Source organism: Lepidochelys kempii, chromosome 3, assembly GCF_965140285.1.
Source record: "Lepidochelys kempii isolate rLepKem1 chromosome 3, rLepKem1.hap1, whole genome shotgun sequence".
Taxonomy (NCBI): Eukaryota; Metazoa; Chordata; order Testudines; family Cheloniidae; genus Lepidochelys; species Lepidochelys kempii.
In genome coordinates, this window is record NC_136382.1 from 16,036,942 (window position 1) to 16,562,838 (window position 525,897).

At 43.4% G+C, this 525,897-nt stretch overlaps 6 protein-coding genes and 1 pseudogene across 11 annotated transcripts; 1 reads left to right on the forward strand and 6 right to left on the reverse strand.

The window, feature by feature from the left end:
* Positions 1-61,277: 61,277 nt before the first annotated feature.
* CLIC5 (chloride intracellular channel 5) lies at positions 61,278-182,160 on the reverse strand. 3 transcript variants are annotated; one of them, XR_012157899.2, is made up of 7 exons: positions 179,937-180,507; positions 97,470-97,579; positions 97,009-97,134; positions 95,506-95,612; positions 68,273-68,454; positions 63,882-64,143; positions 61,278-61,926 (listed from the first exon to the last, which is right to left on the reverse strand). XR_012157899.2 is itself a non-coding variant. In XM_073335788.2 (7 exons), the coding sequence occupies exons 1-7, from the start codon at positions 182,123-182,125 to the stop codon at positions 63,976-63,978; spliced, it is 1,320 nt and encodes a 439-aa protein (XP_073191889.1). In that variant the 5' UTR covers positions 182,126-182,160; the 3' UTR covers positions 61,289-63,975. The 3 variants fall into 3 exon arrangements, 2 of the variants coding, with proteins under 2 accessions (XP_073191889.1, XP_073191888.1); XM_073335788.2 differs by adding an exon at positions 182,041-182,160 and having other exon boundaries at positions 61,289-64,143; positions 179,937-180,478; XM_073335787.2 differs by lacking the exon at positions 179,937-180,507 and adding an exon at positions 147,385-147,460 and having other exon boundaries at positions 61,294-64,143.
* Positions 182,161-199,429: 17,269 nt separating this feature from the next.
* On the forward strand, positions 199,430-211,556 carry ENPP4 (ectonucleotide pyrophosphatase/phosphodiesterase 4). 2 transcript variants are annotated; one of them, XR_012157900.2, is made up of 5 exons: positions 199,430-199,568; positions 204,644-205,514; positions 206,654-206,824; positions 208,035-208,136; positions 209,682-209,759. XR_012157900.2 is itself a non-coding variant. In XM_073335790.2 (4 exons), the coding sequence occupies exons 2-4, from the start codon at positions 204,677-204,679 to the stop codon at positions 210,041-210,043; spliced, it is 1,371 nt and encodes a 456-aa protein (XP_073191891.1). In that variant the 5' UTR covers positions 199,430-199,568; positions 204,644-204,676; the 3' UTR covers positions 210,044-211,556. The 2 variants fall into 2 exon arrangements, 1 of the variants encoding a protein (XP_073191891.1); XM_073335790.2 differs by lacking the exon at positions 208,035-208,136 and having other exon boundaries at positions 209,682-211,556.
* Positions 204,989-234,998, reverse strand: ENPP5 (ectonucleotide pyrophosphatase/phosphodiesterase family member 5). Its single transcript, XM_073335789.2, has 4 exons — positions 234,922-234,998; positions 226,939-227,807; positions 219,341-219,517; positions 204,989-215,490 (listed from the first exon to the last, which is right to left on the reverse strand). The coding sequence occupies exons 2-4, from the start codon at positions 227,765-227,767 to the stop codon at positions 215,105-215,107; spliced, it is 1,392 nt and encodes a 463-aa protein (XP_073191890.1). The 5' UTR covers positions 227,768-227,807; positions 234,922-234,998; the 3' UTR covers positions 204,989-215,104.
* Positions 231,708-233,983, reverse strand: LOC140908118 (electron transfer flavoprotein-ubiquinone oxidoreductase, mitochondrial pseudogene; annotated as a pseudogene).
* A 4,774-nt stretch (positions 234,999-239,772) lies between the features above and the next one.
* RCAN2 (regulator of calcineurin 2) lies at positions 239,773-410,272 on the reverse strand. Of its 3 annotated transcripts, none has more exons than XM_073335794.2 (5): positions 410,160-410,272; positions 397,870-398,096; positions 284,017-284,190; positions 281,851-282,022; positions 239,773-247,551 (listed from the first exon to the last, which is right to left on the reverse strand). In XM_073335794.2, the coding sequence occupies exons 2-5, from the start codon at positions 398,092-398,094 to the stop codon at positions 247,391-247,393; spliced, it is 732 nt and encodes a 243-aa protein (XP_073191895.1). In that variant the 5' UTR covers positions 398,095-398,096; positions 410,160-410,272; the 3' UTR covers positions 239,773-247,390. The 3 variants fall into 3 exon arrangements, with proteins under 3 accessions (XP_073191895.1, XP_073191893.1, XP_073191894.1); XM_073335792.2 differs by lacking the exons at positions 397,870-398,096; positions 410,160-410,272 and adding exons at positions 315,361-315,412; positions 320,712-320,991; XM_073335793.2 differs by lacking the exons at positions 397,870-398,096; positions 410,160-410,272 and adding an exon at positions 320,712-320,991.
* Positions 410,273-442,293: 32,021 nt separating this feature from the next.
* LOC140908522 (24-hydroxycholesterol 7-alpha-hydroxylase) lies at positions 442,294-495,867 on the reverse strand. Its single transcript, XM_073335798.2, has 12 exons — positions 495,580-495,867; positions 474,718-474,853; positions 471,671-471,845; positions 468,095-468,244; positions 467,154-467,247; positions 466,468-466,566; positions 459,119-459,209; positions 456,866-456,999; positions 456,151-456,246; positions 454,244-454,332; positions 445,498-445,585; positions 442,294-443,946 (listed from the first exon to the last, which is right to left on the reverse strand). Exons 1-12 carry the CDS (start codon positions 495,760-495,762, stop codon positions 443,875-443,877), a joined length of 1,407 nt encoding a protein of 468 aa, XP_073191899.1. The 5' UTR covers positions 495,763-495,867; the 3' UTR covers positions 442,294-443,874.
* A 7,066-nt stretch (positions 495,868-502,933) lies between these two features.
* LOC144930405 (24-hydroxycholesterol 7-alpha-hydroxylase-like) lies at positions 502,934-522,897 on the reverse strand. The gene is made up of 12 exons (XM_078852052.1): positions 522,715-522,897; positions 518,805-518,940; positions 516,686-516,860; positions 516,048-516,185; positions 515,879-515,972; positions 515,193-515,288; positions 510,391-510,481; positions 509,588-509,721; positions 507,208-507,303; positions 506,721-506,809; positions 505,854-505,941; positions 502,934-503,456 (listed from the first exon to the last, which is right to left on the reverse strand). Exons 1-12 carry the CDS (start codon positions 522,895-522,897, stop codon positions 503,385-503,387), a joined length of 1,392 nt encoding a protein of 463 aa, XP_078708178.1. The 3' UTR covers positions 502,934-503,384.
* Between the last annotated feature and the right edge of the window lie 3,000 nt (positions 522,898-525,897).

Below are 525,897 nucleotides of genomic sequence, written 5' to 3' on the forward strand. Positions count from 1 at the left end.
GTTGGTGAAATCTAAGTATAGAACTCACAACCAGTTTGGGGTTTGTGGCCGGCTTCATCACGCAGGGCAGCTTGACGTACGCTACCCTTGATCTCAGGGGACCTGGAATCTAGTCTGTTTCCACTGCTATCCTGTTGTATGACCAGGGGAAGTCACTTTGTTTCTCCTCCCACCCTTTGTCTGCCTTGTTTGTTTAGGTTGTAATGTCGTCAGGACAGGGACTCCTCTGAACTCCATGTTTGTACAAATGGGGCCCATACCTTGGTTGGGGTCTCTAGCCCCTACCTTTATATTGAAAATAATGATAAAAAGATCCCACTGCAAGATACAGAAGTGGGTATATGCAGATCTTCCAAAATCTATATATTTGTTCTAACGTGAACCAACTTGCTAAACTAGACAGACTGGTAGGCCATGCTTTGGTCTGTACAACAGAGAGAAAGATACTTTCCCAGGAAATATCTGTATTTTCTTTTATGTTTTCCCTCAATGTGACCTGAAGAGATTATCTCTCAGGTGAATGTAATTCATATTTCCAGTCTTCCAGCTAAGACTGCCAACAAAGGTGCCAATTACTGTGAACAGCTGCTGGTATTTTTGACAATATGGACACCTGTCCACTGGGCATTGCACAGAGACTCTCAAACTCATTTTCTATAGGCCACTCTAAACAACCTTTGAGAGGGTTACAACTTTCATTGCTACTGCCTTGGACTGCATATGAACTGGGAACCAGAGGAGCAGGGTTCTAGATCTCATTGTAACCAATCTGCAGACCCCCATACTGGCACTTGAGAAAGGAGCATGCTAAATAATTCGATTAGTGTTTTTAAAATACAGTGTCTATGACTTTAAACAAAATCTTCATGGTTACAAATGTAGTTATGTTGCAGGATAATTATCACATTGTCTTTACCTTTACAATGGTGTTTGTGACCAATTGAATAACAATCATCAGATGAAAAAAAAAAGGAGTACTTGTGGCACCTTAGAGACTAACAAATTTATCTGAGCATAAGCTTTCGTGAGCTACAGCTCACTTCATTGGATGCATTGCTGTAGCTCACGAAAGTTTATGCTCAAATAAATTTGTTAGTCTCTAAGGTGCCACAAGTACTCCTTTTCTTTTTGCAGATACAGACTAACACGGCTGCTACTCTGAAACCAATCATCAGATGAGTTAAGTATGGTCCCAGTCTTGTAAACCTTTACTACAGGATGTAGTGCTTACTTCTAGGAATGGCCACATGCAATGTGGATTAATGGGATTCATAGATTTTAAGACCAGAAGGGACCATTCTGACCATCTAATCTGACCCCCTGTATAACACAGGCCATAGAATTTCACCCAGTAATTCCTGCATCAAACTCAATAACTTGTGGTTGAACAAGAACATCTCTTTTAGAAAGACACATAATCTCAATTTCAAGTGATACAGAATCTATCATAGAAATCTAGGGCTGGAACAGACCTCAAGGCGTCATCGAGTCAGACCGTTGTGCTGAGACAGAACCAAGTAAACCCAGACCATCCCTGACAGGTGTTTGTCCAACCTGTTCTTAAATCATATCCTTTGGTAAGTCGTTACTATAGTTATCTAATCTATTAAAAATGTGCACCTTATTTCAATTTTTCTAGCCTCAACTTCCAGCCATTTGATCTTTAGTGTGATCACTCATGGTGATAAACACTGTGCCCCAAAGTAAGTGTTGCAGGACCAGGCACCAACATGTTTGAAGTTTCACTGTGACTAACTAAAAAATGTCCAGGAAACAGGCATAAATCCTGTAAGAATTATACACCGTTCAACCTTAATTACAGAGCCATGTCTTCTGATCTGTGACTTTGAAGCTGTGATTAGAAGTAGCTGGTGTGTATATATAAAACACTGCCCTCCACTGGATGTAATCAGAACTGCTCAACTTTGTGTCATTTGTCCTAAATACAGTAATAATACCTTGTTTTTATATAGTGCTTTTATCAGCAATTCTCAAATCACTTTAAAAAGAGGCAATATTATCCTCCTCCTATTACAGAACGGGAAACAAACAGAAAGAGGTGAAGTGACTTACAGCTAAAACCAGAACTCAGCTCTCCTGAGTCCTGTCAACTAGGTCAGACTGCCTCCCACACTGCTAACTGCTCACAGAAGTTCACCTTAAAGCTCACATGACTGGAACCTGTACTCTGAAAGAGGTAGGATATAAGCTCTCTTCCTCTTGTTGCAGGAATGAAGTTTTGGCATGGTATCTGTGGTATGTGTCTTTCCGGGTTCTTATATTGATATCTACTGATGTAGATTATATAGAGACAGTTGTGAAATCCCAGCTATCATCAGTTTGTTACAATAGACTTTTTACTGTCCTTGCAAGCTATCATGAGGAGATGTTTTGGGGGAATCTAGGGTATGGAGAAGGGAGAATCCCCAAAATGTTTTTTGAATGTCTAAGTATTTATGTGGATGATTTTTGTCCTTTTATTTTTTTTTTAATCCTAGTTTTTCTGTACTTCAGAGGCAGTCAAATTATGGGAAAATGCATTGACAATAATTGTTTGATGAAAAAATGCCAAATTCATGACTGTTATCAGCCACAAATCATTCAATCAACTCCCATGTTCTTCCAAGCTTAGATGTTTCCTTCTTCCTCTCATATTATTGTAAGCAGGGACATAGCCAAAAGCATTGGGTTTAAAGGTTCAAATTCTCCCTCCTCTTTTCCCCTCTCCCCGCCCCACCAAGGAGAAAAGACATCCAAAATATTTTTAAAGTAAATTATAACAGAGCCAACCACAAGAATGTTCTACCATTTAACAGTGGCTTGTAGCAAGATGGTCCCACTCCTTTCCCAAAGGACTCAAGCAGAAAAGTCACTGTGCATGTTGTAGCTAGACCTCTGCCCTTTCCTGGCCCAGGAATCTTAGCTTTATTTATGACCAGAGATACTCTGCCACTGTCGCCTCCTACATAATAAATAGTATGTTTGAGGGGACTTACTCCCCTTGACTAAAATGCATTTTGGATCAGGTTCAAGGCCAGCTGCGCTTGACTGAGGGGATTCCTTTGAGTAGCAGACATTCGAACTGTGTGACTGGTTATCTAAGTCACATAATATTGTCTCTGTCTCTGAAAGACATCCCAGGATAGCCATGAGAACACTGTGGCATTTGTTATTTGCTTTGAATAGCTTGCCTTTCTGTAAATTGAGGTTTCCAGGACCTCTCTGGCTTAATAAAAGGATAGCAGCAAAATCATGGATCAATATAATTTTTCGTCCAGATCAAAATGCCCCATTCTCCTTGCCAAAACCCTTCATTTAACATAGGTTCATTACACTCCTGGAGGATCATATGTAGCTATCTATGTGGCTATAGATATATAAAATGGATATGAAGCTGCCTATAGTTAAGATTGCCCTGCACTTCCCATTAGAAGACTGTATTTTCAGTTGCTTATATCTTAATGTTTGGGCTGAAATTTTCCATGCTGTGTTTATTCCTTAGGGTGAATTCTAGCAAAAACGGTTCAGCTGTTTCTCAGGAGGCAGCTAGGGAAAAATATGTTACTTTGCCATGTTAAAAAAAATTTACAACCCTTGCATGGAGAAGCTCTACCAGCTCCATACTTTGGAGCAGAGACTTGAGATTTGGCAAGAAGGTGGCCTGGTGTCAGGGATGTGCCTTTTCCTCTTCCTATAAAAGCCTGCCCAAATTTGACCAAGTTATAAGCCTTTGAGACATTTAAATTTGCACATGCTCAGTAAAGACTTGCTAGAATTTGACAACTAAATTATCCGAAGAGCGCCAAGGCTCAGCACCGGGATCTCTAGGCTTGGCAGTTCATAGTCCCGGCAGCTCTGGGCTTGCTGCATCAGTTATGAATGTAAAAATATCGCTTGAGCCCCGGCACCTAATCGTTTGAGCCCCGGCACCTCATTCATTACAAATTAAGCACTCTCTCTGAAGATTCCATTTCCAGTGAACATGCTCCAGTTCGGGGCTGAGCAAGCTGTTCCCTGCAATTGCACCTCCTGGTTGTTTGGGGCTCCTGTAGTGCTGGGAACAGGAACAAAGAAATGGGAGACTGTCTTTCCTGTAAAAAGAAAAGGAGTACTTGTGGCACCTTAGCGACTAACCAATTTATTAGAGCATAAGCTTCCTGTGCACTTGCTGCTCCCTCTACTGGTGCCCAAACAGCATAAAGAAGGAAAAGCAGGGAAGGGTTAGACCTGCAGGAGTGAGCAGTGGAGTGGATTGGAGACTGGGGTGGGCTGGGCAAGGAGACTGCACTATTGCCAATCCCAAGAGTCTGGTTTCAGAGCCTTTGCACTAGGGCTTTGTTTTCAAACTTTTACCCACACCCACTGAAGACCAAAAATTTACTTTCAGTTAAATGGGTGCATGCGAATCTCAGCTATCTTTAGGTTCCAGCAGCTGGGACTTTAGGAAAAACTCCAAATATCATGAGACTTGTCAACATTAATGCTTGGAGCCTGAGTGGGAAATTGAGACCACCCTTTCTCTTCCTGCAATACCTGCCTCTTAACTATGCACCTCCCAACTTCTGCAACAAACAAGGCAGGGATCCTTCAGGCAGCTTCCTTCATGACACAATCATTCCCACAACATGGTCCATCCCATGTATTGGGATGAGGCTGGGGGGAGAGGTTGTCTGTGGAATCAAATAGTATGTGATCATGATCATATAATTACAAACTGTATCATAACGTAGATGCACAAGGGGACCAAACTGAGGTTGCACAGACAAGCCTAATTCTGGCATTTCCTAACTTCCAAGTGCTTGACTTTGCAATGCAACCTTAAGAATGTTCCTTTAACTTAGTTTTTTTGTGTGTTTAAATATTTCAAGTTCATTTTTTGTTTACACACACAAACTATTCAGTTCAAAGGTATACTAGATAAAAATGCAATCCTCAACTACTTATTCCTCTATGGCGAGGACAGCTGAGATTCAGTTGCTCAACAACCGAATACAGCTTTTTCAAAGCCTCAGTCACGGATTCTTGTCTCCAGGCTCTGTTGTGGTCAAGGAAGGGTGAAGAGCCACAAGCAGACTGCACGTAGCTGGACTACAGCATGCAGGCTGTGTGTTACAGAGGACTCCCATACTTCAGGACTTTTCACCTTCACTCATTGTTGGAGATACATACAAATATAAAGACTGAATTTTCAGATTTTTTTTTATGCACCATCTTTTATACATACATGAACTGGACCATATCTGTGAGTTTGAGTATGAGAGAAAGAATTACATGAGGTAGCTATTTGACATGGCTTTTCCCTAATCAAACCAATGAACAGAAAAGGAAAACAAGAAAAACCAGAACCTTCTATTCCTGAAAATTAAGAGACCTGAAAGAGCAAGGAGCATCTATGGGATATCACCCTATTTTGATCTGGATACATTTGAAATTTTTCAGATAACCTGTTGATGAGTATGGAATAAACACCTAGATGGAATGGATGGATGGTGTTCATTTTAAATTTTACAAAGATGGATTCCTCATTTCTTATTTGTTGCCATGGGAACAAGTTAACTTTCAGGTAATTTTAAACTATAAAGATGAAAGGTATTTTGGGAGCCATTTTGAGAATGTCCAATTATTAAGATCTTCTGGGAAGCAAGGTGTTCTAAAAGTACTAAAAGTGCTAAATGGGAAAAGAGTACACCACTGTTCTACAGGACAATGAATAACTCCTCACTGAGATGATTGGTGCTCACTCTCTGAGATAATAGTCTCACACAAGAGCTAAGCTTCACTGGAACATGAGAATTGTGGAAGACCAGAGCTCTCTCAGCAGATGGCTCAAAGAATGGAACTCACTGCTGACGGAGATCAGAAAATCCACAAAGCCTTCAGATCAAAATGCAAAATCCACTCCTTTAGACCTAGCATTCCCAAGACAACTATATCATTGACAGTAAAGATTCAAAACTTCATATGAAAGGTAGCAAGAAATAAGAGATTCAAAGACCCTGGTGTGCCTAATTTAGAATTGTTAATGAGCTAAGATATTACACACACAATAAACATTAAAACAACATTATTAAGGTTGCAAAGTCAAATACTCATATGTGAGGAAATATTTGCAAACTTTATTTGTCCCTTTTGTGTGTATGCATTATGATACAGTCTTTAATTACATGATCACACACTTTTTTCTATAGCAACCCTGCCTCATTTAGTGCATACTCAATGGAAAGCTATTCCATATTTTGTTTTTCCTCATTGTTTAATGTGTATAGTAAATAAGGCATGGGGCCTGTCATGGATCCATAGGGCCTGGTCTATGTGCCAGCCTGTAACCAGTCCCTTGGGAGTGACCCTTTCAGTGTGCCAGGCCCCAAGGACCCACACAGTTCCACAGGGGAGGCCCACAGCCTCCAAGACTCTCGAACTGGGCCATTAGGTCCCAGTGATTCCTGTCTCCCTTGGGGCTCCCTTCAGTGAATCCAGCTGACCCAGACTCCTGTGGGAGACTTGTACTGTACCCCTTCAGGGTGCCATGCTCTCAACAGGACTTTGCAGTGACACTAGGGGGGCTTTTCAAAGCAAGACTACCATTTATTAGTCACCTGGCATACAGAATCTGAAAATCCTCAGGTTAGCATAGAGAAACAAAGGTTAAGATAGAGTTCAGACTGGCCAACACCAAGCCAGGACTCCCTGGAGAAGCCATCTTGGCACGTCTTCTGTCTCTGGGCCTTTGCCTTTAGTTACAGGTGTGCACCCCTGTCTCTGAGTGTTCAATTCTTTAATATAGCCGACTCCTCCTGTCTTTGTTCTCTGGACCCAGCCATGCTGCGTTCATATGTTCAGCTGCCTCTGCAGTTAGGTGTTAATTTTTGGTCATGGGGTTCCCATTGTCTCTGGAGAATCTTCCATTCATTCAACCATCCAATGGTTGATTCCAGTCGGACAGTTGATTCCTACTGACTCTATGTCTCAAATACCTATCCTGATCTCCCATACCTTAGAGAGAAAATCAGTTCTTTCCTCCCAATGGGTAGTAGTTACAAGGTGATAAGCACAGAGTCATACAGCTAGCTTATAAAATTACAGGAAATCCCCACATTCATCACAGGGTCACCCCATTCTAACCCTGCTCTGAAGACAGGATTATTGATTTCCCCATTGGCTTTTTTTAGATGTTCATAATTATAGTATCTGAACCCAAATGGTTAATGTTTCAGTCCTAATGGTTCAAGTCTGGCAAAGTTGTAAGCAACTGAAAACAAGGTCTTATAATGGGAAATGTCAAAGAACCTTAATACTAGGTGGTGCTACTAGCCCTGCCTATAATCAATGCTGATGAGCACTTTCTGATGACCTGGATAGACAGACACCTCTCATTTCCATAGTTCTACTCCTAAGTCCCCCAGTCTTCATGCAGGCCCAAGTCCTTGTAGACTTGTCTGTTCATATTACTGTGTGTATATGTCTGAGGGCAGAATTCAATTTCTAACGAGGTTGAAAAATAACAGGAAAACATTTTATACTAACTTTAGAAAGTCCAGAGTCAGCGTTGCCTCACTCACATCAAAGCCTGTGTAAATAGGGGCATATTTTTACCCTAGGGTACCCTTTCTAATTTTTTTTTCCAGTAGAGGAATTATCTTTTTAGTCACTTGTGGTAGAAAAGATTATTTCCCAAAAAAGCACAGTAAGTAAATTCAGTATGACACAAGGAAGTGGGTATTGTCATCTGCTAACTGGCACACTAGCCTTTGAAATTAGAAGAACCCCTGATGCTCACCACACCACCATGGTCAATTTTCTAAGCAGTAATGTCTTCCTCCAAATGCCATAGGTAAACCACTATAATAATGTACTATCTTCCTAGCTTTAAAGGCATTTTCTCCCATTGTCTAGGATTTTATCGGAAGAGGACCAGGGAGAAGTGCCTGCCAAAAGCCAGTTGTGAAAGTTTTAAGTATCAGATTACTGTGGTGCAACATGGATGACAGTCCAACACAACTTCAGGCTGAGCAAGACAAATGCATTTAACCCAGTCTATTTGATAAATGTTGTCTTATTGTACAGGGGCCTATTTTCCTGTTGATACGCACATCTTTCTCAACAATACTGGGAGTTACATGCATCTATACCCAGAATAGAGCGGATCCTATAGCAAAGTGAATTTTTCTCTGTCTTTAATCTTTTTCGGTCATTATTATGGTACAGTATATGATTAAAAAAATCATTCCCAGTTTTGCATTATCTATTACAGAGTACAAAAGGAGGTGACAGACACCACAGCTGTAATGCGTGTGTCTTCTCATATCACACTTTGTCCTTGTTGGTACCTTCCCTTGTAGAGAAAGAAAGATTTATGTTCAGGCTTATTATAATGGTGGAATGCAAATTAAGTAATTATACCTATTATGATGGTCAAGTCAGCAACTTTGCAGTTCCATTAGACACTTTGCTTTTGAGGACTTTATGAGTCAGCCCTAAAAATTCACTCCAAAATGATCATCTTCAACCTGAAAAAAGCATCTGGAAGTTTTTAAAAATGAAATTCCTTAGAAATGGCTCTAGGTCAGAAATATATATCTGAAACCCCATGGCCTCAGATAAAATGTGAACCTGATCTATCTAGATCTTTATATTGCACCCATACCTATATTATCCTTACACCGCCCCCAGTCAGTAGAGAAGTATAATTAACCCTATTGGACAGATAAGCAACTGAGACCCATAGAAATTAAAATCAATTTCCCATAGTCAGACATGGAGACTGTGGCAGAGTGAGAAAATCCTCCCATATATCCTGAGTGACAGTGCAGTGCCTTGCCCATAAGACCATCTATCCTGTTAGACCCGAGTCACGCTTGGTTCTGATTTCCCAGACCTGACTTTATGCAAAACCACCCCCACGCCCTGACCTCAGTGGGGCTGCACTGGTATTAGTGAGAGCAGAATTTGTCCCACTGTAATTTGCCTACAAAAGTGTATACAAGGCTAATATTTGTAAAGGAACTGGAAATGACCAAGCTGTGGCAATTCGCAGATCAGCTCCTGTTGCTTTCTATTCATTTTCTTTTAGGTGGGCTACTTACTAAATCAGGAGGGCTCATGATCAGTCATTTGGCAACTGTATTGATATTGGGACTATAACTTGGAAATAAGAAATTAGATGCCTGATTCATATTGCTAACAGCCAACCATAGATGCTCAGTATAGACGAGTGCACTCAACCCATGCAGGCCTCCTTGTGGCTGGGTGTGATGTAGCAGCTCATTTGTCACTTGGTACCCCCGCTGACCACCTTTTTGGCCATGCAGTGAAAGACTCAGCAGGAGGGACAGATCACCTCCTGGGGTATCAGTGTCCCTCACATCACTTGTCATCAATCTGCCATCTTTTGCCCCTGCAGGGCTCCTCTTGCATTCCACTCTTCTGTCAGAGCAGTCGGCCCAGGGCTACTCCTGGGAGTCTCTGAGCCAAACTCAAAAGGAAAATGAAACAATCCACAAGTAACTTTTTCCCCTTCCCCCTTGAACTTTTTAATCCCTCCCGGGTCTTCCCCAGCTCTCTGAAGACTGCTGACTCTAAGGGGTCAAGTCCCCAAGTCTTGCTCCTTGCCTGGATCCTCAAATTCAGACTACCCTCAAGGCCTTCTCCTGGTGGGTTGCCTTCTTTCTGGCCCACTTCAGGAGTCTCTTTCATCCCTGCTACTCTTTCCCATCACGGTCAGTGTGTCAACTCCCTCCTGAAGCTCCTCTGCTATCCTGGGAAGGACGACAGAGTTCTTCTTTCTTCCTGCAGCCCCCTTCTAATCTGGGCTTCTTTTCTTTATAGTCACCACTCTGCTCCTTCCCCAGCTGGGCTGAATCATTAATTAAACCTGGCCCACCCTCCAGGGGCAGCCAGGTAACATAACTGGCCTCGCAGGCACACATTAACCCTTTCATTGCCTGTGTGGGGGCATTCACCTCGCTACACTCAGATATCCTGTTTAGGAGCTTTATGAGAATCACATATAAATCTTCCCTATAAGCTCAAGTGCCGGTGCTCTGTGTGGTTTAGAGTAGGAGGAGCTGCATTCTATCCTGGCTTTTGTGAAATTTGGAGTGGCCTCAGCACGCAGCATACTGAGAAAATAGGAACACTCTAGGACTGTCAGGGCTAAGGAAAATAAGGATTTTTTTAATGTAAATTAGGAACGAAAAAAATCCTAGCTGTGGTGCTAGAACACTTTTTAGAGTGGGGGTGCTGCCCCCCTTACACCTGTCCCCCCCCACAACCTCCTGCTGTCCCCTAGAGCTAGGGTCTGAAGCAGGGTCGTGGCTCCAAGATGGGGGGGATGTGGACAGGGGGCTGAGGCTGGGACTACAGGTGGGGGCAGGGGTGGGGCCAGGAGTGGAGACCGGCTGGCAGCCGGGACCCTGGGTGGGGGGCTGGGAGTGGAGTCCTGGGTGCAGGAACCCTGGGCATGGGGCCAGGAGCTGGGACCCTGGGTAAAACCTCTGGGTGCTGCAGCACCCCACGCACCCCTAGTTCCAGTGCCTCTGAATTCTAGCAATGGTATAGGCCCATTACTCGATGGAGATGATGAAGTTGTTAATACTGATGCAGAAAAGGCATAGAATCACAGAATATCAGGGTTGGAAGGGACCTCAGGATGTCATCTAGTCCAAGCCCCTGCTCAAAGCAGGACCAATCCCCAATTAAATCATCCCAGCCAGGGCTTTGTCAAGCCTGACCTTAAAAACTTCTAAGGAAGGAGATTCCACCACCTCCTTAGGTAACGCATTCCAGTGTTTCACCACCCTCCTAGTGAAAAAGTTTTTCCTAATATCCAACCTAAACCTCCCCCACTGCAACTTGAGACCATTACTCCTTGTCCTGTCCTCTTCTACCACTGAAAATAGTCTAGAACCATCCTCTCTGGAACCACCTCTCAGGTAGTTGAAAGCAGCTATCAAATCCCCCCTCATTCTTCTCTTCTGCAGACTAAACAATCCCAGTTCCCTCAGCCTCTCCTCATAAGTCATGTGTTCCAGACCCCTAATCATTTTTGTTGCCCTTCGCTGGATTCTCTCCAATTTATCCACATCCTTCTTGTAGTGTGGGGCCAAAACTGGACACAGTACTCCAGATGAGGCCTCACCAATGTCGAATAGAGGGGGACGATCACGTCCCTTGATCTGCTCGCTATGCCCCTACTTATACATCCCAAAATGCCATTGGCCTTCTTGGCAACAAGGGCACACTGCTGACTCATATCCAGCTTCTCGTCTACTGTCACCCCAGGTCCTTTTCTGCAGAACTGCTGCCTAGCCATTCGGTCCCTAGTCTGTAGCTGTGCATTGGGTTCTTCCGTCCTAAGTGCAGGACCCTGCATTTATCTTTATTGAACCTCATCAGATTTCTTTTGGCCCAATCCTCCAATTTCTCTAGGTACCTCTGTATCCTATCCCTGCCCTCCAGCGTATCTACCACTCCTCCCAGTTTAGTATCATCCGCAAATTTGCTGAGAGTGCAGATATGTTCAATAAATATTTCTGTTCTATATTTGGACAGACACAGGATGATATACTCCTCTCAGCTGAGGATGGTTAACTACTTTCCAATCCATTAGTAAATAAGGAGGATGTTAGACCACATCTATTAGGGATAAACATTTTTAAATCAGCATGCCAGGACAACTTGTACCTAAAAGTCTTTCAAGAGTTGGCTGAGAAGATCTCTGGCCCATTTCATGATAATTTTTAATAAATCTTGGAATATCAGGAAATTCTTAAGTACTGAAACAGTGATAATGTTGTGTCAATATTCAAGAAAGACAAATGGGATGACCTGGGTAACTATAGGCTGGTTAGCGTGTTATCAATCCTAAGCAAAATATTGGAAAGGCTGATACAAAATTCAGCTGATAATGAATTAAAGGATAGGGATATAATTAATACCAGTTAGCATGGTTTCATGGAAAATTGGTCTTGTCAAACAAATCTCAGATCATTCTTTAATGAGGTTATAAATTTTGTTGATAACAGTAGCTGCATATGTATGGACTTGTAAAGCTTTTGACTTAGTACCGCACAAAATTCAGATTAAAAATTAGCACTATACAATATCAATAGAGCACCCATTAAATGGATTAAGAATTGGCTAACTGACATATCAGAAAAGCAGTTATCAGTGGGGAATCATCATCAAATGGGGGTGTTCGAGTGGGGTTCCATGGGGATTGGTAGTAGACTTGCACGATTCCACATTTTCATCAGTGATGTGTAGGTAGCTATAAAATTGCTACAATAAAATTTGCAGATGACACTAAGATCAGTGGAGTGGTAAATAGTTATGAGAATAGATCTGGCTGTCTTAGTAACACGGACTCATTCAAACAAAATTCATTTAATCCATTTCCTGATTTAAAAGTGAACAGTAATGTCAACACATTTTAATTTGTGGAGACTTTATGGTGTCTTTATAATGAAATCAACACCATTTCCTCTTCTCCTGCTGAACAACCATATTGGCATTTTTAATTCCAGTGAAAGGAGAATGGCAGGCCTGTGTTTATCCCTACGTGTCTGGCCTGCATCATTGACGTGACATCATTGTTCATGCAGTATTCCAATATAATTGAGCAGGTCAGTGGTTATTCCAAGCTTCACCCATTCCTGAATTCCCCCCTTAACCCTCCAAAATGAGTCTTTTATCGTTAAATGATTCACTTATTAGGTAAAATAAACATGAAAATAATTTCAAATTAAAATAAAACAAAGTAGTGTGGAGTTAAATTCAGACTGACACTGAGCAAACAGTCTGGTTGGTATCATTATACCCTTTTGGAAACAAGCACAGATATTGGAATATGGCTCCAATTAGTTTCAACTGGAAGGAACCTTAATGTTACAGACTCACTGAAGCTTAAACCTCATGGAGTTGAAAGCCTTAATTTGGGGCTGAAGGGGGAACCTCCTGCATAGCACCACTTATAAGGACATAAGACACCTACAACATGGGTGCTGAGGCAAAAGATGATACAGGATCAGGATTTGCTTGTAAAGTGCTTTGAGATCCCTTCATGAAAAGTTGCCCTCTAAGAGCTAAGATGAATAGATCTGGACTAACATGAAAGCTTGAAGATGAAGCCAAACCCAAGCCAAGGTTTGCCAAGTCCAAGTTCTGAGCTTTGGACTTGGAGCCAGAGAATAGGCTGAGCAATTGAAGCTGTCTCTACAAAGAAGAAAAAGAAAATATAGAAAGCAATGTATGAGGCCTCTGTGAATGCTGGAGGGCAACACCAGAATTTTCTCTGTGGCCTTCCCTCATTCATGGCCACAGCTAGTGCTCGAGCCAGATGCTCAGCTTGAGGCTGGTTTAACCTTTCATTGGCTTTCCTGCTTCTACCATTGATCCCATTTCTTATGCAGTTATGAGGTGCAACATAAAGTGGTAGGAAACAGAGAGAGATGCAGTCTGTAAGCTCTGCAAAGAGCTACTTCCCACTGAGCACAGTTCCTGCTGGCTAGGCCAGAAGGAAGCTACCTCCCCTTTTGACTCACTTAGTAGCCTTTTGCCTTTCAAATACAAGAGTCCTCACCCAAGTGTCCGCTGCAGTATCATGCAAGGGAACCTCAATGGCACACACAGGAAATCCAGCCACTGGAATGAGAACTGGGCAGTTCCACTCCAGTGTCTGTCATCAAGCACAGGTACTGGTGATTTCTCCCATGCACAGCTCCTGGCAGATGTGGAAGGCATTTTTTCTTCCTAAGGCAAGCTTAGGAGAGCTCGTCCAGGAGGAGACACCTCTTTGCCTCACTGGACAGAGCTGCTGTCTTTACAGCACAGAGTTGACACTTCAACAAAACACGTGATATATGTACAATACTGGATACCTCTCTTCCAGTAGCTGGCCACCTGTTGGCAGGCACAACCAGCCATTCAAAGCACTGGCGATGCTCACCAGCCCTGTAACAAATGGTGGCATTATAATATTCTGACCGAGCAGAACCCACCACCAGCCATCTCAGCAATTAAATATGATCAGTGAACCACAAACAACAGATCGTAGATCAGACTCGCTCAGCCCTTGATTTTGCATGCTGTAAGAGTCAACAAGACTGCACGGATTTTATTTCAAAGATATGGCTCTTTGTTTACTTTGTTGGGAAAATATAGTCATGAAATACTTTTCCCTATCGAAACCCTGAACAAAACAAAATGGGCCATATTGTGCCCTCTGACACCCGTGTTACTCCCCTGAATGAAGTAGATTTACAGTGGTGTGTAACAGAAGGCAGATTTCAGCCCTTTGTCTGTTACACCTTAATCTTCCAACCACATAAGGGGATTAGGCATACAATTTAAAATGCCTTTCAGCCGGTGACAAACACACACATTTTTAATTATCAAAATGTTGACTTAGAAAATTGGGCAGCAGCTATTTCTTTAAAATCAAAGCTGATATTTCCATATCTGCCAAGTGAGAGTGATCCAATCAAAACTTGGCATAATCAAGTGGTACAGATATTTCCAGGCATTCATTACATTCATTAAACAATCCTTCCTCCAAAAAGCCTATATAACATCAGTCCTCTCCTCAAGGTAATGTTAACTAAATAGGTAAGAAAAGAAAAACCAAGATGTTCTGAATAAAAATTGTGGAAGTCCTGAATAATGCATTTGCTACTTCTATTGCTCAGTTGCTTCTCTAATGTTTCATCCCAGTCCCCTACCTACACGCTGTCTATTTAAATGGAAAGCTCTCTGGGTAGAGTCCTTGCCTTCCTTCTTTTCTACAAAGCACTTAGCACATTGTTGGCTTGTTGTAGGGCTCCCTCCACAGTCTCTTATATCCAGCCCCATCTTCCCAGCATGCCTTGCTGTGAAGACCTAGGGTTACATATTATAAGAGTTCTGCTGGCTGAAAGACAGGGGAGCCTTGATCCACCCCATATGTCAGAGAGAGTCATTCTTTCACCCTGAACAGTGCCAGCAGCCCAGGTCTTCTCCAAAATCACAAACTGCCACCATGGGACCATGCTGTCTTTCTTAACAGTCATCACCTCTGTCCTACAGGTCTGTCATGAAGGTGCAACCCTGGAATGGAGCACTGTTATGGGTATGTCTACACGTACTGCATCTGGGAACAAGCATCCCAGTATGGTTCGACAGATTAGTGTTAGTGGGACTCACGCCAACACACTAAAACAGCTGTGTAGATGTTGTGACTCAGGTTGGAGCTTGGGCTCTCAAGCCTGGGGTTGGGTGGGCTTGAGAGGTCATGCTCCAGCCAGAGTTGCAATATCAAAGCAATGTCAACACAGCTATTTTTAGCACACTAGTGACCTGGGCTGGAAGGCGGGTTCCCAGGTGCAGCACAGACATACCTTATGGCCCTGATGTTTTCCCTCCTCGGTCTTAAAGTACCAGTGTACCCCATTATATGGTGCTATACTAAGAACAGATCATAAAAAACTCCATAACCATTACTGCTCCATTGACATATTTCTGCTTTTAATAAGGCATTGGAAAATGTATCAATGAAAGTAATGGGCATTTATTTGATAAAATAGGGCAATGAGAAGCAGGAAGACAAATGATCATCAATCTATTCCTCCCTAGCATGTTACAGTTCAACCTTGGAGCAGTCAAACCACCATGACAAACCCTTTTTACCTAGGTAATAGCAGTCTCACTCATTGACACAAACCCATGGGCACTTATAATATTAAAACATATTGTAGTTGATGTTTGTGCATTGATATTTTAATTTACTTTACAGCAGGCAGCTGTTACGTCAAGAGAGGGAGAGAGTTGGAGTGAACTCTTCCTGCTGCTGTCCAGATCTAGAACATTAAATCCCAATCTGTCCTTTGGGTTCAGTTGGATCCAAGCAGCTCCGCAAAACCTAGAAAAATCCGTTTCTGCTTTAGGGTTGAGAAGCAGAAATTAGGCTCCACTCTAGCCAGGACAAGCCTCTCTCAGATGTTCTCCTTCCTCCTGCACCCTTGCTATCTTCTAGAATAGGGACCTACAGGGCTGCCCCCATTCTTCAACTTTTCATGGGGATGTCAACTGTTTTTTAGCTGCCTGAATAGCTGCCAGCTCAGCCTACCACTTGCTTCTCAACCTTTCCCCATCCCCTCAAACACACAGTACAGAGGGAAGAGGCACAGTCTATTCTCCACTATCAATGCTGCCCTATAGAACTACAAACCCCAGAAGCCCTTTTCGTAGTTTCCTTAAACACATCTACAAAAACTATTGTGGTAGAGGAACTGCTGAGGGCACCCAGCCCTGCTGGCCCAGGGGGAATGTGTAATATTGTTCATAAGTAGTAGCTTCAGTGAAGTTGTAGTCATGCATGGCAGATAGGTTCCAGAGTCCAACTCTCAGCACCTCTCCAGATGCTCTTTGAACCCTGCAGGGTTGAAACCAAACATAATAAATGTTCAGTAAATGGTTAAAAACCAGGTGAAGGAATATGTTGGCTGTCCCTCCAGTGCCACCATTTCACTATGGAACACTGCATGCAGCAGAGTTGCCAGCTGCCCATGAGAAAATGAAACAGGAAAATCCTTAACAGAAAGACCTTGGCAAACTGGAGGGAACTTAGAGAGGACCAGCAAAAATGATTAAGGACCTGAAGGGACTGACTTACTAGGAATTATTAGGAGCACTAAATATGGTGCGTAGTCTAAGGACACTTCCATTAAACTAATAGCTGATTGGGAAGACTGTGGGCTGGATTCCAACAAACTGTTATGTATGTAAATAAATAATCAATACATGGGAAATAGATGGTGACTTTTTCTCCATTTCTCAGCTGCCAGCTCATGTTGTCCTGTGGTAATAGTGAAATTTTTCAGTCTAAATATTTTTTTCAGCTTCATCTTTTATGCACAGGATTTCTCTTTTGAATTATTTGTTATGTGCTAACTGTGTCTTAAGCACTGTATAACATGTAACCCTTCTGCCAGGTGCAGCCAGCAGCAACCAGGGCCAGGTTCAATATCTAGGGGTTCCTTTCCATCAATACACTACAGAACCGGCTCGAACCCCCCACCCAGTAACCTGGGAAAATTACACACCACGCCTGGGCGCCACTGAGAGGTAACACTTCTCCACTCGCAAGCACAGAGTCCGAGTGTAGAAAAGAAACTATTATAAAAGGAAGGAAGTAACTCGGCATTAATTTGGGAAAACACCACAAACAGGGTCCATAAACATAAACCATGAGCAAAAGACCCACCCCCAAGTAAGTTGGGCAGTGTCCTTTTCCCCTCAAGTTCTCAAGTCCAGCAACCCAAAAGTCCCTTTCACATGCCTGACCCTTATCTGCTTCTCTGCACCCCAATCACAGTTGCTGTCCTTGGTCAGGGCAGACCCAGAGTTCAGAGGTGCATCTGCAGCATTCACCTCCCACCCTGAGTGGAGGTGGGGGGTAAAGAGGCATCTTAGTCGCGCCCCTTTCTGCCAGGCCATACCAACTGATCACCATGCCTCTCTGCCAGCCACCCTGCTTGCTGCTCCTGCTGGCCAGCCGCTCACTGTCCCTCTTTGCCGGCCACTCGCTGCTCCTTGGCACCCACGGCGCCCCTCCGACAGCTGCCCGCCCTGCCTTTCCACTGCCTGGCCGCCCCTCTCCGACGGCCGTGCTGCTGACTGCTCACTGCGCCTCTCTGCTTCACCAGCTGCTCGTTCGCCAGTGGGCTGTCAGTCACCTTCTGCTGCCACCTGCCTCTCTGATGTGACGTCTGCACATCAGTCTCTTAGTAATTTTTCAGCTCTTTGCAGGCTGGGCAGAAACACTGCCCCATCTCAAGTGATTTCAGCTCTCAGTGATTTTTAGCTCTTAGCAGGCAGGGCAGAAACACAATCCTACCACAACTGATTTCAGCTCTGACTGAGCAATTAAAATAACAAAGAGGCTCCCCATGAAGCCTATTTAGCTCTTTCTTTGAACAGTGTGTGTGGGGAAACGGTCGACATATTAAACCAGTCCAGGGAGGACTCTTGGGGGAGGGTCCACACCTTCTGACTGGGACACCTGTCCCCACCCCTCTTACTTTCACAGGGCTCTGACATTCAAGCTTAATAGGGATTAATGAGGTCATTTCAGCTGCAGGTGACCCCCTCATTTGGGACAGGTTAAGCACAGTCCTGCTTCCCTTCACAATAATGCCAACATTGGTAACAGCATTCCACTACCCCTGTGTTCAGCACTAATCATAGAATCACAGAATATCAGGGTTGGAAGGGAGCTCAGGAGGTCATCTAGTCCAAGCCCCTGCTCAAAGCAGGACCGATCCCCAATTAAATCATCCCAGCCAAGGCTTTGTCAAGCCTGACCTTAAAAACTTCTAAGGAAGGAGATTCTACCACCTCCCTAGGTAACGCATTCCAGTGTTTCACCACCCTCCTAGTGAAAAAGTTTTTCCTAATATCCACCCTAAACCTCCCCACTGCAACTTGAGACCATTACTCCTTGTCCTGTCCTCTTCTACCACTGAGAATAGTCTAGAACCATCCTCTCTGGAACCACCTCTCAGGTAGTTGAAAGCAGCTATCAAATCCCCCCTCATTCTTCTCTTCTGCAGACTAAACAATCCCAGTTCCCTCAGCCTCTCTTCATAAGTCATGTGTTCCAGACCCCTAATCATTTTTGTTGCCCTTCGCTGGACTCTCTCCAATTTATCCACATCCTTCTTGTAGTGTGGGGCCCAAAACTGGACATAGTACTCCAGATGAGGCCTCACAAATATCGAATAGAGGGGGACGATCACGTCCCTCGATCTGCTCGCTATGCCCCTACTTATACATCCCAAAATGCCATTGGCCTTCTTGGCAACAAGGGCACACTGCTGACTCATATCCAGCTTCTCGTTCACTGTCACCCTTAGGTCCTTTCCCGCAGAACTGCTGCCTAGCCATTCGGTCCCTAGTCTGTAGCTGTGCATTGGGTTCTTCTGTCCTAAGTGCAGGACCCTGCACTTATCCTTATTGAACCTCATGTGATTTGTACAAATGTGATTTGTAACCCGACACCAGCCAACGTTCATAATTTTGAGCAACACCGCTCTGTCTGCTGGATGTCTCAGCAGAGTAGGTGTGTTCATGTAAATACAGTTTGCTTCGGAAGTCTTTCCCCCTCCCAGGTAGCTGTTAGGGGAGAATTCATTCCGTTCATTTAGACCCTTACAGACACATAAAGGGAGACGTTCCCAAGGAGTTCAAGCTCACTAGGCAGGCAACACTATAAGTGCTGCTGGATGCTGCTACATTAGGTCCCAACCCTAGAAGCCCTGACTGGACAGGCACTTGCAGCTTCTTGCAGAATTGAGGCTGTACCACTGTGTATTTCTTTGGGTGATGACAGTTTTTACTGTCAGAATGTGTGCGCATAAGAAGTAAGTGCAGGAGATATTTTAATGGGGAGGGGATGGAATGAAGAGCCTGCTGAATGAATGAAGAGAGCCTAGTGCATAGGGATAAAAAAAGGCATTCCTGATATATAGAACAGAATGGAAGAGGACACGAAGCCAAAAGTGGGAGCAGGAAACACTGTTCCCACAGTTGCCTGGGTCCCTGAAAAATTGACCCACGTAAAGGTGAAAGGTCGTGTTTTCCACGCTGAACAGTATCTCTAGTTTTCAAATTAACTGAAATGCTGATTAAAAAACAGTTTTTTCATGCAAAATTTAGAAATCTTACAAATTTGACATAAAACAATGGTTTTGTATCCCTTGGGTCACAGCGCTAGGCTCATTTAGAAAAGTCACCCAGAACTAGGACCTAGCTAGCATTTCATAGCTGTCACAAGCATGTGTTTGGGATCCTTCTTACATTATATCCCCCAGAATGAAATGAAGAGACAGTGTTGAAAAGCTAGGGAATGTCTTCAGAAGCTTGGTGTACCGCAGACTGATGAGTATAAGCCACTCTCTTTCTTTTAGCCACTTAGACATCTCCCCACTCTCCTTACAAACACATGCACACACAATAGACTCTCTCTCTCTTTCCCTAAATCAACATCAGCAAGGGGACAATGGCCTGCGAGTCAGTTGAAGAACGAGACATACAATTAGCAATGAAATGAAAAACAGCTGGTGAAATATAATCGCTGTTATTCCGAGCACATGAACCTGAAAAGATACTGTTTAGTTTATAAGACAAACAAAATTTTCCTGCTGTTTGATCTAAAAGAGCATCTACCATTGGGAGCTGTCCGTTCTCATTTCGTCACCCCAGGGCCTGGGCAGGCTGTACAGGAGCTATAAACAAAGCACAGAAAGTATCACTTTCCATGTTAATTCGACAGTAAACAGCACTAATTTGACTTTGCAGCTGTTTATTGATCCCAAAAAAACACAATTCAATATAGAGAACAGTAGCCTGTGGATTGGAACAGTAGTTTATAAAATTCAAGGAGCCAGGCTAGCCACAATCTCTCATTGTAAAGAAGACAGCAGGAGATACTAGGATTAGTGGCATTCACCCTGAAGCAGGGTAAGGGGTGGAAATATGTTGCTTAAAGTCTAAAATGAGGATTTATCTCATAGGCCTCTTAAGGTGGGATTTCCAAAAGCATTCAGTGTCAGCCTGAGTCTGCTCCCTCTAAAGTCAGTGAGAGCTTTACCATTGTCATCAATGGGAGGAGACTTAGGCAAAGGGGGAGAGCTTTGGAAAATCCTGCCATTAGTGTCCTACCAGCACCACCTTGGTAGAAGTAAGGGGTGAAACTAGAGCAAGTGTAAATGATCATCTATTATAGTGTGCTAGTTATAATCTTTAAACACTGAGAATTACAATGATGAGTGTGATGTAAGTACATTGATGGATGGATCAGACAGGTAAGAAGGGGAAAAGCCTTTCCTTTTCTATTTCCAGAAAAAAGTACCTTATCTTGATATCATAGTGATAGGCACTTTGGAATTATACCAGAATTCTTTGATGGGGTCAACAAGCATGTGGACAAGGGTGATCCAGTGGAGATAGTGTACTTAGATTTTCAGAAAGCCTTTGACAAGGTCCCTCACCAAAGGCTCTTAAGCAAAGTAAGCTGTCATGAGATAAGAGGGAAGGTCCGCTCATGGATTCGTAACTGGTTAAAAGATAGGAAACAAAGGGTAGGAATAAATAATCAGTTTTCAGAATGGAGAGAGATAAATAGTAGTGGCCTTCAGGGGTCTGTACTGGGACCAGTCCTATTCAACACATTCATAAATGATCTGGAAAAAGGGGTAAACAGTGAGGTGGCAAAATTTGCAGGTGATAAAAAACTGCTCAAGATAGCTAAGTCCCAAGCAAGACTATGAAGAGCTACAAAAGGATCTCACAAAACTGGGTGACGGGGCAACAAAATGGCAGATGAAATTTAAATGTTGATAAATGCAAAGTAATGCTCATTAGAAAACATAATTCCAAATATACACATAAAATGATGAGGTCTAAATTAGCTGTTACCACACAAGAAAGATCTTGGAGTCATTGTGGATAGTTCTATGAAAACATCCACTCAATGTGCAGCGGCAGTCAAAAAAGCGAACAGAATGTTGGGAATCTTTAAGAAAGGGGTAGATAATAAGACAGAAAGTATCATATTGCCTCTATATAAATCCATGGTACACCCATATCTTGAATACTGCATGCAGACGTGGTCCCCCCATCTCAAAATAGAAACACTGGAACTGGAAAAGGTTTAGAAAAGGGCAACACAAATGATTAGGGGTATGGAACAGCTTCCATATGAGGAGAAATTAAAAAGAGTGGGACTTTTCAGCTTGGAAAAGAGACTACTAAGGGGAGGGGGATCTGATAGATGTCTATAAAATCATGACAGGTGTGGAGAAAGTAAATAAGGAAGCGTTATCTACTTATTCTCATAGCACAAGAATTAGGGGTCACCAAATGAAATGAATAGGCAGCAGGTTTAAAACAAACAAAAGAAGTATTTCTTCACACAGTGCATAGTCAACCTGTGGAACTCTTTGCCAGAGGATGTTGTGAAGGCCAAGACTATAATAAGGTTCAAAAAAGAACTAGTTTCCTTCATGAAGGATAGGTCCATCAATGGCTATTAGCCAGGATGGGCAGGGATGGTGCCCTTAGCCTCTGTTTGCCAGAAGCTGGGAATGGGCAACAGGGGATGGATCACTTGATGACAACCTGTTCGTTCATTCCCTTTGGGGCACCTGCCATTGGACATTGTTGGAAGACCGGATACTGGGCTAGATGGACCTTTGGTCTGACCCAGTATGGCCATTCTTATGTTCTTATGACAGATAGGCAGACAAGAGCTGTAAGGGAAGGATTTTCAACTCATGCTAAACTCATCTTTTTCCAGAAAGCTACAGAAAACACTGAACAGCTAAATGTAAAATTATCGCTGGCAAAGTTTGCAGAGAACAAAGTTTGGTGGACTGATATAATGAGAATGTGTCATTCACACAGATTGATTTGGATCTCTTGGTAAACTGGTTTCAAACCAACATCACGTGTTTTAATACAACCAAGTGCAAGGTCGTACACTTAGAAACAAAAAAAAAATGTAGGACATATATGCAGGACAGGGGATTGTATCCTGGAAAGCAGTTTTCCTGAAAAGGACTTAGGAGTTATGGTGGATAAGCAATTGAACATGAGCTCTCAGGGTGATGCTGTGGCTAAGAGGGCTAAAGTAATCCCATGGTGTATAAAGAGGGGAATATCGAGTAGGAATAGGGAAGTCATATTACCTCTGCATACAGCTTTGGTGAGACCATTCCTAGAACAGTGTGTCTAGCTCTTTTTAAAGGATGCTGAAGAACCGGAGAAGGTTCAGAAAAGAGCCTGAAGAATGATTGGAGGTCTGATAAACAAACTTGACAGTGAAAGACTTAAGAAGTTCAGTCTATTTCTGATACTAAGAAGCTCTTTAAAATAGCAGACAAAGGCATAACAAGATCCAATGGCTGCAAGATGAAGCTAGACACATTCAAATGAAAATAAGATGCACATTTTTTACCAGTAAAGCTAATTAACCATTGGAACAGCTTATTAAGGGATGTGGTAGATTCTTCATTACTCTAAGTCCTTACATCAAGACTGAATGCCTTTCTAAAAGATGTGCTTTAGCTCAGCCAGAAGTTATGCAGGAGGTCAAACAAATGATCATAATGGTCCCATCTCGACTTAAAAAAAATTCCATGAATCTATGCAGCTATGTGAATAATACTTAATTTGGCCCTTTATGGTGATAGGAACCAGCTGTGGAGTTTGGATGAGGATCTGGAGTTTGGAGTGAGAGACTCAATTTTTTGGGGCCAAAAGAATCCTTGTGATCTCAGATGTAAAGCACAGACATTTGCCAGTTTCAGCTTTAAATTTCACCTTCAATATACCAGATTAGAATGAATGTGAAACTTAAAATTAAACAAAAACTCATAAATCAAAACCCAAGCAAACCAAAACTATCAAGTTGTGCATAGATCTAAAAATTCACTGGCAATCAGAATATATTGGACCTGTCTGCAAGTAAAGCAAAACAAAATGATCACTGGTAAATAATGATACTGGGCAGTTATAGATTATATAGTCTTCTATAGGGGGAGCTTCAGAAAATTTAATCTTTAACTTCCTCTGTTCTAGGTTGGGATAACTTCATTCTGCTCAGTTAAATTCCCCCTACAGCTGGACTGAGCAATTGGATACTCCATTCTTCACTTCCTGTCATAAACTGCTGTGTATTGTTACTGAGCATTCTTAACCAGGCACTGCATTCCACTCCATGGCGGCTGGATTTCAGAGGTGAATGAAGTGACTCCTATATGCATGTACAGTTTGTAGAGGGACATGATTAGAAAGCCTGCTGTCTGGGAGAGACTACATAAATATAAAGCAGTAGCATGATCTGGACAAGTAAAGCACAACACAACGAGGGGAATTTCTCCAGGACTCTGAATTCTGTGGCTTTTTTGTTGAGTTTTCTGCAGAACTCTAACATTTTTTTCACTTGTGTGAATCCACACAGGACAGCACAATCTAAGGCCCAAGAGGGTGAAAGAAATGTGTGGAAACCACTCAAACAGATCTATGCCTAAGACCCATAGAAGACAACTAGGAATGTAACAAAAGAGATCAAAGGCAAAAGAAACTGCCAGGCTGTATTTATTCTCTACTCCCTGTATACTGGTGACTGACATTTTTTATATTTTCATTTCTTTCTAAAAACAATAATTTAGACAAATGTGTCTAGACCGATGGTAGAGCAAATGTGACATCAATTATGGATTCCTTCACAGTAGCTCTGTTTATATGGGCAATTACCAACTCACAGAACTGTAAGAATTACCATATTCGGTGAAAATAGTTATTCATCTAGTCCGGTATCCTGTCTGTGACAGTGGTCAGCACCAGATGCTTCAAAGAAAGGTGCAAGTACCCTGAAGTGGACAACTGTGGAAAAAGTACCCATAGGGGAAGTTTCTTTCTAATCCCTCAGTGCAGCTAAATGTTCTCCACAGAGTATTGGATGGAGAAAGGGGCCTCAACCTTCGTTATACATGAGATCAGGCAAAATGATCTAATGGTCCTTCTGCTCTTAAAATCTATTAATCTGCACTAGGGTAGGTTGGTGGGCCACTGGGTAACTTCAGATTTCAAGGTAAGAAATAAGCCGAGAGGAGAGCTGAAGGAAAGCACCTGGATAGGGATAGGATAGGGAGAATGTCTCTTGCTGTATAATATACAGGTAATCAAAGCCCTGTATATTTATACATACACCAAGTCCATATCATAGACTCATAGAAATGTGGGGGACCTGAAGAGGTCAGTATATTTTATTCATCTAACTTGTGCTAGATGTGCCTGGACAGTTTTGTCTGTTTATGCACTAGATTATAGGTGCCTTTAGTAAGAAAAATATCTTTGGATCTTTGAGCCCATTGCTGATTCTCAAAAACAACACAATAATGATGCATGGTTTGTTTCACTGTTCACAAGTGGTAGATTTTTTTTTTTATAATTCACAAGTGACTCAGCCATTCATTGGCTAGTATATATAAAACCAGCTCTTATTTTATGTATGTATGTATTTAATTAATTAATTAATTAACATAGTTCTGACTGGCAGAAGCTCTGAGGACTGAAACCTTCTGTCTAGCCACAAAACTCTAACAGCAGAGTCAACCTATCCTTACCCTGACTTACCCATGTGCCTCAATTCTATCCGTTGGGCTAAGGGGGTATATTCTCCCCTTTCAATCTATAGCCTCTCTTCTAAGTCTGACAACTGATTTATGGCAGTGATTTTATGCTGTAGAGCCATCTTGAAGGAAACAGCTTTGCACTAGGTACAAAGAGAGAGTCAATGTGCAACTACAAAATAACAAAAAGAAAAGGAGTACTTGTGGCACCTTAGAGACTAACTTAAGACACAGAAAGCAATGACTCAAAATGGCAGCAAAAGTCAGGTCCTAACTATTCGGGTAACTTCTCCCTAAGGCAATCGGGCTAGGAATGAAAGAAGTGGGTAACTCCTTCCATTTTATAAATTAGTACTATCCCAGAATTCTCTCTTGCAAATTGCCTGGGCCTGATTCTCTATTGCCTTGCACCTTGCTAGTAATTTACTCCTGAGCTGAGTGGGTGGCACCATTCTGATTGGGTAGCATTCTTACACTCACTTTTCACAGGTGTAAGTGATCAAGCCTGGTGCAAAGGAGTGGAGAATCACTCTCCTTAGTGCCTATTTCCAGTGACTTAGCTTTCAAGTCAGAACAACATTATTAGTCCCATCAATCCCTCCCACCCCGAATCAGGAAAAACAAACTTTCCCTTTAACTCAAGCCTCTCCAAGTATATTTCCATTAGAGGCAGGACGGTGCCATTGAAGGAACTGCTGTCAGCAACTGGTGCTATGTTCAATTGAACAAGAGTTCCCAATGCGACACTGGCCAAAAGAGCTAGTGCAATCCTGGGATGCATAAACTGGGGAATCCTGAGTAAGGAGAGAGAGAGAGAGAGAGAGAGAGAGAGAGAGAGAGAGATTATTTAACCTCTGTATTTGGCACCGGAGCAACCACTCTGGAATCCTGTGCCCAGTTCTGGTGCCCACAATTCAAGAAGGATGCTGATAAATTGGAGAGGGTTCAGCATAGAGCCCCAAAAATGATTAAAGGATTAGAAAACATGCCTTATAGTGAAAGACTCAAGGAGCTCAATCTGTTTAGCTTAACAAAGAGAAGGTTAAGGGGTGACTTGATGACAGTCTAAGTAACTACATGGGGAACAAATATTTAATAATGAGGCCTTTAATCTAGCAGACAAAGGTATAACACAATCCAGTGGCTGGAAGTTGAAGCTAGACAAATTCAGACTGAAATAAGGCATAAATTTGACAGTGAGGGTAATTAATCACTGGAACAACTTACCAAGGGTCATGGTAGATTTTCCATCACTGACAATTTTCAAATCAAGATGGGGTGTTTTTCTAAAAGATCTGCTCTAGGAATTGTTTTGGGGAAGTTCTGTGGCCAGCGTTGTACAGGACATCACACTAGATGATCATAATGGTCCCTTCTGGCTTTGGAATCTATGATGACCATGATGACAGACTCAGTTACTTGTATAATAAACATGGTGAAGATTGGAAAGCACTTGAAATCATATATAGATAGAAGATTTTAAGAACAAGTGAAATAGAGGAGTTTTAACACAGAAAATTTTTCTACCTCCTTCCAAGCTAACAAGCTCCTAGCTTCCAAACAAGCTGGAAGAGTGGCTAACTCACCCCCACAGACAGATAAGAAACAAGCTATTTCATTCACACAAAGGGTGATGGGCAAGGCTGCACCACCTTTACCTAGCACAGGCTGGCTTTGAAAGGAAAGTCCTCTCTTAGTCATGTTATGAGTGGTACATTCTACAGAGGAGTGGAGACACAGAAAACACTCAGACTTCCTTTGGAGGCTCCACTGTGTATTAGCTATTAACAGCAGTTTATTTCATATCGACTGAATGAATAACCATCAGTCTACAGTGAATGCTAGTCATTACAGAGCTGGGTTGGAATTAGAACTATGATCCAGGAGAGAAAGGCTTTGAATTATGCACCCCCAAGACATCCACTTCCATGTACCTCCCCTTCCTGTTACAGTGTTAGTACTCAGTTTTCCCTTGGATATTAGTGCAAAGGCTTAATTTCCCTCCTCCAAGAAAGTGAATCTAGAATAATGTCAACATCAGAGCTGGTTAAAATGTTCCACATTTAGGGAGACCAAAAGAGATCAATTTTTCATAGCATTTTTGCAAAAATTGTTCCTCCTTTTTTGACCCCATCTAGTCAACATCCATAACTGGAACTGAAATGCAAATTCTAAAGTGACATGACACATTCCATTGGGCCAGGGCTATGAACAGTTATTCCAGTTTAAAGAAAGGTATGATGTTTAACCAATTTAATGAAACTGGTGCAACTTTAAGTGTGGATACTCTGACATTGGTTTAGCTTGGCCTCAAGCTAAACCAATGTTAACTGGGTTTAAACTAATGCCAGGCTGCCCATGCACAAAGTTGCATCAATTAAACTAAACAGCTGCAAATTATGTATTTAGACAAGCTCTTAGCCAAGCCACACCATAAAGGTCACACTACCAATGATTTTATAGCTTTTTCCATGTATACTATATGCCTCTTAATGATCTTACTGCATTAAGGGAGGCAGCATTGTCCAGTGGCTAGGCTACTACCCAGGGAGTCAGGCATCATGGGTTCGATTCCTTGCCCTGCTGGCCTGCTGTGTCACTTAATGTTTTTCTGCTCATCAGTCTTCTTAGCTTTCAAACAGGGATACAGATCATCCATCTTAAACATTTTAAAAGGGAGGTAACGAAAAGTGCTATATGGGAACTAGTTTTTATTTACACAGTGTGCCTAGAGATTAGAAAACAAACAATAATATAGGTAAACATCTGTTCAGTTTTAGTGTTCAGTGCCAAAGTAAGAGAAAAGTTAAGTCCATGGCCCATTCACTGGTTGGACTCTGCTGGAACAGCTACCAAAGGAAACTACTTCCTCCCTTTCCCCTTGGATTTTGAATAATCTCTTCCCCTAGTTTTCATATTTTTCTGTTCAGTTTCCTGTGTTTCATTGTTGTTTTTCCATTGAATAAAGTCCATGTGAGGTTTTTTCTGTCCTGTTAACACCTTTCGGTTGAATTGGTAACTCGTCATGGAATCCTGGAACCAGAAATCTCAGGAGCTGACAATTCTCTATCCTTACTCTGATAAGAGACAGCTACAAAACTATTGCAAATTTATTGGAATCTTAACTTCCCCTCTCTTGTCTTAGAATGTTGGAACAGAAAACAATCCCTTAAAATAACAAAGAGGTGCCCTCAGAACAGATATCCTGCAACATATTGTAAGTTGGATTCTTAACATGGGCTGGTTGGAGGCTGTCATAATGAATTAAATGTTCCCTGTATTCAAAGATTTTGAACATCCACTGCCAAATATTAGGAGTTACTATTAATAATAAACTTTTGTGCTGCTCCTTCTCTAATATGTGATGATGTTTCCAATACAAAAAGGGCTCATCCTGGTAGGAGCAACACATGTACATGATTTTCATGTTCATGAAATATGTATGCATTCCCTGTCAAAGCACAGAGCAGGAAACAGAAGAGAAGAGAGGAGATGGGAATATTTTGTGGGCAGCGAAAGGAAAGAGAAAAGGAGACACACAAAAAAGAGAGTAAGATAGAAAGGGAAAAAGCGTAGCATTATAGGTCCTGATTCAGCAAAGTACTTAAGTATGTGTCTAACTTTAAACTTGTGAGTACTTCCATTGACCTCAGTGGGATTATTTATGGGCCAGATTCAAAGCCCATAGAAGTCAATGGAGACTCTTTCCATTGACTTGACCAGGATTTTTAAAGGAACTTGGGTTCCTGAAGATGCAGATAAGTGCCTAGTGGGATTTTATAACAGTTTCGGTGCCTAACTCCCATTGATTTAAATGCCTTCAAACATCTGGGGCTAGATTCACAAAGATACTTAGGCATTGCAATGCTCGGTGTTGCAATACCTAACTCCTAGGCGCCTGGCTGCCTAATGGAATTTTCAGCCGTGAGTTAGGTGTCCAGGCTCCCCATTCAATGGATGGGGAGAGTTAAGAAGCACAGAAAGGGCTTTTCACAATCCAGCAAACTGAGTAGGGAACCGCCTAAGCTAGCTGAGAGTGAAATACAGGGGAAAGGGGTGGGACTTAGGCTCCTAACTTTCATTGACCGGGGCCTCTAGATGTCTGAATGACAGTCTGGAGGAAGGAGTAGACCTTCATTTGGGAGTCTCAGCTGTGACCCCACTGCTGGAGCTAGGTGCCTAAGCCAGATCCATCCTTTTCTGCAAAGCGAGAGAGAGAGATGCTATAGCCCAATGGCTAGTTCCCTGGGTATTCTAGGGTGGGTGTCTCAATCTCTCCTGTTGAGGCTGCTCCACTCTGTATAAATAAGTAAATATTCAGTGGGTCAGAGAAAAATGAGGGATTGGCTCTATAGCGTGGTGGTGAAGGCACTCATCTGGGATTTGGGTTCAAGTCCCTGTTCCAAATCATGCTGAGCAAGGATTTGAATCTAGCTCTCCTACATCCCAGGTGAGTGCCCTAACCAATGTGTTATGGGTTATGCTAGGGTGGGTGTCTATGTCTGTTTTTTTATGAGCAAACTCTGGGTTTTGTCTGGGAGCACAAAGGCTGACCTGACTTAGATGCCTAACTCCAGAAGAGGGCTCATGGCTGAGAATCCTGAGCAGAGCCAGGCACTTTCCTCTGTCCTGTCAGTCAGGTGCCTAGAGGCCTAGACCAATGGGAGCTAGGTATCCAAATAGCTTTGTGGATCTGGGCCCTAAACCTTGCCACTATCCTCTGCATTTCACTCTTGGCTAGCTTAGGCAGCTCCTTTCTCTGCTTGCTGGCTTCGGAGGATCCCTTCCTTAGGCACCTAACTCTCCCCATGCATTATACAGGGAGCCTGGGTGCCTCACTTGGGGCTGTGGATTCCGCTAAGTGGCAGGGTACCTAAGGGTTAGCCAGGGCAATGATCAACATTACAACACCTAAGTATCTCTGTGGAGTTATCCCCTAGCACCCCTAGTGAAAAACAAAACATCAAACACAGTTCTACCAAAATAGTCCAAACCACTGTAGTCTTCTCAAGACACTACTCTGCTCATTCACGTCTCTCTTCAATGTTCATTCCTAATGCGACACCCACAAGGAATAAGTCAACCAAACATTTATTTATTTTTTCTAAATGTATCCTTGAGTTGGTTCTTTTTAGCTCCACCATGCGGTGCCCAAGTCTTTGCTGAGTAACTGGTCATTTTATTGCTTCTGTAGCCTCCCTGTCCTTCCTCTGCCCAGCATTTTGCTATCCCCTTTTGTTGGGTCAGGTCTGAAATTAGGACCCAATCCTATAAACCCTTACGCACATGAGTACTCCCAAGTGTTCACAGTATCTGGCCCTTACATTGCAGCTCTTCAAAGCAGGTGCCATGATTTCTTGCTTGTACTCTGAAGTGACTAGCACATTTGGCCGGGGTGGGTGGTGGGGAGGGGTTGTAAAGCAATGAATACTACTGTGGACCAAAATCCAGATTAACTCCACCAGTGCCAGTGAAAGCAGAGTTTTGCCTTGTGCCATATAGCAGGGTTCCTGTAGAGCTCTGGTATATTAGGGCCAAGTCCTACCCAGTGCCCCTTACTGACCTGCAAAACTCCTAGCCAAAGTCTGTTCTCACTTACAGCTTGTTCCAAAGCCCAGCGAAGTCAATGGGAGTTTTCCCATTGACTGGAATGGGCTATGGACCAGTCCCTCAAACAGGTGCAATTCCTACTGGGCACATTGTGCTACCAATTAGATGAGTGCATCTTTCACTCAAGGGCCAACCACTCAGGTACACCACTGCAATTGCTGACACACTCCACTGAAGTGAACAGAGTCATTTCGTGTTTATATCTGGGCAGAATTTGGCCTTCTGACTTCAGGGTTGTTCCCCGGATGTAACTGCCGGCAGAATTTGGAGTCTGGTCCTGCAAGGAGCTGACTACTCTATCCCTGCCCACAAAAAGCACTTAAGCCCATGCTTAACTTTAAATTTATATATAATCCCACTGACTTCAATGTGACTACACTGACAGTTACGTGCATGCTTACATGCTTTGCTGGGTCAAACCATGGTCCTTGGCACCTTGCATGGTTGAGCCATTGTTCCTTGGTGTACAATACTGTAATAACTTGTGAAGACAGTAACAATGCGCAGTCCACATAGACATCAGTGTAAACAGGATTGAGCCTTTGGGGCCAGATTTTAAAAAAAACAACAAAAACCATAGTCCCAGCTTCACTTAAGGCCGGAGACCAAGTGTCCAGATTTTCAAAAGGGTTCAACACATTGAGAGCAGAGCTCTTTTGAAGAGCTGGCCCATAAGTGACACATGGAGAGCTGCTGGCTGCAAGGAACTTGTTCAAATATCTGGCTCTCATTTAGGTGCCTAACCGGGAGCTCAGCTCTTTTGGAAATCTGGCCTGAGCCATGGGTGGTTAGCATCTGAAAATCCAACCCTGAGCTCTTTTGAAAATTATGTCCTATGTAATACAAGAAAGAGGAAGAAACAGAATTATGGAAGCGCAAAAGGAATGACAATGGGCCTGATTCCCATAACAATTTAAAGCCACTCCTTTGCATTACCCTGAATGATACAAAGGATCCTTAGTGCAGATCAGAAGCAGGCTATGTATTGTGCGTAAGGCAGCTGAACTACTGAACAAATAAACAAAAATGAGGAGAAAATATCATCTCTGCCATTGCCCACAACTATGTTTGCACAAATATATCAGGGCTATCAAGAATTTTATAATGATACTCCATCACCCGTGGTTCTAGTTAAAACCACTGCAATAAACAAAACATACAGAGCACATCACTGGCATCAGAGTCTATAATTTTCTCTGAGCAGAAATACTGGAGAAAAAAAGGGCGGGATTTCATCCAATCTAAAAAGAAACCTATGTAGATCTTTCCTTTCATTAAGTCTTCTCAACCATCATTAAAGGAAAGTCAGTGGCCAAAATTCTTTGATGATGACATTGAATAATTTGATTACATGAATGTTCTGTGTATTTTGAGAAGAGCTGTGAATGCAGATCCTTGGTAAAAACTTGAGGCCCCAGGAAGCCTTAACTTTCACAAGTTGCAATCCTTTCCTTTTTTGAGGAGAAATTCCTAACTCCCTCCATGGAAAAATAAATGTACGTTTCCCATTTAATGCTTCTGTTTTGCAGTCACAAAAGAAATGGTAAAAACTGTGCCATCGTTTACTAAATTTCTTGGTGATTTTGGATAAAAGCAAATAAAATCCAAGCAATTGGCCAGGAAATCTGTTTTCTCAGAATATAAAAATATGCCATGCACAGGCACACTGCTAATTAAAGTATTTATTTTTCTGTCCCACTGCTGAGGCAAATACATTCAATGATGAGGACCCTCTAAGCACCCAGACAAATAATTAGTCAACAATACATTACAACACAGTAGTTAACCCATGTACTGAACTGTCCCCAAATCCTATCAATGATCTGGCCACATTTTCCAAAAGTGACTCATGATTTGGGGTGCTTTGGTTTTTGGGTGTCCAGCTAGGGGCCTGTGACACTGGCAAACAAGGTGCCAGATCATGCCAAAGCCCTTTGGTCTCAACTGAACACTGACAAATACATAGCTGAAACCAGGCTGGCTCACCTCTGTGTTACTATGGTGAACATAGGTATTAGATTTATAAGAATGTGTTTAGACTGTATGAAACACTTATAAATTTCTGCATGCATTAATCTCAGATATAATGTTAGTATCCTCTATAATAAGGAAAGGGGGGGGGGCAGGCACCCAGTTTTTGATCAGAAAGTCTGTTCAAAAAGGGGACCTGATGGTGTCCAGACAGATCTACTGACCAGACACCAAAAGTCCAGTTACTGTGGGCAGGGAGGCATCAGATCATCACCCAGGCCAGCCCCTACTCAGCCAGGACCTCCACCTACCTGTGTCAGGCAGCTGCAGCTTCCAGCCCCAGCTCTGCAAGCAAGTCCCTCCTGATTCAGGTGGGTGTGGGGCAGGGGAAAGAATGGAAGAGCAGCAAGCGACGGGTGAAGGGGGAAAAGACAATCGAACAGGGGCAGGAACTCGGAGGGAAAGGGTGGGGCAGGGCCTCAGGGAAAGAGGTGGGGCTTCAGGGGACGTTCCAGCACTCCTGTTGGCGTGTCCGTTTTTTAAATATTACAAAACTGGCAACCCTATAAAGGTAATATTTAAGTGTTAGCATTGTAACCCTCTGTAACTGTGTAAACCACCAGACAGGAAAGAGACATGAATTAGTGTGAAATGCTGGCTTCCAACAGAAGGTGTTAGTTCCTGCCAAACTGAGAAGACCCACTGACACCAGACAAACTATTGTGGAACATCAGAGGAAAAAGACTTTGGTGATTATTCTTTCCACCCCCACCTGATGAACAGGAGACATGCAAGTGAATTCATCTGATCAACTGAGCTCAGAGAAGAGGGAAAGGGAATAAAAATCTCTGACAAGGAGAATCTGTATCTCTATGCTGCTTGGACTCTGAGAGGGCACGGATCTTTTAGGTATAAGCCAGAGATCCCCAGTGTTTAGCCTGCGTTAGCCCTAAGGGATATATAGAGTTTGCTTATTATAGAAACTTCTATTACCTTTTGAGATGCAAGTCTGTATCTCATTTGTGTTTGTTTACCTGCTTTAACCATGTAAACTCCTCTCTTATTTCCTTTTCCTAGATAATAAATCTTTAGATAGTTTCTTATAGGATTGGCTACAAGTCTTGTCTTTGGTGTGAGATCTAAGGTGCAATTAACCTGAGGTAAGTGACTGGTCCTTTGGGACTGGGAGTAACCTGAATATTATTGTGATTTTTGGTGTAAGGGACCATCTATCACAAAGGCAAACTTACCTGGATGGCGAGATATAGTAGAGTACCCTAGGGGACTGTCTGTGACTCCGTGGTTTGGCTGTTATAGTACTGAGGCACTTACACTTAACACACTATTTATAAAGAAAAGGAGTACTTGTGGCTCCTTAGAGACTAACCAATTTATTTGAGCATAAGCTTTCGTGAGCTACAGCTCACTTCATCGGATGCATACTGTGGAAAGTATAGAAGATCTTTTTATACACACAAACCATGAAAAAAATGGGTGTTTACCACTACAAAAGGTTTTCTCTCCATCCACCCCACCCTCCTGCTGGTAATAGCTTATCTAAAGTGATCACTCTCCTTACAATGTGTATGATAATCAAGGTGGGCCATTTCCAGCACAAATCCAGGGTTTAACAAGAACGTCTGAGGAGGGTGTGGGGGGAGGGGTAGGAAAAAACAAGGGGAAATAGGTTACCTTGCATAATGACTTAGCCACTCCCAGTCTCTATTCAAGCCTAAGTTAATTTTATCCAATTTGCAAATTAATTCCAATTCAACAATCTCTCGCTGGAGTCTGGTTTTGAAGTTTTTCCATTGTAATATCACAACTTTCATGTCTGTAATCGCGTGACCAGAGAGATTGAAGTGTTCTCCGACTGGTTTATGAATGTTATAATTCCTGACATCTGATTTGTGTCCATTTATTCTTTTACGTAGAGACCGTCCAGTTTGACCAATGTACATGGCAGAGGGGCATTGCTGGCACATGATGGCATATATCACATTGGTGGATGTGCAGGTGAACGAGCCTCTGATAGTGTGGTTGATGTTATTAGGCCCTGTGATGGTGTCCCCTGAATAGATATGTGGGCACAGTTGGCAACGGGCTTTGTTGCAAGGATAAGTTCCTGGGTTAGTGGTTCTGAAAGTTGTGATATTACAACAGAAAAACTTCAAAACCAGACTCCAGCGAGAGACTGTTGAATCGGAATTCATTTGCAAATTGGATACAATTAACTGAGGCTTAAATAGAGACTGGGAGTGGCTAAGTCATTATGCAAGTTTCAGAGTAACAGCCGTGTTAGTCTGTATTTGCAAAAAGAAAAGGAGTACTTGTGGCACCTTAGGTAACCTATTTCCCCTTGTTTTTTCCTACCCTCCCCCCCCAGACGTTCTTGTTAAACCCTGGATTTGTGCTGGAAATGGCCCACCTTGATTATCATACACATTGTAAGGAGAGTGATCACTTTAGATAAGCTATTACCAGCAGGAGAGTGGGGTGGGGGGAGAGAAAACATTTTGTAGTGGTAAACACCCATTTTTTCATGGTTTGTGTGTATAAAAAGATCTTCTGTACTTTCCACAGTATGCATCCGATGAAGTGAGCTGTAGCTCACGAAAGCTTATGCTCAAATAAATTGGTTAGTCTCTAAGGTGCCACAAGTACTCCTTTTCTTTTTGCGAATACAGACTAACACGGCTGTCACTCTGAAACCTGACACTATATATAGTTAAGGATGGGCCTAAGTGTGTAACTGAGTCAGGGCCTAAGACTAGCAAAAAAGGTGTTAATTAGCACCACACACTGAAGCATCTGGACTTGATCACCTGTTACTGTTTTCTTTGAAGGCCCCAGCAGCTCTGATTACTGCATCAATGCTGCAATTTTCCCCTTCTGTGATTTTTTCCCTTCTCCTCCTCCCTTTAGCTGGAATCGTCTCAGTTGCTTTCTGATCACAGCCATTGATACACACTTGTTATAAATCATGTGCAGTTTTGTAAAGTTCAATATTATTTCTATTACGTTATGACTGAAAGAGTCGCCAAAAAAAAAAAATCCTGAACTCCATTGTCCTAAAAAGAAAAGGAGTACTTGTGGCACCTTAGAGACTAACCAATTTATTTGAGCATGAGCTTTCGTGAGCTACAGCTCACTTCATCGGATGAAAGCTCATGCTCAAATAAATTGGTTAGTCTCTAAGGTGCCACAAGTACTCCTTTTCTTCTTCCATTGTCCTAAAGATTCTTGGGGAATTTATGCACAGAACTTCCATTGGTATTGGTAGGGCTTCCATATAGAAATCCTGTGAGCCTCAATGGAACACCCCCCTTTGATCTCTACCAGTGGGAAAACAATATTCCAATACAATATTTCACATTTGTACTTTTCATTAATTTTAACTGTTTCCTGAAAGTGACATATAGGTGGAACCCATTTTAAATCTTTTTTGCCCCTTGTAAAGTGCAGCTGTACACTGAACAGTGACTATGTGAACATGGCTTCTTTTCCTTCTTAGAATCATAGAATATCAGGGTTGGAAGGGACCTCAGGAGGTCATCTAGTCCAACCCCCTGCTCAAAGCAGGACCAATCCCCAATTAAATCATCCCAGCCAGGGCTTTGCCAAGCCTGACCTTAAAAACTTCTAAGGAAGGAGATTCCACCACCTCCCTAGGTAACGCATTCCAGTGTTTCACCACCCTCCTAGTGAAAAAGTTTTTCCTAATATCCAACCTAAACCTCCCCCACTGCAACTTGAGACCATTACTCCTTGTTTTCTCATCTGCTACCACTGAGAACAGTCTAGAGCCATCTTCTTTGGAACCCCCTTTCAGGTAGTTGAAACCAGCTATCAAATCCCCCTTCATTCTTCTCTTCTGTAGACTAAACATCCCCAGTTCCCTCAGCCTCTCCTCATAAGTCATGTGTTCCAGTCCCCTAATCATTTTTGTTGCCCTCTGCTGGACTCTTTCCAATTTTTCCACATTCTTCTTGTAGTATGGGGCCCAAAACTGGACACAGTACTCCAGATGAGGCCTCACCAGTATCGAATAGAGGGGAACAATCACGTCCCTTGATCTGCTGGCAATGCCCCTATGTATACATCCCAAAATGCCATTGGCCTTCTTGGCAACAAGGGCACACTTTTGACTCATATCCAGCTTCTCGTCCACTGTAACCCCTAGGTCCTTTTCTGCAGAACTGCTGACAAACCATTCGGTCCCTAGTCTATAGCGGTGCATGGGATTCTTCCGTCCTAAGTGCAGGACTCTGCACTTGTCCTTGTTGAACCTCATCAGATTTCTTTTGGCCCAATCCTCCAATTTCTCTAGGTCCCTCTGTATCCTATCCCTACCCTCCAGCGTATCTACCTCTCCTCCCAGTTTAGTGTCATCTGCAAACTTGCTGAGGGTGCAATCCACACTATCCTCCAGATCATTAATGAAGATATTGAACAAAACCAGCCCCAGGACCGACCCTTGGGGCACTCCACTTGATACCGGCTGCCAACTAGACATGGAGCCATTGATCACTACCCGTTGAGCCCGACAATCTAGCCAGCTTTCTATCCACCTTATAGTCCACCTTATTTGCATCATGGTTGCATGAAGAGGCCCCAGTTAAGGACCAGTCTAGGGTTCTAAGCTTTTTACACACACACACAGGAAAGATTTTAAACACATCGGGGTAGAGACTATCTAAGCATAAGAGGACAACAGCAGATATCTAAAACAGACAGACAGAGGAGAGTAAGGTTACAATGACAATTATGATTACTGCTGTTCGAAAAACAATTTTCATTTTGCAATTACTCTTCATTTCAAAGTGAACCAAAAGTTAAAATATCGCACTTTTTTTTGCCAAACAATATATTTCTAAAAATTTCAAATTGAAATTGTCAAAATGAAAAAAGTCTACATTTGTAATCAAAACATTTCAGCATGCCAAATGTTTTCTTTCAAATAAACGTCTTTAATTCAAAAAATTGTTTCATTTCAGAATGTGGAGTCAAAGTGAAAATTTCCTTTCGATTCCCCTGATTGGCCTTTCCCCATCACCACCCCCACCCCCAACCCACACCAATTTCCCATGGCAAATTTCAATTTCAATGAAACTTCATTTTCCAAAAGGAAAATTTGGGGGTGATAAATTTGAACTAGCTCTAATTATAATTGCTTAGAGTAGCCCACTGGTTAGTCATGCTCACCAGACCCCCTCAGTACTCTCCTCAGAGTCACATTTACTGATTGCAGTGACAAAAGTAAGTGTCTACGACTTTGTATCTTGGTTAGCCCTGCAGAGCTAAAAAGCTGAAAGAGAAGACATTACATTCTATTCCTTCTTGTGCATCATTGACCGAATTGTTGACTAAGCTCAAGTGACAGGGCTTATCAGGGGCACCTGCACAAAGCCAGTGAGGGGAATGAGGTGGCATTAGTGTCATAGGGGGAATAATTTGAAGAACATGGATTTTTACAGATATCACTGAAGGAAGAAATCGGTCAGCATAATCTTTATTATGCTGTCGGGGCACGAGAAGCAAAGAGCCCAGCTTGATTTTCCGAACTCAGGCTTAGTGTGCAGTGCTGGCAGTTCTGGGGAAGGAGCCTTTTGTTTATTATTATTAGAAACACTGTAGGGCCTAACGGTCCCAGTCAGGACCCCATTGTGCTAAGCACTGTACACAGGATGAAAAGAGCACCCCTGCTCCCAAGAGCTTGCTGTCTAAGAATGAGATGAGATAGCAGGTGAATACAACAGACAGACAGGGGAGAATAAGGGAATGGGGAGATAATTATGATTAGCAAAATCTTAGTGCTCTCAGCACAGCAGCCACTGTCAATTTTTTCCTCAGATTATCTTGCTTATCCTGTGTAATCCTACAACTGACAAAAAGAAGAGGCCCAAAGAGCAATTTTTATGCAATATTCTTGCTGGTAATTTCTGACAAACCCACCAGATGGCAAAAGGGTCAAGAAGAAAGATTCATGTCAGTGATGTTGTGCAATGTCTTGCTTCCCCTTTCTGGGTCTCTTTCCAACATACAGGGACACACAGCCTCTCCACTAAACAGGTGTCCCATGTCCCATCTGTCTAGGGCTGTAAGCCATTTGGAGCAGGAAATGTGTCTTGCTCTCTGTTTGTCAAGCACCGTGTCACATTACTGTGCGATAAAAGTGGTTTTTGACGACCATAGGTTGAATAGGAGCTTTGGCTGCCCAAGGAGTAGCAGAATCAGGCCTGTCCTCAAGTGAAGTGATTGTGTTGTTGTCCTGGAATGAACATGCCAGCACCACAATAGTGTTTATCTGGTATTTCCATTCTCCTCTGATTAGCCTAGCTGAGCGAGGTCTTCATGTGGTAATTACAGCACAGCTCATTTGCGTGTGTTTTACAATGGCGTTGATATAATCCCACTAGAGCACCCCGAGCATATGCAAGGAGTTCCCACCAGAAATCTAAATAATGCCCCGGTCCTGCTGACAGCTTAATAACGTGACAAAGTTCAGTCTCGTTCAATGTCAGGGACAGGAATGCGGCTCACGCTGCTCAGACCTAGAGCTTTCGAAACAGCGCACAGTTAAAACTGAGCATTTGACAAATAATCTTTTCTTTGCCTGCTCGAATCCATCAGACATAACCAGGTGCCACGGAGAGGCCACATGCCACTGTTAAAATGTTAAATTGAGTGGCATGGCCATCGAAAGCTCTGGAGAGGGACATTTATCTTTATTATTATTATTATTAATAATGCAGATATTGCTTTGTGTTGCATTCCAAGGTATTTTTGCAGCACTAAATCACCCGGGTGAACATCAGCGGCCCTGATAAATCATGCAATGAACCAAAATTCAATGCAGCTGTCAGACCAGACCCCAAGCGAATGTGCAGTGAGCTTAATTAAAGTTCAGCAAACTTGAAATAGAAAGAATAGCGGCGTGCTAGTGACATTTTAGGCCCCGGGCCCAGGCCGACAGCTTGAAAGTAGGCCAACTGGGCAGAATTAGCCCTCACTTTTATTTCACCTCAGATGTGGTGTTACCATGAGCACGAAGGTGGAAATGACTGGTCATAGTAAAGCTCTGTTCTTCCTTCTTCTTTCTCTCCATCTTTCTTTCTCAGTCTCTCTTTTTGTATTTGATATCCCTCTTTCTCTTCCCTCTGTCCCTCATCTCAGTCATGCTTCTATTTCTGTCTCTTTTTCTTGTTCTTTTCTCTCTCCCAATTTCTCTTCCCCCCTTTTTTTTTCTCTCATTCCTCTTCTTTCACTCTTTCTACCCTCTTACTATCCCTCTTCTCCCCCTCCTCTACTTCCCCCCACCAAGAAAGAAATCTTTCACCCAAAGGAAGAACAAGAATTGAATCAGAGCCAACTAACTGGGCCAAGAGGCTACATATGGAACCAGCAAATCACAGAGCCATGAAGGATGTTAGTGATTTAAAGTTATGTATGTTGAAGTCTGAATCTTAAAATGAATCCATAATGGTAAAGGTAACTAATGGAAAGACTTAACTGACAGCAAATGGTGTTTTTTTCTTTAACATTATGTTCTCACATACTCCTCTTATATGGTTCTCCACACTTTCCCGGCTCCCCTTTCTGATTAGTTCAGTGTCCACGCTGACATTGAAAAGCACAAGCTGCTGGCTTTATGAACAAAGATTTAAACCCATATGCCATAAATAAAAGTGCTACTCCACACTGACACACAATAATACAGCCATTGGCTTTGCCAGTGAAAAAAATTCACCCTGTAGCCTGATTCTTTAGTGGGATGAGCCCCCGGGAGTCATGTCCCCCTCAGTAAGGGGTATTGAATTCTCCTGTCCATACAGGAACGTGAGAACTGAACTTTCACCTCAGTACATTAAATAACATCTTTCTAGAAATGAAGGTTTCAGAAACCAGCTGAGAGTGGAAAAGCTGATGTGTCCCCTGAGGACTCATATACCAAATGCTCCGGTTCCTCTGTGATCAACATGGCTACCCAGAAACATGATGCCACTCTAAATGAAGGGAGCAGAAGTTCTCCATCATTATATTGTAGAACCTCAGAGTTACAAACACCTCAGGAATGGAAGTTGTTCGTAACTGAATTGAACAAAATGTTATGGTTGTTCTTTCAAAAGTTTACAACTGAACTTTGAAACTTTACTATGCAGAAGAAAAATGCTGCTTTTCTTTTTTAGTAGTTTATGTTTAACACAGCACTGTACTTGCTCTCTTTTGTTGGGGTGGAGCAGCGGGTGGGGGCACTGCTGATGCCTGATTGTGAACTTTCAGTTCCAAATGAAGTTGTGGTTGACTGGTCAGTTCATAACTCTAGTGTTCTTAACTCTGAGGGTCTACTGTATTCTCTCTCTCTCACACACACACACACGCACACACGTTAAAAGACCATCATTAAGGTGCAGGGCCAAGAACTCAAAAATGAGGAAATGCCAGAATTAAGGCTGCGTGAGCAATCTTTATTCAGCCCCCCGTTCACTGCATTTTTTGATACAGTGTTTAATTACATGATCACATTTTCCACAGGAGGAACTTGCTGTAGGGATGTGTAGTAAAGTACGCTGCTGTCTATAAGACCCCTCATCTTCTTTGTTACACAAGACATATATAGGGGAAAATCAGGTATTTTATGTATACCATGATTTCAGCAAGGCTTTTGACACAGGCCCACATGACATTCTGATAGGTAAGCTGGAGAAATGTGGGCTTAGCAGAACTACCATTAAGTGGATACTTTTTGCAGTTGTTTAACCAATCATGTAACTACTAATGGAATGATGTCAGATTGGAGAGAGGACTCAAGTGGGGTTCCACAGGAATCTGTTCTGGGTCCAGTGTTGTTAAACATCTTTATTAATGACGTGGATGTAGGAATAGAGAGAATACTAATCAAATTTTCAGATGACAGAAGGCTGGGGGGTTGCCAACACTTCGGAGGATAAAGCTAAAATTCAGAGGCATCTTGATAAATTGGAGAACTGGACTATAGACAACAAAATGAAATTCAACAAAAACAAATGTAAAGTGCTACACTTATGGAAGAAAAACCAAATGCAGAAATACAAAATGGGGGATAACTGGCTTGGCAGCTGCACTGCTGAGAAGGATCTGGGAGTTGTGGTGGATCACAACCTCAACGTAAGTCAGCAATGTGATGCTGTTCTAAAAAAAGCAAATGCAACTTTAGTTTGCATTAACAGAAGAATAGTATGCAAGTCAAAGGAGGTGACAGTACCACGCAAGTCAGCACTGGTTAGGCCTCAGCTGGAGTAGTGTCCAGTTTTGGTCACCATATATAGAAAGGATGTAGAGAAACCGGAAAGGATCCAGAGGCGAGCAACAATGATGATCAAAGGGATGGAATGCAAGCCATATGAGCAAAGGCTGCAGGAACTGGGTATGGTTAGTTTGGAAAGAGGAGATTTAGGGGGGACATGATAGGAGTCTTCAAATACTTGAAAGGCTGCCAGAAAAAAAAGATGGACAAAAGTTGTTCTCTCTTGCCACAGGGAGCAGGACAAGAGGCAGTGGGTTCAAACTACAGCAGAGCAGATTAAATCTCAGGAAAAATGTCCTAATTGAAAGAACAGCAGAACAATGGAACAGACTGCCTAGGGAGGCTGTGGAAGCTCCTTCACTGGAGGTTTTCAAAAGAACATAAGAACTGCACCTACTGGTCCATCTAGCCCAGTATCCTGTCTTCCGACAGTGGCCAGTGCCAGGTGCCCCAGAGGGAATGAACAGAATGGGTAATCATCAAGTGATCCATCCCCTGTCGCTCATTCCCAGCTTCTGGCAAACAGAGGCTAGGGATACCATTCCTGCCCATCCTGGCTAATAGCCATTGATGGATCTATCCTCCATGAATTTATCTAGTTCTTTTCTGAACCCTGTTATGGTCTTGGCCTTCACAACATCCTCTGGCAAGGAGTTTCACAGGTTGATGGTGCATTGCGTGAAGAAATACTTCCTTTTATTTGTTTTAAACCTGCTGCCTATTAATTTCATTTGGTGACTCCCCTAGTTCTTGTGTTATGATAAGTAGTAAACAACACTTCCTTATCTACTTTCTCTACACTAGTCATGATTTTATAGACCTCTATCATATCTCCCCTTAGCGGTCTCTTTTCCAAGCTGAAAAGTCCCAGTCTTATTAATCTCTCCTCATACGGAAGCCATTCCATATCGCTAATCATTTTTGTTGCCCTTTTCTGAACCTTTTCCAATTCCAATATATCTTTTTTGAGATGGAGTGACCACATCTGCACACAGTATTCAAGATGTGGGTGTACCATGGATTTATATAGAAGCAACATGATATTTTCTGTCCTATTATCTATCCCTTTCTTAATTATTCCCAGCATTCTGTTCACTTTTTTGATTGCTGCTGCACATTGAGTGGATGTTTTCAGAGAACTATCCACAGTGACTCCAAGAGCTCTTTCTTGAGTGGTAACACCTAATTTAGACCCCATCATTTTATATGTATAGTTGGGGTTATGCTTTCCAATGTGCATTACTTTGCAATTATCAACATTAAATTTCATCTGCCATTTTGTTGCCCAGTCATCCAGTTTTGAGAGAGACTTTTGTAGCTCTTCGCAGTCTGCCTGGGTCTTAACTATCTTGAGTAGTTTTGTATCATCTGCAAATTTTGCCACCTCACTGTTTACCCCTTTTTCCAGATCATTTATGAATATGTTGAATAGGACTGGTCCCAGAACAGACTCCCGGGGAACACCACTATTTACTTCTCTCCATTCTGAAAACTGACCATCTATACTTACCCTTTGTTTCCTATCTTTTAACCAGTTACCAATCCATGAGAGGACCTTCCCTCTTATCTCATGACAGTTTACTTTGCTTAAGAGCGTTTGGTGAGGGATCTTGTCAAAGGCTTTCTGAAAATCTAAGTACACTATATCCGCTGGATCCCCTTGGCCCACATGCTTGTTGTCCCCCTCAAAGAATTCTAGTAGATTGGTGAGGCATGATTTCCCTTTACTAAAACTATGTTGACTCTTCCTTGACAAATTATGTTCATCTGTAGGTCTGACAATATTGTTCTTTATTATAGCTTCAACCAGTTTGCCCAGTACTGGTCAGGCTTACAGGCTTGTAATTGCTGGGATCACCTCTGGAGCCCTTTTTAAAAGTTGGCATCACATTAGCTATCCTCCAGTCATCTGGTACAGAATTTAAGTGATTTAAGTGGTAGGTTACAGACTAATGTTAGTAGTTCTGCAATTTCACATTTGAGTTCCTTCAGAACTCTAGGGTGAATACCATCTTATTGCTGTTTAATTTATTTATTTGGTCCAAAACCTTCTCTAATGATACCTCAATCTGGGACACTTCCTCAGTTCTGTCACCTAAAAAGAATGGCTCAGGTTTGGGAATCTCCCTCACATCCTCAACAGTGAAGACCAGTGCAAAAAATTCATGTAGTTTCTCTGCAATGGCCTTGTCATCCTTGAGTGCTCCTTTAGCACTTCAATCGTCCAGTGGCCCCACTGGTTGTTTAGCAGGCTTCCTGCTTCTGATGTACTTAAAAAAAATTTGCTATTACTTTGAGTCTTTGGCTAACTGTTCCTCAAATTCTTTTTTGGCCTTCCTAATTGTATTTTTACACTTCATTTTCCAGTGTTTATGGTCCTTTCTATTTTCCTCACTAGGATTTAACTTCCACTTTTTAAAGGATGCCTTTTTGCCTCTCACTGCTTCTTTTACTTTGTTGTTTAGCCACGGTGGCTCTTTTTTGGTTCTCTATGTTTTTTAATTTGGGGCATACATTTAAGTTGAGCCTCTATTATGGTGTCTTTAAAAAGTTTCCACGCAACTTGCAGAGATTTCACTTTTGGCACTGTACCCTTTAATTTCTGTTTAATGAACCTCCTCATTTTTGTATAGTTCCCCTTTCTGAATTTAAATGCTACAGTGTTGGGCTGCTTTGGTGTTTTCCCTGCCACAGAGATATTAAATTTAATTATATTATGGTCACTATTACCAAGAGGTCCACCTATATTCACCTCTTGGACCAGATCCTATGCTCCACTTAGGACTAAATCAAGAATTGCCTCTCCTCTGGTGGGTTCCAGGACTAGCTGCTCCAAGAAGCAGTCATTTAAGGTGTCAAGAAACTTTCTCTCTGCATCCTGTCCCAAGGGAACATATACCCAGTCAATATGGGGAAAATTGAAATCCCCCATTATTATTAATTATTATTATTGAGTTTTTTATTTTAATAGCCTCTCTAATCTCCCTGAGCATTTCACAGTTACTATCACCATCTTGGTCAGATGGTCGGTAATATATTCCTACCGCTATATTCTTATTATTAGAGGATGGTATTACTATCCATAGAGATTCTATGGTAGAGTTTGATTCATTTACAATTTTTACTTCATTTGATTCTATGCTTTCTTTAACATATAATGCCACTACCCCACCAGCACGACCTGTTTTGTCCTTCCGATATATTTTGTACCCTGGTATTACTGTATCCCATTGATTATCCTCATTCCACCAAGTTTCTGTGATGCCTATTATATCAAAATCCTCATTTAATACAAGGCACTCTAGTTCACCCATTTTATTATTTAGACTTCTAGCATTGGTATATAAGCACTTTAAAAACTTGTCTCCTTTTAGCTGTCTGCCATTACACAATGTAACTGAATGGGACTCTTTTTTTATTTGACTGTTTCTGATCAGACCCTGCCTATATTTTATCATTTTCCATCCTCTCGTCATAGAATATCAGGGTTGGAAGGGACCCCAGAAGGTCATCTAGTCCTCACTAGGACATAGAGATTCTCTATTAATAGATTCTCCCTAAGGGATGTCGCTGTTCGAACCATGTGCTCCTCCGCACCTGTCAGCTTTCCCCCAGCCCTTAGTTCAAAAACTGCTCTACAACCTTTTTAATGTTAAGTGCCAGCAATGTGGTTCCATTTTGGTTTCAGTGGAGCCCATCCTTCCTGTATAGGCTCCCCCTTTCCCAAAAGTTTCCCCAGTTCCTAATAAATCTAAACTCCTCCTCCCTACACCATCGTCTCATCCGCACATTGAGACCCCACAGTGCTGCCTGTCTCACTGGCCCTGCGCATGGAACTAGAAGCTTTTCAGAGAATGCTACCATGGAGCTCCTGGACTTCAGTCTCTTACCTAGCAGCCTAAATTTGGCCTCCAGGACCTCTCTCCTATCCTTCCCTATGTCAAGGAGGCTGGATAGCCATCTGTCTTGGATGGTTTAGACACAACAAATCCTGCTTCTCACAAATTGAAGGGACAGTGTAGACCATGTGCCTGGCACCACACAGAAATGTGCCTCTGGCTAAGACATATGCTTTATGCTGCTATTTGACCCGGGGCAAAAAATGTAGCTTACTTTCATCCGTTAGTGCAAATTAGGGGAATGTGTGGTTTCCTCATTAGCCGACTTAATCAATGAGATTGATGTTGCATGGAGGGTTTTGTGCCGTGTCTTCAGGAACAGGGAGCAGATTCCCCACAGAAAGAGGAAGTCCACTTCCTCTGCAGAAGAGAAGTGCATTGTGTTGGTTTCAGATTTGTTGCTGCACCATGGAAGTCAATGGAAACAGGAGCAGGCCCTTGGTGCGCAACATCAGGTATTGAAACAAAAAAAAATGGCCTAATCATCAGAGAAGCGGGACATACTGGAAGTTCTCATGGAGTCATCAGCAATTCTAGCAAAGCCTAAATAAAGATTGTGGTGTCTGCATTTAGGGCACCAAGTTAGAAAAATTAGGCCCAAGCCTTTAAACATTTATCTCAAGTAAATCAGCGGCAAGGGAACTATGGCATATGTATAAATAAAACCCCTCTGCCAGATGGTGTCAGCAGCTAAAAGGACCAGGTTCAATTATCTAGGGGTTTCTCCTGAAAACCTAAATAACCCCAACTCAGGCCCATGCAGAAACCTGGGAAACGACATTAACCACCCTGGGAACCCTGGAGGCTCATCCACTATCCGAGCACCCTCTTGTGCCCTGGGCTGTGGCGCCCTGCCTCTACTTCCTCTCTTCAGAGCCCCTTAAGAACTGCACAGCCTCTGTCACGGGGCTGACACCACTCCTGCCTGGGGCTGGTTTAATAATAGAAACAGTTCAAAATAAAGTCCATCACCCCAGCACAACTTCCAGATAGAGAGTTTGAGAACTGCTGCTCTAAACTGTGAGGCGGGCCTCCCAAGGGATGCATGAGCTGCGGGGTTTTGGTTTTAAGAGCTCTGGCTGTCAGCCCCGGGTGGCTGGGGCTTGTGAAGAAAGGCCATTCACTCCTGGGAGGTGGGGATAAAGGGGACAGCCAGAGCCCTTTCGCTCTCCTTCCCCCACCCCATAATCCCTCACCTGGAGGTAGTGGGGCTCCGGCTGTCAGCCCCGGGGTGGCAGCAGCAGGGCGCTAAGTCTGCTATGAAAAGTGATACTGCTTTTCATATTGCCACCCTTACTTCTGTGTTGCTGCTGGCATGGTGTTGCTTCAGAGCTGGGTGCCCAGCCAGCAGGCGCTCTGCCTTCACTGCTGGGTGGTGGTATACGTACTTGTGGGAGGGAGGGGGTATAAATGACTACAGACACAAAGAAGGGGGCCTAAGCAAATACGTTTGAGAACTACTGGTTTAGAGTAAGGCTGTCTGCCTCTCTGTTTTAGGGAGCAATCTACTTTCTCTCGCTCTCTGTCTTTTGGTTCTCGTGTGTGTTCTTGTTCTGAATTCTCAGAAGTAAAGCAGTATTACATTGCAACCTTCCAGCAGGGGCATTTTAAGTTTTTTATCTAACTTCTCTGTGCACAGGTCATGAACATAACACTTCCCTCCTCCCCAGCTCCCTTGCTCACAGTTTGCTGTCCAGGGCTGCTGGAGTCCAAGAACTCTGGCAGTCCACACTGCAGCCCATTAAGGAGGTGCTGTCTGAGTCACCCTGGAGGTTCTGTGATCTGCACAGCTGCAGTGATTTTAGCTTTAATTCCTGTTGGGTTGCCGGAAGCCAGCTCTGGAGCCCCTTAAGTCAGCTGCTGCTCTCTGTGGCTTCAGCCAAGCCACATCTGTACCATCAACTTCCTTCAGCACTGCCTCAGCTCAGCACCTTCTGCCATCTCAAAACAGCCTCAGCTCAGTTCATCATTCCAAAGTCATCCACTATCATAATGCTGCTTCTGTGCAAAGTCTTCAGAGTAGAATCAGTGGTATCTGGAACCTTTAACAGAGTCCTTACTACCAAAGCAACACCTCTAGCAGAAGATAGGAGCCCCTTTCATTACTTTCTCTTTAGGTCTGTCTACTTCCAGGTTTCCTTTACCAGCAGTGCCTCACTGTAGTCTTGGTCATGGTGACCCCCTCACCCCAGTCATGTTTGGTGTCGCTTTCTAGTTCCTTCATTTCCCAACAGGGTCAACAGCATTTCATTGCTCCCAAATTACAACTATATTTTAACAATAATGTCCCAAACTGTCATGCACCTGAAATGCAAATGAGGCAAATGAGTAACTTCCCGTTGCTCATCAACATATGGCAGCAAAGAGTTCCATTTCATGGAGCCCCTGTCCATCTGGAGTTCTCAAGCAGCTGTGGGGTGTTCTTGTTATTCACCAACACGTGTCAATAGTGAGCTCCCTACTCTGTAGGGCTTCTGGCCACAGGGTTTACATCTAATCGAGGACTATACCCAGGGACCTGAACCAGAGAGTTTGGAGTGAAAATGGGTGTAATGACCATGCGGGAAGTAATGACGTGAGGTGTTTACTTGTAGCCACTAGATGTTTCTGTTTGCAGGTTGTGGTGTCTGAAGGACACAAAGTTGGAAGTGAAGTTGCATGGAAGCATGTTCATTTGTGTCTGTAGTTGTTGTTGTTTTCCAAACACCTCCTGTTTGGTATGGGCTCTAATTCCATATTTTATGACATAAAGGAGGGGTAAGTGGTCTTCTAGCAAGATGACCCTCTTAAAATGATTATCCTAGGGGCAGCAAAAGTGGCTCTCGGTTTTCAGTTATACCAATTTAATGCCATTCCTACAACTGAGCAAAGTTTGGCTGTTCAAACAAATAATTAACAATTTAAAGAAGAGGTCAGACTGATATTTATTTAATATGAGAAAATAAACCTATTTTATTCAAATAACTGACTTCTAGTCAAGATTGGGAAACCGTATTATCAATGGTTCAGATGTATTTCTTCATTCAACACATACAATTTTTAAAGCTATAGGATAAATTTCAACTCTTGTATCAAAAGGCCTAGAAAGAAACAATACGTAGATTTTTCTTAGCTTTAAAATGTGAAAAAGTAAAAAGCCCAACTGCTTCTTCAATAACAAAATATCCTGGCAATTATATAAATTGGGACCTTAATTGTATTCATGGTTTGTAGCAAGTACACTCACCCAATCATAACACTAAAGGGAAATGCCTTTTCTTTAAATTATTATTGTTATTTATGATGCATATTGCAGCAGAAGTTATAAGCTCCACTCAGTGTCCTATTGTGGTAGAAGCTGTACACAAATAAAACAAAGAGATGATTTCTGCTTCAAAAAGCTCACAGTCAAATCTGAAATTATACATGAACAGAATACTTATGTCACCAGAAAATGACAAATATGCTAAGGGGCCAATCCCGTCTTCCTTGCTTAATCATAGAGTCCATGGAGGCTGGGAGGTAAATGGTTACTTTTCATTGTCAACTACCATAAATATGTTTTAAAAGTAAATAGAAGGTTTTTTTTAAGCCTGACCAGATCTGAGTTCAAAATTCTTTCTAGCATTTCTCCTGCAAGAGTTAGTGATCTGAGTAGCAGTGGAGGGACAGAACCTTAAACATTTCTGATATTAATGACATGGCTGGAGAAACTCAGCCCCCTGAACTTGGATCCTAGCAGGTAAGTAAAAATTTTAATGTACTTTCAGATGAATGATTTTGTATTTGTACAGCGCTTTGAAGCAGGAAAGTGCTAGATTAGGGTTAAGCATGATCATTATTCATATTAAATGTTTTGTTTTAAAACATGTTTGTAATTTTTAAGAACAACTAGATTGGAATCTCTAAATTTGCACCCACCGCTTCCTCCACATTGCTGTAGGGGTTTGCCCTCATATGGAACCCCTGGATCCCCCAAACTCCACCTCTACACTGGCATCCATCATTCTCCCTCACCTACATGGCAGCAGTGTGTATGTGGGGAAGCATGCATAGGTTAATGTGGACCCCCTCCACCTGCTTCCACTTCAAACCCACCCTCAATACCCCAGGACTTTGTCCCCTTCATACAAGGTTATCTAATGAGTCAGGATTCTAAGCTGTTTCATGTATTTATTTACAGTTTAGAGGCATTTGTGTTCATCTTTCAGATTTCTTTATCAAATTTGATTTGGAGCTGTGAAGTCATTAACTGAAAACACTTAAGGTGAAAGATATCTGTGGATTACTGGATACTAAATTCTCTAAGTAAGGCTATGATTTTGTCACAGAGGTCATGGAAGTCAGGGAACCTGTGACTCCAAAGACTTCCCTGACTTCAGCCCCTGTGGCTGGGAGGTGCAGGGTCCTGCCGCCTCCCACAGCGGGCCCCAAGCTCCCAGCTGCTGCAGGCAGGGGGGTTATCCCACAGCACCCGGCCTCTGCAGTGGGCAGGGGGACCCCCACAGCTCCCTGGCCACCATGGCAGGGCAGGGGGACCCCCACAGCTCCCCTGCCCTCAGAACGGGCCAGGGGGACCCAACAGCCCCTGGCCGCCATGGTGGGGACGTGATCCTGGAAGCTCATCATTGCGGCGGTGGCAGGGGGTCCCCGCTGCTCTCCGCCACCACTGCAGGGCAGGAGGACCCTGGCAGTTCCCTACCATAGTGGTGGCAGGGGATGCCCACAGCTCCCTGCCACCATGGTGGGGCAGGGGGACCCCCGGAGCCCCTGGCTGCCACAGGGAGCAGGGCGATCCCCAGAGCTCCCAGCTGCCAAGGGGGGCAGGGGACCCCGGCAGCTCTTTACTGCGGTGGAGGCAGAGGGACCCTGCAGCTCCCCTCTGGGGGGGGGGACAGGGTGACCCTGGAGCTCTGAGCCCCCATGGGCGGTGGGGGCCCCTGAGCTCCCAGCCACCAGTCCCTTCCCGTTTTATCATGGATATTTTTAGTAAAAGTCAGGGACAGTTCATGGGCTTCTGTGCCTTTTTCTTTATTGCCTGTGGCCTGTCCGTGACTTTTACAAAATCTTAGCCTTAACCGTAGGGGAAGATCTGTAGCTGATGTAAACCGTCATCGCTCCATTGATGTTGATTGCATGAGGATTATTTACTCCAGCTGAGGATTTGCCTCCAAAGCCACAGAGCCCCCTTTGTGAAGGGCTTCACGGTCTCCAAAAATTCATCACATGACAGCGGTTGGTTTTTCACTGGGAAAGACTTTTCCCTTTCTTTTTATTGCCAACATTGCCCAGCCACTGCCAACATTAAACAATGCCATGAGCTCTCACTCGTTCGAAACCAAAGACTTAGATACAAAATGACATTGGCAAGAAAAAGTTAGGGAGGGTGGCGACTCAGCACTTAGGGGAACATTTTAAATCCATTTAGCAGGAGGAGGTTAGCACTGGCGTGCAACAGGCTTTATGCATTCAGACACAACAGGGTGTGCATTGTTGTGCCATAATTGTCTGCCTGGGGTGTGTGTGGTGTGAGGCAAGAGGCCAAAGGCTGAATGCTTTAATTCACCCCCACGAGAAATGAGATTGGGGCAGAACACTGCATGTGCCTGTTGTGCCTTATTGTGATTATCAAGTGGATCTGTGTTGTTGTTGTTATAAATAGACAACGACTGGTGACAGAGACGCTGGTTTGAATCGCTTCAGAGACCGTACTCGTACGCTGTGGTTACTGATCTCAGACCAATTTAGTGGCTGTACTTTAGGCCAATGGGCCTGACTCACTGCTAGACAATCCACATCACATGATTTCTGAATCCCATTTTGTCATGTGATGCAGTGGCAGGGGTTTCACAGCAGTCTCCAATGAGGAGAGCTGGAAATTCATCCAGGAGCAGGTTAGCATACCTGAAAGAGGCCAGGATGCAGCCCCTTGGACCTGTGCCCACTCTAAGGCTCCGCGTGCCCAGTAATTCCTCTGTTGCCCAAGAGATTACTAAATTATCTTGGCTACTGAAGTCCAGATCCTGTTCTCACTGAAGTAAATGGTAAAACTCCCATTTAAATCAACGGGCGCACAATCAGGACCTTAGCTGATACCCAGTACCACTGTCAGTGATTCACATGAGCTTCACTTTATGACACTACCTTCCATCCAAGGATCTCACAGCACTTTACAACATTAATCAATTAAACCTCACCACACTGCTCGAAGGTGGGGATAGATTACATCCACATTGCAGATGGGTAAATGGAGGTCCAAACCCTGATGCCCTTATTCACAATGAATAGAATTTTACTCCATAAATAGTCTCATTAAAGTTGATGGGACCATTCATGGAGGAATGTGCTACTCAGTGTAAGTAAAGTGTCTAGCCAGGGGAGCTGAACTGTCTTGCTCAAGGACTCTCAGTAAGCATCAAAAGAGTTGGGAATGGAACAGACTTCTAGGAGCAAAAGCCTGTTCCAACAACCAGAATACAATCCCTCCCAGAATATTTGTTGTCAAGGTTCCTTCCCCACTTTGAACTCTAGGGTACAGATGTGGGGACCTGCATGAAAACCTCCTAAACTTACTTTTACCAGCTTAGGTTAAAACTTCCCCAAGGTACAAATTAATTTTACCCTTTGCCCTTGGAATTTCCACTGCCACCACCAAACTTTAACTGGGTTTAATGGCAAACGTAGTTTGGACACGTCCTTCCCCCCCAAATCCTCCCAACCCTTGCACCCCACTTCCTGGGGAAGGTTTGGTAAAAATCCTCACCAATTTGCATAGGTGACCACAGACCCAAACCCTTGGATCTGAGAACAATGAAAAAGCATTCCGTTTTCTTACAAGAAGACTTTTAATAGAAGTAAAGGAATCACCTCTGTAAAATCAGGATGGTCGATACCTTACAGGGGAATTAGATTCAAAACATAGAGAATCCCTCTAGGCAAAACCTTAAGTTACAAAAAAGACACACAGACAGGGATAGTCATTCTATTCAGCACAGTTCTTTTCTCAGCCATTTAAAGAAATCATAATCTAACACATACCTAGGTAGATTACTTACTAAAAGTTCTAAGACTCCATTCCTGTTCTGTCCCTGGCAAAAGCAGCATACAGACAGACCCAGACCCTTTGTTTTTCTCCCTCCTCCCAGCTTTTGAAAGTATCTTGTCTCCTCATTGGTCATTTTGGTCAGGTGCCAACGAGGTTACCTTTAGCTTCTTAACCCTTTACAGGTGAGAGGATTTTTCCTCTGGCCAGGAGGGATTTTAAAGGGGTTTACCCTTCCCTTTATATTTATGACATTTGTCAATTTAGCACTAAATCTAATCCTTAACACAAATGGTAATTACAGTGTTTAAACAATCGGTTCAGAATCACATAGTTCTCCATTCTATTTTGTGTCACTGTGACTTACTTATTAGAGTCTCAAAAAGCTGTGGAGAAACTCACATTTCCTAACAGGCTATGAATGGTCTGGTTGTCTTTTTTTTTTTTTTTATCAATAAAAAAGGTAGAGAAATTGGCTATTTGTAAATGTCATTTCATTATTACTCGTTTCCAAACAACTGTGCAATGTAGTGCAAAAAATATTAATTTGATGCCAGCAGTCATTTCACAACTTCTTTACAGTGTGTGGTTCTACAGGGATGGTTCAGAAGCAACAAAAGCCATCCAGTAGCAATGCAGTATCTACGTTGATATGACCCATTTCCAACTGAAATGGTTCTTGGGGAGTTGAAGGATATTTACTGGTGCTAGTGTTCTACAGCATGAACTGCTTTAAGGAGGTCCCTGTAGTACCCTCTACATGCAACACCCAAACTTTGCTACTTCAGTGTTTTAACCTCAGGCAGTCTTCTGCCAACAGCTTCCACCCTGAGGTACTAATTGACAGAACCAATGCTGAGAACCATTAAAGCATGGTTGGATTGCTTCTCCTGCACTAAAAACAACACCCTACCTAGTTTCCTTTTAAACAAGCGGCTTCATAAAAAGAGTGAGACAGACACAATGGGGGCATAGTTATACTGTTAGGTACCACCTAAGAGCATGTGGTTCTCTAGCCCATGCATCCCATCGCATCCTAGGCAATGATATTAGACTATGGCAGCACAGCCTGGTCCAACATGCAGAATAATTTGTAATGGAGTCACTGAGTTTCTCCATTTACACCAAAAGCAGAATTTGGCCCCTTGTTGTGCTTATCACTTTTCTGAAAACCATACATCACTGCTATTTCTGTTTTCTTCAAATATTCATGATTCTCTAAAGACAAAGGCCCAGATGGGAGCTGGGCACCTAAATACCTCTGAGGAGCTGTTCCAAAGTCTCTGAAAAATTCTGCCCATTGGACATCAAAGGAAACAGAATTTGTGCTCTTTATCTGTATAGATTTTGTGCTCTTTATTTGTATAGATTTCTCTAATGTGGGTGGCGCTCTTCCAGCCAAAAGCTTAAACACACAAATAGTCCTTACTCACAGGCTTAAAGCTAAAAATGTGTTTAAATGCTTTGCTGAACTGGGACTTTGTGGTATTCTAGTCCTAGGAGCAATGTGCACTGAAGTCTCATACACTGTGGCTAGAGAATGGGGCTCCAGAATAGTGGCACTGGAACCTCTGCCTTCTCTCTCTCTCTCTTTCTTTGTACCTAGAGCGTAGCCAATGGAGTGGCCTTTGAGAAGATACTTCATAGAAGATCCCAGCCACCCCACCAGAGACATCACGTAATAGAAGTGTCTATTTGGCGCGGAGTGTGCTGAACTAGTGATAGTGTCATAGTTCAGGGGTGATGTGGTGCAGCTCAAAAAATGCACTTTATTCCAAGTGTATTATTGTCTTTAGTGTTTAACATTTTAAAATCTCTGCAATAAGGGAATGGGGGAATGATTTAGATCCTGTCATATTGCCAGAGAGAAATTCCTGGCTGCCCGAAATCCCAAGTCTTAGAAATGCCACTGAGTTCATACAATACTTGCTGCATAGTTAAAAAAATCTTCCACACATGCCTGCTTCTGATTTTCCCCGAGCTGGTGAGAGGCAGGGAACGAGTAGAGGATTGGCTCCAGCCTTTTCCCTCCTCTTGGGGGCATGGATCAGCATTCACATTGCGCTCTCATCAATACCCGGCCTGGACCGGGGAAACTAATGATCCAACCAGCAAACTAAATGCGGTAATGAATCCTGGTCACATGCGGCACATTGGGCATATGCTATGAAGAAGAATTGGCCATCATAGCATGGGTAGGTTGTCATAATTTGCTGCTGGTATAGGCCAGTAGTAAATTACTATCCTGCTGGATTAAGGACGCAAAGAATCACTGTGACTCAAAGGGTGTCTCGGGGTCATAGTGACTCCTGGTGCTATTCCTAGGATGGACTAATTTATGCACCATTTCTTGCTCAGTGCTGTCACAGTCTAGCCCCTAGAATAGAGTGTTCATGGTTACAATATTTCTAGGATACCACATTCAAAGAAATACATATGGATTTAAAAAAATAAATAGACTTCAATACTAAATTTATCCAAAAATTAATTAGCTCCTTCAGCTACTCAATAAGTCTAACCCTTTCCTGTCTCTTCTGGCATCGTTAGCTCATTGCAGATGTGAGCATTAAAGGAAGAGATAAAAGATGCAGCAAACGGAGAAAATCTGCTAGAAAAAAATTCTTAAAACAAAAATATATCATGAAGGATTACGATGTGGAGAGAAATAATGAACAAATTCCCAATGCCTAAACAAAAATCTATAAAGAGAATGGAGGATTTAATTTCTTTTCTTAAAATGTTCAACTCGTTTTAAAAGGGAAAGTTTCTATCAGCTGCTGGGGCTTAATCAGGCTATAAAATCACTCTCTGGTAATGCTTGCTTTATGCTACCTAATTTTTCAATAAGCCAATAAACCCGCCCACCAATCAAATATCTGCCCCAGCAAGAAGGAGGCTGACACCCATTTCTGGTGCTGGCTTCCACTGCAATGTTGGGATGATGAGGGATAAGAGTAGCTCTGTTGCAATAACTGGCCTTTGAACCAATGAGTCCTATCAGTTTAAAAGATGGCATGTCCTGTGTCACTAGAAAGGAGATGGACAGTATGCTCTAAAACTAGGGTTCTCAACTTTTTCCTTACCCCCTTTTCCACACTGCAACCCCCCCGAACCTCTCTCCCATATAGCTGGGGTCTATCTGTGACCCCCTCTCATCTAGCAACATGGGAAGGGCAGAGAAGTCATGACCAAACTGAGGTTGAGAGGCCAGGTCTTTTGTTTCTCTCGTGCCTGTGGTCCAGAACCTCAAAAGTATTTAGTCTCCTAACTTCCATTGATTTCAATGGAAGTAAGGGCCCTACATAACTTTGGGGATCTGGGCTTATGTCCCTATTTCTCTCATGTTTTGTTATGAGGTATGGAAAATAAAGGAGGAAAGAAATGCCGGAGCTGTGCTGAGACAGGGAGAAATGGGTAGCAAAAGGTGTGAAGGTTAACAAGTGGCTTACGAGAACAGTTACTACACAAAGTGCATGGTCAGCCTCACGTGCCAGAACAGAAAAGTGGCTGCTTTCCTTTCCTCTGTCCCTTAGGCTAACTTCCTTCTGACATGTGCATGTCATTTCTCCCTGCCTGTTAACCTTTAAGCTGATCCAAACATGGGGCAAGGCTGATATCCAGTAGCCATATATGCACCAAAATACATCCTGGAGCTGCATTCCAATGAGAAAGCAACATCCTCTGAAGATATTTTCCTTGGAGAGGGCAGGTGTTTGTCATGATTCCTATTTTAAGTGCCCTAGAAACAGATACTTCCTTAGTCTTCTCACCTTTATAGCTAAGGTGGCTTATCGGCAACTCAAATATCTTAACAGAAAATCAGAGTGTTACTAATGTGTGAGTTCTCCTAGCAGCCCCAAAATCAAAGAGGAATCGACATGGGTTCCAAATATGAATGGAGTGTTGGACTGAGTGAACTAATATCTTTGAAACAAATACCTAAGAAATGTTTGGATGAAATGGACATCTTTACAGACATTTGGTCTGCATTTCTGAAATGTAGATGATTAAATCCATATTGTTGGCTTCTTCCCCCTCTGCACTATGTCTCTCTTTACATCTTGCAAGAAATTTATGAACAAAGTTATTGTAAATCTGTTCTATCTGTCTTGTCACTTAGATTCTTTTCAGAAATGTTGCTTTGCCAATGTAGATAAACAATCTCCTGCAGGATTAACACATACTACTTAAAATTCAAAATACAATGGAAGGCCACAAAAATGCCTTGAGGAAAGAAGTTCTGGAGCTCTTTAAAATCTCACTGGTGACGGTAAAAAGAAGGGTTTCAGAGGAACAGCCGTGTTAGTCTGTATTCGCAAAAAGAAAAGGAGGCCTTGTGGCACCTTAGAGACTAACAAATTTACTTGAGCATAAGCTTTCGTGAGCTACAGCTCACTTCATCGGATGCATTCAGTGGAAAATACAATGGGGAGATTTATATACATAGAGAACATGAAACACTGGGTGCTACCATACACACTGTAAGGAGAGTGATCACTTAGGTGAGCTATTACCAGCAGGAGAGTGTTGGGGGGAACCTTTTGTAGTGATAATCAAGGTGGGCCATTTCCAGCTGTTGACAAGAACTTCTGAGGAACAGTGGGGGGTGGGATAAACATGGGGAAATAGTTTTACTTTGTGTAATGACCCATCCACTCCCAGTCTCTATTCAAGCCTAAGTTAATTGTATCCAGTTTGCAAATTAATTCCAATTCAGCAGTCTCTCGTTGGAGTCTGTTTTTGAAGATTTTTTGTTGAAGTATTGCCACTTTTAAGTCTATAATCGAGTGACCAGAGAAATTGAAGTGTTCTCCAACTGGTTTTTGAATGTTATAATTCTTGACGTCTGATTTGTGTCCATTTATTCTTTTACGTAGAGACTGTCCAGTTTGTCCAATGTACATGGCAGAGGGGCACTGCTGGTTCATGATGGCATGTATCACATTGGTAGATGGGCAGGTGAACGAGCCTCTGATATTGTGGCTGATGTGATTAGGCCCTATGATGGTGTCCCCTGAATAGATCTGTGGACACAGTTGGCAACAGGCTTTGTTGCAAGGATAGATTCCTGGGTTGGTGGTTCTGTTGTGTGGTGTGTGGTTGCTGGTGAGTATTTGCTTCAGGTTGGGGGGCTGCTGTAAGCAAGGACTGGCCTGTCTCCCAAGATCTGTGAGAGTGATGGGTCATCCTTCAGGATAGGTTGTAGATCCTTGATGATGCGTTGGAGAGGTTTTAGTTGGGGGCTGAAGGTGATGGCTAGTGGCGTTCTGTTATTTTCTTTGTTGGGCCTGTCCTGTAGTAGGTGACTTCTGGGTACTCTTCTGGCTCTGTCAGTCTGTTTCTTCACTTCAGCAGGTGGGTATTGTAGTTGTAAGAATGCTTGATAGAGATCTTGTAGGTGTTTGTCTCTGTCTGAGGGGTTGGAGCAAATGCGGTTGTATCGTAGAGCTTGGCTGTAGACAATGGATCATGTGGTGTGGTCTGGATGAAAGCTGGAGGCATGTAGGTAGGAACAGCGGTCAGTAGGTTTCCGGTATAGGGTGGTGTTTATGTGACCATCGCTTATTAGCACCGTAGTGTTCAGGAAGTGGATCTCTTGTGTGGACTGGTCCAGGCTGAGGTTGATGGTGGGATGGAAATTGTTGAAATCATGGTGGAATTCCTCAAGGGCTTCTTTTCCATGGGTCCAGATGATGAAGATGTCATCAATATAGCGCAAGTAGAGTAGGGGCATTAGGGGACGAGAGCTGAGGAAGCGTTGTTCTAAGTCAGCCATAAAAATGTTGGCATATTGTGGGTCCATGCGGGTACCCATAGCAGTGCCGCTGATTTGAAGGTATACATTGTCCCCAAATGTGAAATAGTTGTGGGTGAGGACAAAGTCACAAAGTTCAGCCACCAGGTTTGCCATGACATTATCGGGGATACTGTTCCTGACGGCCTGTAGTCCATCTTTGTGTGGAATGTTGGTGTAGAGGGCTTCTACATTCATAGTGGCCAGGGTGGTGTTTTCTGGAAGATCACCGATGGATTGTAGTTTCCTCAGGAAGTCAGTGGTGTCTCGAAGATAGCTGGGAGTGCTGGTAGCATAGGGCCTGAGGAGGGAATCTACATAGCCAGACAATCCTGCTGTCAGGGTGCCAATGCCTGAGATGATGGGGCGTCCAAGGTTTCCAGGTTTATGGATCTTGGGTAGCAGACAGAATACCCCAGGTCGAGGTTCCAGGGGTGTGTCTTTGCGGATTTGTTCTTGTGCTTTTTCAGGGAGTTTCTTGAGCACATGCTATAGTTTCTTTTGGTAACCCTCAGTGGGATCAGAGCGTAATGGCTTGTAGAAAGTGGTGTTGGAGAGCTGCCGAGCAGCCTCTTGTTCATATTCCGACCTATTCATGATGACAACAGCACCTCCTTTGTCAGCCTTTTTGATTATGATGTCAGAGTTGTTTCTGAGGCTGTGGATGTCATTGTGTTCTGCACTGCTGAGGTTATGGGGCAAGTGATGCTGCTTTTCCACAATTTCAGCCTGTGCACGTTGGCGGAAGCACTCTATGTAGAAGTCCAGTCTGTTGTTTCGACTTTCAGGAGGAGTCCACTCAGAATCCTTCTTTTTGTAGTCTTGGTAGGAAGCTCTCTGTGGGTTAGTATGTTGTTCAGAGGTGTGTTGGAAATATTCCTTGAGTTGGAGGCATCAAAAATAGGATTCTAGGTCACCACAGAACTGTATCATGTTCATGGGGGTGGAGGGACAGAAGGAGAGGCCCCGAGATAGGACAGATTCTTCTGCTGGGCTGAGAGTATAGTTGGATAGATTAGCAATATTGCTGGGTGGGTTAAGGCAACCACTGTTGTGGCCCCTTGTGGCATGTAGTAGTTTAGATAGTTTAGTGTCCTTTTTCTTTTGTAGAGAAGCAAAGAATGTGTTGTAAATGGCTCATCTAGTTTTTGCAAAGTCCAGCCACGAGGAAGTTTGTGTGGAAGGTTGTTTTTTTATGAGAGTATCCAGTTTTGAGAGCTCATTTTTAATCTTTCCCTGTTTGCTGTAGAGGATGTTGATCAGGTGATTCCGCAGTTTCTTTGAGAGCGTGCGGCACAACCTGTCAGCATAGTCTGTGTGGTATGTAGATTGTTATGGATTTTTTACCTTCAGTCCTTTTGGTACGATGTCCATCTGTTTGCATTTGGAAAGGAAGATGATGTCTGTCTGTATCTGTATGAGTTTTTTCATGAAGTTGATAGATTTCCACTCCATACGGCTAAATTCAGTGCATTGCATAATGACAGGTTTCAGAGTAGCAGCAGTGTTAGTCTGTATTCGCAAAAAGAAAAGGAGGCCTTGTGGCACCTTAGAGACTAACAAATTTATTTGAGCATAAGCTTTTGTGAGCTACAGCTCACCTCATCGGATGCAGTCAGTGGAAAATACAGTGGGGAGATTTATATACATAGAGAACATGAAACAATGGGTGTTACCATACACACTGTAACCAGAGTGATCACTTAGGTGAGCTATTACCAGGAAGAGAGCGGGGGGGGGGGGGGAGCACGGCAGGGGGAACCTTTTGTAGTGATAATCAAGGTGGGCCATTTCCAGCTGTTGACAAGAACTTCTGAGGAACAGTGGGGGGTGGGATAAACATGGGGAAATAGTTTTACTTTGTGTAATGACCCATCCATTCCCAGTCTCTATTCAAGCCTAAGTTAATTGTATCCAGTTTTCAAATTAAAAAGAAGCTTATCTGAACCTTCTGGGTCTAGAGAAGGAGGCTGGAAATCTTAACAGCACAATCTTCTACATGGATTTCCAGTACTTCCTTTTACTGGTCATATTTTGAGCCAAGAAGCACAAAGCTGTGCAAAAATTACAAACTTGAAAACAGGGGTTTGAATTTCAAACTCACTCAAAGTTCAGGAGGGTTTGGATCCAGAGTTTTGGGTTAGCCCATTATTGAGTTAGGGATGAGATGCAAAATTAGGATCCAGATCCAGATCTGAATCTCTGACAAAATTTGACATACAGCTACTCAGAAGATGGGTGGTTGTTTTTTTTTTAATTTATTTTCTGTGTGAAAAATTTTGATTGAAAACATTTTCCCCATTTTAACTGATTTTGATTTTTCATGTTAACATTGAAAACCCCAAACTAACTTACTAAATAAATAACATTTAGTCTTTTAGTTGCTGAAAACCAAAACAAATTGTGGTTTGGGGATTTTGAATTTTTATAACAAAATCTCAAAAATTTTCAGACTATAGAAATTTTCTCATAAAGATGTCCATTGCAGTAAAAAGCCATTTTCCACTAAAAAACAAAAACAACCAACGAAATTTTAGAAGGAAAATTTTAAAACCAGCTCTACTGTGAGGGTGTTCAGATCTAGAGATTTTGGTATGGATCTGTTTTTAATTAAAATAAAAGCAAACTGTATTAGAACATTTCAGAACCTTAAACGGTTTTGTTCAAATGTGGTTCAAGAAATGGATGAAAGTTCACACGGGAAAGCAGAAATTGGTATATCTCCTGAACTGGTTCACCTAACCCTGCCTGAGACTCACTGTCTGTTTTTGTGAACTTCTTAAAGGCTCCAATTAAAATATGCATAGAATCATAGAATATCAGGGTTGGAAGGGACCTCAGGAGGTCATCTAGTCCAACCCCCTGCTCAAAGCAGGACCAATCCCCAATTAAATCATCCACAGAATGCACAGAACAGCAGGCTTTCTACTTCTTTATTCACAGTTCATACACAACTCTGATTAGACAAAGCCTCTGATTTTTAAAAAAATAACCTGTTAGATGATGATTGAGAAAAGTGAAGTCTTGGTCAGCTGGAGTTCTGGTAGCCAAGCCATAGTGAAAAAAAATCCAAAATGGCCATTAATCAGACACAGGAAACCACTGTTCATTACAAACTACATTTGCAGAGCCTTGGTTATAACAGTCTTACAGAGTGAGCCAGTTCAACCAATATGCTGAGAAGAAAGAAAGAAAGAATTTAATCAATCAAAATAAATAATTAAATATCTTAATTTAAAAAAAAATACAAACAATTCCAATCTGGTTATTTTATGGAGACACATTTTTAATGAGCCACATGTGAATGTGCAGACTCTTCTAATCTCATTGTATTTTGCTGGCTGTTACTTGTGCTCTCAGAGCCAGTTGATTTCTCAGCAACATTGTAAAGAGTGTAAGCATTTGCTTGTTTAAATAGCCCATTCTGAGGGAAGACTAGGGAGTTCATGGACTTTCTTCCAAGGTTTTGGAAAGTTCAGAACAAACTGACTGCTCTGTGCAATACTGTAGTCAGCCCTAAATGTCATCAGTCAATGGGCAAGATTCTGTTCTCAGCTGTGCTGGTGTGAATGCAGAGTAACTCCCCCAAAGTCACTGGAATTACTCTAGAGCTACATCTCTGTAACAGAGCAGATTCTGGCCTTATAAGTTGTCTCCAGTTCATTAGCTTTTTAATTGCAAACAAGGGCCTGATCCTAGGTTCCCCAATTTAAGGGTTTGCCAGTCTGGAGTCCCACTGAGGTCACTGCAGTTCCATACAGGAGCAAGGGGCTGATCAGGAGTGAAGCCGAGGCATGCTAGAGTTCAATTTTATTTGATCTTTTCAAACAACTATAAATCTCCAGATTTGATGAAGATTGGGAGCCTTCCTCTCCCTGATATGTAGCTAGCTAAATCAACTCAATCTTTTATATTTCATACAAAAGAATTGTCGCCCTTAATTTCTTAAAGTGATTCACCAATAAAGTGATCAGAACTAAGCAGATCTGTTCATACGACTGCCCATAGCACAAACTAATCATTTTGGAAAACAGTCCTAGTGCACAGTCAAAAGGGTCATTGATAAGGGTCATTGACAGCAGTGATATGAATCAGGGAACGAGTGGGACAAAGCCACCTTGCATGCGTTTGTGCTAGTATACTTGCCAACTTTCTAGCTAGGAGTGGGAGTTTCTCTGCTTCAGGTCTCCCTTCTAGCTCATCCTCCTTAAGGTTTTCAGGCCAACCTGCTGTCTAGAATGGGAGATGAACTTTGAAAGGTGATCAGTTTCACAAGCTCAAAAATAAATTGGGTATTTCTCCCCAATCTGGCATTCATAAGAGGCAACAGATTTCCACTCCCACCCATGGCTCTCAATCTAAATAAGCTGGCAAATATACAGTTAAGGTGAGAATATCTAAAACAATTCAGCGAGCTGTGAGGATTCTTTCTACGCTACAGAGTAGTTATCTGCCCCCTATCACTATAGCATCTGAGCACGTCTCCCCAGAGATCCGGTGGGCTTTTGGGTGAACGGCCCAGTTCATCTCTCATTCTCTCTCTTTTCCGTTTATGATTTGGATGAAGTGGAAACATGCAAATCATATGCCAAGCAGCATCTGCAAGTTTGACATATCCACTGACGCTCTCCTCACTAGCACCACATCAGTAATGAGCATCTTATAACCTCCTCCAGCCCTGTTAAAACAGAGGTTTTTGAATATATCTGCTAAGGAAATTTCTCCCATAGGGTCAAACTCTTTTTGCTTTCAGACAAAACCTCATTCCTACTACCTCAAGGTTCCCACTAGCAGTGTAATTTTGGATAGATCACATCAGAAAAAAAGTATCCTTGAAAAGGGCCAGAGAAGAACCAGTTCTGTACATTCCTAACCCATCTACTTGAATTTTTCAGCTCAATATCCTATTTTTTAAAGTTCCCAGTAAAATAGGTGGCTGATATTAACAAAAAAAAGATGAATAGTTGCAAATACTGATGATGATTGCCAATAATAATACTTGCTCCAGCTCTTGGGTTCAGATTCCAGAGGGGTTTTTACCCCCCTGTAGTTGCCTTATGTTTTCTCTAGGGAGAGGCAGATTTGGCCCTGACCAATACACTTTAACAGCTGAAGTCATGGGGATGCCAACCGGAAACATGATGAAGAATATCTCCTAAGACAACAAGGAGAGGAATCTGTGAACTGGGAATCCCCTGGGGATACTGAGCCCTTGCGGACGTCAGTTAGGATTTGCTGAGCCGCTTGGCCACATCTGCATACGCTTGCTCAATTTCTTTGTCCGCAGCACAGGTGTTGGTGAATTCATCCCTGGCATAAGCATTCTTCAGGTATTGCCATAGCCCCGTCATCTCTGTCGGGAACTCATAGTTGCGATATTTCTTAGCTACAATCTAGAGCAAAGACAAAAAAGAAACTTGCTGGTTTTAGGCTTTTAAACTTCATTCTTTTTGTTACACAACAGACAAGGGAGTCAAAAAGGGCAGGGTCCAATTGTACAAGCCATCAAAAGATCAACATTTCCTGACCATTACCATGCAAATACAGTACCTAGTCTAAGGGCTTGTTTGCACAAACACTTAGTTTGCAGCAAGCTGGGGCATAACCCTACCCCACCCTAGTATCCGTGTGGTCCAGGCTGCCATGCACTAAAAGTGTGCTTTGATCTTCACTGCTTTGAAAGAGGAGTAAATTAAAATGCACTAGGGAACTTTTAGTGTGTGGCAGCAGGGTACATGTAGACTCTGAGTGCGTAGCAGACTAGTGTGGGGTAGATTTATACCCCAGCTTGCTGTAAACTAAGTGTTCATGTAGGCAAGAAGTAAAAGAAGTCCAATACCACAGTGTGGTCACTGATGCCAAATCCTGACTTAGTAATAGCAAGCACTGTATCCAAAGACCCAACAGGCTCCACCATGGGTTTTTCCCTCATTCCTATGAACATCACCTCTAACAGCTGTGCTCCCTGGAATGGCATTATCAGATAAGAAGCCTGGTCGGATGACACTTTAAAAGGTAGATGGTTTAAAGGGTGTGAACTGAGAAAAGACTGAAAAAAATGAAATGTACTGCTTGGTCAAACAATCATGGCAGGGGATATAACCATCTACAAACAGTAGAAAGATATACACAATGAGGAGGGGAAATAACTGTTTAGAATGGTACAGGGCACCATGACTTAGATACCAAGAATTAGGGGCCTTACTAACATCTCATATTGAACTAGGAGTATTGGTGTAAACTGGGAAAAAACATCTGTGAATCAGGAAGTTTCCTATCTTTGAGATTTATTAGACTGGAAATCTCTGTAGAAGCCCAACCATTAAAGACATTTAGGCCTTGATTCAGCAAGTTACTTAAGCACATGCCTTACTTGCAATACGTATATAATCAATGGGACTAACTCATGTGCTTACGGTTAGATACATGCTTAAGTACCTTGCTAGACTGGGGCCTTTCGTCCTGATTGGGCAATGAATTTAATAATACACTGTATGTAACAATCCTGCAGTGACAGAATGGACAAATTGATTGGGCGGGAAGGATTAGTTAATTTATTGGGTCTTTCCCATCTCTAGTTTTTATGAGTGTAAAGTTACTCCTGAGCATAAAGGGAATTACATCCATATGTACTGTACAGCTCCCCTCTGTTTTCTAAAGTACTTATTAGAGTTTCCATCCATCTCAGGTTTTTCAGGACAGCTCTGTTCTTACAAGGGATTATGGTTTATTCTTATTACCAGGATCCCTTTGGCATACTCTAGGCAAAATCCATTTCTAAGTTGCATCTATGCAATCCCACTCCTTTCAGAAGTGTTTCACATGTGAACATAGAGGCTAGAACCCACTCATCAATTTAGGTTTCAGAGTAACAGCCGTGTTAGTCTGTATTTGCAAAAAGAAAAGGAGTACTTGTGGCACCTTAGAGACTAACCAATTTATTTGAGCATCAGCTTTCATGAGCTCACGAAAGCTTATGCTCAAATAAATTGGTTAGTCTCTAAGGTGCCACAAGTACTCCTTTTCTTTTTTCATCAATTTAGGTTGAGATGCACACAATTTCCAATGGAAGTCTTTAACCAAATGAGAACGTCCTTATATGACTACCTTTTTTTGACTACCTTTATGACTACCTTATATGACCTAAAACAATAGTCTGCAGCTATGCACGTCTATAAGAGATTTATAATTCTACAAGATCTGTTTACCTATCTTTCATTTTGCCTTAAGGAGATGGGAACTAGCAATAGGCCACACAATGAAAGCTTTAAGCATTAGCATTAAAATGTCTGGCTATGCCTCCATGAGGGAAGGTGAGCCAAAGAAAGTGCCTAACCAGTGAGAATATTATCACATTGCTTGTGTAAGTGACTTATGCATCACATTCTGTGTTCTCTTTTTATACGTGTAAGTCAGCACTCACCATGGCTTAGCTTATGTTTTGACTCATGGAGCCAAGGCAGATGCATGACTTGGCTCCACTTTCTAGCTCCTGGCTTGCCAATGTCTACCAGGTACTTGTTTTTTTTCTGAAGAAACATGTAATCTGATAAATTGAATAAATACAGCACTTAGAAGAGAGAATGATGTACATCCTTTGCACTACACCAGTGACCATTCTGTATCTTAAACCTGGGATCCCAGACTAACTTTCATTGTTAACTTTGCTATGTGAAATACCAGCTGAACAGCTGGTACATCTGAACAGCTCTTTTTAGGTTACACATGGGTGGGAATGGATGCATAGGGTAAAAATTCAGAGTGAGGAGACCTGCGGTTCTAATCCTGGATCTGCCACTGACTCACTGTGTGACACTGGACAAGTCACTTCAAGCTCTCTGTGTCTCAGTTTCCCCATCTATAAAAAATGGGGCAAATTATGCTTAGCCACTATTGTACAGTGCTTTAAGATCTGTGGAGAAAAGCAAAAGCATTAGCATACTAAGAGTATGTCTACACTGCAGTTACATACGTACAGCTGGCCAGTGCCATTTGACTCGGGCTTGCAGAGCTCAGGCTGTGGGACTGTTTAATTCTGCCGTAGACGTTCGAGCTCAGGCTGCAGCCTGAGCTCTGGGACCCTCCCAGCGCACTGTGTCCTAGAGCCTGGCTCTATCCCGAGCCTGAATGTCTACAATGCAATTAAATAGCCCCCGAGCCTGCGCCCTGTGAGCCCATGTCAGCTGGCACAGGCCAGCTGTGGGTTTTTAATCGTAGGATAGACATACCCTAAGTGTTAAGAATTCTTTTCATACATACGTAGTGCTACTTGATCAAGCATGTACACACAATCGTCAGAAAAAAATAAAAATAATTTATAAAATGGTCCAGTGGAAAGAAAGAATCTGGATGACGAGGGTTGGCAGCTGTCATGGTAGCTAGCTTTAAAAATAAACTTCCTATCAAGGGAAGCCAAAAGGTCACAATGCTTATACAACCCTATTTTATAAAACCAATGTGTGCAGAATGAGGGAGACAGGGGCACTGGCAAGATAATCAGTCCAAGGAGATGTGCGGTTTAGTTGAGAGAGCCAGGTGTGATTTGATACCAACGTGAAGAAACAAAAAGGAAATACAGTGACAGAGTGCAACAAGTGCAAAAGATTAAAGACAAAATATTTTTAAATAGTCCAAATTAAAAGCAAACTGGCCTGTACTGTATTAGCTGTGAGATCTGCTGGTACATTCCTAATAGCTAGCACAAGCTTCTGCTCTTTCCTCCCTGCAAACCCAGACACTAGGGAAAGAAGAAAGCTTTATATATATTGGCCTCAAGCCCTTCCTCTTTCCCCGGTCACTATCTGCCAGAGAGGTCCTTAGTCCATAACCCTGGACCTTCCCCTATTATGTATATTCTTGAGATTGGAGAATTGGACTCCACCAACCCAACAGTATCTGGAAGGGAGGAGAACTTCAGCTTGCTCTGACCCCTTTGACATCTACCGGCAGTGGGGCAGATAATGCTGTGTAGGAGAGATCTAGTGAATTTAATCAATCACCTCCCTTTTAACTCAGAGGAAGGGATCTAGCTGCTCAGCAGGCCCCATATCCTGTTAATGCACCTGCTAGACTTACGCTTGGTTGCCAGAGCAATGGGGGGAGTCCTGTTTGCTTTGCCTTAGTTGTGGCGGACATCTCACAGAACCCAAACACTGCGTACTTGCTGACGCAGGCTAGTGAATAGTGAGAGATGAAGTCTCTAGGGAGCTAGGAAGTACCATGCAATACCCCAGCCTGTTCTTCCCATCTCACAGTGCACTGGAGATGAGCGGGGGCCTTACATTAATGCACATTCTATCAAGTGTTTCTTCCTCTTTCCAATCAAAGAGTCTTTTTACATCTTGTTTAATTTTCTTTGCACTTTTGGCCAAGAACTTAGGACCTTACAAACTATTTACAGACCAGGCTCTTTCCTATAGAAAAGAAGGGACAGGCAGATAGAGCTACAGCATTGCTAGGATAGTTCAGGTTTACAGACCTGGGCATTTTACATTTGCTTGTCCATCAGATGAAGCCTTTTACCTTAACAACATGAAGTTTGGGCAGAAGGTTGCAATCTGCAAGCGTCAGCTCATCCCCATCCAGAAACTTGCGTTTAGACACTTTCTCCTCTTCAGTGCTGTCTGCATCAATTTCTTCAGGCAGAGGGATGTTCAGATAGTCATCCAGCTTCTTTAATGCCTTTGTCAAACCTCTCTCAAGGCCTTTGTCAATAAATAAATAGATAGGTGGGTGGGAAGAAAGAAAGGCTTAGAAACACTCTAATTGACACTGCCCCCCGTACCTACGAAGGTAAGGCCAGTTGCTCTGTTGTGGGGTTCTGTTTGTGCTGTATCTCCAGTGGAATCTGACTGTAAAGCAGCTACTGAGGATTGCCCCAGTCTAGACCTAGTCTTCCAGTGACACGTGGCTGTTAGGCACAGCCCCTCCCTCCTACCAGTATAGCAACAAAAAACGGACCCTGGAAGGAGGAAAAGAGGTGAGGTCATGATGTTCCTACACTGCAGTGATCCTAGGCTGTGTTTTTGGTGCACTGCAGCCATTGGATCTCAAGGTAGGTAGAACAGCTGTAGATTGTATGGGGTGAATGGCCTTGTACACATGGACTGGGCGATGCCCCGTCCATGTACACATGGACTGGGCGATGCCCCTGTACCTCCTCACACTGTTATTATTGAACATCCAGCAAAGAAGGTCAATGAATTGGAGCTCCCCGATTCCAAAAGCACTATTCTAGCTCTACAGTATTGCCATTAATATCAAATCTGGTTCAGTACTTCACGCTCACTTTTTCTTTCATGTGAATTCATTTAAGGTGGTAGGAATGTCTCAGAAGATGCCAACCATAGTGCTATGGCGACATGTTCTCCCAGTCACTTAGAAGATACAGTGTGATTGAAATGAAAGCCATTTAACAACAATTAAATGTGATGTCACACAAAACACTTATGATATACAGCCAGTTTCAAACCTCTTCCCATTTCAGAACTGAATTTGGGTCAAGTTCCCCTTTCAGAGAGGAAAATTTGGACTTTTCACTTTAAGACTTACTAAAGGCTAAATGCTGCAGTCAGTCCTTCCCCACACAGTAAATTCCTTTTGACTCCAGTGGGAGTTCTGCACTCAAAATGATGACAAGATATAGCATATAACAAAGGTGCCAAATTCTCCCACAAAAACATCAGTCCAGGTGCAAGATCTCTGTGTCTACACTTCACCATCATGAGAATGAACAAATTATAGATATTTTACTCATCCATCACAAACTGTAGTATTTGCCCCATGTGACTGAGTAGAATCATAGAATATCAGGGTTGCAAGGGACCTCAGAGGACATCTAGTCCAACCCCCTGCTCAAAGCAGGACCAATCCCCAACTAAATCATCCCAGACAGGGCTTTATCAAGCCTGACCTTAAAAACCTCTAAGGAAGGAGATTCCACCACCTCCCTAGGTAACCCATTCCAGTGCTTCACCACCCTCCTAGTGAAAAAGTTTTTCCTAATATCCAACCTAAACCACCCCCACTGCAACTTGAGACCATTACTCCTTGTTCTGTCATCTGCTACCACTGAGAACAGTCTAGATCCATCCTTTTTGGAATCCCCTTTCAGGTAGTTGAAAGCAGCTATCAAATCCCCCCTCATTCTTCTCTTCTACAGACTAAACATCCCCAGTTCCCTCAGCCTCTCCTCATAAGTCATGTACTCCAGCCCCCTAATCATTTTTGTTGCCCTCCGCTGGACTCTTTCCAATTTTTCCACATCCTTCTTGTAGTGTGAGGCCCAAAACTGGACACAGTACTCCAGATGAGGCCTCACCAATGTTGAACAGAGGGGAATGATCATGTCCCTCGATCGACTGACAATGCTCCCACTTATACAGCCCAAAATGCCATTAGCCTTCTTGACAACAAGGGCACTCTGTTGACTCATATCCAGCTTCTTGTCCAATGTAACCCCAAGGTCCTTTTCTGCAGTACTGCTGCCTAGCAGCTCAGTCCCTCGTCTGTAGCAGTGCATGGGATTCTTCTGTCCTAAGTCCAGGACTCAGCACTTGTCCTTGTTGAACCTCATCACATTTCTTTTGGCCCAATCCTCCAATTTGTCTAGGGCCATCTGTATCCTATCCCTACCCTCCAGCGTATGTACCACTCCTCCCAGTTTAGCATCATCTGCAAACTTGCTGAGAGTGCAATCCACGCCATCCTCCAGATCATTAATGAAGATATTGAACAAAACCAGCCCCAGGACCAACCCTTGGGGCACTCCGCTTGATACTGGCTGCCAACTAGACATGGAGCCATTGATCACTACCCATTGAGCCTGGTGATCAAGCCAGCTTTCTATCCACCTTATAGTCCATTCATCCAGCCCATGCTTCTTTAACTTACTGTCAAGAATACTGTGGGAGACTGTATCAAAAGCTTTGCTAAAGTCAAGGAATAACATGTTCACTGCTTTCCCCTCATCCACAGAGCCAGTTTTCTCGTCATAGAAGGCAATTAGATTAGTCAGGCATGACTTGCCCTTGGTGAATCCATGCTGACTGTTCCTGATCACTTTCCTCTCCTCTAAGTGCTTCAAAATGGATTCCTTGAGGACCTGCTTCATGATTTTTCCAGGGACTGAGGTGAGGCTGACTGGCCTGTAGTTCTCTGGATCCTCCTCCTTCCCTTTTTTAAAGATGGGCACTACATTAGCCTTTTTCCAGTTGTCTGGGATCTCCCCCGATCGCCATGAGTTTTCAAAGATAATGGCCAATGGCTCTGAAATCACATCCGCTAACTCCTTTACCACCCTTAGATGCAACGCATCCAGCCCCATGGACTTGTGCTCGTCCAGCTTTTCTAAATAGTCCTGAACCACTTCTTTCTCCATGGAGAGCTGGGTCACCTCCTCCCCATACTGTGCTCCCGGTGCAGTAGTCTTGGGAGCTGACCTTGTTCATGAAGACAGAGGCAAAAAAAGAATTGAGTAGAAATTTGCAAGTTTGCAAGTGATTACTTGGATTGAAAACTCTCTGGGACAGGGACCATCTTTTCATACTGGGTTTTTACAACACTTAGCATGATGAGGGTCCTGGTCCACCACTAGGCACTATGATAATACAAATAATTGATAATATTATAATGTGCAAAATAACAATGTGGCCCTAATGAGGATAAGGGCCAGTACCTCAGCTGATTTACACCAGCTGTAGCTCTGAAGCATTACACTTTTAGGCCCGATTCTGCACAGTTTTACACCGGTGAGCTACTTTACTCAATGCTTACATCTACATTTGTGGTGGGAGGTGTGATTCCCAGCTGGTGCAGACATACCTGCACTAGCCCTGCTCAAGCTAGCACACTAAAAATAGCAATGTAGCCTAGGTAGCACAGGGAGCGGTTTGGGCTAACCACCCAAGTATGTACCCAGGGTGTCAGGGTGGGTATGTATGGAGGCAGCTAGCCTGAGCTATCTCCCATGCTACCCTGGCTACACTGCTAGTCTTAGCTAGTGGGTATGTCTATGCAAACCAGGAATCACACTTGCCAAATCAAATGTAGATGTAGCCAATGAATGACGTTATGTATAAGTATTTTCAGAAGCAGGTCTTTAAACCCATCTTATGTGGTGCAAAGGGTACTCCTGAGGGAATTCTGCAACAAAAAATAAAAAATTCTGTGCCAGAAAATTTAAAATTCTGCACACAATATTTTAAAATTCTGCAATTTTTATTTCTCAAATAAATATGGAGGCTCCAGCATGGCAATGGGAGCACAGGCCACTGGCTGCACAGAGGTGAGAGCTCGCTATACTACTCCCCCCCAGGACACAGAGTCAGTGGTAAGGCTGCACCCAACCCTGATACAATGCAAGGACCGGGCCAGCCCCAGAAACACCCCAGGGCCCCTCCATGCCAGGTGCAACAGATGTGGGCAGGTAGGCTCAGCAAGGCATGATATAAAAGTAAAGGGACTTAGTGTGGGGGGGATCCAGGTGTGGGTTGAGCGAGTTCTCTGTGGGGCAATCTGGGTGCGGGAGGCACAGTGGGGGATCAGGGTACAGGGGGGATCTGGACACACAGGGGCTTGTTGGAGGGTTCTGGGTGCAACAGTAATAGGACTCTTCAGGGGGGGTCCAGATGAAGGTGGTTGGGGGCACCCAAAACATACTGCTGGGGAGGGTCGCATGACCACTCTTGTGGCTTCCCTTTGCTTCCCCATCAGAAAGTCATTTTTCTGTGGAGAAATGAAGAAATCTTCAAGGGACATAAATTCTACGCATGCACAATGGCACAGAAGTCCCCCTGGAGTAAAAGTGGCCTTAAAACAGCTGAAGAATTCACCTTGATATGGGGAACTCCACCAGCAGAAAGCTGACACAGGTGACTCTATCACCTCTGTTATCAGCCACACCTCCATCCCTGGCATGAGAGCAGAGATGATGTGTTTCAAGAGCATTCAGGGGGGAGGAGAGCATCGCTATGCCTGATCTTCCACTGGCATAACATCCATTACAGCCCTTCTGCCAGTGGTGGAAGTTAAAGTAGGCTGCCTGTTGCTCTCACTTCCACCAGGGTCTGCTGGCCATGGATCAAGGAACCACACCAATTCTCTGTTGCTGCCATGCTCGGACATAGTGGAGAATCATCATGGCATTACTGTTAGGACTGAGAAACCTACTACAATCCTAACTGAACCCTCCCGCCCCCAGCAAACATGTTAGGGAAGGTTAGAATTTCATGTCTGAAAGCAAAGACTCTAAAATGACTGAAGTGGTGCCATCTATAAAACAAAAGTGTTGCCATCCCTTATTTAATCAGCTCCCAAATTTAAATTTGACACTGACATTCTACTGTCAGATTCTGGCATTATTGTCTGTAATTGCCTGCAGCTGTGTTCTGCTACACTGCTCATATTGAAAGGTAATAAGGACATGCCGTTTAATATACCCTCATGTGGCAACAATGGAAATATTTTGCAATCTCTTTTTGTTTTGACCCATAACACCTGTTGAACAGAAAGTTTTCTTTCTCCCGGTCAGCACCAGATAATATTCTCTTATAGTGAACTCATTTGGAGACAGTGGAATTGAATTATTCCGATTTAACTCAATTTAGCTCACTTGGATTTTTGAAAACTGGCTTAACACTGAGCATTCTCCCGTATCCCCTGACAACCCAATAAAATCTTTGGTTTTGCTAGATCATCTGTTTTATATTTCCAATATGAGAAGACGGTATTGCACAACACCAGGAAAATGCATTAAGTGCGTTGTATGCTAGACTATAGAGTCAGAAAGGTGTGTTTATAAAAACAGGGCAGAGGTATTTTTAATGTAGCTCTTTTCTGGAACTCATTCATTTCTCTTGCTGCTATCACTATATCAATGTGTCTTAAGGCTCTCTCAGAAACAATGGCTGGAGTGATGCCTTTTGGTGAGAGCAGAAAATAACATGTATGTGAATTCTCCAGGGTTCTTTAACCTCTTCATACTTAGAAGGCATTTGCCTAGTAGAATAGCCATAGGAATGAGCACCAGTAGATCTGTGTTCTAATTCAGGGGCTCTATTTGGTCCTTGTAGGATCCCAGTATTTCTCACTAAAATCAATGGGGGAGCAATTCATATCCTGGTGTGAGAATTGTGACCATAACTTGTTGTGTGACCTTGGGCAAGTGAATTAGCCTCTCTAAGCCTTAGTTTCATTAAAATTCAGTTGTGGACCATCAAGCCAGATCTGTTATTCCAACAGGAGAGAACTGCCCCAATCCCAAACTGACTGATATAATGGTCAGTCCCTGATAAAGACCTGGGTTAAAATTTTCAAAAGCTCCTAAGGGAATTAGGAGCCAAAGTTCTATTTTCAGAAGTAATATAGGCACTTAGGATCAGATTTTAAGGGATTTAGGTGCCTAAAGATGCAAATGGCACCTAGCGAGATTTTCAAAAGTGCCTATGCACCTAATTCCCTTGGTGCATATCTGTATCGTGAAGTATCTAAATACCTTTGAAAATCTGGCCCTTAGAAGCCTGTTTCATTGAAAGTCAATGGGATTTAGGGTTTTAAGTGCCTAAGTCCTTTTTGAAAATGGGACTTAGGCTTCAACGTCACTTAGTTGCTGTTGAAAATGTTACCCCTGTTCACCACCTCCCAGACCTCCAGATCCAAATCCAGACACCAGATCCAGAGTGTGGACAGCTCTGTGAATGGAATCCATTCCCATGGTTATCATGGCAAGTATGAAAACCTGGGTCAACTGAGATAAATCATCTGCATGGACAATGAAAGCATTAAGCACAATCAGCATTGGGGATCACAGTGCCTACACAGTGAGTGACCTATTCAAGCTAACTACAGGTTCCAAGTTCACCTGCATCAGAGATCAGATATAAAATACATGATAACACCACCTCCTTTATTTCCCAGTGCCTCATGCTGGACAACATACCCAGCCAGGAACATTTTACTTCATTTGTGGTCCTGCAGTATCATCTATGACATTAGGGACTATACCTTTAAAAGTTAAGCTTTCCAGACAAAAGTCTGGGTGGGGCACTGTGAAGCTCTTGTTGTTATGCACAGCCAGTTGGAACCAGAGTACCAGACACAGAAGAAAGCAGAGCTTTTGCTAGTGTGTTAAGCGTTGATTGATCGCTGAACGCCACCTCTATCTAGCCAATCATACAAAAAGAGATTGGTAAAAAATTTCACACCATTCTTTGCAGTTTTCCTGTCCCACCCCCTTACAGTTTTTCACAACTTTGTCTAACAGCGCTTAGAAGCCAGAGAAATAACACTTAACGACCTCAAAGAAACCACAGAATATTTAATGCATGTATTACCATCTGCCAAATACACAGGGCGAGGTTCAGTTTAGCTGATGATACCAAATTTACAATGATATCCTGTTTGCAAGATAAGGTTACTCGGTGTTAAACAATGAAATCAACAAATCCTGACATGCACAGAATTATAAAGATCGTAACAAAAGTTAATAGTAACTGGCAAAATTCTGCTGTCAGATACACGGGCATAAATCTGGAGTAACTCCACAAGACCAACAAATTTACTCCATATTTACACCAGTTTAACCAAGAATAGAAAAGATTGGGAGAAAATTGTGATTTTGCACACTTTGCACCTCCATCTCATGGAGCCTTCCTATGGGAGGCTCCGGTGCGCTTCAGCTGCTATTTTTTCAATCTAAAATAAAGACTCCCTTTTTTCTCTTAATGAACTGCTGAAATTCAGTTTTCATGCTATTTTGTTTGTCACCTTCTCTAGTCACTTGGTGACTGGGCAACAAAATGGCAGATGAAATTCAGTGTTGATAAATGCACAGTAATGCACATTGGAAAACATAATCTCAACTATAAATATAAAATGATGGGGTCTAAATTAGCTGTTACCACTTAAGAAAGAGATCTTGGAGTCATTGTGGATAGTTCTCTGAAAACATCCACTCAATGTGCAGCGGCAGTCAAAAAAGCAGTCAGAATGTTGGGAATCATTAAGAAAGGGATGGATAAAACAGAAAGTATCATACTGCCTCTATATAAATCCATGGTAGGCCCACATCTTGAGTACTGCATACAGATGAGGTCGCCCCATCTCAAAAAAGATATATTGGAATTGGAAAAGGTTCAGAAAAGGGCAACAAAAATGATTAGGTGTATGGAACGGCTTCCATATGAGGAGAGATTAATAAGACTTGGACTTTTCAGCTTGGAAAAGAGATGACTAATGGGGGATATGATAGAGGTCTATAAAATCATGACTGGTATGGAGAAAGTAGATAAGAAAGTGTTATTTACTCCTTCTCACAACACCTGAACTAGGGGTTACCAAATGAAATTAACAAGCAGCAGGTTTAAAACAAACAAAAGGAAATATTTTTTTCACACAACACACAGTCAACCTGTGGAACTACTTGCCAGAGGATGTTGAAGGCCAAGACTATAACAGGGTTTAAAAAAGAACTAGATAAGTTCATGGAGGATAGGTCCATCAATGGCTATTAGCCAGGATTGGCAGGGATGCTGTCCCTAGCCTCTGTTTGCCAGAAGCTAGGAATAGGTGACAGGAGATGGATCACTTGGTGATTATCTGTTCTGTTCATTCCCTCTGGGGCACTTGGCATTGGCCACTATCGGAAGACAGGATACTGGGCTAGATGGACCTTTGGTCTGACCCAGTACGGCCATTCTCATGTTCTTAAGTGTCTGTGGTTGCAGGATCGGAACTTTAATTTGTATTTATTACAACGTGAGGTATCAAGGCCTAGGGGGTACAATATATGTATCTCTTTCTATGAGGGAATACCACTGAAACCACAGAGACAACAAAGCTTCTAAGTTGTCAAAACAAAACAACATGAATTCCTTTGTATTCGTCATGTGAAACCACCCCAGAATGACCCCGGCAGAACTGCAAGTTCCTTAATTGTCAAGCCCAAACGAGTTTAACAAACTATGATCTGTGTACAAAATGAGTTGTGCTTGCCGCAGCTACCCTGGGTAACTGATTGATGCTTTTTCTTTTTATTGCTCTTTTTGACCCCCCCCCTTCCCATTAAGATTTATCCCACAACACACGCAAATGAACTCGATGAAATATGCAATGAGGGAAAAGGTGGAACAGCACATAAATATTCGCAGTCTCACACAAACAACCTGAGATTTATTTTTCCTTTAAGAAAATAAACCACCTTCCTTGATCACTTCCAGATTCATGGTGTTTGATATTAGAAGAGATCCAATACTGTTTTCTGGCAGGAGAGGAAAAACAACTTAGGACCAGCAATTTAAGGTAAGAAAATAATATAATTCTACTAATCAAACAGCCTGATTAAAGACCAGGGATCCATATTGTCAACTCCTTCTCTCCCACTCACTCTACCAAACAGGCTCAAGGTCTGTATTATAACCTTTAACTAGACAGACTGGCCCTTTAACAAATGGATGCACTAAGACTGCAATGTGCCGTTTGCTGTAGTACACAGAGGATATTTTTGCCTTCCACTTTAAAAAAAAGTTGAGTTCCTTTTCTTTCTTCCTATTGTTTCTATATATCTTTAATTACAATGCATGTGATTAATGCCACCTGTGCTGATTCTGGGGTGGGCATCTTGCCCTGATCTTCTTTGCTTCTTAGAATATGTCTACACACACCCTGTGATTGCAACTTCTGTAGACATACCTGAGCTAGCTTTAATCTAGCTAGCGTGGGTACTGGAGCAGTGAAACCATGACAGCATGGGCTTCCGCATGTGCTGCACCAACCCACCCAGAACACTGGGTAACTACTTAGGCGCCTAGTGGGTGCTGGACCTCAGCCTGCTGTGGCTTCATTGCTCAGGTACGCAAGACAGCGAGAATAAAACTGGCTCGGATATGTCTACATGACCTGCAATTACAGTACAGGCATACTCTTAGTTTAAAGTCGCTTTTTCTCTTCTGTGCTATCCCCGTTTCCTGAGCTCTCTCTTCTAGGCACTCTCTCTCTCTCTCCTGCAAGTGCCTTAGTACTTTCTCCACTGCCTAATGAAGCCATTAATTACATTTAAGGTACAATTTTCAAGACGCACCGACGTGATTTAGGAGCCTATGTACCATTTTCCAAGTGATTTAGGAACTTACAAGGCTGCATCTCATTAGAAGTCAAAGGGCCTAAGTCACTTTGGCACTTTTGAAAATGTTACCCTACATCCTTATGTTGCTGCTTACGCCACAATCACAGGCCAATGAGGATGATACAGCCAGAGCTACTCTCCAAAGACTTGGGGCCACTTTGGCAAAACTGTCAGTTTCCAAGCACTGCATAGCAGCCCTGCTGGTGGATAGTGTGGAAGGAAGGGGCAGAAACTTCACCTCCCCTGGCTGCCCATAATGCCCTTAGTCAGAAGAAGGATGGTCCAGGGATGAGGGAGCTCCCCTGAGTCTTAGGAGACCTGTATTCCATTCCCAGCTTTTCTGCGTGACCTTGGGCAAGTCACTTAGTTTTTTCTGTGCCTCTGTTGCCAATCCATAAAATGAGGATAACAGCACTGCCCTGCCTCCCAGGTGTGTTGTGAGACTAAATACATTACAGACTGTGAGATGCTCTGATAATGGGGGGGCATACTGGTATCTAAGATAGACAGCTGCCCCCTTTTTCAGCTGTGCTGAACCCCCATAGAGGACTTTGCAATCTCCTCTCCCTGGACTTTCACCGCGGGGGCTCTACAACCAGGGTCTGTATTGTCAGGAGCAGTGAGGAGCCAGCCGTAAAAGGCTTGGGTCAGAGAAGGATCAAAAAGTTTGGCTGCTTCCTAGAAACTAATTTCAATGTATCTGAATCTGGAAATCTGGGAATATTAGACTCTTTTGTGAGGTTTCCCACTTTCAGCCAGGCTGAAAATATCACAAAAACAGGCTTTATCACAGTATTTTGGGTTTATTCCTAGATATAACCAGGTAGCACAGATGCATTTGAAATTCTTTTAAAAGAAAGATGGGTGAATTTTTTCAAGTCTCCGTAAAGCTTTACGTTTGATTCCGTTCCAGTTTGGGGCTGAAGATTCAAGTTTATTCCTAGCTCACTTGTCCTTTCTCTGGATTACAATGGAGGAGTAAAACACACTTAATCAAATGGTCCTACAGGGCCTATATGAAGAGAGCATCAGGAAGATATACAGAGAGGCTGTTCTGACCAGAGGAAACAGGACTTGGAAAGCAGTTAAAGAATGGATTAAAAAGGGTTCACTTCCAATGGTCTGGCACTTGTTTTAAGGCCAGGAGATGGCAAAAAGTAAAACCGCTGTTCTGTAATCGCTCCAGGTAAAACAACTGCTAACTTGTATTTCACAAAACATCTACACTCTGCAGGGAAAAACAGATGCCATTCCAGGACCACTTCCCAAAGGGCCTGATTCTGACCTCATTGGCACTAAGTTAATACTGGTGTCACTACATTTATTTCAGTGGGGTGACTCCTGATTTGCCCCAGGGTAGTGAAAGAAGAATGAGGCCCCGAATGTAATAAAGCCACAGAATTTATTCATAATGCAAGATTTTCACTCCAGCATCCCTATTTAGGTTGCTCTGTGTTAACTCAGACTACGCTGTGTTGTTTACTTATCAAACAACAAGAGATGCTTCTGGAACCAACAAAGCAGCACTAAGTGCAGAAATGTCCTGGGGAAAACGAGAAAAGGTTTAAGTGCACAGCTTAACTTTCAGTCACAGTGCTGTGGGGACCCCTTGTGTTCTAGTATTTAAGCAAAGAAAATTGCTCCTTGTATGTTTAAGTTTCTCTTTCTACTACGCACACAGTGGGCAAATTCTGCTCTCATTTACACCAGTGTAAATCCAGATGCACACCACTGATTTAAACCAAGTTACTCCACCCATACAGTGGTGTAGCTGACAGCAGAAATTGGCACAATAGGTAGAAATTGGTTACTATATGAATATATTCAGAATAATATTATATCCACATAGATATAAAAGGGCCTGATTCTCCTCTTGCACCAATTGCTACGCTAATGTAACTCTATGGAGTTCAGATTTACTCCTGACTTGCAAGGGTGGGGGCAGCGGAAGATGAAAGGAAGAGAATCAGGCCTAGACGTTGTACTGCTATTTAGGCTGTAAGCTTTCAAGGCAATTACCATTTTTTAAGACTTCTGTAAAGGCGACTGGTACTATGTAACTATATATAAGTAAGACACATCAATCTAGATGCCTTATCTATGCTAGGAGAACTTTAGACTGAGATTTCCAAGTTGCCTAAGGCGTTGGGAACATGGGAGTATAGAGTCAAATGCCACAATAGCATTTAACTTCAGAAAGGGGAACTACAGAAAAATGAGGAAGTTCGTTAAACAGAAATTAAAAGGTACAGTCACAAAAATAAAAAGAAAATAAATAACCAATTTATTAGAGCATAAGCTTTCGTGAGCTACAGCTCACTTCATAGCTCACGAAAGCTTATGCTCTAATAAATTGGTTAGTCTCTAAGGTGCCACAAGTACTCCTTTTCTTTTTGCGAATACAGACTAACACGGCTGTTACTCTGAAACCAGTCACAAAAATGAAATACCTGCAAGCTGCATGGAAACTTTTAAAAAACACAATAATAGAGGCTGCAATTAAAGTATACCCCAAATTTTAAAAGATAGTAAGATGACCAAAAAGTGCCATCATGGCTAAACAACAAAGTAAAAGAAGTGGTTAGTGGCAAAAAGGCATCCTTTAAAAATTGGAACTTAAATCCTATGGAGGAAAATAGAAAGGAGCATAAACTCTGACAAGTCAAGTGTAAAAGTATAATTAGGCATGACAAAAAAGAATTTGAAGAGCCACCAGCCAAAGCCTCAAAAAGTACCAGCAATTGTTTTTAAGTACATCAGAAGCAGGAAGCCTGCCAAATAAACAGTGGGGCCACTGGATGGCTGAGGTGCTTAAGGAGCATTTAAGGAAGATAAGGCCATTGTGAAGAAACTAAACAAATTCTTTGCATCGGTCTTCACTGCAGAGGATATGAGGGAGATTTCCAAAGCTGAACCATTCTTTTTGGGTGACAAATCTGAACAACTGTCCCAGACTGAGGTGTCAATAAAGGAGTTTTAGAACAAACTGATAATTTAAACAATAATAAGTCACCAGGACCAGATGGTATTCACCCAGGAGTTCTGAAGGAATGCAAATTTGAAATTGTGATATGTAACCTATCATTTAAATCAGCTTCTGTGCTAGATGACTGGAGGATAGCTAATGTGACACCAATTTTTAAAAAGGGCTCCAGAGGCCATCCTGGCAACTACAGGCTCATAAGCCTAAGTTCAGTACCAGGCAAATTTGTTGAAACTGTGAATAGAATTGTCAGACACATAGATGAACACGATTTTTTGGGGAAGAGTCACATGGCTTTTGTAAAGGGAAATCATGCCTCACCAATCTGCTAGAATTTGTTGAGGGTGTCAATAAACATGTGGACAAGGGTGATACAGTGGATATCATGTACTTGGACTTTTAAAAAGTCTTTGACAAGGTCCTGCACTTAAAGCTCTTAAGCAAAATCAAGCAAAATCATGGAATAAAAAGGAAAGCCCTCTCATGGATCAGTAACTGGTTAAAAGATAGGAAACAAAGGGTAGGAATAAATTGTCAGTTTTCAGAATAGAGAGGGGTAAATAGTGGTGTCCCCCTGGGATTGGTACTGGGACCTGTGCTGTTCACATATTCATAAATGATCTGAGAAAAAGAGTAAACAGCGAGATGGCAAAATTTGCAGGTAATAAAAATTACCCAAGATTGTTAACTGCAAGGCAGACTGTGAAGAGTTACAAAGAGATTTCAAAAACTGGATGACTGGGCAACAAAATGGCAGATGAAATTGAATGTTGCTAAGTGCAAAGTAATATACATTGGAAAACATAATCCCAACTATACATATATAATGATGGGGTCTAAATTAGCTGTTTCCACTCAAGAAAGAGATCTTGCAGTCATTGTGGATAGTTTTCTGAAAACATCTGCTCAGTATGTAGCTGCAGTCAAAAAAGCTAACAGAATGTTAGAAACTATTAGGAATGGGATAGAGAATAAGACAGACACTATCATAATACCGCTATATAAATCCATCGTATGCCTACACCTTGAATACTGTGTGCAGTTCTCATCACCCCATCTCAAAAAAAGATATATTAGAATTGGAAAAGGTACAGAGAAGAGCAACAAAATAATTAAGGTATGGAACAGCTTCCATATGAGGAGAGATTAAAAGGACTGGGACTTTTCAGCTTGGAAAAGAGATGAATAAGAAGGGATAAGATAGAGATCTATAAAATTGTGACTAGTGTGGAGAAAGTGAATAAGGAAGTATTATTTTTTCCTTCACATAACACAAGAACCTGGGGTCACCCCACTAAATTAACAGGCAGCAGGTTTAAAACAAACAAAAGGAAGTACTTCTTCACACAATGCACAGTTATCATGTGGAACTCATTGCCATGGGTTGTTGTGAAGGCCAAAACTCTAATGGGATTAAAAAACAAAATAGATAGGTCATGTAGGATAGGTCCATCAATGACTGTTCGCCAAGATGGTCAGGGATGCAACCCCATGCTCTGGGTGTCCCTAGCCTCTGATTGCCAGAAGCTGGGAGAGTATGACAAGGAATGGATCACCTGATGATTGCCTGTTCTGTTCATGCCCTCTGAAGCACCTGGCATTGTCCAAAAAACAGAACACAGGGCTAGATGAACCATTGGTCTGACCCAGGACAGCCATTCTTATGTTCATTATGATATTCTAATTTCTTTGCTGGCTTTGAAAAATCTCAGCCTTAAATTTGGTTTTCTTCTAATATGTTCAGTAATGCCAACCCTTAGTATTCAAAAGTCATGCATCAGATCCCCAAAATCTTACTTAAAAACCATGAGATCTTAAAATAATAAACTTTGCGTTCTTTTCCTTTGCCTCTTTGTTTTTGAGACTTTGAGGTTCTCACGCCAAGCTTTTCTCTGCAACCAGGAGGACTAGAAATTTACTGTTTAAAAAATAAAATCAAATCTGGGATTCTCATGAAATCACTTGCCTCCAGGAGTGCGTTTTTAAGGAAAACACCAAATATTGCAAGACCGGATAAAATCGCGAGAGTGGCAACATGGTTTTCCAGTTATGTTTTATTAATTTCCCCCCAGTTCTTCTACAAAGACAATTTGCATCAGGATAACAGCCAAAAATGTTTTTGGGGATAAATATATTCTGGCCCATTCCTGCTCCCATTGAAGTCAATAGGAGTTTTGCACTATGACTTCTCAGAGAGCAGGATTAGGCCACGGAATTCTATGTCATTAGACATTCTGCTCTATAATAACATATTCAGGAAGGTAATAAAGTATGTGGCTACTTTTAAGGCTGTAAGTAATCCTCCTGGAGTCAACGGGGCTACTCATGTACTTAAATTTACATGTACTTAAGCAAAATTTCCTGAATCGGGGCCATAATTTCCCACAAATCCATGTCCATGACAACTACATAGAGGACTTGATTCTGACTGCATTGAAGCCAATGGAGTTACGCCAGTGTGAAAGTGGAGTTAATGAGATCACAATCAGACCCACGGTGCCTGTAACAATCTTACAGTCCAGAAAGGAGGCCTCCATGTGTGTCCTACTGCTTATAGCAAGGGCCAGCAGGGAAGGGAAGGGGTCACTGAGGTAATGATGCTTAAAATTGAATTTTAAATAATAATGCAATTTAGGCCTCCCATTTCAGCAGCTAGGTGCTTAATGTCTCCCAGGACTGCTGCCACCAGATTGCTCTAATGCAGTTCCATCTGCCCTACTGCGCCTGTGTGTGAGCAAGGGCGCTCAGCAGGGAAAGAGAACAAAGCACCCTGGCTGAGCCAGCAGCAGGATCTGGAGGAATATTCAAGCTCACAAGGGAAATAATGCCTTTGTTAAAGAAAAAAAGTGTCTGCCAGCTAGGTGATCACTTTTTCAAAAGGCAAAAGCAGGACACATGAAGGAGCCCTGCCCCCTCTGTGGCCCTGCCCCTGCCCCTCCTTTTCCCCTGTACCTCCACCCTCTGCTCCTCCTTTTCTCACCCAAAGCCTGCTCCCCCCCAGCCAGGCCATGGTAAGAGCCACCCAGGAAACCCGGACCGCTGTGGGGAGCCCTGGACCTTCCACTTGCCCTGGATGTGGGGCTGGTGTGCCCGAGACCAGCCCCTGGTCCCACCCTCCTGGCCTTTAGGCCCTGATTCTGCACCATTAAAGTCAGTAGGAGCTTTGCCATTGATTTCAGTGAGCACAGGATCAAGCCCTTAGCGTGCAGAGCACATGTGAGAGATGTCAAAGGGGCATGACAAACTGTGCAACCATTTGCCCGATTATATTTATCCCATGGCTCTGTGATTTATCCTATTGCTGTCACCACTACATATTGTTTGTCTGTGTATAAAACAATAACCGGGACCCAAAGTGTTTGAAGAGAATATATGGGGCCTATAGTTCTTCATCTTCTATGTATGGTCTGTATGTATGATATATACTGGACCTCTCCTCTGTTTATACATAGCTAGTCTGTGTAAAGTCATTTTTATAGACTCTAATGATTTCATGATAAGTTTCATGAAGGCATCCAGCATTAGGGCCAGATTTACAATGACGACTCAGCTCCTTTGGGCTGCTCCTAAGCTGCAAAGAAGCCAGATTTTGGTAGTAAATGGCGGCGGGGGATGGGGTGGGGTGTGTGTGTGTGTGCTCAGTTGGAGCTGACTTGTGACCAGCTTCCCCTCACCCACATGAAGGGGATGTTGCAGGGGAGGGGAGGAGTTCCACTTTGCTATGCTGATCCTCAGCTGCCAGAAGGTAGAGCAGGGCATAGGCTGCTCTAATTCATGGTGAAGCTGGAGCCAGGACTAATGCAGACTGGCCTGCAGAACCAGGGAGCTGTAATCGTCTCTATAATGACCCCCATCCTCTCTGGCACCCGGCATTGCTTGGATTCAAGGGAGAATCTGCCCCACAGTGTCATCATTTCTGTAACCTTTCTGTGTGGCATAAATTCCTTTTGAAGTGAACTGATGTTTTTCTGTTTATTTACGGAGGTACGTGATGGCCTCTAGAAAGGATCAGAACACACAGACACAGTGTTCAGACTGTGCATGTATATTCACTGTGGGGCTGACACTGCTCTCACCTGGAGTAACTCCATGGAAGGCAGTGGAATTAAACTAGCATAAAACCAATGTAGGTCAGAGGAGAGTCAGGCCCTGTGCGTGTGTGCGCATATATATTATAGACCTATATATATAGCACAGAAAGAGAGAGAGATGTTTCTCACCTCACATGCTTAACCGCAAAGTGTGTTGTAGCTGCCGAAGGAGGTGAATGGCATTTAATCACATGTAAATTAATGATTTAATGCTCTTTTATTTTTGGGCCCTTGATCTAAATCCAAACCAGACCAGTGGAATCCTCTGGTCAGACGGCTGGAAATTCCACCGAATTAAATCACGTTGGTGGTCTCCCAGCTCAGATCCTAGTGAAGAGCAGTACAGTAAAACATCCTCTCGTTCCGCTAATGAATGCGCCCACCCACACAGGATCTAGTGCCCCCTAAGAACTCAATTCAAGAACAACTTTTTAAACTCATGAATGAAATCAAAGGGCTCATTCTATGAGCCAAAGAGCGCACAATTTTGGGAAGAACTAACTGCAATTGGGTGGTTATTACACATCATCCCTTTCATAAGCTATACAGACATGCAAAAATAATAATCACAATACTGAACATATACACGGTGTTTCAGATAATTAATCCTCAGGATACTTCAATGAGTAGGTAAATAGCTACTGCTATCCTCGTTTTACACAGCTTAAGTGACTTGCTCTAGGTCACAGAAGGAGCCAGTGTTAGAACTCATGAGATCCTGGCTTTCAGTCCTGTGCTCAGACCAGGCCTTGTGGTAAATATGTGGCAATTAAAAGAATCTGCTCTCAAGGGAGGCAGGGAAATTCAACTAAGGCTAAAGAGAAGAAGAGCTCTGTGTAAGTTTGAAAGTTTGTCTCTCTCACCAACAGAAGTTGGTCCAAAGAAGATATTACCTCACCCACCTTGTCTCTCTGTGAAACTAATGTCAAGATCACACTCCTTGGGCTCTTCCTAGGATTTCTGTCTCTGGCATCAGTTGTGCAGGGCATTAAATGTTCGTGATTTTAACCACAGCAGTGGCGTCTCGTGAAAAAGGTCACAAGACAGAACAATCTAGTCACACTATCCAAGCAGGAAGTGGGACTATTCCTGTGCTGTGAAGACCACTCCTTTAGGGAAGCCTGTTAGGAAATTATTGGGTGATGTGGGGGGTGGAAGGAATCAAGTCCCTTGTAACTGAACGGACTTGAAATAATAAATACGCACACTTTCTTTAAACACAGCTTGCCACATCCTGAGAATCTGGAATCAATTCCTTTCCTTTCAAGATGTTTAAAAGTGGTGGAACTTTGATATGGCACGAGTATGTTTGCTTCTGGGCTTACCGCCCTAGCCAGCCTGTTCCAACCCTTTCAACATTTTTATATTAAAAGACAGCAAAGTTAGCAAAACAAAGAAGGGGAAAAAAAGGATCGGAAATTCAGAGAACTATTAAATCAGGGCAGCCTTGCTGCCAAATACATCTGGTAAGCAAATGAAACATCTTGCCACACAGAGGTATACCCGAAGGTTATCACCTGCTTCTGTGCCAGGCACAAAAGTCAGTGGATGTGCCCAATGAACCACTGCATGGATCCAGTAAAAATTATGTTTTCTCTGTTAACATTAAAGCACTTTGTTTATAATTATTTCAAATGATCCTTGTGACTCAAAGTGAATTGATACTACAGCTGATTGGGAACCAAAACCTCCATTCCATGGACGAGTCCAACATTTAAAAAAAATAGTTCCAAATAGGAATGAAAAGGCAAATTTCCCACAAATTGAAAATTCTGAAAAACTTCAATTTGGTACCATTGAAACATTTTGTTTCAATAGTGAGCTAGACCAGACGGATGAGGGCAGTATCTTTTATTGAACAAGCTTCTGTTGGTGGAGAGGACAAGCTTTCAAGCTCCACAAAGCTCTTCAGGTCTAGAGAAGGTAACCAGTGTCCAAGCTAAATACAAGCTGGGACAAACTGTGAGGTATAAGGGGTTCACACATGTTGTAGGAGACCACTTAAAATGAAATGGACAATTAACACTTCTGCAGTTGTACAACAATGGAGGGTTAGGGCTGGTCTACACTGGGAACCTACATTAGTACAGCTTCATAGACTAACTGGGTTGGAAGGGACCTCAGGAGGTCATCTAGTCCAACCCCCTGCTTAAAGCAGGACCAATCCCCAATTTTTGCCCCAGATCCCTAAATGGCTCCCTCAAGGATTGAGGCCAATGCTCAAACCACTAAGCTATCCCTCCCCCCCAAGAAAATTCCACACCCCTGAGAGATATAGGCCATGTCTACACTACAAAATTATGTCGATCTAATTTATGTTAGCATACAGCCACCACAGTTATAAAATTGCTTGTGTGCATGGATATTTGGCTCCTTGTGTCGGGGGTGCGCGTCCTCACCAGGAGCTCTTGTATCGATTGTATTGTCAGAGCGGGGCATTGTGGGATGTCTCCTGAAAGCCAGTAACAGTCCACATAAGCAAAGCAGTGTCTACACTGACACTGTGTCAACCTAATTACGTCAACTGTGACTCTGTGCAGCTCAGGGAGGTGGTGTTACTAAAACGGCATAGAGAGGCACTTATGACAGCAGGAGTCAAATTTAAGTGAAAACACTTCCACAGCTAGGTCAACACAAGGCAGATTACATCGACCTAACCATGCAGTGTACCAGGCCATAGCTATGCCAGCCTAACTCCCAATGTAGACCTACCTACCGCCTTTCAGGGAGGTGGATTACCTACACTGATAGAAGAACCCCGCCTGCTGGTGTAGGTAGTGTCTACATGGAAGCACTACAGCGGTGCAGCTGCGCTGTAGTGTTTTAAGTGTAGGCAAGCCCTTAGTAGGCAGCAGGGAGTGTTATAAATTGCTGTAATGGGCCATCAAACCAGTGTCCTCTTAAGTCCATAGTTTTTAGTGCCTAGCAGAGTTATGAATTAAAGTTCCCAGGCTTGCCTGAGACTTACACAACTACAACACTTGTTTCAATAGTGTCATTTTGAAACATTTCATTTGGACTTTTATACTATATTAAAAGATTAAATATTATATGCATGTATATATTGCATACATCATAATATAATATAATATTAATATTTAATGCCATATAAAAGCCAAAATGAAATTGAAATGACACCACAGAAACAAAACCTTCTGACACTGTCAACATGAAATGTTTTGACTCTTTTCCACTGAAAATGTCATTGCCATGTCCATACAACATGCTCCAGTTTTTGACAAAATTGGATTTTTTGATTGAAAACAGTTCTAGATAAAATTTGCCCACCTCCTCTAACCAATAGTAAGCTTGCTGCTTTATAAATTCACCCATTTGCCAGCAGAGTGCACCATAAACCTTAAACCAAACGGACAAATGTAAGCAATGACTGTGTTCATTTACTGCCAGAGACACGAGGGCAAGCAACTGCATCTCTTGGTTTCCATAGTAACTTCTCTGTACCAGTTAAGCTTCAAATGGCAAAAGAAATCAGCTGCCTCAGCTCTTTCATCAACAACTTCTTCTCATCTTACCTTTGGAAATATCACACATTACCAGGAGCTAGTTCCCCTGCAAATGGTACTGCTGAAGCTGTTGCGAGGCCCTATAATCAGACCCCTCTGCTTTGATTTATCTTGGGAACACAGTAGGATTCATTAATTCTCACTTCAAGAATCTTATACCCCATAAATTCCATTTGAAAAACCCAACCACTTCACCCCACTTCTCAGGAAAGATATAATAGTCACAGGCTGTAGTGTGAGCTCACTTTACTATGATCTTGTTACCTCTGCTAAACATACTACAGAACATTTACCAGCCTGCTAAGGAGAGTGATCATAAATAATTAAAATTAAACCACACTTGTCACAATTAGAGATAAGCGGATGCTGCAAAACTTCAGTTCCTGAGTTCACATATATTAGCGAGTTTATCCTAACACCCCAGTTAGGGAAGTAATAATCACCCCAAAGTTTGGTGAGTGGGGGTTCTTGGTATTTGATTTTGACCTATCTTTGGCCAAACTAAACAAACAAGTGCTATTGTGTGATATAATACCCTGGAGTTGTTTGGGTATATTTTTATCATGTGTTCATCTACTCACAAATTGTGATCATTTGCATTGGATCTCCTAGTCATCAGTGTAGACAAGCGCCTGATCCAAAGACCATTGAAGCCAACGGAAAGCCTCAATGGGCATAGATCAGGCCCATATTGAAGGTTTTCTGTAGATAGGGGACAGAAGGAGTTATGACTACACATTCTTTAGTGCTGGACATTTTCTGGAGTTTGTGAATGTCTGATGGGTTCTACAATACTGATGTCTTGGCTAACCAACCAAATCTTGGAAAGTACACATGATTAACTTGAGACCATGGCCATGGGTGCATTAGAAATGCATAACACAGACAAACTGTTTCTCTAGCAATTTGAGGGGTCTCTGGATTTCACCCACTAATGTGGAGGTAGGAGATGGGACAATTCTCCTGTCTGTAATAATAATTCTTAGTACTTATAAAGCACTTTCCACTATGAAAGCACTTTGCAAAAGTTATCTAATTAATTTGTGCAGCAGTAAATGGTTACGAAGGAATGTGTTATTAGGTTTAAGGACTAAACTAGTGGCTGGAGGCTAAAAAAAAAGTTCAGATATCTCTCAGCCTGGGACTGCCTGCAGCCTATGGATCACCTGATGTTTGGCTCTATGATCTTAGGGACTGGATCAGGCAGGAGGTAAACAATAGGCAAGGTAGGTGGGTCCGCAACCATGCTGACTGCTGGTGCTCCCAGTGGCTGGAGTCCAGTGCAGGTACAGGCTAACAGGGCTAGCTCCCATAGATAAAGGAAACCTGGACATGGGCAGCTGGTGAAGCTTCCCCTGGGGGAGCCTAGCTCCCTGCCTGCCTCTCCCACCCATGGCCCTGCCCACCCTCAACCCCTGCTCCACCCAGGCGAACTCCCCACTCTGCCCCCCCACTTGCTGCGTCCCTCCTCTCCTCCCTGCCTCCCCTGTGAGGCCCCTGCCGCACCCCACATCCCTCCTCTGCTCCACTCCCCTCCCCCGCGAGGCCCCCGCCACCTGCCGCTCCCCACATCCCTCCTCTCCTCCCTGTCTCCCCCATGAGATCCCTGCAGCCTGTTACTCCCCACGTCCCTCCTCTCATCCCTGTTTCCTCCGTGAGGCACCCGCCTACCTGCAGCTCCCTGCGTCCCTCCTCTCCTCCACTCCCATCTGCCTGCAGCTGCCCGCGTCCCTCCTCTCCTCCAGCCCTGTGAGACCCCTGCTGCCTGCCACTCCCTGCACCCCTCCTCTCCTCCCTGCCTGCCCTGCAAAGCCACTGATGCTCCCTGTGTTCCTCCTCTCCTCCAACCCCCTCCCCCACCAAGCCCCCGCCGCCTGCCGCTCCCCGTGTCCCTCCTCTCCTCCACCCCCTCCCCCGCCAAGCCCCCACCGCCTGCCGCTACCCGTGTCCCTCCTCTCCTCCACCCCCTCCCCCGCCAAGCCCCCGCCTCCTGCCACTCCCCACGTCCATCCTCTCCTCCACCCCCTCCCCCACCAAGCCCCCGCCTCTTGCCACTCCCCACGTCCGTCCTCTCCTCCACCCCCTCCCCCACCAAGCCCCCGCCACCTGCCGCTCCCCACGTCCGTCCTCTCCTCCACCCCCTCCTGTGCGAGGTGCCAGCTGCCTGCTGCTCCCCGTGTCCCTCCTCTCCTCCAACCCCCTCCCCCACCAAGTCCCCGCCTCCTGCCGCTCCCCGTGTCCCTCCTCTCCTCCAACCCCCTCCCCCACCAAGCCCCCGCCTCCTGCCGCTACCCGTGTCCCTCCTCTCCTCCAACCCCCTCCCCCACCAAGCCCCCGCCTCCTGCCGCTACCCGTGTCCCTCCTCTCCTCCAACCCCCTCCCCCACCAAGCCCCCGCCGCCTGCCGCTCCCCGTGTCCCTCCTCTCCTCCAACCCCCTCCCCCACCAAGCCCCCGCCTCCTGCCGCTCCCCACGTCCGTCCTCTCCTCCACCCCCTCCTGTGCGAGGTGCCAGCTGCCTGCTGCTCCCCGTGTCCCTCCTCACCTCCAACCCCCTCCCCCACCAAGCCACCGCCTCCTGCCGCTCCCCGTGTCCCTCCTCTCCTCCAACCCCCTCCCCCACCAAGCCCCCGCCTCCTGCCGCTCCCCGTGTCCCTCCTCTCCTCCACCCCCTCCCCCACCAAGCCCCCACCGCCTGCCGCTACCCGTGTCCCTCCTCTCCTCCACCCCCTCCCCCGCCAAGCCCCCGCCTCCTGCCACTCCCCACGTCCATCCTCTCCTCCACCCCCTCCCGCACCAAGCCCCCGTCTCTTGCCACTCCCCACGTCCGTCCTCTCCTCCACCCCCTCCCCCACCAAGCCCCCGCCGCCTGCCGCTCCCCACGTCCCTCCTCTCCTCCAACCCCCTCCCCCACCAAGCCCCCGCCTCCTGCCGCTCCCCACGTCCGTCCTCTCCTCCACCCCCTCCTGTGCGAGGTGCCAGCTCCCTGCTGCTCCCCGTGTCCCTCCTCTCCTCCAACCCCCTCCCCCACCAAGTCCCCGCCTCCTGCCGCTCCCCGTGTCCCTCCTCTCCTCCAACCCCCTCCCCCACCAAGCCCCCGCCTCCTGCTGCTCCCCGTGTCCCTCCTCTCCTCCACCCCCTCCCCCACCAAGCCCCCGCCTCTTGCCACTCCCCACGTCCGTCCTCTCCTCCACCCCCTCCCCCACCAAGCCCCCGCCGCCTGCCGCTCCCCACGTCCCTCCTCTCCTCCAACCCCCTCCCCCACCAAGCCCCCGCCTCCTGCCACTCCCCACGTCCATCCTCTCCTCCACCCCCTCCCCCACCAAGCCCCCGCCGCCTACCGCTACCCGTGTCCCTCCTCTCCTCCACCCCCTCCCCCGCCAAGCCCCCACCGCCTGCCGCTCCCCACGTCCGTCCTCTCCTCCACCCCCTCCCCCACCAAGCCCCCGCCTCCTGCCGCTCCCCACGTCCGTCCTCTCCTCCACCCCTCCTGTGCGAGGTGCCAGCTGCCTGCTGCTCCCCGTGTCCCTCCTCTCCTCCAACCCCCTCCCCCACCAAGCCCCCGCCTCCTGCCGCTCCCCGTGTCCCTCCTCTCCTCCAACCCCCTCCCCCACCAAGCCCCCGCCGCCTGCCGCTCCCCGTGTCCCTCCTCTCCTCCAACCCCCTCCCCCACCAAGCCCCCGCCTCCTGCCGCTCCCCACGTCCGTCCTCTCCTCCACCCCCTCCTGTGCGAGGTGCCAGCTGCCTGCTGCTCCCCGTGTCCCTCCTCTCCTCCAACCCCCTCCCCCACCAAGCCCCCGCCTCCTGCCGCTCCCCGTGTCCCTCCTCTCCTCCAACCCCCTCCCCCACCAAGCCCCCGCCTCCTGCCGCTCCCCGTGTCCCTCCTCTCCTCCACCCCCTCCCCCGCCAAGCCCCCTCCGCCTGCCGCTCCCCACGTCCGTCCTCTCCTCCACCCCCTCCCCCACCAAGCCCCCGCCTCCTGCCGCTCCCCGTGTCCCTCCTCTCCTCCAACCCCCTCCCCCACCAAGCCCCCACCTCCTGCCGCTCCCCGTGTCCCTCCTCTCCTCCACCCCCTCCCCCGCCAAGCCCCCTCCGCCTGCCGCTCCCCACGTCCGTCCTCTCCTCCACCCCCTCCCCCACCAAGCCCCCGCCTCCTGCCGCTCCCCGTGTCCCTCCTCTCCTCCAACCCCCTCCCCCACCAAGCCCCCGCCGCCTGCCGCTCCCCACGTCCCTCCTCTCCTCCAACCCCCTCCCCCACCAAGCCCCCGCCTCCTGCCGCTCCCCACGTCCGTCCTCTCCTCCACCCCCTCCCCCACCAAGCCCCCGCCGCCTGCCGCTCCCCACGTCCGTCCTCTCCTCCACCCCCTCCCCCACCAAGCCCCCGCCGCCTGCCGCTCCCCACGTCCCTCCTCTCCTCCATCTCCTCCCCCGCCAAGTCCCCATCGCCTGCCGTTCTCCACGTCCGTCCTCTCCTCCACCCCCTCCCCCACGAGGTGCCAGCTGCCTGCCGCTCCCTGTGTCCCTCCTCTCCTCCAACCCCTCCCCCGCCAAGTCCCCACCACCTGCGGCTCCCCACATCCCTCCTCTCCTCCAACCCCCCCCCCCACCAAGCCCCTCCTGCCTGCCACTCCCTGCGTCCCTCCTCTCCTCCCTGCCTCCCCTGCAAGGTCCCTGCTGCCTGCCACTCCCTGCATCCCTCCTCTCTTCCCTGACTCTCCCATGCGGCCCCCGCCACCTGTCACTCCCTACATCCCTCTCTGCTCCACCCCTTTCCCGTGCGAGGCCTCCACTGCCCGCAGGGATGCGGCAGGCAGGGGGACCTTGCTGGAGAGGAGGGGGGAGGAGAGAAGGGATACGGCGGGCGGGGGGACCTTGCGGGGAGGAGAGGACGGATACGGCGGGCGGGGGGACCTTGCGGGGAGGAGAGGACGGATACGGCAGGCGGGGGGACCTTGCAGGAGAGGAGGGGGAGGAGAGGAGGGATACGGCGGGCGGGGGGACCTTGCAGGGAGGAGAGGACGGATATGGCAGGCGGGGGGACCTTGCAGGAGAGGAGGGGGAGGAGAGGAGGGATATGGTGGGCAGGGGGGCACCTTGTGGGGGAGGGGGATAGAGGAGGGGCGTGGGGCAGCGGGGGCCTTGCATGGAAGGGGCAGGAGTGGTGGAGAGGAGGGACTCAGCCAGGCAGTGGCTGATGGTGGGGGCCTCAGGGAAGGGGCAGAGCAGGGACGGGAAGAGATGGAGTGCAAGCGGGGCCACCATGGCCCAGGTATCCTACGGCAGGTCGACACAGGCTGCACTGGGGGGGCTCAGGTTCTCCTGGCCTATTATACCTGCCACCTATGGACCTGGGGTTTTACTGGTGGACCTTGTGCTTACAGGAAGAGGGTGGGGCAGAGGTATGTGTGTGACAAAGAGAGGTTTCACAACTAAGCTGACTGTCCGGGGAAGGCAGAGGAGGGCATACCTCCCTGATTTCATTTTTACCTAAGACAGGACTGAAGTGATAGAAAGTAAAACATGACTCATCAGGGATGTGCCGTGAACTTAAGGGCTCTGGCCTGGCTTCTCAAAGGTATTTAGTCACCTAATGCCCACTGAAATCTGTGCCTCAATCCTCAGCCTCTAGTCCAGCTGCTTTTGTGCTGTTCAGGGAGATAGTGGTCCTAAACGGGGACGGGAGTGAAGGCTAGCCACTGCCTTGGGCTGGGCTGGGCTTCCACGGCTTCTGGGCTCTCTAGCAGCCTCTCTTCTTGGGCAAACTTCTTTTCCTGCCTCTCCACTCTCTGGCCAGCTTCACCGTTTCAAGTTCCCCTTCTCCAGGTAGAGCATGGTTTGCAGGTGCACTTAATTGGCACTGCTTGTGAGCATGGACACTCCTTAGGCTTGTGGGGTGTGTCCCATCACAATGTACCCTAACTACAAAGTCACACAGGGAATCTGTGGCTGAGCTGGGACCCGAACATACATCTCTCGAATCTAACCACAAGATTAACCTTCCCATCTGATAAGCAACACACGTGCATGGTGCTTAACAGACAAATAGAAAACACAGAATCTGCCCAGCAGACTTTACATTCTCAGGTAAGGTGCAACCTGAAGAGTGATTGAAAATACTCTGCCAGATCTTCAGCAGGTGTAAATTAGATCAGAGGTCCCCAAAGTGTGGGGCACGCCCCCTTAGGGGTCACGGAGGAAAGTTCAGGGGGCTGAGGTCTGGGCCAGCCCGCATGGGAGGCGGGGAGGGAGTGCTACCCAGTTCTGCTCCTGGCCCCAGCCCCGGGCCTGGCTGCTGGCCCCACACCTGGGGCTCCACTCCTGGCCCTGCACATGGGGCCCCAGCTGCTGGCCCCGGGTGGGTCTCCACTCCCAGCCCTGCCGCCACTCCCAGCTGGAGCCCCAGCCTCGGTCCCCCTACCCCTGTCCACATTTCCCCTGAAGCCACAACCCCACTCCCGGCCCTGGTAAGGGGGGGCGTGATCCTGAGAAGTTTGGGGACCACTGGTATAGACCAATTGACACCAGCTGAGGATCTGGCTCTCTGGCGGGAGAGGAGAATGGAGGAGAACTGTAGCTGCACTGAGCTGAGGTCATAGCTTTAGCTCAAGCGGTGCGTGTCATAGAGGTACTAAGGGGTGTTTGTTTATTTTTGACACTTCTGTGTGAATGCTTTAAAGAGGAGGTCTGGGGCTTCTCCACTGCAATAACACAGGCTAAGAAGCCAAATCAGATCACTCCCTTCTCCTAATTAATTTTTCAATAAGATGTCACTATTGTGAAGGCTACGACAGCAAACCAGCTGTGCCAACTAAACACAATCCTGAGACCCTTGGAAGCAGCTCCTGATCTTGATTAGGCTTGTGCAAATTTGGAGTAACTCCTTTACATTCACTGGCCCAAACTGATTGGCAATGATACCTTACGCTATTTGGGCACATCTTAGAATATGCCAATGACATGAAATATATGAATGACAATGTGCTTCATTTTTTTAAGTGTGAAACCTCCTTGCAAAGACTTGGTAGTGCACCCTACTCACCAGTGTTGTCCTGCTGCTTGGTGTTTTTTATGTATGCAGAGAATTTGGAGAAGATATCTATCCCCGCAGTGTTTGATTCATGATGTGTAGCAGCCAGCTTGGGGTACCTGAAAAGGAGAGGAGCAGTCTGGAAAATAATGTTCTATTGTTACCAACAATATACTGATAATCACAAATGCTGTTTAGAGAAAGAGGGGGGGAAAATATCCCTATTCCCGGAACTGTAATTATGGCTGTCATTTATCTCAGCAGGACAGCTTGGCAAACCCCTTTTAATAATACTGCTGTCCTGGGAAGCCAGGCATTTGGAGAGTTACATGGTGATGGTTTTATGACAAGCGCTTAATGTGAACAGCAGCCAAGGTACAGTGGCCTTAAATCAGAAAGAGGCATAGATTTCTAGCAGGGTGTGGGGGAGTTTGGCAGCAAACTCCCTCTATTATCAATGGCAGACCTGTGCTTAATTCCCGGTGCTGAAAATATAGCCTAGAATGTAACAGCAAGGAGTATTAGTATAACAAAGGGGGACGAATGTGGAGTTTTGATTGTGTGTGGTTTTTTTAAAGAGACATCTGTTACAAAGGAGCATATTGATTTGAAAGACCAGAGCAGATTAAGGGCTTGATCCAAAGCCCACTGAAGTTAACATAAGGATGCATATCTGATCTCCTGCATCCAGCACTGGCCAACAGCTGATGAGTCAATAGAAGGTGAAAACATCCTTTTATGCAGCTAGACATTTTTCAGATTCATAGAACTTGAGGTCAGAAGGGACCATTAGTTCATTAATACAACCTCTTGTATAGCACAAGCCAAATAATTTCACCCAGTTACTCCTGTTTTGAGACCAATAATTTGGGTTTGGCTAAAGCAGATCTCCCAGAAAGGCATCCAGTCTTGATCTGAAGATATCAAGAGATGGGGAATCTACCACTACTCTTGGTAGTGTGTTCCAATGATTAATCACCCTCTCTGTTAAATATTTGTGCTTTATTTCTATCTTGAATTTGTCTGGCTTTCATTTCTTGCCATGCCTTTCACCCCTAGATTATAAATCCTTTTAGTACCTGGTATTTTCTTGCTATGAAGCTATTTAGACATTGTAGACAAGTCACCTCTCAATCTTCTTTTTTGCTAAACTAAACATATTGAATTCCCTTAGTCTCTCACTATAAGGCATTTTCTCCAGCCTTCAAATAATTTGTGGTGCTCTTCTCTACATCCAGTCCAATTTTTCAATATCCTTTTTAAAATGTGGACACCACAAACGGACACACTATTCCAGTTTCGGTCTCACCAAGGTTTTGAACAGAGTGTTGTGCTGTGTGTTAGGAGAAAACATCCTGCAAGTATTAATCATGCAAGCAGTCTTTACACATGCAAGCAGAACCAGTGAAGTCAGCTGGACTGTTCTATGGGTAAAGACTATTCCAGTTGCAGGACTGGGAGCTTCTTATAAGCTCCATTCCTAATAAACTCTGACAGTAAAGCACAATTTGTTACTTTGGAGGTGCAAGCATCTCCTCCAGGAACTCTTCGATTTTGTTGATATCTGTCTTGACCTCTCCATTAAAAGTCAAGAATGGCGGGTGGGTTCCAGGGGCCAAATTGTGTAGATCAGCTGGCTTTCTGCAGAGAGACAAGGAAAATTCATGTTATCACCAGACATTTATTATCATAGAGCCCCACTGATGTTCATGGCACTCAGGAAACCAGTCACTTGTACCCCCTTATTTCATTCAGTATTCACAGTATTTTGAAAGAGTCCTATTTAATACACAAAATAATTTTTTTCTACAAATAATCAAGAAACTGAATCTCAACTGCTCTGTCGTGTGTCTTTGGCACTATGTGCCTGATGCAAAGCCCACTGAAGCCAATGGGAGGGGGAGTGTCTTTCGAATAAAGAGCAAACTATGGGCTATTGTGATGGTTTTCAAATAAATTAACCAATAACTTGTTACCTTTTCAGGTCAACTGTGGTGACATTAAATACAACCCCTTTGAGCCAGAGGATCATGAAGAGACGCTGTGAAAAAGGACAGTTCCCAATACTCTCTCCATCAATACCAGCCTAGGGAAAAGAAAGGGAAAATAATGAGTATGCACTATGGACTCTGCTCACATCCCATGAGAGGGAAAACTGGATATCGACATAAAAATTACCAGACTGAAAATAAACGATACTAGGCAACAGCACTGTAGGTTATCACCAACAGAGTAATGGAATTACTCCAGGCTTAGCTTTGGCCAGTAGTTTGAGTGAATATCCTAGCCCCTATCATGACACAAGGTCTGGCTAGGGAAAGTGGGTCCCTAGCCATTGTTTAGCTAGTTTCTGGAACATTGTATAGACTCTTAATTTTCCCTTTCCACATAAAATAGGCTGTGTAACAGAGCTGTTAGAAAACTCAGGGGCAGGTCTTCAGCTGATGTAGATTGTCATTGTCACGGGACTTCGATGGACCTATGACACTTTCACACTAACGGAGGCTCTGCCCCACAGTCCCTACTAAAAAAGGATCCAGGAGAAGACCTCCAAATCAGAATCCAAGCATTTCCAACATCCAGGGATATTTGGATCTGGAGTTCTAGTTTACATCAATAGAAGAAATAGGGCTCAAACTAAGACATTTGGATCCAGACCAAAATCTGAACTTTTGCAGAGTTCAAGGGAGATGTCTTCACCAGAGTTCCAGTCTGTGCCCATCCCTAGTAGCTATTGAGTTTCTTACAAACAGCTGCAAGACAATAAAAAACTGCTAGTCTTAGCATTGAGGAAATGGCCTGTTTTTTCCTTCAGAAATTTATGGTCTTTAGCCATGTAAAGATATAAATAACACTGGCTAAGCTGAGCAAAAACTGTATCCAAGGTCAACATCCTTGCATAATAATTACCAGGGTGGCCAAAGCTTTCAGGATGATAATGGTTTTGATAAACTTAATTTTAATTTGTGGTATCATAGTGTTTAAAAGATTCTTATGATTCTGGTGAAGCAACCAACCTTCCCTTGTTTACTCATATGGGTTGAATAACTATGATTTATGCATACAGAGTATGTCTGGGATATGGGTGATTAAATAATTTAGCAAATACGTGTTCTTTTCTTTTGAAAAAATATTGCATTACTGTCATAAGTTTGCAAGTTTTGTCTCCTTGGTACTGAAGCTGAGAGGCAGCATTAGTGTGTTCTAGAGCAGGAATCACTTCTAATTACTACAGCTCTGCAAAAGGTTTGTGTAGGCGGGGAAATAGTCCCGCTATTGTGGGAACTTTCCTGGCTTATACACTACCTGGTGAAGTGGGCTAGTGAAAGGATCTGAGTCCTCGCTCCCACTCCCTTTACCCAGAGGCCTCCCTGCCCTCGAGGGCTCCCCTTCCACTCTCCTGTGTGGCAGAGTCCTCATGGCCCCAACAAGGCCAGGCCCAGGATTCCTGGAGGGTTCGATCCCCAATCTTGTTGTGGTCACTTAGGGCAGGGGCTAGAGTGTCCCCACTCTGGGGTGCTCTCTCTGCACTGGAAGCTTCCCTGACCCACTGATCATTACATACAGTTCAAAGCAAATACAATTTATTAAACAGCAATCAATTTTTAAAAAGATAAGGAAAAAATGGGAAAGTTTAAAAGGAAAACACATAACTCCGCTCTGTGGCACTGGGACATCACAACCAGCAGACTCTGGAATATAAGGGAAGTTCAGAGTCTGCTCCTCACACATCCCAGGCCTCCTTCTCAGGCCCTGGCTGTGCTGCAGGGATGCTGCGGGCAAGACACTTGCTCTATGCTCTGACAGTGGCCACATGCCTTCAGGCTCTATGTGGCAGGACCCTTCTTCCCAGCGTCAGCCCCCACCCCCATCAGGATTACAATCCCTGCCCCCCCCCAAGTCTGGCCTGCAAGGCATCTTGGCTGGGGTGTCTCCCCGCACTCTATCCAGCTGGCTGCTCACCGCACCCGGCTCTAGACTGCCCCAGCTCCAGCTCCGCCTCAGCACTGATGCTGCTCTGCCTCCAGCCCCCTGGGCTGCTTTTCTGATCCTCTGGCTCTAGTTGCTATAGCTCTGCTCCCAGCACAGGTCTGCTCTCTGGACTGCTTCTGTGGCTCTGCTCCAGCACTGGCCTGCTTCCTGGGCTGCTTCTCTAGTTTTCTGGCTGGTAGACTCTACTCCCCAGCTCAGCTTGGGCCCCTGCTCTCTCCTTAGCTCAGCCCCACCCTGTTCCGGGCAATTCCAGCTCAATCACATGGAGGATGGGATCCCCCTGGCCTCTGAGTCCCAACTCCCTCATTAGGCTGCCTGCCCTGTCAATCAGTCTGACTTGGAGGACTGGCCTCTCCCTATTGTTTCCAGGGACTGTCAGTCTCAGGGTCCTGATTTCCCATCGATCCTTCCCCTTCCTTTTGGTACTCAGAGCTAGCGAACCAAAAAAACCCACACTGAGTTTTAGTAAGGGGACAATGGTCCCCTTACATTTGCAATACAACCAGAAACCAGATAGAACTTGGCTGGTTTTTCCAAACTTGGGCTGTTTTGTTGAAAGATTTGCTGCTAAAGGTCATGAACCTTTCAGGTGACCAGGGCTCATTTTAAGGTGAGCCTGTGTTTGCAGAGACATTAGATTGACTCAATCTGCTAAATTCCAATTGATTTTTCCAGTCTTTTAGGAAGATAGGGGCCATTTGAAAAACTCTAATTTGGATCTAGGTTCAGATTAAAACACTCTGAGTTTGAAGACATTCAAATCTGAAGGTTTGGTTTGAGTGTCTCTCTACTTGAAACCATGGATTCATCATGCATTTGATTTTGACACGGAAATAGCAGAACCTGGGGTAAAGCTGAAGGAAATACATTTGCACAAATCCCTGGGAAGTGGAGTAGCCCAGTTTTGCACAGCTCTGCAACATAACATAGTTATTTCTGTTCTGCAAATTGCATGGTAAGATCAGACACTGAGTTACCATGGAAAACTGGGCACTTCCACGTTGTTGGACCCAAGTAATTATTGTGAAATTACACCCATTAAACCAGCGCCAGTGCCTGTTAACTTCTTACTTTTCCTGAAATGAGGGTAGTGCTATAAGTGGATATGCTGGCCTGAAGCCAAATTCTCCTCTCCTGAATATCATGGCAATTCCACTGAAGCTACAGCCAGCCTATTATATGGATAAACATTTGGAGAACAATATAATGGCCACTGAGTCCAAGGAGAGATCAGTGTAGACAATGGGCCTTACATATGTCTCGTTTACACTGGTTTATTAATTCCATTGTGTCTGATTCACTGTTGCCCAGCCCTTTGTGCGAAGTGGTTGTGAAATGTCACCACAGGTCACACAGCCTGTCAGTGGCAAAGTGGACAGTAGAACCCACCTAAGTTCCCTCTAAGCTACGTGTCCACACAGCTGCCTAGTAAGCCCTGCACAGGGGCTCAGGGCTGCAGCGGGGAGAGGCGCCCCACCCCGCCAGCCCCAGCATGGACCTGCCCCGGATTTCCTGCAGCCGGGGTAGAGGAGCCCCTTCCTCAGCCCGGCCCAGGCCTGCCACACATCACCTTTGTACTGGTGCACATAACGAAATTCTCTCTTTGCAGAAAATATAGGCAAGGTTCTGTTAGTTCAGTGAGTCTTCCCTCATTACTAATAATAGCAGCCAGTATTTTAATATGCAACAGTCAGAACAAGATAAAAACCTTACATAGGTAATAACTTCAGAGGGCAAGCCGGACATTCTTGGATCATTTGTGAAGTCTATTAATATGCCAGGAAGAGAAGGGAGCTTCGAGGCTTGCTCAGATTGAGTAAGTTTGCATGATAGCATCTACATATCAATTAAATAAAAGCCCATTATATATTTGTCTAGGACAACATAGAGAATAAATACCATTTTAGTTCAAATAAAAAGCCAACGCAGTGGACAAGGAAGAGAGAGGCTAATAACTGGCAAATTGAAGAAATTAGATTTGTTCTTGCTGCTATTCAAATTGAATTTGCCATAGAAAAGCAACTGCATACGTGGTCTCTATTGCATAGTGAAGTGGATCAGACATTCATTCATAAGACAGAAACTTGACGATAGATGTTTCCTCACCAGATTTAATGCTCACACTTTTTTCCTGATGGTGACTGGGGTTGTATTTGGGGATTGTATGTTGGTGGTTCAGGAGCTAAGCTAAAATTTTCTGGAAATTTATATTTCTTAAAGTATCTGGAGTGTAAGGGATATATCTATGGAAGGGTAACAAAGCTCTCATGACTGCTCAGAAATCACTTCTTGCCCTCAGAAACACTGATCAGCCAATGCCTATATGTTCTAGTGAATAAGGGCCTGACCTTGCATATCTTAATGCATATGAGTGATCCTTACTCATGTGATTAATGAGTACTTTAAGGTTTGCAGGATCAGACTCTTACTGCTTATAACTTGATAATACTATAGAGTTTGTGGGGAGTGGGATTTCTCTAGAACTGTCTCCCTCCATCTTTGAAACATCCCAGTTTGCTCATGTGGTGTCAATTAAACTCAGAGGAATTTAACTGCTAGTAAAAGGTGTCTGTTATTTTTCTGATTACCCTCCAGATTCTTAAATACTAAAAGTCCAATTACAAGAGGGTCCTCCCCTGGAACTCAGTATAAACATATTAGGACAACTCCACCATCTCACCAGCTGCTTGCCTCTAAGTGGGTCGGGGGAAGAATGAATGGGATGTTCTGTCCTATTACATATAGGAGACTCCTCCGTACATAGTTCAGCTACTTTTATTTTATTAATTCTACAATGCAGGGTAGAGGAGAGCAGGGGGGTTGGTAATTCACTGAAGAACAAAATCAGGTGGGTTTAAAAACAGGTGTCAGTAACTTTGAGCCTGATTCAAGTATTTGTTTGTGAGGGGAGGGCTCCTGCCTCATACTGGCAATGAGGGGCGATCAACAGGTTATCTCAAGTGCTTATATACAAATGCACAAAGCCTTGGAAACAAGCAGGGAGAACTGGAGGTCCTGGTGATGTCAAGGAACTATGACGTGATCGGAATAACAGAGACTTGGTGGGATAACTCATATGACTGGAGTACTGTCATGGATGGTTATAAACTGTTCAGGAAGGACAGGCAGGGCAGAAAAGGTGGGGGAGTAGCACTGTATGTAAGGGAGCAGTATGACTGCTCAGAGCTCCGGTACGAAACTGCAGAAAAACCTGAGTGTCTCTGGATTAAGTTTAGAAGTGTGTGCAACAAGAGTGATGTAGTGGTGGGAGTCTGCTATAGACCACCGGACCAGGGGGATGAGGTGGATGAGACTTTCTTCCGGCAGCTCACGGAAGCTACTAGATCGCATGCCCTGATTCTCATGGGTGACTTTAATTTTCCTGATATCTGCTGGGAGAGCAATACAGCGGTGCATAGACAATCCAGGAAGTTTTTGGAAAGCATAGGGGACAATTTCCTGGCGCAAGTGCTAGAGGAGCCAACTAGGGGGGGTGCTTTTCTTGACCTGCTGCTCACAAACCGGGTAGAATTAGTGGGGGAAGCAAAAGTGGATGGGAATCTGGGAGGCAGTGACCATGAGTTGGTTGAGTTCAGGATCCTGACGCAGGGAACAAAGGTAAGCAGCAGGATACGGACCCTGGACTTCAGGAAAGCAGACTTCGACTCCCTCAGGGAACGGATGGCCAGGATCCCCTGGGGGACTAACTTGAAGGGGAAAGGAGTCCAGGAGAGCTGGCTGTATTTCAAGGAATCCCTGTTGAGGTTACAGGGACAAACCATCCCGATGAGTCGAAAGAATAGTAAATATGGCAGGCGACCAACTTGGCTTAATGGTGAAATCCTAGCGGATCTTAAACATAAAAAAGAAGCTTACAAGAAGTGGAAGGTTGGACATATGACCAGGGAAGAGTATAAAAATATTGCTCGGGCATGTAGGAATGTTATCAGGAGGGCCAAATCGCACCTGGAGCTGCAGCTAGCCAGAGATGTCAAGAGTAACAAGAAGGGTTTCTTCAGGTATGTTGGCAACAAGAAGAAAGCCAAGGAAAGTGTGGGCCCCTTACTGAATGAGGGAGGCAACCTAGTGACAGAGGATGTGGAAAAAGCTAATGTACTCAATGCTTTTTTTGCCTCTGTTTTCACTAACAAGGTCAGCTCCCAGACTGCTGCGCTGGGCATCACAAAATGCGGAAGAGATGGCCAGCCCTCTGTGGAGATAGAGGCGGTTAGGGACTATTTAGAAAAGCTGGACGTGCACAAGTCCATGGGGCCGGACGAGTTGCATCCGAGAGTGCTGAAGGAATTGGCGGCTGTGATTGCAGAGCCACTGGCCATTATCTTTGAAAACTCGTGGCGAACCGGGGAAGTCCCGGATGACTGGAAAAAGGCTAATGTAGTGCCAATCTTTAAAAAAGGGAAGAAGGAAGATCCTGGGAACTACAGGCCAGTCAGCCTCACCTCAGTCCCTGGAAAAATCATGGAGCAGGTCCTCAAAGAATCAATCCTGAAGCACTTGCATGAGAGGAAAGTGATCAGGAACAGCCAGCATGGATTCACCAAGGGAAGGTCATGCCTGACTAATCTAATCGCCTTTTATGATGAGATTACTGGTTCTGTGGATGAAGGGAAAGCAGTGGATGTATTGTTTCTTGACTTTAGCAAAGCTTTTGACACGGTCTCCCATAGTATTCTTGTCAGCAAGTTAAGGAAGTATGGGCTGGATGAATGCACTATAAGGTGGGTAGAAAGCTGGCTAAATTGTCGGGCTCAACGGGTAGTGATCAATGGCTCCATGTCTAGTTGGCAGCCGGTATCAAGTGGAGTGCCCCAAGGGTCGGTCCTGGGGCCAGTTTTATTCAATATCTTCATAAATGATCTGGAGGATGGTGTGGATTGCACTCTCAGCAAATTTGCGGATGATACTAAACTGGGAGGAGTGGTAGATACGCTGGAGGGGAGGGATAGGATACAGAAGGACCTAGACCAATTGGAAGATTGGGCCAAAAGGAATCTGATGAGGTTCAATAAGGATAAGTGCAGGGTCCTGCACTTAGGACGGAAGAACCCAATGCACAGCTACAGACTAGGGACCGAATGGCTAGGCAGCAGTTCTGCAGAAAAGGACCTAGGGGTGACAGTGGACGAGAAGCTGGATATGAGTCAGCAGTGTGCCCTTGTTGCCAAGAAGGCCAATGGCATTTTGGGATGTATAAGTAGGGGCATAGCGAGCAGATCGAGGGACGTGATCGTTCCCCTCTATTCGACATTGGTGAGGCCTCATCTGGAGTACTGTGTCCAGTTTTGGGCCCCACACTTCAAGAAGGATGTGGATAAATTGGAGAGAGTCCAGCGAAGGGCAACAAAAATGATTAGGGGACTGGAACACATGAGTTATGAGGAGAGGCTGAGGGAGCTGGGATTGTTTAGCCTGCAGAAGAGAAGAATGAGGGGGGATTTGATAGCTGCTTTCAACTACCTGAAAGGGGGTTCCAAAGAGGATGGCTCTAGACTGTTCTCAATGGTAGCAGATGACAGAACGAGGAGTAATGGTCTCAAGTTGCAGTGGGGGAGGTTTAGATTGGATATTAGGAAAAACTTTTTCACTAAGAGGGTGGTGAAACACTGGAATGCGTTACCTAGGGAGGTGGTAGAATCTCCTTCCTTAGAGGTTTTTAAGGTCAGGCTTGACAAAGCCCTGGCTGGGATGATTTAACTGGGAATGGGTCCTGCTTTGAGCAGGGGGTTGGACTAGATGACCTTCTGGGGTCCCTTCCAACCCTGATATTCTATGATTCTATGATTCTATGATTCTATTTATTAATAGTATCAGTCAGTACCTAGAGACCCCAACCGCTGTCCAATGTAGTTAATAACTGTGATCAACAGACTCTCTCTAAGTGCAAGCTATTATATCTAGTAAATGTAATAGGCTCTCTCACTCATTCCTGAAATAGTCCAGCTGGTGTGCCCACTCTGATATACCATCTCACAGAGGGAAATGAACATTATTTTAATTAACCTTAAAAAAACCATGCAGCTTCACTTCCAATTATTCCCAGAAAGCAACAACTTGAAAGGCAAAGCAATACTGTCATTAATTATGGTAATAAAAATGACTAAGCATCCAGTTTAAGTATTGTAGCAGAATATTGGAAAGTGCTGGATTTCTGGAGGATCAGGATGTATTCAGAGCCATCTTATCTCCTTGTGTTTTAATTTTTCACTGTACTGGGATCATTCTGCATAATGGTATGAAGTTTTTTTCAGGTCCCTTTAGACACTGTGGCTTGTATGCAGATGTTTTTGATGATGCTCATATAATTTTCTTTTTCAAAGGGATTTTAACAAGTTAGCAGAAACAGGAACACTAATTGATCTACATATTTCCTGGTGAGGATTAACGAGAGATTCAGTTTTATCGTTCTTACTATCAAAATCTAATTTCATGCTACACAGCATTACGCCCTCTCTGTTTTATAATTGGGAAGGAGTCTGCCTTTTGACACTTACTCTAGTTACTCTTAGAACCCCAGGGGGAAGTAAAAACCCTATCTGAAATGTAGACCAAGCCAGGAAATGTCCTATTTATTGTGCCATATTAAATATTTACAAGATGAGCTCAAGCATGCCAATGCATTCCTGTAGTGAAGAGCTTCTAGTGTTTTTTCTGTAAGATGTTCTTGTCCAAATATTAAAGCCAGTGTGCTGTTTGGAGTGCCATCAATGGAGAGACAAGCTAAGAAGGGGATATTCATAGTGTGGTACTGTTAGGTCTCCATTAAGAACTTAATCGGGTATCATAGGCATTGTGTAAGACAGGACTTTCTCGTTGACTGTAACCCCGGTTCTTGAAAGCATTTAACTATGAGCTGAAATACAGGGTAACTATATGCTTGTCTTCATGCATGTACTTAAGTCCCATTAACTTCAATAGGAGTTAAGCATGTATTCAAGTACTTTCCTGAACAGGAGCCTATAATAGCAATACATTCTCAATTTAACGTTTAAACTTTGTTGGACTCCTTCCAAGACTTCAGCTCTTGTTGCTTGGAATTTCCTCTAACAATCCTGAAAAAATACATATACTTGGAAATGGCACCATTGGTGGATGTGCCAAATAGGAATGGAATATTTGCTAGAGAAACTGGAGGGAGAGTAACAAAAAGGAAGAGCTGAGGTTCTTCAGCCAGCTCCACAAAAGCCAGCCAACAGTGGTGTTCATATTTGGTCCCAAAACCCTACATATTTTATATTCATTTAAACCAAACTTGGTCAGCATTATTAGCCACTTGGCTGATTTGCATTCCTGCAGCATTTAGAATTTTGTGTGTGTGTGTAAGGGCGCTGCACACCTGTGGCCCTTAGGATCTTAACAGGGGCAGAACTGCATTTGGGAGATCCCTCAGGTATTTATAGTGAGGAACTATTCTCTTCAGATCTTATTCATACACAAATAGTGCCATTTTCTAACCCTTGCTGTTCAACTGAATGCTAGTCTGAACAGTCAGATGGCTTGATCCTTCCCTGAGGAGTTACCATTGAATCTCATAATTAATAATCAAAGTGTTAATTAAGTGGCATGTTGGAGACAGCCAGTGAACATGCATTTTGTGGGAGACGCCCATTCAGAATATGTGAGGGAAGGAGATAAGCCACTGGAAGCTGAACCTGCTCTGGGAATTTTTCACCATATGTAAGGAGATGCCTTCAAAGGTTGAGTTCACAATTTGCAAAGGCACAGTCTCTCATTATAACATAGCTTTGGGGAAAGTAGGATGGCTGTATGATTGGACACAGGATCAAGAACCAGGGATAAATGGCTCCCTATGTGACTTTAAGCAAGTCATTCAGTCTCTGTGCCTGAGGGTCCTTGTTTGTAAAAAGAGGGTAATAATATCCAGCTCCCAGGAATTTTGCCAGCCTTTATTAATTACCATTTGTGAAGTGATTTCAGATCCTCAGATAAAAGTGTAAAGTATTATTATTACTTTTGTGAGTCCAGCATGGTAAGAAAGGAATGCAGGCACAGCCATTCCAGGTAAACCTATTAGTACTTTTAGCTCTACCTATAATAGTGGCCAATTAAGCTATTAACCTTTCGCCTTGATGAATTTATTTCTACTGTTTGCTTTTTGTCTCTTAACAAGTTTCTCATTCATTACAATAATTTAACCTCTCACCTCAAAGCAGCGGGTTTCATTGCCATAGAAGCCTCTCATGAAGAATGTTCTCAAAGGCTTTTTGAAAATCAAAAAAAATGCGACCAAGATTTTCAAAAGTGACTAGTGGTTTGGGGTGCCTCCATGGCTGGTTGCCCAAACTGAGACACCTTAAAGAGGCCCAGTTCTCAGAGGGTGGGTGCTTAACACTTCCTGAAAATCAGGCCCCTTTACGAGATATCAAATTGGGTACCCCAAAACTGAAGCACTTAAAACCATTAGCAAATTTTGAAAATGTTGGCTTAGATCTACCAGTTCTCCTTTATCCACTATTTTGCTGATTCTCAGAGAATTCTGGTATATTAAAAAAGCTCTAGAAGCCATGCTGCTTTGTCCCTATTATACTGCTAAGGTTGCTTACGTGAAGAACCTAAAAAGAAAAGGCGTACTTGTGGCACCTTACGAAAGCTTATGCTCAAATAAACTGGTTAGTCTCTAAGGTGCCACAAGTACTCCTTTTCTTTTTGTGAATACAGACTAACATGGCTGTTACTCCGAAACCTTAGAGACTAACAAATTTATTTGAGCATAAGCTTTCGTGAGCTACAGCTCACTTCATCGGATGCATGCAGTGGGAAATACAGTGGGGAGACTTTATATACACAGAGAACATGAAACAATGGGTGTTACCATACAGACTGTAACAAGAGTGATCAGGAAAGGTGAGCTATTACCAGCAGAAGAGTGGGGGTGGGGGAAACCTTGTGCAGTGATAAACAAGGTGGGCCATTTCCAGCAGTTGACAAGAACAGTAGGGGGGGAAATAAACAAGGGGAAATAGTTTACGTGGCAGAGTCAGTGCAATGTAATGAAGATGTCAACCACTTCTGATGTAAAAGGGGTTAACTAGGAACAGAATATTTGGTATTTAGTCTAATAGCAAAAATTACTGTTTGTCCTATCCCTAATTCAGAGACTGTGATGTGTTCTTTGCAGCCAGGATTCGGGACGTATCATTCCAATCCCCACTTATATTGATCATCTACTATTTAAAAAAAGAAGAGAACCTCAAGTGGTCTGCAAACCCAAATAAAAAGAGAACCATGTCTTGAGTCAATATATTGTTCTGATCAATCTCTCCTTCTTTATCTTGATAACAGTCAACATTATTAATTGGTTTATATACACATTCTAAAACAGACTGGAAGGTCATTGGCCGTGCCAGAAATAGGACACAGGCCTTCTGATCAATGGAATAGCTAGGAATGGAAATTTGGGTGGGCCCCAACTTATAGTGGACAGGCAATGATCAGAGAGCTTGGCCTGGCCCCTTTTTGGCTCTGGCACCTTGGGATCCATTTCCTATCCACTGCCCAGTCCCCATCACCTCTCATGTAATGTACTGTTTCCCATATTGCAGAAGCAGCAGTCCCTGTTCTGCTCTGTACTGTTGCTGCAACTGCCTGGCTCTGTCTCTGTCTCTGTCTGCTTCTGGTTGCATGGCTGCCCATCCATGGGCTGGGAGGAGCCCATACAGGTTAAGGACTATTTAGAAAAGCTGGACATCCACAAACCCATGGAGCGGATCTAATGCATCCGAGGGTGCTGAGAGAGTTGGCTGATGTGATTGCAGAGCCATTGGCCATTATCTTTGAAAACTCATGGCGACCGGGGGAGGTCCCAGACAATTGGAAAAAGGCAAATATAGTGCCCATCTTGGAAAAAGGGAAGAAGGAGAATCCAGGGAACTACAGACCAGTCAGCCTCACCTCAAACCCTGGAAAAATCATGGAGCAGGTCCTCAAGGAATCCATTTTGAAGCACCTGGAGGACAGGAAGGTGATCAGGAATAGTCAACATGGATTCACCAAGGGCAAATCATGCCTGACCAACCTGATTTCCTTCTATGATGAGAAAACTGGCTCTGTGAATATGGGGAAAGCGGTGGACATGATATATCTTGAATTTAGCAAAGCTTTAGATATGGTCTCCCACAGTATTCTTTCCAGCAAGTTAAAAAAGTATGGATTGGATGAATGGACTATAAGGTGAATAGAAAGCTGGCTAAATCATCAGGCTCAATGGGTAGTGATCAATGGCTCAATGTCTAGTTGGCAGCCGGTATCAAGATGAGTGCCCCAGGGGTCGGTCCTGGGGCCAGTTTTGTTCAACATCTTCATTAATGATCTGGATAATGGGATGGATTGCAGCCTCAGCAAATTCAGGGATGACACTAAGCTGCGGGGAGAGGTAGATACACTGGAGGGTAGGGATAGGGTCCAGAGTGACCTAGACAAATTGGAAGATTGGGCCAAATTAAATCTGATGAGGTTCAACAAGGACAAGTGCAGAGTTCTGCACTTAGGACGGAAGAATCCCATGCACCGCTACAGGTTGGGGACTGAATGGTTAGGCAGCAGTTCTGCAGAAAAGGACCTCATAGTTACAGTGGATGAGAAGCTGGATATGAGTCAACAGTGTGCCCTTGTTGCCAAGAAGGCTAACGGCATACTGGGCTGCATTAGTAGGAGCGTTGCCAGCAGATTGAGGGAAGTGATTATTCCCCTCTATTTGGCACTAATGAAGCCACATCTGAAGTATTGCATCCAGTTTTTGTCCCTCCACTACAGAAAGCATGTGGACAAATTGGAGAGAGTCCAGTGGAGGGCAACAAAAATGATTAGGAGGTTGGGGCACATGACATGAGGAGAGGCTGAGGGAACTGGGTTTATTTAGTCTGCAGAAGAGAAGAGTGAGGGGGGTGGGATTTGATAGCAGCCTTCAACTACCTGAAGGGGGTTTCCAACGAGGATGGAGCTAGGCTATTCTCAGTGGTGGCAGATGACAGAACAAGGAGCAATGGTCTTAAGTTGCAGTGGGGGAGGTCTAGGTTGGATATTAGGAAACACTATTTCACTAGGAGGGTGGTGAAGCACTGGGATGGGTTACCTAGGGAGGTGGTGGAATCTCCGTCCTTAGAGTTTTTTAAAGCCTGGCTTGACAAAGCCCTGGCTGGGATGATTTAGCTGGGGTTGGTCCTGCTTTGAGCCGGGAGTTGGACTAGATGACCTCCTGAGGTCTCTTCCAACCCTCATCTTCTATGATTCTTTGACGTATCCATGAGACCACACTGCCTCTCTGCTTTCTCCTACGGTGCCTTCTATACCTGGAACAACTTCCTGACTCTTTTTGCTCCCAATCTTCCCTGTCCTTCTTCAGATACTTCCTTAAAAGCCACTTCTTTCATCTGGCTTCCCAGCACTGACCCCACTCCTGTAACTGTTTTAAAAGTGGAAAGAGAACAGATTCCATGACCCCAGCAAACAATATTTGTACATTTACAAAGGAATTTACGCAGCTAATCTTATCCTGTACATTCTTCAACCTGTCCTTACACTTCACCGCTATCACATCTCGTTGTCCTATGCCTTACTTAGTTTGTGAGCTGCTCCAGGAAAAGTTGTCTGTAATTTCTGATTGTTTGTAAAGTGCCATAAATATTTATGGAATCATTTAAATAAATACATAATGATAAATTAAAACTCAACTCCTGGCACTCTAGAGTAACTGTGCTAACCCAGTATCTGCTAGACTCCACACAGGAAGATGCACTAGTCACTGCAGGTTCCTGGGTAAATAAATATCAATGCTACCTGAATGTAACCACAATATAGCCATCCTCCTTGCTCTCAGTGCTAGGATTATGCTGATATAGCCCCTCACTTCTCTCTGCTCCTTCACAGATTCATAGGGTGAAAACCTAGCCCAATGATGTCAATGGGAATTTTGCCATTGACTTCAGTGGGGCTTGGATTTCACACATAGCTTTTAAGGCCAGAAGGGACAATTATAATATTATTTTCTGACCTCTTGTGTAACACTGACCATAGATTTCACTCAGCAATTCCTGCATGAAGCCAACAAATTGTGGCTGAACTAGAACATATGTTTTAGAAAGATCGTCATTATAGTTATCCTGGACATAGAGTGGTAATAAAAGCCCCTCTAGTGGTACAAATTTGTACTGTAGTGGTGAATACCTGGCTCCATTGTAGCCAGTGGCAAAACTCCTATTGACTTCAGCGGTGCCAGGATTTCACTCAAGTTAACTAATGTACTGGTAGGTTTACCACCACTGGTAAAATATAATTTTCTTTCTTTCTCTCTTATTAGTTGTTGTGACAGGGTGTATGAACCCCGTATTGACAGAGAAAGGGCTGGGGAGGCTCTGTATGCTAAGGTAGCTCTGCCAGCCAGGTATGGTAGGGGGAGACCTTCAAAAAGAGGAAGCTGTAGCACACAAAGGTGGGAAGTCAGTGAAGGGTGTGACTAGAATAGTGGGAGGAACCCTCATGCCAGAAACTGCCCAGCAAAGAGGAGTCCAGCAAACCACAGGGGTAAGTCCAATAGGGAATGGCTGACTTGGTTAGCCAACCATAAGGACTCCAGCAAAGCGGCTACGTGGGCACTCTGTGATAAGGTGATGCCTCAGACCTTTTTTGCCTTCTTATTGACTCCAGGAGGGGCTTGGTTTGTGCTGACCTGAACTTTTGCTTTTCCCCCCACACAGAGGTGAAGTAAGCAGGCCCCTGAAGGGTGGGAACTGGGTGTCATGAGAGACCCCAGCCCAGTGAGGGAGGTGACTCTTTTTACAGTTGTGCTCTTGGGTGTGGGGTTGACTGGGTGGAAGGAAGGTCAGCTGCTGGGATCTGGGAGGACAGCTGGTTGTGGCTGGCAGGATTATGGTGATACCCAAGTGTGATGGGATATACAAACCCCACACTGAGCAATAAGGGGTTAAAGAAATATTCTGGGCCCAGCCAACCTTGCCTCATCACACCTGTAGCAAATGAGCCAACTGGAGGAAGTGTTAAATGAGCTGCTGCTTTGCCTTTTGGGGGCAGCCCAGAGAAGAGAGCAGACCTGCAGCTGCAGGAGATAGGAGCTGATGGAAGGCAGAATCTCCCCCTAAACAGCTGCCCAAAGGTCCCTCCCTGAGGCTAGGGAGGACCTTCTGCAGGGACAGCCTGAGAAAGAAGCATTCCCCTCTCCCCCTCACACAAACTCTGGACAGGATTGATCCCCCTTTATTTTTTGTTTGGACTACCCCAGCAGGGGGAAAGTGTTGGACTGAGCTGGCCCTGGGAAGCTGGGCCATACAGACAAAGGAGGCAATTACTCCCTGAGAAGAAAGGAGAATGACCTCGCTACACACAGCCGCCAGGAGGTGCCTTGGGATGAGCAGACAATTCTCACGCTGCCTTACCTCAGATGGTGACTTAGGGACAATCTCGGGGAGGTGGTAAGGAAGTGGTCTAGGGAGGGCAGCCTTAAGCATCCTGGGCTGTTGCACTCAAAGGGCCCTGCGTCAGAGCCCGGTGAAGTGCGAGGGCCTGGGCTCCCCTACCAACAACCCCCCTGCAGGTCACAAGCATATGCCCTGACCTCTAGGCGGCGCTTCCCTACCAACCAACCCTGAGTGAGGGCCGTCACACTAGGAAATAGACACAAACTAATCACAACCAGTGTCATAAAGGTCAGCACTTTGACTCAAGCATCATATTTCACTATGGCTGTGCTGTATTGTGACTAAGATTTTTTTTTTTTTTGCATTGGAAGCTGTAAGTACTTTGCATAAAATCATGAGTTGTTTACTCAGAGCACTACCATCCCGCCCTGCCTTGGCATATAGTAACATTAAATTGCTGCTCATTCTCTGCACACATTTAATGAAGTTTTCCGATTTTTGGAGGCTACACTCACAGGCCTGTATTCTTTCCTTGAACTTTGTGCACAGCTCCCATTGATTGACTACAATAATGGCACACCGGGCCTGCTGCTGCTCCCCATGGAGTCAATTGACAAATCTTCCATCAACTTCAGTGGGAGCAGAATCAGTATTCAGTTCTAGGCAAGGGCTGGATTCAATTTTTTTAAACAAATCTGTCTAGTTTCTGCCCATCAAATGTCCATGAAAGGACTCTAACTCTGAGAAAAAGATTTGAAGGCCTTGTAGCCTTCAGTCAGGCAGTCTGTCTTGGGTATTTATAGAGCACCATAGGATTGGCTACACTGCCATAAAACACCTGTGGCTGGCCTGGGTCAGCTGACTTGAGTTTGCAGGGGTCAGGCTAAAGGGCTATAAAATTACCTTGTGGGCATTCGGGTTCTATGGGGTCTGAGATACCAGGCTCCAGGCCGAGCCCAAATGTTCAAACTGCAATTTTATAGCTCCTTAGCGTGAGCTCTGCCAGCCCAAGTCAGCTGACCCAGGCCAGCCACGGGTGTTTTATGGCAGTGTAGACATACCTATAGTTTCTATTGTAGAAATTCCTATAGGCTGAGAGCCAAATGGATTTAATATTTTTTATTAAAAAGCAGTAGAAAATGAGGATTAGAGACAGATCACTGTCAGCAGATAAAGCGGCACTGGTAATACAAATTATAGTAAAATGATTATTGTTTCCAGGGGAGATGAGGTGCAGATACACGAGTAGGTTCACAGTAATGATGCAAAGAGCTTTTGTCCCCACTGCATAGTGCTGGACTTCTGCATGTAGGTTCCTTGTAAGAAGTAAATCTGTGCACATCTGGAATTCAAATGTCTTAAAAATCTCTGAGCCTGGGACAGAGATCTCATCATGCTGTATATTCTGCAAATGCTGATGAATTGCAGCCAAATTTCCATGCCTCAAAGCAGAGTATCAGACTAACAAATAATAACAGCAGCCAGGTGCTGAAAGTTAACACTGAACCTGAAACTGGAGCTGTGGCTGAATTATTTATTGAAATTCCATTACTTTATTTGCACTATTAAAAGCCAGGCAAACCTGCAGGTATTGTAATATATGGACTAAAGGAGTTTTCTTTATGATAATATGAGAGCATTTCCTACCTAATCAGTTGGCCTCAGGCCATATTCTACCCTCGTTCAACAGTTGATCCGACAGGTTGCTGAGCACCACAAGAGAAGTGCTGGCCATCTGCAATGCCTATTGATTCCACTGGGATTACGAGGGAACACAGCAACTCCTAAGAGATGCTCAGCGCTTTGCAGGATTAAACCTTTCTACCCCATTCAGCCCCACTGAAGACAATAGTGTTGCACAAGGTGTAAGTGAGTGCAGAGAGCTTACTCCTGAGAGGTGCTGAACATGTATAACTCTAATTGAAATCAGTTTGAGTTACAGATGCTCAGCACTCCTCAGTTTCAGATCCAGAATTTGGTTCAGGGTTTGCTTCTTGGTATCACTGTCTGTAGCACATGTCAAGACACTCAGTAGGCAAATGATTTACTTTAGGATTAATGTTTCTGTATGGGAGTATCTGGACCAATTCTCCTAGCAAAGTGAATACAAATCTAACAAACAAATTGGCTGTTCTCTTGCTATACACAGAGAAAATATAACAGTGTTTAGCATTCATGAGGATGTATGTGGCATCTTTAGTGCTTTCTACTAGGCAGATATGCACTATTTTGTTCATCTGTCCATTTATACAGATGCAGGCTAAAATTCACCCATGCACCAACACAAAGTATGTGGGACTTAAGTAGAGCATAGTGGTTTCCAATGGCCGTCTACATGGGGCTGAATCATACCCTGGCTGGATATTACACCAATTAAGAAAGAAAATTATGAATCTGTAAATACCAGTATCTGAATACCAGACTCTAAGAGTTAAGCTCATCCAATAAGTGAACAGAAACATACCATGTGATTTGTGTCCAAGGCAACTTGATTTTTCAGTAACAAATGTTCACAAGAAACTGATAGAGGAGAAGTCACAGACACCGAGTTAGTGACAGAAATTGGTCAATGAGTAACTTGGAATAAAGAATAAGTCTGAGAAAAGTGGGATCTGTGTGTGCACCAAAAAGATGAAACTTTTATAAACAATTACTAAGTATTTTATGGTTTCATAAAATCATAAGCGTTAGATGGAAAAGATCAGTCAGTGGTCTTTGGATCAGACTTCTAGTATATCCTCCCTGGCAGTTAAGGGTTGTTCCCGAAAGGACTTTTCCTAATATATTGTCCAGTCCATTTTTAAATGCCCCAATGCAGCTTCCAAAACTTCCCTGCAGAAACTTCTTCACAGTCTCATCAGAACTCACTCACAGGAATGTTGCCTTGATGCTCGGCCTATTTTTTCTCCCTTTTCATTTTATCCCATTACTCCAGTTATGTACTTTGTACCACCTTGAATAATTCTTCTTCCTTAATGTTTACACCCTTCAAATATAGTCTTAGTTATGCCCGCAGCAAGCTATCCAATGGCCTCCATATCTCTTTCCTCCCACTTTTGCCTGCAAGCTCCTTGAGCATGCTGTCTACTCCTGTTGCCTCCACCCTTTTTTTTTTTAATCTTTATCTCTCTCCTGGACCCCTATTACTGCTATCCATTAAGATCACTTAATGATCTCACCATGGTCATAAACAAAGGCCTCTTCTCCAGTCTATGCTTCTCAGTATGTCTGCCATTGTAGACAGTTAGCAACTCCCTCCTTCTCAAATCACTGACGTTCTCTCTCTCTCTCTCTCCCTCACCCTCCCTCAACTCTCTGCTTCCCTCATTCATCTCTTACCTCATTAATTGCTCCTTGAGAATCTTTTGTGGTGGCTCCTCTTTCTCCCCTTTCCTACCCTCTAGAACTGCTGTATCTCAGAACTCTACCCTTAGTCCTCTCCTCTCCTCCCTCTACACCTGGGTGACCTAGTCTATTCACATAGCTTCATCTACCAGCTCTTTGCTGGTGGCACCCAAATCTACCTCTCCAACTCCATCTTCTTCCCTCCTTTAGCTGTCACATCACTGACTCTTTCTTTGGACATCTCCTCCAAGCTGTCCCACCAACTATTGAAATTCAGTTAGGTGGAGAGAGAAGATCCACATACCGTCTCTGCTTTATCTCTGCTGCTATGTTCCCTCACCTCTTTGTCACTTAGGGTTGTACCCTCAGTGTCATAGTCAACTCCACTTTCTGTTTTACCATGCTCCACCCACATCCAGTACCAAATCCTGCTGATTCTTTCCATGTCATCTCTCTAGAATCCCTTCTTATTAATTATTATTTGTATTACCGTAATACCTAGGTCCACATTGGGCTAGAAGATGTACAGGTACAGAACAAAAAGACGGTCTCTGCCCCCAGGAGTTTACAATTTACGTCTAATCTTTCCTCTCCATCCAGGAGTCAGATGCCAGAGTGAATGGTGTGGGTACTAGAAACTAAATAGTGCAGAAAACCCTCAAACAAAACAGTGGTGCGTGCTTTGGTCCTTTCTCAATGCAACTGCTGCAGCAATCTCCTTCTCACTCGACAGTCCTCCACTCCCCAAACGGCTGCTGTCAAAATCATCTCTCTCCTACTGCTCTCAAGCCCCTTTGCAGTTTTTTGGTGACCATCTAGATCAAATTCAAGCTCCTCTTCCTCAAGTCATTCCATAGTTTTGCCGCTCCTCTGTTTCTCAGCTCCCGTTTCCTCCTACATCCATCTTCATAGATCCCAAGGCCAGAAGGGACAATTGTGATCATCTAGTCTGGCCTCTAGTATAACACAGACCATAGATCTCCCCCCCCCCCTGAAATTCCTAGAGATCTTTTAGAAAAAAATCTAACCCCAGAATCACAGAATATCAGGGTTGGAAGGGACCTCTGGAGGTCATCTAGTCCAACACCCTGCTCAGAGCAGGACCAATCCCCAACTAAATCATGGCAGGGGGCACAGATATGGAAAAGCACTCTGAAAGGTTTGTGAAAGCTATTAGAAAACTATTTAAAACTGACAGTCAGCTGGAGAAGTTAATCTTGATTTTTAAATTGTCAGTGATGGAGAATCCACCACGACCCTTGGTAAGTTGTTCCAGTGGTTAATTGCTCTCACTGTTAAAAATGTATGCCTTATTTCTAGTCTGAATTTGTCAAGTTTCAACTTCCAGCCATTGGATCGTGTTACATCTTTCTCTGTTAGACTGAAGAGCCCATTATCAAATATTCCCCACGTAGGTACTTATAGACTATAATCAAGCAACCCCTTAACCTTCTCTTTGTTAGGGTAAATAGATTAAGCTCTTGAGTCTGTCACTATACGGCATGTTCTCTAATCCTTTAATCATTCTCGTGGCTCTTCTCCAAACCTGCTGCAATTTTTTTGTATTTTATGATTTGCTCATTTAGCTTATCCTACTGCTCCTTTTGTTTACATCACACACTTGTGGCTCTGAATCTTTTCCCACAGCCATAGCCCTGGAACAGCCTCCCTCTTCCTGTGTGCCAAGCTCTCTGCTCTCTTTCAAAGCCTTCCTCTAGCTCAATTCTCAGCCAACATTCCAGCCACTAATCACTATGTTGCCACTAACTTCTGCCATGCCCTGAGCTAACAAACAAATACATCTTTAAAACAAACCCAAACTGTATTAAGCAAGACAATTCAAAAGACTGCAACTCAAGAAGATAATTTCTTCTTCCCCTGCTTCTGTTTCCCCCCAATCCCCACTCACTGGTTATCTGTCAAATATACTGTCGGCTCTTATATACATCATGTAATAGGCACTGTAGATTATATTTTGTTGCTCTTCTCTTAGATTCCTTCCTCCCCATTTGCCAACATCATGGTGCTGGACACTGGTGCTGTAACTTTCAGGGCACAGATATGGCAAAGTACTCTGAAAGGTTTATGAAAGCTATTAGAAAACTATTTAAAACTTACAGTCAGCTGGAGAAATTAATGCCTGATCTGTTATCATTTAAGTACTCTAGGGAGCTGGGTTTCTCAGTGGTTTATTAATGAGATACAAAGCATTCACTGGTTCTGTCAGGGTTCCTTCCCCACTCTGAACTCTGGGGTACAGATGTGGGGACCTGCATGAAAGACCCCCAAGCTTATTCTTACCTGCTTAGGTTAAAACTTTCACAAGGAAGATTTCTTTCTTGCCTTGGGATTGCTGCCACCACCAAGTGATTTAACAAACAATCAGGGAAAGGACCACTTGGAGTCCTATTCCCCCAAAATATTCCCCCATGCCTACACCCCCTTTCCTGGGGAAGGCTTGAGCATATATCCTCACCAATTGGTCACAAAAGGACTACAGATCCAAACCCCTGGGTCTTAGAACAATGGAAAAATCAGTCAGGTTCTTCAAAAGAAGGATTTTATTTAAAGAGAAAAAGGTAAAAGAATCACCTCTGTAAACTTAGGCTGGTAGTTAACCTTCCAGAGTAGCAGAAAATTCAAAGAGCACAGAGGAACCCCCTCTAGTCTTAGTTTCAAAGTTACAACAAAACAGGGATAAACCTCCCTCTAGCAAAGGGAAAATTCACAAGTTGAGAAAACAAAGATAAACTAATACGCCTTGCCTGGCTGTTACTTACAAGTTTGAAATAAGAGAGCCTTGTTTAGAAAGATTTGGAGAACATGGCTTGATGTCTGGTCCCTCTTAGTCCCAAGAGCGAACGGCCACACAAACAAAGAACCCAAAACAAAACCTCTCCCCTCGCCCCCAATTTGAAAGTATCTTTTGTCCCCATTGGTTCCTTTGGTCAGGTGCCAACTAGGTTACTTGAACTTCTTAACCCCTTATAGGTAAGAAGGAATTTAGGCTACCCCTATGGTTATGACAGGTTCAAATAAAGGCGGGTTAGTAGGGATACAAAGTTCTCTATTAGTTAATGGTTGTTTGGTGACCTACAAAAATAAGTTGACAAGTTCAGTCTAGTTCCCTGTAGACATTTGTCAGTGCCACAAATTGGTAAAATTGATGAAAGTCTAAGCAGCAAAGAACAAGGACTCAAAGTTTGCAGACAGATCTACCCTCTATATAATCTGTTTTTTGATGAGCACCCTATCACTGTGGTACTAAAACCACAAAAGCCCAAAATAGAGTAGCATGACTTTGCATGTGTAGGAGGTTTTCATGAGATGGCATAGAGAGGGCGTTTGAAAGGAAGGGTAATCTTGTAGTTTAAGCAATGGACTGGAATTTAGACTATATCTACAGTTTGAGCTGGAGGCATAACTTCCAGTTTGAGGAGCTAGCCTGCTAGAACCCATCTGAGATGTTAGGTATGTATTTGGGGCCTACACTTTTTGCAATGTGGCAGCTCAGTCAGAGCTAGTGCAGTTATGTCTCCTTGAGCTGGAAATTATACCTTCCAGCTCAAGTGTTGGCATACCCTTCGGAGAGCCAGGTTCCTGCTACAGGCGTCCAACAAGACCTTGGGCAAGTCACAATCTCTGTGCCTCCATTCCTCACAGGGTGACCAGATGTCCCGATAGGGACAGTCCCGATTTTTGGGTCTTTTTCTTATATAGGCTCCTATTACCCCCCACCCCCGTCCCGATTTTTCACATTTGCAGTCTGGTCACCCTAATTCCTCATCTGTAAATTTGCGATAATAATACTTCCTTTCTCTGGCTCTTAGTCTGATTAGACAATACAGACAGTAAATTCTATGTGTCTGTACAGCACCTAGGGGCCCTGATCTTGGTTATGGCCTCTTGGTGCTCCTGTAATACAAACAACGAATATAATGAATGAAGCATCAATTCTGGGGCAAAGCTTTTCTAAAAAAAAGTGTGGTGTAAAAAAAGAGCTTGATCTGAACACACTCAGGCGAGGGCCAGGGCAGATGCATATTGACAGAACTGTGTGAGGAGCTTGCTGGGCTGCTTCTGATTTCAGTCTTTTGTGCTACCAATCTAGCACCTTTTGAATCATAGAATCATAGAATATCAGGGTTGGAAGGGACCCCAGAAGGTCATCTAGTCCAACCCCCTGCTCGAAGCAGGACCAATTCCCAGTTAAATCATCCCAGCCAGGGCTTTGTCAAGCCTGACCTTAAAAACCTCTAAGGAAGGAGATTCTACCACCTCCCTAGGTAACGCATTCCAGTGTTTCACCACCCTCCTAGTGAAAAAGTTTTTCCTAATATTCAATCTAAACCTCCCCCACTGCAACTTGAGACCATTACTCCTCGTTCTGTCATCTGCTACCATTGAGAACAGTCTAGAGCCATCCTCTTTGGAACCCCTTTCAGGTAGTTGAAAGCAGCTATCAAATCCCCCCTCATTCTTCTCTTCTGCAGGCTAAACAATCCCAGCTCCCTCAGCCTCTCCTCATAAGTCATGTGTTCCAGACCCCTAATCATTTTTGTTGCCCTTCACTGGACTCTCTCCAATTTATCCACATCCTTCTTGTAGTGTGGGGCCCAAAACTGGACACAGTACTCCAGATGAGGCCTCACCAATGTCGAATAGAAGGCCATGTATATTTTTTTATTGTTTACCAGTTCTACGAACAGAACTGTTAATGTAAGCAGCTTCTTTGGCAGCTTTGTGTTTTATCCTGCATGCTCATTAGAGCTAGATGAGAGCCAGAGCACAGAATTTCAAAGAGCCTTATTACAAAGGTTATAAACTGTAGTTGTTAACATGCTGTTTGAAGCATGTGCTCCAAACATCAGCTGTGCAAAGCTTATTAGAATATCACACTTCAGTCAAACGTTTAAGAAGCTGGGATTCTCCCAAAGGGTTTACATTTTCTAATATGTATTACGCTTCTATAGACAAGTAGGCACAACTCTTTCATACCATTGCTTCAGTCTGGCACTTGGGAAGGAAGTATATAGTCAACTTCAACTTGTGACCGCTGCATAGCACCACATGTGCACAGCCAGATCCAACGAGTTGGTGGTCTCAGTCCGGTTACTAGTGGTCAGGTGTCAACAGAGAAGAAGTAGGGTCTTGCAGTTAAGGCACTAGACTGGCACTGAGAAGAGCTAGGTGCAAACTGGCTCTGCCACAGACTTCCTGTGCGATTTTGCTGAAGTCACTTGATCTCTCTGTGCCTCCATTCCTAAATTATGAAACGGGGATAATAATCCTTATTTTATCTGACTTGTCTGTTTAGGTTGTAATCTCTTTGGGGGAGTGACTGTGTCCTACTCTGTGCTTGTACAGTGCCTAGCACAATTAGGCCCGAGAGGCCTCTGTAATGCAAATAAATAAAAATGACTGTCATAACTGGCCTTAGCAGAGAAGCAAAGGATCTGAACAGGCTGTAGAGAATGAGCTATTTTCTCATGCCTAGCTATGATCCCTTCTGAACTCTAAAGGGATCTTTTAGTATTGTGAAGTGCCATACTTACCTGCAGTGCTGCAAACATAACAAAGAACTAAAAATCCCATTGAGTAATATAGTGATTAGTCAAATGGCAATAACTCAAACCCTCCCTGTTCTCTGTGAGGGGGGCACCTCTGCTGAGGCCAATTAGTTGCACCCACTTTTAAAGATTTTGGGTGTCTCTGAATGAACAGCAAGGTCACTGGTACACTGGGAGGCCGTGTGGCCAGCTAGCTGCGTGGGAGGAGGCAGAAAGGTGACTGTTCAAGTCTGCACATTTGTCAGCATCAAGGCTGGGAATGCTAGCCAAGCACAAGAGGCAGGGGGTAATTCCTTCCCCTTGAAAGAGAATATCTTCTTTTCAAGGTCTACGTCTTCATCAGGAGAATGGGACAGTGTTTCTGTTGAGTTCCCCTCAGAGGAAGAACATCACATCCTTCTCAGGATCTGTGTTTGAACCTGAGCAGTTGTGTACAGTCAGGACATATATTTTTACCGTGAGAGGATTATCTATTTTGAGATAAACACTGAATTAATAGTGGTATCCTTAGAAGGAAGACCTGCCAATCCAGATAGTAGCAAAATGCTCGGACATTGTGGTGATGATGGCCTGAAAGTACCTACATAGATAGGTAGACCCACTCCAGGAGACACCAAAAACTTGTGCCTACTCCCTTCTCCCACCACATTCCTTTGCCTTTGTTTGGGGAGTAGATGGGGAGGCTGTTGGCTTCTGGGACATTAAAATAAATATATAGCTACAGATAAGCTCAAACCAAAACCCCAGTCCACACCCCTGCACTTTGAGGAAATTCAGATCCCACTCTGAACTTGGCAGCTAGCCCTATAGTGGGGCAGAACCAAATCCCTACCTCTGAGCACTCCTCGGTGTGGGAATCTGGATTGAAACTGGGAAGCTCAGACTTACCTTTTCTTTAAAAAAGAAAGCAAATAAATTAAGGCATCTCAACCAAAGCAAGGACAATTCAATAAACCAAGCAGAAAATACCACTCCCCCGGTACTGCTTGTGTCAGTTAAGAGCAAGAGTAGCAGAAAATGAAAATGACACTAATTCCAGTAGAAAAGCCTATAGCGGGGCTTGATGATAAAAGAGGGTCGGGTGCCACTGAAAACACCCTGATGCCGTGCTCTGACAAAAATAAAAGGACTATGCGTAAACAGCTAAACATAGCAAATCTCCCATTCCCAGGGTTCCTGTAACCTCTGATAATTTTCTACAATTCTCCCCTTCGTTACTCCAGCCCAGGTTTAAAATGATGCACTGTTATAAGTTAAACAAACCACACAGACCGCCCCTGGCACAATCAATCAGCAACGATGGCTCGTGACAAAAGAAATGGAAGTGGAAAAAAAGTAATTTCCTCCCCTGATATGCAACCGCACCGCTTTGAGGTAAGCTGCCCGTTCAGCAGGTAAAATCCAGAAGGAAAGCAGTAGCACAACATGCCTGCTGACCATCACAAAGGGAATCAGAATCTAGAAAAGTACTGGCAACAATAGCACCCATCTGTCATCGGCTTTCTCTCAATTCCAGTTGTTTCAGACAATACACAGGTACAGAGAGCGGCACCTGTATGCAGCAACGGCTGTATGCAGCAGTCACCAGTGTCCAGAACATTTGATTATTTGAGTGCGGAAATGTCCTGGAGAGAAGTTGCTTAGAAATGAATCAAGAGGTCAGTCACATCTGCAAGAGGTCAGTCACATCTGCCACATAAAAATATTTAGCTCTTCTGTAATATTTTTATCCATAGATCTTAGAATGTTTCACAAAGTTGGGTAAATGTCATTATAACCATTTCATAGAGGAGGAAACAGGAACTGGGACATGAGGGGACCTTGGTGAAGGTCACAGAGCAGGTCAGTGGCACAGACCGAAAGACAGCCCAGTCTCTTCATTCTGAATCAATATCTTAGCTACTCCCGCAGCTCAGCCACAAGGCCCTTATCCTGCTCACTTTCCCCTTAAAGACCCATGCCATGCTTCCTACAGAGAATAAAGTAGACCTGTATATACATATTTCCTATTGTTATTCTGCTTCCCCTTACCTATGTCTACTTGACTATTTCCCCATTAGATTGTTAGCTCCTTGGAGCAAGGACTGGCCTTTTTTTAATGTTTGTATCATGGCTAGTACATCCATCATTGATGCTCTCATAAACAAACATTACCTAATAATAAATGATGAAGGTTCCGCGTGAAGAGCCACGGAGAATGAGGTTTTATGGTTAACTATTGGAAAGGGATGGTACAGACAACCTCCATGTCCCACTAAGATACCTCAACCCTAGTTTGGAAGAACCTCCTCTGGGGTTTAGGCTAATTAATTCTATAGATTGGTTCAAATCTCAGTTTCTCTACCAAAAAAAAAATGGGGGGGGGGGCAGGCAACAAAGTACACTATGATGGTAGGCTTTGTGATACATCCATGTGGATATTGATATGGTGCCTGTCATCTTGCCATCTGGCACTTATGGTCAGATTTTCAAAGGATTTAGGTGCCTAAAAGTGCAGACAGACACTTAGGGTATGTCTTCACTACCTGCCGGATTGACCCCCGAGCACTTTCCCATCGACTCCTGTACTCCAGCGCTGCGAGAGGCGCAGGCAGAGTCGATGGGGGAGCAGCAGCTGTCAACTCACCGCAGTGAAGCCACCATGGTAAGTTGATCTAAGTACGTCAACTTCAGCTACATTATTCATGTAGCTGAAGTTCCATAACTTAGATTGATTCCCCCTCTCCCTCAGTGTAGACCAGGGCTTAGTGGGAATTTCAGAAGCATCCGGGATGCTTTTAAAAATCCCAATAGGTGTTTATCTGCATCCTTTGATGCCTAAATACCCCTGAAAATCTGTCCCTCGGATACTATAAGGGTCTCATAAATATTGAACTAGAAAGTAACTGAACTGATACCGTTTCCTCTTTACACACAAGACATGAAGGGAGATTTTAAAGAGACACAGATGGGCTCTGAAAATCTCCTTATCATCACATAATAACTTTGACTGCTTCTATCCAGAGTTGGTTCATAACCAGTGAAAGGTTTCTGGTCTCATTAGCTGTCCTTTGAACCAGGCAGTTCCCCTTTTAACACTTTTAATTTACTTCATTTTTGTGACCTCAGGTTTGCCAAGGCCTCCTCTAAACTACAAACTCAAACACAGAATCACAGAAATACAGGTCATCAAGTCCACCCCCTGCCCTTAAGCATGACCAAGTAAACCTAGGCCATCCCTGACAAGTATTTGTCCAATTTGTTCTTGATGGAGATTCCACAATTTCTCTTGGAAGCCTATTCCAGAACTTAACTACCTTTTCTAGTTGGAAAATTTTTCCTAATGTCTTTCCTAGATGGATCATAGATTTTAAGACTATAAGAGAGCATTCGATACTCTAGTCTGACCTCCTATATAAAACAGACTGTAGAATTTCAGCTAGTCACTCCTGTATTGAGACCAGTAACTTGTGTCTGACTAAAGCATGTCTTCTAGAAAGGCAACTAGTCTTCAGAAGATCGTTTGTTCCAATGGTTAATCACCCTCCCAGTTAAAATGTGTGCCGTATTTCTAATTTGAATTTATTTGGCTTCAGCTTCCAGACATTGAGTCTTGTTGTGCCATTCACTGCTAAACCAAAAATCCCATTAGCATCCAGAATTTCGTCCCCCATGGAAGTACTTATAACCATAATCAAGTCATCTTTTGATCTTCTTTTAGATACGCAAAACAAATCAAGCTCCTTAAGTCTATCCCTATAAGGCACTTTTCTAGTTCCTCAAATCAGTTTTGTAACTCTTCTCTATACTGTCTCTAATTTTTCAACAAAATGGTGATGTGTGCACTGAAAATGGCTAGAAAGAGCACAAGCCAGCCTAAACCAGCCTTTAGCAAAGGCAGAAAGTACATGGCATTTGTTTTTTACTGTTGTAGGTTTTAGAACGTATTATTATTTAATATTTACAAAGACCCCAATCAGGATCGAGGATCAGATGTGGTAGGTACTGTGCAAACACTACGGAAAACATGCTTCCTACCCCTAAAAGTTTAGAAACTGTGGCCTAATGGAGACAGCCCTGGACTGGAATTCAGGAGACTTGGGTGCTATTCCCAGCTCTGCCACTTGCCTGTTCAGATGACCTTAGATAAGTCACTTTGCCTCTCTGTGGCTCAGTTTCCCCATCTGTAAAATGGGGACAATGATATTGACTTCCTTTTGTAATGTGCTTTGAGATATACTGATGAAGTGCTATATAAGAGGTAGGCCTTATTAACTATTATTATCTAAGGCTTCATTCCTGCAAAGAGAATCACATGCACAAACTCCTGCACATATGCAGAGTCTCACCAAGTCAGTGAGGCTCCACACTGGTGCAGAAATATGCCTGTGTGGTTCTCTTTGCAGGATTAGGGCCTAAGTGGTATTTTCAGTAGCTATCACTGCATGAGGGAGGGTTACATGGCTTTTAATAGGCCCCAGCGTATTTACAGCTAACTAAAAATAAAATCAAAGCAACTGCAGAACCTTTAAAGGCCTCTGGCTTTCTAATCTATTTAAAATATTTTGCTTCTGAACTGAAAGCAGTTGTTGAAATTAATTGGTAAATGTCTTTAATGCTGGAGCTTGTATCTTGCTGGATTAGTTTATTATAAAATAAGCTCAGCTCCCAGCAGACTGCATCCCAACTCAGCACTGCATTCTTTGGAGATGATCAGCTTTTTTCCATGTGGCAGAGCATAATGGTTGTATGATTTTATTATCAGCAGGTCTTAGAATAGGTCTACTCATTTTCATGGTCCACAGAGACCATGAGGTGGGAGTGTCTCAATGCAAAGGCATTATTACCCAAATCAACCAAATTTCCCTTTGAAGGCAAACTGGATTCTCAATGTAGCAAACAGGTGTAAAGGTTTCATGCAGCCAGAGCAAGAATTGCTGATAAGTGGGACGCTGAGTCATGACATTTTTCATCAGCTCTTTCATAAGCCTTGAGGAAACTTGATGAGTTCAAGAGAACAACCAAAAATAGCCTGGAAGTGGCTTCTTTACAGTTTGGCTCATGTAAGGAAATGAGGTATAATTTAGTGTTCTCATTTATTATACTATCTACAAGGTCAAATTGCACTAAAATCAGCTTAGGCCTTGGCCCTTTTTGTGAACATTTTATACTACTGGAAAAGTACAAAAGATTGAATAATAAGGATATTTATTTTCTGGCACGTTGTAGCATAATAATAGGGTAATAAATGTCAAGGCCTCTGCACTATGCATCAGGCACATGCTGATCAAGGGCGTGAAATTCTGTCAACCGCTCAGCACAGAAAATTATGACTATCAAGAAAAGAAATTTAGCAAAGCGGATTAACACCTTTTGGGCCAGTTTCATCCCTAGTGTAAGCTATTTAATGCAATGGAGTTACATCAGAGATGGTCCAACCCTTTCTGTTGAATGAATGTAGAGTCAAATTAAGACATTGCATCACAACTCTCCTAAATTACACCCCTTTACTGTTATTTTTGCCAAGTTTTATATAGCGCATTTTGGAAGTCTCAAAGCACTTTACAGAACTGTACACTAAGCCCACGTAGGCACGACTTCACTTCACTCACCCCTCAAATGCAACCTGTGTGGTGGAACGGAGTAATTTTATAACAGCGTACAGCAACGTTGCACAACAGTTGGAGAATGTAAATTGACAAATACCACATCCATTTCAGAATATAATTATCCAAGCTGGATTTCAGCAGTGGAGTCAATAAACTTAGTTCTATTAAAGGTGCCAGGAGATCTTGAAGAACCACATACTGTCAGAACTTTGGCTTGATATCTTGAAGACAGCACCCCTTAAATTATCAACACAATGCAGTGCCACTTTGTCTATCTATCTGCGACTCCTATTTCCATAACATCTGAGCCCTTCACAGTCTTTAATATATTCATCCTCACAACACCTCTGTGAGATAGGGTTGTCCTTTTACAAATAGGGAACTGAGGCATGGAGAACCTAAAGAACTTGCCCAAGGTCACACAGAAAGTCTGTGGCAGAGCAGGGAATAGAATCCAGGACTCTTAAGTAGCAGGCTAGCTCTCTAACCACTGAGATGTCCTGTCTTGCTGGTTTAGCATTGACTCAGAAGAAATCCATTTATTGACTCACTAGACTCAGTTCCTATAGCAAATAGGTGTTCTTTATAGGTCTCCCAGCCACATTTGACCAAGCACCACCCTGTTTCGTTTGGGATTAAAAAACAGTGGAATGGCTGCTTATCCCACCACAACTGAGACAGGAAGAACAGAAAACGATGTGGGATATTATAGTAACACTTGAGTTTTCCCCTAAAGTTTATTCACATTTAAAATGCATCAAGACCCTGTGTGGATGCTCTCATTCAGAAATAAAGTGGCCTTGCTGAAGGCTTGATTTACACTAGGAACTCATGTCGGTAAAATCCACACCCTGAGCAACGTATTTATACCAACCTAACCCCTGGCTGGTGGAACCCCTGGTTTCTACCGTCAATGTAACTATCACCTCTCGGAAAGGAGGAGTACCTACATTGACGGGAGAAGCTCTCGCATTGGCATAGGTAGCGTCTTCACTAAGCACTACAGCGGCACAGCTATGCCACTATAGCGCTGTACATGTAGGCAAGCCCTAAGCTGCAACAACCTAAGGCCACTTTACTTCTGAGCGCGGCTGTTCGCACAGTTTTGCCCTTTACCAGTCAAGATAAGTTAGAAAGCAAACAATAGGTGTATGCAAAAAGAAAGGGAGTACTTGTGGCACCTTAGAGACTAACCAATTTATTTGAGCATGAGTTTTCGTGAGCTACAGCTCACTTCATCGGATGCATCCGATGAAGTGAGCTGTAGCTCACGAAAACTCATGCTCAAATAAATTGGTTAGTCTCTAAGGTGCCACAAGTACTCCCTTTCTTTTTGCGAATACAGACTAACACGGCTGTTACTCTGAAATAGGTGTATGGATGCAGTACCCAATGAAGGTGCTGAAATTAACTTTCCAAAAAGCATGTGTACACAGGGACACCCAGGAAAGTTAAGGCAAAGTAACTAAAAGTGTGAATTTAAAGCACGTTAATTTAAAGTGCATTAAACTTTAATTTCAGCACCTTCATTGGGTACTGCATTAATACACCTATTGTTTTATAGCTGCTTAACTTCAGTTTCGGGGCTTATAAGACAAAAAGCTTTGTATTTAGTAACACCTGATAAAACAGCAACATAAAGTGGAATTTAGGCGTACAATAACAAAAGCTAGATTGTGGAGGTCACTGGAAGGGGACAGATACTGATGTGTATTCATCAGACAAATATCTTACCATTGATCAGTTACAAGATAATTTTCTTTCTAACTTATCTTGACTGGTAAAGGGCAAAACTGCATAACTCCATCCATCTCTGCTTTTCTGCTCACATCTCTTTTTGCATTAGGCCCCTTGTCCCTCCCCTAAATTTGAGCAGTGATGCCATTCTCACTGTCTTGTGTGCCTGCATCTCCTGCAAGTGTTTCTTTGCTCTTTTCCATGCTACAAATTCTGGCCTCAGTTTCACTTGGTACGACCCCCACTGAATCAATGGGCTAGATTCATTTGTGCTGAAATTCCATTGCAGCCAATAACTTGGTTCTATGGCAGGGGTGGGCAAACTACGGCCTGCGGGCTGGATCCAGCCCGCGGGATTGCCAGCCCCGTGGCCCAGCAGGGCTAAGGCAGGCTCCCTGCCTGCCCTGGCCCCACACCAGTCCTGGAAGCAGCCGGCACCATGTCCCTGCAGCCCCTGGGGGAGGGGGCGTCTGAGGGCTCCATGCGCTGCCCTCGCCTGCAGGCACTGCCCCGCACAGCTCCCATTGGCTGGGAACAGGGAACCACGGCCAATGGGAGATTTGGGGTAGGTACCTGCAGGGGAGGGCAGCACACAGAGCCCTCGCCCGCCCCCTTCTCCCCCCCCGCCCCGGGGCTGTAGGGATGTGGTGCCAGCTGCTTCCAGGAGCAGCGCAGGGCCAGGGCAGGCAAGGAGCCTGCCTTAGCCCCACTGCACGTCACTGCCTCCCTGGAGCCGCTCAAGGTAAGAGGCACCGGGCCAGAGCCTACACACAAAACCCCTCCTGCACCCTGCACCCCAATCCCCTGCCCTGAGCCCCCTGGCACACCCCTCCTGCACCCCAACCCCCGATTTGAGCCCCCAACCTCCTGCCTTGCATGCAATTTCCCCACCCAGATGTGGCTCTAGGGCCAAAAAGTATGCCCACCCCTGTTCTATGGGATTGTACCCAGGCAACTGTGAAAAGCAACTGGTCCAAGTAAATTCTTACCTCCAAGTCCATTTATATGAATGTTCCATAACTTAGAGTACGAAACACCCAGATGAGGTGGAATGAGAACTGGACTCACTGTTTGGAATAAACATCTATGACTATGATTACACGTGGCCACAATTAACAATGACTGAGGGCCCAGTCCTGCACACACTTACACATGTGAATAAGTTTGCTCATATGAGTGCTCACACTCAAGTCATTGGGACTAATCATCTGAGTCAAGATGCTTATCTGCATAAGCAATGACAGGATCAAATCATTGAGGCAGCAAGATCACCCTGGTTTTAGTAAACTGCACTGTCAATATTTTCAGCAAACCCGCTTTGAAGTTGCTACTGAGCTTCTCTCCCTTTTTTACGTTGCACTGATTGCCATTGTTGAAAGACTGCCCCTCACATGTCTGAAAACACAGACAGCAGTGCAAGGCAAACTTTACCCTTAGGAAAATGCATAAAGCACAGGACACCCACTCTGGAAGTCACCCTCTAGTGAAAAAAGATTTTCAAGGAAACCAGCAATAATCCCCAGAAATATCAATACTAAGACAACATGATTTTACAAGCCTAGAAATATCACAGTGGTAGCACTCGTGCTCGTTGAAGAGCTCAGATGGCAAATCTCTCTAATATTTTCACAACAATTTCCATCCCATAAGAAATCCCAATATTTTGAGATCTGTTTTTGACCTGAATTGGGACAAAATGTCAAAATACTAAAAAAATTTGTAGAATGAAACGTTCCAAATAATTTTTATTTGAAAACGTTGAAACATTAAGTTTTGGGTGAGTTTGACATTGATCTGCTGGGCCGCATGGAAGTTGTAGTTCGGGTACTTCACACCTCCATTCTTCTCCGTGGGTCAAGTTCCCTGTATGAGCTACATCTCCCATGAGGCACCTTGGTCAGATGACACCATGATGCATCAGGGTGATTGAACAGGAGAGAAGACTGCAGTGCATCACGGGAGATGTGGTCCAGCCAGGAAGCGAAGCCAATAGAGGAGAATGGGAGCACGAGGCATGCAAACTACAGCTCCCATTAGGTGAACACAGATTCTAGTCCAACTACCCCAAAATGAAATGCTGTGATTTCTGTAGGCCCAACCGAAAACAAAATATTTAGTTTATTTTTTTCAAATGGAAAAATTGAAAAATTTCAGCAACATAAAAGTTTTCCAAGGAAAATTTCAATTTTGAGGAAATTGCATTTTCTGTCAAAATAAAATTCTTAACCAAAGGAAAACTCCCAACCACCTCTATTTTTCAACAACTTTTCTCCGATTAATGATTTTGTTTTATGTGAAGTACTGTCTACTATTAGCAAACATAATCCTGTCCCTAGAGGACCAACACAAGTCATAAAATAATTATTGAAATGATAGAACAGAATTTATTCCCAGAGAACCTCTTAATCTAATGCAGTCAGAGAAAACACTAACTAAAGACTCCTAAGGAGCTACTCTGAATTCATGTTCAGGCATTGCTAAGTAGTCTAGCGTAAAATGGCTTTGACATACTGAAAGTCTGATCAGTTACAGGAAATTCTGCCCTAAGGTGATATTAGACAAAATCATTCACCATGGCTTGGAATCTTGAAAAGCAGCTGAATGCTTCTAATTACTTTTCCTCCACTGTAATGGCTTTTCATTCTTCATTTAAGTCTAGCATTTTAAAATTGAAGTAAGACATTCTATGAGGATACTGTGATAATGTTTCACCTCACCACAGCCAGAGACGTTGAAGACAAATTTCATCCCCACACCTCAAAATGCATTTGTCCCAGTCATCACACCCAGCTGAGTCTCACTGACTATTGGCAACAAAGATGAAGTGTTGTCTAGTGGCTGGAGCATGAGACTTGGGCTTGGCATTAAGGGGTATTGAGCGCTATTGCACATTGGCACTGATTTGCTGTGTGATGCTAGGCAAGTCACTCAGCCTCTCTGTTTGCATGTGTTTAAAATGGGAATCAACATACTCACCTGCCTTCATGGTCTGTGAAGATTAGTTGATAAATGTTTGTAAAGAACCACATACACCAGCTTCACCAGAGCTGCCAGATTTAGCGTGGGGAACATATTGCATCATCCAAAGAGACAGAGCAGTATGCCTGCTCCTATTGTGTTTTGAGGAGCTTGGGAGGAATTGTGCTTCCTAAGGCACACAATCCTTTCCTCAGCTTTCCTCTTGGAATGGTGCAGCTCCACCCCAATAAGGGCCTATGCCTAAATGCCACAGTCAGACTTGTTTATTTGTTATTACTATGTCAAGACTATAACAGGATTCAAAAAGAACTAGATTAGTTCATGGAGGATAGGTCCATCAGTGTTAGCCAGGATGTCCCTAGCCTCTTTTTGCCTGAAGCTGGGAATGGGCGACAGGAGATGGACCACTTGAGGATTACCTGTACTGTTCATTCCCTCTGGGGCACCTGGCATTGGCCACTGTCAGAAGACAGGATACTGAGCTTGATGGACCTTTGGTCTGAGACAGTATGGCCATTCTTATGTTCTTATGTCAAGTATCATCATCTTCCTATGGCTCATTGAAGGGATGCAATTTGACAAAGCTCATGCTAGCTGAAGCAGAGAAGCTGTGATGCACCTAAACTCAGGACTAGGGGCCTGATTCAATGTATTGAAGTCAGTGAAAATACTCCAGTTGACTTGAAAGCACTGTGCATCCAGCCCAAAAACCAGGAGTTCCCAGCTCTCACTGACTCCCTCTGTGCCCTCGTGCAAGTCTTGGCTGAGTAAACAAGCTACATTTACATTTGAACTTCCATTCATTCACGTACAAAACCAACACCGAGCACTTTATCCACTGCCTGTTTCCTCAACACATGGTAAATAATTTGAAAAGCCTCCCAGGCGTAAAATGGGGATAATAATTCTGAGGGTTTGGGAGGATTAGTTCACTGATGTCTCTACAGCCCTTTGAAGAATGAAGTGCGAGACAAGTCGTGCTAGACAAGGGTTAAGGGTGGTTGCTGTTCGAACGATCGAAAGTTTTTTTTACTAAAGCAGTCGCTTCACAAAACGATTTTGCAGAGCCAGCCAAGCAAACTAATAATGAGGTTTGATTTCTGAGCGTGAACTGGTGCACTTTCTGCTGACTCCCTTGGACAGGCTCCCTGTATATTTTTGGGATGCTATGTCAAATGATCCCTATGACATTTACTGTTCTGGAACAGCCTCAGCAGAGCTGTGAACTGCCAGTAAATGTTTCCCTGGGACAATTATTGGAACTTCACTGTCATCATTGAACTATGACACAAAGTGATAAAAGGTATCAAGAATCAGAGGGGTAGCCACGTTAGTCTGGATCTGTAAAAGCAGCAAAGAGTCCTGTGGCACCTGATAGACTAACAGACATATTGGAGCATAAGCTTTCATGGGTGCACGTTGGAGGCATGATAAGAGGTATGCCTGCCTGTGTAGGGATGGCCTAGGGGCACTGGCTGCAGAGAACACTCAAGTGTACTGACTATCTCAGCTAGAGCTTCCAGGCACGACTGCAGTATAAACAATAATAATTATAAAAAGAAAAGGAGGACTTGTGGCACCTTAGAGACTAACAAATTTATTTGAGCATAAGCTTTATAAATTTGTTAGTCTCTAAGGTGCCACAAGTATTCCTTTTCTTTTTGCAAATACAGACTAACACAGCTGCTACTCTGAAACCGAATAATAATCATGAATTCCCTCGGTTCTTCATTATCATTATGTTATCAGGTAAAAAAAGCATTATATGTACATGATTTATTGATAAGGATAATAATATTAGATTAGACTCGGGAAATAATTGATAGACAGGACTTAAGTAAGAGATCTTGAATGGTTCAGGCTATGATTTTGGTATGTAGGTTATGGTGTCCACAGTAATTGTGAATTTGAGTAAAATCTGTGCCCCACACAGTGGCGACTCCTGGCTGGTCGAGCTGGGCCCAGGTACCGGTATTGCAACCTGGACTACTTGGTCATTACACCACTCCGGTTTGGTGCATCTGCCCCTCCATAGATGGAGATGGAGGTCAGACATGCCAAACCTGATTGGCATTGCAACGCCACTCAAATTTGGCCTTCTGACCCTCCGTCTCCATCTGGGCAGATGCACCAAACCTGAGTGGTGTTGTGACCATGTGGACAAGGTTACAATGCCCTGAGATGGGAGCCGGGGCCAGGCCTGTGGGTCAGGAGCCACTGCTGCAGGATGTGTGTGGGGTGGGATCACCCTCCTATCACTCCCCTGCTTGCCCCCCCCTTTCTATGACATATGGTTGTTTTCCCCCACCTCTGCTGTGAAATTTATTAAAAATTTGTGTGGCAAAATTGTAGGCCAAGTTAAGGTAGATGCATGTTATAATCCCACCCTTATATGACCCTACTTCTGCAAGCATTTAATCATATGCTTAAGCCCATCCATATTCAGCAAAGCATTTAAGCATGTGCTTAACTTTAACCATTTATTTAGATCTCATTAAATTCTTCAGCACATACTTGTAGTTAGTGACAAGTGCTTTTTTTTTTTCTTTTTTTTTTTTGCTGAAGAGGAATGGACTACTTAATTGGGGCCTATACTGTTACCTTGAAAGCCAGCAATGACACAGCCATGCAGTCACATGGAGTTGAGATTTCAGTAGTAGGAACAATCTTCCAAAGTGCTGAGTGCCTCTTGGAAGGTGACTTTAATGTGAATTGAGAACGCTCATATTTCTCAGGAGCTGTATTCAGCATCTCACAGCATTGGGCTCTTACAGAGAGAAGGGTGAAATTCACCCCGTACATAGGGCCACTACAAACCCTACTGTACCACTTGTATCCAATTTACATCCTCAGAAGAGGACCTAAACATGTCTAAAAAAACATGACCTATGAGGAAAGATTGAGAAAATTGGGTTTGTTTAGTCCGGAGAGGACAAGACTAGGTGGGGACATGAGAACACTCTTCAAGTACATAAATGGTTGTGATAAAGAGGAGGGTGATAAATTGTTCTTCTTATCCACTGAGGACAGGATAAGAAGCAATGGGCTTAAATAGCAGCAAGGGTGATTTATGTTAGACATTAGGAACAACCTCCTAACTGTCAGGGTGGTTAAGCACTGTAACAGATTGTCTAGGTAGGTTGTGGAATCTTGGTCACTGGAGGTTTTTAAGAACAAGCGAGACAAACACTTGTCAGATATGCTCTAGATAATATTTAGTCCTGCCTCAGTGCATGGACTGGTCCAGAGGACCTAGTGAGATCTCTTCCGGTCCTATATTTCTATGATTCTATAACTTTAAGGTTATGTCTACACTGCATCTGGGAGCCAACCTCTCAGTCCAGGTCCACAGAGTTATGTTAGTGGGGCTCATGCTAGTGCACTAAAAATATCTGTGTAGATGCCTCTCTGATGTTGAGGCATGGGCAGGAGCTGGGGTTCTCAAGCCCACACCATCCCCAGGCTTGAAAGCCCGTGCTCCATCCCCAGCTGCAATGTGTACACAGCTATTTCTAGTGTGCAAGCAACAGCTATTTTTAGTGCACAAACACCAGCCCCACTAATAAAATCTGTGGACTTCAGCTGGGAGGCTCACTCCCAGATGCAGTGTAGACATACCCTAAGTGCTGCATATTAGGCCTTGTGCTGATCTCCTGCACAGGGGACAATTTCTTTCAAAAGGGAATGTACTCCAGCTCAGCCCCGCCTACTTGTTTTAAAGGTCCCTAGGTGTGCCTGCAGGTTCCATATTTCTCCTGCAGCTGTTGATAGAAATGTCAAATTCCTGGCCACAAGAAGGCTAGTAACTCGAGACCCAGTCCTGTTCCTGTGAAGAGATGGCTGAGCTTCCATGAGGTTCCTTGTGCTGTCAGCTTCCAGTTGACAAATATGCCCTTTGCTACTATCATAAATTCACATGGCCTTATTCTGTTCTCATTTAAATCAATAGGACAATGTCTCGTGACTTGAACAGTACAGGATCAGGCTCGTAACAGGTAAGCATTATTATTATGTATATTGGGGTAGAGCGCAAAATGTCTTTCATGTTTTCCAGATACAAAGGAAGCCTTTAAGAGAGTATGCGCTAAACAGACTGTAACTGGGTGGCTCAGCCCTTAAGGGCTGGTGGGCTGAGGCTACTGAACCCTGATTACTAAAGAGCCACACCTGCGGTTTTTCCTGTTTTGTTTCGTTTCATGGTGAAGCAGACTTGACGGGATAGTCTATAGCCACCACCAACTAGAATGCCTAAATGCCTAACACTTTACATTCTCTTTTTCTGCCTGGTGTCTTTCATAGAATCATAGAATATCAGGGTTGGAAGGGACCTCAAGAGGTCATCTAGAACAAACCCCTGCTCAAAGCAGGACCAATCCCCAACTAAATCATCCCAGACAGGGTTTTGTCAAGCCTGACCTTAAAAACCTCTAAGAAAGGAGATTCCCCCACTTCCCTAGGTAACCCATTCCAGTGCTTCACCACCCTCCTAGTGAAAAAGTTTTTCCTAATATCCAACCTAAACTTCCCCCACTGCAACTTGACACCATTACTCCTTGTTCTGTCATCTGCTACCACTGAGAACAGTCTAGATCCATCCTCTTTGGAACCCCCCTTTCAGGTTCCAAAGCAGCTATCAAATCCCCCCTCATTCTTCTCTTCCGCAGACTAAATAAGCCCAGTTCCCTCAGCCTCTCCTCATAAGTCATGTGCTCCAGCCCCCTAATCATTTTTGTTGCCCTCCTATGGACTCTTTCCAATTTTTCCACATCCTTCTTGTAGTGTGGGGCCCAAAACTGGACCCACTACTCCAGATGAAGCCTCACTAATGCCGAATAGAGGGGAATGATCACGTCCCTTGATCGGCTGACAATGCTCCTACTTATACAGCCCCAAATGCTGTTAGCCTTCTTGGCAACAAGGGCACACTGTTGACTCATATCCAGCTTCTCGTCCACTGTAACCCCAAGGTCCTTTTCTGCAGAACTGCTGCCTAGCAACTCGGTCCCTAGTCTGTAGCAGTGCATGGGATTCTTGTTCTTGTTGAACCTCATCAGATTTCTTTTGGCCCAGTCCTCTAATTTGTCTAGGTCCCTCTGTATCCTATCCCTACCCTCCAGCATATCTACCACTCCTCCCAGTTTAGTGTCATCTGCAAACTTGCTGAGGGTGCAATCCACGCCATCCTTCAGATCATCATCTGGAGGATGATGAATGAAACATTTCAGATAATGAAACAGTGCCTTTCTAATACTACCCCATTTCCCTATTTTTACTAAACAACATAATGTAAATTTTGTTACCATAAGCTGTTCAAATTCCTCAAAAAGCTTTTCCCTTTCTTTATCAAAGCCCTTACAGACCCAAAAAAGGTGATTAATTGTTTCTTCTACCTCACAGCACACACATAGTCTATCTTTGTGTTTGTTTATGCAGAAAAGACTTTTGTATAAACCAAAATGGCCAGTCAGTACTCTAAACAAAGTCACTTCATTTTTCCTTTCCAGACCCTGAAAAACATCATTATCCTCAACTGTAAGACACAATTCAAAAACCTTCTTCTTCTTTTTCTGTTGGTCTACATTTTTTGCCATTCCTCTTTTAAATTTTTCTGTACTAGGCTTTTGAATTCTTGTTTACTCAAGGGTACTTCTGTTGATCCTTTCATTTCTTACAGCACATTTAGGTGTTTTGTCCACCATTTTGTTCCCTGTTAGTTAGTGCTGAGACTCAGACTAATGCTCCATGTGTTCCCATCTGTACTCAGTTATTAGAAATATATCTCACTGATTAAATCACTTCTATGCATGGAGACACCTTTTTTTACTGCCATAAGGCCTGATATTGAGAATTTTAAAATGACTGCTGCTGCTGGGCACAAAACCCAGATCCAATTTAATGCCAGCATCATTGCTACTCGTTTGGCTGTCATGACAGCTGTAAAAGCAGATATTCTTTTAGATGTACTATCTCCTAATTTTGGTATACAATACGCCATCCCTACTCTTCTTGTTTTTATATTTTTCGACTCATCTGCATATATTTGACAAAAATGACTCCACTTCTCATCTACATGTTGTTATACTTCATTTTTATAGCTATTGTCTCCTTTTGACCCTTAAGTTTATAAAATAAATCTAAATCCCACATTTGGACATCTGGCTTTCCATCCACAACTAATTTTCCCATGACTAAAAGTTTTGACTTGGTTTAGCATTTCCTTGTCTTTCAACTCCTGGATACACATTTTAACTTAAATGGCATGCGGAGTTCTAACACTGTGCACTATAAAGCGCCTATTGAGTTCTCAGAATTCCTCATATATTTGTTTGGCACTTTCATCATTGCAATTCCCATTCACTTGGGCCCAGAAAATTAGGTCCAGTAGTTTCATTCATAGCGTAACTGGCATTTCACTAGCAGCAGCATGTGTGTGAGTACGGTAATAAATGCACTGCATGCCACTCATAGTGCCTGTGCTTATATTAAATCTAATATTTTAAGTTTCAATTTTGAGGCTGACCCAAAGGCTTGGCAACCATAGTCAATAACTGGTCTGATGAAGACTCCGTATGCCATTAGTAGTGTTTTCTTATCCACCCCCTCCTAATTAGTCCCCTCAATACTTTTAAGCAGGTAGATCCTTCCTTTGTATTTATTTATATATGATCTTTCCAAAGTAAGTTAGTATTAGATATTACCCATAGGAATGTAAGCCTTTTAACGATACTTCTTATTTGTTCTCCACACAGATACAGTTTACATTCCTTTGTAGCTTTCCTCTTTGTAAAACTCAATCCTTTGGTTTTAGCAATGGAAAACTTGAAACCCCATGCATTTCCCCCCATCTGAAGTCTCTCGTAATATTTGGTTGATTCTCTTTTCTGCCACCTTAGTATTCCTGCTCCTAATCCATAGAGTGCAATCATCTGCAAACAGAATGACACCTACCCTGGCACTTAGTCATTTTGGAAGATCATTTATCATGATATTAAATAAGGTGAAGTTGACAACACTTCCCTGTGGTGTACCATTTTTAATATTTGACATTACTTTCCCAACTGACTTACATGGTCTTTTTACTAAAAAATTCTCTAATCCATTCATACATTCTTCCCCTTATCCCTATTATACCTACTTTGTACAATAAACCTTCCCTCCACAGCATGTCATACATTTTTTTCAGTATCTAGAAAGACAGCTATCATGAAACCTTTGTTTCTCACACATTTGTGTATTTCAGTTTCCAATTTAACAATATGGTCAATGGTGCATCGTCCTTTCCTAAAACCACTCTGCACCTTATCTATAAAGCCATTATTTTCCAAATAGGCAACCAATCTTTCATTCACAATTCTCTCCATAATTTTAGCCAGATACTACGTAAGAGCAGTTAGTTTACAGCAGGGGTTCCCAAACTTGGTTCACGGCTTGTTCAGGGTAAGCCCTGGTGGGCCGCGAGATGCTTTGTTTACCTGAGCGTCTGCAGGTAAGGCTGCTTGCAGCTCCCAGTGGCCACGGTTGGCTGTTCCCAGCCAATGGAGCGGTGTGGGCCGGGCCACTGCTTCCCGCAGCTCCCATTGGCCGGGAACGGCAAATTGTGGCCGCTGGGAGCTGTGAGCAGCTGCACCTGCGGACGCTCAGGTAAACAAAGCATCTCACAGCCCGCCGGGGGCTTACCCTGAACAAGCCGCTAACCAAGTTTGGGAACCCCGGTCTACAGGCATCCACTTTTGTGACCAGTTTGCCTGGTTTTCTTATTTGAATTACTATTGCATGTTTCTACCTTACCCATATCACTGTTTGTTCCCATAATACTATCATATAATTCCAAAAGAAACTTCAGTCTGCTTTCAGGAAGATATCTAAACATTATATCGCATGTAGTATTTTTACTTGAGGATGTATTTTTGCTTATATCAATAGCTTTCTCAAATTCGCACATATAAAACCATTCATTCAATGTAGTATCTTCATGTTGTCCCCAACCATATCATAGTTCATGCCCCTCTTCAATGAACTGCCTTTTAACTTGGCACAAAACTGCACTTTGATTTCATCATTATTCAGCCTTCGGAAAGTTTGCTCAAACTTCTGCTTGCTCATTATTAGCACTTCTAACTATTTTGTCAGTTCCAGTAAAATGTGGGGTGTAACTATGCTTATTCTGAATTCCATTCATTCTTCTGATTTGCCTGTATAATTCTGATGTTTTGATATCTTTATTTAACCTCCCACAATACTCCCTCCAACTCTTTCTGATTTTTTCCTAATTCTTTGTGCTATTGCCTTACGTCTTGTATACTTTATTAGCTTTACACTATTTAATGTATTTTTCACTTTCTTGCAGGCTTTGTTCCTTTCTTTAATTGCCATTGTGCCCTTCTCATTTCACTGCGCAAACCCGAGTTGAAACAGGGAATTCCTTATAAAGAACAGCCGGATGTGGCTGATAGGAGAAAGAAGCCAGGGCTGCAGTTAGAAGGGGCTGGGACTACTGGCTTTGGGTGGCGCAAACTGGGACAGATGATGAGCTCTGTAAGTGGCAGAGGAACCAGGGCTGACTTCTGTGTTATGGTTAAGGACTTTGTTTTCGGGACTCACTGAGGATTATTTGAACCAGCCCTGGGTGGGGGGGCTGTTGGCCACAAGAGAGACTGCGCGGTGACCTAAGTGGCCTGTAAGTGGGGGCTAACAAGGGCAAAGGGAACCCTGGCCATGAGAGGGTACTCAGTAAGCATCTGCCATGCTGCACATATAAAAAGGAAGGAGGATGAGACAACTTACAAGCAAAGAGATCAGGGTGATGATTGGCCTGTATCTTTTAGCGGCAGGTTTGGCTGATGGGCATTTTCTGTAAGTTAACACACAGAGCCTGATTTGTTTTGTTGCCTGGCCTGTGGGTAGTGTAGTTACTTACATCAGTGCAAAAATGGGTGCAAAATGCATTCACCTGTGGGAGTAGGGAATTCTGCTACACTAGCCTTTGAGCATTTTGGCCTGCTAAACCCAGGGTTGTGAGTTCAAACCTTGAGGGGCCATTTAGGGATCTGGGGCAAAAATTGGGGATTGGTCCTGCTTTGAGCAGGGGTTGGACTACATGACCTCCTGAGGTCCCTTCCAACCCTGATATTCTATGATTCTATGATACTTCGCATAGGTGTGAGTAACTTCACAATATGCAAGGCAGAAGAATCTGGATCCAGATTGATACATACTTTAGAAATACCACATGCATTAAATTAAACTCTAATCAAACCCAATCCTCCCACCCCACACTTTTCTCTCAGACAATCAAATCTACCTATTTACACTGGTAATGAGTTGGGTCGTAAACAGCTTTAAAACAAAGAAAATATAAGTTGTCTGGTTTATTTTTAAAGAATGGTTAAGTTTTTGTTTTGCTTATGCATATTGAGCCACCTAATGCAGTTTTCCAGTGGAGGACATCATGTGACCGTATTAGCCTATATATGTTACTGATGGTGCTGTTACACATGGTCTTAAAGATTTCAGAGTAGCTTTCTTTTTCTTAGCACAAGAACAGTGTACAGACTCTGAAGAAATTCTGTATCATTGCTAACTTTGTGCTAGAGTACTCTTTGTAGACGCTGTGATGAACAGCAAGAATGTTTACTCTCTGCCTTAATCTCACTAATTAGAGTTGATTCTTGCAGCAGAGCTGCTCCCTAGGGACTGGGCATTGGGGCCTGGCTGAGAGGCTGAAAGAGTATGGCATGCCTGCGTGCTTTTTATGATCACCTCTGTTCAATGACTACGGTATATAGTGTAAAGAAACAAATTACACTAAGAAAACACCCAGACTCTGAAACACTGATTTCTTCTCAAAGGGGAAAGCAACCTGCAATGCCCCCAAATCTGCAATCACTCGGAAAAGAGGCAACTAGATAGACAGACACACTAATTATGTGCATAATTTGCAAACATACAAACTACCCGAAAGTATAAATGTACTTTGGTATGAAAATAAATTACCTTTAATTTTATAACATGAAATTGAATACTAAAATATGTTTTATTAACAGCATAAGATCATGGCAAATTAATGAAGGTCAAGATTGATATATTCTCCCTGCTTCATACACCTTAATTACTTTACTATAAATACTTAGCTCAAGGCTCAGGGAACTGGCTGCAGACTTCCATTATCTTTAATGAAGGCTCTCAAGTTAATTTCTCATTAAATTAGCACTGGTGGATTGGTTTGTTTAAACAATGTGACTTTAAGGGCTTGTCTACACAGCACCACAGTCTGGACTATAGGGGTGTGAATTGTAGAGCGCTTTAATGCACAGTGCCCCAACTGCCCCATGTAGACCCTGCTAGTTGTCACTAAAAGGTACCTAGTTGGTGTTAACATAATCTGGACTGTGGAGCCATGTAGACAAGTCCAAATTTAGGGGGCCTGATTCTCCTGTCACTCACACTATTTCACATTTATGTAAACTCCATTGACTTCAATGGAGTTACTCTTGACTTGCACTGGTGATCTGTATTGGGCCCAGAGTCCCAGGTTTCCTCAATTTGTCTCATTATTGTTTAAACAGAGTCTTATAAAACCATTTTTATGGTATTTATGCTGAGGTCTGGGCTGCAAGTAACCCTACACAACTGACATAGTTACTGATGCAGCATTCAGACCTGCTGATTTTAGCACCACCACTGTGACTAAACTACAAAATGTATAGACCCAATTTGGCCCCCTAGGTACTGGCTTGCTCTGTGGGTGGTGTGGAACTGTCCCAACCCAAGGGGGAGCGCAGGGAAGAACCGTGCACCACGCAACCCCCATTGTCTATAATGGCAGTTACAAGCTTTGAGCATTTAGGGGATTATGTCCATCCATTTACAAGGAAGTGCTAAGCACTGAATAGTATCCCCACCCAAACCAACTTCCGGTGGCATCATCCGAAAATTGCGGGGAGTTGCACATGCTGTAATTTACTAGTTGTATTACAGCGTCTAGGTGCCCTAGTTATGGACCAGCACCCCACTGTGCTAGGCTCTGAGCAAACCTGCTGTAAATCTGCTCTGCAAAACATTTGTATCTTTCTCTTGAAAACCTGCAGGGCTGCAAAATGCACGGTGGGAGATCTAACGCAATTTAGCAGACAAGGCTGGAGAGGGTGATATATCCCCTAATGTATATGATTTGTTCTCATTATTCTCTCCAGCATTTCAGGGAGAGCCAAAAACCATAAAAACAATTATGTACAGTAGCAAAAATCCAGTACTTCTTAAAAGTACTATCTTAAAAGAGAGACATAATTGTTGTAGTTGTTTTTTCCAGATCTGATTCTGATCTCGACTGTTAGCAGAATATTGCTTGATGGCAATCTATGAATCCAATCTGTTATGGAACAACAGTTGTCACAAAAGGTGTTAGAAGGATCTTGCCAAGTTATTCCCCCGGTTTGTAAAATCATTGTTTCCTCGCTCTTTTTAGTAACACCCAGGAACTAAAACCAGTTCTTGTACTGTAGTGACTTTATCTCTAACCCCAGGAACATGGAAGGCTTGATGGTGGAGAGGGATTGTTGATATCAAGAGGATCTCTCTTCATTCATGTCTCCCTTTAGGCCTAGATTGTGGCATTTAGCCAGATCCCGGTGTCCAGGACAGTTTGAAGTGATAGTTCTCTAAGCTACACCTAGGAAAGCATTATCCCCCCAGCACTTAATGGGAATGCACCACTCTACTCCTCCCTGCCCCCACTTTGGGGTGATTTCTCTCCACAGGGCTATGTAGTGCACTGTAGTATGCTCCCCTGAATGCAGAAACTGCAGCTGTTCCTGGGCCTTTAACAGGGTGGGCAAGAAGGAGGGAAGACTCCTTGCACCCTTTCCATCCTGTAGACCCATGAGAATGCCAGTCTGACTCTTTCTGGCCAGTTCATTCCGTGATAACACGGTCATTGTCACAGCATCTTGAACGCTTGCCTGTGTTCTTGATGATATCTTAAATTATTAAAGCAGGAAGAATTTTAAAAATAAAATGCACTTTGGGCCATTTGTGTTATATATTTAATTTCTGAATTGCACTCCACTTGAGTGATGCAACTAGACGACTTAGTTCCATTTTTTATTCTAGTTTGTTTCGATGTAGTTTGCTTTAGGTTGTAGTTTTACACTTTATTTCCAGCCAGTTTCATTTTCTGTTTTTCATGCACTAGTCCAATTCTGCAATGGGAGAAATGTCTGAATCCAAACAAATACCTGTTTGTACTGTGATTAAAAGGAAATCATGGAAATATTTCTATTGACCTTTGGTTTATCCACATCTGATTTTTACAACATCTACATTTTAGACCTACTTTTTGAGTAGCAGGAGTTTGCTTTTGACACTGTATTAAATGAAACAGGCAAGACTCACAGGAACAGCTAAATATACTCTCCATCAGGATATCTTTTATGTAAAATTACTTTGTTTCTCTAAAACACAAAGAACTCAAATTAAAGCGAGTCACAGCATGCAGGGCTAAGTAAATTCTACCTGTTGCTCTTGACTTTCTTAAAGCTAACAGCACCAGCCTCTCTCCCTGCCGCATAGCTACCCTCTCCTCTGGCAGACTTCCCTAATACCTTTTAGACAAGTTTATAGGGATTGCTGCTGGAAAGCATCAAGACCATTTATCTATATGTCTATCTACTTTCCTTTCTAATACTTCCAGCACTTTCATCCCAGTCTACTAACAGGAAAAAAGTTCAGCAAACATGCAGCTTTCTCCTTAGCCAAAAGTTTTATATGTATTATGGACTGCGTGGTAAATTAAATATAACTCCCTTGTGTTCGTTTTGGTTTAAAGACTTTTCCCTTCTCTAAATGTACCCCACCCACCTTCTCACGCATACCCCATCACTCTTCATCTTCACACAACACCTCTGGCTCCATGTTCATTCCAGGATCCATGTGAAAATTCCCTAATGGAATATTGGCTCCATCGAAAGCAATGGCAAAACTCCACTGGAGTTTTCAACAGCCAGGATTTCACCCCTTCTTTTTAAAGCTCTCAGCAAGTTTGCTCCAGTATAGCTAGATTCTCTTCCCTCTGCTCCTTCTGCTTATCAAGCACCTGCCACCTTTCCATCCCTCTACAGAGCCTTGCCATGGTTGGCAAGAGCCTTCTCCCCTGCAGCTTGTGCCACCTGGATCAGCCTTCCTATATTTCTCCTCCTCATGAGATCTCTGTTCCTTTAATTGCACCTGCAAACATCTCTTTTATTCGTTGCCTATATCCCTTAATTTTACATTCTCTCTCATACATTTTTGAACTGTGTAGCTGTTATATTGAACTCTAAAGCACATTTATTTCGTTTTTGGGGTTTTTTAAAATTTCGTTTATTTGGACTTTTATAAAATAAAAATCATCTTCCCAAAATCTCAAGACCCCTTCCACATCCACTAAAAATTCCAATAAAAAATGCCAGCCAGTTTTCATCCCAAATGGAAGGGGCTATAGGGAGGTATTAAATGGGAGGAATCTTAGATACACACTTAATGCTTTTACGCTAGTTCAACCACATGTAATGGGCTTCCTGCAGGACTCACTGGGTTAAATTCTCTGCCCTATATTATGCAGGAAGTCTGATTAAATTTACCATAATGGTTCTTTCTGGACTTAAAAAAAAAACAAACAAAACTATGGGTGACATCCTAGCCACCATGAAGTCAGTGGGAGTTTTGTCATTCACTTCAGTGGAGTCAGGATTTTAGCCTATGAATCTGTTACACTGAAAGGAGAAAAAGGTCTCGTCTCCACTCCAACAACTGATCCCAGCCAGCAGATACACCTCAAATCCACCCCCACTCCCAGCCTGAGCGTAACAGTCTAGGCACAGTGAACAATCAGTCACACATTCCAGAATATACAGAGGGTAACACGGTGCCAACAGAAGCCCGAACACATTTCCCAAACTGCAACCATCCCCACCAATCTACCCCCCTCAGAAAAAGCCTGGGGATGGAATATACCAGGGAGTGAAGGCCACTACAAGGCCCTCCTGTACCTCCTAAGCCCTGCATTGTGGGCTTTGCTGGATGAATGATCAACTGTGCACGCTACCTGCCTTGGAAGAGCGCTCCACGTTCGCGCTGCTTGAGAGGCCACACTTGAGGCAGGGTGAAGGCAGACAAGGGAAGGGGTTGCAGAAACTGCATTGTGGATGTGGCTGCTATTCCAGCTTGTAGGTTGGAATGGCAGTCATAGGGTGCACAGCAGTTCTGCACCCTGGCTCTGGGCTGGATTTCACTTCCCCCATTGCTCCACACAAGGCCAGATCCAACTCCTATTAAAAGCAATGGCAATCTTTGACTTTAAAAGGGAACTGGTTCAGCTTCCTGGTGCCCAAATACTAGGGCTTTATGTGGGCACAGTGTCTTTCCCCTAGGTGAACGGATAGGCTTTGCAGCGTGCCCTGAATGTCAACAAATCTGAGTTCTGCACTCGGATACAGTTTGCTATTAATGAAGTTGTATGGACTATGGGCTTGAACCAGTGTCCACTCAGATTGATAGCAAAACTCCCATTGATCTCAGTTGTGCAGGATCAGGATCCATACCCTTCCCAATGACATAAAATATTTTGAAACCCTATTATACTGTATGTACATGTATTTCCTTATGTGCCATTTGGCCAGATACACGGATATAAATCCAGAGTGATTAAATCAACAGGACTACTCTGGAATGACATCTATGTAAATGAGAGAAGAATCTGACCATTGTTTTTCACTTTTGTGTTGCCAAAAGGCAGCTGGCCAGCAAAGTTGTAGATAAAAATTGGGAGTATCAGTTTAACTGACCCCCCCCCCCCGTTTTAGGAGACGTCTTTGAGGCTAGGACTCCAGACTTGTCAGACCCTTGTTGGGTGGAGCATCAGGCCACCCCTGAGGTCTTCATTCTTCTCCCCCTACCTGCCACACAAATGGGCAAGGAAAGCATATTCTTAGTGGCAAACCTGGCACCCAAAAGGCGAGGGCTTTCATAATGTAGGCAGCGGGCTAACAAACTGCAGCCTCTACAAGGAGAAAGCAAACAATGAAATAAAAGGAATGCTGATTGTCACCACACAATGCTGCCTCGCTGCTCCTAATGTTAGGGGAGACAAAGAGTAGCCCTCTGGAAACATATGCAGGAAAATAGCAGGCTGTCAAAGTGTCATTTCTGCTCTGTGCCCCAGAAAGTTTGGTGAATTAAATAAAAGCCCAGCTGGTACGAGAGTAAGACAGGTGTACAGCTCCGGCTCTGACTTACCTTCACGAAGAGCTCAATGTCAGGGTCTTTTCCTTCCCCATTAGCAGGAACAGAGTCTGTCATTTTTCACCCCCCCCCCCCCCACAAAGCCAGTGGCTGTTCTCTTTCTACTACGAGGCAAGAGAAGGTTTCAGTTAACAGCAGCTAGGTTTCCTCCCAGGAACAGCTCCCACAAAGCCTTTAAAAGATCTCTTTTCTAAGGCTGGAACGCCCCCCAGGTGAAGAAAATAAGTTTCTGCATTAAAAACTAAATAAAGCTGTTAGAGAGAGAGAACCACTGTTATCACAGTTCTTTGGAGCAACAAGTGCTGCTGCGCTGTGTTGTGGTGTAGTATCCTCATCTGTCAGAGCTGCAGTTCACGCTGCCAGCCCAAAATAGCCCAGAGCAGGAGAGAGGGTGGGGCTAACTCACAGGGGAGGAGACAGCTGCTGGTACCTAGACCCTTGTCTGAGCCTTTGAGCGAAGTGTTTCATTCTTCTCTTAAGCATCTCTCTTTTTGTGGCTCAGTTTCTCTGTCTCTCATCCCCTCGCTGAGAGCATCAGTGAAAGGAGGAGAACAGGAAAGCTTCACAGCAGATTGATTTCATTGTCTTCCAATGAAAAAGTGAGAGTCTCTTGCTCCTTATCCGAATCGAGCGTCTGACCTCTTTGAAGTTCCTAGTCTTTTTCAGTAGGGAAAAGGGTACGAGAAAAGGGCCTGATTGTGTACTGCTTTATGCCTTGTGTAGCCATTGTTACACCTACTCAGAGTGAGCACATACTGCTACGCAGAGTAGTAGTGTTTTACACTTGCTTTGTACAACTGCAAACGACTATGTAAGGTACAAAGACACTAAAGAGTGTGGCTGGGGGAGTGAGACTCCCATGGTGCTGCAGCACTTTCTAGAAGTGAAAGCAGAGTAGAGGGACCATGGTTAAGTAGAATAGTGAGCCCCGCTGAGCACATCTATTCAGCATACAAGTGACGAACACTGACTGCAGTGGGAGTTCCTTCTGCAAGGGCTGCATCAGGGGCTTGGAATGAACAGTTGTCTTTCCTTGCTTCTTTCTTCCTTCCACGTTTTATTCCTTTTGAACATCTCTATCATGCTTCCAGTTTCTGCATCCATTTATTCCCTTTGATTTTTTAACACACAGTATAGGATACATAACAATAAGGAAATCAAACAGAAAGTTTAAAATACTATCCTCAGGCCCAATGTCTCAAAACAATTCAAGCCTGCAGGGTTCACACCCTCAAAAGAGAAGGCCTCTTTCCCACTGCAGTCCTCTCTGTCTTTGCTGCTGTGATGCTAAGATAGCAGCAGATCTCTTGCATTCAGCTGACTGTTGGCAATTCACTGACAGCAAGCTGAGCCACCTCAGAGCATTCATATCAACAGACTGACAAAAAGCAATTTCACTTTCCATTCTAATATGTATCTGCCCCTTCAGCTACTCTTCTGACATGATCAAACACTAATCTTTTATGAAGGTGTTCCTGGTGATGTGGGTTCATGATAATCTTTAACTCCTTTCAATGACCCCTGAGTGTTAACTCTAACAGAATTACATATTACTACCCCGGTGCGTTCAAATTGATAATTTTTGGTGGGTAGGGGGATCCAGGTGCATTAACTACATAACTTTTACATTGCAATTATTTTCAGGCATGCAGTCAAATTTTCAGCCACATGAACTAATTGTAATTACATGCATCAAAAAGCATAATCACAGCATAATTATACAATAATTGCAGTATCACAACAATTATAATTATAGATTAAAATTACTGTTTTGTAAAGTGCATCCATAAATAATATATTCTCATTTACACAATTATAACCTGTTACTACTTCTACAAAGTTTGTCTCTCTAAGTACTTCATATAATGATTTAATTTTCCCCTTAATGAAATGGCTATTGAAAACAGGAGATGGTGGCTGTGATGCTGGCAGACCAGGTGCCAGCTCATGCCAAGGCTCCAGGCCTCACTGAACACTGACAAATGCATAGCTGAAAACCAGTGTGCCTTGCCTGTATGGTAGTATTGTCAAGATAGATATTAGAGATGTAAGAATGAGTTTGGTGTTTAGACATTATGAATAGCTTGTAGGATGTTGTATGTATTAGTCTAACTTCTCTGTACCCCATGTTATAAAGCATTAACAAAATGTTTGCATTGTAAACCTTTGTAGCTATATAACTCATCAAACAGGAAAGAAACCTTCTCTAATGCAAATGTTGGCTTCCTACAGAAGATGTTAGGTCCTGTCCAACAAGAAGGCCTTTGAAACCAAATGAGCCACTGTGAGACATCAAAAGAATGGAGACTTTGTTAACTGAACTCCTTGCCCATGAACTCATCCCATCAGCTTGGGCTCTGGGGAGAAGGGAATAAAAATCCCTGATAAAGAGAAACTTGGTTCTGTTTGCTGCTTGAACTCTAAAGGGGCAAGAATAATTAAGCATAAACAAAATAGGTCCAGCTGTTTTGCCTGGGTTAGCCCTAGAGGACATATGGAGTTTGCTTATTATAGAAGTTTCTATTATCTTTTGGAATCTAAGACTGTAATTCATTTGTGAGTTATGTTCATAATTCATATGTTACCTGCTTTAACCATGTAAATAACTCATTTCTTTTCTGGTTAATAAATATTTAGTTGTTTTACTACAGGATTGGGTACAAGCATTGTCCTTAGTGAGAGATCTGGGGATGCAATTGACCTGAGGTAAATGACTGGTCCTTTGGGACTGGGAGTAACCTGAATATTGTTGTGATTTTTGATATAAGAGACCATCTGTCAAAGAGGCAGGCTTGCCTAGTTGGCAAGATAGACTGGTGTGCCAAAGGAGACCACCTGTGACTACATGGTAAGGCTGTTATAGTGTTTGTTGAGTTCCCACTTGTTGCTTGGTTGGTGAAATCTAATTATAGAACACACACCCATTTTGGGGTTTATGCCCTGCTTCTTCACAGTTTACCCTGAGGTAGGCACCCATGTACTCCAGACAGTGTGACAGTGGCCACTTTTGAAAGAAGGGAATCTTAACTGTGGGCACTTTTAACTTCACTCTCACTGAGAACAATAGAAAATGCTAGCCATTTTGAAAGAGGGTGGTTCTTTGTGCAGTTCTCTGTAGTAGAATATTTATCCTCAGATCCGGAGGAGGAAAACACTTTCAGTTGCGAAGAATAAGAGGGGTAAGAATTACCATCAATCTTAAAAAAAAAATTTAAAAAATCTTCAAATGTAGCCAATATACAAGATTTCAACGCATTTTAACTATATGGGAAGTTTGATGGATCTGCACTATTAAGATAATTTGGAACAAAAATAACATGTTAAATTTCTTAAAAGTCTGTTTTAAGTCAAACTAATTAGCAGATTTACTTACAAATTCTTAGAAAATTCATTCCGTATTCAATGAGTAAATTATGTAATTTTGGGAAGGATACGCAGTATTCTTCCTCCATACCAAAGTGCAAAACTCAATTTTAACTTTCTAAAGTGCATGGGGCACTTTCATAGTAATATAGCACCTTTCATCCAGAGATCTCAAAGTGCTTTGTGACTGACAATAAATGAAGCCTAAGAGCTCTCCTCTGGATTTGGAAAATATTATTTTACCCATTTTCAGATGGTAAAACAGGCACAGAGAGACTAAGGCCAACATTTATTAACTTATGGTGACTCAGCTGGACACCCAGAAATGGAGCCAACCAAAGTTAGTGAACATTTTTGAAATCTTTAGCTTCGGTGCCTGATTTGCAAAGATGCTGAGCATCAGTCAGCTCCTATTTGCTTCAGTGGATGTTGTGGGTGCTCAGCACCTCTGAAACTCAGGCTAAATGTAATAACTTGCCCAAGGCCACATAATCAGTCAGCAGCAGAGCTAGAACAAGGACTCATCAACCCTGGTCAAATCAGTAGAATGTGCTCCCCAATTCCATCTGACTACAGTGGCATATATACAATCAGTTTGCAATCTGTATTGCATTTTATTCCAACCGTACCCCTTAATGGAACAATTTTGTGCTGAGCCTCTAAGAGATGGAGCACATAGCCCCCTCTCTTCAGGCTGCAAGTTAACATGCCTTAAACCACCTTTGAACAACAAAGCTACCTAAGTTATGGCAGCCTGTTCACAGCTGCCACCCAGAATACCACAGTCACAGCGCATTCCTATCACAACGCACCTACTTGCCTCTACCCACTATAGCAGGGCTTGTGGGGGGTCCTTATAAGGCAACATAAGCTGCCTTGTGCAAAACCCATGCCAGTGGCAATTCTCCCCCTGGCTTCTCTGAGGCTCTAACGGCTCTTTTAGATTGTCAGATATTTGGGGATGGATTTTCTCTCACTGTGGCAATCAGAAATGCATCTCACAATAAAATCACTACAAAGAAATGCCTTGTGGCAGTTCAAATCTATCACTGCTAATAAACATCCTTTCAAGTACACGTGGCAAACCATGTGTTACTCAAAAGCCAAGCTCATTTGGATATGGGACATTTAATTAAATGGCAGTAAACTGAAATATAAACACACCAAGCAGCAGAGTTATCTAAGCTCAGCAATAAAGTGCCTATTGCTGACCAGTTTCTCTCTCCCTAGCGGCTTGATTCTGTGAGATGCTGAGTGCCTCCCGTGAGGTGCTGAATGCCCTCATCTTTCATTAGAGTTAGGGGGAATGGACACTCAGTTCCCTACAAGTGGTACTCAGCTCCATGGAGGATTGTGCCCTCATTCATGTAAACACTATGTTATCTTTTAAAATGGGCATAAAAGCTTGAACTCAGACAAACATTACAGGAAGCACTGAGTAGGAGGGAAGATATAAAAAGGTACTGTATAGTCTATTTGTGCCATTTTTACTCGTTTGTTGTATAAAACTGATGTATCACTTATATCCCGTTGGAACCTTTTCTTGTGTGATGCTGTTACTCCACACAAAGGTTGGTTTTTGTGGTGTAAAATCAATTCTTCCCTCTGTAGATGTATTAAAGATAATCTGATAACTGTTAAATAATTAGCACACTCATTTTACTGCAAAGAAAGACGTTTTTTAGTTTGGCCTTTTGCTTTGTCTCGAGTCAGAGGTAACAAAGGCTTTGAGTTACACACAAGACCAAGATTAGATACAGATCTATGAAGTCTTCATAAGCCAGGTCATTATAGTTTGAGGCTTACAAAGTATGCAATCACATGACCCCATTAATAAAACAGGAGGACAATTCCAGAAAGAGAATTGTCACTTATTGTGCTCTGTGCCTGAGCTTTAACATGCTATCAGCTTTCATAGGCCTGATCTAAGCCCCATTTTCCAGCAAAGATGCATTTTGAGAAGGTGAATGGGAGCCCAAGTATAAAGAACAAAATTACAGAGTGAAGCTCTCTCCCAGAATGACAATTGCCTAGAGTGAACTCTGCGTAGACGACATTTTGCTGTGCTGACCTAGGCTTTGTGCCCAGCTAAATATCATTTTGCCCTGTGAGGGTGGGGGACTACAAGATTCATAACCTAGGTTACATCTGAAATTCAGTACAGAACATCACCATCGTTCATATTTCAGAGTAACAGCCGGGTTAGTCTGTATTCGCAAAAAGAAAATGAGTACTTGTGGCACCTTAGAGACTAACCAATTTATTTGAGCATAAAGCTTTCGTGAGCTACAGCTCACTTCATCGGATGCATCCAATGAAGTGAGCTGTAGCTCACGAAAGCTTATGCTCAAATAAATGTTAGTCTCCATTATTCATATTGGATCTCATTGCCATTGGAGTCCGATACAAGGAATGAAATCTTGCCTCCCACTGAATGCAATGTGGGTTTTGCTACTGACTTCATCGGGGCCAGAATTTCATCCAAGAGTTGTCAAAGCTGTCTAGCTACCCAGAAGTGATCGAGCTAACCAGCAACTACCTTACTAGCTAGTGAACACCAGGCATGCCGAGGGCATGATGAAATAAAGAACTACCAGAAAAGAAAAGACCCCCAAGGCCAATTCTCAGTCATCTGTAGATATTTCTAATATGTTTGTGTGCTATTTACTTAGCAACTTAAAGCATATGGGATGAAGTCCAGAGTTTATTGGGCCAGATTCAAAATGATCCTTACACAGTTGCCCAGTGTGTGGGGAGGTGGTGGGAGGTGTATAAAGCTTTCCCCATCAGCTTGTGCCACAGGAGTGCCAGATAGAATTACAGCACATGTGCAAAGGGGAGGGGCAGAGAGACTGCTCCTTCCCAATTCCCCTACAGACTCATGGTGCCCTGAGGTGGGGCAGGGCAAGATGGGGAGAAGAAAAGGCAGGACTGTGGCTCTGCCCTCACCCCCACACTCTAGCCAGTACACAGTGAGTAATAATATGCACCACACCAATGAGTGTAGCACCAGCTGTACAGCCTGTGTGGCTCTGGGCACTCTAGGAGGCATTTTCCATCCCTGAGGCATGATGCTGTCCAATACCCCCATTGTGGCAAGCCTCTATACTGCCACTCACTACAGGTTGTATCTAAACTACCCCGTGGAAGTATATAAACCCCTAGTCACCATGTTATATGTTCTCCATTTTTTCCATATGAGGATGAGATTCTGTTACCGCCACCAACTACAGGGTCTGACTCTTTATATCAAGCTGTCAAAGCATATGGTTTTAGCTCTCGAGGTCTCAGAAAATGTGAAATTGTTTGCTAAGGTTGAAAACGTTAAAGGAAATCAACAAAACTATTCTTCCATCTTATCCTTACATTGATCACCATAGCTGAAGGACAAACCCATCAACAGAAATATACAGGATTAAAAATTTAAACCAAAATTCATTTTTTCAAATAACCCCTTTTAAAAAATATTTCTTTTTAGATTAGGATCTTGGAAAACTTTTGGAGTTTTGTTGTTTTTTTTTTTTTAAATCAGACAAACAGGTTTTCTTCAGTTAAGAACTGAAAAAGTGATGTTATTTTAAGGAAGAGCTGCAAATGCCTGCATTTTACTTCCATTGCAGCAGGAACAAGTAATATTCATTCACTAAAGTGCTCTCTTTCTTGCTTGTGTTCACCAGAGTAGCTTCTAGAGGGCAGTGTTTTCTTCCTTTTATTATCATTACAAAACTGGCATCTCAATTAAAAACCAAGTTGCAGCTAAGAAAACTTTCCAAAAGGAGAAAGGAAATCAAGTGCCAAACTCTATGAATGTTTTAGAAAGTACTATTGCATCAGTGAAAATATAACTTTAAATACATAACATAAATTCAGCTGCTAAAGGGAGGAAACCAGGGGCATATTTTAGTGAGTCAAGTTTCAGAGTAACAGCCGTGTTAGTCTGTATTCGCAAAAAGAAAAGGAGGACTTGTGGCACCTTAGAGACTAACCAATTTATTAGACCATAAGCTTTCGTGAGCTACAGCTCACTTCATCAGATGTAAATTGGTTAGTCTCTAAGGTGCCACAAGTACTCCTTTTCTTTTAGTGAGTCAAGTGTACAATTTTATTTCAGCATTAGGCATGAGAAGATGAAAAAATCCATTCACCTTTGTCTGCTAAATTAATAATCTACAATCTGAATGTTAAGGAGGAATACAATACCAGCCTCGATGTGGTCTTATTCTTAGCCACTTTCATGTATAATTATCAAATACTCCTCTATAGTATAAAGCAGTCAGTTTTCCACTTGCTGTCACAAAACTAAAACTAAATTATTTAACTTAGTCACAATCAGGGCCAAATTGTCCATTGATGTAACTCCACTGCCTGAGAATTTGGGACATAAAATTTTAAGGTCTTGCCTACTCACAAGATGTACCACTTTAACTATACCAGTATAGTCAAAGCATTACAAGTCCATTCCCTTCCAATGTGGACACAGTTATACTAGTATAAAGGTGCTTTATACTGGGATAACTTATTAATGTATAGGGAGGGGAATGAGCTATACTGGTATAAGGCACTTTTATATTAGTACAACTGCATCCACACCAGGCATTTAGACTGTAACTATAATCTGTTAAAAAAAAAAAAAGTCACCCCCAATCAACATATTTTCCCAGACCAAAACCTTTCTATAGTCATCATAGTATTATTGTTTATTAAATATTTGTATTATCATCACGCCCAGAGGCCCCTGGCCATGACTTTCTCTATGCATCAGCTCCAGGGGCCAAAACCTGAGGTTCCAACTCAGTTTGTAGTCAGTCCTCACTCAAGCCAACTCCCGTAGATTTGGGATTCTGACACTAAATAGCTGTGTTTAAATAAACTTGTGAAACACCAGATGTGAACATCTTAAATTCTCCCCTTATGCTAATGAAGTTTCACCTCTTCACAACTTGTGGTATGGCTGGTATCATGCTGGCAATGTCATATACCTTGTATCAATGAATAACATACAACCTGCTGACCTCAAGAGCTATCACTCTTCTGAACTCCGTGGAGATCTGCCCTCATTCATATTTAATCCCATTCCTTGATACTTTTGTCCTAAAGTTTGCCAGTGTAAATTAGCTTCTTTTTCTTAGCTAATCATCTCAATCTATTATCAAACAAATGATATGATTGTCTGCAATTCAAAGGTTCTGCATCTTGAAGCATTTCAAGCTGATTTGGCTGTATTTCCTTTGAGTTGTTCCTTGCTTGGTATGTCTACACTGCAGAGTTAACCTGGGTGATCAGCACCTGGGGCCGAATACCCAGGTTAGCCTACCCTTGGTGTCTGCCACCACACAGCAAGCCATATCTGAGTTACTGTGTCCTCACTGGTGCTGAACTCACCCATGTGCATAACTGGGACTTCTGAGGGCAAAGCCCATGGTTCTTTGTGTTGTAGTAAGGTGAATTGTTCTGTGATTCTTTCCCAGTGAAATATAGGAGAACTTGTCTGTCCTGAGTACACAGGGGAATTGAAGAAAGGAATTGGAGGACTATCAACATTCAAATGATTTAGCCTGTGTCTTAACTGCATAGTGAGTAAGTTAGTAGGCTGAATGAAAGCAGATGCTTATAGCCCCAGACAAGCCAGCTAGCTCGGATTGAAAGCACCACTTAATTCAGCTGAGACAGTTTTGTGTATAAATGGGATTCAGGTTAGGAGCAACACCCAAGTAAAAGCCTGGGTCAACTGCAGTGAAGACTTACCCTAAAGGTGAAATTTTATCCTTGTGCAAAGAGCCCAGCACAAGTACTATGCCCCATTTAAAATAAAGGGAAAACTTTTGTGCCAGTTGTCACATGTAATTTTTCCCTTTTCAACTTGAAAATCTTCCACTCCTTCCTCAGAAAGATACTCTGAAGCGCATGCAGGAGATCACTTGAACAAGGAAGAACACAGGCCACTGGATGCTGACTAATGCCTGGCAGCAATTTCATACATTACTGATGTAAGCAGTGTCAGCATGAGCTCCACCCTGACATCTGATGGTGAGGTGTGGCAAGTTGTGGAAAAGAACTTCAGGGGCCGAGCTCATTTGCATAGGCACACCCACCCCGCCTAGAATGAGGCCATAGTTGCCCAAATGGTCACTTTGGCTGCTGTGGGATCCCCAGTGTCTCTGTTATTGGGGTAGGAAGAATAAATTGTTATTACCCTGATTATGGGAACTGTGCTTGGAACTGTACTTGGCCTTTTGTTATGATGGAGGGACTCACCATCAACTAAGTAGCACTCGCTAGGCAAGGGTCATGGGTTCCAAAACTCTGTGAATTGAGAGAGGTTGGGGGACAATTATTAATACTTGGTGGTATGGGCCCCTTGGTGAGGGCCTTACATGCTAATTGCACTTCCTCCTCTCTCCACTGTGGAATATCAGAGCTAATTTTGATTTCATTAGGAGTCTAGTTACAGGCTACTGAGCTCACTTTGGGCTAATGATGCACCAGCACTGAGACTCCCTTGCTACAAGCTGAATTCACCAAAGAGCTGAACTGACTAAGAGCTGAAATCACTGAGCATTGTGTTAAGTAGTGGGGGAGCCTGAAGATATATTGTGGAGAAGTTTGTGGGACGGCTGGAGTGCCTTGTGGACAGGCTAGGGGAGCAGTTCATAGGACGGCGGGAGCTGCTGGTGGGATACGGAGCAGTTTGTGGACCGGCTGGTGGAGCAGTTCGTGGGATGGCGGGAGCTGCTTGTGGGCCGCGGAGCTGAGCTGAGCAAAGCAGTTCATGGGGTGGCTGGTGGAGCGGAGCAGAGCGAAGGCCTATGGAGCTGTGGGGTGGTCAGATCATGTAAGATGCCTTTTACCCCTGCCCCCATCTCCACCCAGGTTGGGAGGTAAAGCTCTGCAGATAAACTTTTGAACTCTGGGGCTGCCCTGACCAGGGACAGAGACTTTTGGGTCATTGGGCTTTTGGGACTTCGGGCGATTTGGGGTTGCTGGACTCAAGAACCAAAGGGAAAGGGCATGCCCCAATTTGCTTGGGGTGGGTTTTTTGCTCATGGGTTGTGTTATGAATCCTGTTGGTGGTGTTTCCCCAACATAATGCCACATTTTTTCTCTCTGTTATTAAAAGGCTTTTTGCTACACTCAGACTTGGTGCTTGCGAGAGGGGAACTATTGCCTCTTGGAGGCACCCAGCCGGGGTGGTATATATTTGTCCCAGGTCACTGGGTGGGGGCTCGAGCCGGTTTGCATTGTGTTATTGGAATGGATCCCCTAGATATTGAACCTGGCCCTTGTTGCTGCCAACTCTGACGGGCAGAAGGGTTACACTGATAAGCAAGACTTTTATCAAAACAGGCAAGCATCTTTCCAATCTCACCATCATTATTCAGAGGTCAGTGATTGACAGGACTCTGTGTAGAATTGACTAAGGTCTGTCAGGAGGGCCACATGACTTAGGGGACTGCTAATAGGATACAGAGAGACAAGGTGGGTGAAGTAATATCTTTTACTGGACCAACATCTGTTGGTGAGAGACACAAGCTTTCAAGCCACACAGAGTCTGAAGAAGAGCTCTGTGTGATTCGAAAGCTTGTCTCTCTCACCAACAGACATTGGTCTAATAAAAGATATTACCTCACCCACCTTTTCTCTCTCTAATATCCTGGGACCAACACGGCTACAACTACACTGCATACAATAATAGGATACAGAGTCCTTTACCTTGAAGTTACCAGTTCAAATCCAGCCCAGGCTATGTAGTAACTGACAGCTTCTACTAGATGAGTTCATTAATGTTTGTAAAGGTGTTTCACAATGTTAATCTGACAGCTATTTAGGGGGCTCCATGAAATAAGATGGTGGCATCTCACAATCAGGGTATCCATATCATACCAACAAAACCTGATATTCACAGAAGAAAGGCTAATGATTGAATAGGCCATGGCGACTGACAGTCTCTCAGACCTATTTCCAGAACTGGGTGAAGTCACAGAAGGTCTGTCTACACTGCAGCTGGTAGCCAGCCTCCCAGCCCAGGCAGGCAGAGTTGTGCTAGTGGGGCTTGAGCTAGGCTGCTAAAAACAGCAGCTCCAGGGGAGACTCATACTAGCCTGAGAGGTGGGCTTGAGAGCCTGAGCTGCTGCCCAAACCACAACATTCACGCTGCTTTTTTTAGCTCACTAGCTTGAGCCCTGCTAGCATGAGTCTGTCTACCTGGGCTGGGAGGCCTGCTCCTAGCTGCAGTGTAGACATGCCCATTGTTTGAGGCACAGTAATGGGAGCTTCCATTACTGCTGCTCATGCAGTGCCTCTTCTGCGTCTAAAAAGATAAAAAGAGGTCTTCGCTCCAGGATGATCAACTCAGCATCTTTCACAATAATTATATTTGATTTAAAAGATCTCTACATTAAAAAATAATGATTAAAAGATTAAGAAATTCTTTAATGAAGGAGAAACGGACAAAGCAGTTGTAAGCGATCTTTTCAGAGAATTAAACATACCAAATAAAAATAATTATTACCTACCTTCTCGTAACTGTTGTTCTTCCAGATGTGTTGCTCATGTCCATTCCAAGTAGGTGTGTGCATGCTGCATGCATAGTCGTTGGAAGGTTCTTCCCATAGCGGTATCCGTCGAGTCAGCTGTGGAGCCCCCTGGAGTCGCACCTTCATGGTGGTGTATATAGGTCCCTGCTGACCTGCCGCCTCTTCAGTTCCTTCTTACTGGAAACTACGACAGAGCGGAAGGCAGGTGGGTCTTGGAATGGACATGAGCAACACATCTCGAAGAACAACAGTTATGAGAGATAGGTAACCATTTTTTCTTCTTCGAGTGCTTGCTCATGTCGATTCCAAGTAGGTGACTCCCAAGCCTTACCTACAAAGGTGGGGTCAGAGCTCCTGGAATCGCTGATTGATGCACTGCTCTGCCGAATGCTGCATCTTCTCTACCGTGTTGGGTAATGGCATAATGTGAAGCAAAGGTGTGAACCGATGACCATGTCATCGCCCTGCAGATCTCCTGGATTGGGACCTGTGCCAGGAATGCCGCCGAAGAGGCCTGCGCCCTTGTAGAATGTGCCGTCAGTGCAGGCACAAGTATTTCTGCCAAATCATAACATGCCTGGATACAGGACATGATCCACAATGAGATTCTTTGAGAAGACACCGGGAGGCCCTTCATTCTGTCCACTAGGGAGACGAACAGCTGGTTCGATTTACAAAACAGCTTTGTACTTTCAATATAAAAGGCCAATCCTCGCCAAATGTCCAAGGAGTGAAGTCTTTGTTCCTGACTGTTGGCGTGTCGCTTAGGGTAGAAAACTGGGAGAAAAATGTCCTGATTGGCATGAAGCTGAGAGACGACCTAAGGGAGAAAGGCCGGGTGAGGTCTAAGCGGTACCTTGTCCTTACATCATTTTTTATAAGGAGGGTCGGAGGTTAGGGCCTTGAGCTTAGACACCCTCCTAGCTGATGTTATTGCAGCCAGGAATGCCACCTTCCATGACCGATAGAGTAATGTGCAAGTTGCTAGGGTCTCAAAGGTGGTCCCATTAGTCTTCAAAGAACCAGATTAAGGTCCCAAGCTGGAATCAGCTGCCTTGTTTGCGGGTACAATCTGTCAAAGCTTTTAAGAAAATGACCGACCATCAGGTTGGCAAAGACTGACCAGCCTGCCACTTGTGGTTGGAAAGCCGAAATGGCTGCTAAGCGAACCCATATTGAGGAGACCGACAGGCCCTGTTGCTTTAAGTGTAGCAGATAGTCTAAGATGAGAGGTATCAATGACTGTATCAGAGGTGTGTGGCCTGGTGAACAGCAGATCGAGAATCTCTTCCACTTGGCCAGGTAAGTGGCCCTAGTGGAGGACTTCCTACTGCCAAGGACAACCTCCTGAACGGGTTCGGAACACATTAGCTCTTCTGGGTTTAACCATGAAGCTTCCAAGCTGTGAGGTGGAGAGACTCGAGGCTGGGATGCTGAAGATGGCCATGGTCTTGAATGATCTGGTCCGGAAGCAAGGGCAATGAGATTGGGGTGTCCACCGATAGCTCTAGGAGCATGGTATACCAGCGCTGACAAGGCCAGGCTGGCGCAATCAGTATGACTGTGGCCCTCTCCCTGCGGATCTTGAGCAGAACCTTGTGGATGAGCGGGAAAGGCAGGAATGCATACAACAGGTGGTCCGTCCAAGAGAGGAGGAACGCGTCCGCAAGCAAGCCCGGACTGTGATTCAGGAAGGAACAGAACTGCAGGCATTTCCTCTTGCTTTTTGTGGTGAACAGGTCGATCTGGGGAACTCCTCACTTTTGGAAAATGCTGTTCACCATGTCCGGGTGAATGGGCCACTCGTGGTTGTGGAAGAATCTGCTGAGATAGTTCGCCAACTCATTCTGAGAACCCAGGAGGAAGGATGCTTCCAGGTGAACAGAGTGGGCTATGCAGAAGTCCCACAGTTTGAAGGCTCCCTGACATAGGGGAGAGGAGCGAGCTCCAACCTGTTTGTTTATATAATGGTCATGTTGTTCATCATCAGCAACACACATTTCCCTGGCAAATGGGCCTGGAAGGTCCAGCATGCCAAGCGGACCACTCTCAGCTCCTTGATGTTGATGTGAAGCAAGAGCTCATCTTGTGACCAAAGTCCCTGGGTCCTGAATTCTCCCAGATGAGCTCCAGACCCCAATGCTGACGCATCTGTGACTAGGGACAGCAAGGGATGCAGTTTGGCAAAGGGGACTCCCGTGCACACCACCTGTGGGTGTGTGGTGGGCGTGTGACCACCTTCCCAAGGAAGTTGCGTCCTGGCTAATAAGTTGACACCAGCCAGGCCTGGAGAGGTCTGAGCCTCAGCCTTGCGTGTTGTACCATGTACGTACAAGCTGCTATATGTCCAAGGAGCTTCAAGCAATTCCTTGCTGTGGTAGTGGGGTATTGCTTGAAGCAGTCTATGATGTCATGCATTGTCTGACAATGAGATTCGGGCAAGAAGGCTCTGGCCTGACCCAAGTCCAGTAGTGCCCCAATTAACTCTATTCTCTGAGTAGGGGATAGAGTTTATGTATGTACATTCAGGAGGAGACCCAGCCTGTTGAAGGTAGATCATGATGACGTATTGCTCCACTTGCGCCTTGAAGCGGCCCTTGATCAACCAGTTGTTGAGGTACAGAAATAACTGCACCTGCCTTCTTCTCAGGAAGGCGGCTATGACTGCCACGCACTTGGTAAAAACTCGAGGGGCTGCTGACAGGCCAAAGGGGAGGATCATAAACTGGTAATGGTAGTGGATTACTACAAACATGAGAAAGCGTCTATGGGCTGGAACTATTTATATGTGGAAGTACATGTCCTTTAGGTCGAGGGTGGCGTACCAGTCCCCTGGATCCAGCGATGTGATGATGACAGCCAAAGAGACCATGCAGAACCTCAGCTTCTTCATGAATCTGTTGAGTCCTAGCAGGTCAAGGATGGGTCTAAGACCCCCTTTGGCTTTGGGGATTAGGAAATATTGTGAGTAAAATCCTTTGCCCCTTAGCTCCTGAGGAACCTCCTCCACTGCTCCCACGGCAAGGAGCGTTTGAACCTCCTGTGTGAGGATTTGCTCGTGAGAAGGGTCCAGGAAGAGGGATGGGGAAGGGAAGTGGGAGGGAGGGGAGAAGCAGAATTGGAGAGAATATCCCACTTCTATGGTGCGAAGAACCCAGAGATCTGAAGTTATCTGGGCCCAAGCAAGATAGAAGTGGGACAGATGGGTCAGAAAACGGGGTGAAGGATCTGGTGACTGGACTGGTGCATCACCCCTGGGCCACCTTCAAAAGGCTTGCTTAGAGCCTGAGGATTGCCTCTCCAAGCCTTGGCCTAGATTGGGTGGTGAATGGGGAGGCTTACGCCTACCATTCCTACCCCATTTCCTGGAGAAGTCCAGCCTAGGCTGGTGAAAGTAGAATCGTAGAGTGAGTTGGGGCTTAATGTTTCCTCTCAGTGGCGAGGGTTTGTAGACCCATCGACTTCAATGTTGACTGTGAATCTTTTAGGCTATGGAGCTTGGAGTCCGTCTACTCCAAAAACAGCCCCATGCTGTCGAAGGGCAAGTCCTGGAATGTTTGTTGGACCTCTGGGGAAAGGCCCGACACCTGGAGCCATGAGATCCTCCTCATGCCTATGGCAGAGGACACGGTTCGTGTGGACAAGTCTGTCATGTCCAGTGAGTCCTGTAAAAAGGTCCGGGCCACTGCTTTGCTCTTCTCGACAATGGCTGCAAACTCCGTTCTAGAGTCTGACAGAATCAACTCCTTAAATTTCATCACGGAGTCCCATGAATTAAAATTGTACCTACTCAGGATTGCTTGCTGGTTAGCAATCTGAAGCTGGAGCCCTCCGGTGGAGTACATCTTCTTGTCGAAGAGGCCCATCTTCTTTGAGTCTTTCAATTTTGGAGTTGGGCTCTGCTTCCCTTATCTTTCTCTCTCATTCACCACCGCTATGACCAGCAAACCAGGCTGCAGATGAGTGAATAAGTATTTGTACCACTTAGAGAAGACTAAATACTTTCTCTCTACCCCCTTAGCTGTAGGGGAATGGAGGCAGGAGTCTGCCACAAGGTCTTCGTAGTGGCTTGGATGGTTTTAATGAGTGATAAGAAGGGAAGGAATTGGGGTGGGGAGGAAACCCCCAACTTCTATCTAACTACTCACTACTAAAACCTAACACCATTTAACTATTTACAGGTTAACAGAAAAGTCAGATCACTAGGGAAAACGCTTGCCAAGGCAAGAGAGACACGCAGCTCCAACGACCATTACTGGCAGTAAGGAGGAACTGAAGAGGCGATGGGTTGGCAGGGACTTATATACACCTTCATGAAGCTGTGACTCCAGGGGGCTCCCACAGCCAACCTGACTGGTACCGCTAGAGGAAAAACCTTCTGACATCTGTACCTGCAGCGTGCACACACCTATTTGAAATTGACATGAGCAAGCACTCTAAGAAGAACTGAAGATGACTTAACACCAACAAAGGTCGGCTGTTAGCCACGCAGGATATTACTGCTATTATAAACAATAAAATGCAATTACAATGTTATAGCTTTATTGAAAGGCAATCTGTCGACGCAAATACCTTTCAGAGCACTCTAAAAATCACTGACACAGGAGGAAGATTCAGAGTGCCTGGTATCAGTTTGTAAGGTAATCATTTATTATAGGTGGCACTGGTAGCACCACTTACTATTAAGGTTGCTGATACTCCCTATAAGGATCTGTTTTCAGTTGCTTAAACCTTAGCCAAACATTAACTGTTTAGGCTGAAATTTTCTATGCTGGGCATGTGCCTTAGGCTGAATATATTTGGGAAAAATTCAGCCAGAATGGTTCAGCCATTTCCAAGAATGAGGCTGGGGGAAAATAAGTTGTTTTGCCCATGTTGAAAAATTATGGTGGTCTTTTCTTTGAAAAATTCTAGTGCCCCTATGATTTGGAGCAGGAACTTAAGATTTGGCAGGGGTGGGGCCTTTGTGTCAGGAGTGTGCCTTTTGCTGTCCCTGTGAAAATCTGCCCATTTATGGCCAAGTTCTGAGCCTTTCAAAAAAAAAAATCACAGTTTACAGTTGTTCAATAGAGACGTCTTTGATTTCAGCAGCTAAAATCTCCAAAGATTCTGTCCTCACTGAGCACGCTCCATCCCCTCACAATTCCTCCACAGTGACCGGACTGTGCATGCACTATCCCCACAGAGTGACTGAATATGCTCCAACCCATGGTTACAAGGACAAAGCTGGACTTTCACTGTAATTGCTGCTCTCAGCTGCCCTGGGCTTTGTGGTTGCACGGTTGTAGAACTGAGTTGCAAGACAGGCTCTCACTTTGCACATACAATTCCATGATTGGTTCATGCAAACACTGCCTTGCACATGAAAATGCAGATATTTTGCAGGCAGTTTCACAGAAATGCTCACAACTTGTCACCAACTGCTTTGAAAATCTGGTCATGTTTCCTAAACTTATTTTGAAAAATACATAATTGGGTCATGCCTCTCAAGAGGAAGCCAGTCCAGGGAATACATACATTTATCTAAAGAGTAAATGTTAACTGAAATTAACCAGCATAATGTGTTCAGCCCTGTGTGTGAAATGTGTTAAACTCTTCATATCCTTCCTTGTTGGCATCCCAGAAAGGAATGCTCTCCTCCGTTCTGGTGTTCTCTAAGGTTTTATACTATGACTATTTTTAGCTGCTACCAGCTGCGGTACACAGGACCAATCAGCTCTCAAAGCTTGAAAGGAATTTTGCTCTGGTCCAAACTTCATTCTCTGTAATCTTATAGGGAGGAGCCAAATAATCAAGTGTTTACTGCTTCAACCTTTGGTAATTAGTGACAGCTTTCATTAATGCAAGATGAGACAACAGCCCAGCATAGTAAAGGGGTCAGTCAGGACTGGACCAAAGTTAATCTGAGTCAATAGATCTGCACTCTTGATAAAACGACATTTATTCAAATTAGGAAAAAATTAGCATGTCTGATGAAGTTCAATACACTCTGCTAGACTGCAGCAGTATGAGGAGAGAAAAAACAATCTGTATGCTTTTCATAAAGTTACTCTTTTTTCCACTGAATGCATCCGATGAAGTGAGCTGTAGCTCACGAAAGCTTATGCTCAAATAAATTTGTTAGTCTCTAAGGTGCCACAAGTCCTCCTTTTCTTTTTGTGGATACAGACTAACACGGCTGCTACTCTGAAACCTGTCTTAGTTGTGTGGAGCTGAGACAATATTTATCTTGGATTATTTAGAGTTTGTTGTACTCCATGCACCCGACTCCTTCATTCACAGACAAAAGGCAGCCTCTTAACCACTGGCCACATAATGTACTGTACATCGATGAGAATAAAACCTATGCATTAAGGTCTCTGGTGTGAAATCCTATCCCCACTGAAGTTAATGGGAAACCGTGCATTGACTTAAATGGGGTCAGAATTTCACCCCTGTACATAGCATTTGTTCAGAAAGGCAATCCCTTCAAATTTCAGAGAGACCCATGGAGCAGCCAATATATTGTTAGTGACACAAGCTTCATCACTTAAATAATGCTAGACAAATGGCTCTTTACACATTTGCTCTGGCAAGTTTCATTTGCTTTAATCTCAAAGATCATATATGTAGAGGTATTTGAACAATAGCTAATGAAGTCATAATGCAATAATTAGCTCAGTCTAGTTCCCATTTTATGACATCAAGATTCTTCCATGATCCTCTTCCCATGATAATATTCTGATGCACCCATGCCACTTTGTAAAGTGAGAGATGGCACTGCACATTTCTCTCATTGAGCATCTCCCTACAGGAACATTGTGGTCCATTTCAAACATGTTTACAGGATCCATAGGGCTCGATCTTGCAAGGTGCTGAGAATTCTGGCCTGATTCAGTAAGGCACTTTAGCACACACCTAAATTTAAGAATGTGAAGTCACCCTCAAGAATATGAATGAGACTGTTCATGTGCTTAAAATTAAGCATATACTCAAACACTTTGCTGGATCAGGCCAGAGTTCTAAGCACCTTAGAGAACAGAGCCATTAGAGAATGTTTTTGAAAAATATTGGAATAGTGTAATCTTCATGCATAAAAATATTTTCTGGATCTCTCTTCAAGGACTACTTCTATCATGATGCATACACAAAATGGCATGCTGAGGGGCCCTGTTTCTAATGGTATTTGAAATTAACCTGGCCTTCCTGCTTCAATCACTATATCGGGAACATGAAAAGCCCTCTTACATCATCTAGGTCACACCATACCAATGCAGGATTGAGCCATGAAGTATATTGTCCAGTACTTTGTCTAGTTCAGTTTCAAATGATGAGGATTTCATTATTTCCCTTGGGAAACTATCCCCTAGTAGATGTAAAAATGAGGGACAATCTCTTCAAATTAAGACTACATTTTCTTTTAATTCCAAATTGACTTAATTTTATCCCATTACTCCTAGTTAATGAGGAATCACCAATGAGGTATAGAGACCACTCTGGACCGTGATATGCTGCCTCTGAATAGTGCAGGCTCACCCTAATGCCAGGCCAACAAGGCATCAACATTACAATTAAAGATGCAAATATCAAAATTAGATCAAGTAGACATTAAGTTGTAACACAAGAGTATATGCAAAACTGGTTTGTGCAGTCAGGTAGAGAGGTCCTACTGCATGTCACTGTTTTGAATTGAATACACCTTATGGAAAGGTTCAACAAGATTCAAGTGCATTTGGCTGGAGGTCAGAACAGAGACCAAATTCATTTATGTTGAGCAGCAAGAGCTTTGTGTCTAATCTTTACCTCCCACACCTCAAATAATCTGTGTTGATCTAGTACTGAGCTTCTACTGACAGATGCTAAGAGTATACAAGCACATAGTGATAGTGTTCACTGGGGAGCAACTGCTCTCCAAAACTCACTTAAGAACTTGGAGAGAAGTCTTTGAAACATAGAGCTAGTGAACTTCACATTCAGGACTGAACTGAACGCAAGACACTGAGCATTCTCAACCCTCAGGGATGTTAAGGGGAGTTGTGGGCCTTCGGCACTTTGCAGAAGGTGTGGAGCATTAGGAAAAGCAATAGCTGTTGACAGGAAAACGTGCCAGAGTAAATGAAATTTCAAATTTAGAAATAAACTATTAAATGCATGAGAGATTAAATAAAGCCTTGTGGATGTTATTAATGTGTGATTTGCTCATCACATTCTATCCCACTTGCAATGATGTGTTTATTCATAATTTAGATAAATAGAGAGAGTGCGGACTGTCAAACTGTTATTGCAGTATCAGTGAGTCATATTTTGGAAGTAGAGGTCATCTGAACTTCTCCACTTCTCCCAGGTTCTATATTTATCCAGATAACTATGGGCCAGAAGATCAGTGTTTTGTTTCTGACTTTGCTATAGTTTTTCTGTGTGACCTTGGGAAAGACATTTAACCTCTCTGTGCCTCGGTTTTTACATCAGTACAGTAGGGGTGACAACATATCCCAACCTCACGAGTTGTGCTGTGAAACTTACCTCATTAATGTTTATGAAGTGCTTTGAGATGCTTGGATGAAGGTTGTTATAGAAATGCAAAGTATGCTATTATATTTAGAGTTGGGCCTGACACAAAACACTGGGCTCAAAGACCCCTGAACTCCGGGGAATTGGATTCATGCCCAATCCAAATTTACATTTCTGGCCCATCTCTATTGTGTTATTACATCTTCACTAAGGTCACAAATGTATGGCAACATTGCGAGTGATGCAGTAACATTTAATAAGGTCACACACAAATACATCCAAGGTGGTATAAAAAGAAACAGTCACTGAAGTCTAAACATAAATATCCTGCTTTCAGATACAAACCAAAGGTTCAGTCAGGATCCAAGCATCTGCTGCTGTGTTCTTTAAAGCAGGAGCAGCTGCATGAGGAGTCATAATCTAGGTCATTAAATAGGCGTATATAAGCACGGTTATTAAGTACTCTTGATGGTAGTTGTTTACATCCTGATAGAAAACCTAACAAAGGTGCTCAAAAGTTATCACGTCATAGGCCCTTCCTAAACCACTCAGTCATGGTATTAACGAGGGGCAAAAACGTGGGTAATGTGATATTTTTAAACAGATCAACAAATACATTATAAAATGGTGGAAAAAATCCCTCAATCGGGGCAAGGCCCAAAATAACAACACACCAATTTTCTGCATAGTGTTCATGTTAAAATCCTACACAAACCAGGTCTAGAACTGGTGTCAGTAAGAATAATTCCAGTGAGGACGAGGTCTTTGCCAAGCTTTATCCAGTCTTCAAAACCAAACAAAAAATGTTCATCTATTCCATTCAGGAAAAAGGGGTTAGGTGGGAGTTGATTCTTATTTGAACTAAACCAGGTTGCCCAACTACTGGCACATCAAATCAGCATTAGGATGTTGGGTCATCACAGCCCACTGAAAGAACAGAAGAAGAGGATCTCATGGGGGATGTAGTCTAGATTTTAAATGGCTATTTTAAAAGTATCCTTTCTCTGACACCTTTCATACTGCAGGATCCCATGGTACTTTACACATAAGTAACCCATATACAGTGGGCACCATTATAAAACAAACCACAGTGATTGTTTTATGTCACCTATTCTAAACGCAGGATGATACCATGTTTAATGCAGCTGGGGTAGCAAACATTAAGGTTATAATGGTACTCAACGTACAAACTATGCTTAGCAATCAATTCACCTGCCACTGAAATGCAACCAACCCTGGGGGGGAGGGACACAGTAACTGTTTAGCAATGCACAGTATTACTACACAGATGTCATCCTCAGCAATATCATCAAAAAGAAAGTAACCAAAACACAAATAAAAGCTCCAGTAAATCTTCATGGAAACAACTAAGGTCTTTACATGGAAAAGAACACAATTGGTTGGGAGGGAAATGCCATTTTTAAATGTCAAAGAGAATTAAAATATAAAAGAGTAAAAATAAGGGAAGGGAAATGCTGAGTTCTTTCAACCAAGTGACTCTCATTTCAGTTTCCCTTGCTGTGACCCACATACTTGCACTTCATTTCTCGTCACTAAAATCTCAGTGCAGTAATAGCTTCCTAAACAATACAGCTCCATATTTTAAAGCTGTTGCTATGCTACTGTACTATGCCAAGCCTCTGCTGGAGCCAACAGCTGAAGTGGCACAGTGATGTCAGCTTCACATTGATTCATGGACCTTTCCAGAGGGAGAAATGGCCCATCTGCACAGTGCATGAACAGGACATGCATTCAGTGGAGGTGAGGAGTAAAGCTTTTTACCCTTTGTACCCGAAAGATTAAGCAAGGTGCTGTGCCTTGGTACTAAAGCACACATTCTGTTCATAACAGATAACCTCCCATTCATAATTACCAGACTAGCTGGGACAGAATTGCCAGTTTGCTAATCTTCTCATGCACACAAAACAATTTGCATAAACATAAATCAAGCTGTAAAGAGAGAACCATAGCACAATTCTCCTCTCAGAGGATTACTGTCGCAGATGAGAAACATAGATGAGAAAGTCAGTTTTTCCTCTTGGGTGAGACATTAAAACTTAAAAGGGAACCATCCTACTGTCTGATAAAGTGGCAGCAACAGCATATCATGCAGCCATGCTGTGGACAAACCCCAGAGTCCCCCTGCTCTGTAGGCTACTAGAGACCACGGGGCAGATGGTGATAGCCCTTACACTGAATTTACAGTATAATGCTCTGACTTCAAAAAAATTACTCCTACTTTCAAGTGAGAGATCAGGATCAGGCCCCAAGACTATGAGTGATACAATGCTCATTAAGCCTGAAGGCAGATGCTAACTCTGCAGCTATAATATTTAATTATGGCTGTTTGTTAATGGAGAGATAGTGGTGGTCTTGGTCATTCAGCTACAGTTAGAAATGTTTCTTAGGAAGACACTAGAATGGGAAGGTGAGCTTTGTCTAGGTTTTATAATCGGAGCAAAAGATTTTAAAAGGACAAAACATGAAAGACAAAGATAAACTGGATAAAGTCTACCAAAGGGAAAGTTCTGATGCCCTTACTCATGCTGCATAGTGCTTTGCTGCACCAGTAGACCCACTGAAATCAACCAGACTACTGGTGGGGTAAGGCCGTAGTCAACAGCCCACTGATTAAGGAGCCTAGACTCTAAATCCCTGTTGAAAATGAGATTTAGATTCCTAAATCAGTTAGGCGTTGCACCGCTGAGCACAGCAATGCCAAAATACTTTTAAAAAAACGGGCCAACATGAGTTTATACAAATCTGTTACAATGTTAGGACATTGACTTTCCCATCAGTCATTTCCACCACTTTCATTGTTTTAGTTAACTTGAGTCTCTATCACAACTTGGTCTTGGTATTATAATAACTGGAGCTCTCTGAAAAAAAAGCTTTTCAATTATTCCCTTGCTCAAGCTGTTCAATTAACTTAAAAGGACCCCAAGAAGCTGGTTACGTATCATTCAACCTCTCCATTACTCAGTAGGCTCATATGTGACAGGAAAACATTTGCTTATTTACTTCAAAGAGGTGTTATAGCGAATATTTATAAAGAATTTTTTAAAAATTAAAATGTCATAAATCCAAATTATTATAATTATTTCATCCTCATATATAGAGGCAAATTTTCAGTCTGGTTTTAACCAGACCTCTGTTTTTGTGTGTGCAAAAATTTGCTGGAGGAAATAACTGCAGATACAGTTTTGCTCCAGCATTCTTTACTATGCGCTGAAAATTGCACCTGCAGTTATTTGTGATTGCATGCTGTGGCCACAAACTAGCATTTGAAAATCTGGCCCAATGTGAAAGAGATACTCCCATTTGTTAAATTTCCTTTGCCTTAATAGAAGCTGCCCACACAAAATTCCCATTGAAAATTACAAATGTTCATCTTGATTCAGTGGTCCAACAACACTCCATGATTTTTATGCGTGCTTAACTAGCCATGCTCCTATAGGCATCAAAATTACTACCTGTTTAAGATGGGTAAAGGGCATCGTTGCTCTTGAGCCTATTTTCTAGCACTAAATGTTTACAGCATGTGATTTATTAACCCAAAACATCAGTAAATATTTAAAAATGAAACTCTCTCAGTACAATCTACATTTGTTTCATATGCCATGGCGAAACTAATAAATGGAAAAGTATGTGGTTTCAATAAGTGTAATCTCACAAACAAACTTTCACTTTGCAACAATTAAAATGCCCGTCCTTATGTGCTGAGAACAGACAGAATCTCTGACCATTGCTCCATTAATCTGTAACAGCCTAATCCTGGAAATAATGAATGAGGTACTGGGTGCCCTCAACTCCCAGTGACTTTTGAAGGGAGCTGAAGGATTTCAGCACCTCCAGGAAAGACTCAACACATTGTAGGATCAGTCCCATGGCTGATAAACTCCTGAGAAAATTAATGAACAGATCTAATTGTCACAATGGAAAGAGAGTTAAAAGATAAGACTTTAAATGCTAATCTACAAAGTGGTTAGGGTCAATTTCTGCCCTCAAATTCACACATGCAATTCCGAGTAAAGTTTTGAGGATTCCTGTGTAGGTAACTGAGAGAAGCATTTAGTTCTCAGAATGACCCTGCTAACCACCACAATGATCAGTAATGCTCATACTAATGGAGTGTTTAATCTGTTTCATTCTTCCAGCTATTCAGCTCTCCTTCTGATTGTTTTATTTTTTTTAAAGTAAGATGTAATATATTGAAAATTGTATTGTATTCTGCAGGATATTTTCCTTTTACATAACATAAGATAGTGATCACAGACTATAACATAACATTCATCCTTGTCTCAAAACTTCTAAACAGTTTCCATCATTTTCTTGACCAGAATTTATTTTAAAAGAGACTTTGTCCTTGTGAAATTCCTGTCTCCTGTATATCCAAATTCACACCCTTGATCCTTTTTCACAGCAGCAATCGCATACCACACAACAAAAACACTAACCCAGGAATCTATCCATGCAACAAAGCCCGTTGCCAACTGTGTCCACATACCTATTCAGGGGACACCATCATAGGGCCTAATCACATCAGCCACACTATCAGAGGCTCCTTCATCTGCACATCTACCAATGTGATATATGCCACCATGTGCCAGCAATGCCCCCTGCCATGTACATTGGCCAAACCGGACAGTCTCTATGTAAAAGAATAAATGGACACAAATCAGACGTCAAGAATTATAACATTCAAAAACCAATCAGAGAACACTTCAATCTCTTTGGTCACTCGATTACAGACCTAAAAGTGGCAATTCAACAAAAAAACTTCAAAAACAGACTCTAACGAGAGACTGCTGAATTGGAATTAATTTGCAAACTGGATACAATTAACTTAGGCTTGAATAGAGACTGGGACTGGATGGGTCATTACACAGAGTAAAACTATTTCCCCATGTTTATCTCCCTCCCCCTCCCCCATTCCTCACACGTTCTTGTCAACTGCTGGAAATGGCCCACCTTGATTATCACTACAAAAGCTCCCCCTCCCCCCACAGCTGGTAATAGCTCACCTTACTTGATCACTCTCCTTACAGTCTGTATGGTAACACCCACTGTTTCATGTTCTCTGAGTATATAAAATCTCCCCACTGTATTTTCTACTGCATGCATCCGATGAAGTGAGCTGTAGCTCATGAAAGCTTATGCTCAAATAAATTTGTTAGTCTCTAAGGTGCCACAAGTATTCCTATCCTTCTCCAGAGGCTGCCTTTCCCCTCTCCTATTAATTATTTATTCCTTCTTCCCATTTGTGTAACAACTGCATGGGTTGGTGTTATATTTATACTGTAATACTGTCCATATGTACCATTGTCCTTTACTGGATGTAATCTAAACTGCTTACCTGTGTGTCACAGGCCCTGTATGGCTAACAGGGAAAATGGTTTCTCCTTTGACTCAAATGATAGGGAACTGTGCTTCTGGTGTGCAAAATGTGCTTTTTAAGGACATATTTCTGAGTGGAGAGGATATGAACCCTAGCTCATTTCTCAAAGAACTGTTAAAAACAGATAAAATATTATTCAAATTTAATACAAAAATGTAGATTGAAACAACATCAAGGCTGCAAAGTAAAGCACTCAAACCTCAGGAAAAGACAAAGTTAAGGTTGCTTGTGCACTAAGAGCACAGGAGTTCAGCAAGCACAAGTGCACAGTGCTGAATAGGGAACCACACTATGGGCAAAAAATGCTCACAATTTGCGCGTATTATGGGTTTGAAGAGGCTATATTTCTATACAAAATTGCATCTAAATCAAGCTGCCCCATGTGACTAGTATTCTAAGTTGTATGTTGATCATATTTCAGTTTTCAAGGGCTTATGTTTGAAGAAACCATAGGCTTATTAAATAGGTGCTGAGTGGGTGTGACAAGTTCAGACATGTTGGACTGACACAAATGTCTCCATGGTTAATGCTTGTTGTACTCTTTATTGTTAGAAGTACTGTGAACTTCTTGATAAAGATCACATACTGAATTCTGCTCCAGGTTAAACTAGTGTAAATCCAGAACAATCCATTGAGTATTAAGACTCATCGAAAGATGAATTAAGAGGAAGACTGGCTTAATGTTTTTTAACATTTTCTGGGTACATTCAATAATAAAAGGGTGCAAATTAATTTCATAAAATATCATGAAGTTTGATTGAGACTGTTTGATACTGCAGTAAAGAGTCAGCATGCACTAGCATTTACAGCTATCTGAGAAACTGCAATTATTCTCCTATCTAAACTGAGTTTGGAATGAGCTACTTCTAGATTATACAGTGATCTGGCTGCCATTTTGTTTTCTGGTTCCTTCTCCCTGGCTCTCTATCAGCAGCCATCTTTGTCTGAGGTTGACATCTCTGACCAGTCCCAAAGGTTTACTGCTGCCTGGAAGGAGGGAGGGACGGACGGAGAGAGGGATCTGTGTCCGTATGTGTGCACATGGGCTACTGCTGCCAAAGGGAAGGGTCCTTCCAGATTGCTACCAAGTGTACAGGAAGGCAAACCCAGAAGAGGATGACAACAGTTTGAAAACAGCCATCCAGCAAACCTGACTAAGGTGAGCCAGACACAGCACTCCATCCAGCCCAGAGGAGCAATCACAGACTCTACAGCCAGAGAGCCAACCGAGCAGAGCCAAGCTGTGGGGAGGACCCAAAGGAAGGACAGAGTTCAGCCACTGGGGGAGTCATAAAGAAAGCAGAGCACAGCCAGGGAGAGCAGACCCTATCAGGAGAGATGCTAGGTTCTGAGAAGAGTCCACTGGGGGGCAATTAGAAAAGGAGGTGAGCGTAGCCTCGGGGGCACCAAAAGGGAAAAAGAGCCGAGCCTTGGGAGGAGTCAGAGAGGTAGCAGAGCCCAACAGCAGGGAACAAGGGTAAACCAGATAGAGAGCAAAGCTCAGATGGTGAAAAACAGGAATAGCAGAGTCCAGATGGGACATCAGGGCAAGTAAGGGGGAACAGAGTACAGATAAAATAGGCCACCCCTATTTTGATTTTATCATGCTTTATCATTTCATAAATAGTTCATTTGTTCTAAAATATATTGGTGCACAGAAACCTTGGGATTTGGTGGGCTGTATTAGAAACATTGTCTATTATTAAGTATCCATTGTTGTTTGTCCAAGGGCTCAGCTCCTAAATGTAATGGACATGACAGAAGGGGAAGTCTATTTTGCAACAATCACAGGTGGCAGAAGAGAGAAAGATGCTTTCCCAATCTTTAGGTGGAGACCCCTTTTCAGTTAAAAGAAAAGGAGTACTTGTGGCACCTTAGAGACTAACCAATTTATTTGAGCATAAGCTTTCGTGAGCTACAGCTCACTTCATCGGATGCATACTGTGGAAAATACAGAAGATGTTCTTATACCTACAAACCATGAAAAAATGGGTGTTTACCACTACAAAAGACTTTCTCTCCCCCCACCCCACTCTCCTGTTGGTAATAGCTTATCTAAAGTGATCACTCTCCTTACAATGTGTATGATAATCAAGGTGGGCCATTTCCAGCACAAATCCAGGGTTTAACAAGAACATCGGGGGGGGGGGGGAGGGGGGGAGGGAGAGTAGGAAAAAACAAGGGGAAATAGGTTACCTTGCATAATGACTTAGCCACTCCCAGTCTCTATTCAAGCCTAAGTTAATTGTATCCAATTTGCAAATGAATTCCAATTCAACAGTCTCTCGCTGGAGTCTGGTTTTGAAGTTTTTCTGTTGTAATATCGCAACTTTCATGTCTGTAACCGTGTGACCAGAGAGATTGACGTGTTCTCTGACTGGTTTATGAATGTTATAATTCTTGACATCTGATTTGTGTCCATTTATTCTTTTGCGTAGAGACTGTCCAGTTTGACCAATGTACATGGCAGAGGGGCATTGCTGGCACATGATGGCATATATCACATTGGTAGATGTGCAGGTGAACAAGCCTCTGATAGTGTGGCTGATGTTATTAGGCCCTGTGATGGTATCCCCTGAATAGATATGTGGGCACAGTTGGCAATGGGCTTTGTTGCAAGGATAGGTTCTTGGGTTAGTGGTTCTGTTGTGTGGTATGTGGTTGCTGGTGAGTATTCGCTTCAGGTTGGGGGGCTGTTTGTAGGCAAGGACTGGCCTGTCTCCCAAGATTTGTGAGAGTGTTGGGTCATCCTTCAGGATAGGTTGTAGATCCTTAATAATGCGTTGGAGGGGTTTTAGTTGGGGGCTGAAGGTGACGGCTAGTGGCGTTCTGTTTTGTCTCTAAGGTGCCACAAGTACTCCTTTTCTTTTTGCGGATACAGACTAACACGGCTGTTACTCTGAACCCTTTTAAGTTGCCATTCTCCTCACCCACATAGCAGTGAAAAACACCAGGGAAGCTCCCTGAATGAATCACATAGAAATCCTAATCGTTCCCCTTCCAACCATCCACAATGGTTCTGTGTGCAGATCTCTCTTCTCCTGCATGGAAAGGTAGGAAACAACTACCACCTCTGAAACCTGTGCATGTACTCTGTGGGACTCTGCTCCACTTTGGGGAGTCAGTTGGAGGCAAGAGCGGGAGAACTGGGGCCAGAGCTGGCTCCTCTCTGGCTCCATCTTGCTTAGGAAGAAAAGATAATACAGCCTGGTGACCACTCTCACAGGGGAGGTTGCAGATGGGGGGGGGGGGGGGTAGGGGGTAGTGCCAGCTAGCACAGCTATAGGGACAGGATTTTATAATTGTACTATAAAAATTGATGTAAACTTTGAATTAATTCTGCCAGTCACCCTTTTCGAGTAACAGAAAGGAATGACTGTCTGAGACTGGGATCTTGTTTCCTATATGCATTATAAACTGCCCTCTAGTCATTTCTTTGGTTTAAAGTTTAGTGAGTAAGAGACAGGATCTTGTATTGTGTCTATGTTAATTAGATTAAAGGAATGTTAGAGGCCTGAGCCACAATGTAAACTGTTTTGACCACAAGATTTAGTGAAGTTTAATTTACAATGTATTCTGCTGAATATAAAATACTGCTGTCTTCTCTGAGAGAGATTGTTTGTGTGAATGAGGAATGCATGCATCAGAAAAAATAAGGTGTGAAAGCCATCACACATGTCCAGATGGTCAAGAAAAAGTGAGAGACTTGGAAACATCAGAAAACATCCATTGTATCCGATGCGAAACATGTTAGCTGCATTGATGGCCTCAGAGGTGAGGAAATCACCCCCAAAGGCAAGACAATAGGAGATAATGATGGAAAGCCTGACAATAACCATCAAATGATAACAGCAGAAAACCCCAAGATTACCACCACTTAAGGACTAATTATTACAGGATGATATTGCAAAATGCATGGACTCAAATGGGAATTTACAAGTATAAAGCTGGGGTGTTTTGCCATGAAACTCTGGGTTCAGTCTGCCAAAACCTCAGAGCATCAGATCACGACTGACAGAGCCCAGCTCCTCACTCGTGTTCAGTCTAACTGGCCATTAGATTGACTCGAGCTACAACAGACTGGTAACTATAAAAACATCAACTGGCAGGACTGCGTGCATGAGGTGTACGTGTGTGTGTGTGACTGAAAAGCATATGCTAACTGTTGTATTTTCAATAAATATGGCGTATTTGCCTTCTCTCTTGCAAAAGATCCTGTGTGCTTTGTATAGCATAACACAGCTCTATTGGAGCAACATTGCCGGGGAGCTGAAGAGCCACCAGGGGCCAGAGCCAGTTCACATGAACAGGGCAACTATGAGGATGGACCTGGTCCTCTGCAGATACCCCTGATTCCTGCACTGATTCCCAGTACAACTGACCATCCCACGAGATGATGTGGAGGGATTTCCACCAGGGAATCCTTGCAGAGATTTTCTCCTCTAAAGCCTTCTTCCAGAGGTTTTACCATGGGAAGGAATGATCTGGGTCAGAGTTTCCAGTCCCTGATTCAGATAATTTCCACATAAGAGATGATCTGGTTCATGGGGCTAGGGGGTTGTCTTTTTTTTTTAAGTTCAGGTTCATTAGTCCAGATTCTCCTCTCACTTATAACTGTTTTATACTAACTGACTTCAATGAAGTTGCTCCTGACTTACACAGAAGCAAGTGAGAAGAGAATCAGCCCCTTTGTTCTTCTGAATGAATCCCACTCGCTCCTGGCATCAGCTTAATCAGCCGTGCTAATGATTAGCTGAATTTCACATGTATAAATCTGAACTACAATAGGGTTTTTAGCATCTTCCATGCAACTTGTATGCCAAAATATTCCACAGAGTACCTGTAAGTTTCATATAAGGAAGTGAGCAAAGTATAGATAAGGAAGGAAAGATTGGTTTTCAGCTTGAGATTTGAAATGAGATGGAGAGTTGAACAAGTGGAGAGAAAAAGGGCACAAGCTGCAGAGGCGAAGGCTCCTGGAACAATGAGGATAAGAATAAATTGAGGGACAAATAGTAGTAATTCCAAGATCCAAAAATGTTTAAAAGCCCTGTTAAAGTTCCTAAGGAAACAAAATATACTTAACTATTACATTGTTTACAAACCTAAGCACTTATAAGCACGGAAATGAATGAGAAAGGACATCATAAAATCTTACAGCGTCCACATAATAAACACCTTCTTATCAAGTACTATGAGCCATTGCCACTTGAGGTAAAGGAAGATATTTGTTAGCTGTCCAGTACAGATGGATTCTTATGTTCTTTCTAAGCAGTAACCAAACAGAAGACAACTTGCTCTCACACATAGTGCCCTAGCCTGCTCCCATTGCTATCAGTGGCAAAAGCCTCTTTGCATCAATGGGAACAAAAAGTGGACCCAAAACTATCCACAAGGAAAGTGCTGGATTCTTCCAATGAAGACTGGATGCCTTCCTAAAAGATGTGCTTTAGTCAAACACAAATTATTGGGCTCAATACAGGGGTAACTGGGTGAAATTCGGAGGCCTTCTGTTATATGAGAGTTCAGATCAGATGATCTAATGGGCCCTTCTGGCCTTAAAAATCTATGAATAAAAATCATTAACAGTGCATGAATTTTCAAGGGGATTTAACTGTATAACTAGGATAACTGGAGGGACAGTAACAAAACATTTTTTAACTAGTGGGAGAGATAGGAACATTAAACAAAAGAAAAATGTTCAAATCATAGTATTTTAATGCCTTGTAGGTGGAAAACAGTTTGATTAATCCATTTATGTTGTCCAGAAGTATTCTCCTTTATCCTCTAAGAAAATATGGCAATTTCCCAGCCAAACTAATTTTGCAAGCCAAAGGCATAGGGACTTTGTAATGGCAGCTGATTGCGACCTCAGCTAAGGAGAGGCCGCAATACCATATTATCTGATGGGGACTGTAAAAGACAATCCTTTCCCTCTCACTATCTCACATCAATGCAAAGGTCATTATATATGTTCTTACTTAATATGCTCAATATCAAACGTTAAAATTGCTGAGAGCATTAGTGGTAACACAAACTCATATTCTACTTTCAAAATATTCAGGTCACTTAGGGCCAGATTCTGATATGGGATATTCAACATGGATAAGGGTAACTCCCCAAGTTGTCCCATTGAAGTCACTGGGATTGATCAATATTGAGAAAGGAGGTGTAAAGAGAGGTTTTTCTGAAGGAAAGTACAACATTTATTTAAGAGCTTAGGTGAATGTGATTTAGAAACTCAACAAGGGAAAGAGTGAAACTGACTCCCTAGTGATTCAGACCTGACTTGAATTTCACTAATAGGCACTTTAAATCTGCATCACAGAAATAACTTAATCCAATTTGTTGTAATAAATAAGTTGGATCTGTTCCAAAGATGAACATGGGAAAGAATTTCCCTGCTGCTCTTCATTTTGAAGATTTGTTTTCCTTTAGAATATTAATATGTATAGCTCTTGATCCATAGCCCATTGAATAGGAGTCTTTTAATTGATTCAATGGGCTTTGGATCAGGCCTCTCTAGCACTTTTCATACAAAGATCACAAAACCAATACACATGGGTGGGTAAGCAGTATTATCCCCATTTTACATGGAAAAAGGGAGTCACAGAGAGGATAAGTGACTTGCCCAATTTCATGCAGAATGTCAGCAGCAGAGCTGGGGGCAGACTTTAGCGCACACTTCAGTGAGGCTGAGGATACTTGGATTGATTCTGGTTCTAATGCTACTGTACATGTCTAGGAGCACAAGCCCTTACCTTAACAAAGAGGAAAATCTCACACTCCTTCTGAAAGTTGTCAGTTTCTCCTAAGTTGTTGTTAGCTGGAAATCTGGTGAAAGTTGGGAAGGTGGGGGAAGTGCCCGGGCTCTTACGAAGACTGAATCCAGTAGGAGATGGGATTTTATTTCCAAACACCATCCTTTCTACAGATTCGTCACTGGGCCTTGGGCTCATCATCTCCATCTCTTCCTGGCGATGCTGGTCCTCTTCAGCCCCTTGCTGAGAGGAAGCGGAACCATCCTCACCATCAGCTGCTTGCTGAGATGAGACAGAATTACTGCGGCTGTGTTCTGGGCTCTCCTGACAGCTGATGTCCATGCTTTCTGGAGTGGTGGTGGAAGAAGGAGATGCTGAGTCTTCATGGACTTGCTCATAAAGATGATCCTCTTTTGCTTCCTCTGAATCAGGAATCTCATAGAGGCCAGCGTTCTCTATATTTTCATAGATGGTGGTAAAGCCCACATTTTCCATGCTGGCTGGTTGGTTGGATTTTGCCTTTGTTTTGGTATCTTGAGGGGCTGGAGGTGGCAACAGATAAACACTGTTTAAAAGGAAGCAGTGTTTGTGGTGTGCTTTTTGAATGCACTGGTACACATTAAAGGTTTCCAACAATCATTTACGGAGAGCTTTAAATCAATAAACTATATTTCACTGAAGTCAAAGATAAGAGCAGCTCAATTTTAACTCCTTCCTGGCTCAGAGCACTTGCAACTATATTTAATCACCATTTGCTCTTCCGAATATATTTTAGTCAGACTTCAGTACATACAATGAATCCAACTCAGACAATTACCAGAGAACAATAAAAGTCAGTTGTGAAGTAAACACTGGTCTTTATCTGAAAGTCTAATATACCTTTGGAATACTTTGCTTAAAGCCTATGGGACGTAGATCTCACTGAACTGATTTTCTGAGCATCAGTGAAAAGCAAGGGTACCTACTCCTCTGATCACAAAATACCACCACCAATGTAAACAAGCTGCAACACTTCAGTGGTTTATCACAGGCCAGGGAAGAATCAATTACTGAAAAATAAATTCAAGTAGCACCACAGAGGATAAAGCTCCAGACTGGTTATCTTGAGATTTGCATTCTCTTCCAGGCTCTGCCACTGACACACTATTTGATCTTCGGCAAGTCACTTCACTTCTGCCTGCCTTAACTTGTCTATTTGTAAAGTGGAGACAACAACATGTATCCATATTTGTAAACTGCTTTGAAATCTAGAAATAAAAGCATAAGTGTTAAGTGTTATTATATTACATTTAAAATGTATTATATGTATCTGCCATTTATATCCAGGTTCTTTATACGCCCATTTTTCTTAGAGAGGGCCCAAGTCATGAAGTTTGGATCTGGAGTTGAACTTTCCAAAGTTTGGGGAAATATAGATTTAGTGATTGGATTAAGACATCTCTCATTTTCATGCATCTGCTGCACTTTGACTATCTTCCTATTCTTAAGGCTTCAACTGCATTCAATCTTGCATGGGTGGGTAAGGAAGGAGAGAAGATTCAAGGAAACCTTTCCTCCTGCACCCCCAGCAAGGACTTGGCACAGTGAAGTCCCTGTGCTTCTCCGAGTTGACTGCTACAACCAGTGGCGGATTCCCCAGAGGGACTGGGGAAGGCGGGGGGGGGGGGAGAGAGAGCAGAACTTATACCGCACCCATCTCTGCACAGAACAAAGAGGTGCATCCACCACACCCCTGTCAAAAGGTGGCGCAGCAGATGCTGTCTCCCTGAGATCCGGAGGCTGTGGATTAAAGTCATTATTTTTGTATTCAGCCTATCAAAGTAAAAATAAAAGTCAAACCGCAAAAGTGTAGCAGCCTTTAAACCTACAGGCAGCTGGATTCATCACCTAAATCATTCTGATTTACCTATGTTTAATTTTTATATAGACAAGAAAAATGCAGCAAGTGGAATTTGCATTCCCTATCTGGAACTAACACCATTCCACACAGATAGAGTTAAATAACAGAAAGACAATGAAATACCTTGACACATGATTACTTTACTGGATAGGCACAAACTGAGGACTTCAGGGATGTATAATTCATATTCAGTGTGTTACTCACGTAATCCTGCCTGATCCACAAGCAATGTCAGTAAGCAGAACAAAGCCCATTTCCCCTTCACTGTTTCCATGTGTAACTGGCACATTGCTTGAATATCTTCTCAAATCCAAATTAAAAGATCAAACATCATCAAAAATCATGTGTCAGGCTCCCATAACCATGAGATTGGCTTACAAATCATGAGCTTTTAAAATAATAAATATGGGGTTCTTTTGATTTACTTTCTGTTTTTCAAACTTCACAAGCTAATGGGTCCTGTTTTCATGCTTTTCTGTGCCGTCATGAAGGTTAGAAACGTACATTTTTTAAATGAAAGCTGAAATTCTTGAATAATCATTTGTCTGCTGGACCTGCGGCTTCAGATAAAAGATGAAGGGTTAAATTCTGGCTCCACTGAAGTCAATGGGAGCTTTGCCATTAAACGCAGCCAAGATCTCACACCAGATATTGCAAAACAATCATGAGTTGGCACCACTGACATTTTGATGGGCTCTGAATTCAACACAGCTCCCAAAAAACTTTATTAAGGGCCTGATTCCACAGTCCTAGGCAAACACCTTGTCTCCTCCTCTATGAACGTGGAGGTCCCCCTGGTGGTGAAAGTGGTGCACTTGCACTCTATAAGAGGGCTGAATTCAAAGCAGGGAGTCTCGTACACTGTACAGCACAAGAGCTCAGCTTCATGAGAGCTCCCTGAATAAGAAGGGCCAGGAAATGGTTGCTAAAGCCAGACGATCTTCTGCTATATGAAACCTTCCGCTGGTTTCACACATAGTGCAGATATGCTAAGATGCTTCTGCAGGGCAACTTCAGGCAAATTTGGATCTCTCCCAGCACACAAATCTGCGACTCGGGCTGAGCACTAGAGCAGTGGATATGGTCTCAAATGCACACCCAACACAGCCATTGACTTAAATGGAACGTTTGGGTGCATGAGGAAAGTAGGGTCATGCCTTATGACTTGTTTTCTTTATCCCTCCAAATTTTATAGAGCATACTGTGTGGATCCACCCCCACCTTATAAAACCCAAGGTGTATCTCAGGGGAAGATGGGTGGGGATGGAGAGATAGCACCTGAAAGTTGCAGTTGAGTTCAGAAATGTTGTTTCAACAGTAACATTTTTAAAAGGCTTTGCAGGAGAAGCATCTTTTTCCATATTCATCTTGTGGAGTGAAATGTGTTGCCCTACAACAGCTGCCTCAGTCCAGCCTTCTCCAAACTTACGCTCTCTTTAATATGCCTTCTTGACTTTTTGGACCTTTGTTAGAGCTTGTTTGTTTGTTTGTTATTCTATTATATACAGCCCAAAGAACCTGGGAGGGATGGGAAGGAGCTGAGCCCACTGGTTTTGTATGACATTTTTATTTGGTTTGCAAATTTCTTGCTTTTAAGAAAATGCTTTGTGTGTTTTCAAGCTTTTCAAGAACATAGATTCACTTTGCTGTCTAACCTGTGCTGTTCAAAGACTTCTCTGATGAAGGACTTCATGCTGTAAGCGCTCTCTGGGCATAACTCCCATTGATTTCAAGAGATACCATATGCTTGCAGGATCAGATCCTCTAAGGCCATCAAAATGCTTCTCTTGTTCTCTCCCTGCTGCCACCCAGTCTTAAAAATCACTGAGAAGGGAAAAAAGAAAATCTATCATCACCACTGATGACTGCTTTAGAGGAGAACCAACATGCAGCTTCCAGAGACCTAAATCACCACGATCAGTTTTTTGCAGAGAAAGCAATTGCAGCAAGTAGCAGCACCTGCTGAAAATGAACAAGAAGGCAGGTAAAATACAAATATTATGCAACAGTTTGAAACTTGGTGTTTCATACTTTTCAATAATAAAATCACTTTTACCACTTCTCTTTCCCCACCCCGGTGCTTGCACAGAACACAGCTTCATTCCTCTGGAAGAGCTGGACTTGACTCCACTGTTTTGCACTTCATTTAGTTATTTATGCTTTTTATTCATTATTATTTTTTAACATTTATATTGGTCACAACCAAGATGGGCCTCAGTGTGCCAGGACCTGTACAAATATAATAAATGAGAGTTCCTGCCCTCCAAAAGCTCACTATCAAAAATTGGTGTACAATTTATACCCATGCAAAGTGTGTGCAAAATGGGTGTAGAATGCTATTCTGATCTGATAGCATTTTATATCTACTTTGCACAGTGTAAAGGATTACATAAGGTGCAAAGCAGTGAAGAATCTGGCCCTCTCTGCATCTAAGAAAGTATTTATTCAAAATAAATCTGGGAAATGAAAAACAGACTCCTGTTTCACCTTACGGCTTTATCCTCACTACAAACTTTTGTGTTCCAATACACTGAAAAGTCAAATTAACTAAAATGATTCTGACTATGATTTTGCAGTTAGTATGCGTAAAACGAAATCATCATCAATGGGTAAAATTTTCAATGGGTAAAAAAGTATTTTTCTTTTCTTAATTCATTCTCTTTCTTTGAGATAATATACGTTAGGCAGGCTAAGTTGCTTGTTTTGCATCCAGACTCAACAAGCCTGGTACTGTATTTTTTCATAGATTTACAGATTTTTTAGACCAGAGCAGACCTTTCGATCATATAGTCTGACTTATTGTATAACATAGGCTATAGAATTTCACCCAGTTATCCCCGTATTGAGCCAATAATGTGTGTTTAATTAAAGTGTATCTTCTTGAAGACTTCAAGAGATGGAAAATCCACCACTTCCTTTGGTAGTTTGTTCCAATAGTCAATCAACCTTGCTGTTAAAAAGGTGTGCTTTTTTCTGATTTGAATTTGTCTGCCTTTAAACTTCCAGACAGTGGTTCCCATTGTGCCTGTTGTATTAAAGAGCCCATCACTACCAGCATTTTCTCTCTATAAAAGATATGCTGTAATCAAGATACTTTTTGATAAACTAAACAGATGGAGCTCCTTCAGTTTATCGCTCTGAGGCATTTTTCCCAGTCCTTGAATATTTTTTGTGGCTCCTCTTTGCACTGTCTTCACCCTCCCTTTGATTCTGATCCCACTGTAATCCACTGGACACAGAGTTTCACCTTACAGCACTATCACTGAGATCAGAATCTGGCCCACAGAGTGTTCAACAAAGGGGCTTGATAACGCTCTCACTTACTCTAGTGTTCTATGAACAGTCTGTGGAATATAACTGAAATGCTAAATTAGTTATTTTAAATGCCCTATTATTCATATACAAAAAAATCAATGTGAAATAATGAAGCAGCCCACATTACTAACTAGATAAAGACAAGAAAATCAGAGACAGGAATCAACTGAGTTACTCTGACTTAAACTAGCTGAGGATCTGCCCTTTCATATGTACAAAGAGAGAAGCTACTTAGGGTGTATTTTTGTAAGGTCACTCGGGGGGTAACTATAATTTTAACTCTGTTGCAGCCCTTAATTTTTTTTTCCCTTGCACTACAATGGACAGACTTTCATGCATTAGGAGGAACTTACTAAAGTAAAAGTAAAGGGCCACATCCTTAGCTGGTGAAGTCAATGGAGCTTTACATCAGTAAATGATCTAGCCCAACATTTTAAAAAGGTAATAGTAGCAAAAGTCAGAACTGAAAATGGAGAGGTCTGGGAAAATGAATGATTAAAATGAGGCAAACAACATTTTTGGAAACATTCAGTGAAAACTGGAGCCTGTAACTGGAAGATGCTGAACATGCTCAGTGATCACATATTGCAGTAATTGTTGGAGGATCTCAGCACCTCACAGGATTGGACACCTAATTTGCATTCGACACAGCCATCACTAGTGGAATTGTGACATTTGATGGCTATTTAGACTGTCTAGTTTACAAAGTATTATATGAAAGCTCAAATTTCTCCAAGCCTTTGGAAATCTGCAGTGAATTTATTTTTCTTAATACTCACCTGATACTCCATAGTTTTTCTATTTGAGTTTTGAAACTTTTCCAGAAAAAGATCTAGGAATCTTTGCAAACAGTTCCATGAAGATTCTGGCTCTACATGCAGTGGAAGTGAAATAAGAATAATATGTTAGGTTCTTGATAACAGAAACTTGTTGCATCTTGTCAGAACCTAGACTACGAATTCTCTGAGACAAGGACAGTCTTTTTACTCTGACATTCTGTTAGACCTAATTTGGGGACTCATTACTGTCATAATTCAGGGGGCCTGCACCTATATCCTCCCTCCTTGGTTCAGGAAGGGCACCCATTCTAGGCTCCTGACTTCCCCATTGTCATCAGTCTTGGGTGATTATCCATGTCTCTATCCTTCCTGACCAGGGTATTTCCAGACTACACAGTTCCCTACCTATACTGTGACCCTCCAAGGAAGTCAGCCTGCCTAAGTCAGCCTGCTTTACTCAGAAATGGTACACAGTATAATTGCCACAGTTAAGCTACCATGCAGCTCTTTCTAAGCAAGCACATTTATTCTTAAGGTAAAAGCATTAAAAAGAAAACATTTTAAAAAAATAGAAGAACCTAGACGCATGCTAATAAGCTTACCAGAGATCACCCTCTCACACCAACAAGGGCTTTGGTTAGTGATTAGTACTTCAAATTGCACACAGGGGTTTTTCCTGTGGTCACAAATCCATCACAGCTTCAACTCAGAACAAGCACCTCAGGAGTACATTTACTCCTTTATACAGTTTATCTTTGAAGAGCCTCATGTAACAGGTGATCCGAAGACAAAAGTTCCCCCTTCAGGGTGAAGCTTCAAAGACTAAGTCTCTAGGTGGGAATTTGCAACCCCGTCCTCCCAAGAACTGCCTAGGAATTCCACTTCACATATATTGTCCCAAGAGATCATTCATGTCTGCTACGTTGTTCAACACAGTCTTTTGAAACCCACAATACTTCCCAGAGATTACATTAATCCTGTATTCCTCCCGAAGAAGTTCCATACAAAGCTACAATAATAAACATTTGCATGTTTAATACAATCAACTCCTAAAATATTTAAACTTAATTCAATAATGTTATATTTATCTCCCTACCTGTTAGGCTGGATGTCAACACTACAGCCATACTGACTCCTTGATGATCCTGCTTTGATTCACACTGCACCAGATGCCTGGCTGACAACAATATCACGTAAATGGATTCTGCAGTATCATCCAGCCAGGTCTTGGTTGTACATAAAAGGTTAGTGCCTCATCTCTTATCAAATTGTGAATGGCTGAGGTTTTATTCACTACTGACCTTGCATTAAACATCACATGAAGACCAGGATCTTTGTCCATCACTGTAACCTCCCATGAGACAGGAAGCATAACCAGCAGCACCAAGTTCTGCTTACTGTAAGATATTTTTCTTCTCTTGTCTCTCCACTGTCCACTTCCACAAAGATTAAAAATGCCATGCCCTCACACCCTGCCCTGCCACCCGCTCAAATACTATATAATGTAGCCAAACTGTTCAAATATGGATGTCTAACCTTAAGCACCAAAATAAGTGTTCTGACTTTCAGAGATCCAGAGCATCCACAAGTCCTGAGAAGGCTTCTTTTTTGGACGGTGTGTGATAGATGAGCAATTTCTGGCTGAGAGAGTGTTACAGCTCAGGATGGCCTGTGCATCCTGCCTAGGGTTGCCAACTTTCTAATCACACAAAACCGAACACTCCTGCAACACTGCTTCCCTGAGGCTCCATCCCTTCTCAGAGGCTCCGACTTGACCCTTCTCAGAGGCCCCACACCCCACTCATGCCATCCCCCCTCTCGCTTTTGCTCGCTCTCCCCCCACCCTCACTCACTTTCACTGGGTTGGGGCAGGGGGTTGGAGTGTGGGAGGGGGTGAGGGCTCCATCTGGGGGTGTGGGCTCCAGGGTGGGGCCAGAAATTAGGGGTTCAGGATGCCAGAGGGAGCTCCAAACTGGGGCAGGGAGTTGGGGTGCAGGAGGGGGTGAAGGCTCCAGCTGAGGGTGTGGGCTCTGGGGTGGGGCTGGCGATGAGGGATTGGAGGTGCAGGAGGGGGCTCCAGGCTGGAGCCAAGAGGCTCTCTCAGGGTTCCTTCCCCACTCTGAACTCTAGAGTACAGATGTGGGGACCTGTATGAAAGCCCCCTAAGCTTATTTCTACCAGCTTAGGTTAAAAACTTCCCCAAGGCACAAATCCTTTGTCCTTTGGATGGTATGCTGCCACCACCAAGTGATTTAGACAAAAATCAGGGAAAGGACCACTTGCCGTGGTGGGGAGAGGCATCCCTATTCCCCCAAAATATCCCCCCCAAGCCCTACACCCCATTCCTGGGAAGGCTTGAGAATAACATACCAACCAAATAGGTAAACCAGATTCTTAAAAAACTGAACTTTATTACAAAGAAAAAAAAGTAAAAGAAGCACTTCTGTAAAATCAGGATGGAAGGTAACTTTACAGAGTAATCAGATTCAAAACACAGAGGATTCCCCTCTAGGCAAAACTTTGAAGTTACAAAAAACAGGATAAACCTCCCTCTTAGCACAGGGAAAATTCACAAGTTGAAAACAAAAGGTAATCTAATGCGCCCTGCCTTATTTACTTACTCTTTTTGCAATATTGAGACTCACTTTAGGATGGTTTATAGGAGGAGTAGTTTTCTGACCTGGTGCTTCTCTGCTTCCCAAGAGAACACACACACAAAGAGTACAAACAAAGCCTTCCCCCCCATCCCCAGATTTGAAAGTATCTTCTTTCCCCATTGGTCCTTTTGGTCACGTGCCAACCAGATTATTTGAGCTTCTTAACCCCTTACAGGTAAGAAGGAATTCTAGGCTACCCTTAGCTGTATGGTTATGACAGGCTCACAGCTGGGGCAGGAGTTTGGGGTTTGGGAGGGGATGTGGGCTCCAGCTGGGATGTGGGCTCTGGGGTGGGGCCAGGATGAGGGGTTTGGAATGCAGGAGGGGGCTCAGGGCTGGGGTGAAGGAGGAGGTGTGGGCTGCAGGCTATGGAAGGAGGCTCAGGGCAGAGGTGCAGGCTCTGGGAGGAAGTTATGGTGCAGGAGGGGGTGAAGAGCTGGAGTAGGGGGTTGGGATGCAGGAGTAGGTTCCAACCTAAGTTCCCTCTAAGCTGCTCAGCCACGCAGCAACCTATTAAGCACCGTGCAAGCGCTCAGGGCTGTGGGGGGAGAGCCCTAGCCCCAACCCTCCCACACGCCCTAGCCTCAACCCACCCCAGTCACGGACGTGCCACAGTTGGGTGAGAGGCACCCCTCCCCTGGCCCCAACCCAGCCTCAGCCGTGTGGCAGTCGTGGGAGAGGTGCTTCTCCTGTGGCACCAAATCAGCCCCAGCCTGGACTTGCCGTGGCGGGGAGAGGCACCCCTCCCTCCCACCCCAGGTGCTGCGGTGGGAAGGGAGAGTTTGGGGGGAGTTCTCTCTCCCCGTTGCAACCTCGGGGCAGCCTGCACCCCAAACCCCTCATCCCTGGCCCCACAAATGCCAAAAATGGATTGAAAAAAGAGCCAAACATCATGCATGCCAAGTGTTCAGCAGGAGTCTCCACATTCTTGTGTGACATTTACTCATGACCTTGCTTCTTGCAGATCGGACTATACAGCCACAAGAGAACACAGGAGATATCATTATGTCATTGTAAAATATCACGGACAGCCATACACATGTGACCTTAGGAATACCATTTTATAGGGAGTGGGAGGACCTGTGCGGGTAGAGTTCCTCTCCTTTTACATTTATTTCTTCAGATTAAAGGGACACTTTCAACTTGAAATCTAATCAATTTAATTAAATTAAAAATAGTTGCAGGTCCTACACCTGCCACTTTATGGTTTCATAAATCACATTTTCTAATACTTTTGTGTTTTCTCTCCCCTCAGCTGTGTGCAAGATCCACACAAACACCAGGGTAAACTGACTAATAGACTATTTAGGGGGGGAAATATAGAAATAACTATACACAAAGCTCTGCCCAATGCATAAAATAAACTGAAAAAATGTAGAGGAAAACATATTTTTCTGTAAGTTCAGTTATAGCAATCTAATTATTACTAGTAACAGAATAGTAGTAAGGAAATGTGTGATTTTAAGGAGATGGTATTCCCTGAAATTTAAGAACAAATTTAATGCAGTTGTCTGAGCTGGTAAAATTTCACATTTTGTTTTTATTTGAACCAAAATCAAAAGTTAGTTAGGAATTGTTTTTCATTAATGGAGTGTGGTTCCCAGCCTGCAGTCCCTCCTATTTTCTTAATATGTCTAGCCAAGCACTGAGGTATTTTGTAACCAACATATCTTTTGCAAATGGATGAAGTAAAGCACCTGTAACACCAGGACCCTTATACGGAGCTTTTTGAGACAAAAGTATTATTATTTTTATTGCAGTGGCACTAAAATATATGTTAGGTGCTCTACAGATTTAGAAAAAGACAGTCCTTTCTTGAAAGCCCTTGCAATCTAAACAGGTGAACACAACATACAAGCAAAGTGGTCTTGGTGACAAAAGGGACACGGCTTGCTAGTTCCTTGTTTTTATAAATAAAAACAAAATAAATATTATTGTTGACTCATTTTTGAAGTCATTGTGGTATAAATGGGTCTTAAAGGTCTTGTCTAGACCAGTATTTAAGGTTTGATGTTCAAGTGCTAAGACATTTTACAAGTATATATAGTCAAGGCATGCTGCCTTTCATAGGGGTTAAACTGGGCAAGTAAAGTGGACTTAAATCCTATTCAAGTTATTGGAAGTTAAGCACATGCTTAAATGTTTTGGTGAACAGGGATGTGATTACTCACATTTAAGATTAAGCACATGAGTAAGTGCTTTGTGGAATTAAAGCCAATAGGAATATCCTTTTAACTCTGAAACATTGTATAAATAGAATGCTTCTACTTTAAGGAGTATGCTAGAGGCTGGTAAAATGCCTGGTTTGTATGAAAAATAGGAAAATGTATACAAAGATTAAACAGGTTAAAGGGCTGGGAGCTCCCTCCTCTTGTTTCTGCATACTCTCCCACTCCCTTAAATTTCTATGCTATAAAATGGCAAATATCTTTTTATGAGAATATAGTAAAGTCACTTATAAGGGACATATTCTTTTTCTACTGAAAAATGGGCATGCAGTAATTCATGTACATAAATACTTATCACTATGTCAGATTCAAATCAAGATTTTTGCGTGTTTTTTTAAAGTCTGAGCAGCTGCCAACATTCAACCTATTTATCATTTGTATCTGAATTCACCTGGGATGATTTATACACTTCTGTGGTTTACCACACCTTGAATACTGCGTGGAGTGCTGGCCACTCCATCTCAAAAAGATATATTAGACTTGGAAAAGGTATAGAGAAGGGCAACAAAAATTATTAGGGGTATGGAACAGCTTCCATATGAGGACTGGGACTATTCATCTTACAAAAGAGATGACTAAGGGGAGATATGGTAAAGGTTTATAAAACCATTAATTGTGTGGAGAAAAAGAAGAAAGTGTTATTTACCCCTTCACATAACACAAGAATTAAGATCACCCAATGAAACTAATAGGCAGCAAGTTTACAATAAACACAAGTACTTCAAACAACAACCATCAACCTGTGGTACTTGTTGCCAGGAGATATGAAGGCCAAAAGTGTAACTGGGTTAAAAAAAGAATTAGGTATGTTCAGGGAGGATAGGTCCATCAATGGCAATTAGCCAAGGTGATCAGGGACACAACCCAGTGCTCCGGGTATTCCTAAACTTCTAACTGCCAGAAGCTGGGACTGGACAACAGGGGATGGATCATTCATTAATTTCCCTGTTCTGTTCATTTCTTCTGAAGCATCTGGCACTGGCTGCTGTCAGAAGACAGGATACCGAGCCAGATGGACCATGTCGTACTCACGTGATTGAAGAATGGTCATGGATAGGTATAAACTGTTCAGGAAGGACAGGCCGGGAAGAAAAGGTGGAAGAGTTGCACTGTATGTAAGAGAGCAGTAGGATTGCTCAGAGCTCCAGTATTAAACTGGAGAAAAGCCTGTTGAGTGTCTTTGGGTTAAGTTTAGAGGCGAGAGCAACAAGGGTGATGTCGTGGTGAGCATCTGCTATAGACCACCAGACCAGGAGGATGACGTAGACGAAGCTTTCTTTGGACAACTAACAGAAGTTTCCAGATCACAGGCCCTAGTTCTCCTGGGGGTCTGACATCTGCTGGGAGAGCAATACAGCAGTGCACAGACAACCCAGGAAGTTTTTGGAGAGTGTTGGGGACAACTTCCTGGTGCAAGTGTTGGACAAACCAGCTGGGGACCATGCTCTTAGAATCATAGAATATCAGGGTTGGAAGGGACCTCAGGAGGTCATCTAGTCCAACCCCCTGCTCAAAAGCAGGACCCATACCCAATTAAATCATCTCAGCCAGGGCTTTGTCAAGCCTGACCTTAAAAACTTCTAAGGAAGGAGATTCCACCACCTCCCTAGGCAACGCATTCCAGTGTTTCACCACCCTCCTAGTGAAAATTTTTTCCTAATATCCAACCTAAACCTCCCCCACTGCAACTTGAGACCATTACTCCTTGTCCTGTCCTCTTCCACCACTGAGAATAGTCTAGAACCATCCTCTCTGGAACCACCTCTCAGGTAGTTGAAAGCAGCTATCAAATCCCCCCTTCATTCTTCTCTTCTGCAGACTAAACAGTCCCAGTTCCCTCAGCCTCTCCTCATAACTCATGTGTTCCAGACCCCTAATCATTTTTGTTGCCCTTTGCTGGACTCTCTCCAATTTATCCACATCCTTCTTGTAGTGTGGGGCCCAAAACTGGACACAGTACTCCAGATGAGGCCTCACCAATGTTGAATAGAGGGGGATGATCACGTCCCTCGATCTGCTCGCTATGCCCCTACTTATACATCCCAAAATGCCATTGGCCTTCTTGGCAACCAGGGCACACTGCTGACTCATATCCAGCTTCTCGTCCACTGTCAGCCCTAGGTCCTTTTCCGCAGAACTGCTGCCTAGCCATTCGGTCCCTAGTCTGTAGCTGTGCATTGGGTTCTTCCGTCCTAAGTGCAGGACCCTGCACTTATCCTTATTGAACCTCATCAGATTTCTTTTGGCCCAATCCTCCAATTTGTCTAGGTCCCTCTGTATCCTATCCCTGCCCTCCAGCGTATCTACCACTCCTCCCAGTTTAGTATCATCCGCAAATTTGCTGAGAGTGCAATCCACACCATCCTCCAGATCATTTATGAAGATATTGAACAAAACCGGCCCCAGGACCAACGCCTGGGGCACTCCACTTGACACCGGCTGCCAACTAGACATGGAGCCATTGATCACTACCCGTTGAGCCCGACAATCTAGCCAACTTTCTACCCACCTTATCGTGCATTCATCCAGCCCATACTTCCTTAACTTGCTGACAAGAATACTGTGGGAGACCGTGTCAAAAGCTTTGCTAAAGTCAAGATACAATACATCCACTGCTTTCCCTTCATCCACAGAACCAGTAATCTCATCATAGAAGGCGATTAGATTAGTCAGGCATGACCTTCCCTTGGTGAATCCATGCTGGCTGTTCCTGATCACTTTCCTCTCATGTAAGTGCTTCAGGATTGATTCTTTGAGGACCTGCTCCATGATTTTTCCAGGGACTGAGGTGAGGCTGACTGGCCTGTAGTTCCCAGGATCCTCCTTCTTCCCTTTTTTAAAGATTGGCACTACATTAGCCTTTTTCCAGTCATCTGGGACTTCCCCCGTTCGCCATGAGTTTTCAAAGATAATGGCCAATGGCTCTGCAATCACAGCCGCCAGTTCCTTTAGCACTCTCGGGTGCAACTTGTCCGGCCCCATGGACTTGTGCACGTCCAGTTTTTCTAAATAGTCCCTAACCACCTCTTTCTCCACAGAGGGCTGGCCATCTATTCCCCATGTTGTGATGCCCAGCACAGCAGTCTGGGAGCTGACCCTGTTCGTGAAGACAGAGGCAAAAAAAGCATTGAGTACATTAGCTTTTTCCACATCCTCTGTCACTAGGTTGCCTCCCTCATTCAGTAAGGGGCCCACACTTTCCTTGGCTTTCTTCTTGTTGCCAACATACCTGAAGAAACCCTTCTTGTTACTCTTAACATCTCTCGCTAGCTGCAGCTCCAGGTGCGATTTGACCCTCCTGATTTCATTCCTACATGCCCGAGCAATATTTTTATACTCTTCCCTGGTCATATGTCCAACCTTCCACTTCTTGTAAGCTTCTTTTTTATGCTTAAGATCTGCTAGGATTTCACCGTTAAGCCAAGCTGGTCACCTGCCATACTTACTATTCTTTCTACACATCGGGATGGTTTGTCCCTGTAACCTCAACAGGGATTCCTTGAAATACAGCCAGCTCTCCTGGACTCCTTTCCCCTTCATGTTAGTCCCCCAGGGGATCCTACCCATCCGTTCTCTGAGGGAGTCGAAGTCTGCTTTCCTGAAGTCCAGGGTCCGTATCCTGCTGCTTACCTTTGTTCCCTGTGTCAGGATCCTGAACTCAACCAACTCATGGTCACTGCCTCCCAGATTCCCATCCACTTTTGCTTCCCCTACTAATTCTTCCCGGTTTGTGAGCAGCAGGTCAAGAAAAGCTCCCCCCCTAGTTGGCTCCTCTAGCACTTGCACCAGAAAATTGTCCCCTACGCTTTCCAAAAACTTCCTGGATTGTCTATGCACTGCTGTACTGCTCTCCCAGCAGATATCAGGAAAATTAAAGTCACCCATGAGAACCAGGGCATGCGATCTAGTAGCTTCCACGAGCTGCCGGAAGAAAGCCTCATCCACCTCATCCCCCTGGTCCGGTGGTCTATAGCAGACTCCCACCACTACATCACTCCTGTTGCTCACACTTCTAAACTTAATCCAGAGACACTCAGGTTTTTCTGCAGTATCGTACCGGAGCTCTGAGCAGTCATACTGCTCCCTTACATACAGTGCTACTCCCCCACCTTTTCTGCCCTGCCTGTCCTTCCTGAACAGTTTATAACCATCCATGACAGTGCTCCAGTCATGCGAGTTATCCCACCAAGTCTCTGTTATTCCAATCACGTCATAATTCCTTGACATCACCAGGACCTCCAGTTCTCCCTGCTTGTTTCCAAGGCTTTGTGCATTTGTATATAAGCACTTGAGATAACCTGCTGATTGCCCCTCATTCTCAGTATGAGGCAGGAGCTCTCCCCTCACAGACATTCCTGCCTGTGCTTCCTCCCGGTATCCCGCTTTCCCACTTACCTCAGGGCTTTGGTCTCCTTCCCCCGGTGAACCTAGTTTAAAGCCCTCCTCACTAGGTTAGCCAGCCTGCTTGCAAAGATGCTCTTCCCTCTCTTCGTAAGGTGGAGCCCGTCTCTGCCCAGCACTCCTCCTTCATGGAACACCATCCCATGGTCAAAGAATCCAAAGCCTTCTCTCCGACACCACCTGCGTAGCCATTCATTGACTTCCACTATTCGACAGTCCCTACCCAGGCCTTTTCCTTCCATGGGGAGGTTGGACGAGAACACCACCTGTGCCTCAAACTCCTTTATCCTTCTTCCCAGAGCCACGTAGTCCGCAGTGATCCACTCAAGGTCATTCTTGGCAGTATCATCTTCTTGACCTGCTGATCACAAAAAGGGAAAAATTGGTAGGGGAAGTAGACGTGGGTGGCAACCTGGGCAGCAGTGACCATGAGATGGTTGAGTTCAGGATCCTGACAAAAGGAACAAAGGAGAGCAGCAGAATATAAACCCTCGACTTCAGAAAAGCAGACTTTGACTCCCTCAGGGAACTGATGGGCAGGATCCCTTGTGAGGCTAATATGATGGGGAAAAGGAGTCCAGGAGAGCTGGCTGTATTTTAAAGAAGCGATATTGAGGGCACAGGAACAAATCATCCCGATGTGCAGAAAGAAGAGCAAATATGGCAGGTGACCAGCTTCACTTAACAGAGAAAACTTCGGTGAGCTTAAACACAAAAAGGAAGCTTACAAGAAGTGGAAACTTGGAGACATGACTAGGAAGTATAAAAATATTGCTTGAGCATGAAGGGGTGTAATCAGGAAGGCCAAAGGACAATTGGAGATGCAGCTAGCAAGGGATGTGAAGGTTAACAAAAAGGGTTTCTACAGGTACGTTAACAACAAGGTGGTGGTAAGGGAAAGTGTGGGACTCTTACTGAATGGGGGAGGCAACCTACCGACAGAGGATGTGGAAAAAACTGAAGTACTCAATGCTTTTTTTGCCTTGATCTTCACAGACAAGGTCAGCTCCCGGACTACTGCACGGGGCAATACAGTACGGGGATGAGGTGAGCAGCCCTCAGTGGTGAAAGAACAGGTTAAGGACTATTTAGAAAAGCTGGACATACACAAGTCCATGAGGCTGGATGCAATGCATCCAAGGGTGCTGAGGGATTTGGCTGATGTAATTGCAGAGCCATTGGCCATTATCTTTGAAAACTCATGGTGATCGGGGGAGATCCCAGATGAAAAAGGCAAATAAAGTGCCCATCTTTAAAAAAGGGAAGAAGGAGAATCTGGGGAACTACAGACCGGTCAGCCTCACCTCAGTCCCTGGAAAAATCATGGAGCATGTCCTCAAGGAATCCATTTTGAAGCACTTGGAGGAGAGGATGGTGATCAGGAACAGTCAACATGGATTCACTAAGGGCAAGTCACGCCTGACCAACCTGATTGCCTTCTATGATGAGATAACTGGCTCTGTGGATAAAGGGAAAGTGGTGGACACGATAGATCTTGACTTTAGCAAAGCTTTTGATACAGTCTCCCACAGTATGCTTGCCAGCAAGTTAAAGAAGTATGGATTGGATGAATGGACTGTAAGGTGGAGAGAAAGCTGGCGAGATCGTTGGGCTCAACAGGTAGCGATCAACAGCTCGCTGTCTAGTTGGCAGCCGGTATCAAGCAGTGTGCCCCAGGGGTCGGTTTTGTTCAACATCTTCATTAACGATCTGGATGATTGGATGGATTGCACCCTCAGGAAATTCGCAGAAGACACGAAGCTGGGGGGAAGAGGTAGGTATGCTGGAGAGTAGGGATAGGTTCCAGAGTGACTTAGACAAATTGTATTGAGCCAAAAGAAATCGGATGAGGTTCAACAAGGACAAGTGCAGAGTCCTGCACTTAGGGCAGAAGAATCCCATGCACTGCTACAGGCTGGGGACCGACTGGCTAAGCGGTAGTTTTGCAGAAAAGGACCTGGGGATTACAGAGGACAAGAAGCTGGATATGAGTCAACAGTTTGCCCTTGTTGCCAAGAAGGCTAACGGCATAGTGGGCTGCATTAGTAGGAGCATTGCCAGCAAATTGAGGGAGTGATTATTCCCCTCTATTAGGCACTGGTAAGGCCACATCTGGAGTACTGCATCCAGTTTTGGGCCCCCCACTACAGAAAGGATGTGGACAAATTGGAGAGAGTCCAGTGGAGGGCAACAAAAATGATTAGGGAAGCTGGGGCACGTGACTTATGAGTAGAGGCTGAGGGAACAGGGCTTATTTAGTCTGCAGAAGAGAGGCGCGAGGAAGGATTTGATAGCAGCCTTCAACTACCTGAAGTGGGATTCCAAAGAGGATGGAGCTAGGCTCTTTTCAGTGGTGGCAGATGACAGAACAAGGAGTAATGGTCTCAAGTTGCAGTGGGAGAGGTCTAGGTTGGATATTAGGAAAAACTATTTCACTAGGAGGGTGGTGAAGTACTGGACTGGGTTACCTAGGGAGATGGTGGAATCTCTATCCTTAGAGGTTTTTAAAGCCCGGCTTGAGAAAGCCCTGGCTGGGATGATTTAGTTGGGGTTGGTCCTGCTTTGAGCAGGGGATTGGACTAGATGACGTCCTGAGGTCTCTTCCAATCCAAATCTTCTATGATTCTATGATTCATTGGACAGACCCACTATGGCTATTCTTCTATGCATTCCAAGAAAAAGGGTGAATCAGAGTTGTGCTACTTCCTTTACAGATTTTCTCATAGCTTTCCTGTATAGTAGCAGTATACCCGATCTACATTTCAAAATAACTCTTTGACAGAGAGGCAGGTCAACATAACCCACCATCCGCAGTGTATGCATAAAGCTCATAAAGGAAAAGGAAACAAGGTTTGAATTCACACAAGATTCATTGCGAATTTACCAGAGGCATGTATAATCTAAAGAAACTAAACCTAGCTGTTTACCTCTGCTGAAGAACAGTAGTTAGGCCGAAGATAGATGTGGCTCTGTTTCTCTATTTTCCATGATTAAATATCACATTAAAATAAGACTACTGAAGCTTCAATAAATTACCAGTTTATTCCCACAATAAACTGCTAAGGTACATTTCAATTTTCACTGTTTATACGTTCTGTTGGTCTGATTCTATCCTTGCACACACCAGTGTAAATCCAGAGTAACTCCACTGACTTCAGTAGAAATACTAACCTTTATTAGCCCTTCTTATATAGGCCTAGAACCTGAGGTACAGAGAAGCGCAACTTCTTGTCCCAAATCACACAGCAAGCCTGTGGCAGAGCAAGAAATAGAACCTTGAAGTCTTGACTCCCAGTTCGCTATTCTGGCTATTATTCACAGCTAGAAATAGAACCCAGGAGTCCCAGCACCTAGCCCCCTGGTCTGAAGATTCAAAAACACTCCCCCGTGTCCTTAGCAGCTTCTATGAAGAGATGTAGCAAAGGATGTTGGGGTGCATTTGTGCTGGAAGCAAGCAACTGAGCAGAAACAGGGCCCCATCCTTTCCTTTCAGTGTAAGAAAAAAGGAAGACGGAGGAAGGATGGCTTGCCAAGCTGGATGCATAGGTGGCAGAGAGAGAAGCCATTGGGACAAGGAGGTACCCAATCGTGCCTTGACCTGCAGGAACCCACTAGCCTAGAGCTCACTCTGCTGACAAGGCCCATTTCACTTTGCAACAGCAATAAATCAGGTATATTGTGTCTCATGTAACAGCAGACAAGCGAGGAAACACAACACACACACAAAACCCTGGCATCATAGCCCTCACTTATACCCTGCCATAGCTTCCCACTGAACCCCTCCTGGCACCACAGCTCTCACTTATACCCTGCCATAGCCTCCCGTTGAACCCCTCCTGGCATCACTTGCCCTGCCCTAGTTTCCTATTGAAACCCCCACTGCACCTACTCCACCGCAGCTCGCTGCATCCGCCCCTCCCACTGAGCGCACAAGGCTTGTCCTTCTCCCCACAGCCCGACCCGCGCCCCCACTTGCCTACTCCTCTCCCCCTCGCCCCAGCGCTCTGCACGCGCCCGCCCGCACAGCGCAGCTCCCTCTCTCGCACCTGCACCCTCTCTAGGACCCAAACCGCTCATTACATTGTCTTTCCGCTCCAGAACCCAGCAGGCCAATCAGATCACAGGCCGAGGGCGCTCTGACCAACCAGAGAGCCCCCGGCTCTCAATAATCCCCCCCTCCCCCTCGCCGTTAGCCTCCAGTGCTGCGGTTCGGGTTTGGCAGTTGGGGCTGCCGTTGCAGGAGGAGAAGTGGTTTCAGTGCGCAGGCGCGAATGCTGCGTCCGTTTCTCGCCCTGTGAGGAAACCGCGCCGCAGCGAGCGATCTTCCGGCGCTGCCTGGGGACTCGGAGGGGGTAAGTTGAGGCTCCCGGCTGAGGTAGGGGCGAGCTGGGGGGAGACTGCGCCCCCGCCCCCGGGGCGGTGTATGCAGCGGGGTTTCCCCCTCCCGTCTTTTGACAGTCGGGTTGGATTTCCCCCCATCCCATGTGCTGTGCCCGCCCCGCCTGCCGGGCGAGCCCCCACCTCATGGATACCTGGTGGGGGAGTGTCGCCCTCTCCAAGAAGCCCAGCGCCCACCCCGAGTACCTGGCGAGTGAGGTGCACTTACCTTGTTCCTCCCCCTCCCCCCCGCGCCCGCCCTTCCTTGCCTGCGGTGCCAGGTGTAGGCAGCGCCCTTCACTGGGTCCCGGAGTGTCGCTGGGCGGGGCAGGACACCTCTGACAGGGGTTCAGTTTCAACCCGCTGGCAGGGAGCTGCGTTGTGGTGGACGATAAAGTGGTCCCTGTTCACTGCGGTGTGTATGGGGGGCGGGGGGCGCCGCTCTGGGACCCTTGAGAATGAAGGGTGTCAAATAAATGCCGTGTCTCCGGCAAAAGTGGCTGGAGACGATGGGGTCCGGCTTTATTTTCCGCTAAGGAAATATGTTGGGTATAGAAAAGGGAAGCGTAGCGTGGCCACCTGCGTGAGACGTTGCGGATGCAATCAATGTATTCCCGCTGATGCTTTTGTCAGCGGATGTCACATGGTGGTGCAAACCAGACGCTGATACTTTCCCCCTCTCCCTGTAGTTTTGTTTCTTTGCCTATGACAGCTGAGTAGTGTGCAAGATTTATAGATTCTGAAATTAGATTGAGAAAGTATTATGAAATAAGGTGGCAAAGTGAGAGGAGTACTAGGATTTTTTTTTTTTTTTGGAGTGGTGAATCACAAGTAGCTTCCCTTATCCTTATATACCAGAGGAAACAGCATTCTTATGCCTGTCAGTTAGTTTAGATCCCAATTTTAGATTTTTTTTAAATGCAAAACTATTTTGATGTTTCAATGAGCATGGTGTTGGATTTAAAACATTCCTCTGTAGTATTGTGACTTCAAATGCAATACATTGTATGAATGGATGTTAACCAGGAAGTTAAACTGGCCAGTCTAGCGTCATTTTTCCAAATTGCATAACACACACAATGAAAATATAGTGAAAAGTAAATTAGATTTTCATGGATTCCAGCATCACAAATGCCACCACTTGACCTTATTAACTGAGGTAGGGGGAATTGTTTTAACACCCATATTCTCTGTAAAGGCAATCCTAAACATTTGGACTCTAAAATTTAACTACAGTTCTAAACTGCTTATTTAAAGAATAGTCAACACTTTGTAGCCTATTCCTGTGAAATGACCGCTGAATGGAAAACCAGGTTATAACAGGTATACCTAGGGTGACCAGATAGCAAGGGTGAAAAGTTGGGACATCTGGTCACCCTAGGTATACATAGCCACAATGTGAATTGAAATATTTATCAAATACTTATCTCTTATAATAATTAGAAGTAAAAGGTCAAATGTAGACCAAAAGCCTAAGAAAGGTTTTAGAAAATCTGCCTGTGGCATTTTTAAGGTGACTCTTACCATGGTATCTAAGGATTTTTGTATTAGGAATTTTTGCACCAAGGTAACTATAGTAGTCCATAACCTCCCATCTAGACAAGCTATTGGCCTTGATCTGCTAGCAAAGGCTGTTGCCATAAAGAATTTATGAAGACAGGCTGAAATTCTACTCTTGGATGCACCAGCTGTAGACTTTTTTTTTAATCAGGGGTTGCAAGAGCTTTAGTTTTGGGACTCTGTGAAGGGGTGGGTGTGTCACTATATATTTTATATATATTATACACAGAGTTCCTCCTCTACCTTGGTGGGTCCTGCACTTATTGGCAGATTTTGCTTGCCTCAAATATTCGTGGCAGCCCTCAGTTTGGCCACTTTCATGGCTCAAATCTGCTGTTCACTCAGAGAACCTCCTCACTGGCCAGCATGGGGGGGAACCCAATCCCCGCAGTGTCTGCTGATCCACCATGTGGGTCAGGGACCAGCTTAGAGACCTTCACCTCTGGTGGAAGCTCCTGTGTTAGGTCAGGAGTTGAGAGGTCTGGGGGAAACCCGGGCCCACCCGCTACCCCAGGTTCCAGCCCAGGGCCCTGTGGACTGCAGCTGTCTAGAGTGCCTTCTAGAACAGCTACACAACAGCTACAATTCCCTGGGCTACTTCCCCTTAGCCTCCTCCCAACACCTTCTTTGTCCTCACCACAGGACCTTCCTCCTTATGTCTGTTAACGCTTGTATTCCTCAGTCCTCCAAACATCACATCCTCTCACTCCCAGCTCCTTACGCACACACCTCACTAACTAGAGTGACAGCCTTTGTAAACCAGGTGTCCTGATTAGTCTTAATTCTGGCAGCTTCCCAACTGGCTACGGGTGTCCTAATTAGCCTGCCTGTCTTAATTAGCTCTAGAAAGTTCCTGAGTGTTCTGGAATAGTCCCTGTTATCTTACCCAGGGGAAAGGGACCTGCTTAACTTGGAACTAGTGTATCTACCTTCGACCACTCTTGTAGCCATCTGGCCTGACCCTGTCACAATAAAAATATAGTTTTGTCAAACTTCTTGTTCAGACAGAACCCACTTTCGGTCAAGGATTTGGATTGAAATTATGGCTCCTTAAATGTCAACATATATATAGTCCACTGTGATAATTAGTGCACCCACCTTTCATTACACTACACACAATTCATGAATTATTAAACTAAAAGGGGGGGGGGGAATGTCAGTTTTCAAGGCTTATGTTTCTGTCTGTATAGTAGCAACACCTATTATATAGGTGGCTAAACACTTTCCATTATAACCCCCTGTCTTCAATTGCTTATTCCTTTTGGCAAACTGTTTGGGCTGAAATTTTTCATGCTTGATCTCTGCCTCAGGCTGAATTAATTTTTTACCAAAAAAAAAAAAGCTTCAACAAAGATCTTTAAACTAAGGGGAAAACAGGCCGCTTTAACAAAGTTAAGCCATCTCTTAGAATTTTAAGAGCACTGGTTCCCTAGGGTTTGAAATGGATACTTGAAACTTGGCAGGGGAAATAGTTCAATTGTGAAGGAGGTACCATTTGCTGCCCCTGATTTGGCTAAACTACAAAACATAGGAAAACTGTCTCTTGCACATGTACAGTAGAGTTTGTCACACACATGCTGTTGAAATGAATCTTCAAGCAATATTGCTCGACTTGCCTGCGCTTCAGGATTATGTCCTCTGATGATATTCTAGGAGGATTTGTGCAACCTGGAACTTCACATCATGTTTTTTAGCAATTTATTAGGCAATCTTAGTCATTCCTTCACAGTCCTCATGCTAAATTGCAGCACATCCTCTCTGCTCCAGGCCAATCTCTGCCTGTTAGGTAACTTTATAAAACATGCTTTCAGAATTTGCATTCCTGTTTTCTAGATTAATGAATGGTCCGCCAATGATGATAGCTACAGCATGAAGTTACTACTCTAAATTCTCTTTTTGAAAAAACTGACTTGTAAAGAACATACTTTCGGTCTGGTATAGTAGTGGGTAGCAGTCCAAGTGCTAGCTTTGACAAACAAAGAACTCCTGGTCAGTTTGGCAGTGTTAGCTGTGCAGCAGTCAAGGACTTGTCCACAAATTAGTTTTCGGCAAGCTGGCGTTCAAATCTACCTAGCGCTAGCCTGCTGCAGACTAACTGTCTGTGAACCCTACTGATGTGTATTAACAATTCGTTAATGTGCTTTGATCTGGCCCTGTTTTCAAAGGGGACTAGATCAAAGTGCATTAGTAAACTGTTAGTGGACATCAGCGGGGTTCACACAGACAGTCCATAGATTGACACCCCATCTTGCCACAAATTAAATGTCTGTTTCTCAGGAAGTTCCCCCTCAGCCTTCTTTTCTCAAAACTAAATATTCCCAGTTTTTTACCTTTCCCCATAGGTCTCCTTTTCTAAACCTTTTATCAGTTACATTGCTCTTTTGACTCTCTGCAGTTTTTGCAATGCCCAAAGCTGGACACGGTACTACTCCAATGGAGGCCTCAAGTGCCGAGTGAAGTAATTGTCCTACTTTACTTGTCATGCATATGATACTCCTGTTAATACACCCCAGAACGATATTGGCCTATTTCTCAAGTGCCTCAAATTGTTGGCTCATACTCAATTTGTGATCCACTATAACCCCCAGATCCTTGCAGTACTACTGCGTAGCCTGTTATTCCCCATTGTGTGTTTCTGCATTTTACTTTTGTTAATAATTGTAGTACTTGTCGATTTGAGACAAATTTTCTAATTTGTCAAGGTCCTTTTGGAGTCTAATTCTGTCCTCCAAAGTGCTAGCAACCCCTCCCAACTTGGTGGTGTCTGCACATTTTAAAACCACACTCTCCGTTCCATTATCCAGGTCACTAATGATATTGAATAGTAATGGACCCAGAATGGATGCCTGCAGAACCCCACTAGATATATTCTCCCATTTTGACAATGAGTCATTGATAATGACGCTTTGAGTACAGTCTTTCAATGAGTTGTGCACCCACAATATAGTAACTTCATTAGTAGACCACGTTTCCAGAGTTTGGTTATGAGAATGTGAGAGGAGAAAGTCAAAGCCTTACTAAAATCAAGATATATCACATCTACTGCTTATCCATATTCACTAGGCCAGTAACCATGTCAAAGAAGGAAATTAGGTTGGTTTGGCATGATTTTTGTTATCGACAAATCCATTGCTGTATCATCCTCTAGATGGTTACAAAATGATTGTTTAATAACATGTTCCACTATCTTTACAAGTGTCAAAGTTAGGATGACTAGTCTATAATTAATAGAATTTATGAAGTGAAAAGTTAAATTGCTCATGTGTTTACCTAAACAACTAGGGCCCAGTTCTGCTGCTATTGATGTCAATGGAAATTTTACCATTGACTTCAGTGAATCCAAGATTGGGCCAATAGTGATTTCACAGTTAAAACCCTCTCTGGAAGGATATGTGAAAAATTTTAAATATTTAACATAGCTATCTAAGCCATCTCCAGTGTAACACATATTTTAGATTGCATGTATAATAAAACCTTTTTAATTTTTCAGGTACATCCGATTGGCTGCTGGGAACACTTTGAAATGTTGTCTGCAATGAAATTAATATTAACACTCTTTCTTTCTGGAATTGTAGCCTGTTATGGTGGAAATGCTAACGATAATTCAATACACAAGTTACTCCTGGTGTCCTTTGATGGTTTCAGGGCTGACTATCTGCAAAACTATAGACTTCCTCATCTCCAAGAGTTTATTGAGGATGGTGTGTTGGTAGAACATGTTACAAATGCTTTTATCACAAAAACTTTCCCAAACCATTACAGCATAGTGACAGGCTTATATGAAGAAAGCCATGGCATTGTGGCTAACACAATGTATGAAGAAGATACAAAGAAGACATTTTCGGAGTTTAATGATACAGATCCTTTCTGGTGGAATGAAGCAACTCCTATTTGGGTGACAAATCAGCAGCAAGAGAATAGAAGAAGTGCTGCTGCAATGTGGCCTGGTACTGATGTAAAAATTAACAACACAATACCTCATTTTTTTATGAAGTATAATAATTCAGTAACATTTGAAGAGAGAATGGAGAACATTACTATGTGGCTGAACAACTCTAACCCACCAGTTACTTTTGCTACACTCTATTGGGAAGAACCAGATGCAAGTGGGCATGTATATGGACCAGGAGATAAAGAAAACATGAGAAGAGTGTTAGAACAAGTGGATAACCACATTGGTTCACTTATTTATAAACTCAAGGCATTGGGATTGTGGGAGAACATTAATGTCATAATTACAAGTGATCATGGAATGACTCAGTGTTTCCCGGACAAGCTGATTAGACTGGACAACTGCATTGGCCGTGGTAACTACACTCTGGTAGACAAGACGCCAGTTGCTGCAATACTACCAAGAAATAGTATGTATATTTTTTTCAGTTGTATACTGAGAAAGTGTTAAACTTTGTCTCCTTTCTTGCTGGAAATTTCCCATTGTGTATTATTCACAGGAGTTGGGAAGACAATCCAGTTCATGTTGCATTATTTAGACAGAAAATAATGGATGAATGAATACATTAAATTAGGGGTATCTAGTTACTTAAAAATAACTGGGCTCTGGTAATGAAGAGCACATGTTGAATAGCTAATATTTACCCTGCATGCTGTGTACTTTTGGATGTTAATGAGTGCTCTGGAGTGGTTTATTCTAAAGTAGTTGTGGTGGATTCTCCATCACTGAAAAATTTTAAATCAAGGTATGCTCTCAGAATTACTTTGGGGAAGTTCTATGGCCTGTGTTATAGGGGAGATCAGACTAGGTGATCAATGGTCTCTTCTGGCCTTGGAATCCCTTCATGCCTTTCCTCCTTTTGCTCACCCTGTCAGTTACTCAGTTATATCACAATAACGAACACCGTGGGATAACTTCACTGGGGATTGAAAATTATACTGATCTGAATTTTAGGTCTTTAGAACTTGTTTTATATTTATTATATTTTGCCTCTTTCATCCCACTTCAATTACAACCTGATTTCATGGGTCAAGTCTTAAACTGATAGAGCTAAAACCAATGCTATATGAAAGCTGGAATCCCTCCCCAATGTCATTTTAGGGTCATGACTGCAGATAAGCACTTATTGTTGACTATCAAAATTAGGCCGGAACTGATGTGGCTGATGAAAAATGATCAGAAAAACCTGACTGACTTTAATGCAGGGTTCACTTTATATTCTAAGAAACTGGATTTTTTTTTTCCTCTGTGATTATTGAATGTTAAAGAAGAAATTATATTTGTATCTCAACTTTCATTCTCTCCACAACAAAATCTGAGAAGCCATTAGAGCTTTGAAGGAGAACAGTTACAGCAGAAACAAATGATGACGCCAACACTGATTACCTCAGTAACCAATCGGGTACCTAAGTGACACCCCCTCTCATGTAGCTTTAAAAAAATTATTTAAAAGTTGTATTAAGTGTGCTTATGGATAACAGTAAATGGACAAAACTACATAGATAACTGAATAGTTGCTGTTTCATATGCTGTCTGTTTTCTTTGCAGACAAAACATATGTATATAACTTACTGAAAAACTGCAGCACTTCCATGAAGGTGTATCTTAAAGAAGAGATTCCAGACAGATTTCATTACCATCACAATAAGCGCATTCAACCCATAATTCTGGTTGCAGATGAGGGCTGGACAATTGTACAAAGTGGGTCATTTAGAAAATGTAAGTATTTTCATCCTTCATGCTCCTGGTGGCTTATATTGTTGAACTCTTTTTTTTATTTCTATTGTTGGGATCCTCAGGTACTACTATCAGTGATGAGTAAAATAGAGAACCCATGCATATTACAAAAACCCATAAGCAATGGGTTACCCAAAATGACAGGCAAATAAAACAAATAGGAAGGGTTTAGGAGTACAAAGTTATACCACCACCAAGTTTGTATGCATAAATCAGCAATAACAATGGTCACAGTAGCCATGAGTTACAATAAAGAATTTAGACCAGTATGTTGAGCAGTAAAGTCAGATGTAGTGAAAGCAAAGTGTCTGTGTTCTGTATATTTGAGTAACCAAAAAAAAAAAAAGAAAATATAAGCTTGCTGCTGCTGCAAAAAGTTCTGTCTTAAGTCATATGTAGTACATTTCATGATAATACTTAGTGCTCTGGAACTTTGCCGCCACCACCACCACCTATCTCCTTGATGAATCTGACTGTAACAAGTGGTTGTAGAGAATAACTTAACTTAAAATTGGTCATCTGCACTGCCACCACATTCCCAGTTTCATCCATATTGTTGCATAGGATATAAAGCTGTCCTGTACTCTTTCATGTTGGAGGTGACAGTATATTATCAGTAAAAGGTGTGAATCCCTTCTAAAGGGGAACCCAACAGCTCAGAGCTGACTGAGTCTAGGAAAGAGGGTGTCTGGCTCACCAGACAGCCAAAAACTATGCACTTAACTACAGTAGATATGAATGTTTTACCATGTATACCTTCAAGTACACAATTAGCAGCTTAATGGAGCAGTGAACGGATAGTCTCAAATTTTTCTAATGTTGCTTGGTTTTTCTACTAATACCACTACCACCATTCCAGTTTCTAGCAATATAGTGAGGGAACTTTGAAGGGGCCTTTTCCTGCAGAACAAATGAGTGCATAGAAGCAAAAGATAAGTTTAGCTTAAACAGTAGCAAGTAACTTATGATTTATTCCAACACTGACATAAAACTGCTAAACAAAATCATCTTACTGGAGAGACTCACTGGATCGTGAGAGCATGTAAATTACAAAATCCCATATCAAAATCCTGAATTAATTGATTTTGATGCTGTCAAAAATGCACTTTGGACAAACCTGCCACCGAGAGTTGGATATATACAGGATATTTGCAAAGGCCCTGTCTGATGTGTGATTTGTTGAGTTACTCAGATCATGAAGAAACCTTGGATGAGGACTCTAGTGTGTACCGGAACTGAATCTATCAAAGATAATGTGCTGCAAACTTTTAGAACTGACCAGTCACAATAAGCAGCTAAGTTTTTTTTTTTTATATCCATACATGTATAATATGAGAAGAAACCCCATATGTTTTGTGATCTGTTTTGCTGACCTATCCCATAGGTTTCAGTGTTAGTGCTATTTCGAACTCTTTCTATATATCTAGTCTTTTGAATGGTCAGTCATAAAAGAATATTCTAAAGACTTTTCTTAAGTCAGTGGTTCTGTCTTTTTTTCATTTTGTGGACCCCTTTTGGAAATTTTCAAATGGAGGCACAGACCTCTTTGGAAATGTGTCTCTATAGCTGAATTCTGTTCAGTTTTCAGTCAGTCTTTCACGTACATCTTAAGACAGTCCACAGGTTGAAGACCATTGCCCTAAGTATTCAACAATCAATGTTGTTCCTATAATTTATAAGGGGCTTAGGAAGACAAACTCGTCAGGAGTGTCTTCTAGAGAAGAAGCTAGAAGTGGCTGAACAAACAATTTTTAAATTGCCCTCTAGAGAATCCCAATAACTTGTTCTAACTGTTTGGGTTAGAACAAGCGAGCTATGACCATGGAAAGAAACAATGTAGTTAATGTGAAAACAGTAACCTTTGTGTTGGCATCTTATACAAGTTTAAAGCAAATACAAAAGTGGCTCTAGAATAGTTGCTATAAACCCCCCCCTACTATTCCTTGCTGCTAGAGTGATCAGCAGATAAAGGCCAAATTGAAGAGTGCTTCTACTCTGCATCCTGAAACTCTTCAAATTCTGAGCCTGGCAGACTACTAGAGAGGGGTTCCAGGTGCACAAAAGAGGCCTGCTGTTGGTCCTGAAGAGTTCAGTCCATGAACCAACTGCATGAGTGACCCAGTAAAGTATAGCTGTACACAGGGAAGATGTTTGGTTTCCAGAGCACTTAGCAACAAGTTTCTTTTATAGGAGACCTGTTTGCATTCTAAATGTCCTATTCTGGAGTTTGTTTATGCTAGAGAAACAAACAAGATTGTTTACTGTTAACCAAAAATCCCTTACCCTACTGCAGTTTCACACTGCTAGAATCCTAAAAGTTAGATCTACAATATTTGTCTTAAATGGATTTTTTTGCTGCAATGATTGGTTTTTAAAAACCACAAATTTGCTGCATGTTCTGTATATGAACTAGAGGTTAAAGCGCCTGTTAAAACTTCTGCTGTATCACTGTGAATTAGTACATTACGTACCTTGACCACTCTTTTAAAACAAATCTGGCTACAAACCTATCCTATCCTAGACCACGATGATAAATACTTTCATAATCCAGATCTCTTGCTTGGATTCACATTTCTGGGGGGAATATGGAGGTTATGCTCTAATAAAAAGAAACTTCAGCAAAGTGCCCTGTTAATATTTTAATAGCAAAGTTTCCTACTTAAAAATTCTTGTGGCTTTCAAGCATTAGTAGAAGTGTTGCATTACTTTATTATTCCTCCCTTTTTTTAGGAATAGACGTGTTAATATCATAGCTAACAAAGTCTGTAAGCAACTTAATTTCTGTTAGTTTACAACATTAATTTTATATTTGTTTATTAACTTTGCATTTCTCCTTTAGTAGGTGACCACGGCTATGACAATGCTCTCCCAAGCATGCATCCGTTCCTGGCTGCTCATGGTCCTGCTTTTCACAAAGGCTACAAGCAGAACACAATTAATAATGTTGATATCTACCCAATGATGTGTCACATCCTCAGACTAAAACCTCAGCCCAATAATGGAACCTTCAGCAACACCAAGTGCTTGTTAGTTGACCAGTGGTGCATAAATCTCCCCGAAGCAATTGGAATAGTTGTTGGTGTCCTCCTTGTGTTAACTACTCTGACCTGCCTTATAATAATCATGAAGAATAGAGTGTCCTCTCCCCGTCCATTCTCCCGACTTCAGCTACAAGAGGATGACGATCCCTTAATTGGATAGCAGATGTAGGAAGTCCTAACCTCACTACTTACTTCCAGACCCTAATATCTATGTATAGTATGAATGATCTGGCTGATCGTTCTATGATGCACTTTAAACAGTACTCCATTTAAAATTGCCTAAGATGTACAGACAAAAATCTGTTGAACTGTTTGCCTCTGCACCTTGACTAACAATTCAATAGCACAAGATTTACAAAAATCTACACTGAAAGGATCCTGTTGCCTACTGCAAAAGGCATTTAACAAGACAAAGATGTTTTGCATTTGGGCATTTACACACTTGTAAAATTATAAACTAGCTAGGCTAGGAGTCTGATCTCTAACACTTGTAAATGAAACATACTGCATTTTGTATTAAAATTAATAGCAGTGATTTCTTTACAATTCTTGCACTCATGTATCAGTTGGAAAACTCTGTCCTGGGTCTTAAACTTTAAGACCAGTGGTTCTCTGGCTGGTGTAGAGTGATTGTTCTCAGAAACAGGGATTCCAATTTCTTGTAGCTAAATAAACCAGCAGTAGAAATTCCACACTAGTGGCAGTTCTCCCCTGCAACTATTATAAGGCAAGTTGTACAATGTTCCTAGTTTAACTAGGAGGTGGTGTAGTCTAAAGTACAGGAATGGGTTGATGGATATCTAAGTTCTTGTCCTACTTCTGACTGACTTTCTGCATGGCCTTGTGCAAGTCAGTTGACTTCTCTACCATAGTTTCCTCAGCTATAGAACTGGCATAACACTTAGTTACCTTGCAGAAATGACTTAAGAATGAGTTTGTTTGTGAAATGTTTTTGCAATTCTCAGGTGGAGGTCTTGAAGTACAAAGTACTATTAAAGAAGAATATGAAACATTTCTCAGATACACCCCTACTTACCTACATGCACTCTTTCATATACACTTGAAAAAAAATGTGGGATTTTTTCTTTAAATGGGCCCCTCACTTCAGGGTTCAAAGCTTTCTCTGGTTAAAACATGATTGTAATAACACATGAAGAAAAACTTAATTTAGTGCTTAGGTAAGGATATGAAAAAACAATGGACTTTATCTTAACTTTATCTTAGGAGGATGGTACCTTTTGGGATCTAAATCTATTAACAACTTTTAAAGTACCGTTGGTTTACAACGGAATTATCTGAAAACCCCTGAAACTATTAGTGATGCGGTATGACTTGCTATATGCCACTTTACTCCCAGGCTACTGGTCAGTGTTTGAAGAAAGAGCTCAAAGTACTGCATGTTGCTCTTGAGTATCAGCAAGGCACCCTTCAAGAGTGGCATCGGTAGCTCTAAAGGGAGCTGCATCAAGTTTTCCAAGGGGTAGAAAGAATGGAAAATAAAGGGAATCAGTCATCTTTGTGTGTGTGTGTAATGTGCTTAAGATCAGACTATTTTTAAATGGCTAGTGCCTTAACTTAATGAAATATTTATATTTTGATTGTATGGCTTTAGTTTCTGTGAAAACATTTTGCATATGTAAAATAAATTTTAGTGTCTTAATTTTTCTTGAACTTTTTTTCTAAGCAAAAAACATGGCATATTGTTCATCTCTTTGGAACTGAGAGCTTTTGCTGTTAGGGCATATGATAGCATTTCACAGTTAGTGCAGACTATGATCTTTATCACCAAAAGAGGCTAATACATCCAAAAAAAATCCAAACTGCAAATGGATGTGCAGGGAGAAGAGGCACACATCAGATGCTGGTCTGGCCTAGGAACAGGAAGGGCTCAGGCTGGTGAGGGTGGGTGTGAGCTTGAAGAGCCCAGGTACTGAGTAGCCATCAATGCATCCCTACTGCTAGAGAAGGCAGGGTTCTCCACTGTCCTTAAAGAAGCAGCTGATGCCAGTTTTAGCCAGTAATGTGTATAGAAGATCCCATATTTGAGAAGGTTGCAGCAGATCTAAGCTGGCTATTTGAGTCCTCACACTTCCTAGATCCTCATTAATTGGTTTTAGACATGGGTTTGGGGTAAAAACTGCATTAAACTTTTTTTAAAATGTCAGCTTCTTTTGGCACAGTAGGATTGGATAGAGTTGCCCTTGAGTGCTGTGGGATCTGGTTACCTAGAGAATAGCTTCTTGCCCCAGCCCCTATGCCATAGATAAGACCAGTAGAGATGTCTAAAACTAAAGCTACCTTCCCACACCTGGGGGGGCAGGGGTGTGCTGTGGTAGCACCTTCTCCATCAGACATCCTGTTTCTGGAATTAGTTTCACTTCTAGCACTAGATGCTATAAAACCACATCTTTTTGTACTAAGCATTGAAGAGTATATTTCACAATGGGATTTGAGATGATCATGACCTCTAAGCTTGAGTATTAACTGGAAATCTGATGCATCTGAATTATGCTTAAAATCTTGAATATTAGGGGAAGGGATAGAACTGGGGATACCCTATACGAAGCAGAATAAAGGAAGAATTAAACAGTCATTGTTTGTGGCTTCTAGTGCTTCAACTAAGACAGTGATTTCCTTTGACATACATGAAACTTCTTTCACTCACAGAAGTTGGTCCAATAAGGGATATTGCCTTATCAACCTTCTCTCCAAAGTTATTTACTTACTCCTATTCCTGTCTTTGCTAGCTTAATTGTTAACTCAGCCCAGAAAATACCTTTATGAAGATGGTTAAGTTGCATATATCAAAATAAGATGAATACACATGAGGCCTTACAATTTCATATCCCAGACCCTTGGTTCACTCACATTCCATTTATGAAACCAGAACTCTCCCCTGTCTCTTTACTATTTACCAGAAATAATTATAACAGTAATTAAAACAGACACCTATTAAATCTTTTCATAAAACTGTTACAAATTTCAGAGGGTTTTTTAACAATCTTAGTTATGACTTGAATACTACTTGCAGTGATAAAAGTGAGTTTACAAGTACAAATAGGAAAGAACATTCTTGACTAGAGTCAAAGCATGCCATATTTTAGTAAGTGGTTTTTTGAACAGCACAAGCTTTCTTATTTCCTAAATTCACAGTTGCAATATATTTTAACCCCAGCTTTCACTAACTCAGTCACATGCAATCTTAAAGTACTCAAAAAAGCACACACATCCCATCCTGTGCCATTTCAAAGAGCATGGGCTGGAGCATTCATTATATTTCTCCAGTGGTATCATTTCCTGTGCTTACAGGTTTAGGATTGTGCACTTGTAAACGTAACCAATATTAGATAGGTGCCCTGCAGCTATTCCTAAACAATAGACATTAAAGTTTATTTTATTTACACTAAAACAAAACATGAAAACAAAGACCATTTTTAGTTTGTAGGGATATACAAATCAAAATAGCTGAACACGCAACTCCCCCACTTCAAAACCTGTCAGTTATTTTTACAGTACAGTGCATGTTTCAACTTAAACAGGTTTTGTGACTAGCAAAATCCCTTTTTCCTGGGGGTATTGGCTCACACATACAAAAGTTTCTCTTAGAACACATTGCTCTTCACTAAACTGTATGTTTGGGTATGGGAATTCTGGGCACAAATGTTATTGTTGACAGATGTACTGAACTTTCCCCCCTAAATTAGTAAATTGCCTAACAGATTGAATTACACCACTTTTAAGCTGATTTAAAAAAAAAAATTGCAAGTGCTTACTACACCCTTGAGGATATAATTTACTTGCTCACTGTGGAGTTTTCTAAAAAGCCACATTAACACCCCTGCCACGTTGAGAGAAAGAATAACTATTCAATGATGCAAAGAAAGATCACATTGTCTATCTTGTATGAAAATTTTAATACCAAGGTCATTGGGAAGAGGGGACAGAGCTTGAGTGAAGAAGCTACTGGAAACAGACAGTAAGGGGAGATTATCTAGGCTTCTGCAAGGAAGTGCTGTCAGACTGTAGGTCTCAGTTTTGTATGTGAATATTTATTCTATTGATCTGCAAGAATTATTGCATATAAGTTACTAAGATCAGAAAAGGTAGAGATTTTATACATCAAAATGTCTCCCCTTACCGTCCAACCAAGATACTTTCCACCAATTCCTGAGGACAAGACTGCCAAAGTAAAAATTGCAGTGGATCCTGACCTTCCTGTGAATAAAGTTTACTGGTAGCCCGATTTTAATCTAGGTTCATCTGCTCTGAACTTCAAGGTCTTAGCCACTACTGTGAACACCATTTTCATCTGTTTTAGAAGAATTATTTGTCTGATAAACTACTGACAAGTCTACTTTTGTTATCACCTGACTCACTAAAAACAGGTTGTGGGCTACTCCAGCAACAGGCAGCTTTACATTATTGGCACTATGGCCACAGGGTGATTTTCCTTGACTACCTAAACCAAGATGGAGGTGGAGCAATAGCACATGCTCCCCAGGACAATTACAACAGAATTTCAGACATGAGTCAGATTAAGTTATATACCATGCCGAGTTTTGAAACTGAATTCTGTGACTACCAACTCAGTTTCAGTATTCTTGCCCATCCCACTTTAACAATAAGATATAGCCCATGAAACACCAGCCTTCTGTGGGTCATATAACTCAATTTAGAAATGCACAACCCTGCCTGCTACAATTAAAGACCAAAATGCAACTTGCAACTTGTACAAACACTATCCTAGTGATATTTATGTTGAATGCACAAAATCAGAGCATTTTGGATAGTATACATTTAATCTGCCCATCCTTCCACTGTGGATGCCTTACACTCTTTTCTTAACCTAAACAGATTTTTGTTTAAATCCATGATTTGTTTAAATTCAGAAGACCAAGAGCTTAGTGAATCTAAAAATGATTTCTATTTCCCTAATATTAGCCCAAAATGAAGTATCCAAGAGTTTAAAGTTACTAAATCTCTACATACATATCCTTCCAGTGTTATCTAGAGGGTTTTCAACCCTGAAAAATCAAGTGGTTATATAGAGCAACAGAAACAAGCTCTCCCTGTATGCATCTGTTACACATTTACTCCAGTGCACCACATGTATTAATTTTCGCAGATCTACTTACCTAATTTCTAGGAAAACTTTTAAGCTCAGAATAGCTAGAATAACTTTTCATTGTTTTTATTAAAGTGCCTTCACTGGAAAGTAATATTACCCTTGTAGTAATGGCTGGGAAATTTCAGAGTGTTGCACCTGCATGCTAGGTAGGTGGCTGTGGATTAAGTGTTTAATAAAAACTAAAAGAAAAACAACAACAAGAATGCTACCAAGAAAAACTCCTATAAAATAGGCATAGGACTCCGGTGCATAATATCTAGGATTCAGGTCTCTTGGAACTTCCATAAGAAGCATATCTTCCATATTGCTGAGTGACCCATTGTTTGGCAATGGACTGATACTAAGCAGATGGCACAACAAGGGATACAGATCTGTGAGACTCATGGCTTCTTTGGTGGTATTCTTTCTAAAGGCAGGACCATAGGCCAAGAAGATTGGGTGCATTTCTGGTAGGACGTTGTCGTATCCATGATTACCCACTGGAAAGAAAAGAAAAAGAGAGTTATCAAAAACTCTTGACACCTTCAAGTTGTTAAAACACTTCCATTGCTCACTAAAAGTAGGAAATATTGAATCTTTGGACCTTTTCCCAGAAAATCCTCAATTCAAAAGGAAAAACAAACAGCCTAATTTATTGTAGCAAAGATTTAACTACATTTCTGAACAAGCACACAAACTTTAAGTAGTAGCTAACAGTCATAATACTAGACATTGTGAATCAATGCCTAAACGGTTAGCATTCATTTCACATAAACCATCAAGGGAGTCACTTAAAGCATTCAAGAATTTACTGCAGGAGGCTTCTGTATTGGCAGGGAGGCTAGAGGAGTTGATTCAAGAGCCATCAGAGACAGGAGAGGCCTATGAAGGGTAAGCTCAGAAGGTGTTAGAGTTTGGCGTGCAGTCACAGGCATCATGCACCGAAGCCTGCTTAAAGGAGAGAATTCTACTCAACAACTGGGCTGGCGGCTCTATACCAAATGGAAGCTTTTTTCTCAACCTCTGCTTGACTACTGGCCAATGTCCAGCCTTCTGGAACTCAGAGGTAGTGCGAGACCCTGACTCATCCTCTACCCCACATGCCTGTCAATGATATGGAAAAGTTATGGCGACAGAAGCATGGAAAGGTCTCACAACTAGTGCTTCAATTCAGTTTTCTTGAAAAGAGCCACAGTCTCACAGCTCATAGGTAGCCCTACACCAGGAGAAATGTGTGCACATGAATACATGCATCATGCAGGAAAAAAGTGAGGAAATAGTTGGATTAATATGAACAGTGAAAATATCTGGTAAACTATGAAGAGTACTTTGACATCAGCTTTTCACCAGTTGGAAAGTTTGCTTTTAAGTGTTCCTAGAACTGACAAGATTAGCAGCATAAGACAGAATCAGCATTTAAACTTACTGAGAGTATCACCTCTAAGATGAGCATCCCATATTAACCCAGTAATGAAAAGCCTCCGATGAAATCCCAAACCTGGCTCTCCTCCATGGATACCTCCGCCTCACTATTTTGTTTAAATTTGTACACAGCATTGCTTTCTAGTTTTTCCATGAAAGTGGCAGGGGTCATAACCATCTGTATCATACCACTTTATACCATCTTTCAAAGACCACCATGAACATACTTTGTTATCACATCATTCTTCCCAACAGACAAAGTAAGTAGGTGATGGAATGAAAATAGTGCCCATCTTGGAACAGGATGCACTGACAAGTGGAAGAAGGTCGAAGGCCTATATTTTTTTCAAGAAGTGCTAAAATACATGTCTTCTGACTATCAGGCCCCTTTAAAGTGTCTCAAGCTGGGCACAGAAAAATGGCAGCAGTCACTTTTGAAAATTTACACCCAAAACTCTCGAGGATCATGCCCTAAAAAATAAACAGAAGGAAAGATGATGACCACATAAAGCCGCATGGACATCCTAATTAGAATATCCTGATATACTTACAAATGCAGTAACTCTTACATCAGGCATTTGGGTGAGAGGAACAATGTGCGGCTAGGCCAGGAGTGGGCAAACTACGGCCCGCGGGCTGCGTCCAGCCAGTCAGACCTTTTAATCCAGACCTCGATGTCCGTTGGGGGTTTGCCCCACTCCGGTGCGCCTGCCAGGGAGGGGAGCTAAAGGCTTACAAGCGCTCAAGGCCTGATCCCACTCCCCGGCAGGAGCGCCAGGTGGGCAGGGGGAGCAGGGCAAGCCCCTGAACCCACTCCCCGGCTGGAGCTCCGGAGTGGGGAAAGTGATGAGGTGGACCTGGATAAGGGGATGGGCCATGGCCCACCCATGGCTACACCCCAGCACAGTGTGTCTTTTCTGATTTTAAAAAAACACGTTGCCATTGCAGCTCTTTTGAAAATGAGGCCCTGCATGTAGTGCATGCAATCTTGTAAAGCACCAGTTTGACGTAACGGCAACAGTTCAGATTTTCTTTTCCCTTTCAAAAATGAGTGCTAAAAGCTAAGAAAAAAAAAAAGAAAACAAGAAGTGGACAGTAAGTGTTGGGTTTTTAACAGAGAAAGGAATGCAAAATGTTTTTTCACAAACATGAACCCGAAGGCTGTATTCCTGATTTGTCAGGAGAGCATCGCAGTGTTCAAGGAGTGCAATTTGAATCACCATTTTTCAACAAAACATCCTAATTATGGCAGCAATTTAACAACTGAGGAAAGGGCAAGAAAAGCTGAGGAACTCGCCATGAACTTAAAAGTTAAGCAAAATATTTATGTGCGACAAGCTACAGTCAAGGAAGCCATTACAAAGGCAACTTATGCTCTGGCGTTTAAAATTGCTAAACAAAATAAGCCTTTTGCTGAAGGGGAGTTTTTGAAAGAATGCATTGTTGATGTTGCTGGCATGCTGTGACCAGAATACCGAAACAAACAGTTTGTTACGAAGAACTGTTACTTGCCATGTATACAATTCAGAATACAATTCAGAAAAACTGGACGAGTTTTATGCCTCCTTGAGTGAAACAAAGTTCCCAAATATCTGCAAGGTAGCACAGAAAATCCTTATTTTGTTCAGGTCCACCTATGTTTGCGAACAAACAATTTTCCCTGCTGAATTACAACTAATCTCGCTACAGATCCCAGTTAACTGACCAACATCTCAGCTTGGTATTGCGGATTTCCACAATGATAATGGCACTGGATTTTGATGCCATTGTAAAGAAGGGTGACCAGCTGCAGGTTCACATTAATCAAAGGGGGTAAGTTTAGTTTAATTACTGTAATATGTTATGGTGGTATACTTATAATAGTAAGTAAGGTTTTATGTTTATTTCCACCAAAATATAATCTTTATTAAATAAAGTTTATTTGAATCTCTCTTCTTCAGAGTTAAACTGAACATCAACAACATTCCTTAATTATGGTTTAAAAGTTTGAATATATTTTGGTTATTGCCACGATCAAATGGAGATACACTGATGATTCAACAAAGCTAATTACAGATTGAAAAGAAGTCAGCAATAAATGTGAAAAACTACCAAACTTTTACGTAGTGCAGTACACTGAAAAGTTTTAGCTAACATACAATCTGTGTTCGGACAGGAGCAAAATTGTGTGGTAAAATCAACAAACAGCTCAGTAATGTAATTTTCTAACAGCACATTGTTCAACAGAACTATTTTAATAGCATTGATTTTGAAACAAACTTGTGTTGTCCCTGTTTGAACACGAATTGTTAATTTCATGAGCATTCATGGCCCGCCATACAATTTCCATATCCAGATGGAGCCCTCATTCCAAAACGTTTGCCCACCCCTGGGCTAGTATTTTCTTTGCCTGTTTAACAAAAGTGTTCTCCAATTTCTGAATCAGCAGACCAGTTTTTCTCATCCATCTCAGAAGTCCCTTCCAAAGCAATGTCTATGTATTCTGCACTACAGACTAATCCCCCCTCAGATCAACAGGCTGAATTGGCAGTTCTTCATACCACAATGCCATACTTTACAGAATTGTGCTCTAGGTTCTTAAGAAGTTCCAAGATACAGGTCTTGCAAAAGGAAGCTGCTTATTTTTTAAAGTTATATTTGTGATCAGCTAAGTTTTCTGAAGCCACTTTAGGACTGGATTTTCAAAAGCTCCTACAAGTTGTTGGGAGCACAAGTCCCACTAACTTTCAATGTGATGGTACATCTCAGTCCCTTTGGGGGTTCTGAAAATTCCACCCATACGTTTGAAGACCTCTTAACCCTTTTAAAGCCAGGTATGGGCTTTGGGGGCTGGAGAGGGGGTCACAGCATTTAATAACTTTTTATTGTGCTAGTTTGAATAGAAAAGAATTTATAGCACTGAAACAGAATGAAGAAAAATATACTTACAGAGAAGTTGATCAGACTTGTTTTGTAAGATTTCCCATCCTTTATCAGCCATTGCTAAGATTGGTTGAATTTTACTGTTGTGTTTGTAATGTAATCTATTCGGAATCTCCTCCTTTTTATAAACAGTCATGTTGGGATGAGCATTGACCAAGGCTTCATACACTTCATCAAGTTTGCCTTAGACCAAATAAAACAAGAACTTAATAGTGACAAAACACAAGTAGCGATGATGAGTCACTTAGTATACATGCTAGCAACAGCTTAAATGATCTATTTCAGCAGTAGGTATGAAGGATGAAAATAATTGTTATACTGATGAGCAGAATTTAGCCATAAAGGAAGTTATAGACACACAGGCTGTGATAATTTTATTAAGAGTTTTGGATGGTCATATTAGTCACCAGAAAGGTTTGGTGAAATCACATAACTTATTGGAACGTGCTCTTATGGTCATGTCCCTCAATATAAAATTACAACAGTTCTCTTATGTTATGCTTTTCTTTTTATTTAACACAAGAGTAAAATGGTCTACTTTTTGTAGTATCATTGTGCACAGCAGTATGAGTTGGACTTATTTACTTCAGTTAGAAGGAATTTAGGTAAGCCCCTTTGTGGATAAATGGATTCTTCCCAGTTACATATAAAGCTTGAGAGCTGGGAAGTGACACTTTCTCTCGTGTTCTGTTCAGAGCACACAGATTTCTCAAGGAGCAGAGCTTCAAAGGGGATTGCCACATTTCCCCAGAAACCATCTATGGTGCTCAGTAGCACCTCAGTGGCAGTTGGGTTGCTTTAGAGTTTATCTTACTTTAAAAAGCTGCATTGGGAGCTGTTGATTTCTCCATGGCAGCCTCGAAAGCATAACTTTTACTTAGGAGGAAGCCAACAATCTTCAATTTAAGTCCACAGTATTTACTTGAGAGAATTTCAGTCCCCATTTTGGTATCTGGCCCTAATTGACTTTGTCTCCTCTTTATCTCACCATTTCAAATTATAGGTGTGGCAATTTTCTTCAAATGGTGGTTAGGTCCCAACTATGCAGCTAAGCAATCAATTCATGGTTTTAGGGGGGGGAGTCCAACTCTGTATTCATAGAATATCAGGGTTGGAAGGGACCTCAGGAGGTCATCTAGTCCAACCCCCTGCTCAAAGCAGGACCAATCCCCAACTAAATCATCCCAGACAGGGCTTTGTCAAGCCTGACCTTAAAAATATCTAAGGAAGGAGATTCCACCACCTCCCTAAGTAACCCATTCCAGTGTTTCACCACCCTCTGAGTGAAAAAGTTTTTCCTAATATCCAACCTAAACCTCCCCCACTGCAACTTGAGACCATTACTTCTTGTTCTGTCATCAGCTACCACTGAGAACAGTCTAGAGCCATCCTCTTTGGAACCCCCTTTTAGGTAGTTGAAAGCAGCTATCAAATCCCCCCTCATTCTTCTCTTCCGCAGACTAAAAAATCCCAGTTCCCTCAGCCTCTCCTCAGAAGTCATGTGCTCCTGTCCCTAATCATTTTTGTTGCCCTCCGCTGGACTCTTTCCAATTTTTCCACATCCTTCTTGTAGTGTGGGGCCCAAAACTGGACACAGTACTCCAGATGAGGCCTCACCAGTGTCGAATAGAGGGGAACGATCACGTCCCTCGATCTGCTGTCAATGCCCCTACGTATACATCCCAAAATGCCATTGGCCTTCTTGCCAACAAGGGCACACTGTTGACTCATATCCAGCTTCTCGTCCACTGTAACCCCTAGGTCCTTTTCTGCCGAACTGCTGCCGAGCTATTCGGTCCCTAGTCTGTAGCGGTGCATGGGATTCTTCTGTCCTAAGTGCAGGACTCTGCACTTGTCCTTGTCGAACCTCATCAGATTTCTTTTGGCCCAATCCTCTAATTTGTCTAGGGCCCTCTGTATCCTATCCCTACCCTCCAACGTATCTACCTCTCCTCCCAGTTTAGTGTCATCTGTATTATATGATCCTAATGATATATTCTGTCTTTGGAAATTCTTTACTTCTTATTGTTAATGTTCCTGTAATGCTCAGAGGTCCAAATCCAGATTAGGCCATTACTGCGCTAGGTACGGTACAAAAACTGGTTCCTGCCCAAGGAGTTTACAACTTATTTCAAGACAACAAGCAAGAAACAAGCAATAAGGTGGAATGGGAAGGAAGATGAAAGTAAATCATAAGATTAGACAGTTACATAGTCTAAGGGCATGCACAACTTGAATATTCACACCAGATTAAAAATTTAGGGAAACTATAGAAATAGATGGGAGGTTTAAAAGAACAGTAGAAACATGTAAAGGTTCAAATATATTTTAATCTACAAATTTTTGTTCATCATTGTCTATTATTTGTATTGTAGCGCCTCAGAGCCTGTCATGAACTAGGACCCCATTGTGCTAGTCACTGTACAAACACAGAGCAAAGAGATTCTCTGCCTCAAAAACTTTACTATCTGCATCAATTTCTCTCTTCTTCTAGAGATCTATTTCTGTACTACTTTTATCATTTACCTATTTCTGTTTTCTCTAAAGTTTGTTGCAAAGGCAGCTATGGAATGGGAAGTGGAGGAAGATGAGGGGAGAGTAGTAGGGGAGGAGCAGTGCAAAGCGTATAGACATGGAGTAGGGCTAAGAAGCAGTAAATAGTAGGGTCCAGGAAGCATGGTGAAGGGAAAAAAAAGTATCAGTAAAATGTCAGAGACTCCACAAATGGAAACTGGAGGAGTCAAAGGTGCTGCTTTTTGAAGAAATATTGTCTGATGCCAGGGATCTTGCCCTTGTCTTCATCCCTGGCTTTTAACACTGTTCTCCTGTGATTTACTCAGGAAAGCTTAGGCCCAAATAAATTTGTTAGTCTCTAAGGTGCCACAAGTACTCCTTGTTGTTTTTACCAGAGGGTATGGCTAGACTGCAACAAACACCCGTGGCTGGCCTGTTGCAGCTGGCTTGAGCTAAGGGGCTATAAAATTGCAGTACAGATGATTGGGCTCAGACTGGAGCACAGGCTCTGAGACTCTTCTGCCCCAACCCCTTGTGGGGTCCCAGAGCCTGGGCTCCAGCCCGAGTCCCAGTGTCTACACTGGAATTTTATAGCCTCCAGCGCTAGCCCCATGGGCCTGAGTCAGCTACCACAAGGCCAGCCACAGGTGTTTTACTGTAGTGTAGACAAACCCAGAGAAACCCCCTGACAAATTTCAAGTCCCTGTGCCAAAGCATGGAAGCAATGAAATGGTTGTAATTTTTTTAAAACATAGGCAGCAACGTATTTCCCCTTAAGTTTATTCTCTGAAATAACAGAACTGTTTTAGCAGAAACTTTTAAAAAGTCAACCTGAGGTAGATCGTTGGCATGGAAAATGTCACCTCCAGTGATTAAAATCTGGCAAGTTATAAACTTGTGGGTCTTGTAGTTGAAAGTGTCATGCAACCTTCTCTTTAGGTCATGCTCTCAGATCCATCTATACAATATATTCCATCTTTAGAAGATAAAGGTAACCGAATATCACTGTCCTCAATTCCTTTCTTGGCAAGTTCTGTGCTTGCGGTTCCAGCTTCCCTTGGCCTCACAAGGCCCCATCCTGCTCCCACTGAAATCAATGGCAGTTCTGCCCCCAGCTACAGTGAGAGCAGGACTGGGGCCTTGGTGACACTACTACCCCTTACACAGAACACGGAAGGCTATTTTGGACGATTGATGGCATCTGCTATTGTAGAGCAATCATCTAAAATAGCCTTCCTGGTCTTGTTTAGATAGAGGTGATACCATGAAGTTTCAGAGAAGAAACTCTGAATCCAAGACTTGATAGGTTACGTAGACGAGGAAGGGGGTTTGAAAACGGATATAATTTGGTTCCTAAGCTTGCTCCTATATGTGCTGGGTTTTGAGTATTAAAGCTTTGCAGTTTGCTTTTCCTTGCTATCATGCCTTCCCTGTTTTAATAGTAATAAGCCTGAGCATGCTGAATCTATTTACAATATAATTTAGGACTGCGTCACATGCGCTATGCAAGTCAGAATTTTGTCACTTTAGCTGAGCAGGACGTTTCTGCAGCACTAGCTGATATTTAGAAATAAAGCTGCTATGTTCTTTTTGTGTTTCATGCATCCACATTTCAAAACAGGCAGCACGCCAGACCCCGACAAGTGGTCTCTTTGCAGCCTAGAAAGAACTGAAGGGTCGGAAGTGTGGTTTTAACGGTCACCAAATGTTTCTTATTTGTCTTTGGGGCTAAAACTATGACCTTATTTAGTAAAAAGGTCACAGCATGCTTCTTATAAGTGGATCCTCTCTCTCCTCTGACTGCTAGACCAAGTTCTGTCTTCAGTTACACCAATACATTCTGACTGAAGGCAATGTGGTTGTACATGTCCACCCACTTCCTGCAACCCTGCTCCCCTTTACAAAGCATTAAAGTCTCTTTTCTCACACCTAGATTGAGAGAAGATAGTAACCTCTTCCTGGACATACAACCTTAGCCTCAAATTAAAGTTAGTCACATTTGTATGTAAACTAAGGGCAGAATTTGGTCTGCAATGTTCAGCATGTAGGATGATGTACTTCTCTCAGAAAGGTTCAAATACCCCTTAAGTATATCACTGGGGTTGCCCAAGCTGAGAAAGGCCAAGTCTGATTTTTTTGGAGAGGGTAGGGGACACGCAGAGGAAGAGGAAAAAGAGCAGTATATTCTGATAAGAGGTTGGTATATCAGATCCCTCCTAGCAAACATTAAAAACATCTCAGCTTCTACTTTTGATAGATGTCACTGGCTTCAACCAGTCAACTATAAGTAAGAAGATACAATGAAGCATGGGTTTGCCCTATCAGAAATAATCTGCACTCCAAACTTTTTAGAACAAGTTTTTCCTCTCCTTGCTGAAGACGGGCACTAGTGCTGTACTGACCTTTGGGGCCTAAACACATTAAACATGATAATAGTGGCTAAATTAGCTATAAGAATTTACTTTCTTATTTGATTTCTTAAAACATAATTCCACACAAAAATTGAAAATAAAACCTCTAGCTATGGCTAGTGACTCAGTAAGAAGTAGTTAATTGTTGGACAATTCAAAAAGAGTTAAAGCCTATTGGGAAAAAGAAAGTAATTTTAGCTATGCCTATGAAAGACTAGTTTTATATTATCAGCAAACTAAAGAACTGAAACAAAACATGAAAAATCAGCATCTTCAAGCACAAGATGCTATTTAAAGCAGTGACCTCCGAATGGATAGAAAAAAAAGTACATTATGCAGCAATGAGATAACAAAGTAAGATGCCACTCCTATTAAAGGGACACGCTGCAAATCATTTAAAAAAATCCTGTCAATTAATGTTTTAGAAATTAAACTGAAGAGGTTTAAAAAAAATCTATGTTTATTTTCAACATCTGCTTCCATTTCACAGTTCACTCAGCTTGGACAGCAAATACCCTTGTGAGCTTCACTTTGTTTTCATACACTAGTACAATGCTGCAAATGCTGCAGAGAAGTGTTTAAAGCCACAATATAAATCTTTTTAAAACCTGAATACATTTTTATTAAAATCAGCTCCTGTAAAATTGTATTTATTTTAAATTCAATCTAGATTTGGGACCTTGATCACCTTTCAATGCATGTTTATATTTCATGGAGAGGAATTACAAAAATAGGTAGGAATTAAGTTAGAAATACAAGTTTATGATAAATATATTGCAAATATTTCCAAGGAAGAAGGCCCTCTGCATTCAATTTTAAAATTCTGTGCCACTATTTTCTTCTTCTCTGTTATATAACCACCACAGAACCAAAAGAAATGGTCACAGACGAATACACTAGTTGTTACTGCTGGAGAGTTGTGATCTAATTTTGTTTACATGCTGGTGAGAATCAGGGGTAACCATGTTGAAGTCAATGAAGGTAAATAAGTGAAACCAGCATGAGGCCCTTGGTGATTCAAGTCAAGTATGAGTATGGAGAAAACCCTATTGGATACTCCTCAACATCATATTTGGCAATGAGATATCAACATGATAGGTGCCTAATGGTTATACAGTACAGACCCGTTTACACGCGGATGTCAGGAGTCAAGCCATCACGACTGCATGTTAATGGACAGCGGGTTAAGAGGGCGATGCTGAAGTATCTTAAGATATCTATATACATACATACATATATACACACACACACACAATTATCTAGGATTACATACGTATTCACAGTGTCCCAAATACTGCAGGCCTATCTGTTAAAGGCGCTTTGCAAGAATATAAATTCAAATGTGTAATCTAATAAAAACGTTACTACTACTACACAGGGCTGAAAGTAACTCAGAACACTTAGCGGTATGGGGTAGGGGCGGGGCTAGGTTCAGCACCCCCCAGCCAGCCCTTCCAGGCCGCCTGGTCTGTGCCACCCAAGGTTCCCATGGTGATTTAAAGGGCCCAGAGCTCCGGAAGCTGCTGCTGCAGTAGCGGCGTCCGGAGCCCCGGGCCCTTTTAAATCGCCAGCACTGGGGCAGCTGCTCCCTTTGCCCCCCCCCCACCCGTCAGCAGCCGAGGGGGGGCAAAAGGGACAGGGACCTTAAAGCGCTGCCGTGGCAAAGGACCTTGCAGTGCTTTAACGTCTTGTCCTATCCTTGGAGGTTAAGGAGAACATTTTTTCTCTCTCCTTGTATCAACCTTTATTATACTTGAAAACTGTTATGTCCCCTCTCAGTCTTCTCTTCTCTGGACTAAACAAACGCCTTTTAAATCGCCAGCACCGGGGCAGCTGCTCCCTTTGCCCCCCACACCCATCAGCAGCCGAGGGGAGGCAAAAGGGGCAGGGACCTTAAAGTGCTGCAGGGTCCTTTCTCCAGTTTGTCCAAATCTTTCCTGAAATGTTGCCCCCCGGAACAGGACTCAAGATTCCAGTTGAGGCCTAATCAGCGCAGAGTAGAGTGGAAGAATTACTTCTCTTGTCTTGTTTGCAACACTTCTGCTAATACAGCCCAGAATGTTTGCTTTGTTTTAGAACACTGTTGCACTGCTGACTCATATTTAGCTTGTGATCCACTATGACCCCCAAATCACTTTCTGCAGTGCTCCTTCCTAGGCTGTCATTTCCCACTTTTATATGTGTGCAACTGATTGTTCTTTCCTAAGTGGAGTACTTAGCATTTGTCCTTATTGACTGTTATCCTATTTACTTCAGACCATTTCTCCAGATCATTTTGAATTTTAATCCTATCCTCCAAAGCACTTGTAACCCCTCCCATCTTGGTATTATTTGCAAACTATAGAAGTGCACTCTCTATGCCATTATCTAAATGATTGGTGAAGATATTGAATAGAATTGGACCCAGAACTGATCCCTGCGGGACCCCACTTGTTATGTCCTTCCAGCTTGACTGTGAACCACTGATTTCTCCTCTCTGGGAATGGTTTTCCAACCAGGTATTCAAACACCTTACAGTAGCTCCATCAAGGTTGTATTTCCCTAGTTTATTTATGAGAAGATCATGTGAGATAGTATCAAAAGCCTTACTAAAGTCAAGATATGCCACATCTACCACTGCTCCCCCTCCCCCCATCCACAAGGCTTGTTACCCTGTCATTTTAATGCCATAGTTCCTACCTTCTTTTGGCAAAATCGCTACCACAGGAGAATGGTCAACCATTGTATACAGCTCTCTAGCCACATATCGATCAAGCTCTATGAGCCTTTCTGAAGAAGACTGTGTCATTCCATGGTCACTTGTGATTATGATATTCAGTGTGTCCCACAACTTTGCTTTCTTCAGTTCTGACACAAGATATCCCAGCTTGTCATCAATCTCACTAATGACTGCGCCCATACGTGGATTTTCTGGGCCTAAAACATGCCCCATCGCATCAGGCTGCTCCCAATACAGAAGACCAAAATTTATGGGTTCTTCTGAGGTAAACCAATCAATAAGTTTGTTAACTCGATCTTCGAATGAAACAGACTCATTGTAAAACATATAGTGTGTAGGAAAGACTCCATGTATTTTTACATCTGTTCCAGGCCACATAGCAGCTCCGGTTCTATGTCCTTCCATTTGATTGGTGACCCATATTGGACAGGCCTCTTCCCAGAACTTTGAATTATAGATGTTCATGCTGTTCAGGGAGAAAGTTTTGTTCAGGACAGGATCATACATTTCATTAGCAACCATGCCATGGCTCTCTGCATAGAGACCTGTCACCATTGTATAATGATTAGGATAAGTTTTTGTAATAAATACATTAGTAACCTGTTTAACATGACCACCATTCTTCATGATATAATGAAAGTTAGGCGTTGGGACTTTATAAATATAATCCCATCGAAATCCATCAAAAGATAATAGTAACATTCTGGACTGGTCCTGCTGGAAACAAAGTGTGCTTGGAAAAGTCATCATACAGACTGCCAAGACTCCCCAGTAGCAATTCAAAGCCATCCTGGAAAAGCTTTTTCACTCAGGCACAAAGTTCGTATCTCTAGAATACAAAGGCAAAATTCGGTTACCACTTCAGCAAGTTAATTATCTTGAATACTTATCTTTACTACAGTATAAGTGAATCTGAACAAGTCAGTGAGTAATCCCTGTCAAGAGGTAATCATGTGGCTCCCATCACTGTGGAACGCCTCACAAACATTAGTGGATTTCCCCTCACAACACCCCTGCTAGGTAAGGAAATAGTATTATCCCCATTTTACAGATGAATAACTGAGGCACAGAAAGATTTAATGATTTACCCAACGTTACACAGGAGTCTGTGGTACAGCCAGTGCTTTGAACAAAAAAAAACATTCTTCCTCGTCCACCCTGACAAATTTGCCAACATTTGAGACACTATATATATATATATATACACACACACACACACCCATGTAAATCTATCTTGAGTGTATGTGTATATATGTACATACATACACACACTCAAGATAAACTTACAAGGGGGGAGGGGAAAGAGGTTTCTGTGTATAAAACTATTTCTTTAAAGCTTCCAGTTCCTTGTTAGGTTTGTTCTTCAAGTAATAAATAAGATACTATATTTTCACTAACTCCAAGACTAAGCCTGATATAGGCAACTAAATTATTTAGACACCAGCTTCTTGAAGTGATGCTACTCAAAGTAATTATCAGGTGCTAAGTGCAACCCTGGGTTTCAAGTTCTTGGGGGAAAAAAAGACTAAAAGCTTTTAACTCTAAAAGAGACAAGGAGTTAATACCAGATTGTGGCAGCAAAGGTACCAAATAAAGAGTCACCAAGTATATGTTAGCTGTTCAGCAGAGGGGAAGCAAGTCATCACAGGGAGGCTACAGTTAAAATTTCATTAACACTCCCTAAGTGTATTTTGATACTGGAATATCATATGTTCAGTAGAATAGAAGAATTACTTCTCATGTCGTGCTACTTTGATCATAAAGGCACTATCAATTTTAAACTACTATCAATCTGGCTCATATTGAAACTAGAGATTTAGAGGTGAAATACTCCATACAACTCTCAGCCATCTAATTTCCCCTCACATACAAAGACTTTAAATCTATCTGCTACCAAAAGTCTCTTGATTTATGAAGGAAAAAGGCAGAAAAGGAGAAAGATTAACTAGCATCTCAGATGATTCACAACTACACTTTCTAATCAGTCCAGTGCTAAGCATAAAAATTGTTTTGTCCTTTTAAATCAACAGTCACTGACTTCTGAATATACTTAATACAGAAAGCATGAAATGAGAAATTCTTTGCTAAAATGAGAAAATTCTTATATCTAATCTGACCACTGTAAACTAAAACCAGTGATTGTTATGGGTTGCATGCAGAAAATGTTTTCTTCCTAGATAGCCATGAAAATAATTAGCTGTGTCTGATCAGCCGATTCATTAAGAAATCAGCTGCCAGCAGACACCCTGAAAGGAGTTATCTATATATAACAGCAGGTGCAGAGCTCATACAAAATGAAGTCATCCTCTCTTGTGATGCTACTTATTCACTGAAGGCTTTAGTTTTATCCTTCCCATATACTTCTAATCAAGACTCATTAATTATTCCAATTCAAGGCAGGCATATATTCCTGTAAAGCCTTGAAAACAGGTTTACATGCAACAGCTCGTGTCCCAAAAACCCATTAAAAATGCCTGTTTGTCCTGCCAAGAGGATTATTCCTCTATTTGTTACAGGCTTGCTGCATATGGCTGTTTCCTCGTTCTGTTGTTATTTTAACCAGTTCTAGCAGACTGATGGGTCCATTGCCACATAACAGCAACAGTGAGGCACATCATGCAGATCTGCCTTTCACTCTTTATCCAATACATTCATTATTTTAATGACTTTTGAAATCAACAATATACAGCCTTCCACTGAAATCAGTACTAGTTTTACAGTGAATATCAAGTAGACCACATCCACAAGGCTTATGATTGATTATCCTTGTGCATCTGATCTCTCAAGCTGAACTTTCCTTAAAAGACAAGGTTGAAGAACAAAATGAAGGCAGAACTCTTGTTTTATCTATCTGTGGAAATCAACCAAGTACTTGTGAGCCAAAGACTGCCTCAGTGTTAATCTCCACAACCTTTGGCAATTTTTTCTCCTTCCCATCAGCTTATAGCCTGGATCCCAAACCCTGCCCCAGCTCAGCTCTCTCCTATAATACTTCTATCAATCAATCTGAACTACCTATATAGGCACTCAAATGGCCCTCATATATGAACACCTCACAAATATTAATGGATTTATCCTCAAAACACTTCTCTGAGGTATCCAGTATCGGGGTAGCGTGTTAGTTTGTATCCACAAAAACAACAAGGAGTCTGGTGACACCTTAAAGACTAAAAGATTTATTTGGGCATAAGCTTTCGTGGGTAAAAAACACTTCTTCAGATCCAACTGTGGTTTTTTACCCACAAAAGCTTATGCCCAAATAAATCTGTTAGTCTTTAAGGTGCCACCAGACTCCTTGTTGTTTCTCTAAGGGAGGAAACTATTATCTTCATTATACATATGGTCAATAACATAGCCAAGAATTGAACCTGGATCTCCTGGTCCCAATTCAGTGTTTTAATCTCAAGATCACCATTCTTCATGGTTTTTACAATTTCTGCTTCACAATATAATGTTTGAAAGCATAGCAACAAAAGTGACAGAGGAGTAGACCTAAGCAAAAGGATGTGAGATGTGGACATGTGAAGAAAACAACATTATAGTCTTCAAATACATGGAGGGACCAATTTCTATCACAAATCACCAAATAGTAATGGGTTTAAGACAGAGCTGGGAAAAAGTGAAGGTTACATTACAGAAAAACTTGATAACTTGTTCTATTGCAGAATCATTTTTACAGTTAACAAGGAAGATTACAGAAAAGAATGAATTAGAAAATAGCAGGTACTAAAGACCTCTTTAATACAGTGGGGAACTGGGAGCCTGGTGTGGAGCCCAGGCAGCAGATGGGTTCCAGCTGGAGCCCCGCCCCAAGTCCTGGGGTGACAGCCCAGCTGTGAGCCCTGCAGGGTTCACAGCAAGGAGCTTTTCTTGTCAATTTCACAGCTCCAGTGCCTAGCCATGAAATTGACAAGAATGACAGCCAACAGCCAAGGTAAGTAAGATAGTGTCTACACAGTTACTGTAGCACCCTAACTACACTGAAATAAGCCCTATGCCTCTCCTGGAGGTGGAATTATTAGGTCGGTGTAGTAGGGCACTTACACTGGCAGGAGCAAGCTTTAGCGTACACACTGACATAACTAGATCAATGTAAGCTCCCTTAAGTTGCCCTAACTCTATAGTGGAGATTGGACCGTAGCCTGACAAAGAAACAGCAGAGAGACAACAAATGGATTCTATGACAACTTTGCTGGGTGGCGCACTGGCTTGGCCAGAATGGACTACGTCTTAACCTTTGCTTCTCTATGGTGCTTGCTAACCTAAGAACTTCCAAATAGATCCTACTCTCTTTTGAGTAGGGCTGCCTGGCTGAGGTGCACTGGTCCCTGAGAAGTGTAAAAGTCATGATCTATCTCAGTTGGACTCACTGGGCAGAGTTCACAATGTGAAACAGGTGTACCGGAGCCCAGAGGCTCAGTCTCAGAGGCATTGAGGTCCAGTGACCTATCTTTAAGGAAGAGTGGGATCCATGGGGGATCTGGTACGCAGAAGAGGCTCCTCCAAGGAACTATTTAAAAACTGGGGTGCAGCACAGATACTGGGTCTGTGACCATCATCTAATCATCTCTTCTTGCCTTAAGAATCTATTAAACACATTCACTGAAGTTTGACATAAAAGGGATGACATACTGGAGGAGATCAATAGGGATCAAGACATTACAGGGATCTTCCACTAGAACCCCTTTTTCGCCCCTGACAGTGTTCACGCCTGTTATTTCAAGCTGACCAGGGCTGTTTTTTTTAGGCTTAGTTACACCATAGCATATATTTGTGTGAGGTTACAACGTGTCCGGGAAGTACACTGGATAGTTTTGATCAAATTTACATTCCATTATAAGCTGGCCCTCCTCCCCCTTCAGGTACTACCCAGTTAATATTCTGGCTTGGGTCTTTAATATCACATGTTTTACAGTGGACACAATTCTGAGCATTTATCTGCAACCGTAACCCTTCTCCTGTTTCCAGGGAAACATATTCATAAACACCTGCAGGACAGAATCTCTGTTCTGGCCCATTGTATATAGCTAAATTTTTGTTCACAGGGACACTGTCATCCTTCAGAGTCAAATGAGGAGGCTGGTCATGTTCATGATTTGTCCCACTTAGAGCCACAGAGGACAGGAGATCAAAACTGATTTTTCCATCAGGCTTTGGATATTCAATAGGAGTACAATCTTTGGCTGGCTTTAGCTGATCAGAGTCTGGCCCTGGATGTTTTAATGTCCATAGTTCCATTCCTCTCAGTATCCAATAAAATATACCAGTATAAATCATTCCTCCATAGACACCCAGTACTCCATGGCAGGAAGGTCCGATATTCCTAACAGAATAGAGCTCTTTCCACACCCGGGATTTCTTCAAGTTTTCTTCATATTCAGGCACATCAAGTCCTATTGTCTTCGATTGGAGGTTCTCATTAGTTAGTTGGTTGAAAACAGCTTCTGAAGCCAACATGCCACTTTTCATTGCAGTGTGTGTACCTTTGATTTTAGGAACATTCATGAAACGAAGACTGCAACCAATTAATACTCCACCAGGGAAAGTGAGTTTGGGTATAGACTGGAAACCACCTTCATTCAAGGCTCTAGCACCATAGCCAATCCTTTTTCCACCCTCAAAAGTGGGCTCCACACTGGGATGATGCTTCCATCTCTGGAACTCTTTAAATGGGCTCAAATAGGGATTTTGATAATCTAAACCAACCACAAACCCAAGAGCTACCAATGGTTCACCTTCATTTGAATGATAAAGAAATGATCCTCCATATGTATGTCTGTCCAAGGGCCAGCCCACAGTGTGTTCCACTCTTCCTGGTTTCCATTTCTTTTCATCAATAAGCCACAACTCTTTCAGTCCGATACCATAGCTCTGGGGTTGACATTTGTCCCTTAGATTGTAATTGTTTGGCAAGATGTCCATGACAACCTTCTGCAAAGAACGTGACTTTGGCATGTAGCTCCAAACCTCTTTCAAAGATAGCTTTAGGTGCTCCATCCTTTTGAATGCCTACATCATTAGTGGCAATCCCTTTCACACCGCCATCTTCATGAAAAAGAACCTCAGCTGCTGCATAGCCTGGATACACCTCAACACCCAAAGCTTCTGCTTGCTCACCCAGCCAATTCACAAAGTGCTCCAGGCGCACTATATAATTCCCATGATTAGTCATTGGAAGGCCTAGAAGAATTGGCACTGGAATTCTGGAATTCTTTGTTAAAATCCCAAATTTGTCTTCAGTTACTGGAGTCTGAAGTGGAGCCCCTCGCTCCTTCCAGACCGGTAAGAGTTCTTCCAAAGCTCGTGGCTCAAGACAAGCACCAGAAAGTATATGTGCACCGATCTGAGCAGCCTTCTCCACCAAGCAAACACGAACTTCTTTGCCATACTCATTGGCTAACTGTTTAAGTCAAATAGCTGCAGAAAGACCCGCAGGGCCTGCTCCAACTATAACAACATCAGCTTCTTCTGCAAATCTTTCCATGTTCACCCCTTCCCATCGTTTGTCTTTGTTCCGAGAATGAATAGTATAGTGTGTAGTGATTCGAGGCACAGAGGAAGTAGAAGCCCATCTTGCAATACACAAAGGCGGTAGAATGTCTTCCTTTACTGACTTTAAAGCATGCAAACAATGATGTGCTTGGCTGGAGAGCGTGCAGAGCGGCAGTGGCATGGTGCCTGCCTGGTCGCCCCCTGGGGACGGGGCAGCCTCCCCTCAGAGCCGGGACAGGGGGCGAACGCTGCCACTGCCCGCTATGCACAGCCTGCCCCCCAAAGCGCCCGGGGGTCCCCCGCTCTGCCTTCCCCGAGCACCCGGGCTCTGAAGCTCCGGGTCAGCCTGCCGCCGCGAGCCCACACACAGCCCCGGCCAATGGCATTCACCCCACACAGCACACACCCGCAGCTCTCGCCACCCCGTCCCCGCCCCACTGCGCCTGCGCACCAGGCTACCTGCCGGGAGACCTGACCAGGGCTGTTGCATAGGTCTTGTTTCCCTAAGATGACAGTGGGAAGTTTGGTTTTAACCTGCCACATGCACCTTGCCTTGATAAAATTACTGAGAGGAGCCCTGGGCATTCAGATACACTAGGGTGATGGGCTTATAACAGACAATAATTTAGATTGCAATCCAAGCAAAATGTCTCAAAAGCACAGTTCAGTGTAGAAATGCAGAGGGGATCAGCACGGAGCATTTGGATCAAGCAGGACAGAGGGAGATGTGAGCCTGTGTGGCTTTTTGGGGGTGGGAGGGGTGGAGAGGTTATCTTCTCCTTCCCACCAACCTGCACATCTGAAATTAGTCAGGGAAATCAATAGTAAAATAGATTTCAGAGTAGCAGCCGTGTTAGTCTGTATTCGCAAAAAGAAAAGGAGGACTTGTGGCACCTTAGACACTAACCAATTTATTTGAGCATGAGCTTTCGTGAGCTACATCCGATGAAGTGAGCTGTAGCTCAGGAAAGCTTATGCTCAAATAAATTGGTTAGTCTCTAAGGTGCCACGAGTCCTCCTTTTCTTTTTTAGTAAAATAGAGGTTTAGCAAACCCCACCCAGCCTCATCCTCCAGCTGGCCTCCTGATCCCTAGCTGGGGGAGACAGGCACCCACACAACCTGCCCCCAATCTAGAGAAGCAAGTCTCAGGGGCAGCCACCCCACCCCCCATGTCCTTGTCTGGGCACACCCGATACATGGGTCTAGAAGGGGGAGCTGACAACCCCCTAGGACAACATGTCGGTATCCACAGGGGAGCCAGCACCACCCCTCCACAGAACGGCATCCCACGGGGCCAGAGGGAAGAGCCGGCAACGCCCCCCAGAGATCGGTATCCCGGGAGGGGGCCCGAGTGGGGAGCCGGCACCGCGATAGGTCGGTATCCCAGGAGGGGGAGGGGCGAGCGCGGGCCCAGCCACTCACGGGGGAGGGGGGCAGAGGGGGCACGTACCTCAGCGCCTCAGTCACACGCTCCTGGCGGCCCGCTCACAAGCGGTACCGCGCCGAGCCGCTGCTCCGCGCCCCTCCCAGACCCCGCCCCTTCCCGGATAAGCCCCGCCTCCTCCCGCCTATTGTTCGGGCACTTCCTGTGCCCCGCTCCCTGCCCCCAATGGCCAGCGACGCTGTCCGTCAGGGGTTGGGGAAGCGGGGCGGAGAGGGACGCGTGCGCAGTCGGGAGAGCAGGTGACGGGCGCGGGCCGGGTGTTGCCATGGTGCCGCGGGCAGCTGGGCTCTTCAGGCTCGCAGCCACCCTCCCCGGCCTGAGCCCTGCCTGCTCCTAGCCCTGGCCGGCAGCCGACCTGTGCCCCCCCCCCCCCCCGCGCACGGCCTGTGAGCTCGTTGGGGGGCAGGGGCTAGCCTGGGGCCCGGGGCATCGCCTCAGCCTGGGGCTGGAGGCCAAGCGGGACGCTGTCAAAGGGTGGGCGCGGCTCTGGCCCTGCGGCTGAGTCGTTTCCAGCCGAACCCAGAGGCGAGTTACAGTTTTGGGGGGTCCTGGGCCAGAGCCAGTGGGGCGCCAGGCGGAGCAGGTCAGGGTGCCTGGGCAGGGGCCCGGCTGGCCCAGTGGCTAGTCCGCCACTGGCCGAACCAGCTCCTCACAGCCATGCCCAGAGCAGCCCCCTCCAGCAGCATGGGCCCCCCAACTCCACTGCCCCAGGGCAGGGCTACGCACCTAACTCCTTTTAACAGACAGCTTGATAAAGATAGGGCGGGGTTGCCTTCGGGTGACCCCACAGCAAGCGTGAAAAATCAGGACTGGGGTGGGAGGTAATAGGAGCCTATATAAGAAAAAGCCCCAAATATCAGGACTGTCCCTATAAAACAAGGACATCTGGTCACCTTAGGTTGCCTGCACTAGCAGGAGCTTGGACACATCCCCCCCGGTGTGCCATACATGTAAACCTTGGGGCAATGGTAGGAACATCAAAGAACGCTTTAGCACCGTAGGTATGAAGTGGTCTCCTTTTCTTTCTCACTCTGCTCACACAGCAGTGCTGTGGACTTCCTTGCTGCAGAAATTGCAGCTTCTCTGTCACTCTGTGCCAAATTAGCAAGATGTCTCAAATGGTAGACTCCATTTGATTTGCTGAGTCTAAAGACAGATTTTTTTTCCAAATAGCAGATGGGGTGATGCAGAATCACATCCAGTTAAGGCATGTACAGCAGGAAGTATCTTGCAGAAGTCAGAAGTGAGTGTGTCACAAATTGCATGCACAGGTACGATAGGTGCTGTGATTGGTCCTCCCTTGCCAGACTTAAATACGGTCGTCTTGGCCGTAGCAGGGGTGCCAGATATCTTGACTGGCCTGAAGAAGCTACATGCCCCCTAAGAATCAAGTGCACGTCTCACAATTCTCTCCATTTGTTCTTCACCAACATCTGCTATTTTCAGCAGAGACTCTTGTAACATCAGATGTTACATGCAGTCCAGTAGATATGTTGATAAGCACCCCTGGATGTGATTCGGGGTCCAATGAGTTTATCTTATTGTTGATGACATGATTGGCAAGAGCTGTAACCTGCTTTTCATCCCTCTTCAATGCAGAGGCAAGGACTTGTTTGTGGACTGTGTCTTCACTACTTCTTGTTAGGTGACTTCTTTCTCATAGCTTTTGCATATTTACTCAGGACATGTCTTGTGGGGGTCCATCTAACAAGGGCTGGATTCTTTTTTGTCAGTCCTACAATCCCACTTCTGCCCTTTGAGTCTTTGAAGACAGTTTTCTTTGTTCCCTAGGGTGGCCAGATGTCCCGTTTTTATAGGGACAGTCCTGTTTTTTGGGACTTTTTCTGATATAGGCACCTATTACCCCCCACCCCCATCCCACTTTTTCACAGTTGCCATCTGGTCACCCTACTGTTCCTGCATCACTCCAAATGCCACTGAAAGAACCAGGTGTCTGACATACATTCCCCTGACTCAGAGGCATCATGTACTTCCTCAAGGAGATTTAACATACCAAGAATGTAGACTGATATCCATATGGCATAGTCGGACCTGCCTGCAGTATGGAACACTGTGTGTGTAAGGCATTAAGAAGTTGAAATGAACTTAAACAGTAAAAACTTCTGGTCATAGTCATGTTGCAGTGTTTCTGGAACCGTGCAAAAAATGACTCTCTCATTTTGGGTACTATATTTTCACCTCACCTGCAGGTTTACGGCACCATTGGACAGCTCCACATCATACCACACCTGAACATATATAAAATAAGCGTTCAAACGATATAAGATGTGGGTGTGTGTAGGGTAGGCAGATTGAACTCCAAAAATATGGCAACTTTTCAGAGAATTGTCACATACCTGTATAGGCAGGGAACTGTTCACTCTGGAGATACCCTAGTCAGAAGGGAAAGAGACCAGAGGATTGGTCTCCACCCAAGAGAAGTGACAGCCAAAGTAGTCGGAAACCTGAGGGTGAGTGCCCTTGCTGGACCACTGAACGGAACTACATGTGCAGTCGTCCTGAACCGTGACATATGTTCTTCTGAAGGCAGCTGAGGCAGGACTAGGATATTCTCAGTTAAGAGGTCTAGACTTCCAGAGGAGCACTGGTGAATGCAGTGTGACCTGTAGGAAATGCTGCCAATGGCATTTAAAACAGGAACTTGTCCCCCTTTCCTCCCCACACACACTTTTGCCTCTGCCCTTCTCTCTTCCCCAAACCCAAGCAGAGCTGCCTACAACTTGGCATGGGAAGAGAACCAGAGGATCAATAGACTCCACTCGGAACGTTGCTATTGTCAGTCTATTTTAAGTAGAAGGTGCTCAGGTCCAGACCTCAACAATATATAGGCACCTATTTCCCATAGAAATCCCTTTGAGGATCTGGGCTGCAGATATTACTATGACGGGTAGCAGGCAGGACAAACCCTAAAATGGACAGAATTATATAAATTGATTTGGATGAAATCTGACAATTACAAATTCCTCTAAAGTCTTCAGAATTTCAGGGGGGAGGGAGAGTTTTCCTGAAGAGCTCGAAACCTTTTACACAAACATGAATCCCTGTGAGGAAGCAAAGTGTCACTGCCCATTTATGAGTTTCTGTATGCGGTGATTTCAAACACAGAGAGCAGTGGATTTTGTTCCAAACATCTTAGTTTTTTTGTTCATGAGTACTCCAAGGCTGTCAAGGAAATGCAAGTGGCTACTGATTCTTTTTTTCAGTCACTTTTGGGGCACTATTTTCTGTGCAAAGCCCTCGGCACCACCATTTGAGAATGGTCAGTGGTAAAAATTGCAGACGATAAGCTATTGCATATTGAGCCAAACCCTGGACCCTGAGCAAAGCTTAAGTAAAAGTTGTGTTCTGGAAAACAGTGTATGTTGGAAGGGGTGACCTGATTTCATGCCAGGGCCAGCCCCACTGGAAACTGAACTGTAGCTGGGAGAATAGCTGGAACAACCTAGAACTCTCTTCTTCATCCAAGCATGAGATTACGAGAGTCTGTACTATGCACAGACTGAATGAACGCGCCCTTTATATGCCCCCAGCATAACCAAATTTCCCCACCTCAATGGTGAGTCAGAGATGCATCACTAAACTCCCCTTAGCACATAGGGTTGTGTCATCTCTTGTCCTTTTACACAGCAGGCTCACTCCCTGTGACCCTTCCATTGGCACACAAACATCTATCTATATAAACATTATGGCAGAATCAGAAACAAAAACAAACAATTGTGTGGCCAGGGTTTTGCCCACTACAATGAAAGCAAGCTGTTCCTATCTGGCGCATGCTCATGGAGTTTAATTATTTATTAATAAGTTATTAGTTGTATATTTCACACTTACACTTCTGCCTAGTTACTAGTAATTTGCAATGGCAGGAGGAAAGGATTGTACATCATCCATTCAAGGCCAGATTCTGTTCCCTTGCGTGGGGGGATGCCTTACTCTGTGAGGTTTATTTCAATGATCTACTCATGCAGTAACGCACCACGCAGCTGAGGGACAGTGGGAGAATATGGTCCTCTGCCATTTTACCTATGTTTCTGTAAACATGGAGGACTGGTGTTCTGTTGATATCTGAACACATTCAGTGCTGGGGATTATAATATAAGACATGGCTGTTGTTTTAAACATTCATTTTTGTAGAGTCTGTGCCTTATTTGATATTCTGAATTATTAAAGCACAGATTGACAAATGAAAAACTATGGGTCCAACATTAGTGCACAACTTGAATGTATCTTGGAAATGTGTTTTATTGATCTGATTTGTATAAAATGTGACATCAGTACCTAGAAATTGACAGATTGGCTCAGACCCAGGGTCCATCTAGTCCAGTATACTGTCTCTGACAGTGGCCAGCAACAGATGTGTCAGAGGAAGGTGCAAGAAACCTTGCATTACACCGATGTGGGATAAAACTGTACACAAGCATGTGGTTAACAAAACCTACTTAGGTGCCTTTAGGCAACTGTGTTTTTCTGTCTTGTTAAATATTGTGACTCTTAAGCCTATGGTGGTACCACCGATTCATAGCTATTAAACTATGAAGGTGGTAGGTTGATAAACACACCTTGGTGGTGGTCAGTGAATATTCATCCTTCAGCAACAAAATGAAGCCTCCTCCTCCTGGACTAAAGTGGTACCTGGCAAGCTTATAGTTGTCAGGACTGTCCACTAGAGGGAGCCATTGGCGCACATTAAGCCAGCATGCTGCATTTATCTGTTGTTACAAATAGCTGGAAAGGGGGTAATGTTTTCTTGGCCATGGGAAATGCTTTGGCTGCTTGAAATTAATATATTGTGGTGATTAATGATAATCAAAGGAAATTAAGAATAGGCAAGAAGTTCAGTAATTCCACCAAAATGTTTAATACCATATTAGATTTCCACTGAAGTACAGAGCTAATGTATTTGTACAAAATATATGATTAAAAATAGTATTGATTTATAATATGTACAGATATGTCACATCTTTGTCAGCAATCCAGACACTTGAATAAGGAGAACATGGTTAATGGTCTCAGATCCACAATAACATACATGAAAGGCTTCTGCAGCTAATCACAATAGGACAACTTGCTAAATCAACAGTAAGGATGAATCAGTCAATATGGATGACACATTCCTTTCAGAAATCTCTGAATGAGAAGCAGTCTGCTCTAAAATGGATTCAAAACATTTATACTTTTTTTTTTCTAAATTGATAGTGAAGAGAACATGTCTTCAGGACACTAATGTTGACACAATGACGGTCCTGTACTAGATTAATGATCTATCACTTTCAGTGGTTTATTAAACAAGGCTGATTTTCTGATGTACAGAAGATAGACCAGTTTACTCCTGCTGGCCTGATCCTATTCTCAGGAAGTCAATGGGAAAACCTCTGTTAACTTCAGCAAGAGCAAGATTGAGCCCCCTATTTCATGGATATGAATTACAGGGGATTAAATCCTGGAGTCTTTATTCAGGTGCTGAATGCTTTTAATTCCCATTGACTCAGAGGATGATCAGCCCTTCAGGTGCAGCATCAGGTTCCTAGTGCTTACTTGAGCAAGGTTCCCTAGACAAAGAAATCCTGGACGCTAGGGCCTGCAGATACTGCACTGTTGGAATACTGGTATTCAGAGAGTGCCTGGGTGGTGATCTTTACCCATCTGGGAGTGAGCATCTGTTAAAGGGGTTGATAAACCTTATTATGCCTTCTGAACATCCCTGCTCTAGAGGCAGGAGAGGGTTTCACTCCCCTGGTAAGAATGCAGCGTAGCAAGTGCTGTTCTGCCTGTACTCCTCTCCAAGCCAAAGCATCTGCCCTGGCCGGTTTGCAGGTGCCTCAACCTCGTTGGGGTAGGTAGTGGCACTTGCTCTTCACTGTCCTTGCACTCTTCTGAGCACAAACAGTGGAACCATGGCCAACCCTCACCTAGACATGTGAGGTAACAGATCTCTTGGGCTACCCCCATCCTTACACATCTGCACGGGGCGCAGCACAATCTGCCCCATATGGTGTTGCTCAAAGCCTCCGTAACTCCAACTGCAAAGCCAGTGAACATGGTACAGTGTGGGTTGCTGAACTTTGCCCTGTATGAGGTTCTTGAATAAAAGGTGCCATATTCCTCACCAGCTTAACTATTAATTTCAGTGTTGTTACACCAGGGATTAATCTTGGCCAGGACCTGTCCAGTACCTTAATCTTTTTTAGCCAGCAATCCTTGTATATTTTGGTAACTATTATTGTAAAGTGGCTTCCTTGAGGAGAACGCAAAAGCTTCAAGATGAGACATTGCTTTATTTTCTTATATGTTAACACAGTGGATAAGTAATTGCAGTACTTAAAAAAAAAACCTTCTTGCAAATTTAGTTTATTAAAGAATCTTGAATGGAGGAGGAGGAGGAGGAAACCTACTGTGATTTTGAGTTTCAATGGTTAGCAGGAAATTGCTGAACCAAAACCAAAACGAATAGCAGTTGCACTAATCAGGATTATTCATAATAACCAGCCCAACATCCCTCTTCCAGGAAAAAACAGTGCCGTCCCCGTCCCCGTCCCCCCTCCCCCCGATCTATGACAAAGTACTGTAGGACTGTTATCACCTCCGATAAATCATTCTGATGAGTCTAGGAGTAATTCTAACAAATAATTTGCAGACTGTCTATTATCAGGCAGTAACTAACTACAAGCCCAATCCTGTAACGTGTTAAGTCCCCTTTGAAAACAGGGCCTCTGTGCAAAAAGTGAGTCAGCAATGATCATTCTAGTTGTTGCCTGCTTTGGGATTCCCAGTGCATCCTGTCTGCTCTAATGTATGTCCTATTTAGGTTGTAAACTCTTTGGGGTGGTGATTATCAATTTGTGTCTTGCACAGCCCTAAGCACATCACCGGTAACAAAATACATGCACAACTTTGGCGTGCAGTCAGTTGTGCAAGTAATCAGAGCATGAACCAGTTAGGTGCTGAACAACTGGAGGTGAGACATGCCTTCAATTCTGACTCCCCAGAGATGCTCGGCATCTTGCAGGATCAGGCCCTGATTGCACACTCTCACTTGTGTGCAAATGCCTACTACAGAAGTGTAACAGCCCATTTGTGTGTTCAGATTAAGTGCTTAATGGGATTTTGTGCATATAACGTCAGTTATTACATTTGCCCATGCAGAGTCCAGGTGAGGCCTGTCTAGAAACATGGCCCGCAATGTTCACTTTGGCAATCATTGGGCTTATTTCCAGGCAATGTGGTTTTTCCCTTTTATGCCCTATTCAAACACAAATAGAACTTTGACAATTTTCACGTTTCAGTACAAATCAGCCAAAGAAGCTTTTCTCATTGTATCTGGGGTAAGCTCACATGCTGCCTAGCAATAGAGAATAATTAGGAGTTATACAGACCATTTTACTCCTGGATCCCATCCCTACAGACAGAAAGAATAAGGTCTACATTGTCAAGAGACCAATGATTTTTGTGTGCTTCAATTTTTGGATGGCAAGCTGAGACATTAAAGGGTCCTGATTTTCACCAAGTTCCGAGCACCATCTCTGAAAATCAGGCCCCTTTAAGATGCCTTGTATTGGGCACCAAAATCATTAGTCACTTATGAAAATTAGATCTAAAGGACTTGCACAAGGTCACACACAAGAAATCTATGGTGGAGCTGGGTAGAGAACCCAAATCTTCTGTCTCCAGTCCTTTGCCTTAAACACAAAATAATCCTTCAGGACTATCCTAGAAGAAGAGGAAAAATACCCTATATGAATCGACATGGTAGACCATAATCCATCACTGGTATTTTGTGGTAATCAGGATTAGTATTGTTATTTTCATTTTAAGATTAGGCATTTTCTCAGTGCCAAGTTACCTATTTAAATATGCATATGTATCATGTTTACCCATATCGAACAGCCTCTGTGGAGTCATTTCAGTTGGTAGAGACACATATTTGCTCTTCTGAAGTGATGCAGTGTGCTATTTTTACACACTCCCAAGCAAGTTCAGATACGGTATAAGCAGTGTAAGTTTATGAAAGTCAGTGGAATTGCAACTACTTAAATTAGATTTGATTTTTACCATCATATCTTGCCACAAATTGTCATAATTTGTACAGAGAACAATAGTGACTGAAGTGAAAGCTTGCATATATCACACTTATATTTCCTTTATCCTCCTGCTCCAGAAACACAGGCCCACTTGAACTAAAGGATAATCTCCAGTCAGCAGCATGTGACCTGTGACGCACATTTAAGCAGTCCTGACTCCATCCAGTAGTGAGCAGTAGTGCACATTCACACTAGCCAGTTCACTAGACTGTTTTAGCCTTTCTTGAGGATTGCTTTCCAAAATGCTAAAAGCAAGCAGAACACATGGACAAATCATCATTTGCCATATTTATTTTTTAAAACTAAGCTCTGAGATATACAAGTGCAAAAGTGATTCATTAGCCAATAGCCTTTTTTAATACTCCTATAAAATATAACTAAATAGAATTAAAAGATGTGTACAGTATAATGGAAATGCTGACACATAACTAACTCTCAAAGTGCTAGGATGTACCACTGTAAAGTCTTACAAGACTATTTAGCTGAGTATCATTCTATACAAAAGACATTCCCTTTGTCTCAAGAAAGGCCCTTTTCACTGTCACTGCATGAAAAGAGAACTAGCCAATTTGGGAGAAAATAAATGTGGAAATGTAGGGTTGTAGTTTACCCACAGGACACCTTTTTAACCTGTTCAAGATTTTTTAAAAAAGTACTGATCCATGTAGCTCAGATATTATAGCAAGGTTTTTTGGGGGTGGCAATTCTGCCATGGGATCAGCTAGTATGATGTTCTAGTGATGACAGTGGGTCCCCACAAGGACATGTGGGTCCCATTACAACACTGAGACTTTTGACATTGACTACTATTTATTTTTGAAATGTTTGAGCACCCTGCTTTGAGTTTAGGGAAGTTAAATGCACAAATACGTTTACAAAAGAAGTCACCGTTTGCAGAGTATGAAAGAGTCTGAGTTCAGAGAAGAAGGGGGAGGACAAGTGGGGTAGATGGGACACCAGTAATAGCAATTGTAACCTTCATTTTCTCTACTCCATTTCTAACCAGAGGAGTGAGTAATGTACATCCACTAGAGGGTACCATTTCACCTCTAGAAAACCATTTCAGTAGTATCTCAGAACCCATTTGAAAGCAAGTTTAAAGAATCAGGGCCAAATTCTGCTCTCACTTACACTGGTGTGAATCAGGAGTAACTCCAGTGAAACTAGTCCTGATTTACAGTGCTCTTATAAAGCAGAATCTACTTTTGGTGTTGCAAGTGAAAGTCATAGTAGCTGAGTTTGCAGACCTTACATAGACAAAACTCCCATTGAAGTCAGCAGGGCCACAGGATCTGGACTACTGAATTTATGTAGAAAATTTGCTTTTCAAAGCGGTCAGCCCTTTTTGAGGAAGCCTGTTTTCTATTACTAGTCAGGATTAGGCTGCTGGTGAGATACAAAGATGGCTTGCCAGGTTCTCAAATGTTATTTTCATACTAGAGAGGTTAATCTATAATATCAGAAGTATTGTTCTTTCACATAGTGATTTATAAACCCTGATTGCAGCCATATCAGGATTCCCGTGGGTTATCTCAATCTTTCAGCTGTGTTTTTCTTTCTGTGGTTTGGACAGTGAAGCTATTTCCTACACCCTCCTGCATAGTACCCTACAGCTCCACTCTTTTAGGACCTACCATAGTCAATTAACTATGCCTGTCTTTAAGTATCCCTTGTGTGCATGTCCCATAATGCACTTTGAGACAATAAGACAGACGTGAATATTAAACTAAAACTGATGCTTCAGTCACAATAGATTTTTTAATCTGAGTTGGGCCCAAGTTGCATAGTTTGGACCCGGATCCAAACCCCCGAAAGTCTGATTTTGCTTCAATGTGGGGACTAGGTTTGGGTTCCTTATTCATTGTTTGATTTTTGTACATAAAAGATCAGATCCTCAGCTGGTGTAAACAGGTAAATGGAGCTACACAGATTTACAGCAGCTGAGGATCTGGCCCCCAAATCTCTGCCATCTCAAAGTGACGGTTTTATTCAGGAAATGTTACATTTAAATCTCACATAAAAATACTATTCATAATTAACTGTCTAAAGCCAAGGGATCTTGACATCAAAATAGCATTTTATCTACGCAGTAACACATGAAATAGGAGGGGATTTGTTCTCCTTAAATACTATAGCTTGCCTGATGTACCATTTTCAGCAGGAATGGTCATATTATAGTCCCAGGGTGGAAGGTGATTTAAAATAAGAAGAATATCATTCTTTAAATCAATTCTGAAAGCATTGCCAAAAAGTAATAATGTGAATTAGCGGAAAAGCTTTTTTTTTTTTTTTTTTTTAAAGACGGTCATCTGTCTAGATCCCATAAAACTGTTAAAGTCAAGTCTCATTTAGGTTAGGTCTCTGCTAGACTGAACATGCTCGTTTAACCTAAGTGTGAATGTATGCTAGGTGGTGTCCATACTGCAATGAGAATCATCGCCATAAGGGTTATGCATAAGCAAGGCTCTAGTTCTCAGTGGGAATATTAAAGAATGGTGATGGTCAGAAAAGGAACTCTGTAAAAATGGCTCATTTTTACACCCACAGCTCTGTTCTCCCTGTGGGCATTGAGAATTCTCTGCTGATTTTAGTGAAGAAATTACATGTTTTTCTTTCTGTCGGTATTGCTGAGTCAATACAGCAATGGGAAAATGAGCTAGAGTCCATTGAAGCATATGTATCCTTATGGTTAATTAAGATTCTGCCACTGTAATTTTCAGAAACTTCCCAACAAGGTTTTATTACAGAACCTAGCTTGACTTTCAGATCCCAAGTTGATCTTGCAGGGTTGAGAAATAGAAAAACTTTCTTTTTACTTGTAAATGGAGCAAACTAGAGAGGAAAGGCATTGAGACTTTAAACATGGAACCCCTCAGTGCCATCTCTACAGAGTCTTTTTCAAGCGGGTAAGGGTAGAACTGCAGCTCATTTGCTTATGCCCCAATCCTGCAAAGCCATATGCATACGCTTAAGTTTCATAACATTCATTTCAATGGAACTACTCACGTGTGTCAAGTTAAGCTCACGTGCCTTTGTAAGAGCAAGGCTTAAAGCTCTAGAAAGCACTTTCTCGAAACGGTGAGCGTGCATGAGAATAATTAACAGAGATGATCTGCCCAGGTAGAAAATCCAAATATCTAAGTACTCTCTGCTACCACTCACACTGAAAGCACAAAAATGTCAGTAATCCTGTGCATTTTATGAGTGGCAGGGACATGTAGGAGTGAGTGAGACAGGAGAGTAAATTCCATGCAGTCTAAGTTCAAGTTTAAGTGTGGTCCTGTTTTATTTGGCCTGGGGGCGGGAGAACACTGCATACAGCTAAATATGGATTTTAAAACACATCAAGCAAAGGGGGAGGGGGAGTGCTGATTATTAGGGATGAGCAAATATTTGCAAATAGCTGGAGTATCAGGGCTATCCAGCATACCACTGGAAACCTCTGCCCATCACTGCTGTTTGCTGCTACCATGAGACAGCAATGAATCCCAGCATAATGGGAAGTTAGCTTCTCCATCCTAACCTCAGGGGTGCAGGAAAAGAGAAGTTAACACCCTTGCCCTCCTGCTGGGAGGGAATGTGAGGATTTCCCCCACTGCTAGCAGCCTGGCTCCCTCTCATTGGAGGGCCAAGGATTGAAGGACACCTCCCCCTTCACAAAATCCTGCCTCCCCCTTCAGCCCAATGCACTCTAGGGTGTCAGCCCCAGATTTAAAGGGCCAGTGTATTCAGCAGCAGTCAGGTGACAGGAGTGTTTCAGTCCCCTGGCTGTAACTGAAACATGCAGAGAACATGTCCCCTGATGACATTGCCAGGGGGAGTGAAAGGCCTCTGGGTTGCCCCCCCACAAGATAAATGCTCAGTAAGTGGAGGCGAAGGGGTTAAAGGCCACTGAGCTGCTACCTCACAAGATGACACCAGGTAAGAATAAGGGACAAGAGGGAGACCCAGGTCTGCTGGGGAGTAGTGGAGGGTGGGGAGTGGGATCCTGTGGGAAGGGGAGCAGAGAATGATGTTCTGCTTGTCTGAACGTTAATCCCACCCTCAGCCTATTTGCCCATCACTAGTTTACTAAGCAATGCTTCTGGTTTTGCTACCATTACAATGTGCAATGCTATGAAAAACCCTCAGACTGAACCCCACCCCTATTCTAGCCCCTTTCACAAGATCTATTACACTCGATGGCAAGTGATATGGTTACATGTACAAAGAACTTTTTCCTAGCCCTTGTGTTAGACAGGCTTGAGTACAGAGAAGGGATTTCAATGAGCTAGATGTCCCATTACCCAACAGGCAATGGCTGCCCTTCAACAAAACATAGCAAACAGAAAACAAAGAGCCATGCTGGAGGAGAGAAGTGCTACTCCGGCTGGAGAGGCTCAGTTAGACACAGGAGGAGGCAGGCCAGGGCGCCGGGTTTGAATAATTTTTGGCTTTGGAGAATTCTTTGGGTCCTCTTCTTCCTCTGTGTCGCTGTCGCAGACATGCACCACCACGCTCGGGGTGGACTCTGTCCCTGCATGCAGCTCGTACTTCTCCCCTGGAAGCAGACATAAGTGGTTAGGTCAAAGGTCACCAGAATGAGAGCGCCAAACATTGACTTTGGCCTTGTCTGTCTCCACGAATAGCCCTGATTCAGCAATCAGTGTAGCTGCACCATGGCTGAGCCTTAAGCTTAGACAAAGACACACAGGGGTTTGCTTTCAGGGGTGGCATCATTGTAGAAATTTTGGTGGTGCCCAGAACCCGCCCCCCCCAAAACTCCACCCCCCCCACCTGCCTAAGGCTCTGGGAGGCAGTTTGGGTGGGGGAGGAGTTCTGGGGTGCAGGCCCTGGGCTGGGGCAGGGGATTGGGGTGCAGGCTCCGGGAGGGAGTTTGGGTGCAAAAGGGGTGAGAGGTTGGGCTCTGAGAGGAAGTTTGGGTGTGTGTGGGGGTCTGGGGTGCAGGCTCTGGGAGGGAGTGCAGAGGGCTGGGGTGAAGGCTCTGGGAGGGAGTTTGGGGGGCAGGAGAGGGTGTGCGGGAAGGGGGTGGGGGTGCAGGCTTGGACCGAGCTTAGGTGCAGGCTGGGCTGGGGGTGGGGCTGTAGGCTCTGGGAGGGAGTTTGGCGGTTGGAGGGTGTGCGGAGCGAGGGGGTGCAGGGGTGAGGGCTGTGGGGTGGGGATCAGGGGTTTGTGAGGGGGCTCAGGGCTAGGGCTGGGGGGGGTTCATGATGCAGGAGGCGGCTCAGGGCTGAGGCAGAGGGTTAGGGTGACGGGGGATAAGGGCTCTGGGGTGTGGGAGGGGCTCAAGACTAGGGCAGAGGGTACAGGTGCGGGGGGGTGAGGGCTCTGGCTGGGGATGAGGGGTTTGGGGTGTTGGAGAGGCTCAGGATTAGGGCAGAGGACTCTGGCTGCGGGTGAGGGCTCTGGGGTGGGGCAGGGCTAGGGATGAGGAGTTTGGGGTGCAGGCAGGCTGCCCCGGGGCTGGGGCCAGAGAGGACTCCCCATCCAGTCCTCTCCCTGCCAGCAGCAGTGAGCTCTGGGGGAGGAGCCCGCCCTCTCCTCCCCAGGAGCACACTCACCCCCATCACTGTCACTGCACTTACTCCTAGGGCCCCTCTCAGGTCCAGGAAGCCCCCTCGCCTCGCCTGTGGTGGGGGCGGGGGCGGGGTGCTGCTATCACGTGTGCCTCCTCCCCTGCTGCTGCCCCTCACTGTAGCCTTACGGGGAGTGAGGGATGGGGCTGCCCCTGGCCCAGCGTGGGGAAGGAGCGGTGACTGCGGGTGGAGGGTCAGCCCTGTGCTGGTGGAGGGTCCTGCTGGAAAATGTAAGGGTCTGAGGTGGAAGGGCAGGGTAAGGGCAGCCTGCCCTGGCACTAGGGGATGGGGGGCACTAGGACCCTCCGTGGCAGCTGATGCTGGGAGCCAGCAGAGCGGAGGCAGCCCGGAGCTGGGGCCTGTGGGAGGCGCACGGGGGCAGCAAGTGGGGGCCGGGGGACACTCGGGGAAGCGCGCAGGAGCAGCAGGTGGGGCTGGGGGAGAGACCCAGCCCCAGACATTGGTGGAGCTGGGCCCCCGGGCCCTGAATATTGCTGGAGCCCGGGCACCACAGGCCCATACAACTCGCCAGGGGTCAGCACCCCTGCAACTACACCGAAAGCTGGCGACTGTTTCTGAATGCAAAGGCTATTCCCAAGTGTAGACGAGGCCTAAGGGTAGAATCCAGGATAATCTGGACTAGTTAAAAACAAACTGCACTAGTGCCTATGCTAGGATTTTCCACTCATGCAGCCACACTGAAATCACAGAGTAGACAAGGCTTAAATGTATATGTAAGGAGGGGAGAGATAAGGTAGCTGAGTGCCATGGAAATGGGCCCAGCTCAAAACCACACCTCCTAAACCCTCTATCCACAGGGAGTTCAGCACTGGATTCAAATTTCATGGCTGCCCCTTGTATCTAAAATGGGCCAAACCTCAGTACCCCAGGCCCAAACTTCCTTAGACTCTGGGATCATTCAGATCCAGTTAAACACACTGCAGCTTGGTTCCATCTCTAATTTCTCTAGCTGCTGTAGCTGTAGGCTGTGAGGGAGAGGATTTGTTTATCACTGATAACAGTTCCAGCTATAAACATCTCTAAATACCCTTCACCATTGAAGTAGGCACAGCATCTACTTAGCACTTATGACAATCATCATCTTGGCCGACACACAGGGGACTGAACCAGAGACCTCTAGAGCTAAAAGCATGAGCGGCTATAGCCTGAGCCAGTGCTCTTTAGCAGTAGATGGAACACACTCATATCCTCTGCAGATCATGGAGTGGGACCTGTAACACACTCAGCAATGGGTTACACACTTATGCAGCACTTTGGATTTTCCAAGTGCTCTGTGCACATTCATTACTTAACCCTCCAATTTTCCCTGTGAAGTAGGTCAGTGTTGTGGAGGTGGAAATGGGGCAGGGAAGTGAAATGACTTGCCACAGCCCCAGCGTAAGAGCCAGATTTCAGAGTAGCAGCCGTGTTAGTCTGTATTCGCAAAAAGAAAAGGAGTACTTGTGGCACCTTAGAGACTAACCAATTTATTTGAGCATAAGCTTTCATGACCTACAGTTCAATTTATTTGAAAGCTCATGCTCAAATAAATTGGTTAGTCTCTAAGGTGCCACAAGTCCTCCTTTTCTTTTTGCGAATACAGACTAACACGGCTGTTACTCTGAAACCTGTCATTATGCAAGGCACTGCATTTAGCCGTATGGAGTGGAAATCTATCAACTGCATGAAAAAACTTGTACAGATACAGACAGACATCATCTTCCTTTCCAAATGCAAGCAGATGGACATCGTACCAAAAGGACTGAAGGTAAAAAATCCATAACAATCTACATACCACACAGACTATGCTGACAGCTTGTGCCGCACGCTCTCAGAGTAAGAGCCAGGCTCAGAACTCAGTAATTCCCAGCTCTAAGTCCTGTGCACCATCTCCTAAACAATGCTGCCTCTGTTCAGTGTGGTACATGGGGCTGTAGCTAAGAATAATGGGATGGAATTAAGAAAAAGTAAATTTAAGAAAAATAACAGGAAAAATTTCAGATCGTGAGATCTGTGAGACACTGACCTGATCTCCCCAAGGAAGCAGGGGAAGTCTCATAGCTTGGCGGTTAAAACTCAACTAGAGAAAGCACTAGAAAATGTGTTGTGGGGAACAATCCTGGCCTGGCAGGGGCAGAGTAGATGACCTATTGGAATAGGTCGTTTCTGTCTTTTATGCCGGCAAGCACCAGTACACTTTATTTAAGTTTGACAAATTGCCTTATTAAGACTCTGACAAACACCATGATTAGCTACTGACAAACACTACTATGTCTTTGACAATCTCTGCTTTATATGACTGCTTTGAGTTAAGAGCGGCCAATGCAAATTTACAGTAAATACTCTAGGAGGAGAGCAAGGCACCATATAACTAGGTAAGATGGAACCCCAAAATCCTATTTGCCATAGAATAAATTGTTACTACTACTTATTTGTAGTATGGTAGTGCCTAGTAGCCCTAGTCATGAACCAGGACCTCCTTGTACTAGGGGCTATATAAATACAGAACTAAAAGATGCCCTGCCAGGTTTTATAAGTTACTGAGCCTGATCCCAAAAATCTTCATTCACATGATTCTTTACACACACCTTTTTGAATAAAAGATTGCAGGATCGGGCCCCTGTCATTCCAGGTAACTCTGCACCTGCTACAAGGCAAGCATGGTGTTTGTGCTGGTTTGCTGTTCATCTGAGTGAGGCTTAAAGGCTTGGGATTAGAGGACAGGGTGCATTTTTATCTGAAGGTGGGAGGCAACTGTACAATCAAGACAGTGAATAACTATTATAAATTAGGCTTCTTGCTGCAAGAGATATTTTATTGCTGTGATCCCATTAATGCTGACATTAAACTTCTCTATTTTTGGAAATCTTTTTCCTGGATCCAGATTGAGTAAAGCATTATGGGGCTTGCTGAGAAGCTAAAATGTAAAAAGAGAAACCACTCTTGGTCATGCTGTATGTGGTTTTGCACTGCCTATTTTCCCTGCAGGCTGCAGCTAATTTCTCAGCTATGGTCTGACGTCAATGCTGCCAACCACCACTGAGGGGCACATTGGTCACTGTCAGATGCAAACAGCTCTGTGGTGCAGTGCACAAACAAAGCTGGGCCATTTCTTATCACACCACGTACAGTAACTCACATTCACTGTCCTCTTAAAAGGTGATAATCCCAGTTCAGATGCCACATTCGTTTTTATGCTCAAATTCTTTCCCAAAGATGTCTTTCCACTGGAAAAGAGAAGTTGAAATAACTACAGACACTGGGACAAACATTCCCAAGCCTCTGGCACAAGCAACTGCAGCAGCAATTAATGTCATTTGAACGAATCAGTATTCAGTGCTCCCATAAATCGGTCCTGAAGGTGGCCAAGTGAAGAACAGTTACTTGCCCGACAATAACAGATTCTTTGAGATGCTGTAGGCAGCGTGGAGCCTACAGTAGGAACACAAGCACCTCATGCACATGACACGGGAGTTTTCTTAATTAGCAGTGTCCATCAGGGCCATTCAGGCTGCCAGTTCCTGTGCTCTTGCACAAGGCCATAAAGGGCAGGGGGCTGCTGTAGTCCTCCCGCAGGTCCCTGCCAGTTCAAAGCCTATGTGGCTGAGGACTCCGAAAAGCGGGAATGGAGGGCTGGTTGTGGGATGCAAACTGCCTACACCATCTCAAAAACAGTGAGGGAAGATTACTTTTCTTCTTCAAGTATTTGTCAGTGTGGATCCCAGTGTAGGGGACAGGCAATCAATCAGTGTCCCTACCCCTGAAGTTCAGCTGCATCAAACGGAGATTAAAGTACTGCTGCCCTGAACATGGCCTCTGATTTGGCTGCCAGGTCAAATACATAATGCTGAACAGAAGTTAGCAGGTGACACTGCATTGCTGCCTTGTAGACCTGAGAGATCAGCATGTTTCTGAAGTGGGTGGAAGATGGTACCTGTGCCCTGGTGGAAAGTGCTTTGACATTTGGAGGGAGAGGCTCGCCAGCCAGCTGAAGCAGGTCGAAATACATTACATGATCCACTTCAAGGATTCTCTGTGACAAGATAGCCTTTCAAGGCACCAGATATAGCCGAGAAGAGGTGAGGCGAGAACCCAAACTGTTTAGTCCTGCTGAGGTAATATAGAAAGGCTCTGGAGTCATACAGAATATGGAGCTTCTTTTCTCCCGGCATTGAGTGCAGTTTCAAGAAGATGACTGATAGGGTAATGGATTGGTTCAGGCGAAATTCCAACTCCACCTTAGGGATGACTTTGGGGTACAGTTTCACCACCATCCTGTCCCTTTGGAAGGGTGTGTAAAACAATCCGGACATAAAAGCTTGGAACTTGCTGATTGTCCATGCTGACATAATGGCCATGAGAATATCTGTCTTGATGATAAGGCGGTATTGTGATGCTGGCAGACCAGGTACCAGCTCATGCCAAGGCCCTTAGGCTTCAACTGAACACTGACAAATGCATAGCTGGAAACCAGTCTGGCTCACCTGTGTGTGAGTATTGTTAAACTAGGTATTAGGTTTATAAAATGTATTTAGTGTTTTGGACTTTATGAAATGCTTTTATGAATTGCTGCATGCATCAGTCTCATTTATCATATCTGTATCACGGTATATGGTAATATTTAAGAGTTCACTCAAACTATAAACTGGAGGAGAGAAGCATTAACAAGTATGAAATAGTGGTTTGCCACAGGTGTATCTCCTGCCCAATAAAAGAAGACCCATAGACCCCAGACAAACCATTGCAGAACATCAGAGGACAAAAGATTTGTTAATTGCACCCCTCCACACCAATGAAGAGGAGACATGCCGGTGGACTCTTCCCATCAGCTTGAACTCTGGGGGAAGGGAATAAAAATCCCTGACAAGAAGAAACTATCTTTATGCTGCTTGGACTCTGAGGGGCAAGGATTACTAAGCATGAGCAAAAGCTCCACAGTGCTAAGATGGGGTAGCCCTAAAGGACATATAAAGATTATGTAAGCAGGGGAATAGTCCCGTTATTGTGGGAAACTTTCCTGGCTTCTGCACTACCCCAGTGAAGTGGGCTAGCGAAAGGATCTGAGTACTCGCTCTCACTTCCTTTACCCAGTGGCCTCCCTACCCTTGAGGACTCCCTTTCCACTCTCCTGTCTGGCAGAGTCCTCGTAACCCCAACAAGGCTGGGCCCAGGATTCCTGGGGGGCTCGACCCGCAACCCTGCTGTGGTCACCTAGGACGGGGCTAGGGTGTCCCCACTCCAGGGTACTCTCTCTGCACTGGGCACTTCTCTGACCCACTGATCATTACATACAATTTGAAGCAAATGAATGTTATTTAATCAACAATTAATTTTAAAAGGAATAAGGGAAAATGGGAAAAGTTAAAGGAAACATCACCCCACTCTGTGGCAGGGAACATCACAAACAGTGTCTCTGGAATGTTAGGGCAGTTCACAGTCTGTTCCTTGTAAGTCCCAGGCCTCCTTCTCAGGCCCTGGCTGTGCTGCAGGGATGCTGTGGGTTGGACACTCTCTTTGGTGCACGCTCTCAGGCTCTAGGTGGCAGGACCCTTCTTCTCAGCGTTGCCCCCACCCTGTCAGGGTTACCAATCCCTCTCCGAGTCTGGCCTGCAGAGCCTCCTGGCTGAGGTGTCTCCCTGTGCTGGCCCCGCTGCCCAGGGTCCCCCCTCACTCTCCCCAGCTGCTTACGACACCCGGCTCCGGACTGCTCCAGCCCCAGCTCCACTCTGCCTCAGCAGGGCTGCTGCTCTGCCTCCAGCTCCCTGCACTGCTTCTCTGGCCCCTCTAGGTCTGGTTGCTGCAGCTCTCCTCCCAGGACAGGTCTGCTCTGCAGGCTGCTTCTGCGACTCTACTCCCAGCACTGACCTGCTTCGTGGGGCTGCTTTTCTGGCCCCTCTAGGTCTGGTTGCCGCAGTTGTCCTCGCAGGGCAAGTCTGCTCTCTCTGGGCTGTGCCTCTGGCTTTGGGGCTGCAGCTCTGATCCCAGCTCAGCTTGGGCCCCTGCTTTCTCCTTAGCTGGGCCCCACTCTGTCTGACCCAGGCAATTCCAGCTCACACGGAAAACAGGACCTCCCTGGACTCCTGACTCCCTGATTAGCCTGCCCGCCCTGTCATTCAGGCTGACTTGGAGCATTGGCCTCTCCCCATTTTACCTAGGGACTGTCAGTCTCAGGGTCCTGACTCCCCATCAACCCTTCCCCCTTTTAGTACTGCAAGCTAGCAACTAAAACACCCCCACTGAAGGTTAGTAAGGGGACAACAGTCCCCTTACACTTATTATAGAAGCTTCTATCAGCTTTTGGAACCTAAGACTGTAACTCATAGAATATCAGGGTTGGAAGGGACCTCAGGAGGTCATCTAGTCCAACTCCCTGCTCAAAGCAGGACCAATCCCCAACTAAATCATCCCAGACAGGGCTTTTGCAAGCCTGACCTTAAAAACATCTAAGGAAGGGGATTCCACCACCTCCCTAGGTAACCCATTCCAGTGCTTCATCACCCTCCTAGTGAAAACGTTTTTCCTAATATCCAACCTAAACCGCCCCCACTGCAACTTGAGACCATTACTCCTTGTTCTGTCATCTGCTACCACTGAGAACAGTCTAGATCCATCCTCTTTGGAACCCCCTTTCAGGCAGTTGAAAGCAGCTATCAAATCCCCCCTCATTCTTCTCTTCCATAGACTAAACATCCCCAGTTCCCTCAGCCTCTCCTCATAACTCATGTGTTCCAGTCCCGTAATCATTTTTGATGCCCTCCGCTGGACTCTTTCCAATTTTTCCACATCCTTCTTGTAGTGTGGGGCCCAAAACTGGACACAGTACTCCAGATGAGGCCTCACCAATGCCGAATACAGGGGAATGATCATATCCCTCGATATGCTGGCAATGCTCCTACTTATACAGCCCAAAATGCTGTTAGCCTTCTTGGCAACAAGGGCACACTGTTGACTCATATCCAGCTTCTCGTCCACTGTAACCCCTAGGTCCTTTTCTGCAGAACTGCTGCCTAGCCACTTGGTCCCTAGTCTGTAGCAATGCATGGGATTCTTCCACCCTAAATGCACTTGTCCTTGTTGAACCTCATCAGATTTCTTTTGGCCGAGTCCTCTAATTTGTCTAGGTCCCTCTGTATCCTATCCCCACCCTCCAGCATATCTACCACTCCTCCCAGTTTAGTGTCGTCTGAAAACTTGCTAAGGGTGCAGTCCACACCATCCTCCAGATCATTAACTCATAGAGTCATAGAATATCAGGATTGGAAGGGACCTCAGGAGGTCATCTAGTCCAACCCCCTGCTCGAAGCAGGACCAATCCCCAACTAAATCATCCCAGCCAGGGCTTTGTCAAGCCTGACCTTAAAAAAACTTCTAAGGAAGGAGATTCCACCACCTCCCTAGGTAACGCATTCCAGTGTTTCACCACCCTCCTAGTGAAAACGTTTTTCCTAACCCTACCCCCTCAGGTTGAAGTCTCCATCCCTGCAGCCTGCTGCAGGGTTGAAGGCCCAGAGCTGCCTCCCCGGCTGAATCCCCATCCCTAGCACCCCCACCACCGGCTGAAGCCCAGATTCCGGGGCTGAAACCCTGATCCTTGCCCCCACCCAAGCCATGAGCGGTGGGACTTGAAGCCAAGAGCCAGGGCTAAATCTTGGATCCCTGGTGCTCCCCCAGGCAGAATTGCTCACCCCCCAAGCTGCACTGCAAGTGCAGGGAAGTCCAGGGGGCAGCTCCACCCCCCCGCACACACACACACTGCTCCTTCTCTCCCCCCACCCACCAGATCAGAGGCAAGAAGCTGGTGCCAGGCTGTGCATGCAGGGTAGCTGCTCCTCTGGCTGGAGCCATGGAGCAGGCAGCCGTGGTGCTCCTAGCTCCCAGCCCCTTTGCTCAAGCAGCCGGTAAGAGCTGCCGGGTTGGGGGACCCGGCTCCAGGGCTGGCAGAGCCCTCAGGGAACAGGGACCACAGGAGAGCCCTCCTGGCACACAGCCCCTAGCGACCCCTCTCCCTGCACCCTGAGCTACCCCCTGCCCGCACACAGCCCCTCGGTGCCCCCCTGCCTGCACCCTGAGCTACCCCCTGCCCGCACACAGCCCCTCGGTGCCCCCCTGCCTCTCCAAATGACTTCTCTTTCTGAAACAAAACTAAAGGTAAACATGGGGTAGATTAAGATTTTGTAACCCATGTACACTACAAAATCTTACTGTGCTCACAAGAACATTCTTCTGCAGTCAAATTTACGACAGGGAGCGGTGGTGGCAATTGCTCTGAGCAACCTGAAACAGGGCTAGACTGCAGCCATGGGAAGTTAGTTCGATCTTTACTCCAGAAATGTCAGAGAAGTGTGTATGTTCTTTTACTGATGACCTACAAAAACAATTCATGTCTTTGAAATAAAGACTTCAGTAGCTGACAACAGTCAGGTTATAGGTCAGACATGCGGAGACGAGTTTTCCATTGCTCACGGTAGCCGTAATGACATTACTCAGCATCTCCAAACAAAAAAACACTCGGGCGCCGAACGAACTAAGTGCAACTCAAGTGTTTCCGAATTTTTTGTTAAGCAAAACACAGAAGCTGATCAAATACATGCAAGTGAGGGACTGTTTACTTACCATTCTGTGCACCAAGGACACAGTTTCAGATCTAGTGATTGTATCTCACAATTGATTAAAAAACTTTACCAACCCAAGTTTTCGTCTGCGCATACAAAATCTGAGGGAATAATCTGCAATGTATTAGCTCCATTATCAACAGAAGAACTGCAGTGTGATGTAGAGAAGTGCTCGTTTATCACGCTTAGCATGGATGCATCAAACCAAAAGGACCAAAAGCTATTCCCTGTTCTCGTGAGCTATTTTCTTCCAATTAGAGGGGTAAAAACAAAAATTGAGTTTTCTTCTCTATCATGTGAAACTTCTGATGTGCAGCGCGCGTGAATTTCTATATCAATTGATGGAGAAACATTCTCAGAGTATGTCTACACTACGAAATTAGGTCGATATTTTAGAAATTGATTTTTAGAAGTCGATTTTATACAGTCGATTGCGTATGTCCACACTAAGCACATTAAGTCGGCGGCGTGCATCCTCACTATCCTGGTTAGCATCGACTTACAGATCGGTGCACTATCGGTAGCTATTCCACAGTTCCCGCAGTCTCTGCTGCCCACTGGAATTCTGGGTTAAGCTCCCAATGCTTGATGGGGCAAAAACATTGTCGCAGGTGGTTTTGTGTACATGTCATCAGTCGCCCCTCCCTCCGTGCAAGCAACGGCAGACAATCGTTTCATGCCTTTTCTTCGTGCAGATGCCAGACCACGGCAAGCGTGCAGTGCACTCAGCTCAGCTCACCGACACCGTGGTAGAGTAGAGAAGGCAAGAAATCTTTATTTGGATGATCCTACACTCCCAAGAAAACGCAAGCCACGGAGATGGCTCGACCGCGGAAGCCGTTCTCACACCTACAGTGACCCCAAAGAGTATTTTCATCAAATGTATGTCGGGATCATTGATGCTTGCAAAGCTGCCACTGAACAGAGGTTTGTATGTGTATGTTTACCTCCTTTAACTTTATAAATAACTCTCATTTCCTTTAGCTAGTTTATTATAGGACTGGCTACAAGCGTTGTCTTTGTAAGATCTAAAGTGCAACTGACCTGGGAAAGTGACTGGTCCTTTGGGACTGAGAGTAACTGGAATATTATCGTGATTTTTGGTGTATGAGACCATCTATCACAAAGTTCAGTTTGTCTTGCCACCTAAAAGCTTGAGTACCCAAGATGACTATATGGGACTTCATGGTTGGGCTGTTACAGTGCTGAGGAGGTCACACTGGATGCTAGGTTGGGGAATTCAAAGTCTAGAATTCACAACCAGATTTGTGGGTGTGCCCTGCTTCTTAACAGTCTGCCCTGAGGTTGGTACTCATGCTTTCGAGCCACTCCTGACAGCTTGACAAATATGTTGAGTACTCCCATAGCAGTTCAATAAAAGTCTTCATAAGCTTTAGAAGGATGACACTGAGGCCCATAATGGAGTTAGGTCTCTGACTGGAGAGCAAGCATGAAGAAAGCCCCTGAATACCATAGGATGTGAGAAGACTGAGTGCGACCTTACTGGAGCTTAACATGCCAATATTGTAGAAAGGTAGACTTTACGAGAGTTAAACACTTGTCCCATGTGTTTCTGGAGCAGGATATGGTCTAAGATCTTTGGTATCAGGGACTCCACTGGCTCAATATTATTCTGAGTTGCGCACATGGATAATCTTATCCATTTGGAGGATTAAGTTTTCCTGGTGGAACATTTGTTGCTCTGCATAAGAATTTTCTGACCTGGTAGGGAGCAGTCTCTGTCAGTGTTGCTCAGCTAGCCAACATCCAACCATCAGATGCAGTGACTGTGGGCCTGGGTGAAATATCTGATTATGGTTCTGGGGTACTATGTCAGGCAAGTTGGAAGGTGTATAGGATGCTGCCGAGACATCTGCAGCAGATCTAATAATCAAAACTATTTTGGCCAGTATGGGATTATCATGACGACTCAGGCCTTATCCTATATGACCTTGGATATTATTCTGGGAATCAGAGGAATCGGTGGGAATGCATACAGGAGCACTTGGTGGTATCCTCTGTGGTGAACAAATCTGATGGGAGTCCACCACTAATGGAATATCAGGTCTAGGATGGATTTCTGTAGTAAATGCTTCTGTTTGGTTAGCACGATTCTGCTCAGGAAGTCTGCTAGGTAATTGCTGGTCTCTGGAAGATTTAGAGCTTGTGGGGTCACCTCATGCTGATGACACCAAACTTAATGGCTTCCAGGCAGAGGGGATAATCACTCACCACCTTACTTGTTTACATAGCGAATTGCCAACATGTTGTCTGTTAGAATCTGTACCTTGGAATTCTGCAGAATGGGCAAGAATGTTATAAAGGGCTAGCCTGATGATCCTTAATTCCATGACGTTCATGTGTAGCTTCAAATTGTCCTGAGCCCATGTGCCTGGAGGTGTTTCAGGTGGGCCCCTCAGCCTGTCCCTGGTGTGTCCATGATAAACATTGTCTGGGGGAGGGGGAACCAAAAATGTCACCTTTCTCCTCATGTTCATGTCTAGCCACCAAGCCAGCTTTTGCAATACTTGAGATGGGTCTTTATTGCATTTGCTCATATGATGTCTGGATGGGGCATACACAGATCTCAGCCACAAGTATAAAGGTTATAGGAGAAGTCTGGCAAGTGGCATCTCACATATGCACACTGACATATGGCCTAATAGCCCTGGACATATACACACTGTCATTGTTGGTTTCACTTGTAGGTTAAGCACCACTGAGTGAAGGGATAAGAACCTGTCCTCTGGTAGGTAAGCTCTTGCTGATCTGGAGTCAATCGGAGCACCTCTGAACAGTATTGTCCAATGATTACTCAGTTCACTGAAGTCAAAAATCAAAGCTCAGAAGTGGGTCTGAAGATATTCATAAGTTTTCAGAGTTTAGCCTGAGTTAAGAACTAGGGGGCTGACACCTGGCCATGGGCAGTAAGGGGGAAATGAAGCACAGAGTGCATGCACAGCCCTGATGGACACTGCTAGCCCAGAAAAATCCAGTGTTGCATGCATGTAGTTCATGCACGCCTGGAGTGGGACCCATGCTGACACAAACTCAGAGAAGAACCTCAGTTATACCCACCCAAAAAATGTGGATACAATTTTGTATTCACGATTATTAACGCCTACGAAATCGTGGATCAAAATATGGAAGCCTTGTTAAGGCTGGACTGAAAATGAGGCCAATGTTACTAATGTATTAGAACATAGTCATGTACAATCCATAGGGTTTTTATAAAAATAGAATCCGGTGCTACATTTTAATGGTTGTTCAGGTCTTTAAAAATACTACTACTAAAGTGCTATTAGTAGCTCAGATACCAAGGTAATAATGACAGGATGAAAAAGATAGATCTTCCCACTTTTTAAAGTGACACCGTAAGGCAAAAAATCACGGGCCAAATCCCCAACAGGTATAAACTGATGAGTCTCCATTTAAGTGATCGGTGTTTTGGTGATAAAATCTGAGTCCAAATTAGGATACAGGCCTAACGAAATGGGAGCTACACCAATTGACACTTGCTGATTTATTTAGATTGTGGCAGTGGCAAAATATGCTAGGCACTCTCCAAACACAGAGGAGAAGTTTTAATTAGGATCTACAATTATAAATATAAAGGCACTGTCAGATAGTGTGATGACTCAGCAGAAAAACACAATGGCAGTCAGCAAGGTCTCTACCTCAATATTTAGCCTTTGTTCTAAGGAAACAAAATAAATTAATCTGATCAGAATGAGAAATAGGAATCTCCCCAGGTTGACGTTCACCCACTCATTTCAGGTGCTGAAGTCTAACTTCCCAAAGGCATTTTCCTTTTCCTCCTGCCTTCCTATGCATCTATGCAAGAGGACTGAAGAGGACCTGAAGGTTAACCAAAGGAGATTCAGTTAACAGGTATGTTTGGAGTGAAGGACTGAAACAATCACTAAGAAAGCTGACTATTATAAATCTGCCCCATTAAGTACATTACTTAGTACTCAGATGTAAGGGGAAACTGACAACAACACAGCCTGCGACCCTGATTCATTTGGAAGAAATGTGTTTTTAGTTTCAAAAACTCTCTTCTAAATCCTCAAAGTGGGGATTATGCTTTAAATCTTTATTAAAACATACTGGACCAAATGGTCCCTTCTGACCTAAATATCTATGAATCTATGAATCTAAATTCAGCCCCAGTGCAAGTGGGAGCAACTCCATGGACTGCAACAGATCTGCACCCGCTTACCCAAGGGATGGATTACCCAATAGGCAGACTACGGATGTGCTTAGGGCACCAGCAAAGCAGGGGGCACGAAAAAAAATATTTTTTTTTAAAAAAATTGATATTTGATATTTCAAAAAAAGCATCAAAGTAGTCATAATGGGAAAAATCAGAACTTTGTGAGACTTCCTTACACTCCACTACACACTCTTCACCCATTTTTCTGTTCTCTTTTTATTACTTATCCCCACCTAAACCAGGGGGGCGTCCTACTCACGTAGATTGAAATAATGCAAGGAAATCAGATCCTGTCATGTATTTTGCAATATCACATCGGACTTTTACCAATGGCAAACAAACAAGATATTGTCCACAAAAAATATTTTTTGGCATGAAAGGGAATGGTGAGAAATACACTCAAGAATGGCTACTGTATTCACCATCAGCAGGGTCTGTGTACTGTTTTGTTTGCAAACTTTTTGCATATAAACCTTCAACATCCCGGTTTGCTGTAGATGGATTTAGTGACTGGCGGAATACTGTTTTAATTGAACAACATGAAAATAGCACTATTCACAGAGATTCAATGTTGACATATTTAAATCGAAGCAGGGCTTTGGATTGACACAAAAATTGGAAGAACAAATTAAAGGGGAGCATGAATACTGGCAACATGTCTTGCAGAGTTATAGCTGTTGTTCAAACATTAGCTGAATGTGGTCTGCCTTTCTGGGGATCAAATGACACATTTGGATCATTGCAGAATGGAAATTTCTTGGGATTGTTGGAGCTTGTGGCTCAGTTTGACACATTTTTAGCAGGCCATATCTCAAAATATGGGAATGCTGGCAAAGGTAACCCATCATACTTCTCCAAGACAATATGTGATGAACTCATTCATAGATTCATAGATATTTAGGTCAGAAGGGACCATTATGATCATCTAGTCTGACCTCCTGCACAACGCAGGCCACAGAATTTCACCCACCACTCCTGCAAAAAAACCTCACACCTATATCTGTGCTATTGAAGTCCTCAAATCGTAGTTTAAAGACTTCAAGGAGCAGAGAATCCTCCAGCAAGTGACCCGTGGCCCATGCTACAGAGGAAGGCGAAAAACCTCCAGGGCCTCTTCCAATCTGCCCTGGAGGAAAATTCCTTCCCGACCCCAAATATGGCGATCAGCTAAACCCTGAGCATATGGGCAAGATTCATCAGCCAGATACTACAGAAAATTCTTTCCTGGGTAACTCGGATCCCCCCCCATCTAATATCCCATCACAGGCCATTGGGCCTATTTACCATGAATATTTAATTACCAAAACCATGTTATCCCATCAGACCATCTCCTCCATAAACTTATTGAGTTTCATCTTAAAGCCAGATAGATCCTTTTGCCCCCACTGCTTCCCTTGGAAGGCTATTCCAAAACTTCACTCCTCTGATGGTTAGAAACCTTCGTCTAATTTCTAGTCTAAATTTCCTGGTGACCAGTTTATATCCATTTGTTCTTGTGTCCACATTGGTACTGAGCTTAAATAATTCCTCTCCCTCTCCGGTATTTATCCCTCTGATCTATTTATAGAGAGCAATCATATCTCCCCTCAACCTTCTTTTAGTTAGGCTAAAGAAGCCAAGCTCCTTGAGTCTCCTTTCATAAGACAGGTTTTCCATTCCTCGGATCATCCTACTAGCCCTTCTCTGTACCTGTTCTAGTTTGAATTCATCCTTCTTAAACATGGGAGACCAGAACTGCACACAGTATTCCAGATGAGGTCTCACCAGTGCCTTTTATAACGGTACTAAAACCTCCTTATCCCTACTGGAAATACCTCTCCTGATGCATCCCAAAATCGCATTAGCTTTTTTCACGGCCATATCACATTGGCAGCTCATGGTCATCCTACGATCAACCAATAGTCCAAGGTCCTTTTCCTCCTCCGTTACTTCTAATTGATGCGTCCCTAGCTTATAACTAAAATTCTTGTTATTAATCCCTAAATGCATGACGTTACACTTCTCACTATTAAATTTCATCCTATTACTATTACTCCAGTTTACAAGGTCATCCAGATCCTCCTATAGGATATCCCTGTCCTTCTCTAAATTGGCAATACCTCCCAGCTTTGTATCATCTGCAAACTTTATTAGCACACTCCCACTTTTTGTGCTGAGGTCAGTAATAAAAAGATCAAATAAGATTTGTCCCAAAACCGATCCTTGAGGAACTCCACTGGTAACCTCCCTCCAGCCTGACAGTTCACCTTTCAGTAGGACCCACTGTAGTCTCCCCTTTAACCAGTTCCTTATCCACCTTTCAATTTTCATATTGATCCCCATCTTTTCCAGTTTAACTAATAATTCCCCATGTGGCACGGTATCAAACGCCTTACTAAAATCTAGGTAAATTAGATCCAGTGCATTTCCTTTGTCTAAAAAAATCTGTTACTTTCTCAAAGAAGGAGATCAGGTTGGTTGGCACGATCTACCTTTTGTAAAACCATGTTGTATTTTGTCCCATTTACCATTGATTTCAATGTCCTTAACTACCTTCTCCTTCAAAATTTTTTCTAAGACCTTGCATTCTACAGATGTCAAACTAACAGGCCTATAATTACCCTGATCACTTTTTTTCCCTTTCTTAAAAATAGGAACTACGTTAGCAATTCTCCAATCATACGGTACAACCCCTGAGTTTACAGATTCATTAAAAATTCTTGCTAATGGGCTTGCAATTTCATGTGCCAATTCCTTTAATATTCTTGGATGAAGATTATCTGGGCCCCCCGATTTAGTCCCACTAAGCTGTTTGAGTTTCAAAGTATTTGTTTAGATATTGGGCCATGCCTAGATTATTCTTGACCTCCACTCCATCCTCAGTGTTTAGCGGTCGCACTTCTTCTTTCTTTGTTTTCTTCGTATTTATATGACTATAGAACCTTTTACTATTGGTTTTAATTCCCTTTGCAAGGTCCAACCCTACTTGACTTTTAGCCTGTCTCACTTTATCCCTACATGTTCTGACCTCAATAAGGTAGCTTTCCTTGCTGATCCCTCCCTTCTTCCACTCCCTGTATGCTTTCTGCTTTTTCTTAATCACCTCTCTGAGATGCTTGCTCATTCAGCTTGGTCTACAACTCCTGCCTATGAATTTTTTCCCCTTTCTTGGGATGCAGGCTTCCGATAGCTTCTGCAGCTTTGGTTTAAAATAATCCCAGGCCTCCTCTATCTTTAGATCTATAAATTCTTCAGTCCAATCCACTTCCCTAACTAATTTCCTTAATTTTTGAAAGTCAGCCCTTTTGAAATCAAAAACCCTAGTTGCAGATTTATTTTTGTTAATCCTTCCGGTCAGTTTGAACTGAATTAGCTTATGATCACTTGAGCCAAGACTATCCCCTACAACCATTTCTTCTATGAGGTCCTCACTACTCACCAAAACCAAATCTAAAATGGCATCCTCTCTAGTCGGTTCAGCAACTACTTGCTGAAGGAATCCATCAGCTATCACATCTAGGAAAATCTGAGCCCTATTATTATTACTAGCACTCTTCCTCCAGTCTATATCTGGGAAGTTAAAGTCTCCCATGATCACACAGTTTCCATTAGTATTTACTTTACTGAAAACATTAAAAAGGGCTCTATCCATATCCAAATTACATCCCAGCAGTCTATAGCACACCCCAAGCACTATCCCAGGCGAGGCTCTAATAGTTTTCTTCCCCAATGTAATTTTTGCCCAGACGGACTCAGTCATATCCATTTCATTGCTTCTTATTTCTTTACATTCTACCTCATCACTGATATACAATGTTACTCCACCACCTTTACCTTTATTTTGAACTTTCCTAAACAGCACATACCCCTTAATATGAGTAGTCCAGTCATGACTACTATTCCACCATGTTTCTGTTATCCCTATAATATCTGGTTTTACTTCCTGCACGAGTAGCTCTAGTTCCTCCATTTTGTTACCTAGGCTCCTCAAATTAGTGTACAAACATCTTAATTTTTGCTGTTTGGCCTCACTCACATTATGTACCCTATTAGGCATGGTCATTCTACAGCCAGTATAACCTATTAGACTGGTATCTACACTGCCCTTCCTCCTACCCATGGCTGTATCCTTTCTTACTTCGTTTTCTTTCCTCTCAATTCTAAAATCCGGCATGGAGATTACCTGGACATCTCCCAACCATCTCCCCCAAATTCCTAGTTTAAAGCTCTCTTAATCAGTCATGGTCTAATGAGTGACAAAGTTTGTTCAACTATTGTGGATGAAATCATTACTGCTGGGTACTTCAGTTTATCTGTCATCTCTTCACCTGAGCTTTCACAGTTTGATCAATTGAGTATTGTACTAAGATATGCATCTCCCACAGATGGAAAACCAGTTGAACGATTTATAACATTCCTCAATTTGAAAAGCCACACTGGTGAAGAAATGGCACATCAAGTACTGCATTATCCGTGCCAAGTTTGCAAAATAGATTTCTCGAAGTGCCGAGGTCAATTTTATGACAATGCTGCCAACATGTCAGGGCGTTATCAAGGAATGCAGAAGAAGCTTTTAGAACAGAACAAATATGCCATATTCGCACCATGTGCTGCGCACTCTCTCAATCTTGTTGGCCGCAGAGCTGTTGATTGTTGTCCGGTGGCAGTACGTTTTTTCTCAACAGTCCAGTTACTTTATACATTTTTCTCTGCCTCAACACACCGATGGGCAGTTCTTAAAACATATTTGGGCAATGATCGTGTGTTGAAATCTCTTTCTAATACTCGCTGGGAGGCACATGCAGTGGCAACAAGTGCAATTCTGGAGTCCTACTCAAAGATTGTGGATGCATTAGAAAGTATAGCTGAAGACCAATCACAAAAGGGAGAAACTATACGAGAGGCAGAAACACTGAAAACAAGATGCAAGAACTGGAGTTTGTATTCATGTTGACCATGTGGAATGAAATTTTACAACACTTTTACCACACAAGTCAAGCTCCCCAAGAAAAAGAATTGGATTCGAAAACATATGCAGACCTCTGTCAATCATTAGCAGACAACTTACACACTTTGAGGAATGATTTTGAAAGACTTGAAGACATATCAAAAGATATCTTGCCTGATACGAACTACAAAGAAGCCCAGTCCCACAAGTGAATCAGGAAAAAACAAGCAAATGATAGCAGTGCAACAGAAACCGCACTGAATCCTAGAGACAAATTTCGCGTATCTACTTACTACGCTCTAATTGATACACTTGAAGCTCATATGAAGAGGAAATATTCACAAGGTTCCCAAAAGCTAGTTGACTCATACCCTGTTGACTTGAACATGAATCTCTGTGGAGAAGTATGGCAGTTCCACTGTTATATGCGCACAACGTTTAATGAAATAGGAAAAATGAAATTCAGTCACATTGATCTTCATGACAAAATATTGAAAGACAGAATACAATGTGTATTTCCAAATGTAGAGATCACACTACGTATTTTTCTAACATTGATGATTACTAACTGCTCCGCAGAATGCTCTTTTTCTCAGCTGAAAAGAATAAAAAACCTTCAAGAACAAGAATGTGTCCAGACAGACTTGATTCACTTTCCCTATTGTTGAATGGAAGTGGACATACTTCATCGAGTCAGCTTCAATGAATTTATCCAGAATTTTGCAATCAGAAAATCTAAAAAGAGCCTATTTTAATTTCAGCATACATGTAAATTTTGTGTAATTTCGAAAAATAAAATTTTATTTTACGGTATAGTATTGTTTTTATTTTGAATTACGTATCGGGGAGCACCATAATCTTTTCAGTCCTTAGGGCCTCTAAAGGTCTTAATCCAGCCCTGGCTGGATTAGAGTTGTTGTTTCAACTTTAATCTGAGTTAGTTATTTTTAGAAGGCAGGAATTAGACTAGCCCAAATACTTTAAATATAGTACAGGAGGCAGGCCAGTCTAATCAGCCTTAAGCACTAGAAGAGTTAATGAGACCTCTATGCTTGCAGATCCTGTGGTTTTGGAAGGGCCATTCATTTACTTACGAATTCTTCCAGCCAAACCTGTCAGTTTTAACAAACACTTCATACGCACCCAAAGTAAAGGTAAGAGCACACAGCATGTTCCCTCCTGAATAGAATTTTATGTTGTTTTGTGAAAAGATGAGTTTAACTGATTTATCTATTAGAGTGGGGGAAAATTCTGCAAAAACTATTTTTTTGTCCAAAGAATGTATATTTGGGTCGACCAAAACATTTCGTGATTTGGATCGACTTAGCTGAATTGTTTCAGTCACAAAATTTAAAAAAATTCATATTGACATTTTAAAAACAAAAAGTAGGGCTGTCAAGCAATTAAAATAAATTAATTAATCGCACGATTAAAAAAATTTATCACAATTAATCACACTGATAAACAATAGAATACCATTTATTTAAATATTTTTGGATGCTTCCTACATTTTTAAATATATTGATTTCAATTACAACACAGAATACAAAGTGTACAGTGCTCACTTTATATTTATTTTTGATTACAACTATTTGCACTGTAAAAAAAGAAAAGAAATAGTATTTTTCAATTCACCTCATACAAGTACTGCAATCTCTTTATCAGGAAAGTTGAATTTACAAACGTAGAATTATGTACAAAGAAACCTGCATTCAAAAATAAAACTATGTAAAATTTTAGAGCCTGCAAGTCCATTCAACCCTACTTCTTGTTCACCCAATTGCTCAGACAAACAAAGTTGTTTACATTTGCAGGAGATAATGCTGCCTGTTTATTGTTTACAATGTCACCTAAAAGTGAGAACAGGTGTTCTCATGGCACTGTTGTAGCTGGCGTTGCAAAATATTTACGAGCCAGATGCGCTAAAGATTCATGTGTCCCTTCATGCTTCAACTGCCATTCCAGGGCACATGCGTCCATGCTGATGATGGGTTCTGCTCAATAACAATCCAAAGCAGTGCGTGTTCATTTTCATCATTTTTTGCTGGTTCAGACTCTGTGGTTTCCGCATCGGAGTATTGCTCTTTTAAGACTTCTGAAAGCAAACTCCACACCTCGTCCCTCTCAGATTTTCGAAGGCACTTCAGATTCTTAAACCTTGGGTCAAGTGCTGTAGCTATCTTTCGAAATCTCACACTGGTACCTTCTTTGTGTTTTGTGAAATCTTTGGTGAAAGTGTTCTTAAAATCAAGAACATGTGCTGGGTCATCATCCGAGACTGCTATAACATGAAATATATGGCAGAATGCAGGTAAAATAGCGGGGCACATACAATTCTCCCTCAAGGTGTTCAGTCAGAAATTTAATTAACACTTATTTTTTTTAATGAGCATCAGCAGCATGGAAGCATGTCCTCTGGAATGGTGGCAGAAGCATGAAGGGGCATACGAATGTTTAGCAAATCTGGCACATAAATACCTTGCAATACCTGCTACAAAAGTGCCATGCAAATGCCTGTTCTCACTTTCTGGTGACATTGTAAATAAGAGGAGGGCAGCATTGTCTTCTGTAAATGTAAACAAACTTGTTTGTCTTAGCGATTGGCTGAACAAGAAGTAGGACTGAGTAGACTTGTAAGCTCTGAAGTTTTACATTGTTTTGTTTTTGAGTGCAGTCATGTAACAAAAAAAATCTACATTTGTAAGTTGTGCTTTCACGACAAAGGTTGCAGTACAGTACTTGTATGAGGTGAATTGAAAAATACCATTTCTTTAGTTTATCATTTTTACAGTGCAAATATTTGTAATAAAAATATACAATTTGATTTCAATTACAACACAGAATATAATATATTTGAAAATGTAGAAAAACATCCAAAATATTTAATAAATTTCAATTAGTATTCTATTGTTTAACAGTGCAATTAAAACTGCAATTAATCACGATTAATTTTTTTGAGTTAATCGTGTGAGTTAACTGCGATTAATTGACAGCCCTAACAAAAAATGTTTTGATTTTTCAATTTGAAACAACTTTTCATTAAATGTTTCATTTTGGATTGAATGAAACGTTTTGTATGACCCAAAATAGTCCCCCTTCCCAATTTTTCAGTATGGTCAGGGAACCAAAAAATCAGTTATTTGCACAGCTCTGGTGTTTGTTAAACAGTTGTGCAGTGAGACAGTGTCATTGTATCAGGTGCCCACATTAAAGCGGTCATTTACCTGTAACATTTGACTCCCTAGATAAACCCTTCTCCCTCCCTGCACAGGATCTTGCTGGCCTCTTTTAAGTACAGACAGACAAGGTATGCTACAACCTCCCCACTCCCCATCGCTGTCTCCCTCACCCCATCACTGATATCCAGGTTTCCTATCCACATTCCTCCTGAAACCCGTCTTTTTGCCCTATTGATCTCATTCTCTCCTGCCTCCTAATCCCCATCCTCAACCTCCCTTTCTTTTCTCCTCAACCTTTCCTCTGTCTCCTTCCCCTCACAATTCAAGCATGCTCTGATCACTACCACCCTGAGAAAGCCAATCCTTAACTCCACCTTCCTCTTCGATCACTGCCCTATTTCTTCTCTTCCTTTCACTCTCAAACTCCCTGAACGTGCTGTTCACAAAAGCTACCTCAAGTTCTTTTCCTCCAGCTGCACTCAGGATCCTCGCCAGTCAGGATCTGCCTTCTCCACTCCACTGAACCATAATCACCGAGGTGTCCAACAGTCTTTTCCTGGTCAATCTCAGGGTCTTTCCTCCATCTTCATCCCCTTGGACTTCAGTTGCTTGTGACACTGTCGATCATAACTTCCTTTTAAATATCGTGTCTTGCTCTGACTTCCATGACTGTGCCCTGTCCATATCTTCCTCCTGCCTCTTGGGTGATTCCTTCAGCATCTCCTTTGGTTGGTCCTTCTCCCCTTAAATGTCCTTGGCGCCCTCCTCTTATTCTTTATTTCCTTGTGTTAGGTGATTTGCAAATTGTGCAATCATTTATCTACATTAATAGATTATCTAGCAAGTTTTCTAAAAAGAATGAATTAGGGAAATACATGCCATCTTATCCAGCAAAATATCCCAATTCGCCAAATAAATTCTGTTAGCTCTAATCTGCCTCGGGGGAAGGATGCACAAAATAATTAAGTTGTGGTGTCCCCTTAAAACACCAGAAAATGCTTCTAATGAACTCCTAGCCCTCTAGAAATACCTTACATTTTCCTCTACTGTATTTAGTTGGCAAAAAAGAAAAACAGCATGAGGGGACTTAAATCTCAATGAACCTAATAAATCGTTACACAATGAACCTAACTACTTAGATGGGAATAGGGACCATTTGCTTCAGCAACATTAACATGAAAGGATGGGTGACCTTTGATAATTGAACACACAGCAATAGCAGCACAGGAACAGTCTGGTAATGTTTGAGAATTTAAAAAAAATCATAAAAAATTAATAGCACATGGTTTTATATTGCTTTATGAGGCAGTATCATGGCCTTTCATGGATGGGCTCCTCTTGAACTATGAAGCTTTTATTGTCTGGCAATGGATGTAATATATGTAGTTGATTAATTAGTTCTCAAGGCAGAGTAGTGGTATTTTGCAGCTCCCTTGTCCTCTGTTCTGAATCATAATCAAATGTTAATAGGTCCAGAGCAGTCTGCTCCATGTTAAATGTGTCATTAGTATCATAAGAACATCTTACATTTACAGCCTTTACAAACTGTACAGGTCAGGTTGGGTCTGGCCTGTGCGTGGGGGCAGAAGGTAGGAGAAGAGGCATATGGAGCTAATCCCGTACTGCACCTCCAACACCAGAGCATCCACAGGTGAGAGGCAGGAATTGCTCCCTGCTCGTGCCAAAGAGACAGGCCACAGCCTCCACCACCCACGTTGGCCAGCAGAGCTAGACACTTCCAGAGCAGGAAGCATCCCTCTAATGGACAGTGAAGCAGGCACAATGCCTCTCAGAGCAGGGCTACCTGCACCACTTCCAGCCTAGGCCTGCATCTTAACAGCAGGATCTGTCCCTATATATGCAGGAACCACTTCACCCCTCACTGAAATGCAGCCACCTTTGGGTCGTTCTGTGCAAGCACCAATACAACAGGTCTGAAGAGTGAAAGCCTGGGAGCTAAGAAGAGCCGTGCTGCACAGAGCAGACCCCCTGGCTCCTCTGAATGTCTCTGAACTGTACCTCACTGGCCTCAGGCAATCCTTTATATCTCCCAGCAGGCCTGCTTCTGAGCAACATGCTCCCATGATGTCACCAATGGATTTATGCCCTTCATCCGAGGAGACGGGCTACACCTGGCACAGGTGAGGCTGAGTCCCAGCCCTCTTAGGGTCTGTCTACACTGCAGCTGGGCGCAAGCTTCTCAGCTTGGGTAGATGGACTTGCACTGTGCAACTTGAGCTCGCATGCTAAACATAGCAGTGGGAGCACTGCAGCTCTGGCAGAGACTTCAGCTAGCCACCCAAGCTCAAACCTAGCGCGCTGGGTGATTCTGAGCACTGGTGGCCAGCCAGAGGCTCTGCTGGAGCCACAGTGTCCACACTACTATTTTTAGCATGCTAGCTCAAGCTCTGATAGCACAAGTCTGTCTACCCGGGCTGGCAGGCTCACTTCCAGCTGCACCATCAACAGGCCCTTAAAGGGCCAGCTCACCCTGTGACGAAGTCTCATTTCCTGCCACGACAGCAAGTGAAGACATGAAGAGCTGTCTGTAAGAACACTGTTCTGAATCCATCTCACCAACACTGCTCTTACACAGTCTGGACTTCTGTGGAGCAGTCCTGATTTACACTGCTGCAAGAGGCAATCTGAACCACTCAGCTTCTTATCATGGCTTTGGACCCTCTTGTTTTTTTTTTTTCATACATTCATAGATATTAAGGTTAGAAAGGACCATTATGATCATCTAGTCTGACCTCCTGCACAATGCAGGCCACAGAATCTCACCCACCCACTCCTGAGATAAACCTCTCACCTATGTCTGAGCTATTGAAGTCCTCAAATCATGGTTTAAAGACTTCAAGGAGCAGAGAATCCTCCAGCAAGTGACCCATGCCCCATGCTACAGAGGAAGGTGAAAAACCTCCAGGGCCTCTTCTAATCTGCCCTGGAGGAAAATTCCTTCCCGACCCCAAATATGGCAATCAGCCGAACCCTGAGCATATGGGCAAGATTCACCAGCCAGATACCCAGGAAAGAATTCTCTGCAGTAACTCAGATCCTACCCCATCTAACATCCCCATCACAGGCCATTGGGCCTATTTACCATGAATAGTTAAAGATCAGTTAATTGCCAAAATCATATTATCCCATCATACCATCTCCTCCATAAACTTATCGAGTTTAATCTTAAAGCCAGATAGGTCTTTTGCTCCCACTGCTTCCCTTGGAAGGCTGTTCTGGAACTTTACTCCTCTGATGGTTAGAAACCGTCATCTAATTTCAAGTCTAAACTTCCCAAAGACCAGTTTGCTCTTGTGTCCACACTGGTACTGAGCTTAAATAATTTCTCTCCCTCTCTGGTATTCATCCCTCTGATGTATTTATAGAGAGCAATCATATCTCTCCTCAACCTTCTTTTGGTTAGGCTAAACAAGCTAAGTTCCTTGAGTATCCTTTCATAAGACAGGTTTTCCATTCCTCAGATCATCCTAGTAGCCCTTCTCTGTACCTGTTCCAGTTTGAATTCATCCTTCTTAAACATGGGAGACCAGAACCTCCTTATCTCTACTGGAAATACCTCTCCTGATGCATCCCAAGACCGCATTAGCTTTTTTCACGGCCATATCACATTAGTGGCTCATAGTCATCCTGTGATCAACCACTATTCCAAGGTCCTTCTCCTCCTCCATTACTTCTAATTGATGCAGCCCCAGCTTATAACTAAAATTCTTGTTATTAATCCCTAAATGCATGACCTTACACTTCTCACTATTAAATTTCATCCTATTACTATTACTCCAGTTTACAAGGTCATCCAGATCTTCCTGTATGATATCCTGGTCTCTCTCTAAATTGGCAACACCTCCCAGCATTGTATCATCTGCAAATTTTATTAGCACACTCCCACTTTTTGTGCTGAGGTCAGTAACAAAGATTAAATAAGATTGGTCCCAAAACCGATCCCTGAGGAACTCCACTGGTAACCTCCCTCCAGCCTGACAGTTCACCTTTCAGTAGGACCCGCTGTAGTCTCCCTTTTAACCAATTCCTTATCCACCTTTCGATTTTCATATTGATCCCCATCTTTTCCAGTTTAACTAATAATTCCCCATGTGGCACTGTATCAAACGCCTTCCTGAAATCCAGGTAAATTAGATCCACTGCGTTTCCTTTGTCTAAAAAATCTGTTACTTTATCAAAGAAAGAGAACAGGTTGGTTTGGCACGATCTGCCTTTTGTAAAACCATGTTGTATTTTGTCCCATTTACCATTGACCTCAATGGCCTTAACTACTTTTTCCTTCAAAATTTTTTCCAAGACCTTGCATACTACAGATGTCAAACTAACAAGCCTGTAGTTACCCGGATCACTTTTTTTCCCTTTCTTAAAGATAGGAACTATGTTAGCAATTCTCCTATCATACGGTACAACCCCTGAGTTTACAGATTCATTAAAAATTCTTGCTAATGGGCTTGCAATTTCATGTGCCAATTCCTTTAATATTCTTGGATGAAGATTATCTGGCCCCCCTGATTTAGTCCCATTAAGCTGTTTGAGTTTCGCTTCTACCTCAGATATGGTAATATCTACCTCCATATCCTCATTTCCATTTGTCATGCTACCATTATCCCTAAGATCCTCATTAGCCTTATTAAAGACTGAGGCAAAGTATATGTTTAGATATTGGGCCATGCCTAGATTATCCTTAACCTCCACTCCATCGTCAGTGTTTAGCGGTCCCACTTCTTCTCTCTTTGTTTTCTTCGTATTTATATGGCTATAGAACCTTTTACTATTGGTTTTAATTCCCTTTGCAAGGTCCAACCCTACTTGACTTTTAGCCTGTCTCACTTTATCCCTACATGTTCTGACCTCAATAAGGTAGCTTTCCTTGCTGATCGCTCCCATCTTCCACTCCCTATATGCTTTCTGCTTTTTCTTAATCACCTCTCTGAGATGCTTGCTCATTCAGCTTGGTCTACAACTCCTGCCTATGAATTTTTTCCCCTTTCTTGGGATGCAGGCTTCCGATAGCTTCTGCAGCTTTAACTTAAAGTAATCCCAGGCATCCTCTGCCTCTAGAGCCATAAATTCTTCAGTCCAATCCACTTCCCTAACTAATTTCCTTAATTTTTGAAAGTCAGCCCTTTTGAAATCAAAAACCCTAGTTGCAGATTTATTTTTGTTAATCCTTCCGGTCAGTTTGACCTGAATTAGCTCATGATCACTTGAACCAAGATTGTCCCCTACAACCACTTCTTCTATGAGGTCCTCACTACTCACCAAAACCAAATCTAAAATGGCATCCTCTCTAGTCAGTTCAGCAACTACTTGCTGAAGGAATCCATCAGCTATCGCATCTAGGAAAATCTGAGCCCTATTATTATTACTAGCACTCTTCCTCCAGTCTATATCTGGGAAGTTAAAGTCTCCCATGATCACACAGTTTCCATTAGTATTTACTTCATTAAAAACATTAAAGAGGGCTCTATTCATATCCAAATTAGATCCCGGCGGTCTATAGCACACCCCAAGCACTATCACAAGGGAGGTCTAGTAGTTTTCTTCCCAAATGTGATTTTTTTCCCAGACGGACTCTGTCTTATCCATTCCATCGCTTCTTATTTCTTTACATTCTACCTCATCATTGAGATACAACGCTACTCCACCACCTTTACCTTTATTTCTGTCTTGCCTAAACAGCACATACCCCTCAATAGCTGTAGTCCAGTCATGACGACTATTCCACCCTGTTTCTTTTATCCCTAGAATATCTGGTTTTACTTCCTGCACCAGTAACTCTAGTAGCTCTTCTTGTTGTCGTTATAGATACCACGTCTCTTTCTCCACGTAAGATACCATTTCTGAAACATGCCGGTGATATCAGTTGACCAACTAGAATTACCATTTGCCTTTTAAAAAAGATCTGTGGATATATTTAGATGTACACAAATGTTGTTTCTGCTGTCAGATTCCCGTCTCAGCAGATGGTTTAGGTGTGGCAGGAATCCAGTGTATCCATTATCCTCAAGTGAAGACGGTAGATGACCAAAAACATATTTTAGCCACAGGGCTATTGATTTGTCCTGAAATTAGTCACCACCATTGGGGCCTATTGTGAAGTCATAGTCGTTTGAAACATACGTAAGAATCCAACATAAACCACAACTTCCTTTCTCAAGGTGCATCAAAAGGCGTTCCCTTTCAAAGGCAACAAGCTGGATCCTCAGTCACGGTAAACCAGCCTGGCACTACCGAAGTCAGTGTAGCCGTGCAGATTTACCTCAGCTGAAGAGCTGAGATCTTTATTTTTGTAGGTAATCATGGCCTACATAATCCAGGATAATATGGATATAATCAGCCGATTATTCAGGATCTTCTCGCAGTATTTAAATTGACGGTGAATCTGGTCCTCACAATCACCAGGCTGCAGTGTGTACTAGAAGAATGCCACGCCATGTTGCATTGAGCGGTGCCGACGGATCTTCTCTTCCAGTGCCATGGCATGACCCTCAATCTCCTATTTCCAGGGATTTCCTACAAAGCCTTCTTCTGACTTACCAGGAAAGATTTTTGTTTTAGGGTTTAGGGGAGGGGAAATTGTTCTAATAAGAGCTTTGAAGGTGCACAAGGGAGAGGTATTAAACTTGCCATCAGATAGTTTAAATGATGTGGAGACTAGAGGAGGACTTGAAGACCAGCCCAGAAGGTTGGAAACTGTGGGCTAAAGTTGTCCAGTTAGCGGGAAGCATAGGGGCTGAGAGACTAAATCCTGCTAACATTTACTCTTGCAGAATTCTGCTCACAGTTGCCCATTGCTCAGAATTTTTCCACTGATGCCTCCTGAGTTTCCTGCACTGTTTTGTGGTTTGAAAGGCACTGGCATTTCTAGTTCTTTTCATGTTTATTAAATCAGTCATTTTTTACTTTCTTAAAAATCATAACTGCAGTTTCATTCAAGAGTTAAAAATAGGTTTGTTTATCTATAATGTGAATGATATTAAACATGCATCGGTTTTAGGGCCCGATCCTGCAGCCCTTACTCAGGGCTAGATTATGTATTTTCAACCGTAGCAGAATAGTGGTTGGAGGAACCATGGAAGAAATTGTGACTCAGTGGCACAATATATCCTGGGGCACCCCAGTTACACGTGGCAGGTCACTGGGATTACATCAGCCTAGCAAAAGTCAACTTATTCTTTCGAATCATCACTTCTTTTTGGTGGGTAAATCTTCCCTTTGTTATGATCATTGCTGGGGTGGCTATATAGTGTTTGTACCTGGGTTCATACATTGACAATCTCGTAAGACTGGACTAAACGAAGACTAAATCAATAAACATGCCGGGCAACAGCAATACTCCACAGAAATGTGATGCTTTCCCCTTTGTGATACAGTGTTTAAACAGGAGTAGGAAAGCCCCAAATATAGACAGCTCAAAGAGGGTCAGACCAAATGTAGAGATTTTCATGGACAGCCACGTTACACACAGGAATTTTTTTTCCTTCAAACAGTGTCAGCATTTTAAAAAACCCACAAAAAACCAGGCAAACAATAGCCTTCTAATCTAAAGTGCTGATGGTATACCACTGATGGCAATAGGAGTTTTGACATAGTTTTTAATGCCAGCAGCTTTTACTCCTAAGGTGACTCCTTATGGGCCCCACTCACATCCTCAAAACAGGGGTGAAGTAGGACTTAAGTGAGCACATAGGCCTTTGTGCTGACCTTTTGCACAGGGATAACTTTCACCCCAAGTGAATGTGGCATTAGTGGGGAATATGCATGTGCATCCAATGGAGGAAACAGACCCCCATGTTAATGACTGTGTTCAAGTTATAATGCATTCCTTTTATAATACTTCAGGGCAGGGATTTCATATTTTCTCTGGCACTTTTAACTACAGCAAAGTCTGTTTTTCACTGGTGTTGGTATACAGATACATGTTACAGACATGGGAGTGTCATTCAGATAGGAGGGATTGTGGTCTAGTGGTTAGAGGGGACAGGGAATCAGGATTCCTGGGTTCTGTTCCTGGCTCTGTCACTGGTTTACTGCATGGCTTTACTCAAGTGACTGCAGCTCAGTCTTGACATTTGTAATACAGGGATACTGCTCACCTATCATTCCAGGGTGTGTGAGGGTGAACTAATTAAAGGTTGTAAAGCGCTCAGAGATCTCCAGTTGGAAGGTACTAGCTAAGGATGAAATTCACCCCACTGCAGGGGGCCTTGCTTAAACCCTTTATGTTCTAAGGCCTAAATCCAGTTCATCTGCAATCCTAGCTGTCTCCATCCCTGGGCAGGGGAAAGAAGATAGGAGGATCCACACAGTAGCAGATCCTTGGATTCACCTCTACCCCCTTCCACAAAGTTATGGAGCTTCCACAAAGTTGGGGAACATCCCATATGTGGCCCCTTGAATCCAGCCCCTCCCATTGCACAGAGGAACTTCACTGGTTCTGCTGCAAGGGAGCTTCTGTGAAGGCAGGGGCTGAATTTGCCCTTAAATACCTATAATTACTACTGATATTCTGCAGCTTATTCACTTTATTTGGATTAAAAATTGTCTAGGTCCAGTGTTGGGACTTGACTAACAGTGAAATCAGTGGGTGAAACTCCCCCCCTGTACAGAGGGCCAGCACAAGCGCTATGCACCATTGAAATCTAGGCTTGGAAGGATTAGATTTTTATCTGTAAATGTCCATAAACATTGATTTCACTAGGCACACACAAACTGATGGCAAATATTTCCAGCGATAATCAAAATTTACAATTGGCAAAGCAAGCAAAATGCTGCTTGAGAACTTAGGAGTCAAAATCCAGTGATGTAGACTTTTGAATTCGGCTGGTTACAAATGATTAGTGAATGAAAGTAAAAATAGGTCTGATTTGTTGGTTTAAGGACATTTACTTGGTATATTTTGACCTGCGATGTCGACAATTTGTGTTTTAATAGTTTGTAAAGCTTTAGCTTTTTGAATCTCAGCATATGTCATTAAATAATTGTCCGAACTCTCCGTAATTTCTTGTAAACTGTGAAAATTTAAATAGAGAAAAATCTAAAAAATGCTTTAAAAGAAACATGGATGTTATCGGTCAACATTATACTACAAAAATATAAAAATAAAAATCAAATTCTACCAAGCTCCTGTCCTAAATATAAAGGGAAGGGTAAACCCCTTTAAAATCCCTCCTGGCCAGAGGAAAACTCCTCTCACCTGTAAAGGGTTAAGAAGCTAAAGGTAACCTCCCTGGCACCTGACCAAAATGACCAACGAGGAGACAAGATACTTTCAAAAGCTGGGAGGAGGGAGAGAAACAAAGGGTCTCTGTCTGTCTATATGCTGCTTTTGTCAGGGATAGACCAGGAATGGAGTCTTAGAACTTTTAGTAAGTAATCTAGCTAGCTACGTGTTAGATTATGATTTCTTTAAATGGCTGAGAAAAGAATTGTGCTGAATAGAATAACTATTTCTGTCTGTGTATCTTTTTTGTAACTTAAGGTTTTGCCTAGAGGGGTTCTCTATGTTTTGAATCTAATTACCCTGTAAGGTATCTACCATCCTGATTTTACAGAGGGGATTTCTTTACTTCTATTTACTCCTATTTCTATTAAAAGTCTTCTTGTAAGAAAACTGAATGCTTTTTCATTGTTCTCAGATCCAAGGGTTTGGGTCTATGGTCACCTATGCAAATTGGTGAGGCTTTTTATTCAACATTTCCCAGGAAAGGGAGGGTGCAAGTGTTGGGAGGATTGTTCATTGTTCTTAAGATCCAAGGGTCTGGGCTTGTAGTCACCTAGGCAAATTGGTGAGGCTTTTTACCAAACCTTGTCTAGGAAGTGGAGTGCAAGGTTTTGGGAAGTATTTGGGGGGAAAGACGTTTCCAAACAGCTCTTCCCCAGTAACCAGTATTTGTTTGGTGGTGGTAGCGGCCAATCCAAGGATAAAGGGTGGAATATTTTGTACCTTGGGGAAGTTTTGACCTAAGCTGGTAAAGATAAGCTTAGGAGGTTTTCATGCAGGTCCCCACATCTGTACCCTAGCGTTCAGAGTGGGGGAGGAACCTTGACAGCTCCCATGTAAGCTTTCATACTTTCACACTTAGCATGAAACTGTAAGTGCGACTTAAGTGGAGCATGGGCTTTGTCCTGAATTTCTACACAGGTGTGAATGGCACCCAATCAGAATACTTAGGTGAGGAAGGGTTGTGGGATCCATGCCCTTACATTGTTAGCTATTTAAAACCACACTGTTAAATACTCCTTCCTTTGGGGAATAAATAAACCACGATTAAGATTTTTAAAAAGGATTGAGACCTGTTGGATACAATGAGCATAAGATGCTAGCAATGGCAACACAGCATGTTTCAAAGGAGATGGGCTGCAGAGGATTGTGTGGTTTTTTAAAATGAAATACTAAATATAGCAAGAGCACAACTGAGGACTGCAGTACTGTTTTAAGATCTCCTCTGCAGTTAACTAAAATTGATCTCCCTAACGAGTGCTAAAAATAGAAAAGCAGGCGGGGAGGGGGAAGAGCAGACAATGACTTTTCATATTGCTCCCTGCAGGCTCCTTAAATGAGAGTGAATATGACCTTCGTGGAGCACTGTCCCAGAGTGCAGAATAATGAGTGATATTTCACATTTCACTGCTCCAGAACAGGAATTGATTTATTACCCAGCTAGCTAGAGGATTCATTTACATGTTTCCATTTATAATGTCGCTGCAGCAAGGGGAAAGGAGGATTCTTTGTTTTCCTTTTATTCAGCAGTTTAGAAGCATAAAGCATTGATGCTGGGAATAATGGACTGTAATATATGGATTGATAATCCCCATGTGCAGGAAAAACGCATATGAGAGGACTAAGAGGGAGGAAATGTCTTGGAGATTCCCCTCCTGCAGATTTCTTTCCTTTGTTCCATCAAGGGAGGCTAGGTGTATGGGTCCCCACTGGTAAAAGATGTGGGGTAGTCCCACAATTCTCATGGTCCTTGGGGGAGATGGAAAAGGTAGAGACAGCCCCGTACCCCCATGGACTCCTGTTTGGCAGGGCAGATTCAATGGAGTCCCACTGACAGGGCTTCTTTAAGTGGTAGCTGTTCCCAGAACAGTAAAGGGGCATCCACATTAGAGCTGGGCAGGAAATGGTTTTCCTGTCCTGTGCTAATTTTTAAGTTTTTTTAAAAATTTCCCATCCCAAAGAGGATGAAAAATCTAAATCTTGAAAATTTTCCTGAACCAAAAATCTGGAAAAAAAATGTACAATTGGTTTGATTTAAATGTTTGGTTTTGATGTAGACTTTTTTATATTTTCTCATATATTGTTTTACCATCAATTAACTTGTATTTCTAAACGAAAAGTCATTTGGGCCTGAAAAAACAGAACTTTTTCATTTCTAAAATGTGGAAATGGGCCGTTTTGACAATTTTGATTCCCGCCCCAAAATGAGAAATTAGTCTGAACTGACTCTCTCCATGAACAGCTTATAGAAAACCAGATATTTTCCAATGAAAAATGTGTGAAAAAATTCCCAACCAGCTCTAAACCTAACCATGAAGTGGGGTGACCTGCCTGCATTATACCAGGTTATAGATCGTCAATCTGCCTTCCACTTCCCTGGGGGCCACAACTGACTCCACTTACCTAGTAGAAATAAGTGCGAAGAAGCTAGTCTCCCCACTGTAACTGATCATTGGTTAATTCTCTTAACGAACAATCCACACAGAGTCACACTCAGAATTCTGATGTGTTTTGCTATCTCAAAATGGACCTGATCCTGGTTGGGGCTAGTCCCTGGGGTCCTCACTGAGCTCGGACCTCCCAGAAGGCATACATCATCTTGCAGGACTGGGCCCGATTGTATTTGTTGTGAGGAACTCTTAGAACTCGCTCAACAGCATTTATTCCTGCCCTTCTACAACCCCAACTCTCCTACCTAGATTAAAAGTAAACCAGTGCAATGGAAACATTCGGTGTGATCATCCTCTGGGTCTGTCAGTGCATTCTCCTCTGATGCCAGTCTGAATTTTAGAGTAAACTCCTAGGAGCAGGACCCATATCTCTGTGTCTTGTACAGCACCAAGCACTAACTCAAGTTAAGAAATAATAATTATGCACATAGGTAAAATCCATCCCAAGCAGAAAGCTGGTGCCAGGCCTACGCATTACTTGAACCCTACGTGGACCCTTGAATTTAAGCAGTATATAAGCCTTGCGGTGCTCTCTGCACAGAGGTGAATTGCATTCTTAGTTATTTATCTTCACTCTGTTTCCAATCTGCTTAAGCTGACCCATTCCCATACAGGAGGGCCGCAAAGCTTACCTGGTCCTAGTTTAGAAACTGCATAAAGGAGGTCGTAGTTGATGACGGGTGTTGCATCATCTATTGGCTGCCACCCTACAGGAGGGGAGGCTGGAGGCGAGATGAGAAACTGTTTTGCAGGCTGTGGTGGAGCCAAATGAAGCTTGTCCCCGTCTGTCTCGGAGGTCTGAACCTTTCAAATGTATTAGAAACACAGATTATTTTAGTGTAGGGCAGGCAAATGGAACAAAGATTAGACAGTCACAAACTTCAAAGAGCAGATACTGCTGTTCGGTAGCATCTGTGAAATGAGTTCGTGAGTCTCAGTCAACTTTCCTGTGCACAGTTGTCAAATCACAAAGGCCACTGCCACAACCAGCACTCTTGTTGGCAGTCTTGGCAGAGAGGCCAAGGACTGCATGGGCCTGGAAACAGAATCATCATCTCATCCCTGCTAGAGATGGTTCCTCCAAGGCAGGTACACTGGGTGTGGCTGCATGAGCAAGTCTGGAGTGCCTCTGTCCATAATGTTCCTACTCTGCAGATAAATGCAGGGCTTCAACCCGCAGAGCTGTTCCTGAATAGATTTTAAGCCCAGAAAGGAACTACTGTGACCATCCAGTCCAGGGGTGGGCAAATTTTTTGGCCCAAGGGCCACACTGGGGTTGCAAAACTGTATTGAGGGCCGGTAGGGAAGGCTGTGCTTCCCCAAACAGTCTGGCGCCCGCCTCCTATCCATCCCCACCCACTTCCCGCCCCCTGACTGCCCCCCCTCAGAACTCCCCAACGCATCCAATCTCGCCCTGCTCCTTGTCCCCTGACTGTCCCCTTCCGGGCCCCCCGCCCCAACTGACCTCCAGGACCCCACCCCCATTCAACCCCCCCGCTCACTGACTGCCCCAACCCCTATCCACACTCCTGCCCCTAACCGGCCCCCAGGGACTCCCACGCCTATCCAACCCCACCCTGCTCCCTGTCCCCTGACTGCCCCCCGGAACTCCCTGACCCTTATCCACCCCCGCCACCCCGCTCCCTTACCATGCCGCTCAAAGCAGCATGTCTGGCAGCCTCCCACCCGGCTGGTGCCAAACACGCTGCTGCGCTGCCCTGCAGGAGCGCGCAGCCCCACTACCCAGAGCGCTGCCCGCACAGTGGTGTGGCAGCAGGGGAGGGGGTAGGGGCTAGCCTCCCCCACCAGGGAGCTCAAGGGCCGGCCCGGACGTGGTCCGCGGGCCGTAGTTTGACCACCTCTGATCTAGTCTGACTTTTTGCATCACACAGGCCATAGAATTTAACCCAATAATTCCTGCATCAAACCCATAACTTTGGGTTAAGCCAGAGTTTATCTTTTAGAAAGACATCTAATCATGATTGAAAGGCTTCAAGTAATGAAGAATCCACTATGTTCCTAGGCAAAGTGTTCCAATGGCTAATTATCCTCACTGTAAAGAAAAAAATCTGTATCTTATTTCTTGTCTGAATTCATCTAGTTCAAGTGAGTGGAAGACAAATCTCTTTATGCCTTTGGCTGCTAGATTACACAGCTTTGTTCAACCAGAAATCTTCTCCCCCTGGAGGTACTGTAATAGAATGGAGGGTGTTCTCCTCTGGGCCCATCCTGTTAGCAGGTTTCAGAACCCGGCAGGGAACTTCAGGTTTACTGTGTACTCACTGGGGCAGGTGTGGCTTAAACTCACTATTTATTACAAGGAAGGTCGGGGTAACCTTCTGGAAGAGAGAGTGAGGGCCTGGGACGGGTGGGTCCTGAGGAGAAGGGGGAAGGGCACATGTAGTATTACTTTGGAACTCTCTTTTTGTTAATAAATCAGAATGCCAGGGAATTACATTTGAACTCTACAAAAAGTGCACAGCTTTAGTCTGGAGCTGACGAAACTCAACCACGTTATCAGAGCCTTTTATGAGCGCTAAAAAACACAGGGTCAAATTCTGCTCTCATGTGTACCAGTGTAAATCCAAAGTAATGCTACAGACTCTAGAGGCGCTGATCCAGATTTACACAGTCGTAACTAAGAGCAACATTTAGCCCATTCACTTCAAAATAGCCAAACATAGCTATTATTTTTATCTGATTTTATTAAACAGCGTTTCTTTGGTAACACAAGATCATAGAGCAGTCACCCATTAAGAAGTAAGGAGAGAAAGGCTTTCATGTCAAAAGGTTCTTACCTGTGCGAAGTATAGTTTTAATTTCTTCCCTCTGAACTGTGTTTCATGCAGCTCTATTCTGGCCCGAGCAGCTGATTTAGGACTGCTGAAATTTATCCGCACACGTCTGAAGCTTTTAAACAACTGGAATGTCACACAGTCATCATAGGCACGGAACAAGCCCTCAAACTTCTCCTGTAAATGAAAAGACCTTGGTCATGTTAAGGGCTAACTTTGTTTGCATTCCGTCCTGCCAAATCTGAAATCAGATGACAAAAACCGAGACTGGTGCGATTAACTGTTTACATGGATGATCACCGAGCCCCCATGTGACAGTCACGGTCGTTCTTAGAAGTCAGGGTGTAAACAACAAATGACACGCAAATACAGGACATGACTGTGACCTCATTTACATGAGGTGTAAACCAGTAGTAATTCCAATGGGATCATACTAGTATAAGAGAGGTAAATTAGGCCCCCGGTAACTTTATTGAAAAGACTAGGCATCATTTTGAATACAAAATGATTTTTGTTTCTCCAGTTTTTGTACAATTAACAAGAACGGGATATTTTGAAAATTTGGAACATGCAGAATGCCTCCTCTTGTCAACTGACTACATCTCCCCAGGGTGGGTTGGTTGATGTTTGTGTGTTTGTGTTTGTAGTCCTTTTCACTGCAGATCATGGGAAGGAAAAATTCACAGCCTCTTAGGGAACTAAGCTCTGATCCAGACTCCAGTGGCCTGGTTCTGTGTGTGTGTCCGGAGCAGATATTGAGCTCCACTATTCGTTTCCCTCCCAGCTCTGTGTTGAACATAACTTTGCCACTTGCTCTCTTTATTTGTTCCGCTGTTACCCATCATATCCACTCCGCCACTCACCTGCATCAATCCCAAAATGATAAACCCTGGGTATTGTGCTACGAAATAAGAACTATTCCACCTAGATGCAAATCATGGTCTCTATTATTGGCATTTAGGGTCTATCCTAAAGTTAATAGAGTCCACTGATTTTCGTTCCTTTTTCCACCCCCCCCTATTTATGTATGTCTTGTCTTCCTATCCTACTATAAATGTGTTGTGTCTATGTAGTATTATTGCCTGTTTTGTTTTTTTAATTGTCTGGTCTTGCAGCTTTGATGAATTGTAAAAATTGCATAATTGCCTAACTTAGTTGGAGAGCCCGAGAAACATGTGGTATTTGGAAACATACAAGCTGTAAGTTATTTGCCTTTTTGTACTTTTTATTGCTTGCTTTTTCAAATAAAATCAATTAAAAAATCAGACACAAAAAAGATAGTGAACCATCCACACTGATCATCAGAACAGTAACCATCAATTTCATGGTAACACTTTAAATTAATCACCAATTTAACAGAAAAGAAATGTATTCTCTGTAACTCCATATAAAAGTTGGGTTTTTGAATAGTCCACTTTAACATAACACAAAATGATGTGCAGCAAAGTGAAATCAACAGAGTTATGCCAGGGGTGAAGTTAGCCTGCTATGCACAGTAGACTTTTAGAAAAATTGGGTGCATTTACAGCGTCTTGGACATGGAAGTAATTTACTGATTGCTACGATCATGTCTGTAATTCTGCTGGGCCTTTATTTTGCCCAGGTCAGAGCAAATTTTGCCACCTCTAATATTTTATTGCTAGTACAATCCATATTGCCCAAAACAAGTTGGTATGAAACAGAGAGAGAGATTAATGGAGGCAATGGCAGGAACAAGCTCCACCCCCCACAACACTCTGTTCAGGACCCTACACATGCCTTCACAACATGTGAGGGTACCTCTTCCAGTGCACTAAATGCCCCAACAACAACTATGTGGGTGAAATCAGACAATCACTACGCTCTCGATTGAACTCTCAGAGGAAAATGATAAAAGATAAAAACACCCTGTCACCTGTGGGTGAACACTTTTCACAAAGCCATCACTACGTCTGACCTATCAGTCCTCCTTCTCAAAGGAAACCTGCACAACACTTTCAAAAGACGAGCCTGGGAGCTTAAATTCATAACTGCTAGACACTAAAAATCATGGACTGAACAGAGACACTGGATTTATGGCTTATTACAACAATCTGTAACCCACTTAACACCTTTGCAGTCATAAGACAAAATGGCGGGGGGGGGAGAAAGTTAACAGGCCACTCTCTTCCTTGAATGGTCCCTTAGAATATGTGCTACCTACTTATGCTAAACCATCTTGTCAACAAGAAGAAGGACAGTCCTGCACTTAGAAAGGAAGAATCCCATGGATTGCTACAGACTAGGGACTAAGTGGCTATGCAGCAGTTCTGCAGAAAAGGATCTAGGGGTTATGGTGGATGAGAAGCTGGGTATGAGTCAACAGTGTGCCCTTGTTGCCAAGAAGGCTAATGGCATTTTGGGCTGTACAAGTAGGAGCATTGTCAGCATATTGAGGGACGTGATCATTCCCCTGTATTCGGCATTGGTGAGGCCTCATCTGGAGTAGTGGGTCCAGTTTTGGGCCCCACACCACAGGAAAGATGTGGAAAAATTGGAAAGAGTCCAGCGGAGGGCAACAAAAATGATTAGGGGGCTGGAGCACATGACTTATGAGGAGAGGCTGAGGGAACTGGGCTTATTTAGTCTGCAGAAGAGAAGAATGAGGGGGGATTTGATAGCTGCTTTCAACTACCTGAAAGGGGGTTCCAAAGAGGATGGATCTAGACTGTTCTCAGTGGTACCAGATGACAGAACGAGGAGTAATGGTCTCAAGTTGCAGTGGAGGAGGTTTAGGTTGGATATTAGGAAAAACTTTTTCACTAAGAGGGTGGTGAAGCACTGGACTGGGTTACCTAGGGAGGTGGTAGAATCTCCTTCCTTAGAGGTTTTTAAGGTCAGGTTTGACAAAGCCCTGGCTGGGATGATTTAGTTGGGGATTAGGTCCTGCTTTGAGGAGGGGGTGGGACTAGATGACCTCCTGAGGTCCCTTCCAACCCTGATATTCTATGATCTTTCCACTTTGCATTTAGTGGTGAGGCTCAAAGTACCTTTCTCAGATCTGAAGAAGAGCACTGTGTGGCTTGAAAGCTTGTCTCTCTCAACAGAAATTGGTCCAATAAAACGATATCTCACCCACCTTGTCTCTCTAATATCCTGGGACCAACACAGCTACAAGTACACTGCAGACACGAAATTTAGTGCAATTCACAAAACACTATAGTTTAATGGAATCCTAAATAAGTCTCTACAGGATTCCAGATGCAAGTGGAAACACTAAAATTGTACCATGAGGAATAGCGATGTATTGGTTGGGAACTGGATTGGGTGACCTAACAGGTTTCTTCTATAGCTAGATTCTATGGGGCAGATCTTCAACTGGTGTAACCTGGCATAGCTCCACTGGCTCCAAGATACACCAGCTGAGGATCTGGCCAGATATGTGAAGAGAAACTGTAGCCAGGTGTAGATTTACAATACACTGGGCATAACATGAGACTAACCACCACTTCTCATGCCCTTTGTCTTTGCCAAAACAAAGAGCTAAACAGAAATTATTCGACATCACAAGACTATTCAAGGCCAAGCTCTCAGCCTCGGCTAAACACTAGAGTTGTCTGGGTTCTCTTGCAAATGCAGGCTTCTCACATATCCTTCAGCCCCACAAGAAGTAGATTCTAATAAGATGCACCTTGTACAGTCTTTTACACTTATCCAAAGTGAGTGAAAAACACAACTGTTCTGGTTTGGTAGGCAGAGGGCAAGCCGACCCTACAAATTTAGTTTGCACAAGAAGAGCAAACTCGTGGTGTCACAAAGTAGTTTGTGTTTGCAAAGTGAATCACTTAGGATGTCATTTAAACAAAACAAAACAAAAAACCCTCTCTCATTAGGCATTGAAGAGAGAAGGAACTTCCCACTCTTTCTTAGAAGCAGAATGTACCTTGCCCAAGTGCTGCTTACTTAAAAGGTGACTCCTTCTAAAAGGGGTAAGAGCAGAGTGATTGTATTGCATTGTGCAGAGGAAAAGCACATTGATGGTGCATAAAGGCAGTTTTGTTAAGAGCTGGTCCAGTGCTGTAAAGTTTGGATCTGGTTCTCCCAAGTAAGATTGAGAGAGTTTTTTGGATCAGGATTTTGGTATAGCTCAGATATCAGACACCAGCCGTGAAGACATATGGATCCTGTTGTCCCTGAAGTTCAGGAGCGTTTGCATCTGGTGGGTTGGTCACTGAAGTAACTGTCCAGACTACTGTGTCTCCTAAAAGTCATGGTGCCAAGAAGAAAACAGGCCCATTTGGATTCTTCCACTCTATTTCTGTATATCTGATTTAAACCCAGGGCTACTCATTGCAGGTGGAAAATGTATTATTATTGCTATAGTCCAATTTTGGCCTTGATACATCTGAATTATCTCCAGTTTAAATTAGAAATTTATTTCATGTCCTGAGATTCATCTTCTTTAGCTCTAAAGGGGCAAAACAATTCCTGACCCCTTAGAGAAGATAACTGGGAAAGGCTGCAGAAGAAGATATGAAAAATTCAACGGATGTAATCTAAATCTAATCAATACTCCAATCCTGATCTGTTCATAATACAGGCAGAGTGGGGAGTGGAGCACTTTTCAGAACAACCTTTTTCACAACAGATATAGCACATAAGCATCAGAAGGAGATGCTAGCATTGCTAGAGTCCCCACTGTCAAAACAATATGCCTCTTAAAGGGTTAATTATTAAACCCAAAACTACTGTCCCAGTGAGGGTTATGAGGCCTTCCTGGCACACACGCATTTGAATTACCTGCATCCCTGCCTGCCTCTTTCCTCCATTTCCACCTCAGTGGCCCTTCTCCCCATCGTTTATATTCCACTATTGGCTTCTTTGCTCCATCCTGCTCAGCTGCTAATACATCCTCACTGCCTAAATGCCAGTTCCTACCTTTACCCATAGGAGATACTCCAGGGTGTGCGGGAAGGAAGGAGATGGGTGTGTGGTTTGAGACAGACCTAAGACCTGCTGGCTTATGGGAATATTGTATAAAGATGCTGGTAGCACCACCTATTATTAAGGTTGCCCATCACTTCCTCTTAAGTTTTCAATTGTTTTAAGTTGCTTATAAATGTCTCAAAACTTTAAACTGTTTGCGCTGAAATCATCAATACCAGATGTCTGTCTCAGGCTGTTTTTTGGTTTTTTTTAAACCTTCTAGCAATTCAGCCATTTCCAAGAGTGAAGCTAGTGAAAAACACATTGTTTAACAAAATACTGGAAACCTTTTCTTTGGGAAGTTCTCAAAACCCCATGCTTTGGAGCAGAGACTTGAAATTTGGCAAGGGGGTGGCATGTGTCTCTTTTGCCATCCCTGTGAAAATCTGGCCAGATTTGTGCACATTATAAGCCTATAAAAATTCATTTTGCATATACTCCACAGACTTGCTAGAGCTTTGCAGCTAAATTCCCCACAGATTCTGTTCACACTGAGCATGCTATCGCCCAAGGTTGCAGGCGGCCAAGCAGGACTTTTCCTGCAATTGCAGCTCTGAATGGTTGTGGACCCTGCACAGGAACTGAGAGTAGGGAGCCTCTTTTTTCTGTGCTCTCATTGATCCTGCTGCTGGCATGCAGGCAACAGGGAAGAGAAAGCTGCCAGATCTGAATGAAGAGGGGACATGAGTAGGATCTGGGGGAGGGAGTAGACTGGCACCAGGATCCTGGAGTGGGTAGAGACAACTGGGACTGGAGGCTGGCGGGGGAGGTGCAGAGAGGGAAACAGGGACTGGAAGTTGGAGTGGGGGGAGAGAGAAAAGTCTGTGACCATAAGAGCACACTCCCCTCCAGAACCTGGAACGGAACCCAAGATTCCCGAGTCTCACTTTTCCTCTGCAGTCAGCAAACCTCTGTGAAATGCACTGGCAAAGTGTCTCATCTCCCCCTAGAGATGGTCCACATAGACGATGACAACAGTAGTTGTTCAGGGGAACCAGACTGAGGCACAAGACCCTGAAGGTGCATCTGAAGAAGCAAGGCCTGCCTATGTTACCATCATAAGATAGACATGCCTGTAGACTGTTGTTTTAAAATCCCTTTTTCCTCTAAAGTTTTGTGCCTACTGTTAAAACTAACGATGTATTGGTTTAAGAAGGCTGTCTGATCACTCTATATATCATGGGTCACAGACCTTATTAAAGAAGAACTGCAGGTACCTGAACTCAGTCAGATCAGCAGGGTAAAGAGTGGATACACAATCTCAGTGAGAAAATGGTGACATTCCACCCTGACATAGGTAAAGACACGAGGTCTGACGGCTGCAGGGGCGCATTCAGAGAGACCAGACAGAGGCGCAGCTAGCCCTGTAACTATAACCACAACCTACTATTGCTATCACCTGTTGAGTTAGCGCAAGTGACAGAGGCCTTTGTGGTGGATCTGAAGGTTTCAACCTATGGTGACCCAGGGGAGTGTCATACGATGCCACATGATGGGGCTGGTAAAAAAGCAAACTGGAAACACACACACACTCACACACAAAATATGCTAAAAACATTACAAAGGCTGCAAAGGCAAACACTCTAAAGTTAAGAAATGCCAGAATTAAGGTTGCCTGTGCAACCCTCTTGCACATATGCAATGAATGAAGCTGGTGTCCTGTGGAAAAAACAGTATATGATGATAAAATTAAAGATTGTATCATACTGCATAACAAGAGATACACAGGCAACCTTAATTCTGGGATTGCCTAAATTTTGATTTTGCAACCTTAATAGTGTTATTGTAACATAGTTTGTGTGTGTGTCATACACATATACAAAGAGAGAGGGATAATATAAAGTGTGTAATCTACTGGCTCAAGAATATGGAGCATTATTTACAACTCCCAAGTTAGTAGGTTCAATATGATTGTTGTTATGCACTGCAAATGGCTTCCTGAGTCCAGCTCTTCATATTGACTTGTACAACAAAAAAGGCATGCATCCCAGGCTGTTGGCTCCCACATCAACAGCTTTAAAAATACACATTTAAGTAAACAAACTCCCTTGCCTACACCCGGATCACAACATTATGAGAGAAGTTCTGTAATGAACAAACAAGAGCAGGGATGTAAAAGACCTCATAAATCAGTGCAATGTCTGCAACAAATTTCTTGTGAATCAACAACGGGAACCACTCATGGTGCAAGAAATAACTGATCAACCAGGGAGCAAGTTAAGTATAGAATTATGTCTAGTGGAAATCAAGTATTGCTCATGATAGTTTATTACTATGTGAATTATTGGGAAATCAATCCCTTACATACAACAGTTGCCTCTTTCATTTTAAGCTGCAAGCTCAGCTTGCCCGACATAGAATTCCAGAGATGCTGGACCTCAGTTTGCCTGTTGGGAATTTGCATAGGTTGCAGCATTATCAGAATTTGAGCATACATCTTCTCCACATCAAAGCAGAAGCAACTGTAAAGATTGCCAAGAAGGCTTACTGAGATAATGAAGACCCATGAACAATGATACTAGACTTGAGCAATACATCAACAGATGGCATGGGCAGCAGCCCAGTTCAGTGTCCCTGTCATACCACACACAGATTCTGCTGCCACAGTATGGTGCTCAAGAATATGTAGCATAATTCCTGGGTTTTGTAGGACCTGTGAAACTTTTCCTTAGCATTGCAAATGGCTACTTGCGTGCAGTCCTTTACATAGACCTAGTAACAACAATAACCCAGCAATGACAAAGAAAGAGAAACCTGTAATTTAAACCTCCTAGTACAGTGCATTTCAACCTTTTTTCATTTGCAGACCACTAAAAAAAATCTCATACGGAGCTGGTGGACCCCTTTGGAAATCTAAAAACCATTGTCCTAGTAGAATCTCCATCACCATTACTCAGCTATGGAGAAGAAAATGTCTTGTTTTATGTTTATACAGCACAGTTGGTAATGGAATCCTGATCCTGATTAGGGCCACTGGTTGGTGCTGTAATATAAATAAATAATGGAGAAGATAAAAATGTTACAATGATTACATGCACAGTAAATGTAAAGATATTCTGCACACATTTCTGTGTACTAGTGGTACACATTCTCATCAGGCATTGAAAGACACAGACTGGAATGGCTACAAAAAGGCTGATTGATTAATACTGGAAGTTGAATGTAATATTGAGAGATCATGAAAACACGTTGGGCCTTATTCTGAATATTTAGCATTTTACACTTGTCAGCTTTATGGAGCCAGTTCTGATTTACACTTGTGTAAGTCAGAGCAGAATCAGACCCCCTATTTGGGTAAATACAGGGCATTCATTCCGCACAAGTGCCCTGTATGTACTGTACCAACTGAACTGCAGCACCTATTAAAAAGAAAATCTATACATCTAGGGTTTTCTTCATTTTCAGCTGAGAACAACAATGACCTCAGCAGAGTGCATTAGTCATCACCTGGAAGTAAACAGTCCTCAGCTGCATCATGACCCATCAAACTCCTCCCAGCTAGTCATTAATCTTCAGGAAATGCCTTATGCCTCGATCGTTATTGTCTCTGACTTTTAATATATGCCAAATGTACGTATTTCACTAATAGAATATTAAAACTCCTTTAGGGCCATTCTGATCTATGAAAAGTACATTGTATGCATTGTGAAGAGATATATAAATTCTCTCGCTCCCTTTGATGCAAGTTCCCCTTCAAGTTTCTTGGGTAAATAAGACAAGATTTTTAACCGACTCGGGTTGCCTTTTTAATTTTTGTACATAATATTTTTAAAATTTTGGATTGCAAAATACGCTCAAAAACAACAGTGAAGATGCTTTCTATTTTAACAGTATTGCCAATCCCAAAAGTTGAGAATCATGAGTCAGACCCCAATAAATTATGAGATTGAGGGTTGGTTGTTTTTTTAAGATTATATTGTGTGTTTTGGTCTATCTTGATTTTTGAAATCCTCTCCTCCCCCGCACACCCCTAGGAGAGAATGAGAAAAAATTAATTAGCATTGCCAAATCTCCCAGATTTGTTGAGTAAAGTGATTTTGGCGCCTATTGCAGGAACTCTCATGGACTGCCAGATGGTACAGAGCTTCCAGCTTCTCCCCATCCCCAAAATTTTAATTAATTGTGTGTCCCCTCAACCTCACATGTCCATTCATCCCCTGCCCAGCAATTAATTCTGTCCCCCAGCTCCCTCATCAGATCTGCCTCCACCCCCAACCCCACCCTGCCTGCAGCTCCGGGGGTTTTTCACACCCATCTCCCAGGCCTGGGGGACAACTGCTGTGGTGTCCTCCTTCTCAGGCCTGGTGTTGCAGAAATGGAGAGGGGAGGGGAGCGGAGGGGAGTAAGAGCAGAGCAGAGCTGACTCATTGTTCAAAGGAAGGGAGGAGAGAGCAGAACAACCTTGAGCAACCAGGCTCTTTCTGTTCCCTCCTCTCCTGGGAGAATGATGTTGGCTCCTTAGTGGAGGCGGAGAGGGGCAGAGCTCTGCTGGCTGCCTGCAGCAGCTCTGATTGGCTGATCTTCCCCAGGAGATGGGCAGGTGGAGAAGGCAGCCAGTCAAAGGCAGTTTTCCCCCAGGCCAGGGCTGAAATTCAAGACAGGGCTGGAACTTCTTGTGGCATCATGACACTAGCCCAAATTACGGGACTCTCAAAGGAATCATGAGATTCGTAACACTTGCAACTGTGAGATCCATACCCTAATTCCCACATTTGTATCTTTCTCCCCCAAAATGGCAGGAAAAGAGTATTGGTATGGTGGGAGTCCCAGATGGCATTGTAACTCAGAGTCTTACAAGTTCTTTTTCTGAGCACGCAAGCTGCGTACAGCACTGGAAAAAATACCGTGTGGTAGTTAGCTTTTTGTGATGCAGTTTATTTGGAGGAATCTGTGATGAATAGCAACAGTTTTGCTCTCTGCCTCCATCTCTCTTAACTAGACTCAATTCTTGGTTCAGTATTGCTTCCTGGGAACTGGTGTTTGGGCTGAGAATCCAAAAAATGGGAGATTGTGTGCTGTTTGTTATCGCCTCTGTTCAAGGACTGGTGTACACAATGTAAACAAACAAGTGATTATGAGAAAATATCCTGTAATAGGGTGCTTGAAGGGCTGAATAGCCTAGTGGTTGGCACACCTGACTTCCAACCCCTTGCTTCCCTGGCCGAGGTGCCTCAGCCCTTAAGGCAATGTGGTAGAAGGATCCGGGCCCTCCCGCTCCATCAGGTCGTAACCCAGAGCCCAGTGTGAAGCAACCACCAAACAAGGACCTCCCAGCAGACAGTCTAAGTTCACTGCCCTGGGCTACTTCCTACTGTTGTCCTTTAAGTCTGGGACATGCTCCTATAGTCCAAACAGTTCATAGTGGCTTAACTCAAGTAATGCTTCCTTGCGGACTTGGAGCAGTGTCCTGCTGCAGCCTCAGGTTCCTCCAGATGGGGCAGCTGTAAGTTTGGCAGGGTCTAAACCCACAGTATCTCTACAGTTCAGTACCGCAATTCACTCAGCTGAAGGGTGCTCCTTGGTCTCCTCAGCAGCCTCCCTCAGTCAGGGAAACAGTGCTTCTTACACAGTGGCTGTCCCAGCTGTCAGGCTCCTCGTGATGCTCCACTCCGATAGGGAGGCAGCTAGTTCCTGCCTCTTTGCCAGTTAGCCCTGAACTAAGCTAGGTTCTCTCCTTTTCTTCTCCCTCTTCCAGGCCTAGCATTGGCAGGGCTAGTGGATCCCATAGACACTAACTCTTTCCGTGCCGGCGTGAGGTTTGTTGGCTTCATCATATTAATTTCTTCTTCAGTGAGAAACTGCTCTGTGGAGGCCCAGAAAACTACTACTGCTCAGAGGGAGAGTGACAGTTTTAGCAAATTTGTGGCTTTGGGCCACCCATAATTATTTCAATTGAGGGTGCATATTTCATAGGTTTATCAATGTTCCATTGTAATTTGACAACTGTTAAATTATCCGCAAAGTAAAGCACTACACCACCCTGAGATTAGTCCAAACCAACAGTTAACAATGGGAGCCAAACAATAGTGAACAAATAATTGTATGCATAAGTAGCTACCAGCACACAGATAAGGGTGATAGTGGAGGACAATAAGAGCAATATTAGAGAAGGAAGGAAGAAAGGTCTTACAAAGATTATACATTTGTTACCACCATGGCTAGGCATCGTACAATATATAGAAGATAACAGCCCCTGTCCCAAAGAGCACACTACATGCCAAAATACTATTAATTTCTACCCTGTTTCTTTCATGGACAGCTTTACTGGTATTTTATTCATTTAGAAGCAGAGCTAACGCCTATTGAAATCAATGGAATCAATCCACTGACTTCAGTGAGCTTATTATTTGGCATGTTTACGCCCATTACCACCCTTGTTTCACATTGTGACTTATGGAAGAGCTGACGTTTAAAACTTTAATCTATTCCTTTTCCTAGACTTTTGAATACGATCAAAGTGAATGTTCAAAGCATCTATTGTCTGCTTTGATTTTTCATTTTTGTATGTAATTAGTTATTTGGATTTTTAATAACGCATACATAAGGGAATGTTCCGAGCCAAGACGTAAAATTTATGATTATTGTCAGATGATATGTTATCCCCTGAAATATTCTCTCTTACTTTCAGTATAAATTTTTCCCATGACAACAAGCCAGTTCCTAAGAAAAGGTGGATTTTTAATTATCAGTCCAGATAATTTTTAACTATCAGTATAACTGGTTTCAAAAGTTAAGCATATATCAAGAGCTTCAAACAGGGAGATGAGCAATGAGTCGGGATATATTCAAGTAAAGTGTGGAAATGCCTTAAATGACTGCAGCTTCTGAGAATAGCCAAGGTAGACAAAGGTCTAACTGACTATCATTAGCCTTTCTGGTTCTAAGAAGGAAGTCCTCTATCCCAGTGGTTCTCAAACTAGGGCCGTCGCTTGTGCAGGGAAAGCCCCTGGCAGGCCGGACCAGTTTGTTTACCTGCCGCATCTGCAGGATCGGCCGATCGCAGCTCCCACTGGTTCCAGGCCAATGGGGGCTGCAGGAAAGGAGTCCAGCACATCCCTCGGCCTGCGCTGCTTCCCGCAGCCCCCATTGGCCTGGAGCGGTGAACTGTGGCCAGTGGTAGCCGCAATTGGCTGAACCTGTGGATGCGGCAGGTAAACAAACCGGCTCGGCCCGCCAGGGGCTTTCCTTGAACAAGCAGCGGCCTACGTCTGAGGACCACTGCTGTATCCTATCGTATTTCACAATACACAGAGGGAGAGCCATTACTGACTCCCTCATGAAGCCCTAGGTGTGGTAACAGTATTTTAAACTAGCTTATTAAGATGGTACTTAAGAGATTCACAGGACCTTACTCTCAATTCTTCAAGATGTGAGGTGGGGGTGAGGGGAGGATGGTGGCTGTGAAGTTAAAAGGAAGCATAAAGGAGGTACACAGTCACTCACTCCCCACTGTATTTTCCACTGAATGCATCGGATGAAGTGAGCTGTAGCTCACGAAAGCTTATGCTCAAATAAATTTGTTAGTCTCTAAGGTGCCACAAGTACTCCTTTTCTTTTTGCGAATACAGACTAACACGGCTTCTACTCTGAATCCTGGATAGTGAGTCTATGAACTACAGAGAGAGAGAGATCAGGTCTAAGCATGGGTCTTTGAGAGTTCTGAATTTATGTTTGATCTTTCTCTGTATCAAAAGCTTCCTGCTTAACAGCTACAGTTGTGGAGCGGCTCCACGTCTGCTCCATGCCCACCCTATCCATAGTGAAGGGTAGCATGCTGACTGGTCACTAGAACTCAACTCAAGGGACCTTAGACTGGGTCTCTGCACACAGTATTCCCACTAACTTAAAAGGGGAGTCCTCATATAGTACATTACAGACATATGTCAATATCAGAGTTGAGAGCTGCCGTGAGCGTTGGAATGGAGAAATATGTCCATCAGCATGTTTCCTGCACCAGTGACATATACACTTTAGTCTACAATCACCTTTGTGTGTGAGAAATTCTGGATGTCACATCAAGGGAGGCAGTGGGCATGTCTAAACAGCATTTTGGAGTGAGTATCCAAGCCCAGGTCAACAGATTTGGGATATCAGGGCTCAGACTAGCAATGAGCAAGGCAGGTAGTTGAAAATAATCCTTTATTTTTTTTCATTTTATTTTAATGTTTTATTTCATGACCTAGTACTTAATAGTTTTTTGGGTGCTTCTGGGTATCTTCATGTTGCTTAAGTTAGATTGTAAAGCTCCTCGGGGTCTTTGCATTTTGTGTTTGTACCACACCTATCACAAAGCAGTTCTGGTCCATGACTGGGGCTCCTAGGCACTACGATAATGCATATAAATAATTAATAACGTGTTCGGCATCCATCTCCTTATTCCTTTAGGGTGAAAGCACACATTGTCACGTCACAATCCCATAACCAGCTGTTTTGCTGGAGTAAAGACTCTGTAGACCCTTTGTAAAAGGGAATTTGCAATAGGATATAGGATGGAATCCTTCTCCCCTCCCACCTGGGGGTGGGTGCAGGGCAGCTGCTCCTTGGCAGCTTCTGCAGCCCATGAGCTCTGGCTGTGGCTACTCACATACATGGTTTTGGTTGTGACAAAGCCACATACAAATGAGGTACCAGTGTGAGGTGAGGGTGAAGTGCCCTGGTGAAGCAGCAGAACCCCCAATCGATTTGCACAGGGCAGCTCGCCAAGGAATGATTTCAGGATAGCTCTGAAATCAGCCTGCTGAAAAGAATGCCAGACTGCCTAGGCTCCAGCATGCCTTTGTGTTCAGCTTCCAATATAGCAGGCCAACAAAAGGGCCCAAGATACTATCTGCCCAAGTGCGTAATGAAACTCCTATTTGCGTTTCAGGAGAGGCCGACAAGTGTCAGGGGCAGAGAACGCTGCTGCATTGCCTTCTCTGTTTTTAACCAGCTCACATCACTGTTTACCTCACAAAATGACGCACGTTCCTGCTGCTCAGCTCTGCTCATCTGGAAACTAAAGGCTCCTTCAAGATAAAATAAATTGTTCCTGTGGCAGTGCCAAGGGGGTGATTTAATACAGTTTGGAGAGTTCTCAATTCAATTTCACACCCCTATGATTGTACTAACCCTCCTCCCCAACCTAACAAACCCATTGTGGCTTAGCTTTCTTCTTTACAAGAGTACGAGCTGATACAGTAGAAAAGCAGAAGAACTTTCATGTCTGAAGCATTCCAAGATTCCAGACACTGTACAGAGTACTGGAACCTTCATAACATTATTTCAAGAGTGGCAAACTACCAGGCCAAGCGCATAGTACCTGGAACAGGCTTGTTAGACCTGCTGCTAGCACTAGGAAACATGAAGTGTTCTGTGTATCTGGCGTTCGTGGCTCTCCAGGAAGCTGCATCAGCCTTTCTGCCTGAATACTGTGTTGCATTGCATTCCTTGGTTCTACTATAAGATCCCTTACACTGACCAGGGGAAAGGTGAGTGTGAGTCTGTGGTGGAGCTAATGCACCCTCAGAATTCAAGGTTATTAACCTTGTTTTTTGCCTTGGGGAGTCCTCCATCGGTTACAATTGTGAAGTAATACCTTGAAAAATTAAGCTGAGCATCAAGGCAGGAGAAAAAGTGCTCGAGGGCTGCCCTTGTGGAAGAAGCATCCATTCTGGTGTAAGTCCAAACCATAATGGCTAGATAATGTGTGCAGAAAACGCTGAGTTGCATTTCAACATATCTCCCTATCCTCATCCAACAACATACCTATTAAAGCACTGACTGCGGATCCAGCTCTTCTGCTGGAAGAATGTGAATCCAATTAATAAAGGCTTGTCAAACAACTTGTAACACAAGGAAGTATTGCTCTCCACGTACACATCCTGTTTTGAGATGAGAAATCGAAAGACCGCTATTATCCTAATCAACAAACAGTTAAGAAACAAACAAACTGGCTTCTTAGCCAACAGGATCTCACTTGATCAAAACAGCAATAGTTGGCTTCCTCTGGAATAAGAAGGCTAGGAAAAGTAATAGGTGGAGGAAGATTCCTGAGACAACCTTAGGTAAGAAACCAGAGTTATTGAACACAATCCTATCTATTATGAGAAACCATATAAAAGATCTTCAGATTCATAATGCTAAAGCCTGGGAGAAGAACTAGAACAATAATATTTTGTACTTCTATTGTGCTGTTCATGTCAGCGAGCTTCACAAAACTTAAATTTAGCTTCACAGCTCCCCTGTGAACCAAGTTCAAGGTCTTGGTCCTGATCTTTAAAGCACTCTATCGCTTGGGCCAAGGATAACTAAAAGGTCACCTAAAGCTCTGGGACAACAACCATGATCGACAATTATGCTCCTCTGACAAAATGGAGCTCTCAACAATAAGGATGCGTCTACACTGCAGTTAAACACCTGTGGCTGGCCAGTGACAGCTGACTCGGGCTTTCTGGACTTGGGCTACAGGGCTGTTTAACTGTGGTGTAGATGTTTGGGCCCAGGCTGGAGCCCTAGCTCTGGGTCCTTCCCCCCTTGCAGTGTCCTTATTGATGTCAGTAATTCAGGATCAGGCCCATGCAAATGAAATGATATATACAAGAAGGAAACACGATCAAAAGGAAACTGCAAGCAGAAGAATGTTGTTTTGTGGCTGCACTGCTATTTTATAACCTCACTAGGAGCTGTAATGTTATAAAATCACCATAAATACATGCTATTCATTTTGAAGCTTTGTCACTCCATTTAGACAAGAAAGATAAACTGTGAAAAAACATGGAACAATTTAAAAAGAAAAGCTTGGCTTGCTCATTCCTGATTTACTGTACTACCTGATGTGATCAACATTTGTAGCATTTCAGCCGTTTTTCCCATCACAGTCATGGGGGAAGTTCAACTGTACAACTGCAAATAACTGCACCAGCAGAATTAAAAAAAGATACTGCCTACCTGCCTGAATTTTGAAAGGCCAAACCCAAAACACACTGAAAGTTACCCTCTGCAAAGTCAGACAGTGGACGGAATTGGTCTGCTGTGTTATACTGATAACTATTTACTATTATAGCTCTTTTACTAGCTGAATCCTGCAATACTTTACACACATTAATTAATCCTCACAAATGCTCCACTGAGGTAGGTAAAAGAGAACACCTTACCTGTCATTGTTGTTCTCACAAGACATGCTAGGATGAGAGAGAGAGAGAGACTGCTGAAGTCTAGCCTCAAATACAAAGAGAACTGAGGCCGACGAGAAGCAAGGTTTCAGACTCTTTGGGAGCCACAGTCGGATTAGCGGAGGTACAAATAGTACTGCCCAGGCTAAGAGTGTCACTTTGTTTCCCCCAGCACTTACAATTCAATCACAGCAAAAGAGCTTCTCATAAACAGACATAGAGGACACTGAGGTGACTGTCAGTTCCCTCTTTAAAACTCTCCTTTGTCATGATACCTACAAAAGGCTAGATAATGGTTAGGCACTTGGTGTGCTGTGACCATTATTCTCTCATGGTTTCTTTATGCTCCCCAGACTGTATCCATTTTTTATGTTATCTCCTCTTATGCTTAGATTGCAAGCTCCTCAGGGCAGGGACTGTCTTTTGTTCTGTGTGTGTACAACACTTAACACAATGGGTTCTATAATTGGGGCCCCGAGATGCAATATAAATAAATCATCATAATCAAATAAATACACTAATAATAATAATGTGGAACTCTCCAGAGAAGGTGAGTAGGTGAATGTGATTTATTATAACATACCTACCTAGGAAGGTCAAACATTGCAAGTACATTCTAAACAAAACTGGAAACAGGATAAACTAATTTCACATATCATAGAATATCAGGGTTGGAAGGGACCTCAGGAGGTCATCTAGTCCAACCCCCTGCTCAAAGCAGGACCCATCCCCAATTAAATCATCCCAGCCAGGGCTTTCTCAAGCCTGACCTTAAAAACTTCTAAGGAAGGAGACTCTACCACCTCCCTAGGTAACCCATTCCAGTGTTTCACCACCCTCCTAGTGAAAAAGTTTTTCCTAATATCCAACCTAAACCTCCCCCACTGCTACTTGAGACCATTACTCCTTGTCCTGTCCTCTTCTACCACTGAGAATAGTCTAGAACCATCCTCTCTGGAACCACCTCTCAGGTAGTTGTAAGCAGCTATCAAATCCCCCCTCATTCTTCTTTTCTGCAGACTAAACAATCCCAGTTCCCTCAGCCTCTCCTCATAAGTCGTGTGTTCCAGACCCCTAATCATTTTTGTTGCCCTTCGCTGGACTCTCTCCAATTTATCCACATCCTTCTTGTAGTGTGGGGCGCAAAACTGGACACAGTACTCCAGATGAGGCCTCACCAATGTCGAATAGAGGAGGACGATCACGTCCCTCGATCTGCTCGCTATGCCCCTACTTATACATCCCAAAATGCCATTGGCCTTCTTGGCAACAAGGGCACACTGCTGACTCATATACAGCTTCTCGTCCACTGTCACCCCTAGGTCCTTTTCTGCAGAACTGCTGCCTAGCCATTCGGTCCCTAGTCTGTAGCTGTGCATTGGGTTCTTCCGTCCTAAGTGCAGGACCCTGCACTTATCCTTATTGAACCTCATCAGATTTCTTTTGGCCCAATCCTCCAATTTGTCTAGGTCCCTCTGTATCCTATCCCTGCCCTCCAGCGTATCTACCACTCCTCCCAGTTTAGTATCATCCACAAATTTGCTGAGAGTGCAATCCACACCATCCTCCAGATCATTTATGAAGATATTGAACAAAACCGGCCCCAGGACCGACCCTTGGGGCACTCCACTTGACACCGGCTGCCAACTAGACATGGAGCCATTGATCACTACCCGTTGAGCCCGACAATCTAGCCAACTTTCTACCCACCTTATAGTGCATTCATCCAGCCCATACTTTAACTTGCTGACAAGAATACTGTGGGAGACCGTGTCAAAAGCTTTGCTAAAGTCAAGAAACAATACATCCACTGCTTTCCCTTCATCCACAGAACCAGTAATCTCATCATAGAAGGCGATTAGATTAGTCAGGCATGACCTTCCCTTGGTGAATCCATGCTGACTGTTCCTGATCACTTTCCTCTCATGTAAGTGCTTCAGGATTGATTCTTTGAGGACCTGCTCCATGATTTTTCCGGGGACTGAGGTGACTGTCAGTTCCCTCTTTAAAACACATTCAGAAGTGATGTGTCTGACTCAGGGTGTCCTTGGTGGTTCAGACATTTCCTGTAGTTCCCAGGATCCTCCTTCTTCCCTTTTTTAAAGATTGGCACTACATTAGCCTTTTTCCAGTCATCTGGGACTTCCCCCGTTCGCCACGAGTTTTCAAAGATAATGGCCAATGGCTCCGCAATCACAGCCGCCAATTCCTTTAGCACTCTCAGATGCAACTCGTCCAGCTCCATGGACTTGTGCACGTCCAGATTTTCTAAATAGTCCCTAACCACCTCTTTCTCCACAGAGGGCTGGCCATCTATTCCCCACGTTGTGATGCCCAGCGCAGCAGTCTGGGAGCTGACCTTGTTCGTGAAGACAGAGGCAAAAAAAGCATTGAGTACATTAGCTTTTTCCACATCCTCTGTCACTAGGTTGCCTCCCTCATTCATTAAGGGGCCCACACTTTCCTTGGCTTTCTTCTTGTTGCCAACATACCTGAAGAAACCCTTCTTGTTACTCTTGAAATCTCTCGCTAGCTGCAGCTCCAGGTGCGATTTGGCCCTCCTGATTTCATTCCTACATGCCCAAGCAATATTTTTATACTCTTCCCTGGTCATTTGTCCAGCCTTCCACTTCTTGTAAGCTTCTTTTTTATGTTTAAGATCCGCTAGGATTTCACCGTTAAGCCAAACTGGTCGCCTGCCATATTTACTATTCTTTCGACACATCGGGATGGTTAGGCTAAGGCATCCCTGATCAAAACACACATACTGGGAAGGGGCAATGGACGGGTAGAAAAGAATTCCATCCTTTTCAATTGCTCAATAGCTATTGAATAGCTCAATTGCTCTTGCTCTGCTGGTAACTCTTATGAGATACAGAGCTCTTTTTAGGGCCCATTCCTTACATCCTTGGGCCTGTTTCTCCTCTCACATCAATTAGGTGTAGATCCTGGATAACTCCATGCAAATCAATTGGATTATAGCAATGCAACACAACTGCAAGATTAGAATTAGCTCCCTGTGAGGGAGTGTTTATCCCACACTAGCCTAGAAGGGGTTAATGAACCTGAGAAGGGACCAATTAACTGGATAGGCCACAGCTAAGCAGAATTAGGTGGTTTAAGTAATCCCCCAAATGATGGAGCCCAGCTGAGAAGGAATAGGCCCGACTAGGATGAAGCCAGGAAGCTGTCAGCAGAAAGGGGCTGCAGTGAGGGAGCTGCTAGACATTAGAGAGGGAAAGAAGGAAATCTAGGAGTGAGGTTGTAGAGAAAGGCTCGAGGGAATGGCAGCAAGGTTTAGGAGCGTGCAGACCGTGGCTGCTAATCAGAGGGTCCCTCAGCTCTTGGAATCTGGAATAGAGGATGGACTTGGGTTCCCCTGCCAGCCACTAGGGAAGTGGCACCAACTGGGGAGTGAATGGGAAGACTGCTGGAGACAGTTTGTACAGAAACACTTTGATACCCTGGAAGGGGCAAAGCACATAGTGACCTGGCTGGAGGACCAAGCCATGAAGGGAGAGCACCCAGAATCGCAGAGAGTGAGAGAGGCTGCAACATGGTGTGCAACAACCAGCAGAAGGGGGTGTTGGACCTAGAAAGAGCTAATTGCCAGAGCAACCAGGAGGAGGCCCATTAGCGGTGAGTGTACCCTGTGACACTCCCCTATCTTCCTCCTCACCTTGGCAGAATTTACATTCAGACCCTAATCCAACAAAGTATTTAAGTATATGGGAAGTGGTTGAAGATTTGAAGTCAATGGAACTGCTCATGCTTAAAGTTAAGCAGATGCTTAAGTGCTTTGCTGAATGGATGCCATATTAAATTCAATAGAAGTTTTGCCTAAGAAGGGATTTAATAAGGATATTGGGATCCAACCATTTGTGAGAGCTACACCCATGACAACGTAACTTATACTTCTGTAATTTGATAGCGTTTTAGAGGACAATTACACATGATGCGTTCAGCAAGCACAATTTTCCATTGTTTTATTAAATGTTTTAAGCTTTTTCTAGACTACACTTTTTTTCTACATTAAAAAAGAGTGCTACAAATGGGAAAAATGGAATATGGAAAAGGAGAGCAAAGTTCAAGGAACAGCTTGAAAGTGGGTGTGAAATATAGCTAAAGAGACAAAGACTGGAAGTGATACATGAAGCGAAATAACAGACTCCCTTATACTGAAGTCCCCCGTAGACCTACTGACTGCCCGTTATTGATATGCCAGTGTAAAGTGATGTATGTTACATGTCAAGAAGCTAGCTAGAAGATGCAAGGCAGATGTAAGTTAAAGTTTGGGGTGGCCTAGTTTAACTTACATATTACTGAACCCTCTTGTTGGTTGCTTTTGTTGCTGTACTTCTCTCTTCCGCTCTCTGTGTGTGTGAATTACACTAACACAGACTCCTTTATAGGGTTTGTTTAGAACAAGAAAAGAAGTGGAGATTAAGGTGGGATTAATTTACCTCAACCTCTTTCCCTATCAAAACAAACCAGTACTCAGTGGGTCACATTCAGAAGTGATGTGTCTGACTCAAGGTGTCCTTGGTGCCAACTGGCAGAGGGCACAGGGGGTGCACAGAGTTACACAGGGATCTCCTGGGTCAGATATTTGCCTAATAGTTCACCAAAGGGCAGTGTGTGAGGTCTCTATTGAGAGCCAGTAGCCCACTGGTCATCATAATCATTGTGAAATGTCTTTATGGAGAATATTTAAGGAGCTCTGTATCTATACTGAAAATTATGCTTTTGAGGTCTTGGAGTTAAGGTAGGTCACTAGGAGGTGACACACCTCATGCCTGAGGGGAACATCTCTGAGGTAACAGACCACCTATTTCCCTGTCAGGCCTTTACGTATTGTCTGCCTCACACTGCAGGCCTGTTTACATACTGAGCCGGGGCGAATGGAGAGATTGTGAAATCAACAAGAGGAAGAAACATACAGCAGTGGGTGTCCAGTTTATGAATAAAGGCAAAGGACTGGTCTAGCATAGCAAAGAGACACACTGAATCTTTCACCTAGGAGGCAAACTGACAGTGTGCCTGTCTCATGAAAGAAGGGTCATGGCCTGCCTGGCTGTAAAGCGCTGCAAGGATTTTGGATGTGCAATACTTTATTAGACACAAGAGTATCTCATTAATTAAGTCTACACTGTGTGTTATGATTTTATATGTAACCATTTATTGCCAGTACTCCTACTTGAATCTCTGTGTGTTTTTAAATAAACTTCTACTTGATTTCACTACCAACAAATCTAAGTGCCGTGAGGTAAGCGGAGCAGTGAGCTGAGATGGAACTGGTAAGCTAGGCGTCTTGCTTCTTTGGAAGTGGTGGATCAGTGAATACTGCAAATGTCCACTGGAGCTGGGTTACATACTTCAGGGGATACTTGGAGGGCTAGGTGGTTGCTGCGTGCCCGACTGCTAACCTGCAGAGTGAGAGCAGGGCCTGTGTAGGCCAAGAGTTGCCTATAAAAGGCAATTCTGGCACCTTCCTCTCAACAGGACATTGAACTAGATGGACCATGGGTCTGATCCAATTTGGCAATTCCAAAATTTCTAGATTAGATAGATAGGGGAGGGGGAGAAATCCCCAAACTTTTCTTCTTCTTCAATTTGGCAAGCAGTGGTACATCTCTGAAGAAAGCTATAGTTCATAAACAACACATGTGCCATTTCTAAGACAAATGGCTAATTTCCATTTGGCAAAGATTTTGTTTTTGAAACACAAGAATGGGAAAGAACAATAATTCTGTTTTATAGCTAAAAACCTTACCGTTTTTCTCAACATCTTTTTCATTTACTAATGCGGGGAAAAAGTATCAATCATTAGCAAATCACAATTAAAATTATGTTATTGGATTGGACCTATTTAGTACAATGCACCCTTAGTAGAGCTTGCATCTAATGCTACTAGAGAAATCACTGATAGGGAGGCAGGGATGTCTCATTGTTGGAGAAGGGATTGGGTGACCACAACATTGGGCTTTGTTCCTGTGCATGAATTACTCACTGTGTGACCTTTCATGTCACTTACGGCCACATTTACAAAGATACGTAGGCATCCAAAGATGCAGATAGGCTCCTAACTCACTTAGGCACCTTTGTAAATCCCACCAGACACCTCACTACCACTGAAAGTCAGTGTTGCCTAATGGTAAAAGCTAGGTGCTTAATCCGCATAGATACTTTTTGTAAATGCCAGTAGGTGCCTATTTGCATCTTTAGGTAGCTATGCACCTTTGTAAACACATCTCTTAAAAGTCCAGTTCTGCAACATTTTACTCCGTGTGAATAATCCCACTGAAATCAATGGCACTACTCATGTGAGTACAATTTTGCAGGACTAGAGTGATATGAAAGTGAATGGAACCACTTCCTTTTACTTCAATGGGCTTTGGATCAGACCATGCTAAGGATTATTCATGAAATTAAGGGTTTGCGGAAACAGGCCATTTGCTCCCTGTGCTTCAGCTTTTTCCCATCTGTAAAACAGGGATAATACCTAGCTACTCATCTGGAATTACCGCTTGTAAAGTTCTTTGCTCTTTCACAGAAACTGTAATTACAGTGTCAGGTAGCAGGAATAACAACTAAATTATCTTGGTCTTTTTGGTTATAATGTAATTTTAAACAATTAAATGCCCATTGCTAAATGTTGATAGTCAGCTCATATAACATTTTATAATCTGAACAGTGGTATTAACATTAATGTCATCCATGCCACGGATTGTTTTATTAAAATGTATTATTTATATTATGATAGTATGTAAGAACCCCAATCAAGGATCAGTATCAAAGCTCTGTATAAACAAACAAGTACCAAAAAGGATATCTCTGCCCCAGGTTACTCACAATCTACAAGTCACACAGGACATAAGAGGTGGACAAAAACAGACAAATAGGGTGAAATGGGGTGGGAGGATGGGGCAACGGTAAAACTAACATTTTAGCAGAAAAACAGAAGACAGGTGCCATTTTAGTATTCAATAATGATTTGTAAAAGATATAGTAACCTATGGTCTGTCAAGCCAAAAATAACAATTTGGGCAGATTGTAGATTTTTGGATGCAACTTGTTTAGCGTAGCCAGAAGAGGAAACTGATATATACAACTACATCATAACTAGGTATGATAGATTCCAGCGAAAAGTAAGCCAGACCACCATATGCTATGCTTCTTACAGACAAGGAAGACCTCATTCTTGAGCTCAAGATAAAATATCTGTAGTTCCTAGGATTTCAAAGCAACAGATGAGTACCAGTCTGTAACCATTAGTAGCTACATACTGTATACGTGCATGTACAATCTGCGTGTACGTGCATGTGTAAATAAAATACAAACACACACCCCTACCTCTTTAGATTCTCCATGCCTATACCAGTCAACGCTCTTCCCGTTCCCAGAGTAAATACTCTTAGTCTTTCGAAAGCTTCTCTGTATTAAATCCTCCTATCTGTGATAATCATTTGTGCCCTTCTACTCTGCCTTTGAAACTGAATGAACCATGAACCAAAAGTGCACACACCATTTAAGTAGAGAATGTATTGTGAATGTCCATAATGGCATTACAATATTTTCCATATTATTCCCGATCCTATGCCTAATGCAGCCAAGCCTCTTATTTGTTTTTATAACTGATGCTGCACATTGAGCAGAAATCTTCATTCAAGTGTGCTCAGTGACGCCACAATCTTTCTCCTGAGAAACACAAGTAATTTGGGAACTAGCAGACTATGTGCATGTAGCTTAAATCATTGCCGTTGATGAAATGTATTAGTCTAGTTATTTATTGCTAATGCAAGAGAGATTGCTTAATGCACCTGAACTTTTAATTCTTTAATATGCAGGTTAAGAAAACATGTTCTCTCTCTAGAGTTGTATAAAGAGATCAGTAACTTTTTTCTGTCTCACTACTATGAATAGCAGATATAATGCTGTTGTGGATAACCACCATTTGGCTTGATTTCCAGTGCTCATTATTAGTAGGTCTAGTCCACTGATTCTCAGACTATGATTCATGACCAGTGGTGGTCTGCAGAAAACTGACTGGTCACATTATCCTGGCTTTCCTCCTTGTTTTCAGTTCTTAAATTGCTTTAAAAAGACAACTAAAATACACTAAATATTTGTCTGATTTCACTTTTCCAAGGAAGTAAGTGTTGTTGTTGTCACAGAGTTGCTATGTGATACCATATGAGAAGGGAAGTGGCCCTTGCAGTGGCGGATAGGAGGAGGTAGGTCCAGGCAAGTCACTCTTTTAAGATGGAGTCTATACTATGAAAAAGTTAGTGGTTTCCTTGTTAGTGGTTAAAAACTAAGATGAGGTATCAGATCTGGATTTTATTCCCAATACAGCCAAACACTTGACTGTGCTACTTTGGAAAAATCACTAAGGTCCACATTTTCAGAAGTGCCTCTTTTGGTATTCAATTTGAGATATCTCACACTTGCTTTTCAGAGATGTTGAACGTTCAGAAATTCGTTGTCTTCACCTGGGAATTGCAGGTGCTCAGCAGTTCTAAAATCAAGTTGGTCACCCAAATCAGTCGCCACTTTGAAAAACAGGGCCTAAACTTTTCTGTGCCACAATTTCCACATCAATAAAAGGGGGATAATATTGACTTATGTCATGCGAGTTGTGAAATTTTATCAAGTATTATTATTATCAATTATTATTATCAATTATTTGCACTTGCATAGCACACCTTAGAGGAACTCTGCACACTAAACAAATATTAACTGAACTGGCCTCACAGCATCCAGGTTTGGTAGGAAAACATTATCCGCTCCATTTAGAAGTAAGTGTACTGACATAGCTAGATTAAGTTATTATTAGTGTGAAAGTAATGCCCCCAAATGTCGTAAACAATGTTCATACATCTGGGAAGTTCCTGCCCTTAAGAGTTCACAATCTAGAATATTTTAATATGGCTAAGTGTATACACCTAGGAAGAATGTAGGCCATACTTACAGGATGGGGATCTCTATCCTGGAAAGCAGTGACTCCGACAAAGGTTTGGTGGTCAGGATGGAAAATCAGCTGAATATGAGCTCCTAGTGCGACGCTGTGGCCAAACGAGGTCTGGCAGGATAATTGTGCACCCACATTGAAAAAAAAATTGTGGAAGAGCTTTGGTATGAAGCTACACTTAATCCTGCAGTCACATAGAGACTCCAAGTCAATTAGAGAGCTGTGGAGTCATGTCTCCCCCTAACCCTTTAGTGCAGTGGGATTCTGAAAATCGCTTGTTTTGACCGCTCTCAACTAAACACACTATGAATCCTCTGCTACTTCAAGCATTTTTCAGGGTGATGTGATGCTCATTGCAGATTGCAATGTCTCTTGAGATGCTGCTATTTGAGCAAAACAGCTGACTCCTTGTCTCATGGAAGGACCTTGCGGGGTACAGAAGACAGTGTGCAGCTGAAATAGCAGACATTCAGCTGAACATACTGCAATTGTGCCTGCTAAGAGGACTGGAGTCCAGAGTGGCAGAGTTACAGAGTTTCATTGTTCCTTCTGCCACTATGTAAGTGTTCCAAAGCTAAGGATGTTTTGAAAAGTTACAGAGTTTTTTGGAAAACTTAAAAAAAGAAACTGAAATTGAAAGTGAGAAAAAATACACAAACTTGGACTCCTAGACTTTAAGACCAGAAGGGACCATCATGATGAGGGTTAAGATTTTGTCATAAATAAAAATTCATGGAAGCCCGAGACCCGTCCATGACTTTTACTAAAAATACCCTGTGGGGGGATGAACAGTCAGAGTCCTGCTGGGGGCTGACCTCTGGCAGCTGATCCCACCCCGCCCCACCCCTGCTCCTGTGGTAGGGCCTGACAGCCACTGCTCAAGCCCCAGAGGCTGACGCAGCCCCAGGGCTGCTGTTCCGGCGGTGGGGGCTAACTACTGGCCTGCTGCTCTGCTCCAGTCCCACTGCTGTTCCTGGGGCTTATAGCTGCTCCAGCCCTGCCACTGTGTCTGGCTGAAGCTGAAGAAGGCATGGAGGTCCCGGAAAGTCACAGAATCTGTGACCTCCATGACAGAATTGTATCCTTAATCATTATCATCTAGTCTGACCTCCTGCACATTGCAGGCCACAGAACCTCACCCACCCACTCCTGTAATAGACCCGTAACTTCTGGCTGAGTTACTGAAGTCCTCAAATCACAATTTAAAGACTTCAAGTTACATCATTCATTGTATTGTCTTCTATAGCAAAACAAAATAATAAAATAAAATAAACAAAAATTTGGGGGGAGTTTTTATGAAAGATTTCAGTGCTGGAATGAGGCAATTTTTCATAGAATAAAATTTCAAACAAAAAATGTCCACCTCCTTTCAGCTATAGATTGACTTCTCTTGTACCCAACAAAGTTGCAAGCAATGTAACTGAAATCTATTGGGTTATACCAGCATAAAGCTGAAGTAGCAGAGTGGTGACTCAGGTCCTGCATCATATCTATAGTCCCCCGAAATGGAGCCAGTGCCATAGTCATGAAAAGTTAGAGTAGTAAAAGGGGGGGAAAGGTGAAAAAAGGGAAGGGGCCTGAACATTCAAGAATCTGAAAATTTTAATTTTTTTAAAGTTCTGTTCCAGACCCTGCAAAATGGAAATGTCAAAATTTCAATTCTGATTGCAAAATCTTTTCCCCGTTTTTTGACCAGCACTAGCTAAAAGAGCTGGCACCCAGGGGGTGGTTTCAATAGAGTTACAATAACAGGAACAATGCAGTAGTGAAACATGCCCACTGAGTATTCAAATGCAGTATAGAGCTCCTTAATTGGCAGATGAGAGTATTTATAGCCCTGATTACTCTAGCCACCTAGTTCAGCTAAAAAGAGTGGAGACAAAAATAGCCCAGTCTGAATTAACCATAAGAGTAGGCAAGTGTGATAATAGCCCAACGAGAAACTAAGTACTTTGACTATGTAGATAAGGTAAAACCAGAAGTGGCTAAGACAGAGACAATTAATGAAGTGCCCATTCTTCCCCAAAAGGGAGATTAATAATTTGGGAGATAAATGGGGTATTATTGGTTCTTCAGCCATACCTACTCCAAACTTGCTACACCCCTCATACATCTGATTTGGGGGAGAGAAAAATGGAGAAGTTAGGTGGAATGAGACTTATGACAGAACATTTGGTGGCTTGAAGGATAAGCTCTACACTGATTCCTACAAAGAGGACATAGCACATCAATGTTTCCTCTGAACTACGTGACTGTATTCCAAGGCCTCCATTTTTGACCTCTGAAGTATCACAGCTCTATCATATGAAATGCATTGATGCAATAACATGCCAACTGGACTCATTGGCACTTCAGCTTTGTGGTGTGATTCTGTGCTAATACCATTTACCTTAAGCTCCAGGGCCTCAACATGTTCACATCAAAGAGCTGCTTTGTAACAGCCTGAGAACTACAGTTTCAAGGGACAGTTCTGCCCTGATATCCAGGACCTTGGGAGTTTCCTGCACTGAAGTGTCTCTCTGCTGGTAGAGTTGCAAGGCCACACTTATTTCAAAAGCTGGGCTAGGCAGTGCTTCTTTGAAGCACTCCAAGCCCAGAATGGTTTTGACTCACAAAATTCTCATGAAAACTCATTAAGTTCTGAGACACTCTTCTCTCTCTTACAGAGCTTGGGATAATGTCTCCAGGATAATGAGATGGAAACAAGGAAAGATTTTCTTGTGGTTAAGACAGTAGACTGGGATGCAGAAGATCTGGTGTCTAATGACTCTTCCACAGACTGTTCTGTGGCCTGGAGCAAGACAATCAATTTCTCCATGCTTCAGTACCCAACTGTACAATAAGACTAATGATATCTCCCTACCTCACAGAGAAGTTGTGAATATAAATCCATAAATATTTGGAAAGTGCTTAGCTACTACAGAGAAGGGGACATATATCTACATAGATAGAATTATCTTCAGCAAACCAGAATCATCACCACAAACTGCTGCAGCTGAAAAACCTTCCGTGCTTCCAAGAGTCACCAACACCTCAAAGACAATGCAGATATGCAGTTAAATGCACCAGAATGACACTGGTGCTATGAGAAGTTGCTCTGTGGCCCAAGGAAACCCAGGGGAGCAGGGTCAGAGGACACAGAAATGCTGACCAAACTCAATCTGAAGTCTGAAGGAGCAGCAGCAGCTGGAAATCACCCTCACAGCTGCATTATTAATGCAAGGGAGCAGGGAAGGGAAGACAAGTTCATTAGCTGAGCCAGAGGAAAAAATGTGGAATATAGAATCTTTTGTAGGGCAACTGGTCTCAGAAGGCAGCTGAGCTGCCTGTGCATCAAAGGGCCAAAGGGGGAGTCCATGGTGTCTCATATCAGGGAGCTGAGACCCAAGAGTGGGAATCCGGACAGTATTACATTTTTACAGAGGAATTAGAACGGACACCCTATAAAAGTCTCAAAAGTCTCCCTTTGGAAAATTCCATTCGCTGAAGCGTTGTTTTGACAAACATGTCAACCAAATGAGTGAGGGCAATTTTGAGTAACAGCCCAAGCACATAGTCATGACAATGGGTTTTTTTTTTTGTTGAGGGAAAACGCACACTGCCTAGCAGCTGGGCACAGAGAGAATGACTGAACGCTTAAACAGGGTTGGTTCTTGGAGCTCCATGACCTGTGTGCTGGGCAACTGAGTTAGAAGCTGTGCTATGATTTTACTATCTAACTATATCTCTATTCTTATGTATGAATACTGCAAACAGACAAGGATAAAAGTACTCCATGTCTATGTCCACCTATTTCTGTCCCAAAAAGAAAACATTCATTGCTTGGTGTGATGTTGCACTCCATATGTTTTATGGAAATATGCTTATGAGTGTGAATATGATGTAACTGGAATATGCTTTATGCAAAATGTCTCTTGTAAGGTATCATAACAAAGGTTATAACCTACTGAATATATTCCTCCTATTTGTATGCATGTATCATTCTTGTATCTGAAGCTAGAAATATGAAGTATAACTCTGAGTTTCTATTGTAATTATGCAGTGTGGGCCATTAATGGTGGTTTAGAATCTTGATGGCTTCCATTGACTAGGACAATTGGTTGTAAATGGTTTATTTACCTGCACGACTTCCTGTGTACGTGTGGGCTAACTCAGGAAGAATGGAGACTAGGGGTCTTACAGTGACATGTGACCATGTCACATAATAATGAAATCCATCTTAAATCTGGTACTTTTCCATTTAGGAGGAAGGGTGGGGACCGAGACAGACAAAAGATTCCCGCCTTGTGCCAAAGCTATAAAAGGGGGGGAGCAGGACAAAAGGGGTCAGTCATGAGAAAACCCCTGCTTACCACCTGAGATGTCTGCTGGAACTAACAAGAACTGTACCAGGGGAAAGGATTGGGCCCAGACTAGGAAGGACTCTAGTCTGTGAAAGAAGCTTACTGGAACATCTCCAAGGGTGAGATATTACCTGTAATCAGTTTTGTAATGTATTAGGCTTAGACTTGTGTGTTTTTGCTTATTTTGCTTGGTGATTTACTTTGTTCTGTCTGTTATTACTTGAAACAACTTAAATCCTACTTTTTATACTTAAAATCACTTTTGTTTATTAATAAACCCAGAGTAAGTGATTAATACCTGGGGGAACAAACAGCTTTGCGTATCTCTCTATCAGTGATATAGAGGGCAAACAATTTATAAATTTACCCTGTATAAGCTTTATTTAGAGTAAAATGGATTTATTTGGGGTTTGGATCCCATTGGAAACTGGGTTTCTGGATGCTGGAGACAGGTAACCTGCTGAGCCATTTTTAGTTAAAGTCTGCAGCTTTGGGGGCATGGCCCAGACTCTGGGTCTGTGTTGCAGCAAGCTCGCCTGTCTGGCTCAACAAGGCAGGGTTCTGGAGTCCCAAGGTGGCAGGGAAAATGGGCTCAGAGATAATTTCAGCACATCAGGTGGCAGTTCCAAGGGGGTCTCTGTGACTGAACCCTTCACACTGTATTTTCTAGCAACACATTCTAGCATCCTATTGATCTTCTTTACTCTGACTATAAATTGCCCATTGTCTAATTACCACTCTTAAAAGAGAATACTCCTGTGTGACCTTTAATGGAAAGGCGGATTGGGGGAGAATATAAAACTCTAGGTCTTGTTCTTAACTTCACATTTGTTCCATAGTTTCTATAACACAGCTGAGAAACACTAATAGAATGGCTTAACAGTGCTAAGCATAATGCACCTGATGTTCACCTGCAGCTCTCATTGACTTCAACTACTACAGTGAATGCTCATTTCCTCCAAGCCAGGCACAGTGTAAACACATGCAAGTGATTCTGTATGTCTTAAAACCTACTGAAAGTAAACTTAGAGAGAGTCTTGTTACATCATTATTCCAAATAACTTAACATTGTGACTGAACCCATTCCTTCTTTGGAGGCTCTTTACCATGGAGTTCTGCAGCCTTCACCACAATGGTCATCTGGGGAAGGACAGTGCTGGAAAGGGAAACATGCAGCATCCAAACAAGCTACATCACAGGTGCCTCTCAGTGCTTCATTCTGCGCTAGCAACAGGCACCCCAACCCATACGGTCACGTCACTGGCTAAGAGTCTGGCTTACCACAGGAACTGAAGTAACAGAGCCCGAAACACTGGTAGTAGCCCTGCTGTTCCTGTGGCTCCAGAGAAACATGCACAAAGTTCTGGGCTATCAGTCGCTTTTCATTTACACGATCTTTCCCACACGCAGAAAGCAGCTGATTATTTAGAGGTTGAGCATCCGTGTTGATTTTGTGCCTCTTTATGTTTATGACCTATAATCAGCAGGCAACTGGGATTTTATACTGAGAACCAGAGCCCAGATGACCCAGCCTAGAAACATATGTAAAATATTTACCTTTACAACTCTCTTATTTTAAATTGAACTCTAGCATCTTGCTTGTATGTTCAAATGTAATCTTCTCCACATCCTCTCTCCCCAAAACCAAAGTGATCCTGCTTTTCAAACATGAACTGATACTGACACAGATTGCTTTCCAGGTCAAAAGAGAGAGGCCTCCCCCCACACCTTTGTTATTTATTCTACTTAATCAAGTACTACATAAGAATAGATAACACGCATGTACACGTTTCCTCAAGCTGAGCTATTACACTTGTGTTCAATTCAGAGATGGTTTCAATGTAGTAATTATATTTCTGCTTGATTTCTAACAATTCTGCCAATGAGAAAACAGCTATCAGACATAAAAGCACTCTAAAGAGAAATTATAAAACATTACCTCAATTCTCATGTTATTTGGTATTTTTCTTAAAACGCCATCTCCTGGAGACCTGAAATTATGTGAACATCTCAGATATGCTTACAAAAACACAGTCCCCACGATTGTGGAGCAAAATCTGAAAACATGAACTCTAAAGGCTCAAGAACCAGAAGACAAATAAAGACTCAAAATGTATTATTATATAATAATCTCACGATTTTTAAGACCACCTCATAGTGTTTGAGAGCCTGACTCATGATTTTTTCAGTGCATGGGGTTGACAATATGAAAATGAGCAGTAATACTCTGCCCTTCTAGAATGCCTTTCCCTTGGCTATCTCAAAGCTCTTTAAAAACATTAAATCTCCCAGCATCTCTATGACTTAGCCAGTTTCATGACTGGAAAAAGTGAGAAACAGAGAAATGAAGTGACCTGCTCAAGGCTGCCAAACAGATCAGTCTCAGAGGAGAACTGTTATTACTGTCCTTGCACTCCCTGAATGTCCCAAGTCTAGAAGTGGTGTCAGACTGCTAGACTTTCCAAAGGGAGAGCAGCAAGGGAAGGGCAGAACTATGGCCAGAACCCCTCCATGCTTACATCCAATAATGAGCTGGGATAGGAATATGCACACTGTACCCTGTCTAAATGCAGATAGCACACCTGGCTCCAATGTGCATTAGCCCAAAGTCCCCAGAGCCAGTCAGACTAGTCCCTCTTTGCTTCCTGTAAGTGCACACTATGGGTTAAATACAAAACAATGGCCGTTCTGCATATACAGCAAAGCTTTCTCCTATCATTGAGATACCTTCCATATTTCACACTGTACCATAGCTGTGGTGCACACAGTAGGTTCATAATCCTTTATATTAATCCATTAATATTTATTATTATTTGGATTGTGTGGTGCCTAGAGACTTCAACCAGGGATCGGGCCCCATTATGCAAGGTGCTGTACATAGATGGAATGAAGAGATTCCCAGCCCAGAAGAGGTCAGTCTAAGAATCTCTCAATTTTAACTTTAAAAAAAATCCTTCATTTTTATACTACTCTCTCTTTTCCTTGTTCACTGATTTCTGAAATCTCTCTTCCAAAAATAAACAAGATTTTCATTAATAAATGTATTTCTTGCTTTTGTAAAAATGTCTCTACAATAAAATGACAACCTGAAGGCATTAAAATAAAGTAGAATTCTCATTATATAACTGACCTATGTAACTTCATGAGTAGAAATGCATTTGACGTTTCCATCACTAGTATTTGTATTTACCTATTTTATCTGTCTAAAAAACAATCTTGGGTGTTTCTCTTTGATATCTAAGCACCATTAATTTTGCATCAGGAAAATGGTAACATCTGCATTAGCCTAATCTGCTCTCTGAAATGTCATATTTATTATTCAGAGGGCCAATTTATACGAAACAAAGGGGACAGGGGATTTAAACCTATGATTGGACAGCTTAGTCTATTCACCATGGCTCTCTGGGCCTCAATTCAACTCTATAACTGTGGGTTTAATTAAATGAGATGGGCTAAGTTGACACCACCCAATGTCCATTGAATGTAACAGGAGTCTTATTGCTAAAACTTTCCTCGCGGCTGTGGAAGATTGACTCCTAAATGACTGCTCGCCCATATTGCAAAACCTAATGAACTACCACATACCTTATAAGAAAAGTGTCATCCACTATATGTTCAAGTTATTATTGAGATAACATGCCTTTTCGGAGAGAGATAGCTCCCTACAGTCCAGGTTTCAAGTAAACAGCAATATGTAACTCCCAAGGAGATTATATAGATTCCTGGGACTCTGTCTGCTAGCAACTCAGGGAGAGGCACGCTGCCCCGGTAGGGAGGGAGAGCCAGCAGAGTCCGCTCAGCAACCAGTAGGGAGGGAGAGGCCCTCCCAGGGAGAAGCCATTTGGTAGTCAGGCTGGAGCCAGCCAGGAAAAGGGCAGGACTGGCTGTGTGGGGAAGCTGGTGAGTCCTAGGCCAGCATGTAGGGTTCCTCCTGAGAACAGGCCTCTAGGGACCTGACAGCGGATCCCTCAGCTGGGTTTTTTCCTTCCCCACTGATGATTCCCAATTTGTAGCATTTGCTGGGAAACTTCCCAGCCAGGTTGAGTTCACCCTCCAGCTCCCTAGGTGAGACCAGTCACCACATGGTCAGCTCTGCTCCGTCTGCTAGTCCAGGGAAGCTGCCTGCTGAGTGTGTGACTGGAGGCTGGGCTAGGAGGCTACCGTTTGGATGTTAGTGTAGTTGTGTAACCTACACCTTGAGCCCTGCACCCCTTTGTGGTGAGGGGAAATCCTGGGACCGACGCAGCCGGATTCCTGCCTGAGGAGGACCCCTGCCAGCAGAGAGCAGCCCCTCTGCAGTGTCTGAGTCCAGAGTCATCTTCGAACCTGAGGATCATTCATGGAGTTTGTGAATGCACCATCGTTTAGTTTGTTAGTCAGGGAATTTGTTCTGGGGACCCCCTACTCCCTGAACTGTGTCCTCAAGCCAGGGATTAAGGGTTTGAGGATTTTATAACCTGCTGCATATTACACCTGTGGATGGATTTACCACCTTCTCCCACTTGTGAGTCCTTTGGGCTGTACTGAACCCAGTCAGCCACACTGCTAAACCACTGCAGAGAAGAATTTTGTGGTCATAGGTCATCAAGGGCCCAGCAAAGTATGCATACCAACAGGACACTAATTTTACATTTGCTACATCAAGTCACAGGTATTTGCAGTGTGGGCACCGGTGACCCTAAAAATAGTGTTTTACCCTGTTATGTTGTATTTGTCTCCTGTTTAATATAATTATTGTGTTGAATATATTTTATGTGTTTGTGTTATTTCTTGGAAGTCTCCAACTATCTGGCAAGTAAGTGGGGATTACTCTGTGGTTAGAATTTTCCGCCCAAGCTGCCCTGGTGACCCTGCCAGGAAGGAGCAAGGGGGGTGGAGGCACCGCCAAATAATTTCATAGGAATAAAATAAAGAAGATACACCCTGCTGAGTGAGTGGCGGGATCCAAAAGAACCCAGACCTGTCCATCAAAACCTGTAAGCGGATTGGCATTAAAGGAGGTAACCAGGTGGAGAGGGGGCACTACAAATACAATAGCAGGCAATCTTGCAGTGCAATAGCTTAAACCACAGGAACACAGAATTTCAGTTTCCCCCTTTGCAAGTCAACTTTAAGGCATTAATGGCATTGGAAAAAAGGTATTGTGCCAGTGTTTGCTTCCCCACCCCCGAATCACGCTACCCATGTGCCCCAAAAATGATTTTTAACCACAGAAATACTGCAATGTCAAGTCCTATCTATCTATCTGTCAAGTTTTATGCTGATGCCCATCACCATAGTGTCTTAGATCCTTCCATGTAAAAATCAAAGGCAATACCGGAGACCCTAGCAGAACTCAGAGACCAGTCTCCCCTGTTTTTGCTGGAAGTTTCCTTGGAGGACCAAACAGCAGCAGCAGTAGCTTTCTCCACCTTTTAAGTGTCAGGAATGTTAATTTTTTAACGAAGAGTCTTTTCTCCCTGCATTTTGTTCAGATGTTTGAGTCAAAGAAGTTTTCAACAAAAGCAAAGAAAAAACCGTGCATCTAAACAGTCTGATACATAATCCCTTCCCCTCTCAATTGCTGAATTGTGGATCCATGTGCCAATTCCTTCAACATATCCTTAACCAGTTTGCTCTCTTTCACCCCACATTCCTCAACCATTCTTCCTGCATGATACTACTCATGCTGAGTCTAATCCAACTGCTACTGAAGTCAATAGTAGTCTTTCTGTTGACTTTTATAAGAGCTGGATTGGGTGCTGTCATTATTGTAGTACAAACAGGCTCTAAAAATAGCACCATAATTTTATTGCATAATCTGTATTCAGCATAAAATTCTATAAGGTGTTAAAAGGCACAGTTCACTCTCTTGTGAGTCCCTGTGAATACTTCTTAAAATTCCAAACTTCAGATCTATGATGTTTTTAGATGAACAAGCATAAGCACAATCAAACATGTCCGTATGCACTGCACCACTTCAACTACAGGAAACATGTCAGCGCTGGCATGAGTGTTGTCAAGCACTCCGAAATACGCATCAGCAACTGGACTTTCTGAATCTGTTCGCTAACTGTAGCAAAGCCATTGCATTTTAAAAAAAAAAAAAAAAAAAGAGGACAGCCTCTTGAATTAAACAGCCTCATGCTGGTAACACATGAGGAGCTGTGCAAAGTGCTCATAGTACCACCTGACCGCACAGTAACAGAGCAATACAATGTTAAATAAAGAGTACAGTCTGCTGGAAAATGACGACTGGCCAAATTCTCAATCCTTTACTCACACTGGTGTGCAGTTACTCACACAAGTATGTCCCATTTACTTCTGTGGGACTACTCATGTGGGTAATTAGAAGAATGGGTTCAAATTCTTGCCCTAAATTAGCACACACCCTCCCTTTGTCCTCCTTCACCTTCCAAAACCGGAAGGCTAGTGCACTGTATTCAGTTGTTTGTACCTGTGTCCTCTAAATAAGATGCTACATCTCACTGCATTTTACCTCTGAGCTCTGTGAGATGATTTGTGAAAGTCACACTTACAATTCCTCTTTCAAAACTTAATTTATTGGGATTCTATTTTGGTAATATAAGAATAAATGAAAAAGATAATTAGTTTAATCAGGGAGCAATTACCCATGACTATTTGACAACTACTGCAGAAAATCAAGGATGACGAGTATAGCATATTAAGCCTTAGAATCAAGCATTGGTTTCAGGTCATTCATATTATACATGTGTTGCCCAGCTTTTTACATATAGCTACATTGCGGATGCACCAGAAAGACTCACTACACATTTTAACCCTTTAATAAAAGGTACTACTTGATTGGACTCTAAAAAAGGAATCATGAAGACCACAATAAATTGCTGCTACTCAATTGTGTGGAAAAAAAATGAGCCATTTAAAGCTAAGACACAAACCAATGCACTGTTTCCATATCTGAATTGTCAAGCAGAAATTGGTATTTATGACAGCTAAGAGCTAGGAAAGTGATACTGGATTAAAAATACCTCTGAGAAATTAAAAATGAGTCATTTTTGTTACCAAGACGAAACATGCAGGCTTCAGTTATGCAACATCTTTCCTGTATCATTAAATGGTAAACAGAAGGCTGTTCAGTTAGCGTATCAAAACCTAATGAAAAGCAATCATCAGTCTCTCTCATTTGCTGTAATTAAGATATCCATGCACGGCATGTGTTTTTACTAGAATTTCATCTGCCTACTTCTTTTAAACTGCTCTACACCAACTCCTATTACTCTCAAGGCTCTCACAAGAAGGATCTGTAACAAACAGATTGCAGGTGCATACCTTAACCTCTTGATTGGTAAAAATCTCCACATCCACCACACAGGCAACCAGAGTGGAGACATCACAGTCCATGCTACGGGCTGGCATCCCCCCCTCTTGTACACAAAGAGTTAGGCGGCCTCAGAGTTATGAATGATGAGAAAGCCTGATTCAGTACGGCTATTGAACAGTCCGAAATTCTGCTTTCGGGGCTGACGACAGCCGTAAGCCTCTGAAGCAGACTCTTTGCACGGAGCTGAGTCGCTCCTTGCTTCTGCCTAGTGCACCCACCAACTGAGCAGGCACAGCCTAGTAACAGCACTATTCCATCTCTCCTGGCAATGACATCACCACAAAGACTGACACAAGCTAAATCTATTTTTTTTCAACCCTTTTATCTCCAGGCAGCGCAGTGGATCAAATTGAACATGATTATGTGTTAAGTCTGAACTCGGACTGAATCAATTCAGGCAGAATTCGCTGGCAACTGAGTCATAGCTGTTGTTTCAGCTGAGTGCTTATGCTGGCAAAAAAAGATCTCCTGACACTGAAAGCTCCACTCTGGGTGTAAATTAATTCAGCATTTAAAGCAGTTGAACATGGGGACGGAAGATTTTATTTATTCTACCTTAAAAATAAAAAGGGGGCGGAGGAGGGAAATGAGGATGCCAAGGTGTGTGTTTGTTATTGTACGGCTTATGCTAATATTCTAATGTAGATTTTTGTTTTGTTTTGTTTTTTAACAGCTGCATCTTTGTATTGGAAAAGCTACAGAATACAACCCCTTGGAGTGGAAGGTGGTCCAGCCACCTTGCAAGAGGTGATTTGCACATTGCAAGACTGGATCCTGTATCTGTACACACAGATAGCAATAACTAAAACCAGGTAGTTGTAAGGGCTGGCTGTGGGCAAACAGGAATTTGGCACCCTTCTCAAAAAATGACTGGAAGGAGAAACACACTCTTCAAACGAGGACTCTTCACTGGACCACCATTATCTTACCCACCCTTACAGTTGTTCCTTAATGAACATACAGGGGCAGATCGTCACCTGGTGTAAGTCAGTTTAACCGCTTTGAGTTCAGTGAAGGAAAGCTGATTTACCCCTTGTCGGGGGGTTGAAGTCCAAACCTGGCAGCACTAGTGGTGGTGGTCTGGGCTGTAACACCCCGTGGTGAGAGTTAACAGCCAGGGGTAGGGGAACCCAGGCCCTCCCTGCTCCTCCAGGTTCCAGCCTAGGACCATGTGAATAATAGCTCAAATATGTGATCTAGGTGCTGGTGCCCTTATGCCTGTTCCCTGGGCCACTTCCTACCCTGGCTTTGGTTCCTCAGTCAGTGACACTGATCTGTTTCGGGATTCCTCCTGGAGTTCTCTCTGATCCCACTCCAGAGAAACTTCCTCTATCAACCATGCCCTGTTATTCCCAATGTCTGTGGGGTGACGGGCCTATGGTGGCTTGGCAGTGGGGACTGGTCTCAGCTTTGTGGAGCCCTGATGGCTTCTTTGCAGGAGCTGGCAGTGCACAGCTGCTCCCCTGTTCTGTCTGCCCAGACTGAACTGAGCTGCACCTTTTGGAGCTGTGCCTCCAGGATGAACATGGCCAATGGGAGTGGCTGGGTAGGGCCTTCGGGGCCCAGAGTTATTCTCTAACTCTCAGCATACGCCCCATCAGACACCTGCAGAATATCTAGCTCAATGGGGTCCATGATTAGAGCTCCTAGATGACCCAGTAACAAAAACAGACTTTATCACCTTGACAGGTTTCAGAGTAGCAGCCGTGTTAGTCTGTATTCGCAAAAAGAAAAGGAGTACTTGTGGCACCTTAGAGACTAACCAATTTATTTGAGCATAAGCTTTCGTGAAGTGAGTTGTAGCTCACGAAAGCTTATGCTCAAATAAATTGGTTAGTCTCTAAGGTGCCACAAGTACTTCTTTTCTTTTTATCACCTTGTTGATGTAAAATATAAATGATAACTAATCCCATAGTTTGTGGCAATATTTCAAATTGATTTTTTGTTCCTGAGGTTTTTATATTAAAGGGCAGGTAACATTTCGTATCTGTGTTGATCCATAAATAACGGCCACTGCTGGCATATCTGCTCAATTGAAACAGTTTTGTTTTAAGCCTAAAGGCAAGATTCCAGGATAAATCAGGTTCACAGACAGAAAGACAATGAAATTCCAAATTAAAACACATTTTGGGGAAAATAAATAGTTCTGTACCAAAATGCTGGATTTGAATACCTGCAACAAACTGTCACACCAAATCCATCCAGTCCAGTATCTTCTCCCTTACAGGACCAGCACCAGATACTGTGCAAGAAATCCCACAGTAGTTAATTATAGAGCAACCTGATCATAGATGAAGTTTCTTCCTGACCTCCATAGTTTGTGGTTAATTTTTCTACATCAGGACATAAACTAATATAACCTTCTAAAAATGTACCCTATCTAATATAAGGAGGATGTCCCTACTACTACAGTTATCTACTCCTTTTCTGAATTGTCCTCATCATTAATTATCCTTTCTTATTTGTACTGTGATAGTGCTTGGGAGCCCCAGTCATGGAAAAGGACCCCATTGTGTTAGATGCCAAACAAACACAGAACAAAAAGACTGTCCCTATGACAAAGAACCTGCAATCCAACTACTGTATAAGGCAAGAGAAAATGGGTAGATACAGACAGACAGATTGGGGAGCTGAAGGAAATGAATGAGAATGTTAGTATGATTGGCAGCAGTCTCAGCACACCAGCAGTTTAACTGTTGTTGAGGTTTTTTTGTAGGAATCATGACTAAAGAGATTTTTAAGAATGGAGGGACAACAGGGTGGCTATCCGGACGTTTACAGGGAGCTCCTCCCAGGTATGAGGGGCAGCATGGCAGAAAGCACGAAGATGCTCGTTGAAGGCTGGCATCATTGGCTGATCCCAGGAGAGAGTTAGCATTTTGATAGCAAATGAGAGATGATAGGCAGAATAGGGATAAGCCATGGAGGGCCTTGTAAGTGAACACAACTACCTTATGTTTGATGTGGTGGAAAAAGGAGAGCTAGTGGAGAGGGGCAAAGAGTGGTGACATAGTCAAAGCGACAGGCTATGAATAAGATCTTTACAGCAGCATATTGAATGGATATGAGCAGGGCAAGATTGGATTTGTCAAGGCTAGAGAAAAAGGATGTTGCAGTAATTGAGATATGAAATGAGACAGCCTGGAGAAGAGTTTCAGATGTGTGGATGGATAGAAAATATATATGAGAGACTTCTAGAGAGATTATGCAGAAAAAATAGGCAAGATTTAGCCTGGATGTGAGGATCTAGAGAGTGGGCCAAGTCAAAGATGATGCCCAGGTTATGGACCTGAGTGACAGGAAGGACAGTGTATTGGCCACAGTGATCAAGAAAGGTGAAGGGGCAAGATCCTATGGAAATGAGTTCCACAGGTTATGTGTTGTGTAATAAATTACTTACTCTTAAAAGTTTTAAATTTGTTCCCTTTCAATTCCATAGAATGTCCCCTTGTCCTTCTATTATGAAAAATCAGTAAATAGGAGCTCCAACTGACCACCTCTATCCTGTTATTTATTTTTGTACTTCTATCATACCCCTATTATACATTTTGTCTCTAAATTGAACAGTCCTCCACACAAGGGCAGCTTTCTGTGCCTCTAACTATTTTAGGTTCCTGTCTCTTCTTGCCTATTCCCAACATATTCCTAACACAATCAAACATCTTGTATGCTTTTTGAACACCACCACATATTAAAATGCTTTTACTGAGCTGTCTACAGCATCACCCAGCTTTTTTTTTTGGCCAAGTGATTACATTAATATAAAACCCAGCAGGGTTTATGAGTAATTCAACTTACTTCTTCCAATGTGCATCACCTTGCATCTGTTAAAACTAATTTTCATCTTCCATCATGCCCCGCATTTATCCAAGCTTTGTTAGGCCTCTCTGAAATTCTCCTTACAGTCTTGTCTGGTCATAATTAATGCCAGATCATTAATGTATTTACTTCAGTTTGTATAAGAATAAAAAACTTCCACGGCCAAACTCCCACAACCAACTATGGCCAGGTAACAGACATCATAAGATTTCAGCCCCTACTCATTTAACCCATAAACTCTCCAGATATCACACTTCTAATGTTCGGAATGGTGGTAGTAACACAAGGGGATAGAGGCATTTCTCAAGTTGGCTTGTCCCTCGCCACTGAAGGCTTTACAGTGCAACATCTTGAACTCCATCTGGAAACCATGAGACAGCCAATGAAATGAAGTCAATGGAGTTGCACCCTCTTACCAGATGCTGAATGAGTCCCTCTGTCATTTCTCCTAGTTCCTTCCCAACATATTTTGATTAGTCACTTGAAGTTTCCCATAAATATTTCTTGCTTTGCCCATCATAAAAATTGTGCACTGATGTAGATGGGCACCGTGTGTGGATGCTTCAGAGATGGAAATTAAAAGAAAATGAGACCTCCTATGAAACTGGTCTGGGTAAGGGCAGTCAAAAGATTTATGTTTTTATGAATGCCCTTATGAAATCATCAAATGGGGTTTAAAACTTGCAGTATTGCTGAACACCAAAACTCTAGGAGCCCAATTCCCCCCCCCCCCCCAACACACATACACCAGTGTGATTCCACTGACACTAATGGAGCCATTCCTGATTTACACCAGAGTGAGAGAAGAATCATGGCCAAGCCTTCAGACAGAAGAGCTCAGACAACAAGAAACAATGGAAGATCAGCTCTGTGGGACAGAGACCATCTTTCAGGCCTTTGTCCATGACTGGGGCTCTTAAGCACTATTGCTATACAAATAATTAATAATATGAAAAAATGATCACAGTTGCAATTAAAACATAAGTTGATAAACCTAAGCAGTGCCTAGAGAGCTTAAGACCTGAGACCGAAAAGTGTTTAGTGCCCGCAACTCTTATTGAAGTAAATGGGTCAAATCCTGAGGTCCTCAAACAAACTGCCCCGATTTGTCCCTATGGGAACAGAAGGCACTCAGCATCTCTGAGGAGGTATCTGTATCTTATCATATCCAGTTCTCAGTACCAGTATCAGATTCACAATACCTGGGAACTGGAAATATCTGCAGTTGATCATTCATGAACAGGTGCAACAGTGTCTCTCAGGATGTGAGAATTGTGCACATTATTACGAATGGTGGTAATACTATGGTAATGCCTAGAAGCCCACAGTCCTGGACCAGGATCCCATTTGCTAGGCACTCCTCAAACACAAAACAATAAAATGGTCCTTGCCCCAGCTGTCCATCTGGGTTTTGAACGGAATCGCACAAATGGACCATGGAGTCTTTCAGGTGTGTGGCAGAGCACACAATTAAGGATTTTTTCTCCCTCCGACTACCACTCACTCATTGCAAGGGACGTGAGGGGAGAGCAGAAGTTCATCAAGCTCCCTGGCTTTCCTGCACATAGGAATAGACTTTTATAAATGACCTGTTGCTTTCCCCCCAAAAGTCCAATCATCATAAATATTAAAAATACTCCGGCTTTATCTAGATAAAATAGATAGTAGATATAAAAAGGCACTGTGTGCGTTATAAATATCGAAACACTGAACTGGCCCCATCTTGTAATAATTTGTTTACTGATGTTGTGATAAATGAAGGGGGGGGAAATAGCTCCCTTTTATTCACACCCAGCCAGCCAGTAGCTATAAAATCCCTTTTAGTAGCTGTTCTCTAATTGCTCTACTTGTAAAGGGTTAAAAAGTCTTACTGTGATGCATAGGTAAAAGGAATTGAGTGGGCACCTGGCCAAAAGAGTCAATGGGAAGGCTAGAACTTTTTAAAATTGAAACAAGACTCCCTTTTTGTCTGTCTGTTGTTCTCGGGGAGAGGCAGACAGGGAGCAGTTAAACTGTAAGAAGCTTGGGGCCAGGTATGAAAAATCATCAGTATCATACCTAGAAACTACTCCTCTAAAACCCCAGAAAAGTAAGTAAATCAGGAAATATCTAGAAAGACGTGATTAGGTTTAATCCCTTTTATTCCTCTTTATGGCTTGTGGACTTCTCTGCGCTAAACCCAGGTGCTTTTGTTTTGCTTGTAACCTTTAAGCTGGACCTCAAAAAACTATTCCTGATGCTTAATTCTTGTAGGTTTCAGAGTAGCAGCCGTGTTAGTCTGTATTCGCAAAAAGAAAAGGAGTACTTGTGGCACCTTAGAGACTAACAAATTTATTTGAGCATGAGCTTTCGTGAGCTATAGCTCACTTCATCGGATGCATACCGTGGAAACTGCAGCAGACTTTATATACACACAGAGATCATGAAACAATACCTCCTCCCACCCCACTGTCCTGCTGGTAATAGCTTATCTAAAGTGATCATCAAGTTGGGCCATTTCCAGCACAAATCCAGGTTCTCTCACCCCCCTCCAAAAACCACACACACAAACTCACTATCCTGCTGGCAATAGCTCATCCAAAGTGACCACTCTCCCTACAATGTGCATGATAATCAAGGTGGGCCATTTCCAGCACAAATCCAGGTCTTCCCACCCCCCCCACCCCCATACACACACAAACTCACTCTCCTGCTGGCAATAGCCCATCCAAAGTGACCACTCTCCCCACAACGCACATGGTAATCAAGGTGGGCCATGTCCAGCACAAATGCATCGGATGAAGTGAGCTGTAGCTCACGAAAGCTCATGCTCAAATAAATTGGTTAGTCTCTAAGGTGCCACAAGTACTCCTTTTCTTTTTAATTCTTGTAGTTGCTCTTTTTAAATCTAGCAGTAGCCTAAGTTACCAGATGTATTATCTTCCTTTTGATTTTTTTAAATAAAATTTACCCTTTTTTTCTTTTTTTTTTAAGAACAGGATTGGATTTTTGTGTCCTAAGAGGTTTGTGCTCATGTTGTTTAATTAGCTGGTGGCAACAGCTGGTTTCCTTTGTTTTTCTTCTCAGCTCTTCCCTGGGGGAGTGGGGGGTGGAAAGGGCTTGAGGGTATCCCACAAGAAGGAATTCTCAAGTGAGCCTTCCTGGGTTCTCAAAGGGGTTTTGCACTTGGGTGGTTGCAGCATCTACAAATCCAAGGTCAGAGAAAAGCTGTAACCTTGGGAGTTTAATACAAGCCTGGAGTGGCAAGTATTAATTTTTAAAGTCCTTGCAGGCCCCCACCTTCTGCACTCCAAGTGCCACAGTGGGGAATCAGCCTTGACAGATGTACTGTTTATTGGTGAGCAATGGTGAATTTTGCTCTCAATTTCATTACTTTTCTTTTTTGCGCAATTCTTTTCTTGTTGTGGGCAAGGACATTTAACTGATTCTTCTTCAAAGTCGGCTGCATTCTTTAGGATCAGGATGTGGGGACAGTATCTTCTTGGCATCCATAAACACACCTCTGAACCACTCTTGAGCCTCCCCATACTGAAAGGATGGGTTCACTGTTGGCTAAAACACCAGCCCATAGGCCCTGCCCCACCCATATTCCCAAGCACAATGGTCAATGAACGTTCCATACTGAATTATTCAATGAAGTCTCTTTTTATATTGCTACATGTGGATTCTAACTCTGCTGGGATATGACCTTTTCCTAGGCCAAAAAGCTTCAGATCCAAGCCCATTAGTCAATTTTCCAGGAATGTAGTAAATGGCTAAAACCATAATAAATTAGGCCCTGGAAAAAACCATCTGTATGGGACTACTTTTGCTCTAAGTTTTGAAGTATTATCAAGCTTGAACAAATTTCCAGAGGCGAGATACTTTAAAGGAAGACCATCAATAAAAAAGACATCAAATAAAGCATCTTTGAATTTTTTCAATGATGCTAACTAGATAAATTGTACGTCAAATCCAAATCTTCTCAGGCCAGAATATATTAACTGGAATTTCATGGTAAGCAAGCAGCAGCTGTGTTTCCAGCACCTACAATACCATCAATCTTTGCTAGCTGCAACTGTCCCTCCATCCAAAGTTCCATTGAATTGTGGCTTGACGAGAACACTGAAAAAAGCCCCTCTCTGCTCCACCTCCATTTTAAACAAATAATCATGAGGCTTTTTGAGTGTTTCAGCTAGAAATACTTGGTATTTCTAATCATTAGGTTTTGAGATTCACAACAGGTTATAGAATTTTGACTAGGAAAAAAAAAAGCTTAGTCAATGCTAAAATGATCTCCTGAAATTGACAAGCTTTTGGCTGCAGGAACATTAGAGCTCGCAAAATCCTTAGCTACAGGGTACCTTGGCTGTCATTGAATTTTGGAAAGGGAACCTTTATTTACGGTAAGAAATGTTTAGCTCTTTTGCAGCTCAGGAAATTTCTCTTATGAGAGCATCTCTAGCTCTCCAAACCTACTTTTAAGATGAGTGGGGAGCAAGAGGAGAGGGAAAAAGGAATCTGGTAGTCCAAGATTATACACACACATACACACACGGAAAAGAGGTCCTCCATAAAACAGATGAGCAACAATCAGAAAATACAATCTAGCCAAGGTCAAAAAGCACTTTGGTGCTTAAATAAATGGCAATGTCCCTAGGACCACTGATTCTGCAGTCTCATTTAGGAATACAATTAGTTTTCAGCTCTGAGGCAGAGCTGTGCAATTATTTTCGTTAGTTATTTGTACTGTAGTAGCACATGGGATCAGTGTCACATTGTGTTAGGGACTGCAACTACAGAACACACAGTCTTTATACAAAATGGCTTATACTGCAAGGCCCCAATCCTGCAGATTACACTCCTATTTATCTTTACACACAAGTAATCCCACTGACTTCTGGACTTTGGGCAAGTCATTTTGCCGCTCTGTGCCTCAGTTTCCCCATCTGGAACACAGGGAGGATAATACTTCCCTACCTCCCAGATGTACATATTAGCCCAGTAGATTAGAAGGCTGTTTCTTTTCATTTTTACACAACGATTCAAAAGAAAGGAAATCAAAGCGCAGTTATTAGCTCAACCTGTTGAGCATGTGTTATGTACAAGTTCACTCCGCAATACCAAAACTGAGGGCTGCCTAAAAATGAAGTGAAATCAAGGCTAGACCTTGGTTTTATGGGCAACTGTGCCACATACGATACGTAGCACCTCCGGCAGATGCTCTCACCGTCAGAGGACTGTGAGAATGGTTTACAAATCGGGGGTGGGGGAGGTATAAAGGTGCTTGTAACAGCAACAGAGTTTGAAGGATTTTGTGTGAAAGGGTGGTCAAATGGGCTTCAGGAATGGGGACAGTGGTGGAAATGAGCCTTTTCAATTAATCTGGTAAGGCTGGAGAGCTAGGAGTCTGCAGCAGGCCAGCAGAATGGAAAGGTTCTGGGTTGATGGCGGGAGAGGTTGTTTAAAAGCAAGGTCTCCCAAAACACACATGGTCTCCAAGGCTAGAGCCAGCCCTTAGTGAAATCATGAAAAGAAATTAAACTGGTTATGTTCCTAAAAACTACGGTTACTACAAGCCATGGGTGTGAATGCCTAGAACCCTGAGTGCTCAAAATCCAGATGTGAATGTTACAGCTTAGGCTGATCTCTACCTACAAACAGCCCCTCTGCCTCTTACCTTCCAGTACTCCAGTTCAGAGTTTTTGTTTTACCCCAATACAGTTAAAAATAATGACTGAAACAGCACAGGATGTGCAGGTTTTAACTGCACTTGAGATGTCACTAGGACCATCAACAGCTACAGGAGCTGTCCAAAACCCTAAGGATATAAACTAGGAGTCATGGTAGGTAAAAAATTACTTCAGTTCACTTTGGGAGGATGGTTTTGGTTAAGGCACAGGACTGGGACTCAAGAGGCTTGGTTTCAAGTCTTGGCTATGCCATAAACATCCTACATGACCTTTGGGCAAATTATGCAGGCCAAGATATTCAACAGGAGGTCAGCACACCTTTCCTGAATCCTTTGTCTTGTCTGTTTCGATTATAAGCTCTTCGGGGCAGACGTTGCTGTAATTTTATATATATTTGTCAAATTCAAATGTATTGATGAATTCTGTTAATGATTGGGGGTCTAATTTTTTTAAAATATTAATTTAAAATCACTTCCATTTACTTGTGGCTTTGTGTCAGCCCTACCCATTAAGGATATTTATTTAACATGTCTTTTTATTTTCATTGTCATTTGAGATGCTTTCCCAAGGTAGAATGCCCTTGACAGAGGTTGGAATACCAATGCTCTCAGCTGTGAGAGACCTTATCTACTAACTGCAGCTCTGCACAGGATATACAGGTGAGAGATTTAATGGCCCTTCTGAGAGAAAACAGTGCTTACTGACAAGCCAGCAAAATCAAGCCAGCTCAAGGGAAAAAGATAAACTATCAAACAGGACAGCAAACACCACCTAATGAATCAGTGAAACATTAAATATGATGCTTCATGCAGTCATTCGGTCATTGCCCGAATATTTTAAAGGGGAAGGGGGAGATGAGGGATTTATTTAGTTTCAAGCATTCTTAAATGCAGATGTTCACTTCTCGCATTGCATTCATGAAAAACAAATTGTTCCCACTTTACATTTAGCACCATCAGCTATCCACCCTCACCTCCATTCAAGGCAGAGAGAAATATCTGCCCAGTTAGAGGATTAGGGCATGGCTACACTGGAAACTTCAAAGCGCTGTTGTGGGAGCGTTCCCGTGGCAGCGCTTTGAAGCGTGAGTGTGGTCCCGCATGATTGTTGGGCGAGAGCTCTCCCAGTGCTCATGGTAATCCACCTCCAAGAGGGGATTAGCTCCCAGCGCTTGGAGCCTGTTTACAATAGCACTTTAAAGCACTCTGACTTGTAGCAGTCAGGAGGGTGATTTTTCACACCCCTGAGCCAGCAAGTTAGAGCGCTATAAAATGTAAGTGTAGCCAAGCCCTTACAGATATAACAGCAGAGGTTCTAGATTAGTGTTCAGAGAACAAAGGGATTTTAGATGACTTGGGAATGTGTAATGGAATATAAAGCTCTCCCAATGGCTCCAAAATGGGGTTTGAGCTTTCACCCCAGTTCTAAGTGGAGAAGTATTCACATACAAGGTCTCCCTTGTTATTCACAAACTGCTACCTGAATGACACTAAATAGCAGTGTTATTGGCAGTCTCAAAGATTCCAAGGTCAGAAGGGACCATTGTGGTCATCTAGTCTGACCTTCTGTACAACACAGGCCATAGAACTTCCCCAAATTCATTTTCCAGAGCAGATCTTTTAGAAAAACATCCCATCTTGATTTAAAAATGGTCAGTGATGAAGAATCCACCACAACCCTTGGAAAATTCTAATGGTTAAATTATTCACCATTAAAATCATATGCCTTATTTTCCAGTCTGAATTTGTCTTGCTTCAACTTCCAGCCATTGAATAGTGTTATACCTTTCTCTGCTGGATTGAAGAGCCCATTATTAAATATTTGTTCCCCCTGTAGATACTTACAGACTGTAATGAAGTCACCCCTTAACCTTCTCTTTTTTAAAATAAATAGACTGAGCTCTTTGAATCTATCACTATAAGGCCATTCTCTAATTCTTTAATCATTCTTGTGGATCATAGAATCATAGAATATCAGGGTTGGAAGGGACCTCAGGAGGTCATCTAGTCCAACCCCCTGCTCAAAGCAGGACCAATCCCCAATTAAATCATCCCAGCCAGGGCTTTGTCAAGCCTGACCTTAAAAACTTCTAAGGAAGGAGATTCTACCACCTCCCTAGGTAATGCATTCCAGTGTTTCACCACCCTCCTAGTGAAAAAGTTTTTCCTAATATCCAATCTAAACCTCCCCCACTGCAACTTGAGACCATTACTCCTCGTTCTGTCATCTGCTACCACTGAGAATAGTCTAGAACCATCCTTTCTGGAACCACCTCTCAGGTAGTTGAAAGCAGCTATCAAATCCCCCCTCATTCTTCTCTTCTGCAGACTAAACAATCCCAGTTCCCTCAGCCTCTCCTCATAAGTCATGTGTTCCAGACCCCTAATCGTTTTTGTTGCCCTTCGCTGGACTCTCTCCAATTTATCCACATCCTTCTTGTAGTGTGGGGCCCAAAACTGAACACAGTACTCCAGATGAGGGCTCACCAATGTCGAATAGAGGGGGACGATCACGTCCCTCGATCTGCTCACTATGCCCCTACTTATACATCCCATCTTCTCTGAATCTTCTCCAATTTATCAGCATCCTTCTTGAATTGTTACTACAACTGGACACAATATTCCAGCAGCAGTTGCACCACTGCCAAATATAGAGGTAAAATACTCAAGATTCCCCTATTTATGCATCCTAGCATCACATTAGCTCTTTTCACCACAGCATCACTCTGGGAGCTCATGTTCAGCTGATTATCCACCACAACCACCAAATTTGTTTTGAGTGCTACTGCTTCCCAGGACAGAGTCCTCCATATACGTAAGTCCCCCCCGTAAGTATGCCCTACATTCTTTGTTCCTAGATTAATAAATTTTTTGCCATATTAATTTAGCTTTCACCCAGCTTGCCAAGTGATCAGATAGTTCTGAATCTATGACCTGTTGTCTTCATTATTTACCACTCCCCCAATTTTTGTCATCTGCAAACTTTATCAGTGATGCTTTTGTCTTTTCTTCCAGGTCATTGATAAGAATGTTAACGAGCACAGGGCCAAGAACCAATCCTCATGGGCCCCCTGGAAACACACCCTCTCAGTGACAGTTCCCCATCTACAATTGCATTTTGAGACCTAGCAGGTAGGCACTTTTAATCCATTTAAGGTATGCCACGTTGATTTGATATCTTTCTATTTTTTTTTTTTAAATCAAGGTGTTGTGAGGTACCAAATCAAATGCCTTACAGAAGCCTAAGTACAGATCTAATAGGAGAGGCCAAGGACGAAGCAGGTGCAAGGCTGGCTGCACCTGTGTCTCCTGTCCTGATCTCTGAGTTCATACTCCTCAGATTTTCGGCCTCTTGGCTCCAGTTGTTCTGGGATGGAATACAGCACGTCTCCCACTCTTAGGGTTGAGGCTACCACACCCTGTGTGCCAAGCATGATTGCTCAGCTGCAAATCTTCCCTTCAGGAGCAGTGACCGGTGGCGAATACACTGACCCAAAACAGCCTTAGCCAAACAAAGTGTTGTTTATTCTCAACAGAGAAAAAAAAAATTATAACAAAAGAAAAGGGATTCTAATCTGCACGCTTATCTGTTTTATCTCAGACACCCCAGTCTCTGCAGACTCAGAGCCAGGGCAGGTCAAGACTTAAAACGCTGCACCGGTGCAGCTGTGCCGCTATAACGCTTAAGTGAAGATGCTCCTATACCGAGGGTGGTGTTAATCCACCGCCCCAGGAGGCAGTCGCTATGCCGCTCTCTCGTCAACACTGTGCTGTCAACACCAAGGGTTAGGTCGGTATAACTGTGTAGTTCAGAAGTGAGGATTTTTCACACCCCTGAGCAATGTGGTTATACCAATATAGATCCATAGTGTAGACTTGGCCTCATTCTGCCCCCCAGCAGTCTCTGCTTCTCTCTTCCTGGTCTTCAAGGACTATTTTTTCATCCAACCCCAGAAAGTTTTTGTTCCAGTTTCCTGCCTGGACTCCCCACTCCCTGTGCTAAGCCCTGCTGAAGAACTCAGCCTGGTCAGAGGTAAAAGTTCAAGGCAATCAACACATGCAGTGTCCTTTAAGTACTGGTAATTGGGCTATCTGAAATGATGGTCCCCTTTTCTGAATTTGTGCCAGTAACCCCTGGGTGAAATTATCCCCTTGCAATCCTGTAGCAAACACCAGACTTCTCTATGTCACTGGGGTGTTGCAAGGATAAACTGATTAACATCTATGAAACAATCAGTTACTATGGCTATGGGGGCCATATAAGGAGGTAGGCGCAGATCCAAAAAGGTATTTAGGTGCCTAACTCTGGGATTTAGGAACGTAAGTCCAGTTTTAGGCATCATTACAATCCACAAAACTCCTGCTCAGCTGCTGTCTAACCCGGTAGGTGCCCAAACTCACTCTGCAGCAAAGCTTTTGCAGTAAAAGTTCCCTCAGAGCTTATGTTTCTGCTGCTGGCCATATGCACTGCTGCCTCGTGTGAAGCATCCAGAGGCCCATCTCACTCCTTCCCCCCTGAATGATCCATGAACTGGGGAAGATAGGCAGAGGAACACTTAGATTGCCTGTACAACTCAGTCTAGTTGACATGCTCAGGGGTTGACTAATGCCACACAAAACGGAGGAGGAGAGCGCGCCTTGAGCCCAATGGTGAGGGTACTCAGGATATGGGAGACCCCCAGTTCAAGTCCCCCGTCTGCTTGCGGAGGAGGGATATAAACAGGGATCTGTCACCTCTCAACCGAGTGCACTGGACTGCACAGTGATTCTTGCTCTCTCTGGCCTAGTTCATACTTGATTATTCAGTTATACAGTTAAAGCAGAACAACTTCAATAGGCGAGATGGAGAGAGACCCACATCAGAATATTCCACAGTCCGGTGGTTAGGGCACTCACCTGAGAAGGAACAGATCCCTGTTCAAATACTTCTCATCAGTCAGAGGGCAGATCTGAACCCCGGGGAGCCTCCCACAGTCCAGATGAGAACCCTAACCACTTGGCTAAAGGCTATGATGGAGGTTGTTGTCCTCCTCCCAGTCATTTTGTCTGGAGTGAGGCAGGTGCCTAGTGCATTCTTGCCGGACATGACTTAGGCATCTAAGCCACCCGACTCCAGGAGAGTGGTTCCCAGGTGTGGATCACAGGCAGAGAGAGGTGCCTCGCTGCATCCCAGACACATTCCCCGAACTTGGTAAGAGGGGTAGAGCATTGGACACATGCCTCTCATCGGCATCTGCCATTGGCTAGCACAGGCAGCTCTGTGCCTACTATGCTGGGTTTTGTGGGTCTCAGTTGAAGGGTATGGCTATATTGCAATTAAAAACCAGTGGCTGGTCTGTGCCAGCTGATTCAGGCTCACAGGGCTCAGGCTACGGGACTGCTTAATTGCAGTGTAGGACATTCAGGCTTGGGCTGGAGCCCAGGATCTAGAACCCTGCAAGCTGGGAGGGTCCCAGAACTCGGGCTGCAACCTGAGCCCAAACATCTAGACAACATTAAACAGCCTCTTAGCCTGAGCCAGCTGGCATGGGCCAGCTGTGATTTTTTAATTGCAGTGTAGACAGACCTTAAGAAGCATCTCTCCCCCCATTCATTGTACAGGGAGCCAAGTCACCTAACTCAGGCTTTATGGATTCTATTGTTGTTCCAATGATTTTTCTAGGCACCTGAGACAATCAGGGTCCAGACACCCCAAAGGAAGGACAGAGGCTCTGAACCCCAACAAACAAGCAATTGAATCAACTGGTTGTAGACAATATTATTGTGTAGAAAAATATGTCAAGTAAAGGTCTTTTACGAAAATTTACAATGTCCTGAGTTTGATGGTCATTATGAACTATGTATAGAGATTATGGTTATGGATTATGCATGGGTATGTGTGTAGAAAATTGCAATTGTAACTACAGTGCAACTACAGCATCACCTCCCAGCAGTGTGGTGAGGCAACCGGGAAGGGAGGGCACCTCCAAGGCTAGATGTTTACGCTAAACTGGCTCCAAGCACCTAGCATTGCCCAGCAAAGAAGAGACAATGATGGACCATTAAAGTTAATGGGAAAACACTGAAACAACTTGAGAGCTAGTCTACATTAGAAAATTAGGTCAGAAAAATCCACACCCCTGATCAATATAGTAAAACTGACTTAACTCCCTGTGTAGACAGTGCTATATCGATTGAAGAATTCTTCCATCAACCTAGGTACTGCCTCTTGGGAAAGTGGATTACCTAAACTGACAGGAGAACCCCTCCCCTTGGCGTAGGGAATGTCTACACTGAAGCTATAGATGCTGCAGCGGTTCAAGTACAGATAACCCCTGAAATGGAAAAGAAAACCTCAATCTGGGGGAAAAATCCTGCTCTGTGTAATCATGAATTACCATAGTCTGAGAAAATGGAGGAAAAAATCCTGCAAATCCTATTAAAAGGGAAGAAGTTTGAAGTGCAGGCTATTCAGAAACTGAGGGCCAGCATCTAAGTAAGGTGCTGTCTGTGAAGCACTGGATCCCCTCTAGTCAGAGGGCTTGCCGGGAAACTGCTCAGCGACAATAGGTAACTTGTGTTAGAGAAGGGGATTTAGCAAATATCAAAATGCAAAGCCTGAGATTGCGTCTCTGCGCTTAATTTCTGTGTAACTCGTATGTGTTTACTTTTGCTTATGATTTCATCTTTGAATCTATGATATTTTTATTAAATAAACTTTTTGTTTATTTTTACCTCAGGCAGGTCTCTGTGGTCCAAAGTGAATGGAGCGTGCATGCCAGAGTGAACTGATAATTGGAAGCAGGTTTCATCCCTTCAGGGGTGATGAACCAGAAGGGAAAAGTCTGACTGTTAAAACTTAGGGACACAGATTTGGGGCAACTCAGGACCAGAAGGGATTGTTGAGGTCATCCTGCAAGTAGTAACTAGGCTGGTAGGAGCCAGGGTGGGACCTTATGCTTGTAGGCTGGCTACTGGTGTCAGAGCACTGAACCAAAGCAGCAAAGTTAAAAGGCAGGCAGTGACAGAGTATTGTGGCACTCAGCATCACAACACTCACATCCCTTTGTGAATGTGGGCCTTAGACTTTGACTGATAAAAGCAGTGTCCCCTTCAAGAAAAGTGTCCAAAAACAGCGAACAAATGCGTTTCTTCATGCTAAGGCAACATATCTGTGGCTACTTAAACTTGGTTATACTTTTTATAAGTACAAACCAGTCAGAAATGTAGATGGGGCACATCTACCAGGGAGTTTGCTGTAAACTTCTAGAAAGTAAAAAGAAAATGGGACCAAGATTGTTAAATTCCAGTCACTGGACACTTTAAAAAACAAAACAAAACACAAAAGATTGCAGATAAACCTATCGCTGCTTATCCCAGAATTGCATTAATCCAGTGTTGAGCACTTTCACAGACCCCCAGAACATGTTGGTATGTTAAGTAGTGTCTTAACTTTTCTTTTTTTTTCCAGTGATTTTTAAATCAATTTGTTTAAACTGTCAGCAAGGGGATTCCAGTATCAGAAGTTTTGTCTCGTGGTAAAATGACTAAAGTATTAAAAAAAAAGTTCTTGGGTATAAGCCTGTAGAGTTTCCTGCTATATCAGTTAGCACCTTATGCTAAGAGCAGTATAGTTAACCTTAGATAAACTGACCTAATTTTTTTTTGTTTGTTTGTTATTTAAGTACTGCTCGGGGTTGGGAGAAGTTTGAGAAAGGCCTGCATCAGTTTTGGTTTTGAAGCTCTTTAGAAAATCTAAAGATTGTTGTGTTGGGTCATCAAGATCCCCAGAAACTTTAAGGTTTTAGACCAGGGGTGGGGAACATTTTTTCTATCACTGGCCATTGACCCACAGAAAAAAAATCAATCACAGGCCACACACAAGGAACTTAATTTAGGGGTTTGTTTTTTTTAAGAAAGAGAGAAATATAAAATGTTCAACTCACCCACCCGCAGGGGTGCAGAGGCTTGGGACTTCCCCCCACGCGGCAGGGTGAGCCGGCACTCATGGCTCCAGGGCCACGGGGGCACTGATGTTTGTCGCGGGTCAGCTGAAATTAAGCAACGGGTCGGATCTGGCCCGTGGGCCATAGGTTCCCAATCCCTGCCCCTGTTTTAGACCTTATCTGCCCCAATTACAGGCATCAGTGTAGCTGCTGCACCAGTGTAACCCTAGAGAGTAAGAACACTGTTTATGGGAGTATAACTTATCCCTGCTTGAAATTGGGGCTTTACCAGTCTCCTTTAGGAGTTCACAGTACAACCCAGGCGGCAACCGAAGCAAATCGCCAGTGTGGACAAGACCTTAGCTATCGTCCACTCTATCCCCTGCTATCTTACTCTGCACAGCGCATTAATCACATAAAGAAGGCTGAGTGGCAGCACCTTCTTCAAGGCAATAGCTGAAATGCCATGATTGTGGCTCTGGCTGGCCTGCAGCGGTTCTTAATTTAGTTGCTTTAACTTTCAAGCTTTGTTAAGTTTAAATGGACAAGTCTATTTTTAGCTTAGTAAGAGGCCTCTTTAATTATAGCTGCAGGTGTTTTTAGTCTTTAAAGATTTTTGCAACTTGTTCACAACATGCTTTACTAAGCTGCTGGTATGTGTTCTGCCTTGGGGAATGATGAATCTGGTAATGCTGGTCTTTTGGGTACTTTGTATTTTTGGCAGGATCTGTCCTGCGGAGTTGTTTGTTTTCTGGAGAGTGCCAGCAGTTAAAAGTTTTGATTGTTGAAGACCTCTAAGCCTCATAAGTGATGCCACTGCCTGAAGTTGAGCCTATGATAGATTGATACTCCTGGGGAGCGTTTGTTCAGATCACTAGCCAGATTGTAGCAGTAAAGGTGGAGATTGTATGAAGAACTAGTGGACTTGTTATATTAAATGTAAAAAGAACGTGTGTTAATGCAACATTAAGATTGCACAGTGGAGAAAAAAATCACTAAAGTCAGACAATGCAAAGTTAAAATTCCTTAAAATCATTAATTCAGTCACATTGTCCATCACATATCAAAAACTTCTGCAAGTCAGAAATGACAAAGGACTAGTATGTCAGTGCAGAATTGTTCTTTATAAGTATAGTACCTTTTCTGGTGTTTTGCCCAAACTAATTTTAAATGCCCAAATGATGGGACTTCTGCCACTTCTTTCTCGAGATTATTCTACGGCCTAATAGATCTTAACAGGAAAAGCTTTTTTGTAGTATTCACTTAAACATTTCCTTGTTATACTCCCTTGTACCACCCCTAAACAACTATTTTCTATCCTCAGTGTTACAAACTTATCTCACATTAGTCATCTCTTACTCAAGCTATACATATTTAGCTCTTTTCAGCTTTCCTGGAGTCAATTACTCCAGCACTGAGAGCATTTTTGTTGATCTTTTCCGAATGAACTCCAATTTGTCAGTTTCTGTCTGGTAATATGGTGCCCACAATTCAATGCAATATTCCAGACAGCTCCAACAGAGCTGTATAAAGGGGCTCTATTAGCCCCTCTTGATCCATGATGTCATCCCTATCATTTATCATTACCTTTTATTGACAGCCTTTAGTGTGCCCCATACACTAAACACCACATTTAATCAAAACCAAAGCAAGAATAGAAAATATGATGCGTACTTCACATTTGTATAGAAATGGTAACATTGCTGCTGAAATTAACTTCTGCATTTCCTGATTCTGAGTACTTTTAAGTCTGCAATCTTAATGTTTTATTAGCATTTTGAGCATGAACGCAAGTCTTAAATTTAATCCATGATCTTTGGCAAAATAGACCTGAGCGACATTAAGATTAGAAAAGAAATTGTCCTTTGTACTGTACAATGAAGTGAAAAAAATACAGCTTTATTCTATAGCATAGATTCTTTGTATTCTGCTTAACACCACTACACAATTCAGGTCAAGAAATAGAACATTCATTACCAGCATTCAGAGTTGTGTGGAAAAATACAAGAACAGAGGACCACCCTTTCTTACTGCAAACCAGAAAATAACAATGTTTTCCTCTGATCTGATTTGTGGCTGGTACATTAATCTCAGATAAGTTATTCAACTGAGCTCAAAGGCAGGTCTATGAGGACACCACAGTAGGTAAAGAATTTCACATTGCTGAAAATCCAGTTTGCAGAATATTAGTCATCTTTCACTGCCTTTGGTGTATGCAGTTGTAACATGATGCTTCTCTTCAGTGATGTAATGCTAGCTTTTTATAGTGCTTTGTCACTATGTGACTTGACATGGCTTTGCCAAAACTCAGAACCCTGCTCCCAGAAGGGAAAGCAAGGCCAGGGAAAAGAATTACTGTGATGAACAATGATGTTTCAGCCCCAGCAGAAATTAATTACCCTACAGTAACTTTGGGATGAGCTGTCCATATAGATTTCACTTATGGTGCGCATATGCCCCATGCATGAGAAATTGGATTTTTTTGGGCCTTCCCTGTGCTCCCAGGTGTTTTCACACCCCTTTCCCCCCTCACCCCAAAGGGCATAAAGGTCAGAGTGGGCCCAACCATCTCTCAGTTCTTTCATCAATATAACTCTGCAGATGCAGAGAAGGAAGGTGGGTCAATTAATCCACATGGACAACACATCTCAAAGAATCACAGTTACTGTAAAGCAACCATTCTGCTTTGTGTGATCATCACATGGATTCCACTTCTTGTGACTAGCAAGTAGGGACCTCAGACTCAGGAGGTGGATGCTCAGAGTCCTATTTAAACAAGGATTGCAGGACAGCTCTGCCAAAACAGACTCCAGATCTTGTAGCCTCAACTTGGAATAGTGCTGGGTAAAAATGTGGGCTGATTCCCATGTAGCCGCCTTGCAAATTTCTAAAATAGGGATACTTCTTAGAATGAGCTCTAACCTATATAGATGGAGATAATCTAATTAAATACCCATTTAGACAGACTTTGAATGGATACGGTCTGACCCTTAGTCTTATGTGCAAATGTTACAAATACTCTGGGAGAGCTCCTGAAGGGCCTTGTCCAGTCCAAATAGCATGAAAGAGCCCTGACCCTCCATCTAGGATGTGCAGTTTGGCTTTCCCCTGGTTTGAGCAGGGCTTGGGGAAGAAAACTGGCAGGTGAATCAGTCTTTATGGAACACAATGGAAGGTGGAACCACCATGAGGGCTTGAATTTCCACAACTCTCTCAGTGGATAATATGGCTCCGAAAAGCGTGCTCTTCATAGACTGGTTATATAAAGAACAGGTCATTAGGGTCTCGTCTCTGCAGAAGCTCTGGGATCTGGTTTGCTTTCTCCTTGCGACTGGTGTATAAATGCTCAAAGAGCAGAGCATGGCTCCGAATCCTTTAAAGAATAAATGGAGAACTTCATCTGTCCAAGCATGAAATAGCTCACAACTTTCAAACAGGAGGTCCTCAATGATAGTTTGGACCAGTGTATTCCTGAAGACTGGAGCCATGAAGCCCTGTGCATTGCAATAGAAGTGGACACTGAACACACGGCCATATCAGGTGCATATAGAATAGACTGCAGGGATGTTTGGGCCACTAACTGCCCCTCAGACACTAGAGATCTTAGTTCCTCCTTCTGATCTTGTGGAAGCTTCTCAATGAATTGGGACATCTGGAGATTAGTTAAGGAGTAGATCTTACTGCTGACTAAATCAAGCTTCTATGAGTCAGCTTTGGATATCCCTGTTGTTTAAATCTTTCATGTACAACTGCCACCACTAGTGACCTAGGGATGGATGAGTGTAAATATATTCAATTATGTTAGAGGGAACTGGATATTGCTAGCTGGCTCCTTTGGAAGTAGGTGCCACTAATGTTAAAGTCTGCCACAAGTCCTTAGCCAGTTCTAACAAGCCTTCATTAATGGACATGGGAGGCCAAAGTGAGGTATCTTGTAATTTGTATGACTTTTTTTGTATCCCCTCCAGTGGAATTTCTAGAGTATCTACCATGTGTCACGCTGTTTGGAGTGACTCACAACTATGAGTGCCAATCTTGGGCCAGACTCTCAGAAAACAAGGGCAGACATTCCATGCTGGTGGTATGTTCTATAATTAGATTTCACCAAGCCAGTAACAAATGTGAATTCCTGGATCACTTACCATGAAGTCACAAACAGTCCCCCTCTAAGCCTCTCCAGTCTACCTTGCCACCCAGACAAACTGAACTTTGTGATAAAAGGTTATTAAAACCAAAAAATATCACACCACACCAGATATCTCCCAGTCCCAAGAGACCAGTCACTTATCCCAGATCAATTGATACTCCAGATCTCACAGCAAAGACAACACTGGCAGCCAATTCTTAGTAAACTACTATAGGTTTATTAGCTAAGCAAAAAGAATGAGAGTTATTGAGAGGTTAAAGCTGGTTAAATATAACAGTTAAATCACAGCTTATAACTCCAAATAGCAGCAGTGATGTAACAGACTGCCAGTTTCCCAAAAGTCTTTTCCAGATAATTCTGGGGATCTCTATCTTCTCAACCAGTTATTCTGCCCTGTTAGAATCCAAACAGTTTAGAGATGAAGGATCTTTCCTTGTGTCCATATTTATATCTTCTCACAGAAGACACACTAACTGTCTCTCTACCCACTGGGTGAGGAATGCACTTAAACTTTTGACCTCCAAATGGTCACTTGCTTGAAATTAGCATTATCTGTTACAATTCTTCAGTCTTCATTAGCATTTCACAAGATTTCTTTGATGGGTAACTTAGTTGCAAGGGTATTTACCATGTAAAAGTTCACGATTGCATTATGACAGGAATAGATAAGTGAAAACAATACAAGTAACATCCCATTAGTTTTATGAAGTTTAAACATCCCAAAACACTTGTACATTTACAATTGCTTTGATGTAATACACAAGTGAATTTACCTGACTAAAACTCTAGCATGACCTGGTCAGCCAGCATCACACCATATACCTTCCAAGTTCTTGCAAGGACATGAAGTCATCTGGCTGGCTAAGAATAGCAGGAGCAACTGCCTCATCTGAAGGAAAAAACTGCTGTTGAGAACAACTGATCTTCCATCTCCTGTTCTTCCTCACGGTCACGTTCTGGCTGTTGCAGACTGTGGGACTGCATTACCTGACCTGTAGAGCAGATCTAAGGTGCTTGTAGGAGAGGAAGACGCAGGAGAAAGAGGCTGCATATCTCAGGGAGGCAACATTGCATACTGTAATTATATGAGTCTGCAAGCCATAGCATTTTATTGGGTAGAGTAAGTCCTGCCTGTGTTCATCCCTGCAGTAATGGCTCCTTCCTACCTCTCTCATATGACAGCTAGATGGAGGAGTTCATCTGCTCTGCCAGATCTCTTAGATGAAGACTGTGCCCAGGAGCTCAGAGTGGAGCCACGGCTCATCAAGCCGCTTGTCAAAAGGGACTGAGAAGGCTTAGCAGGATTTTTAGCCTCAGGCACTGAAGAGGCCCTCACTGAGCACTCTAGAAGAAAAGCTTGAGACAGGATTCCCCAGCTTTCTGCACCCTCTTGGGAAAGAAGCAGCAGACTAAACACTTATCAAGCTTATGGTGCTCACCCGGGTACTAGAGGCACCTGGAGTGCCCATCATTGAATGATGCAACAGCCTCACAAGAGGGACAAGTTATAAATCCGAGGGATTTCGTCTCAGCCATCGCGGTTCAATACCAGTACTCAGTACTAACCTAATCTATGTTTTTATATATACAGTGGATGCCACTTAGTAGCAATCCTGATAAAGGCAACGTTCAGTTATTAGCAACATTTTCCTGAGAACCAGTCTCGTCCCATTGACTTTAACGTTAACGGAATTCGGATATTGGCAACAGTCATGTCACCCACGGGCAACTTTATTCAAATAGTTTCCACTTAGTAATGAATTTGCTGGCTTCATGTCTGAGGAAGGAAGCAAATGCATGTCTCCAGGACCACAGTGTACACAAACTACAGCTGTGCATGCTTTATACACATGCTTTATGCAGCATTCATAGCACATTGAAGACTGCACAGTGCAGCTGTGCCTTTCTGTTGTGTCCCATGGCTTCTCACCAGACTCTGGAGGCCCTATGTGAGCCCAGCACTAAGCAACTGCAAGTAGCTGAGAAGTTTGGTGTCTCAAAATCTGTTTCGCACATTCTTAAGTATAGCAATGACATTTTGAAGGAGCATGAGATCAGCACAAACCAAGACCACCAGTGTCACCGTGAGGGCTGGAAGGCAGACACTGGTGAAGCCCAATGGCTCTGATTTCCACAGAGGTTTGACCAGGGTGCTCGACTCTCTGGGCCATTGCTGAAATAGAAAATGAGTCGGCTGGCAGCAGAGCAGGGAAAGGGGGTTCAACCTTTCAACAGGTGGGCGTATTTTTTGGAAAACCCAACACCGCATGGCTCAGAGACAAGATGCTGACCTCCTGGCAGCTGCTGAATGGAAGGTGAGCACCCCAGCCAGCATTGTGGATGAGTTCCAGCCACATGACATCTTCAGTGGTGATGAGACTGCTCGCTTCTACCAGGGCTTTCTGGACAAGAGGCCTTGGTATGCTGTGGAAAGAGACCGCAGGAGGCAAAAAGCTATGGATTGTATTACATTGTTGTTGTGGACAAACACGGACAGCATGGGAAAATGGCCACTTATGGTAATTGGAAAGAGCTAAAGCCCTCTCTGAAGATCCCTAACGATCATTCAAGGCTCTCTGACATCTGCAGGAACACTGCTAATGCTTGGATGTCTAGTTCATTGTTTCAAAAGTGGCTGAAGAATTGGAACAGGGAGCTGCACCTACAAAGCCTTCATGAGTGCCTGTTGATAGACAATTGTCCAGCTCATTCAGTCAATGTAGGTCTGTTGTACATTATGCTGAAATCTTTGTCTTCCAACTCAACCTCAGGCTTACAGCTGATGGACATGGGTGTCATTAAAAATGTCAAAGGCCACCACTACTGTGCTCATCTGAATGTGAGAGTCATTGCCTCTCTCACTACTGACCCAAAACTTCAAGCACTGGATATTACAAAAAACCACAACACTAATTGATGCACTTCATCTCACTAAGGAGCCTTGGGCTGCTGTTCTCAGACAGAAAGATAGAGTTTGTATATATCACAGAAAACATTGGGCTGGTGGACACTGATGGGCAACATTGCTGTTCTTGATAATCTGACAGCAAATGAATTTGAGGTCACTGTCAAGTTTGCCAGTCGTGTGTAAATGGCAGGTGAGCTCACTGATGAGGACCTTCTTGAGACAGTCACAGTTTCTAAGCACCCACAGATTGAAGAACTACAAGAAGTTAATGCATCAGACAAGGAACCCCAAGAGTTCATGCTGTGGACATTTTCCAAAGGATATGCCAGAATCGTGGCTTTGAACTTGGATATGAAGCTGAGCACAAAATTGAGAGGGATTTGGAGATGGTGAATAATAAAAAGCAGACAACGTTGGACAAATTGTGTTTTTAAAATTATGTGTTCATTTACTTTGTGTGACACACCTGGAGAATTGCTTGTAAGTATACCAATATTTTTTTACCTACATTTACTTCTTGTAAGGACAATTGTAGTATGATGTTGTATAATTGTAGTACTATAGTGTGTACGTGTACACACACACACCTTTTTTTGTTCTACATACATGTCATGTAAATGGCTGGCAGGGAGTGATGTTAGTATCTGAATATGAAGAAAATACCATTTTATTTCAGCAGCCTATGCAGTGTAAGTTTACAGTATTCAAGGAAACTATTGTGTGTTTGGAAAAAGAAAAGGAGGACTTGTAGCACCTTAGAGACTAACCAATTTATTAGAGCATAAGCTTTCGTGGGCTACAGCCCACTTCATCGGATGCATAGAATGGAACATATAGTAAGAAGATTATATAAATATATATACACACACACACACACACAGAAGTTGGAAGTTGCCATACAAACTGTAAGAGGCTAATTAGTTAAGATGAGCTATTATCAGCAGGAAAAAAAAAACTTTTGTAGTGATAATCAAGATGGCCCATTTAGACAGTTGACAGGAAGGTGTGAGGATACTTAGCTTATGGAAATAGATTCAATATGTGTAATGACCCAGCCAAACTCCCAGTCTCTATTCAAACCCAAGTTAATGGTATCTAGTTTGCATATTGATTCAAGCTCAGCAGTTTTTCGTTGGAGTCTGTTTTTGAAGCTTTTCTGTTGCAAAATTGCCACCCTTAAATGTCTACATATTTATTCAAGTGACACCATCATAGGATCTAATCACATTAGCCACATCATCAGGGGCTCCTTCACCTGCACCTCTACCAATGTGATATATGACATCATGTGCCAGCAATGCCCCTCTGTCATGTATGCTGGCCAAACCGGACAGTCTCTACACAAAAGAATAAATGGACACAAATCTGACATCAGGAATCATAACATTCAAAAATCGGTCAGAGAACATTTCAACCTCTCTGGCCACTCAGTAAAAGATTTACTAAATGGGACATCTTGATTATCACTACAAAAGTTTTTTTCTCCTGCTGATAATAGCTCATCTTAACTAATTAGCCTCTTACAGTTTGTATGGCAATTCCAACTTCTCTGTACGTGTGTGGGTGTATATATCTTCTTACTATATGTTCCACTCTATGCATCCAATGAAGTTGGCTGTAGCCCACGAAAGCTAATGCTCTAATAAATTTGTTAGTCTCTAAGGTGCCAAAAGTACTCCTGTTGTTTTTGTGGATACAGACTAATATGGCTGCTACTCTGAAACCTATTGTATGTATGTTAATTTTTTAACATTGTATTAAACAAAAATTAATACACAAATGTATTTCAATGCCATGCTTCTTTAACTACAAGTCTATTCTTGTTCCATACTGGTACACATATAATGTGCACTTAAAAATGGGGGCCTATCACTTATTGGCACCTTTCCAATAATGGCACATTTTTGCCAGGAACCAAGAAATTGCTAATAGACATCCACTGCAATTTATTCATTTGTTTATTTTTGGCCAATGGGCTTAACAAAAAGAATTATTCCCTAACTCCACTTATTAATGAACTGTACTAACTAGCATAAATAACAAAGGCCATGTCTACACTACCCACCGGATCGGCGGGTAGTGATCGATCTATCGGGATCGATTTATCGTGTCTAGTGTAGATGCGATAAATCGATCCCTGATCGCTCTGCCGTCAACTCCAGAACTCTACCACGGTGAGAGGCAGAAGCGGAGTCAACAGGGGAGCGGCGGCCGTCGATCCCGTGGCACGAGGACGCGAAGTAAGTGATTCTAAGTCGATCTAAGATATGTCTACTTCAGCTATGCTATTCTCATAGCTGAAGTTGCGTATCTTAGATCAATCGCCCCCTAGTGTAGACCAGGCCTAAGTAATCGCAAAGTGTGTAGAATAAGCTGCTACTGCAAAGATTCCATTTAGCTGCCACAGGCAATAAGAAGGAACTAAGGGATGGTTGGGCCCATTTCACCTTTTATGCCTTCAGGTGACTGGGGTGTGAGGACACACAGGGCACAGACACAGTCCCAACTGACATTGCCTGCCAAAGAATCTGATCTTGCATGCCTGGAGTGGATCCCACTTCTCATGCACATGCATGTGAACAATCACTGTTGAATAACGAGGTCTTATTTTGAGACAAATATTACTACTTCTATTTTCAAAGAAACTCTGCTGTAATTTGCTATAAAACTTTTTCGTGCCTCTCTTTGCTTTACCCATCACATATTGAATGCTGTAACTTTCTACTTGTTAAAGGTGTGTATTGGATGTCAGAATACATTCATGTTACCACAGGACTGGATAATGCACTAATATACTACACCCTTCACTGTGGCATCTGGGCACTAAATATTGTCCTCAGCTAGGAAAGTACATCTCCCATGTATTTTATCCGAGGGCAGAATCTGGCCCATGCAGACTTGAGATACTTGGCTTGAGTTATGGATCCGCAAGGCCATTCCCTTTATTTTGGCAATCAGGAAACACAGAATATATCCAATGAAGGGGTTTGCATAGGACGAGTCTATACACTACAATTCTGGAGCCTTAAAATTATACCTGTCCTGTAGGATGACAGTGTCTCTGCCCTCCCCTCTTTTTAAAAAAAAAAATAGAACCCAAGAATTCTTTATTATTATTGTATTATTACAGATTTCTCTTTGTGGTGCAGGAATCGCATGCTGGACAGAAAGAATTTTAAAGTTTTTTGATGATGTATTGATACATCAGCTTTAGAAAGGAAGAGTGGTCTTATGTGACTTTGGAGATCTAGGTTCAACCCCCTGGCTCTGCCACAGACTTTCTCGGTGACCTTGGGCAAGTCACTTTCTCTCTTGGTTTCAGGTTTCCATCTGTGCAATAAGGATACCACCTCCTTCGTCCCTCATGTCTATTTAAAGTGGAAGCAGGGATTGTCTCTTATGTGCAGATGTACAGGGCCCACCACAATAGATCCCCAGTCTCACCTGGAGGCTCTACACTCCACTGTAATACAAATCATCATCATGCTGAAACAAACAGGTCCACTCTTGACAAGGAGTGTCTGGAACAGGCACAATGAGGTGTTTAATATCTCTTTTAACACCATTTGTTTATAAGCTTAGTTCGTGGCATGAAAGAGGGTGCATAGGTTTCCCATGAAATAGACACCGTTGGAACCTATGCATCAAATGGCCTGGGACACCAGCTTTTCTGAGATCAACCCTGAGCTAGCACCAACACTGAGCTTTAAATTAGCCCTGTAATAATATACAACACTTCTCATTTTCTAACATTAGCTAATTCATCCTCACAACATCCCTGTGAAGTAGCTACAATCCGCACTTTACAGATGGGGAAACTGAAGTACAGAGAGGTTAAGTGTTGAATTAGAACTGATGAGTTTTTGATTCTCAGGACACACTAGGTCTCTCTCAACTGCTCTGGAAATTAAGACTTCTACTCAGTGGATAACACTGCTGGTTCAGATGTAGGCTTCTTAGAAAAACCGTTCTGAATGCTGTGCACTGAGTAGTGTTTATAATAGTATTGGCTATAATAGAGACTCAAACTGTATGTATAAACAAAACAGTCAGAGGACCAAAAAGTGGTTCCAGGGCTAAACAGCAGAGTACAAGAAGCAGCTAGAGTCAAAAAGACATGTTAAAAATTGGAAGTCAAATCCTATCGAGGAAAATCATAAGGAACAAACTCTGGGAAGTGAATTATAATTAGGCAGGATAAAAAGGGTAACTATCAAAAGACACCAAAATCAGTGCTGTTCAATATATTCATAAATGATCTGGGAAAATTTGTAACAAGTGAGGTGGCAAAGTTTGCAGACAATACCAAATGACTCAAGATAATTAAGTCCAAAGTTGACTGTGAAGAGTTAAAAAGGGGTCTCACAAAACTGGGTGGCTGGGCAACAAATTGGCCGATTAAATTCAATGTTGATAAACACAAAGTAATGCACATTGGAAAACATAATCCCAGCTATACAACATGATGGGATCTAAATTAGCTGTCATCACCCAAGAGAGAGATACTGAAGTCATTGTGGATAGTTCTCTGAAAACATCTGCTCAGCGTGCAGTGGCCATCAAAAAAATTTAACAATGATAGGAACCATTAGAAAAGGGATAGATAATGATACAGAAAATCTCATAATGCCACTATATAAATCCATGGTATGTCCACACATTGCATACTACATGCAGTTCTGGTCGCCCCCTCTCAAAAAAAAAGTTATATTAGAACTGGAAAAAGTACAGTCAAGGGCAACAAAAATGATTAGGTGGGTGGAACAGCTTCCATATAAGGAAAGACAGACTGTTCAGCTTAGAAAATAGATGCCCAAAGGGGCAGATATGATAGAAGCTATAAAATCATGACTGAGGTGGAGAAAGTAAGTGTTATTACTCCATGACACAAGAACCAGGGGTCACCCAACAAAGTTAACAAACAAATATAAGTACCACCTCTTCACACAATGTACAGTCAACCTGTGGAACTCATTGCCAGGGGATGTTGTGAAGGCCAAAAGTACAACTGGGTTAAAAAAAGAATTAGATAAGTTCACGGATCACTTGATAAATTGCTCTGTTCTGTTCATTCTCTCTGAAGCATTTTGCACTGGCCACTGTCAAAAGACATGATACTGGGTTGGGTGTACCACTGGTCTGACCCAGTATGGACACTCTTATGTTCTAGAGCTGGATGAAAAAATTCTTAAAGTTAGACAAATGCTTTCATCCAAATTTCAAAGAAAAATGGCTGAAATTTGCATGAAAATTTCATCCAATTTTTAACCAGTTCTATGATACACTGAAAAAAAAAGTGAACTTTAAATTTCAAAGGCCTCTGCCCCCATTTCATATTTTGGTGAAAACTGCAAACATTTTCATGAATTTTCAACCAGCTCCAATGTTTACCTTTGTGTGTTTTGTTACAAAATTTGCACTGTGGTTTTGCTTCACAAATTTCTGAAATGCAATATCAATTTATCATATGGTCATTTGATGTGATTAAGGAATAGATATGCTTATGAATGCAATCTCTTCTTAACTTCAAAAGGAAATACAGTTAGTCTGATCTTCAGCCATTTGTGCTTTGAAAATTCTATCTAAAGGAAGAAAGTGACTAAAAGTTCAGGAAACAGAGAATGAGGAGAAGGGAACACACACTCAAGAGGTGAGCAGGTCTGTACAATGCCTAGAGGATTAAGCAGTATCTACAATTTATTGTCTTCTCTGCGACATGTCTAGAATTTTGCCCTTGAGGTAAATGAAAAACTTACAACAACAAGGCAATTATTATCTTGTGGCACACACAAGCATGCTTGGCATCTCTCAGTACTGATAAGAAAACAGGGTTCCTTCCTCAGAGAACTTTTTATTTAATTTTAATCCAGACATTAATATTGAAGATTTACATAGGACATCTCTAAAAAGGGAGGACTTGTGGCACCTGAGAGACTAACGAATTTATTTGAGCATAAGCTTTATAAATTGGTTAGTCTCTCAGGTGCCACAAGTCCTCCTTTTCTCTTTGCGGATACAGACTAACACGGCTGCTGCTCTGAAATAGGACATCTCTGTGGTGGCGCAGCCAGGGCAGGGGACTGAATTGATCATCGTAAGCGCTACAGGGAAGGCTCTTTTGTCACTGACCAGCCTAGACCTATGATCAAAGCTCTCAGAAAAGTCTGGTAACACTTGACTCCCCTTTTGTGCAGGTGTAAATGGATGCACATGGTGCAGGACCGGAAGGAAAGCCTGCAAGCCAAATAAGACTGAATGAAGAAGTTCAGATGTTTATTTTACCATTAGCACCCCAAGGGTCAAGTAGCTCTGCATTTCTCTCCTTTTTTTAATTAAAAAAAAAAAACAGGTTAATTGAATGCAAAAATATAAATAATGCCATAAACTAGGTTACTGCAGCACTCAAAAATGCTCAAAAGTCAAGCAATTCCATAAATTAAAGTCAATCCCACAGCACTAATTTGAGCACAATGCACAGCTGAGGTGGAGCCAACTGGGAGCCTTATTCAAACAATCATTCCTCTCTCCACTGCGTGCAATTGCATAGCAGTGTTCCAGTGCTGATGTTTATTACTCTCGTTGATTATGCTCCATGAACAGCTAATGAGATGAGATCTTACTAGAGCAGAGGGTGCTATTGTTTGTGTTGCAGTGTTACTGTGTGCGTGACTGTAATGTGAACAGGACTGAGTGCTGATAGGAAGGCAATTCAATTTCATGATTCTTGAAAGGAGAATCAAAATGTGCATCTGTTTTCTATATAATTTATCAGTTCTGCAAATAATTTCAGTAATGACAAACTGCATTTTTAAACCAGGATATTCTCAGTCACAGTGTTCTAAATTTTGTACTCCTGGGGGAATTCTATGCCAAAAAATTAAAAATTCTGCATACAATATTTTAAAATTCTGCATATTTTATTTGTCAAAGTAATACAATATAATCATACCTGTTTCAATTCTTTATTTCAAAATACCTGTCAGAAAATATGTCTGAAACAATACAGACAACGAAAAAGTTTCCCCCAGGAGTAGCAAGTTAAAGAAATCCCTTGACAACCCAGTTCCTGTTTCTCTTTTATGCTTTTGTTAAGTGCCCGAGTCTGGGTGTGTCACGTGCCAGCTGGGCACAACTTGGGGGAAAACACTGCCATTCTGGTCTCAGACACCCACACACCCTCACCCCCAGAGCTCAGCCACAGGACACACCCTGGCCCAGACACCTGCAGCCCCTCCTCCCAAGAGCCCAGCCACAGGATGCCCTCCAATTCAGATGCCAGCACCCCCTGCCCCTGAGAGCCCAGCCGTGGGGCGCCCTAACAGCCCAGACACCCGCACCTCCTCCTTCCAGAGCCCAGCCTCATGGCACCCCCCAACCCAGATGCCCACACCCCCCAACCTCCCATGGCACCCACTGCACCCCCCACATTCCCAGAGCCCAGCCATGGGGTGCCTCCCCACAGCTCAGAAACCCACACCCTCTACCACCCACAGCCCACGGATCCAGAGAGAGAAAGAGCCTGATGCTACGTCCTGGGCCTATAGAGATTTTCCTGCATGCTGCCTCCTCCTTTCAGGACATGCTGGGAACTGCAGCTGCCAGAACCCCCCAGCTTCCCCTACCCCTGGGCAGTATCCTGTATTTGTGAGCTGGAGAGGCAGACTCTGTGGGTCCAGCAGTCCCTAGTGGTGGTGAGCAGCTTCTGCAGCATCAATTCTGCAGCGAAAAATGAAATTCTGCTCAGAACATTAATTCTACACTAATTCTGCATTGTGCAGTGGTGAGGAATTCCCCCAAATGAAGATTAAGGAAGGAAGATTTTCTTGCTTCCCTTGGAGTTCCTCCTCTCCAGATCTTATTATATTGTCATTTGAATGCTCTCATAATGCGAGCAAGACCCTATTTTGCAAAACATTGTATGCATGCCCAGTGAGAGACCATTCCTGCCCCCCAAGACACCACACTTAAGAGTGTAATGGGACTTTTTCATTAACCTGAATGGGACCAGATTCAAGCCCTAAGTAGACAAGATAAACAAAAAGGTGGGAGAGGACTTTTCCTAGTTCATAAGGATACTGCTAAAAAGCATTTCTGACTTCAGAAGGCACCAAATGGCCTATACCCTGAGATCTACCAAGGATTTAGTCCCATACCATAAATCAGTCAGTTCAAACACTGATCAAACACTTTTATATTTATCTGACATACAGAACTTAATTGAGGACTTTGAGCCGACAACTATTTCATGGAGACAATTTTTGGTAAATGCTAATGCACTTATCTTTTACACAGAGAGCTTTCACTGCTCCAGATGGGTGCCATTTAGCTGGTATTTTACATGAGTAGAGGGATAAAGTTCCAATGTTTCAAATGGCACATACGGGATGACATAGAGGAAAAAGAAAAGGTATGAACATCTGCCCTCAAATGGTACAATTGTGCCTATTATTTTTGTATCAAGCTACACCCCAGAGTAAGGAGCAATGCAGAGTTGCACTGGCCCGCGGGAAGCACTCTGAGACTTCCCAGCATGCCCACAACCAGAGGTTTGCTTGGGCCTAATTGCTAAATCCAACCCAGACCTGAACAACATCTAAGGCTGCTTGGCTTGACCTGACCCGACCCTGACAGGGTCAAGTCCTTTTCTGCCCCTCGCCCCCGCATCTGAGTCAGCACCACCACCGCCTTCTGCTTGTGGTGTTCGCACGGCGACGTGGCCTGCTCCTGCGCCATTCCTGCTCAGCACTCTCACTCTGCACCACCCAGCGCAGGCGGCGGCAGAGGACAACAGGAGCAGGGAAGGAGGAGGAGAGCTGAACCACAAAGGCGTCCAGTTGCTTTCCCACCCAGCCCGGACCCGAAACGTTTAGTCAGGTACCATTGCAGGGTTCTACCACAACCCTGGTGATGGGTGTTGTATAAAAAAAACCCTCAAAAGAACAGATTTACAGGGTGTATTGTACTAAATCCCTACTTGGCCAGCCAGCTGTAATGGCCAGTGCATGGAGGACGGGGGGAAAGAAGGTAGAGTCATGCACTGACCCCTCCCCGTTTTGTGCCATGCAGCACCCAGGGAGTAAAGGGAGCCGTTGTCGAGTTCTCCTGGGCCCAGGGATGGGCATTCTGATTGGCCCCCAGGTAGGCTAGAAAAGAGGCGGGAGGTACGAGAAGTGATAGGAAGCTCTTTGTCCAGGCAGAATCTGGCCCCTAAAACTACTAAATACCCCTCTTGGCATTTTGAAAATGCCCCACGGGCTTTCGAAAATATTCTTAGATTAACTATTTACAAAGCCTTCTCTATAAGGCACAGTATTTATCAAGTGTAAAATAATGCCATGGTGAATCTTCAAAGGCTTGACTGGTTAGGAGGAATTAAATGCCAGTTCAAGATCTAGACAGATTGTTTAATTACAGTGACCCATTAATCCCCCCCCCGAAGAATGAAAGCCATCCTTTCACTTTTTTCTTTAATCTCTTTGAAGCGCTCCTCAACTGTGATAAATTTTATATTCTTACCAAATAATTTCTCCTTCACTTAGAGTAAGCATGAATAATTTGTTCTTGCTAATTTTCTATTTATTACTAAACAAACTTCTAAAACAGGAATTAAGTCTTTTATTCAAGCTGAGTAGGCAAGATGAAAGCAGCTTTTTATTTTGTAATTTATTTATTTTTAGGTGGCAGTGCACACAGATAACATGCTGCATTTTTACCAGCATGCACCAAGATCCAGAGCTGATTGGGGAGGAAAAGAAATTAAATTATCTTAAAAAGCTAAAAATGAAATAAAGAGCAAGAAGTTGCTTCTAGTTGCATAGAAACAGATGTCTAGGAGTATTGTGTTTGTAACCTAGAAGAAAAAAATTTGCTTGAAGCAAACAAACCGAATAACCACGAAAAGCACTAATTATTTTTTTCCACTTATGCCTGCAATTACACTGCATTTTGAAGTACTAGGGCACATAAAATTGATGGAAAATTTAAAAAGTATACATCTGTATTTGATTCCTTGCCTTGCCTGTAGTTAAAGTAAAATACTGCTTTGGCAACTGTTTCATGATTTAAAGCAGAGATTTAAATGTCCTACCTAAATGAAAACATATTACTACATGTTGAGCTCAGATCTCATGCTCAATGCTGTACAAAGTCCCTGCCCCAAGGAGCTTACAACCTAGTACAGACAATACAGTTCATACACATGACATACCAAGTACAGTATGAGCTTGAGGTGATTTAAGAATCTGGCCAGGAGGCTGTGCAGAAAAATCAGAAGTGTAGGACTGGAAAGGACCTCAATAGATAATCTAGTCCAGCCTCCTGCACTCAAGGCAGGACTATGTAATAACTAGACCATCCCTGACAGGTGTTTGTCTAACCCGCTTTTAAAAATCTCCAATGATGGAGGTTCCACAACCTCCCTAGGCAATTTATTCTAGTGCTTAACCAGCCTGAGAGTTCGGAAGTTTTTCCTAATGTACAATCTAAACCTCCCTTGCTGCAATTTAAGTCCATTGCTTCTTGTCCTATCCTCAGAGGTTAATGAGAACAATTTTTTCACACTCTTTGTAACGGTCTTTTATGAACTTGAAAACTTATGTCCCCCATCAGTCTCTTCTTCTCCAAACTAAGCAAACCCAGTTTTTTCAATCTTTCCTCATAGGTCATGTTTTCTAAACTTTTAATTATTTTCGTTGCTCTCTAGACTTTCTCCAATCTGTCAACATCTTTCCTGAACTGTGGCACTCTGAACTGGACACAATACTCCAGCTGAGGCCTTATCAGCATGGAGCAGAATGGAAGAATTACTTCTGCGATTTGAAGAGAGGGAGGTTTCGCACATGAGAAGAGAAACTTCTAAGCATCAGAAGGGATAACTGGGAAGACAACATGAAAGAGGGGACTCACTTCCACATCCTTTGTCCAAAATAACCTAAATGATGTGCAGGACCATCCCTAGGGTGGGTGTGGGGCCCAGGACATTAGAAACTCAGCACCTATCTGCCAGCACCTATCTACCCCGACCCCGGCCTCATTCCACCCCTTCCCCCAAGACCCCACCCCCACCCAGTTTCTTCCCACCCCACCTCTTACCCACCCAGTTCCACCCCCTCTCCCAAGGGTGCTGCACCCTCGCTCCTCCCGTCAGTGCCTCCTGACGCCACAAAACTGATCTGATCCGCAGCAGGCAGTAGGCGCTTGGAGGGAGGGAGAGGTGCTGATTTGGGCTCCTGCCAGGGGGCAGGAGGACTGGGGGAGGTTCTGGTAGGGGGGCTCCTTGTCACCCCCCCCACCCGCCACTCTCCTCCCCATTCGTCTCCTCATCCAGCTCGCCTGTCCGCCTCACCTCCCTACCTGTGGGGCCCCCCAAAGTGCGGGGCCCGGGGCAGTTGTCCCTATTCGTTGTACCCTAGGGACAGCCCTGATTATGTGACTCTCTGGGCATGCTGCAAAAGGCATCTATGTGGAAGGGGTTTTGGATAGGGCTGAAGTTGTGTTCCTGGAATGCCAAAGTTCAGAAAGGAGCCCTTTTTATGGGTAGTTGGCTGGCTGAGTTATTTGTTCCTCTGAATGCTTGTTTTAATGCTATTATAGGTTGAGACGGGTTTGGTCACAGAGACCCCCTTGGGACCTGATGTGCTGAAACTACCTCTGAGCCAGTTTTCTTTTGTCAGCTTGGGACTCTAGAATCCTGTCTTGTTGAGCCAGACACACTAGCCGGCTGCAACACAGACCCAGGGTCTGAACCATGCCCCCAAAGCTGCAATCTTAACTGAAAACAGCTCAGCAAGTACTCCTGTCTCCAGCACCCAGACACCCAGCTCTCAATGGGATCCAAACCCCAAATAAATCCATTTTACTCTGTATAAAAGCTTATACAGGGTAAACTCAAATTGTCCACCCTCTATAAAGCGGATAGAGAGATATGCACAGCTGTTTGCTCCCCCAGGGATTACTCACTTACTCTGGGTTAATTAATAAACAAAAAGTGATTTTACTAAGTATAAAAAGTAGGATTTAAATGGTTTCAAGTAATAACAGACAGAACAAAGTAAGTTACCAAGCAAAATGAAACAAAACATGCAAATCTAAGCCTAATACATTAAGAAACTGAATACATGTAAATCTCACCCTCAGAGATGTTCCAATAAGCTTCTTTCACAGACTGGACTCCTTCCTAGTCTGGGCCAAATCCTTTCCCCTGGTACAGTCCTTGTTAGCTCCAGCTCAGGTGGTAACTCGGAGATTTCTCATGACTGGCTGCCCCCTTTGTTCTGTTCCACCCCTTTTTATAGCTTTGGCACAAGGCGGGACTCTTGTGTCTCTCTGGGTCCCCACCCCTCCTTCTAAATGGAAAAGTCCCAGGTTTAAGATGGGTTCCAGTACCTGCTGACATGGCCACATGTCCTGTGAGACCCCAGCCTCCATTCTTCCTGGGCCTGACTCACAGGAATGCAAGAAGGCTTGCGAGTAAACAGAGCCAGTTCCAGGTGATTGATTCTGAAGCACCCTTCATGGCTTCCACTTAGCATGTTTACATCAGTGATGCAAGGTTGTATCTTATTCTCCTAACTCCAGACATAGAAATAATACATGCCAACAAATGGGATGAACACACTCAGATAAGATTTGTAATGATACCTTACAAGAGACCTTTGGAAGCATATTCCAGTTACATCATATTCACTCATTAGCATATTTCTATAAAACATATGGAGTGCAAATCACATGGGTATTATGTTGTTATAACATTAAATGTCAGGGTGCCCACAGCATCTTCTAAATTATTATTTAGATCTAATGAAATCAATGATAAGATGGTGAGTGGAAAGAAGATACTGTACAAAGGGGGAAGGCTTAGTTTAGAGAAGCAAAATGAGGGCAGATAAGGGTGTAGGAAGCAATGAGAGAGCAGAGAAGTAAAGAGTTATCCAGGGCCTGTGGTTGAGGATAAGAAGCTTGAATTTGGTGTTGACGGTGAGGAGAAGCCAGAGAAAGGGTTAAAAGAGGGGAACGGTATGATGGACTGGAAGGGAGCTCAGAGAGAAGCAGATAGCAAGAGAGGAAGTAACAGCAGTCAGAGTGGTAGATGTTCTCAGCATGGACTACAGCTCAGGGGGAAAAGACAGATTTAGGGAGATGCTTTCAGGGAATTTCTGTCGTTGCAGAATCCAACTCCTGATCCCAGGAACAAACAAGAACTGCTCCAGTTCTCTCCATCTATACAATAGGTCAGAACAACATACCTGGCCCAAAACCCGTATGGTTATCACAGGATAGATTTGATACTGAGTAGTGGTTCTAGAGTTCCTGGTCCTCCACAGTTACCAGAGAGGCTCAGGATATGTTGCAGTAGGGGCTTAATAAACAAGAGGACTTCCTGGCCTGGGAATTCTCTATTTGCAGTTTAAGGCATGGCTCTTTGTGTTTATGTTCTCGCATTACAGACACAGAAACGATCATGCAAAGCAGAAGGGAAAGATGTCAATGAAAAGCATATTTTGCCATATGAGTGCAATGAAGGTGTCTGACCTAACGAAGAACGTTTCCACATATATTGTGGCACTGGTGGACTAGTTCAAAAATAACCAAAGAATTCTGCATCTATGCACGCAAGAGTCCAGCTCAGTGTAAATGAAAACACATGTGCATGTCTTATTGGAATTCTGAATCCTAGCTAGGATGAATCAGTCTTGGGCACCGGGCACGCACTTCTCTGGAGAGGAGTATAAATCAGTCATCTATTAATACCTAGTTGCACAGCAATCAAATTCCTTTAGTGAAATTCCACCTTTATTAGGCTTCAAGAACTTTGGTTTATAAGATGTTTTGTTACCAGACTGCATGTTCTCTAGTAACCTGAAGAGGATGCCCATAGCTTATTGAAGATATGAGTTGAGGTTAACTAGACAGTTTTTAGAAAGAGTGAAAGAGGACTCATGATATGAATGCAACATGCTTTTGCTTTTAAAACAATGTTGCAGCCGCAGATAATGCCTTATAGTGTAAGGTTTGCTGACGCCAAGTTAAAAATAATAGAAAAGAAACAACTACAAGGCCAGACAAAATGTGCTGGTTAAGTTGCTAGGACTGCTTGTTAGAGGTTGCAGAAAATAAACATTGTTGTAACCCATATAAGGAAGGCAGAGTATTTGTGTAAAGTTTTAATTGGCTAATGTGTAGTGCAGTAGCATTAAGTGTGTGTAATGACCTGCTCTGATGTGCAGGATTTGAGATTCTATTCTCCCTGTACCTTGTTTGCAGCTGCAAATAAACTTTTCTGCTTCTCCACCCCGTTGTGATTATTGAGTGAAACACATCGGGTAACGAACCCCTGCTGTTGTTTTGCCTCTCGGCACTGGGTGCCGGCAACAGGTGGGTAGGGAAGGCTGTGCCTCCCCAAAACAGCCTGGCCCCCGCCTCCTATCTGCCCCCTCCCACTTCCCGCCCCCTTACTGCCCCCCTCAGAACTCTCCTGGGACACCACCCCCATCCAACCCCCCCTGCTTCCTGTCCCCTCACTGCACCGACCCCTATCCACACCCCCCACGCCAACTGCCCCCGGGGACTCCACCCCCTATCCAACCCCTCCGCTCCCTGTCCCCTGACTGCCTCCGCCCCATCCAACCGCCCTCTGTTCCCTGTCCCCTGACTGCCCACCGGGAACCCCTGCCCCTTATCACCACCCGCTTACCATGCTGCTCAGAGCAGCAGGAGCTTGCAGCCCACCGCCCAGCCGGAGCCAGCCACTCCACGCACGCTGCCCGGCAGGAGCGGTGGGCCAGAGCGCTGGTGGGGCGGCACGCTGAGGCTGCGGGGGAGAGGGGACAGCAGGGGAGGGGCCGGGGGCTAGCCTCCCTGGCGGGGAGCTCAGGGGCTGGGCAGGACAGTCCCACAGGCTGGATGTGGCCCGCGGGCTGTAGTTTGCCCACCTCGGATTTAGAGCCTTTGATCTCTGCTCATCACACACAATGACCACTTGCCTTCAAATGCACAAGAATTAGCACTTTCCTGATAAAGTTCTTCATTTGCATTAACCCATCAGAGAGAAAGAAGTATATCTAGTTACAAGGATATATACAATGTAAATGTTTGCTATTACTTCATAACAGGATACAGATAAGTGAAAACAATGCATGTAACTTCCCATCAGTTTTCATAAAGTTTAAACACCAAATACATTCTTATAAATTTAACAAATCACTTTGATCTATACTAATACACAAATAAATTGGCCTGGGGCTTTGTCACGAACTGGCACCTGGTTTGCCAGCATCACTGGACTTATGATGTGAATGACATGAATCTTCACACCTGTCATGATACATAGAACATCTGCCATAGGATTGTTCATTCATGGTGATTGGACGAATCCTGCAGTCCTTTATTCAGAAGCTAGGACCTGACCCTGAGAACTCTTACTCACTGACAAAAGAACTCCTTGGATGAATAAGAGTTTGCAGACTTGAGCACTTAGAAAAGTTCAATACAAGTTTTGGCTATATGTTAGGGGGTAGAAGAATCCCACAATAAAAAAAATTTAAAAAAAAAGAGGAGTTAACTTTGGGCTTTCCATTAAAGATTTTCTTCCTCTCTTCTGCTTCATTTTCAGTCTTTCCCTAGTGGGAAGTGGATCCAATAATATTTGAGTTGAACTTCCAAACTCACTATATAAGAGTGGGTTTGAAATTAGGCTAAGCGTGTTCATTCTTTACACAAACATGTTGGCAGTCAGATGCTTATTGGCTTCACATCTGAGGAGGCTGTTGAGTGGATTATCTAGGGTGGGGTAATTTGCATCAACAAAATAGACTTCACTTAAACAGTGTTTGGATAGAAGAATTTGCATAACTAAGGCATCAGGCTGATCAAATACCTCTGGGCATTCTCTCTGTAGCTGTCTTAGTTATACCTATCCTGTTTTGGGGATCCTCAAGGCAGAAGAGCAGATCTGGATTTCAGCACATTTAGGAGACAACGTGGGAGAGGTGGTATCTTTTGTTCAACCAAGATCTGTTTGAGAGAGACACGCTTCTGAACCACAGAGAGCTCTCTTTCGGGTCTGGGAATGGTACTCTGAGTGTCACAGCTAAATGAATGGTGGAACAGACTGTTTAGCATTAGTGGTTTTCACATATTCTAAGGGACCACTCAAGGTAGAACTCAGCGTGGCTCAACAGCTTGAACATAAAAATGGTCATACTGGCTCAGACCAATTGTTCATCTAGCCCAGTAATTTTCAACCTGTGGTCCACAGACTATGTCTAAGATTTCCAAAGGTGTTTGCACCTCCTTTTGAAATTTTGTAGGGGTCTACAAATGAAAAAAGGTTGAAAACCACTGATCCAGCCCAGTGTACTGTCTTCTGACAGTGGCCAATGCCAGGTGCCTCAGAGAGAATGAACAGAACAGGGAATCAAGTGATCCATCCTTGGTCATCCACTCCCAGCTTGCATCTCTGACCACGTAGGCTAATAGCCATTGATTGGTGAGCCTAACCTCCATGAATTTATCTCAGTCTTTTTTGAACCCCATTATAATTTTCAAATAAAAAACTTTCAGATATCAAATCAACTGCCTTCACAACATCCCCTAGCACTGAATTCCACAGGTTGACTATGTGAAGAAGTACTTCCTTTTGTTTGTTGTAAACCTGCTGCCTATTTCATTGGGTGACCAATGTATTACATGAAGGAGAAAAACAACACTTCCTAGTTCACATTCTCCATACCAATTATGATTTTATAGACCTCTATCATATCCCCTATTAATCATCTTTTTTCCAAGCTGAAAAGTCCCAATCTTTTAATCTCTCTTCATACATAAGCTGTTCCATACCCTTAATCATTTTTGTTGCCCTTCTGTGTACTTTTTCCACTTCTAGTATATCTTTTTTGAGATCGGGTGACCAGCACTCCATACAGTACTCAAGACATGGGCATACCATGGATTTATATAGAGCATTATATTTTCTGTCTTTTTATTTCTCTCTTTCCTAGTGGTTCCTAACATTGTTATCTTTTTTGACTGCTGCTGCACACTGAGCGGATGTTTTCAGAAAACTATCCACAATGACTCCAAGATAGCTCAGTTGGGGGAGGGATAGCTCAGTGGTTTGAGCATTGGCCTGCTAAACCCAGGGCTGTGAGTTCAATCCTTGAGAGGGCCATTTAAGGATCTGGGGCAAAAATTGCGGGATTGGCCCTGCTTTGAGCAGGGGGTTGGACTAGATGACCTCCTGAGGTCCCTTCCAACCCTGATATTCTATGACATTCTATATTCTATTCTAAACCAGCAGAAATCTTTCTTGAGTGGTAACAGCTTAGTTAGACCCCATCATTTTGTATGGGCTTGTCTCTCTCACCAAGAGAAGTTGGTCCAATAAAAGATATTGATTCACTGACCTTGCCTCTCTAATAACTTGGGATTGATACAGCTACAACTACAACTGCACTGCATTCAGCACTTTTAAGCTTTTAGAGGAATCCTGAAGATTTTCACTTAAGCACTTTAGTCCACAGCTAATCTCACGTAAAGTACGTTTTCACTTGAAGATCTGGCAGAGTGCACAGTACTTCATCTTTGTTATGGAAGAAAGTAAATTAGAATTGGTGGACCCAAAAAATGAACAACTTCGTGCCAGTATGGAGTTAATTGTTTTCCATCTTTTCTGCATAGATGAGTGGGAAGGGCTGCGAAAGTGAGCATTTGAGGTATAACAAATATATACCACTTATATACCATGTTCCATCTGCAGAGCTTAAATGCTTTGCAAAAAGAAATTAAATATCATTACACCATCTTATAGATGGGGAAGTCAAGGCATGGAGATGTTGAGTGACTTGCCTAAGGTCATCAGTGAGTCACTGGCAGAATAGAACCCAGCTCCTCCAACTTCAATGTCTGTACCTACACACCAGATCATGTTGTCTCCTATGGTACCCACATACTCTACCCCATTACTGTAATCCTTTCATGTATCTTTTTCCATTTTCAGACTGTATCCAAGCTGCTTGAAAGAGACTGCCTAAAAGAAAGGCAGAGTGAAGACTAGAGAAAAATGACATAATAGGGAGGGGACAACTGGTGACAAAATGCTTTATGGCAGTCAACGGTGCTACCTGATTGGCATCTCCTGTGTAATGATGATGTACCCGTTCATCTGGATTGTTGGCACTCCAAAAGGACAATTTTGTTGATAAAAGTTAAGTTTTCATTTCTGTGGCATCAGTGTATGAATCATAAATCTCTATCACCTGGGGCCCAGCAATGAAATTTCATGGAGAGCAAGGCTATTTAACAATAAAACTGTTTTCTCTTTCTGCACAGTGATCTGATAGCTAAGTTGGTGAAAATCTTTCATCCCAGAAGACACAGTGCATCAGTTATCATGAATCACTATTTGTTTGCCAACCTATACACATACACAATGCCAGGCTAAGGCTAAAGTTTGAAATAAAAGTTTCAGACATTAAATCAAATGCCTTAGTTTTGTAACATTTAAATAGCGATACAGGGTTTTGTTCCTCTCTCACTTAAACGGAGGAGTACTTCAGGAATAAATCCAAGAAGTCAGTGAAGTTATATTGATATACAACTGGTGAGAGAATAATCAGGTCAACATGCATTACGTCCAATGCCCACACAGCATTTTGGTATTAGGTTTTTGTTTCATGTCCCATACTTTTTAAGGCATGAATTTATTTCCATTCCTGTCCCCCCCCCACCACCCAGCTCTCAATATGGAAAAGGATAGGACATTTTGGCTTAACTACTTTCCTTTGGGATAGAATGTGCAGTAAAGTTCACAATAGGTTTTGGCTGGGACTTTCAAAGGAGTTAGGAGTCTAGTGACATTCAGTAGAGTTTGAGTAGCAAACTCCTTCAACTCCTTTGAAAACCCCAGTTTCTATGCCCTGCTGATATGGAGGCAGTCATGAGATCCGGTCAGTCATTACCTTGGATTGCAATAAAAAATCCTCTCTCTCCTTGCTCAGAAGAAACTTTGAAGCCACCTGCAGCCACACAAACTTCATCTTTGTCCCCATGCTTTTTAAGGTGTAATGATTTTGAAGACTCATCCAAAGACAAATCTTTGGTATCTGTCTATAAAATATATTTCTAGCCGTACTTTTTGTGTCAGACACATTGATGATGTTGTACATTTCTCTTCAGCTAGATTATTATTCTAACACTGTCGCTAGGAAACAGCTTTGGAATGGTCCTGGGCAAGGTGACACTTATGCCAAAAAATTCTAGCACCAGTAAAGTTTTCACATAGAAAATGCTTTAGAGAAGTGTTTGAACCAAATATAGCATGATCACACAAGGGTGCCTTCAGTTCAGGAGCCCAATGCAAGTCTTCCCCCAACTGAGGATGCCCTTAAGAATTCCCCAAATCAGGGAAACCGAGCCCAATGTGGGACCACAATTATGCCAATTCAGGAAGCCCACAATTCAGGAAAATTAAGCATTACTGAAAAAACATTCAGTGGAGAAACAGATGTAGTGAAGCGCTACTTAGTATCTACCCAGTGCTACTACAGACAGCACCCTATCTTTTCGGTCAGGTGCATGGAGGTTTATTAGCTGATCCCCTTTATCATTTACCCGGTTATTGTTTTGACTTGCCTAAGCACCCAAAAGTGCCTTTTTGGTGATTACTTACATTAGTAAGCAACATAAATTATAATAGTAAAGCTTATATGCTTTTAGATTCAAGCATCTAAATTGCATCCACTTAAATGCCAAGATACAGAAAAAGACTGCAGAGTAACCTAGTAATACTAAAGCAAAGTGCACTGTGAGAGTTCAGATGAGAACCCAGGGCTCCTGTCTCCTACTCCTCTGTCTGGATGATCAATTGACTACAGTTTAATTATTGTTGACAACAATATTTATTCCATTTAGACAAACTTTGAACTACATGTCATTTCACCATGGCCAGTCTTGCATTAGCATAGTGAATTTTTCCCAGATTCATATACATCCCAGTCCAGGAGTCCATCCAATGCAGTCAACAGAAATATTAGGAGGACAGGGAAGGAATACAGGAGCAAGACAGACAGACAATAGGTGGTTACAACAAAACAAGGCACCCTCAAATCCTGTGCTTCCCTGCCTCTTTTTGCTTCTTTTGCCCTCCCTCAAGCTGCTTATAAAAAAGACACTTTCCTCATTTAAGAAATGGGCTAGGTCCATATCCCATTTCAGTATTTTAAAAACTGCTTCAAACTATGAAATTAGCAATTGAAAATCAGATACCTGAACTGTACAGCAGCATTTTAATGCATCCATACTGTGTCTTTATTTTAATTTATAAACAGACTCTGGAATGATCACTCATATGGTCAGCTTTACAGGAATTTCTATGAAATTGTGAAATTTAATTATAGAATCATAGATGTGTAGGACTTTAAAAGACCTCAATAGCTCATCTAGTCCAGTCCCCTGCACTCAAAGCAGGACTAAATAATAACTAGACCATTCCTGACAGGTGTTTGTCTCACCTGTTCTTAAAAGCCTCCAATGATGAAGATTCCACAACCTCCCTTGGCAATTTGTTCCAGTGCTGAACCATGACTGTTAGAAAGTTTTTCCCAATGTCCAACCTAAACCTCCCTTGCTGCAATTTAAGCCTATTGCTTCTTGTCCTGTCCTCAGAGGATAATGTTTATCCCCTCTTCCTTGCAACAACCTTTTATATACTTTAAAACTGTTATGTCTCCCCCTCAGTCTTCTCTCCTCCAGACTAAACAAACCCATTTTCCCCCATCTTCCCTCATAGGTTATGTTTTCAAGATCTTTAATAAGAACATAAAAACGAACATACTGGGTCAGACCAAAGGTCCATCTAGCCCAGTATCCTGTCTTCCGACAATGGCCAATGCCAGGTGCCCCAGAGAGAATGAACAGAACAGGTAATCATCAAGTGATCCATCCCCTGGCACCCACTCCCAGCTTCTGGCAAACAGAGGCTAGGGACATCATCCCTGTCCATCCTGGCTAAAAGCCATTGATGGACCTATCCTCCATGAATTTATCTAGTGCTTTTTTGAACCCTGTTATAGTCTACACCTTCACAACATCCTCTGGCAAGAAGTTCCACAGGTTGACTGTGTGTTGTATGAAAAAATACCTCCTTTTGTTTGTTTTAAACCTGCTGCCTATTAATTCCATTTGGTGACCCTTAGTTCTTGTGTTATGAGAAGGAGGAAACACTTCCTTATTTACTTTCTCCACACCAGTCATGATTTTATAGACCTCTATCATAGCCCCCCCTTAACTGTCTCTCTTCCAAGCTGAAAAGCCCCAGTCTTATTAATCTCTCCTCATATAGAAGCCATTCCATAACCCTAATCATTTTTGTTGCCTTTTTCTGAACCATTTACAATTCCAATATATCTTTTTTGAGATGGGGCGACCACATCTGCACGCAGTGTTCAAGATGTGGGCCTACCGTGGATTTATATACGGGCAATATGATATTTTCTGTCTTATCTATCCCTTTCTTAATGATTCCCAACATTCTGTTAGCTTTTTTGACTGCCACTGTACATTGCGTGGATGTTTTCAGAGAACTATCCACAATGACTCCAAGATCTCTTTCTTAAGTGGTAACAGCTAATTTAGACCCCATCATTTTATATGTACAGTTGGGATGATGTTTTCCCATGTGCATTACTTTGCATTTATCAACTTTGAATTTCATCTTCCATTTTGTTGCCCAGTCACCCAGTTTTGAGAGATCCTTTTGTAGCTCTTCGTTCTGCTTGGGACTTCACTATCTTGAGTAGTTTTATATCATCTGCAAATGTTGCCACCTCACTGTTTACCCCTTTTTTCAGATCATTTATGAATATTTTGAATAGGACTGGTCCCAGTACAGATCCCTGGGGGACACCACTAGTTACCTCTCTCCATTCTGAAAATTGACCATTTAATCATACCTTTGTTTCCTATCTTTTAACCAGTTACCAATCCATGAGAGGACCTTCCCTCTTATCCCATGACAGTTTACTTTGCTTAATCATTTTTGTTCTCCTCTGGACTGTCTCCAATTTGTCCACATCTTTCCTGAAACGTGGCACCTGGAACTGGACAAAATACTCCGGCTGAGATCTTGTCACAGTGGGGAGTGGAAGAATTACTTCTCCTGTCTTGCTTACAACACTCCTGCTAATACATCCCAGAGTGAAGATTACTTTTTCTGGAGAAAAAAAAAAAGTGTTACACTATTGACTCATATTTAGCTTTTGATCCATTATGACCCCCGGATCCCTTTCCGCAGTACTCCTTCGTAGGCAGTCATTTCCCATTTTGTATGTGTGCAGTGTGCAACTGATTACTCCACTTGGAATTATGATGTGATTGGAATAACTGAGACTTGGTGGGAAAAAATCACATGACTGGAGTACGGTCATGGACGGATATAAGCTGTTCAGGAAGGACAGGCAGGGCAGAAAAGGGGAGGGAGTTGCATTGTATGTAAGAGAGCAGTATGACTGCTCAGAGCTCCGGTATGAAATTGCAGAAAAATCTAAGTATCTCTGGATTAAGTTTAGAAGAGTGAGCAACGAGGGTGATGTCGTGGTGGGAGTCTGCTATAGACCACCAGACCAGGGGGATGAGGTGAACGAGGCTTTCTTCCAGCAACTAATGGAAGTTACTAGATCGCAGACCCTGGTTCTTATGGGAGACCTCAATCACCCTGATATCTGCTGGGTGAGCAATACAGCAGTGTACAGACAATCCAGGAAGATTTTGGGAAGTGAGGGGACAATTTCCTGGTGCAAGTGCTGGAGGAACCAACTGGGGCAGAGCTCTTCTTGACCTGCTGCTCACAAACTGGGAAGAATTAGTAGGGGAAGCAAAAGTGGATGGGAACCTGAGAGGCAGTGACCATGAGATGGCCGAGTTCAGGATCCTGATACAAGGAAGAAAGGAAAAGCAGCAGAATATGGACCCTGGACTTCAGAAAAGCAGACTTTGACTCCCTCCAGGAACTGATGGGTAGGATGCCCTGGGAGAATAACGTGAGTGGGAAAGGAGTCCAGGAGAGCTGGCTGTATTTTAAAAGAATCCTTATTGAGGTTACAGGAACAAACCATCCCGATGTGTAGAAAGAATAGTAAATATGGCACACAACCAGCTTGGCTTAACAGTGACATCCTTGTGGATCTTAAGCACAAAAAAGAAGCTTACAAGAAGTGGAAGATTGGACAAATGACCAGGGAGGAATATAAAAATATTGTTCGAGCATGCAGGAGTGAAATCAGGAAGGCCAAAAATCACACTTGGGAGTTGCAGCTAGCAAGAGATGTTAAGAGGAACAAGAAAGGTTTCTTCAGGTATGTTAGCAACAAGAAGAAAGTCAAGGAAAGCGTGGGCCCCTTACTGAATGAGGGAGGCAACCTAGTGACAGAGAATGTGGAAAAAGCTAATGTACTCAATGCTTTTTTGCCTCCGTCTTCACGAACAAGGTCAGCTCCCAACTGCTGCACTGGGCAGCACAGCATGGGGAGGAGGTGACCAGCCCTCTGTGGAGAAAGAAGAGGTTCGGGACTATTTAGAAAAGCTGGATGAGCACAAGTCCATGGGGCCGGATGCGCTGCATCCGAGAGTGCTAAAGGAGTCGGCGGATTGTGATTGCAGAGCCATTGGCCCTTATCTTTGAATACTCATGGCAATCGTGAGAGGTCCCAGACAACTGGAAAAAGGCTAATGTAGTGCCCATCTTTAAGAAAAGGGAAGGAGGAGGATCCTGGGAACTACAGGCCAGTCAGCCTCACCTCAGTCCCTGGAAAAATCATGGAGCAGGTCCTCAAGGAATCAATTCTGAAGCACTTAGAGGAGAGGAAAGCCATCAGGAACAGTCAGCATGGATTCACCAAGGGCAAGTCATGCCTGACTAATCTAATTGCCTTTTATGACGAGATAACTGGTTCTGTGGATGAAGGGAAACCAGTGGACGTGTTATTCCTTGACTTTAGCAAAGCTTTTGACACAGTCTCCCACAGTATTCTTGCCAGCAAGTTAAAGAAGTAGGTGCTGGATGAATGGACTATAAGGTGGATAGAAAGCTGGCTAGATTGTCGGGATCAATGGGTAGCGATCAATGGCTCCATGTCTAGTTGTCAGCCGGTATCAAGCAGAGTGCCCCAAGGGTCGGTCCTTGGGCCGGTTTTGTTCAATATCTTCATTAATGATCTGGAGGATGGCATGGGCTGCACCCTCAGCAAGTTTGCAGAGGACACTAAACTGGGAAGAGATGTAGATACGCTGGAGGGTAGGGATAAGATACAGAGGGACCTAGACAAATTAGAGGATTGGGCCAAAAGAAATCTGATGAGGTTCGACAAGGACAAGTGCAGAGCACTTAGGATGGAAGAATCCCATGCACTGCTAAAGACTAGAGACTGAGCAGCTAGGCAGCAGTTCGGCAGAAAAGGACCGAGGGGTTACAGTGGACGAGAAGCTGGATATGAGTCAGTGTGCCCTTGTTGCCAAGAAGGCAAACGGCATTTTGGGATGTATAAGTAGGGGCACTGCCAGCAGATTGAGGGTCATGGTCATTCCCCTCTCTTTGACACTGGTGAGGCCTCATCTGGAGTACTGTGTCCAGTTTTGGGCCCCACACTATAAGAAGGATGTGGAAAAATTGGAAAGTGTCCAGCAGAGGACAATAAAAAAAATCATTAGAGGACTGGAGCACATGACTTCTGAGGAGAGGCTGAGGGAACTGGGATTGTTTAGTCTGCAGAAGAGAAGAATGAGGGGGGATTTGATAGCTGCTTTCAACTACCTGAAAGGGGGTTCCAAAGAGGATGGATCTAGACAGTTCTAGGTGGGTAGAAAGCTGGCTAGATTGTCGGGCTCAACGGGTAGTGATCAATGGCTCCATGTCTAGTTGGCAGCCGGTATCAAGTGGAGTGCCCCAAGGGTCGGTCCTGGGGCCGGTTTTATTCAATATCTTCATAAATGATCTGGAGGATGGTGTGGATTGCACTCTCAGCAAATTTGCGGATGATACTAAACTGGGAGGAGTGGTAGATACGCTGGAGGGGAGGGATAGGATACAGAAGGACCTAGACCAATTGGAAGATTGGGCCAAAAGGAATCTGATGAGGTTCAATAAGGATAAGTGCAGGGTCCTGCACTTAGGACGAAAGAACCCAATGCACAGCTACAGACTAGGGACCGAATGGCTAGGCAGCAGTTCTGCAGAAAAGGACCTAGGGGTGACAGTGGACGAGAAGCTGGATATGAGTCAGCAGTGTGCCCTTGTTGCCAAGAAGGCCAATGGCATTTTGGGATGTATAAGTAGGGGCATAGCGAGCAGATCGAGGGACGTGATCGTCGCCCTCTATTCGACATTGGTGAGGCCTCATCTGGAGTACTGTGTCCAGTTTTGGGCCCCACACTTCAAGAAGGATGTGGATAAATTGGAGAGAGTCCAGCGAAGGGCAACAAAAATGATTAGGGGACTGGAACACATGACTTATGAGGAGAGGCTGAGGGAGCTGGGATTGTTTAGCCTGCAGAAGAGAAGAATGAGGGGGGATTTGATAGCTGCTTTCAACTACCTGAAAGGGGGTTCCAAAGAGGATGGCTCTAGACTGTTCTCAATGGTAGCAGATGACAGAACGAGGAGTAATGGTCTCAAGTTGCAGTGGGGGAGGTTTAGATTGGATATTAGGAAAAACTTTTTCACTAAGAGGGTGGTGAAACACTGGAATGCGTTACCTAGGGAGGTGGTAGAATCTCCTTCCTTAGAGGTTTTTAAGGTCAGGCTTGACAAAGCCCTGGCTGGGATTATTTAACTGGGAATTGGTCCTGCTTTGAGCAGGGGGTTGGACTAGATGACCTTCTGGGGTCCCTTCCAACCCTGATATTCTATGATTCTATGATAGTAGATGACAGAATGAGGAGTAATGGTCTCAAGTTGCTGTGGGGGAAGTTTAGGTTGGATATTAGGAAAAACTTTCACGAGAAGCGTGGTGAAGCACTGGAATATGTTACCTAGAGAGGTGGTGGAATCTCCTTCCTTAGAGGTTTTTAAGGTCAGGCCTGACAAAGCCCTGGCTGGGATGATTTAGTTAGGGATTGGTCCTGCTTTGAGCAGGGGGTTGGACTAGATGACCTCCTGAGGTCCCTTCCAACCCTGATATTCTATGATTAGTATGTCACCAAAGCTGCTACTCCTAGATTGTGATAGACACCCAAACCCCCACATTTTTTCTGCTTCAAGCTTTAATGGGAGTCTTTCCAGTTGTTGGGATTCGGATCAGGCCCTTAGCTCTCATAAACAAACACCAAAGAAAATCCCCATCCCAGCAAGACACACAATAACCCACCTTTGTCAACTATCCATAACACTCCCACTTTGCAGCATGCCGACAAGTCTAACAGATCAAAATGGGAAAGTGAATTTCAGCATCAAAGAGCCTTACAGAGCCCCTAGTCCATGGGCTTACACCTAGAATTTGAAATTATGGCTCCTTTGTTCACCAAGGAATTTGATTACAATCCCTACTGCCCCACTTGATCCTTTGGAGAGCTGAATGTATCCCCAAATACAGCAATAAAAACCCATGTATAGTTTGAAGGATGCCAAGTTAATTTCTCACTTGCTAGTGTCTGCTAGATGTTTAAATTATGATAAATTGGAGGAGGAAAAAACATATCACTAAACTCAGACTTTGGGGTTCACTAGTGAAGGTTTATTTTCACATCTAGTTGCCCTATGTTAATTTCGCGGGGAAACAGACCACTCTAGCCAACCCACTCATTTTGCCCTATATTAAGTTATTACCTAGTTTACTTTGCAATGGATTCAGAGACCTTTGCTCATGTTGAGCAATACCTGAATTCGTGTACTAAGTCAATGGGTGAAACCCTCACTCCATTGAAATCAATGGCAAAACTCTAATGGACTTCAACGGACCTAGAATTTTATCCACTGGGACTATTTGTGGAGTAAAACACTACCCAGCTTGACGAATATGGGGCTCAAAATCTAGTCAGAGATCAGTTAAAAATATATATTTAGACACACACACATTGTACAGTAGAGATTTTTTCCTTTCAAATAATGAGGATCGCTATCTCTGGAACTGTAGTTTGTTCAGTGTAATGTAGGGACATACATAGGGATATCCAACCTACTTTATTGTGGGTGACATTCACCCCCATGGAGAAGGCCAGCACAAGCCCTGTGCATCACTGCAATCTTATTTACAGGATTTAAATCTTGTACTAGTTCTGTATTCCACCCTGTGAATACAGTTCTGCAACATCAGAGTTCATTACAGGTGGATGTCCTTGTGTATTAAGATGCTGGATTCTAAAGTACAGTAAATACTGCTTTTCTAGGCTTGTAACCTACTCTTCACCTTTTCTGCGCTATGACACAAAAGAGAGAAAAAAAAGAAAAAAGTTGAAGGGAGGGCCATTAGCCATAAGTTTTGAGATTTCCCCCGACCAAACTTTATTGGTTCTCATAACATCTTCTTTAAAAAGGGTTTGAAATACCACATGCAAATGTCTCCTTTTAGTGCACCTTTATTGTAGGCGTTAATAGGCTTAAATATTTCCAGACTCTATAGAAAAATAAATGCATATGGAAGCCTAAAATATTAAAGATGATGTCTGGATGTTATGTTTATAGACAGTGTATTAAAAAGAAACACAATGAAGCAGCCATTAATAATAATAATGTCTTTCATGTTACTTCAATTACAAGAAACAATTATTTATGTCAAATGACATTTTGATAAGGTTTGGAGTGGGTGGTTGAACTACATTCAATAGCTTGATTTTTTTAAACTTGTCTAATTTCAGTTCAAAGTTTCCGCTAATGCTTTTATGGATTGTTGTTGGTCATGTTAGTTACAGGATTTTAGTTAAAGAACCTGGACCATCGGACTCATTTGGCATGCCAGAGACAGGGCTGGTCCTTTGTCTCTTACCACCAGCTCCTCAAGGAGAGGTGAAAGTATGCAAATCTCAGAGCTTATGCAAAGAATGTTACCACAGCTATCCCCAATACTGTATTATTCTTATTTGTTCATGTGTCTTATTAAAATCAATGCAAAAAACAGAGAAGCTCCAGAAGTCCCTAAGGCTTTGCTTTGCCCTTAATGTGAATGGCCTTGCCACACCCCCCAATGGTTCCTACAAAATACTGAACTCAGTGGTTTTAGTTCCGAGTAGACTGATTTCAGGGAAAAGAACCTTATCACCTCCTGATCATTGGCAATCAGTACAAACGGTATTAACCTTTAAAAAGGATCAGGCAGCAGTATTTTTTACACACACACACACACACACACACACACACACACACACCCCCCTTTAGTTAAGCTGGTACAACTGAGTGTAGACCAGGCCTTCAGTTGTCGACCAGATTTCTGGACACAATCAGACAGTCAGGAATCTAATCATCATCCTTTGTGCCTGCAATGCAATTAAATGCAGGCACAAAATTGGAAATTGGTTTAAAATAATAAACAGGCCCTACATTTATTTAAATTTTTTCCCAATTGAGTTTATTGGTGTGGGATAAAAAGAGAAAAATTCCATCAGAGTTAGACCTGTCTTTAAGTTATTACTTCATTTACGTTTTTACTAGCCTTCAAGCGTATTTATTAAAGCAAAAAGACATTTCACTCTGTCCTCATGGATCACTTGGTCATTATGACACTAATGGTTTTGAGCAGAAACCCAGGATGCTTATAACTGTATGAATTTCTGGGCAATTTAGAGCCAATATTTCTGTCAGCTTTTACTTTACTGAACGTGCAGATACACTCACAAAAAGAAACAGGCATCATTACTCTACTTTTAAAGTAAGAGGGCTAGATAAATGTGTCTAAACAATTCAAAGGAAATGTATCCCTCTCATTGCATTAATTTACCTAAATGGCTTTTACTACAAAGTGCAGCAAAACTTTTAGCAAAAAAAAAAAAAAAACCCACAGATAAAATACGATTTATTTATTTATTTGTGTGCACACGCACATTTGGAGGAGAGCGCAATATGCAACCCTTTTCCCTTACAAGTACATTTGTGTTCTATTCTTTTTTCAAAAGGTAAAAAGAAAAAACATATCAGGTCTTCGTTTACTAATTTTTTTTCTAACTAGAATGGAGTGGGGACCTGGCATCATTTATACACAGAAATGGTTTTTGGTTTGTTTTTTTATGTTGTCTATCCCCCTGCCAATCCCTGATCCTGAATGACTCTTCCATAATAGTCCCAAATGAATTTATTAGTCAGAATTAGCATCAGCATGACAGTTGCTATTAAAGTTGTAAGGTCATACTCAATTGGCGCCAATCAATATAGCTCTGTTGAAGCCAATGGAGCTATGCCAATATACACCTGCTGAGTACCTGGCCCACAGAAAGTTAACGGAGTTTCACTTACAAGATGAAAGTAGTTTGGGGGAAAGTAGGTTACAGTGGTTAGAGTAGGGATTGGGAAACAGGAGATGGCAGTTCTATTCCCACTGACTTGCTATGTAACCACTTAGTCTGTCAATGCTCCTGTGTCCCCATCAGTAAAATGTCTATAACATGTTATCTACCTCACAGGGATAATGTGAAGATTTTACTCATGCTTTATAAGATACACAGATAAAGTGTGCTATAGAAGAAGTCCATGTTATATATTTGTCTGGGGAAGAAATAAACCCTGGAAGTCTGGCTGTACAGCTCCAAATACTCTTTGGTCCTGTCAACAAAATGGAGGGAAGAAGCATCCAACAAATCCTGGACCAGTGGGTATGAGGTAAAAGTAAATAAAATAAAAAAAAACCAAAACACAACCCTCAGTGAAAGCCCACGCTGTGCTGCAGGCATCATTTGTAAAGTGTAAACAAGCCCCAAAATGGCAGAGAACTTAAAAACTGGACAGTGAAAGACCACGAAACCCAGACATGATTGACCCGGATGATAGTCTAAACAAAAAGAACTCCCATCCATGTGTGAATCAGTGTGAAGTAATGGAAACAGCTACAACATATAACTGGGTTCAAAAAAGAATTAAATAAGTTCTTGGAGGATAGGTCTATTAATGGCTATTGGCAGGGATGCAATGCCATGCTCTCGGTGCCCCTAAATCTCCAACAGCCAGAAGCTAGGACTAGACAATAGTGGGTGGATAACTCAAAATTGCCCTGTTCTGTTCATTTCCTCTGAAGCATCTCAGCCACCGTCTGAGACAAGATATTGGACTAGGTGGATCCCACTGATCTGAGCCAGTATGGCCATTCTTAGTTCTTAACAGACATTCGGACACATGGAGTGGCAATCCTGGACTTTTATTATATAGACAAAAACCTTTTTAGTGAAAAGCAACTTTTGGGGTGTGATTTTTCTTGCCCTGGTACCCAAGTTGTATCAGTGGAAAAGCATGTTTCAAGAACCTGTCCCTGCTCAAGGATAAGAGAGCCATGTAGCAGGCCTGAGGTTTACTGTCAACAGAGGCACTTTGTCTTGTGGTTAAGAGATCTATATGGGGCTGTTTGTACAATACCTCTAACACAAGGGACTGAAGACGTGATCTTACATCAGTGTACCAGACAGAAGAACTGCCCGGCCTGTCCATTTTAGTCAAAGCCTGGTGTAATCTCAGGCAAACCACCTCCCCCTTTGTCTAACATGCCTAAAAGCTAGTGATGGAAAACATTAAAAGCCATCCTGGCTACTATATCTGAAACGGATTCTGATCCCCTACTCAGAGTAGGGATTACCCTGTTCTACAAAGCAGTTCCGTAGAATTCAGTGGGACTGTCTGTGGAGTAAGGAACTATCCAATATGAGCAAGGGTATCAGAATCTGACCCTTAATATAGCATTATCAATATTGTCCATTTTCGCCTAGGCCTAAAGAGGATGGTGGAAGAGTCCTGGTCCCAGTGAGCAAGTCTATTTGCAGAGTCCAAACAAACAAAAATCAATGTTTTGAAAGTTAGGAAGATGTCCCCATGGAGACATCTAAGAAACTTACATGGTCCCCCCTTATCCTGGTATCTGAGCACTATACAATCTTTAATATATTTAGCCTCACAGCAACTTTGTGGGGGAAGTATCAGTAACCCAGATAATACACACACAGCCAGAGAGCTGTGCCCAAAGTCAAACAGGAAGCCTATGTTGGAGCAGGGAATTGAAAATGGGTCTCCCCCAGGCTAGCACCCTAACCAGTCAGCTATCCTTCCTCTCCATGACAGATTCCAAAGTGTCCCTGGAGGGTTTTCTGATTGTATTCTTTCCTGGATCATTTACCTTTTACAATTTCTACCAGCATTTCTATCACCTGTCAGAACTTGCTCCGAGCGGTGCTACCAGGTACAGGTGATGACAGTGGTTTCACTTTTTCCAACTTCTCTGTGGCTGCCCCCCAGGTGCTAACTAATCATACTAGTCTCCCCTAAACATTCAGGGCTGCTACAGCCACCTACAATTTACTTTCCATCCAGTTAACCTGGCAGATATTTGTAACTGCTACCAGAGGGCACCCCTTTGTGTCGACACCTGTTAGCAGGCACTAGCGTGCAGAACAGCCACTGATGGTGACTGGGGAAGTATCAAGCAGTGGCCCTTCAGTTAAAAAAAAAAAAAAATTATGAAAGGTCCAAATTCTGCCCTCATTTATGCCCATGTAGCACCACAGTATGTGACCCAGTGAAATAAAATACAGCAGCACCAGAGGGAAAGGAGGAAGATGCACATTTGCGCCTATGAAGTATTTCTGAATCTCAGATACAACCATCTGGAGATGCTGTGTCATTTGCTTTCACCACAGGAGGGGTATACAGAGTCAGTGAAGCTGCACCAGAAATTTTGGCACGGAGGACTCTGGGTCCCGCATACAAAGATTCCATATTATTAAAAAAGTAACTCACAAGGTTAAAATAGGACTATATTGATAGCTCTTACTTTGCTCCTACTGCAGCAATGGGCCAGCTGAAGGCAAATGACTGTACAAATTGCATAACCCTAGATACTAAATAAGGGATGGTTTCTGCCACCCTCCTCTATGCTGAGCAGCATCTTACGCCACAATGGAGAAAATGGAGCTGCTCATTAACTAATGCAAGTGAGGGCAGCAGACTCTGTCCCCCAGTGAAAGGGCAAATACAACAGGGAGGTTCATTTGGAACTATTAGGATCCACCCCTAGCAGCTCCCCAAAGAGACGTGAGGAAGGAAAGACTCAACTGCCAACAGTCCCCAAGGGGCTGTCTACCAACTGGGAACAGCTGGAGTGCAATAGTTTGTGGCCATGTCCCCTCACTGCCTACAACATGCCCCATATGCCAAAGCTGCAGCAGTGAGGAGGACAGTGCAGAAGTCAGCTATGCCAGTTCTATGCTTCTGATGGCTCTGCCATGCCAGCAGACTCTCCATCCAGTTGGGCAAACACAGTTGGTTTTTGGAGCAGCACAAAGGGAGATGAGCAATGCTCACAGGACCTGATCCTCCTCTTTTATACCAGTTTTATGCTGCTGCAACTCCAGTCGTGTCACTCCTGATTTACACCCGTATACATGAAAACAGAATAAAGTCCCCCTGTTTTAACCTCTCTCTCTTTTTTTTCCCCTTTAAGAAATTAGAAGGAAACTGTTCCTGGACTTGTATGCCAAGTTGCTCATCTGACCAAAGAGTTTCACCTGATTTCTGAGTTAGAACTGAAAACTTCTAAAGAAGTACTCGCTGAGCCAACTAAAGCAGTATGAATGCACAGCTAAAATATCTGCTACTACATCACTGATTGCAAGGATGCATCCTCTCTGTACAGTTGCTGAAGTTGGTTTACATTTTTCAACGTTAGTGGGCAAAATAAATGGAACAAAAGGTGTATGCTATGCAAGTTTTAGTAGGGCTTTCGCAGGGAAAGGGGAAGTAAGCCCTCTTCCTGCTTTGTCTGTCGTATTGTTTCATTCCCTCTGCCAAGTGACTGATTTAGAATTTGTCCCTGGAAGTGCAGATAACAGCAAAAAGGGAGATTAAATTTTGACAAAAAACACTAATTTGAACTGTCTGGATGATTAATGTCCCAGTGTGCTGAAGTGATGGACATCATTGCATCAAACATTACATACCAGAAAATAACTGCTGTCCCATCACTCATTTAAAAACAACAACACTGTATTCTTCAGTATCATAATATAAACTACATAAATTGGATCATAATTGTAGAATATTTTATATGTATTCACACACACTCACGCACAAAAAATATGACTGCTCAGTTCTTCACCCTCATGCAGCCTAATATGTACTCTGGGCCAGATCCTCAGCTGGTGTAAGTCAGTATATCTCCACTGATATCATAGATCCCCAAGACCTGCATATCACAGCCCATGGAACTTCCCCAAAATCATTCCTAGAACATACCTTTTACAAAAACATCCAATCTTAAAAACAGTCAATGAGGGAGAATCCACAACGACTGGATAAATTGTTCTAATGGTTAATTAATCTCACTATTAAAAATGTATGCCTTATTTCCAGTATAAATTTGTCGAGCTTCAACTTTCAGACACTGAGCGTGTTAAACCTCTCTCTCTAAGAATGAGTGCATCATTAAATATTTGTTCCCGTGGTCTACGCTTACAGCCTAATCAAGCTACCCCTTAATCTTCGAATCGTAGATCTTCTCTTTGTCAAGCTAAACAGATTGAGCTCTTTGAGTCTATCACTCAAAGGCATGTTTTCTAATCCTTTAATCATTCTCATGGCACTTCTCTAAACCCTCTCCAATTTATCAACATCTGGAATCGGAACTGGACACAGGTGGTGGAACTGGGAGTGCTGCTGCACCCCTTGGCTTGAAGTGGTTTCCATCATATGCAGGGCTTACAGTTTGTTTCCGTCCCTCAAATGAGCCACTTTAAAAAAAAAATAGTTCATTAACTTTAGTTTTCTGTCTCCTCTATGGGGCAGATTCAGGGATCCTGATACATGCTTAATAGCACCTGACTCCAGGAATCATCCCACTGACTTCAATTGGACTAGCTACAAAGTAAAGTAAAGACTAAGTCTCTAAGGTGCCACTAGTACTCCTTTTCTTTTTGCGAATACAGACTAACATAGCTGCTACTCTGAAACCTATTCAAACCTAATACATATCATGGATCAGCTTTGGTTCAAGTTCAACCAATACTTACAAAGCCAGCAGTGGTTCACTCAGACATTTGGGAAGGGGTTTGCAAACTGTCTGAAGATTTTGCATCTCTGACTCTTATTTCTGGTGCTCAGCATCATGGTGATTGAGCAGCGGTGCCATCACTGGAAATTTCAGTCAAGATCAGTTGTTTTTCTGAGAGATATGGTCTCGTTCAAGCAGGAATTAATTCCTGGAAGTCCTATGGCCTGTGTTATGCAGGAGGTCAGACTAGGTGATCACTAGCCTTAAAAATCTATGGGCAGAGGGGGTGGATCTCTTTTCAGAGATTTCTTCTCAAACTGTCTGACAGAGCTGGGAGACATGGCTCCTAAGTATCAGTTGAAGGCCAAGACCAGCTCCTTGACTCTTGTGCCTTAATGCCCCAAACAAGAGCACAGCCCTGGTGGAACATCCCTGATAAAGCTCTGGCAGTTAAGCACTGCTCCTTGGACTTCCAGGGTGGTACTGTTTTCCACCCTGAGTTTGGAAGGGCTGGTGGGGAGGGTCAATGACAGACATCAACCCAGACTCACCCGCACCTCTGCTGGCCCAACCCACTGTCTGTTGCCTCCTCACATGCAGATTTGGAGGCCGACAGAGCACCCTCACTATCATCTTAGGAAGTTAGTGGGTTCCAAACTGGTACAAGTTTCACTATTTTACTTATACCCATCATGTAGCTTACACTGTCATTTATAACCCCATAGAATTTGGCCTGTGGGTTGGTGCCCCTTGCGCTAGGGACAAATTCTGCTTGCATCTCACTGGTGTTTTTGGAGTTACTCTGCATCTATACCAATATCACTCAGTGCAGAATGCATAACCAGGCTTGCTTGGATTTTGCCCCCTTGTAAGAACAGTGCCGTCCACTGGAAAGGTGTCTGTGGAGAGATTTTTCCCTACTTCGCCACACTACCCCTGCATCAAGTACCCACTGCATGCTGATGGTGTGATCAAACTTCAGTCAGTAACAACCTGCAGCCTGTGCTCTGGTATTCGTATATTGGTAACACTATAATCATAGTGTCTGGTGTCCAAACTTAGTAGTGCTGCTGGTATTTCACACTGGGGCAGACTTTTCTAGGGTGTTCCACACAACTATGGTTTATTTGATGTTGCATGCCCTGGCCAAATACAGGAAACTAATGAGATTAGATTGTGGGAAATGGGATGAGGAAGGGCAGCCTAGCATTAAAACGTTTGCAAGTTAGACATTCGGCCAGTTCCACATTGCAGATCCAATCATCCAGAAATGTCAGGGTATTCAAAATCTGGATCTGAAAGTTGTGGCTTGGGAACATCACAACTGAAATATTACAACCGGAACAATGCAAGGCATGAACACTCTTAACTGTCAAACTTCAAGGCAGATATTCTCTCGTAACACAAACTTGGAGCACAAACAGTGTGTTATTCTAACTGCATAAAAACTAATCAACTAAGAATTCAATATATATGAGAGAGTGAGAGACATGTAATAGTCCCAGTGACATGGAATGTAATTTTTAAAACCTATATTCTTCATTTAGTCTTTAATAGAGATGAGGGTGTTGCCATTCATCCTTCCTCCAAAAGAAAGGAAATGGTATTGTTGTACAAGAGAGGGACAGCAGATGGCACCACTATCACTTGGAAAGATCCTGAAATGGAGACAAGATTTCAGGGATTTTTGTATGCCATTGCTACCATTTGCTCACTGTCTGACGACTTTTCAAATCAAGTGTATTCTAGTGACTGCTTTTAACCACAAGCCTGATTCTTATGTGCACAAAGGAGCTACAGCAATATACTCTGGCAGTGGAAAGGGTCTCGAAGTGGGTGTAAATATAATTTACATGCACTCTAAGGACTCCTTTAAAACATTGCCAAAGTGGTTGGGAGTGGGCTTTGTGCGTGCGTACACAATTGGGGGTTGGAGATGAGGGGCTTTATACCTCTTCTACAAAAAACTGGGATTGGATAAATAATTAAAGAGAACACTGAGTTTGGAACAGAAGCCCTTTTATCTCACTTTTAGTAAAATGGATAAATAGAGTTATGGTACGAAACTACTCTTTAAAGTGATAGTCAACAAGTATTTATTATTAATTATTATTACTCCTCCTCCTCCTCCTCCTCCTCTTCGCTTCCCCCTTCCCCCCACAAAAAAAAGAGCTGTCTATGCCCCTATAGCATAAACAAGAATTCAACCCAGTATCTTTTGCTTTCAGTTAGCATTAGAGAGGAAGTTAGCTAGCCAGTTCTCGACAGAAGCTTTAGTCAGAGGTCTCAATGCACAAAAGAGGCAGAAGCATTTTAGTTTCTTAGGGAACAAGGACCTCTACTGAATTAAGAGAAAACTACAATAGAACCTCAGAGTTACCAACACCAGAATTACAAACTAACCGGTCAACCACACATCTCATTTAGAGCTCTAAGTTCACAATCAGGAAACAGAGTTAAAAAAAAGAAAATACTGTACAGTACAGCACTGTGTTAAACTACTAAATAAAAGGAAAGTTTAAAAAAAAGATTTGACGAAGTAAGGAAACTGTTTCTGTGCTTGTTTCATTTAAATTAAGATGGTTAAAAGCAATTCTTCTGCATAGTAAAGTTTCAAAGCTGAATTAAGTCAATGTTCAGCTGTAAACTTTTGAAAAAAAAACACCATAAAGTTTTGTTCAGAATTATGAACATTTCAAAGTTACAAACAACCTCCATTCCCGAGTGGTTTAACTCTGAAGTTCTACTGTATTCACTATAGATTAGCTCCATCTGAGCAAAGCAAATCCCTTTGTGCTAGCAATAAGATATAGAGAGAACTACTTAAACAAGGATCAAACATGTATAGACCAGAGGGCTTTACTAGAGTAAATTAGTATTAGAGACAAAGGGCGAATGTAAGGTTTCAGTAACTGGCAAGGTGAGTCTGGTGTCCATCCGGTCAGCTATTGTCCAGAAAGAATGACCATGTCATTTAGACTGAAAAAGAAAGGACTTCATTTTCTCTTATTTCAGTGTTACAGTTGGCAAGTTAGCAATCAGAAATGGGGAGTCACAGTCTACGTCTGCTTATGGGGAGCCAGACCTGGTGAATATCACCGAGGCTTAGTATGGTGAGGAACATGATCAGACCATGTCACCAGGAAGCTTAAAATTACCATCACAGGGGTGAGCGGTGGGGGGGGGGAGAAGTAGTGCTTGCTGTACGTATGGTATATGAGCCTATTTGGGTGACTGAGCAGGCAGCAAACAGAGTCAGAATTACCCTCCTCCCGGGGGTTTGGCCTTATTGATCAACAATAAATCATTTTAAAATTTCTCCCCAAAAAAACAGCTGTTCCTAGGATTTCCTGGTATCAGAGGGGTAGCCGTGTTAGACTATCTACAAAAACGAGGAGTCCAGTGGCACCTTAAAAGCTAACAGATTTATTTGAGCATAACCTTTCATGGGTAAAAACCAACTTCAGAAGAAGTGAGCTTTTTACCCATGAAAGCTTGTGCCCAAATAAATCTGTTAGGATTTTCCATCAGAACTTTTAGGGTATGTCTATATTGCAGTTAGACACTCACAGCTGGCCCATGTCCGCTTACTTTGGCTTGTAGGACTTGGGCTAAGGGGCTGTTTGATTGTGGCGTAGAGATCTCTGGGACCCTCCCACTTCACAGAATCCCAGAACCCATGCCCGAATGTCTATACCACAATTACACAGCCCCTTGGTTTCACAGGGCTTGGGCTGAGTCAGCTGGCATGGGCCAGCTGCGGGTTTTTAATTGCAGTGTAGACATACCCTTAGGTGCCGCTTGGCTTTTCCTAATGCGTTCTCTTTGTATCTGATAATCTTTCACATAGGGCCTTGAATAATGAAGATAGAACTTTCTCCAACTGAGAAAGGAAGGATGATTCAGCGCTTAAGGCACTTGGAGGAAATGGAACCTGGGTTTTCCATGTCCTAGGCATCACCACAGATTTCCTGTTGTGAGCTTGGACAAGTAACTTAGCTGCCCGCCTCAGTTCCCCATCTGTAAGAGGGGAACAATAGCACTTGTCTAAGAGACAGGTATGATCAGTCACTGCCATCTCAGAGGGAAGATGCTACTAGACCTAATTTTCACTGATTCTGAGCCTCAGGATCTGCTTAGCAGCAATCCTAGTATTGGGAGTTGATTCCTGGGAGATTAACTCCATAATTATTTCTTATTGGAGGCTTGTAACACCTACTTACCTGAAAACATTTGACTAGTCTCCTCTAATAGTCACTGCCACAGAGATCTGTAAGCCTGCACAGCAGTACAGGGCTCTCTTGTTAACCTACTCTGCCAGCAGGAGTTAGGACCCTGTATAAAGTGTCTGAGTAAATTCTTCTGTGGCATATGATGTTAACTCCACTGGGATATATGGCCGGGGGGAGGGGGGGAAGTATTTCTCCGGTTAGAGGCTAGGGTTGCCAACCCTCTGGGATTGGCCTGGAGTCTCGCAGAATCACTATCAATTGAAAGCAATCTGGGAGATTTTAATAGGATATTTTAAGAAAATGACATTACATCATGTTGGGAGGGGGAAAAAAAATCTCCTGGAATAGCTTCAGCCAGAGTTGGCAACACAGTGTTGCCACTTCTCACAATGATATCATGAGTCTCACATTTGAAGTTTTGCTTATCGCTTCAGACCCTGGAGATAAAGTGATTATGAAAGAATCTCAACTTTCATTAAAAAATAAAGAGGGGTGGGGGAAGGAGGAGAATAGAAGTAAACTCTCCATGAGAGAGCACTGCTTGTATCTCCTCAGGAACATGCTACCTTAGCTCTGACTTGCTAAGTGACAGCTGCCTCTACAAACAGGCAGGCTCCTAGAAATTTAAATAAATGTGCAGTACACATATGATCACCATCAGAACCACTGGACAGAGGAGTTATTTGAAGGGCATAAACACCACGGTGTGAGTGGGGCTGCATAAATTAATACAGATGGGTGTAATCCAAGCTCAGAGGATGAAATTAAGAAAGTGAGACTTAGGCTCTTTAGGAAAAAACTCCTCAGGGCAAGAGCTGCAAGTCTGTGGCTCAGCCTCCCAAGAGAAGTAGCATAAGCCCGGTTATTTAAGACATTTGAAACTGGAATGGACAAAGCACTGGAGATTGTTTCTAAGAACAATCCTGCACCTTCAGGGGGATGGATTTCTCCATCTCTAATTGCTCTGAAAGTGTGATAAAAGGTGGTGTGTTCACTTTAAAAGGGCTACAAGAACACACACTCGGTAACGTAACATGGACAGAAAGGGTAAAGAGATACTTGCAACCATAGGCACCGACTCAGATGGAAAAAAACTAGTGGGTGCTCAGCACCCAATGACAGCCCTAAGGATCAGCTCTTCTAACATCATCAGCTGTTCAGTGGTGTGCAGGAGGTCCTGGGGAGGAGGAATAGGGCAGGAAGAGACAGGGTGGAAACTTGGGTGTGGATGGGGTGGAGTAGGGGCGGGGTCTGGGGCAGAACGGGGGTCCTGCACCCCCAGGGAAATCACAAAGTCGGCGCCTCTGCTTGAAACGGTCAGCAGCAACAAGGAGGGCTATTTGTGAGCTGTGGATGCCAAGAGATGCTGAGAATTTGATTTATAGAAGAGAGGAAAGACAGAACAAGGAACAATGGTCTCAAGTTGCAGTGGGGGAGGTCTAGGTTGGAGATTAGGAAAATCTATTTCACTAGAAGGGTGGTGAAGCACTGGAATGGGTTACCTAGGGAGGTTGTGGAATCTCCATCCTTAGGGGTTTTTAAGGCCTGGCTTGACAAAGCCCTAGCCGAGAAGATTTAGTTGGGGTTGGTCCTGCTTTGAGCAGGGGGTTGGACTAGATGACCTCCCGAGGTCTCTTCCTACCCCTTATCTTCTATGATTTTATGAAAGGAAAAAAAAATTACACTAAAAGGCACCATCCTGTAAGATGCTGAATTCCTTCAGTTCTTTCTCACCAAAGTTAATGGGAATTGAGGGAGCTCAGCACCATGCGGGATCAAGCCCTTGAGTCACAAACAGCCAGGAGCTGCTATGCAGCATCCACTCACCATCCATCAGGAAGATAAGCTCTAGCAGACAGAAATCTGTCTGGTGTAAATAATTAACAGGAGGTGTAAATTAACAACGAATCAGGACAAGATCAGATTACAAAACAGAGAATGGCTCTTGGTGGCGTTGGTGTGAAAAACCTGTAAGAGGGAGCATATGGCAGGAACACTGACTGTAGAAAGCAATTCTTAGTATATTACACCGTATGTTTCTGAATTTCCCAAACAGAGTTGAGATAACATGAGAACCACCCCTTCAAATCCAGAGATGGAGATTAAAATAACAATCCACGTTAACGTGTAGGTGGCCAACCCAAAGGACTCCAAAAATAATTAGAAACAAAATTATGTCAAATAAGGCAACATATGACTTAACTTAGATCATATCCACCAAACTGACAGTGCGCTCATCTGGAAAGGTCAGCTCCCTAGGCTGGTGAGCGCTCCCGCCAGGATGCATGATGAATAATTAAAATTACCTAGTATGCTTTGTAATTACAGTGCTAGCACGTAGCAGAGTTAGTGCTCCGGACAGCAAGGTTAGGATCTGTTACCTGATTAAACCCCCATTCAAATGAATGGGCCAGAAGAGCCAGGGGAGATCAGGATGGGTGTGTGGTGAACAGAAAAAGTACCAGGATCCTTGCAACCCCACCCACAAGAGCACAAGGTAGTGCTCCCTCTGCATTCCCTCGTTTACCCAAAGATGGCTCCCCCAGAGAGGGTGAAGAGGAGAGGGTTCATGCCCCCCCTTCCTCTACATCAGCCTGCAAACTTTTATGGACAAGCCTGAAAGAATTTAATAGGTATGGAACCAGTAATGATCTATGGTGATATAATAGGGCTTGTAGAATGACTCTAAAACTCTCTAGCTTTTAACAGGGGATGAGCTCCATTCTATAGGGTTTTTTTGTACCATCCTATAGAATCCTAGAGAATGTAATAATATCCCTGCTGTAGAATAGTACAGAGGTCACCGCTTTCTACTTAATTCTGTAGGACTTTCCCATAAGTGGAGCTGGCTGGGTTCACCCAAGGGAGCAGTCCGCATCAGGCCAAGGGGTACTGCAGCTTGTCCACTCTCTCATTATGCTAGGGAGTTAGGGAATAGTATTGTGCCTACTAAGACACATGCCTCACTGATCTCCCCAGCTGTGGAGCAGCTCCACATCACTTCAGTCAGGGCTGTGGCTTGATGCTATGCAATTTAGCTAATAAAAAGAGCCCCCTTGACTTCAGTGGGAATTAGTTCTTGCCTTTGCATTGAGCTTGGAATACAGTCATTTTTAGCCAAGGATATCTCTGGCTCAAGCCGTTTTTGTTTTTTTTTAAATCATAAAAAGCTTCTTAACTTTGAGGCATTTTGATAAACAGCTAGTTCTTTTGGACCGTGATTGAGTGGCTGGTGATCAAGAACAAAAAAAAGGGGTGGGGGTGGGAGGGGGAAGGGTCACTGGAATTAAACACCAGGCATAGAGTCAACAAGGAGAAAGTAGCTGGGAGTTTCGAAGAGGCCTAAATGAACTAAGCTCTCAACTGCCACTGAATTGCAATAGGCGTTGGGGGCCATACTTCCATAGGACTCTTTGAAAATTTCAGCCAATATGACTGTGGTTTAGAAGAAAAGGCAACCCAACATACTAAGTGCTAAGGATGCAATGAGATCAGACATCTTGGCAATACCAGTTCCAGTAACATCCAGGGATGAATTTTAACATGGCTAAGAATGTGAGTGTTGAACAGAATCTCTTAATGCATTTTATATTCAGCTGACTTGCAATGAACATTAAAACAATCAAAGTATGCAGGACACTGCCTATCCTCATATATGCCTTGATCATCTCTCACCTCGAATACTGTAACTCTTCCCTACATCTCCTTAAATTCCTGCTCTCTAGACTCCATCCAGCACACCACAGGTTGAAGGATTCTTTTATACTTCTTTGCATGGTTGAGAAATCTATCTACATTCTCATACAACTCCACTAATTCCACATTAATTTTAAGATTCAGTTCCAACGTGCCCTCCTTGTGTAAAGTGAGGATAACGGGGATGTAAAACACTACCGAACTTGACACATGTATAAATGACTACACTAGTTGCAGGGCAGTAGAGAATCAGGCTCTTCATTTTTTAAAACCTTCCATAGATTTGCTAAAAGCTCATAAGCAAAGACATTGGGCCAAATGCGGAGATAGAGCCAGATCCTCAGCAGGTATGAATGGCATAGTTTAACCTCACTAGAGCTATTGCAATTAATTCCAGCTGGAGATCTGGCCCCTGGAGTCTAACCATGGGATAAATCCTTGCCCCGCTGAAGTCAATGGCAGAACTCCCACAGACTTCAATGGGGCAGGGTTTCACCTGAAGTTTAGAGGATGAGTCATTTGTTTTAACATGCACAATGATCTAACTTCACCAACTGAGAACTCTCTTCCCCTAGATTCATCTCTAAATTAGACATCTTATCTTCCTTTGCCTGTCTAGCACCATCTCCTTCTCGGTCACTGCCAGTCTTGATACTGTTGGCCTTCTTTCCTCTGCATCCTCTTTCCTCCGCTGCTACATGGAACAGCTTCCCGTATCTCTGCTTTATACAGTCTTCCTTTCTTTTCAACTTTTGAAAATAATTTTGCCCCCTTGCTTGATTTCTCTCCTCCCTCTGCTATTATTCATTTTTTCACTTGGTAACTGCTATTTAATTCTGCATGGATATAGTTTGACTGACTGATGCTAGGCAAAATAAAAGATGTATTGTACTAATTCTAAAACTCCCTTATAATTGCAATTTGCTTTAGAAATAATTACAAGCCTATTGCACTGAACATTATTCAACCAGAATGTAGCATTTACATAAAGATGGTGCACATCTACTTGTAGCAAAGGCTGACCTTCATATGGAAACCTTTTCCTTGGACCAGAAAACAGATCCTAATCCAGCCACAAGTCCTGATATCAATGATGGTATTAAGATTGAGAACAGCTGCTGCATTAGGAGGACTTTACTGCACTTTTGATGATTATCAACCAGAAAAACTGATATTTGTTGACTTTCCATTGGACTCCCTGGAGTCTTGTTTACTAAAGAGGCAGTGCAAAAAGGAATGAGAAAAAAATTATTGCTCTCAGTGGAGATTAAAGTCATCTGATGAAATGAACCAAGACCCTTGCTACAAATGACACGCATGCAACCTCTTTCCATTTAGAAGATGCAGTCTTGTTACCTTCATCAGAACTCAGAGGAGTTTACTTCTAAGTTTAACACTGCACTGGGCCAAATTTTTAGGATTTAAATTAGATGCAAAAGTATATCAGTGTGTGAAAGTCTGAGTTTATTGCTGTTATTTATTCTGTCTGTGGTCAGGCCTCCCCATGGGTTTGACTGAAGTCAGGCAAAGCTATGCCACTCCACAGATGCCTGGACTGGAGAGACAACAATGCAGAAACAATGCAGGGCATGAGGTGTAAATAGTACCAGTTGCTAGTAAACTTGACCAAAATATTTCACTGTTAAATATTGACACAAAGTACTCTAATCCAAAACTCTCTGAGCTGGTTAGGAATAAAATGGCATAAAATTATATGGGTAGATTACAGCAGTATTTTTGGTTTGTTTTGCTTTTTATGCTCCCAGAAGTGTATATATCATACTACTATCCTGTGACAGACTCAGCTGTGTTCTAGCACAGTGAAGACATTGTAAGTGCATCTAACTTCTCAAAAAAAAAAATTCATGCAGAATTATTGAGGAAGACCAAGACAACCAGCAAAAGATGTTCCCTTTCAGAGCAAGTTCTTTGCCGTACTCTGCCTACGTGCTTGCTCTCAACCACTGTTAAATAGAAAGGATGCTCCAGCCTCAAAGTTCCAGTCCAGATCCCAACTTCCTCAAAGATCAGGGATGTTCAGATCCAGGGATTTGGATCAGCCTCCTATAGAAGGGAGCCAATTGGGACATTAGTACAAATTTCCCTAAAGTTCAGGAGTATTTGGATCAGACCCATCTCCACTGTTTATCCTGTAGGGTCCTTTCTGATAAAGAGACGAAACAGGACTGGGCTGTAATGAATATAAGGGGGATTCTTTACTGAGGCCACATAGAACTATATGGTCTTCTCCCTAGCTCATAGATTAGGATGCAAAGGTTGTGCTAATGTCACCACATAGCGTCTTCCTAAATCTTGGCATGGACTCACCAACAACTACACTAACACACCACACTATTTAGAATAGTGCATACTCTTTATACAACCCACATGCATAGGAGTGTCTTAGTTGTCATTATGGTTATTTATATTGATTAGTTGGTTCTTTCCCAAGCAAGCATCCCCTTTGTGCTTTGTTCATGGCATGGTGAGCACTTTCTGCGTGCAGCTGAGCAGGACGTGACCGCCAAAAGCAATGCTAGGAAGAATGCTTCCACAGAAGCTTATAAGAGAAAAGTAAGTTTCCAAATTTAAAGAGGGTTGTCTTATGTGTTCTGGGAAAAATGTTCATAAGTTCATCTTTATAAAATTAGCAATGGCTGTCTTATAACTGCATGCTTTGAAGCATCAGTCCAAACTTCAGCTGCAGAAATCGCAAGTCTACCTTTAATCCTCTTGATCTGGACCCAGGGACATTCTCCCATCAACGTGAAGGCACTCATGCACCTAAATGCACTGTAGGTGGATAGGAAAATAAACCTCAAATACTATAAATCTCTGCGGCAGAGTCTGAAACTCAGACATTGTCTCAGGCATATACCAAGCACCTATCACTGTACTAACCAGGTGCTAAATGCAGAATTAAAAACTTACTTTTAGAAATATTTTCAGAATTAAGAATTATTTACAATGTTTGCCAAATTGAGGAGTATTTTAAATTTGTTTATTAGTTTTTGGATGCCTGGAGGGTAGCCATTAAAAAGTCAGCCAGATTCAACCTGCCTAGATTGTGGTAAGCAGTGGGCCCCAGGATAGTAAGTCTTTTCTTTGGGAGATGAACATGGGAGTGCCTTCTGACAAGGTTATCAGATCAGAAAGCTGGTCATTTGACTTGGCCAGAAAGCGAGAGTAGAATTAGTGTGGCCTTCTCCCATCTCATTTCCTGGATGGTCCTGGCTATGAACAGGAATGACAAGAACACAGAGAGCAGGCTGTCGGCCATCTAGCAAATAGGATGCCGGTTGCAACAAGATACTTGAATTCACTGGGAATTTTAGAGTTGATTCAGACAAGAGCAGGATCAGGCGCTAGGTCTATAAAAACCTAGTTCTCTTTGGGAACAATGGCCTGATCCACTGTTAATACCTTCTGCAAATGGCTTTGTTAATAGAGGGAATGTAAAGTCAGGAACTTCTCAGTGAGACTTCCTACAACAAATTTAACATCCCTCCTCAGGCATATGCATTACAATTGTGAAGGGGCAGACTGGGTCTACAAAAATGTAGACACTGAAACGTATCTCTCAACCAGAAAGGGAGCGTTTTTGTGGTTTGGCATCTTTCCACCACTAACATTCTCATACTGACCTTTCCAACCTCTCTCTCCCCCCTGCTGTTGCCTCCATTCTAGGGCTAAGCATGTAGTGGCATCCCAGAGCGTATCATGTGCCAGGGAACCCCAAAACTCATATGTTGTAGGGCTGTCAAGACAGTTGTACATACTGGGGATAGCAGTACCAGCTCGAGTTTGATAGTCCCAGAACTATGGTATGTTGGGGTTCAAATAAATGGCAAGCCCCTACATGTGCATGACTGCTGCCCCGTTGTTGCAGAAAGCAAGGACGCAATGGTCTCGCAAGCTTCTGACCCATCGCAGCCGATTCCCTAATTCCAAAAGTGGGTACTGAGCTGATTCTTTAGCAAGGACTAGCACTCTGTGATAGACAGGGCGCAATGTGACACTTGTGAAGCACAAGGCAGACATCTGTAGAAATGAAGGAATGAGAGGATCCAAGAACTAAAATCCCACCTGCAAGTGAGACTCAGACTCCTAGAGGGTAAAATTCCTGGGAGCTGAATAAAATTGTGGCCACTCTGCCGCTGTGCACTTCAAATATTGCACTGGCATAGACTGCAGGGAAAAGGACTTGAGCCTATGATGATGGTGGGATAAAAAAGCCATAGGAAATAAAGGTTCTCATTGGACTGTATGACTGTCAGAACAAGAAATGTCTTCTGTATTTACTAAGTGTCTAGCACACAAGTGCTACTGTGGTCTAAATAACAGTGGATGATAGTACACTGTTGTCTATAGACTCTTGCCTAGATGGAGAAGAAGGTGGAATGACGCTAGCCTAAGATTTCATAATGAAGCTATGAGCCATAACGTGGTAAAGGACCCCATTCTGCTTCACCATTATCCCTTTGTTCAGACTCTTTATAGATAGCTGCCTATATAGTACATATCCTGTGCAGAAGGTTTTGTTTTTACCAAGTGATGGATTAACACATTCATACCATATTATGTTCTGCTATATACAGACTAGGTAAAAATCCCCGAGCACAAAACATCCCACCATTTCAAGTGGCAGTTTCAGATAGCATTATCACACCAATAAACATACAACCTTAAAAGGTAGAAAAATTGAAAGTAAAATAAAGCAACAATAAGTGTACCAGGAAGCCAGGAATGGAGTCTGCATTCCATTCCAGCCTTGGAGCAGTGACTTCATCTTTGCTGGGGTGACTTTCCACAGAGTCCAGGCCTGAATACTATTATTAGAACAAAACAAGTGTGCCACTTCCTAAAAATAATGATGACTCAACACCTAGAGGCTCCAGTGATGTCATATGGCCAGAGAGGTTCTGGGTTTTCATAGACTGTTTTAAAAATGCAAAAAGTGCAGATCTCCCTGCAAACAAACAAAACCTGCATCCCAACATGTGCCTCCTGAACCAGCCCTTTGGAACATGGAAGCTGGAACACATTCCACTCATGATGCCCAGTCACATTGCCTCCCTGCCTGGCTTAGAAAAGTAAAACAACTACCAATTTCAGTTCCAGAATGAACGTTGTGATTTTTATACAAAACAGAGGCAATGTAGAAAGTTCACTGAATTGCAATGCACCTTAAGTGTTGCCAGTAGATGCAGTGGTTTATTTTGTTAACAAAAGTAATTCAGGTACACAAGGAAAAATAATATTTATTACTAAACAACCACAAGCTTAACTTTACCCACCACTGAAGTCAATAGGACTCAGTTACAGTGCATACAGCATGTGTTTAAATCTTTGAAGGATCAGGGACATATGTGAATACCCTGACCAGGCTACAGAGTTTGCTTAAGGCATGATCTTACAGCCAATCCTATAGACTGAGACAAGAGGCTGTGATGAGAATGACCCCAATCCTGCTGCTATAGAAGTCAGCAACAAGCTTCCATTGTCTTTAATGAAAGCAGGATCATGCCCAACGTATTAGTAAAGCTGAAGAATCTTAAACAGGAAAAGTAACATGAAATCACTAGCTATTCCCTGCACTCCCATTGTAGACATTCCATTGAAAGCTACAATCCTGCTTCATCAGTTCAGCTGCACTCTTCTCTCTACCCCAACCCCCCGCACATATATTACAGTTCTGGAGATTTATTTTAAGTTTAAATAATTACCTCCCCAGAACATACTCTACAATCACAGACCAAAGTCACCAAACTAACAAATCACCTCCTGTTAGTTCCTACATGGATCTCAGTACTGATTCAGGGATAAATACGCTCTTCTCTCTCGCTACCATTGCTGGAAAACGCAAATCTGTAATGCGACCTTCGCTATAGTGTTGCAACCAGCTACACCATAATGACCTAAACCTACAGAACCTGATCCTCTTCTCACACTAGCTTTTCCATCAGTAACTCCATCTCTTTTGATAGCATTACTCCTGATTTACACAGAAGCAAGCAAGAGAAGAAGTAGCTGACTTGACCAAAGAGACAAGTGTCTGTCCCTTCTCTGATTTCTAGGCACCTCTGAGGTTGGTATTTAAGTATCAATACATCCTGAAGCTTATTAAACTACAACTCTAAAGCATCTTAAAAGAAAATAAATGTGTGCTTCAGTTACAGTATATTTACCATTTCCAGCCTGAAGGGAATTAGAGTCAAGTTACAGAACTCCCACAAAGGAGGGGTTTACAAGGAAAACACTAATACACGCAGTACAGAGAAATGTTGTTATACTAAAATAGAAAGATCAGAGAGGAAAAAAAAAATCTATGGTTACACTGAGCAATTAGCTAAGTTAAAAGCAACATACACACATCCTTAAACTGTTATCAAAGGCATGCCCTTTGGCTTCACAACACAGCTTCCTTATCAGGGACAGGCAAGGAGCAGCTCCTCTCATTCAGCTACTCTAGGAGCCAAAAATAAGAGGCCCACTTCTGCCAAATCTTACTCACAAGTAATCCCATCAGTTTCTCACAAGTGAGTAGTGACTTAAACCAATTACTTGGATCGCGTGCTGTTTCCCAGGGTTTTCATTAATTTTCCAGTAGCAAAATGCCCTATGCCCCTACCAAAAACCAAGGCTTCTTTGTGCTGGTCATTGCACACAATCACAGAATAAAAGACAGTCTCTGCTACAAAGAGCTTGTAATCTAAAAATAAAAAGGGCGAGTGGGTAGGGCATAGACTGGGAGTCAGAAGACCTAGGTTCTGTTCTTAGCTTTGCAACTGATCTGCTGGGTGACCTTGGGCAATCCATTTCACCTCTCTGTGCTTTTATTCCTCCTCCGAAACTCTGTCTTTTCTAATCAGATTGCAAACTGGGTACTAACTAGTCTATATTTCATATGAAAAGCCTTGACATTAACCCAGGCACATCTACAGGTAAGTTGTTGTCCATGGAAATTCTCAGAATGTGCATGTTGCATGCTCTTCTTTTCCACCTATCCACCCACCAGGAAGTGGTCCTCAGCCAAATGTTTTTTGCCCAGTATGAACGTTGCTTTGCTTTCTGAACTGTATTTTCTGGGCTAAGGAATCAGTTTTGAGCCAAAGGCTTCTCAGTTCCTGTGGTGCAGCCAATCATGGAGGAGAGCTTTGTCCATTTATAGCCTCAATTTTCCTCTCCTTAGCCACCACTGAGCAAGCAGTCACTTCTTGAAGTGGATCCTCCAGATCAGAAAGATCTCCTCTACTCTGGCATCCACAAGGTTTCCTCATAAGATGAAGAGGGCCAAAAGCAGGAGAAGCAGCGGTGATTCTGTATTCAGAAAAAGACACTGCTATGAAGGGGCTGTAACCAGATATTGGGATCAAGTCCAATGGCTCCAGCACGGCTTCATCTTTAGCCATCCTTCTCGCAGCCAGGCAGCATTTGTCTGTAGTCCGCAGCATGATATAACCCAAAAAATTAGGTCGCATTTAGCCAAACCAGAAGGGATTTCTCTCTGATTGACCCAGCCCTAAGAAAGAGAGGGCGGGAGAAATGCAGAAGAAAGGAAAGAACCATATGAAATCTAAGGAGGTAGATATGAGAAAGCAAATAAGAAATTAAAGTTTAATTTTGAGGTAGGGAAAAGGTATTTGAGTTTTTGGTAGCCACAACTTAGATATGAAACTCTTATCATATTTAGACACCCACAACCACCACGTGACAAGCTGCAGAAAAGAGATCCCCAGACAAATGAAAGTAAATTAATCCTTCTATTTAGTTTGTTTTACTTGAAACAAAGAACCTTTCAAACTACCATGTGCTTATAAGTATAGTTTGTCTCAAGTGCTTTCAGCTCCAGGATTAAAACATCAGTTGTAAAAAATGAAGTTTTTTAAAAATGGTCAGTGTGACCCCCAATAGGCTAAAATTGTTATATGCCATGTGCACCTAGAACTTAGATTTAAAATTTAGGATTCAAGCTCACCCACCAGATCAAACAATAATTTACACTAGCAATCTCCTCTGGCTCTATCTTTTGTAAAAACCCATCTGTACCAGACCCCCCTACCCCCCAAAAATGTGCTTCAAAGAGCAAAGTCAACAAACACAAACATACTGCAAAAGTTCTTACTCTCGGCCTATAATACATGTAAAACTTAATGCATATATTGTCGGTATAAGTTATATCAATGTGGTTTTCATAACACGCCACTGTGCCATTGCTATAGACTGGATTTAAAAAGCAATATTGTAGGATAGGAGTCCATTATCAGCACTTATTTGGTACTTATTAAAATACCAAAAATCAACCAACAGTTACTTTAGCCTAGTAAACGTACAAGATTTTATATTAGAATCATGTGTGTTCTTATCCTGCAGTAGTAGTTAATAACAGAAAGGATTATGAAACCAAATCAGCTGGGAACACAAGTATTCGTTCTAGGGAAATCAGGTCCCTTGGTGCACATTTGTGTTACTTGGAAACTATAGTGTAATTTTATCTAGTCTAACATACAGACTGTGAAATAAAAGGAGAGTCACTACTTACCTGTAAGCAGAACTCCTTAATAATCCATTGTTATCTATGGAGGCACACTCCATCTCACTAATGTGGACATGGCATCGGAGCATCTACCTCCAAAGCTGAGTCACTGATCTTAAGACAAACTCTACTCTTGCACATCTTCACAGATTGCTGTCCCTTTCTCAGTTATGTGACCACCAGTTCCTTTATTAACTAAGCCATCAGCTAAACACTGGAATAATCCAGCTTCAAATAGAGCAACTCAGTGTACAGTGTGTCTAAAGGAAACTTTCAGGAGATTTTACTTATGAATCTTTCTGAAAAGATTCTACCCAAAGATCCACATTTGCTTCCACATGAATGCCCTTTTACACTGCCAGACCCAGGTAAATGAACATGCCAATCCTGCAATGTACTGTGTGCCCTTAACTCCCATTGAAATCAAGACCCAGATTTCTTTAAGGTATTTAGGCGACATTGCAGCTCTTAGCATTTCATTTCATTTCCAAAAAGGATTTAGGAAATCCGGAGCCAAAATCCCACTATGGGATTTTCACTCCTAAATCAAAGAGCAACTAACTCCCATCATCTGCATCTCAAGGCAGCAAATAGGGAAACACCCTAACAATGCCGGTCAGCTGCAAATATTCAATAAGCAGTGGCAGACCAACTGGCAACATCTATCAACAGAGCATGGTAGGGTAGCTGGTGGTGCTGTTACCTCAGTATTAGGACCTATGATTGCACAATTCTCTAAGATTATTATTAAGAGTTTGTAGAAGTTTGCTGATCACCTTCGTGCCAATCTGGCTGCCAGCAGTAAGCAGAGTTTGGGACCCCATAGCAGATCATTTTCTTTATGACGCAGAGATTTGGAATATTCCCCCCAATCCATGTTATTTACAGTGGGTACATAAGACATCATCTTTACCTTGAAGAAAGATGTAAAAAAACACCCCAAACAAATGAGTAAAGCTACACACACACACACACACACACACACACACAAACTAACTCCACTTGCAGAACCTCAACCAAGAACACTGGCCAGTACCTTTAATAGCACAAAGGGTTACAGGCCAACTTGTTGGTGCTCTGACCTGGGAGTCCTTCAACCTAAAGCCATACCTTCCCCCCACCACACGGACACTCTGTTCTCCATCCTAAATAAACTTTATTCCTGGCCTTCAGGCAATTCCAATGAAAATGACTTCCATGTTCACTGGAGTCACCTTGTCTGAGATTCTCCATCCGGGGCGGGGGGGGGGAGAATTTATGTGTCGCCACCCCAGTAACCTTAACTACCAGGCTGGGTATCCCTGCAACAGTCAGCCAAGCCTAATCCCAGATAATTATAGAAGTATATCAATTTTGTTTTAAAACCAGTCTCCCTCTAACCATACCCCAATCTGTGTTTCCTAAGAAACAAGAATCCCACACCTCCTGCACAAACCTTTTTCAACCACAAACCCTGCTGCTCAGCCATCAGGATTCTGGAGGATTTTAAAGGGTTCCAGTTCAGTTTTTTACAAGCATAATTATAGCACTATAAATATTTTCAAATTTCCACGTAACTAGCATAGTTGAAGTTCAGCAAAAATGAAACCCGGGGGGGGGAGGGGGAGGGGGGATACACACCACCATTTTCCACTTTCCCAGGTGAGAAGTTACTTCAGATCAGAATTTAAAACATTTGTGAGCAATACAGGAAAGGCAGTGACATCACAGTAATGTGTTACCAGTGAGCAGGAGAAACATTCTTTCATGTGTTTAGCTTTGCCACCTCCACCATGTCTGCAGTGATAGTTGCTAGGATACATGTGCCCACATGTTTGGTGAGATTTGCACAAATGTTAACAAAACCCAAAACCTTTTTATGCACTATAGTTAGCAGGCAAGTTCTATTTAAGGAGTCAAATATTGGGGCTGACTGCTGTTGCCTGTTTCCACATAAGTAAAACAAGCATTGCACCATTGAAATGTTAACAAATACTTTCCATACTTCACATGTAAGTGGAAAAGTCACACCATACCTTACTGTCCTCGCCTTCAAACACAGATTGGTGGACGTTGCAAGCGAAGAGAGAGTTTGGGAGATCATTGAAATCAGTTATTTCATGAAAATCTTCCTCTTCAAAACATCTCTTTATATCCTTGTCTCTGTCTATAGAGTAGAGCAGGAAAAGTCCCCCATCATCCAGAATACAGCCATAGTGACCAGGGCCTCGCATTCCAAGAAAATACGATTCTCCCCTCATTCCTAATGGCATGGAGAAAATATGATGGTTAGTCTATAAGGCTTTTAAACCATACACACAAGTCTCTACAGGAATTAATTCTTAGTCCTAGAAGAGAGACTTGAAATCAAGCTGAATCTGAAAGTCACTTTCACTAGACAGCAATGCAATAGCTTGAGCTGGAAACCCAGGACACCACCATCAACTTCAATAAGATTCAAACCAAAGTTTTAGGACCATGTCTGCATTATAAAATCATAGAAGTGTAGGGCCAGAAGGGACTTCAAGAGGTCATCTAGTCCATCCCCACACACTGAGACAGAACCAAGTATTCCTAGGCCATCTTTGACAGGTGTTTGTCTAACCTATTCTTAAATACCTCCACTGATAGGGATTCCACAGCTTCGCTAGTTAAGTGCTGGAATTGGTTAACAATCCTTGTAGTTAAGAAAATCTTTCTAACATCTAACCTAAATCTGCCTTGCTGCAGATTAAGCCCATTACTTCATGTCCAATGAAGGTAGGACAAGGAGAACAATCAATCACTGTCCTCTTTATAAACAGTCCTTAACATATTTGAAGACTGTTACCAGGTTCCCCCTCTCAATCTTCTGTTCTCAAGACTAAACATGCCCAATCTGTTTAACCTTTACTCACAGGTCAGGTTTTCTAAACTTGCTATTTTTGTTGCCGTCCTCTGGATTCTCTCCAATTAGTCCACATCCTTCCTGGAGTGTGATGCCCACTTCTCCAATTTATCAAGATCATTTTCAGTTCTAACCCTGTCCCCCAAAGAGCTTACAACTCCTCCCAGCTTGGTGTCATCTGCAAAGTTTATAGACACTCTGCACTCTATTATCCAAGCCATTAATGAAAATATTGACTAGCAGCCTACAAGAGGCCTAACTGTATATTAAACATGATAAAATTCTAGGACATATCCATAAGTTTGGCATATTATTTATAATATTCATTATCATAGCACTTGGCAGCCCTAGTCACAGACCAGGACCCCATGGTGCTAGGTATTGTACAAACACAGAACAAATGTAGCTTTCTAGACGTTTACAAGGAACTCCTCCAAAGCATGAGGGCCAACAAGGGAGAATGCACAAAGGTGCTCGTTTGAAAATTTAACTAGTTGGAGACAGAAGCTAGTCATCAGCGGATCAGAAGTGGGAGTCAACCTCTCGATACAGAATGAGAGACTGGAGTGAGGCTATGCCACAAAGGGCCTTGAAAGTAAAGACATGGTTAAGGCCCCCTCCACTTCACAAAAACAAATGATCTAGTCACAGGGTCAAGGGATAGGGAACCCAATGATGGTGCATTGTAGTCTGGACTCCAGCTAGACAGAAGCAAAACTTCAGTGCGCTAATTCATTACAGTGTGTGTGTGTGTGTGTGTCAATCACACACTCTCTCTCTCTCTCTCTCTCACACCCCCTTCAAAAAGAGAAGTTTGCAACCAACAGTTTCAAAATTGATTTAAAAGCAAAAAAGTTCTTTAAGGATGGTTCCAAATTTCAAATCAAAATAAAAAAGGTAAAGCGCCTCAAAAAAATGATATTATCGAAAGGCTGAAAGGAGCAGTACATATAGCTAAGACAACACCCTGTTATTCTACTATTTCCATACAGAATAAACTTGCAGCCGAATTTAAGGTTTGCCGTAGAATATATGTCCTGTTGTTCTAAGCTCATTAACACTTTCTTTAAAGGAGTTTTAACAAACATTGGAGGGGGGGGGAAATAGACTTGAGAATATGGCTTTGGATCAGGACCCAAGAGGAGACATCCAGATTACTTAAAACAATTAACTATATGCAAGTGGTGTAGGAGAAATTATCTTTTCTGAAAGGAAGTGGTTAGAGGGCTACATTTACATAGTTTGTTCAGATGTTTCCGATTTGCCTTGTTCTCTTGCATACTACTTGCTGTTCCTTGTTAACATTTGTAACTACTGATGCAACTAAAACTCTTAGGGCTAAATTCTGCCCAGGATTATACTATGTACAACTCCACTGTGATATTTAGAAACAATAGCCTTCCAAGGGAAGCAGTGGGGGCAAAAGACCTATCTGGCTTTAAGATTAAACTCGATAAGTTTATGGAAGAGATGGTATGATGGGATAACATGATTTTGGTAATTAATTGATCTTTAAATATTCATGGTAAATAGGCCCAATGGCCAATGGTATGATGGGATGTTAGATGGGGTGGGATCTGAGTTACTACAGAAAATTCTTTCCTGGGTATCTGGCTGGTGAATCTTGCACATATGCTCAGGGCTTAGCTGATCGCCATATTTGGGGTCAGGAAGGAATTTTTCTCCAGGGCAGATTGGAAGAGGCCCTGGAAGTTTTTCGCCTTCCTCTGTAGCATGGGGCACGGGTCACTTGCTGGAGGATTCTCTGCTCCTTGAAGTCTTTAAACCACGATTTGAGGACTTCAATAGCTCAGACATAGGTAAGAGGTTTTTCACAGGAGTGGGTGGGTGAGATTCTGTGGCCTGCGGGGTGCAGGAGGTCAGACTAGATGATCATAATGGTCCCTTCTGACTTTAATATCTATAAAAAAAAACAATCTCAATAAGTAACATGAACCCTTCAGGCCCAATCTGCCATGACTATACCCCTGGTATAACCCCACTGGCTTCACAGGCTTGCACAACATACAATTATCTTACATCAAAGAGAGAGCAAAAGTGGTTATTGGTGGGCGCATCTGACTAAGAGAAAGCCTTTATGTAGAAGAATCTAAAGTCGCCCCCAAAAGTCTCACTTTCCCTCCTTCAAAGAAAGACTCTTGCCACAGGGAGCTGCTGGCCCTTTCTCTGCAGCAGAAAGAGGCTCCAGGAGTGGGGAAGCAACAGGATGTTACACTGCTAAAAATAGCAGTGTGGAAAGGGAGGCACTGCTTGGGTAAGTAGAGAGGCGTGTAGGGTACATACCCACAGGGTTCAGGAGTGTCTTTACTTACCTAAGCAGTCCCTCACCATCTATACTGCTATTTGTACCCATGCTACGGGGGGGGGGGAGGGGATATTATATGTTCTCTATGCACAAAAGAAGCATACAGTGTAGATGTACCTTCAGGGTAATACTGTAGGGGCCCAAGCTAATTACTGTACCAGGCCACTGGATATTGACACAGGCAGCTCAGGAACACTGGGGTCAGACAGTCATACTTTGTGATGTTTGTACGGAGCGGTGCCCAGTGGTACCAAAACCTGGTGTACTGACCACCAGTAGTCAACCTAACCTTTGCCAATAGTCTGTGGAGAGCTAGCTGGTCACAAGGTCTTGGCTCTCCTTTGTTTATAGGTGCTAAATTACATTAAAAGGCAGCTAAAAATAGATTAAATACTTTCCTAGTATTACTGTTCCATGCAAGCAATTGCTATGGTTTCCACGGGGATGTTATGTGAGGGGAGGTGCCTCTGTAAGGGAGCAAAGAAATCAAATGTAACTGTAGCAGTGTCAGATATATAGGGTGTCAGATCTTAAGCCACTCTTGTACTGAGTCATCCTGATGTCAGGTATTTGAACCGTGCATAGGGATGTGCAGAGATATTTTTTCTGAGTCATGCTAAGGTTAGAGCAGGTATGTCCAATTAGCTTGAATTTAGGAGGGTCTCTCAAGCAGAAGGAACAGGAAATCAAAAGGGCAGGCAAGCTTGGGGAGAAAGCAGATGTTTGGGGTTTTTTTGTTAATTAAGTTAGCAATAAAAGCAAACCCCCTGAAGGGGATTATTGTTATATCAGGTACCACCAGGTGATGATGTTACTCAGTCTTCCAAGTTCTTTTTCTCTGTTTGTGAGACAATGATCCGTCTTAGAAAGACGTGTGCTGTTGTTGGTTCTGTTATGCAAGGTTCTATCCAGAGGTTGCTGTATGAGCAGCAGGAGAACTTGTGTTCCGCTGACAGACCCCGGTTGTCAGTGGGCGGGATCGAACCTGGGACTTCTCGAACTTAGTGCATGAACCTCTACAGCATGAGCTAAAAGGCTGTAGCTACAACTGGCTGTTAGCTAAGGCTGTAGAGCAGACTCATTTTATCTCTCTCTTTAAGTGGTCTCTGTGCCACTAGATGGGACAGAACACCACACCCAGGAGATGCGTGGGTTACACTTGCTCTCTGCCTTGACCTCCAATTGGAGTAAATTCTTAAGACAGAGCTGGTCTCTGGGTCGGTGTTGAGTTGAGATTCCTGAGAAGGGATTGTCCTGCATATTTTGTAACCACCTCCATTCCAGGACTGCTGCTATAGATAAAACAAGGTACACTTAAAATATATCCAGACTCCAAGCCACTGATTTCTTCTCCACTAAGAAACCAGCCAGCAAGGCTCTGATATCAGCTGCCATTAGGCAGAGGGATAATAGTATCCGCTGTCCAGGATGCGGGGAAGTGCACCTATACACAGTCTTCACACACACACACACACACCCTTAACAATTGTATGCAATGTTATTGTAAAGCTCTGTGTCTGCTCGAAAGCCTGTGTTTCTCAACACCAGAAGCTGGTCCAATAATTACCTCACCCACCTTGTCGATCTAATATCCTCGATAACTCTGTAACCCAGAACTGCTTGGTATGGCACTCTGTCCCCCTCTAGTGATGCCTAGGCCAGCTAGAGACTGATGCGTGCTACAACCCTGGCTAACACACCAATATATTTCAGCTCAAGCGTTAAGCTCAAGAGGTCCCAGGTTTGATCCCAGCTGCCGCCAACCGGGGTCTATCGGCATTACAAGTCGGGGCTTCTCTGGAATATCAACTGGGAAGTCTCTGAAGCATTATCAGGGCTAAATAAAAGTCCTCAGGAAACACAGATTTGCATGTCATCTGATTGGCTAACATATGGATTCAGCTGTAGCCATTTAAGATGTGCATATGTGATTTGATTTGTCAGCCCTTGTTCCAAATCTGAGTTTTCTTGACCTCTGCGTAAACAATAGAAGAATTTGCTAACCCTTCCAATGACTTCTCAGCCATTCACAAGCCGAGATTTTCTCATCCATGTAACCCTAGGAATCATGTCATAATGCTGGATTATGTTCATAACAAAAAGATTGTGTGGTTATCAAACATCTGTTTTGTTTTAGTATTTACTCAGCCACTAAATATATTTATCACCTCAAACAAACCTGTGCCAGAAACAATTTCTTGCCAATAACTCTGTCAAAGCATTTAATAATAAATACCACACAAGTATGTACAGCTCATGGTGTCATCAGAAACCTCTTCCCCCCCACAAAAAAGAGAATTAATTCCTTATAAATCACTGAAGTCCATCTAACTGGTTATTTTTAAGCAGGTATATTGGTATAATATAGTAACTGGGCCACATTCTGATTTACACTAAGGCCCCATTCTATTGCTTCTGTCAAAAGTTATTTACTACCACGTCACACAGCTCTGTAAATGTAAAGAAGGCCTGTAAGGCTGCTGGCCTGTCTCCCCAAACCCATGAAGGACTCACCTAGAATCTTCCTCTGGGCCAGCCTTTTAGTCTTTAGTCACCAAACTTAGGCAACACACCAAAACAAAGCTGTTCTTCAGCCTGCCACAGTTCCCAGGGGCTTTTCCTCTTGCCGCTCTCACTGTCAAATAGAAAGTGTTTCTTCCTTTCAATTCCCCTGCTTGGAGCCCATCTCCTTCCTGCAGCTACCTTCTACCTGAACTCTTTCAGTCCTTTATATAAAACACCTGACCCCTTCCCAGCCATCTGATCATCCAACTAGACTGTGTGACTCCAGGACCCCGGCCCTTAAAAGGTCAGACCACCCTATTACAGGGCCTTACTGTAAGTGGGAATCAGACCCATTATAATTTAAAAAAAAACAAACAAACATTGAATTCAAATTTGGCCCCAAATTTAGCTTTTATATAAACAAGCTTTTAGAAACACCTAAGATAACAAAAATTATACTTGATTAATTATTCAGAATTCCAATAGGAGTAATTTTCTGAAAAACAGCCTCAGATTTAATGATCCAAGCATGCTGTGACCTTATCAGAGAATCCACTGAATCTTATTGCCTGGAATCTTGCTGAAGTCAATGAGCCTTTGCTTGGGCATTAGGGCCCACATCCCATTGCAGGACCCTTGCCTATCTGAGTCTGAAATGTTAGGTCAAATTCAGAGGCAAGTCTGAGTGCAAGTTCATACAAGTTTCATCTTCTTCTGGCTTCTTGATATGTAAGTGAGTCTCCTTTAAATCAATGCAATTTGTATCCCCCTAAACATCATTGCTGAGTTTGGCCCTTGGTTTTAATTCTGGGTATTAAACTACAATACTCAAAGGGTCAACACTGCAAACATACATAAACAGAGCATTTATGTGGAGTGTGTGTGTGTATTAAACCCATGTGTGTGTTAAACACATTCCTAACCCACAGAATGGTAGTACAGGCCCCTTGCCACTACGCCGTTAGCATATGGACCACACAAGTGGCCACTGCCCTTCCACGTCCTTTATATGGAGTTTCCTGGCCACTATGTTTGTGTGCACCCCAATGCTCTGCTCCATTCTGACCTATTCTAAGCCAACCCAGACCCTACCATCTGGGTGCTCAAGTGGTGCAAAAGCCCCTATCACCCTCTTAGCTCAGTGATTCCTCATAGCTGAAGGGGTTCAGAGACTTTGTGAAGGCCCTCAGCATCAAGATGAATTATATCACCCAAAATCCTCACTTTCCTGACCCCTCGTTGAAATTCTAGTTGAAAATTCTCTCCTGGTTCTTTCTGGCAACTAGGTTGTGGATCTATTTAACCATTCAAAAAGTATACTGGTTCCTGGAACTAATGGCTCTCCAGCAAAATCAGTAGAGGCCAGCAGGAATCAATAGATACCAGTTGATTCATTCTACTGGAATTGCCACTAAGGGCATTATGACATCAGGACAACAGAGAATGACTTGCGAGTCAAAGACTGAAAATACATTTAAGTATATATTATTATGAAATTAGACCCTGAAGTAAAGCAGTTAAGCACACACTTAAAGTTAAGCACATGCTTATATGCTTTGCTGGATGGACTTAAGTATATGTTTTGCTGAATTGGGACTCAATTACCACCATTTACATATCCATTTCTACACTATATTTATGGAAATTAATAATGTATTTTCTTAGAAACTGCTTTTCTGTCTTAAAAGAGTTTTTAAAAGGTCCCTTGGGGACATATTCAAGTTATAACTAAGGATCTCTTGAAACTGCTAGGAAGCATTTCTTTCTTTTTTTTGACCAGTGCTGCCAGCCATGACAAACTACATAACTAAAAATAGAATAACGGAACAAAATGCTACTAATGAAGAAGGTTTAAATATAACCAAAATTGCAAGTGACTAAATAGATACAAACCTTCTGGGAAAACTAATTCCACAGAAAATGAGAAAAATAGAAAAACCAAAAATAAACCAAAAGTTGCCGTCTTGTATCTAAAAGGAATGAGCGAAGAGCAGGGGGCCCATTTCTGCTCCTACTGAAGTCAATGGCAGTTTTGTCTTCAGGCAGCGTGTGTGAGATTTTCAAAGCGTTGTTTGCAGTGTTGTAGCCAGGTTGGTCCCAGGACAGGTTGGACACATTAGCAATCTCTCTGAGAATTTTAAATGCATTCAACGTTGGCCTAACTCTGCTCTCATTAAAGTCATTTTACCAGACACGTGAGCGCTGGCCTAAATCAAATTCCCACTGACTGCAATAGGAGCTGAGTTAGACCAACACTAGAGAAGTTGCCTTTGTGTTTCCTTATTACGCCAAAATCCCAGTCCCACAATCCCTACCATGGCAACACTTCTGTTGGCTTCAGTGGAACTTTCACCAGAGCAGAGACAGACGAATTGGACACAAAGTGACAACAGGAACGGATTGCCGCAGACAAAGAAGCAATATAGCCTGTATTGCACTCAGGTTTATGACTGCTCCCTCTAGTGGCAATAAAAATGTCTAAAATCACATCCGATGAAGTGAGGGTCTGCACATCACATTGTGGGATCACGACTGTAGTTTTGCTTTGCTTTTTAAAATATTGATACGGACACACATGGTGAAAAAGTAAGGCTAATAAATCATATCTTTAAGAAAAGAAATTCAAGACAATCTTATAGAATGATAACCATCCAGGCAGTCTTCTATCACACTTTCATTACAATTTGGAAATTAAAAACTGAAGCCATTCAAAATATAAGAGTTTGGAGATACTCTCTTTATAGATGCCATGGCTGGTACATAGAAGAAGTTTACAAACCAGGCACCATCATATGGGTGTTATCAGTGTAGCCATCAGTGTTCTTAATACAGTTGGGGACAAACCAAAACCCAGGATACAAACAGAGCCCACATCAGAGCCATAAATTTTAGGAACAGAAGCTACTCATCTACTCTGATTCCTGTATATCACAAGCCATCAACACTACCCAGCACCTGTAGACTATGGATTTCCTGGCCAACCTCCAGAAATTGGTTCTGGAGTTCTTCTGGTCAGGACTGCACTGGGTCTCTGCAGGGGTTCTCCATCTGCCCCTGGAGGAGGGAGGGCAGGGCCTGAAGTGTCTCCGCACTCAGGTCCACGTCTTCCGCCTCCAGGCCCTGCAGAGGCTCCTTTATGGTGCAGGTAGTCCGGCGTGGAGCGCATTGGCGCACGCCTTCCTGCGCCGCCTCCGAGGGCTCCGATATGACCGGCAGCTCCTTTATCTCCACCCAAGGGGTCTTCCGCGAGACCTCTCCGGGCTGCCGGTCTTCTACCAGGACCTCCTCCGGACCTGGAAACTGTTCGCAGCGACCAGGTCCGTGGCGGCCTCCCTGGGGGAAGACCTCCTCGCGGAGCCCCTGCTACACAACCCCCAGCTCCGTGTGCAGGCGGCGGAGTCCCCCTCGGTGCGCCAGAGGTTGGTCCTGGCGGAAGTCACCAGAGTCGGAGACCTCCTGGACTACGACCGGGGAGACTGGCTGGATCCCCTGACGCTCGCTCAGCGCATGGGGCTCTCCAGACCTCGTACTGCCCTGCGCGTACTTCAGGAGGTGAGGGCCGCCTTGCCGCCCGCTGCTTGGGTTTACCTCGACCGGGTCCTGCGAGAGGGCGCGCCCCACCCACCCTCCACCCCAGGCCCTCCGGACCTTTTCATTGGGCCCTTGCCCCGTGGACCCGACCGACCCCCCCACCCCTTCACCGTGAGCCGGCTGCGTGAGCTGCAGCCGGTCCGGTTCCAGACCGCGCCAAAACGACACCTCTACACGCTCGTGCTCCACACCCTTCATGTCCTCACCCTCGCGTCCCGCCCTGACACAAAGTGGCGGGACCTCCTGCCACCTCTAGAGGGTGAGGAGCCCCGGTGGGCCAGCCTCTATTCCACCTTAGTGCCGAGGCCCGCCGGGGATATCAGTTGGCGGCTCCTTCACGGGGCCGTGAGCACGGGCGTGTATTTGGCGCGGTTCACCTCCATTCCGGACACCTGCCCCTTTTGCGGCGTGAGGGAAACCCTGGCGCACGTTTATCTGGAGTGCGCCAGGTTGCAGCCCCTATTCCGGCTCCTCACCAATCTTTTGTTACGGTTTTGGTTGCACTTTTCTCCTCACCTTCTCATCTATGCACTCCCTGTCCGTGGCCCCACTAAGTCGCGGGACCTCCTGGTCAACCTCCTCCTGGCCCTGGCTAAAGCGGCCATCTATAAAACCAGGGTGAGGAGGTTGGCCGATGGAGTCTCCTGCGACTGCGGGGCCTATTTCCGCTCCTCTGTCCGTTCACGCCTCTGAGCGGAGTTCCTCTGGGCGGCGTCCACCGACTCCCTTGACGCCTTTGCGGAGCGGTGGGCGCTGTCCGGGGTTCTCTGCTCGGTGTCCCCGTCCGGTTCCCTTCGTTTGACCCTTTGACCGCACTCCCGTCCCTGGTTTTCATTAGTTGTCCCCCGTAATTAGTTGGTTCTCCAGGCCCTGTGGATCTCCCCCTTAGGCTGTGGGGGGATCCTTTTGTAGTGGACGAGCTCTGCCCGCCCACGTCCTGGATTCCCAATAGGACCTGTAGACTAAACCCAACAACCAAAATTAGACCATGGTATTACAGCCCACAGGAGCCTAGGCTATTGTGTGCCACAGGCAGAGAATAGGAGGTACTGAGATGCACCAATGCCCCTGCAATAGCAGGGAAATTATTACATGAGATACTTGCCAGGATTATTTGGGTGTGACTCACATTCCATACTGCAGTGGAAGGCAAAAAAACCTCCAAGGTCATTGCCAATCTGACCTGGGGGAAAATTCCTTCCTGACCCCACACATGGCAATTAGTTAGACCATGAGCATGTGAGCAAGAACCAGCCAGCCAAGCACATTGTTTGGCAAAAGATAGAATCAAATACATCAGACAGATGGGCCCCAGCCTCCTCAAACTGGGGTAAGGGAGGGGTCACCTGTCCTCGGTTCTTACTGCACTGAAGAAACCACAGAGCCAAGTTTACAATACGTATGGACATATTTCCCACTTAGTAACCATCCACTGAGCAAAACAGAAGGTTAGTTTGTAGTTCCTGTGACAATTTCCCATCTACACAATGGTCTTAGACCTCAGACTCTCAGAGGATGATGTTGTATTCACTGTGAAAGCGTACTGGTTTTGTATTCTTACTGGTTTTGTATGTTTACTGAAGCAACAGAGTTGCTTGGGAGTAATGCTATGATTTTAAAAGAACAATGCTTAATTATTCCACAGAGCAACCTCTATGAACAAACAAAACTGGAGCAAGTTATTTTTCTATATATAGCTACAGAAGACTATGAAAATCTAAAATGTGAAATATAAGCCATGCTAACAAATCCATACAAACATTATAGAATCTGCCACTTTTATTTTTAATCTAGTTGCTGAAAACAATAAATGTATGAAGAATTTATGGACACAAACTTAGAAGGTGATGGGGAGTGAAAACTTTCTTAAATGACTACTCATGGATCCAGGAGAAAACTGCTTGCTGAGATGACAGTTAACTAGAGGTCTGATAAAACCGTACTGGAATCCTAGGGCTGTCTTTATAGCGGCCTCTCAAAACCGCAGAGTCCCTTTGGGAGGGGCATGGGGTACAGGTTTCATTGTACTTCCACACTCAGAAGCAACACAAAGCGGTCAGAACAGGTTTGTCGTCACTTAATTTCCACTGATTTTTATGTGAGCCGAAAGGTTTAATTCAGCACAGCAGAACCCCCTTTAGCATCTCCCATATTTGGTTTTATCCAAATCCTGTGTACATCTCTACACCCCAACATGAGACACTCCTTCATTTGTCAATTCCCCATTTAACCAAAATTCCCTCCACCCCAAAGAAGTAACTTATCTCCAAACCCCTCAGCAAGCCCCCTTCGCCCTGAATTATCCAAACACCCCTCCCTTTATTTGCAACATACCAAGGCTGTACGCAGTACTCCACACGCCCCCAACAATACCTGCCCCCCAAAGATCCCCCAATCCACCCCAGCACGTTTCTGACAGCGCAGCATGGCTTGGTCCTGTGGGGGCTGTAGCGCTTGATGGGTGTGCAGCGGGAGGGGGGAAATCACGCGGGGGCGGCCACAGACCCAGCCAAAACAAAATGAAAAAAATTGAGCCGGGTCCCCGAGGGGCTCCCTACTACCTTGCCAAAGTCGCTGCTCCCGGATGAGGACACCCCCACCCCACACGCGCCTGGGAAAACCCCCAGGCGCCTGGAAGGCTCAGAACGCCCCTGCAAGGGGCCGGGGTCCGCGGGCACGCAGGGAGCCCCTACCGGAGCCCTGAGCGGAGAACTGCTGAGCCCCCCAAGCCGTGACACCAAGCGCTGGGCACGATCCATGTCTTGCTCCCCCAGGCAGCGGCACCCCCTCCGCTGGGGGCACAAGCGGGATCGCGTTCTCCTCCCACACCCGGGAAGAGCAGGAAACTGTCCCCCTCCCCGTGACAGCATCCCTCGGGGCTGTTATATAACGGGCTGGGGGGTGCGGGGGACATGCCCGTCCGGGGGGAAGGGGGGGGGGGTTCCTGGCAATTGCTACCCCCCGGGGAGGGGGTCCCCACGCTGCAAGGACACCGCGCAGCCTGCGCCTGAACTTACCTGCCGCGGCTCGTTTTTCCCTCCCCGCAGCCCCCGTGCACCGCCTCGGCTGCTGCTCCGCTCGGCTGGCGGCTCCGCCGAGCTGCCGCCCCCCTGACAAAGCGGCTCGGGGGAGGCGGGCTGGCCACAGAGGGCGGGCGGCAGCCGGGCCCAATCAGCCCGCCCGCGGCTCAGCCTCCCAGGCTGCGCGAGCCAATCCGCTCTCCGCCCTCCCCAGCACGCCCGCCGAGCTCGTGTCAACGCCGGCTGCTGCTTCAGGCTGGGCGAGAGGGGTGGGAATCGGTCAGCGCCGCTCCGCAGGTGGGTGGAGGTTTCTGCCTGCCCCTCCCTGCGCAAGGGTTCTTCCCCCTTCCCAATCACTTCCATACAGGCAGGGGTGTGGGGGTTCAAGGGGAAAACTCTGCCCACCAGGTGGAGGCGAGTTCAGGTTTCTGTGGCATCATCTGGCTCTGGGCACTGGAGTGTAGACAGAGCTTAATTTGTAATGAAAGGGGTGCCAGGGCTCAAACAGATTATTTTATTTTCATAAATGAGGTGGCAAGCCCAGAGGTGCCGGGGCTATGACCTGCCAAGTCTAGCGGTGCCAGGGCTGAGCCCTGGCAAGCCCTGGCACAAATTAAGCATTGCATATAGATCTCTGCTATGCCAGAACTCTCATTCTCCTCCGTTGGGTTCCCCTAGTTCAGTGTCATAATAACTAGGCTTGGGAGTATTAGACTTTTATCTGTGAATGTCAATTTCAGGGAGCACACACAAACTTCTGAAAATATCTATCCATTATAGCTGAAAAGGACCACCCTTGGTCTTATTATAAAAAGAAAGTCATTTAAGAATTTTGATCTTCTGCTTCCTTGGAAAAAGAACTGTTCCTCTTCCTCCTTTCTCTGCCATCTACATGTCTGAGGCTGCTAAAGCTTAAAGTTTTCTGTGGTATCTCCTTAATCCTATAAAATTTTATGGGGATGAAATCAATAAGGTTCTACAGAAATGGCTGTGAAAATCTATAAAATGTAACAGAATGAGATCATTCCCATAGAATTTTTTAAAACATCCTACAGAAATCTACAGAAACGAGATTCTCTGTTAAGTAAATATATTAAAAAATCCTATAGAAAGGTTACAATTCACTCAAGCTCTTTCCACTAACGGCCCTTAAGACTTGCTGTGGTGAATGAGACCAGAGTCCCATCTCAGACAGTGACCAGTAGCAGTGCCAGAAGATGGTGCAAGAAATCCTGCAGTGGATAGTTATAGGATAACAGTCACACAGGTTTCAGTGTAGGAGCCCTGTTAGTCTGTATCCACAAAAAGAACAAGAGTACTTGTGGCACCTTAGAAACTAACAAACTTATTTGAGCATAAGCCTTCGTGGGCTAAAACCCACTTCACCTGATGCATGCAGTGGAAAATACAATAGGAAGATATATAGATATATAGATATATATATATATATACACACAGAGAACATGAAACAATGGGTGTTATCATACACACTATAACGAGAGTGATCAGGTAAGGTGAGCTATTACCAGCAGAGAGAGAGAGAGGGAAAAAAAAACCCTTTTATAGTGATAATCAAGATGGGTCATTTCCAGCAGTTGACAAGAAAGTGTGAGGAACAGTAGGGGGCAAAAATAAACAAAGGGAAATAGTTTTACTTTGTGTAATGAAACATCCACTCCCAGTCTTTATTCAAGCCTAATTTAATGGTGTCCCGTTTGCAAGTTAATTCCAATTCAGCAGTCTCTCCTTGGAGTCTGTTTTTGAAGTTTTTTTGTTGTAATATTGCGACTTTTAGGTCTGTAATCAAGTGACCAGGGAGATTGAAGTGTTCTCCAACTGGTTTTTGAATGTTATAGTTTTTGACATCTGATTTGTGTCCATTTATTCTTTTATGTAGAGACTGTCCAATTTGACCAATGTACATGGCAGAGGGGTATTGCTGGCACATGATGGCATATATCACATTGGTAGATGTGCAGGTGAACGAGCCTCTGATAGTGTGGCTGATGTGATCAGGCCCTATGATGGTTTCCCCTGAATAGATATGTGGACATGCTGTCATATGTCCTGAAGCATGAGGTTTTAGATTCCTTTCAAAGTTTTGGTTCTTTGTTTCTATTTTTTAATTCTTACTATTGTGAGTGGATATCCTTGTAATCCATAGATTAATTATTATGATTTATTTGTATTGCAATAGCACTTCAGAGCCCAAGTCATGAACCAGGACCCCATTGTGCCAGGCACTGTACAACCAGAGAAGTCCCCATCCTAAAGAGCTTACAATCTAAATAGACATGTTCAATATTCTTTGAATTCTGCTAAGGTCTCTCAGCATTTCTTTCTTTCTCTATCAGTTTTAAACCTATAGCCTTTCCGTTTCATTGAATGTCCCCTTGTTTTTGTATTCTGAGGACGGGTGCACCCAATTTACTTTCTCTGCACCATTCACATGCCATATCCCTGTATCACGTCTCCTCTTTGAGGTCAATAATCCCGATTTTCTCCATTCATTCTTTACTGCCTCTTCCAGTTGAAGTTCATGCTTGGAAGAAAGTCAAGGTTCACCAGGCAGGGTTTTTCCCTTACCCCCGGGTACCTCCACAGAGGGGGCTGAGCTAGCCCATAATTAGGAAAATTGGGAACATCTAAGCCTGAGCTTTGGAAATGCTTTTGCAAGCATTTCAACATTATTATCGGGACAACTGGGGAGACCAACATAGGATTCCAGTGTTTAAACTATCAAATGTCTTTCAAATTAAGCACTAACGAGAGCAGAAACAATGACAGGGTTCTGAATATCCCCCTCTGTATGTATTCAAACATTCTCATTAGGAAAATTCCATAATAAAGGGCAATTATGTTTTAAAATATTTAAAAGCAATTCTGAGAAAAAAGAGCTCCCTGGTAGCTAATGAAACCTGCCTTTCGGAGATAATCTTGCCATTTACTAATTTGAACTCAAACACTATGTCTGCTCTGAGTAGCCAGGCTGTGCATATCAGAGTGCTGCAGGGAATCTTCCCACAGCCCAAGTATCTGTAGAGTATCAGGGAATCTCAGTGTTGAGGAGGAATCCCTGAACCAACCACAGAACAGCAGCTCCTTATAAGATCTATAGTGACCCAGTGCTGCTCACCCAGAACTCAATGAAAGTTTTGCTATTGACTCCAGTGGATGTAGGATTAGATCCAATGAACCAAATCCTGAGCTGCTCAGAACCTGCCACTTGCACTGCAGATAAGGCAAATACACTTCATCTCTCCGGATTTGATTTGCTGGGCCAAACTGTTCTCCAAGTTACACTCGTGCAATCTGAGTGACTTCAACAGAGCTGCATCAATATAACTAAGAAAAGAATTTGGCCCATCATGTTAATACGTGACCACCAGCAAAATACAACCAAGGACCCAATCCTGCAGTCTTAGCACATACTTCAGGGTCAGAGTTTTCTCCTTTCAGAAGAAGAAAGGGGTTTGTACCCCTGTCCTCCTAATGAAGCAGATCTACAAAGTTCCTGTCCTACATACTGGCTCTTATCCATCTCCGCCCCCTCTGAATGCCCCCAGCTTCCTTCATGGGCTGCTGAATTAGGAATCTTACTTAACGGAAGAGTCCAGAGAGCAGAGTGGGAAACATGGGTAAAATTAATGCTGACTGGATCAACATTAACTTACCCATGAATATTCCCTGTAGCTGGTTAGGGGGACTTCTTTATGCATGTAGTATCTACTGATGGCTTCTGCAGAATGCAATGAAGACAGCAAAATAAAACTGGGGAGGCAAGGGCTATCTGTGTCTTTTATTAGTCTGCAAAGCACCCTGCCCGCGATGGGAGGAGTGGGAACGATTAATAATGTTTCATTTAAATTTCGATACAGAAAGTCTGTCTCTCTGGATTAGCTGTATAATTCCAGTCCTTTAACAAGTATGTGTCAGTAAATATATATGGTAACACAGCCACTAGGATTATCGCTGCAGAAGCCACTAACAAGAAGTGACAATAAGTTCTAAGGCAACTGACAGAAGAGGCACAGCGTCAACATGTTCTGTCCATGAGTCCCCCAAACATCCTTTTCTCTTTGACATTGTCGAATTCCTGACCCAATTTAGAGCCCCCCAAAATAAAGACTTGTGTTACAGTTAACCCACAGTTTTGAAGAAAACTGAACTACTGTGTCTGCATATCTAGTGAGGAATGATTTTAACTAAGAAAAATGTTTGTTAGCCTTGATGCTTGGTAAAGTAAGAGGAACAAAGAATTCCAGCAACTTTTAAAATAATCTCTATTGCTAGCAAGGAAAGAAAGAATCTTTGTTCCACAACAAAGTTCATCCTGAAGCATAACAACAATTATCTCAATGAAAGGCTGTGGATTACTGTGCCCAGCTCTGGTTGACCATAGTATAAAAAGGATGTTGAAAAATTGGAGAGGTTCTCTTTTGTCTGAATTCCTGCTATGGTTTAAGATTGTTTCCCCCCGCCCCCATCTACTGGTTGCATCTTCTAGCCAAACTTATCTGTCACCACCAGGCCCAAATTAAAGAAGAGTTCTCTGAATTGTTAGCTGTGAATGCATCCCTTACCAAGACCTAAAGGGTCCCACAGTATGACATGGGGGATTGCTGACTGGGGAGGCAGGGATAAGAAAAAAAGAAAATCAATTTTCTGGTTGCTATAAGGTATTTCCTTTTCTGCTTTATGTTCCTATTCCCAGTAATCTCTCTCCACCACCACCCCCCCCCCAGTGTCTTGCATAACAAATTCTTACTGCTTCTATCTTGACTGGTTAACTCGTACAGTCCTTATAATAGAGGTGCCATCCCAGCACCCCCATCTCATGGTATAATGCAGTAGCTTTGCCTCAGTTTCCCCACATGCTAGTCAGACCATTTCCACTACAGATGTGGCTTAGTCCTCCAGCCTAATCACATCAGAAAGCTCCACCCCTTCCAGGGTAATTGAGCCCTTCAGTCAAAATCCACTAGATACACCAAACAAAAACAGCTTCATCCCAGCCAGCTCAGCTGTCAGCCCTCTTCCTGGCAGGTAGGCCCCTGCAGCTGCAACGTCTTGGCCTAAGATCAGGTTCCTGGGCTTTAATCACACCAACAATATGGTTCAGGTCTACCCTTCTACTGACAGGTTCAGGCATAATGCAGTGTCCAGACAGCTCCTAGCCAAACAGGCTTTTTACCCCCACCTAGGAGCAGCCTATGTGCCCTCTCTATCAGGCCATTACATGACTACCCTCCTTTTAAATCCCCCCTCCCAGGCTTAACCTAACACCTACCAACAGGTGTTACAGAGCAGGACAATTTGAGGCTGTCTGTTAATTAACCTCTTCCTGTCTAGTGTGGGGTTTGTGCTCCCCTTCAGTCCTGTGTGAGCTACATTATATACTGAAAGTGTTCCTGGAAGGGTGGAGACACCCCATGGCATACACATCCTCATGAGAACAGAAGGCACCACTCACTAGCATCACTAATGGCATTAGATCAGGTTGCTCATGAATGGCCCGTGGTTGCTGCTGCGTGTTTACAAGCAGCAGCCTTTGAGTTCTCAGCTGAACTCAACCAAATGTTTAGTTGCGAAGCTACAGCAAGTGGCTTGTCAAAATGATCTCCCAGGCTGATCTATTGCCTCCTCCCTAAATTGGTGAATGGGATATAATAGCAGCCAGTTATTCAAAGGAACCATCTGATATCTGCCTACAGCACATACAGTTTGTGGAGGAGTATCAAAGATGTCAGCTGAATCAAACCCAAACTAAGAATACAGTCTGTCCAGCATGTGGTTTCTAAACATCCTGCCTGCCTTTCTGGTACACATATTTCCAGCTCCTTTCAGGCTGGAGATCCTTTGGGGAGGAACTATATTTATTTCATCTCATGTACAGTGCTGTGTACATTGTAAGCTCTTAATACATAACCAGGCCCACTCCTGGTTCTTATATTCACAATGAGATTTATTACGAGTGACTTGCCCAGTATGTCCCAAACTGCAGCAAAAGATACAATATGAATAGGGCTTCTGTTTTGGAAGGTCCATGAATTTTATTTTTCGGGATTTATTTTTAGCAATGTTTAAATTTTATGTAGATATTCAAAAGTCCAGTGTTTTCAGGGCTTTCTTTTTGTATATACTATAATGAGTAATGTATATTACAAATATTACCTAGTGTAGTAATGTAAGACTGTAATGAGTAATCTCTTTGTGATGTTCCCTAGCGCACTTTAACATACCCTTTCAAACAGCAGTATATTAAAGTGCACTAGGGAAACTTTAGTGCACACCAGCAGGGTCTATCCAGACCAATTAAAGCACAACACATTAGTGCACTTTAGAAATCATACCCCTGTAATCCACATTACTGCTCCTTGTAGACAAGCCCTTTGAGACAAGTAACCATTTCCGGTGTTTTTCCAGTGTTTTTTAGATAAACACCAATTTCATTTTTTTTTTATCAGGGGTGTTTTATTGGTTAAAACCTAAAAATCAGAAGCCCTACAAACACAATGGGTCACTGCAATGTAACCTCAATCCAAACATTTCAGACTTGTGTGCCTACCCTAAATGTAGACACCATCTGCACAATGATCCTGACCTCAGACTCTCAGAGTTGTAATCTATGTCTAAAAGGAATGAGCAAAAAGCATTTCTGCTCCCATTGATGTCTGATTTCCACAGGTGCCAAGCAACTCTAGAACCTGCAGGTACAAAGAATATCATTATGGTGTCTAAGTGTAGATTTAGTTGCCTAAATTTTGAATTTTTTGGTCAATCTGATTAAAGATAAAAACTACTAAGAAGACATTTGTAGTACAAGTATTGTTTTTTCATTTATGCCCATTAGTAGGTCAACAACAAGGGAAAGGCCTAAGCTGCAAAGTTCAGATCATGTCTGAGAAGTGAAGGTCTGTGTGAATTTACAATGAATTATTATTATTATTACTTATTTGTGTTGCAATAACACTTAGGAGCCCCAGGCATTGAGCAGGACCCCATTGTGCAAGATAGGTTTGGTTCAGAATGATGTGGATATCTTTATGGTTGCCTTTGCCAGTGAAAGTGCTTCAGGACCTACTGACCCGAACTGGAAGCCTTTGGAAAAACATCCTAAGAGACATTTTGGCTTACACTGGGAGATCATTTTCTGAATTGCTCTGCCTCTGTTTCATTGCGTGAAACGATGATCCGTGCTTTTAAGTTTGTATCTGTTTCTTTCTTTCCTGATATCTTCATTCATTATTAGGATGATACCATCAGAGGGTTGCGTAGGACTGAGACTCACTCAGCAGATGGGTCTAACAAATCTCTATTAAGGCAAAACACTGAGCAAGCAGGGATCAATTACTCACAAGTGGGAAGCTCATTGGGGCGATCTCATCACAGTCACCTCCATCACTGGATAATACACCTTCAGCCTCCCTTTGTTACACAAACTTATTGATAATTTTTTTCTCTTTTCTTATATCTTAGTCTCCCATTTCCCCACTAATTCCTCTTCCCCGTCAGTACAGGCTTATTGTTAGTTCAAACCAGTCTTTTCTAGCTTTTTAGCTACTTTATCTTTTCTTTTCCTCACAAACATGACTACTCTACAATTTCTTACACACGCACAGTTTTACTTATGCTTATGCGGTTAAATGTTATCTGAAGAAACTCTTAATATCCACAGCAGGCTTCTGTCAAGCCTAAATATGCCTTTGTTTCCAAGAGATTGCTATAGAAATAATTATGCTTTCAGAAGCAGAGCAGTGTGGATGTTAAATTATTATGGTTAACTTATTAGTCATTTATATGACACTACAAATATGTACAGCCAATAGAAAATAAACAGCATGAACGGACAAGTAACAAAAATCACATTTTATACCAGTATCCCTGAAGTTAACAGAGACATGGGGACTCATATACAGTCTGCTTCAAACTGGGTTTATTGCTACAAATTTACTAGCAAAGCCCATGCTTCTAACTCTTAGATTTGAAAAAAATTATTAAAGCTAATTACTACAATGCTAACCCCACTAGAAATACCTATAATAAATGAATAAATACCTATAATAAATGAATCAACTTGAAGTTGGCCCTGAGGTGGCGCCATAGCACATAGACTGCAGTCCCTAGTGAAATGTGAACAGTGGAGGTGGGGGAGCAGGACCCGCCATGGGTGCACAATTGTTGTTAAGCAGTATGGGGTCAAACCTGGCCTCTCTTGCTCTGATGTGCCAGTGTGAAGTGAAAAAAGAAAAAAAGGGGAGCTTCTCCTTTTTTGCATAAACCACAGGACAGAATCTCCCAGCCATGTACAAGAGAACTTCAGAAGAGATGGTCAGCCCGTCCATACACTATGCACCAGATCCTCAAAAGTATTTGATTACAATGGGAGCTAAGCACCCAAATGCCTTTCAGGGTCAGGGCCCATGTCCCAAAGAAGTGAGATGTAGAGGCTTTAGTGACTGCAAATTTTTGCATGTCCTGGCACTTGAATTTGTGCTGGCAAATAAGTTAATTGCTACTTGATCTAGTCACACAAATCCATATTTTTGAACATGCAAAAATGTGCACACCCACAAAACCTTGGCTGCAAATTTAGAGGCCGGGTTGGGGCCATTTTGAAAATTTGGCCCACAGACTCTATCTAAATATATGGACTTACACCTGAAGGAAAAGCATGACCAGCTTCTTGGGGAGGGTTTGTTTTGCTTTTAGAGGAAAATCAGACTGGACTCTTAAATAAGTGGTACATGATTCAAGTTCATGGCAAGCAACAACCAGCTGTCTACCTTTTGGATAAAACATTCTTTGGTTTGTTTTCATGGAAAAGGAACTTAAAAGCTCAGACTTGCACTGCTGTAATCACCTTTTTATATCCATGTTTTATTCCAGTTCTGTAAGCAAGCTTAAAATAGTAGATGACAATACCAAGATTTGGACAGTGGAAGAGGCTCTCATAAGTAATATATCAAGCCACAGTGTATTACTGAATAAAGGTCAGTGGCCTCAATGGGACTTTACATTTTATCATGCATTACCTAGCTATCAAGTTTAAGCTGGATGTGACATTTAGGCAGAGGTCATATTATCTATATAGGTCCCAATTTAAAGCACATGTATCTACTGTATATAAATAAATTCAGGAAAGCAGTCAATTGTCCATTAAGCGCATGCTTAGTGCTTTGCTGAACTGGGATGCTTTCCTGAACTTGGGCCAGATACATTAAATACACCCCAGATCTGAATTAGCAGTAACAAAGACTAGAGCTGCAAACCCTTCTGAATACGTCAGGAGTCAGTTGGCTGGGGGATACAAAATCTTTGAGTTACCAGCCAGCGTCCTACTACCCATATTTACAACACAGAAAATGTAAAACATGTTGTGTTGAGTTCAGTCACAGAGACCTCCTTGGGACTGTCACCTGATGTGCTGAAATTACCTCTGAGCCCATTTTTCACTGCCAGCTTGGTACTCCAGAACCCAGGGTTTGGGCCACACCCCCAACGCTGCAGACTTTAACTAAAAGCAGCTCAGCAGGTTACCTGTCTCCAGTACCCAAACACCCAGCTCCCAATGGGATCCAAACCCCAAATAACTCTGTTTTACTCTGTATAAAGCTTATACACAGTAAATTTGTAAATTGTTCACCCTCTATATCACTGATAGAGAGACATGCACAGCTGTTTGCTCCCCCAGGTATTTATCACTTACTCTGAGTTTATTAATAAACAAAAGTGATTTTATTAAGTATAAAAAGTAGGATTTAAGTGGTTTCAAGTAGTAACAGCCAGGACAAAGTGAGTCACAAAGCAAAATAAAACAAAACACCCCAGTCTAAGCCTAATACATTAAGAAACTGATTACAGGTAATATCCTATCCTCAAAGATGTTCCAATAAGCTTCTTTCACAGACTAGAGTCCTTCCTAGTCTGGACCCAATCCTTTCCCTAGTACAGTCTTTGTTAGATCCAGCAGACATCTCAGGTGGTAAGCAGGGGTTTTCTCATGACTGGCCCCTTTTGTCCTGCTCCACCCCCTTTTATAGCTTTGGCACAAGGCGGGAATCTTTTGTCTGTCTGGGTCCCCACCCCTCCTCCTAAATGGAAAAGTTCAAGGATTACATGTCACTGTAAGAACCCTAGTCTCCATTCTTCCTGGGTTGGCCCACACGTACACAGGAAGGCTTGCAGGTAAATAAACCATTTGCAACCAATTGTCCTAGTCAATGAGAGCCATCAAGATTCTAAACCACCATTAATGGCCCACACTTTGCATAATTACAATAGGAACTCAGAGTTATACTTCATATTTCTATCTTCAGCTACAAGAATGATACATGCATACAAATAGGATGAATATATTCAGTAGTTTATAACCTTTGTTATGATACCTTACAAGAGACGTTTTGCATAGAGCATATTCCAGTTACATCATATTCACACTCATAAGCATATTTCTATAAAACATATGGAGTGCAACGTCACACAGATCCCATGTGCCTCACACTTGGTAAGTGATGGTGAATCTTCTTTTGCTTTTTAGAATAATAGAATCGTAGACTCATAGGTCTGGAAGGGACCTTGAGAGGTCATCTAGTCCAGGGATTGGCAACCTTTGGCACGTGGCCCATCAGGGAAATCTGCTGTCAGGCAGGGACCGTTTGCTTACCTACAGCATCTACAGGTTCAGCCGATTGCAGCTGCCACTGGTCACGGTTTGCATTTCCAGGCCAATGAGGGCTGCGGGAAGCGGCATGGGCTGAGGGATGTGCTGGTCGCTGCTTCCCACAGCCCCCATTAGCCTGGAATGGCAAACTGTGGCCAGTGGGAGCTGCGATCGGCCAAACCTACAGATGCTGCAGGTAAACAAACTGTTGTGGCCTGCCAGCGGCTTTACCTGATGGGCCGCGTGTCAAAGGTTGCTGATTCCTGATCTAGACCATCCCTGACAGGTGTTTGTCTAACCAGCTCTTAAGAATTTCCAGTGATGGAGATTCCACAACCTCCCTAAGCAATTTATTCCAGTACTTAACCACCCTGACAGTTAGGAAGTTTTTCCTAATGTCCGAACTAAATTTCCCTGCAATTTAAGCTCATTGGTTCTTGTCCTATCCTCAGTGGTTAAGAAGAACAATTCTTCTCCCTCCTCCTTGTAACAACCTTTTATGTACTTGAAAACGGTTATCATGTCCCCTCTCAGTCTTCTCTTTTCCAGACTAAACAAACACAATGTTTTCTAGACCTTTAGTCATTTGTGTTGCTCTTCTCTGAACTTTCTCCAATTTGTCTACATCTTTCCTGAAATGTGGCGCCCCGAACTCAAGACAGTATTCCAGTTGAGGCCTAATCAGTGCAGAGTAGAGCAGAAGTACTTCTCATGTCTTGCTTACAACACTCCTGCTAATACATCCCAGAATGATGTTCGCTTTTTTTGCAACAGTGTTACACTCTTGACTCATATTTAGCTTGTGGTCCACTATGACCCCCAGATCCCTTTCTGCAGTACTGCTTCCTAGGCAGTCATTTCCCATTTTGTATGTGTACAACTGATTGTTCCTTCCTAAGTGGAGTACTTTGCATTTGTCCTTATTGAATTTCATCCTATTTACTTCAGACCATTTCTCCAGTTTGTCCAGATAATTTTGAATTTTAATCCTATCCTCCAAATCACTTGCAACCCCTCCCAGCTTGGTATTGTCCGCAAACTTTAGAAGTGTACTCTCTATACCATGATCTAAATCACTGATGAAGATATTGAATAGAACCAGACCCAGAACTAATCCCTGTGGGACCCCACTCCTTATGCCCTTCCAGCATGACTGTGAACCACTGATAACTACTCTATGGGAACGATTTTCCAAGCAGTTATGCACCCACCTTATAATAGCTCTATGTAGGTTGCATTTCCCTAGTTTGTTTATGAGAAGGTCAGGGACGACAGTATCAAAAGCTTTACTAAAGTCAAGATATACCATATCTACCGCTTCCCTCCTATCCACATGTCTTGTTACCTGTCAAAGAATGCTATCAGGTGGTTTGATATGATTTGTTCTTGACAAATCCATGCTGACTGTTACTTTTCACCTTATTATCTTATACATTTTAATATATAAGGCAATACCTCCTCCCTTTTTTCCCTGCCTGTCCTTTCTGAGCAAGCTGTATGCTTCTCTACCAATATTCCAGTCATGCGTATCATCCCACCAAATCTCTGTGATGCCAACTATATCATAGTTGTGTTTATTTATTAGTATTTAGAATTCTTCCTGCTTATTCCCTATACTTCTCACATTAGTATACAGACATCTAAGATACCAATTTGATTTTCCCCCCACAGTTCTGTCTTGTCACTCCTTTATCCATGCTATAACAGCCCTCGTGCCTCCACCCCCCCCTCCCCCAAATTCCAACCCTTCTCCCAGGTCTCCATGTTTTTGACTTACCTGTAGGCTTTGGTCACCTGCCCCCTTCGAATCTAGTTTAAAGCCCTCTTCACTAGGTTAGTCAGTCTGTATCCAAATATGCTCCTCCCCTTCCTCGATAGGTGGAACCTGTGACACTAAGCCCCCATATTCTTCTTAGAGATACTGTTATGATATGATTATGGCATAACTATGATGTATTTTATATCAGATAGGTCCTGTGAGTTCATTGAAAAGGTTATGATTTATTGGATATGACTGTGCTATTTGTATGCATGTATCATTTTGTATCTGAAGTTAGGAATATTGTCTATGCATCTATTACAAAGGTGTTTACACCTGGGGAATGCTCATTTGGCAGAATACAATCAGTGTAGATGTCTAGCTGGGAAGAGCCATTAGGGAGAACAATAGGTCTTTGAGGATGCTTCCTGGAGATGCTACAAACAGCCTCTGAGTTTTGGCTGCATGGTCATGTGACCAAGTCACCTGGTACTGGATTCCATGATAATACTAGTATTTTCCCACTAACCGGGAGACAAAGGATTCCCACCATATGCAAAAGCTATTTAAGGCAAGAGAGTGACAGCATCATGGTTTGTTCTTCATTAACTCCCCACCCAAGAAAGAAGGCTGCTGGAAACACCTCCGGAACAAAGAGACTGAGGTTGGTGGGCAGGAGGGCTGAGCCCAGGCTAGAGGGTGTCTGGCCAGTGAAAGGACTATCTGTAGTGAGTTTTAAGCTGCCAGCAAGTCTCTGCAATCTGCCTAAAACATCATTTAGAGTAAGAATTTGCTATTTGTAACCAATTTCTTTAGAATATTAATCTTAGATTGCATTTTGGTTTATTTGCTGGGTAAGCGGCTTTGATCTGTTTGCTATCCCTTATAATCACTTATAATCTATCTTTTGTAGTTAATAAACTTATTTATCTTTTGTCTAAAACCCAGTGTGTGGAATTCATAACTGGGGGGCAAAAAGTTGTTGCATATCTCTCTCCACATTGGGGCGGGAGGGGGCAAATTTCATGAACTTACACTGTACAAGTTTCTGTGCAGCTCAAGATGGTACAATTTTGGGTCTACCCTCTCGGGGGGAGGGGCGTGCACTTGAATACTGGGCAGTTCCTTAGCTGAGCCTTCCCATGCAGAGCTGATCTCAATATCTGTGTGTAAAGCTGCAGCTGGGTGTGTCCCTATGAGTATGTGTGCTGGTAAAGTGCAGTCTTAAGCCTGAGGGAGGGCTTGGCTGGCTTGCCTCAGCAATACAGTATAAAGGGAGCCCTGGCTGGTGAGTTAGGCAGGCTCAGCGATACCCCAGTCCCAGGTGGGATCCTGAAGATGGGGGGGAACCCACCACAGACCCCATCTCTGCTTAGCAGTCCTTCTTCCTGGAACAGCATACTGTGGTCAAGGAAGCCGAATCCCTCCTGGTGACACCATCCTCGCAGCCAGGCATTCATCTCCAGGATGCATCTCTCCCTGTCTGGGCCCCTACCCTTGACCAGAAGGATCGAAGAGAACACCACCTGCGCTCCCAACTCCCTCACCTGTACTCCCAGAGCCCTGTAGTCACTTCTGATCTGCTGAGGGTCATACCTCGCAGTATCATTAGTGCCCACATGGATGAGTAGTATGGGGTAGCAGTCAGAGGGCTGGATGACCCTCGACAATCCCTTTGTAACCTGTCAGATACGGGCCCCTGGCACACAACATACCTCCCGGAATTCCATGTCAGGGTATCATATAAGTGCCTTCATCCCCCTCAGAAGAGAGTCATTGGCCACCACTGTCCTACGTTTCCTCCTGAGAGTGGTGGCTGTGATCCTCCCAGCCTTGGGGGTACATGGCTTCTCATCTTCCACCTTTAGGGGTGATTCCTCATCACTCATTGCTAGGGCAGCATATCTGTTTTCCATCACCCTGGTGTGGGGGTTGGGAGAAGGGGTGGAGCACTGCCTGCTGCCAGAAGTAAACAGCAACCAGTGTCCTCCCTGTGACAGGGCCATATCCTCCTCCCCTGGTGGTGTGACAGCAGTCCTCTGTAGCTGGATAACCTCTTCAGCCTTGGATGTCTCCATGTGAATACTCTCTAGGAATTCCTCATGGGCATGGATGCTCCTCAGCCTAGCCACCTCCTCCTGTAGCTCTCCCACCTGCTTCCTGAGAGACTCCACCAGCAGGCACCTCTCACACTGGATGGTCCCCCCATCCTGGCTTTCTGTGCATGGAAATGCAGGCCACAGTCTCTGCAAGTCCACACCGGGATCTGGGTAGAGGCCTCCACGGTCACGTTATCTGTCTGGATACAGACGCAGGTGGAGGAGACAAGAGCAGCCTTGGCACTGGCGATGTGGGTCTTCCTAACCATAGCGACTATATTATGACTCCCTCTCAAACTCCCCTGTTCACTAGCTCCTGTTGGTCGCTCAGCCTCTGGCTTTTAAGGCCTTCTCTCCTAGGTCAGCCCTACCCCCTCATTAATCACACAGCGGGAGGGTGATCAGAAGGCTGATTGAGGCTGATCAAAGATGATCAAGAATGATCCAGGGAACAAAGGCTCAAACAGCCCCAGACACACAATCCCAGTTGATTCTATTACTAAGCTTTTGTGCTTAATTAACTTAAGATGCAATAGGCTCAAGTGCGGTTGTAACACAGACCTTTGACATGAGATGTGATGACAGAAGGCATCTCTTCAGTTTAGCACACACTGCACCAGGTCAAGAGCCCATGTGCATATCAAGAGGCAAACAGAAGTGCCAAGGGACAATGAACCACATCCTAAGGTCTTTACTCAGCATTTACTTGGGCCAAATGTTCATTGAAGTCAATGGGAGTTTTGCCTGTATAAAAGCACAGTACAAACTGAAGGACAGATTCTGCCACCCTTAATTACATTGATTTCAGTTGAACTACTTACAGAGTAAGATACTCGTCAGCATGAGTAGGGGTGTAAGAATCTAGGCCTGAGAAAAGATTTATAGTATTAATAAGTTATAAGGCCAGAAGGGTGCATCGTGTTCATCGAGTCTGCTCTCCCGCATAACGTAGGCCATAGGACTTCCCTGAATTAATTCCTATTTCAACTAGAGCTTGTCTTTTAGGACAACATCCCATCTTGATTTATAAATTTCCAGTGATGGAGAATCCACCACATATCTTTGTAAGTTGTCCCAATGGTTAGTTACCCTCACTATTGAAAAGTTGTGCCTTATTTCCAGCCATTAGATCTTGTTAAACCTTTATCTGCTAGACAGAAGAGGCCATTATCAAATTTCTGTTCACCATTTAGGTATTTATAAACTGTGATCAAATCACCCCTTAATCTTCTCTTTGATAAGATTAATAGATTCACTCTTTCACTGTAAGGCTTTCTTTACTTATTCTGGTGGCTATTCCCTGAACCCTCTCCAATTTATAAACATCCTTGAATTGTGGACACCAGAACTGGACACAGGGTTCCATTAACAGTCACACCTGTGTCAAATACAAATGTACTATAACCTCCCTATTCCTACTCGATATGCCCATTCATATATCCAAGGATCACATTAGTCCTTTTGGCCACAGCATCACACTGAGAGCTCATGTTCAACTAATTATCCACTATGACCCCCAAGTCCTTTTCAGAGTCACTGCTTCCCAGGAATTAGTAATAACAATTGCATTATACTCATACATGATGCTCTGTAGTTTGTTACTGTGTTATGTGCCACTGTTTGATACTTGAGAATGGTGCTGTACCGAATCTGTAGTGAAATAGAAATAATACACTGGCAAAATAGCATGATCCAAATTTGTTTTGCAAAATTAACATGCAGAGACAGAGGTTGCACAATTTCAAGCTAACATTCTTTACTCGTGTTTGGTTTGAAAAGGGGATTGTAGTTTTGTCCTAAACTAAACTTGTTTATACATTTTTCAATACAAACTCATAAATTATGCACAAAATATTTCGAAGGGGTTGTAAATAGCAAAATGTGTATTCCACCAGTGTCATTCCTTTAAGTGTGCACCAAAAGTTTTAAAATCTTTCTTGTGAATATTTTGTGCTTGTAGCTCTATTTGTGTTGCTTTATACACAATATATGAGTAACACAAATACTATAGGCCCTTGTTCTGCAAAGCACTTACGTCTACACAGCCTGCAGCAAAGAACCTCCCAGTTTGGGCTGACAGATTTTGGTGTGCAGGGCTCCTGCTAGTGCTCTAAAAATACCTCTGTCGACAATGCTTTGAAGTTGCACTTCGGGCTCTGACACCCACCCCTCCTTAGGCTTCAGAGCCCGAACTCCAGTCCAACCTGCAACTTCAAATGATGTCTATACCGCTAGTTTTAGAGCACTAGTGTGAGCCCCGCAAGCAGGGCCGTCCGTAGTGGGGTGCAGGGCCCGGGACATAGGTGCCGCGTTTCTATCTGCTGGGGGATGGTCCCCCCGGCTCTTCCCAGGCCCTTACTCCACTCCTTCCCCCAAGGCCCCACCCCGTCTCTTCCTGCCCCCGCCCCACCTCTTCCCTACCCAGTTCTGCCCCCTCCCCCGAGCAAGCTGCGTTCTCGCTCCTCCTCCCTCCCCCGCAGTGCCTCCAGACGAAAAAGCTGATTAGCGGTAGGCGCTGGGAAGGATGGGGAGGCGCTGATTGGTGGGGCCTGCTGGTGGATAGGAGGTGCTGGACGGAGGGGAAGGTTGGTGGGGGGCTCCTCCTGGCCCCTCCCCACCCACCTCCTCATGAAGCGCGGGCGGGGCCCAGGGCGGTCGCCTCGATTCGTTGTACCCTAGCGACGGCTCTGCCCACAAGCCCGGGTCCATCCACCCGGGCTGGGAGGCTCACTGCTGCGAGCTATGTGGACATACTGAAGTCTTATAGATTTCAATAGAGGTTAAGAACATGCTTGAGTGCCTTGCTAAATAAGGACAATACTTAGCAATTCTAACCTATAGCCTATTGCTTCACAATAGTGAGTATCATTATCCCCATTTTGCAGAGGAGAAACTGAGCCACAGAAAGATGAAGTGACTTGCCCAAAGGCACACAGAAAGTCAGCCCCAGAACTGGGAACAGAACCCAGGCTTCCAGACTCTTAGTTCCATACGTAATCCATGGGTCTGTGCCTTCTCAAGCAGCGTATGTACAGAATGGTATTATCTTTGTAAAGACTTCAGCACTATAATTATCTTCCCACGACTCTCATGGAAACAAGATATTTATAACTCCATTAAGCCTTTCCTGGTAATTTTATGATCAAAGTGAAGAAATAAATAATTATCTGCCCATCAATGGCACGTCCAATGTTGTTCAGCATAGATACACGATGAAAGCTTCTCCTTGGTCGTTTCAATTAAACTCTTGCTATCTCCTGAATGCCTTTCTTGTGCCTAATTCCCCTTCCACTGCATACCAATGGAGAAGAAATATTTTTGGCCGTGTGATGAGCCACATGTTTAGAATGCACCAAATCATCAAGAAAGATGCTTGCTGCCAAGAAAGCCAAATGTTTTTTTTTTTAATATAATGTGATGGTTTAAAATTTTACTTTGCTAAACCAGTGATGCCCTCTTAACCTTTGGTAGTTTCATTGGGATTGCCCATAAACTATGTAACACATTTTTTGGTGATTTTCAAGATGCATCCTCCCAAAGATGACAAGTGGGGAGCGGGCATGTGGGGTTGCTGCTTGGCTTGTACTGAGCATGCTCAGTAACACTGCTGTTTCCCCCCCCCCTTCCCCAACCCCACTATCTGCAGGCACGGGTCTCCTCTGCACCCACCACTTACAATGTTTGTAACTCCGAAACAAGCAAGCAGAATTAAGGACTTGCCCATCCCCTAATCTGTTAAGTAATTTATGGGCAGCTGCATCAAAGACCAACAGAGCTACTTCAGTACACCTCTACCCCAATATAATGCAGTCCTCGGGAGCCAAAAAAATCTTACCGCATTATAGGTGAAACCACGTTATATCGAACTTGCTTTGGCCTTCAGCATTTCCGTTATTAATAGTGACTTCCCGTCCCCTGACTGACCCCTCAGAACCCCCGACCCATCCAACCCCCCCCGCTCCTTGTCCCCTGACTACCCCATCCAGAGACCCCCTGCCCCTAACCACCCCAAGACCCCACCCCCTATCCTGCTCCTTGTCCCCTGACCGCTCCCTCCAGAGACCCCCCCGCATCCCTAATCACCCCCAGGACCCCACCCCCTGCCCAACCCCCCTGCTCCCCATCCACACCCCCAACCCCTGACAGGCTCCCTGGGACTCCCACGCTCTATCCAACGCCCCCATTCCCCGTCCCCTGACTGCCCTGCCCCCAGAACCTCCAAACCATCCAACCCCCCCGCTCCCTATCCACTGACCGCCCCCCAAGACCCTCTGCCCCTTATCCAAGCCCTCGGACCCGGCCCGGCACCCTTAACACGCCGCTCAGAGCAGCATGTCAGAGCCTGATGTGCTGATCCGCTGGAGCGCACAGCCCCGCCCCCCAGAGCACTGCTTTACCGCATTGTATCCAAATTTGTGTTATATCGGGTCACGTTCTATCGGGGTAGAGGTGTATCTCAAGCAATCCCTTGTATTTCCATAAAACTGCTATAACAAATGTGTTGAATACAGAAAATACTAAGTCTACCTGTATTTAGCTCTCTAAGGCAATTGGGCCCTGAGTCAAGATACTTAACACATGTGCTGAAAGTAAAATAGGTGCCTAAGTCCATTTCGCTTTGGCTCAGTGCTTAACACCACTGACCTTGGCAATATTTTTTTTATAGGCAGTGTAGCAGGGTGATCACCCCACTCTGGGTTAAAAACAGCCCTGGGAAACGGCTACCCCAGGGAACCAATCATGAGCGGACTTGAGGCAGCCAATCAGGACCCGGCTGGGTAGTATAAGAAGGGCTCCTGGGGAGTGGGAAGGACCTAGCTGCTTAGGAGACAGGGTACCTTGGGCAGAGCAGTGCTGGGGAAGAGTAAAAGGAGCTGGCGAGTGCCAGCCTGGCAACTCCCCAGGTTGAGGCCTTATTAAAGGCCTAAGGAGGTACTGGGGCTGCAGAGGTGCAGCCTGGGGATAGGCAGAGGCAGCTGGTCCAACCCCCTTGCCAGTGATGAGTGGCCATTACAGACTGCAGTTTGCCCCAGAGAAAGGGGGCTAGATGATGACTGGCAGTAGCCACTGAGGCAAGGTGGACAAAAGAGGAGGGGGTTCCCCTGTGAGGGGAAACCCAGAGTATAGGGCAGCACCCCAAGGGTAAGGGGCACTGGGGTCTGGGAGGGACATGGGGCCTGTGGCAGGTGACACATTGGCCAGCTGGAGGCACTCTGAGACTGGAAAGAGCTAATTCCTAGACTGACCAGCAGGAGATGCTGTGCCAGTGAGTGCTTGATCTGTTACAGGTGGCCATTGTTAGCTTAAACTAGTTCATTTCTACATGTCTTTTTGTCCCCAGATGCAGCCTGCTTTCAGGAGCCACCTGGTAAACCTAATCTTCTGGTTTCTTTGACTCTGTGTATATGCCCCACCCAAGGGCAGAAAGGGGATTAAGTAACATGACTAAAGTAAAGACAGAGCCCATTCTCTGCCCCCTGGGAATGCATGGCTGGCAAGCATGGGTGAGAGGGACCTATTTCATCAAAAGTTAGACATTTCCTCTAGAAATCTGTTTTCCATGGTTTTTTTTGTTTTGGTTTTTTGGTTTCTCAGCAGTGGCTGAGTTTTCATCAGAAACACTTTTACTTCAACAAAATCCCAAAACTTCAATGAAAGCAGAAACTTTTCCAATTTTTTTCACAAGAACAAGAATTCTTTTCCAACCAGCTTTAGATTCATGAGCAGGCTCCCACTGTGCTTGCTGCTCCCTAGACTGTAAGGGAAAGTAGCTGGGCCTTAAAAGAGGAGAGACAGTTGCAGGTTGTTAGCAGATACCTGCAAGGAGCAAGAAGGCTCCTGAGTCAGCAGGGGGAAGGCCTGTGGAGATGGCCAAATTCCCAGCAAAATGGACTGGGCCAAGCTGCAAGTGGGATGAAGACTTTGTAAGTTTGAGTTTTCTTTTGAAAGATTTGGTTCAGGACTTAATAAATTGGACTCCAGCAAGGGGAAAGGTTACGAATATCTGGCTTGTGGACTTTTTAAGGGAGCCTGATTTAAGAGGAAACTGAGGAAGGCCTCTGCAGAGCCACACTTGGGCAGAAGGGGGCACTACAGGGCAGGTATTCTCTTTGCCATAAGGCCTAGAGTAAGGTTGCTAGATCCTCTGAAGCCTGGCTTCCCCACATGGATAATCCTACTTCCTAAAGTTTGAGATTTTTTTCAGGGCAATTCCTCTGTGTGTCCCCCAAACCGCTCTGGGGCCCACTTTTGCTTCATCCAAAGTGGATTCCTACACTCCTTTGTCTCAATCCCCTAGTAGTCAGGGCTCATCCCTCCATAACACAGTATCTTTAAGAGTCTGGGCTTTCCCCTGTTTCCAAGGGGTCCTGTGAAGTGTAGCAGACCTAACACTCATGACAAGCATGGAATAGTCATATTATGTCTCCCTGTTTCCCACAATCCAGGCATACAATTGGGCAGACTCCATACCACTTTCCCTTTCTGTCTCTGGGGTGAATGAAGGAAAAGCAAGGCTTCTGGGGTAGTAAGTTGTGGGGAAATGGGACACACAGGAAGGCATTGCCCTGAAATTAAAAAACAAAACAAAACAGCCTCTGTCTTTGAGAAATGGGGCAATGACTATGGGGAAGCCAGGTTTCATAGTAATTAGCAACCTGGCAGAGGCCTGCCCCAAAGCACCCCCCTTTCTGGCCAAGTGTGGGTCTGAAGAGGCCTGCCTCAGTTTCCTTACAAAGTCCATACAGGCTAGATATTAAAAACATTCCCTCTTCTGGGGTCCAGTTTGTTGTTTTTCATGCAGACTTCCAAAAGAAAACACAGACTTACAAAGTCTTCATCCCAGTTTCAGCTGGGCCTAGTCCTGCCTCCCTAAGGAGCAGTTTTCTCTTCAGCATTCTAAGTTTCTTCTGCTTTCCACTCCTAACTCAGGTCCCTTTAGGAACCCACTTCTCTCCCCTTTTATAAGCCCAGATGCCTTCCCTTCAGGCCTATTGGGCAGCAGATAATCAGTCCATGTATATTGGCCCCTTGGTTTTCATGGATTCCAAGGCCAGAAGGAACTATTGAGGGACACCTCTATGACACAGTCCATAGAACATCCCCAAAATAATTCCTAGAGCACAGCTTTTAGAAGACCATCCAATCTTGGTTTAAAAATCATTAGATGATGAAGAATATGGCACAACCATTTGTAAAATGGAGCGAATAATTAAGCAATCAATTTGCAGACATCTAGAAGGTAATAAGGTGATAAGTAACAGTCAGCATGGATTTGTCAAGAACAAATCCTGTCAAACCAACCTGATAGCTTTCTTTGACAGGGTAACAAGCCTTGTGGCTAGGGGAGAAGCGGTAGATGTGGTATATCTTGACTTTAGTAAAGCTTTTGATACTGTCGTCCCTGACCTTCTCATAAACAACCCAGGGAAATACAACCTAGATGGAGCTACTATAAGGTTGTTACAAAACTGGTTTGAAAACCGTTCCCAGAGAGTAGTTATCAGTGGTTCACAGTCATGCTGGAAGGGCATAAGGAGTGGGGTCCCGCAGGGATCAGTTCTGGGTCCAGTTCTGTTCACTATTTTCATCAGTGATTTAGATCATGGCATAGAGAGTACACTTATAAGATTTGCGGACGATACCAAGCTGGGAGGGGTTGCAAATGCTTTGGAGGATAGGATTAAAATTCAAAATTATCTGGACAAACTGGAGAAATGGTCTGAAGTAAACAGGATGAAATTCAATAAGGACAAATGTAAAGTACTCCACTTAGGAAGGAACAATCAATTGTACACATAGAAAATGGGAAATGACTGCCTAGGAAGCAGTACTGCGGAAAGGGATCCGGGGGTCATAGTGGACCACAAGCTAAATATGAGTCAAGAGTGTAACATTGTTGCAAAAAAAGTGAACATCATTCTGGGATGTATTAGCAGGAGTGTTGTAAGCAAGACATGAGAAGTACTTCTTCCACTCTACTCTGCACTGATTAGGCCTCAACTGGAATACTGTCTTGAGTTCTGGGTGCCACATTTCAGGAAAGATGTCGACAAATTGGAGAAAGTTCAGAGAAGAGCAACACAAATGACTAAAGGTCTAGAAAACATTGAAAAAATTAGACTTGTTTAGTCTGGAAAAGAGAAGACTGAGAGGGGACATAACGGTTTTCAAGTACATAAAAGATTGTTACAAGGAGGAGGGAGAAGAATTATTCTTCTTAACCTCAGAGGATAGGGCAAGAAACAACGAGCTTAAATTGCAGCAAGGGAGGTTTAGGTTGGACATGAGGAAAAACTTCTTGTCAGGGTGGTTAAGCACTGGAATAAATTGCTGAGGGAGGTTATGGAATCTCCATCATTGGAGATTTTTTAAGAGCAGGTTAGACAAACATCTGTCAGGGATGCCTAGATAATACTTAGTTCTGCCATGAGTGCAGTGGACTGGACTGGACAACCTCTCGAGGTCCCTTCCAGTCCTATGATTCTCTGGTTAAATACTCTCACTGTTAAAAATGTATGCCGTAGTTCCAGTCTGAATCTGTCTAGCTTCAACTTCCAGCCATTGGACGGTGTTATACCTTTCTCTGCTATATTGAAGAGCCCATTGTTAAATATTTCTTACCCATGTAGGTACTTATAGACTCTAATCAAATAACCCCCTACCCTTCTCTTTCTTAAGCTAAATAGATTGAGCTCCTAGAGTCTCTTACGATAAGGCATGTTTTCTAACCCTTTAAATATTTTTGTGGCTCTATGCTAAACCCTCTCCAATTTATCAACATCCTTCTTGAATTGTGGACACCAGAACTAGACATAGTATTCCAGCCGTGGTTGCACGAGTGCCAAATGCAGAGATAAAATCACCTCTTTACTCCTACGAGAGATCCCTGTTTATGCACCCAAGGATAGAATTAACCCTTTTAGCCACAGCATCACAGTGGGAGTTCACAGTCAGCTGATTATCTACCATGACCACCTAATCTTTTTCAGTATCACTACTTCCCAGGATAGAGTCCCCCATCATGTAAGTATGGCCTATGTTCTTTGTTCCAAGATGTATGCATTTACATATAGCAGTATTAAAATGCATATTGTTTACTTGGGCCCAGTTTAGCAGGTAATCCAGATCGCTCCGTATCAGTGACCTTTCCTGTTCATTATTTACCACTCCCCCAATTGCTGGGTCATCTGCAAACTTTATCAGTGACAACTTTTTTCTTCCAGGTTATTGATAAAAATCTTAAATATCATAGGGCCAACAACTGATCTTTGCAGGATCCCACTAGAAATACACCACTCGGTTGATGATGATTCCCCACTTACAATTACGTTTTGAGACCTATCAGTTAGCCAGCTTTTAATCCATTTAATGTGTGCCATGTTAATTTTATATCTTTCTAGTTTTTTAATCAAAACATCCTGTGGTACCAAGTCAAATGTCTTACAGAAGTCTAAGTATATTATATCACCACTATTACTGTTATCAATAAAAATTGTAATTTAATTTAAAAAGTTATCAAGTTAATCTGACAGGATCAATTTTCCATAAACCCATATTGATTGCTGTTAATTATATTACTCTCCTTTAATTCTTTGTTAACTGAGTCCTGTATCGACCACTCCATTATCTTATCCAAGATAGATGTTAGAAAGACAGACATAATTAACAGGGTTGTCCTATTTACCTTTTAAAAAACTATTGACACAACATCAGCTTTCCTCCTGTCTTCTAGAATTTTTTGAAAATCAACATTAACAGTCCAGTGAACTCCTCAGCCAGCTCTTGGATACAAATTTTCTGCACCGGCTGATTTTAAAATGTTTAACTTTAGTAGCTTCTGTTTAACATCTTCCTAAGCTACTAGTGGAGTGGAAAGAGTGTTGTCATATGACATGACTACATCATCTGATTTTTTCCCAAATAAAGAACAGAAATATTTATGGAACACTTCTGCCTTTTCTGCTTTATTATTGATAATTCCACTGTTTCCATCTAGTAATGGACCAATAGCATTGTTACAATTCTTTTTGTTACAATATACTTTAAAAACTCCTTCTTATTGTCCTTAACTCTGTGGGCCAAAGATTTCACCTTGTGTCCCTTTGCTTCCCTTATCAATTTTCTACAATTTCTAGCTTCTGAGTTATAGTCAATACTATCAAATTGCCTTTCCTTCCATTTGTTCATTTCCCTTCTAAACCAAACCATTTTTTTAAACCAATACAACCTTTTTCGTAAATGGCTTTTTAGTCATCTAGTAAAGTGTACTTAAACAATTCCAATGTCTCACTCCTATATTCCTGATTAAATTCATCCTCTCAACAGATTTGGCTCATAATTGTTTTCAGCATTACGAAGGCACCAAGTGTATTATTGTTCTGCACTTTATTCTGTTGGCATATTATAAATGTGATCAACCCATTAGCTGTCTAAGGCAGTTGGCCCTGATTCAAAGTACTTAAGCACATACTTAAACTGAAGTGCATAGTTAAGTCCCATGACCCAAGAACCCCTCCCTGCCAACTGGCAAGGAGGTTATAGGAATGTGCTAATTCTGGTATGTACATTCTGGTTCACCAAAAACTGTTATGTGAGGTCTTTAATGAAATGCAGGGTGACACTGGTCATTAATACCAGTGTGAAATGTATGTACAGATACAATGTGAGGACAAACACACATACAGAAAATATGTTTTAAAGTCTGTATTGAGGCAGAGTTGACAAACAGGTTTTTCTGTCAGACAAGGGATATTTATTCACCTGTCTCGCTATTGAAATGTAAATTGAGTATTATCTCATTCACAATGGCTCTCCCATCACCCATCTAAGCTGAATGCAGATGAAAGACTAAGAATTTCAGAAAAGAACTAACAGGTAGAGAAACACTTAGGGGAAATGAACTTTTTCTTGAGCTACACTTCAAAGGTTTGCTGGACTATATTTGGAGAACAAAGATGACAACGAGGAAGTAAACAGGAAGTGCATTTACATTCATGACAATGGGATATCATTTTGCAATCTTTTGTTTCCATTATCATAGAATCATAGAATATCAGGGTTGGAAGGGACCTCAGGAGGTCATCTAGTCCAACCCCCTGCTCAAAAGTAGGACCAATCCCCAACTAACTCATCCCAGCCAAGGCTTTCTCAAGCCTGACCTTAAAAACTTCTAAGGAAGGCGATTCCACCACCTCCCTAGGTAACCCATTCCAGTGCTTCACCACCCTCCTAGTGAAAAAGTTTTTCCAAATATCCAACCTAAACCTCCCCCAGTGCAACTTGAGACCATTACTCCTTGTTCTGTCATCTGCTACCACTGAGAACAGTCTAGATCCATCCTCTTTGGAACCCCCTTTCAGGTAGTTGAAAGCAGCTATCAAATCCCCCCTCATTCTTCCCTTCCGCAGACTAAACAATCCCAGTTCCCTCAGCCACTCCTCATAAGTCATGTGTTCCAGTCCCCTAATCATTTTTGTTGCCCTCCGCTGGACTTTCCAATTTTTCCACAGCCTTCTTGTAGTGTGGGGCCCAAAACTGGACACAGTACTCCAGATGAGGCCTCACCAATGTCGAATAGAGGGGGACGATCACGTCCCTCGATCTGCTCGCTATGCCCCTACTTATACATCCCAAAATGCCATTGGCCTTCTTGGCAACAAGGGCACACTGTGACTCATATCCAGCTTCTCGTCCACTGTCACCCCTAGGTCCTTTTCCGCAGAACTGCTGCCTAGCCATTCGGTCCCTAGTCTGTAGCTGTGCATTGGGTTCTTCCGTCCTAAGTGCAGGACCCTGCACTTATCCTTATTGAACCTCATCAGATTTCTTTTGGCCCAATCCTCCAATTTGTCGAGGTCCCTCTGTATCCTATCCCTGCCCTCCAGCGTATCTACCACTCCTCCCAGTTTAGTATCATCTGCAAATTTGCTGAGAGTGCAATCCACACCATCCTCCAGATCATTAATGAAGATATTGAACAAAACCGGCCCCAGGACCGACCCCTGCGGCATTCCACTTGACACCGGCTGCCAACTAGACATGGAGCCATTGATCACTACCCGTTGAGCCCGACAATCTAGCCAGCTTTCTACCCACCTTATAGTGCATTCATCCAGCCCATACTTCCTTAACTTGCTGACAAGAATACTGTGGGAGACCGTGTCAAAAGCTTTGCTAAAGTCAAGAAACAAAACATCCACTGCTTTCCCTTCATCCACAGAACCAGTAATCTCATCATAGAAGGCAATTAGATTAGTCAGGCACGACCTTCCCTTGGTGAATCCATGCTGACTGTTCCTGATCACTTTCCTCTCATGTAAGTGCTTCAGGATTGATTCTTTGAGGACCTGCTCCATGATTTTTCCGGGGACTGAAGTGAGGCTGACTGGCCTGTAGTTCCCAGGATCCTCCTCCTTCCCTTTTTTAAAGATTGGCACTACATTAGCCTTTTTCCAGTCATCCGGGACTTCCCCCGAGTTTTCAAAGATAATGGCCAATGGCTCTGTAGTCACAGCCGCCAGTTCCTTTAGCACTCTCGGATGCAACGCATCCGGCCCCATGGACTTGTGCACGTCCAGCTTTTCTAAATAGTCCCTAACCACCTCTTTCTCCACAGAGGGCTGGCCATCTATTCCCCATGTTGTGATGCCCAGCGCAGCAGTCTGGGAGCTGACCTTGTTAGTGAAGACAGAGGCAAAAAAAGCATTGAGTACATTAGCTTTTTCCACATCCTCTGTCACTAAGTTGCCTCCCTCATTCATTAAGGGGCCTACACTTTCCTTGGCTTTCTTCTTGTTGCCAACATACCTGAAGAAACCCTTCTTGTTACTCTTAACATCTCTCGCTAGCTGCGGCTCCAGGTGCGATTTGGCCCTCCTGATTTCATTCCTACATACCAGAGCAATATTTTTATACTCTTCCCTGGTCATATGTCCAACCTTCCACTTCTTGTAAGCTTCTTTTTTATGTTTAAGATCCGCTAGGACTTTACCGTTAAGCCAAGCTGGTCGCCTGACATATTTACTATTCTTTCGACACATCGGGATGGTTTGTCCCTGTAACCTCTACAGGGATTCCTTGAAATACAGCCAGCTTTCCTGGACTCCTTTCCCCTTCATGTTAGTCCCCCAGGGGATCCTACCCATCCGTTCTCTGAGGGAGTCGAAGTCTGCTTTCCTGAAGTCCAGGGTCCGTATCCTGCTGCTTACCTTTCTTCCCTGTGTCAGGATCCTGAACTCAACCAACTCATGATCACTGCCTCCCAGATTCCCATCCACTTTTGCTTCCCCTACTAATTCTTCCCTGTTTGTGAGCAGCAGGTCAAGAAAAGCTCCCCCCCCAGTTGGCTCCTCTAGCACTTGCACCAGGAAATTGTCCCCTACGCTTTCCAAAAACTTCCTGGATTGTCTATGTACCGCTGTATTGCTCTCCCAGCAGATATCAGGAAAATTAAAGTCACCCATGAGAACCAGGGCATGCGATCTAGTAGCTTCTGCGAGCTGCCGGAAGAAAGCCTCATCCACCTCATCCCCCTGGTCTGGTGGTCTATAGCAGACTCCCACCACTACATCACTCTTGTTACTCACACTTCTAAACTTAATCCAGAGACACTCAGGTTTTTCTGCAGTTTCGTACCGGAGCTCTGAGCAGTCATACTGCTCCCTTACATACAGTGCTACTCCTCCACCTTTTCTGCCCTGCCTGTCCTTCCTGAACAGTTTATAACCATCCATGACAGTACTCCAGTCATGCGAGTTATCCCACCAAGTCTCTGTTATTCCAATCACGTCATAATTCCTTGACATCACCAGGACCTCCAGTTCTCCCTGCTTGTTTCCAAGGCTTTGTGCATTCATATATAAGCACTTGAGATAACCTGCTGATCGCCCCTCATTCTCAGTATGAGGCAGGGGCCCTCCCTTCACAGACATTCCTGCATCGTCTCTCACTATTACTTGAATCTTGCATCTTTGATAATAAACTTATTCTTGTTTCCTGAGTTAAATCATACAAGCTGTCGTGTACATTGGTCCCTTGGGGACAGCAGACCTGGCATTTCTATGTGTGTACAAGGTTGGACACTACAGGGGAATGCTCCACAGAGACCCTGGGACCGGGATGCACCAACTGTTAACGTGCAAAGTAAAGGAAGGGCTAGCATAGCTCAGAGTGGAGTGCTTGGGTGGCTAATAGGCTGCTGGTGGCAGGGAGCTGACCCCCAACTTAGGGATAAGCAAGTCTCCCTCACACTGGAGGTGAAGGGGAGGTAACAAAGTGACTCTCAGTCCTGCATACTCCAAGAACCATCACACTATATTACCGTTAATTTTTAGTTCTGTGATCAGTGCCTCTTCATCTGTCAAGATAAGGTCTACTATAGAATTCCCCAGTGTTGGCTGTAATGTTTTTTGAGTTAGGAAATGGTCATCTGTACTATTTAGTAAATGGAGTATTGTCTCATTCACAATGGGTCTCCCATCACCCATCCAAAATCAGAGACAGCAGGGTCCAGTCACCCTGTGACAAATCAGGTTTGGTTTCCTGTATTTTATTTCTTGCCCTGAAGACAACCTGTACCACTGGTTTCCCACTGTCAGAAAGGGAGGCTACTTACATCTAAACAAATGAGCACCAAGCTCCTAGAGTCCTTGCTAAGCCAGACTGAGTGCTTTGGTCACTTTGTAAGGAGATAGGTCCAGCTTGTGTCATGATAGAAGCGGTCAGAACCTAGAGTTCCTAAGGCATCTGGTGGGGCTTGGCCCACAGGGTATTACTTAATAGTTCTCTTGTACATACATGCAATAGAGATGACCTTATTCTTACTTATCACTGAATTTTAAAAATCTGCAAACACACCAGCCTGGTGGTGTTAAACAAAATACAGTCCCACCTTCTGCTGTCCATTACAGGTGCACTGCTCCATTAGTCACAGTAGCAGAGTAGAATTTGCATTCAGGCTACCTGAACATCCCACACAATATTTACTGCTACAGCAATAAACTAGGAGCCAGACTCAAAGCCCACTGAAGTCAAGAAGAGTCTTTTCAAGGACCCATAAAGGCTTTGCATCCTCAGGAAGGGCCTGATTCCAAGGCATGATGAGAACTTGCAACTGCTGTTGAAGTCACTGGAAGTTGTAGGTGCGCAACACCTTCTGAGATCAGGACCTAGCAAGTTACTTTTGTATAAAAAAAAGAAACAAACAATGAGCACAAGTGCTTAGATGCAACTAGTGGCCCAGCGCTCTGTACAGTCCTTCTCAAGTGCCACATGACTGGTACAGGCAATAAAGTGCTACAGCTCTGGTGCCTGTGCCGTTGGGAAAAACAGCAACAGAAAATATTAGGCAAAAGGGAGGCCAAAAATCAACAGGGAGAGGACGTTTATTGTTAGAATGACGAGAAGGGAAAGAGTTCAAAACCATTTATATTTGCTTGTTAAGCGCAAACAATGGGTCTCGTCTTGTACCGAACACAGATATGGTCCCTGCCCAGAATGCTTACAGTCTAACCTTACGCCCCATTGCAGACAGTTGGACTCCATATAGATGTAGGAATGTGCCCACACAGTTCCCTTGGCAACTTCAGGGCTTAAATTATACAACCAAGACCGATTAAATTAGCACAATGTGCCTGACAAGATCCCACTAATGGGATACAGCTATTGCACACTGCTTTATAAATCAGAAGATTTAGCAACTTTCAGGTTAGTTACAATACTGATAGCATGATTAAGGCTGAGCTAGTACTTTTATACTTAACCCCTATTTGCAATCACTCAGACTTTCTAGAACAAATAGAAACTTTCATAGGACAAAACCTCTCATATCTGATTTTAGCGCAGAGGTTGTTTTTAGAGGGTTTGAAGAAAAGCATTTGTAGATCTCAGAGGCTTAGACATCAAGTTAAGTTTAAAAAAAACAAAAAACAATCCTGGAGTGTGTTATGCAGGTTTGAAGTTGACACCCGAAGGTATTCCCAGCTCTCGAGGCAGATCGGAACTCATGTGCGCTCTATTTTCAAATATTCATATGTTAGCTGTCAGCTCTGTGTTCTTGAGGAACCAGGGTGCAGAATCAAGCCTGTATGACTCACAAAAGAACACCTGCCCTCCCCTTCAGCCTCTGCTTGACTCAAAACCTATCAGAAGAACGACTTACCAAAAGCAATGAAAAGTCAGTGGGCGACACACCTAAATCCCTCCAGACAAAGGTGACAGGATTAAGGCAACTCCCCTAACCTCATTTGCATGGAAGATGGGACAAGGAGGCATCTCCATTAGCATACAGAATGGAAAACAGAGATTCCAAGGCAAGAACCGCATTGAACTCTTGGACCAGAAAAGCAGGGAAGCACTGCATGATGGGGAATCTCTGCTGCAGATGTTAAGGAACCCATGCGTGCACACACCCAGCTCAGTAGTTATCAGACCAATTCTAGTAATAAATCCTTCATTGGTATCCAAAATACTGAAACTGATTAATTGCATTGTGAGCTCTCTTGAAGGAACACTGCCCATAGCCAGTAATGATCAGTTCCTATTGTCTAGCCTGAACAAAACAACTTTGGTATACTTCCTTGAGCCATTGGTTTACCCATAGACAAATCTTGTGTTCTCCCTTGAACCATTGTTATTTCCCTAAAAAAACCCCTACCTACGCTCAAGTAAGTGTCCTGATGCCTGGATCCAAAATCTGCATCAGTTCCATTGGGACCTCATCTTCTCCTGACTGATCATGCTGGGGTCTCAGCTACCACCATCACCTGGGAACCCTGACCAGGTCAAGCTTCACGGAGAGGTGAGAACCCAACTCTCTCTCTAGCTGTTTTTTTTTTTCTACTCTAGGTATAGTTTTCTAACCCTGACCTGTGTGATCAGGTATAGTTTTCTAAACCTGACTTTTGTAATCAAATTTAAGCTAGATTTAATATTGTAACTGTTTTGTTTGTTTGGCTCTCCGTGTATGGTTATTACCTGGCAATAAATAACTTTTATGGTTAAGGTGGTTGCTTCCCTCCCTCTCTCTCTCTGTTTTGTGGTTTTGGCTTCCCTATTTGCTCTGCAGCAACGCTCCTCTTACCTAAACTAAAGATCCCTGTAGCGCCCAAAAATCCTGTAGGGTTTGCTCATCAGGTGGGTTCTACCAGAACAATTGTAATGTCAAAGTGAGAACAGGGACATGCTGAACCTGTGGCATAGGAGGGTGGCAGCTTGAAAGTGCTGCTCGACCCAGCCTGCTGGGTCCAGGGGCATATCAGGGGTCAATTTGGGAGTGCTGACTGACCCGGTCCGCTCATATGTGCTCTGTTCATCTGTGTGTGTTTGTTCTTCTGATTCTGGGGCTGGAGGAACCCAGCTCTGGGGAACCTAGGTCCGGCAGGATAGCTCCATTGGGAGGAAACTTGCAGAAGGGAGAAGTTGAGCTCCATATGAAAACACAAGTGACGCATACAGTACATTGATAGAATTACAGAAATCCCCTCCCCCCCAGAAAAGTAACCCTAAAATGAGTGTACCCCAAAGCAACAGGCAAATCTGGTAACACAACTCCGCTGGAAAAAAAAATGTTTATAGCACAGTGTCATTACTGCTCATTGGGGATTACTGATGTGTCAAGTGTGATGTTGCCCTTTCGGAGAAAGAAAATATGAGAGAGTGTTTATTTTAAAGCAATGGGAAAGAAGTTTTTCCATGCTCACGACTGCAAAATACCAGAACAGATTTTGCTCAAACTTTCAAAATTAAAAATATATAGACCCATACTTTTACGCAGTGACCACACATGAAAATATCAGCTCTAAAGGTGAGTGTTCAGAACCACTTAAGCAACAAAAAACAGGAGGTGAGAATGGAAACTGTCTTGCAGCTGTAACTATAATGAGCACAACCAGAGACCACTTTAATATACCATTACCAAAATCACTAGCCAACCAGGCGGCTAGGTTGCAATACTGTCAGATCCATAAACCAAGCGAGATAGGATCTGGTCACCAATTTAGTGCATCATACTATAGTTGTTATTTTTTTTCCTATGGAACTTAATTCTGTAGTTCTTACCATTTTAAAATATCCTTTTTGGAGGCAAATATTTGTAAAAGTGATCAGTAGTCTTTACTTAAAACTAAAGATATACAAACAAGGTTATTATAATGTATCAAATCTGACAGCAGTTACAAAATTTTGTATATTCTAAAAGATATTTTTAATTTGTTGAATCGCTTCCTTTAACAGTGGTTTTTTCCAGATTTTCTTTTTAGGGTTAGATATTTTCAGATTTGTGCAACAGCCAAAAAAGGGTTGGCATTTCACATGCTGTAAATCATTAAACTAAAGCAAAAGTCTTCTAGACCTTAGACAAAGTTTCCTTGCAAATTCTTGCAAAGTATAAAATGGAAAACAAACACCATGGCAAGGCTTTCATTATACTATAAGATAGGGGGCAATTCTGAATCCCTGGAGCAACCAAAGCTCAAAAGTCAGTGGGAGTTTTGGCTGCACCCAGGGCACAGTATCACTTTCACTTTTCATATATTTCATTTACAATTATTTAGCTGTAGTTTAGACACAGGTCAGCTCCTCCTCTGGTGTGAATCGTTCCAGCAAAGACAGAAGAGTTATGCTGATTTACACCAGCTGAGGATCTGATCCAGAGGGCCCAATCACTATGGTCCTGAACTTTGTGCATTCATTTATACCAGTGCAAGGCATTACTGTTCTGACCTGCTAACGCTTACCAGCCACTTTGTACTGGTCCAAGTGAACATGCAGCACAGCTGTGAATTAGGCCAAGACGACCTGATTTTCAAAGAGCTCCCAGCACAGCCTCCCTCTTTGTGCCCCAAAGTAACAGTGAGCATAATGAATCTGGCCTCTAAATGCCTGCCTTGTGGGTGCAGTCAGCGAGTTAGAAAGCTACACACTGCCAATGATTACACCCACAAATTGTATATGCATAAAGGAAGGCTGCATTTTAAATACTGTGTCCTAAGCAATCAGGCCCTGGTGCTTAAATACCACAGTGATGGGCATGATACAAAAACTACATGAAGTACATACAGCATTTGAAACTGTTTAAAAACTGCTTATGGCACCGACTACACTGGAGCGCATAGGACATGCTAAAGTGAAACAGAGCAATAGTCCCTCACAGACAGCAGCTGGCAAAGGAACCAGAGTTAGTCAAGTCAGCTTTCATTGCCGGAGTTTATACCGAACCCGGCATGCTCCCATGGGCTGCTGTGTCCCCACTAAATGGAGAAGGCTCTGCAAAAAGATAGAAAAGTAGTAGAAAGACATGGTAAATATGCATCTGGGTTAGTTTAGTGAACGCAGCCCTTGTCTCGGTTTGCTTTGACATTAATGTTATAGGCATTGTTTCTTAGAGATTTGCTTTGCCTTGTTACACAGACTTGAGAACCAATATTAAGGCCAACTCTTACTCCCACTGAAGCCAATCGGAATTGTCATTGTCTTCAGCAGGACCAGATTTTGTCTCCCATGTTTCATTTTAGGTCAGTATTGGCTCTAATACAGTATGAAGCATGAACTCTAAGGGGACTCAATTTACTTTCAGTGGCATGATTGCCTGTGGTGGCAGACAGAAGGTGCAATTCACTCCAGTGGGAGTGCAGACACCAGTGCTGCCCCAGTCCTGAAGAGGGAGCTGCTGGCTGAGATATTGTGGCCATGCCCCTTTCCCTGGCTGCCCTACTCATTTTGAGGGCTGTGCTGACCAGCTCCGCTGCAATCCCCCATCCTAAATGGACTTTCCACCACTGGGGAGTAACAGCCCAGATTCTTCCACCAGAACCAAGGAGTGCCGTTCCTCTGATATGCCAGCCTAATGGGCAACTCCTATAAATCCTGGGTCATTGCAAGCTTCCATCTCTTCTCCTGATGTTAGATACCTCACTTATGGCGGCTTAGATATAAAGGCAAGTGGCACATTTGGGTCCTAGCAGGCTTATGTGTTGTGTTATGCAGAGCACCATGTTTGCGAAGGGGAATGCTAGCCAGCAAGCCCAGTGGGGAGGAATGCAGACATGGACAAGGAGCTGCTGCAGTCAGTGCTGCTCTTAGCCAGTCACTCAGTAACAAGGGGTATTTCAGGCTTAATAATTAGTGCCATTGGATGCTCAAGGGGGCTGAGCCAGGGATGCACAGGCTGCTCCCAACGTGTTGCATTCTGGGCCCTGTTTGAGAGTGCAGAGACACAGGGCCTGTGTGGAGAGGGAGTAGCCTCTGGTGGAACCAGGACTCTGTGCATTGAGCTTCTTTCCCATTCTGCAGGGGAGGGCAATCCCTTCACCTCTTAATGGAATGAGAAGGAATGTGAATTCTTTGGTATTGATGTATCGACTTGCACCTGGTCCTTATCCCTCTGCCACATGAGTGCAAAGGCAATGGAGAAACAGGCCCTTGGAGTTTCCAGTCGCCTACCTGGGAATAACCTTTGAGCACGTAATGTGGCAAGGGTCCAGCCCATCAGACATGGATAAAATTATGTATGAGATGACAGACAGAAGTCATTTCTATATCCTCTACCTTGTGCTAAGTACCGGTAGAGAGGCAAACAGCACAAAGTCATTTAATAAGAAGCTAGGATGAGGTTTAGCCATCTATGGGCCAAAATGTGCTCTCAGCTGCACTGCTGTAAATCCAGAGGAGCTCCATTGGCTTCAATGGCTGGATTTACATAGCTAGAAGTGAGGGCAGCATTTGCCCCTTACATATTTTTATCAATATTTTCACCATTTCAATTGAGAGTAAAGAAACAGGGTTAAAAGATTTGGATTAAACATACAAATATTTTACCTCCTTTGGTACTGGGTCCAAAAGAATAAATTCATATTTGTAAAGGAACAAAACGACTAGCATGTGAACCTCCATTATAGCAAGCCACCTAAAAAAGGCAAAGGAGAAAACAGTCGTTTATCTGGCATGACCACCTCATATTAGCAGAAAAAACACACGATCCCTTTTGCACACTTTAGAGTCCATCGCCTGTCTCTGCACACAAGTTTACCTCCAGCAGAAAATGATGCTGAGGATCTTGCTCTGCTCCTTTAGCAGGTAAAGGGTATGGCTGTTGTAGCTTCCCCTCCTGTCTGTGAAACTCTAAAACTACTGCACTGTGGTCCTCAACTCCTCTGCTACAAGAGTTTGTTTTAAAATAGGGTCTGTATGCTCATCTGTTGGGCCCTACCAAATTCACAGTCCATTTTGGTCAATTTCACGTCATAGGGTTTTTAAATGAGCATTTAATGTTTTCAGATGTTTACATCTAAAATTTCATGATGTTGTAACCGTGGGGGGTCCCGATCCAAAAGGGGATCATGGGGGTGGGGGAAAATCACAAAGCTGTTGTAGTGGGGTTGTGGGATTGCCACTTTCACTTCTGCACTGCCTTCAGAGCTGGACACCCAGCCAGCAGCCGTGGAGCTTCCTACAGCCAAGGGAAGTACCCGGAGTGGGGTCTGATCCCTCCCTGAGAGCAGCCGGGCAGGAGAAGAGGAAGTTCCATCCCTCTACAGCTCAGCTGGGACTAGCAGCTGGAGCTCAGTGCAGTAGGAGCCCCCAGCCTGCCCCAGCCCCTCCCTCTCGCTTTCCCCTCCAATAGCTAGATTTCATGGGGGGAGGTCTGATTTCATGGTCCGTGATGTGTTTTTCATGGCTGTGAATTTGGTAGGGCCCTACTCATTTGGCAGCGTATGCCTTTATTCTCCTCACATTGTTGTGAGCCAGGAGGAACCTCACTGTAGCGTGAGGGGAATGAGACCTAGAAAAATACTACATGGGTACAACCTTCTATGTCACAGTACAATACAGCTGGGAGCGGGACAACAGAGTAACCATGAGATCGCAGCTTATTAGTTAGCATGTCAACATCAAAACCTGGTGAGAGGCCTGAACAGTTAGATCCTTTCCCATGTGCCCTAACAATCGCTGAGCTCTCCATTGTCAGTCTGTAGAGGACTTCAGACAGCCTCAGTCTTGGCTGTTGGGTTTTCCCCTCCATGGATCTGCACAAGAATTTTCTCTACCCACTCAGGCCCAGTTCACATTTAAGTCAAGTCAATGGGACAATTCACATGCTTTATGTTAGGCACGTGCATAAGTACCTTGCTGAATCAAGGTCTCAAGTAATAATACTTTACTCTTATAGCATGATTATCAGTAGATCTCAAAGCATTTTACAGAGGAGGTCAGTATCATTATCCCCATTTTACAGATGGGGAAACTGAGGCACAGAGCAGTGAAGTGACTTGCCTAACATCACCCAGCAGGCCAGTGTCAGAGACAGGAATAGTATCCAAATCTCCTGAGTCCCAGTCCAGTGCCTTCTCCAGTAAGTCACACTGCTGTGAAGAGAAACCAAAGTAGTTCTGTAACTGAGTGGGTCAGATCCTGCAAAGTGTTGTGCACCCCCTCAGCTCCCACTGACTTCTCCAAGATTGTGCTCAGCACCTCACAGGATAAGGCCCCAGAGTGATTTTCCTCTGAGAATTCTGCAGAGTTCACTCCTTCCTGTTTTTACATAGTGACAATATGTGCTTAGTAAAGACTATCAGATGTTCTGTGTTCTATGTGTTACCCTAGATTTAAGGGCTGCGTGTACCTCAGAATGTGATTAAGCCAACTGCAACCATATTATGTGCATTAAGCCACCATGAACTAATAAAATAGAACACGGCATAGTTAAGGGTTAATTTGAATAAAGTAGGGCTTCTGAAGGCAAGGTCAAAACTAGCTGCAAGCTTGCAGACTCTGCTAATCAAAATGGGAGGAGGGGAGAGACAGAATCAACAATTTGAGATTGACAGGGAATAAGTGGACAAGAACCTTGGAGTTTGGGTGCCTTTGACATAGAAGCTTATTATGACTAGACTGTAAGGAATGTTTGTTGATAAGTAGTTTACTGATATTAGGAGAAGTGATGACTTAGCAGGGGTCACTACGATCTGTGTGTTTTGTAAAAGTTAGTTATAAAAAGGACTAGATAATAGAGTGTATTTTGGAGCAGTCCTCTGAAGCCATCCTGAGTGACATTCTTCCTGACACCTTACTCCCCAGTGGGGAAAATGATTGGCCATCGCAGAACTGCTGTAACTACTCAATACTGTCCCCTATTTTAGGTAAATTTTTGGGATGTTCTAAACCTATTGCTTGTGTCTGTGTGTGCTTAAATATAATAAACTGTAGTTTTAGATAAGAGCATGCTTACTTGTGTTAAATCTATCAGCTGGAGTGCTGTGTTCCCATTGATTTATTCCTGACACTTCCTGGAGTGAAACAAGTTACCAATGCTGTGGGTTCTGAAAACCCTGGGTAACACTTGGGCTATTATTAACTATTTGTAACCTGGTAGTGCCTCAGAGCCCCAGTCATGGGCCAGAACCCCATTGTGCTAGGTGCTGTACAAACCCAGAACAAAACAGTGGTCCCTTCCCCAAAGAGCTTGCAATTTAAGTAGAAGACAAGACACAACAGATAGATATGGGGAGTATGAGGAAACAATGAGAAATGCTGACCAGTACTGGTAGGCAGCTGGTGTGCTGAGACACACCAACTCAGTTGTTGTGTTTCTTTTTACAGACACCACAGCAAAGGAGTCAGGAGAACAATGAGGTGGCTTTGTGGATGTTATGAAGAGCTCCTCTCACACGTGAACAGCCTGGGAGAAAAAGCACAATGATGCTCATTTGATAGTTTAACAAGTGGTCTATTTTCATTTATGTTGATACTGGAATTTCATCTGAGGTTGGACTTTTATAATGTGGGAAGACAGAAAAATTATAACACATCATTAAACTATAAAATGCCAGTGTCAAACTAAATGAAGATTCACTTTAGCTTGAGTTATTTTCCTGCCTCTACCACCTACTGACTGTGACATGGGACAGCCTTTCAGGACCCTTTTGCTCACCTGCAAAATGGGGATAGTGTTACACACTTTGGAAAGTGCTTTCAGATATGTGGATAAAAATGATATGTAAATATTACCTGTTATATCACAGCAAGCACAGCCATTATTACATTGTGACCAAATGCACCCTGTATTCACACCCTATTGTAATAATCTTCGTACAAAATATGCCTCATCAGGTATCATCTGAAAACTAACAACTCACTGGTCAATAATATCGTGGTGAAATGTATGTAAAGTAGTACCTCAGAGTTACAAACTGACCAGTCAACGACACACCTCATTTGGAACTGGAAGTATGCAATCAGGCAGCAGAAGACACACACGCAAATACAATACAGTACTAAATGTAAATTACGAAAAAATAACAGGAAATCAGCATTTTTCTTCTGCATAGTAAAGTTTCAAAGCTATATTATGTCAATTTTCAGTTGTAAACTTTTGAAAGAACCATTTAATGTTTTGTTCAGAGTTGTGAACATTTCAGAGTTATGAACAACCTCCATTCCCGAGGTTCTACTGTAGTAACATTATATGTAAGGTTTCAGAGTAGCAGCCATGTTAGTCTGTATCAGCAAAAAAAATGAGGAGTACTTGTGGCACCTTAGAGACTAACAAATATTTGGACATAAGCTTTTGTGGGCTAAAACCCACTTCATTGGATGCATGCAGTGGAAAATACAGTAGGAAGATATACACACACACAGAGAACATGAAAAAATGGGTGTCATCATGAATAGGTTGGAATATGAACAAGAGGCTGCTAGGCAGCTCTCCAAAACCACTTTCTACAGGCCATTACCCTCTGATCCCACTGAGGGTTACCAAAAGAAACTACACCATTTTCTCAAGAAACTCCCTGAAAAAGCACAGGAACAAATCTGCACAGACACACCCCTAGAACTCCAACCAGGGGTATTTTATCTGCTACCCAAGATCCATAAACCTGGAAACCCTAGACGCCCCATCATCTCAGGCATTGGCACCCTGACAGCAGGACTGTCTGGCTAGGTAGACTCTCTCCTCAGGCCCTACGCTACCAGCACTCCCAGCTATCTTCGAGACACCACTGACTTCCTGAGGAAACTACAATCCATCGGTGATCTTCCAGAAACCACCACCCTGGCCACTATGGATGTAGAAGCCCTCTACACCAACATTCCACACAAAGATGGACTACAAGCCGTCAGGAACAGTATCCCCGATAATGTCACGGCAAACCTGGTGGCTGAACTTTGTGACTTTGTCCTCACCCACAACTATTTCACATTTGGGGACAATGTATACCTTCAAGTCAGCAGCACTGCTATGGGTACCCACATGGCCCCACAGTATGCCAACATTTTTATGGTTGACTTAGAACAATGCTTCCTCAGCTCTTGTCCCCTAACACCCCTACTCTACTTGCGCTACATTGATGATATCTTCATCATCTGGACCAATGGAAAAGAACCCCTTGAGGAATTCCACCATGATTTCAACAATTTCCATCCCACCATCAACCTCAGCCTGGACCAGTCCACACGAGAGATCCACTTCCTGGACATGACAGTGCTAATAAGCGATGGCCACATAACCACCACCCTATACCGGAAAACTACTGACCGCTATACTTACCTACATGCCTCCAGCTTTCATCCAGACCACATCACACGATCCATTGTCTACAGCCAAGCTCTAAGATACAACCGCATTTGCTCCAATCCCTCAGACAGAGACAAACACCTACAAGATCTCTATCAAGCGTTCTTAAAACTACAATACCCACCTGCTGAAGTGAAGAAACAGATTGACAGAGCCAGAAGAATACCCAGAAGTCACCTACTCCAGGACAGGCCCAACAGAAAGCCACTAGCAGTCACCTTCAGCCCGCAATTTAAACCTCTCCAGCACATCAAGGATCTACAACTGATCCTGCAGGATGATCCCTCACTCACAGATCTTGGAAGACAGGCCAGTCCTCACTTACAGACAGCCCCCCAACCTGAAGCACATACTCACCAGCAACCACACCCCACACACCAAAAACACTAACCCAGGAACCTATCCTTGCAACAAAGCCTGTTGCCAACTGTGTCCACATATCTATTCAAGGGACACCATCATAGGACCTAATCACATAAGTCACACCATAAGAGGCTTATTCACCTGCACATCTACCAATGTGATACATGCCATCATGTGCCAACAATGCCCCTCTGCCATGTACATTGGCCAAACCGGACAATCTCTACACAAAAGAATAAGTGAACACAAATTAGACATCAAGAATTATAACATTCAAAAACCAGTTGGAGAACACTTCAACCTCCCTGATCACTCAATTTCAGACCTAAAAGTCGCAATTCTCCAACAAACAAACTTTCAAAAACAGACTCCAATGAGAAACTGCAGAAATCGGAATTAATTTGCAAATGGGACACCATTAAATTAGGCTTGAATAAAGCCTGGGAGTGGATGGGTCATTACATAAAGTAAAAACTATTTCCCCATGCTAATTTCCCCCCACCCCTACTATTATTCACACCTTCTTGTCAACTGTTTGAAATGGGCCATCCTGATTATCACTACAAAAGGTTTTTTTTCCCTCCTGCTGATAATAGCCCACCTTAATTAATTGGTCTTGTTACAGTTGCTATGGCAACACCCATTTTTTCATGTTCTTTGTGTATATATATCTTCCTATTGTATTTTCCACTGCATGCATCTGATGAAGTGGGTTTTAGCCCACGAAAGCTTATGCCCAAATATATTTGTTAGTCTCTAAGGTGCCACAAGTACTCCTAGTTTTTTTTTTAAATTATATGTAAGGTTATGCATTCCCTGTATTTGAGGATGGTAGCATGTGTTCAAACCACACAGCCTTGACTAGGCAGAAGTTGTTAAACAGATCCGTCCTAAACAAAGAAATGTTTGCTTAGCTCAATTTACATACAAGTAGTAAAAAAGGTCCTCAAGACTGCAAGGCAGATAAACTGGTTTTTCCAAAGATAAAGGACAAGCTGATGCCTCTGGCCAGATTAATTGGCAATCACCAGTCCATCGGCCTTTTTTTGACAGCAAAAGGGAGCAGGAACAGCTCAATCTGCATTTTAGCAAGGAACAGCATGGAACCTCTTTCACCACAAGACTCCATGTCTCCGTCCACACAGTGGGAAGGAACTTTATCTAATGGTAACCCAGAGGAAAATGCATTTCAAAGGGGCACTGGACTATAAAACTCAGGGGTAAAAACACCCCAGGATTTCTCTCTTTTTCATTCACCTAAGACAACAAAGAAACCAGCCCTTTGACTTTGGGGTGGACCTGATCTGAGAATTTGGTCAGCCATGTTGCTGGGCATCTGTGGTAAGGATTTTTAAAAAACTAGATTTGGTTCAAGGTAAGATTAGCTACTAGAAAGAGTCTTATCTTTATTTCTCTTCTAACCATTTCTGGCTTTAATGCTGGATACTTGTACTCACTTAAAATCTCTTTGTAGTTAAACTTGTTTTATTTTTTAATCAAAAAACTAATCCAGCATTGAGTTTAAACTGAGCTGTTTGAGTAACTCCAGGTGAAGTAGGAAACTGTTGCATATTGACCCTTTAGAGGGGCAATGGACCTCTAATATTTGAACTGCCCAGGAGAAGGCTGGACAATGCAGAACACATTTTGGGGAAAATTCAGGATTGGGAGTGTGTTGGAGTCACCCTTCAAGTTGTAACCAAGGCTGGTGGAAGCCAGGGTGTGGTTGGAGTGTTGCTGAATGGCTGCTGGAGTTAGAGATGTTGGACTAGGGCTGCAGCTATACACAGCCATTCAGGGTGTGACCTGCATGCAGTCTGGCTGTTTGTGAGTGGCCCCCTTTGGGAGCTACAACAGCAAAGCATTGGGAGGCACCCAGAGTTGCAGGTGGTGACAACCCCTCACTGGTGTGCATTGCACCCCAAAATGTGACACACATATTCACATTTGCCCTGCATTAGCTCATCTTCTTTCTCCATCTCCTCCCTTTTCCTTAAAGATCTATGTCACTGCATTGCAAAAGAGAACATTAGACAGGGGGTAGACCCTGGGTTCCCCTCTTTCCTCTTGGTTCCAGCCCAGCAACACTGTAGCAAGCAGGCAAGTTCTGCTCCCTTGGACTCTACTGCCTTCCTGGGCTTCTTCCTAGCTCAGCCTGCCTGTAGGCCTTCTCCATAGCCCTCTTCTGGGCCCACTGTGTTTCTGTAATCTTCCCAGGTTCCATGACCTCTAAATACTCACTCTTCTTAGAGGTTGGGGGCTTGCATGGCTCCTCCATGCAGTTCCCCAGTAAGTCTCAAATAAAAATATAAACTTAAACCACTTCTTCCCTCTTCAGGCTTCAATTTTCAGCTCCCTCCTGCTATGCTATGCTCTCTTCCTCAGTCGAACCCTTTCCAGGGGCTCTCTGACTGAAAGTCTAGATCCTGCCCTTCTATCAAGACTAATCACCAGAGTTTGCTGTACCCCAGGAACTTCTCTGTGTTTCTCCCAGCCTCTTGCCACAGCTCTCTACTCAAGAGAGGGTGCCAAGAGTAGCTCTGCCCCTGAGCTTCTGCTTTCTTCTCCCCCTCTTGCCATGAAGTCCTTCACTAGCCTAGCAGGAGTCTTCCTACAGACCTCTCTATTACCCAGGGAGGGAATTCAGAATTATCTCCTTTCCACTGCCCACTCATCTGGCTTCTTCCCTTTATAGTAAACCCCAGATGGGATTAATCAGTAATTGGGCCTAGCACATCCTCCAGGTGGACTGATTGTGCTCTGGCTCCAATTAACCCTTTCTATACCAGTGTGGGGTACATATCCCAGCATACTAACCTAAATCGCCCTTCTTGCAGTTTAAGCCGATCACTTCTAGACCTACCCTGGGTGGCCGTGAAGAACAATTGATCACCATCCTCTTTATAACAACCTTTTACATATTTGAAGATCATCAGATGTGGGCAGCTGGCTCTCTGGGATGGGGAGGTTGTTCCATGAATGGGTGGGGGACAGCATGGAACAAAGAAGTGGGCATGAAGGAGGCATCAAGGCTTGCTGAAGGAGTGAAAGGGGATGTGATGGAGATGACATCTGTGCCATGGGACAAGGCATAGTTTTAAAGGACCTGGAAGGCAAGTACAAGACATTTAAACTTAGGGGAGCCAGTCAAGATATTCAAAGAGGGGTGTGATATGATTGGACTGATGGGCAAGGAGCCTAGTTTATCATGAGGAATGAGAGAAGAGGTTTAGACTGGAGAAACATTCCTTAGATCAGTGACAGAATTTATGACCACCACAATCCCACGTACGTAGACTAGCATGCCCTGTAATTGAAATAACCTTCCATTGATGAAAAGATGCTGGGAGAGCAGCAGAACTGGGCTGACTTCTGTCTCCCAAGATGCAGAACCCTGAAAATGTTGGTCTCAGACTCTACTTTTATCTCACAGCTAACTCTACCTTTCCTATGTGTGCAACTTCTTATCAGACCAACTCGGGCAAGGCCCAAAGATTATTGAACTACTGATCGCTGACCAATGTCAATACATCTGAGGACAAAAAAAAAAGAAAAGAGGAGTCCCACAGTGAGGAAGCTGTTCTCTGCAGGGTTTAGGAATAAATAAACCCCAGCTGTTTCACTGACCTTCCTGGACACTGATGCTTCCCTCCTCCAAATGCCACAAAGCCGTCCAAGAAAGCATTCTTCTCTAAATTTGCCTCTTTCCAACGATCCTGTGGGAAGAAAACATTTTTTTTCCAAATCAGCCTTGTATAAATAAGCTTAACATTTTTCCAGGCTAAAAATGACCGGGACAGCTAATCCTGGCATATAAAGCTCCCTTCAACCTGTTAAGATTACTTGACCACTGTGTTGCTAGCATATGGATTTGTAAACAAGGTAATTTAGTCAAGCCCATTTAAGACAGGAATTTAGGGCCAGATTGACAAAGACATTTAGGCCCCTAAAGGAGCAGGAAGGTGCCAAGTAGGATTTAGGCACTTAGGTGCTTTTGACAATCCAACTAGGCACCTTACCTGCATGTTTAGGCACCTAAGTGCCTTTAAATCTAGCCCTTACCTCACTGAAGCAAGCTGATTCAGAGTGAAGGCTCACACTTTGTCCTTAGTTCTCCCTGAATTGCAAGGTAATACCAGGCAATGCAAATTTAATTATGCATAGGATCTTTCATACAAGCATCTTTCATACATGCATCCAACGAAGTGGGTATTCACCCACGAAAGCTTATGCTCCAATACGTCTGTTAGTCTATAAGGTGTGTGGCAAGATGGCCGATGTTCATATGGTGGGTCCTGTGCTTTTCTTGGGGAGGGGCTAAGATGCCACCCTTTGCCCCTGCTCTTGGGTGCTGAGGACCTCGCTACTAGCCCAGGAAGGTGGTAGAGAAGGGAAGCGGGGGAGGGGGTCTGGGTTTGCTCCTTCCTCTGAGTCCCAGCCCCTCTCAACCCCTGCGGGTTTCTTACCCTTGTCCCCCTTAGGTGGGGTTACCCTTGGTCCTTAGATGCTGGGGGGAAGGGAATCTCCCTCTCCTGCTGTGGCAGGGTCTCCTTTACTTCAGTTCTCAGGTCTTCCAAATCTCTCAACACACCTCCAAGCTCCAGTCCTCTCTCCTTCCTCTACCCTTGACTGCCTGAAGCAGGGTTTTTTTCCTTCGGTTCCTGACAAGTGCTCCAATTAACCTGTAGCAACCCTCTCTAGTCTACAGGGAACCACGCCTTAATTAGCCTAGGGCTTATATATTTCCCCTTGACCATTCTACCACTGCTCCCTGGCCTCCCTGTATCACAGATGCCACAGGACTCTTTGCCACTTTTACAGATCCAGACTAACATGGCTACCCCTCTGATACTTTCATCCTGTCTTCTAAGTGTCATGAACCAGAGCTCTCTGTAAGTTCAAAAGCTTGTCTCTCTCACAAACAGAAGCTGGTCCAATGAAAGATGCTACCTCACCCACCTTGTCTCTCTCATATTGGTGATAGGCAGTGGTCACAGCACACCAGCAGCCTAATTGATGCAAGTTCTTTGTAGGTACCATGGCAAAGGAGAGTTTTGAGGAGGGACTTGAAGACAATGTAGATGGGTAAAATACACAGAGATGAGGTATAAAACAGATGTCCAGTGGAGGAATCACTGGGCTCCAGACCAGGCTCAGTGCAAGTCAATGGGAGTCTTTTAATTGACTGACTTCAATGGGCTTTGGATCAAGTCCTATATGTATTTGCAATTTACCAGCAAGATACAATTTGCTACTTCAGAGTGGCGGTGATTACACAAAAATATTTTAAACATAAATATGTTCTTGAACTGGAGGATCTTGCTCATTCCAGCAGGTCCCTCTTCTTTGTGCATGCTTTCTTCCCCTATAAATACTAAGGCATTAATCCATATAGTGAGTATTCTAGGGATAGGATTAATATCTTCCTGAAAGCAACCTTAAAGGAAGATGCACTCAACAATATGTTTTGGATCTAATTACATGCAAAAAGGAGAAGAGAGAGCAAAATAAATACATCAAAAGAGGCAACTTACAGGTTTGAATGTTTCAGGGTCTGGAAAGTATTTTGGATTCCTGTGCACCCAATATGGAGACAACATCAACATGTCACCTGTAGGGATGGTGAAAGTCTAAAAGCAAGAGAAACAATTCTGAAGTAAAGAAATAGATAATTGCAAGTTCAGTCTGCTCTCAAAACATATTATGAATGCTGCTGGTTCACCAAAAACAGAATGAAAGGCCTTGCTAGAGAGGAAGTGCAGCTGGTAAAGCACTATTGGGTGTATTAAGGATGTGATGCAAGGGGAAAATGGGTTTGCACCTTTTGTTGTTGTTGCTGCTTCTTTATTACATATAAGAAAGGCCTGGAGGGGTTTTTTAACATTAGATGTAACAGGAATGTTAAATCTGGTCTTCCCTGGTTCTTGCTGAAGGACTGTATTCAGAAGTGGATTGTAAACCTAGGTAGTCCTCTCATTAAGAGCTTGATCTGAAACCTAGTGAGATCCACAGAAACACTCCTGTTGAAGTCAAATGACCTTTGGATTATGTCCTGAATGGGTGGTAATGCCACTTCTTTACCCAAGATAGCTTTTCTCCCAAATGTTTGTTTAGGAGATTCCTGAGTATCCTGATTTAAATAAGGATTGGGGTTCCCTATGCCTAATTTATTATGTCCAGATACATTTGGGATGGTGACTTCTAGAAGGATTACAGTGTACTATGACAGCCTCATAAAAACAAACCTACCTGAATTTTTATTGGAGTCACTACTTTCTTAGTGATTGCACCTGGAGACCTTAGCCGTATGGCTTCCAAAGTGCACCATTTAATTAAGATAAGCTTCTTAAGGTCATCTTCAGATACTTCAATATTCTCTTTACCTGTTGCATTATAAGAAATAATAATGTATGAATAAGACAGTAAGAAGTACAAGATTTCACATGGGTTATGAGATTTCATCATGCACTGAAACATTTTGCTAGAGGACTTCTGGTAGAGTGCCTCTAGAATGTCTAGTTTCAGAGTAACAGCCGTGTTAGTCTGTATTTGCAAAAAGAAAAGGAGGACTTGTGGCACCTTAGAGACTAACCAATGTCTAGAATGTCTAGAATGCATTCCTCAAACAGTTTTATACACTGGCTGGCTAAGCCACTTTGGTATTGTTTTAGCATGTAAGGGTTTCAAATATATCTGGTCAACAAGTTTCAGACTTGTGATAGCTCAACAAAAACTTGACAAAATGTTGATGAAAAATGGTAATTTTTGAGGTGTATGTAAAATTTTGACCAGTTCTAGTTTTAAACCGTGTTAAACGACGTATGTAGATGGATACTGAGACCTAGTGAATGAAACACTGAACTGGGCTTCAGCAGACCTTGGTTCTATTCTTAGCTCTGCAATGGGCCTGCTGGGTGACATTCGGCAAGTCACTTCACCACTCCGTGCCTCAGTTTCCCTATCTGCAAAATAGGGAGAATGATACTGACCTCCTTTGTAAAGTGCTTTGAGATCTGCTGATAAAAAGTGTTACAGAAGGTATTATTGCTGTGCAGAATCTCACTGAACCCATTTAAATTCGCAGAACCTTAAATATGTTACATTCCTTACTGTCTAATCACATGACCCTGTTATCTGTGTGTTTCTGCTCCCCTACTCTTTCATTGTATCTGTGTTATGACCCTGACTTGCATTGTGTCACACTGAACTTAGATGGCATGCTCTTTGGGGCAGCAGCTTTGACTTGTTCTGTGGGGCATCCAAGCACAATTTTGGGCACTAAAAATAGTAATAATAATTAAGCACCTCAGTGCCCACCCTATTCTTTATTTTATTTCCTTAGGTTTGTTATATGTTCGTAGAGTCCATTGTAAGACAATAACTTGGGTAAGTTATTGGATCTTACTTTTACATACTGTGTTAGGCTCACTAACTCTCAAGACAGTTTTAAAAATGGAAGCAGTTTATAAGGTGCCTATTGAAGGCAATGAAGCACGCTGCAGGAATGACAACATGAGATAAAACATGGAAAAAGGAAAGGCAGCCAGACCAAATGCACAGCAAGGCAACATCACAGAAATACTCTGTGGCCCAATGGCACACAATAACCTTCAGGAAAACCAGCCATACACAAAGGTTCCCATTGGGCACACACACAAAATAGGAAGAGAGACTTTGGCAAATGCTAAATAAATCAAACATGATGGGGGCATAAATAGTTCACAGTAAACAGACCAAAACAAGTAGGACTTGCAGCATGCCCTGGTCACAGCCAACAATGAAGACAGGTAGACCTCCAATACAAGGGAGTTCCACAAGTAAATTTCCTTGACTAAGAAAATCCTGCTTTCCAGTTCTGAGTGAGTCAATGGAAGCAAGATCAGAGCAGTCTCAGCCCAAATACAACAGGGACACAAGGAATTTGCCTTCAGGAATGAGTACAGCCATTACAGGCAGATCTGTCCACCCTTCCATGGACTTGAGGAGAACGAGTGAGTAATGCTTCCTAAAAGACATGATTGTATATTAAACATGGGGCTTCGAGCCAGGATGTCCTGAATTCTCTCCGCTTCTCTGGCACTGGCCTTAGTAATGCTTCAAACATTATTTCCAGAAGTAACTCCACCGAAGTCAATGGAGTATAACCGTTTGAAACAGCTTTCAAGTCAGAATCAAGCCTTGTTCCTTTGACAAGAAAGCCCTTAGAAGATATGAGAGATTTCGCCCAAATGCTAGGGCTGAGCCTGAAGAGCCAAATCCTTAGATCCTTGCTGAGTTCTTACTCAATTTTTATTTATTTCTTGCATTGACATCAACAGGTAGGTTTGCTTGAGTAAGGATGAGCAAATCCTGAGTAAAGATCTCAGGGTTTGGCCAGTTATTATTTGTATTGCAGTTATGCCTAGTAACCCCAATGCCTGGCCCTGTACAAATTCAGAACAGATTGTTATTTTTTAAATGTATATTCTAGAATTCGACAGTCACTTATTTCTGGTTTATTACCTGCTTTGCCGAAAACAGAAACGAGGTCCTCCATGATGTTCTTGTAAATAGAAGGGTGGGATAGTATAAATGCCAGAGTCCAAAATGCCACCTAAAGAAAGAGACTGAAAGAAGTTACCTCAGAATTATAGAGCTGTATTGTAAAAGTGTCAGATCAGAAGCACAGGCTAGAGACACACCCGTCTGGGGTGATCTAGGTATACTTAGGGGGATGGGACTCAACCTCTCGAGGTCTCATCCAGCCCTACGCCTACGATTCTAAGTCACAAAGCTCAAGTCCAGATCCAAACCACCCTAAGTTTTAAGGGGTATTTGGAGTGGGCCCCTCCCTCACGGAAAGCAGATGAGGATGACACTGTAGAACAATGTGACTTCTATTGATTCACAATGGACATGGAAAGTATGTGAAGGAGTTTCGAAAACTGCTAAGTGGTCTGAGAGATTGCCAGAGGCCCTGGGATAATGAACCTGAGTCTCATCCCACTTACACCTTTGTCAGTCGGAAGTGGCTACTAAAGTCAGTGGAAAGCCAGTGCAAGAGAGTCAGGTGATTAGCGAGAATATAATGCTGAAATGCATTTGCAAACCAATGAACTGCAATTCAAGTTTTAAATGCAGGGAAGGGCAAAACACAGGCGCACGTGTCTCCTGTTGAAAAGCTTTACTTGTACAAAATGAATGTTTGTGCACAATTACCCAATTCCTTTTGTGGGTGTGTGATGACATGGGGTCACAGCGGTGTACCCCCTTTCAGTTAGGAGTGGCACCACACTTCCCTTCACCCAGCTTATAAACAAGCCCACACAAATCTTTTTATCAAAGAGCACACCCTTTTCAAGGGTCGTACTTATTATTAACAAGAGCCATCAGCCTACGTAGGCGCTCACTCAGGCTATGTCTGCACTACCACTGATGTTGGTATGACTTACGTCACTCAGGGGTGGGAATAAGCCACCCCTCTGAGTGATGTAAGTTACTCCGACCTAAGCGACAGTGTGGACAGCGCTATATCAGCAGGAGAGCTTCTCCTGCTGACGTAGCTATTGCCGCTCATTGGGGATGGATTAATTAAGCCAATGGGAGAGCTCTCTCCCAACAGCTTAACGCAGCTAGACTAGGGAGCTTAAAGAGGTGCAGCTGCATCGGTGTAGATGCTCCACTGTAAGCTCTCTAGTCTAGCCAGAGCCACAAATACACCTGGGGACAGTCATCATCGCAGGCCTAGTCCAACTAGTGATCTCTGTTTCCTTCCTTCATGAGAGACTTCTTTCCTGCATCTGTAGCCAGCCTGTTTGTGGAACCCTTCCCAGTTCCTTCTCTAGGGGTAAGTCTACACTACAAAATTAAGTCGACCTAAGTTATGTCAACGTACACCCACCGCAGTAATTAACCCTTTTGCATATCCACACTGTGCTATTTGGGTCAGTGGTGTGCATCCTCCCCACGAGCGATTGCACCGATTTAACTGTCAGTGTGGGGCATTGTGGGTTGGCTTCTGAAAGGCAGCAACAGTTGATGTAAGTGTCTACGCTGACACTGTGTTGACCTAGCTATACTGACCTACGCACTACGCCTCTCGAGGAGGTGGAGTTAAGTCGATATAGTGGGCGAGTTACATCGGTGGATGCTGCATTGTAGTGTAGATGCTTACAGAGTTAGGTCAACATTAAATGCTTTATGTCAATCTAACACTGTAGAGTAGACTAGGCCTAGATTATTCCTTTTCAGTCTTTCCCTAAGCTCTTCTCCTTGGAGTGTGGCTGCATTAATTTAGCCTCTCACTCTCTCCCCTTAAACGGCTCTCTTCTCTGGAGTTGGGTCATGTTAATCAAATTGTCTTGTACACAGCTCTCTTCCCTGCAGCTGAGTTGTGGGATAGTCTATTGTATTGTTAAAGAAGTATGGGCCGGACTCAGCTGCTCCCTTCTCCTTAATTAGCCTTCAGGGCACTCAGCTGGACAGTGTTTCTCTGCCGATATCCCTGGTGTTTGCCCTGGAGGGAATAGGCAGTATATATGCTAGTGCCCCTCTCCCAGCTCATTCCCCATTGATTGGATGAGAGAGGAATCTTGGCTCACCCTCTCTGCAAAACTCCTGGCCCAGGGTCCTTAAATGTACAGTGATAGAATTTGCTTCCAAGCACGAATCGTTCCTAGGAGCTGTTGTATTAATTTAGATAGAATATATTGGCCAAAGGTGTAAACATAACCCAGTCATTGTACAGCATTAAACAGTGCTAAATAAGGTCCGGGGTTTGGTATATAGAGACCTCAGCCTGCTTAACACCAGGACAAACATGCCATTAAAAAAATTAATGTTTTATTAGAGATACGGAGAAGAAGCAAAAACAGTTCAAGCACTTGAAATGTAAAATATACTGTAAGACTCATTTTAACAACATTTCTCATTCCCTTTAGCTGGAGAGAGTTTTAGGACGAAAAGCCCCCTTTTTGACAGTCTCTTAGATGGTAGGTTTCAGAATAGCAGCCGTGTTAGTCTGTATTCGCAAAAAGAAAAGGAGTACTTGTGGCACCTTAGACACTAACCAATTTATTTGAGCATAAGCTAATAATAATAATAAGGTAATAATTGTCCTTTTGGGTAAAAGCAAAGTAGTTAGTTGGGATGGGCTGGAGCTGCTGTTGAGTTTGATCCTGCTTCATCTCAGCTGGTGTTTAGGATTCAGGTGGAGCTGATAAGGCTGGCAATGTCATCTGGATCCCTCTCGCCGGCCTGGTCTGGTCAGGACACCTCTCAGGATCATGAAGGCCTGGGGTCCCAGGAAACAGTGGGGGTGGCAGCCATGATGGTGAAGCTCACTCCAACAGTCTGCATCTGTTCTTACATCTTCTTTCTCCCCCCAAAGCCTTTCTTTAAGGACCAAAAGGCAGCGATGGCTGAAATAGCCCATCCCCTCATTATTTTGTCCACCAGTTAGGCCCAATATCCAACACAGAAATTTTGGTTCATTAATTTCCAGTTCCACACCTTCTGTTTTCACCAAGGTGGACTTCAGCATAATCTTTGAATCATATCAGCGTGGCCTTTTTTCATCTGGACTAATTTAGTCTGGTTCTTTTGCACCTGCCTATAACATACATTATTGAAAGCAATTTGACCTACTTTCCACCAACATTTTTTTAGGTTATTGTAACAGCTTATGAACTTTCATACACATTTACAATTGAGCCTATACTTATGGTATAGCACTTAGAGGAGAGGAAAGTGATAAGGAACAGTCAGCAAGTCATGCCTGACTAATCTAATTGCCTTCTATGACGAGATAACTGGTTCTGTGGATGAAGGGAAAGCAGTGGACGTGTTGTTCCTTACCTTTAGCAAAGCTTTTGACACTGTCTCCCACAGTATTCTTGCCAGCAAGTTAAAGAAGTATGGGCCGGATGAATGGACTATAAGGTGGATAGAAAGCTGGCTAGATTGTCGGGCTCAACGGGTAGTGATCAATGGCTCCATGTCTAGTTGGCAGCCAGTATCAAGTGGAGTGCCCCAAGGGTTGGTCCTGGGGCCGGTTTTGTTCAATATCTTCATAAATTATCTGGAGGATGGTGTGGATTGCACCCTCAGCAAGCCTGCAGATGACACTAAACTGGGAGGAGAGGTAGATACCCTGGAGGGTAGGGATAGGATACAGAGGGACCTAGACAAATTGGAGGATTGGGCCAAAAGAAATCTGATGAGGTTCAACAAGGACAAGTGCAGAGTCCTGCACCTAGGAAGGAAGAATCCAATGCACTGCTACAGACTAGAGACCGAATGGCTCAGCAGCAGTTCTGCAGAAAAGGACCTAGGGATTACAGTGGACGAGAAGCTGGATGAGAGTCACAGTGTGCCCTTGTTGCCAAGAAGGCCAATGGCATTTTGGGATGTATAAGTAGGGGCATTGCCAGCAGATCGAGGGACGTGATCATTCCCCTGTATTCGACACTGGTGAGGCCTCATCTAGAGTACTGTGTCCAGTTTTGGGCCCCACACTACAAGAAGGCTGTGGAAAAATTGGAAAGTCCAGCGGAGGGCAACAAAAATGATTAGGGGACTGGAACACATGACTTATGAGGAGTGGCTGAGGGAACTGGGGATGTTTAGTCTACGGAAGAGAAGAATGAGGGGAGATTTGATAGCTGCTTTCAACTACCTGAAAGGGGGTTCCAAAGAGGATGGCTCTAGACTGTTCTCAGTGGTAGCAGATGACAGAACGAGGAGTAATGGTCTGAAGTTGCAGTGAGGGAGGTGTAGGTTGGATATTAGGAAAAACTTTTTCACTAGGAGGGTGGTGAAACACTGGAATGCGTTACTTAGGGAGGTGGTGGAATCTCCTTCTTTAGAAGTTTTTAAGGTCAGGCTTGACAAAGCCCTGGCTGGGATGATTTAATTGGGGATCGGTCCTGCTTTGAGCAGGGGGTTAGACTCGATGACCTCCTGAGGTCCCTTCCAACCCTGATATTCTATGATTCTATGGTAAATTTGTAGGTCCAATTATCACAACAGACTGCTTTCTCTCCATGTCCCCCTTAGGTCCATATTTTATATATATTAGTTGCAGCATTTCCAAGGAACTGCTTCAATACAGACTGGAGTGGAGGAGGATGCAAAGAGCCCACCCCATAGAGATGGGACCAAAGGTAGAAGAAGATAGAGAGGTAGACCCTTTCAAACCCTTAAAAGGCAATGCTACCTGTGCCTTTAAGTGGCAGACTACCCCATCACTGGGTGTAAATGCATTTTGTGGGAACAATGTTGTACCCAGCTGTGAAAATCTGCCCCGTATGTCTAATAAAAGGTCAGATAAGAAGCTGACAAAAGATTAAGGGCTGGATTGTGAACTCTTGTTGCCATTGTTGACGAGTTACTAACCTGAGTAATCCCAATGATTTCCATGGGTCTACTTGGTTGGGTGAGTAACCCTAACAGTGGGAGTAAGAGAGCTCACAGTCTGAGTAAAATTCAGTCTCCTCCTCTGCTGAATACTTGCACGTTCCTCTTAAATGAGCCTTTTCCTGTTTCTACTTTAAACTATAAAAAGGAGTGTGAAATATACAGTGCCTACATTCACTCTAATTTCAGATACCCAGGCATTAAAATGAATTAGTATGCCATTTGCTTTGCATGCAATTAGGTTTCAGCCACATAAATGGAAAAATGAGGTATCAAATTCCCACTAATGCTTATAAGATAGATAAGCCTAATAACTTAATAAGTAAGACCCCTGTATAGCACAAAAGCTTGTCTTTCTCACCAACAGAAGTTGCTCCCATAAAAGATACTACTTTACCCACCTTGTCTCTCTAATACAGGAGCAGGGCCGTGGCTCGTTGGGGGAGGGAGGAGATGGACACGGATGGGGTAAGGGGCCATAGCTGGGCGTGGGTCTGGGGCCGGGAACGGAGCCACAGTCAGCAGCCAAGGCTGGGGGCTGGTGCAGGGCTGGGAGTGGAGCTACACTGAGGCTGGGGCCGGGACCAGGTGCAGAGTTGGCAGCTGGGGACGCAACTGGGGCGGGACCAGAGCAGAGCTGGAGGCGGAGAGGAGCTAGGTGGCACTCCCTGCCCGTGCCCTGTGGGGACAGGCCTGGGCCCCATCGTGCCCCACTGGACATTCTTCCACGCCCCCCTGGGGGGAGCATCCCATACTTCGGGGACCTCTGCTCTAATATCCTAGGACTGACATCTCTAAAATAATACTGCATATAATAATCTGCAGAGCATTACTCTAGTAAGTCATATCAGTATGGCAGTGTCATCAAAGAAATGTTTTAATTACCTGCAAAACAAAGTGAATTTGTGGACATGAAGTTTTAACTGATTATGCATGAAGTAGTTTATACTTTATGAGAAGGTGAAAATTCCCTGAAGTAATATGAAATCAAAAGCAGAGCTACTTCAAAACTAGAAGTATCTCTTCCCTTGCTGATTAAGCAGAAAGTCTGGTCTATATACAGATTTTGTACAGGTATCTATCTCAGTTGGAGGTGAGATTTATTTACTGATATAGTTAAACCAGAATAGCCCTGAGGATGGAGGCAGTTATACTAGTAAAAAAAAGTGCCTTATAATAGTATGGCTTATTCCTCTTACAGGAAGAGGAATGTCCGTATAAAGCACTTTTATACAGATATAAGTGCATCTATGGCAGGGTGGAGTGTACCAGTATAACTATACCAGTCTAGTTAAAGTGGTACAACTCTAGTGTGGACAAGGCCTAAAAATCCCATCTGAAGAGCTTACTCACAATAAGGCAGTTTTTAATAAGTCTATAGGATGTTGGTCCCAGGATACTAGAGAGGCAAGGTGGGTGAGGTAATATTTTTTATTGGACCAACTTCTGTTGGTGGAAGATACAAACTTTCAAGCTACAAAGAGCTCTTCTTCAGGCATGGGGGAAGGAAATCACAGCATCTGAGCTAAATATAAGGTGGGACAGATTGTTAAGCATAAGGGGTAGTGCATGTTGGAGGTGGTCCCTTGAAATGAAGTGCGAAATTGAGGGCTAGATGTTATGCATAAGGGGTTTGAATTGGACAATTAAGGGTAGCGGGCGGTGTGGTGTGTTACAAAATTGTTTTAATGAGCCATAAAAGCAGCATCCCTGTTGAGTCCATAGTTTTTGGTGTCTTGCAGAGTTATGAATTTAAGTTCCTAGGCTCACCTTTTGAAGGTGTGTGGTGGGGTGTACAACCCCCACACTGGTGAGAAAATGGTTAAGGAGCAGCTCTGGGCCCAGAAAGCGTCACAATGAAGGCTGAGCTCAAAAGGGAGCAGCTTAGCTCAGTCAGGGTGGATGGAGCAGGGGAGCAGTTGTGTGTTTCAGGCTCCTACTGAGAACCCGCCAAGGCCCCATGCAGCGGGACCCAGGCCTCAACACCAGACCACCTGAGGCCTTTCAATTGGAGAGGTTGATGATGAAGAGATGCAATTGCAAGAGCAAGACCGATTGAACCACGGACAGAGAGGGCTCTAGGGAGGACTCAGCGGCTCCCAGTGATGCCAACAGAGAAACAGAAGCCAGGGTAGGAAGTGGCCCAAGGAGCACCCTAACCCCTAGGCCAAACATTTTGAATTATTGTTTCACTGGGCCCTGGATTGGAACCTGGTGGAGCAGGGGTGGCCTGGGTTCCCCTACCCCTGGCTATTGATGCTCGCCACTGGGCAGCATAACCCAGAGTACTGCCACCAGGCAGTGCTGCCAGGACTGATACTGAACTACCCCCTACCCCACAACAAGGTGTTGTGCAGGTTTCCTTTGAGGACAAGTATTGAAAAAAAAAATCAGATATGGAGTTATCTGGTCCAATCAAAGAGGAAAGAAAGTGTTCCTGCAGCCATCATACTTACAGGCATAGCATTTGCTTGCGAGGCCCAGAGCAATAAGAGAGCATAATTGGGAGCTAAATGTTTTCCATGCAAGTTATCCAGGAGATGCTGCAGCAGTGTCTGTTATAAGTAAAAGCATAAATATACACACACACATTAGTGTCTTAGGGTACGATTTTCTAAAAATTGGGTAGATGCTTCCACCTCTGCAGAGCCACACTTGGGCAGAAGGGGGCACTACAGGGCAGGTATTCTCTTTGCCATAAGGCCTAGAGTAAGGTTGCTAGATCCTCTGAAGCCTGGCTTCCCCACATGGATAATCCTACTTCCTAAAGTTTGAGATTTTTTTCAGGGCAATTCCTCTGTGTGTCCCCCAAACTGCTCTGAGGCCCACTTTTGCTTCATCCAAAGTGGATTCCCACACTCCTTTGTCTCAACCCCCTAGTAGTCAGGGCTCATCCCTCCATAACACAGTATCTTTAAGAGTCTGGGCTTTCCCCAGTTTCCAAGGGGTCCTGTGCAGTGTAGCAGACCTAACACTCATGACAAGCATGGAATAGTCATCTTATGTCGCCCTGTTTCCCACAATCCAGGCATACAGTTGGGCAGACTCCATACCACTTTCCCTTTCTGTCTCTGGGGTGGATGAAGGAAAAGCAAGGCTTCTGAGGTAGTAAGTTGTGGGGAAATGGAACACACAGATTTACCTTGGAATTGCTCTCTGACGGATTGGCTCTCTCAGCGTCTGCTACCACTTTTTCTAACACTTTTAGAAGCCATTTTTTGGATTTAGACCACTTTCTGTGAAGGAAAAAAAAATAGGAATGATTTGAAATGCATTTGGGGAAACAATTCAGGCAGCACAGCGCAACATCACTTTCACGGAAGAGGACTCCTCGCTTTCTCTCCAAGGCTTCTCCGAGCACCTCGGCACTCTTTCTTTGAGGGACAGATGTACCAAGCTGATTTTTCAGTACTGTTGAGTCAACATCAGCAGCGGCTGCTCAGCAACTCTGAAACCCACAATAGCTAAACACATGATCTGATGGCTAGAAGAGAGACCTGACACTCAGCACTTTTAGATTTTCCTGCCAGCTCTGCTACTGGTTTCCTGTGTGACCTTGGACAGGTTACTTAGGCCAAATTTTTCCAAAAGTAACCATTAACTTTGGGTGTCTCAGTCATTGGGTGTCCAATCTGAGAAAACAAGGTCTGATTTTCAGAGCTACTGAGCACTCACAGCTCTCATCTGAAGGCAATGAGGTCTGTGGGTGCTTACAACTAAAAATAAGGCCCAAGATGCCTCAGGTTGGGCACAAAATACTGAAGTGCTGGCCCAAGAGAATAAAATGACAGGATGGGACATCTTTTACAAAACCAGCACATAGGACCTGATTCTCCTCATGCAGTGGTGTAATTCCATTGACTTTAGTGGAGTTATCCAAGTTTTACACCAATATACGTTAGAGGAGAATCAGGAGCCTAATTTTTAATGGACAAAATTTAAAGCCCAACTAACACTGCATATGACCAAGATGGAGTCAAAGGCAGAACATTGGTTTCCGAGGAAATGCTGCTAGGGTTACCAGGATAAGATACTTCTAATAGGTTTGCAAGACTTGCCCCATTCCCCCACCCGCTCCGTTACCTCATAAAATACTCAGGCATCTGGGACCCATATTCAAAATCCTCATCATACTTCTGAAAATGCTCTTCAAACTCCTTGATGTCACTCTTGTTTGTTGGACAGACGTCTTTTCCAAATAAGATATTTACGGTTGCTGGATACATGACAGATCTGTAACAGAAGCACTGCAGCATTAGGCCAATGGGAAGCTGTTCTAGCATCTTGCCAGGCCTGTTTGATTACCAACAGAAAAATAACTCTTTGGGCCTAACAGTCGAACCTTAACTCATGCTGGGATGAAATTCTCCCCTGTGTAGAGGGGCCAGCAGGACTTAAGCCCTCAACACAGAGTTTAAGTGGGACCTATGTGATGAATAGCCCTTGCACAAGCCCTCAGCTTGTGGTCAAATTTTACCAGTTAGTGAGCACTTACTCTACCAAGTAGCTGCAGGATGGCCCTGTCCTTTGGAATACCCTCTCCCCACCCCCATTATCCATCAGTCTGATTCCAAATGAGCTTCCATGCTAGGACTTCCCCAGTCGGTGGCTGCACCAGAATCCCTTCTCCTGGGTGATACCCACAGCTAGGGCTTAGAAATGTAGCCCCATCCTGAGTCCTGCTGGGCTAGGGGACGCTTCCCTCCCCCTCTCTGCCTCCCTCCCAGCCTGCTCATTTGTCTCCTTCCCCCTGCACACATCCCCAGCAGATTTCACTGGGGGTCATTAGATCTATAAATTCCTAACATCTTCTCCTGAGCTCCAGCTACTGTTTAATGACTATTAGAGACAGGGATGGTTTCATTTAGTTTGCCTTTCTAAGTATCATAAGCTACATTTCTCCTGCTGTCTCTCTAGAGCCATCTGCTGGCTCAATGCATTTCAGCTCCAGGTCAGCTATATAAACATTTTTCAACCAGTGTGTATTTCAGTTTTTTCAGCCCCCATTTTATAACCAACCAATACCAAACAAAAGGCACATAATAAAAGTGTACAACACAAGATTTATTAGATTCCCCTTTCTGTAGTTGATTATCTTAGTTATGACGTGTCAAGGTTCCTTCCCCACTCTGAACTCTAAGGTACAGATGTGGGGACCTGCATGCAAGACCCCCCAAGCTTATTCTTACCAGCTTAGGTTAAAACTTTCCCAAGGTACAAACTTTGCCTTGTCCTTGAACTGTATGCTGCCACCACCAAGCGTTTTAAACAAAGAACAGGGAAAGAGCCCACTTGAAGACATCTTCCCCCAAAATATCCCCCCAAGCCCTACACCCCCTTTTCTGAGGAACGCTTGATAATAATCCTCATCAATTTGTACAGGTGAACCACAGACCCAAACCCTTGGATCTTAAGAACAATGAAAAATCAATCAGGTTCTTAAAAGAAGAATTTTAATTAAAGAAAAGGTAAAAGAATCACCTCTGTAAAATCAGGATGGTAAATACCTTACAGGGTAATCAGATTCAAAACATAGAGAATCCCTCTAGGCAAAACCTTAAGTTACAAAAGACACAAAAACAGGAATATACATTCCATCCAGCACAGCTTATTTTACCAGCCATTAAACAAAAGAAAATCTAATGCATTTTCTAGCTAGGTTTCAGAGTAGTAGCCGTGTTAGTCTGTATTCGCAAAAAGAAAAGGAGTACTTGTGGCACCTTAGAGACTAACAAATTTATTTGAGCATAAGCTTTCGTGAGCTACAGCTCCTCAAATAAATTTGTTAGTCTTTAAGGTGCCACAAATACTCCTTTTCTATTTTCTAGCTAGATTACTTATAGATTACTTACTAACTTAACAGGAGTTGTAAGGCTTCATTCCTGATCTGTTCCCAGCAAAAACATCACACAGATAGACCAAACCCTTTCTTCCCCACCCCCCCTCCAGATTTGAAAGAATCTTGTCCCCCCATTGGCCATTTTGGGTCAGGTGCCTGCAGGGTTACCTTAGCTTCTTAATCCTTTACAGGTGAAAGGGTTTTGCCTCTGGCCAGGAGGGATTTTATAGCACTGTATACAGAAAAGTGGTTACCCTTCCCTTTATATTTATGACATGACCTAATTGGCTTGTTAAGTTTTATGATAGGTCTGCACTGCACACCACTGGCAGGGGTGGGTATGTGTAGTTATAAGCCTGAGTGAAAAACAAGCCATTGCCACACTGCAGTGAGTAGCTACACACACCAGTGAAAGGCTCTGGAAGAGGGGAGGCAGTGGGGAAATGCCTTTCCACACAGCTTCCTCTCTGCCAGAGTCTTTCCCTGCTGGCAGAATCTTTCCCTGAAACGGGGAAAGGCCCTGGCAGCTGCCTGTGGTGGGGAAAAGGAGGCAATGGTGGGCAGATCCCAGAGCTTTCCCCCCACTGCCAGAGTCTTTCCCTGCTGCCTTCCCCATGCCAGAGCCTTTCCCCACTGCTGGAGCCTTTCCCTGGTGCTAAAAATAGGATACATAGCCACAGGGCTCAGGCATGTCTTTACTCATCTAAGCAGTGCTTCACCATCCATACAGCTATTTATACCCATGCTGGGGTGGAGGGAAGGAGAGCTGTACTCTACATGCCTCTCTAAGATTTGTGCAGAGCAGATGTACCTTGTGATAAATGGCATTGGATCTACAACAACTGAATGCCTCACCTTACAAATATGGTTCAGCTTCATTTCCACATAATCACAGGCCTACCAAAGTGTATATGAGCCGCACAACTGGGAAAAAGCGCTATGTTATCAACAGGTGAGAAGTGTACAGGTCTGCCCAGGCAAATATGGAATGAACTTCCCCAAGAATTGAGGTTCATCATAAACCTCATCACTTTCCACTCTGAGTGCAAGGTGCATTTCTTTTACCTTGCCTTCTCTAGTATAGCAACAGGTATATTTATATGAAAAAAAATAAAACCTCCCTCCCTACCAAAAAGACATTCCACTGCACACGCTTCTCCCTTGGGGAGAGGATGAGAGAACAAACACACATGACACATGTTAGTCATGTTGCTTAATGCACTATAAGAAGGTGCTTAGATACTGTGGTCATGAGTGCGGCATAAAAGTCTGTACAGAATATTAGATTGTCAGCCAGGTACTTCTTGCACACCTGGCATGAAATCCTGGCTCCACTGAAATCAATGGCAGAACTCTCATTGACCTCACTGGGGACAGGGTTTCACCCCGGATTTTTATGGGAATTGTTTAGTTCTGCCAAGGGGTGCATGAGCCAGTGCTTGCCAATATAACTTGAGAAACTTCCTAGACATGTGAATCCTTGACCTGGGGTCCCCTTGGCAAATACCTTGGTAAGTAGAGGAGGCTGTGCTTACCTTTTTTCAAAACTTGTAACAGACTTTTCTCCATGGCAGCCAGTCCCAGCCTCCACCCTCTCCAGACGCAAGGACTTTATGAGCTGCACCAGCCAGCTCTAAGTCACTGGGCACAGTGAGGCAATGAACGGCTTGCTCTGCATTCCTGGAGGAGTTTTTTTCTGGGATCCCACAGCCTGATCTCCACCTGCAGACTTTATAATACTGTCACTGCTGCAGCTACTATTTATTTAGCAAAAAACATGGACATCTGTTCAATAGAGCACGATTATAAAAGTCACATACCTTATTAGATCACTGAGATTCTCCGTTCCTGCTATGCCCAAGTAGTCCATGTGCTCATGTAATTCTTGACACAGAGTCCGAGCAAAAAGGTACAGGCGAGAGGTACCCATTTTTCCTTTCATCATGCTATAGAGTCTGCTATGGTTCAGATAAAAGATTTCTGCAGGAACTGAAGCTTTAAACACAAAAATGAGAGAAGGCGTAAATGTTTTGGAAACTAGCCAAGGTAAATTTTAAATGTAAAAAGTGTCTATTTTGTATATTACTTGTGACACTAGTTTCAGTTTACCGTAATCTTTCTCTCCATGAGTGAAATTCATACCCGTGAAGATTTTATTCCCACAGCCTGCATTTCTGACCTTGTAAAGGGATCAGCAGTGGTTAACACCCAGACCCCACTAAGTTTTGTTTTATTTTGCTCAGTAGGGAACTTCCTCCTTCTGCCCTATAAAGCTTCAGTCTCTTGGAAATAAATATGCCAAACACTTCCCCTGATTTATGTGCCGAGCAATTCCAAAGGCACGTTTTGGAGCTTCATGTTGAGAGCATACAGAATCCCTGCTCCATCACCTGCACTGAGCACCTGCTAGGCTTGCGGGGGAAGGGGGGCTGTGAGGGGGGAGTTCAAGGAGTTACTGTTAATCTATAAAGCTGGAAGTGGTCTGGGATCTAAGTGTTTATTGTTCAACTGTCCCCCTCACTCTCTCCTCCGCAGCAGGTGCCGCTGTGCACTCTGGGAAGCCATTCCCCTTGGTCTCAGCCCATGGGGACAGCAGCGCATTGAGATGAAGCCTGGTGGAGGTACAGGCGTGACACCACCATCACCGGGGCCCAGCTGAGAACAGGCCTGTAGGCATGAGCTCTAGCCAGCAGCCTCACTAAGGTGAGAGTAGTGGCTGAGTGCGGAGAACAGACTCCTGACTGGGTGTGGAGTGACAAGCGTCATTTCTTCATTTTGATAATCTGGTCACTTTATTCAAGCCTTGTATTAAATAGCAGGTGTCATCATAGCAGGTCCCAGGACCCTACATGGAGCACTGTTTCTGTGGTGTGTGTGTGTGAAGGGGGCAGGGGGTGTTAAGCAATGTACGTGCTTTTAAATACTGAGTGGCCCAAAAGGCAGCAAAAAACCCCCCAAACCCTGAAATGTATTATTTGGAAAAGAATCTCATGATTTTGAGGGGCCTGACTCATGATTTTGAAAGCTTGAGGTTGGGAATACTGGGATAGGTGATTAAACACCTGCGCAGGGAAAACTTTGGGAGGACTGTCACTTTGTTCAGTGGCACATTTTTGTTTTATGGCTAGCAAAGGCAGATTGCACAATAAGTATGTGGAGGTGGAAAATGCAGCCTGCAATAGACAGCTGCTGGCTGTACCATCTAAGCCTGGGGATTAGAGCTGCCCTATTTTGGTTCTCATCACTGCAAACATGCACAACATCTCACCTTCTACCAACTCATTTCTCTCTCAACAATGAGAGAACTTACTCCTGTAGTCCACTTTCCATTTACTTAAAGGATGTGTGAATGGGATTTAATGTTGGCATAGCACACCAGCAAAGTGTGTCCTGCATTCTTCTCCACTGTCTGTTCTTCTAAAGAAGAACAGCTTACTATAGCTACCAGCTAACAGTTTCTCCTTTTGCTCAATTGGTAGAAGTCTGTCCTGTGGCTCTGATGCTCTTACAAGCTCCTACCACAAAAAAGCCCTGATACCTGGTTGGGGCTGTTAAGTTTTACTGCCACACAAACAACAATATGGGTTGTAGGTTCAAAAAAAAATCTACTGATGACATGTTCTGGGATCATTATACATGTTCAGGGCCTTGGACAACAAATAGTTACATCTGTGTGTGACAGTTTGGGGAATATGTTGGTGTCAATTTATAAATTTCATTTAGTTTTGCGGGGACCATTTATGATTGTAACCTGCATTGTGGATTAGAATCCCCATTTTGTATATGACCCATTTTTGTGCCCTGGCATGGAGCATCATTTTGAACTGGCATATGTGTAGCTTGCTCCAGATGTATAACAAAGCCAGAGAGGATGGGGTTGGGTAGTGACAGGACGGGTAGTGACATTTCTCAACCTCGGGAGACCTAACACAAGAAGTGTCATCCAGCCAGCTCCAAAGGAATATGGACTTGTTAGTGACTCTTCTCTACTGTACACCCCTGTGAAAAAATGTGTTGTGAATGTGAATTCAGCATGACTGGGGTATGAGCTTTCACACTAGAGGCTCATGACCAAGGCTGATTGTAAGCAAGAAGGGTGCTGTGTGCATGGGGCTGGCCATGGCCAGCACCAAGAGGGAATGGCTGCCAGGGAGACAAGTGAGTCTCCACCTAGCCTGAACACAGATAGACCCTTGGACACCCCTCGGACATAAATGGAGGGGTGAGACCAGCCCAAGGGACAGTTATGTTCAGGTGTTTGTTATTTTGCCTAGATCTTTAACTCTTGTGGGCTGTCCATGAGACAGGTGTGTGTGTGTTGTGTTGTCCATGAGTCAGGTGCATGTGAGAATGAGAGAGAGTGAAAGAGAGATTCCTTGCTTTCATGGTTACATGATTCCTGAAGGGTGCAACTGGAGAAACCAGAACTCATCCAGCCTGGTGGACTCTGGAGGGAACAGATCAAAGCTGCTGGGGTGCTCAGGAGGAATGGGGCACAGGTTCCAGTGTCAAGGTGGTTGGAGTGCAGGGTCCCACTGCCATGAGGAATGTCAGACGTGGGGTCTACACCTCAGGAGTGCCTCTGAGTGTCCCAGAACCAGGAACAGTGATCTATCACTACCCAGATCCAGGAATTTAGTGGCCCATGCAGGTGGATCTCCTCATGATAGACTGGTGTCTATCCAGAGAGCAGGACTGGCCCAGGCTATGACATTGTGTATTGCATTTGCCCCTTAACTTTATGCTTTAATTGTGGATTAAGATATGCATTTGAGACCTGATCCAAAGACCCATGGGCTATGGATCACATCTTTAACCTTGATGGGTGGCTAGATTAGCTTTTCTTTGAAATTGAGATATCCCTTACTTGTGCGCTGGACCGTTTGCTGCACCGCCTGCTCAAAATCTATGTCCTTAGATGTCAAAAATGCTTCAATCCCCTCTTCCTCGGTCACAAAGGTGAATCGGTTTCCCAGGGCAAACACTGTGAATATTGGCCCATACTGCAAAAACAAGGAGGGAGTTAAAAAAATTAATGACTTTATTGCTAAGACATTTTATGGGAGACCATGGCTCTGATCCTGCAACAGGAATTGCACCAATACAACAGAAATGTTGAGAAGATAGGGGGGAAAGAAAATAAAACCAAAGCGGGGGGTAGAGGGATGCAGCTTCACTATCTAAAATCCTTGTTCAGGAGCAAACAGACATGTAAATAAATTAGACTTGAATTCATAGATTTTAAGGTGAGAAGGGACCCTTGTGATCATCTCCTCTGACCAGCGGCATGGCACAAGCCACAGAATTTCACACACTGATTCCTGAACAGACACAAGTGTGGTTCAGCTAGCATATAGCTTCTAGAAAGATACCCAGTCTTGATTTCAAGACTCCAAATGCCAGGAAAACGACGGCATCCTTTGGTAATCTGATCCAATAGTTACTACCCTCACTGGTAAAGAGTTCCATCTTATTTCCAATCTGAATTTTTATAACAAACTTCCAGACATTGGATCTTGTTACGCGTTTGTGCTAGATTAAAGAGCCGCCTAATATCAAATATGTTCTTCTTGTGTAGGTATTTAAAGACTACCTCTTATCAAAGACAAGGTTAAGTTAAATAGATTGAGGTCGTTAAGCCTTTCATTGTTAAGATGTGTTTTCCATCCCACAAATCATTGTTGTAGCTTTTCTCTGAAGTTAGCTTCTCTAACATCTCATATCTACTCAACTCAGAACTCACTACTGGAATCCAAACTCTCCCAACTGTTTGGAAGCTAGAGCATTATTTTTCACCAGTTTTTGGTCTTTGAACTTGATTTAGGCTGTAATTATTGTGTGGTCTGTTCTGCAGAGCGATCTTTGGGAGCATAAGTTTATGATAGGGAGACAGGTGAAATGTTTTAACCAACACACTGACTTCTAGAGAGAAAGGATTGCCCAGTGGTTAGGGCCCTAGTCTAGTACCTGGGAGGACAGAGTTCAATTCCTCATTGTGTCACAGATATCCTGTGTGACCCTGGACAAAACAGTCTCTGTGCCTCAGTTCCCCATCTGTAAAATGGGGATAATAGTTCTCCTCTGCTGGGATGTTGTGAGGATAAATACATTAAAGGATGTGTGGTGACCAGATTACTATGGTAATGGGGACTATAGAAGCACATAAAATAGATTTTGCAAGAGAGCAGTAGCCACATGAATTCAGTGCTTGTGAGATACCAGACAGAGATCAAAGAAGCCCTCACTGTCCATTGGAGTTGGTCATAACATTTTTTTTGACAAAGAGTGGGTGGAAAGTGTAGGGAAGAGACCTCAATATTGATGCAAAATGATATTAGTAAAATTATTATAACTTATTTTTATAATGTTAAGTCATTACAAACATGTCTGTGCCTTTACTGAGTCTTAGGAGATACATATCCTTACTTCATAGGGTGCTTGGAGAAAAGTACCTCACCTGCATATATTTTTGTTTGTTTAATTATATGAAACATCCAAGCTAAGGAAATTCTTAGGAATTTTGTTGTCTGTCAATTTGACAAACTCCACAAGAGTCAAGGAAGATAACACTATATTTATACAAACCCTAAATTGCAGCTGTTGTAATTTCCATTTTACTTTAACACTTTATTCTTTGCTTTGATGCTCTGTTGTACAGTGTTATAACCAACGTTTACTGCAATTTGCGTTTTGTGTAAAATATTGAATTGCAAATTGTGAACGCTCTAAGAAGTGCTGGATCAAAAGACGAACCAACCAACCACAGCATCTTATCACAGAACAGGACTGCGAAGGGGTCCACTCACGGCAAGTGCACTTCCTTGGGGGTGGGGCTTTTTGTCCCACCTGGCACCCCTTTCTGTCAGTTGCTCATGCTGTAGCCTCCCCCTCCCCACCCAGTGACTCGAAGTTCTCTCTCTTTGTGACTTGGCCCTCTGGTGACTATATAAGCCCCCCCTTCCAGGGTAACAAAGTCTCACTGGAATGCCGGGAGGAACGGCAGCAGCTGTGGGCTTCTTTACACACACACACACACACGCACATGTCACTCTGCTGGTGACGGAGGGTGGGGGCGGAGAGAAGCCCTGGGCTGGTGAGCCTAGAGGAGTGTGGGGGAAGGTCCAGAGAGGAGAGGAGCCAGCACTAGTGAAGTGGAGCACCGAGCTGGGCCGGCGGGGACCCTGCTAAGCGTGGGCCTGCCACCATTATAAACCCAGCGCTGTGCGCCGCAGCAGATCTGGGGTCGGGGGTGAGGCATCTCTCCCTGCCGCAGCCCCGACCACCTGCGCGGTGTTTCATAGGCTGCTGCGCGGCCACACAGCTTGGAGGGAACTTAGATCTACACCGCAAATCAAACACCCGCGGCTGGCCTGTGTCAGCTGACTCAGGGTCGTGGGTCTCAGGCTGCGGGGCTGTAAAATTGCCATGTAGATGTTCAGCCTCAGGCCGGGGCATGAGCTCTTGGCCCTGTCTGGGGGTGGGTCTCAGAGCCCAGTCTCCAGCCCGAGCCCAAATGTCTACACGGCAATAAAACAGCCCTGCAAACCCGAGCGAGCTGACATGGGCCAGCATATCGTACAAGTTGTTTCTGAGGCAGAACCAAAAGCTTGGCATCCGTAGTTTAAAACTGGTCTTATCAATGTTCTAAACATCCTCCTCCTCCTCATCAATACCTTCTTATCTGCATGCCGTTTGTAGGGTTGCCAACTTACTAATTGCACAAAACTGAAAACCCTAGCCCTGCCCCTTCCCCAATGCCCCGCCCCCGCTCACTACAGTCCCCCTCCCTTGGTGGCTCGCTCTCCCCCACCCTCACTCACTTTCACGGGGCTGGGGCAGAGGGTTGGGGTGTGGGAGGGCTCTAACTGGGGGTGCGGGCTCTGGGGTGGGGTCAGAAATGAGGGGTTCACGGTGCGGGAGGGGTCTCCAGACTGGGGCAGAGAGTTGGGGTTCAGGAGGGGCTGAGGGCTCAGGCTGGGGGTGCAGGCTCTGGGGATGAGGGGCTTGGGGTGCAGGAGGGGTCTCCAGGCTGGGGGGTAGGGCCGAGGGATTTGGAATGTGGGAGAGGGCTGTGGGTTGAGGCAGGGAGTTGGGATGTGGGAGGGGGTACTGGTTCTGGGCTGGGGGTGCAGGATCTGGGCTGGGGCCAGGGATGAGGGGTTCAGGGTGCAGGAGGGGGCTCTGGGTTTGGGGGGGGGCTCAGGGCTGGGGCAGAGGTTGGGGTGCAGGCTTACCTCAGGCGGCTCCTGGTCGGCGGTGCAGCGGGGCTAAGGTAGGCTCCTGTCCAATGGGAGTGCGGAGCTGGTGCTTGGGGCGGGGGCAGTATGCGGAACCCTGTGGCACTCCCTCTCCCCCCGCCTAGGAGTCAGACCTACTGGCTGCTTCCGGGGCACAGCACGGTGCCAGGACAGGTAGGGACTAGCCTGTCTTAGACCTGCAGCACTGGCAACCGGACTTTTAATGGCTCGGTTGGCGGTGCTGACCGGAGCTGCCAGGGCCCCTTTTTGACTGGGCGTGCTGGTCGAACACAGGACACCTGGCAACCTGTACAATCACTACATAAGTATTCATCACATTTAATCTTGAAAAGGCCCTTATCAACTTTTCAAAAATTCCAGGTCAGAACTCTTTTGTGTTTTTGACATTTCCTTGGAATGGGAAGTAAAAGTACCAAGGCCATCTTCTTTTTGAATTTCCCAGATATAAAACAGAAAAGGATCCATCCACTGAATTAAATCTAGTAGGTGCTCCTGCATTCCATATGACCAGGTTATGCATATCAACAAAGTGTTCTAGCATTTACAGTTTAGGTCAGTTTTCTTTCCCACAGATCATTATGAATATTAAAGTCTCTGAAAATTATGATTTTTTTTATATTAGCTAGATTTTCGAATGATAAAATAAACTAATTTTAATATGGACATTATAAATACATATAATCAGAGCTTTTGTTTTGTATGGGAATCTCAATATCGTTATATTCAAAACTTAGTTTCTGCACATCCATATTGACATATCTAAGACCCTCTTTTATAAATATACAGACCACTCCTACTCTGGCAGCCTCTTGATCCTTCTGGAGTATATCATATCCCCATAGACTGAAAACAAGTTTACTCGTTAGCCACGTTTCTTGCACATATATTACATCAGGCTTTTTTCCCATTTCAAAGATACCTTTCCTAAATTCCTGTCCATGCATTATGAAACTATTTGTACTTCAGCTAAGGATTATTAAGGCCACGTTATTTAAGATGTATTATTGCCTTCATTAAAATCACATGAATGCGGTCTATTGAGCGGTTGTCCATCTTTAGATATTTTTCTGCTGCTTTTGCTATGATTTTACTCTTTTCAGTTCCCGCCGCCCCCCATCTGCAGGGTGCAGTTAAATACTTCTGTAATTAATGCTATAAACTTCTCTATACCTACAAGCAATACATGATCTCCCATTCCTCTCATAGTCTCCTCCCTGACCAGAGATATGTTCTGCTGCCCCTGTACATCTTTTCTCTTACTTGAGTATTTTTCTATTTGCTGCAGTGGTTACCTTTTGCTGCTTTTAGGTTGTGTTCCCTCTACACAGTTCTCATATGAGTGATTTCCTCCACATTTACTGCACCTCAATGTTCCCTTACAAATCGCTGCCACATGTCCAAATCTTGGACAATTACAGCACATCATGGGGCGGCGGGAAGAGGGGGACACCTATGATTTAGCCCAACAAGAATGATGCCCAATTTGGATCCTATTCAAAAGTGTCTCACCTTTAAGTGTTATACATCCAGCCATAGATGGCCAGTTTTCTCCCTCTCTTGTACTAAAGTAGCCCTTTTAAAAACAATACTTTATCTTCACCTATACTCTTTTTGATATCATCCTCAGACAATTCTAGCAGCACTCCATGCACAACCACTCGTGCTTCTGTCAGGAATTTAGGCAGTTGACAAGTAACTTTCAGGTTCCCTAAGGTTACAGTTTTAAGTTTTTCATCTTGCTCCTTATGTGTACATTCTAATCAATAGATCCATTTTCAGTGTTCACATCTCCTGTCACTCATTCAGGCCTGCGGAGAGCAGTTCTGGGCCACAGCAGCTGTGGCGGCTGGGGGCCTCCAGGCCCTTTTAAATCACCGGGCCCCTGGGCAATTGCTCCATTTGCTACCACCCGCATCGGAGGGCCTGCACTCATTTGACAATTATGAAATATTGACTTTATCCTGTTTTTGTTTTTCATTTCTCTGGATTCCTTCATACTCAGATCCTAATATATCTAGTCTTTTTTCTTCTTCCTGATCTGAGACCATTCCTCATCCCCTGCTGCTTCTCCTTTATTGTCCAAGGCAACTGTCTCCCTGCCCTCCCCCCAGTCAGTTTCAATGTTCAGAAAGCTGGGTTTCATCTGCCATTAGGCCCTATCAATCCCTGGTTCCCCTCTAGATTCAGCATCTAAGGTTAATTGTTCTCTCCAGGCCCCCAATAACTCACTCAAGGTTTGTGTGGCATGGGCACTCCCTCACAAGGACACATCTCCTACCTAAAACATCAGCTGGCAAAGAGATGGGTTTATCTCAAATAACGGACCTTACACAAAAGTTAGGTCCCAATTTTAAGAGGATGTTAAGAGCAAAAAGGAGTCATACATAAGGATGTGTTAATAGAACCATAAAACTAGGCAGTAGATTCTTTTGTAATCACTGTAAAATCTTCCTCCTGGAAGCCTTAAGAAAAACATTTATAGTTGAGAAATATTTTATAGAAAACCTTTGTTTATTTCGTAAGTGTAGAGATGGCATGACCTCGTAAAACGCTTACTGAATAGAAATCTTCTAATGTAATTTCCTAATATAATTGCTACCATTATAAATGGTAAAATGCTTGATGGACCACCATGGAATCTAATGTTCTTGATAACCTAATTACTAATATAAGAGGCCATTTAAATAGAGTGTACTTATATTATTGGGGAATTAATTATTTAGCTATTTGGTAAACTTATGGAACCAGTCACCCAACTCAGGAAGACAAGAATAATCTCTACAAAAATTGTTATGAAGAATGAAACAATTCTTTAAATAGCTGTTTAAGCAAAAAACTCTCTTTAAAAATTATTGCCTTCGAAAAAGATTGCTTTGAGAATTAAAGCATTTACGTAAAGAGTAGGGGTGTTTGGACTTTTTGAAAACAGAATTTCATTTCCTGTTTAACTCTAATAAAACTGAAAAAATATCTCAGAAAATAGACTGAATAAAAAGAATTAAAACTTTAAAAGTTTTCTGATACTTTCCTGCCACAGAAGAACAAAAACATTTAGAAGTGTGTTGCACATTCATTAATCAGACTGCAATTTGAGGAGCTGAAGATACCACCAAAAAGACATGGAGCCAAGGAAAGGATAACAGCAGCCAAATTTGAATCTAAACAAGTCTGAAAGAGGTGTTTTCCTATAATTTCATGAAAATAGGAAGGAGAAGAGTATAAATTCTGAAGTGAGTACTGTTCACTCACTCTCTGCTACTATGCTGAAGCATTCCTCAACTCATCTTGTCCCTTCACAAGCAAGAAGCCACAGAGAACTAAGAAAAAGCAGAAAACCAGGATGGATAAAAATCAATGATTTAAAATAAATAAATAAATAACTTTTTAAAAAGTCGTGTTTTTTATTTAAATCAGATTTTTTAGATAGATTTTTTCCTCAAAAAAAATTATCTAAAGATAGATACATTATAGCTCAAAGATATCTCATCATGGAATGGGGATTATAAAGTCTAATTCTATAGTATGAGACAATATATTTATGTGATGTTTAAGAAAAGTTTTGTAAATGAGTTCAAATAGTTCATGGATTAGGGACCCAATAGTATGGGGTCCAGGGGCTTCTGTATAGATTGTTTAGGTCAATCTTTCTATCTACCCAATGGGACTCAGTGCTCAGTTTAGAAGATATCATCAGAGATGTTTAGTTTTGCAGTTCTCAAACTGTGGATTTGTGTCTCCAGAGGTAACATGCTTGTTAACAGCAAAATTGTTTTAAAATAAATAAATAGATTTGAGATCTACCATACCATTCTCTCACTAGAAGGGAAAGCCTATAATGGCAGCTGGGCCATAAAAGAGACCCAGTTTGGGAATGAGAACCATTCAAGAAATATATGCTTGCTGTTGATGTTTTCAAGAAAGTCACATCAGTGAACTGGTAGAAGTCACTTAAGCAGTTCGATTCGGAGATTGTTGAAGTGATAATCTCACTTTTAACAGCAGTAGCTTCTTCTGCTGGTATAGAAAAATATTTTCTTCTTTTGGACTAATTCATTCCAAATTGAGAAATTGTTTGGGACCTGAAAAAGCAGGAAAGCTTATTTTTCTTTTCCAGATTATGAACAAACAGGAAAATGAAGGTGAAGACGATTGAGTTAGCAGCTAATATTTTAATATTAGAAGCCAATATTTTAAGTTTCTCATGTTGACCTGGCTGACATAGTAGATTTTACATTGTTATTGTTTTTTTAAATGTTTCATTTAACTATTTTAGTTAAAAACAATTTTAACAAAAACAAACCTGATTTTAAAAAACTTGAATGTTTAACTAAATTCAAAAATTCATATGCTTGTTTTGTTAAAATATTATGTTTGCTGTTGAAGAAAAAAATCCAGAATACATAACATTGTTGTTTTAGTTAAATAAAACAATTTCAGTGTCTGTCTGGTCGTGTTCTCCTTCTAATACAGCATGGAAAGAAAATCCTCCAAATATTAATGATTAACCTGTTGAACTGGAGATAGTTCACCTCCCAATGACTTCAAAAATATCTGCTTCAATTTCCTTTGGTAAATGAAATAACCAAACAATTATTCATTTTCTGATATAGCTGTAAAACTAATCTGAAAAGTTTTCAAAATAAATCACTTTAAAAATGTATAGTGTGTACCTTCTAAAAATGAAACCTATGTCTATCTCTGAGTTGTGAAGAATATGTATTAAGGTTATAACAACCAATAAGAATGCACTTTTATGTAGAAATCCATGATTAAATTGAGTCTTCCTGACTAGTGATTTAAATCAATCCACCCTGCAGAAAACTATATCACACAGCAGTAGCAAAGAAAGGCTATCTTCCAACCGAAAGACAATCATCACAGATGAGGTGGAAGCAGTCAAAAAACACTGCCAAGGGATTAGATTAGAAAACTCTTGTAATGATTTTATTGGGATATTGAAATGATACTGTAATCTAAAATATTGACAGCTTCTCCTGTTAATCACCAAATGGTTAGACCATATATTTCTGGAGAGGAGACAGAGGCTAAACACTTGTAAACAGAGAAATAGTGGGTTTAATTGGATTTAAGATATTTGCTAAGTGGCCTGTTTTAAGAGAACTCCTTAAATGGCTTCTTCTAAGCAACTGATTTAAACAACTTTGATAGGAGTTAGTTAAGAGTGCTTACTCTGCCTTTTTATAAACTGGTTTAGGTTATCAATGACAACGTGACAGGATCCATCGGCCCTTAAAATTTTGTCCATCCATAAACAGCTTTTAGTTTCCTATGAGATACTAAGACTGGACTCACAATAATTTTGGGAGAGAAGACCTGGGCCTCAATTTACCAAGAGCAAAATGCCCATCAAAGGTGGGCTCACCCTCAAAAGTGTAATCTCTGTTAAAAACTTTCCACAGAGGCATAAAAACGAGATTGCAATGGAAGTAGCCAATTTATAATTAGTGTTCTGTCATTTGTGTTTTGTTTAATGTTTTCTTTTCCTTTCTTTATTAATAAAATCATCACAGTTATGAATGATGGCTATTTTGCTTGGTCTTTATTGTCACCTAAAGTATGTAAAAGAACCCCTGTAACTCAGGGTATGTCTTCATACTACCAGCGGGATCGATTTATGCCGTATAGTCTAGACTTGATAAATCGATCCCCGAGTGCTCTGCCATCGACTCCTGTACTCCAGCGCCAGCGGAGTGATGGGGGAGCGGCAGCAGTCGACTCACTGCGGTGGAGACACCACGGTAAGTCGATCTAAGTATGTCGACTTCAGCTACGTTATTCACGTAGCTGAAGTTGCTTAACTTAGATCGATCCAAGCGCCCTGCCCCCCCAGTGTAGACCAGGGCTAAGAGTAGAGTCACATCCCTGAATTGTCAGTGAGAGAGAGAGAGGGAATTCATAAGAGTTGGCCAACCATTTCTTGTTTCTCTAGACTAAATATTTTTGGTAATTTGGGAGATAAAATTACTTGGTGCCCACCACAATTAAAAATGATCACTTTTCTCCCACAAAAGGGAGAAAGAGCAAAAGTTACTCCCCATTTTCTGGCTAGCTCCAATATCTACAAGAAATTAGCAGCAGGACAAGCTTCCTCCAGGCCACCCTGTGGATGAGAAGATAGTTTCAGGCTTAGTCAGCCCTTTTTTCTCTTGAGAGAATTCAGCTAAAGCTGATGTCTACCTAGCCACGAAAACCTGGATGGGGCCACCAGCTCACTTCAGATAAGCAACCAAACAGCCATCTACTGGCACGGCCGGATTTACACCTTACGCGCCCCTAGGCACAGCATCTTCAGCGCCCCCCCCCCGTGGCCCTGCCTCAAGCCACCCCCCCCACGTCCCCGTGTGGCCCTGTGACCTCAGCAGCCCTGTGTGGCCAACTTTACCTCCAAGACGGTTGCTGTGACTTTTCACTTGAGGAAAAAACGCACCAGCCACCCGCCTACTAGCTGTTTGCAGCTGCCCACCTGACCAGTCAGCCTCAGCCAGCTCAGGCTGTTCTGGTGCCACAGCGGTCTCTGGGAGGCAAAAGGCAGAACTGCAGCAGATTTTCTGCAGGGGAAAAAAAGTCTGCCTCCCTCGTACAAGAATTCTGTGCATGCTGCAAATGTCACCTAAGGGGAGGGAGGGCAGCATGTCCAGGTTTAACGTTTCAGGGTTATTGTATGAAAGGGTTTGGCAGATGTACAGTCTGTAACCATGTAACTGGATTTTACAGAATTTTCTATGTCAGAATACCTCGCTGATTAGGGTGGGGGAAAGATCATTTTTATGATTAAAATGATGGTGTTGTCCTTGATACTTGAATTAGTTAGAATATATAGTTAGCGTACTGCCAAACAAACTTTGTTTCATCAAATACCATACTGGTGCTTTTACCCTTTACCCCATGCTGCTTATCTAATCTAAGGGTGACATCCTGGTCACTGAGGTCAATGGTAAAATTCCTGCCTCTGGGTCTGCCAGCCTGGGTTTTCTCATTTGTATCTGCATTTTTGGGTCTTGATCCATCCATTAGCATCAATGGGAGACACTCCTGTTGATTTCCATGGCCCATTGACTTCCATGGGCTCTGGATCAGGCCCTTAGATTGTAAATTATTAAAGAGAGGGGCAGTGTTTAATCTGCATGCCTTTTATGGCATCTAGAGCATGTGGCTGACACTTGTAATAATCTGTGACTTGCCAAGATTGCAATTTTATGTATTACAATTGCAACATGTGCTGGGCATTAGCAGGAATAGTTACACTGGATCGCCCTCCTTGCTGATCATAATACCTCTGCTCTAGACCTTTTGGTGAATGTGAGCCACGGGGGAGGGAGGTTGAAGTAGCCTCTCGTTCTTTTAAAATTTCAGAAAAGGTACAAAGGCTGACATCCTCTGGTCCCATTTAGGTCAATGATAAAATTCCCATTCACTTCAGTGCAACCAGGTGTTCACCCAGAATCCCTCTGTGATAGGGTGCAGGGGCCCTAGTGGCCACGGGGTTAACTTTGGCTCCGTTGCCCTTCCTCTGACACCGATTTCCATGGGTAAGGTTGTAAGAGAAGTTTTCTGTGAGAGAATGCTGTTGGGCTGTATATCAAGAGGTCAGAGGTCATGGCTGAACCCCCAGCTTGGGAATTTTCTCTTTAATTTCTTATGAACACTATCCCCCGAGGGAAAACAATCTTACTGACTAAACCAGGGGTGTTTTCTGCTGAGTCGTTCCACCATTTTCCATCTCTCCTTTTATGTCCTCCTCAGGGGGAATGACCAATGAATAAGAAACCACCACATAAAAGCTTTGATTTGCTCTCCCATTTCCCATAGCTATGTCCTTTACAAAAGAGATCCATCACCACCAGACGTGGCTAGGGACAATCCTAAACAAACTGGAGCTCTGGAGGTACCCGCGTCTGAGCTGCCAGAGGAAGGCGTGTGCTATGCAAGGATGTTTGGCTGACTCAGCTGGGTAATGAACAGACAGATCACCTGAGCTGCCTGGAATGAGACAGGGCCTTTGTGAAATTAAGTGCAATTATGAGCTCTCTAGGCCTTGCACTGGTCTGGGTGATGCACCATGAATGAGGGTGAGTATTCCAGTGCAGTCCAGCCAAACCATTTTGCATATGTAATTTCTTTTCTCTTTAAAAACTGCAAAATTCCCTTTAACTGCCTTTCCCCACCATGTTTAGAAGATGTTAAGTTTCTATGGTTAAGCACTTGAGTCATGAAGCGCTAAAGTTAAGACTGCATGTGCAACCATAGCTGTGTTATCCTGGATATCTGCACTGCAATTAGAACTAGTAAAAAAAAATTCCATCAACAACTTTTTTTCCCATGGAAAACTAGATGTTGACGAAACAAAGATTTTCACAGAAGCGCACGTTTTCCTATTTTAAAAAAAACAAAGACCACCACCAACAACAACCCCAGAAACCTGGAAGCCAATAATTTTCAGCTGAAACATTTTCAATTTTTAGTTGAAAATGTTTTGGTTTGGGGTGAAAATTGTCAGTTGTTGGTAGCTGAAAACAGAACAGTTTTCAGTGTGGTGTTTCTTACTGTTTGATAAACTGTCAAAATTTCCTGCAGGAAAAAAAAAAATTCCAACCAGTTCTAACTGCAACACAGTCTTTAAATACCTAATCACGTGCTACCCCTCATAATAATGTACCACTTTTCTATGAACTGATAATATGTGTCTTATTGTTTCGTGACTGAGTCGGAGCTCTGCAAGGGCTCGTGTCATTCACTGAAGATATTGTATTTAAATACTTGTTAATAAAAGCATTGAGATGTGGCAGCTTATTTCAACAACTCCCTTAAACATCCTCAAAGGTGTGACCTTCCTTCACTATATTAGAAAGGCTTAATTACAGAGCTTGCTCAGACACTTTGAAGATAGGAAGTGCGTATTAATTTGACCTGTTGTGCCACAAATCAATGCAAAAAGATTAGCATTTAGACAACATTAAGGTTGTAAGATCAAGCACACAAAAGTTAACACCATGATTGCTAGGATGAGCCTAAGTAGAACATATGCAGCTTACTCTCCAGCCACTGGTTTCACCTGGTTTCAGAGTAACAGCCGTGTTAGTCTGTATTCGCAAAAAGAAAAGGAGTACTTGTGGCACCTTAGAGACTAACCAATTTATTTCAGCATAAGCTTTCGTGAGCTACAACTCACTTCATCGGATGCATACTGTGGAAAAAGAAAAGGAGTACTTGTGGCACCTTAGAGACTAACCAATTTATTTGAGCATAAGCTTTCGTGAGCTACAGCTCACTTCATCAGATGCATATCGTGGAAACTGCAGCAGACTTTATATACACACAGAGAATATGAAACAGAACATCTGTGGGGGGGGGTAGGAAAAAACAAGAGGAAACAGGCTACCTTGCATAATGACTTAATGCATAATGACATAATGTCAAACTGGACAGTCTCTACGTAAAAGAATAAATGGACACAAATCAGATGTCAAGAATTATACCATTCATAAACCAGTCGGAGAACACTTCAATCTCTCTGGTCACGCAATCACAGACATGAAGGTCGCTATCTTAAAACAAAAAAACTTCAAATCCAGACTCCAGCGAGAAACTGCTGAATTGGAATTCATTTGCAAATTGGATACTATTAATTTAGGCTTAAATAGAGACTGGGAGTGGCTAAGTCATTATGCAAGGCAGCCTGTTTCCTCTTGTTTTTTCCTACCCCCCCCCCACAGATGTTCTGGTTTAACTTGGATTTAAACTTGAAGAGTGGTCAGTTTGGATGAGCTATTACCAGCAGGAGAGTGAGTTTGTGTGTGTATGGGGGTGGGGGGGATGTGAGAAAACCTGGATTTGTGCAGGAAATAGCCCAACTTGATTGTCATGAACATTGTGTAAAGAGTTGTCACTTTGGATGGGCTATCACCAGCAGGAGAGTGAATTTGTGTGGGGGGTGGAGGGTGAGAAAACCTGGATTTGTGCTGGAAATGGCCTACCTGATGATCACTTTAGATAAGCCATTACCAGCGGGACAGTGGGGTGGGAGGAGGTATTGTTTCATATTCTCTGTGTGTATATAAAGTCTGCTGCAGTTTCCACGATATGCATCTGATGAAGTGAGCTGTAGCTCACGAAAGCTTATGCTCAAATAAATTGGTTAGTCTCTAAGGTGCCACAAGTACTCCTTTTCTTTTTGCGAATACAGACTAACACGGCTGTTACTCTGAATACTGTGGAAAGTGTAGAAGATCTTTTTATATACACACAAAGCATGAAAAAATACCTCCTCCTACCCCACTCTCCTGCTGGTAATAGCTTATCTAAAGTGATCACTCTCCTTACAATGTGTATGATAATCACAGTTGGGGGGGGGGATGAGAAAACCTGGATTTGTGCTGGAAATGGCCCAACTTGATTATCATACACATTGTAAGGAGAGTGATCACTTTAGATAAGCTATTACCAGCAGGAGAGTGGGGTGGGAGGAGGTATTTTTTCATGCTTTGTGTGTATATAAAAAGATCTTCTACACTTCCCACAGTATGCATCCGATGAAGTGAGCTGTAGCTCACGAAAGCTTATGCTTAAATAAATTGGTTAGTCTCTAAGGTGCCACAAGTACTCTTTTGGTTTCACCTGGCACAGGATACAAACTCTCCTGACTTACCTGCAGAACATGTATGCACTGTTGTTGTAGCCATGTTGGTCCCATGATATTAGCAAGACAAGGCTTGTGTGAGGTAATATCTTTTATTGATGTGATGGGGTATCCACCACACACAAGGTCTGAAATTAAGGTGGCTAGGTAGGCCAATTAATTGCACCTGGAAGAGAAGCCAGGGAGCAGGGATTAATCGTGTGACTCAGCTGAACAGGAACAGAGAGGGCCTGTATAAAGCACAGGAGCTGAGAGCAGAAAGAGGCTATAAGCAGGGCCAGCTCCAGGCTTTTGGGCAGCAGCTCCGCTGAGGTCTTCGTGCCGCGGCAGCTTTTGGGCGGCAGCTCCGCCGCTCTTCCGGGCATGGCGGCAATTCAGTGGCGACTGTTTGGGGCAGTAAAATTTGTAGAGCCGCCCCTGACTATAGGAAGTAGTCTGTAGTCATTCCTGGTAATAAGGAGGTCTGTTTGGGATTATAGAGGTAGGTAGTCTATAGTTTACTCCCTGGGAGGCAGGAGTTGTGCAACTGGCAAACCCAGAGAAGGGAGGTGAGCCAGAAGGTACTAAACACTTTCAAAAGATGAGCCTGGTGCTTAAATTCATAACTTTGTGAGACACTAAGAGCTTGTCTACACTGGCACTTTACAGCGCTGCAACTTTCTCATTCAGGGATGTTAAAAAACAGCAAGTTTCAGCACTATAAAGCGCCAGTGTGAACAGTGCCCCAGCGCTGGGAGCTATGCCCCTTGTGGAGGTGGGCTATGCCCCTCGTGGAGCTGCGCCATGACCACACAAGCCACGTTAAAGCACTGCCATGGCAGTGCTTTAGTGTTGCCAGAGTAGACTAGCCCTAAAAATCATGGTCTTCATAAAGGCACCTGATTTATGGCTTATTACAACAATCAGTAGCCCATCGACCTTCATAGAATATCAGGGTTGGAAGGGACCTCAGGAGGTCATCTAGTCTAACCCCCTGCTCAAAGCAGGACCAATCCCCAACTAACTCATCCCAGCCAAGGCTTTCTCAAGCCTGACCTTAAAAACTTCTAAGGAAGGCGATTCCACCACCTCCCTAGGTAACCCATTCCAGTGCTTCACCACCCTCCTAGTGAAAAAGTTTTTCCAAATATCCAACCTAAACCTCCCCCAGTGCAACTTGAGACCATTACTCCTTGTTCTGTCATCTGCTACCACTGAGAACAGTCTAGATCCATCCTCTTTGGAACCCCCTTTCAGGTAGTTGAAAGCAGCTATCAAATCCCCCCTCATTCTTCCCTTCCGCAGACTAAACAATCCCAGTTCCCTCAGCCTCTTCTCATAAGTCATGTGCTCCTGTCCCCTAATCATTTTTGCTATCCTCCATTGGACGTTTTCCAATTTTTCCACATCCTTCTTGTGGGATGTGGGGCCCAAAACTGAACACGGTACTCCAGATGAGGCCTCACCAATGTCGAATACAGGGGAATGATCACGTCCCTCAATCTGCTGGCAATCCCCCTACTTATACATCCCAAAATGCCATTGGCCTTCTTGGCAACAAGGGCACACTGTTGACTCATATCCAGCTTCTTGTCCACTGTAACCCCTCGGTCCTTTTCTGCAGAACTGCTGCCGAGCCATTCAGTCCCTAGTCTGTAGCGGTGCATGGGATTTTTCCATCCGAAGTGCTCTGCACTTGTCCTTGTTGAACCTCATCAGATTTCTTTTGGTCCAATCCTCTAATTTGTCTAGGTCCCTCTGTATCCTATCCCTACCCTCCAGCGTATCTACCTCTCTTCCCAGTTTAGTGTCATCTGCAAACTTGCTGAGGTTGCAATCCACCCCATCCTCCAGATCATTAATGAAGATATTGAACAAAACTGGCCCAAGGACCGACCCTTGGGGCACTCTGCTTGATACCGGCTGCCAACTAGACATGAAGCCATTGATCACTACCCGTTGAGCCCGACAATCTAGCCAGCTTTCTATCCACCTTATCATCCATTCATCCAGCCCATACTTCTTTAACTTACTGGCAAGAATACTGTGGGAGACCATATCAAAAGCTTTGCTAAAGTCAAGGAACAACACATCCACTGCTTTCCCCTCATCCACAGAGCCAGTTATCTCATCATAGAAGGCAATTAGATTAGTCAGGCATGACTTGCCCTTGGTGAATCCATGCTGACTGTTCCTGATCACTTTCCTCTCCTCTAAGTGCTTCGGAATTGATTCCTTGAGGACCTGCTCCATGATTTTTCCAGGGACTGAGGTGAGGCTGACTGGCCTGTAGTTCCCAGGATCCTCCTTCTTCCCTTTTTTAAAGATGGGCACTACATTAGCCTTTTTCCAGTCGTCCGGGACCTCACCCGATCGCCATGAGTTTTCAAAGATAATGGCCAATGGCTCTGCAATCACATCTGCCAACTCCTTTAGCACTCTCGGATGCAGCACATCCGGCTCCATGGACTTGTGCTCATCCAGCTTTTCTAAATAGTCCTGAACCACTTCTTTCTTCACAGAGGGCTGGTCACCTCCTCCCCATCCTGTGCTGCCCAGTGCAGCAGTCTGGGAGCTGACCTTCTTCGTGAAGACAGAGCCAAAAAAAGCATTGAGTACATTAGCTTTTTCCACATCCTCTGTCACTAGGTTGCCTCCCTCATTCAGTAAGGGGCCCACACTTTCCTTGACTTTCTTCTTGTTGCTAACATACCCGAAGAAACCCTTCTTGTTACTCTTAACATCTCTTCCTAGCTGCAACTCCAAGTGTGATTTGGCCTTCCTGATTTCACTCCTGCATGCCCGAGCAATATTTTTATACTCTTCCCTGGTCATTTGTCCAATCTTCCACTTCTTGGAAGCTTCTTTTTTGTGTTTAAGATCAGCAAGGATTTCACTGTTAAGCCAAGCTGGTCGCCTGCCATATTTACTATTCTTTCTACATATCAGGATGGTTTGACCCTGTAACCTCAATAAGGATTCTTTAAAATACAGCCAGCTCTCCTGGACTCCTTTCCCCCTCATGTTATTCTCCCAGGGGATCGTACCCATCAGTTCCCTGAGGTTGTCAAAATCTTCCTTTTTGTCCTATGACTACACGGTATTAATTGGCTGCTTCACCCTTGAATGGTCTCTTAGATTAGACCATGTGCTAACTACTTGTGCTAAACTATCTGTTTGATCTTGTATTTAGCTGTGATGCTCTTAGTACCTTCCCCTGGCAGGGAGAGGATGTTGGCCGAGGGGGTTCTCTGCGACTGTGGGGCCTATTTCTGTTCCTCTCTCTGCTCAGGTATCCGGGCAGAATTCCTCTGGACCACGTCCGCTGTCTCCCTTGACAGCTTCGAGGAGCGGTGGGTGCTGTCTGGGGTTCTCTGCATGGTGTCTCTTTCAGATTCCCTATTTTTAACTCTTTGATCCTCACACTTGTCCTTGTTTTTTCTTCTGTTGTCCCCTGTATCTATTTGAATCCCAGACTAAGTGGCACCTCTCCTGAGGCTGGGGGAGGGGCCTTTAGCCATGGGGGGGCTTGTACCCACCCACATCCCGGAACCCAACAGGCCCAGAAGAATAACTCTGTGTAGTTTGGAAGCTTATGTCTCTCACCAACAGAAGTTGGTCCAATAGAAGATATTACCTCACGCACCTTGCTTACAGACAGCCCCCAATCTGAAGCAAATACGCACCAGCAACTACACACCACACAACAAAAACACTAACCCAGGAACCAAACCCTGCTACAAAACCCGGTGTCAACTCTATCCACATATCTGTTCAAGGGACTCCATCATAGGATCTAACCACATCAGCCACACCATCAAGGACTTGTTCACCTGCATATCTACCAATGTGCTATATGCCATGTGCCAGCAATGCCCTTCTGCCATGTACATTGGCCAAACTGGACAGTCTCTACACAAAAGAATAAATGGACACAAATCTGACATCAGGAATCATAACATTAAAAAACCAGTAGGAGAACACTTCAATCTCTCTGGTCACTCAATAACAGACCTAAAAGTGGCAATTCTTCAACAAAAAAACTTCAAAAACAGACTCCAGCGTGAAGCTGCAGAACTGGAATTAATTTGCAAACTGGATACCATCACATTAGGCCTGAATAGAGACTGGGAGTAGTTGGGTCATTACAAAATCTAAACTTAATTTCCCCCTACTGTTACTCACACCTTCTTGTCAACTGTCTGTAATGGACCACTCTCATTACCACTTCAAAAGTTATTTTTCCTCCCTTGGTATCCTGCTGTTAATTGATTTATCTCATTAGACTGACCTTACAGGTGGTAAAGCAACCCCCATCCTTTCATGTATTTATACATGCTCCTGTATTTTCACTCCATGCATCTGATGAAATGGGTTCTAGCCAACGAAAGCTTATGCCCAAATAAATTTGTTAGTCTCTAAGGTGCCACAAGGACTCCTTGTTATTTTTTATAGAAACTGTAGTCTTTAAACCAGTGTGCACCTAATAACGCATCTAAAGGTTCTGACCTAGGCCGCTCTAAATGGCCTGGAACCTACCTACCAGACTGTATGTCTCCCCATGCCATACTGCCACAGCTATGATTGGCAGATACACTTGCTATCATTATAAAAGAGTCAGGGGTAGTGGCAGGGGCACTTCCTGTGAGGGCTCCAGGACTCTGGAATTTACTCTCTCTCCCTTGATTTGAAATAGCCTGGTTAAGCTGGTGATCTTCCAGGCATGCTGCAATAGACATCTGTTTGATAGGGTTTTTGGAGAGGGCTGAGGGATGCTTCCCAGAATGATGAAGACATAGGCGCCCACTTTCTCTCCATGTGGGCGGTAGAGGGGGGGGGGGGGCGCTTGACACCCCTGCTCCACCCCAGGCCTGCCCCAACTCCACGCCTTCCTCCAAGCCCCAACCCTGCCCAGCCTCTTCCTGCCCCCTCACGGAGCCCACTCCTCCCCCTCCCTCCCAGCGCTTCCTGCACACCACAGAACAGCTGTTCAGCGGTGTGCAGGAAGTACTGGGAGGGAGGGTGAGGAGTTGATCGGTGAGGCTGTTGGCAGGCAGGAAACACGGGGGCCGGGGGGGGGCAGGGGGGAAGCTTAGCTGCCTGTGGTTGCTAAGCACCCACTAATTTTTTTTCCATAGGTACTCCAGCCCTGGAGCATCCATGCAGTCAGCGCCTATGGATGAAGGGATCAAAACAAGTCTCTAAGTGTCTAACTGGCAGAATACTTGTTTGAATGCTGCTGGGGTTATGCGATACTATTTTGAAGGCAGTTTGAGCTATGTGTAGGCATCTTCTTCATTTTTTAAATCTAAATAAAGTTTGCATCATAGCTTTGAATTTCAATAAAAGGGAAAAACTTGAACTAAATTTTCATGACTTTTATTCCAGAATTTTTTTTACCAGTATCCCTTTAGCTAGCTGGGCAGGAATGCACAATGAATTGTGTCTGTGGCCCTGATCCTCCAAAGCCTTATGCATTGCTTAACTTTAATGTAGTCCCAATGAGCCTGATTCTCCTTTACCTGAAGGATGCTTTATCCCATGCTGACAGTGTAAAGGAGCCTTAAAACAAGTATAAATGTAATTTATTCCCATGTTAAAGCCCTTTTACAATGCCAGGGTGGTGTAAAATGGCCTTGGTGTAAATAAGTATCAAGCCCGTGAGTCTAATAGGACAACTCCTGCTCAATGTTAAAGACGTTTTCTAATGCAACTTCTTGGTCTGAATTGCCTTTGTTCATTTCAAACAACTTGTTTTTCAACCAAAATCACTAATCCTCAATGAGATCTAATCCACGCCCAGTCTCTAGCTTCAACCTTAAGTATCTAAACGGATATTGCTCCAACTTTCTGCAAAAGAAATCACATGCAGCAAGAAATAAACTGTAGGAAAATTTCAGTCCTCAAAGTGAATGTTTTGGAAATAACTCTTTTGCAAAATGAATCATTCTGGATGGCAGCAGGCATCTGCTCTAATATTGCCCTTTGATTTACATTAGATGTAATAATAAGAGATCTGAGGGAGAGATTTACAATTATGTAACACTAAGGTTGATATATTATGCACTCAAAAGCCAGGGAATTTTTCTGCACTCAGCTAGGTTGTATGAACTTGTTGTGTGATTCATCCTGAACTAACACTGTTGCCAGTTTTATTGTATTGCAAGTCTTGCGATATTTGGTGTCTTTCTTAAAGCTCCAGCTACTGGAGTCATGAGATTATATTTTAATCTCAGGTTTCATGGGCTGGGCTGGGGAGGGGGAACATAAACCCCACCAAGTTTCTAGAACTTGTTGCAGAGAACAGCTTGAAAACATGAACCCTGAAGACTCAAAAAGGAGGCAAATAAAAAATCTCCCCCCCTTTTTTTTTTAATTTCATGATCGGGGGGGCAGCCCATCGTTTGTGAACACATGCAGCTGGCACTACTGACTGTGTATTAGGTGATACCTCATACAATCAGCTCGCACAAACTTTTACAGTCCCAATGCACTTTGCAACGTGTTTCCCTTCATGTGGAACCCAGGTCAGTACCCAGCTGAGAAAGAAAAGCTGCATGCATTGTGTGTCCCGATCAGGTGCTCAGGTACTATTGTGCGAAAACAGTGATTGCAATATCAAGTCCAAGGTATCTAGGGTAACCTGCCAATCAGTTGACACACATATCACCTATTTCAGCCGGAGGCTTCTGTGTTACAATAAAAATGATAGAAATCTTCTTAATGTTGTAAGGGATTCCTTTAATGCAGAAAGGTTCCTCATCTGTCTCCCTATACTGCCCCAGGCACCCCCTCCCCCAACACACAGATGCATGCACCCTATTATAATTCTTACCTTGACTCTGGCTTGTTCTATAAACTCCAGGGGAGCTTTCCCAAACTGAAATGCAGCTCCCAACCAAGGGATCCAGCCACTAATGCAAGGTGGGGAATTTGGGTTTCTTGGCTGAAACAAAGCAAACTTGACCATAAGAAGTCCCAGAACCAATACCAACACAACAGCCATCGTTATGTCCATTTTCCTGCACACTGACTGGGGAGCTGCTCCTCCCGCTGCTTTGAACTGGCTGCTGCCGTTCCCAGCTTGAAAGATTGCCCAGGCTCAGTCCAGGACAGATGATAAGGCCTATTTTTCCTGTCAATGCCACTGGCTGATCACTGCCATGGAGACAAGATTCCAAGGCAAGAAACACAGCCGGGTTGTTCTGCCCACTCTGGAAAGGAGGGGAGGGAGAGTTGCTTTCTAATCAGGGGTCAGAGGAGATTCACAACAGTTTAAATCGGCTCAGGCTGCAAATGTTTGTTATCTGTCTTCAAAGCAGAGGGTTAGAAACTTATTTCAACAGCTGTGAGCTACTCAGTCACAAACATATATATATATATAACAAACTGGGTATGTGTATAACAAGTGACTGAGGGACTACATTTCCCAGAAGCCTTATCAGCAGTACTTCAGTGATGCTACTGCATAGAGTTAGCCTTGAGAGCAGCTTTCAGTAAGATTTGTAGTTGCTGTTGCAGCTATTGGAGCTTTAGGAAAATAACCTCAGGGAACCAGACCCTGAGACCACGAACGCCCATGAACTAGTGGCACAGAGGTTGAGAGGGAGTTGTTGGTTTATTATTTTTCTATTTAAACTAAATGATGTTAAAAGAATGTTAAGACTGACTGCAAAGCGAAGTGCTCAGAAGTGAGGTTAAGGCAGCCTGTTCAGCTTTATCTCTGCTGCTCCGTTGGGCAAAGGCATGCCAAGACCATTTTTAGTTACACAATCACAGATTTTTTTACAGGAATAAAAGTTCCCATTAGTTCTGCAGCATTCCTGCCTCATTCAGTGTGTAAGTTGGATCTTGTGCCATGAATGGGATACCTGGAGCTCTAGCATTTAAGCTGTCTGTACAGCTGGGTGAAATTTTTCAACTAAACCTTTTTACACTGAAAAATGCAGATTTGGTGACACTGAAATGATTTGCAAATTCATGTCAAAGTTGATTGAAATGTTTTAAGTGGGGGAAAAAAAACCTAAAAAAAACCTCTGAAAAAATGTAAATATTTTGCTGCACAGGCAACCTTAATTCCAGCATTTCCTATATTACAAGTGCTTGACTTTGCAACCTAATAATGTTCCTTTAACATATAGTTTAATTATAGTAAACTTGCGCCATAGCTAAGGTTGCAATAGAATTACTGTTTGAAGCCCAATTTTCATTTATTTTGATTGTTTTTGATGAATGAGTTGGACCCCTGCCTCATTCACTGCACCTGCTGCCCACTAAGCAGACCCTTGATGTACAAATGGTCACTGGAGTCAATGGATACTGCACCTGCCAAGTGACAGTGGTATTGTACTTTATTTCCTGATTCCTGTCACCTGACCTGGGTCAGGGCTACATCCCTATGACACTCTGTATCTCGGGGGAACACTCTGCACCCCCATGTTCATCCTTATGATTGTGTGGTATCCAATGCAAAGTTTGTCATGTCAGGTGTCTTCGGAAGGCTCATGATTCACTGAGCATTGTTGTTATAGTAATGTTATAGGTTGTAATTTCATGTATAGAGTTATGAGGCTGAAAACGTATCCTCATGGCTTAATTCAAGCTCAGGCAAAAACTTTCCAGGAACAGAGGGGCAGTTCACACCTCATCAGGGCATGTATGGGACAAACCCAGCCCAGCCTCACAAGAACAAATGACACTGGCCTAGACAGCAACAAAGGATCTGTTGGACTCTCGAGTGAGTCACTCCCCTTTCCTTGGTCAGTCAGGGACTATGATGAGGTAAAGCCAAGGGGGAAGAAAGAACATGATAAAAAGGAGTGACATTTGCCATGCTCTTCCTCTCTCTCTTCCACCTCCATCTACAGACATCATCACCAAGCGACTGAAGCGCTGATCAAAGGGGAGAGCCTGGCTGAAGGGCAACCAGCCAGCCTGTGGGGAGAAGCATCTAGGTTTGTAAAGGCACTGAAAGTGTTAGGATCAGCTTAGAATGCGTTTTGCTTTTATTTCATTTGACCAAATCCAACTTGTTGTGCTTTGACTTATAATCACTTAAAATCTATCTTTTGTAGTTAATAAATGTGTTTGTTTATTTTACCTGAAGCAGTGCGTTTGGTTTGAAGCTTGTCAACTCCCCTTGGGATAACAAGCATATCAATTTCTTTGTTAAATTGACAAACTCATATAACCTTGCAGCATCCAGCAGGCATAACTGGACACCACAAGACGGAGGTTCCTAGGTTTGTGTCTGGGACCGGAGATATTGGCTAGTGTCATTCAGTTGCACGATCCAAGCATCTTGCATGACAGAGGCTGTGTGTGAACAGCCCAGGAGTCAGAGTTCTCACAGCAGAGAAAGGTAAGGCTGGCTCCCAGAGTCAAGGATTGGAGTGACCTAGCAGATCACCAGTGCAGATAACACCAGGGGAACATCGCAATTCCTTCCCCAGGGGAAGGTGTCACAGTATACAATGGTTACTATTTGACCTACCTCATTCACTGCCGAATCCAAAATTGTAGAGAGAGCTCTCAACTACGCTAAGACAACATAAATTTAGAATAAGTCCAATGGCTTCAGGGAATTTACTCCATATTTGTAACCTGATAATAGCCTCGCACTCATAAGTTACAACATGTATTTTGTCATGCTGTGCTTAGGAATAGTGAAGCTGTGTCTCTCAGGGCTTGTCTACACTTACTAGGGCATCATCGAGCGGCGACAGATGCATTGGTGGTAGAAGACCCGCTAAACTGGCCGCAGATCGCTCTCCTGTAGACTCCTGTACTCCACCGGATCGAGAAGAGTAGGGAGAGTTGACAGGAGACTATCTCCCATCGAGATTGTGTAGTGTGGACCCCATGTTAAGTAGATCTAAGCTAAGTTGATTTCATGTAACTCAAATTCTGTAGCTTAGATAAAATTTCCCCTGTAGTGTAGACAAGGCCTCAGTATTACCCTTTCTAAATATTTTACTGAATTCTGCTTGATGAAATGATAGTAAAGACATGGGGGCTGTGGTGTTCTCACAGGCTATTTTTTCTGCTTATGCTTCCTCCTCTCCCCAAACACTCAAAAGTTAGGAAGTGCCAGAACTAAAGTTTTCTGTGCAAGCTTATTTTAGCCCCCTTGTGCATATGCATAATTATACAACCTTTAATTCCATGTTCACATACATTTTTTTCCATTGGACCCCTGCCTCATTCAGTGCACAGGATGGATGGTACTCACTTAAGGATGGTTTCATGGAAAGGTATTTGAACCTGCTGTGAACATTTAACCCACACATCTCCTGGGTGTGGTCCTCGGTCCCCTCTAGTGGCACCGAGACCACTTAGAGATTAATGAGTCTGCTACAGCATTAGCTAAGGGCCACGTGGCTTTTAGCTCATGCAGTAGAGGCTCATGCATTTAGCTCCAGATGTCCTAGGTTCAACCCTGCCCACCAACGACGGGGGTCTGTCGGTGTTACAAACACCAAATTATTAATTTCCTGAGGGGCTTTTCTATTGCACTTATCATGATCCTTTCTGGTTAATAAGTATCTGTGATGCAGTGTCCACCCCACACAGGACTGGAAAGGGTTAAGATGGCCAGATAGGCCTATTAACTTTACAGGCTGCAGCTGGAAGGAGAGTCAGAGAGCAGGATATTGATTGCAAGCAGGTTCAGCTGTGCAGGAACAGATGGGGCCTATCAAGACAGGAAGCTGCCACAGATGGGCTGCTGCTGGGAAAGGGCAGTCACTCCCTGCCCTGAGAAGAGGGAGGGATTCTGGGTGGCTGCTGAGATATGTAGGCTGCAGGCTGTCCCTGGGAGAAGGGTTTGGAGTTTGTATGCCCAGAGCCAGGCGTGGTAGGAAGCAGTCCAGGGAAGTAGTGAGGGCTGGGCAAGAAAGCCTAGAACTACTGGGTTGAGGGTCCCTGGACTGGAACCTGGAGTAGAGAGTGGGCCTGGGTTCCCCTACCTGTCACTGGGGAAATGGCACTAGTGGGGCAGTGAATAGGTCACAGTGGGAGAGACAGAGAATCTGAAGGACTGTACCTTGGAAGGGGGGAAACATGCTGAGTGACCTAGCCAGAGAGCTAAATCATTAAGAGGATCCTGCAGTTCCTGGGATGAGAGAGGAGCTGCAGACCTGAGAGAGAAGGTCTGACGGCGTGTGACCATGGGAAGTGGTGTCAGCCTCAAGAGCTAATCACCAGAGTGACCAGGAGGAGGTACCAGACAAGCGGTGAGTACTGTGCCCCATGACTGTGTCACAAACCATTTCTGCACTATTCTCTGCTGCATACAGTCTCTATCTATAAAAAGAAAAGGAGTACTTGTGGCACCTTAGAGACTAACCAATTTATTGGAGCTTAAGCTCATGAAAGCTTATGCTCAAATAAATTGGTTAGTCTCTAAGGTGCCACAAGTCCTCCTTTTCTTTTTACAAATACAGACTAACACGGCTGTTACTCTGAAACCAGTCTCTATCTATGTGCATTACAGAGACAGGATCTGTACATTCCCAAAGGGACCTAGCATTAGAGGCAGGATTGTGATATGGTTCCTGTTGGTAGAAGCCAGGGAGTCACAATACTCTGCTCTCTGAGCCATCCTCGCCCACTCTCCTTTGTCTACCAGTTACACACAGGGCCCTGCTGGATGTGCCCTGATTGTCTTAACACAGACATCAGACACCCATAAGAACATAAGAATGGCCATACTGGGTCAGACCAAAGGTCCATCCAGCCCAGTATCCTGTCTACCGACAGTGGCCAATGTCGGGTGCCCCAGAGGGAGTGAACCTAACAGGTAATGATCAAGTGATCTCTCTCCTGCCATCCATCTCCACCCTCTGACAAACAGAGGCTAGGGACACCATTCCTTACCCATTCTGGCTAATAGCCATTAATGGACTTAACTTCCATGAATTTATCCAGTTCTCTTTTAAACCCTGTTATAGTCCTAGCCTTCACAATCTCCTCAGGCAAGGAGTTTCACGGGTGGACTGTGCGCTGAGTGAAGAAGAACTTCCTTTTATTTGTTTTAAACCTGCTTCCCATTAATTTCATTTGGTGGCCCCTAGTTCTTATATTATGGGAACAAGTAAATAACTTTTCCTTATTCACGTTCTCCACACCACTCCTGATTTTATAGACCTCTATCATATCCCCCCTTAGTTTCCTCTTTTCCAAGCTGAAAAGTCCTAGCATCTTTAATTTCTTCTCATATGGGACCCATTCCAAACCCCTAATCATTTTAGTTGCCCTTTTCTGAACCTTTTCTAATGCCGGTATATCTTTTTTTGAGATGAGGGGACCACATTGGTACGCAGTATTCAATGGATTTATATAAGGGCAATAAGATATTCTCCGTCTTATTCTCTATCCTTTTTTTAATGATTCCTAATGTCCCGTTTGTTTTTTTGACTGCTGCTGCACACTGTGTGGATGTCTTCAGAGAGCTATCCACGATGACTCCAAGATCTTTCTCCTGATTAGTTGTAGCTAAATTAGCCCCAATCATATTGTATGCATAGTTGGGGTTATTTTTTCCAATGTGCATTACTTTACATTTATCCACATTAAATTTCATTTGCCATTTTGTTGCCCAATCACTTAGTTTTGCGAGATCTTTTTGAAGTTCTTCACAGTCTGCTTTCGTCTTAACTATCTTGAGCAGTTTAGTATCATCTGCAAACTTTGCCACCTCACTGTTCACCCCTTTCTCCAGATCATTTATGAACAGGTTGAATAGGACTGGTTCTAGGACTGACCCTTCGGGAACACCACTAGTTACCCCTCTCCATTCTGAAAATTTACCATTTATTCCTACCCTTTATTCCCTGTCTTTAACCAGTTCTCAATGCATGAAAGCATCTTCCCTCTTATCCCATGACAACTTAATTTACATAAGAACCTTTGGTGAGGGACCTTGTCAAAGGCTTTCTGGAAATCTAAGTACACTATATCCACTAGATCCCCCTTGTCCACATGTTTGTTGACCCCCCTCAAAGAACTCTAACAGATTAGTAAGACATGATCTCCCTTTACAGAAACCATGTTGACTTTTGCGCAACAATTTATGTTCTTCTATGTGTCTGACAATTTTATTCTTTACTATTGTTTTAACTAATTTGCCTGGTACTGACGTTAGACTTACCGGTCTGTAATTGCCAGGATCACCTCTAGAGCCCTTTTTAAATATTGGCGTTACATTAGCTATCTCCCAGTCATTGGGTACAGTAGCTGATTTAAAGGACAGGTTACAAATCATAGTTAATAGGTCTGCAATTTCACATTTGAGTTCTTTCAGAACTCTTGGGTGAATGCCATCTGGTCCTGGTGACTTGTTACTGTTAAGTTACAAGAACACCCCTTGTGTTCGTTCTCTGGACACAGCCATGCCATGTTCACAAGTTTAGCTGCCTCTGCAGCAAGGTGTTAATCTTCTGTCATCGGGATTTCGTCACCTCTGTAGGATCTTCCATTCAATGTTTTGATTTCAGTGCGGAAGTCCTAGTAGCTATATGTCTCAAATATCTAGCCGATCTCCTATGTCACAGGAGAAAACCAGTTTCTTCCCTGCAATGAGTAGCAAGACCAAAGTGATAGAGTCCTAAAGATTGTTCATAGATGCATATGTGTTGAAAGTGGGAATTTTCTGTAATATTTTTATGAACTAAGAGTGTAGGTCATGCTTACAGGATGGGGGCCTCTATTCCGCGGAGCAGTCATTCTGAAAAAGATTTGGGGGTCATGGTGGATGATCACCTGAACATGAGCTCCCATTGTGACACTGTGGTCAAAAGGGCTAATGTGATCCTGGGTTAGATAAACAGGGGAATCTTGAATAGTAGAGAGGTTATTTTACACCTGTGTCGGGTACTGGTGTGACCACTGCTGGGCTACTGTGTTCATTTCTGGTGTCCATAACTCAACAAGAATGTTGATAAAATGGAGAGGGTTCAAAGAAAGAGAAGGTTAAAGGGTGATTTGATCAGTCTATAAGTACCTACATGGGGAACAGACATTTGACAATGGGCTCTTCGACCTAGCAGACAAAAGTAAAACAAGATCTAATGGTTGGAAGTTGAAGTTAGGCAAATTTAGACTGGAAATAAGGAGTATATCTTTAACAATGAGGGTAATGAATCACTAGAACAATTTACCAAGGGTCATGGTGGAATCTTTATCATTGACAACTTTTAAATCAAGATGGAATCTTTTTCTAAAAGTGATGCTGTAGTTCAAACAGGAAGTATTTCCGGGAAATTCTGTGGCCTGCGTTTAGACAGGAAGTCAGACTAGATGAGCAGAGTAGTTCCTTCTGACCTTGGAATCTATTAATATGCTCACAAAAACATTGCATTCACAATAATTTGTTCTTAGGTTAGATACTAATGTCCAGGTCCTCAGCTGGTGTAAACTGACATAGCTTTCACTGAAGGCAACTGAAATCAATGGAGATACGTAGATTTACACCATCTGAAGATATGACTGAGCATTCTCAGCATACGAACCTTTTCCTATTTAAAAATGTTAAAACTGTGAATTCATTAAGGAACAGAGGAAATGCCAAATCAGAAAAGTCAAATGGTCCATTACTCTGGAGGTGGCTGGTACAGGAAACCAAGTTAATAAAATAAACTTTCATTCTCTGAGTTTATACTGCACCCTGCATGGTCCATCGGGCTGACACACCCTTGATAATTGGAGAAGACTCTGTAGAAAATCACAAACAATAGAAACCTGTAAATATACATACAGATTAAGTTTACACAAATTAAGGTCAGAGCAGTGTAAAAGGCCCATAAAGTGGGAATAAATTACATTTGACAGTACTTCATGGACTGGTGTAAAGGTGCCTTAGTGTAATTAATAATAATACTTAGCTCTTACATAGCACTTTTCATCAGCAATTTACAAAGGAGGTCTATATCATTATCCCCATTTGGCTGATAGGGAAACAAGCACAGAAAGGGAAGTTACTTGCCCAGGGTTACCCAGGAGCAAACTAGGAATAGAACCAAGGTCAGCAGAGTGCTGGTCCATGCACTATCTACTCTCTTACACTGTAAGAATCTGTGCCCTTGGGATGGATTTTGCTCTGTTATATTGTCAAGCATAACTTCACTGAGAACATGTAAAACCAGCATGAGATCAGGCCCTTTACTAGTCAATCACAATTTGAAGATACAATACATTTACATTCTGTTTTGTTTGGCAAGTTATTTATGTTCATGAGCCTTTACTGAGCTTAATTTTGAGGGTTGGTGTCTGTTCTCTGATACCTTTGAAGCATAAGACTAACACTTTAGGCCAAAATTTTCAAACCTGGGTGTCTTAGAATTGGATACTGAAATCCCTATTTAGGATGACCAATAAAAAAGGCCTGGTTTTCAGGGGTGCCAAACACCCACCATTTTCACTGGAGTCAGTGTGAAATGGTGGGTGCCCAACACCTCTGAAGATCTAGCCATTAGTCTCTGGTTTCTATAACCACAGTCCGACAGTGCAGCATTTTGAGGAACTTGTTAACAGTTCCCCATGACAAGGTTTGACACTGATTTTTAAATCCAAATCCATCTTTGGCCTACACAAGTTTGTTTCCTTATTGTAAATAGAGTCAGCTGAACATTTTCCTTCTAAAGTCCTCATTAAAGACTTGTGTGATGAATTCCCATCAACCCCCTCCCTGCTGACTTTCCAGCCTGGACACAGGCACATCCTCCTCCCCTGGCCAACAGAGGAGAAACTCTTTGAAAGACCCTGCCCCAGGAAATCTCCTTGCTCTTGGGCAGGACAGCAGTTGCAGGGTGACTAGGCAGCAGAGGAGGGAGAGGACACCCCAGATAATAGGCCTAACCCTGGACTGGATACCCCCAGGGGCCAGACTAGGAATGTTTTACCTTGAAATGTAACTCTTTAAGCCACTGCACACCTAGAGTATTTGCAACCCTTCCCTTTTCTGACAGCCCAGATAAATGTCCCTTCACTTAGATGTGTGTCTGAGTGCTTATTAGGTAGGAGGCAGTGTGGCCTAGTGGATAGTGCAATGGACTGGCATTCAGGAGATCTGGGTCCCAGTCCCAGATCTCCCACTGGTGTCCTTGGACAAGTTGTTTCACCTCTGTGCCTTAGCTTCCTCATCTGTTAAATGGGGATAGTGATACTGACATCCTTTGCAAAGTGCATTGAGTTCTACTCATGAAAAGTGCTAGATAAGGGCTAGGTGGTGATGTTCCTGGTGCTAGCCAGGTGATGTTCCTGGTGATGTTCAGTGGCTAGGCCTCAAGAGGTGCTAGCCCTGTTGGGTCCCAGGACCCAACAGGGCTAGCACCTCTTGAGGCCTAGCCACTGAAGTGCCTTCTATACTTGCCCCCAGATTGTGGTACATGTGCTGCACTACTGAGAACCTTAAGAGGTTTGGTGTGGGACAGCACTGAGCAGTCAGCAATTACACTTGAATGCCACATTGCTCCCAAGCGTCCACCTGTACTAGCTGGCTAGATCCCTTGCTATCGGACAAAGCCTGTGCAGTCCGGGTACCCATGCACCAAAAAGACCACAGTGGTGTTGCCACTGAGTGGAAAGGTGGGGCTGTGGAGAAGTTGCACACTGTGAAGGAGAATGTGGGTGGGTCAGGAAGGTTGGTCCAGACCCAACTAGATTGTCCGCATAAAGGACTGTGGGAATGGGCCAGCCTGTCCTGCTGACTCCCCCTCAGGGGGGACTCTGGCTGCAGGATTTGGCCTTATGTGTTTTATCATTCATTTTTTAACAAAATGATAAACATTCCAACTGAGGCCTGGTCTACACACTGTGTAGTAATATCACTATTTTTGGTAAGGATGTGATTTTTTTTTAATTATATAGTTATACCAGTACGACCTGCAGTATGGATACAGTTATACAAGCATAAAAGTGCTCTATACCAGTATAATTTATTCCCCTCCCTCTATGGAATAAGCTATATTGATATAACTGCATCTATGCTGGGGGGGCTGCACTGCTTTCACTATGCTAGTATAGCAGTGCAACTTTTGCATGTAGATAAGCTTTGAGGGTAAAAGATTTAAGCGTTTAAAGAAAATAGATGCAGATACTGACAGATGTTACCTGCTTTGGCATTGGGTCCAAAAGAGTAAACTGATATTTATAAAGGAGTATAATAATTAACATGTGAGTCTCCATTAGAACAAACCACCTGAAAGAAAAAGAAAGACAAAGCTTATCCATCATGATCCTAGCACTGTTTCTGTATAATTATCATATTCTATTGTATGTTTTTTTTCCTGGTATCTTTTACCCATTTAAATCCTACTTCCGTTTCCGCACAAAGGGCAGAAGGGATAAGAAAGTTAAAGATCTAAACAGAGGAGTTTTTTCAGTGTTACCTTAGGTGTTAATTTCAAATGACATGTAGTAGAGGGCTGGTTTTGGTTTAGTTTGTTGCTTGGGGAGGGGTTTAAACTAAACTGGAAAAAGCCACCCCTAAGACCAGTATAACCTCCCCTGTGGACACTCAATCTGGTAAACCATAACTGTAAAACTTTCCCATGAAGAAAAGCCCTTAGATTAGTGCATTATTCCTTACTCCAAGGGCAGAGAATGTTTTATAGCCACTCCAATGCCATGAGCTCAAACTGGCACATCCTGTATTTGAAATAACCTTCCACTGATGAAAAGACACTGGGCTGAGCTGAGAAAAGAGCTGAGCTGACTTCTGACTCCTCTTCTCCTCTTCTGACTTCTCCTCCTCTATCTCCTGATCTTCTACGCTGCTTTTCCATACATCAAAAGACTAATCTCTCTTCCTTTGTGTGCAGTCTTTTAATAGACTGACCTTGGACAGACCCCCAGAAATGACACGCTACTGATCACTGGTGCAAAAAGAAATTGTTTTGGAGATAAAAGAGGAGTCTCCTCCAGTGGAGCTATTTTCCACAGAATTAGGAATAAAAAAACCCCAGTTGTTTCACTGACCTTCCTGGACACTGGTGCTTTCCTCCTCCAAATACCAAATAGCCGTCCAAGAAAGCATTCTTCTTTAATGTTGCTTCTTCCCAACGACTCTGTGGGAAGAAAACCATTTTTTTTCCAAATAAGCCTTGTATAAATAGTCTTAACTTTATTTCTCCAGGCTAAAAATGACTTTACACAGCTAATCCTTGCATATGAAGCTGTATTGTTGCTGGGGTTTATTTGCAATCTGTTATGAATTCCAGTTCCCTCTCACAAGAGGAGAGGGATGGGTGGTAGCAAGGTCTGACCAATGAATTATTGGGGTATTGCAGTATTTTTCTTCATGAACAGGCAATATATATTCAGTTTTATACTGAGACTCTAAGTTCTTCTAGGGAGTTTGCACACTTTACCACTGTTTGCTGACCTTTCAGCCCTTCACATGGCTCCATTTTTCCAGCCCAGGGCAAAACACAGCAAAATACATGTCCCAAAAGAAACAACTTACAGGCTTAAATGTTTCAGGCTCAGGGAAATATTTTGTATTCCTGTGCAACCAGTAAGGCGATGCCATCAGCAAGTCACCAGGTGGAATGACAAAATTCTAAATGAGAAACACAAATCATCAGCAAAGGAATACATAACTGCAAGCCCAATTGGCTACCAGAATGTCTTGTCGAATAAAAATTGTGCGAGGGAGGGAAATCCTGGCATGATGTGCAGAATATTTCATCTTACTCCCATTGAAGCCAATGGCAAAATTCTCATTGACTTTAGTTGCAGTGGGATTAACCATACATGTTCTTGTTAGTGTTACTATAGTGAAGTGTGGACTAAAGACTACCTGTAAACAGGGCTCAAGTCCTGCTAGAAGGCTCCCGAATGCCATTCTGGCACTTTTTTGCAGGGGCTGTAACAGTATTGCAGTACTATCACTTACTGAAAATATCAGAAGTGTGTTCTGGCACTTCTTCTTTCAGGACTGAAGCGTTGCTGACAGGAGACATCCCTGTCTTAAGTGACTAATTAAAAGTCAAACAAAACAGTAGTAGAAAACAAGGGGATTTTTTTAAAGACCTCCTTGACTTAAGGAAAAGTGGACAAATAATTCATGCATCCTCCTGTCTTTTGAAATGTGTCCAGTATTTTCATCAAGAACCAGCAATGTGTATTCACTGTTTTATACCCTTTTACGAGTAGACTGTAAACTCTTCCAGGCAGTTTGCACACTTTTGAGGACTTCAATAGCTCAGACATAGGTGAGAGGTTTATCGCAGGAGTGGGTGGGTGAGATTCTGTGGCCTGCGTTGTGCAGGAGGTCAGACTAGGTGATCATAATGGTCCCTTCTGACATTAATATCTATGAATCTACTTTACCACTGTACAGAATCTCAGGCCCCTGGCATGCTATACAAATAATACCATAACATACTCTCCTTTTGTGTGGCTGAGTCACCTTAACAATGAAGCTGATGCTGGTTAGGAGGTATGGAGTAGGTCTGAGGATATAATGAATACAAAAAATATAGAATGTGTGCATCTCGGGGCCATCTTGTTTGTACTTGTCAAGTAACAGCACTTCACACAATGGGATCCTTGATTGGCATTCCTACACGCTACCGTAATTAGAGCTGAGTGAATAAGGGTTTTTTCCATTTGCTGGCAATTCCAAAAATAATTTGGGGGAGAACTTTTTGAAAAACTAGGAAACAACAGGGCAGATGAAATTCAATGCTGATAAATGCAAAGTAATGTACATTGGAAAACATAATCCCAATTATACATACAAAATGATGGGGTCTAACTAAACTGCTAACACTCAAGAAAGAGATTTAGGGGTCATTGTGGATACTTCTCTGAAAACATCCACTCCATGTGCAGCAGCAGTCAAAAAAGTGAACAGAATGTTTGAAACTATCCCTTTCCTAATGGTTCCTATTTTATTATCTATCATAATGCCACTATCTAAAGCCACGGTAGGCCCACATTTTGAATACTGCCCGCAGTTCTAGTTGCCCCATCTCAAAAAAGATATATTAGAATTGGAAAAAGGTACAGAGAAGGGCAACAAAAATGATTATGGGTATGCAACAGTTTCCATAGGAGGAGAGATTAAGAAGACTGGGACTGGTCAGTTTAGAAAATGGACAACTAAGGGGGGATATGATAGGGCTCTAAAATCATGAATGGTGTAGAGAAAGTGAATAAGGAAGTGTTATCTACCCCTTCACATAACACAAGAACAAGGGTCACCCAACAAAATTAATAGGCAGAAGGTTTAAAACAAACAAAAGGAAGAACTTCACCACACAATGTACAGTCAACCTATAGTTGCCAGGGAATGTTGTGAAGGTCAAAGGTGTAACTGGACTCAAAAAAGAATTAGATAAGTCAGGGAGGATAGGTTCATCAACTACTATTAGCCAAGATAGTCAGGGATGCAACCCCATACTCTTGGTGTCCCTAAGCGTCTGACTTCCAGATTCTGGGATTGGATGACAGGCAAGGGATCACTCAATAATTGCCTCATTCTGTTAATTCTCTCTGAAGCATCGGGCACTGGACACTGTCGAAAGGCAGGATACTGGGCCATTGGTCTGACCTAGTATGGCTGTTCTTACATTCAGCAGATTGAAAAGTTTGAAAAAAAAATTGGAGTCAGGTCAAAACAAATTCAAATTTTTGGCTTGTTTCACCATGACCCATTTTTGTCAGATTTTTTTTTTAAACTACAGCAGTGTTCTAAATAATGGGCTTGACAATCTGAATGAACTGGTGACATCTATTTCCAGAAGATTTACTCAAATAAATTGGTTAGTCTCTAAGGTGCCACAAGTACTCCTTTTCTTTTTAAGAAAATACAAAGTCCATTTAAAATAATACAACACCTGAACTTTTAGTGGCTTCATTGCTTTCCTTATGATTGAACCGGGGGCCACTAGCCGTAAGGCTTCCAAAATACACAGCTTAATTGATGGAAGTTTCTTAAGGTTGTCTTCAAAGACTTCAATCCTAGCTTCACCTGCTGAAACAAGGTGGCATGACACAGATACAGTAGTACATCAGCCCCCTTTCAATTTAGAAAATTTCAAATCAGAATGGGAGTGATTTGAACCCACTTTGTACTCATGGGTGGGGAGAAGGGATATTTCACCTTGGTGCTGAGATCACTTTGCATTGGGGTACCTGGCCCAAACCAGAAATAATGACCCACTGCGGCTATCCCATTCCCTTGTTTGAGTTTAGTACCGCAAGGGTCCTATTAACTTCAGTAAGGCTGAAGCTCACAGAAATCCCTGAAAGTCCATGGAAAAGTCATGGAACAGCACACATGAAAGAAATGTCATTTAGTTGAAGATATTACACAAATATAAAGGCCAAATCATTAGAGGCTAAATCCAGAAATATTTACCCTGATGTTACTCAGGCCCAGATCCTGAGAAGTATTTAGGTGTCTCATTCCCATTGAAATCAAGGAAAGTAAGGCACCTAAAGACTTTTCAGGATCTGGGCCTCAAGACCTTATTCAGGCAAACTCCCAAAAAAGCCAGTGGCCAAACACGCATGGACTTCAGTGGGATCAGGCTGAGTAACGACAGAGCAAAAACTGAGTGAGGGTTTTGGTCGTATGTTAACTGTGGTTTTACTTTCTGTTCTGTACCACTGCAGTCACTTATTTCTGGTTTATTACCTGCTTTGCCATAAACAGAAACTATGTCCTCCATGATGTTCTTGTAAACAGAAGGGTTGGATAGTATAAATGCCAGGGTCCAAAAGGCACCCTAAAGAGAAACAAAAATTACCTCCGCGATATTAAATTCTGGTAAATTAAAACTAGGTCACTATAATGGATCAGAGCCTGCTTACCTTACTCACATGAGTAATCCCCATCTAGTTAACCAGGCAAGTGAGTAAGGTGGGCAGAGTTGGTAATGCAATTAAATATAACGTTATTGAAAACGTTTTAAAAGAAAACACTGTAAGTTACGGACCTGGTTTTCAGAGGAGTTGAGAACCCACAGCCCCTTTTACCTTCCCCTGGATTAGTGAGAGGCCAGCACCTGTGAAAATCAGGCATTCAATGTCTACAAATGAGCAAAAGAAGAGGAATTGGCAGCTAGAACGGTGTTTTCACAACAAAGCACCACGTCACTTATCTGGATTCATAAGGTTGAGATGATAAACTATTGCAGAGAACCAGAGCCTGGTTTCAGATGAACCTGGGGTGGGGCGGGGGCGGTTTATGGAGTATTTCACAGTTTTTTATGGTTTCAGTGTGATATGAGCTGAAATGCAGCAGTTTGCTCTGAGCTTTGTGGGCTGCACAAATGCAGAACTCAAAACAGAACTCAAGTGATGCAAAAGCACAGGAAACAAAATCAAATAGAGGGGCCAGATTCTCCGATTTGCTAAAACTATTTGGGGATGCTCCTCTGACAGGGTTAGCAAGGTTTATGGCTGCTTTACATTACTGGAATGGTGTAAAGCAGCCAGAGAGCTCTGGTGAATCTGTCCCACAATGTTCCCTTGTAACAGCGTGGCTTGGTCCTTTGAGACCTAGAAGCCTGGGGCCAGCCAAGCCTGACTACTGAAGAGGCATATTTGCCAGACACCAGGTGATTCCCCTATAAGAGCACCAGGAGCTACAGTGAGTGAGAGAGGCTGCTGCAGGAAAGTCCAAGAATGGAAATTGAGGCTGGGAACTGGAAAGCAACCTCTGTCCATGAGCAGGTGCTCAGGCGGCAGCTGACCCTGTTACAGCCTTGTAAAATGAAACTGCCAAGTTCTTGCACAGATCTGTGGATAGCAAAACTAGGTCCCATTCCTGCTCTCATTTAAATCAATAGCTTTACTGTCACCAGCTTCAACAGAAGCAGTTCATAGGTCCTGAATCCAATTAGGAAAGGCACCTACTCCAACACATCTATTTCAAATGAGAAGATTGCTTGTACCTTCCAAAACTACTGATGGGCGTGAACCAAACAGCCCCAAACAAAATCCCAATTCAAGTATGAATTTTCTATATGGCTCCAGTCTTTAAGGGGTTTAACCAAAACTGAGAATCCAACCACCATTGAAGGTTAAGCTATTAGAAATATATATCTAATTGTAAGCAGAGTCAGGATGAGCTCCACCCTGACATCTGGTGGTGAGGTGTGGCAAGTTGTGGAAAAGAACTTCAAGGGCTGATCTCATTTGCATAGGCACACCCACCCCACCTAGAATGAGGCCATAGCTGCCCAAATGGTCACTTTGGCTGCTGTGAGATCCCCAGTGTCTCTGTTATTGGGGCAGGAAGAATAAATTGTTATTACCCTGATTATGGGAATCAAGGAGAGTGGAACTGTACTTGGCCTTTTGTATGATGGAGGGACTCACCATCAACTAAGTAGCACTCGCTAGGCAAGGGACATGGGTTCCAAAACTGTGTGAATTGAGAGAGGTTTAAGACAGGTATTAGTACCTGGTGGTGGGGGCCCCCTTTGTGAAGGCCTGAAACACCAATTACATCTCTATTTCTGTCGCCTGTGGAATGTCAGAGCTAATTTTGGGTCTATTAAGAGTCTTGCTACAGGTACTGTGCTGAGTTCACTTTGGCCTTATGGAGCACCAGCACTCAAGGCTCCCACTACTATGAGCTGAAATCACCAAGCACTGTGTCAAGTAGTAGGGAGCCGGAAGATCTAGAGTGCAGTGGTGCTGTTTGTGGATAGGCTGGCAGAGTGTTCATGAGATAGTGAGCTGTGCAGAGTGGAGCTGTTTGTGAGACAGCGGAGCCCTGTGGGGCAGTCAGCTTTAGGACATGTAAGGTGGCCCTTACCTCTTCCCCCCCCCCCCCAGGCATATTTTTACCCAGACTGGGGAGTAACACTCTGCTGATGAACTTTTGAACTCTGGGGCTGGATTTTTTGGACTTTGGCTGATTTTTGGATTGCTAGACTCAAGAGACATTTGGGTTGTGGGACTCAAGAACCTGAGGGAAAGGATGTGGCCCAATTTGCTGGGGTGGGTCTTTGCTCATGGTTTGGTTAATGAACACTACTTGTGGTGGTTTCCCAATTTAATGCTGATATCATTTACCTCATGTTATTAAAGATTCTCTGCTACACCGAGACTCTGTGCTTGCAAGAGGGGAACTATTGCCTCTTTGAGGCACCCAGGGGGTGTGTAAGATTTTCTCTGGTCACTGGGTGGGGGGTCGAGCCAGTTTTGCATTTGCTTTGATGAGAGGGAACCCCTGTGTACTGAACCCGGCCCTTGCTGCTATCAACTTGGCCTGGCAGAAGGGTTACATAATTAAAGACCCAATTACAGCCCAGCTCAGAGATGGATTCCCCTTGTATTATCTATTTAATTCCTGAGGGTGTGTACACCTAGCAACCAGATAAGAATAGTTTCAATACCTACATAAACAGACACTGATACCAAAAAGGAGAGAATAAGCAGCAATCCTTCCCAACAGGTGCTTAACTATCTACATTCTCTAATCTCCAAGAGACACGGGATGGAAATGTTATGAGCTGGATGAAATCTTGTTAGGGGTTGAATTAAAACCTCATTGAGATTGGTGGATGGAATGTATCCTTCAATTAACATAAGTACAAGGCTAAATTAATCATATGCCCCCATGTAAAACAAAAGGATTATATGATGCTGCCCAGAAGTTTTGGATGGTGTGGGGGGGGTGGGCTTTGGGCTGAATTTTGTTTTGGGTAAGGGCATGCATGCGATGCAGTGTGCCTGAAGAAATCCAAGCAGAAGTCTGTAAGCATGGCATGGCCCTGGAAGAAGCTAGAGAGAGAGCTTTTTGGGTCTGGTGTTGGCTAAAAAGACCTGAGTTTGAAGAAGCAGAACCTTGTACATTCCTTCAGATAAACAAGATTGTATCCAAGAAAATACCAGACTCCATCATCAATTTTTACTCCCAGCTGGAACATCCCCAGGGCCCGGAACTTTGACTAGTCATTTGGGTCAAAAAGGGGTAACAGAAAAATAGTGGCTGCTTTCAGTGAGGCTTTCACAACACCGACCAATGTGTCGTGCGAGAGCCTGAGCATACACGGAAACATCTTCCATGTGCTGCCACTACTAAGCCCAGTGAGCAGGCCACGTTGTACATTCTTTTTATACTAGCCATTCTGATGGCAGGCAGCATGTTGTTCTGCTGTGTGAGGCACTCTGCATAAGATGCAGAACGAGATTTTCAAGTTCGTGATCTATGGTGCCACCTCTGATGTGGTGGAAAAATTGTGAGATGCCAGCAGCATCCTCCCTTCCTTGGTGTCAGCACTAACAATGCATTATGCAGTGCTCTTCAGCTATGGGTGGTGGGTATCAGAGGCTGAGGGAGGCTGTGCCTCCCCAAACAGCCTGGAGTGGCTCTGCCCACACTCCACCCCTAGGCCCCTTCCTGCAGTTCCTTCCTGGTTCCTGCTCTTCCACGCCCCAGACTGACTAGGGCTGGGGCGGCTGGCGTGCCGCCGGGATTTGGGGTAAGTGGGGTTGTTGCTGCGCTGCCTGCCCGGTACTCCGGGGCTGGGGTTGGGGGCCTGTCTGGAGCTCCAGGGCTGGGGGCAGCCTGGGGCAGGGGGTGCGCTGGGCTCCTGCAGGAGAGATGGGGCAGAAGAGGATGGCAAGGGTTGGGGCCGTGGGCAGAAGGGGAGGCGCCAGAGGCTAGCCTCCCACAACAGTCAGTTCACTGGCCGCCCATCTCTTCAGAAGTGTTAGCACCATCAAAAGGTAGGGGGAAAAGTGCCAAGAACACTGGCCTGTCTCTTAGCAATAGTAAAGAGTCAGGTCTTGCCTTCACAGCACACAGATTTTCTGTTGCAGCTGTGTCTGGTTGGGGACCAGGGACCGCCTGGGAGATTTCCCTGTTGCCTGTGAGCCAGTTAGACCCTGCTCTACCAGGGGCAGTTGGAGAAGTGCTGAGTGTTTCCTGTGCACAAGCTGCCTGGCAACCTTTACTTCTTTGTGCCTGTTACTGGCTGTTGAATGTGGAAGGTGCCACGAAGAAAATAATTTGGGGAAAAAATTTTCCTTTTCCTTATCAATACTGAATTTGAATTCCTTTGTATCAGTTGCTGATGCCTGGTCTACACTCGAAAATTAGGTCAGCATAACTACGTCACTCATGGGTGTGAAAAATCCACAACCCTGAGCAGTGTAGTTAAGCCGACCTAAGTCCCCATGCAGACAGCACTAGGTTGACAGAAGAATTCTTCCATTGACCGAGCTACCGCCTCTCGGGGAGGTTTATTACCTGCGCTGACAGGAGAATCCCTCCCATCAGGGTAGGTAGTGTCTACACTGAAATACTACGCAGTGCTGCTGTAGCATTTTTCGTGTAGACAAGCCCTCAATCCCTCTGAGTGAACATATTACAAGCTTTTCACTCCTTAATAAATCTTCCAGATATTGACCGTTATTTTTTCCTGTCTTTTCCCAACAAATTGGAGATGCGAGAAAGCATTTCTCAGATAGTGTACTTACCAAAATAGCATTAACTTGGGAAGCCCAGAACAAGAGCAGCAAATAACCGGAAGCTTCATTTCCATGCAAATTGTCCAGGAGATGCTGTATTAGTGTCTCTCATAAACAAGAGAATGAATATGCATGTTAAAGGTCGTCTAAAAGAATAGTTTGCTAACATACTCTGCCTACAGGATGATCACATTAATTTATTGAAGAAAAAAGTCCTATTACTTAACAGTCCCGGGTCTGAGGCTAGAACCCTTTTCCCCCTCCCTCCTGTTCGGCTTGAGTTTTGTTAACATTCCAAAGGGTGGTATTTATTAAATTGGAGAGACCACTCACTCCAGGGCATATCCTGCACAATTCTCCTTCCCTTTCATGAGTACAGGAATAATAATCAAATCATACAGAATTCCAACCAAAGCAACAAAACTTGGTAGGTGGAATTATGGTCAAGCAACATTAAATTCATGTAATTGAAGCTGGTCAGAGCTGACTTTTCTCCTATAGAGGTAGCAGAGAATTCTATCCCTTTAAGTTTTCAGACCCTTCAGTCTTACAAAAGTGTCAGCTTGAGCACCCTAAAATGGAGGCACCCAAAATCACTAGTCATTTTTAAAAATCTTGGCCCATGTCCATAACTTAGCCTCTATACCAATGGTAACCTGGCAGTTTATAAAAAAAAATTTTTTTGGTAGGTTTACCTTAGAGCCACTTTCTGAAGATTTGTCTTTCTTTATATCTGTTGCAATCCTTTCAAATACATTAAGTAACCAAGTTTTGGATTTACCCCAGTTCCTGTCAGAGGATGAGATAAATGGAAATGGATTTTAAATACACCTTAAGGAACAATTTATGAAGCATAAAACTCACCTTAAAAAAAATTCAGGTATCTGGGACCCAACTTCCAATCCTTCATCAAAATTCTGAAAATGCCTTTCAAACTCCCCAGTTGTTGGACAGAAGTTTTTCCCAAACAGGGTTTTCATTACTGCTGGACACATGATATGCCTGTGAAAACAGAAGGTTAAAAGTAATTCATTCAAGCATTTTTTAAGGCAAGAATGTAATCTTTTTGATTAGCAGTATAAGAATATTTAAGAGTGACTCTGGTGAGAAAAGTGACTATGTAAAATGGAACCTTCTCACTCGGCAGATCTGATGCTTGACAATAATAGAATCGGATCTGCTGACTTGAAATACATTAACAACTTTTCACTTCTATAAGCCCTGCAGAACCAACACTGCCATGGGAAAGTAAGCTAGATTCCATTCTGGTTCACAAATCAGTCAGGGTGAAATTGGCTCCAGAGGGTCAGCACAGAGGGCCTTGCATCACATCAGTCCCCATTAAGCCCCAAAAATCAGTCTTATGTGGGACTTCGGTGAGACACAGAATTTTGTGCTGACCCTCAACACAGATGAATTTCACCCACAATAAATAAATATTTACGTGTTTAATAAACATACTGGATATCTGTGCATTAGAGCTGGATTGTAAATCTACGAACCTTACTAGGTCATTGAGATCCTCAGTTCCTTCTTTGCCCAAATGCTCCACGTGCTCATGGAATTCTTTACACAGAGTCTCAGAGAACTGATGCAGGTTAGAGGAACTCAGTTGTTGTATCATCAATTTGAAGAACATGCTTCGGTTCTGATGAAAGCTTTCTTTGGAGATTGAAACTTAAATAGAAAATAAACAGCATGTTTTGGAAGCCAGCAAGTTAATTCCCCATCCACCCACCAAAGCAGATGGTGAGGGAAAATGTAAGGAACTCAGCTATTATAGACCAGTCAGCCTAACTTTGATATCTGGAAAGATACTAGAACAAATTATTAAACAATCAATTTGTAAGCACCTAGAAGGCAACAGGGTGAATAAGTAACAGTCAACATGAATTATCAAGAACAAATCAGGCCAGATCAACCTAATTTCTTTCTTTCACAGGTTTACTGGCCTCTTGGATGGGGAGAAGCTGATGTGATATATCTTGATGTTAGTAAGGCTTTTGACACAGTCTCACATAATATTCTCACAAGAAAACAAGGGAAATGTGGTCTAAGGGAAATTGCTGTGAGGTGGGTGCACAACTGGCTGAAAAATCATACTCTTAGAGTAATTATCAATGATTTACTGTCAAACTGGGAGGATGTATCTAGTGGGATTCCACAGGGGTTTGTCCTGTCTGCCACTAGTCAATATTTTCATGAATGACTTAGATAATGGAACAGAAAGTATGCTTATAAAATTTGTGGATGACATGAAACTGGGAAGGGCTGCAAGCACTTTGGAGGACAGCATTAGAATTCAAAATGACCTTGACAAATTGGAGAATAGCTCTGAAATGAGCAAGATGAAATTCAATAAAGACAAGTGCACAGTACTTCATTTAGAAAGGAAAACTCAAATGCACAAATATAAAATGAGGAATAACTGGCTGGGTGGTAATACTACAGAAAAGGATCTGGGGGTTATAGTGGATTACCAACTAAATATGAGCCAACAATATGATGCAGTTGCAAAAAAAGCTAATATCATTCTGCAGTGTATTAACAGGAGTGTCCTATGTAAGGCACAGGAGGTAATTGTCCTGCTCTACTAAGCTCTGGTGAGGCCTTAGCTGGAGTATTGTGTCCAGTTTTGGGTGCCACACTTTAAGAAAAATATGGACAAATTAGAGTCTAGAAACCCTGACTTACAAGGAAAGGTTAAAAAAAACCTGAGCATGTTCCGTCCTGAGAAAACATGACTGGGGGCTAGGGGGCCTGATAAGTCTTCAAATATGTTAACGGCTGTTATAAAGAGGATGGTGATCAATTGTTCTCCATGTCCACTGAAGACAGGACAAGAAGTAATAGGCTTAATCTGCAGCAAGGGAAATTTAGGTTAGATATTAGGGAAATCTTTTTATCTATAATATTAATAAAGTACTGGGATAGTTTGCCAAGAGAGATTGTGGAGTCCCCATCATTGAAGGTTTTTAAGAACAGGTTAGACAAACACCTGTCAATGATGGCATAGGTATATTTGGTCCTGCCTCAGCATGGGAGGATGGACTAAATGACCTTTTGAGGTTCCCTACATTTCTAGGATTCTATAACGAGCGCTCAAAAGGTTAAATCCACTCCATGTAGAGGACTAGAACAAAGCTCATTGGCAAACTGTGTCCTCTGTTTTTCAACATCTAACATTACATCTACACTGCAATAAAAGACCCAAGGCATGGTTGCAGCTGGCTACAGGTCAGCAGACTTGGGCTTGCAAGGCTATAAAACATCAACATCTAAAAATGCTTCAGAGTCTGGGCTCCAGCCTGAGCCCAAATGTCTACACTACAGTTTTATAACCCTGTCAGCAGACCTGGGCTTTGAGACTCAGTGCTGCAAGTTTTTTATCGCAGTGTAGATGTACCCCATGAGGCCTTGATTGAGATTTTGGGCACTACTAAAATAATGGGTCAGAAGCCAATGGAGATATGCCAATTTACATCAGCCAAGAATCTAGCCCAGTATTTCTGTGTACTGGATTCTTCTCCCTAAATTTGTGACTTGACCTTGGATCCAAATAAGCTTCTTAATCTTGATATGTGACTAAATTTGAGGTCTACATAAGAGAATATCCTGTACCCGTGTGTTGGAGGGCTTGCTGCACCGCTTCATCCAAATCTGCTTCTTTAGACCTCAGAAATTCAAGAACATCCTCTGTCTCAGTCACAAAGGTGAATCGATTTCCCAGAAGGTACACGGTGAACACTGGTCCATACTAGTACAAATAATAATAAAAAATCCTGACAAATATTGTTGTAGTATTAGTGTATTTTACAGAAGACCAAGATATTTTCCATAACTTCTGCAGCAATTGCCAATTAATCAAGAGTTAAAACCCACTTTAAATGGACACTATCAAGATGAAAATTATGAGCCTGATTCAGCACTCTGTTATTACAGTTTTACATAATAAAACATGGTGTTAAAGCATTATGGGGCCAGATATTTTAGAAGTTGGCCTTGTTTTTGTAATTTAGGTCATTTAGATGCCTAAATAGCAGACTGCATCCACAGATAATTGAGTGCAAAATAATGTCCACAGAAACATGATAGTGTTAACTCTATTGAATGGAACATTTTGTGTGTGAACATTTTCAGTGGAGTTGCACCAATGTAAAAGTGGCTTATTCAGAACCGGCTCTGCAAAGCAAGCACGTGCTTGTGGCGGCACAATTCCAGGGGCACCATTCCGGCCACCTTTTTTTGGCGGGGGGGCAGTTGCGCTCTCGGAGCTTGGGGCGGCAAATTTTTTGCTTGGGGCAGCAAAAAACCTAGAGCCGGCCCTGGGTTTAATGGAATGGAGAATATTTAAAACCACTTCTTACCCATTAAAACAACAAGGAGTCCGGTGGTACCGTAAAGACTAACAGATTTATTTGGGCATAAGCTTTCGTGGGTAAAAAACCCGCTTCTTCAGATGCATGGAGTTCTTACTCATGTTATTACTAGTAATGGGGTTTTGAATCAGCCCAGAATGCTTTGGGTTTACCTTCTACATTTCCAGGGATAATGCAATAAGTCATGTAAGTTTCACTATTTGGTTTTCCTGTACTAGCACAATGCAGTTGTGTTTTGATTTCCAGCACTGGACAATATGAATTGACCACATTTATACAGAGAAAGACCTCAGTTTTCAAAACATCCTCCTACACTGTGGGCACAATGATGAATTTGCATTTAAATGCAGGTGTAAAGCTTTAGGCATGATTAAATTGAACCAGCAGATGTACTCATCTGGAAGCCTACTTAACTGACTGCATCCATAAACCAGAGTTAGGTATTTAAATGGGTCCAATTGTGAGAACAATTTAATTTGCACTCAGAATTTTGGGCCAACAATATTTGAGACTTGGATTGAGGGCTAACTTAAAACAAAAGTTTAAAAGGCCAAAATAGCTCAAATTACACATTGCTACAACTATTAGGATACATTTTCAGCCTGATTTTAACGAGGCCTGTTTTTATGGACACTATTTTCCTTTCACAATTATTTGTAATGCAATCTGCTACTTTGGCCTCTAAATAACCTAAATTGCAAAAACAAGGCTGACTTCTAAAAATCTGGCCTCCTAATGTTTTAATAACATCAGGTGTTTTTATTCTATCAATGTATACAGTACTGTAAGGTATGACACTAATACAAATACAAACTAATACAAAGCTTCTGGGATCTGCTACTTGGACTTTCTGAGACTTCAGACAAGGATGTCAATTAAGAGGATAGTTGTTGTGATTTAAATACTTCTCAGCTAGCTGGTGAATTGTATTAATCAACTCCTTTCACATAAACTGCTGAATGTAACAATTTTCATTCACTGCATAACTGGACAGGATTTGACGTGACCCATAAGAACTTCTGTAGACAGATTTCAGAGCAAGAACAGAGTCTTCACCCAAATCTGCCTGCATTCTTATGCAGAGTTTAAGAGTTCTGTAGGAGAAGATCCCCTCTCCTGTGGAACTCTGCTGGACATGGAGAGAAACTCTCTCTTTCTTGTGGTGATCCTGAGCTCCACAGGAAAAAAAAATCTCTAATAGAAAAATTCAGTGGAGGGGAGAGGAGGAGTTGTGTCAGCATACAGAACATTACGTGTGATTATATTATATCCTGCAAAGTTTGGGTGAGGCACAAAGTGGAGCATATAGACGGGGTTGTGGTTGGTGGCAACAGTCCCCAGAGAAGACGAGTAGGGGGTCATGTGTGGTTAAGTGCTCCCCCCCACCCCCGACTGCCCTGTGAGGTTGGGGAGGGAAAGGGTCTCTGTCCTCCCGCTGCGCCTGACCCCCGGCATGCTCGGCCCCTATCCCTGGCAGCCGGGCCCGGGCGGAGAATGGAGGGGGCGGGACCAGCCGTTCCTCGTGTTGGGCGCTCTGGGTCGCCTTGTGAGAACCTCGCTGGGAGCAGCAGTCCGCTCCCTGCCTGGGCCCGGCTGCCAGAGACAGGGGCTGAGCGAGCCAGAGTCCCCTCTCCCCCCCCCCCCCCCCCCGAAGTGTGTTTCCGGCTCGCTCGTCCCCTGTTCTGGGAGTGGGCTGCCGCCAGGCTCTCTCGGGCAGCTGCTGCACTGCACAGAGCAGTGACCCGGAGCCGCCTGCTTCAGCCGCATGAGAAGCGGCTCTGCTCCTCGCCCGGCTGCCAGGGAGAGCGGCCAAACGTGCTGGGGTGGGAGGTGCAGCAGGAGAAGGACGGAGGTAACGTGGACTGGGGAGAGCGCGGCAGCAGGCTGGGTGTAGGACAGGAGAGTGGGGTCGCTGGGCGGAGAAGACACATGGGGCGACCATGTGTCCTCCCCTTTAGATTGTGTCCCCCCCAGTATGCGGGGGGGAAACGAGTCATCTATGACTGACCCCCTGACTTCTAGCTAGGCAAATCTAAGGATGTGATGCCACTGGAAGATTTTATAAAGTCTGCCCAAATGGCTTCTAAGTTGGTCAGAAAACAGAATTTCTGTCCAGTGGGAAATTCCAACGTGTTGCAGGGGGAAAAATCATCCCAAATCAGAACAAACAGTTGAAAGCTCAAAATATTTTATGGAATGGAAATTTCAAACTATTTCAATTTGGAAACATTGCAAAGACCTTATCAAAAGTTTTCATTTTGATAATATTGAAACATTACACTACTAAATATAATATATGCATGTGCAATTTAAATAAGTATAATAACATGAAAGTTTTTTAAAAAATAAATTAAAAGTCTAAACGAAATGAGAATTAGAGCTGAACTAAACAAGAATGTCAAAATGAAGTGAAACAATAAAGTCAAAATAAAATACTGTATTCTGATTTTGACAGTTTCAAATGTTTTCTGGTCAAAATGTCAATAAAAATTGACATGTTACCTCAAAAAAAATTGATGTTGTTGGGGACACTGGGGCATGGCCACTAGGTAACTCGAGGGGATGGAAGACCACGAGTGTCGATGAAGCCCCCTCGCACTAGGCCCAAGTGTCCTTGCCCCCCTTTTTTCACCCTTTTTTTCATTTGCGTACACCTTAAAAATTTCAAATGGATGTGTGGACCCCTTTGGAAATCTTAAACATAATTGGCAGACCCCCAAGGGTTTGTGGACCCCAGGTTGAAAACCACTGTTTTATGATAATGACAACCTATTGCGGACCCTTTAGACACAGTCTACAGACTCCGTGGGGTCCGCAGACCACAGGCTGAAAATCACTGCTGTACGGGAAAAGGAAGCTGTTTCAAAGCCTGGTCTGTAAGATCAGCGGGAAGGGGAGCCTTGTATTCTTCTCAGCATTAATAACTATAGGCTTAAAAACAAAGTATAGAAATTAGAATAGAAAAGCTCAGCTAATGGTATAAATTTAAATGGTCAAAAATCAGGAAATGCAAAAATGAAAGTTAAATATTCAACTTGAAGTCTTCTTTCTTTTGCTTATACATTACAACACAATCTTCAGTTACATGGTAGTATCCCATTTCTCCAATAATACATTACTTATTCACACAGTTATGTCTACCAGCTTATTACCTTGATTCTGGCTTGTTCTATAAACTTCAGAGGCGCTTTCCCAAACTGAAATGCAGCTCCAAACCAAGGGATCCAACCACGGATAAAAGGTGGGGAATTTGGATTTTTTGGCTGAAACAAAAAATACATGATAATAATAAGTCCAAGGACTAAAGACAAGATGGCAGTAACATCTATGTCCATTTCCTCCCCAACACCTATGACTGATGATTCAGAGAAATGTTGCTGTTGATTCCAAACTGGCTTCTGCTGCTGCTTCTGCGGCTCCCTTAATGATATATTGTAGTATTTATATAGCGCACATGGGTGTACGCAGGGCTGTACACAGGGCAAATGTGCTGAATATATCTGAACTGAAGAACTGTTTTGTATAGGATAAATGAAGAATGGGGTGTGGCTGTTACTTAGCACATGTAATGGAGTGGGTGAGTATGTGAAAAATGTTTGTGGCATAAAAGAGAAGGGTTGGTTGATCATTAATTCAGAAATTCTCCTAGTTGTAATTGGGTTAGAAGAAGACATAATACTAGGTGTGGATGCAGGACGGATATAGCTTGATGCAAAGCTCATTGGTGTCAATGGAGAGATTCCCTTTGAGTTCAGTGTGCCTTAGATCAGGTCCAAGGGAGAAGCTAATAGTAGTATGGGTGTAGAAGGAAAAATGTGTAGGCATGTAATGAGTTTTGTAGCCCGGGCAATGACGATGAAGAGCTTGGATTTGATGTGGAAGCTGGCGAAGTAAGCTAGAGCAAATAGAGGAAGGGTGGCCAGTGGTTAGACTGAGTTGGAAGAGCCAGGTTCAGTTCCCAGCCCTCTCACAGACTTCCTCTATGACCTTAGGAAATTTACTCAGTCTCTTTGTGCCTCAATTCCCCATCTCTAGCATGGGAATAATAGCATTTCCCCACCTCACTGGGGAAGGTAAATGTATTGACGGTAAATGTATTAAAAATGGTGAGGTACTAAGATACAATGGTGATGGAGGCCACATAAGTACCATAAAGAGATAAGGTCAGAATGACAGGAGAGGAAGATGATTGTGTCAACCCTGTTTTGGATAGACTAGACTGGGGAGTATAGAAAGGGGGCTATAGCCGTCAACATGAGAGATGAACAGGGATAGAGAATAAAGGACAAACTTTAGATTCATAGTTTTTTTTTTTTTTTTTTTTTAAGGCTGGAAGGAACTATTAGATCATCTAATCTGATTTTCTGTATATTACATGTCATAACATTTCACCCCATTACCTGTACTGAGCCCTGTATTTAGAGATGTTGATGTTGACGTTGGCAGCAGGAAGTATAAATTAGATAAGAATTTGGCACTATGCGTTTATCACTCTGAGATACTTTGGGTTGAGGAGTTTTTTTTTTTTTTTTTGTCTGTACAAAAGAGAGAAAAATGTCCTTTAGGAAATCTCAGCAAACAAGGTGTCAAATTAACTTTAGTGGGATTGCTATTCAGGTAAGTGGATGCATCTTCAACAGGACAGCAGAGGAGAATCAAAATGAACTCTTACAAGTACATCAAAATACTGTACACAGAGCAACACTTGAGCCGCAGAGTAATGATTACAGTCTACAATAAAACATTGCAAAATACATCACAGCATCCCTTTGACACGACTAACCTTTTGCTAGTTTCATTTGGCACTGCAGTGGGATTCAGCTCTCCCTGAAGTCATTTACAAACTCCCAGGGAATTCAGTGGGTGAAGGATTGGGCCAGAGTTTTTAAAACTACTTCCTTTAGTGTATACCCCTTTGAGTAGCAAAAATGTAATATTCACATTACAGCTTTTAGCACACTTTTGATCTATGTAAAGCAAGGGGCTTTGCAGAACAGACAGGCAATACAATCTTTGCCCTGAAGCCACCACTGTAGCAAACACTTATGCAAATAAGTAACTTTTCACATGTAAGTAGATCCATTGTGTTCAGTGGGACTATGCATGTGCAAAGCTCCTAATATATGTAAGTGCATGCAGGAACTGGGTGTAAGGGCAAACCGGCACATTTGTTCTTTCTCCCATGCTGCCCCTCATGCTCAGGAGAAGCTCACTGTAAACATCCGTAAAACTTACTTGTCCTCCTTCAAAACCCCTTTAACTCTCCTTTGTCGTGATCCCTACCAACGGTTAGGCTGCTGGAGTGCTGAGATCACAGCCTATCATGCTGGCCAATACTGTCTCACTTGTTTCCTTGTACTCCCCAACTGTCTGGATCCATCTGTTGTCTCTGCCTTATACTTAGATTGTAAGCTCTTCAGGACAGGGACTGTCTTTTTGCTCTATGTGTGTACAACACCTAGCACAATGGAGTCCTGGTCCATAACTAGGTTCCTAGGCTGGCTGGCCGGACTACGATAAATACAAATGATAAATAATAATACCATTATTATTCTCTCACTTTGATGTGGAGTAACCTCTTATCCACCCATGTAATTCCAGTGATATGAAATACAGGTTCATCATAGTAAGGGGTGTAGAAGGAGGCTGGTAGGAGCCACAACCTAATGTCATCAGAATGTTTTATTTAACCAAAGGCATGTAATTGCAAAAGGGTGGATTCTCCACAGTGCTTCTATGGCAGGAGAGGATGCAAAGCAAGGAGAACTCAGCTGGGGGCATAGAAAGGGAGAAGCAATTCCATGGCATGCCCCCTTTCTGGCTCCCTTGTATCATTTCTGCAAGGCAGGGCTGCCCCATTTTGGAAACAGGAAGGGGTGCCAGTGGAACTAGACGTCTTATGCTTTCTGTAGCATGCTTACTTCTTGGGAGGCAGCATGGTGAAGTGCGAGGATGTAGCTGTGAGTGTTGGATGCCCTGAGTTGTTTTCCTGGTTCTAATACTGACTTGCTGTGTCACCTTGGGCAATTCACTCACCCGCTCCGTGCCTCAGCTTCCCCATCTTTAAAATACAAATAGTAATGCTTATACTTCTGTGTAAAGTACTTTCAGATCTATGGCTGTGAAGTGCCATTTAAATGCAAAGTATGGTTGTTTATTGTTTTGCAGGTCTCCATTATAGAGTTTAGTCCAACAGTGTTGTCAACTCTTGTTAGTTTTTTCATGAGCCTCGCAATTTTGGGTGTTTTTATTGAAGCCCCAGCTCCTGGATCGGGGCACCATTTAGGAAGGGAAGGGGGGACCTGGCCCCCACCCCTAAGTTTTGTACCACATTA

What these genes read in the sequence shown, in the direction of transcription:
- CLIC5 (XM_073335788.2), bottom strand. Translation starts at nt 182,125, where the DNA reads ATGTGCCAGTTACACATGGAAACAGTGAAGGGGAAATGGGCTTTGTTC. An exon ending in GAGATGCTTGCACCTCCAAA is followed by an intron (nt 95,613 to 97,008) that starts GTAACAAATTGT and finishes TCTCCTTTTCAG; the next exon opens with GTACCCCAAGCTGGCTGCTA. An exon ending in CCAAACTTCATGTTGTTAAG is followed by an intron (nt 64,144 to 68,272) that starts GTAAAAGGCTTC and finishes TCTTTGCTCTAG; the next exon opens with ATTGTAGCTAAGAAATATCG.
- ENPP4 (XM_073335790.2), top strand. Translation starts at nt 204,677, where the DNA reads ATGTTGTCTGCAATGAAATTAATATTAACACTCTTTCTTTCTGGAATT. An exon ending in TGCAATACTACCAAGAAATA is followed by an intron (nt 205,515 to 206,653) that starts GTATGTATATTT and finishes TTTTCTTTGCAG; the next exon opens with ACAAAACATATGTATATAAC. An exon ending in AAGTGGGTCATTTAGAAAAT is followed by an intron (nt 206,825 to 209,681) that starts GTAAGTATTTTC and finishes TTTCTCCTTTAG; the next exon opens with TAGGTGACCACGGCTATGAC.
- ENPP5 (XM_073335789.2), bottom strand. Translation starts at nt 227,767, where the DNA reads ATGGCTTTGAATTGCTACTGGGGAGTCTTGGCAGTCTGTATGATGACT. An exon ending in AGCGATTTTGCCAAAAGAAG is followed by an intron (nt 219,518 to 226,938) that starts GTAGGAACTATG and finishes ATTTGGTCTAAG; the next exon opens with GCAAACTTGATGAAGTGTAT. An exon ending in CAAGTCTGATCAACTTCTCT is followed by an intron (nt 215,491 to 219,340) that starts GTAAGTATATTT and finishes TTTTCTTTCCAG; the next exon opens with TGGGTAATCATGGATACGAC.
- RCAN2 (XM_073335794.2), bottom strand. Translation starts at nt 398,094, where the DNA reads ATGAGGGGAGAATCGTATTTTCTTGGAATGCGAGGCCCTGGTCACTAT. An exon ending in TTGAAGGCGAGGACAGTAAG is followed by an intron (nt 284,191 to 397,869) that starts GTATGGTGTGAC and finishes TTTCATTTACAG; the next exon opens with GAGAAGTTTGAGGGCTTGTT. An exon ending in AGTTTCTAAACTAGGACCAG is followed by an intron (nt 247,552 to 281,850) that starts GTAAGCTTTGCG and finishes GTCTGCTTCCAG; the next exon opens with GGGAGAAGTACGAGCTGCAT.
- LOC140908522 (XM_073335798.2), bottom strand. Translation starts at nt 495,762, where the DNA reads ATGGACATAACGATGGCTGTTGTGTTGGTATTGGTTCTGGGACTTCTT. An exon ending in AATCTCAGTGATCTAATAAG is followed by an intron (nt 468,245 to 471,670) that starts GTATGTGACTTT and finishes CTTCTGTTACAG; the next exon opens with ATCTGTCATGTATCCAGCAA. An exon ending in AAGCATCAGTGTCCAGGAAG is followed by an intron (nt 445,586 to 454,243) that starts GTCAGTGAAACA and finishes TGCCTTTTTTAG; the next exon opens with GTGGCTTGCTATAATGGAGG.
- LOC144930405 (XM_078852052.1), bottom strand. Translation starts at nt 522,897, where the DNA reads ATGGACATAGATGTTACTGCCATCTTGTCTTTAGTCCTTGGACTTATT. An exon ending in CTTCAGAAAGTGGCTCTAAG is followed by an intron (nt 515,289 to 515,878) that starts GTAAACCTACCA and finishes TGTTTATGAGAG; the next exon opens with ACACTAATACAGCATCTCCT. An exon ending in AGCCTGAAACATTTAAGCCT is followed by an intron (nt 506,810 to 507,207) that starts GTAAGTTGTTTC and finishes TTCTTCCCACAG; the next exon opens with AGTCGTTGGGAAGAAGCAAC.